Source organism: Buteo buteo, chromosome 2, assembly GCF_964188355.1.
Source record: "Buteo buteo chromosome 2, bButBut1.hap1.1, whole genome shotgun sequence".
Lineage (NCBI taxonomy): Eukaryota > Metazoa > Chordata > Aves > Accipitriformes > Accipitridae > Buteo > Buteo buteo.
Window position 1 is genome coordinate 21,660,958 of NC_134172.1, and position 576,716 is coordinate 22,237,673.

General features: G+C 37.8%; 2 protein-coding genes across 2 annotated transcripts in view; both read right to left on the reverse strand.

Annotated features, from left to right (window-relative positions):
* Positions 1-30,566: 30,566 nt before the first annotated feature.
* On the reverse strand, positions 30,567-310,319 carry PLXDC2 (plexin domain containing 2). The gene is made up of 14 exons (XM_075047931.1): positions 309,723-310,319; positions 186,282-186,493; positions 164,898-165,044; positions 159,994-160,063; positions 111,285-111,407; positions 108,302-108,420; positions 99,072-99,171; positions 89,649-89,744; positions 88,662-88,743; positions 65,957-66,017; positions 62,991-63,144; positions 60,935-60,973; positions 45,847-46,007; positions 30,567-33,595 (listed from the first exon to the last, which is right to left on the reverse strand). Exons 1-14 carry the CDS (start codon positions 309,829-309,831, stop codon positions 33,479-33,481), a joined length of 1,590 nt encoding a protein of 529 aa, XP_074904032.1. The 5' UTR covers positions 309,832-310,319; the 3' UTR covers positions 30,567-33,478.
* Positions 310,320-339,564: 29,245 nt separating this feature from the next.
* Positions 339,565-576,716, reverse strand: part of MALRD1 (MAM and LDL receptor class A domain containing 1) — a 290,404-nt gene continuing 53,252 nt past the window's right edge. The window contains exons 14-40 of the mRNA XM_075022465.1: positions 567,692-567,844; positions 567,435-567,540; positions 565,829-566,196; positions 563,786-564,198; positions 546,585-546,672; positions 543,627-543,803; positions 540,936-541,113; positions 523,647-523,803; positions 520,036-520,146; positions 518,894-519,107; positions 513,247-513,494; positions 506,819-507,116; positions 483,406-483,651; positions 480,401-480,558; positions 454,226-454,406; positions 439,864-439,992; positions 434,941-435,102; positions 425,198-425,355; positions 415,867-416,068; positions 399,970-400,245; positions 394,657-394,782; positions 392,606-392,672; positions 352,128-352,210; positions 351,945-352,035; positions 342,424-342,499; positions 340,707-340,763; positions 339,565-339,974 (exon numbers count right to left, since the gene is read on the reverse strand). Coding sequence (XP_074878566.1) covers positions 339,846-339,974; positions 340,707-340,763; positions 342,424-342,499; positions 351,945-352,035; positions 352,128-352,210; positions 392,606-392,672; positions 394,657-394,782; positions 399,970-400,245; positions 415,867-416,068; positions 425,198-425,355; positions 434,941-435,102; positions 439,864-439,992; positions 454,226-454,406; positions 480,401-480,558; positions 483,406-483,651; positions 506,819-507,116; positions 513,247-513,494; positions 518,894-519,107; positions 520,036-520,146; positions 523,647-523,803; positions 540,936-541,113; positions 543,627-543,803; positions 546,585-546,672; positions 563,786-564,198; positions 565,829-566,196; positions 567,435-567,540; positions 567,692-567,844 — 4,652 coding nt within the window. The 3' untranslated portion in view covers positions 339,565-339,845. The remainder of the gene's footprint in view (positions 339,975-340,706; positions 340,764-342,423; positions 342,500-351,944; positions 352,036-352,127; positions 352,211-392,605; positions 392,673-394,656; positions 394,783-399,969; positions 400,246-415,866; positions 416,069-425,197; positions 425,356-434,940; positions 435,103-439,863; positions 439,993-454,225; positions 454,407-480,400; positions 480,559-483,405; positions 483,652-506,818; positions 507,117-513,246; positions 513,495-518,893; positions 519,108-520,035; positions 520,147-523,646; positions 523,804-540,935; positions 541,114-543,626; positions 543,804-546,584; positions 546,673-563,785; positions 564,199-565,828; positions 566,197-567,434; positions 567,541-567,691; positions 567,845-576,716) is intronic.

Genomic DNA, 576,716 nt, shown 5'->3' on the forward strand with positions numbered 1-576,716 from the left:
TATTTTGCAGTAGATATTAATAATTTTATTTGAGAAATATAGTGTAGTAATGATAAATGTAGCTGTCTGTAAACAACTCTTCCAAATGAACTGATGGTTTAGATTATTTTTATAGCATTAAGTTTGGTAAATACTGACTTTACAGAAGTTATTTGTCAAGTCAGTCTAAGGTTTCCTTCATTTACAGTGATCTACAATAAAAACATCTGCTGCTACTGTTATCATTCTTTATATGTTCCCTTCTGTGCAACATGTTTTTTTGGCTGTGTGCTGAAACACAACCTATGCAGAAGACCATAAAACAACAACTTAATTGCTGTGTTGATGCTTTCTTGGATCCCATTGACTTTCTTGGGCAGCCTGTGAGCCCAATCAGAGTGGAGAAATTTGGCATACCATAGGTGTGTGAAATGTCTGGGGACGGGAGAAGGACAGGAGAAACGTGGAGCTAATGAAACAGAGAAGAAACAATTCACCAGCTTGAAGGCAAAGTAGATACATTAACTGACAACAGTTAAAGTGTTTTGTAAATAGTTTTAACTAATTCAGATGACAGCCAAATAAACAAACAAACCGTAGTATTGATAAATCCTGAGGGAGGAATACTTTTTTTTGGTAAGAAGGGATGGGTAAGTGTAGCAAGAGGGGGAGAGGGCCAGAGGAGGGGTGACCTGCATCCCTCCATCCTTGCTTTGGATTCTTGGCTGATTCTGTTCTACAGACACTAGACAGTACCTCAGCTGAGAGAAATAGAGAAAACAGGGGAAATTAATTTCTATTGTAATAGCAAGAAATCAAAGACTGAGCTTCCAGAGAGATTACTGCTTTTCACAGGTGGTTGAAGCTGCTTGGCTTGCAGCCCTTATTCCTTACACCATCATCCAGGGAGCTATAGTTGCCTACAAACACACTGCCAGTCTTTTCTAATGGCTTTGTTATAGCTTGGGTTTGCTACCTACTTCTCTCTTTTTTTTTAAGTTTTAAATTTATTTAGCTTTCTCTGTATTTGGAATGATGGATAATGAAAAGTAGGATATCAGTGTGTTAAATCTGTTTGCTAAATTACTACAAATGTTTTTTAAACTCTGCACTATTTACCAGTATTCCTTAGATGATATTTACAGATAATGATATGGGCAATGTAGTTTGTTCTCTCTTGCAGTTTGTTTTTGTGAAAACTGAAATGATTAGAAAGCTGCTTGGAATTATATTGGTTTGATTAATGTAGGGTTACTACATTTTCAAATTCACTGCCTTAATGTAGTGCTAAATAAAGAAAACTAAAGGTGTACTCTCAGTAAACTGTTAATATTGCACTTCCAGCTACCAGTGGGTTTGCCTGAGGGTATCAAAATTATCAGCTGTGTAAACAACCTGATAGTAAACAACCCCAAGGGAGCTAAAATTCTGAAGAATTTCATTTAGAGAAAACAATTCAAAACTTGTGTTGACCCTGTCACAACCATTTTGCTGCATAGTACCTTCATGTCTAAATGGATGTTTTTCTTCTTGGAAAAACAAGAGAAAATACATTTAGGTTAATAAAATCCTAGTTCTATAAGCACAATGAAGGAAAGGAAAAAATATGTTTTAATAGGGAATGAACAGCTCAAGGGTTTATTTCATGTGAAAGCTTTTGAAAATTTACAGGAATAAATTCCTAAATTATTAGGAATATGTATATATGAAATTAGGCGGAATTTGTACAGTTACTCACCATAATTCTAATGCTACACATAGTCAAGACAGCAAGGTCACTGCTATGCGATCCAAAGGCACAGATGTGTTTCCATATTCTGTGATGAATTGTTTCTCAATACTGCATTAATTTAGGCATATGTGCTCCTGAAGGAGATCCACCAAAAGGTATAATATATATTGCTGGCAGTGTTTGTCAATTATATTTCCCCAAGAACTATACCAGTTTTTGATAAGGGAAATAGCTCTCCTAGGAACAATAAAAATATTCATTGTCTGTAAAGTATATGGTGAATATCTTATCTTTTTTGGCATCTTGGCCTTGGAATAGCAACCTAGGCACATGGCTTGGGGAACTGTCCTGGTTTTGGCTGGAATAAAGTTAATTTTCTTCCTAGTAGTTGGTATAGCATTGTGTTTTGGGTTTAGTATGAGAATAATGTTGATGACACACTGATGCTTTAGTTGTTGCAAAGCAGTGTTTATACTAAGTCAAGGACTTTTCAGCTTCTCATACTGCCCTGCCAGCACAGGCTGGGAGTGCACAAGAAGTTGGGAGGGGACACAGCAAGAACAGTGGACCCAAACAAGCCAAAGGGGTATTTCATACCATATGACATCATGCCCAGTATATAAACTGGGGAAGTTGGCCACAGGACACTGCGGCTCAGAGACTGGCTGGGTACTGGTCAGCGGGTTGTGAGCAATTGTATTGTGCATCACTTGCTTTGTATATTTCTTCTTCTTCTTCTTCCTATTATTATTATTGTTATTATTTTCCCTTTCTTTTCTGTCCTATTAAACTGTCTTTATCTCAACCCATGAATTTTGTGGGTTTTTTTCCCCCAATTCTTTCCCACATGCCACTGTGGGGGTGGGGAGTGAGTGAGCGGCTGCGTGGTGCTTAGTTGCTGGTTGGAGTTAAACCACGACAGGAACTTATGGGTTGAGATGAGAAAATACAAAAACACTGCACTCCTAGTAAGGAGTTGGATTAGCATTAGCATGTCTCTAAAGGGCACACGTCTTCTGTCACTCAATCAACCTAGGTACTTCTCTGATTTCTATGTCCGAAGAGGGCACAGGAGTTTGTAGGTTGGGTGGTGAGATTGATGGGGTCACTGAAGCTGACTTCAAAATGCAGTGAGCATCCTTGGGGTTACAAGTAAGCACTAAATGAATTTTCGACAGCTCCAACTTTAAATGTCCGCTTAAGGTAGTTGGATGTTTTTATGGTTGTGGAGGTAGGAATTTCCACTTTGAATTTATGCACCTACAGGTTACTTAAAACTTCACCTGTGTAAACACCTGATTTCTTTTTTAGGATAGACTCCATAGTGAATATCTAGAGGCTTTGGCTCTCCTTTGTAAAAGGAGGACACAGGCACAATTGAAGGGAAGGGATGGTTGTTGATGATTCCATCCTCAGCTGCTCTCAGACTTAACTGTCTGAGACTTAAGCATGGAATTATTTTGGCCATTACATGTAATAATATAATAGCAGTGAAAATAAAACAGTTCAAATGACATGAACCTTTATAGGGTAATGTGCTGCAGCCTCTGTAATCTGTAGTGTTTGAGCAGAAGCCTGTAATTCGCCATGCCATGCACAACATGTACCCCTTACAATCAAATCATAAGACCACATCAAATGTCTCAACATACCCAGAAATTCCTATCTCACCATTATAAGCAAACACCCTGTGATGTGTTAGGAGCAGTTACACACTACTTCTATTGCTTAGCATAAAAAACAGTGGGTTGCTTCTTTGAAATAGTCTGGTTTTAACAAAAATTATTTTTATTTTTCCATTTATGATAAATCTATTGAGATACATCAGCTTACATCCAGTCCCATTGTCTTCTAAAGTCCTTCAGCATTTTGGGTCTGGTTTTCTTGGAAGAGGATTGTCTTTGCATATTGCATTAGGGCTGTTGTATGGAGGGAGCAGCCTACTGCTGCGCAGAGGAAGAGCAGTGTGGACTGCCAGCCTGTCCTGCAGAGGCAGCTGCCTTGTCAAAAAAAGTCCTGGGGATTCAGAGCATGGAACTCCCACAAGGACCAAATGGGCTAGAAAAAGTAATAATGAAGTCTGCTTGGCAGTATTTCAGCCCTCTATTGCACCTCTCAGGCATGCCCTGGAGTGAACAGCAGTGACAAGCCACCCAACACTCAAACAGCACTTCTGAGACCTTCCAGGGACTGGCGCTTCTAGGCATCCCTTTTCTGCCTACCTCTGTGCTTTGTCCGTTCTGTATCCTCCTCCTCCTCATCCCACAGGGGCAAAACATTATCCTGAGAGAAATAGACTTGGGAGCAAAACATTATCCTGAGAGAAAGAGACTTCTTTCTTGTAAATGATTGCATTCCGAGAGGCTGATCATGAAAAATCTGGCCCCCCAAATTACCAATTCTTTCAAATGAAGTATGTATTAAAGTTATAACCTGCAGGAAGTGTTGGTACACATTAAATCCTAACACAGCAGTTCTTTTATTGTTCTTTCAATAAAACTTTATCATATGCCAGATAAGGCAAGAGTTACCTTTGATAACATTCTTCATTGTTCCTAATTTTCTTGAAAATTAGCAACATTTAACACCATACTGTCTAAATACTGTTCCAACACTTTCCCCACAGAGGTACTGGAGGTGCACATTTGACTTAAAGATTTCCATGTTCACAAAAGCCACTGAAAATAACTTTCAACATTTACAGGGATCAGAAGCAATAACTTCAAGAGGGAGTGTAAAACTGCAAACATCAGTTCATGAAACTAAAATATAAAGTGTAATAACCAATGCTGTACTTCTGTAATTCCCTCAGAAAAAAAAAATAAAAATCAACTAAGGGTATTAAGTTTTTGAAGGAAAATATTTCATACCTCATGTACAGATCAAAAATTAATCACAACTTTAATCAAAAACAAAGCACTTTACTATGCTAAATATAGTTGTTACCAGGCATGTGTTTGCATATTTTTTTTTTTATTTATAAGAATGTAATATTATTAGGGTACCAGTTATGTGTTTTTAAGTAAAGTACAGTCTTAAATCTTTTTCCTTCACTTTGTGTGTCCTGAGGACAGCAAGATTATCCAGATAAGCTGGGTAGTATTCATCCCACCTAACTGGGAAAAGATGGGCTTCTAACTAGGTTAATAATTTCATGTCCCCCCAGAGAAAGTGGTGAGAGAGAGATGCCTCCAGAGTTCGTTTCAGCTTATTCTAAAGTAGGTGAGGAAAATCTGTCTCTGGAAGTGCCAGTTTCTGTTCACCAGCCACACTTTGGCCCTAGATAGCTAATAGAAAGAGATACTCCTGTACTGTCAGAGAGCAAAAAGTGGTGTGAGGTAAATCCTGCCCTTCGTATCTAGCCTTTGCTTTTAGGCATGAGTATGGTTGTTCACTCACAAATGAGATTTTTCTTCTGTTTTAAGATCATCTGAAGTGGTAACTTAGTGGGTATATACCCTAATCCTTCTCCATTAACAAGCAAAGGAAATTAATTTAAGGCGCCTTCATGTTTTTGCAATATTGTAAAATAATAAAGTTCAGTATTTAGTAGTTTGACAAATCAAGCGAAAGGATTAAACTTGTACTAAGACCTTTTACATGATTACATCTGCTGTATCAGGAGGAATAATACCTTATCTTGCTGAAGCAGATGACCTCCAGGACCTCTTTCACTTGTGAGTTCGTTGCTGAGACCTGTGTGTTATACTGCTTGTAAAAATCCTGGGGAGGAACATTTCATTTCCCTTGCTGTCAAACTGTTAACTTATATATTCATCCACTTCACATTTGGCATGAACACAGGGAATTCAAATGTGTTGGAGAAAACACACAGCCCACAATTTTAGTGATGTTTAGTGCTATTAAGAAGTGCCCAATTTAGGGAGATTTATCTTCGTAAGCTACCCTCTCTTTATCTATACAGTCGCAATTCCTATATTGCCAATAGAAGACAAATCATAGTGGTAAAAAAAAGGCAGTGCCCGTCAGGACTACTAGATTTATTTTATGCTAAATTGCATATTTGAATATTCTTATTTACTAAGAACACGCTGTGATCATATAACAAATGTATGATTTTTTGTTCTGTCTATGAATATATATTTTCAAGAGTGTTGCACTAGCATTTTTGCCAGTAGGCTGATTTTCACGCAGGGGTACATGTTTTGAAATCAGCAGAGGAGAGAGTGTCTGAATCCTAACAGCATCCTAACAGTTAATCATTAGTTAGGTTTGTTTACTGTACACAGGGCACAACCAAAAAATAACCTCTTTTCTGAACATTGCAGAATTTTGTCAGAGTTGACAACAGTGACTCTTAAATGCAGCTTCTGGGCTCATTCCAGCTAAGCTTTACGCAGTCAGCTGGACCATTCAACAGCAAGGCTTAAATGGGGCTCTGACTCCCTCTATAACTTTAAATGAAATTCAGTCTCTTTTACCTGTGTGGCAGGCCTTGGATCTTATGCAAAGTCTGAAAGGAATCATAATTGACACTACTAACTAATGAAGTAAACCTAATGTACGTGTGTGTCGCTGTGCGAGTCAGCTAGCCAGTGAACAGTGGAGCTGTGAAGCCTCTCTTTGGACCTTCTTCAAAGACGCCAAGCTTTCCTGCAGCCCAGAGAACAAAGTGAGGACCTAGTATTTCTAATTTGAAAGGGAGACAATGCATAAAAAAAAAGTCCAATTACTTCAAAAAGGAAATTCTTGAATGTTCTTTATACAGGATAAATAAACATTAAAGAATGCAAAATGGATCTCCTGCTTTGCAGGTCACCTTTAAGACTGCCAGCTCTTAAAAAGAATTTTTGCCTTAAGATATTACAAAGCTACTGCTTTTTAATGGATTGTTTTCAGACAAAAGAATTTTTCTTTTTGATACCAATTGGAATGCATTGGAAAATTTGTTACTGGGTAAAAACAGCAAGAAGAAACAGTGTTTAGCAAAGTTATATCCTGAAGGAAGATACTCAAAGGGTGGTTTAAGTACATCAGGGAATATGAGAGGGTTTAAATCTCTAAGTTTCTTTTTCCCATCAGGTGTCTGCCCAGGGCTCTATTAGGCATACTTCCAAAATGGGGTGTTTCAGACACACTTCTCTCCAACTTCTTGAGCAGGAAGTTTAAGCCTTGCTTCTACTCTGCCTGTTATGGATCAAGGTGTTGGGCCCCAGCGTATATGCAGGTAAGGCACTATGGACAAGCCAGGGTATTTCACAGGGGCTGGTGAAAGCCCTTTCCTAAAGGAAGCTCCTAGAGTTACGGTGCTGCCGTCATCACAGCATGGCAAGGACAGCATTTCTTTGTCCTAGAACCCCCTTGGGAGTCAGGGGCACAGTGGTTTGCCCAGGGTCATAGAGGAGGAAGCAGATGGGTAATCAGGGAATTGCAGGGAAATCTCCCAGATCTGTACTGGCCACTATTCATAGTTCTTGTCATCTGACTATTTTTATCAGCTATATATGACTCTCCAAGGTAGAAACCACCATCTTAATCATGTTATCAGTGCTGACAAAAGTAAAGGGTAACCTTCCAGACAATTCCTGTTCTTTTTAAAACAAAGACAACTTCCTCTTTGCCTGTGCAAAAGAAGCTGATAAATATGTCTTTGTCTCCTCTTTCATTCTGTTTATTCAGAAACATGTAAGCCCTGAACTGATGTCTATCTGCAGTGTTTTAATATAAGTGTTGAGGGCAAGGAGTAAAAAAGAACAAGGACAAAAAAAGCTTTTCCTTCAGTTGCTCATAACAGTGCCGATGGCAAGTTCTGCTTTAATAGCAAGAAGAACACTGCTACTGCCTGTTGAAGCAGAAAGAATATATTGCTGGAAAAAAAATATCAAAATGATGTAAATTATTTTAAATGTCCTGCATTATATTACTCTAAGTCAGACAAAACAGATGAAAACAATGCTGTATGTGATGGAGAAAGGATGTAGCTAAATACAGAAAGGCATGAATTATTTAAAGGCTAATGGATGACAGAAACAATTCAACACAGATGCGGATGACTTATGATCTGAGAATTTGCCTTACAAGCTTATGCAACAAAAAGAAGAGAAACAGTTGGGAACTAATGCAGCAAGGTGACGTGCAATAGTAATGAATGAGAAGGAAAAGAAAAGCAAGTGAGAAACCAACATCCATGCACTGGGGTAAAGGCTGTGCATCTAGCAAGTCACCTTTTTTGTCACAAACTTTTGAGTAGGAGACACTTATGAGACCCAAACTGTGGGCCTCTGAGGCCATACTAGCTGAGCAATATAGCCCATGGGGCTCTGTGGTCCAAGGATGCCTACCTGACAGAGGGCTTTTCAGCTGCAGTGTAGTGCTGGGCTCTCCCCTCCCTGTGTGGCCTGCAGTCCTTCCCCTTCACCTCTCTGGCCATGTGAAATGACATGGTCAAGTGGACAAAAGTGGAAGCACTTTTGTAATCAGCTGTAGCTCTGATCTCTCACGGAGTATGAGAACCAGAGCTGCTTCACTCCATAACACACAGAAATGTTATTGCTGTTGAATGGCTTCCTAGCAGCCATAAGCTACCTGGGACAGTTTCTGTTAGGATATTGCAGTCAACACATCCAGCAGGTTAAGCAAAGTGAAAAAATTACTGCCATAATAAGGTACCCATAATGCTGCTGCAAAATCACTCATATAGCAGTTTCTGGAGACGGGGAGCTCTACCTGCCAGGAGGCATGGCAGCTTCCCCATCACCCCCAAAACACACCTTCAAAACCACACAAGCCCTTCAGAGGGTTGTGGGGCAATGGAGATCTGTTTAACATTTAAAAAAATGTCATTATGTTTACCAAGTTACAACAGATGACAGTACAGCTGCTTAAACAACATGGAGTCTAAATAACAATGCTGCCTTCATTATATCTTAGTGTGCAAATAGTCAATTATTTTTGAATAAGTGGAAGTTTAAACAGTCATGTGTAAGTTAGCATGAATAGTGGTACAGCACAGCAATTTTAAAGCAATCAGATTAACTAAAACAAATATCATCAGACAGATCAGAGAAGATTAATTAGAAAGGAGTACCAAGTCACATGCCAAACTAATAAAAGAAAGAGAAAATAAAAAATGTAAAAAAGACAATAAAATGGGCCAAGGTTGCTCTACCCAGCGAGCCTATCACGTGTGCAAGGGCTGTAAATAAGAATGAAACTTGCCTAGTAACATGCATTTGCATGCATGTATGTTTGATTTTGATGGGTCTATTTGTCAAGTGGAATAGCCTGAGGAAAGCAGCTGTAAAAAGTACACAAAGCAAGTCACTGACAATGTATATTTGTAATGATAAAAGCTAGTTTGAGTGCCAGCATTACTCTACACTTTAAAAGAGTTACTAAATATGAGCAGCAGGACAAATAGTCAGCTACAGTCTGATTTTTCTAATAAAAATAAAAAAGAGGTTCTTCTGGATACTTATGAATGTATCAATGATATTTTCATAAGCAGCAATGCAAACCTTGCCGTATCAAAGCTATACTTATTTCCAGGATGGCTTTCCATTAATGAAAATTTTTCTTTTTTATTCCTGTTCTAATTAATGAACTTCCTGACAGAACAGACATCTATAGTATAGCCTTTTTAATGTAAGATTTTGACATGCAAAAGACAGAAATGCTGTTCGGTCTGGTATATTTAGCCTAGTTTAGGGTAATCACATGCATCACTATTGTCCATCCTGTCTCCTAACACTGTTTTCTTTTTTGGTCTGATTTCTTGGTAGTCACTTGCCGAAACTTTGATGAGAAATTTCCCTTTTATTTGCTGTTTTGTTGATATTTTCAGGTAGTTTATTTTTTTCACTTTTTATCCTGACGAATCATATCTGTGTGCAATACAAAATTGGTTGTTATTTAGCATGCAAGCTGTGCAGGAATCATTCTTTTGCCATTCGAGTATGGCCAGCCATGAAAAGATAAAATGAGAACACATAGTACTGAGTCTTATTAATGTTTGAAGACATTTACCAGTGAATTGCATAATTTCACTGCTACCTGAAGTCTTCAGATCCATATTGAAGCCTTTCTGAAAGGTAAGATCTAACTCAAACTGAAACTTTGAGATACAGTAACCATTTGGTAAGCTGCTTTCTCACTTGCTAGTCAGCAGGTCAGAGTAGACTATCATAATAGCTTCTTGGCCATAAGTCTATGAACCTATAAAAGTCTGCAAACTCCTTCACAAAAACAGGTTCCAAAACAACAGGTTCCGAAGTTATGAAGAAAGAATTGAAGCTGAAGAATGTATATAAGCTGTGCCTAATTGCCTAGTCTAGACTTTAATTCATGGTACAGTTAAAGTTTTTACTTGGAAAATTTCTTGGTGATCTTTAAACCCCACAGACAACATCCTAGTTTTGTCATGCAACACTTGCAGTTGCATGCAGATATATCTCTAACTGCAAGTGGTAAATATTAGTATTTGACATATGTGAACTCTCTGCTTAGGAACCAAAATGTCATGAGGAAAGAATACTTGAGAGAACAAAAAGTTTGCATACATTTACTCCATGTGGGTGGAGAATGGAATAAAAGGGAGAGAAACTGAAAATAAGCTTCCACTGCTCTGTGCTTACGGTGTCACACTTTCTGAACCCACTAGACAGCTCTTGAAAAACTGTATAATCAGGTCTCTTTTCCCTAATGGAAAAACTGGGAATGGAAGAAATGAAAATTGGTGTATTTTTATTGAATAAAAAGGAAGATGAACATGAAATAGATGAGGTAGAGCACAAAAAGAAAAGTGTACATATAGACAATATGGCACACATGCTCATAGGGAGAGTGGCATCTGAACTGTCATGAAATATCAAAACTTGCTGAAATTAAAAAAAAAAAAAAAAAAGAGTAGCTGGAAAACAATAGGAAGGACCAAACTGCAATTTTCATAAACTACTGAAAGAATTGAGGAAGCTGCAGGGCTGCCAAAACAATATGGAAGTTTGTTTTTCATTATTGGACTATCCACTGAAATTGGAGAGCTCACTGTAGTTTGTATTTTTTTTAACAGATAAATATCTGAGCTGATTCTCACTATGTGCAGTACTGAGTCAGAGTCCAGAATTTATTGTTATCCTATGAGATTGATGGAGGTAAATGAAAAATAAAATAGCTCTTTGACAGAATAAATGAGTGCCTGACAATTTATGACTTAACCTTAGATATAATGATACGATTCAGAATTTTTAAAAAATTACATGTTCTGTTTTATGTTCTAAATTTTCCAAGGTGAATGCATCAGACCAAATTCATTCCCAGTTCAATCCACAGGCTTTCACTGGCTTACATCAGAGATGAATTAGCTTGGACCCAGCTTAAAGTCTTCCAGTTTCACAGGCTAAGGAAAATTTCCTGTCTCAAGAATGAGTGATTTTCTTGTATTCCCATACTTAGAGCAGTAAATTCAATTTAGTGGTGGAAGTGGCATATAGAGAGTTAGGGATGGTGAGCTGTGAAAGGTCAGTGGGAATTCTGGTAGGGTGAGGAGATGGAAAGGGTCAAGAGGGCCCCGTGGGATAAAGGATAAGAGTTCAAGGTCAACCAGTGTTTTGGGGTGGTTAGGGTGAAGAAGTGTATTTCTTTCTTTTCCACAGCCAGCCTGCTCTTTGGACATGTGAGAAACTCTGCATATGTGCTCCTCCTGCTTCTCCCCTTCTTGCCCCAGGTTGGGGTCCCCATCCACAGACCACCACTTCAGCCTGCAACCTAATGCCTCCACTCCTTCACCAGTCTTCTTTGGATGCCATGGCTTCTGCAGCTGGGGAAAGTCGACTTTCAGCAGTAGCTGCTGCTCCACTCACCGTAACTCCTCCTTGTGAGGCAGCAACCCTGATACCTAGCTAGGCTAAGGTGCTTGCTGTCCCAGCAGTCTGCTGCGCTGCCTTTGAGAAGCTTTGAGGATAATATGGCTTTACAGAATCACAGAATCTTTTAGGTTGGAAAGGACCACTTGAGATTATCTAGTCCAACACCCCCCTGCTTAGGGTCAGCTAAAGCAGGTTCCCCAGGACTGTGCCCAGTCTGGTTTTGAACATCTCTGTCAATGGAGGCAAATTGAATTATGAACGGAAATTTCTCAACGTGACTTCATAATTATATGAGAGAGCATGTCTGAGTTAAATGCTAGAGGAGATGGGACTCCGGAGAGCTGGTCAAACTTTAACGCTCCCACAGACCTTCTATTTGACTTTGGGTTTAATTTTCTTATACATTTGTTTCCTAATCATGAACAGAATGGGAGATTACTTTCATTAACAAAAGATTTTATGTTGGTGGGGAAGGCAAGGGAGAAGTGAAAAATTTCATTTGTGGCCATCAGAGACAAATTGGTATTCTTTAAATCAGCAGTAAAATCTTGGCTTCAACTCTACGAGCTCATCATTAACACATACAGAACCTCTACCAACTATGTTCCTATAGTTTCTTATATGTCAGAGTCATTCTTTACTTTTAGAAGGAACTTCTCACACTGTAATCAAGTGCCTGATAAAATTCTATGAATAGCAATTGAAAGCCCAAGATACAAATTGCATCTGCACAAAACCCCCCATACAATGTTCTTGAAAATCAAACTCATGAGCATGAAAGAATAATGGTATTTCAGAGAGAATGGATATCTTGCCTACCTTCATATGTTCTCTTTTAAGTGAGTTTACTGAAAGTACAAAACTGACAGCTATGGATAATGAATTCCACTATTTCAGCCAGACAGCCAGGCTAAGCACAGGCTAAACAAGTTATGCCTGATGAGATAATGCAGCTCAAGTGACCATGTCAAATGATAAAATGCACTTTGGTCTTTAGGAAGTAAGACATGTAGGTCCTACTCATAACACCTCATAAGCAAAGTGTAACATATTGCGTTAGAAATCTAGACTTTTTGAAGGTCTCAGTTTCAGGTTTTCTCTCTTGGGCACCTGGAGCCTTTGCAAGCTCTCACCTTGGGCTTTGAACAATGCATCCCGAGTAGTGGGTTACAATTGCAAGAATATTTTGGCTGCTGTGAAATCAGAAATTTCAGAATCAGGAACAAAGAAAAATATACTGGCTGGTGGTGCTACAGGAGATTAAAGAAATGTAATTGCTCTCTTTCTGCACAGCCTGTAAGAGAGGATGTTCTGGTGTCATGATCCAGACTGGACACACCAGGGAGTCATGTTTAATTCAAAATTCCCTTGGGCTAAATTAAGGTGAAATGACACCAAACAATCAGTTAAAGATTTTATTCATGACAGAAGCAAACTGAACTGGGGAGGTGTGGTAGTAGGTGGCAGGGTTTCCCACAACAGGAACTGGCATAAGACTACTTCTGTAAACCATGTAACCCAGGGTAACCGTATACATCGATTCAGGGAATAAGGAGATCCCTCCCGTTGAGTCACGAGGTTCAGAGCAGACCCCCTTGCTTTCCAGACTGCTCCTCAGAGAAGAGCCTGAGGTGGCTGGATCTACTCTTAGTCTCAGTCTTGGTCAACAGTTTATGTCTTGAAACAGATGAGGTGTAGGGATTGTGGAAAATGAAAGAAAGAAGACAGAGAGAAAAAAAGGAAGAGAGAAAGATTTCAAGGGTCCTGGGTCCAGCGTTGGCTCAGTCAGCCCAGGGGTTCAGTCCTGGAGGGCTTGCTCACCTGGGGCTTCAGTTTGTGTCCTTTTATCATCCTTGCCCCTCGTTTGGGCGGGCACTCAAACTTATTAGGGTAATGAGCAGTTTGTGAGCCTTTGGGCTTGGGGGTCTTTTGGGGAGTAACTTCTCCTTCTCTGCAGACCGTGGCCACTGTTCAATCTTTGTATCAGAACAGCTTATCAGAAGAGGGAGCTGCGCACCCTCCAGCATGCCCTCCCCCTCCTGTTGCTGATGTCTGAGCTGATGGGCTTTTCACCTTGGCTCCTTGCTGTGCAGGGTTTGTCTTTAAGCAGAACTTGCCCCACCACAATGTTTGAGACATTAACTCTTTCAGTCTCTCACATCTGGTGGTTGTTGCTCTGATTTTGAACTCAGATTTAGACAAGAAGGTTAGTTTTCCAACCCCAGAGTAATGTGCCCTAGCAGTCCACTTGGTTACCTTTCTCTGCCTATTTGATTTGGTCTTTTGGAAAGCTAGGGCAGATGGGTCCTCTGTCATCTGCTGGCTTTCACGGATCACGCATTGACACTGCTTGTTGCCAGTTGTCTCCCCCTCAAGTTGAACGTTGCAGAACAACGTGGCTTTAAGATTTTACCCCGAGTGGCTTTGTGCAACAGTTGACATTTAACTTACAAGTTTCCCAATCTTGTTTTTTATAAGTAAATGGTCTGAGCAAGTAAATCCTTAAATAAAGCCTAGATCCAGAAGACCTGGAGCATTAAAATCCATCACCATTTAAATCCAGAGCCATATACCCATTGCCTCTAGTACTGAAGAAACAGGACCTTCTGTGTAAGATGACAGTTGTATTCAGGCTTCTAGGGGACATCTTCCCTTAACTATATGTAAAATCTTTGGGTTTGAGTAATAGATAATTCAGATTTGCCTTTAAAGTAGGTACCAAGCATAAATAATCAGCTACAATCAAGTATTAGTTATTCTCTACCAGCCTTCACAAGAGGACTCATGGTAGACAAGTTGAATAAAATATTTTAATTTAAATCTAAAGGCTTCCCAGGGATTTTAGATGCCATTAATGTAATTTCGCTGTGGGAGGAAAGAGGAAGAAAAGACTCCCCAAGTATTTTTTTATTTGGCAAAACTGGAAGGCAGGTTTATGAATAGCAAAAAATCTTGTATGGGAGAATACTGGAAAATACTACAGAGAAGTGGTAAGTTTTATGTGTAATAGGAGATACTGAAGTTTCACCTTGCTTTTTAATGCAGGCTCAAAGTCACTAATTCTAAACCAAATGTGAGCTCTGACTGTCTCTAGACAATATGCTGCCATTGGAAAGGTTTCCATTGCCTGTTAAAAAAAGTTTGTTGCCACAACTGTATCCAAACTGAGTACTCAGTACCACGTAGTTCACCCATCTATAAATCAACCGAGGTCACATTAATTCTTGCAAATCATTCTCTTCAACCTGCATTCAAGCCATTTTTTGTTTTCAGGAGAGTAAAAAACCTGTAGTTAAGGCAATATAAGTTTTTAGTTTGCCCTCAAGTATAACTAAAATTGAAAAGTTTTGGTTTATTTGTGTCTAAAGCAGTGGCCTTAATCAGAGATCATAGGTAATATGTAATGTATTGCTCAATGGGGTTTGCCACCATGACTCAGGTGTAGGAAATTGCCCTTGTTATAGATGATTTTGATAGGGAGAATGTGCTATGATGTTGCCTACATCTGTCTGTCTACTCTAGATTGTTGCCCAGGGGCTACTAAAGGTGAGGTACAGCTAGCTTGAACATTACACTGATTTGTTTTGTGCTGTTTTCTTCTTCTGAGGCATTGACAGTTCTTAATTTCATGCTAAATCATCAAGCATTTGGCTGTAACAGACATTTATACCAAACTATACTTGTGCTATCAGCAATCACATTAATTGGAATGTAATAGTGGTGTATAATCTGGACAGGCTATAAACAAGGCTCCATGACATAAGTGTGTGCACATTTCAGATCATTACCCACACACTCTGGTTTTGCCTTCTGCGCAAGAAGTGACTGACGGCACTTCCTGGACTTCTCTGGAAACTCAGCATACATCAGGATGTATGAATGTGTGGAGCACCTGAGGCAGAAGAAAGGAACAACACCATAGTGCAAAGAAAATCCCCTGACATTCTGGAAGAGTTATAAATGTGTGTGTGAAGGACATTTGGAAATAAAATAACCTTGGCTACCATTTTCACACTCATGTAGGTATTTCCAGAAGAAGAATAGCGATGAGTATGGGAACAATGATGAGCTAGAATGACAAAGTGTCAATAAACCCCTCAAATTTGGCTCTTTAAAGGTCAGAAACTTTTTAACATTAGAACATTGAAGGACTGGAAAATAGTACACCACACACACACTATAAATCTTCTAGCAGAAGCCTGCAGAATGCTATAAAAAAAAATCAGTATTACAACATACATATGATTAAATTTCAATGAATCATTATTTTATAGTGGCCATGACATGAAATCTCCATCTTCCTCTGAAATAGAAGGTTAAGAGTGATACATGATTTTACATTGCCCTGATGTTCATATAGAATTCTGAAAACAGCATAAAGGAAAGCAGAAAAATAAAGGAGGTGTACTAAAAACTATGTGAGATAACAGGGCAGCCATTTTTCTGTTATACATACATAGTTAATGAAAAAAACCAACCTTGAATTAGTACTATCCTTCATTCCATTAGTGTAACAATCAAGACTGCCTTGCTTTGGCAGCTGTAGCTTTATATATAACATACTTAAACAACATATCCAAAGTTTTTAGAGCTAGAAGTAATTTTGATTTTGTTTTTTAAGTGACTAGCTCAAGCTTTGGTTTCATCCTACAATTTATTGCTTTTCAATATGGCACCAAGGCTGTAAACACAATTCTGGGAAACTCCAAAAAACTGTAATGAAGGCTCTTATGGCTCTATGAGCTTTAACTTCTTCTGGCTGGAGGTATAACTGGTCATCTAGCAACAGTGCTAAACTTTCCTACATCAGGAATTTTCACATGCCAGTTGAATTCTATTTTTCCTGTGCTAAATCGATAGTTATACATATTGCAATTAATAATACTCCCATGGTGTTGGTAACCAGCTCTTTCCAAAATAATGGAGGCTGATCATACTGTAAATAACATTAGTTACATGCAGTGTATGAGATATATGTGATATGCATTACAGACCTAATGTAGGAAGTGACTATTTTTCCAACCAAATAAAAAATTCATTGCATCGTCCTATTTGGCTACAAAAAAAAGTTTAATAAATATATGAAAGATAAAACCATTACATTCATAGCACAGGAGAGTGAAGGGGGAAAGGATTATTGCATTACTGGCCTCTTGGAATGGGATTTAGGGACTACAGTCCATTTTCTGATTTTAACACTGACTTTTGACGTCACCTGGGACAACTACTTGTAATTTCTGTGCCTAGCATCTTTTCTTGTCTCCCAAAGATGATCAGCATCAAGCTACATTGACTTATATTTTTTAGGGGCTCTGTTATAACACTTCAAAGGTATTTTGGTACTAAGGGTAACAATAACTACATAAGTACATACAGCAGGAATAATAATAATAATAATAATAACAACAACAACAACAACAACAACAATAATAATAATAACCAGTGTGAGAAAATCTGCACTGCCTCCTCTTGATAACATGGCCCAGATGACAACAGATGATCTGGTAGGTATGTGAATATAAACCTTGTATGTGAATAGAAAATGAAAACTTGTCTGTTCTGAGAGGATATTTGCCCTAAACCTGATAACACAAACAGGAAACTAACAATGACAAATTTTGCTTAAGGCTCCCTTACCCTGATTGAACAGTAACCTGGGCATTATGAAGAGATTGTCCAGAAGAAAGGTATCATCTTGAAAAGAAGCATGGACAGTACTGGGTGCAAATGGGAGGGACTCACACCTTGGGGATTAGCTATAGAAGGGTGTTAGAAATTTGGTGTTCATTAACATTTTGTGTGTGTCTGGTGTTATTGTTTATTTGGTTTATTGCTGATTCTGTATCCTGAATGTGTAGTTCAGGATAACTACACATTTGCTGGGTAATTATGTGTCATTAGAAAATCAATAAACTGCTTCCATCCCACTTCCCACTGCTTCCCTGTATCATACCCAGTGTTATTTATGGTCTTGACCCTTAAAACGAAAAAAATTGGAAAAGACACAATAGGCTCAAACAAAAGAATAAAAAAGCTTAAAAATCAAAATGAAAGGGGCAAGATTTCTTCTGTAAGTTGTAATTAATTGCACTTGCACAGTTAAGAAAACCTGTTGACAGAGATTGCTGTAAAACTCCTTTTTGCTAGCTGGGATATGCCACCAACTAGCAGTCAGGATAGCACAAGACCTGTCTTGCATCTGACGTGGAATTTTTATACCAATTTAGTTTCTTAGAGTATGAACCAGTGATAGGGGAAAATTAACAAAATAGTAACTTTGATATAGTATTTATATGGAAATTTTTGTGTGACATGATTTTGTTCCATTGTACTAGTTCTTCTATAAACACAAAAGCAAAAAGCCACTTCCCTGAGCAAGATGCTTTGTGCTGTGTTTTTTGCATGTGTAAGCACAGAACTTGCACATACCTGGGGTGAGGAGTGCTGTGGTGGTTTGGCTTCTGCCCTGAGTTTGGTCTGCCATCGGGTCTGAATGTAACATGAGGATGCACTCTGTGGCAGTCCCTCTGACATTCAGTATAGGCCATAGTATTGCCTGGAGTTCCTTATACAAAAGCTCTGCTTTCCAGCTGCAGTTGGAAACCTGTACCTTTATGGTGATGTTGGGGACAGTACATGGGGTTGATGAGGCACAGTTGCTCCACTGTTGGGAAGCCTTCTCACCAGCAACAGGATCTGATGGAGCTGTATGGCTTTGGGAGTGTAGTTTCTCTACGCGATGCCATCAAATGATGGACATACCAGTTCAGAGGGAGTTGCATTGCCAGTGTCTATCACCATACTCCTGAGGTGTGAAATGCCTTCAAAGTGCACTGTACCCTTCAATTTAAAAAAAAAATAAAAAATAAAAATTTCATGTGAAGATGGGATACCTAAGAGAAAAACATGGATTGCTGATAACCATAACTGATTTTGGACAGACTAACGTGACTGGGCTCACTTGAGAGGTGTTTGTTGTACATTAGCCACAGATATGTAGGAGGTACACCAGCTAGTTAGTGGTCCTTTGTAGTTTCAGACTTGATGTGATGGTGAGAACAAAGAAGGAGAGCATAAATCACTGACAAAAGTATTTGCGTACTAATTCTTTGGTTTTGTTGGGTGTGAACTTGCATCAAAACTGAAAGCTGTGACATTGGTTTTTTTCCACTCTCAAGATTTAGCAAGAGCTTTCGAAAATTGATCCATAAAATAATAGGAATTAGGGGCATTTCTATCATACCAATTACAAATTTTATCTTTTCTGGACAAGCTGAAGCTTTGATTTTGTTTGGGGGAGCTGGAATGAGTGAAGACCTATGGTAGAAAGAATAACTAAAAATCATCAATATGTTTGCAATAGCTTAATCACAGTAACCATGAAATAACCTTGAGAGAAAAGCCAAATTTCCTGAGATGAACAATCTATAGCGATCACAGAAAGGCCTATTACACCCCAAGCTCAATCACAGCTAGTGGTAATAGCAAGAGGGACTGAGAGTGTTTGGTTTGTGTCCGCTAATGGCTGTGGCTAGAAAAATGAATTGCAGTAGAGCTGAAAGGTGTGCGTGGGGGCAAATATAATGTAGTACATTTACATTGCAGTTATGTCCCTCTCATGCTCTCTTGTATTGGAAGGAGAAGAACAGATGACAACTTTTGTTTTATACCCAGACCAAATTCTACATTGATACACATGTATTTTTTGTGTTACCTACCAGTAAATCCAATGTTGCGAAGAGCTAAGCACCTACTGGGCAGTATGTGTGGGAATCTGGGGTACTCAACTTGTTGTATCTTCTGGGTCTCAAATAGTTCAACTGAGTAATGGATCTTTTATTATAGGGTAGTTATCGCAAACCTGGCAGTTTTAAAAGACATGACACTAAAAGCCCCGTGACTTTAGCCACCTGAGAATTGCAATATATAATCACCATGAAATGCTCAGCCTGAAATGTCTGCTTATAATAAAAGTGAATAGATAAAAAAAGAGAAGTTATAGTTCCACACAGTTATTAGACTTTACAGACGCAAGTGGTGAATTTTATGAATCAGATCATCAAGACATTTCAGTTACTTCCGCTTGTCTGAAAACCTTATTAACAGTGTATAATGCTTTTCTTGTCACTTTTATTGTTTTAAGTAAGGCTGGATCATGATAAGGTCTTGTGTAGAAATGACCCCTTCTTATTCAATAGAATTGATTCCCTGTTTAGCTCATCTATGTATTAAAATATATGGTTAAGTAGGATGGGTTTGTAATAAACCATTTGCTCCAGGCAGCACAATTTGCCAAGGCAGTAAAAGTGACTGAGCTGGATTGCACCCCTGCTCACACCTCATCAGCAGATTGTTTCCTGCAGCCCAGTTCCTGGACGAGTGTTAGATGTGAGCAAATCCACTGAGGGCAATCAAAATGCACAGGTATTAATCAAGGCAGAAAAGGAACACAGTCTGCCCAGACCTCTGACATCTGCGTTTAGCCTTATATGACCTGTATTACTGGGGCTGATGTATAGGAGGAAAGCATTCATATCGTCCTTCAAGGCCCAGCAATGATTTTTCCACGCTAATACTTAGTCAAAGATACAATTAGGTTCATATCTTATAAAACAAAATAATTATGTTTGGAATTACCAGGGACAAAAGGTATAGATACTCACAATGACTCTTACCAGACACTTTGTACTGTGACTCTGTATTAGTTCAGGATGATAATTTCTGAAGACAATTTTATTGATTTTTTTTCTTGTCAAGTTACTGGTTCTGAGCCTCAGCTGTGTGGATGACCACATCTCATTTGAAGTCAGCAACATAACTGACGGTCATATTCGTCCATGGTGAATTTGGCCTGGTATGCTGCTGCACTTTTTTGGAGAAATAGTTTAAGATATACCTCAAAGGTTTCCATCAGAAAGCCAAATAATGCCAGGCTGGGAGTCCACAAAGTCTTATTAGAGGGTATTTTGGTGCTTTCCTTTCACATGTAACCAGCACTAGTAAGACACAAAGAAATGGAATTATATGTATCATATATTTGTTTAATATAGGATTTAAAAAAGACTAATGCATAACACTTTTGGCAGCCTTGGTGTAACAAGGAAAAAAAGTCAGAAATTAAATGGACAGAAGAATATAAATGCGACACTGCTTCATTCATATACAGAGAAAAAAAAGATTTCTAGTATGATAGCTGGCCTCTCTGTCAAAAGATGAAAGGATTTGATTATAATATGTAAAAAAGCACGTATAATTTTCATTAATGTATTTTAAATTAGTAGACTTAAAAGTTCATTTACTTTTTTTTTTTTACAGAAGTTTTTACAGAGTTCAAGAGCTTACACTGAATTCCTCTCAGATAAATTTCTTCTCTCGTGTTCCATTTAACTAAAGTGAGAGATTCCATTTTATGGCAAACTAACTCAGAAATTTATTTAGCTATCTGTAAGTCCATAAATGAACCCAGCATTTTCTTTGCCCTATTTCTTATTAATCTATATGCCAGATGCATTATCTCACTTTGAGTTCCATTGAAATGAGAAAGAGGATTACTTTTTTTAATTCCCATTTGCCATCAGTGCAGCAGTCCTGGAGCATTAGAAGTCCATCTCTCCATTTAGTTTTTGTAGTCTGATTATCGCCCACTGTTTGGAAACAACTTCTGCAATACCCAGGGCTGCAATATGGATCCCCATTCAGGTATTTAACTAGCCTATCTTGGACTCAATTAGTGGTTTTGACATAATTAAATTGGCAACACTGAGTTTTGAATTTCATTTCAGAGCAGTGGAAATAAAATGACTTTTGCTGCTCAATATTAGGAAAAACTTACAAGGAAAGACTAGCTCTCTTTTTTGTGTTGAGATAAAAGACTAACCCTTGGACTACAACGTTTGGAAACAGAGTTGCTTGAGTCATTAACAATAAAATGCATTGCCAATAGGTCTTGAAAGCCTGGCTCTGTTTGTAGCCAGTACTTCAGGATTCCTCCCAGGGTTATTGTCCTGTACAGAGACAACATCTCATTACTTTCTGGCACATCTGGAAGGATGGAAATGGAGAATGCTCAGATTTGCTGTTGCTGTTCAAATTACACTTGGATTTTTGAGTCTGATACTGAATCAGACACTGCTTTCTCTTGGTGTTTCTACCCACATTTCTCTTGTGTGCATTTACGTACTGTACTCCCACTTTGATGTGCTCACCTCCTGCAAGGAAAATAAAACTTCTAAAGCCTTGGAGCTCTTGTTAGCGCTCCAGAAATAAGGTTGTACTTTGGAGTCTGTAGTGCTGTCCCCATAAAAGCAGAGGAAAGAAGATAAGCTTGAGCACTGGAAATGTCAGGCTTTGCTGTAGAAATCTTATACCTATAAAGGACTTGTTTAGAGCTGCTGCGTGCTAACAGGTAAGCAGGTAGGAGCTTCTTTTGCCCATGTTTCTATTCAGATAGACATGAGCTAGCTGGGTACGTAATGCAGGGTATCTGTGATATTACTGGGCTGAGGCTGTGCTGACTTGATTTTAGGAGGTTGTTTGTGTAACATCTTATAATGACACAGAGTTTGACCCCTCCTTAAGAGGAGTTACAGGGCCCTCATTACAATTCAGGTTTAAGAATAAGGATTTTTAAAACAAATTACTCTGGTTTCTTTCCTGTGTGCATTTTATATTGTTTTTCTGGAAGTTTTGAAGTACTTCAGGTGCAGAAACAACTTGTAATTTTGGCTTCACTTGTGTCGTTGTCCACTCAGCTCTACTAAGAAGGCTAAGGGTATGTGTACTTTCACGTTGGGAATTTTATCAAATTGAAAATTTCTGTGCTAGTTAACACTGAAACAAGAGTCAGAGAAAAGAAACTGTTAAGTAGGCAGCAAATTCACCTCCACCTCTTTTTACCAGAAAAGCAACATTTTGTTGTGCTTGTTTTGTGCATGGTTGCTCTGCTTCCCATTGTTCTCTTTTTCCACTGCTATGACAACAGGGTTGATACTGGAAACACACTTCAGGGATGCAAGCCTTTCCAAGGTCAATCCTGACTGCTAGCAACAGGAACCGGAGTTTGCATGGCCATTTATCACTGGGTTTCTGAGCCCAGTGATGAAGTGGGGAATGCTTCATTTCCACCAGTAAAACCACCACCACCACTAGATATGACCGTGTGTGGGAAGAGCACGTAATACCTTCTGGGTTTCTGTCTCCGTTGCAACAAGAGCAGAGGTAGATAATGGCCTCAGGGGTGCCGTACCCTTGATGCAGGCGAGCTGGTGGCACGTCTCCCCTCCTCCTGAAGCCCAGCCTCTTGCCTTTGCCCGTGCCGACGACCAGCTGTCAGCTGCTTCCCCGGCCAGGCTCCCAGTGAACACTTCACCAACTGGCTGTCGTTGTGAGGATGCGCTCATTTCCACAGCAACCTGCTCCCTCCTCGATGTCTGTGTGGGCAGGCGTCAGACCACAAAATGCCCTGTGTAAGCTGGATTTCTGTTTTCCCTTTTAATGCAATTACATGTGTTTCAGTGCAGGGATCTTTATTGGTTGCTGGCAATGTTTTCCTGCCAGTCATATATGAGCATAACACAAATGATCATCCTAAGTAAAGTTGTGTATTGCATTACATAACCCCTTAAAAGAAAAAAAGAGCAACAGCTAAAGCAGCACTTATATTTATGAGTGGTATTTCATGGCATTAGTTCCATTTAGGCTGTAAATGCTTCTCTGACACAGATGCTTAATCTGCTCTTTATTTTCAAGAATGCCATGCTAATGTCATCCAATAATTCTCATTTCAAATCTACCAGCACGCCCTCCCCCAGCCCTTTGGCTAATCACTGTGTTAAAAAATTTCTCATACATCTTTCTTTTCAAGTGCTGTAATGAATTAGCTGAGGGGTTTTTTTTGTTATGTTTTGGCTGGGGGTTTTTTTGGAAGTGGTGGGCTGCAATGGGACTGGCTGCTGTGTAGCGGCAGAGGAGAAGCCATCCTGCAGGTTACAATAGCTGATGTATTTGCTCTAAAGGAAGAAGGCAGGAGATAGCACAGTGTCTAAGTTGGTTTGGGTATTTGTAACTTTCAATATGGTGGCTGGGCATATCATTAAGCTCTCCTTTTTCTCTGCAGGTGTGCGTCCCTTTGCCTCCCAAAGAGGTGCCAGTCAGCTGAAGTACCCTATTTTTGGGCTCTTCAGTAAGCGATCACTCTTAAGGGTTTCATATTCCAATTTAATGCCAGTAGGAGAGAACTAAAGCTTTGCCATGGAAATAGACATTTTCAGATCTAGCTTTTCCAGGATGCTCTTCATTCAGTCACTGAGGTCAGTGGGATGCTAATGAAGAAAGATGCTTGTCAGTGTATTTACATATCACTCTCTTTTTTTTCCCCTTACACTTTGGCATTTTTTTGAGTAAAATGTGTGAAAAGACATCTGTATTTTGCATCTGTACCTATAAGGTTTATTAGTATTTACATGCTGCTGCTAAATGTTTGCTTATACTCCTTTTGATATCTGAAATATTTGCAGTGGTTTTAGTGCTGATGTCAAAGATTAAATTAATTAAATATAGAAAATTAATTTCAAAATATCTGAAATGTTTTTATTGATAATACACAGCACAACAGGTTGGTGTCCTACATGTAATCAGCAAGGAAAAAGCCACTAATGCTGTCAATCCAGGCAGGCATTCATATTTTTAAACCTAATGAAAAAGGTTTGTCTTTTATTTATATTTTGGGCTCCTGATCATAATTGTGTCTTCATGGAGAATGAGAGACATCTTCTGCTTTATTCAGATCAAATGTACTGCTGTCTATTTAACACTCAGAATCATTCCATGACAATTTTCATGAAAATTAATAGACATGGTGAGGAGTATTGTTTGTCTGAGTGTGGTTTTACTCTTTCTTTTCCCATTACCACATACAGCAATTGACATTCATTTGTAGTACTTCAGGTGAGCTCTCTACATGCTCTACAACTATTAATATCCACTGCAGGGAGAAAGAAGGAGCAAAACCACAGGGCTCAGAGTCTCTGTCAAAGCCAAACTATCATTGCTTATTCAATATAGGGACAGCTGACAGAACTTTTACTAAAACAATGGTGTCTATAAACCTCAGATTTATGTATACACTATCTTATAAGTAGAAAAGCTGACATGTTTGCAATCTGCAATAGGCAATGGCTGGAGAGAAGACATGGACCAGCAAATAAAAACTCCACACATCATTCAGTTCCCATGGTACAAGGTGACTGTGCTAAACCATTAGAATAGACAGCGGCTAGACTAGCCTCCACACAGCACTTCATTGCTTCTGCAGTGAAGGGTTCATCTGATTTCACTAGTGCTTGCTCAGGATTTCCTGTTGTGCAGCAGAGAGAAGAGTTTGACTTTTCCTTGTGTGTGTGTATCTGTGTGTTCTTTATTCCTGCTGATGCTCATCACTCATATCTCAGCATCCTGCAGTAATGCTTTACATGTCCTCACTCCTAAGGCACCTAGCAAGTCAGAGAACAGCATAGAGTGATGCAGAGCATTTCTACATCAGTTCCAGGAATTTAATTCCCAAGCAAGTGTTCCCAAGCAAATGTATACCTAAATCTCTATATTGGAGAACTGGATTCCTGAGGGTGAGGCTGATGAAAAATGACATGACATATGAAGCTGTTGCTAGTAAAATCGCAGCATATGTCTGAAAATCCATGTCTTACTGATTTTGGGAGTCCAGCATCCCTGATTTAAGCATACATTTGAGTCAGAGCCACAACCTGAAACTGCTTCCTACTTCTCCAAGTTCAAATGTCATCTCTAGACCAGAATCCAGGAGTCAGCACACCCCTTGTCCCTTGGCACAGACCTTTTACAGTTGGGCACTGACTAATCCCATCCTATGCTCCCTCGCTCTTTTGGGGCCAAAGAAACTTGCATCTTTTCTGCACCGGGGTGGAGGCAGCTTCTGTAGAATGGGGTTGGAGAAGCTTAATGTGTATACTATTAGTTGGGGTGCTTTTCTGGGTAATGAGACTTCACATGCCTCCCAGGCTGAGCATGGCATCTATCACCTCATGGTCAAATGATCTAATTGCTAAGCTTAGTCTCTAAGAGGGGTCAGACATCACCATTAGCACTGAGTGTAGATGGAGATGGTTGCCGAGCTCTCTGCTGCGATGATTGCTCTTGGCAAGTGTTAAAGATATGCCATGTGCTCCTCATTGCTCTGGCCCTTAATGTCACTGCTGTGTAGGATAACTCAGCCAATGCTGGTCATATATGTCAAACAACTTTACATATCACAGTCACTTCCCTAAGGAAAATTTACATCCTTAGCTAAAATTTTGGATGTTACGTCTTTTCTAAAAGATTGATTGTCAGGTCCCACCAGGCTCCTTGTCATGTCTGGTTCCCTCTAGGCAGAAGCCCGCAGACCAAGTCAAGCCCCGAGAGCTTGCCACCTTTCACTGACATGCTCACCCTCACCTCAGGCAAGGAGGACAAAGCACTGGGAGGAGATCTGTCAGGTCCCCACAGCAGGATGCACATTGGTGCTGCAGGACATGCAGAGTGAAATAGGGTGAAATGACTGTGTCATCTTTTATGTTAACAGACTGCTCTTATTTTTGTATTATCCGCATTGTTCACTGCTCCAGGCCCTGCACTGAGACAACACTTGAAACCCAAAATGCATCATGGACAGCAGCTGGAAGAAGTGGGTGAGTGTGAGGGGGTGCAAGCGTGTATGTGCGTGGCTGCAGGGCTCCGTCCTCCACAGAAACAAGGCCGTGCTCACGCTTCCCGTCTCACCCTGCTGCGCTTTCCTCTTGGGGCTGCTGAGGAGACCCTTTGCTCATGCTCAGCACTGACAAGACAGGGGGTGGCATGAGGTCCCCCTCTTTTTCTGGAGGGTGGAAGTCACAACGAGGCGCCCACTGCCTCTTTGCTCTGCGGGCAGGAAGGGCACCTGCAGCCCTCCAAGCACCTCCTGCCCCGCTGCCTTCTCGGCCCACAGCCCATGTTGGAGAGTGGCTGTGGCCAGGGTGAGGTCCCAGCCCAGAGGCCAGCGAGCACTGGAGAGAATTTCAACTAGTGGCACTGCAGCTGCGCATGGTTTATGTTTTACAGTTAGTTATTTTCAGTCACACTCTGTAACCTAGACCGCCAGACTCGTCTCTCTAGGAATAGCATTCCTTCTGGAAACAGGCCATTGTGAAAATACCCACATGTCTATGAAAGGCACACCATTTTCTTCCTTTGGAAAGATGCATTTTGTCACCGTAACAGGGGTATGTGGTTGTGGTGTGATCCTGACATCCTTGTAGGCAAGGCAGAGCTGAAAAGCTTTAAGCTGAAAAGCTTAGATAAAAGCACACCATTGCTGATGTGTAGTCAAATGTGACAATCAGATTGCAGTATCATTTGCTACCTCCCAAAACAAACTTTAACAACTCTTATTGAAACTTGAAAAAAATGATCTAGTAATAAAAACAGCAGTCCAAACAAAGCTAGACAGGCGCAAGTGATATTTATTACTAACAGCTTCTAGGTGTGTGAGGAAACAATGTGCCACCCAAGCAGTCAGTAAAATAAGTCTCTTTCAAACTAACATTAGGAATTAATAAAATAGCCTTTTTGGTTTTTGAATACGAGATACACCAAAGGAAATAATGTAAACTGCATGGGAAGAGTCTAGTTAATATCCCTAAACACTATCTTCCCAGACAGACAACAGAGACAACAGGCATCTGTATTAATTAATTGGACAAAAATATGTGTTTAGTTAAATTGATGTAAATAAGATTAATGTCCTGAGGCCTGCTTTAAAAAAATTATCTGGGAGAAGTTTTCGGCTGAAGAGACCAGTAGTTTGTTTGACCAAAATGTCTAAACAAAAAGTTTCCAAGATATTCAGAATTTAGCTTGCTAACTCCTGTGGACAGAATTCAGTTGATAACAGGAAAATCTACTTTCAGATACTTGTATTAAGCAGAACCCACGTACGGAAGAAAAATCAAGTGGACCTTTTTTCAGATTGAGGCTTATTTTGAGTGACACTGAAAGTGGTCATTTTGGCATGTAATTCAGGGCTTAGAGAAGTGCAAGAAAGCAAAGTAGTGAGAATGCAGAGTTCGGTCAGAGGTGAAGAACCAAATACAGGAATAAAAAAGTGAGGCAGGAGATAGGTATTGAAAAATCTTGCAAGAGACAGAGAATTGCATTGAAAAACATGAAACATCCTGAGAAAGACCATGGAGTCAATACGAGATCCACTGAAATGAGCTGTGCACAGGGGAGAACCTACTCCAGTCAGGAGACAACTGTGTCAGGAGACAAGATTCTCTTCCTGTTAGAAAGATACTCTATTTTACTTGGCATCCTCAACTATTTTCATCTCCTTAAAAAATTAAAAAGTCAAGAAACTCTCCTAAGATTTGACAATAAACTGATAGTTAAAAGCCAGCTTTAGGATTATGATATTGTCTAAATCAAGTCGAATTGACCCACAGACTTGAGTATTTTATCAGTGCTCCAGGCATAAAGATATTGGCTGCTTTTGATAAAATTTGTCCCTTTCAGTTTTATGCAAGCTGCATCCCGCTTTATCATATTTGGCTTCTAGTAAAGCACTACTGGCACATTGTTCCACCTCAAAAAGCTGCCTGTGGTTCAAGCTTTTTTCCCTAAGGAGTGACATAAACCCGCCATGAGGTGAAATATGGACTCCTGCAGATTTAGACAGAAGCTTGTGGTTTTTGTGACATTTCTGATTTTTAAATGATGGAGCTGACATGAAGGAAGACCTCATGTGTTTTGACTCAGTGCCACTGGCACATGGTACTGATGATCTCAAGGCTGGACATAAGGTTCTTGCCCTGCCTCTAGAACAGCTGGGAATACTGACATCCCTGCCCGCCCGTCCTGCATTTTTTCCCTTCTCCTCCTCCTCCTCCAAACTCCACCCCCCCAAACAACACCCAACCCCAACTTACCATTACATCCATAAAGAAAAGCAGTAGCAGCTGTCAGTTCCTGAAGTCTCCAAAATGTGAGAATTAAAGTGAATGCTGCATTATCCCTCAGTAGCATTTAATTCTGGAGTTTTTTAGGCTTCAAGCTTCAAGTAGTTCTCTGCAAGAAGGTGCACATATAGAAGGATACCAATGATCTTACTCTGGACAACAGTGCTTGCTGCTATTCTTTCTCTTCACTGGAAGCAGTAAATTTCCCGAGAGCAAAAATGTTGATCTGAGCTGAATTTGTGCTCTATTCCGGTTCTTGTCCTAATGGCCAATACTATGACTGTTAGGCACTATGATTTTGCACAGCTGAGATACCTTCTAGGTAGGTGCCAAATCTTGTCTTTATACAAAGCTTCATTACTGGTGTCAGAAAAAAGTAACATAGCCATTGCTTCAGCCACTGTATGCACTCAAAGTGAAATTTTGCTTTGATGGTCTGTGAGCTGGAACATGAACCAACATGGGGTACTCTGCATGCTCTAGTCACCCACCTACTGTGTGAAATACAGCCAGCTCATGACAACTGCTTGCACAGTTTTGTTTAGAGATTCTCTACCTAGAAAAATGATGGATGTTGTAATTTACAGTTTCTTTTGTTTATCCAAGAGGTGATCTAATAGAATATAGAAATATTCTCATGTTTTCCTTGGAAGTCTTATTACTCTTCCGTAAAGAAAATCTCTTCCCTGCTCACTGGCAAATTGTCTCACCACTTCCTTTTCCATTGCTGTCCACATTTGGATGGCAACTAGTGACTCAACTATTCAGCTGGCTCAGTTACTTCTATAGTGAGTTTTATGGTTTGAACTCTGTTGACCAAAGAAAAATGGTGAAGTTTGCAAAGTACAATATTCTGTTCAGCTTGTGAAAATTTAATTTGGCTTCCACAATTTTTCAAAATACAGTGATGTATTGTTCTTCCCTAGAATTCCACCACACACATTATATAGAAAATGAAGGTGATATGAAGCCAAATTATAATGGTGCAATGAAGGAGGTTGTTACTTACATGACATCTATGTCATTTGTAGCAGAAGCTGTTGAAAATGAGGAAAGCAATTATAAGAAAAGGAAGAACAGTTTCACATTGGTCTTCTCTGGAAAGCTGTCTCCCTTCACAGGTATGCTCAGAACACAAATCAAGGTGTATGCTTCCATCAAGTATAACAATAATGGGTAAGGAAGAAAATTCCATGGGGGAAAAAAAAAAAAAAGTCTTCTGAGCAGGGTTTGGATAGGATGTAACAAAGTGCAACAAAATTTGAACATGAAGGAGAAAAATATGCTTGCATTCTCTACATCCAATGCATCTTAGGGTGCACTGAGAAACACAGCAGGCAAATGAATAAGACCGCATTATATGTATGCACATGGGAGTTGTTGAAACCAGGACAGGAGTAAAATTACAATTCCACTTCTTCTGTAGTTCCAGAATTTCTTAATGTCTGAATACAATTTTTGCAAATGTAAGGATCTTTTTCCAACAATCTCTGTGTGTGCTACATCTATCTGATTCATTGTTTCATCTCACTGAGATTTAAAGAGCTATTTAGTAACGTGCTTTGAATCCTTGTAGTTCAAGTTTTCCTTTTTTTCTGTGAAATAGGATGAGCTGAAGCACAGCACTGAGAGTGTTAGATGTTATGGAACATTTAACACTAAAATGGAAAATAATAAGAAATTATAATTTTGGGAGATCTTGCAATCATTACATGCATTACACAAATTTACAGGAAAGTTGAAGAGTTAAAATAACTGTTAGAATAAATGACTGTAAGTAAGCATTTAAACAAATGAAATATTCTGAATTACTTTCAAATGAAGGACCAGTGGGAATGCTAGTGAAGCCACTGTTTCAGAGACCGGGATGGCAATTTCTTTATGAATTCTTGAATAACATTTCAGCTGGATCTCTGAGAGGGGGCTACATGACACTTTTGCAGTCTGGACCAATTAACCTGGTGCTTTATAAAATGATAAGAATAGGATTCTCAGTTAATTTAAATATTTCATCACACCTATGGATTAATATTTGTATAATTTTTAATGTGGCAATTTTACTTATTAAAAAATTAGAAAACCAGATGGAATTACAAAACAGCAACAGATTACTTAATTATCTTTTGCCTACTGGGATAAATAGAACATACCACAGAATATATCAAAGCAGACACCAATGAGACACTATACAACCATTAGTATGCAGGAGGTTTTCTCTTCAGATATCAGTTCTTATCAGACATAAGCATATGCCTATCAGTCTTATTAAATAAACCCAGCAACTCATCATGTTATAATCCATAGCATATAACATCATAGCAAAAATCAAAAGAAGTACACTATGATGCTCCCCATAGACCAGTGAAATCTGCTACCAAATTATGAGAGCTGGACAAAGAGTTAAAAAAAAAAAAAAAAAAGCTATTATTTTAAGAAGGAGTATGAAATTTATGTTAGTTTGCAAATACTAACAAATAGCCTTCAGCTGTGCAAGAGGGCCTTAAAACAGAAGTAATCAAAATACTGAATTTTAAAATTGTTGTTGTGTTTGTCTAATCATGTTGCAAATATTCTGTCAGCTCCATTGCATGACATGTATCACATACATGGATAAAAACATGAATGAGTGAATTGGCCTAAGTGCAGACTTTTAAACCCATAATAATATAAATCATTACTTATACAAAATGTCCCTTGAACTTACTGCAATACTGTGTAGATTTTTGTAAATTTCTTAGTATAATTTGCCAAGATGTGCTCTGAAATAAAAATTATTTCAAACAGCATTCCAGCATGCTTCAAATGGAAACTCTACAATTGTTTCATTTGGCCAATGAACCCTAGCTGATTACTTCCAAGATTCCTAGAAAAACTAATGATAAGTATTGCACACCAAATACGTGCCTAAATGATGTGCACTGATACCTTTTTATTTAATAAAAATGAGTGTCACCAGATATATATGTGCATACATTTGGTTATTGCTATCGGAATTAACAGCCTGCAATTTAATCCCAGCCTATTAGAAACAGGGCTCAGCAGACCCACACAAATTGAAATGAATACTTGCCACGGGCTTTTCACCAGGCTTCAAGACAATGTGTTTGTTAGTATCTTCAGAATAATACTAGTTAGGTTTTGAACAGTTTCAATCTCACGCTAGATGATTTAAAACAGATGAAAATAAAAGTGTGTTACACAAAATAAAGGAATACAGAAAATACAGTATTGTATTATTTACTGAACAAAATAACAAGTAAAAATCATGTTTGTTTTTTTTTTTAAGACAGCATTAAGTAATCAAATTTAGACCATACAAGCATCAACAAGAGGTGTAAATAACTGTGCTATTAAGGTGGCATCTACAACTTTTTTTAACTGCTTGAGATCCGAAACTGCAAATGTTGTATACCTCACTTTAAAATGATTCAAGTGCCTTGTACAGTATGTAAAAAATTTGATAGTCAATGACTACAATGAAATACACATACAATACCTGAATTTAATATTTGAATAGCTCAGGCCCAGATCATAAAAGTACTTAGGTTCCCACTCCTCATGGAAGGTCTGGGTCTCAGTGTATATTATGTCTTCCATAAAAGGAGTTTTTGATGGTGTGAATTTATAGTCTTGTCTTTCCCTAAACAGGGAGGGAAAGGGTCGATATTAAAGAAAGAGTGGTTCCAATAGGCAGAAAGGTTATGGCACTGCAACTACATGAACCACCTTCCCTACACAACATAAAAATATTCTAATATTAAGGATTATTTTACAACTCAGTGGAAATATGCAGTAATGCAATCCATTTCCTTTGTCTGGATGACAAAAATGCAGTCTTAACAGTCACAAGAGCCCGCCTTGTGTTAGCTATAAAAAAAAATATATTTATATATATATTTATGCAACTACTATGTGCATTAAACAAAATCACTGTATGAATCAGCAGGGTTCAATAACACTTGCATCTGAATCTCTGGAAGGGGTGCATTGAAGTCTGTGGTGCTTCTCAGTAACGACTCACAATGAAATGGCAAAGGATAGAAACCCATTTGTTCAAAATCTTATTTGTCGTATCACATTGCCTAAGAAATGGTCCATAAGATCTCTGGCAGCTAAAAGGATCTGTTGCCTTTACTTCAGCCTACGGCTCAGAAATGAAAGATATCCCTTGAAACAAACCTGGTAATTAATTTTTAGTGAACACTGAAACTGAACATCAGACCAATTTCATTGTGAACTCCCATGAAATAAAGTAAGTTCAACATGGTGAGAATTCTCTGTTGTCTTCATTTCTTACCAATTTGTATATCATGAGTTGTTTAGAAGGATAGTAATCAGTAATGTACAAGAAACATTGTACTGCTCCTGGAAAGCATATACATTGTGGCTCACTCAGTTAGGTGGGTAGGTTAATTTAGAATTGAAAAGTGAGTGTATTTCACATCCACTTATAGAAGTACTGGAAAATTCCTTTTTTTCTTCTCTGCTTGCACTGAGATACTTTTCTCAATCACCTGTGAACACTGATCAGTGCTCTTTGCACTGAAAGGGTACAGATTTGTCACTCAGTCTTTGAGATACCAGAGAAGAACACTTGAACCAAAGGGCAATACCCTTTTGCACCAAAGCTTTATTATATTTTTGATTACTGTGCATCCCCATACCTAAAGCCAATAACATGGCACTTGTGCCATAGTTCTGATACCGTAGGTGTCCACTGACAAGCGTTCTGCATGAACCATTGTGTCTCAGTCCACTAACAAAAACTACTGTGCAGTGGTAATCTGGTATCTTAGATCGTTTTTCTTCTTGGACAAAGCTTATCCAAAATCTTCTTTCTATCAGGCTACAGCAGCTTAGGGCTCCTTTTCTTTAAAGAGAGGCAAAGTAAATGTCTTACACCTGTAGGCCAGTACTGGTGTTCTGTCCTAGAAATTTTAGCACTGCTCTGATACAATGAACCCTTCTTTTTCTCCAACCGGTTCCACTTCAGCATAGGCAGGATGTCCAGATCCTCTTCTGAATTTCATTGCTGGCCACCTGCTTGGACGTCGCTGTAACAGCAACAACAAGAAAATAAACTTTCAGAATATGAAGGGTACAGCAATAAATTATTAATAAAGAACTTTAACAATGCCCTGTAATTTTTGTCTCATACTGAAATCCACTCCGTGTAGTTGTTACAGGAATGAAGAAACACAGTTCAGCAGGAACAAAGTCAGAGGAATTAATCCCTCTTCCTAAATTTGTGGGTGATGGCTGTTCTCAAAGACCTAAATAATTACCATTAGTCCTAGCAATGAAGAGGATGAAATAGCTTTTGTCTAAAACTGTTGGTCAATGGATCTGTGAATTTTATCATGTAAAGAACTGCTGATCCACCCCCCCCCAAAGGATCTGTCCACTGCTCTTCCTTCCTAGTTCTGCATAGGAGTTTGCTAACATACTCTACTCCATGGGATAACGTGTAACAGAGTCAACAGAAACTGTACTTTTAAAAATTATTTAGGAGAAAATTCTGGCATGCTTATGCAGGACTGCGAAAATAATGACTTTCTATTTCAAGTGCCATAATTTCTACTTAAGTAGTTCACTTTGATAGTTCAAACAGAAGCAACCTTTTCATTTAAACTTACAACCTTTGGGTAGTAAGGTCTTAAGAAGTCCTAACAAGTTTTCATTAGGATCTTTAGTGCCTGTTTTAAAACCAGCTAATAAACAGAGAAAAGAAATAGATCTTTTCTGGGGCAGATAAAACAATTCCTGTATGATTATGATGCCTCTGGGAAGGAAAAGTGCTTTAAAAATGTTGTATTTTCAAACTAATTTATGTCTGAGAAGGCTCAGACTTTGGGTGACCAAGCTGTGATTCTGTCAAAGGCAACAGTTTTCAGGAAAGTAGGGAAGTCAGTTAGCAGAAAAAGCTCCCCTAAAATGATTATTCCCTATTGAAAATTTTACTTGCCAGATATGATAATATATTTTGCTTTTTCTTTACTGACAACAGTTACAATCTGCTTGGAGGGAGGTCTAGAAGATATAGCAACCTATATAGAAACATTGCAGGAAAATGAGAGGAGAAACAATGAAGATAAGTTACAGCCTATATTTTCATTGACAGTTCAAAAGCTAAACAATTTTACTTTATGAAAATAAAGTCTTCTTTATGAAAATAAATACCTTTCTGAAAATAAACATTGCATTTGATTTTCTGTCCCCATAATACCCCATTTTGATTGCCTTTCAATTACTAACATGCTGCCAAGGAGTGGTGTTGAGGACCACAGAACAGCCGCAGCCATGACGTTATGCTGGGACTCATGGTGCTGTTGGGCAGCAGCCACTAAAGAAACCTTAGGGGACCACTGAATCTTGTTACCAACAAACCACACAGCTGTCTGTGGATACAGCACAAAGTCTTCATCTGTGATCACTGTTAGGAAGATACAATATAAAAGCAACCAGTTCCTTTTTCTCCCATTGCAGGATCAGGTTACTTTTGAGGCATTCAGAGTTAAATTTTGTTTGGCAGGTAATTTAAAATCCCAGCCCTTTCAGTGCAGCACGTTCCTACAAAGTAGGACGGCAGAACACAGTCCTCTTTAATGGATGTCTTGTCTTGATAAGAAAACTTAGTCTATTCAAAGTTTGGAGACCTTTTTTCTACCTAAGCTTGATTCAGTGTGGTTTCAAAATTGAGAAGGACAGTTCAGTTACCGCTAAAGAAAAAGGGTCATACTCAGTTCTCAAACTCACTAAAGTAAATCAAGACTAATTCAATTAAATGTAAAGGACTTATTCCAGATTTACACTAGTATAACTGAGAAAAGATTTTGACCAAGAGGTCTCTAATGAAAAGAGAAAATGAAAAACCACTGGAAAACTAGTAGGAAAACATAATTAGACACAGTCTCAAATGGCAGCATATAAGGATGAGCTGAGTTTTAATCTATTAAGTTGCTCCCTAATTTATTTTTAAGATGTACCCATGATTAGTTACTACTTCCTTGCTATGTTGCTGTCAGAAGCTAAATCTACCATTTCAGGCTACTCTTTTTAATTGGCCTTTCCAGATGATGAAAAATGGAACAGATATATATCAGTTCTAATGATACAATGACATACAACATAAACATCAGCTGGTCCAGAAATAAACCAACAGATTCAAAGGTCATCTCCAAATATTACAGTTACAGCTTTCTGTGGTTCCTCTTCATGCCTGAGGTGAGATTTTCCATTCCTAGTGACAGTCTGCTTAATTTCAACTTCTTTATGTCCATGTGGGTAATGTAAGTGGTTGCCAGTCTTAAAAGAGAGTCCTGAAAAACTATCAGTTCATTGACTTGTGTATTGACCCCCAAAAAGCTGTTGAGATATTACAGTTTTAATTGATAAAACAAAAAGTAACTTAAGTGATATCAGGAGATACAAAGCTCCTTGCGTTACTGAAGCAGCTCAGGAAAAGCCTAATGCATTCTTGCCCTTTATTCTCTGAGAAGCAGAGTAATAAGAAGATAGCCCCCCCCCCCCCCCCCCAAACCCAAACCCAAATCCAAACCCAAACCCAAACCCAAACCAGGCCAAACCCAAACCAAACAAAAGACGGAGAAAGCAAGCTGACTATTTTAACTAATTCCTTAGTTTTGTCATCCAATTTAACAGGAAAAAATATGTTTCTTCCTCTGGAATTAGAACTCTTAGAGGAAATCCTCTGAGTTGTGGCTGGAGAGTTATAATTGCTGCTTCCTCTCAGTGTATTACAAAGTGGGAAAACAGGACTAGGATTTTTTTCATGGGACTCAATATTCCTTAAGTTCATTATTTTAAGCAAATAAATTGAGGGAAAAGCACTTGTGACCTTACATGACCAGGATGCAGAAGATACATGTCAGGATGCAGAATAATAATTTATTACATGCAATAAAAAAGTTAGTTCCTATTGAAGATCAATAAGACAAAATGAAAGAAACTAGCAGTTGGATAATCCATGGAAAGTGAGATCTACCTTTCATGTTTCTTACATTATGCCTGTCTACACCATTGTTGGTGGCTGTGCAGTATATTTGACTTCCTACAGCAATACTAAGGCTAGAATAAGTGTCTTTATGTATATCTTGCAGTAGAGACAGGATGGATACTATTTGTCTTACTTCTGAGAAAAAAAAGGAGGGGATTCCAGCTATGAATACTAAAGGGTTGGAGACTGGAGTCTCTTCTCACTGTTGTTGCACAGAAAGGCCTCTAAGTGAGTTCTTGTTGTTGACCAGTTTCTTCTTACGACATCTTTCAACATGAGGGAATTTTGAACCTCACAGGGCCTCTTTTATCCATCAAAACAGTATGATCTAATTAAGACATGTTAAAAAAAAAAAGGTTTGATACGTAACTGAGCGCACTTAATTGAATATTGTCTAAAGAAATCTCAGTTGATATGATCTGAACATGGTTTCCAGTGCTACAGTCTGTGATTTTTTTTGAGGCTGCTAGCTTTAGACCATCTTATTTCCTGAACAGTAACCTTTTCAAGCAAAAGAGAAAAAGGTGGCTCAAGTTGAAAACTACAGGAGAGTTTCAGATAGATCAGTGCTTTCTGTATCTTTCTGTTTGACTGTATTGGTGGAATTTTACAAAGAAATTTCTAGTAAACTTGATCATATTGAAAGGGAGGAAAGGGAAAAGAACCCATCAATTTTTATCTTATAGGCCTCTATTAACTGTCCAGAGATCATTTAAAGTGAAGCCATTTATTTTCAACTGTTAACAAGGCTCTTACCTATTATGAGCCACCGGATCACCAATGATGCAACTATAAAATAGTTGCTACAGTTTAGTAAAGAGGTAAAATTCAGTAAGAATTATGCATTTCTACACTGACTTACAGACTAGAAACCAATCAGTGTCTCAAGTTAATATTATCTTGAAAACAAAGTGATCTATTCAGACTTCTAGTGAAGGGTACAAAGTCAATTCAAGTTTTTTTTAATGGATTTTAAAAATATTTGAAAAGAATAAACTGAGTACACATAAAAAGGAAATGAAATCTACTTTGTACATGTCATAGGAAAATAAATTGTGAGGGATAAGCAATATACAATATCAATTACAGGACAGACAGTTGTATAAAGTTGTGTTGAAATACTGGTATTTGAAGATTGATACCCTGCTCCTGAGAGATTCTGGTGCTGGCATTATACACTATCTCTAAAATTTATGCCAGTTAACACTTTTCACCTGAGATGGTAATTCATTAAAAATAATACTAATAATGTATATTTTATTAACTGCAGTAATTCTAAGCTTTTACATTTCCTTTCAATACATCTGCATGAAGACAAGTTTCTATCAGTAATGGACAGAAGTAACTTGGCAACTTGTATTGCATATTTGATATTCTTACATCCTAAGCTCTACTATCCCCATCCCATCCTCATGCTATCCTTCATTCAGTACAGAAAAATGGAATGAACATGATTCTGTACAGATCTGCAATGTCGGAAGAGCAGTTGAGGGAAAACATAATGAAAAATCTGCCCCTCTGTCATCCCCCCAACCCCACCACAAACACACTTCATTCTGAAAATTTTCTAAAAGATTATCGAAAGTTCCCTTGCATATTTCAACCAGCATAAACCCCAGAGTGCTTGTGCATGGATCAACTCTTCATTCCTAGTCAGCAGCACACTCGAACAGTGGATTTCACCGAGACATGCACACATTGTCTTTCCAAACCAAGTTTACGTAGTATAAATACTTGAATTAGCATAAGAAGGTTAATCTTTCAGTCTTCAAAGACACTCCAGAGCTCCCTAGCAAACTTGATTTCCCACCAAACTACACTAAAGTTGAAGTTATTGAATACTTTTTAGGCTGAATGCTCTGATGCAACTTTATCTTCTCTATCTATTGATTATTTTCCTGTATTTCAAATCTTTCAAACTTTCAGAGGACTGTTTCACTGTTTCTAGTGAAGACTGCATCTTACATTTCCATTGATGTCAAGTTCTTTGTCTAATTCAAGGGCATAAAGACATTAAACCTACTTAAAAGCTGTATTCTTTAACCACACTTTGCCAACAGGGCCTATATAACTCTCTTAACTGGAAATACATAAATACAGAGCTATCCAAATTCTGGATCAATTGTCAAAACCTCAGAAATATTGTAATTACTTACTGAAATAGGTTAAGAAAAGGGGAAAAAACTATAGTAGAGATCTATTACTAAATGACCATATGTTATCCTGACACCATCAAGAACCATTAGTCTAAGTACACTTGTCCACTGTTAATCTATCTTGGTAGCGACAAGGAAAGATCTTTCTATTACCAATTACCTTGCCCATAACATGTATTTTTGTGCTCAAAGTTACCTGAAATATTGTTTAGGCAGTTATAATTTGTGCACCAGTCTTTAACCTCTTCTAGAAACACCCAATTTATTGGGCAAATAACAGTCAGAATTGGATGAGGCTTCAAATATCTGAAATGGTACTTCTGATATATATTACCAGGAATAAGAAAAGATCAATTGCCTGACACCATGTTAATCTAATATTTTGAAGAAACTGTTCTGAAATAAAGATTGTTTCAGACTTAAGATTTGGTAGGATCATTTACCAGCTTAATTTATTTTTCTTTTTGATAGAAGTGCTTGTTTAAAATATCTCATTGTGATTTAAACCACTTCTTGTTATAACAATGTTTCTGCAGTCTTAGTTTCATCTAAGTAGCTGGCTGCTGACGGACGAGAAACAGAATGCCTCCTTCCTCCCCACCTTTGACTTTTATTGTCAGTGTTGATTATTTATTTTAGTGCTTCTCCCTTGTGGCCGATTTAGCTTTCCCTTGCTGAGCTGCTGGTTCCTGCTGAGCTGGATAAGCTTTGGAAAAAATAACTTTATTATCAGTACAAGGCAATGACAGTGAGATCAACGACAATACCCCAAATGCCAGGATACTGCAGGACTTTGAAAGAAGAGAAAAATGATACTTGTTCTCTTCTTTTTAATCATCACCTTCATGAAACACAATTCAACCTGAACTTCTGGACAAAACCAAATTGATGATCATGTCAAGCCTTTTCAAACTAAAAGTACAATCCCCTGTAAAATGTGTATATATATATATATATATATATATAACATAAAAACAATGGGCCATATCCCAGAAGAAATCAGCAGAGCTGTGTGAGCTTTGTCACATAAGCCAGCTGAGGATCTGACTCCTTTTTTTTTAAATCCCTTCTTTGTTTTTTACTCTGTCTCCTCTCACTTGTTGAAAGACATACACTGCATTTGTGACATTAATGCAGAAACCTGGAAATGGTGCATGGAGAACAGGGCTGGCTGTTAAATGCTGGCTTTTATTTGTGAAGTGCTGCTATGAGCAGAGATGTGTAACAGTGATCCAGAAATGCCCATTAATTCCCTAAGCTCTGAAACACCAAGAACTGTCTCCAGCTGTTTTGACTATTTTCTCCTTTTATTTCTGTCCTCTAAGCAGTCAGGGGATGAGCAGAAGGTCAAAATCTGAAGAAAATCTACTGCTAGATCTGCATGCCAGTGAATGTTTCCAGATACCAAAATACAGTCCCCTATACAGCTCAATTGTTAGAAAAATACCCAACAATTAGTGCTTTCTCAGACCACCCCAGGTAGGGCTCAGGATTCAGGAACCATCCTCAGTCCATGCTAATAGTCTGCATGCCATCACCTTAGTGTGAGACTGACAGAGTTAAATGACAGGAATGCAGATCCTTCCATGCTGTTTGGTCTTTATGCTAAAAACCAGTCCCAGGCTTATTTAATTTACTAGTAAAGTCATAATTCAAGTTAAATCAGGAAGAGTTGAGGTGCATCCCCCAGGCTCTGATCACACACTATTATTTTATTTGCTGAAGGTCTGCAGCTGCTCATTCCTTCCTCCCTCTCTTTCTCCCCAAGGTCACTCCTTGGCTCCGTAGCACCAGTTCAACTCTCTGTGTGGCCATTTGAAAAAACAGATTTGTGAAATTATCCAGCTTAAACAACATGAAGTAAAACAAATAACTAAAAAACACATAAGTATGTGCATGTGTGTGTAAGTGTACATGTATGTTTCTAAGCAGATGAATCAGCACAATAAAGCTCTGGAAAACCTCCAAGGAGACTGGAAACATGAAGGCAAAGGCTGTGACCTTTAAAATGGGATCTTAACTCAAAAGAATCATAATTTGTAACCACAAGCACCTACACTGCTCTTCAGTGTGTGACATATTAACTGCTAAGACAAACACAGCCACTATTAAGAAATACATAGGCTCTGAATTCATTCGTATCCTTAAAGCTTCACAGTCTACATGTGTTAGTGAGTTAGGTTTGGTTTTGTACCTCTAAGCTGAATACAAGAGAAAGGCTCTTTGCCTGAGGTTAAGATGGTCCCAATTTGCAATGTTAGTTTAGATTCCTTACAATCCCCTACCCGCAGAGAACTGCCACAGAAGAATTTTATTCTGCTGCTGTCCCGCCTTACATAAGCACATTTGGCAACAGTATCACTGTGTCCAGCTGGGAAAAGACATCCCAATGTCTGACTCCCTGCCTTCATATTGGCCAGCAATTCCTCTGCTCTCTTCTCAGCTGTGGCCAGATCATGTTGCCTTTGTTCCCCAAAGGCAGAGCACTGGGATGACAGCTGAGGTAAGTTTCAAAGATTAAAAGGACTTTGGACCAACATATAAGTAAGAAAGGTAAGAAACCCACAAAACCCCCATGCACATGAAAACTTCTTTTGTCATGTGCAACCCTTCTGTCCACAGATAACTGGGTGCAAACAGGCAAAAGACACCTGAGTAAAAGGCAATCTGCCTTACGCCTTGCTTTTCGATTTGCTAAATGTTCCCTGGACATTAATTGCTCTCAATGCCAAAGTGCACACACAAATGCAAATCAATAAAGGTTAAAAATATAAGAAAAAAAGAACATGAAGAAAAAACGAAGGGAAGAAGGAAAATCTAAAATACTACTAAATATGCTATTTAGCCCGCAACTCAGTCAAATTTGAGCAAATCCATCTGACTCAGCTGGGAATTTCTTTGCCCTTATTTACATTCAGCTCCAGATATCTGTATCACTTTTGCTATGATCTATATCACAGGCATGCAATCCACTACAATCGGGGCATCATGCTTGGCTTCTTGGCCACCAAACCTCAAATCCTGAATGCAAGTATACTACATAGGTTAGTGAATAAATTAGTTACTTTTTAGTTGTGGTATAGCTAGTGTGTAGCTATATGTGTTATAGCTAGATTTCTGACATAAGCTTCTGCTTTGTTGAAAAAGATATGAAGAACACTGTTTGACATGTATGCTACTTTTCAAAAATCAGTGCAAATAAGTTCAAAGTATACTCAAGAGACACAGGATTCCTCAAGGTAAGAGTAAGCATGTAACTTGATTCAAAAGGGGAAATTATTGGCAACAAAATCATATTCAAGGGAGAGAAAATATCACAGGGGTAATCATAAATAAATAAAAGACCAAAGCATACAACATCTCTTCTGTCACTCTGCAAGTTAATCTTTAGTCAACATGTACTCTAAGCTTTTAGAAAGAGCCTGCATTCATTGCAACTTTGACTGAAACTCTCTTAACTTTAAAAGTTGATAATTAATTCTGTCTTTAGGTCACCAGAGAAGTGTCCAACTTAAACAATGAAACACATGTTGAATAGTGTGGGGGCTGGAAGAAACAGGAAAACATTGAACTTTGATTTGAATCTTTGACACGCTTAATAAAAAGGGGAACATTTTTGAATGATTTGGATGATATTCTTTTAAAATGGTACAGTATCATGGGCAAACTGAATAGCATTGTCATTCAAGACTTCTCAAGCTGTTCATTCAAAATAGCTATTTTTGTTCCAGGTGGGGCTGCACATATGCATTGTGCTCAACATCTACGAACAAAACCACTAGAGGAAAGGTTTTCTTCAGACTTTAGGGGTAAAAAAAAATCATAGAATAATGTTACTCTGTTCTAAGAAAATAGTTGCTTTTGGAATAAATAGCATTTTTCTTGGCTTTTGTATATTGCTTATTTAAACCAACTAGTGCAGTCAGGATATCATTTAGTGGTGCTCAGAGGTTTCACAAAGGATTGCATTTATCAGTGCAAAGTTAAACAGTGCAGTCAAAGTGTGGGTGTATTTATCCTAATCTGGGGGAGCTTACCACATGACAGACATGACGGGCATCATGAGTGGGATTTGAGATGAGTTATGCGAAAACCTGAGTGAGGTGGTAAGTGAATATTGGGTGACATCTGCAGAGAACACAAAAGGACTTAAAGCCTCAGATATGGGATCAGTTTATTATACTTTTCTTTATTCAGTAACCAGTCATGACTATAAACCAAATCAACTCAAAATTCCTTACATAGCCCTTAACCTAAAAAACCCGAAAAAATCTGACTGAAAATGATGTTTTAACTACAAAATCATGACATCATCCTAGAATCTTAGATGTAAAAAGAAGTATCTCTCTTAGTCGTGTTACAGTTTTGAACGAATGCTATATTTAATGTCAATATGATTCCTCTATAAAGTAGTTTCTTTAAAAGTAAACACAAATGGGGCAGGTCCCCATTCTTTATTTTGCCCAGCCTTAGATTTATATTAATTACTGATGATAGATAAGCTGGTGCAGAACTTGATTTGGCTGGAAGACTTGATGGCAGACCACAGTGTGTTAGTAATTTTTTAGACAAGTGCATGAGGGAGCTGCCTGTCCATCTGTTGCATCTTGTTTTAACTGTGCAACTTGCTTTATTAATCAAGAGACTCATAAAACCCAATATTATTTTCTGAAATATTACTGTGCCTGTTCTCATGTCATGACCAAGTTCATGGCAATCCTCTTGAGCTCTTTCCCCAGAACAGTGACATCAGATCCACATTTCATTCATTTCCCATAAATAATGCTGCTTGTCTGCTGTGGGATGTGGGGTACCATGTTGTCTGTAACAGCTTACTCAAATATTTTTCAATTGCACAAATACAATAAGGAATGCTTTTTAGTAACAGTGACTTATTTATACCAGTTATACCTCATTTTTTCTTTTTTTTATACTTCAGTTTCAAAATGCAAGCCTGAGAAGATTGTATTGGAAACATTTACATCCTATAGATCAGATGAATATAAGAATATAATATATTCTACTTTTTATTTCTTGAATTTGTCAAACTATTTTTTTTCCTTTGGAAATTAAATGATTAAACTTCTTAAAAGCAATTTCATTTCCAGAATGGATTACCTTATTCTGTTCTTCTACCTTATGATACCAACAATGGCTTTAAAGTTCTGAAATTTGTGGAAATGTTCTGAAATACAGAGTAACCCCTTTCTCCAGCCCCTCTGTTTTTACCACTCACAGGGAAAGACCTTCCCTTCACGGCTAGAACTTTTTATAATTCTTGCTAAATAGCTGATTCTTCACAAGTATCACAATTTTCCTAGTAACCAAAAGAAGATGTAGCTTATACTATGTTTTGCATAAATTTGATTTTGACTTCCTCCTCTCCTTTTTCAATTATTTCTCCTTTTTTTTAAAAAGAAAGATTATGTTTTTCTACTTTTTCTAAAAGCCTACATTGCTTGCTAAAAGACATTTTAGCTTTGACTGCATAGATAGATTAATGCCAGCTAAAGATTAAATTCAGTGGAATTGGTCAAACAAAACTGATTAAGGCACCACTGTTTGCATGTGAGTATGATATCAATGAACAAGATAAATTAACATGCCATTACTCCACTGAGAACAGAAATAAATAAATAAATGTGTGTTTTAATTTGGTATTCTTCTTAAAAAATGGTGTTGCCATTTACTTAGCCTTTTTGGACACATCATAACAGAAAAGAAACTTGTTTTTACTAGAGTGAAAGAACAGCAATTCAATCTGTGTGTGAGAAAAAAAAAGGGACAAATCCTTTTCTCTTGTACAAGGACTTCAGTGGAGTTTTGTCATCTACATCAATAGAGAACTGGCTTGTAATGTCGCATAGACATGAAAGAAAACTATTGATTTTATTAGGTGGATGCTGTTCCCTGATGGTTAACACAGTTACACTGCTTGAGCCTGGAATACCAATAAAAAATTCATTTTGATTTCTGTCACTACTATTGCATCTAAGCAGTATATTTATTATAATATGTTTTTAAAGATGAATCATTGCATTCATGTTCATGTCTCACTTCAATTCACACCGCTGTCACTAAGAATGAAAGTCGATATCCTCCTGGTCCAGGCTTTTACCTAAGCAATCCCTAGAGAAGTCCCTAGTGACACTTCCAGTAGTTCTGCTTCTTCACTATTGCCCATTAGAAAATGACCAGGCTCTTAAAAGTAAGGGATTACTGCAAGTGGGGGTTATGAACAGCCAGCAGTTTCTTTCATATTTAGCAACTCTGTACTTATAAGGTAGAGGAACATTGCCGAGTTGAAAAGAAACACAAGTAGGTGTAGGTATTCATAGCTTTTTGTAGAACCAAACACCTATGGAAAATGTTCCTTTCTCATATTGTCATGTGCAGTGGAGTTGAGCTGACTAAATGTCAGCATCTGCAATGTAGATGCCTGCACCTAAGGTAGCTACCTCTATTTGAGGGAGAAAAATGGTAATTTATCTAATCCTAAAGGAGATGTCTCAAACAGGTCAGATGAATCATGGTCTAAAAGAGTCTGTTTCTCTCTACACTAATAAAAAAGAGCAAAGGGAGATGATATTAGATTTAGATGTTAAAATTAGGTGAAAAGTATCTTTCCTATACTCTGAGGCAAAGTTTTAAAAGATTTCTACAAATGAACGTACAGAAGAGCTAACACAGGTTTCCAGCTGAAAACTTACTTTAAATCAGCTCTTCTGGAGAATTAAGAATGCATACATTTTATTTTTCCACAGGAAAATAATAGAAAAAATATATGACCTGCAATAAAATGCCAGTGCACATGAAAGCTAATGGAAAAATGCTACTGTGAGGAAAATGAAGGATAGGAAAGAGAGGTGGAGAGGTAACTGAGATACATCTCTTAGTTATATGTCCTGTGTAAAAAACCAAAAAAAGTAATAGCAATGGTAGTTAAAGAAGCAGCTGAGTGACAAACATGCTAAGAACAAAATAGCATCACCTGCTAGGAGAGGTTCATTTCTTCAAAGCTTACACTATGAAAATACTTTCTGGATTTAGTTAAGAAAGTTCTATTCTGGAGACCCCAATTATCCTAGCCAAGTGACAGGACTAGTGACACAAGATGTTACTTTTGTCTTACCTCTATAAAGAAGAGACTAGCTGCTGACGTTGGATGATGATACATATAGACTGTCACAAGGATGGCTGCAGCCACAATGAGGACCAGGACTAGAATGCCGACAATTAAGCCAGCATGAAGTGTTCCACCTTTCTTCTCTGCCGCACTGTCATCTGTGGAAGCTGCAAAAATGGCACACTTATTAGCACAGTAACGTATGTCTTATCCACTCCATTTCACAGAAGGCAATTGAGCATTTGCTTTTTCTGTGTTACATGTTCCTCAATTTCCACAGCCCAAGTTGGAAAAAGATGTTAGATTTCTCTTTCCCACAACTGAATACTCTCATAATCTTAATGAACAGACATTTCCAAATGTTTTACTAATTCTAACTCAATAAACAAAATTAATATCCTTTCTTTTGAATGCAATCTGGACATTCTGAATTTCTAATTACCATCATAATGAATTTTACTTTGATTTTCTCATAAAACTATCACAGTTGCCCTACAGACAAAAAGTACTAATTGAATACATTTTGAATATTGAATTTTTTTTTTTAAAGGTTCAAGTTGAGACATGCCACAAACCCTTGCGAAGTCTAGCTAATAAACACATTCTGAAAGCCTGATTCATTAGCTTGGAGAGGGGTTCTGAACCACCCTGTGCAACTGAATCAGACAGCCAAAAGTGTAACAGATGGATGCTAAATGACCCTGCAATATTCTAATCTTGGTTTGGATGGAACACTCATCATACCAAAGTATTACAGAAGACCATCCATTTACTAAACTTTATACAAAGAGGCTGCTCATGCTATGCTCCTGTCAGGAGAAAAGAGGGCTGTCTCTGTCACACAAGCAACTTGTCAGCAGTGCTTCCAAATAAATGACTGAAAGTCTTTTAACAACACTGTTAAATCTTTGTGGAAAAAGTCTTTCAATAAATTAACCAACAACCGTAGAATGGCTTGTGCTTGAGTGTGATTTCTACGTTGGACAACCTGGAATATCACAGTAAGCACAGACATGGTGATAAGCAATGATTCTTCCTCATCCTCTTGCATAAAAGCAGAATTGCTGTTCTACCCACTACTGCAGGCAAAACAGCAGCTCAGAAGGCCTAGGTTTAAGAAACACCAGAAGAACATTGGTCATTTGGCTTCACAAACTTACATTGTTCTAATATTTCCACTGTGTTCTGCCTTTCTGGCAATCCTTCAAATCACCTCCATGCCTTACTCCATACAACACCTTCTCTGGTCTTGCTTATGAGAAATTTTCTTTCAATTCCACTTTTAAATTTCCTCTCACCATGCTTGTTTGCCAGGCTGACTATAATGAAAATTGTTGATTTCAGCAGTCATCCTTTTTGTTGTGCTATCCCCTGAACTATTTGTTTGGTTGTCTTAGAGTGCCATGGCCTGTGAGGTCAGGGACTCTACCTTTTATTTGTTCTTCGAAAACAGCTACTGTGTTATGGATACCACTTCAAACGAGTTACTGTTATTGTTATTAATAGTAACAACAACAATAAAAACAACAATAACTGTACATGCTCTTTTACCATTCATCAGATTGTGAGTAGAGCATTCCACGCTAATATTAAAAAAGAGAACTGGAAAATAAAAGAAGAAAGGTCTATTGATCCAAGTAGTGTTAAGTGCCTTGTATGAGGGGCAATAAAAGAAAACAGGAATGATTAATCTCAGCGTAACAGCTCATGCATCCACATGTGGCAGCACTTTTCTCACCAGATCAAGGAAGCCCTGTATGGTTCATCACCCAGCAGATTGCATGGCACCATTGCAACAACAGGGAGAAAAGGAAAATGAAGATGCATTATCTTAGCCAAGAGATATTTCTAACTATAACATGGAAGTGAATCTATGGGGGAAGTGAAGGGATTCATACACATTTCCCCTGCTTTTGTCCATATTTCCTCAATCTTGAAGCAGGACAGCTGAAACCTCGCAGTGTTGCTCTGCTCTTCCCCATGAAGTCAGTGAGACAGCTTGTGGAGAAAGGAGCTTAGTAACAGAATCAGAGGATAAAGAAAAAGAACCCGATAATTTGAGAGGCTAAACTAGGACATGGGAGACATTAATGAATCTAATAAAAAAACTTTGTTTTTATTGAAAGGTTCATGTGTACCTGTTCACACAGGAACTTCAGTTTTAATTGTGCTGACTGTGGACACAAGTTTGAGCTTAGGCATGAACAGGATCCAAGAACCAGGCCTCTACCTGCCTAAATCCTACAAAGGGATTTACTTAGCTTTCTTATAGCTTAGTTCACACTGATGTGTAGGAGCTTTTAAAAAAGAAAACCAGTGTCAGTCCTATTCTCTTTTTCTCTTTTTTTTTTTTTTTTTTAACACAGTACACATAGTGAAAATTTCCAGGCCATCCTTTACATTGCAGTGAAAGAAAGGAGATATTGCCTAGGATGTGGAAGTTCTATTTTCAAATGTATTCCCACCCAAAGGGCACTTAAAACACTTCCTGGTATGTAGCAAAGGATGCAAGATCCATGGAGGAGACAGGAAAGAAAGGTGACCCTGAAAAATGTTCCTCTAACTTTCAGGCAGCAGAGTCTTTTACTTGACATATCCATTAATTATTTATTAAATAGCTATTTGCTTTCAGCTGAGAATAGATGAATGTATACAAGCTCCAGTCTTAATTTCTGTTCATGCATTGTAACAATATTTAGTACTTGCACATATATTTCAAATCACCAAACAAATGCAAATTAAGCAATTGAAAGGCCATGAGGAAAGGCCTGCTTTATTGTACATCCTCTGGGCTGGGCTATTAATTCCCAGTGATAAGCAGTTAGTTGTGTGAGTCACCCTATGGAGAAGTAACTGCTCCCCAGGAGGAGCAGAGGATTCATAGTTTGTCTGTCCCATAATTGTCTTTTTGACAGCTTCATAGTCTTTGACTCTTCCCTTCAATGCCACATTGGTGCATCATAAACTACTTTGTCACTTGTACACATTTTCAGGCCAATTTGCACTAAACAAGTAATTTGTATTGTCACTATGTTATGGTTGAAGGCAGAACAACATATTCTGCATATTAAAAAATGCTGGACTTTAGCAAAGGTCCTAACCACTCTGTAAACGCCATCAAATTAGTCCCCTTTGATCTGATATTTTCTCAGTGTTTAGCATCCAGCTTTGCAAATGAGAACGTTGTTTCTTCCAAATAACACAGGTGACAACTGCCTGCCCAGATTTCTACTAGGGTTGAACACTGCATGGACATCAGTGCAGTGATCAGAATGCCAAATGCAAAAAAATAATGAAATAGAAGAAATGCTTTTCTTAAATGACAACAAGTGTAAGTAACTTGTAATTTCCATAATCGAAATTCAGTTCATTGACCCCAGGGCTCAAATACTCATGAGAAATTGATTTCATTCTCTTTTCACAGAGACAATAAACAGTGTTGTCAACTTTGAAAATACTCTCTGCTGAAAATTCAACTGACAGTTCTTTTAAAAAGCCACCAAGGGAAATAGTTGAAAAAAAAAGGACTGGGAAACTTTTTCAGGTGTAGAAAGAAATCTTATTAAGATTATCACAGCACATCTGCTGTTCTAGGCAAGGCTAAACCCACGGGAGGATATTTGTCTTATGACCAATCCTTTCCCAAAAGGAGCTCTCTCAGTGGAACTTTTCCCAAACTTTCCTTTTTTTGTGCTCGAAAAAGCAGTTGTTATTACAATATGCTCTGTATTTATAACTCCTCCCCAAATTCTTACATGCATAAAGCTTTTAAGCAGAAGGAGCATGTTAACATCTCCAAGGTTAGTCTGCCTCTCAGGTGCTGAATGACAGGACAGAAACAGCAAGCAATTTTTTTTCCCCAAATATAAAGGCATACAATACAAACATGAAATAACTGTTCTCCTGCTGGAATGCTGTTTAGAAAATAAAAGTGAAACCACAGTAAAATGTTCTTATTATTTGCATGATAAACACATAAGGACTTTATCATCTTTGATTTTATATTACTATATTATATCTCTAGTTACAGTCAGGTTAGCTTCTTTTGGTGTAGGAAAACCAAAAAAAACCTCAAGGAATTATCATGAATGAAAATCTTGTCCTGGCACATGGGGACTGTAATGCTGACTTTAACAGGAACAAAGGTGTGTACAAACTGGGACTGCTCTTTAGAGTGTTTGTAAACACATTGTGGATAGTTTCTCAAAACCGTTTTTCTCACTATTGCATATTAACCACTGAGGTCTGCAAAATAACGAAACATGTTGTTTTCTATTTTCTAAAGTTAAGGTTTACACAAAGTTTCTATTGTGATAGTTTTATCTACAAGAAAACAAAATTGTGATACATACATGTACACCTCTCATGATATGAGATGAAAAAGAGTTTACTTACCAGAGATTAATGTTTCTGTGAGGGCAGAGACACAAAAATTTTTTATGGTAAAATGGAGGAAAAATACGTGAACTTCTGGTACCTCCTGGCTACTTTCCTTTATATAAAGTGACATGGAACCAAGGGCAAATGACAGACAAAACCCCATGTCATTCTTTTTTACTTTGACATTTTGATCAGATGTTAAAAGCTCCAATTCAAACTCACTTCTTATACGCACATGCATCTTTAAGGGATAAAATGCAATACCTTATTTAACTGTCCTGACTGACACAGCTATACTAGCAAAGCCAGGGATATAGATGACCTAAATAGCAGCAATCAGCCTAAAGATGATTGTTCAGTACTGAGCTTTGTTCTTTTCTCCTGTCTTTTTACCAGAAGAATGAATTTTCATGGCAAACCTCTGCATTTGTCACAAAGAGATAGAGAATGAACCCTGCAATTTCTTCTCATATAGGAATGCTTGATGATAAAATGAGTGTTTGCTGTTAGGTCACATGGCAGCAAGTGGATGAATTCTTAATGTTCATCAAAACCTATGATTTTTTTAGCTGGTTGGTCAGATGAATATGAAACTATCACATGGGTATGAGAGCATCTATGCAGCACTATTGGTACAGAAATGCTGGTTTATTAAGTTGACAGTGTTTCTTGTATGGTCTTAGTTTTATGGCAAAACAGGTCTGGATACAAGTGCATGAAAACAGCTCCTACAGATGAAGCAGACTAGAAAAATGTGTAGGTTCGGGTATAACCACGTCTGCTGTAGGGACTTATGCACTCTTTTACTCATATGAGTATGTACTACATAGATTAATCATTACAGAAACAGAATGTGTGATAATATTTTCAGAGCCTCCATGCTGTTGTGGTTTAACCCCAGCCAGCAACTAAGCACCATGCAGCTGCTCACTCACCCTCCCCACCCAGTGGGATGGGGGAGAAAATTGGGAAAAGAAGTAAAGTTCGTGGGTTGAGATAAGAATGGTTTAATAGAACAGAAAAGAAGAAACTAATAATGATAATGATAACTCTAATAAAATGACAATAGTAATAATGAAAGGATTGGAATGTACAAATGATGCGCAGTGCAATTGCTCACCACCCTCTGATCGATACCCAGCCAGTCCCCGAGTGGCAATCCCCCTGCCCCCACTCCCCCCAGTTCCTACACTAGATGTGACATCCCATGGTATGGAATACACAGTTGGCCAGTTTGGGTCAGGTGCCCTGGCTGTGTCCTGTGCCAACTTCTTGTGCCCCTCCAGCTTTCTCACTGGCTGGGCTTGAGAAGCTGAAAAATCCTTGACTTTAGACTAAACACTACTTAGCAACAACTGAAAACATCAGTGTTATCATCATTCTTCACATACTGAACTCAAAACATAGCACCGTACCAGCTACTAGGAAGACAATTAACTCCATCCCGGCTGAAACCAGGACACATGCAAACGCCATTTTTTAATACTCTAGGTGTTAACTGCAGAACTTCCTTTGCATTCCCCAACGTACATGTTAGGTAATGACTATTTTGGTACTGGCCATGATCTTGAAGCTGTAGCATGTCCAGCTATATAAAAATACATTTATTGATAAAAGTAGATTGTGCCATACTATTAATACTAATGCAAAACGAGTATCTTGTTCTTACATAAAAAACACTATCTTTCAAATACTAGCTTAGGAAAGTCAGATATGCTTATATCTTATTATTACTATTACTGTAAAATTATTATAGAATATTATAGAATCACAGAAACTTGATGATCCTTAAAGAACACAGCATTTAGGTAACTTAAAACTTGCTGTGACAATGCAATACAACTTTCTTTATATTGTTCACAGGGATGCCATCAGAGACTGCAAGGTTTGTAATTTTGTAAAAAATATCGCAGTCTGAAGTCCTGAGCTGTGGGGTAAAGTGAGCTATACTGAAAACTGATTTCTTAGCTGCTCATTTCTACTTCTTGGTTGAGTACTGGGTACTACTTTTGCTAGTTATATAAATATGATATATAATCAAAGGTGTGTACTGCTTAGGATAGATGCTATTTGATGTATCAGAAATCTAGGATAATATATATCTGGTTTTTTTAAAGTCATCTATGCAAGGAATCAAGAAATTTTCATCCCTCTCCAAGCTTTATTTCAGGCTAATAAAACTGTCTGCCAGTGACAGTGCTGGAACATTCTGACATTTGGCAAATCAGCTGAATCTGGCAGGTCAAACCCATCTCTTCTCTCTACTATCCCTGTTATCTGATACACTACTGTACCTATGTTAATCTCATTCGACCATCCTTTCACCCACAACTGTTCTTCTTCCATAGCCATCCTTGGACTGTTATTGATCTGGTTAGTCTCATTCAGGAGCTTCAGAGTGTCTGATAGCTGTTTCCACATGGGAGATCTCTACAAGCCATCTGGTGACACCTCCTCTCCACGTGCTTCCTCTCCTCTTTGGGCAGCCAAAGAGCAGAAACCCTCTCTTGCTGCATGGTCTGGGGCTAACCTGCTCCTACAGATCCAAGTTCACTCCACCAGTCCTCCACCCTATTACATATGTCTTTTCTAGCCTGGAAGCTGTATCACCCTATTTGCATGACTGTGGGTTTGAGTTAATATGCTCCTGCAAAGAGGGAGGACATAATGTTTAAGACAGCTGAGCACAGAGGGTTACAGCCTACAGTAAGCTCTGTAGAGCCACTGGATTTTTCCCCTCCTTTGGGCCCCCATTTCCATCTGGAATGTGAGCCTACCAGGAGACTGCTTGTTTTATGGGGCAGGTATATGGTTCTCCAAACTTAAACTTTTTTCCTGTACACAATGCAGATTCCTGAAGAGAAGATTAATGACCTACATGTAGTGACCGTGGGAGGGAATAAGGGAATGTACAGTTGGAAGGATTCTCCAGAGGCTCAGAGGAATCTCCATAAAAATGTTCTCTCTACCTCTTTTAGGAACAGCATGATTTGGACTTCTCAGCTTCTTCGCCATAATGGAGTGTGATTTTCTTGATTTGTGGGTTCATTCCCTTAGCATTTGTTAACATCTTGAAGTTAAGCTATTGCTATACTTTGCTTGGTTTCATGATGATTTATAAAGTTATGACTCAGCTAATGCTTTAAAAATTGGTTTCTGATTGCATGGAAGGAAAGAAAGGTGGTCTTTGTGTGAGAATATTACAAACTGTAACCCACAAATTCTGAATTCAGTATCTGGCTTTGCTATCAATTTTCTGTAGGACCCAGGGCAACTCAGTAAGTCTCACCAAGATTGATCAACTGCTTAGTGCAATAAATGGATGAGAGTGCACTAAAATCAAATCCCTCTGTTTATAGGATGACAGCACTCTAAATATGTTAGCTAAGGACTTTCATTCTTCTGCTCTAAAATATCACCTAACGCTACAACAGTTTTCATGTAGTAATATTAGTTTGAGTTGCTTGAGGACATGTAAGCCATTACAATACTTAGTAGCATCAAACAGTGGCCATCGTGAAGCTCAATATTGTACCATATTGTACCACGCCATTTGGCCTGGCAAGGCAGCTGAGTGTTGCTAAATACAGAAGAGCAAACAGTTACCAGATTACAAGAATTTCAATTCAGTCAGCCCATTGACTCCTCTTAACCCTACTGAAAGCAAAAATAAGACCATCAGGTCAAACAGGCTGTTCCTCGCTAAAGCTGTGTCTAATGCTTGCAGAGTTACTTATCCCCCTCCCTTCCTCGCCTTTTGGAGACAGAACAACTTCAGGTACTTCAAGTTCAATGCAAAATGTACAACTATATTAGTCATCTTTCACTTGACCTCCATTTTTCCCATCCTTCACAGTGACCCATGCACACCGATGTCAAAGATGAGTAAGCAACGCAGAGGAGATTGCAGGAGGCTACCAGCTGCAACTACTGGGTTAACTCCATGTAGAATAGGAAGTTAAAAAGACAGAAGATCACAGGAGCTCTATGTGCCCTAGCTGTCACACTGCCACAGCACCGTGACAGCAACAGGAGCAGATAAGATAAAATATTAAGTAACACAGCCTTGTCTTAAAAGTTTATCCAGTCTATTACATTTAGCCCTCCATAAGATCTCCATTTAGATCTACATGTGGTTTTCACATAAACCCTTTGAGCTGGTAAAAGTCCACAAATTGTATGTGTTTAACAAAATCAATTAAATGCATGCCTTTATTGTAAAGTAATGACAACAGTAAGAGTAGATACTGTATATCATTTTATATATGGCTTAGAGAACCAAAGAGAAACTAAACTGGTATAAGTTAGACTTCAATATAAGTTGAAGTGTCTGCACGTAGTTTGATCTGGTGAAACTAAACTGTTTTAACATCATACTTCTTTAACCTAATGTGGTATATAATGCCTAATATGATGTAAAAATGCCCTTTTGTGCTAGAGGCAGAAAGTGACATTTGCTTTCTAGGGGATCCATTCCAGTGCCACTACTTTTTAAAATGTCTGCCACTATTTGATTGACTTTCTGCAGATTAGATTGGTGTTTTTTACATATTTTGTGATGATAGCTGTAATAAGATGATGACAACAAAACTGGGATGCAGTGGAGATGCAAGAAATTCTGGAAAAGACACAAATGTCTTGTTCTAAGTAACATTTAAGCACAATCCAAACTACCATGAAAGAAACAAAAAGCAACACAATTTATTAATGCTACCAATTTAAATATCCTGAGAATAAAGATTATTAATCCATGTTTCTATTTTTTACCCAGAATGGATGAGTTCAGCACTTTTCATTTGTATTTGCTTTAAAAACCACGCATGTAGCCCACTGGCTACTGCATATAGTATGTAGAATACCTTTCTTCCTGTGTCTGATGCACAAGGAAGATGGGAATATTTATATCAGAGGCTGTTACTTTTCCAAGCTTATTTTCTTGGCTTTGGAAGGCTCCATTTCAATAAGATAGCTGCCAGCAGGCACTGATGTAGTATCATACTGAACACCAGCAAGGCTGTACAGGCTTTCATTAAGTGACAAGATTTCCTGAGAAGGAAGAACTTGAATTACACTGGGCACATCATTTCATGTTTCTTACAGCAACATACTATGGTAGATCCCACACTTTTTCCTAAGAATAATGCTTTCCTATTCTGAGTGCTACAGCTGAACTTGCAGAAAGCAATGAGCAGCATTTAGAAAATTGCTTGGGGTCTAAAGTTCAACTTTGATCATGCTTTGATCATACTGAAGAAAACAAGAGAGATCTCTAATACATCTTAAGACCTGTCTCTAACTAGTGCTGAGAAGAGACTGCTGAGAAATGACAGAAGAGGAACAGCTTGGAAATGTTCAGGGAGAAACAGAGAATAAAATCTGGACATGTATCAGCATTTCCTAGCTTGTAATCGACTGTGAAATACAATATATGGGAAGACTCACTGATGTATTTGAGTTATATTTTATTTGTTCCCTTTGGAATTTCCCCCCTACCTAAATAAAAGAAAAAGGGTAAAAATTCTGATAAACTCTGTTTACAAGGCTCTTTCTAGTTTATTTGATAATCAAGGTGGCTAATTGTTCTTCTTGAATTTACCTTTCTTCATATTCTTATCCTATTAGCATATTCCTATCCATCATCACCTATTTTGCTTATCTCTGTGTTCTGATACTTTTTTCTTGTATAAGCATTTTTTTTTATACAAGCACAGCATATAGTACAGCATAGATAAAGTAAACTTTATGACAAGTTGTCTCCAAGGAAATCCTTGCTTGCCTGAAATTGTATGAAACCTGCATTTTAGGAGACCATCAGCAGTTTCGAGTAAGCGGAACAGACAGAAGTAAACATGTAATTACATAATCCATAACCTAATCTCAATAGCATTTTTGCAATAATGGTAAAAACCTTAAATCCTGCCTTATTCATGAGAGAAGAGTGGAAGAATAGGCCTGATTCTTGCCCTGCTGGGTTTCTGGATAGGAATGGAAACAGAACACATCAACTAGGACACCCTGAAGAGAATTAATGTAAGGAAACCTTGGGTACCTACAAGTAAGATGCCTACTCTTAGTATGTCATTTAGATTTTTCTCTGTAGCTGATAGACACCCTTATATAGTAACTTATTCCACTTTGGGCACTTCTTTTAGGATGACATTAATGACTTCCTCTTGCCTATTGCTTGCCACTGGCTATGAGAAAGGCCCAAAAGAAGAGCTTGTGGCTTCCTGACTAACACCAGATGAGATGAAGCTTCTGGAAGGTCATTTCCGATGGCTAGGCCAAGATCTGATGATAAACCAAAGCCATATCCTGTGGATCTTATCCTATCCAAGGTCTACTTTAAAACATATTTAAACCACCACAAAGGTTAGGTTTAGCATTGTTTAATTTAATGTGTTTTACTTTAAAATTGGAGAGGACTCAGCTAATCTGTAGTGACTTGTTAACCTGAGTTAGCTGTTTTGGACTGTGTGGTCATAATAACTTTTGTTATGTCAAAAATATTTGTTCTCCCTAAAAGGCTGGCTTGTCTCTTTGTTGAAATAAGTCTCATTTTCTGATCATTTAGAAACTTAACATATTAGAAGTAAATAAGTTAGATGATTTTAGCAAGCATGAACTAGTGGTGTTCAACACGTTGCAGTTGGAGTTTAGGGTACACAAGAAAAACAGGACTGAGTCTTCATAATTTGTCAAGAATTCCTATGGTAGGAAGAGCTCAAACTGCAATTTTTAAGGGAAATTAAGAAGACAGGTGGCTAATGGGAGCTAGTTTCCAGGCATAGGGGACTATTAAAAAAAATAGCCTTGGCTGGATTTATCACTGTATATAAGGTATATAAAAGTATTCTATTTTTTCAAAACTTGGGTCTGCATTTTGGTCATTTCTTACCAAGTTTCCTAATCTTTCAAGCTCAAATTAAGCTCTGTATAGCACTAATGTTAATCCTGTAAATCACTAATGTTTGTATCTAGATAATTTTTTTAAAAGTCCACCACATAGTTAAAGTAGAAGGATGCAGACATTTCCTAGCACTACATATGCTGGGATGGACTTGTTCACAAATAAATAAAGTAGCTTTCTCCCTCAGGTAGATGTTTTTTGCATAGCTTTTCTTCTTTTTGCAACAGCAATTTCTGTACATCTTGATGAATGAGAAGTGTAGCAGTTTCTCTGACACTTACTGTCTACCACACATACATTCTTCTTTTGAGTTATAAAGCTGAAGGAATGAGAGGGACTCATAGCAATCAAATCATCACAACAAAGTGTCTAAAAAGGTCAAATAAAATGTCCAGATGTGCTGGCCAATCATCTAAATCATCCACCAAAGAGTTCTCAACAAGAAAACATTGCGTTATTGTATAGCCACAGCCAATTGCTCACAATTTTTATGAAAAATTAGGCTTTTAAACTGTTTAGTCAGCCATTTTGTGTTACAAGAAAAATGAAAAAACAACAGAATCTGCAATTGCTAACAAAACCATACATTTTTAGTGTTGGACATATCTTAAAACTTAAAAAATACTTGTTATTTTAAAGAGAATTAAGATTTAACAAACATTGTGATGGCGTGCCAGCTGTATTTTAAAATGGTTTAGGCATGTGTGTATTAGGCATCTGTCATGCATCTGTAAAGAAAGAGGGAAGGCAGAAGAAACAGAAACAAACAAATTTGAAATGTATGTTATAACACGCCACAAAAGATTGTGGGTGAATTACAGGACTAACTTGCAAGTGATTTTCCCATACAATTAAAAGGTCAAAGCAGTTTGACCTGAACCTGAAATTTAATTTAAATTTAGTTGCTGCTTTATAACATTTGGTTTCAAATGTTCCAGATAGAGGTGACATGCAGAATTTCTATGGAATCGTTTTGTTGTACCTAACCAGATATTGACTGCTATCATCCAAGGACACATCAAGATATAGGCCCTGATTGATCCAATATAGCTTTGGTTTTCCATTATAAAAGGTTCCCTTTCATTAGAGTTTTAAAGGATCTAGTGCGAGAAAGTAAAGACCCTGTATTCGTGACCTGAAATAATCTACTCTTTATGAAAGGCTGACAAATCACAGAGAATCAAAGAACGTGCCTGCGGCTGCAGAGGTTTTATCTGAGCCTAATCTAGGGGTCACTGGAAAATTCAATGCATAACTGAAGATTCATCAAAAAGAACTTCTCAGATTAAAAGCTACGTTTACTGTGTGAATGAGAAATCCTGGTGTGTTGCTTTGCTTCCATGTTGTTTGAAGTCAGTTACTTTTTTTAAATTTCAAGAACAAAAGAAACAGCTTAAGGAAAATGAATAATCACATCAGGTATTGGTTTGTGCTCCTAAAATGCAGCAGCTTTCTTGGTGGAAATGAACTTTTTATATTTAGGATGAGTGATGCCACAAGCCTTACCACCATACTCTACCAAGTAGTCCACAGCCATCCCTCTCCTGGTCTAGTATTCAACATTTTGTTTGTTTTCACAGGGTTTTTCTTTTCAGTTCTTGGGCAAAGAGCAGACAAGTGAAAAAATAATCCTGTTGCAATTCCCAAACAGAAAGAAACTCAGATGTTTTTCCTAAGCCCATCTTTTGCATTATTTTTATATAACAGCATACTATTTTGAGCTGTTTATGAGGTGCTCACGATGGAGAGCTGCCTGGTCCCCAGCCAGCCACCTGCCATGGAGCGATGGCTCACAGGGCAGAGTGTGGGCACAGCTCAACTGGGAACACACTTTATGCACAGAGCAGACACGAAACGAGAGGGTGAAGTGCTGACTGATTCGTCTTGTCTATTGACCTTTAAGAGCACTGAAGAACTTTTCACAAAAAAATAAAAAGCAATTTGATTTCAAGAAGAATAAGAGAAAGGTTCAAGGACATTCCCGTAGACAAAATGCCTAAAAGTATCACCCTGACTTTATAGATGACCTTATTCCAAGGGATTACTTATATGTCAAAGCCATGTCAAACAACAACACTGCCAACAAACGGACAATTCAATGCCCAGTACAGCATGTGACCAGCTATGCTGTGGCTAGTGATAGCAAAATGACAGAGGAGCAACCAGCAAGGAAGGGGATGGCAACAGCCTCCTGTGGAGTGAGCAGATCTCTAATTTGAAGGAAGGAGAAAATAATGGCTGAATATTACCGAAAAACAAATGACAGGAAAACAGACCAAAATGCTAAATGGCATCTGCACACTGTGTTTTTTCAAAACTTGACTAATTCTCTCCGAGGGTGCTGAGCGACCACTATGCCTCAGCTGTCCTGACCTGGTGGACCTGGGACCTCTGCCCATGGGGCTGGGGACTCCACGTAAGCTCAAGCCCAAACCTAAGCTATATTATAGGTGAACCTGTATTCAGCCCCATCTCTAATCTTGTCTCCTGGACCAACCTTGGATCTATGCTGAAGGTAGCTTGCCTCCAGTCCTGTCCATGGGCCATCATGTCTCTTTGGATGGATCTTGGATCTGTGTTGCAGACTTATCTCTGGCCCCGTCTCCTGCTGCTGCTGACCAGACTCCTTGTATGGACCTGGTTCATCACCTCACCTTCTCTGGGACTGCTAATGGGAGCTGCTTCCTCGCCTGAGCTGTGCCACCGGCTGCTGTGCTGCTGGCTGCTGTGCCTAGCCTGCTCCCTCGCCGGTCCCAGCCTTGCCTTGCCGACCTGGCTTCCTGCCTTCACCCGGGGCTTGCCTCATCACTGCAGACTCAGCTGATCGTCACTAGACTGGGGCTGACCCCAGCTGCTGCCCCTGAGCTGCCGGACTCACCCCACGCCCTGCCCAAGCCTGCTGCAACGCTTAGCTGCCGGTTCCCCTGCCCCTGAGCAAAGCCTGGTGCTCCGTGCCTGGAGGAAAGGCAATCAGAGCCAATAATATTCCCCTTTATATCATTGGAAATATAATGTATTTCAATTTGGTCAGCAAATCATCCTCTGCTTAGATAGACCATTCTGAAGTCCACAGAAACCAACCCAAGCCTTTCTCCTCAGCAAGCTCTACATTGGCAGTGAATACAGACACAGCCTACATCTAATGACGCAGTCTGATTCTAACTAATAGCAAAATTCTCATCAACTTCAAAGGGAGAAGGAACAAACCTCAGGTCGCAGTCCTTGAACCCACAAAGAAGATGACAAAAGCGGTCCCCTGCAGAGCATCATTTAACAGAGGCCTTTATCAGTATAGACAAGGTGATCTTATTAAATTGCATGAGGAATGTGCATGGAGAAATACAGGATCTCTGCTAGTACAGAGACACAGATCTAAAATGGATACGTTTATAGACAAAATGTCATGTAATAGTTCACTGCTATGAATGAATCTATAACACAATATTATTATTTAGAACTAGCATCTTATCCTCTCTTAATAAAGTTAAGTAATACTGTATTATTATAATACAGTTAATAACTGTATTAATACAGTTAAAAATTTACTTAATATGTCCACATTTGGAAGTTAATTAAAGCTGCTGTTTTATTAAAGAGTTATAAAGAGAGTTGTAAATGTTTAATTTACTAAGCAGTTGCTAAGCTTATTTGCCCTGCTGCTCTTCGACACAGATGTGGAAGGCTGAAGTCCCTTGGGAGTCTGGTAAAAGCTATTTCTACAATCTGATTTTGATTAATGAAGTTCAGTGGGGTATAATTTGACAAAGTACTGACATTATTTACAGACAAAAAATAATCTCTTACCTCCATTATCTTTTAGGTGCAGTGCTATCTTGGTGTCATCTGTAAAAGAAATTCAAAGTTAGTTGTAGGAAAATGCATTTTTCTAGGTCATGAGTCATTTTAGGAATGACTTTTTAATGTCAAAGAAATTCCACAATTAGAAAATGATTTGGTACTCAACTCAACAAGAATTAGATTACGGTGTTCTTACTTTTACTGAGCAATGCTTTACTTCCTTACTACTTGTTGTGGTTTAACCCCAGCCAGCAACTAAGCACCATGCAGCCGCTCACTCACTGTCCTCCCTGCCCCCAGTGGGATGGGGGAGAGAATGGGGGAAAAAAAAGTAAAACTCCTGAGTTGAGATAAAAACAATTTAATAGAACGTAAAAGAAGAAAATAATGATGATAATAATAATAATGGTGATGATGATGATAATAATAATAATTATAATAATAAAGAACTGGAATATACAAAAAAAGTGATGCACAATGCAATTGCTCACCACTCGCCAACCAACGCCCAGTCAGCTCCCGAGCAGCGATCCCCCCACAGGCCAACTCCCCCCAGTTTATATACTGGACATGACGTCACATGGTATGGAATACCCCTTTGGCCAGTTTGGGTCAGTTGTCCTGGCTGTGTCCCCTCCCAACTTCTTGTGCCCCTCCAGCCTTCTTGCCGGCTGGGCATGAGAAGCTGAGAAATCCTTGACTTAGTCTAAACACTACTTGGCAACAACTGAAAACATCAGTGTGTTATCAACGTTATTCTCATACTGAATCCAAACCATAATGCTATACCAGCTACTAGGAAGAAAACTAACTATCCCAGCTGAAACGAAGACACTACTAAAAAACATTTATGAGAGTGTTACAGTGTAAAGGAGGATTCCAAATACTGGTCAATAAGGGTACTAGAGTCTGTTTCATAAAACTTACAAATCATTTATTTGTGTTACATGTTCATACATAGCTTGAGCATTCTATCCTATTAAGGACTATATGAACCAACAAATGACAATAAAATGAAACAATGACTTAGTTCCTCTTCTAAGAATCATGAAAAGGTCTACCATTTTAAAATCCTATTTATTTCCATGTTCCTCTTCTTGTTGTGAGCTTTAATGAACAAAATGCCAGGGAATAATGTTGCTAATGCAGTCCAAATCCTGCACCAACAGTTTCTAAACTTCTCTTGCTGCAAACAAAACCAGCCTTTCTCGTCTGTAGATTCCCACCTTGAAATGCCTTCAGTTCAAATTTTCCTGTCACAGGCCACTTAAAAAATCTGCCTGTACCTGGTACCTTTTCTTGTGTTAACATACAATTCTGACAGAAAACTGCTCTCCCTCCCTCCCCATTTTATAGATGCTATTTGATTAATCTGAGTTAACATTTATACCCAGCTGAATTTTCTCCAGAAGCAGGCAAGCAGGATACCTCAACCACAAAAAGGCAAGATTTAGGCAGCCAGTGCAACAAGGATGAGAACTGACACACCATCACTTACCCAGTTAATTTAGTTCAGAAGCCTATAGAAACTATTTCATAACAATGAGCACTACATGAAAGGAACAGTGTCAACTGACCAAAAAAAAGTAAACAGGCAAATTTCAAAAAGGTTTTTAATTTTGGTTATCTCCAATTTTCACCTGGTTAAATAGCATACCTAAAGGGATTAAAAATTCATTAAGTCTGTGATGGGAGTTTCTTCACTAACTTTATCAGGACCCTCTCCTTCTACTATTTCAACAGGTTTTGGACTATGGCCTGATGGTTAAAGGAACACAAAAAACTCATTGTAACCACAAGTTCTCCAGAAGTCTGCCTGGCTTGCCCATGGACCCCCAGCACCACCCTCTTCTCCAGCACTTCTCCCCTTTGTACCTCACTGTTGCGAGAGCAAGTTGCAATTTAAAAGCAGTAGCAGATATTGCGTTGACTGCAATTCCCCACTCTTTCCACTGCCCCAAAGAGAAAAGGTCAACATGAACACATACTTAAAGGAAATACACTTTTTAGACCTGTAAATGACGTGTTTGCACTATAGAATAATGCAGTGTATACACTTCACCTTCTGTTGGCAGGCTAGTTGGCAGGTGGGAAGTGGTGGATCCTCTGGTGGTCGTTAAAACTCTGAACTTTGTGGTGGTTGGCAGAAGGGTGGTGGTGGAGTATGGAGGTGTTTCAGTTGTGTCTATATTCTTCTCACAAATCTTATCTTTTGACTGTTGAGAAACAACAAAAACAAAGAAAATTATTTCTCAGCAGAGACTGTCACTAAATGGAGAATTTAAGAATGGGCAAGCTGTCAGGATAAAAAGAACAAAAATGGAAACTGTAAATCAAGGAATTTCAAGAGCTTTTTCTTTCTTTTTTTTTTCTCCTCCTTTGGAGTACTCTACACAGCATTCAGCAACACACATTTTTCAGTTAGCTGCAAAACTTACAAATCTCAATTGTTAATGACAAGGCTTCAAAGTCATCCTGAATGTCAGACATGTTATTTCCCCCAATCAGATTTTAACATCTAAGATTATCATAGAAATTTTCACTCTTCTATTGTGAATGCTCACTGTCATTGGTCTGGGTGCCATAACACATGTTAAAAAAGATACGTGGGAATTAAATTGTAGCTCTCTGTAGTGAGTAATGTGTAGTTAACTGGAGCATTTAATTGGGCTTTACATGCAGTTATCACAGAAAAATATGCATATATGTGTAAAATGCGTGCATGTATTCAGCCTATAAAATATTTATATATCACACTATAGAGCAACACTTTCACTATATGCCTATTAATTCTATATAACATTAAAATTTCATGTATCATGTGTCTATAACAATTATTATATAAGTATCCTAAAATATAGATTATAAACTATAATTATCATACAAATGATTGTTATATTAGCACACCATAAATAATTTTCACTATCATACAAGAATTTAACTTGTATTTTCATGGGCAAATATTTCAATACAAATCTTGAGTTTTTGTTTTGTTTTTTTTTAACTTGTGGACACTTTTAAAATTCTGCAGGTGTAATGAATATTTTCTTTTATGGATTACACAGTTTTGTAGGAAAATACGTCCAATTAACTAGCAGCAAATATAGGAACTGCTTGTAACTCCTGCTGTTCCCATTGATTTTAATGAGAAGTGGAATCCTGCAAAGCCTGTTCATTTTATTGAGATCCAGCTGTCAAAACCCAGTGGGTGTTGTCTTTCTTTTAATATGTATGGGTATTTTATTGTCTTTTATTTCACCAGAAATAATATATTACATTAAAAAATGTATCAATACCTGCAGTATAATTATTCTTTAAATTTCTGCATGTTTTAGCTTGAAAACCACTATTAATTTCACTGATGCAATTTAATAAAAATTTAGCTCAAAATCTATATTACAAAGAAGGAAACATTACTATAAGAATCCTCATTATTCATCCTCTTGAATGAATGCATATAAAATTAATCTCTGTGTGCTAATTATTGATCCTTTATTGAACTCCAGCAGTCAGCTCAGACATCATTCTGGAAGATGCTAAGTAAGCTGTTGCTTCTACTCCAGAGAGTCTGAAAGCTGGACTGTGAGCAGCAATCAGCTAGCCTGAAACTGTGCAAATCAAGCTATTAGTTTCTCAGATACACTTAGTGTATCAATAATTTCCTCTCAGATCATGTACTAAGCCTTGGAGCACTAGTTGTGTTGAAACAAGAAGGGAGAAGCAGAATGGGATGCTACTGTCCTGCAGAGAGCAATTTTTGGATAACTTCATCTACAGGCACAACAAAGTCCCAGCTAATTATAATCTGGATTAAAGCAATACAGAGATAGTGCAATATAATAACACATACTCCCAGTACCTTTTATTTTATGTTCTTGAAGAGGTCATCCTCCACAGACAATAAATCTCACAGAAATTCCATTCTTAAATCAGCAGATTACAAATTGCAAAGCTGAAGTTTCAAGGCCATGCAATAAGGCAGTATGTTGGATGCGGTTATTTTGCAATTACAGTTATAAGGAAAAAAAATTTCTTCCATCAGACTGGATTTATATCATTGCTTCTCTTTGCTTCTACTGAGAATATAACAGAATGTGCTTTTCTAACTAGACACTTGGGGCTAAGTTTTGCCCTGAGTTTTGCCTGACATTACATTTCAGAAGGGCTACGTTGCTGAAACTCATGACAGAATTTAGCCCTTTCAGCCAAAATGGAAGAGTAACTGCTTTTTTATGGCCATCAGGAGATTAAAAGTGTCATAAATTAATTTGTACCTATTACCACAATCCCCAAAAGAAAAAGAAAAAAACCAAAAAAAACCCCAACCTCCAAACCAAAAAACCTTCTAAAGGGAGGACACTGAGAAGGAGCCAGAAGTAAGATACTTATATATGTATCTGCTTTGGTCCAGGAGTGCCCCAAATAACTCTTTTAGAGGAGGCCTATAGTCTCTGTTTGACAGTCCATCATTACCACATTCAGATATCTTTTTTGTTCTTTTGCTGCCACTCTATGAAAGGAAATCCAAATGCCTTGTATGTTTGGGGTTTTTAAAATCTCTTTGAATTTATGCATGTAATTTCTTCTGTACTATATGATTTGGCCAGATTTCATAATCAAAATGCAATGCGTGTTTTTCACTTGAGACTACTCTGGCAGAGGGTCTTCTGAGATGAGGAACATCACAGTTTCTTCCCCTTTTCTGGCAAGAGTCAGAGATCTAAGAGAAAATTGGTGCAGGGATACTGTTCTGGGGTAGGCTTTCTGGTGTTTTTATTTTTTATTTAAAGTATTTTCTCAGAGATAAAATTTTTACTTTGTGTCCATTTTATTCCCTCAAATGGGGGGTGAAATTGCTCAGCCTATTTTGCTTTATTATGACTTACAGCATTTCCACTGAATGATAGAGATAAATATAGCATGTCTTTGGCCTTGAAACCATGCTTCATAGTCTGAAGAATTTAATCAAAAGCATCATAAGTATATAAGTGGCCTCTGATGGGCTGAGGATGTAAACTACTCACATACCTCTTCAGGGCAGCCACTGTCTACCCAATCTTGCCGGTGACGGTCAAATCCACTGGAGCATCTTTAAATGATGAAATAGATAGAAGTTGTCCGGATGGAAATAGGAGGAAAACAAGAACAAGAAAGGAAGGGAAAAGAAGAGAAGAGAATGACAGAGAGAATAAGTAAATGATGTGATTTATTTTAAAATCCATATGATTTATGTGGTATTGCTTTTATTCAAGAGGCAGTTGCTTGCAATATGAGTTAATCATTTAATCCACTTCAGTGAAATGTGTTTCAATGAATGAGTTTTTATTTTAGGGTTGTTTTTTTTTAATTTATAGTTTTTAAATATGAATGTCTCCCTTTCACTGGATAATTATTCTTAAAACTGCACTGAGCCATAGCATTTTTAAGTTTGATGTCAGCCATATAGATGTAAATTGGTTTAATTATTTCTACCAGACTTCTTAGCCAGGAAAATTTAATCACGCAGAGGATGTAGTGAACCAGTCACTGCTTTTATCAGGCAAGGTGATCTGAGACATCAAGATACACACACAATGATGCGATCAATGTTCACAGATTTAGGTAACAGCTCCTCAGAACAGCCTTCATGACAATTAGAGAATACTATACAGCTGCTTCTACTTATTAGCTGTGGAAAACTTAAGTTGCATGCATATTTCTTATCAAATTAGGTGAGGTTGATAGCCTGCTTGCAATATCCTCTTTAATTTTTAAATTTTCAATTTTAAAGCAACTTGTAACACTTTAATATAATGATTCCCTTGGCAATCCCCACCTCACAAGAGTGTTACCAGTGTTTATACAGTAACTTAGGGTTTCCTAGACAACAGTTAGCATTACAAACAGAAAGCATTATTAAATCAGCAAGCAAATAACTAAACCATGATGTCCAACTTTGAAAGAGATTCTCCCCAGTTACGTTTTTTTAATTTTTGTTTGTTTGTTTGTTTGTTTTCTGCATTCATTTCCTGTAGTATTTTGTTATGAGACAGGATGATGTCATTTGGCACCCATGGTCATAACTTACCTGACTGTACAGCAAATAACTTTCTCACTGTCTTTTAGTAAGACTGGGCAAGCAAATAAGGCCACTGTTATGGTTAGCACTATTTATGGGGTAATTTTTTGTTCTCAGTGAACTGAAAGATACCAAGACATGCCAAGTACTACCTTACTTCAACTGAGGTAAACAGGTGCATTTGGAAGAATGGAACAGTGGAATCACTTTTATAGTAGGAGAGGATGTTACAAGAAGATGTAAACAATGTTAACAACACACCTGAGATAATAAACTTCTACCATATAATTATTCTGAGGAGAAACTACAATGTCTTTGACAAAAGATTTTGAGAAAATGTTGATTCTCCTGTGGTAGTTGCACTGATCCATATTCCACCATTTGCAATGTTACTAAAAAAAGTACTCCAACCCTAAGAGGTATCAATTATCACTCACTCTATAGCAACTGACTTTTTAAGAAACCTGTTGCAGTGAACAAAAAAGATGCCTAAACCAGAAATGCATTCTAGAGGAATGCGGAGACCTCCTTCCCAATGCATGGGAATAAAGGTCACTGTAAAGAGTGTTTTCTTGCTGAAGGGTGAGTGAAATCAGTGCTATGCTGGGAGCTCGGTGCTGCCTCCCTATCTTTGTGGTACTAAGCAGAAAGAAATGATGACATGACATTCCAGGTATGAATAGAAGATATTTTTTTTAAATCTCAGTCTCCCCTACATTCCCCTAAAGTTTGAAGAGCTTCATTAGCAACTTCTGTACCCATCTTGAAGGAGAACTGGACTAATTTTCAGATGTACACATTACGTTTTAGTCATACTGCTCTGGCTAAATCTAATGGGTTTGAGGATATTCTGTACATCTGAAAATCAAGCCCAATGTTTAGACATGACATCAAGCCACTCCATAATTCCTACAATAGAGGCAATTATGGCAGGTACATAACCATGTTAATTCATTCCAACTGTACTGTGGCAGTACACTCCCCCCAGCAGGAAATGAAACTTCTCCAGGCAGGGAGAAGAGAAAAAAAGCCCCAAACCCTTGAGGCCACAGGTTGAAAATTGAACAGACAAATCGAGATGTGCCAGGTACACTGAGGTGACTATTTTGGCCAATAGAGATTAAATGACCATATGTGCGTTTTGAGTCATCACTTTTAATTTTTAAGGATTCTTAAGTCAGCTCTGTAGTACTAATTCCCCTTACATCATTGAGCCTGTAATTACTAATATTATCGGAGCTCTAACTAACTTTTTACTGAAGAATAAATCTGACTTTTAACAGCTGTTGGATTTGATTGTGCATGCCTCCGTAACATGTACTTAGACCTAGTAGGGATTAATGACCTTTTATCTTAGATTTTATCTTGTATCTAAATGGTGTCAAACTTAAGGCTCCAAATGTTAAATGAATAAAAGCTTATCCCAGGTGCACTCACTTACAGTTCGTAAGTCTTTTCTGACAAACTACTGAAATATGGTGGCAAGTAACATTGCTGGGGCTGATTTTTTCCCAGGAATTAATGAACCACCAAAAGTTGAATGCAACATGCAAGGATTTGGAATGGCTCTTTCAAACATGTGAGCGTCTCTTCAGATGACTGTATCTTAAAGAATAATACATTAAACCCCAGACATGGTTTGTTTAACATTTTCTACTGATGCAATGGTGAGTCCAAACAATATTATCAGAAAGCAGCTTTATCAGGAATGAGATAGGCTCCAGCAAACCTGTTTGTGAACTTCCTTTGAGACATATGTCAATGAGATGTCAGCCATAGCAGCTACTGTCATTGCTGCATCGTTGAGTTAGAATTCTGGGAACTGTCATTTCAGTGCACCACGCGGTTTACCAACTGCACTTTTAAGACTTTCATTTAGTAGCATGGTGATAATTCCCTGTTGCCATTAAAACATTGGAGCAGATTTGATTAGCTATGCCATTTATACCATCTGTCAACATGGCCATTTTATAACAACTTCATTTTCAAGTGATGACCGAAATCAGCTCCTAGGAAAGCAATAACAAAGTTGTTCTAGGAAATGAGAATAGGGACATTCATGAAATGTAAGGAATTCCAGGATTTGTGTGGAACTTGGGAGTACTGGTTTAGGGAGCAAAGGGAGAATTAAAGTCTCTGCATGCATAGCAATGATGATTTGGCATAACTAATGCAGCTGAGTCTGGGTAACAAGAAAGATGTCAGAATCCTTTCTGTGAACTGTACATAGCCAGAAAGGAGATCGAGATGTCATAAGATCTACCAGATGCTATTTATCTCTACTTCGCAGAGAATATTCAAATGACAAGAAGCATCCAGTCAGTGCATGAGCTGAAATGCTTTGCTGCTTCTCTTTTAAGAGAGTTCAATGAGGATTAATAATAATAATAAATCAGATACCCTGTATACAGATAATTAATCGAGGTTTAACCTATAAAAGCTAAAAACTTAATGGAAAATTATTGGGAAGGAAAGGGACAAAGTATGGATTAAAAAATCTTTTCACCAGGTTGAAGTGGTATAAAACATTCAAGAGCATTAAAATGCACAACATGTGTTCTTTAAACCAACTGTTCCCTAGGTTTTTTTGCCAGGATATCGGTAACAGCATATAAAGAATGGATTTCTGGGAACTGAAGGGCATTCCAGAAATCTGAAATGATTTCTTAAATACCATGTAATTATTCAGCTCAGTTAAAATATTTATTGACTCCTATAAATAAAAGGTTAACCTGGAAAATTAAATAGAAAATTGAACAGACCGAACTCTTTCCTGCCTTCAAACACTAAGGAGGGCACATCACATTAGGAAAAGATTAAGGCACTCACTAGGTTGTTTGAATTACTAAAAGGAGAATTAGAATATTTTAAAGTGGAATTTCTTTCCAAGCTGAGGGAGATAGGAAGTAAAATATAAAAATAAATACATATATATATAAATATATTTAAAAAATAAAAATACCAGAAGCCTTGAACTTTGTGTCTCTCCAGCTGAAAAAAACCCCTAATCATAAAGCAATTTTTGGAGGAAAAAAAGCTCTTTGTGCTTGGTTTGGTTTTGCTTCCCCTTACTGCAGAACAGGCTCCATTTTGGTTCCTCCATCTTTTGAATATCACTTTCTTGTTCAACTGTGCTGTCTGGGAAAAGACTGTATTTTCCTCCCATTGTTATTTTCCACTTTCCCTTGTCACAAATGCAGAACTTTATCACAGCTCCAAGCGCTTATGAAGTTCATGTGAAGTGTCACTATGAGTGACTGTGGTATAAATTTGTAAGATATTTGAATAGTATTTGTGCTTATCATCTAGTTCAATACACCCAATCGTATATCTGAATTCAAGCATTAATGTGTTGTCTGAATTTATCCTTTACTTTAACATATTGCTTAATTAAACTGTACTTCAGAATAGGATGACAATTTGAATAGTTAGAGAGGATTTGCTCCTACCTTGCTCTTATAAGGTAAGAATAGCTAAAATGACTTGCTTAATACAAGGATTTTAAACATACAGCACTACAAACAGCCTGTACTATTTTAACGTTTATGAAAAATTCAAATATAATTACTAAGGCATAGTTAATACTTGATGCAGCCTATCTGTGTCTGCAGCACTGAATTCCATCATTGTCTTAACATTGCGTGCCTCTCAAAATATACAAAATTCAGGTGATGATGAGGAGGATCAGAGAGTGGCACAAATTTCAGCTAGTAATCTTCAGCCTGGCAGTGGTTCTACAATTTTATGGGACAGAAATTTGGAAAAATATAGCTATATGTTCTGTAAAGTACTCCTGCAACATCATGTAACCAGATAAGTGAAAGATGTTAAAAAAAAAAAAAAAAAGAAAAAAAGCTGTTATTTTATAGTAAAAGATTGAACATGTGTAAGACTCGATATTTGCAACTTTGACACAATATGTGAATAGGCAGTAGGAAATAAGGATTCCCATGGGGAATTCTTGCTGTTGGAAGAGCCTAAGAATAAAAGTGGGCTAAAAGAAGTAAGTTTTATTTCCAATTCAACTAGAAAGAAAGGAAAAAATCCTAGTTAAAGTGAGACTTGGCAGAGTTCTGATTACAGAATAGGAGGATATTTTCTATAATCTTAATGTCAGTTACAACAACAAAGGAAACATGCTGAAAAGCAGATAAAGAATAAAAAAGAAGCTTTTGCTAAGGGCTCTGCTTTGAATAACTAGAACAAAAAAGAAAGTGTAAGAGGAAGGCCCTAGAGTCAGATTTATGAGATTATGGCATCAGACTTTCAAAAAATATCAGCAGAAAATAATAATCAAATGTGTTCTCTGGGAAGGAGCCACACTGAAATTAGTCTCTGAAACCAGGTTACATTCTCCACTATCTTTGACTTTGTGTGTTTATACCTGGACAAAGTGGGTATAAAGAGCTAATAGCAACAGAAGTTAGCAGAGAATTCTGATCTGTTGGCATTGCTACCTGTTTTGCACACAAGTAATTACTCAGGGTTCAAGGCAAAGAGCTCCAAAGCACTACTGGGTGTACTTTACACTCTGGTTAGTGATCCTAACTAGCACAATTAATCCCCCGTTCTTACCTTGACATGATTGTCTGAACTATTTTCTATCTTTGAATATCCAAAATGATCTCTTCAATTTTAGGATGGATGCTCCCATGATCTTACACTTTTTTTTCCCGATACTGCGTGTTACATTTCCATCTGGTTAAATAAATAAAAGTGAGTGGACAGTTGTGTTTTGAGAGCTGCTTTATAATGCTTTACACTGACAACCTCAGAAGTACAGCTAGCCTCACATACCCATTGCTTTATCTCTTGTTTTTAAAACAAAAATATGAAAGTCACCTTTGGAGAAAATATTTCCTTTTCCACTTTAGAGATGAGGAAATAGAGCATAGGAGGCATGAAATGATCAACTGAGATAACAGAATTCTGTAACAGAACCTAGAGTTAATCCCAGATTTTCTGAAAACCAGACAAGCATACACTAATTCACAGCTCCTCTGTTTCCCAAAGTACTCCTAGACATATGAATTGTAGAACTGGGAATGATATTGAAAAGCATCAAGTCTCAGGTAGCATGCGCCAAGGCACAGCTCTCATTCACACATTGGCCAAGCTCCCTTTTTTATTCATATACTTTTACTGGGATTATGCTCCTTTATTAAAAAAAAAACACTGATAACCTTAACAAGTAGAAGAGTCCTTGGGAGAGGATGAAAGTGGCCTGGTGGTTAAAGATAGTGTGAAATAAGGCTATTCACATTTGAACCCCCAGCAATTGTGCAATACATAACATGGCTGTTTCAAGTACTAGTGGGCATCAGCATCTGAGCTGCTAGAAAGAGAAGTGCAGAGATGTTTTGGTTAGGCTAGGTTAGTGGTCCTGTTATATCTCATTCACAACTAAAAAAAGAAGTTAAAGGAAGCAGGAGCTATGACAGGAGAATGAGGCATAGTGTGCTAAACTGACTCTACATCAGCCAATGCTTATATGCTTACAAAGGTATGCCAACAAAACAGGAGAGCATTCTGCACAAAGAACATACAGTTTTGAAACTGCATATTCATACCACTGCATTTGTGGAAAGTATGGATGAAATAGGGTTAAGAAAAACACCTGCTGTAAAGGCTCAGTGAATTCTTCACCTAGGGAGTAAAAGAAAGGAAGGACATGAATCATCCTGTAACTGGTTATGTTCAAAGGAACTTAAAGTTCAGAAAGTTATTTGTTTCCCAAATTAGTATTCTACTTGCATCTCATTTTTTATCTAGAAGTGAGTCAAATTCTGAAGTCAATATTCAGCAAGAACAGTCTGCAAAACAGATTACCAAAGAATTACAGAACAGTTGGGGCTCATCAATTTCTTCATTAATTGTACATATTAATATTCGTTGTGATATCTGGTGGGAAGCAAGTGGTTTCATTAATGCTATATGATAATGCAGACGCTGGAAGAGTTAATAGATCTGAATAGAGGGGGAACTAAAGATGTAATGGTGCACAAAAAAGCCTTGATATTTAGGAATAACACTGAGAAAACTTCGTTATTTTCTCTGAAATTGGGAATACCTCCTACAGGGAAATGTTACAGTCCACACTGTTTAGGTGACCGGAAAGATTGATAAAATATATATGCTATAGAGAATCAGTAGACTGTGTTGAGAAATTGAACAGTTTGCTTTAGCAGGTCTTAATCTCAGATTATCCAATATCTATGAAGAGACATGTGGATTTCAGATTTGTCTAAATAAAAATTTCTGGTAACATTACACAGGAGTATGTGTATAGCAATATGTAAAAATTAAAATATTATGCTATCGAAAAGAGACTTTTCATTTATGGCCCCTCCTTAAAGAGTGACGTTTAGGAGGCAACAAGACAAACAATATTTCAGTGATGCTCAAGTGATATTGAGGAGTACAACCATAAGAGGTTAGCACTTCTGGAAAGCAGTTAAGACTATTGTGATCATTCTGGCTGTTTCTATACTAGTAAGATAAACATGCCCAGAAGTGTTCCTTGGCACTGAAGACTGCTGGCACAGAAGGGCCTATGCCTGAACAAGCAAACTCTCTCAACCTTGAAAAGAAGGAGTCTGCACATAAACTGCCAACTGGGAATAATCCCTGGAACAGTCCAACTCCTAAACCATGCCTGGGAACTGTTCTGGACAGTGCTTGTGGGCATGGACTGAAATCACATCAGGGAACATCATAACTATTTAATGGCACAGACAATAATTTTCCAATGCCCAGGAAGCTTCCAGGCTCTGTTTAATCTGCATGTAATTCTATGTCAAAAAATATTTGGTATGGGAAGATGAACTACAGCTGTACAAGTGTTTTGTATGACCACTAAACTGACCATTAAACAAATCTGGCTGGGACTGCCATTCTGCATTTCATTTCAGTGAAACATAAAAAGTAAAGAAAAAGAAAATTTTATATAGTGCAAAAACTTTCCATTAAAATTGTCCTGAAGTCATAAAGATTGGGTTGGTCAAATTTGTGTATTTTCTAATACATCATTGTTGGAAAAGAAAAAAATTCCCAATTGTCTGCTGTTGTAAGCAGTAAAGTTGATTTATTTCAGTCCATTGGAAGAGAAGGTAAGATAAAGTGCAAAATAGCAGCAAAAACAGTAGAACTGCCCTATGCATAGTGATGCATAAAAACATTCTGAAGTGGGGAACTATGGATAATTGAACTAACCTGTTTCAGTACTATCCTACCTTTTATGACTAAGAATTCAGTTAGGACTACAAAAACTAATTCATTTCATTAGGAGTACCTTGCTTATATATTTGGCTTATAAACTGGGAGAACTGCTGTTGTAGGGCCTAACTGCTTTCTTTAGAAACTAAGCACCTACTTATGTTTTTTTTTTCTTTTTTTCCATTAGCTTCCATATTAGAACTTTGAAGTGTTTTTCTCACCAAAGTCAAAACTCCTTATATCCTGCCATACTTGGTTTCAGGAGTAGTGACCATGAACTATTTAAAAATTCACTATTTTCATTAGGGGAAGAGACTAGTCAACTTACTTCTAACTCTTCTAGTAGCACAGGAATAGTAGTTAGCATAAAATAATATCAAAACCTGTATATGATAGTCAACAGAGAGAGAAGTGGATAAAAATAACAGTAGTTTAGCAGACAAAGGTAACTCTTCCAAACAAATTAGTGTTAGTTAGGTTAAGGAAAAGTTACCAAATTTCGGAGGTGTGAAAATGAGATGAGTTGGGACTTTACACACAAAAGAAGTGGAAGAAACAGCCTGAGTGCCAAGAAGACAATCTAAGCAGGTTAAAAATTATGCTGTAGACAAGATGATATGTTTATATCTGATTATTTTAGGTTAAGATAGATTATAGTGAAACAATCAAAGAGGAGTTTGAGATCCTGACTGCACTCCTCTGTCTTTGCACCTGTGCTCATATATAAGACATCTGCAGATGTCAAAGCCTTCTTGAAGCTCTGTCTCTGAATTCAGGTAAAGTAGGTAAAATTTCTGCCTTACCTGGTAACTTCCCTCTCAGAGACCTTGCAGTAATCTTTACTCTTGTGTTTAAATAACTATACTATTTTTTCTATTTGTTCTAATTTCTGTATTCACCTAATCATCATCTACCTATATTTCACTTTACCTTACCACGCAAATTGACATCCTAACTGTTTTGCATTATACTTTATTTACTGTGTGTAATGCGTGAGCATGTTGTTAAGTATAAATCTTTTAATTTGTTATCAGGAAAGTCTGTTTTCTTTGAGATGTGTTCCTTGCTCTCTTCTGATTGTACAATTAAAGTCTAATAGTTACATTAGACCACCACTTGAGTCATTTACTTGGGAATCAGCCAGGCTATAATGCCTGGTGTAGAAACTCAGCCCTGAGAGAGCCCACCACATGGCATAGAAAAATGACCAGAAGTTTAAGTTTCTTAAGATGTCTAGGATATGTATAAATTGCATTCTAGGATGTCTGTCTGTGGAGTCCTTTCACAGGCAAGTGTCACCTTTCACCAGTTGTGACCACCTGACAAATTATAGTCAATGTCTCAAACATTCGTTAAAGAACTTTGGTGGAGAAAATGGCCTCTGTAAAAATGCTGGAGTTTTGTGAACAGGACAATGTGGCCGGAGGAGAGGGCCCCATGGAGGATGGGACCACACTTCTCCAAAGCTGCAATTCCTTACCTTAAGTGACCAGGAGAAGGAGCACAGCATATGTGCCTGGAGGAGGAGGCCCCACGGAAGATGGGACTGTGCTTCTATCTTAAGTGGTCATGCCAGCAGAAAAAGAGAGGCAACTCCGCAATAAATCCCCCCTCCGCAAAGCTCACCGGCTGATTCCAGAGAACCCTGGGAATGGGAACTGTGCATGTCGAGACCATTGACTAACGCACTATAAAAGAAGGGAGAACGAGTTCTCAGTGCGCGCCCTCCAGGACTGGATCTCTACGCTGGCTGGACCAACACTGGACCCAGGACTGGTGAAACCCTTTTCTTCTCTCTTTCTTTCTTTCTCTCTCTCCCTCTTTTCCTTCTCTCTTTTCCACAGTCCCTTCACCTCATCCTTTTAAACATAAACCGTTGACCAAGTCTGAGACTGGGAATGGATCTAGCCACCCCTGGGCTCCTCTTTGAGAAGGAGTCCAGAAAGCAAGGGGGTCTGCTCTGAACCTCGTGACTCAACGGGACGCCTCTCCTTCTGATACATTTCATGTTCCTTTTTCCATTTCTTTTTCTACACCTTCCTTCTCAAACAGTGGCTTAATGACATGTTGCAAGGTTCATATTGATAAGTTCACTTGTACTTGGGCAAGGTTAGCTAGGTTGAATAAATGTTGATTGTTGTTTGAACTCCCCTGGTGTGGTTTCACCTTAATTCTGACAAAGGAAATCCACGAACCTGAGTCGCTCCAACTTTGGGACGTGACACCAACGAAACAGGAACATGTTTGAATCCAAACTTTCTGGTATTAGCTATCAATGTAAGAATTGAATAGGCAAAAATGAAATCAAACAGAAAAGAATTTGGGGCTGCCCTGTAACTAAACATGGTGCAGTTCTGCCAGCAAATGACTTTAATCCCAGAGTGAAAGCCTGTTTAATAGGGCAGGGAATACCCACTATTACAGCTATAGCACTCAGGATAAACAAACAATACAGAATTAAGTCTGAACTCAACTCTGTTGTGATTTGAAAGTTTATGGCTGGCACAGAAGTTGCAGTTCTAGATATAAATGGTTCATCAAAGACTGAATGGGATTTTTCTTACTGTTCTAACACAATAAATGAAGAATAAAAAGTTACTAGCATGTAAAAGAATTGCAAAAGAAGTTTCTACACAAAAGAGCTGTGTTACCTAGCTATTTATCTACTGTTTTATCACTATGGTATCTGAGGTGCATCTGTGAAATTAAACATGGAAATTAAACACAGATTTTGTGATCTTCCTTCCAAATTAATCAGCAGAAGAAAATATTCTCAAAGGTATAAATAACAGATGGATGTCTACTTTCCCTCCTCTCAACGGGATTTAAGTGCTTAACTGTCCTCTGTATCTTTGAATAACTACTTCCTGCATTTATAATAAAACACCTTAGGAAATATGATATATTTGATAGACCTACATGAGACATACTTTGCATTAAAGTCTTAAAACTGTCCAGGCAGTGGTCCTTTTTGTATTGACTGTGATATCTGTGTCTTAGCCAAGCTGTGTTGCAAAATTGGATACTACAGAAACCTGCAGAGTGGATAATGAACAGAGTTTCTAAGCTCCAGAAGACACAGCAACATCTCTGGCAAAGGAACCAATAGCTAGTGAAACCAGTCTCAAATTTTGAAAGGCAAATGATATGGTAAGAAACACAAATATATCACATGAGTAGTGTGCGTGATGTGGCTTAAATAAATCACTGTGTTTATATCTAGATTAAGAAACTTCAAAATGCTTCCCAGTCTTCAGGTCAAGGATTTCATAGAAAATATTTCAACAGAAAGATTAGGATTTCAGAGTAATGAGAATTGTAGCAATCTTCTGCCCATTTTGTAGAAATGATTTAAAGTTTTGTAACCCAGTCTTGCATTTCTTAAAAATCTGCATCAGTTATGAGCATAACTGTTGTCCTCATGTTTTTCTGAGTTATTCAGGAAAACAAAGCAAGGCATACATATGTAAAAGTGTGTGACTAATGCTGCAGCTGTAAGAAAACTGACTAGTTTCTCTATGAAAGCAGGATTTAAGTTCAGTTGGGTAGATATCAAATCTATTAATGGTAGGTTAGAGGTAGTTTTATTCTCCAGCTTGAGGCTGCTGAGAACATCAGTGAGCAGAAAGGACGACACTGCAGAAGAACGTGTGCAGAAAGGAAACTCAAGGAATGAAGCTCACAAGACAATGTTCTGCTAGTGCAGGAAAAAGCTTGGGTGTTTGCCCTGAACACAGCTTTCAAGCATTATGTGTCCGTTATAAGATATCACAAGCTTTGAACCACGCAGGGGTTCTTTCTACTCTAGCGGGTCCCACACCGTATCAAGTGAATTGGCCAGTCTTGCTCTGGCATGTCCTAGGCCTCTCAGAGCTACTGCACCTGCACCTGAGAGTTCTGTTCAGAGACTGAACTTTTTAGGTTTATTTGTATTAACCATAGGAATTGTTCCAGACAATCTGTGCTCAAGGGGAATTACAGAAATTCCACAATAATTCCACAGAATCCAGGTACTGACAAATTCCACAAACTTATCCAAAAAATGTAGAAAGGCTATTTATCTGCTATTTTTCCATGTATCAATCTCAGCAAAAAGTTAGTTCATCTGGCTGCAGGCTAAATTTCAATAAAAACAGGTTAATAGCTCAGGATCATCTAAGTTCCATAACAGCGCTTTTAAATGTACCATTATGTACATTTTACTGATATGTACATCTTTACTGTTATGTATTTTTAAATGGACCTTCAGGCTACTGAAGCTTACACTGTCTTCTAAACAGAACTGCCATCCCACTTGAGAATATCTATTACCATGATCTTGCGAGGCTTCTTTCATCAAACAATACCATCACTGGGCTCACTCTGGTTTGAGAAAATGCTTTGTTCATTAAGCACTTCTGTGCCACTTCCTTTTCTTGCTTTACTCCCATCAGACTTGCCATGCATACAAAATTCTCAATTATTGAATGCTAATTTGCTAACAGTTTCTTGCAGTTCATGCGTTCAAATTAGCTTGTCAAATTAAGAGCAAGCAGCTTGGAAAAGATTTGAAGAAGTTGGGTGTGGAGCAATTCTCTGCTCAATAAAGTATAGATCTAGTTATCGTATCATTCTTGTCAGTGATGTATTAGGGCTGACAAATTTACACATTCATTCTTGATACATTTGTTGCACTTATTAAAAAGACCAATTGCTGTCTCAACACAACTTTTAAAACAGAAGGAAAATGTGTTGCATTTTAATCAGAGCAAACTCTGACAAAGGGCCAGAATTTCTACTTCTTAGATTTTCGATATTATCGCTCCATAATTGGCAAAGAAACAGTATACAAGTTAGAAAAATAGTACTGACATTACTTTTCATTTATCACAGGCTAAATTTGACCTAATTCAACAATCTTCTTGTTAAGACCCAGGTGTTAGGACTCTGCCATGTTTTCGTATAAAACCACTCCAGCATAAAGAACTGCTGTAGTGGCACACAACTTCTATAGACAGGCAGAATCTAGCACATTTCTTTCTCTGTGCCTGAAGCAGCAGTATGATCAGCAAATTCATGAAGTTGTACACATTGATAGAACAGAATATATTTTACAGAATACACTATATTTTAAACCTCTAGCCCTTCTAAAGCATTTAAAATGAGATTTTCCTTGTCATTTGTATATGAATCTATTACACTGATTGGATTATATATGCTCCCTCTGGTGGTTTGTTTAAACCATACAAATACCTCATTTTTTTTATTTTGTAATTCAATGGCTTAGATACTGTGGCCAATTTTGTAATAACAGCACACTACTCAGTTAAATAGTGTTGGGATAAAAACAGCCTGAGTATAAATCAGCAAGTCTTCCTCCCATCTTTTAGTTTGGAACTGAAATATGTAATATCCCTGAAGCAAACAAACAAGGAAAATTAAACCCTCAAATAGTTAAAACAAGGAATTATTTAAAAGTGAGCATTTGAACCAACCTAGTGGCCTTCTATGATGGAGTGACTGCATCAGTGGACAAGGGAAGAGCTATGGATGTCATCTACCTGGACTTCTGTAAGGCCTTTGACACTGTCCCTCACAACATCCTTCTCTCTAAATTGGAGAGATGCAGATTTGATGGGTGGACTGTCCGGTGGCTGAGGAATTGTTTGGATGGTTACATCCAGATGGTAGTGGTCAACAGCTAAATGTCCAGATGGAGATCGGTGACCAATGGTGTCCCTCAGGGGTCCATACTGGGACCAGCACTGTTTAATATCTTCATCAATGACATAGTGAGATTGAGTGCACACTCAGCAAGTTTGCAGATGACACCAAGCTGGGTGGTGTGGTTGACATGCCTGAGGGATGGGATGCCATCCAGAGGGACCTGGACAAGCTTGAGAAGTGGGGTCATGTGAACTTCATGAGATTGAACAAGGCCAAGTGCAAGGTCTTGCACCTGGATCAGGGTAATCGCCACTATCAGAACAAACTGGGGGATTAATTGATCGAGAACAGCCCTGAAGAAAAGACTTGGGGATACTGGTGGATGAAAAATTGGACATGAGCCGGCAACATGTGCTCGCAGCCAAGAAAGCCAACCATATTCTGGGCTGCATCAAAAGAAGTGTGGCCAGCAGGTCGAGGGACATGATTCTGCCCCTCTGCTCTGCTCTTGTGAGACCTCACCTGGAGTTCTGCATCCAGTTCCGGGGTCCTCAGCACAGGAAAGACATGGACCTGTTGGAGCAGGTCCAGAGAAGGGCCACAAAAATGATCAGAGGGATGGAACACCTCTCCTATGTGGAAAGGCTGAGAGAGGTGGAGTTCAGTCTGGAGAAGAGAAGGCTCTGTGAGACCTTATTGTGGCCTTTCAGCACTTAAAGGGGGCTTATAAGAAAGACAGGGACAAACATTTTAGCAGAGCCTGTTGCAACAGGACAAGGGGTAATGGTTTTAAACTAAAAGAGGGTAGATTTAGACTAGATATAAGACATTTTTTACAATGAGGGTGGTGAAACACTGGCACAGGTTGCCCAGAGAGGTGGTAGATGCCCCATCCCTGGAAACATTCAAGGTCAGGTTGGATGGGGCTCTGAGCAACCTGATCTAGTTGAAGATGTCCCTGCTCACTGCAGGGGGGGTTGGACTAGATGACCATTAAAGGTCCCTTCTAATCCAAACTATTCTATGATTCTGTGATTCTATGAATAAAAATTGAGCTCTATAGATGGTTGTTTATGAATATAGGGACAGGGATAAAAATATTTTCAGGCTCTCAAGGTAAAACTTCCTTTCTTGCACTGTACTAAGTGTTTTGCCACCTTGCACTGCAATGCCCAAGCTTGTTACCTCACCCATCAAACCAACGGTAACTTCAGTTCTGTGCCTTCTTTGTAATTTCTTTGCACAAGAACTTCCAGAGCTTTTGAGAAGTGTATTTATAATAACTGCATTAAAAACTTCTAGATTTCAAGATTTTTATTAATTTTTTTTAAGAACTTCATCAAGTTGGTAAAATAAACTGAAGGGCTTAGACCAAAGCATGTCACAACAGGAGGTGTTCACTACATGTTTGCTGCACAAATAAGCTAATGTATCTGCACTCTCAGGTGATGAGTATCTTTGGTTCTGATCTCATCTGTTGCTCTGTAATGCAATCTACAACCTTCGTCATAGTGTCAGCTATCAAATAAAAGATGAGGGAAAAGTAGATACCAAACAGTAAGCTATGTGTGGAGAAAGACCCTGTGTTTCTCATTTGAATTTATTTATTTTCTTTGGTAAATCAGGGGGTTTATGTAGTCAGATAGTATGATAATTATTTTTGTGCTTTTTTTGTAATTCTGTATGGGTGGTGCTTTGCTCAGCCAATAAATATTGTAGATTACATAAGACTTACTTATACTGCAGTATTTGATTCAACTCAGTTTTATGAAAATAGGTCTTGTCAGGTGGAACATACAGAACAACAAACAAACAAAAAACCTAACCCTTTTCCTCTTCCTGATATTAAAGATTTCCAGACATAAACTCAGATTTGAAACTTAACTAAACATATTTCCAATTTCTTTCCAAAGGATGAATAAACAAACAAGACATTTCAAGCTTGCCGAGAAGTTCAGAAGACAAATAATAGGCAACAATTTTTTATCTCAATTACCATAAGGGCACTGTGGAAAACTGTCACTTCATATTTCAACTGTAAAATGTTTTCTTGAGAGCTGCAAGTGCCTAAAGATTTTCACTTCCCCGCTTTCCAGCTAATCAGCATGGAATGCAAAACAACTTGTTTCCATATTACCTGTTTAGATGGGAACAGTGATTATTATAATAAAAGATTAGAAGTATCAAGACTTCAATTGCATTATTGCTACTATTCCCAGACACATTTCTGATTTTTCATTTTGGTCAGAACACATTCCATAAAAATGAGCCATAACCTTTTCATTTACACAGCTAGTGCTGTTGCTGGCATACCGGATAAAGCATTGAAGTGAAATGTATCTGTCCTGGTTTCAGCTGAGATAGAGTTAATTGTCTTCCTAGTAGCTGGTATGGTGCTATGTTTTGAGTTCAGTATGCTAAGAATGTTGATAACACTGATGTTTTCAGTTGTTGCTCAGTAGTGTTTAGACTATAGTCAAGGATTTTTCAGCTTCTCATGCCCAGCCAGCGAGAAAGCTGGAGGGGCACAAGAAGTTGGCACAGGACACAGCCAGGGCACCTGACCCAAACTGGCTAACGGGGTATTCCATACCATGGGATGTCACATCTAGTATAGGAACTGGGGGAAGAGGGGCAGGGGATCGCTGCTTGGGGACTAACTGGGTATCGATCAGCCGGTGGTGAGCAATTGCACTGCGCATCATTTGTACATTCCAATCCTTTTATTATTGCTGTTGTCATTTTATTAGTGTTATCATCATCATTATTAGTTTCTTCTTTTCTGTTCTATTAAACCGTTCTTATCTCAACCCACGAGTTTTCCTTCTTTTCCTGATTTTCTCCCCCATCCCACTGGGGGGGGGGGGAGTGAGTGAGCGGCTGCGTGGTGCTTAGTTGCTGGCTGGGGTTAAACCACGACAGTATCACAAATGGGATTCTTTCATCTTCTTAGCTCAGGATTGTTTTGAGAGTACAAGAAGCGTTGGGAGCTGTGCACACGCACATGGACAGAATAACTCTTCCTAGAGTGCATGAAGTGTCCTGGCTCACCGCTACACACAGAAAGTCCAGCACAGGGAATTTGTGCAGCCTGTTGCAGGGCACTTTTCAAACTGGGGGTTTGCACTCCATGGGTCAATGTCATAAACTACTATGATTTCAAACCAGATTATTCAATGCATAGCCTGGAAAATAGAGACTCTTAAGGATAAAAGTGCATTTAAGCACGTAACATGAGCATGATCTTTTTGTGAACTGGGACTCCCAAAGCTGAATCTCTCTTCCCTTGCAGACCCAGGAAAGCCCCCAGCAGGGCTGCCTGGACAGCAGTGGCAGGAGCTGACCCTGAGTCTCTAGGCAACCACTGCCAGAGGGTAGTGGAGCTGCTCTGAGTTGCTGCCATGCAAGGGACTATGAGTTTCAGTGCTCAGGCTTAAGCACCTCAACATGTAATGGGCCACCCTTCAGGGGTGACTTGTGTTCAGAGGACTCACGTTCACTTAACTACTGTGCCTCAGGGGATTCTCTGATTATTGTGAGCCTCCTTGTGTAAAGGGCAGTGTCACACATAATGAGTAGAGGAGCTTCATGGGCCTCAGAGACTTCACTGCTGAGCCCTGCTTAGACTCAGTCAGCTGCAGGTATTTCCTTAGATAAAGTGTTTGAGTCCTAGAGACCTTTTTGGTCTTAGATACTTAAGTGCAGAGTTTGGTGAAAAGGTACTTTTAATACTGCTTTCCTATTCTGCATAAGTTCCCTTGAAAACCTAATAGAGTCAGCCAGCAAAACACCCTTGTGAATCTAGCCGTTAGGCTTTTGGGTGCCCTTGGCATAAGGCAGCCAGCTTTGAGGATTTAAAATTTGAATATAGATACCAACAGTGACAGCTGAATAAAACTATCATCTAAACTGTTTGCAACTCTTGCCCTTAGTCCTTCAGTACTCCAGTTCCCCATCTCCAGTGCTGGGATAATAGTACCACGCTAAGCCTGAGGGATGTTGCAAGGATTGGGAGATGCTTTTATCCTGTGTTAATGAAGTGAAACATAAGACAAATTCAAACCTGAGTCTCCAGCATGCGCAGATTGCGAGACTGTGCTCTTTGTCTGCTTATTTCTGAACTCACTAAAATAGCAGTATCACTTCACTGCTGAAATCTGAGACTTGCCTGAAGTTCACCTAAACAAACACATCAATATCTACAGAATCTGAACGTAAATCTTTTCAAAACTTTGTATAAAGATGGCTTTTAAAAATTCCTTGATCATTTAAGCATTTTACTTCCATTCTATTTCAGTGTCAACTCTTTTAAAGTTCATAAACACAATTTATTTCTTGGGCAATTACTTCAAATATTTCCAAGGAAACTTACTATTCCAGTAATGCAAGCAAGTTGTAGAAAGTGAACCTATAAAGTAACAGCAAAGTTGCCTTAAAGCTTCCAAAAACTTTCCTAGAAAATGACATCTCTAACATGCAGGGTATACCAAGTGCCTAGAGTATATAAACATTTTCAGAAGCATGAAAAGATGATATAAACATGCCCAACATTAATGAATTCTCCCAGTTTTTACATGCTAGGAAGTCAGAGATAATGAAGAGCAAATAATCCAAGTTTCAGCCACAGGTGACTGCTATGAGACAGATGCTAAGTGTTTCTGGCATTTTATAGACATAGATCCTTGTGTAACAGAAAGCTATGATACATCTTAGCTTGCTTATTTATAGTTAGTCTCTTTTACTTATGGAATGGTTTTACTTTACTTATGGGACAATTATGAAACATATTTAGTTAAAAATAAAATTAGCTCCTAGGGGGATCCCCCGTCTGCCAAAGTCAAAAGAAAATGATGTGCCTTCACTTAGTCATAATGAAACTGCATGACATACGTCATACTGGATTTCAGAGCAGATAGTTTGATGATCCCTTATGAAATTGGAAACTGATTTAAGCTTGTAGAAAGTGACAGGAATAGAGGATTTTGCTCTGAACACCTACAAGAAGAACCTGCCTTTCCAAAGACTGCAGAGTTTACACAGCAGCTGGGCTGGAGTTACAGGTAGGAAACAATTCACTGTTGTAGAATAAGTTACTTTTATTCCAACACAGATTGTCCACATGGGGGAGTGCAGTTATTCTGCAATGGCTCTGCTGGTCAATTTTCCTTGTATAGTTATAGGTTTTATACAAACTTTCTATTTTTCCAACAACTGTACTTTGTTGTGTGAATGATTCAACATATGGTTTAAATTTTATGCAAGGAAAAATATATATATATAAGATACTGTTCTTGGTAGTAATGTTGTTGTGGCTAAATGGGGTCATAACTTGTTGAGAAAAAAGGGTTGTAGAATTGGTATAGAGTTTTGTTTCCCCTCTGGACAGATATTTGCTTATTACGCACATGGAAGTCTGTTTGCTCTGGGACATCTTACTTTAGAGTATCAAAGTGCTACTGTGGCTCCACAGGAGGAACATCACTGTCTCTTACAGCCATATCTGACCCTCATTGCTCCCTAACAGTCTCCTCACTAGCAAACAGGCATTTTCGCTCTGCAGAAATCAGAGCACTAGATCAGTCAATAGGTTATTGCCACAATGCAAATCTGTCACTATTAAGTTCAAAGCCTTCTTCAGGCTTTTGCACCAAAGGCTAATTGCTTTCCCCACCCTGGGCTTTGCCTACAGCCAAGAGAGACAGCTTTTGGTTTCTCACCTCCTGGACCAGTGTGTCCAGTCAGCTTTGCAACACAGAAGCACTACTCAGGCATCACTCCTAAGCACCTGCTTCTGCTTCCTTCAAAAACCCCTGTGAGCAGTCATTTGAAAGTGGACTGTAAATATTAATTTTCTTTGTACTCTAGGCACTTCTGAAATGTCTACATGAATACTCTATGTAATGCTTTGCCCTTGTTTTTCCAAGCAGATTTTATTCTGCTGCAGGAGAGCAATGTATATCACGACAGGAGAGAAAAGTCTACGTTGATTTACAAGGCTGGTGACTGAAGAGCAACAACACACAGAAAAAGCCAGAGCACTATGATGAAAGAACTCACAACTTTCCATCCATTATGATTTTTAACCAGGAGAGTGAGGTTTTCTTGTTGAGCAAGTGCTTCTTTATCACATGCAAAAATAACATTTTAACAGTGAATTTGTTTTTGAGGGGAGCAAAACCACAGTGTAATAGTGAAGTAAAAGATTCTGAGTACTCTTCTGTGATCCAGACATCTCAATTGAGAATGGAATAAGGCTTTTTTTTTTGTATCTCCCTAAAATGAATAAACATGCTGAGGAACAGAAGGTAAATAAGAGAGGCACTCGACTAGAAGGCAGGTGAGAGTATCCAGAACTGGTAGGGAGCAGAAAATTGTCAAAGCTGAGGCAGGAATGAGTCCTGATCACAATGATCCTGCAGTGTAATGTACCGTAACTGAATAAATGCTTAGTCTTCACATGTTAGAAAGCAAGTTGCCTCTTTTCACAAAATATGTATCTTATTATTTCAGATCTGTTTCTCTGTAGAACTGAATTAGTTGAAATAAGCTGCTCATTTCAGAAGCTGGAGGACAGTGGCCAAGAAACGCAATGGGGCCTGAGACAGATGTTGTCACCAAAGCCTTGTTTCAGGAGGAAGTAACAATTTAAAAAATAAGGTGTAAAATCTAGTATAAGATTAAGATGTTCAGGGGACTGAACCATAGCCTCAGAGGTTTTCAAGACCCAGCTGAACAAAATCATGACCAAACTGGTCTGATCTCACAGCTGGCCGTGCTTTGAGTGGAAGGTTATACTAGATGACCTCTAGTGAATCCTTCCATTCTGAACTATATTATGATTCTACACACAATTCTCCATTTGCTTAAACCTGGCTGAATAGCACTTATCTTTATAGATGAAAATTGGATGGTATGACTGTTTTTAAACTACTGAGATTCCCATGTAGAGACATAATCTTAGTTTGCTTTTCTGGTGCCATCCTTTTTTTTAAGACATTGACTCCAGTTTCTGCTTTTGCTGCTAGTCAAACAATGTCCAAACACAGCCTGCATGATATGACAGTCTCACTACTGTCAGTAATCGACTAATTAACAGCAATAAAACTGTTCAATCTATCTGCTGCAGCTTGTTAAAGGCACAACTGTGCTGCAGCATGGAGCCAGCTGTTTTTTGGGGAACAGTGCAGGACTGCCTCACAGTAGGTTCATCTTTAATTGCAGTGTGATCTTCACAGGCAAAATGAAAAGCAAGATTTTTTTCATGCAAAATTTAAATTAACAGAAATAGGTGTGTTGAGACTGTGTATCATTCAGCAGTAAATTACACCTTGCGAGTTGTGAAGGGGCAGCCCCAAATTCACCTAAATATGTGGAAAGGAACACAGTTTGACTAAGTGCCTGGTGTTGCTTCCTGCTAAAGGTGAAGGATAAAATTCTTTTAGATCTCCACAGTGAATTTGTGCCTTAGTGAGCAAAACAGATTTTCCAGCAATTCCAGAACTCAGGAAACTCAGTTCTTCAGAAACTACAGAAGAACACAAAGGATCTCAAGGTTTGCCTGTTCTTCATAAGAGGTTGGAACTTTACCATATAATTGAGTTTATCCAAACAGAAATGAGAACGCTGGCCACAAAGCTACAGACCTTGCTCAAACCAAAGCCAACAGAAACTCAGTGCTACAACATTTATTAATGGAAGGAGAATCAAGCAATACTCAAAAGTAAGAAATTGGCTAAAGCAAGCAAGATCTCTTCATGCTTGCTTGGAACAATTTTCTAGAAGTAACCTTACTCTTTAAGATGTTTGATATGTTTTCTGTGAGATGATTTAATTTAGCTGTAATTCTACTCAAGAGTTTTTTGCAAAAGAAACTGGCAATGAAGTGACTTCTCAAATGACTTACTAAGGGAGTAGAAGCTTAAGAAAACATAATAAAGTTGACCTAAAGTTCCTAATACTGTACCATGTTCATCAACAGTTTATCAGTTCTTCAGAATGGTGAAAAATCATTACACTGTTTTAGACTGCAGATAGCATTTTTTCCTTTCATTATGCATCCATTTTATACGTAACTTTTCTGAACCGAACCACTAGGGTTGAACAACACAATAACAAATATCCAGTATGATATTGCATTTTGTGTCAGAGAACTGGTGTTAAATAAATTCTTGCTATGAAGGTCAGCAACTGAAGAACTTTTTAGAAAAGCTACAGCTGCAGAGTTTCTGTTTTGCTGTCTGTGCTCCAGCTGCTCCACAGGGTCCAAATCACTCCTGCTACTGACTTGACTGTCCTCATCAGTGTGACAGTGAGAGGCTGAGGAGACCCAAAGTAGCTGCTAAGTATAATGAGGGGGTCAAAAAGAAAAGACTCTGTGTCTTTGGATGTGTCAGTCTCCCTACTGTTAAGAGAACAAGGATGTCTTCACAGTTACATTACCACCCTGCACCTCCATGTGGTTAAATTATTTTTGATGAAACCAGGGATACAGGGAGAAAATATGAATTTTATTATGATTTCTACTTCTTGCTCTCCTTTGAAAGGATTTTCAAGTGGGGTTAAGGAAATAGGAACAAGGGCTAAAGCCCCAAAACAACTGTTTTGACCATTCTTGCCTAATTTCTTTACTGAAGTGAAATGGGACAATGATGTGTTGCTAGTGATCACAATTGAGGTGTATGTTCATGTGAATGCATGCATATAAGACCTAAATATAACAACACCTAGTGTTGAACAACCTATGGGCAATGTTTTTGGATATCCTTTGAGCACAGCTGCATACCCATGCAAAAAAAGAAAAATCCGTTTCTTTACCTTTGGAGTTTACTGCACCAGCTGCAGTTGAAACCAATCTGGGCAGTGACACAGGGACCACAGCTGGCAAACTGGAGACAAGCTGAGATATAGATAAACAAACAGAAATTATTACATTAGTCTCACAAATAATTCTCATAAAAAGCAAAAAAGAATACATCTTCTGATAATACATATTTAGGGACTCAACAGGTTCACGCATGTCCAAAGTAAGACACTAAAACCAGCCTATTACAATGCATTGCACAACCCTATGCACCGAGGTACATTTTATCTGTAGGACTCCATTTGTATTCCATTTGTAAATATATTCCCACTTCCACATCTGTTCATTCAGTTTCATTGCTAAATTTTTATCTTTTTGCTTAATATTAAGTATTTCCTTAAATCTCTTTCTTCCCTCGCTCCAGTGTTCCTTGGTGTTGCTAACATTCAGACATAATGCAGATAATAAGACTGGCAAGAAAGCATGCAAGAACTATAATTGGATTAGAAAAAAGAAAAATAGCTGTTTCAATTTTTCACAATAGTACAGCTGGCAGTTTAAACACAGAGGTTTCTAAACAATGTAGTTTTACCTTGGACAAAAGAGGCAGATGAACTGCAAAATGTGTTTGGTGATATTCCCTTGGAATGTGATGCACAGTACACAGAAGAATTTGTGTTTGCCTTGTAAGCATGAAAACTGTTCTTTTTTTCTTGAGGAAACAAATTTAAAGGAAATATAATCATTCTTCTGAAAAAATGATTTGGCACAGATTTCATTCAAAACCTACTGGGAGCTATATACCTATAAAGTAACTTGAGATACATGAGGATGCACTGGATAACACATCATCCATGGGGGAATAAATCTGACAGAGGATAAATGAATCTGTCCATGATTTCAAGTCCACAGATAAAACAAAATATTTAAAATTGCCTGTGTGTTGCTAGGTGGGGGGTCCTTCCCAGATCTGGTTCCTGCCTGTGTTATGTTTTACTTACTTGGAAGAGGTATCATTTCAACAGCTGAGAGATTGGTAATCTTTGACATCTGTAGCTCCACCCTGTGGTACTCATAAATTGTTCTTCTACGGACATCTACCAGGAAAGAAAAATAAAAATATTTTCACACTTTACTATTTTGCAGTCTGTAGATTGTGAAAAACAGTGGATGTAATGATTGCTCACTGTTCCTTAGGTGCACACATGGCACCAGTTTTTCTCAAGAATATATTTTTAACTTTAGACATCATGAAGGAACATGTAAAAGGTATAGATAGAGAATTTTTCACTTGAGAAACCATCAGAGCTGACAGAATAGGTACCTATTCCTGGTAAAGGATTATGAAAACGCTGAGTGTTCTCTCAAGCATCTTAGTCATTCATTTAGGCAGAAATTCTAGAGAGTATACTGTCAGACATTTTAGGGTATATTTCAGATGCTTGCTTTCCTAAGACATTTCTCAGCTTACAGACTTGAGAGAAATGCTTTATATGCTCACTTTGTCAGTTGTTGTCAAGATGTGCAAAGAAAACTGATTTCATTGCTTAATCAAATTTGTTAGCTACAAGCTAGCTTACATCTAAATGCACTAGAACATTTTTTTCATATTATACCATTAAAGAAGACAAGTCTTCCTGAACACCCAATGTTATGCATAATCTTTACCCAAGCTGACTGCACCTAAGTTTCTCAAAGCAGAAATTCAATATAGTCAATGCACCGTTCTTAGGGGCTTTGAAGGCATAGATAAGTGTAAGACCCAAGCAAAAGATAAGTGTGAAAAAAATCACATAATTGTTAGTTTCCAGATCTATATCCTATCACGTATTCTGAATATTCCAGATTTTAAGTGCATGGCTGTGATGGAGACTGGCAAGCTTGTACATCTGCAAATTAAAAAGTACAGCCTATTCTGCCAACCTAACACAATAATGATGATTTCCTGGTGTGCTGGATTCAGATTTATGTCCGTTTTGAAGGCCTGTTAAACTAATTGAAATCAATGCTAAATACAATCACTGACCCTGTGGAATCATGCCAGAGAGGGATAAAGGGATACATACAAGGGATTAACAGGTTACTCTGGTCAATGGCTGGTCTGAGTCTACATGCAACAGAAGAAAAGGAATTGCAGACAGCCACAAACTCAATCTTAGGCGGTCTTCTGTGTTGCCAGCCCTGTATGGATCAGGGCACACCTTGTTGCTTGGTATAAAGGCTGTGTTTCTGCAGCTTGAAGTGGGCTCACGTGGGCTCCCCAGCTGTTAAGCATATCACCAGATCCGAAGTGAGTTTTGCAATCTCTTTTTAGGAGGGATGTTGTAAGCATTTTTCAGACAGAAAATGGAAGCTCAACTAAAATCAATCAAGTAATAAATACTAATTTTTAAGGGAAGAGAGAAAGTACACTAAGGCGTCCTGTGGCTAAGTTGCCTCTTGGCTCAAGCGGACGAGACTTTCTAAGAAAAGAGGGATGGCCAAGCTCTAAAAGCACAAGCACAGGAAACTCCCTTACACCACACAGAAAATAACTATCAGACTATTGGTGTCAGTTGGAATTAACAGGGTAATCTCTGAGAAGGGATGAGGAAGCAGAAGCAGAGCTGTGCTGGGTGGGATAACTCCTGCATCAGCCAGCATCGCTGCAGGTGAAGGAGCTTCTCTGCCCTCTCTCACTGCATAAGCTCCCAGGAACAGGTAGGCAGAGTCTGGCTTTCAGACAATAATATTTCTATTTAGTTCCAAATCAGCACCTTTGCCAAGCAGTTCCTCTTGCCATTTATTTGAAGCTGACTTTGCTGTGGCTTCACCCTTTCTGATCACAAATTTCTCTTTTGGTATGAAATGCACCTAGAGTTGAGGTAGCTTTAGGTTTTAGCTGCAAAGTCACTCTGACTAGTTAAAAGACAGATATGGGGATGTGCCAAATATTTACCCCAATAAATGCCTTAGCCATGTCCTTCAAACCCGCTGGACAGAAAGGGTTTTCAAGACAAAGCTAATCTTATGCTGGGGTGGGGAAAATATTTTGCCAGCAATGAGAGGTTTATGCTCCCAGGATGGTAAGTCCCATAAAAGCACCTGCCAAATCAGAGTGATCAGGAAATGTGTTTGAAATGAACTCCTGCCAATGCTGAAGGCTGTAATTTGTTTCCCCGGAAATCTTTATCCTTCTGTCCAAAAAAATAAGCAAATGAATACATAAATTAAAATGGTGGGTGTTGGCACTTTAACTGAACTCCATTTCATCTCATCAGTAGTGGTACAGACTGGCATGCTATAACCCTGTTTACTCTGAACCTTTCCTAATAGAATCCTCATAGAGCTTACAAGAAGTAAGGAGCTTCTGGCTTTCCAAAAATCCAGTAAGAATCAGTGACTCAGGTCACAGGCACTTTTATCTTACCCAGTGCATGAAATTTCTAAAACCCAATGATTTTAAGAGAATTAAGTTTGTTATAAGAAAAAAAAAATCTACTAATGCCTAATTCAGCATGACTCTTGATCCCATTAAATCCCACTGCCTGGTAGACTCAGGTTTGATCTTTTCTTGTTCAGGAAGAAGACTGTGCCAACCACGGGTGGTGAGTTTGCATATGAGGGATCCATCTACTGTAAGAAACCTAAGCACAGAGAGGTATTTGCATAGTCACCTTCTAACAGCTTTGTATACACTTGCAGGTAGGTGGTTGGAAACACGAGCATCCAAATTTATCTGCCTGGCCAGGTTGCAAAAACATGCAGGTGTAGATTCCTTTGAAAGTCTGACTTGAAACATGCCATGCTTAGCTCCTCAAAATGTACTTTTTCCTTCCTATTTAGAATTCTGAGCCTGTATCCCCTTAACAAAACAGGCTAGAAAAGCTAAACTCAACAGGATAAACAGAAAAATTAATACTCTCCCCAGACACTTTCCCCCTCAACCTCTCCACACACACTCCTGCTCCAACCCAAGACACATACTGCCTTTCACTCAGGTGGAACTTGTTCTTCTTTGTCTTATGCTGTCTATTTAGCTCTTTTACAAACAAGTGCAAGGGCAGAGTCACAAAGAACTTATGAGCCCATGTATTTCAGTATGCACCTTAACTTGACACAAACTAGTGAAATAATTTGATGTAGTAACAGACAAAAATTTAAGCGTCATGTGCAGGTATTTTGCAGAAAAGAGGCATTACATCAAGTCTAACAGGGAAGGGAAGAAAGGAAAAGGACTTTTTGCATGCATATATGCTTTTGAAGTACCATTCCTGGTTCTGAATTTCAGAAAATATGTATATATTCTTCTCCTAGTCATGAAAATATTTTACTTTTCTGTAGGTCTGAGTATCTCAAACACCCTTTTTAACCAGATGATATTTTTTTTTCAATAACAGATTCTACTTTTTTACATTTGGTTTAATTTACAACACCCTCCGAATTGTTCTTCGGTTTGATTCTGTGGCATGTACATGTGCTGTCTTTGAATACAAAGACAAAGGTACAGTCCCAGCAGAAAAAGCTGAAGAAAACACCAGCTACTTGAGGTAAGTACATTCCTCAGTGACCTAGAGAGAGAATGTGGGGGATCAGAAGGCCAATTGAAAGAATCCCTTCAAGGGATTAAGCAACAGATTGGTAAATTACAGATGTGCAAGATTCTGGTGTAACAAAACACTTCTATGTAGTTTTATTCCATGTCTATGTAATTTTATCACAGTAGTTTTAAACTGAATATTGACATATAAATATTCTGTGAAACAGAACTGCCAGAGTTAACTAAACATACTAGGTAGGGAGAGTGCTCTGGAGATGAGCAGTGCCAGAATAGCACCAGTGACTTCCTAACATAGCTGAAGGCTCAGTAGCTAGTAATAAACCATTCTAAATACATGTCCAACAGATGCACAATCTCTCTGGTACTTTTCCATCACATAATCACTTTTCCTAATACAGCATTCCTCAGCTAAAACCTGCAACCCAGTGAAATGTGAAAACATTGGAGGAGTCAGTGTGATTTTTTAAATTATATGTTCACACAAATAAAAACCTTTGTCAGTGAAAGATTTCTAGGGAATTGAGATCAGCCATATACCCAGCAAAAACTGCTAAACAAGGCCATATGTATTCATACAGCTGCACTTCCATTTTTTAAGTTTCGCTGATAGAGAAAACACAAATGGTAAGAGGGTGCATTTGATTATGTAGAAGTCAATTTAAAGCAAACGATTTAAGAAACATATCCAGCTTACACCGCAAGCAATTTGTGAATAATATAAGGGATACAGAAGGGTGGGGCACAGCTGCTTACCATGCAGCCACTGGCTTTGCTTGATAGGGACTTCGTTTAGCACCACTGGCTGAATAAAACCTTCATGTAAATATATATTTTGCCAGCCCAGTGTTTCTGCTTGCCATCACCACAAAAGGTAAGGGAATCAGAATGTCAAAGCAATCTTTGTTCTTTCTTTTTAACAGCTTCATATTGCTAAACTTGTCAGTATTAACTAATTAATTCTCGAGGCACTGACACTGGGATCAAACTTGCCTGTAATCGAACGGCCACCAATTGCTGTTGGTCATTCACTATTACATATGCCTGAACCTAGATCAAAATTCAGATTCCCTAATTGTATTAATTTTGTCATTCTCTTAAAAGTTACTAAAAAAACATGCCTTATCCCCTTAAGGCACCGTACACCGAACTGCCTAATTCTGAGACTGGTCAATGGCCAGTTGAGGCTTTGGCTAAAACAAGAACATTTTAAAGTTTGATCACCTTGTACCCATCCCTGAAGTGCTGTTATGCCACCAAAGATTAGCAGCATGCCCATCTCTTTCCCTCTCTGCTCCTGAATCGGGCACCTAGTGCCAAGGAACCCAGCTGCCTGGCTAAATCCTTTTGGGCCAGCAGACACACACGCAGGGCTGGAGGACCTGGCACTCTGTGGAATTGGTTACACTAGTGGAAAGCAAAAATAAATACTGCGTATTTAGAGCGATAACTTTGGGGCCCACTTTGCACAGAGGTAAATGACAACGTTACCAGTAAGGCAGCAGCAAATTAGACTTTGCCATTTCCTAGATGGTGTTGCACCTTTATACAATAGATGTCACAACAAAAACTGCTAGTCTTCTTTTACCCTTCAGGAAGGTAATGCTAAGGTTCTTTCAGGGGCCTCACTCCTGTAAACAAACTGGAGAGAAATCTTCAGCAAACAGTTATAACACGCAGAGTTGTCACTTAATTATATGCTTGAGTTACGCTACATATTGAGTGGCACTAATTGCACCGAAACTGGAATATTACTAACACATAGCCAGCTACAATTTCATTTGTGTATACAGTGTTGTTGAGTAATTTCAGTCTCATTAAATGTTGGGTTGTCAAGGTATGGATTTCTTAAAAGAGCTGTACCTAATACAGTAGAGGCCAAGATCATGGCAAAGTATGTCTCAGTGTGGAGAAAAACAGCCATTATCTGTAAGTGCAAGACTAGTAACTCACTGTGTAGACCCCCTGTACCTGGCACTTTCTCATTTTACTAGGGTATTTCATGCTGTCGTGGAAAACAAAGCACAACCTGGGCAAGCTCAGTGGTGGGCTTTTTCATTGCTGAAGTAAAATATTGGGATGGAGGAAATGCCTTTTCATTTCTTCTTCATGCACAATAAAAAGCTAATTGAAGACAAAAGGGAAGAGAGCACTGAAACAAAGGAGAGAAATGCAGTAATCCTGAAGGAAAGATGTAGGGGAAGAAAGATGGTAATGAAATTAGAGAGAGGTCTTGGGAGTCTGCAGAAGGGAGAGCAAAGGACTCTGTAGGTGACTGAAAGAAGGACCAAGAACAGAATGCCAAGGATGGCTGAGAAAAAGCAAGAAATAAGAGGGAAGAGAAGGTGGGACAGGGACAACATTCCTGACACAGTAAAGATGCTGAAAAAAAGGGAGGAGAGAAGACTTGTTGGAGGAATATATAAAGCTATCTCCCAGCTTTGTCTTCACCAGTCATGTGTTGTCTAACTGGAAGACATCCATTAAACATTCTTAGTGTCTTTGTTACAAAAGGAAAAACGGTAAATGTACAAGTGTTCAGCCTGTCTGAAGAACAAGAAATCAGGGTGCTCCCTCTAACTTATTGAACAAATCAGAAGCAGTGGTGGTCCAGACCCTGGCTCACTTCACTTGAATTACCTGGAAGAAGCAGAAACTTTTCCTCTGAAATTAATTGATGGACTTATTTTGCCATTTTGCTGCCATATAAGCCCCAGAATTTAGGACTTTTCTTGTTAACCTTGGTGTCAAGCAAAAATTCGCTTCCCTTCACGCATTACCATTCATTCCAAAGCACTTCTAGAGTATATACAGCCATATGTATCTATACATATATATAAAAAAAAATAAAATAGTGGCCAATCTGCATCAACATAATAGTACCACATATAGGCTCGAAAAGAAAGACATTGTCTCTATATAAGCAGTAGTAGCAGATCAAGAAAAAAACCCATAGAAAACAGACAGAAAGCCACCCGCCAAAAATCTTCCATCCCTGTGCTCTAACTCTTAAAAGATAAGGTGAACAAATGTAGATGCCTGTATTCTTTTAGGGACAGATAAAAGGGGTATTACTGCAAAGCCTTTATATGTAGGAGTATTTTAACAAAAATAGGTATGAAATGCTCAAGGTCCCCCATTTTAAAAAGTTCAGCAAATCCTTTCTTTTTGCTCTTGGTTCTTCAATAGGATCCTTTTCAGCACTCATTAAAATGCACTTTTGAAATGAAATGGCTGATCAAAAAGCATGTTTTTCTCTCCTCAGTATGAAATAGTTTTGCCTGGCTTTAGAACTCACCTTTCAGAAGTATTAAAAAAGTTATTACTAATGTTTTGGACAGTATGTCTGAAAAAATCTGATAAATAGTTCTAAATCTTCCAAAATTAGTTCAATAAAACTAGGACTATTATACTGAAGTTTTAGAATGCTGAGCATACAGAGTGCACCGAAGACACTCAGCATTTATGAAAATTGAGAGGATTTTTTTATTCAATTAGGCTTGTGTTGCACTTAATGTCTGTTTCAAATGCAAGATATGTACAAAAATAACTGACAAAACTCAAACATGGAGAAGTAGAGTTGGTTTTTTTTTAGTTTGATTTGGGTTTGGGTTTTTTTTTTATAACTAGCCATGAACATACAGGGAAACTGGGTTCTCTCGATGGAAAAGTCTTTGCTAAAGTGGTAAGCAAGAACTAATAGCTATACTGTCTTTGCTAAAGTTCTAAGCAGGAACTAGTAGTTATACTATCTTTGCCTTCTTTTGGGACAAACACCAATTTATATTCTTCCATTGTCTTAAGGAGCTAACAAATAAAGTAAAACAATTCTATCATATCACTTTTACAGTAATTGACTAGAGCCATGGTTGATTTAACATCTCTGAAAAACAAGAATGCAAGAACATGCATATTTTAAGAGCATCTGACAGTGGCTCTCTATGGGCCAACATTATTTACCAGTTCTGTCAGGGTGCTATTACGTTGCCTGTACATACTAATATAAACCTGTTTCATTGAAAGCACAATTTAGCTTCAGGAAAATCTACTGCGAACTGATGGTTCCCTTGATTAATAATAGCTCTAGTGAAAGCTGGAAACTAGCAAAAATAATTATGAATTACCACCATCCACAGAACCAGTCGTTAAGGAGAAAAGCAGTGCATTACACACATTAATACAGAAATAATGCTATCATAACAGTTGCTGCAGTGGCACATTTTAGACTACCCACCTTCTATTCTTCTTATCTCCCACTCCTTAAAGTAACTTAATGAACTGAGTAAGTTTAAGATGAAACACTAGACAGATTTTCTGCTAATTACAGTCACTTCACTTAGTGTCGTGACAAAAAGGTTTACAGAAATACTAAAACCAGAAGACTAGTAAGTAACTGCGTATTCATCAAAACCAATGTTACTTAGTGGTAGTAGTGGTCTGAAATATTGTTACAGAAAGAAACATTCGAACTAAAATAAAGACTCACATATACTATATATATTACATACAAAATATGTACATCCAAAATAAGTCCTTTAGTGTTGTTTGATGACGAAGGCTTGATGCCAAAAGATCTGCATACTGCTTGCATCTCTTACATTAAATTTCTGTGTGACTATTCTCATAAACCATTTGCACAAGTCAATCAACCTAATTTCCACCTGAATCCATTTTAGGAGCTCTTACAAGCTGAAGACTCACAGAAATATTCAGATCATTCACTTACAAACATCACTCAAATTGCTGAAATCGGTTGCCTGGATTCATTTGTTCCTAAGCACTCAAAAGCAATCCATGCGACCACAGGCACGTCACAACTATCTATCATACTTCAGAAACAAATTTCTTCCAAGACCTGATCTTTTAAGTGAAATCTGGGCATGCCAACCTCCTTCACACTACTCTGAGTTCACAACAAGCAACAGATGGTGCTGAAATTTTTCATCTTCCCCATGGCAGGACATACAAGACATAGGATTTATGGTCCCTCATATCAAAGACTGTTTAAACGTGATGAGGGGATAGGATGAGCTGAGAGGCAATGGTCCTTTAGTGTCAGCCCCATCTGCAGGCTGCCTTAAAGATGGGCTGGGTCAGGACAGTCCTTATGAGCTTTATCTGTGCCGCACCTCTGTCAGGGTTCACTTCACAAGAATATGCCTGGACTCGGGCCTCGGAGGCTGGTTCAATAGCAGCTCCTTCCATCTACACCCTGCTATTAAGGGATCATCAAAAATTGAACTTAGTAAATTTGCTCTAAATGTGTAAATAAAACCAGAAGACTTGGAAAGTGAGCATACTCTCTAATGGCTAAACAACCTCAAAGGGTTCTGTACACAGTTTGTTAAAACAAAGCATTGAGGAAATTACACTTGACCTCAGTCAAGTCATATAAAGTATAATTAAAGCCAGAGAAAATTAAGTGTCACCTGCATTACTGTTGCCACGACTATGTGAGCCCAAGATGTTATTTAATAACTACATCTCTTCTTTTCTCTCACTAAAATGTTTATATGAATTTGAAGTTCAGAATGTAAAATATTCTCTTTCTGGATACAGATTTTTCTGAACAGGTTGCTTCTTCCCTACTATGGATATAGAAACATTCCAGATAAAGTAACTTATGGAATACCAAATTGTGCTGGTTGACAGTTTAATTTCATATTATTTGGCTGGCCATATAGTTTTATTTACTTAATTTATCAGCTCAAAAGAAACAATGACAGAGAAAGCCACACTGGGAATTATCAAGCAAATAAAATTACACTTGAATTAACAAGCTGAAATTAGCTAAGTGATTTGTTGTGCAGCTAATCATCCTTGATGAAATCAGCTTATACTTGTTTCTCAGCCTCCAAACCATTAGCACCACTACATTTCTACATACTGGGAATTTGCTGGATCCTGTGCACAACCACAAATGCATCTGAGAGTCCCACTTTCACTGGGTGGTTCGTCGAACTTATCTGTGTCACAGCAACAGGAATCTGGAATACAAACCAGGAAGATATGCATGAACTATCAAAGTAAAAAAATTCAGACTAAAAATAACAGCACTGCCAGAATGAACATTTAACCAGTGTAAATTAAAAGTCCTAAATAAGTATTTTATACAATACAGCACAAGATGACTAACGATTTATTAAAGATTGAAATTACTGGTTTTGGTTTTTATTTTATCTTAGTTTGTTTTGCTTCTTATGTAACAATATTCACATTGACACTTAGAGGTGGAACAATTGTTAATGATGAAACAGAAAAGGGCAGTAATTTTCAGTAATTTATTTCCCCCAGTTGAAGAAAAAGTGGAACATGCTAGTATCAGACAAGGAGGAGGAAGCAATACCTCTTTTCTACTATTGAACACACAAACTGTGAAAGTTCAGCTTGAGATGAACATTTTAAAAGCTTATGGCTCAGTTAACTTGCACTGAAAACTGTTTGAAGAGCTACCTGAAGGGAGCTCTGGCCCAACGTTATTCATGTTTAATGTGTCTTGGACTAGCAGGAAAATTATCAGTGTCATGGAAAATGTGGAAAATGCCAGATGCTCACTTGCCAATATCTAGAGGAAGAAATAAAAAGACTTAGATAGCCATAGACCAGTCCAGCTTTACATAACAGAGATATTGATGCTGGGCAACAGGGTTGTATGAAAACAGATGCCAAGTTGGATTTCATTCTTTGGGCAAGATTGCATCTTTGGCTGATACTTGTGTAGATAATAGCTTTAGAATTTTGTGAGGTGTTTGACTTAGTGACATGTAGCATTTATACAATATTAATATAGTTAAGTAGACTGACTGATCACAAACAGCAGCCACACTAAAGCAGCAGCTCAGACTGACAGTGCGTCTTTATAGTGTATCTTCTCCAGTCATCAGACCTAGTATTCAAAAGTTGGAAGGGAAGGAAACATGAATTTACTGTCTAGCAGTTCTGCAGATGACACTGGTACAGTAAAAATAATGAAAGGCCAGGATCAATTAGCAAAGTTAGACCTTGCAAAAATTGCAAAGTTATAACTCAGAGAAAAAAAAGCGCAAGATAGGGGTTTGGGGACCATGCTCTAAAGCAGCAGTTCTGGAAGGGATCTCAGTATTGTAGTGCATGAACAACTCTGGCTGTCAGAAAGGACATGGCAGCAAGAAAACTTAATTGTTGTAATATTTGGTTACACAAACAGTGAAATACAGCCTAGGAATGGGGTAGCCATTTTACCTGTACCTGCACATTAGATCATTAATGAAATGTTACACATACTTTGGGGGGATATATTTCTTAACAAGATGCTGAAAACTTAAGAGAAGGAAGATTAAGAGAGTCATAAAAATATTTTGAAAACTTCTGCAGGTCTCAAATGCCATTAACAGAAGGGTTAAAGAGCTATCCTGGTTTCAGCTGGGATAGAGTTGTCTTCCTAGTAGCTGGTATAGTGTTATGTCTTGGGTTCAGAATGAGAATAATGTTGATCACACACTGATGTTTTCAGTTGTTGCTAAGTCGTATTTATATTAAGTCAAGGATTTTTCAGCTTCTCATGCCCAGCCAGCAAGAAGGCTGGAATGGCACAAGAAGTTGGTAGGGGACACAGCCAGGGAACCTGAACCAAAATGGCCAAAGGAGTATTCCATACCATGTGATGTCATGCCCAGTATATAAACTGGGGGGAGTTGGCCTGGGGCGATCGCTGCTTGGGAGCTAACTTGGCATTGGTCAGCAAGTGGCAAGCAATTGCATTATGCATCACTTGTTTTGTATATTCCAATCCTTTTATTATTATTGCCATTTTATTATTGTTACTATTATCATTATTAATTTCTTCCTTTCTGTTCTATTAAACTGTTGTTATCTCAACCCACGAGTTTTACCTTTTTCCTTCTGGTTCTCCCCCCTATCCTACTGGGGGCGGAGCGGGGGAAGTGAGTGAGTGGCCGCGTGGTGCTTAGTTGCTGTCTGGGGTTAAACCACGACAAGAGCTCTATTTGGCTTCTCAAAGGGAAAATGGAAAGTTGGCTAGATTACCATAAACAAGTACTGCCATGGGGAGAAATTACTCAGGGGCTAAAGAGTTTTTTCATCTGGCACAAAAAGATATAACCAGAAGCTGGAAGCTGCAGACTTTTGAAGTAGAATAAGCCCCATGTTTCTATGATTGAGTGTTATTAACCACTGGATAAACTACCAAGGGAAATTATGATTCTCTACTCATTGCTGCTTTCAAATCACAGTTGGATATCTTATTTTTCTGAGTTGGCCTTCAGTTAACCAAAAATTACTAGGCTAAAGACAGATGAAACTGGGTCAAATGTAAGAAACTGAGATACAAGGTGCTAGCTCAGCTAATCTTATAGTCTGCTCTGGCTTTACCTGTGTAAAACTACCAAAATTATACTGTTGGTCAGTATTTTTCACATAGCAGAAAAATGCCAAAGTAAAAAGCTGGTTACACATCCAGCGAATGAGGATTCAGTGTTCTCTACATGTCAATTAATGGCATGACTTCTGATATTTGATCATCAGTTGTCCTTCTCCTTGTTCCCAAAATATCATTTAGCTGTGCTTTTCCTGATTACACTGGTAGCTGTCTAGGAAAAGTTAAATTTGAGAATATTAACAGAAAAAGTGAGTTCTGGTGAATTAAACAGTGTCATAAATTTCCATTTCTTTTACTTGATTTAGTGACTGGTTTAGCTGATTTAGTTAGGGGTTCTTGCAGACATGATCTGCTTTGGTATAACAAAAGGAATGATGTTAAACTAACATGAAAAACAGAAGTGGCCTGCAAATACTGCTAGTAATACATCAGTTTAAATCTGGCTTATATCAGCTTAGCTCTGATGCAGTTATTGGAGAATATGACATAAGAAGGCTAAAAGACATATTTTCAAAGTCTTCAAAATAAAAGACTCAATGAGTTCAGAAATAAGTCTATAAACATTCTCCAGCATGAAAGTATAAGCAAAATAATGGAATTATTCACAGTCTCGGAATACTGTAGAGAAAAGCTTATATTAACTACCAAAGAAACAGTCTTAAAAGATTTTGAGGAGGATACTCTATAGAAGCTATTGGTAACAAAGTTAGAAAAGGCACTGATGAGAAGGATGCAATGACTATTTCTCTTTGAAGTTAGAAACACAGCAGATGAAGAAAGGAATGAGTTTTATGGACACAAAATGTAGTTGGAATTGACATTATGAGTAGGTGTGTGACCAACAAAATATGCTGGCAAAATTGACAGCTCAAGACACAAATTGTGCCTGATACATGAAAAGAATTATACTCATTTTTACATGTGAGTGCAAACCAGGAGAAGTTGCACTTGGGTCTCCTTGAATAAGCCTCCTTAATTTTAAGTCAAATGCCTTAGCACACATTTTTTCTGAATTTGTGAATAATTGAACAATTTGCATATTTCCCTCAAAAATTATGACAACAGCAAACTAACTTGTCTTTTTTTTTCAGGAAAGAGTGATGGGTTCTTGCAGTACAAATGCCACAAGTGGTTTGTTGTTTGGGTTTTTTAATAAATTTATTTTCATTACAACTTGGTTCAGAGCTTGAAAGTCACTTTCAGTTTCACTATCTAATAAAATTATGAATGACCCAGTGATATTTGGTATTAAAATAGGATGCAGTAGCCAAGTTGAACAGAAAATACAAACAAAACCTTGAGGAGAAATTAGAAAATTTTGGAGCAGAAATATCTCAGTAGATTTTGCCAAAATCCCTTCAGGTGTCTATACTCTTGTGCTGGATATTCTAGAAAGAGTGAAGAACTTCTGGAGTCATTTTCTAAAACAATTAAAAAAGTTGTAGTAGGGTCCAGTCTAACAGAAGAAGCAGCCAAAAATTTGGATATATGTTTTGGAAACAAGGTTTAGAAACAAGTGTTTGTGTAAGGTGAGGAAAACATAAATTAAGTTAGTATAGCCAGCTCTTCAAACTGAGGTACAGCCTGTCTCAAACAATTAGTAATACGGACAGAAATGCAGTCAAAGTAGAAGGGAATCCATGACCCAGGAAAATTCTTTTATTCTCTTGGAAAAAACTACAGCATTATTAAACCTGTATTTACAAAAACATATGTTTATTTTTAAAGTGTGGAAAAGAAATAATTTTACAGAACTGAATACTTCATTCACTTGGTGATGAATGTACTGAGTGTGATTATATAGTGAAATCTTTTGAGTGAGATGTCAAGATAAAATGAGCTTTTACCATATGGCGGCCTATTAGAAGATATGCCCTTTTGACAGAAGGCTTGTAGTAAAAGCTAAAATAATTTATTGAAAATTACAGCAAAACATAGGTAGCAAACAGATAGCTGATGTTCCAAATTCCTCACCTGAATGGCAAGATATGTCATGACAGGCTGACATGTTAAACAGTTGAACAGTAAGCTAGGAATGTGCAAGTGGTTGCTAATGTGTGGCAGGGGTTTTATGGCATTATGTTCAGAGGATGGATTTTAACTAGAATCATTCCAAAGTGTGTGTTAGCTCTGCCATAGACAATATGAACTCTTGTGTTGTACAAGTCACCAGTTTATGAATAAGCTTCCCAAATGCACACTAGTGCTGGGGTCATTGACATCTATATTTTGGATTATATACTTCAACAACAGGGAGAAAAATATTTAGAATTAATGGTGAATTCTATTCATCATTGGGATCAGTAATCTAGACAGTATTTCCCATCAGAGTTCTCAAATTTTATTCTTTTCAACTTTGAGGACATGTCAGAATCTTACCCTTCAAACAAGAATAAAATAATGGCCTCTGACCTTATTCTGAAGGAGGTGGTAAGCAGGGTGCAATTACTGCCCCACTTCAAAACTGAGTCAAAGAAAAGAGCCAGAGTATGCTGCAAAATAATAACACAATAGTACTTATATAGGATTTTCATTGCCAGTTTCCTAAAGAGTTATTAATTAATCTACAGGCCAAACTGCATGAAACTTATTCGGGACTTTTAAGTTGCATAAACTGATCACCTCATAAAATCAAAGATCCTGTTTCCATGTTAATATTTTTGATAAGAATAGCAGAGGCAAAGAAATGCCAGGCGTGATAATGCAGGCAGAATATCCACGAAAACTGTGCATTTTTTTTAGTTTTCAGGAAAGAATCACAAGGTTTGGAGTCTTGTTACTGAAAACAAATTATTTTCCATCATGCATAGCAGGAGCATCCATTTTATCTAAGTGCTAGCACTTAATCAATTCCATTCAACTCTGCCTCCTTTCACAGTAGCAAGAAATTCTGCTACAAGTCTCAGAATTATTTTCCAACTTCGCATATTGGGCTATTTGAACAAGCATTTCAACTTTAATAATGGTTTCTGGATTACTACATAAATAGTCATTACTATTTAAATGAACAAAGAAAGCCTTCAAGCCAATGAAATTAAGAAAAATATCCTAAACCATTAACAAAGCCTTTGGTACCTTTGCCTAATTTGTCCTGTATTAATCATGGGCAGAAAAAGAAACCAAGTGTTACCCTAAGGAAAATTAGCTATAAGCACTAATGGGAAAAGACTATATAGAATTGTTATTTTGCTGAAAAGAAGAAAAGCTCTTGAAAATTGAACTTCTGTGAAATTTAGAACATAAGAAATGAGTATTCACTACCAATACATAAAAAAGTATGCCTTTCCAGAAAATTTTCTTTATTACTATGTTATATTGGTTAGTTTGCACTGTAATATATTTTATATGTAGTAGAGGTGCACCAATAAAATTTTCCTGCCAGTTGATGCTTCCTGACATATTGACCATTTGTCAGAACACTAACAGTTGGTGTAAGCAAAGCGATATTTAAAATGGAAGCTGTATGCACTGTAAACAAAGTAAATTGGTAAAAAAATAAATATTTGACTTGCTATAGGACCTTGCTATATTTCAAATTGTTTTTACATTTTGAAAACTTGACTGTACAGTTCCTTCTCCCACCCATTAACTCTTCTGAAAGATATTCTGGTGTCTCCAGGTTTCACTATCCTGGTGGCTCAGCTCCTTTTCTAAATTTTTATTTTTTCAGAATCTATTCTGGATTTTGGATAAAAATTGTGCATTTCAGGCTGCTTCCTATTGGGCAAACAATGGAATGCAGAAGATTGGGCAGAACAACTCCTTTTATACTCAGCAAACCTCAGCCAAGATCCTGCCTTGGTGGTCCACACGAGGTTTATGAGGTAGCAAACCTGATGCAGGAGCAGGAAGGATATGAAACAGGGAATCTCAAATGGTTTGAATAACCAAGAAATAAAAGGTAGAATTTACCTGAAGTGCTTTAGACATAGAAGTCCCTATCTGTACCTCCCTTAAAAGTATAATCACAGTTATTTTAAAAGTGGATTCTTCAAGATAAATGCCTGGTGTCACTAGTACAGGGTCCCTGTGGGATGCTTTATAAAGTTACTGGCAACCTGTCTGCTGCATTTCTTACATGCAGGTGTTTCAGCCTGGAGACTTTCAATGACAATGCAATGAAGACCTCGCAGATTTGCTATACATCACTGTCATTTTTAGTGAACTGTGATGCTAAAATGAAATGGCACCAAAAAGATGGTGGAAATCTTCTTGTACAACTTTTACTCGTGTTAGTGAGCATTCACATAGGTAATCTTACTGGAGTTAATGGGGCTCCTGACAACATGACTTACCAGCAAGAGAGATGGTTCCAAAAGGAAGGAAAGCAATGGATTCAGCACTGGAAAGTAAATAAATTCCTAGCCAGACTTATAAGCACTAGAGTCAAGTTTAAATTCTCAAGTGTCTCAGTTTTTCTTTTCAGACAACTTGTGTCTGATCAGTGATGGGAAATTTTATTCAATTTTCCTCATTTAGGTGAAAAGCTGAGGTAGTTTTAATGGAGTAAAAGGTGCAAATAAAGAGTATAGTCTTCTGGTAATCTCAGCTTCCAAATACATTCCCCAAAGGAATACACTAGTTGTAACGTTCTAAGATTTTACAGAAATCTTTTGTCAAAAGATTTACAGATCACTAGCATGTTACTATCACAACTTTAGAAAGTCTCTTTCCTTAACTACATGCAGTAATTCCAAAGTGATGTTTGGTAACTCCATTCAGGACAAGAATAACTCATAACAGGGGCTTTCAAAGATTCAGCAGTGGAAAAAAATGCAAATTATCTCATTTTTAAATTCCAATTCTTTCTGTTTCAGAATTAATGAAAAGAACATCAATAACTCCCCCCCACAAAAGCACTGTGGTGCTGGAGGAAGCTTCCAGCAGTGCAGTGAGAGCAAGCAGCCTACACTGTTGTAGCATAGAAATTGTTTAGCCACAGACTAAATGATGTACTTGCATGCAATTCTAGGGAACCACATGTGATTAATAAGGTAGCCCATTTCCTCCTGTCTTCCTAAATGAATAAAGTTTTCCACTGCCTGACACTCTGCATCACCATTTATATTTATGCAAAATGAATGCAAGATACTATCAGTCTAGAGCAACAGGTTCTATCAACAATGTTAGATTCATTTTGCACAGGGCTGGACAGTAACAGACAAGGCAGAGCATCTCATAACCATGAATAGTAGTGTTCTGAAAATGTCACCATTTTAACATCAGAACGCATATATAGTTCTTGTCAAGTGTATCTTAAAATTAGAAATTGAAGTAGTGTCCCTCCCCACTTCTCTGGGTCTTGAAGGCAGGAACTTTTCTGCAGTCTTTAAAAAGATTTTTTTTTTTTTCCTTTAAAAAAGTTTCAGCAACAGGAGATAAAGCTTTGGTGCATACTCCTTTGATCAAGCACAGGCTCCATTGTGCTAAGCAGAGTAAACTTTTCATGAAGCTGGAGTCAAAATGCAAATAAACTGCATTTTCAGAGATGAAGATACTAGCCTGTACATAAAGTTCAGACACGGAGTCTAAGCAGACCTTGCATCAGCATGTCTTTTATAAGATAAGGAAAGCCAGGTCCGTGGGCATACCAGAAGTTTGTTGTGTCTACAGAACTAATTCAGTAAGAGTATCCTGCAGCAATGTTGTTTGCAAGATGCAAAGACATCTATCTTAGGTGAAGATGACTACTGTTAGTAGACTAACACAGATCCTCACTAGCTTTCTAATGAAGGGGACAGGACTACTATTATTTCTGCTTCATTCAGGTGCATGGCTTCAACATAGGCATGAAAAATGAGCCTGAAGGCTCACAACTGGTTTATAGCAGAGAGAGAAGAGAACCTAGATTTCTCCAAGTCTGGGCAATCAGTTATATCACTGATTACATTTTTTTAATGTAAGGAGGATAACAGAGAGACATCTTAAAGAGAAAGTCACACTTTGCATGACAAACTGAGATTAAAATAACCAAATAATAAAAAAAAAAAATGTTCTCTGCCCCTAGAGATTTGAGTTTATCTACCTTCTGATCCTTATTTGCATGAAATTTAACTGGAGGTATAGCCTCTAGGCTATAGGCTCCAAGACTCTAGCAACTCTAGCAAGAAAAAAAAAAATCACCTAAAGTAACAACTGAAATTCTGAAACACTTGGAGCATGCGGAAGACCCCAACTGAGACAACAACATGTTGGTGCGATGAAAACAAACAAAATGGCCTCAATCTAACCAGTGTTATCACCAAACAGATGGAAAACCTCACAGAGCTAGAGATACCAACCAGTTATTTCTTATTTGAAACATATGAACTTCGAAATACATCAGTTGCCAAAAATGATAGCTGCAGGAAAAAGGTGACACTTTAATACTAACCATTGATTCTAGAGTATTTTCAAACAGGCTCAAGTTAGGTGAACTAATTGAGCAAATTAGACCCTAACTTTCAAAACCCAAGAGGAATTTACTAAACAATCAAGAATTTACTCAACACTTTCAACCACCTAAATAAGGCCACTTGTAATCCAGGAGTAACACATTGGAGTCATGTTTTCAAGTCTATCACATGAACATCACTTTTACAATAAAATGTCATTTTCAGCAAAATAGTGATCTTATAAGCAATATACTGAAATGGTCTTATATAGCTGAACTTTCAAATATCCCCCCTAAATTTAGGGAAATTTCTGGCAGGTTTAAAGTAATTTGTCTATTTAAATGACAATTTTCAGACCCAACTTACTTCTTTGTAGCCGAAAATGATACGCCCATCATTGAGAAGGGTGGCCTGAAAAGTGAAACTGCCCAGGTTGTAATTATCCTGCAGATGTACATGGTCCCACTGGACAACTAGTGCTGTGCCTGTGAACCCCAGAGTGGGGGTAGAGAGGCAAAGGGAAGAAAAAAATGTGAGAAAAATATTAACTGACTGTAGAAAAAGTACTTAACTGCAGTTACTTGAAACAAGAACAGTGCTTTGTCTCTTTTCAGCAACTTTCAGCCCAACATCTTGAAATGATAGAGATATTACAAACACAAGTTGCAACTGAAATCCTCTTACAGGTAGACACCACAGTGCCACAAATAACTACCTCAACTACTCACACAGAAGTGTGCTAAAGTGAGTGGTCAAGTAACTCGTCTGGAATTGCACAAGGAGTCAACAGTCACTAAAGATACGATCCAGCACTCGGAGTTCAGGTGTGCTCCCACAACCACTGCTCTACAGTGGCTTTTTTTACACACTATATATATACCCTAATGACTTTGAAATTTGAAGGGCTAATAGCATTGCCTGTTTAGTAGAAGTTATTATTTGAGGAATTCAGATGCTTCCATTAACTATGCATTAATATAAATAGCATTAATTTTTTTTTTGCCTGGTGCAAGCCCTTGCTTAGGTTCTGCAAGTTGAAAAATATTATGTGCTGGCAATAAATAAACATAGTTTAAATTAAAACCACTAAGGGTCCATAGACAGGGTAAGTATTGAGTCTGGTGTGCAGAGATTTAGTTGCAAGAGGCTCGTTAATATTCATGGGAGTTCTCTGTCTGAATATCCACTTATCGCACTAAAAATGTACCCCAAGAAACTTGCATCCCTGTGAGCATGTTTTACAGACGTTGAGGGTTATATTCAGGCAGCTTGGCTGAAAGACACTTATCACCAAAACTGTGCTTACTGAAAATGACTTTTTGTCTTTATATGCCTTCCTTAGCATACTTCTCTCTTTGGCACTAATGGGAGTTATGTGCTTTGATTCACGACACTTTAATTTCTTTTCATCCTGGAGCGTTCAAGGTGGGTCAGTATGCATCCAGCTCAATGCATTTTTGATATATCCTTGAAACACCTTTTGTCACAGATATTCTGTGCTGTAAATTCCATGAACACACATTGGTAGGGGATGTCATTAAACTATGAGCATGCAAGCTTTTGGTACATACTGCGCTAAGTCCACCACATTATTGTCCCATGTGTCTTTCATAAGCACAGTACATGTTCATTAATTGTGCACACAGTGCATTTTTCCTTCTGTGACCATAGTCATTAATTGCTTTCTGAATATTTATTTGATTGTATCAAATTTCATTTTAAAGGAATTTAAAGGGACTTTTAAAATCGTTGGAGTGAAAATAGCCAGAACTTCTTATAGTCAGTCTTTGAGTACCTCAGATCTAGAATCCCAAGCTAAAGTGGAATTCAGCTGCCTCCAGAACAGTCGTTTCATTCCTAGGGACTTTATGTAGATTTGTGTGTAAATAAGTTCCTTGCAGTTAGCTCCATGAGTGAGACTTCGATGGGTCACCATGCTTGCCCACTACAGATGCCACTCTAAAGCAGCACACTTACTCACAGGGATAAAACATGCATGAATAAGAAATAAGCAGCTGAAGACACAATTTGCTCAGTTCATTTTTATTTGGAGTAAGATAGCAAATTCTTTGTCTTAAAGCACATGGGGTCCAAAAGAGCACCATGCCTTACACATGAAGAGGGATCCAAAATCTCAAAGTAGTATTCAACCTTGTCGTGAAAGCCATGTGATACAGCTTGATACACCTGGTATGGAGAATGGAATTTAGGAATACAATGAGAACTAGCAATGTCTTCCCCAGAATCCTCAGATTCTTTCAGTAGAGATGACAGCTCTCAGGCCATAATGTCAAATAATTTATGAAATGAAAAGAATATTTTTTCTGTTTGAAAATTCTCCATTCAAGGAGTAGGATTTTCTTATGTAAGTCTATTTTATTGGATTTTTAACAAATAAATGCTGCAAGTAATGACTATATTGAAAGGAAAGCTTATGACTAGGTGCAAAGATGATAGGATACATTTTGATCCCTGATCTAAAGAATAAAAATTAACACACCTGGTTAGAAATGTGACATATTTTTGGACATGTTCATAATTTGTGCTTATATTAACTATGAATAAACATACATAGAATGGCACAGGCTTATCCTGGAAGACTTAAAACAATTATAGATCTCATGATATTAAGTCATGATACTAAACTCTGTAAGTTTTAAATTCAGAATAGACAGTCATTGAATTTGATCGCTAAAGGCCTGAGGTAAGGCACCAGATGCCTTTTAATCACATAGGTTATGTTTTCAAAATATTGGTTGTAACCAACTTCATGAGACAAATATCCACACTTTCAAGGCCTGTGAAATATCTCACAGAGCTTCAAGTATAACACTGCAGTTTGCCTTTTACCCTTTCAGTCTTTTGTATGAGGGACTGTTGAGAACTCATGGTGTAGATGGGTGTATTGGATTCCAGTCCTGGGACTCCAGGCACACTTAGTCATCAACAGGTTTTTAAACTTATACCTGCCCTGCTTCTGTGTATTCTTGCTATTGCATTCCACAAATGCTATTTTCATTTTAGCTAGTGGGTTTTTTGAAGTAACAGGAACTTGCACTTTTATACAAGACAGATTTTTTGCTTTTAAAATTGATAAAATACATTTCTAGTTTGAGTTTATGTACTTTAGCATCCAGAAGATATCTGTCCAGTTAGGAAAAAGCATTCAGGACTCTTTAACCGAATTCTAAGTTAAGAACTGTTTATGGACATCTAACCACATGCTTTATACAGCTTGTGAGTTAAAAAAACATAAAAATGTTCAATTTTCCTTCAAAAATAGTTATTTAGGAAAATATGAAGAGCCAAGGGACACAGACACATTCATTTATGAAGGACTACTACATACCATTATCAAAGTATCTGACTGTTGAATTTCTTGACACACTGGGGTCAAAATTTGCCATTAAGGGTGCAATATATTGTGTAGCTGTTAGCATTCGATGCACAACTTCTCCAGTATATATGAAACCTACAATAAAAAAAAAAAAAATTGAGACCATTTCAGTAACTTCTGAAGGGATTTAATAGAATGGCAGGTTGAACTAGGCATTGCCAGAGCATTAAAGGGTCATTTGAGAGAAATTAATCCCACCACCAATTTTATGGTGAATTAAGTAAGAGCTAAAATATCAGGAAAATATCTGTGATGGCTGCCAAAAGAACAAGATCCAGGATAAACAGTGGAACAATTAGTTCAAGAAGCAAGTTTTCATACAGAAATAAAACCAGAGCAAACTCAGGGAAAAATAACTCCAGTTATGGACAAAATGCAGATACACGGCATTATCAAAATGAGCAATTTACCACCATGCATATTCCATAGTGCTTTCTATCCCTTCCAAAATTGCACAATTTGTTTTGCTTTTGCAAATTCTTACCTCTTCAAAAGTTAGTCTAACCCTTTTTCAGATTTCTAGAGACACACAGTAAGAGATTATTTCAGACAAGAAAAGGTGACAACCTTAAAAAAAAAAAAAAAAAAAAAGTCTGCTGAAGAGTAGAACGGATAGGATTTTTTCATGATTATAAGCCAAGCAGCATTTCTGCTACATTCTCTGCAGTGTCAAGTCTCACTAGTTTATCCTATTCATCCCTGAATCTGAAGTACTCCTCAGATCAACAGTAGGCTTCATTCATCAGAAGTGCTCACCCAAAAGCTCTTACAGGTTTGGAACTGGAGTTCTTCCTTCAAGGAAGAACAGTGATCTACGGTGAAAACAGTAATGCTGCAGTTATCTTCAAAGCAAAACTTCGTATATTTTAATAGCAGGAAATCCCTGCCATTTTAAACAATAAATGGTCTACAAATAAACCTGTATTGCTTAGGTTTGCCAACTACACTTCAACTGACTAATGGGACTAACTTTTTTTAAATGCCCTGACCTAAAGCCTGACTTAAAAGCTCCCATTGCCCTAGAGTGAGTCTTTTCTTAAGTTTTATTTTAGCCTTTGCCTTGCTGGTCAAAACTGGCAAACTTTAAGTTGATTGGAGTTACAGGTAGATCTTCAAAACTAAGATTTGCACACTACCTCTCCTCTTAAAGTGCTTACCAGATGGTGCCTTATGCTGAAGCGTTTGCTTTTTCTCCTTCTATTGATTTAATGAAGTATATTCCAATAGCAAACATCCCAATAACAACAAGAATATTAGAGTTGTCTGAAAATTTTCTAACAGAAAAAAATTCCATTTGGAAAACGTCTCACAGAAATTCAATTCTTTACTGGCAAACGATAGTATCCACTGGAACAGTATTTATGCTGTATTTATGCTCTCTTCCTCCACAATCCCTTTAACCGTCAAGCCCAACAGACCCTTTCTTGTCACTTTTAGTGTCATTGCAATACAACATATGATGAAGGAGCATATAAATCTATCCCTAAAACACAATTGTGAAATACCAGAACTAAACACAAACCTGAACAACTGGAATTATCCTGAAGGTAGAAATAACATTTTCCAGCCAACTCCAGTTAATATATGATATTAAAAAACTACTAGTGTGCAACCTTGCTTTCTTAATGATAGTATCTCCATCCTAACAACTGTGAGATGACACAGGTTTGTTAAAAGGCTTGTTTGTTATGATATAGGAAATCTCTGAGAGCATGCAAAAAATAGAAAGTTTCTGGAATGCTTTAGGCATCCTTCTACTCCTGTCTTCTCCTGAAACATGTTGGTAAATCCTTGCTAACTGTTCACAGAACTAGTTCTAGAAATCATAAGATGCTATAAACAGACAAACAGAAAAGGTGGTTTTTTGGAATAATTTTCTTGCATGGCTGTTAGCAGTTAAGATTAAGTACCATGAAGTCAACTCATGTGGAGGCAATAGGAGACCTAAGAAAAAGCCAGCTGTGGAAAAATACTATAAAAGATTCAGTTGGAAACATTTGGCATTGGCAAAGGGGTGAGCTAAGAACCTAGCTGCCTTTGCTTTAAAAGACACCTATGTATTCAAACAATACAGTATTTTAATATCTGGACACCTCCTAACTACTAATTAATTCTTAGGACTAAACTACTAAACGTCTTTTTGGGGGACGGGATGGGACACAGAGATTCTCTCAGTTAAATATCTAAATACCACTTTTCTCTTTTGCTAATTAATAGGAAGAAAGAAACACCAATTAAAAAAAATCTGCCCACGCATATTTACAAGTCATTTATAAACCTTAACTTGCGGAATATACAATTGTGGCTGTAATTTTACTCTATTAGTCATCATTTTAGGATAGCCAACAGTCCTGCCAAAGTATAGTCCCTGAAATGCATTTTCATTATTTCCTGTTTATTGCTGTCTGCTTCTAAAATGTCATTCCCTTGAGAAGTATTCTGTTATGCTTATGTAGACATTTTAAACACATATCATTTCACAGAATATTTGTGCTTCTTATTATCCCTATGGCCATGTGCATGCATATTTTAACACAGTCTTGGGTAGGTCTATAACCTTGAAACCATTTGAAGACAATATAAACAAAACCTTTGAATCCATATTCATGTATTACAATTAACCTTAATACTTCAGTACTTATTAATCCCTTGCACAATGGTCCTATCCTTACACACAGTTTCCCTTTCATGCTTTCATCCCATTTACAGTATAAATGTCACCATTATAACTAATAATGAGGCAGATACAATAGGAAAAGAAAGGACTCAATTGTGCTGGAACACATAACTAAGTAAATCGACCCAGGTAATTAGTAACCACAGAGCGTATTTCCAAGTGTTTGCCGGATGCAGCTTTACTTTAGACAAAAATGGAAAGCAGGAGGTGGATGATAGCTGGGAAGCAGGCAGGCCTTGCATAAAGATCATTCTAATGAGAACTCCAGTCATGCATTGGAACAACTTGAAAAGAAACACAAAGTCATTTCAAATCATCCCAGAGATTCAAAGGCTGAAGCCACTGTTGAGCATGGACATTTTACCATTGCCACTACAACTTAAAGAAAGCAGCAAATGTAAAATTAACTTATTCTTGAATTCTGCAGAATTCCACAGAAAATTGGCTTATAGTATCTGTGACCTAATTTTCTGACAGTGGTAAATGCCCATGGTTGATTCATTTAGTCAAGGAAGAATTTTTCAGACCTGCAATTTCCTGAACCACTTAATCTCTCCTTTGTGGGAGGCGTTGGTAGAGCTCTTTTCCAAAACTCTCCACAAATACTATACCTAGAAGCATAATATGCTCCTAAATGCTGGAATGAAGACAAATAGGAAACAGTGCTCAGCATTTTCTAAGTTTTTTTATGTATACATAAATCTAACTAAAACTAAGCATGAACTAACTAAAGCCACTTGTAAATCAAGGAAGGTATACTCCTAGTCCTCAGAGTGTACAAATGCACACTCAGACAGAGGGGAAAACTATATACATATATATATAACCACTTATATATACATATATATATAACCACTTAAATATGAAAGCACACTTCCACTTGATGCAGGACCCTGACTTGATTTAAAAATGCATTTTACATGTAAATTTATCCATTCTAAAATATGTTCCCTATCTGTTGTATTTTAACATGTTAGATTTATATATAAGATTTCACACACAAGATTACAACAATCTGCACATAAGTTTTCTTGTGGTTTCTTTTTTCTACTCCTAGCTGTGCACAAACTCACTACCACTTAGAAGGTTTTTCGACAATGTTTGCCAAGTGTGCAGAGTAACAGAATACAGGATCAAAGCAGCACAGGCAATGAGTCCTTTGAAGGTGCTATTGTGCGTCTATAAAGATATGATAGGATATGGGATATGCAGGCAACATACAAATGGAACATCTAGGTTGATAACTAACTTCTCCCTTCTAAGACCCTGCATGAACAGGTTACATAAACCTCAGCCTGATTTTATATAGGTGACATTATGATAAACTGGTTTTGCACTTTAGCATTTAGCTGAATTAGAACAAAAACCACCTTAGATTATAATTTCAAGTGTGATTTCTTTTTAAATATCTGAAACTGGTCATATCTTAAAAGCATCATACTGAATACAGGGTATAAATGAATTATACTTCTATGTGCTTGTGAAGAGTAGGCTCCATTTTGAGAATGTATATTTTAGATGCTCAGTACTTCTTCAAAGCTATTATGACAGTTCAGTCTTTACCTATGTAGTGGGTTGACATTTGCCAGCTGCCACATGCCCACCCAGCTGGTCTCTCACTCTCCTTCCTCAACAGGACAGGGGAACAAAATAAGATGAAAAAACTTGTGGGTCCAGATGTAGACAGGAAGAACACTTGCCAATTACTGTCATAGGCAAAACAGAATTGACTTGAGGGAAATGAATTTAATTCATTGCCATATAAAATAGGTTTGGATAGTGAGAAACAAAGACAAATTGAAGTAACACCTTCCCCCCACCCCTCCCTTTTTCCCAGGCTCAATGTCACTTCCTCATTCCTGACCCCTCTAACTCCTCCCCATTGAGCAGTGCAGGGGGATGTGGGTTGCAGTCAGTTCATAACACTTCATCTCTGTCACTCCTTCCTCTTCACATTTTTTCCCTGCTCCAGCGTAGGTCCTCCCCACAGGTTGTAGTCCTTCAGGATAAACTTCCAGGATTCCAGCATGGGTCCTCCACAGGCCACGGTTCCTTCAGGACATTTCCACATTTTCAGTGTGGGGTCCTCCATAGGCTCCAGGGAAATACCTGCTCCAACCTGGTCTTCTCCACAGATGCTTCGGTGCCTGGGTGACCTCTTCCTCCTCTTTCTCTCCCCTTGGTGTTCAACAGGGTTGTTTCTCATGGTTTTTCCCTCACTCTTGACACTGCTGTGCAACATTTTTTACCCCTTCTTAAACATGTTTTCCCAGAGGTGCCACCAGTTTGGCTGATGGGCTCAGCTGTGTTCTGCAGTGGGTTCATTGGAGCCAGCTGGATCCATCTCTGACATGGGGCAGCTCCTCACCTCCTTCTATAGAGGCAGCCACCCCACTACCAAAACCTTGCCACAGACCCCTAATACAACCTAAGACTTAATCTAATATTTTACTTGTTTTATATATTACCTATTTCATACTTTATCCTATATATCAACTATTTTACCTAATATGCAACAATAACATTATTTACCATTAAAAAGATCTAGAAAAAAAGAATCACTGTGTCTGCTGAAAAATAAAATAATGGTACTAAATAACAGCAATGAAATAAGTTGCTGTGGAATTATTCCTTCAAAAAGCCATGACATTGCTTTCATTAAAAAAATATAACATTTTGTTTATTCTCAAAAATTATATTTATTGGACATAAACACCTGAAACAAAACTTCTTTCAACCTGATATACCAAACAACACATTTGACATGAATGGGAATGCTCGAAACCACTTTGTGTAGCTGCCAATAAGCAGTTTGACACAGGCCTCAAAAAAACCTGTAATTATCTTTCCCTTCTTTTCATAGTTCCGAAGAATTTGAGAGCTTGACTGAATGGCAGGTAAGTTCCACCAAAGCTCCATAAACCAATGCTACTTATCAGATGGTTTTGCCATTATGGTACAAGTTGGCTCATGTACCTTCTGTACAGCAGCATTCGTGTTTCAGGTACAGACACTTATATTACTTTTATGGTCTACAAAGCCTGATGGGTTTAAAAGGTAACTAACTGATCCCCTTCCACATTGGTTGACGCTATCCAAAGTGTGTCAGGGAGTCCCCAGAGAAGGCTTTTTCTGCCATTCAATGTGCCTGAAGATGTTGACTCATAGGGAAGCAAAAGATGCACGATGTACATTTTTCTTGAGACAGCTTACTTAATTCCAGATCAGAAAAAGGAGAAGATGATACTTGGAATTTAAAGACTGAATCAAAAAGTATGCATTTAAAAAAACTGAAATGAATGGAGTGGTACAAAAATCTGAAGCTCAAAACAAAGAACAAATCTATCCATCTCATACAAAATATTAACTGCAGAAAGAAATAAGACTGCTTTGGAAAAAAAAAGTTCATTTTCTTATCAGGCAGCTGATGTTAAGTAAAGCCGTATGTTAATACCCTTAGTAATACAACAAGCCATGGTTACTTAGCTGGAAAAGGAACTGCCTGCCAGCAGCAGCTGAACAATGAAAGGTTTTGCATGAGAGAGACGGTCGCTGGGCAAAGGCAGAGCTGCCATTCGAGTGCACAGTTCAGTGCAGGTTTACTCGAGTGCCTTTGCAGCATATAAACTAGAGGGGAAATAGCAGAGCAGCTTCCGAAAAACAGAACAAGAGGAAAGTGGTTTCCCTAAGAGGGTAGGCTCCGACCCTGATCACCCAAGGGAAAGCCTTGATTTCAGCTTGTATATTCACATATGCAACAAGCTTTGTAGAGATGCAACAACACACTCTCAGACCACTCCCCTCCCCTGCCCCAAAATGTCTTGTTGTATAGAGGAATAATTCCTTTCATTTCTCCCTGTTCATTTTCTTACTTAAGCAGGGTGAGAGTACGTGACTTCTGCTGCTCATTTTCCTCCAAAACACTCTGAAAACTGTTTGTGCAGCCAAGAGAGAAAACTGCAGAGGAACTGGCAGGAGCTTCCCAGCTCTCTAAGTGCTTCTCTTTTGGTCTCAGCATAATCAAAGCCTTCTGAAAGGATCTGCCCTGGGGCATGTGGTGGTATCTCATATGACCCCAAAGCTACCTCAATGGGTAGCAATACTTCTACTCCGTCTTTACCATCCCAGATCCAGTGCACTGCCCATTTTTGATGGAAAACAGTCAGCCAAGTAGAGTACTGTACAGATTGAGATTTACCACAATTTTCACAACTTTACCCTCAACCTAGCAATTATATATTATTGAAAGACTGACATAAACCAAGGTTTGTTATCTACCTCATCTGAGGACCTACTTCCCCACCCCTGATGAAGAAGACAGTAGGAGAAAAACGATAAGAGACTTACCTTGGGCTTGTTTAAAAATCCTACCATAACCAGCTGTGGGGCCAAAGAAGTGTTTAATGCCTGGTTTCTGTCAAGCAGAGTTGGGCATCACCGACCAAGACAACAATAATCTGCTCACAACTTAATGGGGGGTAAAAAACCCTCACATTCTACAATTGATTCATATGCCATCTTGATGTCTCCACCTGCCAGAGATACTGTCTTGCCAAAGAAAAAATTTGGAAAGTGGATCAAAAATTCTTCCACCAAGTTCTCCAATTCACTATGATCATTGGTAATGCAAAAAGCTGCATTCATTTCTCTTGTTAAATTATTATTTGCCAGGACAGTAGGGAAAGTAGACCAGAGATAGAGACTGAGAAGTAGGATGTGAGAGTTTATATAAATATCCTGTAAGACTGAGGTTCTAATAGTAATTTCAAAAGTTAAAATAATTCTCAGAATTAGTACACTCTGAGACAAATATTATTGTATTTAATTCTACCCAGCAACATCTCAGCAGTTCTGCATGAGATTAGCCTTAAAGACCACTTCAGCAATTTCTGGACATTCCCACTTGTAAATAGAAAGCTGCAAATAAATTAAATAGGGAAATTAGAGTATAGTTTGTTGCTATTTGTAGCTAGGAAGCTCAGATTTAGGTAGCAAAATCAGAGCTAGTGAAACATATCTGCACCCTCTGTAAAGATTACTGGAGTATAGCAACAGCTTTGCCAAAAGCAGGAGAGGAACTTCAGCCTCTGCTCTCAGAGCCACCCCATGCCGTACGCACTCTGTCTCACCTGCTCCCTTGCTCAAATCACTCCAATGCCTTGGCCCAAACCTATTAGTGAGCCCAGCTTAGTGGGCCCAGCCCACAGACATCCCATCTAAGATCTCTTCTATTTGCCAACCACATGCTAACATGTACCTACAAAAAGAAAACCCCAAACTAAAAATCAAACCATTAAAATCTTTCACTATGTGAACAGATATTCCTCAATGCACTTCTTCTGTAGTAAGCTGCTAGAGAACACAGCTATTGTTTGGGAAAGCTATGGCCTCATTCGCCTTCAGCAAAAACAACCAAGTTTCCCCCAGTAGGAAGGCCAGAAAATTTTAGGAGTGCTGTTACTTAGGCACATCTAACCATCAGCTGAGATCAATATAAGGTAGAGAACATGAGCCTAACTCAAGAAGATATGCATTTGTGCTTTCAAAGTGTCAGAGAATTCCAAATTGTTCTATGACTGGAAAACGCTACCTTTTAAGAAACTGGTTCTCATGCAGTCATTCACTTCTAAAAGATTTCTGTAAACAAAGCTTTACTAAAAATTAGCACCTAGTAAAATCCTGACATCCTTTTATTCATTAGCCATTCAAGAAAACTCATTTCAATTGCAGCACACAAACCAACTCATCTGCAAAAACTTCTGCTCTGTTCAAACAAGAGAATAAATTATGTTTTGTGCCACATGTAAATGAGACTACAGAAACTAGACGACTCCTATAAAAGACTCTTCCACACACATTAACACCTCTTTCTGCTCATCTCTTTCTTTTCTAATAAATATAATTGTTCTAACTGGTAAGGTAAGATTCAGCCCTTTTGTTGCAGCTGCTCTTCTCCAGGGTGATAAAACATTACTACTTCAGATGCATCTTCTCATTAGGTTAGAAGACATTTGTTTGGACTGACACTGTATAAACATGTTCTTGAAATAGTTATTATATCAGTTTAATTCCACTCTTTTATTTAATTTACCTTAGTACTATTATAACGAACATCATAGAAATGAATTGAGAATAAGCAGACCAGCTCCCTAACCAGTAAAAAGGTATTTGAGCTTTATCAACTGGTAAAATTCTCTCCCTGCCTGTAAAGTTATCACATGTTTTCTTCCATTTCAAAGTATATTTTCAAAATATTTTTCATCAATTTATGATCATATCTGATACCTCAATTGGGAAAGATCAGAGCTACAAAGTTTTCTCTTTGGTTGAAAGCCCAGTAGGATGCTATTTTTTTTGTAATTATTTTAATTGGAGCTACTGAGAACAGCTTTGAAATTTTGACTTGCATTTTCAGGATGTTTCTTGTTCTCCAACTCGCTGTTTCTGACATACCACTTATTTTCATGTTACACTCTTTTTTTATTTTCAGCAGTAACAGTAAAAACCTGATGAATCTATTCTCATTTCTGGAATTAAATTACAAAAAGACTCAAAAGACACTTTTACATTCGATGGAAAAAACCAGCAAGATGTGTCATGTAGGAAATAAAATGTATCAGGAATAATGTTGCTCACAAATTTATTTGGTGAAGCTGACAATTATTGCATAGGTATATAATGCATAGCCCACAAAACTCTGCATTGTGTATTTTTCAACTATGGTAAAATGTGTTTTCCCTGTGCTTTTCCTGCTATTTCTCCACCAAATATTTCATTATGAAGCAAATTCAAGAATATGTTATGCTGTTAAGCCCCTAAAATATATTAGAATGCTGAATTCTAGAAACAGATATTGTCATTTATTTTCATTCCTTGTCCTATATAGCCATATTAATATTTCTTTGATACTTCATGGAAGCAAGGTTTAAGTAATGTAATTTATCCCCAGATGGCTAATTTATTGTTATGCCTGTGGAAGAATGTTACCATCAGTGTAATTGCATGAAGATTACAGTGTAATTAAACAAAAGGATAACAGCAACTCCAGATCCCTCAGACAATCCATGAAAGTTAAATACCTTAATGGGCTTTTAAGATCAGTGTAAAAATGAACGAATCTCTCACGCAATTTTAGGTTTTTTTTCTGCCTTCTGGGGAAAATGAGTTAGAGATAGATTATGCATATTTTTTGGCTTTGCTTTTGCTTGACTAGATTGAATGCACCAACCCAAGCCAAGCAGGCTATCTTAAAGCTAGACCCCAGAAGGCATAAGTATAATACTGTTTCCTAAATGTGTAACCGTACAAGGACTTCTTGTGTGTCTGTGCATGAGAGAAAAAAAGAAAAGCTAGCCAGAATCCTCATACTCTTGGCTATACGTCTGTGTTATCTTATGTAGATATTTACAGGCCAGAGGATTATTCTTTTGCCATTATTTTTCCCGCTGCTTTGTTAATACTGAAGGCATTATCTGGAAAAATCAAGAACGTGTAATATATGTAATTGAGTAAATGCCAGTAAGTTTTCCAGCTTACTGTAGTTTCCCGGCTACTCACAGCTGTTGTGAAAACTATACGGTCTGGTGGAATGAAACCCATTCTGATGAATATCCTATTCAATTCAGTGTGAAGGGATTTAGGGGATTGTGTATCATGAAACTCTTCCAGTAGAGGTTTTCCTTCTGACATGCCAGAAGACACCCCTTGTCAGGAGGTTGTTAGGTATCACTAAGAAGAGTAGGAGAGAAAAAGAAGCACTTTTAGGTAAGGAGTCTGTGATGGACTGCAAACAACTTGCAAATTTAATTGTAACTGGAGTATCTCTTCACATACTTTTAAGACTCTAAATTGTGAATGCTCTCAAGTTCAGGAGAAACAAACCCAAAGGTTATTTAGAGTCTAATGACTTGTATCAGTTCGTGTCTGATCAGGCGTATACTTCCCCAGAGAAAATTCTTGGACAGAGGCATGGAATACAGTATCTACTCGGTGAGATACCGCCATGCGATAGCTCCCAAGTGTCTCTCAACTCTGGCCAAACAAAGACCAGGGTAGTTCCTAGACAGGCTGGAACCAGAGAAAAGAGGTTGGCAGGAGGATTATCTTGCTTGGGCCGAATATCTCAGCAGCTGTGTCATTGCAGTAACCTTGGCACTGCTAAATCCTAGGATGAAGCTTGAACAGAGCTGTTGGGGGGAAATCTAAAGTTTGGATGGAACTGAGGAAAATGGTCTTTTAATGTTTGAAAACATTAAATAAAAAATGGTTCATCTTTGAATCAAACTGTTGTAAAATTAATATTTTTTTTTCTTTCACTGTTGTGTCTCTCTCTCCTCCTATATTGCCACAGAGTCTAATAAAAATAACTCTTGTAAGCTTTTCTGCTTGCCCTGCTTATTCTCCTCTTCCTTCTAACTTTTAAAGCTAGTTCTTACCTGGATGAATCACATGAAATGTAAATCACATGAATCATGTGAATTTAATGAAAAATGAAAGACTTTCAGGTTATAATGAAATCATTATTCTCCAAAGTTTCAAAAAATTCAGTAGGGAAAAGAATAATAAAGTTTAGAACAATGGTGAATGCCATCAAACTGCATTGTTGTTCATTTTATAGAAGCTTGGAACAAAAATTAAAAAAGAGTTGCAGGAGAGAAAAGATTATTTTTTAAATTTTAGAAAGTCTGCTTAAAATATATGCATAACAGAAAGAAACTTTGCTGAACGTCTGGTTTCTACTGTAGTAAATCAGTGTTATTTGAAATATAACTTTGGGATTATTAGGTATTAGATTAATTCCACACCCATTATATAATGCTATTATATTACTTCTATTAATCCTTCCTAAACTACTGAAGTTAATCCTACGTATATAATATTCACACACATTTATCCATGTAAAACAACATCTTACAGCATGTCAGGGAAGACCGCAGAGGCTAGCATGCATCATTAGAGAAGTTTCAGAGAAGCCATTAAATTACATGTCACATCTATACATAAAAACTAACAGTGAAATAGCATGTAATGAAGAAGCTTTTTATGCTAGCCGGAATTTTTCAGAAGGGAATTTAGCTCTGTGTCTTCTACTGCCAACATCCTGCCATAGCTACATGGTGTCCAGTTCCTTGTTTGCCCACCACATTTGTTCGTGCTGGACACAGAGTTCAGAGAGGGGAGGTAGTATGGGTTTCCCTCAGGCAGGACTGGTCAGCAGTGAACATGCAGCTCAAAACAAGACAGAAGCTGGTGGATCTTCATGTGCAACTTGGGCTTCAGGGGAGCAAGGTCATGTGTATCTGTTCAGAAAGAGGTTCTTGTTCACACGTTTCTCAGTTAAAGGTTGAACTTACATAAGCATATTACCTTGGTCTCTAGTTCAACTCCACATCGCCCTTGAGAGGACCCAACTAATGCAGCCATTGTAAGGGAAAGGCAGACAGCTCTGCCCCTTTCTGTGACTGATGAACAGAACTCGATACACCACTCATTAGATCTCACTGGACAATTTATTTCCCCTCTTCGTGAACTACTGGGGGGTAATGTTTTGGATGAGGAATATAAATAAAATAAATAAATAATAATAAACAATAAATAAATAATAATAATAAAATTTAAAAAATTTAAAATAAACAAAACCCAACCCAACCCAAACATTTTCAACTGAGATCAATTTGCTGGTCTCTTACTGCACTAGATAAGGGTTGCGTGGGTGGTGGAGCTGAAGAGGAAGGGACAGCAAGGGGGGAAACCAGTACTCAGCCAGAACTGTAACAGGCACACCATATCCTGAAGCTGAAGCCACAAATTTTGGGCTCGTCCTTTCTTTGCCTCCTTTCTCCATCATTACCTCACTATCACTTTGGGCTACGTTCTTCAGTTGTGGAGTGAATCTGTGAAAACCTCTGGCTTAGAGCAACACAAACAGAACAAAACAAAGAACAGACAAAAATCTAAGTGGGGAAAAACTAGAATATATTAGTCTCAGTGTTTAGAGTTTGGGAATTAAGTTACATTAGCTCTGGTATCATCAGTAATTCCCTTGTGTTTCCTCTCTTTTGCTGCATTAGTTTACATTAAAGCAAATTACATTACACGAAAGTGCTGTATTCATCTGTACTTCAAAGCACACAAACAAAACTTATGCAAACAGGTGGGGAAATGGACCAATTTCCCTTTGATAAAGGCAAATATTGCCTGGATAAAGTGTTCCTTTATTATGTTTAAGTTTTTACAAAATACTAAACACCTTCATGAGAAACACAGATATTCATACACAGCTTAATAATACATGATGGGGATGGGAAGAGCAAAATGTCTTTCTCAGTGTCAGTTAATACAGGAAGATACTCACTCAGATCCAGAAAGATGAAATTTTCTCTTTAAGAAAGTACCTTAACAAAGGTCCCATAAAGGTGTCAGAAAAATCTGTAGTGTCAAACTGTGTAATTATGCTCTCTCTTCAGATTAATTCTTTTAATCAGAGAAAAAGCTTTCCCTTATCTTCCTGTTAGAACAGGACCTGTGCTGTATCACAGTTCCAAGTCCAAGTTTTTAATAATCTGGCCAAAAAGAATGAATGGAAAAAAATTATTCAAAACCAGTTTGAACCAGTTGATAACAAATTTCTGCCCTGGGAAACATACTAGCCTCAACTTTGAACACAAAGTATGCAGTAAAAGTAACAACAGTATGGTTGTAACTTTAAAAATAGTGTTTGCGTGTGTGAATAAGGGCTCTAAAGGGAAAAGTGAAATGATTTCTTTTATGCTCATAAAAAGAAAAAAAAAGGAAAGAAAAGATCTTTGGTTCCAATTCAAGTTATGTTTTTAAAGTTTGGGTTGCCCTTTAGAGAAAAAGAACCTTGGCAGGGCTGAGCCTGTGTTGGAGTTGTGCATGCAGAGGTTTAGGAGCACAAGGGAATTAATCCTTCCCTCTGAAGACCTCAGACCTGTAATAACCCATCTGTTCCATACAGTCAGAGTGTGGAAATAGGCTATGGCTGGGCAGTTGGTGACATGTAGCTGTGCTGTTCAGAGTTCACTTGTCATAGGCATAAAAAGCCAACAGTAGGAAGCTGATTTGCCTGCAATCACTACAAACCCCTGTAGTAAACACAGTTCTGCCAAGTTCCATGGCTCTTTTTGTTAATACATTTTTAACGTGTTGAAGTGTAGATTTGCCAGTGGGATGCACATGCTGTGATGGATTGCCTGGATACTTTATTGTACACTAGCATTAGGCCTGCTAGACAGTTGCCTTTAATGAGTAAATTCTACCGCAATGCCTTGAAGCACAAGGGAGAATGTACTAACACAAGCATGAAACTGGGTTTGTGTTTCTATGCTTCAGTGAAATATGTATGAAAACACATGTGGTTCGTGTCTTTCAGACATTTGCAAATGACTGGAAAGGTCACCTTTCATAAATTCAGTATGCAGTGCTACATGATCTGAAAGAAACTCTGACTGTATGACCCAGACTGCAAATGTTGTGTAAGTCTTCCAACAATCACCTGATGAGCTTCAATATGACTATTGGAGGAAAAGTCACAAGAAGTAAACAGAAAATGCCTTTAGACTAAACTAGATCAAAAATTAATTTTAAAAGGGCTGAGAACTTAAGTTACAACATTGTTCTATTTTGTGGAAGACATATCATGCAACGCACACTTCATTCTGATGATAAATGTTGGTCATTTAATCATATGGTAAGCTACAAGCAGCAGTAGGGTATCAGTGGTAAATACCATGTAATTACAGGGTACATAAACAGTGATCCCTGCCTCCTAAACCAAAGTGCAGATTACAACATAATTATGTTTAGACTTACTAAAAGTAATCATCACATGTGGCTGGATGGTATTTGCCAAGAAAAAGCCATTTAGGTTTTGCCCAAAGAAAACATATTCATTTCTTTCAACATTAGGAGCTGCTGAAGCATAACTGTAGCCCCATGATTCATCACCCATCCAAAAGATAAAAGTTATGGCAGCAAAGCTAGGAGACTACTCTTAATATAGACAGACATTAGCTGTAATAAGGATAAGGCTGTTTCATTGTGCTGTGGTGGAAAATGTCTGTATGCTCTGTAGAACACAATAGGCAGCTCTTCCCATCAGATGACAGATAGAGAAGAGTGGTGACTGTTTTCCGTGAGCATTTTACCCACTTCCTTTTGAATTAATAACAGAATGGACAATATGGATTAAGATGTAAGAAGAAAATCTTGCCTCCCATGAAACCTCAGAAGGCAAAATATAGTCTTGTTCACATTCTGTTATTTTTTAAAGAAATGAAGTTCCTGAAAGATTGAATTCAGTAAGCATGCACAGGCAGATGCAGGAACAAAACTGCTTTCAGCTACCACCTGCAATCACAGTTGTTTTCATTGTTGGAGGTCATGAATGGCAGCAGAGGAAAAATGCAGGACCTACAAATATTTTTACTCCATTCAGCTTGTACAAAAAAATGCAGGTTCTATTTATTTCCCTTGAAAGTGTATAGACATATGGCTTGGCATGCTTCTGGCTGCTGTCATGGCTGCCATGGCTTCATCAGGGAACTCATTATTACTTTTACTTTTGTCCAAATTTTATACCCCAAAAGCTTCTACTTTCAAAAGTTGCCATCAGTAAGGCAACTCATATTCCTTCTTCAAGGAACATAATTATTTGTTCAGACTACATGGTCTCATTTTGTAAGGTACATATACCATTGTTTTTTAACAGAGGAAAAGAAATGTCTTTTTCCACCACAGGATTTGATGATCTTTGTCAAGAAATGAAAAGCAAGGCAGCAGGAAAAGATTTCAAATCCAGATTTCAAATGTCCACCCTGAGTATACAGTTTGGGGCCCTTAGACGACAAAGAAAATTTTCAAAGCTGAACACCAGTACTATTCATTTTTTGAAAATCTGCTCACACACTGGACGTCCATCCTCTTTGGTTTGGGGACTCGGTTGCAATGGTCAGTCCTCACCAATGCATGACACCATGCTCTCCAGCAACATCTCAACTACCTGATTTTAAAAGCCACAGACTACTCCCTTTCAAGGTCATTGCAGAGCATTCAGCAATTCTCTCTTGGATGTTTTTGGTCTGATGGGACTGCAATGGTTTCATTAGCATGGGAAACTAATACACAAGAATCAAACATGAATGTAGATAAAAGCACCTGGAAATGTTCTTATTTTGGGCTTGAATGTGATGGGACTGGAACAGGAATAAAAGAGGGGTGGTTTGGGCATACGTAACTAACTTTGTGAGGGAAAACTAAAACCACAATTTTGGCCCTTGGCTACAACTTTGAACAGGCGTTCAATGCTTAAATGGTTTGTAAAGTTGGTGTTCATTTGGATCCTGGTAAACACTGCTTGCTGGGGTATCTTAAAACACCCATACAGATTTCACTTCATCTGTTCTCTGTCTCTGTGTGTAGCAGTTGCAGGGTGTATTCAGTGGCTTCTTATTTGGAATTTTAGTTGCTTTCAGAGCACAGACACTTTGCAGCAGTTTCTGAGAGAAGGCAGTTTGACTCTTACCATAGGGTTGATAAACAGTGTGTGCACTGAAGACAATAATAAGATCGGGAAAAGTAGAGATGGCTGCAGGGGACAATGGGGCTCTCTATACAGACAAGTGAGTTGAGGAGCACACTGAAGCTGTGAGTAGCTGTATCAGTCAACCTAAAGAACAGAGGCACAAAAGTTTTCTGCTTCTTGACAGAAAAGCCAGAGCTGTGAAAGTAGTGAGAAGTCTGGATATTACTAGTAGATACACTAAAGCAAAAATTCTGCAGACAAATTTTCTGATGTCAGACCTCCAGACAGCATTCTTACATCATGGGGAAAAAACATGGAAGAAGCCCTGGTATATCAGGCAAACTTCAGAGCAAAGGCTTAAGAGTAGCCTAAAGAGGATTCAGAAGATGATGACTATCATGGGAAAAGAGTCACTAGGCAGAAGAGGGATGTTAACCAAGTACCCAGGGCCTCTTCCACACTCAGCTGTTCTGCAAAAGCCACAGCACTCAGTGGGCCACCACTGGACCAGGAGATTCTCCCCTCTAATACCAGTCACATTGAGCCTCAGCTCTCTTGCTTCATCATGGACCAAAGAGTTTGTGCCTCTGCATCTGTCATGCCATAAGGGCTTTTATAGGAACTGCAGTGCATAACATGACCCAGCTCTTTCCCCAGAAGAGTCCCTAGCCTGGCAACCCGCTCATCTGGACATAGTTATTTTATATCTTCCCTGGATACTCTCTCTGGCTTATCAGGCCAACACTGGGTAGTTACAAGTTTTTTAAAATCCACTGTGGACATACAAATACAAAAAATCAATCACAATTTGTTCTGACCAGAAATGTTTGGTAAATTTAAGCAAGGAGGAACCAGTCTGTATGCTCTATTACTAATTATATCACGTGTATATGTAGTGGAAGTCATAGCTAGCAGTAACCAAGATTTTCTAACTGAGTCTATGTAAAGGCCCCCCAGAGATTTGATTCATCTGGAAATGTAAAGAAGCGATAGCTAGTACGAAGGACAGTGCAATCCTGTGTTTGGCTATTGCCTTCCTACCCTGGTGCTATCTGTTCCCTTTTAATCATGCAAACATTATATGAGACTCTTCAGGAAAACAGGATCCTGATAAGGGGTCAGATGCAGCTTCATCTGTACTCTGCTGACATAGGTCAATCACTGCAGCAGCAAGTAGTGAAGTTGTAGTGATTCCTGACATTGCCAGAGCACAGCTTTCTGAGCTCAGTGACTGCTGATGAGGAAGGCAACACCACAAATGATCAAGAGCAGCACAATGACTTTGTTGATCTTAACAGACATAACATCATGTGCATCCTGACTTTCTTGTACAGTATCAGTCAGGAAGGAGTTGTGGAAGATAAGGATGCCATGCAACTTCTTACATCAATCAAAGTGACAGAAGGAAAACTTTGAGTGTGATTTACACTGGCGTACAATGTGACAGAATAATATTTTTTCTTGGCAGAGAAGATAATGGTTGGGACATGTCCGATCAACAAGACCAACACACTGAGAAAACAATCAAGTCAAACCCGCTATGATCATCTCCATATTTATTACTCAGTGATAATACTGGACAAGAGGGCTGAGGGATAGCATCTCTCAAACTACACTGGTGCTTGTTGTCTCTTTTGCACTAAGCTATCCGGCTCAGGGAAAGGCAGTTTCCAAATGGTCACATCAACTCTCTTCTGTCACCTGAAGTGCTGCATAAGAGGCAAATTCAACAGGGATTTTCAAGAACATTCATATTTCTGTCCCTAAATTCTCTCTCCACTGCCCATCTTCCTCTATTTGCAGATGAACTACGGCTTGTTACTCTTTGCACAAACTCTAGCATTATGCAGAACGGGCAACACCTCAGAAAAATCACTGCTGAGGATTTCTACCAATGTTACTGATGTGATTTACATTGATTCTATCTATGTGTGCTAAATGAATAATGTAAGATGCCAACTAAGACCGGTAAAGCTCTCTATGCAAGAAAGCTTGGTACAGGTATACCATCGTATGAGTGCAACTATGTAAAGATCCATGTTGTTGCTGTTGCTCTTCCTTCTGCAGCTGCCCAAGGGAACGGCTGAAACAGGACTGCTCTGGCAGTGCCCAAACACAAATAGCAGTCACCAGAGCACCATGGCTGGTTTCTTTCTCAGAAGCTGTTTGCTGAAATGATGGTTGGTACCAGAAGTGAAAGCTTTCCCCTTCCTACCTTCTTGCGGAAAGCGCCTTGAAATCCCCATCACAGAACAGGACTGCCTTTCTGTTGTGTACGGCATGGCTGGCTGGCACAAGACCCTTGGCTTAGACCAAAATAAAAGCCCACTATGTGTTTATAACCTTGAAAGGAGGTTGTCACCAATCTGACACCAATGATCTTCATGCCAGTCTTGTTGCCTCCATTGAAATTCAACTTCTCAGTTCTTTAGCTTGTTTAATTCATCCAGCATACTGTCCCCAACCACTTTACCTGCTTTCACATCCCTTGTACTAAGGGACAGAAAACTAAACCAGCAAAAATACGGAAAGAAAAGCTTCATTACGCCACTTCACCGTATTGCAGCACAAGCACTTTTGCTATCCCAAGGTCAGTGCCCTAAAGGTAGCAGGCATGGTCAGTGGCAAGTGAAACTGTTTCTTTTCTTGGCTATGTAGGCTTATGCCAGTTCAAAGTCTTTATGAACTTCCAGCCTTAGACAAGTCAGTATGATTAATGTTACTTTGAAAACCTCTTGAGCTTTCAATATCCACTTGAGACTTTAAGTGGGCTACTCTAGTCCCTCTCAAACTTCTAAAATTTTTGACCTAAATTGCATCTAACAAAAATTTTTACTTCTGCAAGCGTAAAGTAAGTGTAAATCTGCTAGTTAGACTTTACTTTTTTCTTCAGTTCTAGGATGGAGATGACCGAATGACCTCTTCCTGAACTGAAATCACATGCCTGCAGGTCTGGGACAGCTAAAAACCCTTTCTCAACAATGACTGAAAGATGCTTCTGACAGTAGAAGAGACAGGCCCTAGAGAGAGATTTTCTTCTCGTTTGCAAATGCAGAGATTCAGTGATGAGGTATGAGGAAGCAATCATATGGTATGAAAATTCTGGACTTGAATGTTTAACATTAGATCAGCCACAAAATAAACCAGTTAAACAAAATATAAAAATTATGATTATAACAAGATACTTAAAAACACTCAACCAGAAAACTTAGAAAGGATGATAAATCTGTCTTTCATTAGATAAATTTCTCTATGGCAGAAAACACATTGGTTCTTAAGAAATCATAGCCCCGCACTTTATTTCAGCTTTTGAAAACTCATTAAACCCCACCATGTTGAAACCAATGGCTTATAAATTTGACTTAAATGAATGCCAAGCCATTTCTCAATAGAAAAAATGCAGGCATGCCTCTTTAATTCTAGTCACTTACATAAACTACAGAAACAGTTGAAGAACGAAGCTCTATTAAAAATACCTATTAAAATAAGGCTGATGAATTCACAAGATGGAATCACAAAAAGAGAGAACTCAACTATTCAACTTATGTTAAGCATCAAAACTAAATTTTAATGCAGTTTTTAATATACTCATGAAAATAATGTTTCATGAAATAAATACACAGTATTTACAGTGAAGCCTATAAGCAATCCATGCATTTTATGACTAAATGTAATGCTTCATCCATTCAGCAAAGGCTGGTAATACAATCAAATGAAAAGCCCTAAAGAGCTGAATATTCTACCAGTTGCAGAGATGGCTCTTCACATTTAGCAAATTATAAAAGTAAGGGCTTGAGCCTGCAAAGGCTTGAAGGACCGTCAATACCTATTCAGTTCAGTCAATATTTAGGGTGCTCACAGTGTACAAAAGGGCTAATGATTGTGACAGGAAGTCTGGTTTTCCACCTATACATTTTTTTCTAACAGAGGATAATGCCTATCTCTATAGCTCCTGCCAATATTACCATAGCACTCAAGAAAAGTCTACAGATACCATTCAGCCACACATGGAATATAATATTGAAAACTAGATTTAAACTTCTACACACTTAAGTTACTACCTTAAAGGTCTGCGTGGGTATCTGGGCACACTGATTCAGGGTGGCCCTTCAGCCCTAATGAGACATTCACACGCAGTCCTCTTGGCAGTCAAATATCTCCTGCAACACAAGTGGCTGAATGCCATGGACAGTGTTTCCCATTTTGTTGAAAAGCCTCATAGAAAAGAAGAATTCAGCCATGCCTAGGGATTTTTTCTGCCTCAGGCTGCTTCCAGGACTTTCATCCAACCACAAGAAAAAAATTGTATTTACACCTCTGGCAGATGGAAATCATACACTCACTTAAGCACGAGAGATGAAATCCTTGCACACTTGGCACTGGCTGCTCTCACAGCACCTTTCCAGACTGCAGAGGGGGAAGGGGCCTGCTCTGAGGAGGGAATCCTACTGCAGGGGTTAAGAGGCATCTATTCAAGACGGCTAAATTAGGTGCTCTGAATTGCTTCTTTCATTCCATTGACTATGTAAGTAAATATGTACCTTAACTGAAAGAGTGTTCCATCTCTCTTGCTATGTCTTCTGTTCCATCTTTCCTTCCACTTTCAGGGAGAGAAGGAGAGCTTTTATTGCACAAAGGTTATTGCTTTTTTAAAAGTCACAATAACAAAAATAACCTTTTGTCCACTATATTTAATTGAAGGTCTATAAAGCTCAGATCATATATCTACATTTTAGGTAGAAAAGACATCTTGTAAAAACTTTTTTTACTGTCATGTTTATGCTATTGCTAGCTAGACAACTACTCTATAATGCCACTGACATGTTCTTTCTTTCTTTCTAAGTATTTATTGAAATGAGCAAGCAGAGAGCATATTTAAAAGAATCAATACAGAAAAGCCAATAAAGGTGGTGAGCTAATTTGGGCAGAGGGATGGTGCTACCTCTCTTTCTAGAATTAAAGATGACAAATGGTTTTCTTTATTTCATCTCACTTCCTAAAGTTGGCTATTTTTCATACATACTGCACTAGTCAGTCTGTATGTGGGTTTTACAGGTTCATACATTTGCTTCTACTACCATTGCTTTGGTTTCTACTTCTGTTTCTCCCTTGTTAATTATTTTAAACATGGGTGCTTTTTGTGAAGACCAGGATACCAGAAGTCCACAAGGAGAGTAAACAGCGGAGCACCACTTCTACTGAAACATCACTTATTTGCACATTTTCTCTTCAGTACAACATATCTCACTTTCAAAGTAGAGTAGAGATACACAGTCAAAAACATTTCTGCAGTGACAATTTGTTTTCAACCACACTTAACCTTTTATTTGGGAAGGTGTCATTTGCTTGGTTTTGCACATTTCATCCTCTTATGTGATATATGAGTTGTGCCCTTTCACTCAACCTGCAAATTAATAAGCTAGGAAAACTCACACATTGTAGAACAAGTACCAATATCAGCTAGTAGGAGCTCTTCTTGGGTGAAGCCCAAATGAAACAGCTGTGTGATACACTATTTTTTTTTAAGTGCAGAGGACAAAATGTAACTACCACATAACACAAATCAGCCAAACTCAGCAAACAACTTTACACCTGATAGTTACGTCCTTTAGAGAAGCATATATCTTGACAGAGCACACAACTCACACTGATATGGATGGTTCTTAAGACAGTATGGCTGAGCTCCCATTGAGTTAGTAATGTGAAAGATAATGCACAAGTTCTCCTATCACATGTTAGCAAGAAAGTTATAATGAAATCTATTTTTATCAGTGAAAAATTTGCTTCTTGGATATCCCAGACACAGTTTTGCCAGGCTTCTAACCAAAAAAAAGCTGGACTCTCATTGGCACTTACCATTGGGAAATGACATCTTTTGGTCTAAACCAGCCCATCATGATATCAGTCCTTCATTTCCATGAGACTGCAGAGGGAAAGTGGCCTTTTTCTATAATTCTGTCTAAATTTCGTATGTAAACCCAACTTGTTCATGCTGTGTTCATAGGGACTCCTTGGGAAAATCTGCATATACATGTACCACATTTCTTATTCATAGTAGATGGTATCCACTTTCAGCAAACTTGACTGCACAGAAAGAATGCAGGGCAAAAGTAATATTTGACTCATCTAATTCATGCAGTTCTAGGGTGCAACCCTTCACTTGATCTACACCCTTTAATCTTTAAGCACAGTCAGCCAAACATTTTCTGAATGAGGTGCCAGAAAAGAAGGTACTCAGCAGATCTTTTGATACCTTAATAAAACTTGGCAGGATTTACCAAAGTACTTCCTTTTAGTGCTGATGAAGAAAGGAATTTAAGATACCAATGTTGCAGATTTAGCCCTTTGCAGGATACTGCTCACTACTCAGTTGCATATATTGAATATTTCATCTTGACTTTTTGCTGTTACTGATCCGTTTGTGCTCAGAGATAAATTTTCCCTTTACTGTCAGTTCTCAACGTATCACAGTTCAAAGACTTGCTTTGCCATCTTCCTTAATCTGAGCAGGTCTTTCCTGAGGCACTTGCATTGGTCTTTTAAATACTTAAACTCTGTAATCAAGTCCTCTCTTCTTTCTCAAGGCTGCCTGTTTTCAATACTTTGGGTCTTTCCCCATGGAACAGGCTTTCTGATCTCCAGGTTAGAATTGTACCCTTTTCTGCACCTGACTTTCTGCAAGAATTTTAATACTTTTTCTGAACTTCAGTGCTTAATTTTAACTACATATTTCTAACTGAGGGTTTTTTGCAAAAAGAGTAGGGCAAGGGATTCTGAGCAACTCTTCTGATTTTAACTAATTATCTGTGTTATGCAGCCTGCATACTTCACAAAATTTTTGGCAGTATCATAACACAGTGGGGTTTTTAATTTAATTGTTTCTATGACATTTAATGCCTATTTCTCCTCTTGTATCAAGCATGCTACTAAAGGTAGCTAGAACAGCAAAGGACTACTAACTCACATAAGCTGCTTTTATCTGCAGCCCCAAACACACTTGCAGTTACTGTGCATTTTCCTGTCCTGCTAAGTCTCCTGCTGATGACATCTTCCATCTCGTGTATTTTGACAATGCACTTCAACAAAGGACTGCTCATTTTATTTATTGGCACATTTACTGTTTTTGCTACGAGAGATCTGAGAACCTTACAGGGTTGAGATAAATCATTTACCCTCAGCAGGTATAACTCACTCTCTTACCCCATTTCTAGGAGTGAAAGTCTGCTGGTAATATATTCCTTTAGCTCATGAGATGTGACCTGCTCTTGGTTTCTCGTCAACAGCCTCTTAATAGGAGTGAATTCCTATACTAGGAGCAAAGCAAAAATGTGCTGTAGTGCTACAATGCTCTGCTATGAAGATTTACTTCAGGCAGTGACTGTGACTTCAGAAAAGGCAGATACATGGGAAGAAAAATTGTGTCCTGGTTGGTAAGATATTTGTTATCAAGCTGCATTAGAATCCTCCCTGCCACGTTATCATTTGACTTTCCAGGGAAGGAAGTTGATGGGACATTAAGAACTAATACTCTCACATTCAGGCACTGCCTTATGTTTACCCTGTTATAAAGAGTCTCATAGAAAGCTCTCCTGGGTCTACATACTGCTTTTGCTGTGTCAAGCTTTTCTTTCATTATATGGCTAAGGATAGTAACTTATTCCTGGAGCTTTAGTTTGTTTGGAAATGATCTTTGCTCAATGTGGCATACTATATCCTCATTTGAGACCAAATGTTATCAGTTAAGTGCCTGCTAGCTCCGTACTATTCTTTTCTTTTTTTTTTTTTTTCTTTTCTTTACATTAGTGCTGCATAACAAAGGTTGTACTATGTATAATAATGAAAGTGATACCTCTGCCTCAGTGGCAGGACCTCAGATCAGGAATACCTTTCCAAATGCAATCAAACTGAATCAAACTGGACTGTATTGAGATATAGAAATATTACAAAGCTAAACTTTTTTTGATAAAGGCATTCTCAATCAACACCATTTGAAAAAATTAAAAAACCTCGCCAACAAAAACCTTTACAAGCACAAAGCAAAAATTTTTCTTTCCTGAAGAAAAAAAAAAAGGCCATTCTTCTGAACTTCTGGGACTTTTTAATTCCATACGTGTCTATTTTTAGTTTTTCTAATTCTGGTATCATAAGAGCATGTGCTATGTATGCAAAATCAGTGGAATGAGACCCATTGAAATATATAGCTAAATATACTATAATATTCTACTGCCAGTTATTTTTCCTCTTTGTTTTCAGAAAATTAGGTGATGAAAGTCAGATGAATGTACTACCTTTGCTGATAGCAAGAAAGCACCAACAGTTGAAGCAAAGCTTTGTGAGATCCCTCCCATCACAGCTGGATACAGTCAGGTGTCTTTCCTTCAGGTTCTAAAACAAGAGTCTGCAGCTAGATTTATAGTATGCCATTTACATTGAAATTTGATCTTAAACATCAATTGTCATTGCTGGTCCAAAGTCACAGTTGGTATAACTCGAGTAATTGATTTTGTCCATTTTAGACTTTTCTGAGCAAAAGAATACCATGCCATTAAATTAATACAGTTTGGCAAGCTATCATTTTAAGGTTACATGAGACCAACACAGAGACACATAACTCCAGTATTTATCAGACACTGAGTAATCTGAATACTGGTTGGAGTTCAGACTTCATGTTTGGTGGGGGATTTTTAAAGAGTATATACTGGGGGAGGGTGATTTGCTGGAAAGGAGCTTTGCAGAAAAGGACCTGGGGGTTCTGGTGGACACCATGTTGAACATAATGTAAATTACAACATAATGGTGGGACACATCCAGAGTGCTGTGTCCAGCTCTGAGTTCCCCAGCACAACAGAGATATAGAGCTACTGGTGAGAGTTCTGTGAAGGACTCTCCAGCAAGGACAGTCCAGCAAAGATGATTAAGGGACTGTTTTGCCTAGAGAACACAAGGCTCGGGGTGGATTTCATGAAGGTATATAAATACCTGAAGGAAGGGTGCAAAGAAGATGGAGCCAGGCAATTCTCAGTGGTGCCAAGTGACAGGACAAGAGGCAATGGGCACAAACTGAAACACAGGAGGTTCTGTCTAAAAATCAGAAAGCACTTTTTTACTGTGAGGGTGACTCTGCACTGGCACAGGTTACCCAGAGAGGTTGTGGAGTCTCCAACCCTGGAGATATTCAAAAGCTGTCTGGACACTGTCCTGGGCAACTGGCTCTAGGTGGCCCTTCTTGAGTAGGGCGTTGGACCCAACGACCTATAGAGGTCTCTTCCAAAATCAACCCCTCTGTGATTCTTTTATGTTTAAAAATTACCTTCTATGACTGACTGAAGGCAAATGCATGCAAGGCTATTACATGTATATTTTGTGACATATCCATTAATTCTCAGACTGATAAGAAATTCTGCCTGAAAAAGCATCATTCTGTAAATGAGCATTTCATGAATTATTTTTCCAACCTCAGCAGTTTAATGAGATCAAGCTGATATAATAGGAAATAGAATATTTAATGCAGATCAAAGTCATTAAAACAATAGCAGACCTGTTAAACTAATCCCATCATGGTCCTTTGTATTTACTGCCTGGCTACTGAAGTTGTTACCACTTGCCCCATGGGGCACAACAATTTCATTCTTAAATTGTACTGTTGGAGAAACTAGAGTTATAGAGAAACTAGAGTTGTAGAATAGGCCAGTCTTATAGGATGAAGTTAGAGTCATCCATGAATAAAATTAAGTGACCGGCTGAATTACACAAACTGTCTGCAGTTTGCTGATAACTATACTGTTTTCGTACTGCTTCAAACTTTACCTGGAGGTGAGGCACTGTTTAGATCACACCACAACTCTTTTATCAATTTTCTGCTGTGTTACCATGGAAACTTTTTCCACAAAAAAATGCATATCGCATTACAAATTCATACATACACTGTTTTCATTTTGTTGATGGGTTAGAGGAGGGGCCAAATCTAAATGCTTCTTCATTTTAATCATCCAGTTAACTGATAACAATGCACTGAGTCCTATTCAGTAATTTTTCTTACAGCTATTTATTTTCTCAGCCTTCTTACAAGGTTGAGAAATTTGCCATGGATATCAATCAGCTCTTATAATGAGATTCTTCTACTCAATGTCTCCTTAAAGTTTCTTCACTCACTCGTTACAGAGGCAACCTTTTATTTGTTTCTTCCTTGAGTTTATTGCTGTGAAACCACTGGGCTAGAACCTGCTTATAGGTGTTGTGACACGAAATGGGTTTTTAGGCCAGTGCTTTTAAATCATTCATTTTCTTGAGCCGGTGAAAGGAAAAATGCTTCATGCAGTTATGTTTGCTTTCATGAAGTCAATCAGGCAAGCAGTCAGGCATTAATTCTTTCTCTGGTAAGGATCAGTCAACATATGCTCAGAATAACTGCAATAAATGGCAGAAGTTAATTTTATTTCTTTTTAGAAAAATCAAAACAAATCACCTGAAAATTCCTGTGTTTATGAAAACAGCTTCGTACAGCTGTCCTCAGCTCTATAATTTTGTCCAAGGATCACTTTAACATCTGATTAACATGAAAACAGTGAATTGGGCTAATAACATGAAGATGACTTTAACGGTTAAAGAAGTTCCTGCAATCCTACGGAAATTAAGTGGAACAAACAGTAACAGAAATGTAATGGGTCCTTGTCTCCTATGACCATGATCTGCCTTGCTTCACTGAGTCTACAAGGGCTTTTACCCTCTGACTACAGCTGAACCAGAAGGTCAGATGAATATTTATGAAGCAGGAATGCCTACAGGCAGCCCATAGTTTGCTCATTTCACGTTGCAAAATTCTTTTTCACATATCAGTGTAATAGTGAGTTTTCCTTGGTCCCTGTTTTAAGCATATACTGTGGTTCTACCTCCCTAATATTACTGGAAATGCTTAAAGTAAAGTTTAAGTACCTAATTCCAAATTTTATTGCAACACTAATATTGATTTTAAATTAAATATCTACCTGCCTGGCTTGTATATTTTAAAAACATTGAAGGAATAAATATTTCAGGCAAGACTAATTTATTACCCCCCTGCTGGGAGCACAAGGCTGGACACAGTGATCTCTGAAGGTCCTTCTCAGTCTGAGGTGTTCAACATTTCTGTGATTATTTATGACTCTCCCATGCAGAATCCACAATCAGAGGTTCAGACTTTTTTTTCTGAAGCATGCCATAAACAGAATTGCTCTGCCATCCTTTCAGTCTCCATTAATGACAAGACACAATAGGAGGATGAGGCTAAACTGCATCACAGATTGATTCCCACTCTTGCCAAAGTCAATAACAGATCTCCTAAGGATTTTGAGGAGATAATGTTGAGGTTTCATCTAAAAGTTTCTGTTTCAACCAGTGTTTTAAAGTTTGAGAATATGCTGAAATATAGGCAGAAATGGGCTCCAGAATAGGAACATTGTTAAATAAAAACAATATACAGAAGGCAAAATAACAGCAAGAAGACACTGAAGTGACTAGAGAGAGGAGGAGAAGAGACAAATTGAGTTGAAGCTCTGAGACTGTCAAAAGGACAAGAAGAGTTGATATAACCAGAGATGAATGAAATAAGACCAATAATATATTAATTGATTCACGTCTGAAATTCAAATCTAATGTTATAGATAGTGAAAAAAATAACGGAGACAAAACAAGTACAAGCCTGAGATACCCATGTCTAAACTCAGCAGAGAAAACAGTAGCTTTTGAAAAGCTGATGAACTGATTAATGTCCTTTGCTCGTACTGCCAGACAGCAAAACCCACTAAACATCCACGATCATGTAGAAGAAAATCTCCAGGAGAGGTCATCAATGAACACAAAGAGAATTACAGGCCAACTAAAATTCAGTATTCTTGTTGGAAATGGAATAGAAAAAAAATAATGTTTCAACAGAAAACTCAGAAAATACAGAAAATTTTTATCATAGTTTTATGACATCCAGCAAGCTAGTAACACGATCCTTTTTTTGTCTAGTTATACATCAACAACTGTAATGCTCTTAAAGATGGATTTATACAGCTGACTACCATGACTTTGTAACAATTTAAACAAGTAATTCACATTTTTTCATCATTCTGATGTCATATGAACAAACATATATAAGGATATGCATGATCAGATGCATTTCCCCACATTCCCAGAAATGGTTGTGTTGTGGTTTTTTTCCTTTTTCTTTCCCTCTGGCAAAAAAATTACCCAAATCAATGAAATTATTTGTGAATTTATAATCTTACTGTGGCCACATAAGGACACATTTCAATACTGTGCTGAATACAGAAATTCCTGTAAGCTATGTCTGGACACAGGCTATCTGTCTGAATCAGTTATTGCCTCTTTCCCCACAAAAGAATGGCCATTCAATATTAAGGCCAAGTAGATTTTTCAGGACACACTGAACTCACACAGGTCATCACCTTTAGGAACTGTGAAGGGACTTCCATTTTCTTGGTACCAACGCACAAGAGATGCTAGCTGAACTGGCTGGGCCTTTTGTGCTGGCTTGCCTGTGGAGATGGGGTTCCACCAAGTTATGAGGTTATGTGACTTTCTGTCATGCCAGGACTCATCTCATTACTCCAAAACATGAGACCAAGGAATGCATGATAATACTTACATGCACAGAAAGATGCGAGGACAAAAAATTTGTCTTTTGATTGACCTTTTGATCTATGACTCAAAATCATAATATCATTAAGTGCCCAGTTCCAGTTGTGTGGAAGCTAGGGACATTAGCTTAAAGAAAGACAGTCACAAAAAAAAAAAAAAAAAAGACTGCCAAACATACTGAAGGAACAATGTCTGATTATTTGAAGTCAAAATATTAACGGGAATTCTAGTCTGCCACAGAAAATAATGATGAGATGACAAGATCTCTGTAAACCTATTCAAAATGAGCTCTCCTTTCTGCTAGTCCTTACATTTTCTTTTGACTGAAGCTTGTCCTGGTACATTGTTATCTTTGGAGACCACCTGTTTCACATTGCTGTCCAATAAATATACTTCCAGTGTCTGCTGGCTTAAAAGACAAGTTGACTGCCTGCTAAATAGAATCTTTTTTCACACTGTCCCAATTTTACATTAATGTACTGAGGTGACAATGTTATTTGCCATATTATCAAAATGCATAGCTTAATTATTGCAACACAACCATCATTCTACAGAGCTGCCTTTCAGTTGCAATAGAATTAATGGGCACATCAAATGGTTCTGCATTAGCGAAAATGCATCAATAAGCTGCCTACCAACCCTGGACTGGTGTTTGCTCTTGCAGTAGGCAAGCTTCTGACATGTCCAGGGAAGGTAACTGACTGCTGAGGGCAACACTAAAGCAGTGCTGAAGAACAAAGAGAAGTCAGTATGCTCACAATAAAAAGCCACATAGAGTACCCTCTGATCATCCAACTACCTGTCATACAGAGGGAATCACAAAGAGACAGAGAACTCATTTCAGAAGTTTCTCAAAGTTGAACCGTGCCTTGTTAATGCCAGGGCTCTGGTAGCAGAGGACAGTAGCTCTGGATTTGGAGCTGGAGGACTGGAGTCCTCAGTCCTTCCTTTTGCATCTTAAGAACTGCACTAGTTTTTCTGAAAGGAACATTTTTTATCTGTGTAAAAAAGAAAGAACAATTTTAATATGGCTCATAGCCATCTATGATTATTGGATTTGCCAGATCAGAAGGTGTCTCTTAGATGGCCGATTTCACGTGACCATGTCAACAAGGCCAAACCTCCCAAGCCGCTACAGAAGGGACAAAAGCTACCTTGCATCCTCATTTTCCATGATCACTCATCTAAAAGAGCAAAGCTGAAAAGGCCTTTCCCAGGGAACTGTTTTCTATAAGATGCACAATGGCAAACACAGCAGAATCTGAGTGACCCAAGAGGAGCTGCAAGTCGATAATGGTGCTTACATTTCATTTCACAAGACCTTATCTAGAAACAAAACCATGAAAAACCTACGTGACTGTGGCATCCTGATAACATGACTACAAGGCAAAAACCCCAAACCATGAACATATTAGAAAAAAATAGACATCTAAATGAGAAACACTGAATAAAAAACGTGCCTTTATTAGTTTTCAAATATTTTATAAGTTTAAAGTGCATTTGTGAGTGGAGCTGACCTTTAATATCTGTACTGACTGCCAAAATGACTAAATTAAAAAGAAAACAAAATGCCAACACTGCTATACTTCAAAACAACTCTATTTCAACCTCAGAAATATTTAAGAATCTTCTTGACTGCCTAGCCAGTACTGCATTTTTACCTGGAAGATAAGTATTCAACACCTGTGGAAGAAAAACATGTCATATAAGATTCATGAAAATTCTGATCCTTCCCATCTCCCTAGTCTTAACAAGAATATGTGATAGAAATAGGTTAGGTTTCTGTCAGCAAAACATACACATTAAACTCTGTGTCCAAACTAGAAACTGCCCATCACATAGATTTTAAAATATGTATTTTTTTATGGATAAAGATTACTCCACAGATATTTTCATACTTTCTTATTTCACAGTAAACTACATACATCATTTACTACAGCAAATCCACCTTTTACCATTCTTTTCTGGTCTGCATAAAATGTAATTAGACCTATTAGAATAATTGATAATTATACTGCTATAATGTATCAGCGTCTCTCTTTTAAGATGCACATTTATGGATAGAGGTTACTTGTGCTCCATTTGCATTTCCAGCAAAATTGTGTTTTCTCAATAAACATCAGTGATGATAGAATAAACGCCATATAGCTAGCAGTGAAAACAGCATGTCTCAAACAACAAAATGACCCCAGCTACTCCTTCCAATTGCCCAGAGTGCTTGATAAGAATTACTTGAGTTACTCTTCATGTAGGGTAAAACCAGCTCAATGCCTGATAAATATCTGTCCCATTCCCCCCCTGCCCCCACAATGGAAATAGATGAAAAAGGTATTGATAAAAACTAGAATAAATGTATTTTGCTGTTGGAAATCTAGGGCTAGATTTTAAACCACTCTGAGTTCTGAGAAGTACCAGAGGATGCATGCTGCCCCACTAAACTTTTTCACTATTTTTGAGTGAATACATATGAAGTAATGCCACATATTATTCCTTGGACATTTTCACAGCTGAATGCACAACTTTCTCATCTCTGTGTTATCAGAAGCCCATGTTCATACTAGAAGTTGGAATTAACAAATAAAATGGTCATAAAAGCTACAGCTGCAGAAGCATGAAAAAAGTATTTGTAAAAACTCAGAAACTCTCCTTAAAGAGAAATTTTTATGTATCTAATCAAGCTGCTGGCTGGCTGTTTATGGGCAGTACAAGCATGTGTCCTCCAAAGTAAAAAATGGTTTCTCTTTCACGTCACTATTTAAAAGAAGCCAATAATTTAGTAGGATGTCTAAGAACAAAACTTGTTTCAAAGGAGGTCTGAAGACTTTTTTTCCTGAAAAAGGTAAACATAGATTTTTTTATAACTGAGGTGAGTAACGCCATCACTGTCTTAACCCTGCTCTGACATTTGAAAACAGGTACAGCTCAGAGCTGTTAAGGTGGAAGAAAGGAAGCAGTAGTCACAGGTAGGAATGTATGATTTGAACAGGGAAGCAGGTGTACAGTTCACATAATAATTGGTCTGATCATTAAGGAAGCCCAAAAGTCTCCAGGTCTAAGGGCTTCCCCTCAGGGAATAGATGTGGGCCATCAGTTAAGAAACACAATTTTGCCCTTGAAATACTGCTTGTAATGCATTTTGTGAGAGCCATAGAAATTAGGGGATAGGAATCAGAAAGTAAAATGTATTAATATGTATAATGTCTCCTAATCACATTTCATAGATATCTATTTGAAAGAAAGAAAATATTTTAGTGTACAGGATTGAGTGAGATGGAATTTAAGAATCTTAGTCAACACTCCATAGATATTTTTATTCCTTTATATTTCATGCTTCCCCCACATAAGGCACGAATGAAAGCAGAACATAAATTGCAGTAAAAAAGAATGGGCTTATAGATATTTACTTTTATTGCACTATTAAGCCATTGCCAAATAACACCTTGTTTTATTTGGCTTCACTACAGCTAACCAGTAAGATATATGAAATCACACATTTACTGCCATTCAGTTCAGGATATAACAATTACGCAGCCAGTTCACTTCAATTAATAAATTCTTAAACTAATAAGCATTTATTTATTTGAAGAAACAATAGGATAATAGCACACTCATTTTTAGCAAGCCAGTTAAGTCCTTTGATTCTTAAACCAGCCACCATTCAAGTTCTCTTCAACAGCCTTTAGACTCTCTCTATTCTCAGATGTGCGGGCACGTACCAGAGTGCCATGTGCAGGAGCTTGAAATCAAAAGTCACCGTTTCTACTTGAGCAAATAGCTACAGAAGGATTTTTCAAGGCAAGTGGCCCCAGGCATCAAGGGTCATGATGCAGTTTTACAAGGTCTGGCTTTCTTTTTTCAGGTTGGTTAAAAGCTGAGTTATAGGCTATACTTCAGCCTGAACGGATTTTGTAGTACAGTAATGACTGAAGTTAAAACAATTCTAACAGGAATTGCAGGGCAGACCCTACCCGCTAAGTTATACCAACATTGTCTCTGGCAACACAAGGCAGCTTTGAACCCACTCACACTTGAAGGAGAAGCAGAATTTGCACCGATGGCCCTAACCCCTTGTCTATTCATCCCCTACTTTTTAAGAGCTGAGATCAGGACTGGTCGGTGAGGCAGAGTAAGAAACCCATGCTAGTGATTCTGGCTACTTTATCGACATGCTAGAAAGACACGACAGTGAGCTACTTTTCCAGACTGATGGAGGAACCTATCTGAATATCGCTATCAAAATGACACATGTGAAATTTTACTATATTATGGGTTGGTGGTAGTAGTTCTAAAATAAAAGCCCTGTCTAGAATAGTCACTGCAATGCTCTGGAACACGAAGAAGCTGTTCAAAGTAAATGGAACTAAACCAGATGAAAACAAATGTCTAGTTTAGAGGTAAGCTTTCCATAAAAACAACAAAACCTATTTTCTATTTGTTCAATTTTTCACGACACGTTCTTATCATTAAATCAATACTTTGTGACAAAATTATCAGTTCAAGACATAGCAAGGAAAAATAAACCTCTGATTAATTCTTTCCTAAGATTTATTTGAGAAGCAAACTATTTAGTCCTAAATGCTTCTTTTTCACCACTCACACCTGGAACCATCTCCTCAGGAACAAGCATATGCATGAAAAAGCTTGAAGGTTGGGGATGTCACAGCCTAATGACAACACTGATAGAAGGAAGGGGAAAGGATGTGAATGGAGCCAAGGCCAAGATTGTAAGGAGGAGTGGGAAGCGAGCGAAAAAATTTAAGTCCCAATTCAAAACTGGCAAAGATCCATGAGAACCTGTTTATTTCAATGGCCTTGGTTTCAGAAAACAGACTGATATCAATCTGAACAATTTGCAAGGGTAATGAATTTAGCAAGGACTGGCTTGAGAGAAGGTTGTTGCCAAGGAAGGAATGATGTTATAATGAAGAAGCTGGCAACGGACAAGTGATTTTTCATAATGTGACTCAGACAACAGTTGCATGCACTCTGTTTTCCAACTGTTGAGCATGCAAACCATGTAGCAGCATTTGCTTTTCTTAAGACCCTCCAAGAGTCAGAGAGGGACAGTCATCACATTCACACTGCAGCACAGTTGAGATATTAAGAAAATCTCTATTCCCTATAGTGTCTGTTAGAGATGCTAACGAAATTCCAGGTGCAGACATTTCCTCTGACATTGACAGATCCCGAGTAGGGAAATTAGAATACTTTATCTGAAGTAATAAACATAAAAAGGCTTACATAGCTTGATTCATGTGCTTCTCATACTCTCTAGCAGTCTTTCTTCAGACATACAGATAGGACATGGAAATTACGGGTGATTAGTAGCTTTGGATAGAACAAAACAGACACTCTTAATAGCAAGAAGAAAGAGAAATTATATTTATTTTTTTTAACAATGCTGCTGGTAACATGTAAAACTAAGTGACTAAATGGCCTCTTCTTAATGTGAGGCCATGCCATCAGCAGGATGGTTCCAGGTTTTTTTGTTGCTGCCTTCTTTTGGCTCCCACAGAATATTTCCTGTTTCCTCATCAGTGAGGACTAGCACTGGGTCTCTGTGGGCTGATCTGGAACCATTTTAGGGTGCAATTTACTTTGTTAATTATATTTCTCCAGCAATAATTTCAGTGTTCACTTTTAAATCCTTCATTGATTTTAATTAAGCCTGCGTAAGTTTCCAAACTTTTCTTTTAGGTAACAACAAGCTGCTTCCAGCACAACAACCAGAAACTCCACACTTACTAATGCAGCTGGAAACCAAACCTACTGTCACTTGCTAAAATTGCTTTGGACTTACTGCCAGCCCAACGAATTAGTAAGCTTAAAGCAAAATAAAGGGATAATAAATAAGCTTCTCTTCCAAGATATTACAAGTTGCAAACTAGGACATTGTTTCAAGGCTTTACATTTCTCTTTTTCTTACAATTTGTTTTCCTTATTAATTAATTCTTTGGATGATGGCTCTTCAGGTTATTCTTTTTTTTTTTTTTTTTTAAATCAGACCTTTATAAGCACACCTATACCATGTATCACTGCATCATGTTAGAGATACTAAAGCTAAGGTAATGCAATGCAGAGGTATTAGATTAAGTTATAAAGGTAATATAACATAAATGCTTAACTGTTGTACTAACATTGCACTAGCTTAAACACCTTGCTATACATCATCATATGAGCTGCTGAAATACTGTTCTAAGGTATTAAACTGCACAGCATAAAAGTGGAGAAAGACCCCTTCATTGCTAGAACAAAAAATTATTAATTGGATAGGACTGTCACCTAAACATAGCTTTAAAAACATCATTTAGTTGAACTGACATAGCAATTTATGAGTTCTTCCAAATATAATATTTCTAATATCTTTTCTTGACAGAATTAAAGGCACTTTATCTATATGCATGCAAAAACCTTGCCCATATTACTCTCTTTTTGTACTTAATACTACCCACATAAGTGGAAAACACTCCCACAGACTTTGACACTTTACCCTTGACTGTTGCTCTGCTACAACTTGTAAATATACTCAGCTATTTCAGAGAGGAGCAGGAGTGAGTATCGGTGCTACTTGCCATGGTTGAACGTGGTTTTAACAAAGCAGCTACCTTGGAGAGTTGCGCTGATATGAAATATAGGCTATTAGGAAAGCATCCTGTGGCAACATGAGGAGCTTTACAGCCTATTTTGATAGCAGTAGGATCAGGATATTGTTTCTGTGATCAGTTGTTTTAAGTCATGTTCTAAGTCATGTGTTTATGGAAGCCAAATGATCAGTCAACACAGGTGTCTGTAGATTTCAGCAGAAACATGAGGTACAATAGGATTTTCATAACTGTTTTAGGAATAAGAACATAAATTTATGACATTAACAAATATGGATGATGACACATGAAGGAGATGAAGCTCTCAGTTTCCCTGGCTGTTACGAGTAATAGCAACAGTACACAGTGCTACGGTACCAGACAGCAATAGTATTGCATAATGTACAGGATTTCACATCCAGAATTTTTATACTGCATTTACAGCAGCCTGATTTGAGGCCTAAAACAAGTTCCCCTGAAAGATGAAAAGAAAGAGCCTTCATTAAGATGCACATGGGACCAACTGACCAAAGAGCTTTTAATACCCCTTTGCATTTAAATTGATATTGTTAGGAATTAATACATTAAAAAACAAAACAAAACAAAACAAAAAAAAACCCAAACCAAAAAACAACAAAAAGAGGACAGGGAACAGAGCTTTTGCCAAAGTTAAGAATTAACTTTTTGGAAAAAGACAACTCACTTACATTTTGACAGAATTCAAACTAATAAGACCCCCACCTCTTATTAGAAATGCTGTAAGACTCTGAGCTTAATTTTCAACACATTTCCCAGCCTAATGGGTCTCTAAATGCTCTATGCTTTGAAAGACTTCTTTTTAAAAAAAAAATGTTTATAACCAACTGTCAGCATGTTTTTTATTTTGACTTTATGAAACAGATATGTACAAGTACTAGTTCATAAATCTTAGAAGCTTTATGAACTGAGCACATTTCATTAGGCCCAGGACTTCCACACGAATACATCATTTTTACAAAGTACTGCCTTATAGCAACAAAAGGCCTATTTCTTACTCTTTATCAGGAATTTCCTCTTTTAATTAGAAACGAAATATATTACCCATTGTTCTCATCATCTTCTGGTTGCCTGGTTTTGGTTTGCGAATGATTTTTTGTTTTTCTCAGTAAATGACTTTTCAACTGGGGTTTAAGGAGTTCAGTTATTCAGTATTTTACATTGAGAATAGGAGATAAATTGTGTTATAAGGTACGAAAGACAACATAAAACCACATAAAATTTCATGAGACTGGACATACGTAGCGACTTTTACAAAGTCAATTGGTAAAAGGCAGAAATGGATTGAAGTTTATTTTTTAACTTATGAGCATGCAGCAAAACAAATAAACATATTTTGTAGGAGGTGCAGAAAATAAAGACTTGTCATGCATTAAGTGTCTTTACTACAGTGTAAAAGCACAATATTATTGAAACTTTGCAATACTACTATAAAGGCTGAACATAAGATATATATCTACTATAAAATTCTACAGTAAAAAGTGATGGATCCGTCTTACACATAGCCTGGACCTAACAACTTCCCAGTGTTCAGGGAAGCCATTGCTGGCTATTCTAAAGGCTCTTTGCCTTAACATTAAGCCATTTAACTTAGTATTGTCTGATCTGCAAAATTATTTAAGTGCTTGTTAGGCATTACATGAGGACAAATGCTTTGGCTAGTTATCTGTTATTTTTTGAAACAGAACCTTACAGACAAACACAAATGTGGTCATTTTAAGTCCTGTCAGTGCAATTACTGCCCATAAACCTCACAGTCAAAGTTGGCAAATACCTTCCTATATGAAGGTCAGAGTGATGTCAAGGCATATGGAATTTATTCTTTTTCCTAAAGCTTATCATTCTCTTTGCCCTAAGAGTTTCTGATCCAATTTATAAAGATAAAGCTTAAGGGCAGGAGCAGAAAGAGTTGTAAGAGTTCACTGACAGAAAGCAAGACAAAACAGAATTTCAGGGGAAAGCTGGTAGAAGGGCTACCCCCTTACAGAAGCAGGAGAGGTACTTCCAGAAAGGACACTTGACGCAGGAGTGACAGACAAAGGAGGCTTTACAGGGAGAATTTTTTTTTTAACAGCTGTAAAGCAATACAAAACATTAGAAAGAGGAGGTAAATAGAGGGCAATTGTGTGAGCTGATATTTGCCAGTCAACAGCCAGACCTCTACAGTCCTTACAGAGTGAGCTGCCCACTGGTGATGACAAGTGTAATCCCCTGTAACAGACACAGTGTGGTCCGAGACACTGATTTTGGCTAGAAACACTGTGTTTCACTCTGCTTTATATCATCTTTGCCATTTAACAGATGTTGCCCATAGGGTAGTTTTTGTTATCAAAGAGCTCTTAATTAAGTGATGAACAACATTCCTGCTGGCTTCTGTGCTGAAGGGTCCAGAGCTACAAGGAACAACCAGAAAAGCCTCACTGAGATTTCTGGCAGGCTCCAACAAGATGTTCCACTCAGTACACTGATACTCCAGAGACCCAGCCAAACTTCACTCCACCTATCCACTGGTTTTTGAAAGTTTAAGTAAATTTATGGTATGTGGGGAAAATGCATGTGAGAAAAATTGCCCTCTGAGGACTGGAAATCTCCAGATAATTTTTCGGTAGCATAGGCTTATTCCAGCCTGCAAATTCACAACCATTCTCACCCTTAACAATCTCAGATCCTAACCAGCTAGGCAGACAGATTTCCCTCACTCTCAGAGGTATTGCTCTGTGTGCCAACACAAAAAGATGGAGCTCAGACAGTGCAACATCAGGCTTTATTCCTTTCCCCACAGCATGCTCTCTCCTCTTTCATTGATCCTCTTTCCCTGAAAGTACTGCAAATTGTGATGCAAATTATATTAGAATTCTCTGCACTTCGGTACTTATTTTTCATAATATCCCTCCTGACGTATTGAAACCATACAATTAAACTCGAATACCATAATCCTATACACACACTCAATATCCAAAAGCAAATTCAAAACGCTTTATCGCTGTATAAAACTTAAACTTTTAAGCAGCTAACCAGCTAGGTAGCTAACCCAATGTCCTGGTTTTGGCTGAGATAGAGTTAATTTTCTTCCTAGTAGCTGGTACACTGTGTTTTGGATTTAGCATGAGAACAATGTTGATAACACATTGATGTTTTAATTGTTGCTAAGTAGGACTTATCCTATGTTAAGGATTTTTCAGTTTCCCATGCTGTGCCAACAAGCAGGTGTACAAGAACCTGGGAGGGAGCATGACCAGGACAGCTGACCCAAACTAGCCAATGCAATATTCCATACCATCAAACATCACGCTCAGCATATAAACTGGGGGAGTTGGTCAGGAGGGGCAGATCACTGCTTGGGCATCGGTCAGCGGGTGGTGAGCACTTGCATTGTGCATCAGTTGTCTTTTCTTGGGTCTAATTTCTCTCTGTTATATTCCTTTTCATTAGAATTATTACTATATTTTATTATTATTATATTTTAGTTATTAAAGTGTTCTTATCTCAACCGATGAGTTTTATTTTCTTTATCCCAATGCTCTTCCCTATCCCACTGGGTAGGGGGGAAGTGAGTGAGCAGCTGCGTGGTGCTTAGCTGCTGGCTAGGCTTAAACCACAACACTCAAGATCTTCTGTCTCTGTTACTTTCCCACAACCTATATGCATACTTACAAACAGTTTGATATTGGATTAAGTGTGATTCTTGTAAGAATAACAGATGACTTTGAATTAGTTGTCCTGACTGGTCAGTGTTTAGAAACCATGCTCATGTACCTCACAGCTGCTCACGAGCACAGGTTCCAATAACAACAGGTTTCAGTGGAAAATTTATTTCAGCACCTTCAATGCTTGTGCTTTTATCTTGGGTCAGTAATGGGTAAAACAGTTGCAGTTTTAACAAAAAGCTATGTGTATCTTATATGTACAAAGACCTCCTCTCTAATAAGTACAAATATTTTTAAGCATATGATTTGACCTTAGGAAGTAACAATCATACAAAGAGTTCTTGATTTCAGTTTTAGCAAAGTATCAAATTGAATTTGATCCCAGTGGGATTTAATATTGGGGTGCCTTTTTAGTTCTTGGGTACTCTTTCCATTATTAACTGTGGCGGAAATGCTCAGGCAGCATCTCCACCATAAGAAATATTTCAATTAATTCCTCCATCTGCTGCTCAGGAATGTTCCCCTACTGAAGGATGATTTATCAAATATTATCTCACCAGATTTAAGACAATCTTTACAAATGCAACTGCTTGCTCCTACTTCAGCAGGGCTATATGTGACTGCATCCCCATCCTCAGATAAATGCCACAAACTCACTACAGGGCGACGGGGAGTCATTGCCTCAAATATCTCAGGCTGGAATAGCCTACTGCTCTGCTGAAATATGTCAGTGCTTTGGGTCCATTGCTTGCTGTGGAAGTGTCTGACAGGCTGTCTAGTTTCCAGATCTCTGAGCAGTAAGCTACAGCAATGAGGTAATGCATGGCTTGCTTTTTAATGGCCCATCCCTACTTTGCTTCAAAACCTATTGCATATTTTTAATGGCTCCTACTCCCATCAGCCCTCTAATATCCTTGATTGTATTTGGCCAATACCTGCTGTCTTTGGCATTCCAGGTTATTTCAAACATCCAAAAAATTTTATTTTCAGTGCTATGATTGGATTACGTACAAGATGTCATTTTAGCTATCTTTTGACTGGTTTAGGAGTTGCAAGCTTTTCTTGTTGTAATTCTTATACGAGATGTCTACTTACGCAGAACATTTTCTATTCTTGTTTTTATTCTGTAACACCTTCGAGTTCCATTTTTTCCTAACTTGTATTTGTGCATTTGCTGTTGCATGGGGTAGGTGGACATTTCTGGAGCCTTCTTCATGCTAGCTGGCAAAATGTCTCAATAGTCCACTCAGCTTTATAAATCTAAAAATGTAAACATCTGTAAATATCTATATATGAGCCGATCACACCAGACTTCTTGTAGCAATATATATATACATTGACATATAGGGAGAATTAGACACAGGATATAATTCATCCAACCTACTTTAAACTTCTGCCTTCACTGTTCATAAATTCTGCTGACTATATTGATTACATCTCTACTGACTGTATATGAGTTTAGGCTGACAACCATGGATATAGATGTTGGAACAGCTAGATGGATTGTACCCTTTGTACATAATCTATTTGTTTTACTTGTAAATTTGCCTGCAGGCTATGCCCATGCCTGTAGCTCATAGCAGAGTTATTTCAGACTCTCTGCACTTTCATTGCACAGTGTCTCTTCCAGCACTACCAGTGATCAACCCATCGTGAATTAGCTGATCTTTCACCAAGCAATAACCATGTCACTCAGTCCCCTTTTGCTTTCCTTCACCAAATACTAATCTCTTGTTTCTGTGTTACTTTTTACTTCTTACTTCTTCATAGCATACATTTTAAGTTATGCTTATAAAGGTGTGTCTTTCAAATTGAATTTTTCATGGGATGTCCAGGCAGTTACTGCCATGTTCAGAGGCTGCCGGAGTAGATAGTAGTCTTTGCTTACTACAGGTCACCAGGTGGTGGCTGTTACCTCGTTGCATTTATAATCTATCCCCCTACAACTCTGTGGTTTTCCTAGTGTAGCTTACCTAGTATTAAGCATGTTGATTTTCACATTTTTCCACATGGAAGCCTGCCACAGTTATTTCTTTGTATTCTTCTGTCATTTCTACAGTATTCTTGTTTCCAGTTTCACATATCTGCAGAAATGCACTCATTTCCTACATAATAACCTGCATGATAGAGCACAGAGAGCACCAAAGAGGTGTAACATTGAAGTATCATCTTTTCATTCACACCTGTTTTTCTCTCTTGTGCCGCTCATCTGTGCTCCTCAACACCAGTACAACAGGTTCACCACTGGGAGCTACTACTGAAATTGCCCATCTATTAAATGACTATTACTTATCCTCATAGTAGTGACCTCTAGCTTGATTTCTCCCTCCCTCCATTTCTCCTGCAGTTTTTCTTCCCTCTAGCTTTTCCAGGATAATACCATCCCCTTGCTACAATCCAGTACTCCCTGTCAATTGAAACCACATCCAGGTAAACTCTACCTTTTCAGTGTATAAACTTCTTTCAGCTCATTTACCTCACAGGGCTCCTGGCTCCTTAATACACCACTGCAGCTCCAACAGGGAACCCCTTCCTCTCACTCATCCTGTCCCCCAATAGTCAGCATCCTCTTATGCTGGTACAGTCCTTCTAGTTGGGGTCTACATGTTCATGTCCCAGAGCAAACTAAGCTTCAACCCTCCACTGCCTTTCATCTCTTTCTCTCCTAGATTCAGACCTTATTTTCTCCCTTTGAACTTTGAAACTGATAGTTACTTGCCTGAGTTAAGACTGAGTGAAAAATTAACCAGAGACTTCAGGATTTAGCTCATAGACATAATTTCCATTTTTAGTTTGCTGAAAGTAATTACTCCTACATTTTTGGGACTGATGTTCAAGGAGTAACAGTTTCTTTCAATACTGAAAATTTCATTTCATTAATGATATCATAATTAATTGAAATGTATTTGCTAGTGGAACATCTAAGTGTACAGTCATAATCAGCATGTTAATACTTGCATTGACTTCCGTTTTGCAGAGCAGTTACTGGCTTCAGGAATAAAACATGGTTCAAAGCAAACAACCTCAATGTCAGAAAATTCTAGTCATGACAGAATTTTCTGGATTGGTCTAGAAATGTTCACTAGGTGTAGAGAAAATTTAACAGAAATGGGCTTTGAAAAACCTAAACAAAACCTACAACAGAACCCAAGCTGATAGTTACTTATCAGAAAACTGTAACATTTTTAGGTGATGCACACATGGTTTTCTTTTTAAAGGCAATTCCTGAAAGACTGGCTAAATCAAAGGTCATATTGACCAGCAAGATCATTTAAGCTGTTTTGGAGCTTCCAGATGTTGTTTTGCCAGGAAAGAAAAAAAAAAAAAAAAAAAAGGCAAAGGGGAAATAAAAGAACTGTCAAAAAAAGGAAGTTGCTGCCACTATGTACTTACAGGTGTCTCTGTAGGAATTAGCCCCAAATTAACCCCAAGTTTTTACATGTCTATTTGAGGAAGACTTTTGCTTTATTTTCACCTGTACAAATACTTTGGTCATATTCTAAACACCTTTTCTATGTATTTGCTGCAATTTCCACTATTGCATACTTCCTGCTACAGAGAAAACCACGAGAGTACAGAGGATGGAAGAAATCTCATCTTAGCCTCAGTGAACAGATATTCAGTGTGAGGCAGCATGGCTGTTGTGGAGTTCACAACCTAAGTGGGGTCAGACAGACTGGGACTGCGGCAAACAAAGCAATGGTGGCTGGAAGGACAAAGGACTTGGCTCTCGTTTGTTCCTTATATTGGGGCTCATGCTGGCGTGACACGCTCCTGGTTTCCACAACATAGCTTCCTACTGCAGTTTCCTTCACAAAGCCTGTGAAATATTTCTGGGCCTCCATGTGCCTTACCAGTGTCTACAGGGATGGAGTTTCTCATATTCTGTTGTCACCACTATCTCTACAAAATGGGCTGGAGCAAGAGCCAGGACAGCATTAATCTCTGTAAAAACCTAACTCAGACTTCCACCCAGGAAGCCTACAATCTGAGTGCGAGTCTAGCACGGGTTGAGCAAGCAGTTTTTGGCTCCTGACTTCAATTCTGTTCACCTAGGATGCCTAGCGGAGCCACATTTTGCACAAATCCTCAAAATTTTCTGTGTTGTCAGCCCAATGCAGTAACCTGATAGCCAGACATACCTTTAGAGCATTAACAGGCTTGGGGCTTTGTACTACCCTTCTTTACCTGTCCCCTATCTGCTAAATTCCTCCCAAATGTTAGTAATAGACTACATACTTGAGTTGCCCAAGATACCAACCTCAAAAGCAATTAAGTTTTCATACAGTGGGAGCTCTTAGCCATGTTTAGATGGTGTCATTAACTCTGAAAACTCTACCAGTGTACTCAAGGCTAACTACAGCAGCTGTCATTACAGGCACACAATATGGGAAAGATAACTCCAATATGGATAGTAATAACTAAATTTTCCTGAATATTTTAGGGAAAAATTAGGAAAAAATTAAAATATTTTTTTAACATAGACATGATAGAAAAATAATATATTATTTTATCAATCAACTCTAAATAAAAAAATACCTCAATCTTGACTGCCCTGAGGTAAATTCAGGAAGACTGCATAGGCTCATTAAAATCAGCGTGAGGATGATAAAGTTATAATCAAAGATGTGCCAGCAAGAACGTTGCTGAATTCATCCTAGTTCAAAAGGTAACAGCACAAACTACTACATCAAAATAGTGGAAACTTATGTCAATTCAAGATCTGCCTCTCAAATCACCTCGCAAGATTTACATATTACACTACCTATAAAAATATAACTGCTATTGAAATAGAGAAAAAAGTTACCTTCAAAAAGTCTTCAAACAAAATACATGTAAAAAAAAAAATTAAGAGAAAGACTTGAAGATACTTTGAAGTTTTCCCCAATAAAATACCAGAAGTGTACCCATGCCAGGTTCTCTGCACTGTCCAATAAAATCTGACAGACCTAAGGTATTGTCTTGTAAACAACTGCTTAACTATTTCCTTGAGACCATAATTTTAGAGAAAAGTTCCATGACCACAATATTGTTTTGCTAGTATATGAAAATACAGAACTATTTTTTTATTTGCTGTTTCCCTTGCTGCTTCCAAATATCTACAGTTAAATGTGAAAATCAAATATGTTTTATGATCCTAAGGAGGTTGGTACTATTACATATTCTTGATTTACAGGCTATATACAATACTATTTAGTTATTCCATGGAAAGGACAGAGACTGAAACTGCTTTAAGATCTCTTATGATCATTCAAACCATCAGAAGAAATTCCAAAAGTGAAAATTAAAACCTTTATTAATCCCAGGTAACAAATACAAGATTTAATGAAAACCCATAATAATCTGGGTTAGCTACCACCCTCCTCTTTCACACTGCTACAGGCATAGCAATACTATAGAGAAATGCAATGTCAATGAGAGATGCCTTAGAAGGAAAAAAAAATTCCTAAATAATTTACAGTATCCGATACAAAGCTGCACTAGCAGGCATAGAGGGATAAACACAAAAAATAAGCGACAGAGAATAAACAAGAGGGACTTACTACCGTGAGCATGGAAAATTAATACAACCAAGTATGAAGCTTTGCTGCATGTTGAGTATGATGTGGGGCCACAGAGTTTCTAGGGCTCCCATGAGAAGGGCTGTGTTACTGCCTGGAGAGCTGTAGCACAGAGAAGGTTTTCCCACCTCCACAGCAACTGAGCTCTGTTACGTGTATTAGTGACTGGCAACAAACAGACTTCACGAGCTTAGCTCCCTGACATTCGCAGCATGACTCACTAACTCATGAGTGGTTTATTACAGAAATAACCACAGTTGTGACCTGTAGAGCACAAACTTTAGAAAGCTTCACAAAAAACAAAACTCAGCTTCTTCTTGTGTTATCTACTATTGTTAAAGCTTTGAGAGCTCTCCAGAGGTTGCTTTAAAAATGCTCTCTATAGGAATGTGCGGAGATAGATGCGCATATCCCAAAGAACCACAAATTACCAATTATGTTAATAATACTATAAGCTGTCTTACCTTCTAGTTATGAATTAAATAGCCTTGTCAAATACAAGCTAAGGACACCAGTGAATAAAGCCCTCAAACTAGTTATTTTCACTCCCTGCTCTTCCTTTCTTTAGTTAAACACAATCAGCTCATCAAAACCATTCAGAAGAGGACATAAATACTAGTTAAAGAGAAAAAAAAAAAAGTTGAGTTTAACATTGTAGCAATTTCAAAGTCATCTTAAGTAATTTGGAAACCCTACTATGCCACAATGCACCCTCCATGAAGAATGGCAGAAACCATTTGGGTAGACATTTTTATTGTGACAGGGATTTAATGTGCCATTGTCCTCAACTTTCCTTTTAACAAGGTTATTTAATTTATGATTTGGAGGTAAAAACAGTTTGTAGTGTCATCATTAGCATAATTAATCATATCCTGCTCTCCAGGAAGTGGACATCTGTCATGTAGGACTTCTGTACACATTAACTCTGTCATTCTTTTGATCTCAGAATAACCTCTGGAGGTGTTCCAGATCTCTAATAATAGTAATACCATTGTAAATTCTTGGTTACTAAGAAATAGTAGACCATACAGTATAAAAAGCACTTGGAACCTTTCTTTATCCTTTATTGCTAGGCTATAAGCCACACAGCACCACCAATGACTTATGGTAACAAAATTTGCAAATTTTGTTTGCAAGAAATAGATCTTTCTTTTCCTGCTAAATGGTTTTAGGAAGCTTAAAGTTGTAGAAAGGGTTGCATCCTGTCCTGGATCAAGAAGATGACTTTCAGTTACTGAGCTTTGTCAAGATAATATTTTTGAAGAGATTACTGAATAGATCTTACTTTTCCATGCTTAACTTTGAGGCTGAAAATCATGGATGTGTCACATGAAAGACAGAATATCTTTGTGCTAGTGTCAGTGGCCTATAGTAAAAGGACTGGTGTTGAAGTCCTATTTAGCTTGACAATATCCATAGATCTATTCATAGCAATATTATTTTATTTAGTAGAACTGGAGCAAAAGGAAAAGCAGAATTATCATTCAGTGTTCCATTAATAGCAAGAGAAAAGAGTGCTGCAGAGCTGCAGCTATTCTTATATGTTTACAAGTGGGGTTTTTGTTTTTTTTTTTTTTTTCAAAAAACAAACCCCAAAACACCCGAATTCCCCAAATGCTCTAAACTAGAAGAAAAAAATGTTTTCCTCAAATTACTACTACACAGCTCTCCTTGGGAGCTTAACTTCACTCCCAAGTCCTTGGGGACAGATGGGGGAAACTGATGACAGCAGTATATTAGTGACAGCAGTGGTAAAAATTCAGGGGGTCCATTAAAAGTGAAGGCCCGGCAGAGTGACCACACAAGAATTACTTGGAGAGAGATCTTTGTGAAGTTTTAAGGAATTAAGTTCAGCAGTAAGAATAGGGGGACATTTACAGAATGAACACTGTCCCCACGTCCTGGTTTCAGCTGGGATAGGGTGGATTGTCTTCCTAGTAGCTGGTACAGTCCTATGTTTTGAGTTCAGTATGGGAAGAATGTTGATAACACTGATGTTTTCAGTTGTTGCTAAGTAATGCTTAGTCTCAAGTCAAGGATTTTTCAGCTTCTTATGCCCAGCCAGTGAGAAAGCTGGAGGGACACAAGAAGTTGGGAGGGGACACAGCCAGGGCACCTGACCCAAACTGGCCAACGGGGTATTCCATACCATGGGACGTCCCAGCTAGTATAGGAACTGGGGGGAGTGGGGCCGGGGAATCGCCACTTGGGGACTAACTGGGTGTCGATTGGCGGGTGGTGAGCAATTGCACTGTGCATCATTTGTACATTCCAATCCTTTTATTACTACTGTTGTCATTTTATTAATGTCATCATTATCATTATTAGTTCCTTCTTTTTTGTTCCATTAAACCGTTCTTATCTCAACCCATGAGTTTTACTTCTTTTCCCGATTTTCTCCCTATCCCACTGGGTGGGGGTGGACTGAATGAGTGGCTGCGTGGTGCTTAGTTGCTGTCTGGGGTTAAAACACAACACCCCACTGCTGCTGTTTTAGGTGTGCAGGATCCATCCCACCCCATTCTTTCATGCTACACAGATCATGCACTGGATTTTGGCACCCCATCAAATGCAGGTCCTCTAATAAGAGACTACAGAACTAAGCATCAATGATCAAGCACCAAAATGAAACTAAAAGCAAAGCAGAATGGAAATCAGAGAAGTCTCAAAATCCCAATCAGTAGTTCATGGCTCATCTGATCCAAATCAGCATGAAAATGTCATTGCTGATCAAGAAGAGAAAACCCTAGTACTGAAGTCACCGCATAACTGTGCATCCTTTTTTTATCATTCTGACTGAAAATCAACCATTTAAGATCAGCCTTTATTCACCTCTGTCCATCTCTTGTATTCTTCTGTTTTGGTAGCAAAATGGAGATCCCAACACAGAGCATGACAGAAGCCTCTGTTCCAGCTTCTAGTCTTGTTGGACACTAACTGCAATTCTTCCCTAATCTTTTAGTCATACCCTCCCCATTCAGAGCTCCAGTGGGACATGGGCATCCCCTGATGCTGGCCAGCTCACCACACATAGCATGAGAAGGAGAAACCTTGACCAGGGACAGGGTAGGATTGGTCCTGGTGATAGTGGCCTCTATTTCTGTCTGCTTGTCCTGTAAAACGTCTAGGCAGAGAACCACCAGCCAGAGTCTGTGAACTTGCTGGACACATTCAAGGACCAGAGGATGCTGTGGGCATGCTCTCTGTGATGCTGCCCTCTGCCACCCTGTTTTCAATTTTTTGACCATTACTCTTCCTCCTCCTTTTTCTCATTTCTCGTCTTCCATATAATTCCATTTTCTTCTGGTGTCCTCTTTGTCTTTCAAGGAGGTGGAGCAGGAGGGGACCAGAATGGGCCAATTGCTGTTCCTAGTGTAGCAGGTCAGTGCAAGCAGCAGCCAGCAGCAGTGGGAGGGAGAACCCTAACCATGAGCCATCAGTGGTGCCCAGAGCTACAAGACCAGGAGCTCCAGCTGTGCCATACCTCCCATCTTACCCCACAGAAGGAGGAGAGGAACACGATGGTACTCTTGCAGACACTGTATCACACCAAGGCAATGCACTGCATTGGGTTTGCCTTACAGGTGACAAGTTACATACTCCTAGCAGCACTTCTTATCTTTGGATAGTAAATCCTCTGCCCTCATGCAGGCAAAACCTAAGTTTCTGTCCTTGTTTTGGCTTCAGCACTATCTCTACAAGTGCAGCTGCTCCAGACACATACACAAGATTTCTGGGGGAAATACCTAAATAGAAAATGATTAATGCTATAAAGTCTTACACTAAGAGGGTTTTATAACAGTTCAACTTGACCAGCTGGAGGTTTTTCATCATATTGATATTTTGTAATTTTCTTCTTGTGGAAAGGAAAATTTCCTAAATAAATGCTGCAGTTTACCTTTTGACATATACAGGGGTAAAAAGCTATTTTTAAATAGCTGCAAGAAACTCTTCTCATATTACTCAAAGTAAATGGTTAGAAAGCCACTTACCCCCAGTTGCCACAGTAATTTCACGTAGAAAATGGCCATAAAATGGAAAATCGAAGGACAGATTCACTCTCTGAAAGGAACACCAGAAAATAAAATTGACATTGTGCAGAAAGGTAAGAGAAAACGAAATGAACTGTCTTCCACTTCAAACATCTGTTTCATTGCTTTTTATTTTTCACTGGAGCCTTGCTATTCTTAATTTGGAATTGCCAATAGGTAACTGGAAACAATTTTGCGTAGCACTTAAACACCTAAAAGCAGTGGATCTTCATAACTGAAGACATCAGAAACTAAAATATACCAGCAGACATTATGACCCACTCATAAGAATAAAATTAATAGATATTCATAGAGTTTTTCCTTAAAAAAATGTTGCTTGAATGTCTTAAGAGGAGCCATAAATATTTAAGGCCTTAGCAATACCTAAGCTTTACAGGATGCCCACTCCCTCAGCTACAGGTGGTTTCGTCCTCTGCCACACGCCTTTTCAGATTCAAGTGTTCTCCCTGACATCCTGCTGCTACCTGGGTCCTTATCTGATGAAGGGTGATCATTGGAAGGCAATTCCTCTGTCAAACCTACATGGCACCAGTTCTCACACCTCTCTATACTGTTAACTAGGAGCTGAAATGATTTATAAAGAAATATTCAACAGAAGTATTAACAAACTCTACTTAAGGTACTTATTGCAAAATAAAAACAGGAAGAAAAATCTTTTTTTTCCCCTGTCAACCTACAGGTGACTATCCTCTATCAGCTGAATCCACAGCAGAGAATTGTAATTTGGAGAACAGACTCTTCTCCTCACCTAAGCTCACCATAAAGCACCTTTCAAATTCAAACTCATTTTCCCTCTCTGCCTATGGCTCTCTCCTTTCCCATCTATTCCACTCCTTTCCCAAAGCTCACCGATTATTGTAGCCACCCACAGTTATCACCTGGTGTGCTACCTGGCTAAACTCTGAACTAATCGGTAGTCATGACAGAAAGGAGTGCTGAAATCCCAGTAAGGTCTTTTCACTGTTTAAATGTAATATCCCATAAAACCACATCACTTCCATAACGGCCCAAAGCCCAAATAGGAACTGTGTATGCAGCCCATTATTATTTGTTATTTAGGAGGAGTTACTACAGTAAAAACTGGTGTGAAGATGGGCTGTTGGTGACTGTCCTCAACCTTAACCTTTGATGTCTCCACTTAAGAAAGGGCAACAGTCCGTATATTTAAAAGAAAAAAAAAAGGAAAAAGGGAGGGCAGGGAAAGTGTATTTTGTCTTTATTTTCCCTACCTTTATTTCTATCCTGGGTTATTATTTTCACATTATATCTGAGTATTTCTTCTCTCAGGAAGGATTATATTTAAATCCACCAGAAAAGTTTAAAGAATTATTTAGCATGAAATTAACAGCTGAAGATTTACAGTAACTTTAAATTAGATTTGCTTTCCACTTAAGTAGAAGACAGAATTTTGAGAGGATTTATTAGCGCTTTTTTTGGTATGTTTTTAATTAGAATGCAAAATCCATTTGCATTGTGTTAATTGGACTGAGTACATTCTAATGACCTTTTCTCTACATACATAAATATGGATATACAACTGAACATTTCTAATCAAAATGGCATATGCAAAAGACAGCGCATGAATTAACAAACAAATGGTTTTTTACCATGTCCTAAAATTTTCACTGCTGAGGTGTATGCTATGTTTACGTATGCACCCCATTTAAATTATGTCCTTGCTCTACCAAACATCACTTCCAAGAACACTATTAAAAACATTAATTTTCTGACCAAACACTCCCTCTTTCCTTTATACACTATTGTCCATTTTACCTATTAGCATTAACTTTCTGAATAACACAATAATCATTAGGCTGCTTTAAAAGAAAAATTTGCCCCCTAACAGTCTTCTAAATAGCTATAATATAAAAATTAGTATAAAAATGTTTACAATAAAGACTTGATCCTATGCCCACTCAAGCCAGATATGTCTCCCATTGACTTCAATCAAAAAATGATCCATTAAATTCTGACAATGTAAAAATGTTTAATATAGACAATTGTTTAGCATAATACTGTAATAAAGAGCCAACAAGATTTAAGGAATGTTTTAAAGTGTAATATTGTAACAGCTACTAGAAATAAATGTGTTTTTACTTTTGCTACTAGAAAGCATACCTCATTTTTCAGAAAGAATATCAGAATTTTCAACCCACTGGCATAAAAATGTTTTCTCTGTGCATAGATGATAGAATGGTCTGACAGTAAAGCGAATTGAGTTTCAAGCACGAGGTGATCCTGTATCTAGTTCAGTGTTTGAGTAATCAACTGTTATGATATCTAAACACATTGAGCATCCATGCCACACCTAAAATTTTATTATACAGTTAAGATGATGGTGGCAATATACTGAAAAAAAAAATCACTACTAGGGATATAAATCCTATAGTGTTAGATGTTTTATTTGTTCTATTAATATTTGTGTGTTACTTTCCACAAACAATGACTATGCTCTTTATATAGCCAAACAATCTCATGGATCCTCTCTTTATTATTACTTTTCCTGTAGAAGTAAAACCAACTGGCAGCTTCTGGAAACTCTTAGGATTACATACTTCCAAATGAAGGAAAACACACAAATTGAGACATTATTGGAAAAAAAAAACATTAATACTTAGCATATACTAATTTAGCTCCTTGTTTGACTGTCAAATTGGAGAATAATCTTTAGAAATTATCAGCATGTAAATCACCAAGTCACAGAAGGATGTGCAAAATGCCCTTTTAAAGAGTAATGGCAAAATTTATCTCTATGGAAGAGAAGGGAAGAGATTGCTGCTTAGTTATGTATGCTCTGCTCAGAATATATGACTCTACAGTTGTTATACAGTTACAGAGAACACATCTCTCAAATAACTTTGTTGTATGGTACACATGGGTGTTGTTTGCTTGTGCACATACAAGAAATCAACTATAGACACATAAATAAAATATGTCATAAAATAAAATAATGCCTTATATGATGACTCACTGGTACTTTTTCATCCTTCAAGAGGGACATAAACCTCTGAAAAAGATTAAACCAGTATGTAGACATGGCTGCAGTCACTTGAGTTCACAGTCCAAGATATTTGGGTACATATGAAAAGAGACGGATATCAGTGTGCTAAACGGGGAGCTCTGCTAGAGCTGACAGAGAGGCAGAGTGGGCACTTGACATTCAGCAGAAAAGTCTTAAACCACTTGGTTTTGGGGAGAAACAGTTGAAGACCTCATGCTGCCAAGCTCCCGTCTGCCGTGCTGAATGGTCATCCACACTGATCCCACACCCAGATCAAAAGCAATGTTTCATTTTAAACATCTAGGTCAATAACTTAAACAAAATGTCCCCCTTGTAATTGACATTTTTAGGTGTATAATCTCAGGGATCCAGCTGGAAACAAAAGTGCTTAGAACAAAGGCATGGAAGGGTGTCATCTTCACTCATCATTAAACAACAGGTTAAAATTTCTCAGAAGAATTTCGCTAATGTTTAGGTCCCAAGCTTCATAAATTACTTTTATTAGGGAAAGATGTTTTACCTTATATAGGTATTTTTAATTCTTTTATTACATTTTTTTTGCATGTTTCCATTCTCTCCCTCAACACAAAGCACCAGAATCCCAGATGGAGAAGGCAAGGCAGGTAATACAGGTTTTCACTTTTAGGTACCCTTGAGGTTTTTTCCTCGTTAGAGACAAATTGTCTTAAGAAAATAGCTGATACAGTGTTTTATTAAATGTACCCCAAAGATATATAACTGCCTGAACCCTCTGCATTTGCATTATCCCTGGCTCCTTACAGTGTTTTTGGCTATGAGGAATATATTTTATGTATTGGACCCTCTGTTAGTCACATGTAGTGAATTTATCACCCCACTCTGCTTTTTGTTTTCTGAGCTAAATACCACCGTATTTCTTATTGCTGCCTCTTACATTCCTCTGAGCCAGTCACCTGGCTGGTACCAGGGAGATAACAGATAAAATGAGAGAAAAGCTGAATTAAACTTGGATTTTCTCTCAGCTTTAAAACTGCTAAACACACCTGCATCTTTAAAAACTGTTCAACTTATAAATAAGGCATGAAATGGATATTGTTTTTAAACAGGCAAAACCCAAGAACTTTTTATTGGAGCTAAGTTGGCAAATGGATGAAACAAGAACTTCAACAACCACAATTCCGATGCAATTTTCTGTATTCAATTTGTGCTAATATTGGCCCTTGTGTGTATGCAGTTTCCAGCCACAAGTGAGACCCAAGAATACAATCTGTAAATCACGCAGCATTCAATTTCACTTCCTTTTACCAGGCAGCATGATTACAGTAAGTTAAACAAGACTGTTATTTAGACTCTGTGATATTTACTTCTTGATATCCTGAAATGGTGATCACATCTATCACTTCTGTTACTATATGACATTCTCATGAGTTTTATCAGTTGTCCCAAAAGAAAAAATAAGTGTAACACCTCATACAAAATGGAAGTGCAAACACAGATACACTCCATGGGAGACTTGAACTTCAGCAACTTAGTCCTGAACCCAGTTCTGTAACTATTGAAGTCAATGGTAAAATTCCTTCTGACTTCAGCAACACAATTAATTTATTGTTTGATAGTTTGCGATCCTGAAGAACAGAGGTGAATTTTAAATATATCTGTGAAGGTGTCTCTGAAGGACTGTTACAGCAGGTGCAAAAAGGCAACTTGGAATCATTTGATAGCAACATTGTGCAGACTTTCACAGCTTAACTAAAATTCAAAGATAAAGCTCTGTGAACAGTAGTCACAATACTTTGTAATACTGCTGTGTTGGTCACTGGTGAAAAATACCCATGTCAAAGAAGAAAAATGTATAAAGACTTACTGCTGCTTGCCGATGGGTATTGGAAAGGATCCCATGAATCTTTACTTTGTCTTTCTCCATTTGGTCTATATTGACCCACAAATCCCGGCTGGTAGAATCATACGGGCCATACGTCCTTGAAGTATAGTAATTATGATCTGTATCCTCCTGAAAGGGGGAAAAACCCACAGCAAATACAGATTAGAAAGGAAGATGCACCTTAGTTTTATATAAAAACTCAGTCTTGAAATACTAAGTCCTGTTGCTCCTAGCAGGAGCAGAAAAGACTATACTGCAAGTCAACAATGAAGAAAAAAGTACAAATTGCAAATGTGTTGCAGAAGACAGCTCTGCTCCTAACCACAAGCAGTTGGTAAGGCAAACAGTTACCTCATGCAATCATCTTATATTATGATTATAATGTTCACTATCCCCAATTCCCATCATACAGTTCCTGTAACCACATCAGTTAAATCTATGGCAAAATATTTGATGGCTTTCAAGACAAGATGGCCAGTAAGTTTCTGTAACAACAGCCACGCTCTAACAAAGCGATAAGCAGTACTCTCAGCTAACGTAAAAAAAAAAAAAAAAAAAAATTAACATTTTAAAACATAATTTACTAGAATACCCTTTATAAGAACATCCAAAAAATTCCTAATAGCTATAGTCTTACAATGCCATTTCATTTTAAATCTCCAAAAGGATGTTTTACTGTACATTTGCCACTCAGAGAGAGACAAATACATATGTATTTGTAGACGAAAGCTTCCTAGTTCTCATGGTCTTTAAAATTACAGTAGTTGCTGTCATGCTCACGTCACAGCAAATTCAGAGGTAAAATACATGAACCCTACGTGTGCCATGGCAGATAGTGCTAGTGGTCCATCAAATCCTGCAACATGCAGATATCCAGTTCCATGATCAAGTGCATGGTTCAGAAGACAGTCGAAGTCTTGGCAATGTCTGCTTCTTTCAATGACAAAGCTAAGACCCCAACACTCAAAATACTCTGTATGCCACTCAACCTCACTGCAATCAGTTTACACTTGAAATCGTATACATTTAGCACAGTAAAAAAAGTAAAATTTTGATACTTATTAGGCAAAATTTGGTAAATGTGTAAAAACCTAAGTATAGGAAATTCCAAAATTTCTGTCAAGGTCAGTAGCTATGGTGGTCTGTACCTTCCTAAAAGATATCTAAGACAGTGAAAGAAAAAAAAAAAAAAAAAAAAGTACATGGTCCAACGTGAGAGATGAAACACATCCCAGATTCCCAGTCTTCCTTAATTCATCCCAAGCTGTTGTAACCCTACAATATTTAAATTGACAGCATTGCCAGTTTTCTGCTGAATAGCTACAAGTAATACTGTAGAATTAGTACATCCTGGTATTTCTCAGTTCCTTCTTCTCATCACCAAAGTAAAATAAACAAAGCCTGAACGATAGTGTTTTAAAACTGGAATGAACTTAGAAAATAAACAGTGGCACAGAAAATGGAAGAGGCTGACTTAGAATTTAGCATTACCCCTGGAGATGGAGAAGTTCCTCTCCTGCAGCACCTCCTACACCCAGCAAGCAGTGTGGGACTACCCTCACATCACACTGTGCTGCCACGCAGACCTGACACCCCATCCCAGAACATACAACCCTTTCCTACTGACGTGGTCCTGAGCTGAAGATATACTTGGTAAGGGCTTATATTCTAGATGAAACTGTTCATGTTCTAGGTTAAATATGTTGACCATAAATCTTGTTTCAGCTAGATTTCATCCTACATTAACACCATTACTGATATACACCATTGCAGACATAATCAGGTTATTTTCCCCTCGATGTTTTCTGTATCTTCTGCTGTACTTTATATGTCAGGATGTACTTGCCCAGTAAATCCCAGCTGCACTTTTGAAGCAACTTCTAACAACTTCAGCAGCTCTAGGTTAGTCACACAAGCAAACATAATTAAAATTTTACTGTCAAGAAGATGACAAAAGCCAGCTACCTTACCAAATTATTTTCTACTTTAATGGTCAACAGAAACAGTTATTACTGTCATGTATACAAAGGAGGTACGGTACATTAAGGGTTTTGACAACAAAGATGTATTTTCCCAGTCTAATTTATCATTCTGACAGAATGTCAATAGAAATTAAAAGTTACACTTAAGGCATCATAAAGTTTCAAGGAAAGAGCCCCGAGAGAAAAAGAAGAAGAAATAATTACCCAAATAGCTTTTTTTCAGGTAGATATGCAATGTTTAAACTATAGCTAAAACTGTGCAGAGTTTTTGCATTTCCAGTTTTTCATAACTAATAAAGCTACTCCAGTTAATTAGTAGTAGCTAAGCCCTTACCTCCACAACTAGAAGGCTCTAACACTGAGCCTAGTTGGTTGTTCTCTAAGAATGCTTTAAATAGTATCTTGATCCATGCTTAAAGCAGACTCATACATCTTGTAAATCAAACACTTAAATTACAGCCTTCAGCTGAACAATGTTGTCAGTGTGTGAGGAATTACTCATGTATAAACAACTACCAAATTTTGTGTAAAAAAAGTCTCATTTATTGTTTTAATTCAAGTTAAATAACCTTAGATAGTTGTGGAAGGAAACAAATTCACTTCCACTTGGATGATAGAAGGAAAACAGAATTCCTCTCACTCACTGGAACAGCTTCATAACCTTCACGTGGATGTATTTTATGAATGTACCATTAAATATTTCTCTCTTGCATCCTAATTTTTTTTAATCCTCTCTGTAAATTTACTATAGTACTACAGATAGGAACACACAGCTAACTACTAAAGTTGGCCTGAGCAGCTCAGGAGCTCTTAGTAAGGTTAGGATCCATGCTTCTATTTCAAGTCATCTCCTTTATAGTTTTTAATGTGCAGTACCGTGGAAATGAAATCGTTAGTCTTCCATAAATTTCCCAGCTGTAGAGAAACATTTTATTGGTACCAATAGATACCTATGAATTTTCATTCTGACAGACCTGTTTATAGGCTTTGGTTGATGGCACCTGCTTCATAATGCACTCCATCCCCTACAGGTACTATATGCATAAGATGGAAAAATGCTTCAGATATTATGCTGAATTTGCATGTAAACTTCTGAACTAAGAAAATAATTTTAATACTTATGTGACACAGATGTTGAGTTCTGCAGATAGGTAGAATTATATATAAATACAAGTATGAAGAGAAACAAACCTTTCAGTATCTTTTAATGACATAAAAGCATGTTAGCGAATGAAAGAACATGCAGAGCAATCAGAGAACGTACCCATTAATACTTCAAGATACTTCTTTTTTCTTTGTTTTCTAGGTATTCTGGGGATATGAGCATTATTTCCTATTGCTTCTCTAGATGTACAGTTCTGTACAAATACTGCATATATATGAAGTGGGAAGCACCTCTCTTTTATTGAGAAATACAGATTTTAAGCAAAGGATTTTCCCAGAGATTTTTTGCACCAGCTGTGAGGATTACTGTTGGAAACCTTTGTAAGGATATAGGGAATATTCATTAGACCCTCTCTCATAACTCTTCTCTTTTGGGTATTTTTAACCTTAGGCAATCCTCAAGCTGAGTTGCCATCTTATTTTAGATTGTAAAGAAAATTAATTTCTAACAGTTTTCATGAGGGATATTGTCTGATGACACCTTGAATATGTTCCCATATTTCTGCAACTACAACTGAATGTTCTCAGGAAAGCTGAGGGCATGCACTATTCATGAAAGCTCAGCACAAGTGAAGATTAAGCCTTCTTTAAACTCTTGGTGTTAAGTATTTGTCAAATTCAGTGACTGAACATCTATTCCATACATTCCATATACAGATACTCCCAAATACAGTCCAAACATCACATACCAGTTTCCTCGATAACTGGTGTCCCTTAAGAGATTAAGACTTCAAATGTGTGAGGTAAACTGTTGCAATCAAGATAGTATAAAGTAACTATGTGTGATATTTAAAAGTAACAACTACCTTATACCTCTGAAATGCTTTTGAATTACTAACTGGGATTCTGGCCAAAGATGTACATGAAAATTGTACCAAACCAGACATGAAATGATAAAGTTCCCTCTCAATGAAATAAGACATCACAATTCAAGGACGATGCAATCACGTATGTAAGCATGGGACTTTTCAGGCTTAATTCTCTTCCTGTCACATTTTTTCTTTAACAGAAATTGAAAGGTACTGTAAATCTCTAAGAGACAGAGGGTATTATCAAACAAGAATTAGGTTAAGAATAAGAGCCTCTGCTGAATCCAACTGCATGAATATTTTGCTTTTAAATACTGGATCCAACTGCATCCAAACCACAGACATTACTGAACAAAAAGTTTTGCCATATCTATCTCTCTATGTATCTATATCTGCAAGGCTGTAACTGAAAAAAACTAGTAACTTCAACCAGAGAAAAAGCAGCTGGCATCCAGGAATGACCTCTGCTGTTGCACAATAGTATGCTGTAGAAAAAACTCCTAGTTTCTCTGTGGTTGAAAGAAAAGAGAAAAACATTTACAAGACAAATCATTATATGATCAGCCAGCCAGACAATAATTACATTTTGGTAGCTTAAGTTTTGGTTGCCTTATCCCAGTCCTGTGAGACTGTTTGTGACATGGCAATCAATCAGTCAGTCATCCAAGGCTCCTTATCTTCAAATATCTGTGATTGCCATGAGTTATTGCCAGCTGCAATAAAAGACAATTAGACTGCATTAAATTTGATAACTGTTGTCCCTTTAAATATTCTAGTTATTGAAATTGCATTTTCAGAATTGCATTGAGATGACATCACAATGAACAAACTCTGAAGCCATCAGGGATATGGAGTTAAACTTTATAGGTGCCTAATTTTATCACAGTAAAAGGAAGGTCTGGTATCTGATTTTTAACAAAACGCATTAACAAATTGTCCAAATATTGCTAAAATCACAGACTATGCCTATTTTTAAATTAACTGAAAGTGCTGCTGGTGTTTGCCCCCAAAATTAGTGCTGAGGAAACTCATCACCAAATACTAAGTTCAGAAAGTCATCTTTAACTCTGAATATAATATGGGCATTTATAAAGGAATAGCCTATGAAATTAATCAGACAATTATGCTTTCTAAAAGCTGCATTATAAAATGGAAACACTGAAAGGAGAAAACAGGCAATTATATATTTAAAAATAGACTACTTTTCAGGGAGAAAACAAAGATAATAATAAAATACTTATTGGGAAATTTAGAAGAAGGAAATAAGCCAGCAATTAAATGTATTTCCCTAATGAAGAAAAGTAGTTCTGGCAATTCATTTTTCAGAAGAAAAAAAAGAACACCCTTTCTATTAAAATAAACCAGCAACAAGATGGCCCTGCATGCATGCAACAAAACCAGCTTCCTCAAAACGATTTGCACTCTAACCTAATCTCACGTAATGCTTGTTACTCTCTTACTATATCTCTGCCTACTCTGTCAGTAAAGTACAGCTAAAATTGACTTCTGAATTGTTTCAGATTTTTGTTAGAAAATGGCTCTTAGATTTCTGAACATTATTAGTACCCTCCAGCTGAAAACAGCACAGGAAGGGAGAACAGAAATGACAACTCGTGTAGGATGTGAGCTAGCTCTGCATTGCAGCCAACAGAAAGCCTCTTCCAGCCACGTTTGAGCACTGGGAAGGGGCAAGAGAGATGCATGGTCACACTCTGTGTTACCAGGGCAGAGGAAGCATGTGTGTATGGTGTTGCAATTGAATTTCCTTGTTTATTTACCTTTTCTTTAGGTGGGCACTGAGACAGGGGTGGGTGGCAAGTATACATGGAGAATATCCCCAGTCTAAAAGCCATTAGCAGAGGAGATGAAACAGCATGAGAAAAGACCATCCATCCTGAGATGGAGTCCTAATGGGAAGATAAGGCCAGAGGAAACTGGGAGAGAGACACTTTGCATGCTGCTGCCATGTAACTGCATTTTAACACAGAGTACCGTAATTATAATCATAACATAGCAATGTTATGATGCAACTTCACAGTTTTATAGGATTGGATGACCAAAGCACCCTGAGAAGTGCTTAATTTGAACTGGCCACTCAAAATGTGAAAGCTCTAATTTCAGTAGATAAGCTACACACGAACTACCACATGAAAGTCTTGCAGAGGATATATATATAGTGGCTGCTACTTAGGAAGCTCCATTGTTATGAGTGGTTCTCTGATGCTCAGAAGTACCAATTTCATAAACACTTTGCATCAAGGATAAACTCTCTGCTGTTCAATTTCTTAACAAAAGCATTTGTTCTGTAAAAATCTCTACTGAGGAAACATACAATTTACAGAACTGCCCCTCTGCTTTCATGACAAAGCTACAATCTGTTCTTCTGGGGTTTTTTTTTGGTCTTTTTTTAATATCTGATGTGGGAAGAACTTAGGAAATATATATATATATATATATAGGCATAGCATACATATTCCACATCAACAGTCAGCAGAACCTGAAGACAGCCTGCAAACATCACTGTTGATTACACAAGCCTTAGCAAAATCCATTTTGAACAGCTAATACCATGTCTAATGAATGAGGGTAACCCAATCTAACAAAATAGAAAATCCTCTGTCTGCATGCAGTGGGATTAAGAACTTCATCTCACACTATATTCTCCTAGAACAGGCCTCACGAGTGCTCTGCAGAGTCCTGAAAGCCTGGTGTCTGTGAGTGCAGGAGTCCTCAAACTCAGGTTTTCTCTAGGGCCAGTATGGAACTCACTTTGCCCAGAATCTCACAGATTTACATCTGGAGATTGTTATTGTAACCACTAAACGATGTCATCAACTGGGATGAAACAAAAGCATTTAGCTCACAGCTCTCACCCTATGTACATGCAAGGCTTTACACAGATCTACATCTTCGGCTCCCACGTTTTCAAACCACGCTTTGTGAGCGCCTGACAGCACCTATAATGGACAGTCATACACGCTGACGGACAGTCTGGCAGAGAAGGATGCCATAAACCTGTTATCAATCCAAAAAGCTGTTTAGACTTTCTGGCTTTGTGAAAAGTCAGTGTAGAGCCACTGCCTTTTTCATGTTATTCAGCCACTTTTGAAAGGAAGCTTCCCTCTTGGGGACTGCTATAAAACTGTCAGCCTATTTAGGGGTCATTACACTGGTCTTATAAAGCCCCTTGGACTGTCTTGTCATAAGAGACAAGCTTCAAAAAGACCAAAAGTCTCTGCAACGCCTTACTTAAGAGAAGAAAAAAGCCGAATCACCAAGTCACTCAAAAACCAATTACAGTAGGGAAATATTTATTATGCAGCTTTGTTCATGATTTGCTGGAGCAGGAGTTTGAGAAATGACATTCTCAAAATAAGCCTTTATTAACTGCTCTGTAGCACCCCTCCACCAAAAGAAAATAATAGGAACCACTGCAATAAAATGATCATGAAAACACCTAGTAGCAATTTGATTTTGGTGTAATTATGAAACATGTTAGAGTTTATTTTCTCATTTTTAGATATTTATAAATGACTAAAGTGTTCATAAAATTGAAATTGTAAAAAAGACTGTTTGTAAACATAAAAAACTTAACTGCCAGGCCTAGACTACAGAGCATCAGTGGTTATGAGCCCATGCCTGTTACCAGCCCCATTCTTAGGGGCTCATGACTCCAGATAATGCCATAAATAATTACATCTTTGTCAAGTTAGCTTTTAAAGATTTCGTATTTTAGTCTTTTAAAGATTCACTTCTTGTGTGGAATATAAGCAACAATGTATTTCTGAGTGTATATACTTTGACATACTTACAGGCACACTCCTGCAACTTTTTTCTCCCCCTCAAATACATAATAAATTCAGTTTAATATTATCCCCCCCTCCTCTCTTTTTTTTTTTAAATCCAGGTATTAGAGCAATTTTAAACTCTCTGGCTTATTTCTTCCCCCGGTGCATATTCAGAAAGTCATCCTTCAGTAAGTCATCCTTGCTTCCAATTCTTTGTCCCTTCTCTATTGGAAGGTACAAGAAGAAAACAGAGCAACCAAGAGCCAGCTGCCCTGAGGCCTCACAGGAAGAGTGAAAATGGCAAATCTAAATCAGGATGAAAAGTGTTACAGATCTGGAGAATTAAGTTAATATTAGCAGGTATAGTTTCTAGTTGATCAGGGCTTTATGTAGGACAGTGCAGAAGCTGCCTCCATGCTCACTGGTGTGTGCTGCAATTCCCAAGCAGTTAATACTGTGTCTCAGGGATCCATCAGGGCTGACAGCTGAAATCATAGGACAATCAGTTGTAAGGACATGTATGACTGATACTAAGTCGATACGGGGAGATACATGAGTTTATTAATGCAGTAGCTTTTTACCTGTAGGGATAAAGTCTAATTTGAAGCTTTTGAAGATGCCTTATGTTCACCTCAGCACCACTCTTTGCCAAAGCTGTGCCGTTCAGTTCAGCTGTGTGCCTTTCAGCGTATAGCCAGACAGCAGCATGCTCTTCACAGACCCTGGGCATCAAAGGAACAGCTGCATCCCTGTGGCTTCTCTGGAGAACACTCGGTTTAAACAGATTGCAACCAAAACTGGCAGTCTGTTTAACCATAGCACTTTCTAGTTTAGCTCTCACAACCCACTTGAATCTTTAGTTGCTAAAACATAGGATTGGCTGAAATCCACAATCAATATGCAAAATTTCAAAATTAACATTCATGTCTTAGAGAGCAAGATAGTGATGATTAAAGTGGTTAAGCTGTAGCCCCAATTTCTACTGCTCTTTGGAAAGTTTGCTCTTTGCTTTGGAAAAAGTATGCATTTTGCTTTGTTCATGTATTTTTCTGAACACATCTGTAACAGGAGTTCAGTTGGGATATTCTATACAAGAATATCGAAAAGAACACATGTACAATTTTAACAAACTGTTCTTACCAGCCACATTTCCTAAGAACTTGTCACAGAAATGTTTCTTTATCTGATCCTGCAGTCACGCTCAAAAAAATAAATAAATCCCTTGAGAGCCCTCTAATATTAGTGCCACAACTGCAAGACATTGCATTTAACCGAGATGCTTGATGAGGTACATGTTGGCTAGACAGGCACTTCCAAGTGACTCCCTTTGCATAACATCAGGCTCCAATCAAGTTTTCTGCAGGATCTGCACTCTTGCTCTTGCAAGCTGTGGCACTTAAAAATCTTGGCCTTTTCACTTCAGATTTTGATAAATAGGTAGCTGAGTAGGGTGGCATTCAGTTTGCAGGTTAGACACTTCAGTGTGGCTGTGTGCATAAGAGCTGGGTTTCTAAGTGCTCATTATCAGAACCACAGACCTAGTAAATGCTGTCAATGAAGGTATGCCAGCTCAGCAAGCTTTCAGGTCCACTTTAGAGCAAACTGAATACCCACCTTGACTGCGCTGACTGTGCTGACCATGGATGACATGTCATTGCCTAAGCACAGGAGGAACCCAGGGCCATTAGACTTGCAGATATGATCCAAGACCTACAGTAGACCACTATTCTACAGGAGGAGCAACGGACCATTCAGTTAGGCAACTGAATTTCACCTTAAATTTCCACCATCTATGATAAGATACTTTAACTCACATACAAGAGCTTGCACGTGTCATCTACACCACATGCACCTATATTTAAGTATCCAAATTAAGGAGCTGAATTTCACCTTCAGTTTCAATATTGACTACAACTAAAAAAGAAAACCACTCATACAGACTCCAGCCTTTCATAACAATCACAGCAGCCTAGTATTTCATATAAATTCATATACATTATTAGAGCAGTATACACGTGTACTACCCTTAATTTAATGTTTATATAAGATACAAGACCTCTGCAGTGTATTTAAGAAATTACCTTGATTTCCAAAGGTGAAGGAGTAATATGCCTGACATGTCATGAAGATAATAATAATATAAGAAAATCAATATTTTATGCGCTGTTATGACTTAATGATAGCATTAAATAGTCTATTTACATTTTTATTTAAAAAAATTAAAAAACTTAAACCCTTTTCTCACATTAATGTAACTGTAGTCCAGCTGTATAGCATATGAATTACTTTTTCAACAGAATGAAAATTCTCAGAAATAAGATGCTGTCTCATTCAACTACATAGTCATCAATTGTACACCTGTAAGAATTAGAATTTTGTTTTCTAGACAAATAGGGACATTTGGTACACTTGCTTATAACTATGGAAGGAAGATGTTCCAAACATTCTCACGAAACTTGCTATAAACCACTGTGCCAGCCAGTCAGTTATACTCCCCAAATGAGCACCCACCAGGCTGCTGACATGTGGAAGCCACATTGTTGGCCCATTCCACAGCAGTAGCACTTTGGAGCCAGATTATGCCTGTTCTAGCACTGGAAGGCACTTTTCTCTCATACACCAGGAAAGAGGCATCCGCACTTCACCTGAGGTAGGAAGAACCTGAGAAAGCTATTTGTTTTGCTGTCTGTACTGGAGCAGAAAGCGAATACCTACAAGAGATCAGGGCATTTTATCCCTCATGACATTTTACTGCTCCACCTGTATGAGATCAGACAGATAGGATTTCCATCTGCAATTTCTCCCCTTTCCTACTTTTGTTGCTAAGGCTACAGAAAGAATACTCTAAGAGAGTGATGCTTTCATTTATTTAAAAAAATTTAATAGGAATTTGTGAAAAGTTATGCAGCATGCATGCATGAAGCAAATGTCCAGTAACGCTGCCACATCTCTCTACCTCTGTTAAATGTTGTGCCTCTATAAAGTCTGGTGAAGATGTGAAAGTTTGCTGTTCTTTTTCTATTTTTCTCCTAGTTATTCACACTGCGATTTGTTGCAGACTCTCCAAAAACTCCACTGCCAATTTTGTGTTCTAGAAATAAATACACTGTTTTATTACTGATGGTCTGTGAAAAGCTAGACATGCTACACATGAATGCATACCAGAGTTACAAAAGAAAGAAAACAAAAAGATCTGTTATTTTCATTACTTATTAATTTCTGTTCTGTGTATGAAGTACTATAGCTATTAAAAGCATTTCATCAGCATTTTCTTCAGCAGTTGACAGCATGTAGCTGGCATTTTTTGGAAGGACAAATGCACATTTTAAAAAAGGAACTTTCTTAACTCCGATCCCCCTCTTGATATGAATTTTGAGCTTCGGCCCCATTTATTATTCTCTTTGAAAAGCCTATATAACTCACACAATCACAATGAAGACAGGCCATTGACTTTCTGACAAATGCTGAAAGCTTTCAAGTTATAATTACTAATTTTACACAAAGGCGGTGTCTGACCAAATCGGAAATGGTGTACCCATCTGCTTACATGCCAAGTTGTTACTGTTTTGGGATAACAGATAATTGACTCTCCCATATTACAAAACCATGAAAGATTTTCAGAGTGGCACGGAGTAATCCATCAATGTCAGCAGAATTCCTACAGCTTTGAAAATCTATCCCTAAGGATTGCTGTTATCCAAACTGGAATTACGTGGCTTAATGTAACAACTTTTTACTTACCTACCAAATTCCTCTGCAGTAACAACTCAGTAATGTATTCACCCTCACTCCCTGCTCCAACCAGCCATGCACAATTTGCTGCATGCTGTTAAATGAGCTAGGGCTGTTTGTTTTGCATGGGTTGAAATGAATATCATCCTCTGCTTTTTGCATGATCCATTCGATACAAGTCTTCCTCATGAGGACACTCCAGATGAACTTGGTGAAAAGGGTCAGAAGGGAAGTGACTGGAAAAGAGAGACCTTCCCAGCCTTCACAGCCACACTAATATTCAGCTTTCATTAGCTGAATCTACTTTTCAGTGAACTTCTGCAAGCAAGGGCTGAGGCATGTATGACTGAAATAATTAACTCAGAAAGAAAGTACAAGGTCTGTTGTTGATACTGCTCATAGCTCTTTTCAGTTATAAGTTCAGTGATTCTGGAATAATTGTAATGTGCTTTAGGAACTTGGAGATGAAGAGGGTTGTGGAAATGTAAAATATTATCACAAGAAAATTCAAAGGCAGATTCCATTAAATTCTGAATCCCGTCTCCTTCCTTGCTATAAAAATTCATTATCGTCAGCATGCTAAATTAAATGCCTTGTGTGGCTACATAGCTAAGCATGTGGAAATGAACTCAGGATTACCACGGAACAACGTGAATTCCCTTACTTAGGGGTGGGGAAACTTGTTCTTAATTTCTTTGCTTCCCCATCCACCCCCAAATTTAAAGGAAACAGAGAATGAATCTCAGCTCCAGTCTTCACCTTTTTCTTTTTCAGCTATACCTGAATTATTAGCAGAACTGTCACCCCTGGAGTTTAGACTGAGAATAATGGAAATGTTGACAGGTTCATTGCTACAACACTTCTTGCAGAGCTGGCAATTAATTCAGTCCAGCTGAAGACTGTAGCAAGACCCAGTGCAAGTGTCAAGATGACCTTGTTTTAAGTAAGCAATTAATAAATTCAATACAAAAAGATATATGACGCTTTTGTCTATTTTACCATTTTGCAATTGAAAGCCTGAAAGAAAAGAAGACAATGATATATCAGTCTGCTAGCCAACTAGAAAGTGTGACATCACTGGTGGAAAACTCAGCTGGACAAGCAGAAAAAAGTGAGTAAATTAATGATTGTCCCAGATCCTAATTCTAGTTGCAGGTGACATACCGTTTGGTGTGATTTTGTAATAGTGGAGGACTAGGATGTTTCATGTATGATCTGTGCTGCTTCCAGATCAATTCATTTTCTGGCTCTTCTTTATAGCTATTAAAAATAATCAGTTCAATACTGGATTTAGCAATAATTTACAGAAATTTTAGTTTTACTTAAGACGTCATCTGAAGCAGCTTATTTTTTGAGAAAGTTCAAATACTTTCCCTAACATCACATGAAGGAGTAAGGAACATTTTTTCCCTTGACTCAGAGTTTGAAAAAAGGAGACTTGATTTTTCCGAAAATAAATTACATTCTTCATCTCCAAAGTAACATGGTAATTTTCCAAAATAAACTCTTCAAAAGTGTGAATAAAAACATTTTAAAATAGCAATAACAACCCTTTCAGAAGAGTGTAATAAAAGTTTAGAAACACTGCAATAAAATCCTATACATCTTAGCCTTCAATTACTATATCATTTAACAACAAATTTTAGCTCTCTTCCAACAAAAAAATCTAAATATTCTGCTACATAGAAAAGCTAAAGATATATCCACAGTGGTTTCAGTGCAAATCCAGCATATACCAAGACTGTTCCTCCAGTACATCCTAAATCTCTGTTGTAAATTTCAAGCTTCTAACTATGAAAATAATAATACGACATTTAACTTAATTTAGTGAGTGGATACCAACTAGAGCACAAGAACAGCTGTACTCTCTTAGGCCAAACATCCTTTTAGTCTGGTCCTCAGAACTGACTGGGAACAATGCCTAGGAAGAGTAAAGAACTCGGGGCAAACAGTGGCAATTCGCCATTTTTCCTAGGTTCCAGTGATCTGCTCCTCAGAAACTCCCTTTGTGTTTAATAATCCTTGACAAATTTCTATTTCATGAATTTGTCTAATTTTGTAAATTTTGGCATCCACAACATTCAGCATCAATAAACTCTAGAGCTTTCACTGTTTAATGATGTGCAGTAGAGAGGAATCATATGGGATGCTTGTTTAACCCCCTAGAACCTTATAGAAACACCAGAGCTGTGAACAGCACACATCCAAACAGAGACTTCTGGCCTTAAGTTACACTGGCTTAAAATCAGGAAGACAACTGTGTTTTAAATACAACTGAACACAAAATGGTCTAAGGCAACATGAGATAGGGTCTGAAATGGCAGAAAACCTGATGTAATACCACCTTCAACTGTAAACTCATTTTTTAGTTGCAGTAGTTTTAGCCCTGGCATTTCCAGGGCTATACTACACGACCAAAGGTTAATCACAGATTGAGAAAAATATTTGCAAGCCTACAGGAGGAGCTCACATTTCCCCTCCCTTTCTTGAATCTTTTACATACACCAGAAATCACATGATGTAGTAATTATTAACTGTGAACAAGAAACAGCAATACTTCCCTGAATTTTCTTAACGGAAAATAGGAATGAATGCAACTTTTGTTATGATAAAGACTTTGCAAGTAGACCAGGTAAGCTGCAGCCACATAATTAAATCAGTTAAAGTGGATTTCTTCACTTAGAACTTAAAATGATCTTAAAACAAAATTTGCCATTTCCTTTGTTTTAGGCAAGGACTCAATATTATTTGAGCTCAATAATATAGTCTATGATTTGTCACCAAAATGAAGCAACATTAGAAAGAAGGTATCAAAGATAAAACTGTTGCTTCACTTTTTTAGGTTTTTTTCCACGAGGCTTTTTGCAAATACAGATTTCAGAACAGAAGTACCGCTCTTTTGCTCTCTAAAGAATCAGCCAACTCCAGTGACAAATCTTTGTTCTGCAAAGCTTCATTCCTCCCCACTTATATGTCAAATGCTTTAATGGAAATAAAAATTAAAAACCTAAAATCTGATTAAACCTTTGTACTGAATATGCATTACTTTTATACTTCATAATCCACATTAAAATGTGACTATGCATTAAAAAAGAATTCTGTCCTGATGCAGAGATCAATAGCATCCCTGACTTTATTACACTGAATGAGCATATCAAAATGCTGTCCATGGAATTCACTCTTGCATTGTTGAGGATCACTGAAAGGGAAAGGAAGAAACAAATACTATTTAAGCAAAATATTTCACTATAAATTCAAAAGCTAAACAAGCAGGCAACTCTACACAGGTAGGTAAAGGCTCTAAGAGATGGCAAGTCAGAAAACAGACTTTAGAAGTAAAATGTGTCTCTCTTGTAGCTTGGGATGAGGAAAGAGAAAAGAAATACTCATTAAACTATATGATAGTAAGTATTTTTTCTTAAAAGCAGAACATTCTTCTCAGTAACTTGGAGGGACTGTGGTTTCAGAACAATGTTAGTGACACTGCTTTTTATTTCTAAGTCCTTCAGATGCAACTGGCATTAAAGCACTGGAATGGGGGAAAAAAAAAACCCACAAAAAAAGAACCCCGGCCAAACAAGGAAGAAAACAGGCAGGCTTGGCCAAACTGACAGCTCACTATTCGACTAGGACATTATTTAGTTTTGAGGGTTCAATTATGCATGGACAAGTTTTTCTACTTTTAATACAGTGCATTAGAGCACTTATTTGTCCAGCTGAGTGAAATTTAGTCTTAACCTTTTTTTTTTTCCTTGCTCAGACTTGCAGTAAGAACACAGTAGTGGGCATGCTGACATTGCTGTCAGTAGCTGAGAGTAATTGCTCTCAAATCCCGAGGGCTGTAAAACTCAATCCTTTCTGTTGTTTTTGCCAGTCAGAATCAGACATCTTCACTTCCATGAGTGACTGGGCCTGATAAGGGAGAAGCCTTCTTCTGGGCAGAAACTGTCCAAGAAAGTGCAAAATTCAACAAAAGATTGTTGCCAGTAGGAAATCCACCAGTGTTGTTCTGATAGGGGCAAGATGCTTTTCAGGTCTAAACTACCTAGGGATTACTAAAATTTACATTTCAGACAACATCTACAGAAACTAAAGAAAGGAGAGAAAAAGAAAGAAGGGTGTCTTTAGTTATCAACAACTCCATTTTAGTTAAAAGCAATACACAGCAGGAGAGATCAGTGACATCCACAGGAATAAATGAATAATTTCACTACAGAAAAAATAAATATGTTTTGCACTGAAATAGCCACAAATTTCTGTGCTTTCAAGCACTATGTTGAGAGGGGTGGAGAAAGTAAGATACAGTCAAATTTGATTTGACTTTGCATGCTCGACATGCTGTTTCTTGCTTGGAACTGAATCTTTTTGTCATACGTTCATTCTCTTCAAAGACTTTATATGAAAAATTACGTTTTTCTCACTCTTTTCATGATGCAAAGCAATAAAACTTTACTGTTAGCATGGCTGTACCCAGCTCAAGCCTCACTATGATTTAATCTATTATTTTATTGCTGGATTTCTTTTTGATATTTGAAGTTTGTGAAAGAGTATTGTTTTGATGTAATATCTCTATACAGTGGCAACAAACGTGAAAGTAATTCACATGTTCCAGAGTTATTTTGCAAAGTTTGTCATCTTCTACTAATGCCAATGCAAGCTATATAGTAGAGACTGCTCCATTTCAATTTCTCTGTATTTTACTTTTTGGTGTTGTACTGTTCACTGAGGGTTAAGAAGTCATAAAGATCAGGGACAGAGAATTGTGAAGCAAAGGGCAGCGCAAGTTGCCTAAAAGTCTTCTATAAAGCATGCAGTGGGAACCACTTTGCAGAAGATCTGGGATAAAGAGACAAAAATTATAAATACAGAAGGAGAATCACCTCTGTATGGAGCTCCACATAGCCATAATGACAGGATATCACTTGAAAAATGATGCACATTATAAACTACGAAAAATTATTATGCAACATTTATGCAATGCACAATTATATATTAATGTATTACGAAGCCTTTTCCAGTGCTCAGTGGCCATGCCTACATTAGCAAGTACTGTGGCAAAACAGGAATGCCTTTGTCAATACCTTTGATGATGCATACTGGGGACCCAACACCCATACTAGATGTATTTCAGGGATCAGTTCCTTTTCCAATAAGTGCAAAAGAGCAGCAGGCAATGAGAACCTCTGCTACCTGCCTCCATTACCTTTATGGCTACGAGGCTTAATGGAAGGGTTGGTCATACCATGACCATGAATCTGAGTTTGTTTTAAAAATATTAATACTCATTTACTTAATAACAGTGAGTTACTATAGAGCATACTTTTCTTTTATTAGAGTATGTGAAGAAAGTTTATTTGTTCTATTTTTCTCATTGCTTCAAAGAAGATATACTAAACTAGACACATTAAGACATATTTTCACGCTCATTGCTTTTTCAAGGACTTACAATGTTTGCAGCAACAAATCTCACCCTACACATTGCATTTCCTAGGATCTATTTATTCGGGGGGGGGGGGGGGGGGCGCGCACTTCTCAATGTCCTGAACACAATAAACAAAAGTGGTAGATTAGTCAACAAACAAAAACCAAACCCTGACCTCCAAGACTAGAGACAAGAGTACCAAGAAAGAAGGGGGGCTGGGGGAGAAGAAGAAGAAGAAAAAGGAAAGCTAGACTTGAAATTATAAGATTGTGAAATCCCAGAAATTTAAGAAACAGTTCTCTGGAAAGAAGAATTGTTGATATAAATGGCACTTCATTTTTTAGTGTCCTACCTGATTTCTCAAATATGCCCCACAATAACCCCTGTCTTTGAGGACCCTGTAACTACAGTGCAGTACAGATTTCCCCTCTTAGCCTAGCACCCACAGGACCACAAAGGCTGCATTTCCACTGGCCAGTTCTGAGCACTGGTTAGTTAGCGCATATGGGATGAGATTCCGAGGCTTCCAAACTCCAAAAAACTCCTCTAGCTTAATGGGAAACACTTCAGCTTCTGACAGTCCCAAAGTTATTCTAGGTAGAAGACTTTAACAATTGTCTTTGTGACCCTTGGCAAGAAATATGCCTTAGCCATGGACACTCCTATCTTCACAGGGAGACTCTTCAATGCTCTCACTTGCCATGAAGTCAAGAAGTCAACTCAGTTGTGCTACATCAACAGAATACTGTCTTTTGAGGCTTGACATTTGCAGTTGATTTGGACTGCTGACAACCTATTTCTCCACCTGTCCCAAGGCTATCTGCTTTGGGTATTTCTCTAGGACTGTAACATTGTGCCCATCTGTACAAGATGGGATCTCACCCTTTTTACACCTTTCCCTCTTCAGAGCTTGCTCATTCTCTCTGGCTATATTATGTAATGGGAATGAAACCTTAATAAACCTCTTACAGAGCATGGCCCCAGAGACTTACATGTTCTCCTTCCTCTGTATTTAGGCTTTAAAGTACAAATTGCAAATAAAGCAAATGGGACCAACCTCCATCCTGGGCAACATTTCTGGATTTACTACATTCTAGTCCCCAGCTGGCACATTATAATAACACTCCTAAGCTAGGAGAAAAGAGGAATATTTTCAAGATTATCATACTGTTTTATAAAGTGTTTATGATAAGCATTTGTTATACATTGATTTTACCCTATAATCTCCAGCTTGCTATCAGGCCTCCAGAAAGACTACAGATGCTACATGCCTAGAAGATCTGGCTCGCAGCAGAAACCTGTTCTTCCTGTCCTTTGTCTTTTTCTTGGCATCTCCAGTTTTACGGGTTTGTGCTGCAGCAAGACTGCACCTGTGGACCACAAAATTCCTATTCTCCAGCAACACAATGGGACTTGGAGGTCTTGCCTTCTCCTTCCAAAGGCCCTGCCCATTTATGAAGGTCCTGCACATCACATGGCTATAGCGACTGCTTCTGCTATAGTCTCTGCAATGCAGTTCAACTTCCAGAGAGCCCAGTTCAAGAGAACATCTTTATTCAAAAAAGCACTTGAATATGTACATCATTTTGCATGAGTTCTGTCCTGAATCACAGTACCAAACAAATGCAGGAGGCAAAACTGAGATGCGAAGAGAGACAGCAAATGTCCTGGGGTCCCTAGTGGCTGCACTGCTCCAGCTCTTGGACCAGAGAGACAGCATCTCTAAAGAGAATCTGACCATTATCATCTTTCCTACATATAGGAGCAGGTCCAGCCTGGCTACTGAAAAGATTCGATAAACTGATTTACAATGCACTTTCTAAAACTGGCCCTGAAGGCCTTCCACTCAAGCTGATGTTAAAACAGCCTCTGAATTAGGGCTGATGGGAGACACAGCATAGTGCATCTGTGAAGTTACAGAACAATTCCCAATAACTCCAATGGAAAATCATGAATGAAAAAATCTCATTACCTTAAGATATCAAGGAAAGCCAGTGGAACTAAGCTATGCTCCACACAAGTTGATTTTATTATTTTCCACATTATGACTGTATAGATTTGATAACACAGGAAATATGTAGAGTTATTTTTAAACAGTGTGCAGAAATTTCTGCATAGTACCTTCTCTTTTGTGCTTGGTTGCTTTTTGGTTGGTTGGTTTTGGTTTGTTGGGGTTTTTTTTGGAGGGGTGGGGTGGGGTGTGTGCGCTTGGTTTGTTTTGTTTTTTTTTAAAGCTGGATAGAAAGTAAACTCATCATTATAAAGAAAAACAGAAAACAGTATCAAGTAAAAATTAAAGACATGTTCATCATTGTCAACCTTCCTGTAGAAGAAGTCTTCCACATTTGCATGGCAAGCCTACAAAATACTTCAGAGAGAAACAGTAGCTGTGATGGAGGGATGTTGTAATTCTGTAGTGTCATTAAATATGAGTGGCAGTTAGTGCTCATTCTCTGGATTTTCTTCAGCAAGAACTGCAACGCACACAGAAGAAAGGTTTAAAAAATCAATACGCTCTCCAGCACTACCGATAAGCTCACAAGCTGCAGAAGACTTTGAGACATATGGATTCTTCCACTATGAATATCTGTTGTACACTTTACCTCCTCTATAAAGCCAGGCATCAAGGTTGTTTTGTAAAATGCCTGTGTGTTGTAGTAGGGATTTACAACAGAATGTGATAATGTGTAAAACCACAACTCAAGTCATCTTACTGTCCTGGGAAGAGCTTAGAAAAACAGAGAGCTGCGACAGAACACAAAGCCTGGATTTAATAAACTCAGTAAGGGTGATGTATTTTTGATGTTAAGACACTATAAGGCCATTAATCTTTTAGGTAAAATGGCCCTGGAAAAATACCATTCTACATATGTCCATTTGCAAGCATTCATTTTTTTCCTGAATGTTGCCATATACAAGTGTTAGAGGGGGACTTCTGACCCCTTTTGCTTCCTAAGGGCTTAGAACTCAACTGAATGGAGACACTGCATGCGGATCTATGGGTAAGCCATGGAAAGATCAGCTACATGAACTTTCCTGTACCCAAGACATCTTCCACTTTACCTGCTAAAATAAGAAGCAGGATCGATCTGTGTCATGCCCAAGTGAATTGCTACAAGTACGGCCAGATGGGGATTTCAGGGGCAAAAAACAAATCATAAAATCAATATGCAATTCAAAAATATAATTTACCAACTAGCAACTTCCACGTTTATGCAAGAGGAAGCATAATTAGTACTATGCAAGCTGGGAAGCTTAAAAAACAACAAACACAAAACACACCTGTCAGAAAGCACTATTATATTTTGACTCATACTGTAGAGACACCATTGTCTCTACAGATGGGTTTTATATTGCTTTGCTTTTGTTATTGTGTAAGATAACAACCCAAAATCTGAAAGCTGTTTTGCTTGTCTGAGAGTGAACTCCTCAGAACTGAAAAATAAATAGCACTCTTGCTTTGGAAACAGAATATAAAAACTGGAAATGTTAAACATAGCTTATTCCAAGCTATATTTTATTGAAAAATAGGATGCAGATTTTATTAATAAGAAAACCCCAAACCTAATACTTAAAAAAACCCAGTAAAAATACAATAATTATAATATGAACACTTGCTATCTGTATATAAAGACAAAATCAATTCAGCCAGTGTGTTTATGTAGAAACACTAAGATAAAGTAGAATAGCAGAATTCCCACAAATCATCATAGGTGGAGATATTTTGCACCAATCAATCACAACACAACATAACATTATGGTCAATTTCTGCTCTCCCTACACTACTTGAAACCGAAAGCAGCTTTAGAGACAGAACTGGTGCTCGCTTGGATTTATGTTACGTCCATATGAGGGCAATCTTGCAGTTAAAGATTTTTTTTAAAAAGCAATCAGAGGTTGAACAAAACCATAAAACAGAGGGAGAATGTCCCAAGACTTCATGTAGATGGATTTGATCCATGTTATTTTTCCTTGGAAGATAAACAATCAAATAGCATGGGCAAAGAGTTTCAATGACCGACCTGATTTTTTTTCCAATTTCTCACTTCTCTAGGGCCTTTTCCCCTTGATGTCTGGATATCACTCTCTATAAAGACCAGGCAAAAATCTCACAAATTGAGGTGTTTACCCCAACTTCTAAGAAAGAATTCAATTTTATTACTACTTCTTTTTCCTGTTTTCCAGCAAGAACTGCTAGAACATGGGACTTCCCATAACTGTTTTCCAGCAAAGAGGCAGACAAGAGATGCTTGGGAGACTATCTTCAGAAGTCAGAAAGGACAGGCTCCAGCCTCAGGAGAAAAAACTGGCTTCCATGTACTGATAGGGTCACAAATACAAAGACCATGAGGTTCTCTTCCCGTGTCAATGTTCAAGTACACTAAAAAAATGAAGACATTTACTTCACTTACCCTCAATCAAAGATAACAAATGGAATAAAAAAAAAAATAGATGGAATGAATTTCTACCTCAATCTGGGTGGTGTTGTCATGTCCCTCTTCAAGCAGCAGGTCCGTAAAACCCCCAGGCTCAGAGGAATCCTGCCCCATGCTGGCTCTGTTGGTGTCGACTGATTTGAGAGACTCTGAGTGCCTTCTCCACCTGTGGCTGCTTACATGTGAATCCACTAGCACATTTTCCTCCACTGCAGGGAAGCTCTGAACAACTTCATAAACCACACCTGTTTGACAAAAAAAAACAAAAAAACAAAAAAACAAACCAACCACAAGATAATAAGTGAGTGGAACTTTGGTTTACTAATCATAATTGAAAATCTAAGAATAGTACCTTTTTATAAAGATTTTGAACAACTCCATAGAATAGCCATTTACATCTCTGATAAAGTTTCTACAACAACAACATAAGAGTTTAGAAGAGTAGATAGCATATTATACTTCCACAAAATTCAAGAATTTGGACAAAGTTTTGTAGACTCCTCTGAACATCCTAAATGTTTTATTTTCCTGCTTATTTTATGTCTGGGAAAGGTTTTCCCTGTAACTTTTGCAACTTTGATACTTGCCTACCCATAGGTGTCACTTTGCAAAATAAAATAAATCAAAGAAAAAAAAACAGTTAATCATCTAACAAAACAAAAGCAGAAGAGGCAGAGAAACTGGTACAGACTTAGCTTTTGCTACTGATTTTATGTGGAAAGAGCTTGGAAGCCGTGCTGAAAGGCAAATAAACCTTATGAGAGACATGAAATTCCCATAAACATCTGTTCCAGTGCAAAAATGAAGCTGCCCCATTGTATAAGTGATAAACGCAAAGGATGCATGAAGTCTGCAGACACCCACTATATTCTCTGCGAAGGATGAGCGGTTGAGTGGTGTGTTTTACATATTCCTTTTGGACTTTATTCATGCTCATTCACAACTTTTTCATGCTCGTAAAACTATCACCAAGACAAAACCATAAATTCTTCAGTAGTTTCCAGTTTGCCCAAAAGCCAATCAAAGTATTTTTCATTAATGTACTTCAGTTAACACCATCAAGAAGGGGTTGAGTAATTTTGCATACTTTGCACTAAGAACCAAATATGCTTTTCACACTGTCTTTGGGTCTAAAAGGAGAAGCTGGGGGGTGCTCCGTGTTTTTCATGTGCCAGGAAGAAGGGGATCTTGTTCAAAAAACAGAATTGTGAGGTTCCAAATGAACTCTCAGGAGAAATGGTAAAGTAAAAGAAAAATACTGAGAGAAGGATACACTGGTAAATAAATTATTTGTAGAAATATTTCCATTGCTCCTGTTTGGCAGAAGCTTCTGAGCAAAGGAAGGCACCACTTCCAAGGTCGAACTAAGCATTGCCTATGTTGTCTAGGTACAGAAGAGACAGAAAAATAGAAAATCACCTAACAAAGGTTTAAATAAGAAGTAAGATTTTCCTGCATCATAGCAGGAACAGGTATAGGAGTCATGGATATAGGAGAATCTTCCAGACATAATACACTTTAGGCTCCATGTGATTCCATTTTTCTATCAAATTCTCCAAAATCTACTAAACTTATTTTCTAAGCCGTACAATCACTTTCAACCACAATAAAATTAACATGAGCCGACAGTGCTTTGTCACCTAGAGAAATCAGAATTTAATAGACATGCAAAATCAGCAATCTCAGGCCATAACTTTCCTCAGACACCAAGTAACAGGACTTCTTTTCTTTTAATTGGTAGCTTTTTGAAACGTGTTTCCTTGCATTTCTTAAAAGCCTTAGAACACTTGTCTTCAACAAATTGCCACCGCACTCCCTGTTGTATGAAACAATCAGCTGCCAGATGCAGAGGGACAGCTCAGCGGATGAGCTAACTTATTCCTCCTCTGTCCTTATCAAAATCTATTCAAAGCTGCCCTCCCTGCTTCAGCTTGGAGGGACTCACCATGCTGTTATGGGGGTAAGGGCATCAGAAAGCTGACAGACACATCAAACTTCCCAGATACAATCACAGATAGGCACTTTCTGCCCGCTACATGCAATGCCTGAGGCTGGATCAATGGAGGCAACGTTTGCCCTCCCAGAGCTGCCAAGCCTGCGGCACTAAGACACCTTGGCACCTTCTGTGAGGCATGGGAAGTGTTAAATGCCTACAAACGGGGGTCCCAGGCCACAGTGCAACAAGTACATGTCTGCAAGACCCCACTCCCTTCTTCTGAAGCACCTTCCCTGCCTGCCCTTGGTGGCTCAAAACCCACATTCAGAGGGAAAGTCAATAAGCATATTTAACGCTATTTCGCTCTCCCACTGCAGCCTAGTCTTTTTGTGGCCAACAATCAACATGTTGAGGCAATCATCTGAATTACCAGATAGAAAATATGAAAGTTAGGGGAGGGTCTTAAATCCTATTCACTTTAAGTTGAGCCTCATCTGTAGAGGAAAGCTATTATACTTTGTTCTTCCACATCCTGAATAGAAATTAATGTGGTTTCTAAGCCTTAAGGTGTTGTAACATAAACTACTTTTTAAAATAATAATAATATAGTGCTGGAGAGAAGAAGGAGATAAACACTTTGGGGTATTTCCACTGGCTTGGAAATTCTACACATTTTTCTCCATAATTTTCTTTTATAGTGCAATTGCATCATGGCATCTGCAAAATTTGGCATGGGCCTTTCCCCATTAGAGAAGCCTTTGATGTCATCAGTGCACAACTTTTATCCTGTTTGAACTGTTTCAATTATGTGATTTTTCTCTTGAAACACAGAAAACATGTTTACTGCCATTAAACTGATAAATATTGTTTTACAAGTACAAGCTATACTGACATAAGGAAGCTGTATAATCATCTAACTGTATTCAGAATGCATTATATCCTTCTAAATTTTATAGTAGCAAGAATTAAATGGATGAACTGATAATGTTTTCAGTTTAAAACTAGTCTTAGGGGTTTTTTTCACCATTATCCATGAGAGCTTCTACCAGTGTTATCACTAGACTAGTTGACTGTCCTGGACTGGCAGAGTGGGGATACTGAAGCTACAATGTGAGATAAAATCTGGATGTGTTTTCAAGGAATAAAGAGAGAAATTTGCTGTAGGCTTCCTTCTTCATTAGACCTTTTCCTTAAGCTACTGCGGATGGAGAGAGAGAGATGATAGACTTGGCCAGATCAGCTCTGATCTAGTGTGATGTCTCTGGTTTATTCTGACAGATCTCTAATGCTGAGAAAGTGACAAACCAGATTTTTTTTTTTTTTTAAATGAGCTGAACAGAGTATTTTCCTTTTATGTAAATATAATTTAAATATATAAATTCTCAGATAATGGATAGATAAATTAATTTTCAAGTTCTAAACGCAGGCAGCTCATGAAGAAAAAGCATTCAGAGACCTAAAATTGCAATACTTTACAAGTTAGAACTATTTCATGTTTCTGGTTGAAATCTCTGTGTAGCTAATAAATACATAAAAGGCATTTTAGAGGAAATGTACCAAAGTATTACACAAGATCTTTCAGATCTTGGCGCTCACACCTAATTAACACTGAAGGAGAACGTGTCATTCAAATCAATTGGAAAGCAGCCAAATGCTGTAATATCTGATTAATAATAAAATCACAATATTGGCAAACATAGATGAGTAGTAACTTGTTCAACTTCTATGAACGGAGACTCAGAACTACAATAAGCCCTCAAATGTGTTAAAATTGCAACTACAGTTCTCGACTGATATTTTTATGTGCAAACCACAAGAGTGTTATATATAGTCCTGTCACTGGCATGCAAATACCTCGGTGTGAAGGTCTGTAGAGCTGATATTGTACCGTAGTATTTTGGAAGTAGTAAAAATAGAGTACAGGTCTTTCTAATGAATACGTAATTAAGCTGGTGTTTTGGTCTGATCCTTCAGCTCTTGTCCTTGAAGTTTTCATAAAATTAGCAATGAAAATCATTATGTCTGCAGCTCCTTTCCCCCTTGGGTTAAGTTAAAATTTAAGATTTCAACTCTGTGTTGAATAAAGCTAGAAAGGCAGTGGGGTGGTGTCGTGGTTTCAGCCCAGCCCATAACAAAGCACCATGTAGCCGCTCGCTCACTCCGCGCCGCCCTGGCCACAGTGGGATGGGGAGAAAATATAAAGGCAGGCTCGTGGGTCAAGATAAGGACAGGGAGGGATCACTCACCACTTATGGTGACGGACAAAAGACAGGCCTAACTTGGGGAAGAAACTAAATCAATTTAATTTACTACCAATCAAATCAAAACAAGGATATTGGGAAGTAACCCCAAACCTTAGAACACCTTCTCCCTACCTCTCCCTCCTTCCCAGCTCAACTCCACTCCCGGTTCTCTCTACCTCGTCCCCCCGGCAGCGCAGCGGGACAGGGAATGGGGGTTACGGTCAGTTCATCACACCTTGTCTCTGCCGCTCCTTCCTCCTCAGGGGGAGGACTCCTCACCCTTCCCCTGCTCCACTGTGGGGTCCCTCCCACAGGAGACAGTCCTTCATGAACTTCTCCAATGTGAGTCCTTTTCGCAGGCTGCAGTTCCTCACAAAATTCACTGGCGTGGGTCCTTTCTGCAGGCTTCCGTTCTTCCCGAACTTCCCTGGTGTGGGTCCTATCTGCGGGCCGATCTTCAGTCACAAACTGCTCCAGTGTGGGCTTTCTCTGGAGTCACGGCCATCTTGGGGAGACTCTGCTCTACCGTTCACCTCCACGGGCTGGGGGAGGACAGCCTGCCGTCTCACCACGGGCTGCAGGGGCATCCACCTCCTCAGGCACCCCTCCTCCCTCACTGACCTGAGGGGTCAGTGCAGAGGGGTTCCTCTCACATTCCAGTGCCCCTACTCACTACCAGTTCCCCTTCCTAAATCTGTTCTCCCAGAGGAGCTACCACCGTGGCTGATGGGCTCGGCCTGGGCCAGTGGCGGGTCCGACTTGGAGCCGGGGAAGCTTCCAGCAGCTTCTCACAGGAGCCGGCCCTGCGGCCCCTCCCCTGCTACCAAGAAAAAAAATGCGCCACACAAACCCATAACAGGTGGGGGTAAGGGAAACAAATCTATAAAAGCTTTCACTGCTCTGAGATTATTTGGAGTTAATGACCGACTGTTGGCAAGTTCAGAAACTCTTGTTGCAGTTGGCCGGTTTGGCTCTTTGTAGTTGATGTGATTGATCAGAATTACCACCAAAGGCGTTAAGGGAATAGGGGCATAATTCACAGAAGCTGGAAAGACCTACGCAGAATATTTAGAGAGGAGACTGAGGAAGGGCAATGGGTGAAAACTGCAGACAGACAGGTGCTTCAGATTTCCTTCTGTGCAGGTTTACATGCTCACAGGAAAAAGACTTTTAAAGATTTTGGCATCTGTTGCCTAAACCACCATGTTCCCAGATAATAGCTTTTTGACTACTTCAGCTTGTATTTTAACAAGTACTAAACAAGCTTTTAAGCTGCATTAAGCTAACCTGACGGAGGACACATGACCAAAACCTGTATCTTAATGTACCTCAAGACCTGACTTCTGAGGTGGGTCTGCGAGTCTGAGGTTTTGGGCAGGAAGATGTGTATCCTGTACTACAAAACACAGAGAACTGTGTAACGCTTATGTCATTAACATAAATCAATGCTGAAAGTGGACAACAACTGAATACATAGAGAAGTTTGTCTACTTCAATATTGTGAATTACACAAGCAGCTCTTATAGATTGGAAGTACAAATTGGGCTATACAAGAAAGATTTGCTGAAAGGGAAGAAGCCGCCTGACTATGGCAGGGGCATGGGTTCTCTGCTTTGCCAAGCCTGCCCTCAAACAAAAAAGGAAAAATTCTAAGTAAATAAAACCAAAATTAAACAGCAAAGCTTGACAAGTAAGACAGCTCTGATTTAGTAGGGAAGTCTGGTCTGCATAAAGCTTTATTTAGAATGGAGAACTAGCTCTCACCTTACAACAAAAGAGAAACGTTCAGAATTTTATGGACAGCAATGTAACTAAGGGAGAAAGAAACCCTATTTTGAAACAAAAAAAGGCAAATAGGTAAAACATCTACTACTCATTCAACTGTTTTTAGAGGGTTTTTTTTGCCTTTTCCATGAGGTCAAACATTGATTCGTGGAATGTTTCAGCACATCAGAATTTCAGAATTGCATTTCTGAAAAACATGAGTTAATTACTTTTCATGATTGCACATATTTAGGCCAACTCTGCAATTTGACTAATTTCACAAATACACCATAATCAACAAGACTTTTTTTTGAAAGCCAAGAAATATTCACACACTGAAACCTCTATTCAACACATTGCTTGTGAGATATAGTATCATCTTTATAAATCTTCCACACCCCAAATGCCAGCAAAATCAGGTATAAAATACACAGATTTATTCATCAAGGAACTGAAAATGCCATCATACTCCTTTAACTGAAGCAACTTTCTCTAGCCCGCCTCATGAATCTTTATTTCTACTATGACCATTTTATTAGTAAAGATGAGAAACCAGCAAATATTGGTGGAGGATATGAATACTGGACCTGTTAAGTGGCAGACTATTCAAAACGTAAACAGCCCTTTAAAAGACTCTCCAAGTAGAGCGCTTATATACTGAATGCCCAATATCACAGCAAAATCAATCATACTTCCAGTTTAAATTATCTCTGTCTACGAACAGCTCAACACTATGGAGACTTCTTTTACTGCTGTACCTGATTCATGGGACTAGGACCAATTCCATCTTTCTGACCTTAATTTAGGAAAGAAATAACAGATATGCTTGGCTTTCAATATGTCCATGATAATAATAGGATAAATTTCTTAACAGACTTATAAATAACATGATTTATAAAAAGTATCCCACAGTGACAATTAGTACACAAACAGCTGTGTCAATTTGGATCATGATTTTAAAAACAACAAAAGACCACACCCTGACATTTTCTTTTTAAAGCTTGGCAGAGACTGCTAAGAGAATTTTAAAATTATGTGGGGGAATGATGCTTAGGATGATTGTATTTTCACCAAACAGGGGATGAGAATTTGTGTCTCCTGCAAAGGGAGTCAGAGGTTAATGATAATAAGATACTGAATGATGGCAGATTATGATCACAGTACTGAAACTACTGCTGTTGAATTGTATGCTCAGAACAAATAATGTCAAAAATAATAACACTATCTTGATGCATATTTTTCTTGCAATTATACAATAAATAGCTACTAAGACTCATGTCCAATACAGAATTAGTATCAGTAATAATAAGAATTATGTCAGAGAAACAACATAACTGGTAATTTCCTTACACATGCATTTTATCAACAATATGATTTCAGACTTTTCCCTTCACAACCTCTTTCTATTTAATAATTATTTTTCACCACTACAAGTGGTCCCAGAGAGCGTATTACCACACTTCTAGAACTTTATCTTTGTCACAAGTATAACTGCTGCAGTTTTGTTTTTATTTTTAAAATTGTCTGACTTGCTTTCATTTTGCAATTATTTATGTAATCATACTGGTAAATTAAAATGGTATTGGTAAAGCCAGGAGTCTGAGTTCACTGGTAACAATACTGTAACTTTGATTAGCATACATCAACACTGAGGAAATATTGTCTAATTCCACCTTCACTCATACTCTCCAGCTACATAAGCACAAGAACTTAACATGCACATTGAATTTATAGAGCAATCTGATTATAGCTTTATAACATATTATGGATTTGTTTTGCTACTCTTCCTGTCAGTTCCACTCAGGGACTAGGGCCTAAGTTTATTGTTAACTGGATACACACAGAACAACAGAAAAGAGACAACTCATGCCTCAAAGAAGGCTTGCAGTCTTGAAGATACTGGGTAATAAGAGAAGGGAGAGTTTTGGTCAGTAAGCAGTGATATCAGTCATCATCAAAAACCTAACCCTTATCAAGATTTTGAAACCATTATAGTAAGAAGGAGATTTAAAAAGGAAAAGAAAGATGTGTTATCATTTGATGTGCTTAAATTTTTTTATATGCATAGTCCAGATGGATTTGAGTTGCTTTCACAACTGAATTTTAAAAAGTGACAAGAGTCTAGGGAACACTTATGGTAACAGAAGTGGAAGGCATATAACATTTCACACCTACTAGGCTCTCACATGTCTCATGCACATCTGCATCCCCCAGGTGCAGACCTTTTGTATTAATTTTGGAACAGTAAAAACACAATTATGTTTACACTAACAATGCAGAGTATAATCCTTTATCACAACCCTCCACTTTCTTAGAGAGGGAGAAAAAATTGCTTTGAAAGGAAACCACAGAAAATGAAGATGGAATTGATTCTGGTTTAGCCTTTCCTTACAAAGGAAGCAGCTCTAATAGGCTTAGATACCCAGCCATGGCAAATTCAATTTGAGTACTACTCAGCATCCCTATTAAGAAAAAAACAGAAAAGCAAGAATTGTGTAGTTCTGAATTGATTTAAAACTCCACAGATACACTGTTACTGATGTGTTATTTCCCAGAGCTTACAGGTGGATCAGGTCAGAGAGCTGGACCTCATGGAATGCATGAAAAAATTCAAGCCCATGCTATTAGTGCCTATCTAAACTCAGTATACAATGCACAACTGAAACAGTTTCTCCAATTGAAAAGTGGTAAAAAGTTTTCTTTCTCCTTAAGTTTTTCTTGTCTCAGCTGCTATAACTTCAGTATAGCTTCTTTTCACATAGCTTTGATCTTTGCTATACACATAACCATTTTTTAACACTGGCCTTCAACCTTTTTTTCACCTGAAGATCCCTAAAAATTTCCTAGTAGAGTTCTAGATTTAAGCCTACTCAAAGGACTACTTCCCGGTTCTTCCCTTCCTCTCCTCCTTTCCAGCACAAAATTTGGCCTTATAGAAGGGAAGCCTGAGTCTCCTGATCTTACCTGACTAGCAGAAAAGAGGTGCTTCCTGGTACATTGAACCATGGCTGGGATTCTTCCTTTTGGCCTTTTACTTTCAGCTACCCATATTCAGCACGATTAACATCACTTAATGTTTGCACACCATACATATAGGTTTCATATCCACATTCCCAGTATTACTTCCAGTAATTATTAGTAACACAGACACCCATGTGTACCTAGATGAATACTTCCCACATACTAAGTTTCCATGTAAAGCAAAAGGAAGTGTATCTGTAATGTTCTTATGTCCCTGGCACACAACTGAAAATATTAATAATTGTATTTTCTTGTGGATTATCAAATTACAGCATCGAAAAGCGGGAAGTTAACATGTTTTAAATCATATGGGGTTTTCTGATTAACCACCGTAGCAGTAATGTCATAATGTTAATTCATGTGTAATCTATAAATTTTCTGTCCAAACCTCACTATATCACAAAACCCTTGCTAAGCCACAAAATTATTTGTATAAAAAGCAGCAAAAAATAAAGAATTCAACAAAAAATTGTCTTGCTAAGATAAATGGAGATCTCTTTATAATATTCTATTTATATGCAAATTCTTGCTTTTCCAACCCAGATTCAAATGTTTTCCAGAGAATACTAATACCAACCATACCTTATTTAAACGCATTGGACAAAAGTTTATAAAGGCTTTTTTTCTAGTCAATAACTGGATTATAGCACAATTGCTGAAGTCAGATGGTAGCTTTTAGAGCTGTGTCCAATGTGTCCACCTCACAGTTCTAATTTGAAAGCATCTTACTTTTTCCTGAAGGATCTAGCAAACCTGTGCACTAGAACAACATGAGGATTCCAGCCTCGTGGTGGGTCAGCTTCTTCTCTAGATCGAGGCTTAACCAGAACAAGTGAGCAATCCATTCAGCTAGAAGACATACACCACTGTGCACAGATAAGTAGATGATAAAACAGAGTTAAAAACTTAGATGGACAATTTTGCAGTCATATCATTAGGACTAATTTCTGTTTCTGGGCAGCAGAGAAAAACATACAAAAATGAACTAGTCATCCATAGTTTGAACTGCAGCATACGTCTGGAACTCCTTTTGTGTGACTTGTTGAGGGAGAAGACAGCAAATATCTGGGATGTACCAAACTGTGTCAGCTTGGCTAATTTATGCTCTTGCCAGCAGTCAGTGGCAAATGCAGCTTTGGTAGAAGGGTTATCTTCAGTTTTAGCCTGAGGAAAAGCCAGAGGCCAAGACAGATGCAAGCCCATTGCTTGAAAAATGGATTAGCACAGACAGCACTAGTCTTTTTGTAGTATGCAGAGGCAAAGAGCAGCAATTCCAGGGACACTGCTCTGACTAAGACAACATTGGTTAGCTCTCCACAGGCCTGTCGCTCACTGGTGCTGGAGCAGAGGGTAATTGGCTTCCTGGGTAGCCCTGTCAGGCTGACTTTGAGTCAGGCACGGGGATCAATGTCAGCATTCACACCAAAGGCAACCAGGCCGGATTTGGTAGCTTAAGCAAAGAGATATGGATAGGAAAACAAATCAACACAATGGAGCTACCCATACATACATGTATATGCAACATCACCTTGCAGGCACAGACCAAAATCTGAGCAGCCCAGCACAGTGGAAATAAGAGAAGAAAGGTTGCATAACACCTCATTGAGTACAACAAACACTGAGGGACACACAGACCACGGTTTTCCTCTCCTCCCTTGTCAGGTGTGCCCAACAGACTGTAATCGCCTTGTTAACAAGTTTGCCTGCAAATAGGAACAAACTCCTAAGCCGCTTACTCGCTTATAGCTTATTTCTTACTGAGTCTGTGGCAGTGGGCTAAAATACAGTCTACACAGAGTGCCACTGCTCAGAACTCAAACCAACCTGAACACCTTCGAACAACGCAGATCATGCAACGTAGCCCTGGCACAGCTGAAACATGACCCATTTCTCCTGCTGTATCTTCCGTTCCCTCTGCCCTCCTCACAGGAGTAGAAAGGAAGTGGTTTGTGGTATTAGATGTTTCACAGAGCTCAGGATTTGGAAAACTCAAAAATGAACAAGTAATTGCTGTTGCCCAGAAATGTGTAGCGGGGAATGCAGCAGTATCTGACATTATAAAAGCTGAAGAAAACAGCTGCATGACTTTTCTTCTGGTATGCTGGTGAAAGAGAGTTTTTTGAAGATGGGAAAGTTAAAATTTACAACTGTTTGTGGAGACATAACTTGGGGTTTCCTTCAGCTCAATGCTAAATGCACAAACTGACTTCAGACAGAACTTAGAATTTAACCCCCTTCATTTTCATTACAGATTAAGTAAGGAAATTTTATATCTTCTTTCATTTTCTGCACATGAAGGTTTCCTAGACCAACAGTGATTCAGGATTTAGAAAGATTATGCCACCTACAAGTAAATAGATAGACCATTTGTGGAATTAATCAATTCATTTAATAAAAAGGGAAGGCTTAGTGCGAGAACTCACTACACTGTGGTGTCAAGACAGAGTTTCCTTAAAATGTCCTGCAAAAAGTAAAAGTAGTAAATTGGCATGTTCAAACACAGAGTTGCACCCAGGGTCATGAAAAATAAAGATGGTCTTACTGGGCTTATGCGGTAGGGTTACATGTTTAGGTCAGCAATGATTGAGAAACACATTAAATGTTAATACTTTAAAATTCTCAAGGTATTTTTTACCTGATTTTCTTGGCTTTATAGGTACAAAGAATTAAGCTTACTGTGTTTTATTCTTGAGGCTTTTTCCATAGAGATGGGAGGGTCAAAAAATGGCAATGATAATTTTTTTAAAAGAAGAGCTTGAAGCTTGTTTCAAAATCTCATCACCCTCAACCGGCAATTAACCGGGAACTTAAATTTCTCTATACATTTACCCAGTTCTCTCATTTCTGTATCTTTTGACCAAAAGAATAGTACAAAACTTTAAAAAAGAAGATCTATTGCCTTCCATCTTCATCCATATGCATTAAGTAGGTATTTTCACGACTTTTGAAAATATAATAGTGATTTTAAACAAGAGCTCCAATCTGGCCCAATGCAGTAAGTCAGTACCGTAGATATGGCCCTCTAAGACCAGCCACTAGAGAAGTCAAAACCTTTCAACTTTCCAGGAACCACAAGAGAAAACTAAGTAACTATAGTAAATATATATGGCGTAGAGAAGAATTCTATAAAAAGAACCAAAAATGTACTGTGAAAGCCTGTGTTACTTTATTTTTTATGATATTTTTGCATAATAGCCCAATGGCTGCTTCACTTTTGCTATCTGTAAGATGCAGATAATGATACTGGCTATGTCTGTTAAACATATTCTGTGTTACTGATGACAAGTGCTAGATAACAGCTATATACTATTTTATTACTGAAATGCCATTGTTTATTTCTTCCAGACTCTCTGTTACTGTGCAGGGGCAAATTATTTTCTGTCTTATCAAAAAAAGATTAAATTTGTCACTGAAATTAAAATAGGTCTAAATGCCTTCAGCTTCTTTTCAGGAAAAATTCTCATTTTACCTTCATCAGGAGATCTGCTGGAGAAAAAAATCATGTTTCTAGCACACTAATGGGAGGAAATTAGAGCAGGGACTGTTAAGCTCTGGCACAAAATCTGCATTGCTAGACTTGACATGGGAAAAAAATAAATAAATCATGGATTAAGGAGGAATTGTAGATGTGTATTTAGAGTCAAAGAACAGCTGCATTAAAGCTATCAAGAAGCAGAGACATAAAAAAAAAAATTAAGCCAGTTAGAGATATGAATGATAGAAAGACATTCTTTGTTTGGCAGAAAATAAATAATGCATTTGAAAACTGGCAGAGATACTGGGGAAACAGAAGAGAATATATTGCATCAATCTTGAAACTTGTCAAAGCAATGAAATTATCTATCAAATGTTTAATTGGACTGCCCAATATATGTAGTGTTGAATATTACCTTTGTCTTCTCCCAAGAGACAGACAAACTAGTACTGTGGATTGTGCAGATACGGGGAGTAAAGTACAGGAAGGGATGTTTTTACAGTTTTTAACTAACCAACAGGTCTGGAAGGACTCAACTCCCATAAATGGGTTATAGAATTTACAAATAAAGCATAGGTTTTCATATATATTACATTTGACACTGTTTACATGCACTTCCATCGTGCCTAAATAAAATGAGGGAACTGCATTGCTGGTATCCACTTTTAATATACAGAACCTACACGGAACTTAGTTATTTGGATAGACATGTTCTGAGAAAAGATTGAATAAATGTGGTTTTTTTCTTTATCATACACCTTCCAATTCTGCCACAACATTCCCAAGAAAAAACATTAACAGCTTTGCAGCACTCCCACTGGGGTGGCTTTGCTAGCATGCCGTGTACGTACATTTCATCTGTGCATTGTCTTAACGAGGACGCAAAGACGGGTACTGCCGCGCTGCAAAGCACATGGTGTTTTGGAAGCTGTGCAGGGTAGAGCCAGCTCAAATGACATCACTCCATACTTACGAAAGGACAGATTTACAACTCTCTCTGCTGTGCCTGTGCTTTTCTAAGTGGAAGATAGAACATTATGCAATGCGTGAAGATCATTACACATTGATCATCACATGAAGAGTATGTTATTTTACTTTTCAGAGGGTAAAAAAGAATGGCAGCAACACACAGAACAAGACAGTTCAGTACATTTCTTAAAAAAACACAAGTATGCTTAAGTGCTTTGGAGGGGCTTATTTTGTAAATGGAGCTGAGCTCATAGAGGCTCAGTTTTGGTAGACTCAGTGACTTAGATGCATACAAACACTGCCCAGTGCATTAAGAGAGCTGAAGGGATGTCTCTATGGTAAAGAGACCTTCTTCACAAGAAGGTTTGTTTTCTTCTTTGGTAATCACTATGATACAGATCATTTATACTGCTTTTCAGCCACTTGCTCAAGCTGTTGCTCAGGTTCTTTATTATCACTGGTTAGAAGGCAAATTCAAAGAAAAGAGGGAAAAATATCTGGAAATAAGAGTGAATATAGTGGGTTTTATTCTGGACACAATGACATTTGGATGTTTACCTCCTCCTGGCTTACTAATCAAAGACAGGAATACTCCATGTACAGAATGATTTGGGAAAATAAGTTAGTTGAAATGTGGCCTATTTTGTTAGACAGAGACGGACATGTCTGTAAAATATACTTGAAAAATCACCCGTGTTTCTTCTCATTCTGCCCACTATAGATTTTATTCCTAACAAGCACATATTAATGCTGTCTCAACATGCTATTTTTTTCTCTTTCCAAATGAAGCACAGTTCCAGCAGTCAGCTATGATTCCCCATACCCTGTCCTTGAGACTCAATGGCAGTAAAGCACTAGCCAGTTGCACAGAAAGACATATTTTACAGCAGTCTTATATTTCTATGTTAAAGTATCTTGCTGCCAAGTTTTTAACCCACAGACTGGCTGACAGCCCATCCAAAGCCACAGCAGCCACAGTAAGGTTTGGAAACCAGCTCTACATCTTGAAACAGGGAACAGATTCAACAACAGCTATGCTTCGTTCAGTGTTGTAAGAGTACAATGCAAAGATTTACCTGATTCCTGGACAGAATATGACCCTAGAAATCATACTTACATTTCTCAAGAACATATTCATAGTCATTTTGGTTTTGTTCCTAATTAGCTCAATGCAGAGAAGTAGCAGGGCACAAACTATGCCCCCATACCGCATATATTCACACTGTCAAACCACTTACATCTCTTGCAAGTCTCAACCTGGTGAACTTAAATGGGACTTTAACAGTCCCTAGAACTGCTCATCTTCCACAGGGCTGTCAGTTCCACTCCACTGAGGAGTTAATCTTAAATTAATCTGTCTTCTTGCTGAATGCTGACTGCCTTCCTCAACACGTAAATCTCATTTACTCATGCAGAGAAACAGCTCAGTCACTACAGATATATCATTCCATGTCTGAGTTAGAGAGGGATAAATTACCAATTCCTGGATACCTAGGTGTCCTGGACAGGCGACTGCTAAGCTTGCACAGCTTGGCTATCCTTGTGCAGGATGTCCCACAGACCCATCCCTTCCAAACCGACTACAGTTAACAGGCCTGGTCTATGGTATTTTCTCTTCAGATAAATGTAAGGACTGGGCTACCTAGCAGCAAAGGATGCAGTCAGTCTCAGTCAATAAAAGGCTCTGGCAGAGTCCATGTCCCCACCTTACTATGGGTTGGCTTGGCCACCTTTCTTCCCTGCCTGAGCAGCTCACTTGCTCCAGCTTTCTAGTTTTGGAAAGCATGTGCTCACTGCAACAGAACTGTCTCTCAAAACTCAGAGTAAACTCTTTTTCTTCTTAAATCAGGGCTAGTGACAGTCCCCATGGATTTTGTAAACTGTCTGTCCTGCCCCCTCTCTTCTGTTCCAATTAGTCTTCAATATTTTCTGGAACAACTTCAAAAGCAGGACCCCTTGCTAGGAAAGGGAAGACCTCCTCCAGGGTAAAGGGAACCTTGAGCTCTCTGCCCCACTTCTCTGGAGAGTGCATAACCACTAGGACAATATGCAAATACAAGACACCAGTATTTGGGCTTAGAAGACAAACTGAGAGCTTTTCTTGTTTCTTGCAAACACCAACTGCCACTCTCAGAAGTGCATTGCACACACTGGATCCTGAAGCAATTAGATCTCTTCTTGCAGCCCTTACCTGAGCAGTTAATTCCCAGAAAGAAGCAGGATTTCAGGCACATGATGGGCATTGCTGCTTTTTGTTTTTCATTTTCAGGTAACTCCCAGATCCACAAATGGGTGTTTGGGATTGCAATTGAAGTATTAACAGTAAGCAACTAACACAAGGCTTTAATTCCACTTAGGAATTAGAAAGCTACAAATTTGTCATGGAAACACTGAGTTTGTAGGTGCTCAAGTCCTTTATCACATTCCAACCTTAAATCTTGGGAGGAAGAGTTTGTTAAACACTAATCAGTGTTGACAGCAAATGCCCACTTCCTTCGAAGACTAAATCTTCTTCTGCAGTCCATGCATCATATCTGAGTTTTCTGGTTTCATGTCAGTCATGTGGAAGTTTCTCATAGTTTGGTGCATTTGGGCACACTGTTTGGCTCTAAATGAGCCCCCAAAACCACTGACACTTCCATGAACCAGGGCCTTTCAAAGGCCTGTTATTTAACTGAACTCTATTGCATAACTCCTAGTGGCCATTTTCCCTCTTTTCTATTAATGGTAAACCAAAAACTCACAACTTCTTGTGCCCCAAATTAATCTCCACTTCTGCCTGGTTATGCCAAAAGCTGCACATTTTCCACATAGTGTATGTTTCCCTTCACATGATTTAACTAAGCTATTTCTAAGCATCTGTCTAGTATCATCTGTTTGTAAAAAAGGATGAAGCATATATCACTTTTTACCTACTTCTGGAGGAGAAAAGTAAAAAAAGACAGCACATTCAGCCTCCTTGTCTCACATAAATGCAGTAAGAAGGTAAAAAGCAACAGCTTATTGATTACTCCCATCAGTTTTGCTGAAGTAAGGAGACTATAAGCTGTGGGAGAAAACTTTTGGTGTCATTAATACAGCTTCTCCACAGAAAACACGGGGTCGTCAATAGATTGTTTTTCAGCTTAAGCTTTAAATATGAGTGATTTCACAAACACCAGCTGATACAATTTCTTTTAGGTCTGTAATACACTGGTACTCAAATATTTGCAAACTGAATCTTCCCTCTTGTTTTCTTGTGGTTTTTTTCCCTCTCCCTACATGTACATCCCACTCCTCACTGTGTGCCCTGCCCTGGGCACCCCCTCCCTTCCCCCTACAGAGTATAATAACCCAGGCTGACTATTCCCTCCAATGTTCTTGGACTCCAAAGCAAGTCTCTCCCCACCCAACCTAAGTTATACTTCCCATATCCTGAATGGAGGCTTTTATTAGAGGCTCCACCACCCAGAGCCCTGACAGCTCCATCCCACCAGCTACAGACCTATACAGGGAAATCCTCGTTTTAGGTGTTTCCTCAGGTTTCCTTCCGCCTCCAATTCAGTAAATCAGCACTTTGCAGCCTTACTCTGATCATCTCCTCCCTTTTCCCCAGCTGCCTAGTCTCTCCAGATAAGGCTGCACTCTCCCAGGCAGAGACATGGTCCCAGACCCCATGTTGCATCCCTTTTGTTTAGGCTAACTGCCAGAGAGGAGGAGGAGCATAGCAGAGGGGAAAAGGTGATGTTGCATGCAGAGATTGTCTTGTAGCCTCAGCCACAGGCTTTGGCCCCACTTGCCTCTTCCCCCTCTTGCTACCTCTTCCCAACCTTATTGTCTGAAATTAGATGTTACCCTCTTCAGTGACCTGTCAGAGGAAGATAAAACAGCAGAGGGGAGAGTAAGACTGCGTGGAGCTCTGCAGAGTCAGAAAATCACTGCTTGATAAGCAAAATGACAAACCTGAACTCTATTTTGCTATCAGATATTTTCTCAGTATCACAAAAGGAATCTTATTTCTGATTTTAAAATTAGGACTTTTCATATCTGAACTTAATGTCAGAAATGTGTTACATTTTGAGTGCATAGCAACCGCACTGGGCTTATTTCACACTCTTCAAAACTGTGGACAATGAACTTACATATTTTAATTTACAGAACAATCTATATGCATATTATAATTTGTTACTGTTCCATGAATAAATGTGACATAAATCACTAAGAAAATCACTTAATCAAGGCAGTGGCAAATAGCAAAGTGGTTTGCATGCACATAGGGACTGGAATGAAATGGCTGTGCACATTGAGCCAGTGGGATGCCTAGATGCTAGGAAAAAGTAGAAGGTATTTACTGATGATATATAGCATACAGCTACACCATAAAACTGTTAGTCACAGAGTGGGCTCATCTTACCTCTCTTCAAAAACTCAGATGTTAGAAAAGTCAGAAAAAGACAGAATTCTAGTATTCTTCTACTGCAAGATGCACCATATATCCAAGAAATGAGCATCTTTAAATCTCACAAAGTGATCTAGAAGCCATACATCTTGCATTACAGTGAATAGCAGTACTTGCTGTTGGTCTGCAGAGAGCTGATTAGTCACAGCATGCTGCTTCCTCTGTATTCAGCTATTAAACAACATTTAAAAAGTTAAACTCATATTAAATATTTATCTGCTATTTATTGTTCCATGTAAGCAGTTGCTGCAGTCACCACAGGAATATTATTCTGTTGCCAGAAAGAGGATAATGATCTGTGCAATGGCAAATAGGCTGGGAAGTAGGCCCATGAGGCAACATCTCTTTTGAAACATGAATTTGTGAATGTTTTGTATTACCAAAACCTTTGGCCAGCATTGTTCAACATGACTGAGCATTTCACATTTTGCAAGTGCCTGACTGAAGCATCTTAAAGAGGCATAATTTTTGCAGGATGACCTATTAGCACTTTATGAACATCATTCAATCCAGAAGTGTGTCCCCACAGACATCCACCAACTCTTGATATTCTGGTTCTTCTCATTAGTAAGCTCAGTTTCTTCCCTATATTAGCACTATCCCCACCCAGTTCAAGACTTAGAATTATAATCACTTCTTCTGGGATACATAAATGCAAGTGTGCAACCTCTTGAAGATCTAATGATTTCAGTGGAGTTGTGGATGCTGAGCACCTTTGATGTCAAACCACTTCTAGTATGGCATGGTGTCTGACTGGAGGTGGTAGCCTGAAACATCCAGCCATGGAAAACTGTGTTGAAATCAGCTGTAACAGACTCTCAAATTGCTGGAAACAGGTACTGCTACCTTCTCACAAATGTATATGCCTCTTACAACATCAGGTGAAGGAGGTCATCTACCCAACTTTTAAATCCTCTTGAATACTGAAGTTCTGAAGGTTGCTCTGGTTCTAGTGTTACTGGATTAGTTTTCCCCCATGTACCAAACCTTTTTTGTCCTGACTAACTTGAAACCTGGAATATTCTAGGGGATCAACACCAGAGATTTTTCCCCTTATGTATTGAAAATGTTTCAGGTAGGCTGGCTGCCTATACAATAATAACTCCTGTTTAGATGTTTTGAAACTGTTCTAAACTTCAATTTGGTGTACAAGTAACCTCATTTTTCTCAACCTAGCACCCACTAACACACTGCCTGCTCTGAAATCCCCTGTCATTGCTAGGAAAGTCACCACTGGGTCATGATCAGGCGTCTGCATTTTCAGTGGGGTAACTATTTGTCAGGAGGAGGGCTTGCCAGAAAGGACAATGTTCAAGAACACAACATGCCCCTTTAGCATAGCTCAGTCCTAGTCAAAATAGCATTTTTATTTCCTTATTTGAAATTAAAACCCCCAAAATAAAATCCAGATGTCCTGTGTTTATTTATGTATTTACATTTTTTAGAAGCAGTGATGTAGGGATGGTGACAAACAGTTTGAAAGCTCTGAGAAAAAGCCTTGATCCCAGAAGCACTGCTAAAACTGTTGTAAAACATGTTTTCTTTCTCAACCAAAATACTAAGGTTAAGAGAAAAAAAAAAGAAAAGAAAAAAAGCTAATGAACAGTATCTACTCTAACAAAACAAAACAAAACAAAGTGCTTCTAAACACTTACTGTGTATTTCTACCCTGTATTGTGATTCTAACCAAATGCAGCTGCTTTCTCCCTTACTTATTGAAAAAGCAATCAGCAGTGAAGTTAATTGGTGTCTGACCAAGGCTCTTACAGTAACTGATTACTTACAGATGCCAAGTCTCCAAGTGAAATTTTTGCCACCTGTTTTCAATTGCAGGATTGGCAGTTTTGTATTTCCACAGCTTACTGACCTCGTGTGGGGCTATACCATCTGTTGCTATATTCTCCATGCTCAATCACCAGTTTCCACAGGACATCAATAGCTTTATCAGGAGTTTTCTTCCTTTACACAAGGAGGCATACTAAATAATATAGCCTGGAAATATCAAAACTGTCTTCCACATCCAAAAGAAGCTGCAGATGAAACACTGATTACTTTTCTTTAGTAAGTGGTTTCATTCAGGGTGTGAATATGGTTTATTTATGTGTCAAATTAACCATATTGAGATGTTTCCATGTCTTGTGCAGGCCAACTTTCACTGCATTTTTATTTAGGTATCCATTATCTAGCATAAACATTTTGTATGGCCTGAAGTTTTTTAGGAGAGCCCATTTGATTCATGGAAACAGTGCTGTCAACATTAAATTTATGTACTAGAAAACATAAGAGTTTAATCCTTTCAAAAGGGTGATAAATACACTTGGGAGATAAACAGAGTTTGTTGGTGATAAAGAAATGAACAGAAATATGGAATAGCTCAATTTTTCCACCAATCTGCAAAGGATATGTTGCTAAATAGTTTTGCAAAACATTTTTCTATTTCAGAGTGAGACTTGTTTTCCAAAATATATCACTGATAGTGTTTAAGCATGACTCATCTACAAACTAATTCCAACATGTATTCTTATTATAATGATTACTAGATTGTATCTGTAAGAGGAGCCAGTTATGGAAAAGGACTGTTCAATTATCCTCTCTGTAAGTTGCAGCACAAACCTCTAGGGGATGCTGTGTATATTAAATTCATACTGCATTTTTACTTTTGGACTCTTTCCACTATAGAAATCCCAGGTAATACCAACCCACACGGCCTATGGCTGGTTGATGTTATTATTTTTGGTTGCGTAATCATAATGGCTAAGTTCCTTTGCTGTTGACAAGACCCAGGATGGTAGATGCCCTGCAAATGCAGAAGGAAAAGACTGTGCCATCCTTCCTTTTGCTGCATAAAGAGTTAAGCATGCGCTAAATTAGGCTGTACTCTGAGATAACTGGAGTGTCTTCCCTCTCCTCAGGTGGCCCAGCAGTAAAGGAGGCAGTAGGGCTCTGGGAGAGGGGGAGGTCTGAGATGGGTGCTCTTTCTACGGCTTTGGAGTGGGATATCAGGTGTGGAAAGGCAGGACTTCAGGCATGAATGGCAGAGTGGGCATGGATCACAGACTATGGACAACTTGCTTAGGATGGGAGAAAGGGAGAGTGGGCTGAGAAATACTCATCCAAGAAGAGGCTGGAAATAAAGGGAAGGAGGAAAATGATGACTTTTTGCTAAGACACCAAAGCCCTTAATATGATTGTTTCCCCATTTCAACACTAACCACAAAGATTTCCATACAGCCTTCTCCCCGCTGCAGGAAATGACTGGTGTCCCCATCTCATCCCCCTGTTCAAGAGGCAATTGAAGCTCTTTTCTCCTCTCCAGAAGAAGCTTCTGAGCCGTTCCCTTCAGGTCCAGTATCGGTAGAGGCAAGAGACAGCACAAGACCGAAAGGCACGCTCCAGCCAGCCACCGCTCTTCCAAGCCCATCAGACTGTGGTTATGGCTCTTGTGCTGCTGATGATAGACACAGAACCCTTTATTCCTCGTAACAATTTGATTAACCTTCTGCCATATCATTTGCTATCACTCCGTCTCCAGAAGAGTGAGGGTAACTTTGGCATGAGTGTGAAGCCACTAGAGTTTTTATGTCTTTTGCTTAAAGAACTCCGCCAGGCAAAAATTAGACGGGATTGTGGCCCACTCTCTGCGACGTCCTCTGACCTCAGTTAACACTGACATAAAACTAGAAGAATGCTGTTGACTGGAGCGCAGCTATTCCCATTGTACCAGAGAGCATCTGAGGTCAGAATCTGACTCAAACTGCTTGCCAGAGACTGCAAAATATTATGAAAGAATGGCTAACAGAAGCTACCCACACCCACTGAGCCATGGATGTTCAGCTGAGAAGCAGATGTTTTAAGGGTCAGTACTTCTGTAATAAGTAAACACATTTATTGTAATGTAGAACACTGAGCTAATAATATAAATACCAAGTAGGACACTTGAAATACCATGCAAACAACAACATACATCTGAAAAATAACTACAACAAATGCTTGTTTTTCACCAGAAAGATCACAGGATCAGCAGCTGTTTACTGCTTCAGCACAGCAATTACAATGTAAGCTTAGCCAATGTTTCCAGTAAAGCCTGCTCCCATCCATCCCATTTCTAATAATCTGTGACATTTTTTCCTGGGTCTGACATTCAGAGAGCTTGCTGTCCAAAACACTAGCCGAGTTACTGTCAGAGCAAGGCCAAGAGATCACATGCTCTGCTTTTCAGATGCAGTTAGCTAAAACTAATTCACTTCGTTCTTTGCAAAGACCCCTTGTTTCTTACTCAGCAGTATAATTGTAGAACACAAATCAGGAAGATTTCTGAAGACTAAACATTTTAATTAGAAACAAAAAAAGCCCTGCCAGAGAAAGAAACCTTTGCATTTACTTTCGTTTCTGTGATTTGGCTAAATAAAATACACTGATACTAGCAGCTAAGCTTTCAGCCAAGAAGACGACACCCACACAGACTCAAGAACAGACCCAGTATTTGGACTTCTGCTGACTTGGGTGGGCTCTGGGCCAGCCCTCAATAAGGCAAATAAAGTCTCACTTTTACCAGGGCTTCTGCTTATCTGGATCCCTGTGCAAGATCTCCGTAAGCTCCCACCCTGTAAGAGGGAAGCCACAGAGCCTCACTTGGCCCATTAGCAGAAGCCTGAGCTGTGAATCTGGAGCACCAAACCGGGGCAAGGAGAGGCTATCGGTCATGGAGGGGCTGCCTGTGCCCATGTCTACCCCTGCCACGGGGCTGCGGTGCTCCAGCTGCCCCCACCTGCCCACTTCAGACCTGGCCCCATCTGGGGTACTGGGTTCACTGGAGGGTTAGAAATGGGTACAGAGCCCAGCATCACAGTCAAGGAGAGAGGCTCTTGCATGCACTGCACTATCTTTTCAGACACCTTCAAAACTTCAAAAATACATAAATGCGCTCAAATGTGGGAGCAACGTTCTTACCAGACAAGTCTAACTATTGCATCCACATGGACATGCCAACTATTTTGGTTTTATTTTTCATTTTAATCAACACGTTAAACCAAAAGCATCATCCACTCTTTTTTTTTTTCAGGAGAGAAAAAGACTAAAATTCACAGTGAAAACGTAGATATAGATGCACATTTTTGCTACCATATCTGAAGTTTTGTTTTTAAAACAAAAGCCCTACCTACTGTTCCACAGAACTCCCTTTCAAAGTTAGTGCTTCCACACCAAGCAGTGAAGCCACTGCAGGAGAAGAAAAGCAAGCAAACTAAGCTGCCCACTCACAACCCAGCAAAGAATTCCTCATAATCCATTCCAATGTGCTTAAACCCGTCTTTTGACCTACAGTTTCACATGTACCAGCCCAGGGTGAAGGAAACTAGTTTGCTGGCTCCATTAACCAGGCAAAACTTTGAAGCAACTAAGCAGAACTTGCATGTAGAGCATTATCCAGAATGTTCTGGTTTATTTTCTTCTTTGAACATAGTTTCTGCCTATTTATTTTTAAAACAAGAACATGCTCTTCTGCTTGGATGAAAATAATTTCTGTCTTAAGCTTCTGTAGTCTATAAAGGTACACCTATAAAGGTGTTGGTGATAAATTGGGGGTTCTTCTTCTGTCCCTGAGGTAAGAAATGTGACTACAAATGTTGATACAGATAAACATGGGTCAAGATTAGAAACTCAGGAGCTGGACTGAGCCACCACATTTAGAAAGTGAATTGGGTAATATCAGATGCCAGGATGAAGGAAGAAGATTTTCATCAGAGCATCACCTAGCACCTTCTGGTAAATGGCATGCAAGGGGTGAAGAGCTCAGGTAAATATCTCATCACCAGCTCTGTATCTGGATTTTAAATCAGTTCTAAGTTATAAAACTGCTTGCAGAATTTCACATTACTGACCTTCTCCAAAGATTTACTCTTGATGTATTCTAGCTCCTTAATGTGGTTTTATCTAGAGTTCCCCCTTTCGTCTACTTGTTGGGTAAGTTTTCTCAAATAGACTTCAGAAAGCCATACTATTAATGCAGATTTCAAAAATGTTGGGGTTTTTGAGTTCAAGCTTTTAGGATTTATACAGTTTTGCACCTCCACGTTGCAGCTCTGAGTTAGAAAAACACAGATAGTGAAAAAGGCTGTAACAGATACATGGATGACTTGCTTATTTTGATCGACCAAGTAGTGTCAAATGGAAAAAAACAAGAGAGTTTTAAAAAACAAGTTAAGATTTAAGACACAGCTGGACAGAGATAGACACATAGTTTAAAAGCATAAGTTACCTAACTGTGAGCTCTATTGCTATCAGAATGTGGAACAGAAAGGTGACCACATTGAAAACTGTACAGTCTGGTCTAACATGAAAGATTTAATCATTAATATAGTCACTAATTTCAGTTGTATTTCCCTAATTCAGAGTGAGATTTATGCTATTTGCACAACAGAGGCCTGCGGGACAAGACCAATGACTGTGACAGAGGGTTTTCACAAAACAGCTTGCTTTGTGCTCTGCTTCAATAAAAGCAAAGGTACAAACAGAGCTGGAGGGCTAATTCCTTTCACATACAAACCATCCCTGCAAAAATTATAGAATGTAATAACCTTGTAATATTCCTTTAAACTTTGGATTGCAGCAAATAAATAACTTAAAATAATAAACATAAACCAAGCAGCTAACTTCAGCTTCTTAAGGAGACCTGGATATAAGGATATGGTGATGTACAGATCACATCTAAATGGAAAGCTTGTGACTGGACAGAACAAAAAATAAAAAACTTAAGTCTTTTAGAATTTGGTTCAATATAAGGAAATTACAAACATATTAGATTTATATAATAGGGCAACATAAACTTGGTTTTTTTTAAAATATCTTCTTCATTATATTTAACTGCTTTTTAAGTACATTTTCTTCCTTGTGAAAGGTAGAGGTTTGGTTGCCTTTTTAACATATATTGAGAATATGGATTCTAATCATCATTCATTTCTGCTAGCTGAATTTTTATCAATTTTGCCTATTGTAAAATATTTTCTCCCTACTTTGGAAAAGCAATTAATCTAGATTAGTGTAAATTGACTGCCTGTTAAATTAGCTGAAGAATGCATGGGAAAATCTTTCAGGTTAATACCTAGTTGCTCAGCTGTGTTTTAGAAAATGTTTCAAACAATATTCTTCAGGATGCAAAACCTCTTCAGCAAGCTAAGCAAGTTTTATCTGTGATTATGTTATTAATCTTCAGTGTGACTTCAGTGATTTTGTGAATTCTACAACTGTCAAAAAGTGTAATTATATTTATACAGTAGCCTCTTTAATGTTGTAAAATACTGAAGTAGAAACAAAGATCTGCCACAGCAGAGGGAAAACTCAATACATGCAGAGTATCAACATAAGATTTACTTTCTAGATTTCCAGAGGAGGAAGAGGAGATTTAACATGACAACTACGATTGCAGTCTTAAAACTCAAATGTATTCTAAATGCAGTCAGGCCATTAGGAGTAGTATTGCAAAAAAAGTGACAAATTAATACAGAGATTTTGATACTTTAAAAGCAAAGACAGCGAAACTCCACAATCTCCACCAAGCACTTTGTTACCATTCCCAATTTTCAAGGAAATTGTGGTCCTAATAGACAGCTGTATATAATCCTAAAATTACTCTAAACCCATTTTCTATCAGTTCTCAATCATTTACTCTGCAGAGACAGACAAGTTAATATGTGTTTTCCTTGTCTAATTTTGGGGTGAAAATAGACCCTTGATATGGATTAGTGCCTCTTGGCCTGGTGGAAGTGTGAAGCTGTTAGGAGGCATTTTATGCCCTGAAGAGTGAGGGTGAAGGATACTGAAAGTATCCGAACTGAAGACATTTCCATTTTCTTCCACACAGCACGAATTTGAACCAGCAGTAGCACATGTACAGGTGTACTGTAATGAAGGTGAGGCTTCTTGGACATGCAATGAGACAAACAGCATCTGCCATAAACATTAATTAAATCTCACATTAGTGGGGGAAAAAAAAAGAGCAAAATTATTTTAGATAATGTAAGGGAAGCATTTTATCTATGTCATTTTCTAGCTTTCAAAATAGGCTTGTGCTTCAGCATATGAAAAACTGATAGGCAGAGCATCAAGTGCATAACCTTCACCCTCCCACGACACATCCACAAGTCTGAATAATGAAAACATAAAGCAAATCTCTGGCAATTTATCAGCTCTACATGTGCTTACATGCACTGTGTTCTACACAGCCACAACAAGAATGCAAATGGTGTCAAAAAACAGGGCCAAACTTGCTCAAGGGCAGAATCTCAACTGATTGGACACTACCCATTCCCTTCCCCCCCCCCCCCCCCAAAAAAAAAAAAGAAAACACTCTGCAAAAGGAAATGCAACCTGAAGACAAAGTTTTCACAAGCATGTGGCAACTTCCTTAACACTCCAGGGAATAAGTGGATAAGCTCTTCCTTCCCAATAAAAAAACCTGTAGAAACTATAGGTGTAAAAATAACTAAACACCAAAAAAATCCAGTGGTCATATAAAATATATTTCAAGTTTTAGTATTTTTTCAGGATATAAGTGCTGCATTTTTCTTCCCAATTTTACCTGGAGATAGTATTTTTTAAGATGTGTCAGACTGTGAGGCTCAGTCCTACAGGCAAGCTGGCAGTGCTGTCAAGAGCTATACAAACTGCTCTGCAAAGCACCGTCAATCTTAATTTCTAAATGCAACTGACTGAAGAGTGAATATACATTGTGAGATCCAATACAGTGAATTGTTGTTAACAACCTACTTATCAGTGATGGTTTAATAGCACCAGTATTTTCTAAAGGATCTTAGCTCCTCTGATTGCAGAAATAATGCTGTCTTTACGCACTGGATTCCGAGTCAAGTAAATCCCTAGTGTGACTCAGATGTGAGGCTGCAGATTACAGACATTTCCCTATCTCTTCAAAGGAAAATTAAGTAAATTTCTCTCTCTGAAAGAAACCATGCTATGCTCTCAAAACAAGAATGCAGCCTTGCAAGTAGTTTGCTGCCTCTTTCATTCATGCCTAAAGGATATGTTCAGAACGCAGGAAGACCTCTGCTGAGTCACACTGCCAGCATTAATTGCTGTTTCATGAGGAAATATCAAAGAAGAAACTAGGGACCAATGGAGAGAACAATTCACTGACAATTGCTTGCCAGGAAAAGTACTTCAAAGAAAGTCAGTGGAGTATTATCATCTGGGATATGAAGGGGAAAAACCCACACCACCTCAATGAATGTAGTGCATTCACCATGGACACACTGACCACTGATGTAAAACAATTCTAGTTTCAAATATTTGGAGATCTTTACATTAATAATGCCCAGATTTACCTGTGAATAGTTTGCTCAGGATGGTAATAATTCTAAAAAGTAAAATCGAAATGATACAAATGTTTCTTAGTATTTGTAAAATCAGGAAAGTTTCCTGTCACCCCATTTGATTTATGATTAATTTTAATGGATATATAAAGGTAAGCAATATTTTTCTAAGTGCACCTAGAAAATATCATCAAAATAACACCGTCTTACAGCCCTATTGTTAATATTTTATTTTTCATCTTATTGCCTTGCATTTCTGTATCTTAGGAAGCAATTTTTTCCTGTCATCTCCTACCTGCAAAAGAGTCTAACTTGATCATAACCATTTTCTCCTCCTGAAAGAGAAGTACTCTTGCTCAACCTGAAGGCATCTTTTAATAAATAAACTTTGAACTAATCTATTTTAGCTTTTCACATTAAAAAGCTGTGCATGGAATATAATAATACCAGTTATTCAAGAAATTAAAAGAAAATAATTATCCTAATTCAAAAGTAATGGAGCCCTTTGAAAACAAACGTAGTCTATTACTAACTGTGAGAGCCTATAATATTGGCTTATTAAATAGCAACTTGGCTTACAGCAACTTCTGGATTAAGGCAGAAATAATAATCTGCTGTAGCCACAGAAATTTTACACATTTACTAATACCACCTCTAAGTATCTTTGCAATACTGTAATGCAGAAATTTTGCAGGCTGTGAGATGACGTTTTTACTGTAGCACTTCAGTTGAGATGAGATCTGCTGCTGCCTTTAGCCCTGCCTTTCTCCTGCTCCCCTTCCTACACACGGCTGTGATGCAAACATCGACAGAGGTACAACTGCAACTGGGGCTTTATTTTGGTACTCACTTCTGCATGCAGGCAGAGAAGGGATTAGTACTAGCCAGGACTATTTGGACACATACAAGAGACAACATATTTTCCCTTCCCTCTGGTATCACCCCTAGAGCATTACCAGAAGCAACACAGATATTAAGCACCAAGACGACTGAGGCAGTCTTACATCCAGAATATTCTTGGCCCTAAAGATTCTGTATCCAGCTGCTGAGAGAGAAGAGGGGTGTGGGTTGCACAGACATCTGTAATGCTGGTATGCTGCAGCTTTTTAACATCCTGTTTATCCTGGCCTTAATTTTAGCTCATTGCTCGGTAATGATGCAAGAGATCATCTGATGAATGAGGACCTCTGAACTTGCAACCAAATTTCCAGGCAAAGCAGGTTTTCCATTTTCGACCTCTGAACATGCAACTGAATTTCCAAGCAAAGCAGGTTTTCCATTTTCGCCTTGCAGCTCAAGAGCCCCTTCTGCTTTAACCTGGTAATCACACACCACAAGATGAAGAACATTATGGCATACACAGATGACCTTCTACTGCAGTCTTTAGTCCAGGATTTCCCAGCAAGTTCCTGTTTTCTATTGCCAACACAACCACAAATAATAGAGGACCTTGACTTCTTCAGGCTATATATCAAAGAACCTAATATCGCATCTTTATTGTATTGTTTTTTCTTTAGTATAAATCATATAGTACATTTTTACTGAATAAAAAGTTCAGTAGAAAGAGGAGCAGAGCTGAAGAAAGTTATGGAATTCATGACAACAGGGGTAAAAGTCACGGTTTCCTTTTGAGCAAGTGAGAGAAGACATTTCTCTCTTGATTCTTTCCTCTTCTCTTTTCTCATACAGAAAAAAATAACGTATTTGCAGGATGTAAGTATCTCTTCTCTTTGCATAAAAATAAAGGTGGTTTGAGGAGTTGAAGGGCTTTGCAAGTAAAAAGCACCAGAGGCTGCAACACAAACCATGTTTAACACAGGAAAGAGAATAACAGCCTACCCTGAGCTGGACAGGGTGATAAAGGAGCAGAACTGCCTTTGGGATTGTAAAGTCTGCAGATAGCTGTTTGCACGCAGCGGCCAGGAGGCAGTGGGACACAGCACTGCAGATGCTTGTCGTGGTCAAGATGCAGCCAGTTAGGATGGCTTCCCTGGCTGCTAGCAATCCTTGCAGCCCTGGGACTATTGGGGCTGAGGGAGAGGCAGGCGGGGCAATGCCCTGAGCCCCGTTCCGCTGCAGCCTGTACGGAACTGCAGTGCCAGCGCCAGGTCACGTACGAGGGCATTGCACTACAGGCTTTATATTCTCTGAGCTGCCTGTCATTTTGACTTTTAATAAGTATTTTCCTGTTCAGTCTCTCCGAGGAGAAGTGTTTGTGAGAGAATAAAGAAATTTCAAACCAAAGGGTTTAATAAAGTCTTAAAATAAGAACACATAAAACTGCTTGTCTCAAGCGCAAACTCACCCGGCACACCTGGGCTGTGCTCCATATTCATGGTCACAACCACATTCACAATACAGGTTTCTTCACACTAAAGATAGAGGTATCCAACCCATTTTCAGATCTTCTGGACCGTGCCTGAGTAACCAAAGGTGTACTTTCTGGTTTTTTAAGTGTTTTATTTTCCTCCTTTTGCCTTTTATCATCACAGCATGTGACAGTCCCAGAAATGGCAAAGTAATTGCTGGTGTCTGACAGGCTTATTGGTTTCCAGACACAAAGTTTATGATTCTGCCATCATATCATAACTTGTACACATATGATTACAACTTTCCAGAGAGCAACTCATAGTATTAGTAAGAGGCAGAAGATAATAGGCAGTGTTTCCCCAAATAGCAGTCAACACTGATATTCACTTTACTGGTGGGAAGACAGGCTGCAGACAGAAATCTAGAGCATTACAGACTGAAGAAAATGGCTTGACTGCACTGATGAGTTAAGCTCACATCTGCTAGGGCATGGAAAGAGAAGAATATCTCTTCCACTTTATATTAGGAACTAATTAAATTGAAGGCATGCAGTTGAATGCAGCTCTGAGAACCATGGGGTATATTCCCTTATACAACTCAGTGTTTCATAGGAGAGAATGCAATGCCTATTTAAAAAAACCCAACATCTCTAATACAGCTTTTTATACAGGAATTTCATACCTAGACTTGTCTAAGCCAGGCACTAATTTGCCAGATTAACTCTGCTGTGAACAGCTTCTTCTCCGTAAGTATATTCTAAGTACCTCTGACTGAAACTAAAGGGACGCAGTATGATTTCTTCTTTCATCTCAATAGAAGTACACCATTCTCCAGGAGAAATTCTGCTTCTAAAACAGGCTCTGATGAAAGGCCAATGCCAAAAGCAGGCTCTAGTAGTGGTCATATAACTTCCTCTCTAAGTACCATTATTTCTGCCAACTCTAATGAAACAGAAGACAAACGCTGCAGCGTGAGCTTGGCAGGACTGTGCACTACATTGCACATGAAGGAAAAGAACTTGGAAGCACACGTGTGACTGCACCATGCAGTGACATCTGCCTTAACACTTATCTGTTGTCAATTATATAACATAGTAAAACAGAGATAAAATAACATCTGTGACTGCTACAGTAGGAATCCAGCATTTGGGAAGTCTTAAGGACTTTGTTTTACTTTCTGTGAGGTCAGCAGTAATTTTGCTATTGACATTAGCGGACGTACAACTGAGGACAAAAGCTTATTTCAAGTGTCAAAACAGCTGCTGACTGAGGTGGAAGAAAGATTAATTATTTTAAGAGGCCTTTATTGTAATCGTGAGGCATTTTCTTGGGGTTATTAACTGGAGTATAATAGGCATAAAGAGAGTAAGATAACACACAGATGACTTAGTTTAGTGTGAAATATTTTAGCTACATGATGTTGCTTTTCAAGATCAGAGTGTAAGGGGCTCTGCTGCTTCTTCAGTTAACCAGGACATTACCTGACTAGTATAGTGGGCTACCCAGCACCAATGTCTTTCCAGAGTTTGAATGCTATAGTAGATATATCTATCCCCTTGGATTTTACAGGGATTCTTTAAATTAAAAAGTAGATTCTAATCTGTGTGCAATCTACAAACATAAATTTGGATCTGTGACTACTGCTCCATTGACAATTTACTCTGAGGTGCCATACACTGGTTTCACTGAAGTTAATGAGAATTTTCAATTAATTTAATAAGACCTGAATTTGTCTTCTATGTGTTGTTCTAACCTAATGAAGCAAATATATTAACTACCTGACTGTCCCAAGATATCACCTACTAAATGTGTTTGGTAAGATGAGAACGGACAGACATTTTGGGGACTAATTTGTGGTTGCTTTGTACCGTTTTGGGAAAACTGTGTAGTTCCTCTTGCTTCAAAGATATTCTACTGAACTGAATGAAAGATAAGTTTTTTGGTGGTTGCTTTTTTGTTGTTGTTGTTTGTTTTTTTAAAAGAAAAAAGGATACTTTCACTTATTTCATATTTTGAGTCAGGCTTGTAATGCTGCTTAAACACCATCTGCAGAGCAACCAAAGTTTCAGTTATGACTTTTTTTGCTGTGCTGACTTGCATTTGCACTCAGTTGTTAAGCCTTGTCCAAACACCACTTTATCCAGCAGATTCACAGAATTTCACAATAAAGGAAATGTGATAACCTGTCTGATTTTATTTTATTTTACTTTTAAAAACAAGAACCAGAAACTACAGACTGAGAGGGAACCTCACATCTAGCAGATTTTTCTCTCTTGACACTTTTGACTTTTTTGACCACTTTGAATTATTTTCTCCAAATTCCTGTGGAAGGGGCATTTCTAATTTAGAGCATTAGACATTAAAGTGCCCTTTATTTAAGGGAGGAGCAGCAGAAAGCAAGTTTACCTACCAAAATATCTTGACTTAGAGATCACAGATTTAGAAGTAGAAGATAATTCAATTTACATCCTTTTGATTTTTGGCAACTTAACAGTGAGCTAAAAAAGTGTGACAATTAGTATCAGTTACAGTATAAGTTTTGCCAAGCCTAACTGAAGCAATTGCAGTTATACCCACCATACACCGAATATAAAACCAATTAATGGACAGTTAATGAAACACTTCAGCTTATGCTGTCACTGGTCAGATTTGGACAGAATGATTCATATTTTAGGAAGAGAGTTGGCATTTTTTCCCACTCTGCCCCTCAGTTAATTTCATTCAATGAGTATTGTATCTCTCTAGTGCTATCCAAATTACTGTTTTAAGTACCAGCACTTACAGTCTTTCTAACTCTAACCCTGCATACTCCCAGAAGATATGCAGATGCCATTGCTGTTAGACATGCAGATGTCTTTGAGCTCGGGATGAAGCCGCTGCCAGCTGTACTAGTTAACCTTAAACATTGCAGAGGAGTTAGCATCCTCTGTGAAGCCTTGTACATTATTAAATCTTTATCATAATGGTGATTACTGCAGTTGACTAGTACCTATATTTTTCCTACCACTACATCAGTTTGTTTCAACCCGCTTTTAGAAAATTAATTCTAAGGCTGCTGTCCTAAACTACACGACTGTGGAATATATGCCCAAAACGTACAGACACCAGGAATGACAGTTTCAGTTGTGATAGTCTAAAACAGTGTGTTCACAATCAGTGTTCTCTTGTGACGTTTGTTTTTAAGTACTATCACTATTCTTTAAAAAACTGGTTGAGTCGGTGTGGAAATTAAGCATACACCTGACTCTTAATGTGCACATTTTTCTGTACTACCTTCTGGAAGCCACACATCCTACCACTAATGCTGCCTAGGAGACTGTTCTCCATCTTGACACATAATCTTTTGGACTTAGCAATACATGCTTTTAGTATTTCGGCTTTACACAACACTGCAACCCACAGAAACACGAAACTACGAACTCTCAGGAGATTGCAGCTGTTATGAACGCAAACATTGCATTTTCTCCACAATATGGGTTGCTGCAAACACTTTTCTTTAGACTACAGTTCCACCAACAGGCAACATTGAGCTAAGATATATGTAAACATACCATTTAAAAACCCCCAACCATTCAGAAGCTTACAAGCATTAATCCTTTCATAATGGTGATTCTTTATAAAATATCATGTCAGACTGATTTTATTCTTTGTCTTTAAGGATCTCAGTGAGAAATTTGCCAAGTTTGGTACATAGCAAATGGGGCAGATCACTGGCTCGATTTTCAGTGCTCAATTCCAGCTGATTGAAATGAAAGGCTTACAAAAAAGCTTCTGAAAGTCCTAGTATGCCTGCTTGCATCCTCTGACACTTCTGCCTTTGAAAACATGACCCTTAATGACTGCTGGAGTATCTAAAACCTTTCCTCAGCACTGATTTGAGCAATGCAGTCAAAATGCTCCACACTTCTCTCTCCTATAAATTGACCAGAACACGGAGGTCAATACAAGAATATGGGATGAAAGTCTGCTTAATCTCAGCACCTTGCCCACACATGCTATGAGAAGGTCCATTTTTTCAGTGTGCCTTCCTAGATATTTTTGTGTGCCTCTGTGTGTGTGCATCACAGCTCTTTTTCCTGAAGACTATGAGAAAGACAGAAAGAATCATTTGTATGACACATTATAATCACATTAGTCAACATGTTTCTGAAAGGCACTTGAATACCATAAGAGGAGGCATGGAATAAGAACAGAAGGGTGGCTTTAAAGTACACAACAGACTCATAGCATGAATACAGGAGAGTTTAGTCCTCAAATAAAGTAAACCTGTGGTAATTTTCATATAACAGCAAACTCTTATGGAAAACATCTCAAGCCTAATATACCCAGTTGAGTACACACTAAAAATAAAGATGGCCCAAAGGTATAATTCTGCCTCTTTATCTTGTTCTCTAATGTAGAAAACTTAATACATCCATGATTCACAAGCTCCTTCATAAATTGATCATATTGCTAGTCGATTGGTAGCTTGGTCTTACTAGCCTAGCAGAAAGCTATCCAAAAACTTCTTATGTATTTCTCCTAAACTGTGACTTAAATGTATTAGTAAGTAATATATATGTATTTATTCTTATGCCAATACTATTCTTTAGTTTAAATAAGTCTTCTCCTCTGTTATTTACTCTTCTAATCATGCGTGAAGATCAACCAGCTCAGCCTTCATTTTAGAAGGCTAGATAAGCCAAGGCCTCTTAGTCTTCTCTCTTTCGTCAGCTTTCTACTTAATTTTGCTTTTCCTTCAGTGCCTATTCCAGTTTTAGTTAATCCCTCCAGAAGATGGAAGACCAAATCTCTGTGCAGCACTGCAGAAAAAAAGTCTTACCAGTTCTCTGCACAATGTAATTAGTTTCCACTTACCAGAAGTGCCTCAAATACCACACTTTATGATCACATCAGCATTGGAGCATATTTATTTCTGTGACACTTCTGAAATGTCCTTCATGAACCGTGGCAGGTCAGTTGAAGCCAAACCCTAACACATTGCACTGGGTTTCTGTTCTGAGCTGCCTGGTTTACTCACAAACCGAACTGGGCTTTGTATCCCAGTGACATGGCATTGCTATGTTTTCAAGTCAAGTCAAGTCAAGTCAGGTCACCTCCCCCCCCCCCCGTCAAACAAGTGGGGTAAAACACAAAATAGATTTTTCCAAGGAACCCCATATGCCAGGCTCTGAAAGCTCTGATAATCTGGTGCTTACTAACTTTTTGCTCAGAATAGATAGGAAAAACCACATCTTTGTTAAAATGCCATAACACACTATGGTGAACATCTGTCTTATAATGGCTCTGAACACAAGCTACCATCATTTCTAAGACCATCCATTACATTTGCTTAAGACTTTCTTAATTTTTCAGATATTCAAATAATCAACGAAATCTAACCTCAATTTCAGATCACAAGAAATTAAAAGCTTGAACACTACCTAGCAGACCTAGTCCTTTGAGAAATCCATCTGGCTAATTAGAAATAAATTTGCTTTTAATTTATCTGTACTAGAATGAGACAGGACATATCGGAATGTATTACAACCCTCAATACTATCAACCAGCATTGTTCAGTCCCAAAAGAACTGAAGGTTTAAGATGGGAGGATTATTCAAAGAGATTATACACTGTATTCCTACATGTTGAATAATTCATCAGAATTAATTCTACATATATTAACAGCTTTTTTCTCCTTTGCACAAGTCCCAAAGATCAGTTTATAAGAATATGAAGTAATTCAGACGTCCTTACCATATTTTTCAGTTGTTTTGTTTTGTTTTTTTAAACACCACCTTCAGAATGGCCATAAAAAAGGGGCAATGTATGACAAAAAAAAAAACAGTGGTAAGGGTTAATAGCAGTCTACTTGAGCAAGTGCAAGGGCCTCATGTTGGACAAATCCTGATTTCTTGGATGTCTGAAGTCCATCTTTTAAAAAATAAGTCACAAATAATTTTTACTGCTGCCTTCTCCTCCAAGAAAACAAGCTATCAACATAATTCACTCCGCAAGAATAGTTTAATACACTTAAAAGAGCAAAGCACTACATTTCTCAAATGGTTGGAACTAAGCCAAAGCAAAGAAAACACGAATTGAGCTTCCAATGTTCAAAAGCACCATTAGATTAGCAGGGCCGATACAGGAAACTAGCCATGCTGACAGGTTTGTCTTATCTAATATTTCCTGAACAAAGTGCAGTGATCTTATTCTTTGATGATTCCTGAACACTGTGCTTAAGCTATTAAACTAAGCTAAAAACTGCTTGGGACAAAGATGATCTTTAATATTTATGATCAGGCTTGTTCAACATGTTGTATGTTGAACACCTAAAATCAAGAGCTCAAGCGATGGGTTCTTCTAGTAAGTGCCACATTATTTTGTCCTGTCTCTCAAGATGTGACCTCTCTCCAGAGATACTGTCCATCTCTTCATAGAGATGATCAGCATGGCCATTCTGCAGTTTACTCACATGTAAGTCAAGAGACACTTTGTTCACTATGTCACAACTTCAATTTAGATTTCTTCGTTGTCTCCCTATCACGTATTTCAGTTGGTAGGTCTGGACTCTTCCACCTCGCTCCAAGGTAAAATCCCTTATGATCTGATTCTTTTTGGCCTGGATCAGGTAAAATTCCTGTTTACTACTCCTGAAAATAAGATGGCCCTGCAGATACTGTAGTTGAGAAAACCCTTCTCTCTGGAACATGAAGATTCTTAAAGATACTGAAAGTGTTTCACCAAAATAATATATTATTTGCTCAACAAGGATTAAAACAGTAAGTAGCCTATGCAGCTTGAACCTCAGAACCTCAGAAATATTTAGAAGATTCAGTGTTTAGCACCCCTAACTCCCACTGAAACAAGGAATTCATTTAATGATTCAGGCTGTAAGTTCTTATTTAAATACTGTCCTTTCATTGCAAGTGTAGCTGAGACAGAGTCAAAGAATCATAACTCTGCTGCAACATTTTTTCAGCAATTTGTCAGAAAAATATTTCCAGAAGTCTTGGCTGGTTCTCTTTTCTCCTGGGTTAAGATGCATTTTTAAGCTTTCTCTCTCTTTCAATCCTAAGCCTTATGATCTTGTTAGCCCACCTGGATTGAGGTTGACATTTCCCCATTATTAGCACTCCCACTACTCTCACGGGGCCTCCTGTTTCTCTTGGTGACATCTCATCTTTGAAACTGTTCTGTGCCTTTCCTGTTTTCTTCCTAACAGCTTTGTCTGCAACTTCGACTGATCCTGCTGAATAGTATCAAGTAGGTAAAGTAATACTAAATAGCAGCAATACAAGAGCAATGAAAAGATTTTTTTTTTTACTAAATACGCAGTACTTAAAGCAAAGTTGAACACTGTCTCCTGTAAGTTCTGAGAGTGCAGCTAACAAAGATGGCAGTGTATCAAATGTAAGAACAGAAGAATGTGTTAAAAATAGAGTTCCCAATTTTGATATAAAATTAGGATAGAAACACTTATTTCAAACTCTTGGCAGGGTTGATCTCACTGTCCTGTCATTTCATTCACTGAAAGTCCGCCTGTCTATGCTGATTATTCCATTGCTGACTTGCTACATACAAATATAACTGATTTTCAAATTATTCATTTTGGTAAATTGAATTAATTTTAATAAAAAGCATCATTAAAAATAACCATTTATTTTTGCTAACATCAAAATGTAGATACAGGATATACATGCATATGATTGATTCATGGAAACGTAGATATGCATAAAAGTAGTCACCCTTTCCTCTTTCAAAGAAGGACTCGGTTTAACTCTGGTTTGAATTCAGTCCTCCTTACATGTAAACAGCCCATCCAGTCTCATCCTCCAGTGAAGCCTCTGACCACAGCGGATTGATGGACAGCTGCCCCTGCCCGCCATTTATACAGCACAACTCCTGACATGTTTTCTTGTCATCCATCTTCCCTCTTTCACAGCCTATTCTTTACTTTTGGTTTCTTCTCTTTCCCTCCTTCTCACCTATTTCCCCTTCTCACTTTTTTTTTCTAGTGTTTGTATGCCTCTGGTTAATTTTCCCCACTAAGGAGCAAAAATACTTCTTGGCATGGGGTCCTCCTGATGACTTCAACAAGCCACATTGGAAACTTTTTTGGAACTTAAACCTGAGTGTTCCTGGTGGAAAAAGAAGCTCAAAGAAAAGAAGTACTGGTCTTACTTCTTCATGAAAAGAAACAGCTCTCTTTGGGTACAGCTGGAATAAAAAGCCACTGTTAAAGGACAATACAGGTGTAAGTCATGACAGTTATTGAGGCAACTGAGGCAAAATAAGGTAATGGATTAATGTGAAAGAAGACTGCATAGGATTAAGGAACTTAATCCCCAAGCTCTTATCCAGTCTGAAGCAGTTTATACCTTAGCAGAGGCAAGCAATTTGCTTAAAAGAAAAGATCTATCATAATTTCAAACACTTGTTCTCATTTTAGGAAGGGTCATTATGACTCATTTCTCAGATATTAGATACACTGCAAACATGTTCACATGCACACACGGACACACACACACTGAGGAATACCTCAGGCTGTGGAGAGATGATGAACACTCCCACTCAACAGTACTCTGTCTTTACCTGAGAAAGTATGAAGTACTCTGCATACACCTTAGGTGAAACTCTAATTTAGCTTGTCAAACACCTTTAAACAAACTTTTATTAGATGTAAAGTATGTAAAGTCAAATAAAATTATGTAGAAAATATTGGGAAAAAAAAAAAAAAGATTAATTATTGCACCAGGTTCTGGAAACATACTTTGACCATTTCCCTTCCACCCCCAAGAGTGAAAGAAATGTGGAAAAAAAATAAAACCATTTACTGTCAGCAAAGACCACTCCATGACCAAAGATAAAAGCTGTGGTCATCATTATGTGCTTAAAACCAATTCTTTTTTCTCCTGATAAGACTTAAAAACATATGACAATGCATGACTGCAGAATATTCTCAAAAATTCAAGCATGTTTTCTTTGTGCTGAAAAATGCAGACCAGTGATGTTAAAAGCTTTGCAATATATGGTTGATAAAATATTTATACAGTGCATACTTAGAACAGAAATATTAAGTGTCCCAATCTCATTTTACAAGGAGTATAAACCATAGCACAGATCTGATTAAATGCTATACAGGTTCTCCGATCAAATACAGATAAGCAAGACATTCTGATTTTGCAATACATGTTGTTGATGCACATCATGTAGTAATTCTAAAAACATTTGATAAACATGTTAAAACAATCTCTTTGCCTAGAAAAATAAGCAACAAGTCAGCAAGCTTTTCTGAACTGAGAAAGAGAGGCTAACTTTATCACAATTTGTTGCTGACAGCTACTCACCACTGTTAAATTAGCTACTAAGGACCCCAACATGTGAAAAGTCCTACTCCATATATATAAATGGCACCTACCACCAAGAATTCAGGCTGCTTCTTAAATGTAAATGTGGCCCTAGGATTTTCTGAACTTGTTAAATGACTTTGTTCATGGAGTGTAGCCTCGGTGTAAACCTTTGGAGCATGATAATTATAGAGATAATATTAAGCTTGGCTTGTGACAGAGAATCGTAAAAAAACCCAGTGAATCTTGCTGTCAACCACAGCTTCAGCAGTACGGTATAATACATAAATATAACATGCCTATTGCAATCCTCAGGTCATTTAAGTATGGGCAGGTAACAAGGTTTTTTTAAGGGAAAATGCTGGTTTTTTCTGTCATCACGAACTAAAGTAAATACCTGGTTAAAATGAGTATCTGTAAAATAATCAACAATATAAACCAAGAAAAGTAAACAGTTAAAAATACTTTTGTATTTTCTGAAGTGTTCATAAAAATGTGTGTTTCTTTTTAGACATGTCAGATGTAAAAAATATTTTACATAACAGAATTTTTCAGGTTTCAGCCATATATAAGTGGAGAAGGAGAGAAAGGAAGGAGGGGAGAGAGAGAGGGTGGGCGGGAGAGGAGAGACAGGAAGAGAGAATCTTTGCATCTGGATCAGCTCCAAAAGTAAAGTTTTCATTCTGATTTTTGAAATAGGAGGAGTTTGACAGGGAATGGAAACATCCTTTCCTTGAAATTTCCAGGATAAACTAACTAGCTAGGTGTAGGAAATCAGGAAACGTAAGTATATGTCCCACTGACACAAAGGTTTCTTGTAACTACATTAGAGAATGTGAAAATAGGATCTCTGTAATGCTACCATGTTTAACAAGACTCACAGATCATCTGTGATTAAATGCAGGTCACATAAAATAACACATGTAATGCTGCCAACTTCAGTGAGGCTCAAGCTTGATAGTGATTAAATGCTGGTCACATAAAATAACCTCTGGATTCTAAAAAACATGGAATAGATTTGCATTTCCAGTGCGCACACACAAATACATACACATATTCAGATTATAACTGCTGGAGATTAACTAGCAGGAAATTCTTACATTCTTTAACAAGGCCTAGAAAGTTGCAAAGTAGGCATAAATGTGAAGAGAAATGTCTCATGAAATCAGGACCTTTACTAACACGTAGGAACGGTGACGTTGCTCCTCACGTGCAGGAGTGCTGGTGGAGGAAGCTCTATAGTTCATCCCACAGCACTAGTAATTAAAGATATTCCCACACTTCAACAGCACATGGTCTCTAAACATCACACTATCTTTATTGAACATTAGGGGGATTTATAAGAAAATAAATCAGAGGACTATCCCCCTCCCCTCTTTCTTTCAATCACTTGAAGTGCTGTCTGTAAGTAAAAATAAGCAGGGCAGAGCACTGCTGCATGACCTGAACTCGCCAAGGGATGGCGAGGCAGGGGAATAACTGCTTCCTGAGGCACACACAAAGCAGTTGGGTGCCAAAAATATAGCTCCTGACATCAGCTGCTGCTGCCTTTTGAATGAAGAGCTGAGAAAGACCCCATTCATTCACACAGGTTGGCTGAGAACAAAACTTTATCAACTTCTGTTTTCAGAATGGTCACTCATGGTGTTTCATTAAAAAATGACAGTTTCAGAAATAAAATAAAATAAAATAAAATAAAATAAAATGAAATAAATCTCCATTACATTTCTTGCATTTTAAAAAATATTCTGCTTCAAACTCCTGACAGCTCAAGCTACTTTTTCTAACATTTTGAACGCCAGGTGCCACACCAAGATACCAGTAAGTTTGTAAAATCTTGTTTGTCTATAATGAAAACATCCCTTTTGTATCAGTTTAAGAGCTAAAGGCGCTTTTTCTTTTTCCTGATAAAGTCATGCTGACATACTCAATACACACATCCTGCAGTCTTTCTCAGCCTAATAATGGAAGCCTGTCTAGCCAAACCTTACCTGATGCTTTTCATTTACTTTTTACATGTACACTAAACCACTGATGTCTTTTCTTCTGTATTCTTACTTCTCCTTTCCTGACCTACTTTTTAAACATGAGGCTCTGGGAATACCATTACACTTACATTTGCCTACCGGATGTCTGGATTTCTGCTAAAGTGATCTGTTCATTCCTACTATGGCATAAGCGCCTATTTTCAGAGAAATAATAAACTAACATGTTAGATTATTCACTGCCAGCATGAAAAAGCTAACCTTAAATATTTCAGGACAATGCCAAAAATGAATGCATTTGTTGAAGGTTTCTTAAAAGAGCTGACATTTTCAGAAGATGAATTTTGACTTACAAGTTGAGCAGGTTTGCTAGGAGTACTGAGGTACTAGCAAGCATATTGACAAAACATACAATTCTGTCAGCTGTCATCAGTTTAGTCCTTTGACCTTTGAAATCCAGTGGGAAATCTAGCAAAATGCACTACATTTCTGAATTTATTTGAATCAGAAATACAATACAAATAACCTGTCAATTAATTTGGCTTCCAGTCCTAGCTTGAACTTGAATTTCCACTGCCATTTGGTACTGGCACTTTGGGTACCAAAATAATAGATGTTGAAAAAAAAAAACCCTCTCCCTGTTAACAGGCTTAGAAGTTGAAGAAGTGGTTTTATAAAAGCACAAACATTCTACTTCTTTATTCTCATCTTTCCTTAAGTTCTGTCCACTTCACAGCCCAGCTGTTGAAGTAACTGAGCAAAATCTTGTGACTCACTTCAGTCATTTAGAGAAGAAAGTCTTCAACAATCCCACTTCTGAGTTACAACCTGTAGATCAAGTGGTTAACATATGTATCCTCTCTTTAAAGAAAATATGAAACTATAAATTAACACTAAAACCAAGATTAGCTAATAATTAAAACAGAAACCTTATGCTCCAAGGACTACTCCCTGCAAAGACTTGCGCAGGTGCTTTGCTTTGCACATGAAATAGACTCATTAAAATTAATAGGACAATTCAGTGTATGTCAGAGTGCACAGATTTAGATCAAAATGATTGGAACCACCAAATTTAATCAGGAGTTAAATCAGTAAGCAGAAGAGATTGACTTAAATCTTTGAGTTTAATCTTGTCTTTAATTTCTAGAGTTTTTTCTTTAAAGAAAAGTTGAGTCTTTTTGGCTGGTATGAGTTTTCATCTCTTTTTCAACCAAGGAGCATTGGACACAATATACCCATAAACAATGACCAATATAATTGTGTCACATAGTACAAATTTATTCAAATTCTTAATTTTTACTTTTTATTAAGTAAGAAAATAGTGAATAGAGTATTTCTTACTAACTGGATAATAGTTACATCTTATTCTTTTATTTGGGTCTATGCATATGGATAGAAAATTGTATGTCAGTTTAAGTAAACAGAAAAAATATTAAACTCCTTTAGTCAGGGAGTAATCTCACTTTGTCCATTTAAAAGTTAAGCACCTAGTCTCAGTCAGTAACTGAGGCTCTGTTTGTAGTCAGTGGAGATGAGACAACTTCAGTGAGTGATTTCTCTTTTCTTTTTGTATATTAACCATGGAATGAAAATTAAAAATAAGACCAACTTTCAGGCTTTTCTAATTTCAAATTGTTTCTTAACTTTTAGGGAACAAATCACTGAATAGAACTCACTGAATAAACTGAAATAAAATAATTCCCATGAAGATTAGGATATTTCTGTCAGAAGCTGATTCTGCACTTCAGCAAACTTATGTTTTAGGTGATCGGCCAATGATTTCCAGTGGTTCACTCAGATGCCTTTCTAAAAAGTGTCTATCTCAAACACAGTATGCTTAAACATGTTTTTGTTGCTTTTCTTATTTCTTCTTTTTTTTTTTTTTTTTTTGTGCTGGGAATTGGCTCTAGGCAAAACAAATGTTCAGAAAGTACTCATGCATAGGACCATATCAGCTCATTATAATTTTATGGTTTGTCACTATAAGAATGTAAGCCAGAGTTCAAATAAGCATTTTGCAACCTTCACTATACAATGTTTCACCTGGAGAACCTGTTTTTCTTCAAATTTTTACATGTTTCTCAGGGACAAAAGTATTAGAGACAAACAAAACCACCAACAACAATTTACTAAATTTCTTGCAGAATATCCAAAGAAAGAAAAAACCTAAAGCATGTCTTTTACCTCTGTTTCAGAACTTCAAAATGAACAATTAAAGCAGTGTTTGTTAGTAATTGCTTATTACATTTCCTTTGCCTGATGAAAACACTATAGGAGGAAAAAAACCAACAAAAAGAGATTGAGAATTCTGCCTGCTGGTGCTTCTATTAAGTAGAAAATCACATCTCCCCTGCCCCTGAGGTGTTCTGCTAACAATGAGCTGCTATAGACAATAAAGTGCTGTTTGGACGCTTGTTCTTTCCACAGCAAATTTACAGCTGAAAGGAAAACCAGACTTATTAAAAGCACACACCACCACCACTCAAGTGAGACCTCTCTGTCTATAACTGACTTGTGCAAAGACAGATATTTAAAAGCTCACAGTCTCAGAGGAAACCCTTTTTGTAAGCCCAATTAATAAAACAAAGCTTTACAGCTGAAATATGCAAGGTTCTTAGAGACCCTCTACTCATAGATAAAAAGAAAAAAAAGAGGAATGTATCTTTCTTTATGAAAAAGATGAAAAGAAACATCCTACTTGAGCAGGATAGGGCTGTGATAACAAGTTTAGAATAAAGCAAAATTGATGTACAGTACCTGAAATTGCGAATACTTAAGTTGCGAAGCTACTGCAGAAGTTATTTATTGTCAGCTCTATCTAGACAACACATGAAGAAGGATTCCTATCATAAAATTAATGTGTCACAACACCAGTTAGAAAATAACCTCTTTCTTAGCTTTGAGGTAGTCCATTTTGATCTATTATCCTGTTGTAGACTCTGTGATAACACTAGAAAATGAAAATATAATGAGCATAACAACCTTGGATTATCCTTGGTGCCTTTCTCTGAACTTTTTCCAGTTTTACTACACCCTTTCTGGGACAGGGAGAGCAGCACAGCACACAGTATTCAATGTACAAGTACCCTGTGCAAAGTTACAGTCGCACAGTGATGCTGTCATGTTTAGTTTTCTATTACTTTCCTAGTAAGCCCTACATTTCTATTCAATTTTGGACCACTCCTGTACATTTATCTGAAGCTTTCATAGACCTGTCCACCATAACCCTTAGATCTTGCTCTTCAGCAGTAATAGTCAGCAGCTCAAGGTCCATCATTCTGTTTGTGAAGTTAGCATTGCTTTTTCACACATAAGCATCACTTTACATTTATTTGTACTGAATTTCATCTACATCTCTGGTGTCTGCACGACCAGAGGTATCAAGCCTGTAGCTCTCTACAGAGCCTGTTATACCCAAGAGCCTGTTATAAAAAACAGCACTACATTTGCTTCCCTCCAGTCCTCTGAGTCCAAGGCAGTTTTAAGCAAGAGGTTAGGTACTCTCATTGTACTCAACCATAAGTTCTGTGAGAACTCTTTGCTGAACACTCTCTCGTCCTTGAGACTTGCTACATTTTGCCTATTTGTTCCATAACATCTTCTACAGTCTTTTTATTTTCAACAGATTCTTGACCATGTCCTCCATGAAGAAATCCACAAGGTTTCATTCTTCTTCAATCACAAGATTTTAATCATGAAAATCTCTACAGTTCTTTTTTTACAATGAACATCAACACAAAGACATCACTTCGCTTTTCTGTTATGGTCCTATCTTCATCTCTTCCTCTGTTCTAATTCTACTGGATCTGCAGGCACTCTTGCAGACTTGTTGCCTTTAGTGTGCTTGAGGAAAGCTTCACTATAATTTAGATTTCCATTACTAACTGCTTCCCCAGAATTATGGGAAACCATGTCTACCAGAAACTAATACACAATTGTTTTCAAGAAGTCTAATGGAAAAAGCTTGTGAATGATTCACCACAGCATGAATAGGAGTCATTTGACCTGACCAGAAACATGTCAGTGTTAAAATTCTAAGCATAAGTTAGTCATCTGGACTTCTGCTAAAATCAGTATGCATGGAAAGGGAAACTCCACAAAGTTTATCCCAGCTGTTTTAGAATGGGGTACATTGCTGCTGGAGGTACCTCGATCTTTCTATTCATTATGGAAAATGGGAAACTATATTTTACACACAAAGCTGTGTAAAATGACCTACATATATAGTCTCGCATCTAGAATATAAGAATTTTTAATAAGATCAAAGGAATGTTTGATAGCTCGCAGACAACATGAATCCCCTAGACAGTTGAAGGTTACTTTTGGAGAGATGGTCAGTGATTTAAAATTTTAGAGCTGAACCCATTTGAGCAAAATGGAAACTCACATTTGTGAAAGCCTTATGATTAGTGCCCATGGGAGAAACCTTGGCCCCATTCTTAAACTATGTGGAACCTGATTTCCAAAGTAATGCTCAAATGCCCCTCCATTTGAGCAGCTTATGAATCTTAAATTTTATTCTAGCAGTACTGACACATTTATGTACGTATGTGAGCACTGTGAAGTCCAGCCATGGAAGATCTTCAGTTAGAGCCATTACCTTTTTAATGCCATAATCTTTTTAACACGGAGGTAACAAAGAGACATATTACCACCTGTACTATACAACTGCACTTGAGAGTAGATACTGCAGTTACTCAGGGGATTTTAAGTACATTATTTAATTTCAAGGAGAATTCTCCATCTAATGCCCATACAGCAGTGTACAAAAAACAACACTTGAATTAACACCATTAAATCAATTGCACTCATAGTGGCTTCAGCTGGGAAACTGTTTAAGTGTAAGAGTTGAACAGTCAATGGGTAACTTTATAAATGGAAATTGGTAGATATGGATGTTATGGCCACTGTGTCTCTTCTAATTATCTGTACATGACAATTTCAGGAACCTTTCCAAAGGAAGATAAAATAAAACCCTTTGTGCAGAATGAAAACTAGATGGTGTCACACACAAAACATCTCATGTAAAAGGCAGTACTAACCCAGCGGTTCCTAGAAAATCACTAGATGAGGAGGAACCTCTTTGTTCCCTAATCCTCTTTAAGCAATCTCTGCAAGCTCTGAACTGCCTTTCTGCATGCTGCAGGCTGCTCTGAGAAAATGCAGTTCTCCCTCTGTAAATCGGTGAAGTTGTGGGGCACCCATACAGCAAAAGGAAGAGGGGCAGCTCCATGGCTAGAGTCTTTTATCTACATTCCTACCTTTCCTAATCTATCAATGACATAGATGCCTCTTAAAAATAACGTTTTCCCTTTCACTTTCAGGCAGGAACTGCTGCAGCAGACTGGGTAGTCATTTTCCCTAGCAAACAAGTGACTCAAGACTCCCTAAGATTACCAGGAACCTCTTTCCCATGCAAATCTAAAGCCCTCTCTGCGGCTGTTACAGAGCCATGCTTATTCCCTTCCTTCTCTCTTTTTTTTTTTTTTTTCCCCTAAAGAATTTATTCTTTGGAGGGAGTAAATAGCAAACTGTTTGCCCTTCACAGAGATTGTCATCTTTGACAATTCAATCAAATCAGAGGATGTGAAGAATTAGTGCCAGACCCATGCAAAGGTTTGGATATGGTTTCAGGTACTGAAGGTGACACCATACCAGGTCTGTCTGTCTATCACTAGCTGGTGACTCATCCCATCCTAATGCAGGTATCTGAAGTAAGGGAGGGCTCATTCTCTCCCCATTAGCTTAAGACAGAAGCTCCCTCATTAGTATAAACTTCAGCTGTGGTCAAATAAACAAAGTAACCACTTTGCATTTTACCATGATTATTTCAAGAAACAGTCTCCACCAACAGAGGCAACACAGATTAAAAAAAAAAAATCATCCAAACGATAAATGAACGTTTGAAATGTTGAAAGTTAATAAGAATGTCCTAAATGGAACTTAAAAAAAAAAAAAAAAAGCAGAAGGAGAAATAGATCTATACAAGAATTACAAACATGAAAATACTTGGCCATAGAAAGAGTAAAACAAAACCAAACCACATGGAGGGAAATAATGCATTTTCCAGGTTTTCTAATCAGCTCTAATTATCCACAATAATGAATTCCCGTTCAGAGGCAGAAAACTAAGACCAGCCTTGATGACTGGAAATGCTATTACCAGGCATCTGCAGTAAACCCAATCCTGAACCAAACACGCTAACTCCAGGGCTGACACGAGAGCCTGCTTGGTCTTGAGTTCTCCAGTTTAAGACTTCACCATGACTCTGAGCAAAGGATCCGGCCAAAGTACCCAGGAGACATTTGTTCTCTTTTCAGGAAAAAAACATTTAAAATGTACAACTTGGAGTTCCCTTGGCAACAGCTCTGAGACCTTCACAACGTTCCCTGGCATCTATCCACTGCATGCTGCTTTTAGCAACAGCAAGGCAGATAAGTCATCTCGTTTTATTTTGTCTATTTTCTTTACAGTGGAATTGTATTTTCCACTGACAGTAAGAGAACTAAATACAAATATACATTTTGTTAAAATGTTTATATTTTTAACAATAAAAGTAAAGGGAAATAGTTTCTAAGCTATTAATATTGCAGATTTCTTTGTATCAAAGTGAAAGAAACATGTTGGGTAACTAAGTTTAATTACCTAAGATTACGAACATTGCCAGGCCTCTTCCTAGATTACTGCTTGCAGTCACCCTGACTCAGCACTATGGACATCTAAAGGTCTGATCTTCATGACATATGCATGACCCAGGCATCAAAACCTAGGGTATCCATGTCCCTGTCTTGGAACCACACACTTTACTCTTCAGTTTGAAACACAAGTGCAACAATAATACCACCGTGCTTGATATTTAAAAAAAAAAGAAAATAAAGTTTCAAAAAATATAATAATTGCATAACACAAAAGAAAGTTTCTGAGCTGTTACTCCTACATGTTGTCAAGGTTAAAATCTGAATGGGTTCTCTGCCACATACATCTCAGCATGGATAGTTGTTTTGTAACACAAAAGTGGTGTTTACATAAAGGTGCCACCTTCATTCCTTTTCTCCCAAGGTCTGCTTTTTTTCAGTTTGGGTACTGCAATCCAAACTATAAAAAAAAAAAAATCTGCTTTCAGGAATATTACTTTGAGATTTATCAAGTAATAGCATGGCCCAGGGTATTTTCAAAAATGTGAAAAATATAATTGCCTTTATTGAGAAGGTTCTAAAACCAGTCACATTTTTAGGGTCCAAATTTTATTACACTTTAATTTAAAATCTATAATCACCATTTTGATGCCTGGGGGTGAGCTCTGATTTCACTTACACATCAGTTTAAAAGTATTTTGTTCAAGATTTTGTGTTATCTTCCTCATTTCTAGGTCTGCCCTCAAAAAGGCTAGAAAGTCTGTTTCTGGCACCGATTTGAATACTTTCACACTACTATATAAATTGTGTTAAGGATGAAAACCTATTTCGTGTCCAAAAATGCTTATGACCCAGGTGTATTAAATTACTGATAAAGATTTTTTTGTAAAAAAATTGTGGTAGAATAATAATAAAAAATATTAATAGATAGGAAAATGTTAGCATCTGAATGACTTTTCCTGTGTCTGGGTTAATGGTGCATGTGAGCTGACCTGAGTAAAATGTCTGCCCAGAAAATAAATTCCAAGCATGAAGATTTTTGTCTTTAGTTGCGGAACGTGATATCTTTAATCTAGCCAGCCTGGGACCGATGCGTTCTTAGATCAGAAAGCATTTGCTACACTTGCACTTCTTCTAGCATGGGAGCTAGTCAGATTAAATTAAAGTTGTGCATGCCTATGCACAGGGAAGTCATCTTCATCTTCTGCATGGACATATCCAAAGTCTAACGCAGAGGGTTTAGGTGATGCATAATGTTAGGTGATTCATTTTAGCCACAAGTAAAAGACATTGCAGGAAGGATTCAAACACAAAAGATAAGTAGAAGATACTTAACAAAGTATGTCAGAAAAATGTTGTGGAACTTAACTATTTGCAAAACAATGCAAAATATTCAGAGGAAATATTTATAGAGGTTTGAGGTTATTAATCATCGCATACTTCACTTTCTCAGGGAACAGAGTACATATTAACAAAATTCTTTTATTATTAAATCAGAAGACAGATTTTGAGCAGAATGTCCACATCATGAGAGACTCTGTGTTGACAGTGTGCTAAGAACAATGGCCAGCAGGTCAGGCGCTTAGCCTCTTCTGACACGATGCAAAGCATCATCTATCAAAATATTTAACAAGCTTGCAGTTTTAAGAATAGATTCTTGCTTACAATGCAGAGTAAGTGGTAGCAAAAACTATAGCATATTGCAAACAACAAACACACCACATAAAAGACTTAAAAATACAGCTACCTCATGTTCTCCAACACTGCACACAAACCCACAAATTATATAAAAATCACATTTATTTTAAAAATAAAGAAATAAAGAGAACCAATCAACAAATTATTTTTCTGCTCGCATTCAGACTTCATCATCTGAAGCCTTAAGCTTTCATCAGGAAAGTAAATAAAGTCCATATGACAACTCCACCTTAGGATGAGACAGCAGACATCCAAGGGTGGCAATGAGACATGAAATTATTTTTTCCCTGAGATTGGAAAGTGTCAGGAAAGTTGTTCTGAGGAGACTGTTCAATTCTGTAGCTCTGGCATTGCTCCTTTTGCAACAGGCTCTTCATCAGGCTGAGCAATCACAACAGCTTGTATCAGGAGTTCACATTCCTTTTAATAAGCATCTACACGCAAGATAACGTGGTTTTAACCATCTTATGCTAACGAACAGATATGACATGGGGATGACTAGCATTCAGAAAACAGTGTCCATCACTAGATACCCTTCCGCCTCTAGCACTGAACTCGGGGGAAAAGGAAAGCAACAGCTTTGGTTTCATAACCAAGCGTTCTAGAAAAGCCAAAGCATAAGAGCTCTGCCTGAGTAAAGATGCTTTAAATCAGGTAAAATTTTGGAAATTTTGTATTTTCTTCTGTTTGTGAAGGAAACATAGAAAGGCTTCTCTACAAACCTAACATTTGTATACAGCAATCCTATATACATTTAAGTATTAAAAAGTACAGAAAAATATTTTTGTACTTTCACTAATTTCCTCTTCCAATCCCTTCTCCTGTACTTTGCTTTTCTTCCCTGGATTAATTTTGCCAAGTGACTTTGCTGTCTTAATAAATTTTTTAAATGCTGCCTTGATCTTCCCCATTATTCACCTGTTATGACACAGAACAGTAATGATGCTGAAGAAGGACTATACCTTACTAATTTATTTTTAGCGGATTGCATTATTTCTTCCTACAGAGGATTAAGTATAGTAGAGTACTTTCTAAATGATGTATCTTGCCTTGGAAGTAAAGAGTGTCCAGAGCTAAATAAATGTAAATCAATAAATCAGTAAATCAATATAGTGTAATTTCAGTTCAAAAATGCTTCTCTAGGTAGCAATTTGCCAGTACGAATATCTGCTCTTTAACTCCTCAATCTCATTCCACTGAAATTAACAACAAAACTCTTGGGTAATTCTGGAGTGCCAAACTGACCTAAAAACCTGCTCCATAAACCAGGCAAATATGGCAGTATTTTAATTCTCTGATTCAGAAAATATTGCTTATACCGATAGAAGTAATATTTTTCCTTAAAATTAAGAAGCAAAACCAATGAGAGGTTAAACCACATTTCCTCCACATTACCTTTAATAAAGTTGCTTGGGAATAATCACAACCAAATTTCATGTCATCACAAGAAATTCATGTATCAATTCACCTTGTCATTGAGTCACAGGCTTTTGAGGGAGGAATCCCAACATCAAGTGGGAAACCAGAAGAGCATGAAACAACAGACCAGCCATCTCATCATCCCCAAGAGCCCCACATGGGGAACCTTTTCCTTGTGAGGAAAAAGAATTTTTTGAAGTGTAAACCAGCTAAAAAAGTAAAAAAAAAAAATTAAAAAAGTTTTGATGAGCCTCATGTTAAGTCACACCTTAGTACCACAGGCCAGTGAAATGGAGCTGCAGGCAACCTGCAGGCTCAGAGCCACATTTACTTCCAAGGTTACAGGTTCTCAGGACTGAACCAGAGATGAACATGAATACACCAACCAAGGTTGTGCAAGACCCATGTTGATCTCCCCGTAGCAGGTTATCTGGTATTAAACCTCTTGTTTCTGATCTTTCCAACTTGAAAAAACAAAGGTGTAACACCAGGGGTCCTGACAATTAAAACCACACTTGGAAGCATCCATTATCATTCCACTTTAAAATAAAATAAAATTAAATAAAACAAATGAATTTGTGAAATAGCCACCTTCTCTGATGGATTCATTGTCTAGCTTGCAAGCTCTTCAAGGTAAAAACTACATCTCCCATGTTTGCACATTGGCTGAAGTAGCAAGATCGTCAGCTCATTTGAAGCCCCTGTATGTATTAATTTGTATATTAAAATAACAGAAATGCATAAGATCTCCTGTGATTGTAAGAGTTCAGAGAATAAGAATGTCAATTTTAATGTTTTATAACTGTTCTCTTTCATATATTTATCTGCTCTTCTATAACATATCCCATTTTTTGTTCTCTTTTCTTTCTTTTTTCCATTTCTTATTTCTCTCTGGTATCATTCGTTATCTGTTCTTGCAGTTGCTTTTAGAAATGGAACCTAGAGAAAACTCCTGCTGAAAGATAACAGCTCTGTTTGCAGATTAAACAGTCCATGAGGAGATTTAGCACATGCAGGGGAGCCAGTTCTGCTGGGTGCTAAGCACCATGAGTCACACTCTGAGCATCAACAATCACAGCTAGCTTCAGCTGGCTTAAGAGTGGCAGCATTTTACTGGATTCAACACTCTCAAAGAGAGAAATAAAAGCAAAAAGAAAAATAAAGCCATGGCTTAAACATGAGCAAAGGAAGATGTTGCAAACTAGATGTAATGTAATGTAATTGTGATGGGAATTTTTTATACACCCTAAAGCCAGAATTACCAATGTCCTTTTAAATCAAGCTTCAGATATTAAATACTATATGTACTGAAAACCTCACTCTTGTACAGCTGACCTGTTCGGCCAGTCTCTAGAACAGCGCAAAAATCTAAAGACAGCTTAAGAGCATTCCTGAAAGTTAAGATAAATATATGTCATAATACAGTGGCAGGCAATCATTAAGGAAAAATTTTGTATGCTGTAATACTCTTCTCAAAGCCAAAGAAATTAATCATGGAGTATGCTTTAAAAAATGCTGAAATTTTGAAGAAAAAAAAAAATTACTGGACTTTCTGTGATTCAGCCTCCCAAAATGTTCCCTGGTCTCTGAGAATGACATACCGCTTGAGGCACTAATCTAGCATTTCCCTATGTGATAACCCACTTAGAATTAGCTAAGACAAAAAAACCAAATGAGAATGGTTTTCTAACTAAATTTTGGAAAATCAGGCATACTGAATTACATGCATTAAGTTTGTTTAAAGCTGAACCAACAGCAAGAAATCATCTTTTCTCCACCTTCTTAACACTCTGTGAGCATTTGTGCATGTCTAAAGTCAAGACATACAGGTTCTCAGGCTTTACAGTGGTGGGAGAGCTGAAAATAGTTAAGTCTCAGTCACTGATATAAGCACTTCACAGTTTCTAGTGTTTTTATCTTCACAGTATCCATCTAGTGTCCTGACCAGAGCTGGAGATTCATTTCACTTATCTTCAGCAACTCAAAGTTACTAGTAATATTTAGTCTGAATTAGATGCCTCAGCTCCTACAACATTGAAAGACAACACACCAACACATCCAGAAGTTCACTTGTCCCAGCATTTCACACATCTGCCTTAGACTAGGCTGAATCAGGTCTGGCGGTACTTACCTCTCTCCACTCGTTACAAGTGGATCCTAGACAATTAACCAGTTAGACTCAGGCTAACCCAGCTCCATAGGCAGCTACAGTTCATGAAATAATTTCCAAAGAGTAAATCAGACTCATACCTAGCAATAAATATATGCACCGAATTTATACGTACTTGCTGATCTTGACCACAGTAATCTGGTAAACATCATACAGGGAAAAAGCAACAGAGCAAATCTTGCAGTTATGCCAAGTCCACATTTAGCCTTTTACTCAGTGGATCATCCTTCTTCTTGGAGTTGCACACATTTTTAAATCAGGCATATGAGGATGCCTTCTTATTTTCACAGGACTACAAGGCGTTTACTCAGTACAAGTGTGGCTTACATGACTATCAAAGTGGAACTGTTGGGCTTCACATTAGTGAAATAACAAATTGGCTTTGCTCAGGAAGATTAACATCACTTTTTTTTTCCCCTTAGTATTTTTAAAACCACTTTTAAAACCTGAAATCAGGTTCTGTTTTGTTTATGTTATAAAAATGGGACATATATCTATAGCCAACATGCAAGTAAATACAGGATTGGAACATATTTTGGAGATATGCAGAGATGTTCACAAAAAGAAGTTTAATTATTATTACCAATCCTCTTAACCTGCACGTCACATAAATTAAAGTTCTGTAAACTCACTTAGCGTAAGATCCAGTGTTACTTTTGTTGAAATTGTACAAAAAAGCTACCTTGCTAGGGATCCATCATAGCACCGAGACAGCCAGGTGTGCATCCCAACATGCAGTACAAATGATGCTAAAAGGCAACCCTTCTTTTCATCCTGCCCACCTCTCCCCTCCACGTCTTCTTATTCAGAAAAACAGTTCAGAGACAGCTCATTTTCATGAATGCCACAGGCTTAAACTTGGTTTTAAGATCACTGACATACTACTCCGTTGACTTAGAAAAATCCAGCAGACTTGGATTCAACAATATAGAAAAACAGAAGCAGAACAGATGACTATGAACACCTGGAAGTGTCCGAGATTTGAATTTCAGGAGGCAGACATGTCTGCATGTTTAAACCACTCATGCAGTTAAAGCTATATCATCAAGTTATTAAATTTTTTAATGAATACACATTTCTGAAAGCTGCAGTAAAGCTGGCGATTTCAGATACATTAATTAAGGGAGCACCATGCTGAAAACATCTTCTACTTAAAATACTGTTATGTCATATGTGCAAATGAATGCAGTCTATCCATCATGGTGTTTTTTACTATGTTTCAGGGCAAAGCATAGGCAATCAAACAATTCCAAGGGGAGAAATGCGAGTTCTGGTTTTCTGTCTGCAGTGCCTTCCAAGAGGGACTGAGAGCCTCGCCGTTCCTGCTGAGCATATGCTGCAAGAAGGAGGCAGAATTCCTTTCATCAAATTTACAGTGAAATAAGAAAAGGCGGGGGGGGGGGGGGGGGGAGGTAGAAGGAAGGAAAAAAGACAGGTGACTCTAAAGAAGTCACTTCATTGTACACAATGTGTCTGACTTGATGAATAAAACAAAGACAATTTGATTCATTAAATGGAGACTGCCAGTTTGTAAACACTGAATGTAGGCTATTGATTTAACTGAGTAAATTCCACCTATTCTGGGATATTGTAGGGATGCACTAAGCTTCCTATATCACTCCAAGCAATTTGGCGTATTTCTCTGTGTTGTACTTTTAACCCTCATTAACAACTGTTTATTTAATTTAATAGAACTTGTAGTGGAAGTATTGAATGTGTGCAAATTCTTGTAACCTCTATTAACAGGCTTCCAGCTCGGGGATACAAGACACAGTTCTGATAAGCAATAAAGATGGCCAGATGCCTTTAGCAAGCAGCAAGGCTGACAATGCTGGTCTTCATGTTTTGCTGTGGTGAGACTATAATTGGAAACAATTTCTCAAAGCTAGGCCAGACCCTGAATCTATCAAAACATTCAATGGACTTGAGAACTGCAAGGTATTGGTTACCAGAGCTTAAAATTAAAATGTCATGGTGTCCCAGCTTGGAACTAGCAGAAATTCAGTGCCTGAAACTGCATTTTCGATAATCATTTCCCCACAGAAGAGAGAAAGCCTGTAAGCAGAACAATGCCAACACCTTCTCGGTTCCATCTAAATTAAGTATGAAATTTGGAAGAGCTGCTCTATTGCAGTCTTACAAATAGAGCAAAAAGGAACAAGCCAGGAGGAAAGAGAGGTTTCATTTAGTCCAGCTATTATTATTCTGAAGACCAATTCATACAAAGTCATGCTTCATTGAGTGCCTCACTTTCTCTATTTGGAAAAGTATATATTTCCATGGAGATGCTTGCCTGCTTTTTATCATATTCCCAGAGATTGCTCAGCATTATAGTATGCCGTAGGAAAGTACACCTTACTTCTTGTTCCACAGAAGTTCTCATTCATCATTTCTTATTAAGTCTCAAGGTAAAGAATTTTATCCATTTACTTCAATTGTTGAAACAAACCAATCTATCACAGTTTATTCATTCTACATGAATTACTGGCATCAGGCATAACAGATTTACTGTGGTCCCTTCCCTACAGATCAAAAGGTAAAATCTCAAACAAACATAAAAATTACTGAAAAAAATTCCAATATAGAAATGATTTAAAGTAAATTCTCTTCTGCTTCCTAAATATAAACTGACTTTTACTGGTATTAAACCTCTTTTTTTTTTTCTGTTCCTCCATTTTTCTTTCTTTCTTTTTTCCCCAGGGGCTTGAATGTATTCATAATAAACCACTGTGAAAAAAAAGATTCACTGACGGTTAAAATCAATGCTTCTTATAGCACAAGAAAAAAAATATCTCACTATAATATACTGGGAGAATGAGAAAAATGACAGGAATTTTGATTACTATAGAATTGGAATTTTGCAGGTTTCCTAAAGATTTTGCTTATGTACCATGAAGAATGAATAGAAAACTACAAATCATACAGACATGGAACAAATATTCTCGGTTTTAGGAAAATTTAAGTGATACTCACACAAATAACAATCTCCTAGCTGCATATGACACTTTCAAAGCCATAGACAATGGAATGGACCATGTTTAGGCATATCCCATGATTTGGAATACCTGAAAAAAATCATATACATTGGTGCTTTGTTTTCTTCCCAAATGACGACCCAACTTTCTTTCTTCCCAGCTGGTCTACTACAGAGCAATCTGAGCAATCATCAGGCAAGAAACTCTAAGCCAAACATGATAGTAATCTTTGCTTCTACAGTGACAAACTTTAAAATGCCATCTCAACTTCCATGTGCTATTTCTTACAGCCAAGAAATCTAATGATCTCCTTCCATAACAAGACTGCTGTATCTACAGACAGGAAGAGTTTATTACAATCGAGTAAAGCTTAGCTGTGCAGAAGACAATTTTGAGACCAGAACAAGCTTCTGTGGGAGCTAAAAACCTCACCATCTTGGGGTTTTTTCCAAGTGCAATAGGCACTCCTTTGATTTTCGTAACACAGTATTTCATACCATATATATGGTGTACACATAATTTAGAAAACCCCCTTAAAACTAAAAAAATGTTGTGTAAACAGTCTCCCACCTGGAGGAAGGAGAAAAAGATGGAACTGCATATGACAAACATTAGCCAAGCTGCTTAGCATGTTTCTGTAAGGCAGTGAGAAACTCCTTGATAACGCGAGTGGTAAGAATATAAACACAGCAGATGTGGAGCAAGCAGACAAGGGGAGAGGATAAATTATTTAAAAGGAAATGTGACAAACACTCCTATCTTTATAAAGCACTAACAGTGCTCATTACATAGGTACCTGCAAATAATTTGTATAGGAAGTGATAAATATATATTACAGAACTGATAAACAGAGTTCACAGTCATTTCTGAAAGGAAATAAGGTAATGCAGGATATTAAAATTCAAACGAAAGATTTATAAAAACCCAAGACATCAGCTTTTGGTGTCGGATAAATTAAAGTAGCCCTAGCAGTCACAGCAAGGTCACCCCCATTTAAACAAGATGAAAACTGTGCTGTTGTACTCAGTTGATTTGGACTTAAGAGAGCACTTGCCAGCTCATCAAAGCGCGGTCTTATTCCTGTTAAGCTCCTTCTCATCCAGCATCTTTCCTCTTGATTATTAACATCTTTGTTCAGGTACAAAAGCACTGCTGCTAAACCTACTGCAAGTCACCTGCTATAAATCTGTTTGGAAGTTTGATCCTGTGGTCAGGGGGACTCTGACAGCGTGTTTGTGCATTAAACATACACATCACACACATACATACAAATTTCTTTCCCTCTTGAGTCTCCCCATGCATTTTATTCTTCTACATCTCTCTGGACTATCACTCTCTGAAACCAGAACTGGCTTGGTATTTGTGTCTGGCACTGTCAGATTTTAACAAATAAGAATTAGTAACAAATATTCCAGAGGGTGTTGTGCAGCGCCAGAGGAAAGCTGTCGTGAGGTCACACGTCAGCAGTGTCTGCTCACTGCCAGCGGGCTTTAAAGGGTTTTGAGGAGAACCCCTGCAGAATACTGAGCAGGAGAACCCCTGTGGAGTCATTAATCCAAACCCTGCATCCCACTACCAGAAATAACATCCTGAGGAATCAGGTTGGGGAAAGCAAAAAAAACAAGGAAAAATAAAATAAGCAATAAAGTAGACACATATATACAGCTAAACTGGTTGGAGTGAAAACTCAGCAGGGAGGTAAATGTTGCTACAAAACTCTGAGACCACATACGACGCAGACAGTCTTGAAGACCCTCCAATTTCCATGCAGTTTAATTGTGAGTTCTTTCCTCCTTCAGGAATTAAATTGGCGAGAACCATATAACTTAAAGTGGCTTGTTGTGGGCTCTATCTCCCGCAGTCAGTGCCTAGTTTCATTTTTTTTCATGAACGCTGCCTCTGTCGTTGCAAGCGTTATTTCTCTGCTCTTGTATAACTGGATTGCAGAAAAAGGTGTGTGGGAATTTTTAGATGGAAAAGTCTGTCGAATTTGAATGAGACAGCTCCACTCTCTCATTTCAAATCATGCCAAAGGGTAGATGCAGAGGCTTTAAATGACATGCAACTAAGGGCTCAACAAGGCATCCATAATAAAGATTGAAATGCAAACTGAGTAGTCGAAATAAAGAAGGCTGAGCTTTGCCTTTTATTTTTTAATTAAAAATCCACTGCATGAATACCTTATAATAAGTTAAAAGGGGTAAATTAACGATCTTGACAGTAGTTGCAGAACAAAGCAGAACATTACATTATTTCATGACTGAAATGGACGTGGTGAAAGTCAATCAGAACCAAGATGCAGCCTTCTTTCCTCTTATTGTACTTTTACTAATTCAATTACTGAATGCTTTGAGACTCTCCTCCCCTGCTGTTTCCACTCTGCCCCCAGAATGAAAAGTTTCACCTTGATGCTACCTTTTAAACCAAAACCATTTCTGCATTCATGGCTGGTGTGGAATTAGCTGCCCCAGAGAATGGCATTCACTCCTAGGTCATTGCATGGGAAGAGGATGGACAGCAGAAAATTGCTTTGCAGAGGTCCTCCCAGCTCAAGTATGAAGATGATAATTTTAATGCCAATTTGGATGCATGTTGTTGTGACAGTCGGTGAGTATGCTGGCTGTGATTTACACTTTCAAATAATAGTTACAGTACTTTGTTTTATGATGGCAAGTATCCAGGACCATTGCAGTTGCTACATACTTCAGTGAAGCAGAAGATCAAACTGTATCGGGTTAACTTCACATTTCATTCATTCTCAGCAGTTCTGGGTATTTTCGGTGCTTGGTAATATCTAGGTGCAGTTTTGCCACCACTCCTTTTACTGTCACAGGAGAAAATTAAACAACTCAAAATGCCCTGCTATTACTTAAAAAAGTTTTAGACCAGAGTAATTTTTGACATCATTTCTGATGATTCCAGAAGGGTGAATGTTTCCTGCAGTAAGTGCTAGAAAGGTACAAGGAAACACCGTACCAAAGGAAGAAAAAGTACCTCCTTATTAAGGCAGCTGTTCACCTTAAGAGTTGCTTCCACAGTGTGCTTCCAAGCCACGTGCACACGTTTCCAAGCTTTCTTCCCTCCACAGCCATCCCTCCCTCCGTGTTTCATGCGGATTTCTACAGCAATGCTTACAATTGAGTGCCACGCACACACGCGACAGCAAAATATCCTTTGTGAATGAATGAGGACGGAAACGGCATTTGATGCTGCCTTGAACAGAATGCAATTAAAATGAAAACAGTGCTGTGTTTCATTCATTCATTCACTGATATTCTCTGACAATTAGTAGACATAATCCTTTACAGTATTTGCTGATAGAGAATAAAAAGTGCTAGAAATCATCATCTTAGGGCAAGATGCAACTGTGGTGTGGGTGGGCAAAAGAACATAAAGTAAAGGAGGGGGCTGCACAAGCAAATACGCTCTCACGTGTTGCTGACCTGGGAGCTCCTGCCCCTTCAGCAGGTGATGGGAGCCGCGTGGCAGGGCAGCCTCAGCCACCGCTCACCTGCGACGGCAGCTCCTGGTGCACCGCACGAAACAGGACCGTGCACCAGGCCCTCTGGTTTTAATGGGGAGCTAATGCACTCCGAGTGCTCCCCACAGGCAGGCTGGGCCTGAGGTCACTTGTTCTGGAAGGCAGCAACAAAAATGTGAGAACCACTCTCTCTGTAAATCACCTCTCAGACATCACTCACCGTGCAGGTGCTCTCCCTCCAGTTCTGGTGGCTGAACGTAACCCACTCAGATTCACACTTAAATAGATCCAGAAGTGCTCACTTCGGTTAAAAAGCTGCTCTCGACCACTTCCCGCTGGCAGTTTGTGCCTGCCACCAAGTTTCAGCACAGTTTGCCATCACCCTGTCCTTGCGTCAAAGAGAACTTTACCTGGGAGGCCTTGATTTTCCCTCACCCTAAATTCTCCATCAGATTTCAAGCTACAAAAGGTGCCCAGATCCAGGGAGGGATGATCTGGATGCTGGGAGAGACTGGCAGAGGCCCGAGTTTAGCTCTGGGTGCAGACGCACTTCTCTATCTCTGGATCGAGTCCGTAACCTCCTGTTAGCTACAACATAGCTTTCAGAAAGACATGTAAACAACTCTATTTAAAGATTTTGTGTGAAGGAGAATCTGCCGAATACCTGTGCAAGCTGTTCTTGGGGTTAATTATTCTAACCATTTTAAAATCATGTCTCATTTCAAGACTTAATATATTAGACTGAAGCCTTCAGCCATTAGAACACTTTATGCCTTTCTGCTAAATTAGGTGGCTCTCTACTAGAATAAATATTTTCTCCAGGATTTCTCTGGAACATGAAAGGTCACCCTTTTGCTCTCTTGCTGATAAGCTAAACAGATCAAGCTTCTCACTGGGAGAACATCACCTTTATCAATCTTTTCAAGTTTAACAGTATTGTTTCTGAAGGGACAAAGTGATGGCCTGTAGTCATGCATATTATTTCTAGTCCCTTTTAGCTGGTTCATGCATCTGCAGACCGTGTTTGGTCTCCAAGTCCCCTCACCACACTGGAAATCATGTTCCACTGGTCACCAAAAGCTCTTAAACTGACCTAGAGTGACTGCTTTTGAAAACACCTCCTTTTCTAGAAAGGTTACTTTTGTGTAACCCTGTTTTTAGTGGCATTGGGTGGTTGGATTTTTTTTAAAGTTTATGTATTTAAGATTGAAATCCATCATAATGTCATGTTTTTCTTCTATGTATTCAGTGCTGGATTTGAGGAGATTGAGGGGAAAAAATGTCTATGTATGGGAAACACCACGAGGACACACCCACACCCCCCCCCCCAATAAAGATCTGTTTGCAAATGGGCAAAAATACCTTACTGAATTGCCAGGAAATACCACTATAGTTTGCCCATATTTACCAGTATGTATTAAAGCATCATACCTCGTTTGAAATAATATAATGCAGTCTGTCACTTTGGTCATGTAATCATTTTTTTAAAAACACTACAAATATTCCCATTTGCTTTCAGCATAATCATGATGTGAAATTTCTGACTTAACTATCTCCGTAAAAACTTCAGAAGAATGTAGATTAAGCTGAAGCTCGCTTTCATTATATATCACCAGTCTTGGCAGGGCTTTGATCCTTTGAACAAGCATTTCCTACTTCAGACAAAAAAAATGAATAAAATATTAAAAATAATCAGAAAAGGGCTGGCTATGGATGTTACAATGCACAATCCTGGTGCAATAGAAGAGTACAATTTAAAATGTAATATCTTGCAGCGTTACATTCATTTCTGCAGTATTGCAACCAATTTACAAATAACAGGGACACCATCTGTTCTCTAAAGAACCACAGCAAAAAATGCCTGCTAGCAATTAGGAGGTTGTACACGAGACACAATTTCTGCAGATTTCATTTTTTTCTGTTTCATTTTGTTTGCTTGGTGTGGAAACTATGACATCACAAATACCAGCCGATGGTCCTACCAGTGGGTTTTTTTCTGTTCTAGCCTACTTAACTTACATATGTACTTTTTTAATCAGTCTATTTGGTATTCATGACTAATGTGAATTTGTGGAGAAGAGATCTGAGAGAATTATGTGGATTTAGGTTTAGAGTTTTTACTATCCTGGCAGACTGACATTAGTGGAACATTTATTCTGCTCTGGCTAATGTATTCTCTCTCTCTGGCCTCTCAATTATTCTTAGTTTTCCCTTTCTCTTTTTAATAGTTATGGTACATTAGTGTAAGTACTGCTTCTTTTGGGTTATGCTATTACTGAGACTTTGCTAACGTGGGCAGCAATGCTGTCACAACTGATTTCACTGTTACAGATTTCCATAGTTCTAGAGGGTTTAAATTTAAAAGAGACTATAGATTTGTTAATGCATTTTGCAATTTGATTGCATCAATGCTTACGGTAACGTGCTCAGGTCTTCGGAACAAGTCTGTGGCCTTTGAATTGTATTTGAGAGTGATTCCTATGTACACAATACCATTCTGGCACATAATATAATTGCTATCCAAATAAGTCAATAAAGACATAGTGAAATGCAAAACAAAGTCATACAGGGGAAGTAAATGACACAGGCTGCAATATTACTTGCTGTCATATATGTTCTGTGGCCAAAAAAAGCTTTCCCTAAAAAAAGTGGTTCCAGTTCACTACTACCATAATGCCTTGAATAGTTAGCTGAGCTTTGGCAGCAAAGCCACAGTGATTATTTTGGTTTCTGTTTACAAACTAGCTGCAGTAGGTCTAAACACCACCAGATACTTTCTTTTAATGTGTCCCCACCCTTGAAAGAGCACATAATCCCCCTGTAGATAGAATAGCATAAGGATTAGGATGAGTAGGAATTCATCTGTAATTTTAAGCTACATGAACACCTGGGCTCCTGCAAAAATCTATTCTTGTTGCAAAAAAAGCTTCCACAGACACTGTGCTAAATCAATCCTCTGTGCCATCCCCCCCAAAAGCCTATATAAGCGTGACTAGTAAGAGATGATTGCATTTGTCAGTCACACCAAAAAACAGGATTATCACTTTTCATAGTGAAGAAGGTCAGGACCAGTCCCTTAGGACAAAAGATAAACCAGCCCAGCATCCTCAAAACGTCTACACAGAACAATCCTGACTCACAAGACACAGAGGAAGCTAAGGGGCACTTTGGCCACACTGGCATTAAGAAATAGAAACTTGCAATATCACTAGTTCCTCTTAGCTGCCAAGAGATGTGTTTCAAGATTGACAAAAACTGAGCATGTGTAAATTCAAAACTACACAGAGAACATATAAAGAGACTACACATTCATTTACTGAATGATTTTAACAGCAGAGAATTTAATGCCAGGATTTAAAAACAGAGCATTTTACAGCTGCCGATAAAATTGCCCTGACACAAATGAGCACGGGCTTGGATTTCCTGGAACTGAACCTTAATTTTGAAGGAATCCTGCTCTTGCTGATGTCTGGTAACAGCCAGCATTACACTGCGGTAGGCAGAACTGGACTTTGATCAATGAGAAAAATTCAACGGTAAGCAGCAATTAAGTGGATCCGAGATGAATGCAATAGAAGTATTCTCAGCATGGAGAAAACCAGCCACACCGGTTGCACTAATGGGAGTTATGCTTTTAAATTTGATTTGTACTGTGTGCTGGGAATCCTATTCTGTTCCACTGAGCTACAAGGTCCACAATCGCTGTACCTAAAAACGGAAATTAAGAATTATTAACCTGTTTCACATTTTGCAAATGTGAGTGCCTGACAGTTTAAATACAAATGGCAAGTCCTGACTTACGACTTCATAGATGAGGAATCTCTGCTCATAGAAAACAGAGAGAAGTGGGCACGCACACCTCTAGACCAGACCTGGGAGAACATCGGGGCAAGGGGAAGCACAAGCCTGGGCTCCTCCAGCACAGCCAGTGACACAGGGGACATGAGGCAGTGGCAGGGAGCAGCAGCACCCATATACCTTGGCAGCAGGCAGGCAGTGTGTGTGAAGTGAGGGTGTCAGGATCAGGCTCTCTGATCAGAAGTTTCCTGCTACGGGTACGAGCTAGCATGTACACAGGCAGCACCTGCTGCTCCCTCTGGGCTTCAGAAATGTGTTTCAAATTTTGTGAGCTAACAGAGCCTTCAGAGGCACCCACAGGCCAGAACTCATAGTATTTTTATTTACATTTGAGAAACAATTTGTAACCTGTTTGTGAAAATGTGCGTATGGACATATGGCGTAAGAAAGCTCAAACATATCTGGTCATTTAATTACTTCACTTGTTAAGAAAAGGCTCAACAAGTAAAACTACTCCTTGTTTGTATTTGTAGAATCGAGCCTTAGCGATTACATCAGAGCAGAAATCATCTGAGAGAGAAAACATAAGTACTCATTAATACTTTGCTTTAGGGTGTTTTATGGAAACAGGCTTTTCACACTGCTGTAGCTAGAGGAAGATTATATATCCTAGGAAACCTAAGGCTGGCCACACTGACTGTTTTTGGGTGGATGGTGCTTATTTCTCTGTACATGATCAAATATTTCTCTGTTCCATCTGTCTGGTTTATCTCAAAAGACATGGTGCTGAAATGTGCAAACCACATATTTTTCAAAACAATATGTATGGCAGGACTACTGTGTATTTTAGTACCCTGCCTGCCCACAGGATCAAAAGGGCAGGATACCTCTTTTCACATAGCTACAGATGAAGATTACCCTCAAAACACCACTCTGCTACTGCTTGGTCTTCCATTCAGCAAAAGAGCCATTTAATGAAGTTCAGTGAGTTTTGTCTTATCCCTCCTTCACTGCTCCTGCCATAATTTCACTCGTAAGAAAGGAGAAGGGTGTATTTTTTTATACGAAATAGGTTACGTTTTGAAACTGCCATCTGTGAGTAATGCCTGTAAGTTGGTATTTTCACTTCCATTTAACTCTCCAGTTTCAGAAGTTTGTGTATTTTTCAAAGTGAAAAAATTGTTCGTTTTGGCACTGGACAATTTGGCCCAGGAGAAAAATAGCGACAGCACTGAAAAATCATTCTTGCAGTGATCAAGCTGCAAAAATAAAGAGATGCCTGGGTAAGGCAGAAAATATCTTTTCACAAATTGGTCTTTCTAACAGCAACTCATTTCTACTATGAATTTCAATTTGGTAATACAGGCAAAGATTCTTATTTGCACCTGTGGCACCAACTTAAACCTCTATTTTCTGTATCTCCATTTAATAACCCATGCCCTCCTCCTAAGGGAATAAAAGAAACACGCGAGCACCAGGCTCAGTATTACAAGTCTGCAGGTCAGACACTGACACAGCAAAGATAAAGCATCTCTACAGTAAGGGTAAATGTGGTCTCTAGGCAAGAAACTTTCTCAGAGCCTAGTCCAAGGCAGCATGAATGACCATCACAACCCTCACCGCTACCTGCTCCATCCACAGGGCATGTTTCTGTGCTTTGTCCTTTTTTTCACACACGGCTCTTCAATCTCTGTAGAGAGGCAAGATGCTATCACAACAAAATCTTCATGACAAAAAACCCTGTGAAAACAAGGTAGCTTGCTGCAGACACATGGGTGCTTTCCCTGTGGAAGAAGATGAGGGGCTAAACACGTACAAAACCATATTCTGTTTCATATGGCCTGCTAGCAACGGGATAAGAGTCTACAGAGTACAGAAAAGCTGTACTCTAAGTGCAGATACTGATGTAAACAGGACTATTCTAACCCTTATCCATTACCAGAAACATTGCAGTGTCACACTGCTCCTATGACTAGACCCAGGTTTAGCCTCCAACCCTGCCCCACTTATTGCTCTGTTTTTCAGGCTCCGACCCTCTACTTTTCTTTGGGACTTGAGCAAAGTCCCAGTCCTCTGGCTACTGCTTTGGAGGAATAAGTATCCAATACAGACAGCATAATCTAATCCTGCATACAAACATTAGGCATTTCCTAGGGAACAGCAAGGAACACAATCTGCTCTGGAACCTGCTCAATTGCAATAAACCATCCATCACCTCTGCAGAAAACTCAGGAAAGAAATTTGACATTTGCTACAGATTCCAGACTGGTCCCATAGAAGTCAAATATGGTTTTACTACTAATTTGCTTGAAACACTTTACCTTCCATACCTGGTTTCAACAGGTCTGTTGTCCTTTATGCTCCCTTCCTCCCTTGCTGAGGGCACTCCTGATGGACTAATGAGGAAGAAAGCAGCAGCTACTCATTCCACAGCTAACGAGTCTTGTTTCTCTCTGAAGTGTATCATCCAAAACAGCTGGTGACACTTTTAATGAATGTCTATCAAATATTTATCACTGACTACAGCCAAGCTTTAATTTGAACTCTAGATGATGATCTCAAACGAAGCACTTAAAAAATCACTAGAACCCAGAAAAAGAGAAATCTGATTGTAACTCTCACTTGTAATAAACCATGCAGCCATCACGATTTATCAAAGTATAGCAAAAACTGATGAGTTCATTAACATACTACAAAAGTACTTCCCTACCACTCATGTAGTTGTTTGGTTGTAGTAGTAAATAATCTATGTTGAAATCATGGATTCACTACAAACCAAAGCATGCAAATTTCAAAACAAGCTATGTAGCTTTTGTGTTCTGTTTCATGAAAAAGAAAGAGGGGGAAAAGGAAAGGGGGGAAAGAAAAGAGGAAAAAAAGGAAAGGGGAAAAGGAAAAAAAAGGAAAAGGAAACAAAGGAAAAGGTGGTAGGAACTGACTTACTGATTTACAGTTTAATTAACGGTCAAATAATTTGTTGGACATCAACAACATGTTAACACTGCCCTGCAGGACTATCTGGAAGTTCAATATTGTGTTAAGACTATAGCATGCTTCAGTGACCAAGACAAATCAATAGGCAACAAATCAGGCATCTGTATTTGAAAAATGGAAATCTGTTGTTTTTTGCTAAATGCTGGATTAATCAGTATTGTCAACCAATATTTTTGCCATTTTCAATACCACAAAAAAAGTAGCCCATTACTCACTTGTTATTCCTTCCCTTTTTTACTTGCAAAGCTGTTAACCCCCCCAAAGACACTAGTCAGTTGAGAAAACCAGGAAGGAACAAGAGCAAATGGCACAAAAGATCATTTCATTTGCTTGACTAGGCACACTAATGAATTCCACTTAGACTGGAAAAATGCAGCGAACACCACAGCATCATACATTGCTTTAGCTTGAGTGATTCAGAGTCTGTGCCATTAAAATGTACAGTAAACTGTAATTAAGCAATTAAACATGAAAGACCATAGGCTGGGCTGAAATAATGTTAGACCCCAAACGTCTTGTTTGTTTTATGCCTTTAGCAGCTTCAGCTTTAACTCTATTTCAAAATGACATATGCCCTGGCAGAGCTGTCTAGCTGTGGTTATAAAAAGCTACCTCTTTGTCTTTCCTACCACAAAACAATTCCTTAATTATTTTGTTCTTACACTTTTGTGTAAGCCCTTTCGATTCCTGTTAACCCCTTTGCTGCGCATAGCAGCTGCCTTCCAGAAAGTGTGATGATGGCTAAGAGGCAGGAAATGAAGAGTAAAGATAGGCAGGTTTTCCTTAATGTCAAGAGGAATAATTATGTAGTCTACAGGATATTTTAATATAACCCAAAAAGGGTGCCAACATGAAAAATTATTTTAATTAGGACTATAGGTAATTGTAAAACCTTATCAGAAGAGGCATATTCTCTGCACCTCTCAAATCAGAATGCAAAATATATAAATAGGAAACTCAGATGAAGGACATAAAGACAGACAAGATAAGGTGATCTACACTGTAAAGGACAGTTATGACTGTATTTTATTTGTGCAGTTTTTCAAATAACTTCGGTACGTAAAAAAACCCCAGGTCTCACAAAGACTCAGCAGTGAAGTCTACCCCATATGCAGCAGCAAAGAGAATAAGGGAATACAATTAGTAAAAGAAAGTAGAGATCAATACAGAAATATTACACTGTAAGACTTCATAGAAGATAGCAGTGTTTGAAATGGTCTAGAACATGGAGATATGTCACATCCATCTTTTAAACATATGTTTTGGTGATCTCAGATGAAGCCTTAAGAATGAACTTGTTCCATGCCAGCATGTCAATGTTTTTGTATCAGAACTTGTAAATATTCATTCTGACCACTGGATGACCTCATTCTGATTCTCATAAAGCAGAGATGACAGTTGCTGAAAGCGTTAGGAAAAGATTAGGAAAAAATAACTGTAATTATATAGCAAGTGTTTTGCCAAGGAGAGTTTAAAAACAAACCCCCAAAATCCTACAGAGTTTAGGAAAAAGCATAGCTATACTTAACCTATCATAGTGGGATCTTTAAGCACTAGGTTTCACATTTTCACATGTGCATTAACTTATTTTTAGGATGTTATGTTGTATCCCAAAGCATATTTCTTTTGGTAGAAATAGGAAGATAAATATTGTAAGAATTATTATTGTATAAGAGCTATTAGCCAGCAAGTTATGCTTCCATTTTTCTTTCCAAGAGAACAAAGACATATACTAGATCTGTAGGGGTTTTTTTTTTCCCTCTTCATTTTTTTTTTCAAACAGATAATATGTATTTAAACCACTGAAATAAAATATTAAAAGTAAGCATTAAAGACTTATAAAGCAACTAGCAAGATATGGTTTAGGGAAAAACAAACAAACAAACCTCATCAACTTTCAAAATCAGAAAAAAACCAGGTATGTTAGGTGCGTTATAATGATTTTTACATCTTAGTCTGAAGCAGCTGGTACTGAACATCCAAGAAATCAATCTAGTGAGATTGAACACTGTCTTGATTCAGTGCCACAAATTTTATTTTATGAGGCCTTATCCCTCTTTTCAGAATTGCCTCTTGATTCCAGGCAGCATAAGACTTTCCTCCACCCTCAGACGACACAGGGAGCTCATGTTCAGCAAAAGCAAATAGTGTTTGTGAGGTATCAAAACCCTCCCTCCTCTCTGCATAGCAGGAAAAACATCTGTGCAGGGTCCAAGGCAGAACTTGGCTCCCAACAAAGCAACTGTCATGAAAAACACATGAATCTGAGCAAGACCTTTCTAGCCTTTTTCTAACACACACACACACGCTTATTTCTTCAAATAGCTTATTCATTAGTCTACAGGGAGTCTTCCACAGCACTCCTAACCTCTGTGCAGTCATCTTCAAAAGAACGACAGTGAAGAAATTAGAGACATTTGTGAGATCATGCCATATTTTGGAAACAGTGAACTCTCTTTTTTTTCTACCCCAGTGACTGTCTAGTCATGTTCCTGCCAAAAATTTGTTTTTCTCCTTCCATGTTTTCTGTTCTTCCTTTTTAAATTAAGATCACATTTGAGTCAAAGATTTAAAACAGCTGAGTTTTCAGGTTTGAATTGAGAATAGTCATTCACCCATTTGAACTCTCAAAATTAATTTTATTTATTTCCTCCAAAACTTTTGTCATATTTTTTCCAAATAATTTTGTGAACTGAGCCATATTGCAACTATACAATTAATCAGGCTGTGAATATTTAACAAAAAATAAAATGGCAATATTGAATACTTTATATTCTGATTTTAGCATATATAAGTCTGTCAACAGCAACACAAACTTCATTTTGCTGACGTCTTTCCAAAATAAATACATGAAAATAAATTTAAAGGTTATGAAAGGTCTTGGCTCAGCACACTTGCAGGCTCATGTCCTCTGTTTTTCAGAACAGGAGGAATGTGGATAGTGGCCAGGACATCTGTCAGACAAACTCCATCAACAGCCCTAACTCAGTGAGCTAGACGTGTGCAATCTAACAATCCTGGCAAATCAATATTATGTAACATTGAAGTTGATGGACTTGCGGTAGAGAAGAGTTTAGCTGTGACCAATTATTATGATCAATTTCTAGTGTGAGAAGACACAATCATAGGATTGGTACTGCAGGCCAAACTAAGCTTTTGTTTGTTTGTTTTTTCTTTTTTTAAAGACAAATACCAATCACCAAAACCAGCAGAAGGGATAAGAGACTAAAAAGAATTACGGCTCAAAAGTGAACAAAAAGGAGCCAGTGTAATTTATCAGAGAGATATAACGAGTCATCAATATGTTACATAAACATACCAAAAACCCGCTAGAATCATTATTCAGAGATTAATTACCTCTAGGGGTCATGTGGTCCAATCCCTTACTCAAACCATGACTGATATTGGCGTTTTTTTCCCCCCTAAAATCTAACTAGATTTCTTTTGTTGCAAATTGTGTCCATTGCTCCTTGTCCTGCCACCTCTCATTTTTAGCTGCAGACAGCAGTGAGGTCCCCCCTTCGCACTTTTTTCTTAGGGTTTAACAACCCCAGGCCCCTTAGCCTCTCCTCACCTTTTCCTTGTTCTCCTTTTTCTTCTAAAACATGCTCTGTGCCAATAAACCTTGACAAAGAACAGTTCTTGAAAAGTAGGAAAAGCCAATGCAAACTTTCTTAATCCCCATGTATGCTTTATGGTAGCATTTCTGAATATACAGTTACACTATTTTCTTCACAAAGCTTCCAAGTGATTCACAAGTGACCCTTGTCTCTCTTCTCCTCCTGGTCGCATGGTCTTGCCCCTCACCCGTGTGTTGACTCTAACTTTTGTCTGTGACCAGAGCAAGCCCTGGTATAACAAACTGCTCAGGTTTCCTCTCATAAGCATGGAAGATGCAATGAAGTTCACGATTTTGTCCCTCGAAACTACTACTTTCTCAGTATTAAATGATAAGATATTTTGTATGTATTTTACCACATATTATACGTTTCAGTTAAAGTGATAAGATCCATTTGTGCTGCCCTGTGGCAGTCCCTGAACTGTACTGTCACTTTGAGAAGCCTATGAACAGCATAAAATAGAGAAGCAACCTTCTCCAAACTTTAAATGCATTGCCATATCCTGCTTGCTCATCTTAGGTAGAAAGAGAAAAAGGCAAGTACTCCTCAGTAAGCAAGCAGTGATACCTGCTATAAATGAAATTGTGCTTATATATGCAAATAGCATGGGAATTTTACCATTTGGTCTATTACAGGAGTGTTCGTCCTTACCTAGGTTTATTTCTTTTGCAATTTTTTAGCAATTACTTCCTAATGGCACTTATTAAGCCTTTTTTTATTTTAAAGAAAGGACTGGACAAATTTTTAGGTCAGATTTTAAACTTTAAGTTGCATATGTTGCTTGATAAGTGCAAATTGTCACATGAGCATAGAAGCAGATACCTGGTAAAAATTACATAGAAGTTTTTTAGTTTAAAATCACATTGTTCTGTAATAGGAACATTAATCTTTAAAGCCATTTTGTATCTAGCAGTACCTACTTGACAATCCCAGATGAAAAGCACAGCTGAACTCCCAATGCCACACTATGTGTTGGAGCAAAAGCAGCTTCCTCCCTTACTGTAAGACAAAAGCAGCTCATACTGAAAGTGTAAACCCTCATTTTTAAAAACCCGAGATTACCAGTGTGTTAAGAGCAAAATTCCAGCCAATCCTGTTGAAAACTTTATGCCAGACTTCAATGTCTTAGCAGGTCAACAAACCACATTCTCTTTAGCCCAAAACAAATGTAATAAAATATTTGAGATTTCTATCACCCCACCTTGCAAACCAATAAGGAATGTCTCTGCAAGAACATAAGAATGCTGATTAGTCTCCTAAAATAACTACACAAACAGAGGTAGACTGGATACAAAAACAGCCTTAAGCACAGAAAATTTGATAAGATTTACTCTTGGTTATGAATATTATACCTTGTTGTCTTCAATCTCTCATGAAAAAGTACTAAGGACCAAGCTCCATGTAAATAATTTATGTTAGGTCTGGCTCAGCTAATTAACTGAATTCACAGTTTTTAACTTGTGGTTTGTGGGTCTGAAGATCTATGAACTCCATCCAAGTGGTTCTCAATAGGTAATTAACAAAAGCAAACCTATTTTCAATAAAATAAGATTAGCTGCACAATCAGTAAGCAGTCATTAGAAGAACATAGCAGCCTGTAAATTTACAGTGTTAAAAATCTCTACCTTACTGGTTTTTAATTGTCTAGTGCATCAGGTAGATGAGTAGAATTATTAAAAACATAAAGAAGAAAAAGCTTTAGATACGGCAGAGAAAGGCAAGTTACCCGTCTTTACTGACTTGCTTTTGAAGACGCACTGATCTCCCCCTCACTGCCTCATAGTGCAATATGACAAGCCATCAAAGTTTTGACATTTGCTACAATGCAGAGCCGTGTCTTGTGCAAGGACTTGAAGACATCCAAATGGCAGCATTTTTACTCACCTTTTCTCTCAGCACCTTCAGAGAGTTTGACTCCTCTTCAAATAAAAAATGTAAAAATCAATGCTACTACCAATTAAGAGGAGGTAAAATCAAAGCAAGATTACTAATTTCCAGCAATATCTTTTGTGAGTAAATCAGAGCCACGTCAGACTGCTGATAATGTAAGAACACAAACAGCCCTGGAGTTAGAATGGAGGAAATAAGAGACTCCTTTCTTCCAGCATAGACAAAAAAAGCAATCTTCATTTATTAATGGGCCAGATTTCCCTATGCTTATCACAAGTGGAGCCATAAAATTTCATACTGTGACCAATCATACACTGTACATTCTTAATGATATTCTGAAGGTCTGGAGTTACTAGATTCTTTAATTGAATGTTTTCCTACTGGCTTTAACATATCACTGAAGAGGTAGTATTCTGATAGCCCAAATACATCTGTTTGAGAGATCTGTGCTATTCCTACTCCTGAGTCGTCACATAATTCTAAAAGCCACAACTAAGACTATCGATGATCCCATTTATTTGCTTATGAATTGTGAGTGAAACAATTCCACAGAAAGCAATATTGAAAGAAGCTGAGCAGCCAGCAGGCCAGACATGAGTGCAAAGCAGAAACTTTCAATTTGCATCTGGACTTGTTATTGTCCACAGATTACACTCATTCAAAACTGCCATCCAGCCAAGGCAATCAGAGAATTGACAGAAAACAGAAAGGGTACAGTAACATGATTCCTACATGATGCTGGAGAAAGCCAAAGGCCAGTTTTGCTTTTCCTCATTGATTAACATCTTGAAACAATCCTTTCAATTTCAGGAAGGCTTCAACTAATGTTTGTTAAGATTAAGCATTACTTTAGAAAACTCTAAAAAGGTAAAGAGAGTAAATCAAGTCATGGAAGCCAGGACATTGTCTCGCCCACTCGCAATGGTGGAGTTTCACAGTGATGCTGAGGGCAAATGTCAGAGTAACTTCATGCAGAACATGCTGTGCATTATTAACACTTGGCAATTGGAAGACTGATTAAGAGCTGACCACTACAAGTGCTTATTCACAGAAATAATTGCTATTCAGATAAGAAAGCCTACTGAAAACAATGGGTCTACTAAGATGCTCACAAAGACTGAAGTGAGGGTAAGACTGTTCTACAAATGAGAAGCTAAAAACAATCTAAGGCAGTCTGGCTTATTCTCTGTCTGCAAGAAGAGTCACACACATTCTTGAAGCAAGAAAGTAGGGCCTTAGTTTTAGGTCAGGTGTTTCCTTGGTTAATCTTATCCTATGCTGTGTTGTGCAAGAAATACCCATGATTTAGCTAAGCTGTGGGTGGACAATGGTCCCCGAGAGATTTGGCAATCTCTACCAAACACTCTGGCTAATTATGCAATAATAAAATGCATTAATTTTATCTCCTTTTCACATTGAAATGCCTCTGAAAAATGTGATAGTAACCTTTAAAAAACACTTTGCCCAATTTTATACAACACAATAATAAGAAATGAGATACAAAAATAAGATATGCCGTGGGATTATACTACTACTGTCCTTTTGCATTTTGCTATACTGGAAATAAGATTTCATATTGCAATGCTCCAGTCCTATTACTCATTGTTATTTCATCAAGTGCTTTAACAGAGCACAAAGCAAAGATAGTTAATTGTGGCTTCCAAACCAAACATTTCTCTTGTGCTGATTCCAAAGCTGGTACCTTCCTGGCATATGGTTGGCATTAGAAGCAATCCGGCACAAAAGCAACTGAGAATATCAAGAACGAGCGGCTGACGCCAGGCTTGCTGGGTTACACAAAGCACAGCAGCACACCCAAAACAGCCTAGTCCCCAGCATACCATGATGCAAAACTAGCCTTGCCATATAACTGCTTCTTGCCTTTGAGATACATTCTCCTCCTCTTGCCTTTCTGAATTATGTAGCACACGACTTGTGGCCACATAAAGGTTCCCTTGGGTATCATAAGACCACAAGAAATCTGAAGTGTATCTAATGTTGGGATAGAGAAATGATACTTCTGTAAAACTTTTTACCATTAGAATTCCTTTCACGGACACATATGTCTTGGTCTACAACTCAAGATGGGTGATGAGTGTTAACTTTAAAATAAGAAGTTTTCAAAAAGATAATCAGTTGCATAATTTAGCCAGTAGGCTTCCCCAGACCCACAGGCATAATTTCTATTAACATCAATGGGGAAAAAAATATACACAGAAAGGTAAATGAAAAAAGCAATCATTTATCATATTCTTCCGAACATGTTAATGTAGATTTCACACAGCAGACATGGATTTTCATTTTCACAGTCTATACCATGTTAACATCCATATTTTTCTGCCTCTAGGTTTAACACTTGGCAATAAGCCATTAGATAAACCATGAAGTACAAAGGAAAAAGCAAAACAAAAGCATGCCTAAACAGAGTCTCTACAATCAGCAGTGCAGACTTTGCCAGATGGAGCAGATGATGTGGTCAATGAAGGTGCAGAAGGTGAAAGAATTAATCTAAGGGAATTAACAGGATGCCTGACACCAGACTGCTCCCCAAAATCTCTTGTGTCAGCTTCAGCTGTCTGTGCAGAGTCAAGTGCACATGGTGGACATGCACTAATTATGCGTGCCTCTCTCTGCAGTTACTGAATTTATTGATTGTTTTTACTGTGCTCGTCTCATTTCTTTTCCATTATTTAGTTTGGCCAAGAAGTCTCCACTCCAAACACTTTGAATTGTAAATTACAGCTGCTAAACCCCTAACCTCTAACACTGTTTCTTATGCATTTCCCACGTTGTTGCCAAAGGTATTGAAACCTACTCTTTCTTGAGAACTCCTACCACTTTCTTCCCACCTGCAGCAAAATATGCTTGCCCAGTGCATCTACAGTTATTTCTGGGTTTCCCATGCTTATAGCCATCTACTATTCCCCACACAATGCAGTGGCTGCATCTTTTCATATTCTTCCAAGATCCGTATTTTTTCAATTCAGCCTACTTAGCACACTGAAGATGCAAAGGAAGAAGTACATAATCCAGGATGACAGCAAGTATTTTTAATATAGACTTCAGTGGCTCCAAAAATGTTTTATCTTCAAGATGTGGAATAAGACTATGCAGTTACAAACTTTGGAAGACTTGGATATAAAGGTCTACTTTTTATAGCAAGGGCTGATTTTTGCGTACCTTCTACTACAATCTCTGATTTTTCTGCACAAAGTATAGAACAAAGAAAGTAAGTATCTTTGTGCAAAAAATGTAGAGGCAAAAACTTTGAAATGGTGGAGTTAACTTCCATTCCCACAATGTATATATGTGTTTGTGAGCAAGTATATGAAGAGAAAAGGCAAGGCTTGTAATTGTTTTGCTACTTAGAAGGTTCACACTTGCTCCCTGCAGTTTCCTTTACTTGTTTTTAACTCTGCTCCAGGTTCTTCCTCTTAAAACTGCTGCAAGCCGCTCAGAGAGCCTGTGACCACTGTGCAGCTGGGCACAGGTCAGAGAACATGCATAGGTCAGGTCAGACTGAGAAGCTCCCTGCCTGGGCATGCATGCGACTGCAAGCAGTGTTATCACATCAGGGTGATGTCACAGCTGACCTAATAAAGGCCATCTCTGAACTACTGTCTCAGGTTCCAACACACTGCAGGAAGAGGTTAACAAGGCTTATTAACCAGTTTAATGAGGCACTGCCATTATACCAGAAGTACTTGTGCATACTGCTGCACTGTGTAACCTAAAACACCTGAGGGAACCAGCATGGCTTTCCATGGAACGGGGCAGCCTGTTCAGACAGCACATCCTTTGGGACTCTCTCATGCTCACAACTTGGTCACCCTGTTGCTCCCAGAAGCACATTTCCAGGAACTTACGCCTCTTCTCCATATCCCTCCAAAATGCCCATGATCTCACCTAAATTGAAAAAACTAGGAATCAGATTCTAGTCAGAATTACCTTTCAAAGGACAAACACAATATAGTACCTCTCCTTTCTCAAACCCTCTGCAACAGAAAATCATTAATCTTTTCCTCCAAACATCCCAACAGTCCCATAAATGTGGCAGGATATATAGTTTGAAGACTTATCAGAGGAATTGAGTTTTTTCAGCTTTTTTTCTAAATATTGGTGAGGTGAGTTCAGTGAAAATGAAACTTTAAAAAATGAAGATATTGGGAATCTATCTGATTCAACAGTTGACACTTTTATACCTTTCCACAGCATCTGGATATTACTTGTACTTTTAATCTTGTGCTAAGACCTCTGCCCCACTGACAGGAAGAAACCTATGAGCAAAATACATCCTTTAAATTTTACTCTTTCCTTGCTGTCACATGTTGGCAACAGTTGATCAAGAAATCAATGACAGCAACAAATTCTGCCCTTTGTAACACTTCCCATAACACATATGGAAGTGGCAAATGCATGTACAAAAAAATCTTAAGAAATTATCTTTTGCCTCATCTTCCCCTTTGTAGATTTGTTGGCCTACTGAATAACCAAACTTTGCAGAAATGCTCACTAATACACCTCGTGTTTACAATTCTTTCCATCTTAACTAGTTTTAAGTCCAAAAGTAGCAGTAACAACTATTTGTTGTCGTGGAAACACATGAACTACATATTCATGCCTTTCTCAGTGTATATGTTTTTTTTCTATAATGCTGTAAAAGACATCTACCAAAGCCTGCAATTTATGAGCTGGAATAAATGTTACCTTCTACAGTTCAATTATTTATCAACTGCTGATGGCTAAATTTGGCTTTAAACAAGGTGCAGATGACTCTTGCCAAGTCCATCTCTGACCAGTGTCACTAAAATGTTTACCAAATAAGGTCTTTTTTTTTTCCAGCAAAAATAAACAGATAAAATTTGCCCTTGATTATAAAAGTTTGCTAGCAGTTACTATTTATCCTTTTCATATCCAGAATTTCTTTGGCTTGGCAAACTAAGCCAACTTCTGGCCTTTAAAGATAGCATGTTGGAGGACATTCCTAAACCACCTTTTTATACTTATTTCCATATACATTGTCTTTACATGCCCTACAGTGTATTTGGCAGTCTATTAGCAGAAAGAAGTAAAACTTTTACATTACTTCCACATTAATCATACCACAGTATCTACATAAATATCAATCAAAATCATTGGTGTCAGAACAGCCAAACCTCACAAGCATCTCATGTTATCAAAATACCCTTACTGACCAGTCTAAGTACATTCCTACCCACCAAATTAGCACAGGTATGTGTTTGCCTTATTAGCCAATTAATAATAAACAACTGTCTGCTTTCTGAGTTAAAGGCAAATGGTTAAACATACCATCCAAGTCTCACTTCTGTTACACTAACCAACTCTGCTCCCAATAAGCAAGGCCTCTAAGCAGTCTACATTTGGGTTTGCTTTTCATGTGCTCTACTACAACAGCTAAAAATGGAAATGTAGCCAACACCGTTTTCCAATGCCATTTCCAAAGGTGTGCTTACATCCCATTTTCTAAAAGGCAGACACCTAAACGGCAGAGGGGCCGGCCTCACTCCGCTGAGGACTCAGGGAGAGATGCCAACAGGAGCCGGGCAGTCTCAGGGCACTCGCTGACGCTGGCACCGCTGCAAAGAGAATCGCACAAAAGGGGGGAGAAAGGTCCCTACAAAGCACTTTGTGGAAATTGGGCCAAGATTTCATTAATGTCTGGACCTCCCAGCAGGCGTTACGTTGCTTAAAATTATGAAGAACCAAAGTCCTATTTAGATTTGTAACACTGTGTTCAGGTTTCCCAGGTACAAGCCAGAAACTCTATAACTAAGCTTGAAAAGCAATAGACTGCCATTTTACTATGGCTCCATGGCTGATTTCTGAGAACACAGTATCATACTAACAGCAGCAATACTTAAAGTTTCAGAAAATCTTCTCTTTGTAATCACAATTTTTTTATTAATCATATTTATTACAGTAAGTGAAACATAGGATCAAATAAAGATCTTGAAGAGTATGAAGGCTGTGACCGAGATTTACGAATAGACCTAGCAGTCAGGCCTCAAGTTCACATGCTACAGGAAAAGACCCAGTATACTTATGATTTTATTAAGATGGAAAACCCCTTGATATATGCACGATGTAAAATCCTCGCTTTTCTTCCCTGCCCATTATTCATCTAAATTTCCAAAGGTACTTTATGGGAAATTATTCTAAACAGCAGGTTATTCTGTACCCTATACTGGGAAAGAAGAAGAAAGCAATTTCCCAACAGTCCCCAGCCATCAATCCTCTTGAAAAATAAGCTTGACCGTAAGCTTAAGGCACCACCAGCCTTAGCTGGAAAATCCCCAAAGGGCATTCCAAGTTATGCTGGAGCAAATGATATTTCTTATGTGAAATGTGACTTCTAAAAACTTTCTAGCTGAAAAAGTTTTTTAATAAGGTAAGATTTACCGAATGTGTACACAGTGAAAAGCAAAAAAAAACCCCAAAACAAAACAAAACAAAAAAACCCTTGCATTTTCATTAGCTAATGCTTCACAGACTTTAATTAGAATGAACTTTCTCATTAGTTTCCTTATTTTCAGGAAAAATTCTCACTCCACTAAATGAGATCAATCAATTTTTTTCTCTGCACTAGGAGTTCTTTGATGATCAGTTACGATGATCATTTATGTCGATGTGTGAAGAACTTGACAACACGGCAAAAAGATAAAACATTGATCTTTCAGAGATTACTATTGTACTGTGCTATATACTTTCTGATGCATATTGATGACCTCCTTGCTACTTCAAGAGGAGAAGATCATTAAATTTAACTTGAGCAATGTACTAGCCATTCTTCACAGCTTGGGTTTTTCTGTAGCAAACAGTGCCCACAGTTGACATCGACATTATTAATATAAAAAAGAAATAATCAGCAACAGAAGCCAAGCACAGAAGACTGTCCCCCAGTTTGATTCTGCCTTTCTTTCTGGACAAAACTTGCTGCTAACTTCAGAGAATTCAAAAAAAAGTTAATGTTTAAGAATGCAAAACAGATTGGCATTTTGAGTGCCTAACCTTTTAGCTAGATAAATCTGTCCGTGAGCTGGATCTAGAGAGGTTCCATATTCCAGATAAAACAGTCTTATGATTTTTGCACAGATGTGCAACTCATTATTATAGGCACCCCAGATAACTCAGAAACCTCCACTTTTGTCCAGATCACATCACAGATCAGATAAACCTTGCCAGGGTATTTTAGGAGAACCTTAAAACCTACCACTAAGAAATAAGACAACAAAAATTTCTGCCTGTCTCTTTGTGCTGGATTACTCGAACTGAGGAAGACTGATGGACTATTCATAAAGAAAAAAGGATCCTGGCTATGATTTGCTAAATTAAAGAAAAATGAACAAAAATAATACCCAAACCTTGTCTTTTGGAGTTTTTGCTTAACCACTAAGAGCTGCTGAATTTATATTCCCCAGCTTTCGTCAAGGCAGTATTCACTAAAGAAGGTATTCTAATCAGTAAAACCTCTCAAAAAAATCCTTACCTGCTTGTAATTATCTAGCTCGCTTCCTCCTATCATTTCTACTACCCTCATTGCTAATTATTTTCTTCTAATGAAAATCAAGGGACACTTCAAGAAGAATCATTTCCTTTACCTGTCATTTCCTTTTTCCCTTCCCTTCCATTAACCCTCGCTAATGCCTGCTGCTCCAACACTCCTTCCAGCACAAGTATCTTGGAGCTCCTAGCTGACATTTCTGAAAAATGAAGTGTTTACCATCCTTGCAACATTTTTCTGACCTGTTTAAAACTTTTACATATAATTTCTTATATTTTATTTTAGAAATATACATATTCTTATAGTTTGTTTATATAGCACCAAAATCTAAATTACAATTTGTCTGCTAAAACCTGGTTTTCAATAACTTTGTAGGAACATATTTGCATATATACAAATAAATGGAAAACCCCTTTCATTCCTTTGTGATTAGACAGCACCTATAGCAGCACAGTTTGATTATACACAAATCTATCATTGCAAGAAAACAGATGAACAAATGTTTGATAACTTACTACAGATCAAGTCCTTAATATGTTAAGGTAGACATTCCTGTAACATCTCACTCCTCTGGTTTGTCAATGGACTGTAGTGCACTGTCTTGGGAGAATCCAGCTTGACCTTTACCTCTTTCTGTGGCAGAGCCTGAAAATGCCACAGGAGACAGGTAATGGTGCCGCTGTTCAAAGCAACACAAAATATCATTATCTACCATGATCATTGCTGAGCATTTTCTGGATATGGAGCACTAAAGATATGAAGAGTGTACAGTGGGAACTGAGGTCTTCCTTGCAAAGCTAGGCTGATGTTTTTGTGTGGGGGTGTGTGCACACACGTGTGAGTGTGTGTGAAGGAGAGGTAGGTGTACCAACAAGCATCATCCAGATTTACCTCAAACTCCAAAGTACAACACAACATCTTAAGTTTGCCTGTTTATGGGGATGAATGTCACAATTCTAGCCCAATACGGGTAGAATAATACACTTTAGGAATTTGGTGTTCAATAATATTACACTAGCATTTTCCCCAAGAAAGTCAAGATGATCAAGTCATGATGAGCAACCTGATCTGGCTGAAGATGTCCCTGCTCATTGCATGGGGGGGTGGAGTAGATGACCTTTAAAGGTCCCCTCCAACCCAAACTATTCTATGATTCTATGATAATTCCATGATTTAAACAGGTAGACTTTCTGTTGGTCTACTTTTAAAGCATATATCATAAACCATACGTCTTGCTTCCATTTTTCACATATCAGGTTGTGGAGGAATGAAGAGAATCCTTGAAGTTATTCAGTGTTTTGCCTTATACAGGCACAAGTTTCTAGGACATTGTCTTAGTTTAGCCTTGTTAGATAAGACTTACTTAAATTAGCTGGAATAGATTTGAAGATGAGAGCTTACTAGCAAGTCAGTAGGTCAGCATGTAAGTTTGACAATATTTTCACCAACTTTTGAATTCACTAGTAATAACTGCACATTGCTAGCATTTGTAACTAGCAATATGCAGATTCAAAGGTTAAGGATGTGATCGAAACCCAAATATTGCTGAGGGATGCAGAGTCAGAACTGCTTTAATGTGTTGCTGTCAGATATCTGACAGCATTGGCAGGTAAAGGGTACAAAGTCATACCATTAAACAACCATTATTTCTACTTTCTTAACATTTAAACCTCAAGTTTCTTATTACCCCAAAGTTCTTTCATAAAGATAAAAAATGACTGAGAAGAAGGTTTTCAGAAGTCCATAAAGAATATAACAAAACCTTTAGGAAATTCTCCTGAAAGTGGTGGAGCAGAACACAAAACTTGTAGAGACTACTTTTCTTTTCTTTTGTTTTGTGACAATTGCATTTCAGACCTAACTGCAATGCATCATTCCATTTTACCCTATTCACAAATGTCAGTGTTATAATCATATTGGCCAACGGTGTACTTAAAGGGCGCTTAAAAGAAAGATAGGGACAGTTTTTAGTGGAGCCTGTAGTGACAGGACAAGGAGTAATGGTTTTAAACTAAAGGAGGGTAGATTCAAACTAGATATAAAGAAGCAATTTTTTTTATGATGAGGGTGGTAAAACACTGGCACAGGTTGCCCAGAGAGGTGGTAGATGCCCCATCCTTAGAAACATTCAAGGTCAGGTTGGACGGGGCTCTGAGCAACCTGATCTAGTTGAAGATGTCCCTGCTCATTGCAGAGGGGTTGGACTAGATGACCTTTAAATGTTACTTCCAACCCAAACCATTCTATGATCCTATACTGTTCAGCCTCTATAGCTTTTCCTCAGATGTATTAGAATAATAGTTGTCCATCACAGTAGGCACAAACAGTATATACTTGCAACATACTGTTACTTCACTAGCTCATTTTCTAAGGAAATGAAAGCATGATTTAATTTTGCTTCAGTTGTTAAATACCTGCTCATAATCAAGACAAAGAGAATACTTTGCTGACAACTAGTCAACACTAGAATGTTGCTTGGTTTAGATAACTAGCATAAAGTTTTAATGTGCTTTTAAATGAAACTAGATACTAGGAACATTTCTTTACCAAGAGGGTGGTCAAACACTGGAACAAGCTTCTGGGAGAGGTGAACGATACTCCAAGCCTGTCAGTGTTTGAGAGGCATTTAGACAATACCCTTAATAGTATGTTTTAACTTTTGATCAGCTCTGAAGTGGTCAGACAGTTGGACTAGATGATCATTGTAGGTCCCTTTCAACTGGAACTAGTCTATTCTAGTCTAGATAAATTGTAAAATAAATAAATAAATAGATAAATAAATAAATAAGAGACAGAAAAAGTCATAAACTGCCACTCCCAAGAAAGTGTAAAGTGCCTAGCAATGCACATCAGAGCTGCTACATTCGTTGTAGGTAGATGGAAGGTGAGCATTAAAGCATTGTCTCATGTCTATTATCAGCCTAAGGAATTTCAAGCACAGCAAGTCTCTGTTGAGTTTGCATTTGGAGAAAGACTACTTGACTGAGAGTAATTAATGGCACAGTATTTTTCCTCTAAGTAATGAGTAAGTCCTACTCTCCCCTCTGAAGCACTGCTGTCACTTTACTCCCAAGGGTCCTTCCAACCTCTGCATTACACCACTCATGCAGCAGTATAGCCATTAGAGCACTGACACCTAAAAGAGGGTGGAGACAGTTCTGAGAAAGGTCTGTAGTGGCTAAAATGTAATCTCGAATGGATCCTGAATGATTTTGTCAGCAAATGCTCTCACTGTCGAAGATGGCAATGCTCAGCATTTTGTTGGTCATTACCTTGCTTTAAAAAAAACAACAAACAAACTTAATTCAGTGAAGTAAGATCACTGTGAATGCTTTGATTTACAGATCTATACATTTCATTATCAAACTATCACATAAGGCCCTGTTTTGGTTAGTACACATTTTTGAAAGATAATTGCCTAGTTTTCAAGCCCATCACCTGTAAAACAGGTATATCCTACAGCTGTCTCTCACATTGTCTTTACATTGTCAAATTCAGACATGCAATATGATTCGTAAAAGCCAAGAAAACAAACCCAAAATGTGGCATGCATTTAGATGCTTAACTATGCATTTAAGAGCCAGATCTTCTACCCTACCTTGAATGAATGGACGAGTAAAAATAATCTTGACAGAATGATACATGCTTGATCATGGTTTCAGCAAAAGTACATCTGAAGAACTAATTTAATTTTTTACAATGTCATTCATGACAAAGACATACATAACCCATAAATACATTACTATCTAACAGCTGTGTATCTCCTCTCATCATCCTGAGCTTTGAAAACTGAACACAAACATATTGCCTTGTTATCCTTTAAAAGTCATTGATGGACACACTTTCTCTCTTTCTTCCTCCGTTTCATCTGTCAAGCATTAATCACTGCCTTAGTTGCAAATGAAACTTTTATTGGGCAATTATCATCAAGGTCTATATAAAATCCTTGTCCTTCACTCCATGTATTAGGTAAAAATGCCATTGCCAGAGGAATACATCAATAATGCATTACAAAGTATGAAATCTAATAAAACAGGTGCTGTGTTTCTTGTACCATCAAATTCCTGGGTTTAACTAGTGTATAGAGCAGAAATGCTTGATGTTTCTCCCCGACAACTCCTACTATTACATCAGTGAAAACAGAATGTTCTCCTGGCATTGCAATACATGCACGAAACCAAGCATAGTGTTTCTTAATCTTTTTCAGTTGAGAGAAAAAAAAAACCACAAAAGATCTCCTCCCCTCTTTCTCTCCCTCCAAAACCTATGACCCCTCTGGTATCCCTTTCCATACTTTTGGAAACTGAGAGTAAGGAGTAAAGAAGCAATTATGAAAATAAAATGTTATTGCTCTAAAAATCCTGTAATTTTACCCTTATAATTGAAAGTGAAAAAAAAAATCAATGATTAGTATGCTACTGACTATGCCTGGTGATAGACTTTGACGAGACAGAACCCACACTAACACCAAACAATTATTGTATTACCTTTATTTTCCCTCATTGTTTACTCATATGCACAGGGATGTTATGGTGCTTCTATGCTTCTTTAAAATTTGTTACAGATTCCTAATTTTTTTGGATGAAGAACGATCACAGTGAGTGAGCAAAACCACGCTAAATAATTAATGAGGAGTCCGTAACACTCAGGCTGTCTAGAATATCTGGCCCCATCTTTCACTCTTTACTCTACATGAAACACAATTTCTGGCCAACTCAGCTGTCTATACACAACAGGCAGAAAGGGAAAACTGTTAGGTGTATGCCAGCCTCTCCAGCCTTGCAGTAACAGGATGTCAACTGGCAGTATGTTTCTGTAACAATTCCCTCAACTAAGTATTCTTTTGAACTGGGATTTATGCAGATGTTTATGTCAATACAACTTTAGCACAAACATCTAAGAGGGTGAAGCAAGCAATTTCAAAATAAATAAAGGTAGCCCCTGGGACAATGAATGGAAAGAAAGCCAAGGGGGAAAACCCCCAACAAATCAACAATTCCTTTAACAATGAAACTTCTGGGGTTTTTTTTCCATTTTTTTCCTCAGAAGCTATTAAAAAATGAAATATTACACGTATATGGAGCTACTCATCATCTTAAGCAATTTTAGCCACAGCTTTTCCTACTAGCCTTTACAAAATGAAGAATCCCCCACACCCAAGTATGTTCTCTCTATGCCTGAAACAGGCAGCAGATTAGAAACTTTTCACAGGTTCAAATAAACAAAAAGCAAGGAGCAATACAGGTTAAGTAGGAAGCCTTAGCTGTCGGTACAGGCATCAGTTATTCAACCTGGCTCTAAACTTCTTTAATATCCAAAGCCCAAATGAGAAAAAAAGCACTGATTAAATAAAACCAAAAATAAATGGCAGAAATATTTTCAATGAAAACATAAGATGTTTTGACTACATTCTTTTATTGTATTCTCTACAATCTCACTGCCATGAGGTTTATTTTTTTTCCTCCCCATAAAGATTGCTTTCAAACAATGAAATTGAAATAGTATCAAGTTGGGCATATAATGAGGCTGGGATTAATACTAGCAAAATCTTTCAGATGTCTAATGTTGAGATGCATAATTTTCTTCATAGCATATTCATATTGAAAAAGCTAAATTGGTTCTCTCTTTTTTCGATCTTTTGTTTTCTCTTATGATGGGTTTGCCACTTGCAAATTCAAGTGTTACAGTAACAACCTAGATGAGTGGAGGCTTATGCAATTCTCCTATCTCTTTTTTAAAACCTATTTGAGTTTTAATACACTGATTGACCATTGGAACCTTCCTAGAAGCAGACTTCCACAGCAGAAAACACACAAAACTTATCCACAAATAGAAGCTTTGAACTGAGCACATAAAGGACACAGCAGGGTGCCAATATGTGAAAGTTTAACCTTATGTGATCCTCGCTCTTGTCTTCACTCAGACAAATCCAAAAAAACAGGTATTCTATGCCAGACCAAATGTAAGACAGATTACCATTTTAGTATAAGAAAAATCTTTACTAAGTAGTAAATCAATACTGAGGGAAGGCAAAATTACAGGTAAGAAAATGAATTTTTCCTTTTTCTTGTGTTATATCCACTGTTGTGGACAGAAGTAATAATTCATGGGAAGTAGTAAAGAATGACCATCATCCATCAACTGCACAGAAATGGTAATGAAAGAGTAAAATACCCTCCCCTCACAGAACTCCAAAACCCAAAAAACTGTGTGAATAGAGAGAAAACTGCAACAAAACCTCTGATCAAGACAGTAAATCTTTTAGAAGGCAGAATTAGCTGGAGATTTTGGGGGGTTGGGGGGGGGGGGTGTGTTGAGTTAAAGACCATTCGATTGTTTTAAAACACAAGATTTCTGCTTCTACCCAGAACAGAAAAAAGAGAGGACAGGCAGCAATTCCTGTTGCGAAGCAGCAGTGGTCTCCAAATCCTAAGCACAAACTAGTCTTTTTTTTTGGCCTGTTTTCAAGATCTTTCACTAACTCAAATTTGTGAAAAACATCTTATTTTCTATATGCATAAAAAAAAGTATGTCTTCTCCCATTTATAACATTTAATTTCTGAGTAAATTTTAAATATTCTAGGAAGAAGGAGGTACACAGAGAGGGGAATTTTAGACATCAGCTTTTCACACAGGCTTCCCTTTTCATGCACAAAGCAGACAAAATGTGTATGTGTCCGTAGCTTGGTTTCTATCAGTAGTATGAATCTTCCTTTCAAAGGTGTTTCTGAGCAGACTGGATGATTTGTTATCTAAATATTATATTTAAAACACAGTTCTGGGAGAAAACTGATGTTTCTCCATCCAGAAGCATCATATGTCCTCATAATCATATATCTGGCAAAACTGAAGTCTGAAAGGATGTTCCCAGATTGCCAGCTTTCCTGCCTGAAAAAAAAAAAGAGAGTAATTTGATGTGGCAAATTATGGCACAGAATTGTATAGCTTTTTCATAAAACTGTCATACACCACAGGAGATGCCAATAGGCTTCTTCCAGGTCAGAATGGTTTAGATATACATTATTGTCAAGACTGTTCCCCAAAAGACAGACTGCATTTCAAAGTTTTTGAGAAAAAAATCATTCCACCAGAATGATAGAAAAAAGGGTAAAAGAATTGGATGCTTTAGGTTGAAATCACCCATGTGCTGGATAGATGTAAGCACCTACACCCTGGGGTTGTAATATATCAAACCAATAATACTGGTTTGTAAGAAAAAGACCTCTGCTTGTGCAATACACCTCAGAACATGCTCCCTGTCTGGTCTGAAGAAATTATTTTAATGAACAGTGTAATGAGAAGGAGAAGATATTGCAGCACGAGGATGAAGCACAACTAGATATGTTGGAGGTGGGTTCATTAACTCAGGCTTTCAGAAGCCATGTCCTATTCAAGCATTCGCATGCTCTCCTTCGAAAAAGAGTTTAATCAAGTTCTCTCACAAAGGCAGTTCATACCCTAATATCTTCATTATGTGTCCCACTAACTACTAGGCAAGACACTCTTTGGATGCTACAGATGCTGTGCATTAAATTGCCAGACATATAATCACAGTGCAGAGATTTTGCTATATTCCTTACTCCTGCTGGCTTGAATAGCGATAGAGAAAAAAATCTGCCTAGATTTTAGTTTTGCTTGAGAAGCACTCAGATTCTCATTCCTTTTCAGAGGGTGAACATACTGACATAATTAGCCACCAGTCTCTGAAGGAGGGAAAATGGTTGGTTTTCTGTATTTGGTTTTGTTTCTTTTGTTTTGAGAAGACCTCAATAAACTACAGAAAACAAAAAGAGTTCAAAGAAGGATTAAAGATGAAAAATGAAACAATACATTTAGAAAAGACTTGGAAAAGCTTTAATTGAATACTGTTTAGTACCATCAAGGTACAAACAAGAAAACCTGCACTATAACTATTTGTTTGTGGAAGGAATAGTCATTAAGCAAATAAGCTAAATGCATCTGTAAAGAAAGATGTTTGCTTCATCTCTCTCACCTACCAAATGCTGAATCAGCCAACCCCTCAAAAATAAACACATTTTAAATCTACTAATGCATGACAGGTTAGGGTTTTCTTAAATTCTTAAGTAATCAAATACTACTGGATCTAGAAGATACACATGTAGTGATCTGCAGCTGCTCCATCCTGTTCCTTAGTCCCTGCAAACACGGGCTTTCTGAAGGAGGATGTTTGCCACGTAAAGGTTGGGATCAAAGGCAGCTTCCTGGATTCAGAGCCAGAGGTCGTGCTGAATATTACAGCACAAAATGTAGATTCAACCAAAACCATTTTGGATTATACAAGCCACGTGGATTATACAAGGCACCACACTTCCTAAATAAAATATGAATTAAATTATTTTATTTGTTTTAGAGTGCTTAATACTTCAGGATTGGCCAAGCAACAAAAGTAACAAAATTCTTGTTCAACAAGACAACAATTATCCCAGAGGAGTAATTTCAAGCTTGAGAATTAAAGCACATATTGCAACTCAGGGTGATTACACAATCTGGAATCCAGATCATCTGAAGGACACTCACAAACATATCCATTATTTACTATTCTGAGGAAAAGGCATGAACATGTCTGGCAGCTTTGAACATTTGAGTTCCAGCGTCAGATCATATCACAAATAAACACAAGGCATTTGCCACTAGTCTAGCCAGCTCTCAGAAGCCCATTCATATAACACTGCTGCAGTTCCGATTTATTTATTTTTACTTTAAGAAAAATTCCCATGAGTCTCAGGTTTCATAAAGCCCCTGGACTTCCATCTACCATTCTGAAGGCAAGAATACAAATGAAGAAAGTTCCCACTATTATATGAGGAGAAAAAGAAAAGCCCGGAGACAAAGTCTTGACCTCAAGCAGGACACTGGCAAAGTTCCTTGACTCAGGGAAACACAAACTTTACCCTAAGGCCCTTCTGGTAGCATATATGGACACAGTCAGTGACAGCTGACATTTTAAAATGGAATGAAAGGCAAACACGGTGACTCTCCTTCAGTGGCAACTGAAGGGGGTAATAGCAATGAATCTCCCCAAGTTTTCCTAAACTGTTGCTGTGCTAATTTCTTCTGGAAGGAAATACTGTTATGCTTTCCTCCAGTTGTGGTAATTGTATTTCTGTCATTCAGTACTGATAGAATGACTGACATCTTGTCAACATTTTAGTATGTTCATCTTCTAAAGCTTGTCCATAATAAACCAGTAATAAATCTTCCCACAGATTTTTTTCTAAAACGGACAAAACCAGCTGCTCAGTCTTGTCTCAAAAGATTCTACCAAAGAAAACCCATGCTTCGCTCCTAGCTGTTGGGATATCAACTCAAATGCAACTTTCCCACTATCTTTGCTCTGGGTGTGTTGAGATTATTTCCAGGGTGAATACATGGATTCCTCTGTCTCAGTCACAGCGTCCATCTAAGCAACAACAGTCAAGATTTGGCCAGCAGCAGTTATTCAGCACTAGAATCAACCAAAGTGCCTCAAACTGAAATAATTTGGGAGACAATAAATGACTCTCTGGAGAAAGACAAAGCGAGTATCTCTTTATGTATTTCACAGAAAGCATAGAAGATTGAGCAAGAAGAAATCTATCACAGCCCTCTGCATGGAAGCAGGCTCAATAATGCCTCAGATATTCCTGCCGGGCATTTGTTTAATACTCTCTCAAGTATCTCTACCAGTGGAGATTTTCCATGTCATTAGGCAATTTACTGTAGAGCTTAACTGCTCATACAGTCACAAGGGTTTTCCTAACCCCCTACTCTCATTTACCTTGCTGCCATCTACACCCAGCACTGCTTATCATATCCACAATGGACAGGGAGAGCAAAGTATTGCTTTTCCCTTTGCAACTACTTTTTAACCACCTGAAAAATATTTTTGTGTTCCACTTCAGTCTGCTGCCTATTCTACTAACCAAGCCCCTTTAATGTTGCTCTACAGTTTCCAGACATGTAGGTCATATTTGCTACATCTTCTTTGTCCTCTCCTTTGGTCTAGTTAGCTGGCTAGCATCTTTCCTGAACTGCAATGTGCAAGCCTGGATGCAGCATTTCTGTTGAGGCTGTATGAGCTCAGAAGAGAATAGATAGCCTTATGTTCTTCTTCAGATCCATTTTACCCTTTAAAACTTCTAATATGAATCCTCTGTCTCGCCCATCTTTTCTCATTCCTGTAAAGGTGCAGACAGTATTCTGAGGAACAGACTCCTGCACATTTTCACATAGAATTGGCTTCTATTTCTTTCAGAATGCTGCTCCCATTTGTCATGATCATCCTGAATCCAACCCTCCAACGTACTTTTAATTCTCTCACCTTTGCTTCATCTGCAAATTTAGTAAGTATTTCTCAGTTGATTTTTCAAAGCTGACAACCTATTAGTAAACGTTTAGCATGTGCAATAGCATCTGAGTTCTCAGATGAGAGCACAGAAATGATCATCTCTTTAGTTTCTTTTCAATGTTATAGAATCCATAGCTACAGAACAAAATATAACTATTTCCCTTCCATTATATCCTGAACTCTTTTTTCCCCCAGGTATGCTGTCACCCAAGTAATTTTCCTGTTCTTTTAATTGTGTTATACAAATTGTATTAAGCCTCTCATTGCTGAAGGAATGTTAGGACAGTGTTTGTCCCTAGTACCTCTGCTATTGTGCAGCTTAAGATAGTATTTACTTTGCAAAGCCTAAAATATTTCTTATGTTGTATAAGCATGGCATTGTAGCCATTACTCTTTGCAGATAATCTGCTTGCTATCAATGCAGCTGTTAATATGAGTTACACAACGGATTCCAAAAAAGCCTATTATTTGTTTGGTTTTAAAGTTAACACATGTATAGTATAAAACTATTCATGACATACTTTTTGGGCAAAGCTATGCATATTTCTTGGACAAAGTCCCTAGTCTATTAAGCTGCACTGCCAACTATCACAGTATACATAGTACCCAACTCTCCATTTTTCACGTGCCTGTGGTGAAGTCATGTTACATTGAAGCCCACTAAATTTCAGACTTAACCTTCATGCAGACAAAACCCATTGCTTCAACTGATCTTTCTTGTAGCAAAGGCCTAGAGGATGGGCTTTGGTCAACAGTCACTAATTTCATGACATATACTCTGGTGTGATTATTCTTAATTGAAGTGTGGCAGGAGCCTAAAGACATTTCAGATGGGAGGTTCTGTGAAATAATGGATGTAATTAAGCAATGTTTCAAGATGGTGGAAAGGGTGTTTTCCATCAACACCATCTCCATCATTTGAGGCCATCCACTGATCTTTGCAGAAAGGAGTTTCTGAAGAACACGAGCGTGGAACACAGCTATTATTACCGTCAGTGAAGTATGACACAAGAAACAAAAACTATCCCTCCATCAATTAGAAAATCACAGCTCTGGATAATAAAAGCTCTACATTTTGTCTCTGGTCTTTACTACAGAATTTTTTAAAACTATTAGCAGCAGCTTCTGTTTTCTTAGAATGAAAGCTGATAAATTAGCAACAGAGAGAAGAGCTCCTAAGCTAGACAGTTCACTTGGAGTTGTTATATAAATGGCCTTTCTGAAATGTGTCCAAGACTTAAATTTTTCTGATTAGTTGATGTCTGTGGAACTGGCAGCAAGCCTTTTCACTGTTGCTCTCATGGTAATTATTATTCTTGTTTCACTGCATATTTTACTACCATTTCTCAAGTGTCTAGTTATAAATCTCTTAAAAGCCTGAGGATGGTTGAATCAGTAGAGGTAAAATAAGAACAGATCCAAGCTTATATGATCCTTGCCTTTCTTGTACAACTATTTTTGAGGTTGAAAAGAAGAGTATCCCTATATCCAACCTGGAATTGATCAGAATGCACTTCGAAAAGGAACAGAGATGCTCTTAAGCCTGTCCAGTATATTTATATATCACAAAAGGACATAGAACAACAAAGATATGAGTTACTGCACACAGTTTGCTTCTTTTTGTTCAACTAACTTCTTCTTAAAAAAGGAAGCTAACTGTAAAAATAGGATTTCTAATATTCATCTCCATGACACATTTTTCCTTGTAGATAACAGCTCTCTTCAGATTCAAGAAAGCTCTAAAAGATCTCATTTATCTAATCTATCAGAACCAATTAATTTTACCAGAAAAATATTCCTCTCGTATCCTCAAACGTCAGACCTTTCGTGTTCCCATAATTCATCTCCCCAAACTGCTACCAACCCTGTAATTGGAGTTTGTGTCTCTTTGTTCCCACAGTTCTTTCAAACACCACTTCAAGTCCCATCACTTCTCATTAACTAGTAACTTCTGCAACTCTCTTTGATAGAAGAGTCAAATCCCCCAAGTCAAAACTTTGTAAATTAGCATTCATTATTCCATGTTTCACCCTGCTTTGTATTATCTGCCGCTGGATCAGGAATAGAAACTGCTGTCTTGGTTCCTGACATGTTAAATAACTTTAGAAAACTGCTCTTTCATTGCCCTCTGTACAGATCATTCCTTTGACCCCTGTGCTGCCTAAGAGTGATATGATCCACAAGATATTCTTCTAACAATATGGTGTGACATGCCATTGAAAATCAGCTGTGAAGTATTCTCTGACAGATGCTGTAAGAAATTTTCCATGCTGTATAATGAAAGGAGATGCAAGCAACCTTTTAATTACTTGTACCACAATTCAGCTCTCTTCTTGATATCCCACATCTGAATGGGTAAAGGGCTTAATCCTGGTATTTTTGAAAGATTCATCTGAAGTAATCTTAAATGAAATGTATCTTTATAATGAAGTAAAAAAGAAGACTAAACATGCATCAGTACAGAAGCTGAGTTTCCATTTCAGTGGGTTCAATATGGAAATACAAGGCTGGCAATTGCCAAAGATGCCAACCATCACTTTTGTCAAAGAGGGCTCCAAAAAACTTTTTTATTCCACCAACACCATTTTTTTGTTCAATAGTACAGAACAAAATGGCCAGACAATAACTATTTCCATACATATGAATACCATGAATGCCACCAAAAAGGCAAGAAGATAAGAAGGAAATTCTTTATTACCAAGAAATTAGATTACTAACTGAAAAATTCTCTACATGAAATACAAGATGACAGCAAAGGAAAAAATGGTGAGTGAGCTGAGGCACTCAAGGAAGCAAAGCCGAGAGCTATTAGTATAGACAGTCTTTCTCTGGACAGAAGATAAGTGTGCAGAGGAACTGTTTGTAAACTGAAAATTCATTCAACTGTTTAGGCAGAAACAATTTTTCCTTAGACTCTTAGCAGGGTTTTGTTTTGTTTTCTCATCTGACAGTACTTTCAATTATTGAGACAGAATGACAAAAGAGCATATGCGCTCAATGATGAGAGGACCAGCACCATCAAACTGGGCATCTGCTACTCATTTCTGAAGGATGCTGCAACTTAGACTCAAGTGAAAACCAGAATACTGAATAGTGCTGAGCCGGGCCAGCTGGAGCAGGACCAAGAAATGGGGCTATCTGCAGAGGAATTTAACACAAGTGGTGTGTAGAAAGTAATTTGTACCTGGGAACGCACCCTGTAATTGTTTCATTGTATTTGATCAGCTACATTACAGAGATGACTTAGGCATAAATATGGCCAACGACAGACCAAAGAGAGATGCAAAGGTGATTCCATTTCAATAAAATACCCTTGGCTTTGCTCCCAAAGAGAGTCAAAGTGCACTGACATGACCCAGCCATTAATCTGTGAAACTATAACTGGATCTGGAGTTACTGTATCCTTGAACAGGATGCATCACAGAAATAATCACCTGATTTATGAAGCTGAAGAGTCTCCTCTGACTTGATTTCATTCTAACCTGGCTTGCACCTGTCCCATGCTGTCCTGAATTGCTTACTCATTTTGGAAATGTTATGGCTACCTACTGCATTCACCAGCTGTAACAGCAGCTGTTATTTCTGTTGCCTTTTTTTCCACCAAAACTGACAACCTGGTAAAACACATTTTGCAAACAAAATTCTGAAGCATTTCAGAAATGAGAAGTCCAATCAGTGCATTGAATAATAGTTCTCAGTGACAGAATCAACGGGGGTGCAATGTTACTTGTAACTCCTTTCTGTTGACTGCACAGCATTTACAGTAAAGATGGTCTTCCCTCAATTAATTTTTATTTTAATAACTCTTACAATTTTTTTTTACTTCTTCTTGCATTGCTTCAGATAAATCCCTGAATAACCTTATTAACAATTCAGTAAAGGCATAGTTTCTGAGATTTTATGAAGACAGTAACTGTTTATAAATGTATGTTGTACAACACAGCTTCTACTAGAAACCTTTGTAATCTCATCACATTGTGGGAATGGGGAGGGAGAGAGAACTCCTTTTCATTGAAAGCACAGTTAGTGGTGAGTTTCTTCACAAAGGTAAATGGAATCACAGAATCACAGAATAATTGAGGTTGGAAGGGACTTCCAGGATCATCTTGTCCAACCCCTGCTCAAAGCAGGTCTGGTTAGATCAGGCTGCTCAAGCCCATGTCCAAGAGAGTCTTGAGCAATTCCAAAGACAGAGACACCACAACCTCTTTGTGCATCCTACTCCAGTATTTGGTCATGCTCATGGTAAAAAGAAAAATCCTAATATCTAATCAGAACATCCTACATTAATATAATTTTTGTTACCCAAACTTTTAAAATATATGACTGATTTAGTCACATTAATTACAAAAACACCTCCATATTCATAGCTTTTTGCCCCCCAACTCTATTAATGCAAAGTTTGATTTGAATTTCTTTTGTCTCTCCATTTGATATCTGAGCAGTAAATGAAAATATGTAAATAAAATCTGTACAGGAATTCTATACAGGTGTAGGGGAAAAAAAGGATCCAGAATAGAGAATGAACGTGGCAGTACATCATCCCACAGCCAGAGCAAGCCCAACAATTGTCCAATAAACCACTATTACAAAATGTCTTTAGCCAGTCCCCTACTACTCCAATACATAGAGATGAAAATGTAAACCAGTGGTTTGCATTTCCTTAGGTAGACATCACAACTTCCATTTATTTTATGATAACAGAAAGCCCTTTTCAAACTGGTAGCAAATGGAGAACAGATCAAACTCTTTAAAACTTTGATGTTGTTTAACAGTTAATGCTCCCCTGCAGAATATCGGTAAAGAAAGGATATTCATAGCCTTTGAGGAAAACTAAGTTCCTGTGAAATAACAGCATTTAAGAATTTTATATATCACGGCCCTAAGAATGGTACATACTCCTGAAGCACGTTTCTATTGCCTGTGTTGGGAATTTTCACATTATCCTTGTAAGTGACTTACTCTCTTTGAAATTCAGCAGAGCTCTCAGACTCCATAACTTTTGGCAGCGAGTTCTTACAGGTTAAACATCAGTCACACAAAAAACAAAACAGGACCAAAAAAAAATCACACCCTCTTGTTTCCTTTCAGCTTTTTTATTTGTTCCTTTCAGTTTTACTGGATATGCCTTTCCAATAGTATGAGAAGACGAAAGCAGAGCACACATGTTCCATCCATGGTAGTTTTTCCATCTTTCCTCAGCTGGTGCCTTTCAGAACTAAAGAGTCCAAGAAAGAGAGATATCAACCATCTGGGCAGGTCTTTTAACTCCCAGTTATTTTCTAGCTAATTTCTGAACCCCTTTGTCTTTCGATTTCACATAGGATGACCTCAAATGCATTCAGCATTCAAGCAAAGGATGGTCACTGACATATCTTTAGAGAACAGCAGGAAAAAAAAAAAGCACAGGGAATGTTAGACCCAGAACAGATACCATGAGGCAAGCCAGGCAGCTACCTGGGTTAAACAGAGACTAGGATAAGTTTTTCTAAAAATGGATAATATGCAACCTCAAAGACACTGAAAATGCAACATCGCAAGGCACCTTTACAGAAAGCCCTAGAATGGCACACAATGAAATACCATGTTATCCCACTCCGATCATCAGGATGACTGGGAATAACATAGAAGGAAGAAATCAGATATTCAATCTGCTCGCACCTCAAGCTAGTCATTTGTTTTCCATAACTACTGCAGTTAGGGCTCTAGGAGGCCTGGTAAACATTTCCAATCCCGGGTACTGCTAATTCAGTAGTGCCCAAACAATTACAATGGCTGAAATGAGTATCCATAGCCATAAACAAAGATTGCTGAAGAGCTTACTTGGTCTTTTCCCTAAAAAACCTCTCATATAGATGGGACTAAATGGAGCTATGATGGTAAGAACAGATGGCAAAATGATTTCTTAAGTCATGTTAAGTCACATTTTTGCTCATTCTGTTTTCCATACTTTAAACTAAACAACCAATGGTGGTGAAATTTGTCTTTTGCAGCGATAGCAACAGATTTTTCTGCTGCCCCTGGCTACTGCCAGGAGCCTTGAATTTTACTTGGGAAATTATATAGGCAAAAGGGTATACTATCCCCTTAATGATTTTATTTTATGTCTCAGCTCTTGTAAGGTGCTTCAGGTGTAGAGTCTCAGACTAAAGTGATTAGCAGTTTATATTTTCAGAGGATACAGTCAGTCTGAATGGAGTCACTCTACTTATAAGGTAAATATGAGAACATGCTTCCACATTGCACCTGGGAGACTTTTCCTGAAACACAGAAGGCAAGTTCTGTCCTCAGCTGGAGGAGGCTGAACATAGGTGAGTTTGTAAAATGTTATCTGGATCTCTTTCAACATCCACCTGCACTTTGAAAGATGGAAGAGTCAGGTGGCTGATTTGGAGGGTATAAATCATCCATTAACAAAAACTCTTACGAATTCCTTAACATCTCTCTTGGAGGGAGCACGACAACTTCAGCCTCCAGTGCTGGTTTTACTGCCTTATGTTGGCTGCTAATTTAAAGCTAATTGTAGAGCAGGTCACATTCAAGTCACTGGAAAAAAGCCCAGTTACTTTTATGGTGCATGACCAAGCCCTAAAAGAAAATCATAAAACCATAAATTAAACCCATTTAAAAGGAAAAACAACAACAAGCAAACACAACGCAGCTGCAGTTATTTAGAATTATGTGTAATTTTTCTAACCAGTTACTTTCCTAGGTAAGCAACAGGGGATCACTGCTTTGTTAAGCTTTATAAAAAGCAAACCACAGAGCACCTCCTGTTGTCACACACTGCCACACCTGGCCTGGCCTTTGTAATCACATTATTTGGGCTGTAATTTGCAGACATCTAATGGCACTTTCAGCTAACACCTTCTTTTATCTATTCCTTCTTTTCCTCAACAACATGGAAGACATATATGAAACGTCAGAGCTGAGAACTGAAGCAATGCTTCCTCTGGGTGCCGTGCAAAAAGTCTATTATCATCAGAAGGCAAACATGTTGCTTTTTTCCATAAAAGGGTGAATTCAAAACATTAAATAATTATCACATTTCAGAGGATATGAGTGCACTCAAGCCAAAAATACTGGCTGCAGAATATAGCATCTTCATTTTACATCTGTGATAATGTGGAGACTCAAAACATTGCTTCTTTTACTTATTTATGTGTGACAACAAGCAAGACCGTTTTCCAGGCAGCAGCAGGCATACCAAAAAAGAGAGTTCAGTCTCCACTGCCATTCTGTGACTCAAGATGGAGAAGAGAGAAATCCCAGCACGGCAGCATGGCACAAGATAATTAAAACATAAAAAACTATAGCTCAGCTTTACAAGTAAAGTAATCTAGACAATAGTGACAGGATGCCAAAGCTTTGGCACCTATGGTGCATAAACAGACAACATACCTTGTCCAGACTGGGCAGAGCATAATATCTGCTGTTCACTAGGCTATGTGAAATGCTTACTGAGACGTTGGATTAAGTTTACCTAGTGCATTCCTTCTGTTCATCCACCATCAGGCTCAGTAAAGTGAACAGGCTGTGAAATCAATAGCTTCCCATTTGTTCATTTTTAGGAGAGCCACAACGCTCTTTATATAAAAGAGCCTGAACTGCCAACATTTCAATGAATCTGAAGGGACTTACCAGCCACTGACCCAAAAAGATAATCAGCACACACCAGTGAGCACTCAGTGCTTTGCCACTAGAGCGACAGTTTAGTAATGGTGACATAACCTTTAACTTCTGGGTCATCAGACATAAAATATCATTACTGTCCAGTAACTATTCAGTGACCCAAAGGACGCAAGAAGAATTGGTAATCATGGTCCTTTTTTTGGACTTGTGATGAGCAATTTCTGGCTAGACAAGTAGTTCTCTACAGTGCCAGGCTAAAGGATGCCAAGTCTGTTCTGTTCCAGCCAAGGACTCACCCAGGTATTTCACTGGGATTACCCAAGAGCTTGACAATTGAGTACAAGTTTGAAGGTTATGTTGGACTGGGACCAAAGTGCTCAGCACTAAGTCTCTCTTGATAAACGTCTCTGTATGCACATGTACTGCAAAAAAGTGAGAAAGACCTAGATCCTGAAAGGTATTTAGATACCAAAATCCTATCGTTGTAACATGCTCAAATCTCTCTGAAGATATGAGCCAAAACCACCCTCTACACTCGCAATTACTCTGTTTGTTGGAGCCTTAGCGAAGAGACCAGTGACAGAACAAGCATGCAGGCAGGCAAATCCCACATGGCAACCCGACATGCTAGAGAGAGCCATCATGGTTCACTGTACCATAGCTCAGATTCTTTTGTAACCTCTTCTGTAATACAAGTTTCTGCTTCTCTCATTTCACTGTCATCCATCAGCGCTAAAGACTCTTCAAAACACACACAAAAAAGCTTGCAATTCTACAATAGTCCTACTAAAGTAGCCGTAGTTTAATCACAGTTACAAGGCAATCAATACATTACACTGAGTCATATGCACCCATTGCCCTGATCTGTATCAGGGAAATATCTACTTTTATAGCGACTCATTTCAACAGGCTAACTAAAACTCTGTTATTGCTGGATGCTAAAGGAAAGGAGCCATACTGGTACTTAGATAGATAGTCACGTAGCACATTCAGCTGTGGTGCATGTTTTCTCTGTAATTTCCCTTCTCTGAGCATGCAGTCTTTGAGATGCAGAAGAATGGACAGCACTTGTCAAACTATGATTACTCCAGAAATTGAAATACATAAAATAATAACTTATGCAATCAAATACACATCCAGCTATCATTTGCTTGGAACACAGACAAGCAGATAGCAAATGATTCTGTTCATAATTAATTCACAGAAAGAAGGAGGAGTTGAAAAAAAAAAACCTATATAAATACATTCTTCAGGACTTGGCAGAAACTAATGACTGAACAAGCATCTCAAAAGGAAAATTAATGAATGACAACAGGAGCAGCACATGTGTAACGTGGAGATAGACTGCAAGAAAATTAAACAGGTTGCTTATGGGAAAATAGCCACCTTCTCCATATTTTGCTGAGAAAAAACACATGGTTCCTAATGGAATTCAAGGCTATTATTCAATCAGAAGCTTCTCATGAAGTCAGAAACTGTGAAAGTATGCTTCCAAAAGCAGAGCCCCAGGAGATAATTGAAGCCTTAGAATCACAGTGGTGATTTTCTTGAACACTCATCCCCAGGTTACCTAAAATAAAATCCATCAGACAAGAAGATACAATGCAGTGACATAAAGGTTACAGTGAGTGAGATGTAAATAAAGAAAGCGGAATAAAATAAAATGTATAAACAATCTTTTGGGAAAACTATACATGAGTACTTGCACATGCATGCATGCAAATTCAACTCTACTATATAAACCACTTGTTTTAAGAAATCCTAATTCCCCTTTGAAAGGGCTGTCCAGAATCTTCACATACCCTAGCAGTGTTTTAAGAGCCTTGTGATATCTGTGGTCTTCAGAACTTAACCAAAGTTTTCAAGATCACAGTCAAGCAGGTTTTCTAAAGGAAACACTGGATAAGTGGGACACGACATGTATAAGCACCCCAGATGTCATAGCAGTGCTGTGTGAATAGTCACAATCACTGGCTTTAAACTGATGGAGATTTAAACGGAAGCCAGACTCACAAAGCAGATCACAGCTTCACAATACATGCATTACAAGTGACTCACTAAGAGTAAGAAATATTTTTATGGAAGTTGTAGGGAGGGAAAAAAGCTGTTATTGAATTTAAAAATCACCTCATAAATCCTATGATGCCACAGGATTGGAGAGACAAGAAAACAGAATAACTTTTTTCTTCCTAGGGTCAGTACTGAAATTAAAGTTGTGGTCTTCTCAGCCATGCAGCCAGCTCTCAAGGACAGCCAGTGCTAAATTAAAATATTAGAAGAGCATCATACTCCTCATATGAGGAGCAGACCCCACTCTGTGTTCCTGTCCCAGAATGTATCAGATAATGGCATGCTAACCTTATTGTTTGCCTTCAACGTTCCCTCACCACCAAATGAGCTTTGTTGCTGCTGCTCTGAAGTTAGGGTCAGAGGACAGTGGGGACAGAGGTCTGTTTGCACTATTTGCCATTTAGTGTTACATATAACTAGTACACTCGTTGAAGTAAAATGCCACCCATGTGAAAATTCCATCATTCAAGTCCTGCACCCATGGAGTCTGATGCAATTTTTTGCCTAAATGAGAGAATTTAGCCATATTTCAGTCCCAAGCTAGACAGAATGCACACCATCCATCATACAGGGATGCAAAACCATCTCTCTGCAGCAAGGTGCAGCACAAGCAAGTAAGGCTTAGAGAAAGGATTATCAGCCTAGGGTGTGGCAATGCGAAGTGGCACAGTCTAATTTATGGGTTAACAAGTGTGTGGAGAGACCTTTGAGTAGGGAAGCAATACAAACTGCTCAGAGTATCTAAGACCCACTGGGCAAAGGTGGCCAAATAATGGCAAGAAATTAAATAGCTTTAATACACTACAGGGCTTTCACAGATAAGTGCCATTAGCTCACACATACTTCATTTTCTAAAAGATCAATTACAAAAGTCCTGTCACTGAATAAAGATTGCAGCTTTTACTCTTTGGCTTCTAGAGGATAAATAAATAAATAAATAAGTCTGGACAACTCAGAAATTATACAAGAAACAAACAAAACCTGCCAATATTATTATTTCTTAACAAACCCCGTGATTTCTTGAGACTTGTTGCATGTAGTTTTGGAGTCAGTTGCATGGTAAATCTTGATTCATGAAGGCAGGGGTACAAGCCTGTTATCACCAGTATTGAAAAAGCCTGAACACCGTACCAGTGTGAATCTATTGCTTATTCAGTATGTACACTGGAGTAGGAAATATATATTCCAACATCACCAAAGAAAAACTAAAATTTCACATTCCTATTTTCTCCAATTGCACTGACAAAAATCACTTTGAAGAATATAGTAAACTAGTGTCAGGCAAAACACTGCAGCACTTGCTCCTCATAAAGAGGAGGTTTCCAGCCAGAGCAAAATTTGGCTGCTATGTTCATGTCCTTATTACTATAATGTTTTTCTGACATCTGCTGACCTATAATCAGTGCTTGGATGCTAATAATGACATGGGATGTGATACTGTACATCTAATCAGTGCTTCAGCAAACCAAAGAAAAAGACCAAGTGAGAAGCAAAAAAAAGAATTCCATATCAAACTAACATGGAATGAAAGTTTGAGTACTCAGGTATTCCCATTACCTGATACATTTTTTATATGCAGTAAAAAAAATAATTATTTATATTAAATGAGATACTACCAAAAATAAATTCCTAAATCACAACTGTATTTCAGACAATTGCTGTGACGCATGCCTTTTCTGGGAGGCAAACAGACCTAGTGCAAACAGACCTCTGTCCCCACTGTCCTCCTGAGAGCAAAGGTGCTCCTAGAGCTTCTTTTCACATGACGCAGAAACGTGTGCAGTTGGTGTTGATGAGGCAGAGTACAAAGCTCCCTTAGCGATCCTTCCCTTTCTTGCTAAAGTCTTTGAACATAGGTCTTTATTTGCGTGTGGAGAAGCACAGGCAACATAAACACCAGCTTGCTTGAATCCTGGAGCCCAAACAACATAGTTGTGATTTCAGCCCCCCTGTGATTTGAACCAGGGTAGAGGCTTCCTTGCTATAGAAATCATCCAAATGTATTAAAAATTATCACCACCTTCAAAGACAGAATGGCATAAAGAAGGAAACAGTGTTCTTAAAACTGCTGGAGACCAGGTACAGAAATTGATTCTCAGGTCCTTTCACACAGCCAATACTTGAAAGAACTGGGATTGAAACTGGATCTCCTGAAAATTGGTTTGGTGACTATCCTACAACTGCAGGATGAAATTATATGTTGCAGTCTTAATTATTTGAAGTCTTTAAGTCAGTCTTAAAATACACATATACTCGGGCCTTAACAATACAGCACTGAAGTTGCGAACTCCCAGGGAACCCTAGGAACTCACACTCTGTTACTCAGCTGCCCACCACAGAGCTTTTGAGGTTAGTTTGATGATGGGTAGATGCTTGTGACACAGATATTGCTAAATCTGTCTTCCAATTTTTAAACTAGCCTGTACAGCCCTGTTATCCCTTGGCTACTCTGAAGAAAGACGCTGAGACGCTGGACAAAGACACAGTGGTTTAGTGCTCTTTGTCCCCTGTAAACAGATTTGCAAGACTGACATGAGCTCCAGGAAGACAAAAGCAAGAGAACATACTATGAGCACCTCCAACAGTACAATGGCTTTGTTAGACTGACCAGCTAGCTTCCTAAGCTTACCACACCAGCAAGCTTTTGGAGCTACATTTGCTTGGTCTTTCTGAACCAGCTCTTCTGGCCACCAGTTCTACCACTGTTTCAAGTAAGGAGCTGGGATCCTCTTGTAGTCATAAGTACGTTTGAGTTATGGCCTACATCGTCCTTTAAGGAGGACCACTACTCTATAGTTTCACTATGTAGGCCCGGTTACTTTGTATAAATGATGCATACTTTGCTAATGACTATACCCTTGAAGAAGGAACTGAAGACTGATAAAAAGGAAACATACTGCCCCAGAAGGCGCGGAAGGCAGATGATTGCCAAAGCAGCATGAAGGGGAAAGGTAAAGGCGGTAAGGGGAGACCGCGACCACCGATTCAATTCAAGGCTCGAAGAACTTGCCACCCCCGCCCAAGGAGCATCCTTGCTAATTTACATAGCAAGCAAGGCTAATTTAAATATAACTAACCAATAGTAGATGAGATGGTGACTACCAACCAATGAATGTAAATTTAGGCAGGTTTTTTTACGAATCATGTAACAGAATAAATATGTTACAGTTCTTTGGCGTGGTGTGCTAGCTTTGTGGAATTATCACCTAGCACCTATCTTTGTGCAAACATGAAATAAATAAATATCTCAGCTCTGTGTGTAAGACTGGCTTATTGCACACCATGTATCGAACCCCACTTACGGGACAACACTGCCACTATGTTTCCCAACGCCCTGCTCATTTGTGCTGTCAAAGGTTGCTTCCTCTTCTTCTGTCAGTGGGTGGTGGCACAGCCCGCCCCGCTCCCCCCCCCCTTTTTTTTAAATATCCCTAGATTTTTCTTAATCACGTTAAATTTCTGGATTAGCTTTAAACTGCTTTTGCTAGTTAAAAACCTAATACATAATGATAAAATTTTACTAATCATTATCACGCCAACTTTGTAATGACACATGCATTAGTCACACAACTGAAATTACTTCACCTTCAGGAGCCAACAGGATCTAAACACGGTACTTGAGCATAACTTAATTACAGGATTAGGGAACGGGTTGTCTGATGTGCGTGACATGCCTGTATCCCTTCAGGGGAATGCTTGAAGGGCTCAAACACAGTGCTATGATGCTTCATTTTCAATCCTTCACTACACAGGGGCCACAGTGGTTTTAAAAACCAATGACCAGCCATCCTCTCGATATTTAAAACCATGCTGCAAGGTTTGCACAGTCTGCAAAGGAGTACAGCAGGGTCATGTAAGTACCTGTACCTATCCCAGTATCATTATAGAAAAATCCTAGAGTGAAATCCATAGTTAAACAGCCATGCCATAAAGGCTGTGCAGAAGCCAGCAGGTTAGACACAGAACTGTGATGCTAAGAAACTGCTCTCGTTGGGACAGCTGGAGCAGAAACAGCAAAGTTATGATACAACCTGTGCCCACAGACAGCACTACTGGTGACACTGCAAGCCAAGGCTCCTGGACAAAGCCCTGTTGGGATGCTCTCCAGGCAGCAGAAACTGTGGCATTCATTTTAGAGTCTAGCATGCATGATTTAAACGTCTTTTCAGATCATGGCAGAAAGGGATTTGCAAGGCCAGAACATGCCAAAAAATGTGGGTTGCCTGTGAACCTGTCTACTTCTCTTACATCTCCAGCCACAGACTTTGGGCAACACCCTTCCCCTGCACTGCTCCTGCAGTGACTGAGCAGTGTTGGAGGGCTCATTCATCACCTCTCAAGATGGACAAAACACTTTTCTCCACAGTATTGCACAACAAGACCTGAAAGGAGCAGTTTAAGTTATACAGTGGTTATGCTGGAGTTAGTACTCCAGCACCCTACAGCCACATGCATCTACCATATAATATTTCATAAATTTTAGGTATGCACTCTTTGACTTTGAAAGAGAAGTCCATTCTGAACCTCACTGCTTTATTGGTTACTGATCTTTGTATTTACAGCATAAATTTATTCATTGCCAATGTATAACTGTTTGTTCTTTACATCAAATATCTCCTCATCTCTGTTTTTTCTCCCTAAATATATTTATAGAAAGCTATTACATCTTCTTCCAGGCTTTATTTTGCGAGACTAAAGAAACTTATCCTACGTCACAGAGGATAAGTTGTCCCTTTTCATCCCAAATAGGCTTTGTCTGCACCTGTTGCAATGTGAATGAAGTTTTATTGCAAATGAATGATCAGAACTTTATGCAATATTTTATGCTCAGTTACACCAGCGTATTTCCTTCTTGCTGCTGAAAAAGCTGGTTCTCATATCTTTTAGTAGAACATTCACTTTTTCCACATCTGTCACACATTTTTAAGGTCCAGCCTTTCTGCAGTAAGGAGGCAGATAAGTGTTTTTCAGCTTAGAAGCAGAAATTTTGGCTATCAGTCACTAAATGTGTGAATTTTAACTTTGTATTATTTCATGCCTTTTTCATACTCCACCATCTCCTAATTATTTTTTACACGATTTTCTAGTCCTCCTCTGACACAAATTAAAAGGAATCATCAGTACAACAGCAGAATTTACTGACATACTCCCACTTTTTATGACAAGTTTATTATGGAAATACTAAAAAAGACCAGTCCCAAAGCCAATTTATAAGAATTTCTATTTGCTTGGAGGGAAGCTACTCCTGCTTTCTCTTTCACAGAGACTTGCCATGTCCATTACAATTCTTCTGTTAGTAACCCTTTTCCCTAGCTAAACTAACAACTTCCATGTGATACCATACCAAATGCCTTTGGGAAGAAAAGTAAAATAAGACCTACCACAAACCCCTTTCACTAAAAAGTAAAATAATAATCTTCCCTTTCTCAAAAATTCCATCACCTAGATCAAAAAAAAAAAAAAAAATAAAAAAAAATAAAAAAAAATAAAAATGGTAAATCATTATGTCAGTATATAATTGAAATATTAAAATTATTGTTTCAAAATGTGTTCTAAAGCCTAAGATTATAATTGCCTGAATCACTGTTTTTCTCATTTTGAAAAACGAGATACATGACAAAATTTCATGTATTACCAAATTAAAAAAACTGATTCTTTTTTCCCAGAGAAACACTGAAAATCAAAGGGTGAAAAGGTGAAAGCTACTTTTTTTTTTCTTGAAGGAATACATTTTCCCAATTTAGTCAAGTCTTGGGGGGGGGGACGGGACACACGTGTTTCTGGACTGATATTCAGTTGAGAATGTTTTTGATTTGTATTATCATTATGGGGTGAAAAGGGAAGGGAATTTCTTTGCTAAAACTGTTGGATAAACTTATGAGAGATCTTTTTGAGTATCTATGTTTAAAAAGGCTCCTCTTTCAACAAAGCGCTTTGTATAATTTGCTTCAACATCTGCAGGCCTGCTGAGTTCCTCCTTTATTCACATTTCACTAGACCTATAATTAAACCCTCTTCAAAAATGCATCACTTCAGGTGTCCTAATGAAGAATCCTGAGGAAGCTGGTAATAGTTTACTAAGGGAGAGCAACAAAGCTGCTTCGCTACTTACAACTATTTCTTGCAAGATCCATTCTCTTCAGCAGATGGAGGGCTGCAGTAAAAGACAGAGACTCAGGGCTGAAGAGGTCATAAAACTCTCAAAAGCAGGAAATTACATAGGCATATCTGCCAATGCGGTCTATTTATGAAAAGTCATTAGGCATTCCCAGTCTCTTCAGTTCCTGCTTCCCCAAATAAGAGAACAGTATTTTAAGAGCAGTAAACTCAAATCATCTTGTTTTAATTTAAGCTTATTCTTGCTATGTGCTTTTATATGCTCAGCATATAACTCATGCCAAACACTAAAAGTATCCACCTGCTACAGAGAAACCAATTAGATGTACAAGCAAGTAGGGGATTTTCTCCCTTGAAACTTGATCCTGCAGCCCACGGAGAGTCTTGAAGCAGTAAATACCTGCTACAGTATTGTTACCACATGATTCGGCTTTTGTTTCAACATGAGCTTTAGCCCCCAGTTCTAACAACCTTTGAAGGCCCTGTGTTATTATGCCACAGCCATACGACTTGGAGAGAAGAAGTTCCCCGCCTCCCAAGAGTTGCATCACACATCAGTTGGCTGGACCACACTGTGGACCCTTCTTTCTCCTGGGTTGGAAAGCTCCGTGAGCCTCACGCGCCTTCTTCCTCTTGGGCTCCAGACAGCCACGGTGAGCAGCTGGACCTGGGCTACTCCATCAGCGACAGCTATAAACCTTAATAGGCAAATTGTTACTGGAGCCACTGGGATTTTTGCAGAGTAAGGAAAGCAAATTTTGACTAACACCTATAGCAGTGCACAGTGATCACCAATATGCAAAGTTGCTTGCATAAGGACTAGCAAAAAAACAGTGATCAGAAGAACCCTGATATTCTCATGAAGACACTTTATTTGAATGCACTATAAGGCACTATTAGAAACAGTATGAGGTACTAATTGAAGTGAAAAGTTGGAAAGTAAACTTCAAGAAAAGATAATTACTAGATGCTCTTTGCAGTCTTCTATTGATTTATCACTTTGATTTGTACTGAGTATGAAAAAGATGACAAAATACTGAAAGCGGTAATTAAGCCAGGATAAAGAGGGTTGTGCTTTCCTGAATGCATCACATTGTATCAATAAATGAAAGCAAAACTTGGAGTGGAATACGCTCTTAGAACAGTAAAAAGACTGGTACCTCTGGGAAGTAAATACAGCAACAGTTGAAAATAACATCCTTGTTATAGAGACCGTGAAAACCAATGTATAAATAGGCAAATAAAGAATGAAGACAAAGAAAATGTACTGTATAACTGATATGGGGCCTTGTATTTAAATATATCTCTATATACACACAAGCATATATACATGTACCTACATACCCACCTTCTATGTGTACATTTATACAAGAGGTTACACACTGATGACAAAATGACTGGCAATTGTGCACCAGTCAAAATGGGTTCATAAATATTATCAACACATAAATTCACAATGTCCCACAGCATCTTCTAAATATTTCTAAGTTTTTTTGCATCCTTCCGACACACTTGTGACATTTTACATTTCCTTAAATAATATTTAGCAGTAGGAAACAAAGACAACTAGGATCATAAGACCTGGCAGCCCCTTGTACATACAGCTCTGCTTCCCAGACCAGCAGCTTCCCCAGGCCAATGAGAGACACAGACCTGAGCTCTTGAGGAATCGATGGGAAATGTTCTTCAAGAAACATATATTCAAATGTCCTGTGAGTACATGGGACCACTGATCAGAAGTCATCATGTCCCAAGACTGACTATTATCTTTTCTATTTACTTTGATTTCAAGGCTAAATGGCTGGAATTCAATTTGCTCCCAACTGAAAGGCTTACTAAGCTGCAAAACCTCCACATTACCTGGTATTATTAAAAGTGAATAGAAAATAAACTCGCCCAAACTAAATGCAAAATATAACCTTGTATACTGCATATCTAGAAGAGCTTAAGCAGATTTTGGGCATTTAGCTCCCACTGACGTCAGTGCTAAATACCTAAGATGAAGCATTTAGGGAACTGTACAGTAACAGTCACAGAACTGCATGGTATAACTAAGTTAATTTCATCTTATTAACTAAATTCTCATCTTTTCAGTTCTGCTAAGAGGGTTCTAAATGTATTGTGGTTATTGTAAAGCCAGACATTCTAAGCTAAATTGAGCACATGTTTCATGGAAGTTGTTCAGCAAAGGATTTGAAAACTTTTAATATATTTTTTCCTATAAATCTGCTCTAAATATTCAGACAATTGTATATCTTTCAGAATTGAGACAATAATTTTACTTGATAACTTGATTAAATTTCCAAACCAGGTAATTGTTCTTTAGAGAAAAGAAAAACATCCAGCTGATGCATTTCATTTATAACAGACCTTAAAATAAATTGTACAGGTCATTAATTTTATATTGCAAAAGGCCTATAAATTAGACTAAATGCTCAGTTCCATATATTGCTCAAGAAAATTAACAGTTCACATTTGGCTGCCTTTTCTTGCTCATCATTTCTTTGAGAACAACTCTTCAGCAAGTTGGCATATCTTTTGCAAGGTAAACTGGGCTCATGAATGATTTATATATTTATTTCTAGGCTATACACTGTACAACCTTCAGATCAAGGAAAGAATCCAAAAAGTTGTTGTATTGGGCTCCACATCCTAAAGCATATGGGGTTCTTCTAGCACCAGAGCTTAAATTTTGGAGTACCACTGCTGCTGGTAGGTCCCAAAGCCAAGCTCAGTCACAACATCAAGTCAGTTTTTTGCTACCTGTGAATATGAAGTGTAATGTAGTGAAAGACCAGGCACATTTTATGTGTAGGCCAGAAGAAGTGTTAGGGAGTCACATACTTTTTCCATTGTCCTTGCACACTGAGGCGAAAGAACTCATGCTCTTAGTGAAATGCATCTGAAGGGACCATTTGGAAAAATATCTTAGCAATGTATCTATCCTTGGGCTATGGCATTTCTCCAGGTTTGTCCTCTTCTAAGGAGATTTCTAGGGCCTTCATTATCTCCTTCACATAGATGCAAGAGATGATAAACACAAGCCTAGACCCTTCTAGGCTTCCACTTCTCTGACAAGCCTTTGTTCCAGGACAGAGGGGATCTCTGCCTGTTCCTTTGGCCTCACATAACTTCCACTTCTACTTCTTGCTCATAGCATTGAAGGAAAAATTAAAAAGTAAAAAGATGAGAAAGAGGAGAACACAATTGCAGAAGGGTTTTCAAAAATCTAGAATGACAAGTAAATAGAATCCACAACTAAATTAATAACTACACATGGAGGTGGGGGTTTTTGTTTTTTTGGGATTTTTTTGGTGGATTTTTTGGGGGTGTTTTTTTTGTTATTGGGGTTGGGGGTTTTGTAAATTATTAGCATATTAGTATTCCCATGGAAGTAAAACAGATTCCCTAATTCCTTTAAGAGACTGCAGCTCTACTCAGCAGTAAGCTTGAATGGCATCTTGCAGCAACAGAGAGAGGAAAAAACCAGTCTTGGATTGCCAAATATTTAAATTGAAGTTAAAGAGCTGTTGGCAAGATGGTAGAGTTCTGACAGAAATTGTAAAGAGGCTATTGGCTTCTGTTTCAGTGAGTAGTTCTTGTATATTCAATTTTACGTCTGTAGTTCCATCACTATGAAGTATACAGTGTCTGTTCTGAAGGTTAAACATGAAAACACAAATTAGAACTGTGCGATTTTTTTCTTGTGCCTACACCAAATTTGCTGTGTGTGATCTTGGCAAGTCATTCAATACTCCAGTGCTCCATTGGTAAAATGAAAATAAATAATAGCAGTTATTAGACATGGCAGTTTTGTGGCTAAATCCATCAGTCTTTACAATGTACTTTAATATATGGTGATGATGAAACCTATAGAAAAGCTTATAAACAGTTATTTTAAAATTCAAAGCCATCCATTCTAAATCCACAAATGCTAAGTAAAATATATTACAGCATAAATGTCAAGAGGGATGGGAGGAAGACAAAGCACATGACATGACTTTAAATCATGATATGCACATGGGATTTCTCAGTGAGTTTGTAGAATGATGGCTATTATTCTTCAAATGCCATTTGGCTGGATAAATATGAACCACAGGAATACCTATAGTTCAATGGACTTCCTACTAATACCTTGGCAGGTGATTATCAAAATCCCTAAGTGAGTAAGAGCAGAGATGCCTTGTTAGTGATAAAAAGAGCAAGTTGAGGGGGATGAGCATCTCTGAACCACAAACATGTTTTAGGATTCCTGAGAAAGATGAAGACTGGAACAATTTGCCTTGGCAAACAAAGATAAATGATCTACCATGTCAGTTAACAAGTTAAGGAAATACAGCCCACAATTGCAGAGGGATGCACAGTGAGAGCAGAACACATTTACGTTCAGCATCCCATTTATAATGAAGCCATTATTTTGGGTTATATCTTAGTGCTTTCTGCTGTGATTTGCAGTGCCACAATGATGGTCAGAGGATACTCTGTCAAGCTACAAGTTAAACCACTATTGCCACAGTACAGCTGTAAATATACAGAAAATTACCATAGGGCCAAACAAACTCAGCCTGTACTTATCTTTATCATCGTTATTCATTTTTTTTTTCCTCTTTCCCCCTCAGAAAAACATGTTTGTAGGAGTGTATAAACAACTGGATCTTTGAAGAAGTGCTACAGACCAGAAGGGTCCCATTCTGCCTTCCTGGCCTGTCCTCCCCCATCCTGCGATGCCTTGCTAAAACAGGTGTTCAGGACTGAAAAAGGAAGCATTGCTCCTGAATGCGTAGAAGAATAGCCCTGCACAGACCTGGACAAAAAGTCTTTTTATTCCTCGGACATTTTTTACAAGGCAGCCATTGATAAGAGCAGTCACCTGGCAGAGAGATATAGGTTGGGAACCCTTCTTTTCCAGTTTACCTGTCCTATATAATTAAGAAGTTTCTGACATTCCTTAAACTGCGCAACAGACAGTTCCTCCTTTCTATGATTTTCAGAGTACAGAATCAGAGAAAGTATCTTTTTTTTTTTTTTTTACTTCTTTTTAAAGACTAAAAAAGAAACTGAATTAGAATAGAAAATGCAGTATTTTCCCCTAAAAGGACACTGCTTCCCTACAGAGCTTCTGAATATACCCTTTCCTATCTCCACTTTCTGGCTCCCTATGGATTTAATTTAAAGGAGCAGAATATTTGTCCTCAAAGTAGCCTATTTTTTTTAATCCACTTGGATGTTTTGATCTCTTTCCTCTAGACTTCCAGGCTGAATAGCCCCAGAGAATTAATACGGCTGCTGAAATGTATAGAGTGAACTGAATCAGGTCTTTCATTCCTGCCCAGCAAATGTTCTGATAGCTCTCACAGTCAGCCCATGGACTCTGCTCTGCTTGCTCCTCTTTTTCCCATTTCAAGAGCCTCAATCACTCTGGAAGACAATGCACTTCCCTTACCCTTAAAATTAAGCAAATTACATTATCACAACTTATAAGTAGATAATACAAATATAAACATCAGCAATGAAACAGGCAACCAGAATCTTCCAGCCTCCAAACCCCAAATACCTTCAAAGAGTATAATGGGCAAGTTTGGGAAATGCAGTACATTTTCAGTACTAAGGTAAAGATCAGTCCCATTCATTCTCTTCCTAGGAGTGTACAAGCCATGCTTACTGCCCATGGGAAAGTGGTATCTAGCTGCACTGTGACCAAAGATCCCACACTGCAATATTTCACATACACTAAGGGTTGTTGAGCACAGTACAGAATTAGAGGGAAGGCTTTGTGGGCTGAAGACTCTTTTCAAATTGGCCCAAACTGCACTTACAGGAGTAAACTGTGGCTGTGTTGAAGTATGTGAGGGCAGAATTTAACCTCTTTTTTCCTAAATTCTAGATATAAAAGGCCCTATAAGCATTTTAGCAACACCTACCAGCATGTTTTAGCACGAGTCAGTTCGGTGAAGACTTTACATATGCATTTCTCTTCAAGCACACACTTCAGTTGTGTTTTTAAGTGCTGTGCCAAATTGAGACCTGCAAGGGTAACAACTATTGTTCTTTTTATAATGAATTTACATCTTTCCTCTCTTTGCCTTCTACTTTATGGAAAACCTCAAAATGGATTTGAGTTCTACTTAAAAGTTGAAAAAACTTTCCCTAGATGTCCAAATAATAGATTGTTGGAAAAAAAGGGTCAACTGGCTGGCTCTACAGTTGTATCAGCATCAGACTCAAAGACTCTCAGATAATGAGAGAGATGAAGTTAAAATTGCAGTGGATTTATGATGATCAATAAAACATGACTGTGTCAGTACAAGACATAACCAAACACTGGACAATCTCCCTGGCCACAGAATTTTTAAATTTCAGTAGGAATGCTGGCTTGGTATGCACCCCCACTAAGCTGTGCCATAAACCAGCAGAAGAGGGATAAAATAATGAAATTCAATTATAGGCATGCGAGGGTCGAGGCTAAAGCTAAAAGAGTTGTTTTTATTTTACAGCCTACACTAATTACAGCAAACTTCTGCAGATAAAGCTAGACGTAACTTCCAAACCTGAAGACCTCACCTTCAGATTATTATCTATGCCTGCCTGGGGAAAAAAATGTGATTCATTAACATCTCTGGGTCATCCCTTGAAGCTAACAGCAATTTTGTTTGTGTAAAGAGTAGAACAATAAACCATAAATTTGCATTCAAGAAGCAGCATGTAATAAGTGTTTACACTTAAATTTGATGTGAGCTGTGTGTGCTTACTGCTTCTCAAGCTCGGGCCACATTTCAGTCACTTGGAGACAGGTCATAAAATCTAAGTAAATATTTAGTTTCTGCATCTCCTAAGTGTGTGTTGCACATCACACACCCCCCCCCCCAATAAAAAATTTAAAATAAAATCCCAACGCCCAGCTCTTAAAGGGGAATGCAACAAGCATACATCAGAGGATAGATTACTCTCTATAGTCCTCTGCTGTTATCCACAACAATATGGGGAGGTGGCAGTCAGTTTTTTCTGCTGGCTGAAAGACCCTTCTCTCCTGAAACTTCTTCAGGATCTGCAACAAGGCTGCAAACCTTAGCGTTGCTGTTGCAAATGGCCTGGGACTTCTGGGCCAACTAAATTCCAAGGTCCAAGATCAGAGAAAAATCTTAGACATCTACATCTTTTTCAGTCCACCCACCTGTAGGACACCACTTGTAAACATTGCTACTGTTAAGCAAACATTCAAGCACAGTTCTAAATAAGGGAAATTTTCCATAACTGGAGCCTAGGGATGCATCCCCAAATATTCCAAAGCATAAAGTCTGGTTTGGGTTTTTTTGTTGTTGTTGTTTGTTTCTTGTATTGTTTTGCTTGGTTTTTTTTTCCCTCCCCACTGATGGCTTTATTAGTCTGGAAAGGGCAACTTCAATTTCTTTTCAAATTTGGTGTAGGGAGGGAAACTCATACAGTTTGCAAGCTAAGAATAACAGCTTTTTAAAATCCAGCTTTTTAAACTTATCACTATTTTTGCAGAACAAACAAAACCCACCATCGGTGATAAAACAGCAGATGCTGAAAAGCACTGATTGTATTAGAAAATCTATCAGTTCTGTTTCCAGCCAGATACTTACCCTACAGGAAACTTCAGCATGATTTATAGCATCAGAGGCACAGCATTGTACATAGACTCTGTATAGATACATGTGTTATACAGCATTTGTCAGTAATCTTTCTGCTTAAAAGTTCATGAAGGTACGCTTCCAGTAAAGGCTGCTATCATATTTGTGCAGTAAAGTAATAATATTCTACATCTTGCAATGCTCATTTTCTGAGAAGGATAAACTTTTTAAACAGTCAAAGAATTCAAGTCAGCAGTGCTGCAAACTGATTGCTTTGGAAATCTTTCTTCTGGCTAGTTATTACTGAATCTGGATTGTTATTCTCAAAGTTTAATTACAGGAAAAATAATTTTACAGTTTGTAAAACACCATTGTTCTCTCCAAGAACTCGTGGCAAACCCAGAAAGATTTGGACATAATCCTTCCAAACTGTCAAAGTGCCAACCAGCAGAAATCTAGACCCAGTATTTGTCTATTCTTCACACACTTGTGTTTAGGAAAGAAACTTATTACTTTCAACTATAAAATGTGACAGTTTGGGATCTGCTGTATAAACAGCTGAGACACCTATTCCTCTGCGGTTGCACGCCTGAGCAAGGAGAGGAACATCAGAAACGGCAAAATCTATGGCAGTCCCAAACTAAGCCTTTTTGTCTCTGCACTGATCAGAGCCCTTGGTCAACTCTAACCTGGAATTTTTTCCAGACAGACAGAATGTTTGATCTGAGGTCTGACTGAGATTTAAAAGCTTAGATTAGGGAATTCAAGGATGAGAATGAAGAGAGAAATTACAGCCCTGAGTTTGGTGAAGCAGGGGGAAACTCAAAAGATAACTGGGCTATTGCAGAAAAAAACAACTCATATACTCTGAGACACGAATGACGCATTTTTAACTTTGGCAAAGTAGTCACTTTTTCAAAACCACCTTCCTATTTGTAAAGTTAGCATATTACCTTACAAGGTCTTCCACGAATAAGAATACTAATGAATATAAAGTGCATAGCTATGATGATTATGGGGATAATTGAGAATGCTGTAAGACAAGTGTGGCCTGCAAACAGCAATGGAGGAGTAGAGCATACAAATTGCCTGCTGACAAGTGGTGGGAATCAAAAGTCTGGGGTTGAACTTCAGAGAGTACCTAAACAAAGTTAGGAACACAGCTGCATTCAAGCTTGCAGTACAACACAAGGCTAAAGGATTAAAATTAGTCCAAGGAGCTGAAATAACATAAATTCATATCCAGGGAAAACAAACAAACAAAACCCCAAACAAAACCAAACCCCCCCCAAGTAAGTACAAAGTTTGACTTTGTACTGGTATGACAGAACTGCCAATCCACAGTCACCTCAGCTGAGGCAGAGTATAAACCTGCCTCCTTTTAAACAGTAGACCACTTTTCAGGATTTATACATGGCTAGCTCGAGAGGCTGACAAAAGATAATGGTAGTTTCTTCTCTCCATTCAGACTGACAAGTTTACTAGAGGAAGAGCCATTTTGCAGGTCATTCATGCTACTCTAGAAAATGGTTTTGAATTGAAACAAAATCAGTGTTACCAATTTGGCAATAAATGTCCATTAATCATGCATGAAATAAAACAAGGGCTGAAAAAGCTGAGTATATTAAGTCAAAAAAAACAAACAGAAAAACAGGCTAAGCAGAAAGAGATAAACACAAGCTTTCAAACAAAGCATACTAAAAGTAAAAATTCTTTGCTACTGTAGAAACTTAAACTGTTGTCAATGCCCACGTTATCTTCTGTGGGACATTATACTTGGGGCTGCTGCTATTTTACCACATGCCTGAAGATTGTTATGGGGATGAGCATTACTGATGACCTGTGGTGCGTGGGGGCATGTGGAACACACGTCCATGACACAACTGCTTCTTATCCCTGGGAAAGACTTGATGACCTAGGTTGTCCCTTCCAGCTATGCGGTCCTAGGAAAAAAATTGTCAGGACAACTTACTAGTATTATTATTATTTTATTTGTGCATTGGAAAGATGGAAATGCCTCCAACATCTTGCAGTATTAGAAACGAAATTAGAAGGTTTGGAAAAGGTAAATACATTAACATTAGCAAAATTGGAAGCAATTGTTTTTGCTTGGCTTGATGTTTAATAGCAGAAAGACCCCTTTGGTTTTCTGTGGTTGAATGTGAACATGAAAAGCTGTGTACTTCCACAGTGTACAACTATACATTTCAATTATTAAGTCTTGCATAATTTGCATGATAAACTAAAAAGCATTGCATTACATGTACTTTATTCATAAAAACTGTTTTTAAAGAAGATTAATAACAGATGTAATAAAAAGTAAATGGAAACCAGAACAGATGATGATCTATAATGATGATTCACCCTATCCATTTTCTTTGTTTTGAGACTACAACTTAGATGAGCATACATATGTTTAAATAAGAACCAGTAATAAATTGTGTTGATATTGAGGTCAGGTTTCTGCAATACACCAAATGCTAAGCTTCTAGTCCATAAATGCCTTCACTGCAAATAAACCATAAATCTATTATCTTTACAGCAGCTGCAATCTGGAAAATGTGCTTTCTTTTAATTTAGTTGCCTTATGAATATCATATTAACCAAGAAGCAACCTGAATGAGAAATATGCTATAAAGTAAAAAAAAAAAAAAGACCAAAACAAAAAAAACAAAACCAACCAAACAACAAAACCTAGCTGGATGATCAAGACAACTGTTTTTTCAGCCATTCCCCCTTTTCCTGTCATCAAATAAAAGTAAGGTTTCTACAAGATAAAATGATCTGTTCTTATAGGGCTTACAGTATGTAGCCAAATTCTCAACAATGGTAAGTCTCAATGAGAGATGACTAGAAAGTTAATTTCCCACCCTAAGTCAAAATTTTGATCTTATTCTGATTAAAAGTAAATAGTCAATGTTTGCTGTAGGATATGAAATGAAAAATATCTATATATACACACATACAAACTGCAGAACAAATTGCTTTTCAATTATGCTTATACTTCCTAATATAATAATTTTAATCTAAAAGTCAAAATGAAAAATGAGAAATTTTATCATCATCAAAATAAGAAACTCAAAATTACTTGTTTTGACACTTGCCAGCTGAAATATTTGACAAGAGCCTGTCAACTTTGACATAATTTTCCAATGTCAACTAGTTGTTTCTTTGAATATTTTTTGACTAAGGGTATATAACACCTGGTTGTATTAAACAGAAGTCAAGTATTCTACTTTTCCAGAGTTTTTACATTGTTCTAAGAGGATTTATAATGAGGTTTAAAAATACCACATTCATTCTCCTCATTTTATTTTCACCTCCCCTACCTCTTCCAAAATGTAGTCTTTTCTTTCTCTCTCTCTTTTTTAAATCTCAGTTGACTAACAAGAGCAGGCCTGACCCATCTGACCTAGAGCACGGCTACATGAACTACTGGAATAGTGCAAGTGAGGAGGAAGCAATCTCCAAAGCAGGCAGAAAGGGCAACGAGGAGATGAAGGATAGGAGAGAAGAGCCTAGCAACTCTGAAACCTGTCCTGCCATGAAAGGATTCCTAACAGAGGGCCTTGGGTTTATATCCCACCGTGACTGAGGTTGAATTGCAAATACATGCTGTCTGGCTTGCAAATGCAAAAGGAGAGTCACATACACCCACGCAGGAAAGCAGAAACATGCAGCTGGAGAATATCATAGAGCAACTATAGTAATAAAGACCCATGCTGGCTCCCAATTCTCTGTGGAGGCCAAGACTGCGTTTTCCAATAGATTTTTAGTTCAACTGCTGACTCATCAAAAGAGGAACCTGCACAGTGATGAACTCCCCTCTCTTTAACACTTCACCCTTCAGAAGACACTGAAATTACAATGGATGATACTTGCCTTTTACAATCAGCCTACTAACAACTCTTGTGAAGTGAAAAGCTGTAATTATTCAGCCCAGATGCAGTATTGCCCATTTAATTAATATTTGCAGGATTCACATTATGACCAAAGGGCGGGGGGAGGGGGAGGTAATGCTTAAATAGAAGAAAAAATTAAATATTACTCGAAGTGCTTATTACTGGATAACCACTGCATCCTATTCTGCTACATCTGTTAAATGCAGATGAAACTTCCAAGAGAGTCTGCCCTATCAACTACAGCAGTTAAGGAAAGCTGCAGTAAAAACTATAAATGGCATTGCATCCCTGTAACATAAGCAGCCCTTTGACACAGTTCAATTGCATCTATAAAGAAAAGGACCAGAGCTCCTAGCATCAACTGTGAAACAACATATACTTGAAACATTACCAGAGATAGGTTAAATGGAAAGGTTTGTACATTCCATTTGTGGAACTCTCCCTATTCAAGTCAAGGATTTTTCACTCAATAAAATGACATGGGATAAGAGATGCTTGCCTAAAGCCCCCCGAAAGTCACTATGAGAATATCTTAAAAGACAAAAAAAAATTGTCTGCTTATAATGGAACCTAGTAAGGACAAAATCTGATTTTAAAAGCCTTATTTCATGACATAAGAACTCTAACATAAGCAGCATTTTAAATGTCTTTACCTTGTCTGCAGCCACAGAAAGTGTACGTTAAAATCACATTAAAGCCACATATATCATTGACAAACGAGAGACAGAGGCCTCAAGCTAAGAGAGCACTTGAATTCATGCTTGTATTTTATCTAGCTACGCAGTTTGAGGTGAACCCTTGTGTACTTAAAAGCTACCCACACAGAATGATTCAAGTTAGCTTGGTGAGACCTTGAAAGGTCACATTGTCCAGCCATTTGCTCCAAGGCAGGAACAGCTGCCTTTCTGGACAGTATGACATTTTGGACATATGTTTATCTAACTGTTTCAGTGATGAAGACTACTTAGAGATAATCTACTACCCTAGCCTGAACATTTAAAAGTCTGCCTTGCTACAATTTAAGTCATTACTTGTTGAGGACAAGTTATTCTCTTCTTCTCTGTGGAAGCCTTTTACACACTTGAAGATTGTTACCATGTCATCTCTTAGTTTTATTCTCTCTAGCAGTGTTCTTTCCTTTTTTTCTTCATATGACAATCCTCAATTTGTCCACATTATTTCTTGAAGTACAGTGCTTGAAACTGAAGAGAATATTCTTGTCGGGGTCTTACCATTGTCAAGTAGAGCCGCTGCATCACTCCTGTGATGACTTGTCTTGTATCTATCTTCATATTAATCCTTACATTTCTCTTGATCACCCCATCAAGATGTTTGCTACTTTTGAAACTGTGTGTTCAACAAGTGTCAAGCCCAACCCTGGATCTGGCCTAAGAACCTGCTCCATTTGCCCGTTTCAGAAGAGAAAAAGGTTGGGCCAAATCCAACTTGAAAACACCCTCCTACGCACTGCCTTTTGGTGGAGGGAGAAGAAAAAGTGACACAAGCTCTTTCAAACCCAGAATTTACAAGGACACTTAGCACAACTGATTGCTCAATGTTGACAGCAAGGAGTGCTAATTGAAGCTATGTTTATTAGTTGGATGAGGAAAAAGAAAAGAGGAGGAAGCGGAGGAAGTGTTCCGTGATGAGACACAGCACCCAGCACTCACAAACATTACCTCAGGGCACTGTTTTATGCTCATTTGTCAGAAGCCACAAACAAAAACAAAACCCACATGAACTTAGCGTGGCTTCTCTGCATACTTCTCCATGGAAAGTAATCTCCTGGGTTCTTCCAGTTCCTGCTGCGATTATGCAATTCTCCAGTTTAGTAAATATGACATCTGCCAATTGCACTGCATTAACACTCCCACCTCAGCCCTCATCAAACCTAGTAGATATAATTTCACACTCCTGGCAAGCTTGCAACATTTCCTTGTACTGGATGAGAAATGCTCCCATCAAATTACCTTTTGTTCACTCTGTAGAGAGTCCCCAGCACATGCTTACCTTAACTACTGCCTTCTTAAATCGTTTTGATATTAATTTTCCTTAGGAAGCATGAACCACACCAGAAATTCAAAATACACTCACACCAGTTACCCCAGCTGTATTCTCAGTCTAAGAGACTGTAGCCTAAATAAGTTCTGAAACTGGAGCTGCTACAGAGCTTTCTTTTTGGCAGTGCTTTCAAGGTTACCGGAAGCAGAACTGCTCAGTACTTCAGACACTCCAATGAAACCACAGTGACTTTTATCAAAAACAGAGTCAAATGATGCTTTTATTTTTATTTCTCTTAAGAAATTTTTATCTCCTTTGTGGAGAAAACCAGTAGGACTCAACTGAGCATGTTTCTTGTGTGCTAGCCATCTTTAGCATAATTCAAAGCAAAGCAGCTTTCCAGGCGTCGCTGCATAGTAGTCCTGCAGGACACAAAAGCTTCAGGTCCAAACCTCCATCTCCTGAGGTCTGTGCAGGTGCAGGGACCTGCTGCACTGCTCCACCGAAAATGTGCCAAAGAGTCCATAATGAAAATGCTAACTTACTATAGGTCTGCAACTATTTTCCTCAGCGGGTCTCTCTCATCACCTGACGTGATGAAATTCCTCATCTACCTCCTTCACGGTCTCAGGAGTCTCTTCCCCTAGAGGAAACAGCCCTCCTGAACCGCAAATTTTTTTCGAGGAATCTGGTATTCAGCAAGGCAGTAGATGTTGTCCCAGCATTTTGCTCTGAATGGCCAGGGTGTGTTGCTAATAACAGAACAAAGGAATTTTTCAAGCTGTAAAGACCTTTCCTCATTTTCTACATTTGTTTACAGTGTAGAGACCTAGTTTCGCTGTTATTTATCATCAACTCCAAGTTAAGTGTCAGACAAAACCTAGCATCTGAGTCAAGTGTTTGCTGGGTTTTAAGTGCCTGCGTGAGGATATAAACTCTGAAGAGGAATATTTACAGCCAAACAACAACACTGTTTTCGCCAAGGGGATTTTTAAACCTTCAGTGAACTGTGAGCATTGATCTTACTCTAAATTTGTGGAAATGAGTTTCTGTGAAGCTGGATTTAATACCTAAGTCAACCTTATCATAATCTTAATTTACCCCCTATTTACTAGCAATATTTCAAATCACCCTTTCAGAGGAAATTACAATGACAAAAAGCACGAAAAAGAAAAGGAAGAACCAGAATGAAAGTTAAAAAAAAAGATGACTTCTTTAGAGGGAATTCTTAGTAAAATACATCTCATATGTAAATAGGATTTACTCTCAAATGTCACTGGGATACTCTAACCCAATTTTCCCCATTTACATATCACGTACAGAAAAAAAAATGCAACTTTGAATGCAAAGAGAAAAAATACCTGACATGCATGTTGTCTAATGCTGTATTTATTTTGATACTTCTAAGATAAAAGCTGAAGGTCCTAATGTGTACTGAGGAAAGTTTGTGTTTGGTTGTGGTTTTTTGGTTTTGTTTTGTTGTTTTTTTTTTTTTTAAACAGAGTAAAGCTCAGGCAATACAGCAAATGCGACTGTTTCAGCAGTAGATAAATGCTAGATAAACACTCCTAAACAGTAGTTTATCCCATAAAAATAATTCTACCCCTCTCTGAATGCCGATGCCTGCAGACAGCGGCAGTGCATCGAATACAGAGGATACCAGGATTCTGGAATATGCTCTGGCAGAAAAGAAATTACGACAGCAGCCTGCTAATTCTGACTGGTGGTGTTGGCGAAGGAACGTAACATTTTCAAGCCTTCTCGCGGCAACGCTCCAAGGAGCGGCGAGCCCCCACTCAGAACAGCCGGGGGAGCTTTGTTTGTTGCGGGAGCTTCCCGAAGACGGCGTGCTTCGGTGCCCGTGCTCGGTTCGGCCGCCCTGGAGCGCACATGCCCGCAAACCTTCCCCCTGAGGACCTTCCTCCTCGGCTGATGGCGGTTCTGCCGGCGAGGACGAAGGCCCGACCCGGGGCGGAGGAGGAGGAGGAGGAGGAGGAGGAGGAGGAGGAGGAGGAGGAGGAGGAGGAGGAGGAGGAGGAGGAGGAGGAGGAGGGCGGCCGGGGCAGCGCCGCGTGCCGCGCGGCTGCCGCTGCGCCCCCTAGCGGGGAGAGCCCGCTCCGCCCGGCGCGGCCCCGGCTCAGGCGCCCCGCGGGTTGAACAGCCCCCGGGGGCGGGCGGGCAAGTGCCGGCGGGTCTAGGGAACGGCTCGGCTTGGATTGATCCCGCCCGGCTTTACCCGGCAAGGCAGGTCGGAGGGGCTGGGCCAAGAAACCGTGCCCGTGCGGGTTTTTTCCGTCCCTGTTGGAATCACGGCACATCCCTTTGGGAGCGTCCTCGGAAATCCTCTCCTGGCTCCGGCTCTGCCAGGGCATACTAAACGTTTCCATTTCTTGATACTGTTATTTCACTCAGTTTCAATAGGGCGTTTTGCTACCGAGCATTCGAAGAACGTCTCAAAACAGCCTCCCTTTAAGAAGTTGCAGCTACTTCAAAGATTTATTTTTTACTTTAATGCTTTAAAGGTTTTACCTCAGCTGATCTACGGGTATACAGTAGATGCTAAATACAGTAGAACTTTGAAACAGCACTCTTTTTCTTGACTCACAGAACCTGAAGTCCAATTTCCCTGGCTTTACATAATCATCCTCCTCTTACTGATTAGACACGGTCCCCCACTGCATTTTTTTCCCCCCAAAGAGCAGTATTAAAAACAAAGCAAAACCAAACCAGGAATGATGATAAACGCGTTAAATGCTTCTTACATTTACGACTCCGATTATGTTAATGACATTTAATTATTGCTGTCATAATACAGACTTTTTAACCAAGAGGGAAGGAAAAGACACCAAAGTTACAAACATCTAGCTGTCAAAACTGACATCACGTTGTCCATCTTACCAGTTAAGGCAAACAGCCACTTGCTATATTTTCTTCAGAATGTATTAAATATCAAAATAATATTTGCCTGATTACAAACTCCTTGATACCTCTTATCATATTCAGGAAGACACAAGACATTAATAAATGATTTATGGATAAGCAAGCTGTTGGTATATCTTCTATTTAGCACCTCCTGGTGCAGACACTGATGACTACTACAACTTAATAGCCTAAATCAGTGATGTGTGGTGATTATTTGCCCACTGGTGAGTTATATTTCATTTAGTCAGCACTAGCATTTTCTTTTCTGGATACAATGGCTGGAAGATTAATAAACTTCGTGAGCTCGGTCCACTGCCACACAACACAGTACTTTTTCTAATCTCACCACCACACTTTATTTTTCCTTCTAACTAACATTAACAACTACCGACATTTGTTGCCTACAGCGCCGAGAGCAGCAACATGAATTTTGCAGCAGTACGTGAAAAGCCTCCTCCCGGTTCTTCCCTTTGGCCCCAAGTGACATGTGAGCCCCAGCAACCTGCTGAGCTACCTTGTCATTTAGCAGTTCCCAAACTCAGTGGCAGGCCCCTGCCTGGGAAAATCCCCGCTCTGTCTGGCACATGATCTCACCAGACATTTCAAAAAACTCCCCAGCCTCTCTCGTCCGGGTCAGTTATGCTGTGACCGCAAAACTCTTCACATTTGTATCAAACCTTTCAGAAAAGGAAGAAGGGGCAGTTCTGTTGCACCAGGGAAGCCAGTGGACATGTTTCATCTGACAACAGTCTGGCTGGTATTTCGAATACAAAGGCACAGCTTTTGAAAATATCTATAAGCTGGAAGCTGCTGCTGCAGCGAGGTCCCCTGACACACAAAACCCGCACCTTTCCTCTCTTGTGCCTTAAATACCTTACCCGCAAACGCGCCAAGGTTTCCTTTACCAGCTTTCCCCTCCACAGCACAGGAATGCGGGATACAGAAGGCTTTAGTGATCAAAAGGGAACCCCACGCTGTGGGAACCGGTGGCCCACGAGAAAGCACTACAGGTGCTGTGTGTCACGCATTAACAGGTGTCTCCGAGAAGGACGGACAAGAGGGACCCCAACGCTCTCGCAAGCGAACGCAGTCAACCGAGCGAGCCTCTCGCTCCTAACGAACAGGTCCCACCGCCCTGGGGGGCTTCTTCCATTATCTTGCTCCTTCTCTCAGCGCCTGGTTTCCAGGGAAGGCTGCGAGCTACTGACTTCCGCGGGGGAGAAGGCTGCCCGCTCGCTCTCCCAGGCAGGGTCGGCAGGGAAACTTTGCCTCCCCTTCCACGGCTGCCTGCCGGGAGAGCAGCGGGGCCCCGCCGCGGGCGAGCGGGGGGAGGTCCCCGGGGAGAGGGGGGGGCGGCCCGCCGCTGCCCGCCGCCTCGGGCTCCCGGGGGCGCCGGTGTCTCCCTCCCTCCCTCTCTCCCTTCCCGGCGCTGGAGCGGAGCCCTTCGCCTGCAGGAGCGTCTCGTACGTGGCGGGGAAGGGGGCTCCGGGGACCCGGGGAAGGGGCTGGCGAGGAAAACGGCACCGGCTGCCCGTGATCGTGGGGCAGGTTTGTTAAAGAGGAAAGTCCCGAATTCGCATTGAAATAAAAAATGAAGTAATGGAGAGCTCTTCCCGGAGACGCCGGGGGAGCGAAGGGGGAGAAGCCGGCACCGCGGCCACCCCGGGCCTCCCTCGGGAGCGGGGGGACCCAACCCCCAAACGGTGTTTACCCTCCTCCGGGTCCTCGGCCCGCGGAGCAGCCGGCGGAGCCCACGCCGCGCCGGTGCTGCGGGAAGGCGGCCCGGCTCCCCCGACCCCGGCCTTCCCCCGCCCCGGCCCGGCCCGGCCGCCCTGCCCCGGGCTCCGCGGCGCTGCCCCGGGCCGGCCCCGCCCGGCAGGTACCGGCCTCGCTTACCGCGGGTCTGCCTCGGCGTCTCCCCGCCGGCCAGCTGGCAGCGCTCGCTCAGGCACTGGAAAAGTAATAGAAATCCAGCGGCTAGTTTGCTTCTCCGCAGCCTCGCCATAGCACGGAGCCTGCCGAGACAACTCTCCGGGGTGCGGAGTGCGCGCCGCTCCTCGTCGGCGGTGGGAAAGTCCGGGGCGGGCGGCGGAGAGCAGCCCTAGCAGGCGCCGAGTCGCCCTGTCCTCGGACCGGCTCTCATATAGCGGGGCGGCAGGGACGAGCCACCGGGGCTGAAGGCTCTGGACCGGTTCTGGGGGGCGGTGAAGGCGGGAGAGGGGGGAGGCTCCGTCCCCCCAACTTGCACGGCCGCGCCGCTCTCAGTCCAGCGGCATCACCGCTGGGAAAAACGAGCTCAGCCTCGCCTGCGAAGTGCCAAACTCTTCCCTCCTCGCAGCCTGCTGATAGATTTTAGGAGAGCCACTGAGATCCTCCCTTCCTGGCTTGCCCCCACCCAGCTCCCTTCCCCCGCAGGGTGAGGCAGGGTGCCTTGGGGACGGAGCCTCCCCTCGGTACACCGCTACCGACAAAACCCCTCCGAGGGAAACGAGCCGGGAAATCTTCCAGCCGGAGCCGGCGGGCCGGCCCCGAGCCCCGGGGGGAGCGGGACGCGGAGGGCGGGCAGATGCGCCGCGGGGGAGGATGTGCGGGCGGTGGGAAGGCAGGCGGAGACGAACAAGTTCTCCTTCTCTTTCGGGGCGGTTTCCGCGGCCGTTTCCGCGGCCGGCGGGGCTAGCGCGGGGCCGAGGGCGGCCGCGGGAGGCGGGCGCCCCCCCGCCGCCGCCGCCCGCCGCTCAAGGACGGGCGGGGGGCTCGCCCGGGGCCGGGTCCCGGCCGCCCCTCTCGCCTTTCCCCCCCGCCCCCTCCGCAGGAGCGCGGTGGGGCGCAGGCGCCGGGGCTGCACCGTCCCTCCCGCCGCTGACGGCGATGGAGCGCTCCCGCCACCGCGCTGTGCTCCGCGGGCCTCCTCTCGGCCGCGGCGGGGGGGTCCCGGGAGGTGCTGCCTCTCCGGGGCACCCGGCTACAGCGCAGCTCGCTGCCCCGGAGCGCCGGGAACCTACAGTGCGCGGCGGGACGCTGCGGCCGATGCTCGCCCCCCCTGCGCGGCCGCGGAGCGGCACGGTGTGTGCGGGGGGGGGGAGGATGGCGGGCGGCGCGGGGAGCTCCGCGGGACGGCGAGAGCCCAGCCCACCGTCGTCTGGTTATTCGAAAGTTGCTTCGTGAAGATGCGTCCGTTTGGCGGAGTGACAAACTAAAGCAACCCCAAATCCCCCTTCCCTGCCTCCCCCCCCGCAATCTTCCCTGTGCTTCCCAGCCTCCCTTCACCACCACTACCACCACCCCCCCCTTTTATTCCATTTATCTCTTTGCAAATCGAAGAGTTGTTTACGTCCATTCATCACTTCAAAAGTGCGAGGACTGGGGGCTCTCTCCTGCAGAAAATGATCTACGCGCTTAATTAACCGCCCCGTGAATAATCCCGTCCCCTACATTAATCTGCGCAGGGCGGCGCGGAGGCAGGAGCTAGCAGAGGGCACAGCAGTCAAGCCCAGGCAAGAGAAAGGGGCACCGCGGAGCGGGCGGCGGCTTTTTACCAGTTCAGCAAACTGTGGTGCTGGTCATCAGTTGAGCTCCATGTGGAGAACCGTGAATGCACCAGCTTCTCAACCCCTGCTACAAAATAATTAAATTAATTAGGACAACAATTAAATTAATCAAATAAATAGGTCTACAGAATGTCAAACATAGCAGATAACTAATACTTAATCACAAAAGAACAAGTAACGAGACTGTGTTTTCCCTTAATTTACCACTGTTTCTGAGATTAAGAATTCATCAGCTCCATTGTAATTGTCCTGCTCTTTAATCTTTGATGTGCTTATGTGTAAATCAAAGCAGAACACTTGTGGTTTTAAGAAGTATATTTGAAGTATAAACAGAAATTTGCAAAACCTTTTCAATATATATTCAAATAGGATACTGGAGAAGAGCAGTAAGGTTTATACATCTGAGTTTTTATAGTGCGCCCTTCTAGTCCAACCTTTTTGCACATTCCCTTAAAAAAAAAAAAAAGCAGTCCAAGTATTGCTAAAAAATAACTGCAAAAGTTCTTTTCTGAGAGATGATACTGAAGATTTAATGCTAAGTTAACAGCAGGAATGAAATCCTGGCCTAGCTGAAATCTGTGGGGATTTGGGGAGTGTTATCACCCTGTGTACCAGGTGAACTGGATTACGCCACAGACTTTTGTGCAGATTTGGTGAAGTTATTAAAGTTATTGCTGTTTCTTAAACAAAATGGGAGAGGGAGGTTTCTTCATCCTGTTTGAATACCAGGTTTTTCTGTGACACTTGGTCTGATTGCCCAATTTTCCCCAAATTTAGCTGGAGTTGCTGAGAGGGCTATTGAGCTTTTGGCCTTTACTGGAAGGGGTAGGGAGGTAGTCTTAAAGGACTGCCTCTCTCCCAGCTGTTTGTTAGCAGTGGTGTTAGGCAAGAATAAGAACAGTAAGGTCTGAAGAACTTTCAAAATCTGTTTTCATCTGCTTTTCTACTTTTTTATCATAAATTAGCATATTATAAAGTTATAGTAAATCTTAAAATATGAAAGACTTGAATGATTTGAGAAAAAAAGTTTACATGTTGCTAAAATAAATAATAAATCCTTCAAGCCTCCTACGTATAGTGTAGAAAAGACTAAATGAGGGCAACTCAAATTTTCTTTCATTTGCTGTCTGCTTCTCAGTCTTACAGTGGTTTATAATTTCAGATTTATATCCTTCATAGATGTACTACAAAAACTTTGTACGCCGAAGAAAGGAAAGGATTAGCAAGAGTCAGCTGAAGCATGCAGTTGTAGATAAAAGTACCAGCAATGTACTAGATCCCACAGTCCTAATTTGCAATGCTCTATGCTGTTGTGTGACAGTTTTGCGGTGTGCACGCTGGGAGGTTAGCACACAGTCACTGCATTCAGTACCTCTTGTACTCCACAGTAAAAAACAAACTGTGCCCTCTGAGGAAGGCTGTATGCATTGTCCCTCTTGTATTAAAAAAAGTAATCAAGACATAGCTATATCTTGGTATAATTATGTGTAAAAGCACAGGCAAAACATTTTATTGCGCTGAAAAAAACCCTCAGATGAAAGCTAATAATGAATCCTATCATGATTAATGACAACACGTCATTGCTGGAGAGGCATTCATAACAGAGAAGAATATGCATTCATTGTTATTTATAAAGCACAAGTAAAACTGAAAGAACAACTTCTTGAAGGCTTTCTGAGGTTATGAGCTGTGTTTACTTGGAACCCAGTGCCTGTGATAAGTTTTCATTTCTCTTATGTGCTTTTATCTTCACCATCCTTGCACATTATCTCACCTCTCTTAGGGATATATCTTGCAGTGGCATAAACAGCAGTGGTTCCATAGAAATCAATGTGAATGCTTTCATTTTCACCAGTCAAGAATATGGCCTTATATTTTTCTCTTCTTGTGTAACTCCAGCATCCCTGATTATAACATCAATCATTCAGGAAAGAAGAGTGGGAAGATTCTCCCTCTTCATTGTATTCCACTGTCATGCTGCTTGCAAGTGCTCACCCTCATTCACACATTCATTTAAGATTTTTTTTTTCTTTTTTCTTTTTGTATCAACATAGTCTTTTCAGCCTACACGTTTTCTGGACTTACTGCAATCTGATTATGAAAAGCAGAGGTTTTAACATTTCTTTTATCTGTCTTTTTTAACACGTTGTTAGCTATTCCGCTTTGATAGGTACAGGTGAGGCATCTCTCAACTGCACTCCTGTAAGCATTCGGTGCTAACCTGGCACGATACTTGCTTTTGAATTTGAGAAGTCAGGGGAAGATCTCTGCTTCATTTGGGAAAAAGAAACTGAGAGGTAATTGCAGCATCTGTGGGAGCGGGGAGAATACCTCTGTATTCTCTTCCAGGAAAAAAACAGAGTGAGTTTTCCTTTTTAGTGAATTTGCACTTGCTGTTGTTCTGCAGAGGAATGTGCCTGCATATTAATAAATAGACTACAACCAGCAATATCTTCTTCTGTAACTGAGAAGTGTCTAACAAATAACCTACTTTCCCAGCTGCAGAGAGAAAAAGATCTAGATAATTTCAGAGCCATAAATAATACTTGATCTGCCAGGATTAGTCCCCACAGGGACAAAATTGAGTGTGTGACCCTTATGGGGCAAGTAGTCTGCAGCCTGATGTTATGAGTATCATAGATTGAAGCTGCACATACATAGACTTTAATGCCCTGGAGTGAGTTTGCCACTGAGATTCACCTCCCTCCCTTTGGAGCTCTGCTGATAGCTGATTAGGGCTCAGGAAGGTGAACAGCATTACTGTTGGGAATTTGACTGAGGCATTAGGTTTAGTATTGTCAAAGCCAGGTGTTAGAGCTATGACTTTAGAGTGCTGCCCAGCTGGCAGCTGCCTTTGACTTTGCCAGTTCAAAGGAGGAGCACAGCATTTTAGTTGAATCACTAAAGGGCCATGCAAAACTCAGATGTGAAGTATGAAGCAGAGAGTAGCTTCCTTGTTAAACAGGGAAATACAGTAACTTTCCCGAGAAGCGGCACTGCGCTCTTAAGCGAGCCTTTGTTTCTTCCCCTGTTCCCCTGGCTGGGAGAACCTTGAGTCTCACCACTCAGCTTGCTTTCCTGGGGCAAGCACTGAGGTTCCCTTCCTGGCTGACTCACATCCAGTAGGCATCTGCCAAATTCCCTGTAACTCTGTGCATGGGACTATATGCAAATACATGAGTTTGCATAATTGTGATTAATTAGAATATGTCCATAGTCTGGCTCTAAAAGCTGTGTGGTTAATGCTAGTGCAGCTTTGTTCAGTGAAGCTTTCTGCTTATCTCTAGGGCAGCAGTATGGCAAACCTCCCACATGTACTGCCTTATGTCTATGCCTCAATGTATGGTTAGGGAGAGGTTCTGCGGGGGTAAAGAGATAGTTTAGATTCATAGTGTGGTAGACACTGTGATGTGGAAACTGGAGCTTAGTCTCATTATCGCATGTAGTGATAAAGTGGTTCAGTGGCAATTTGAGGAGGGGAAAAATTAAAGAGAAACATTTCAGCAAGCGAGGCAGCATGAAAAAATAATAAAGTTTGAGTTTAATCCAAACCAGTTTTGATTCCTATTTGAACTCTGTAATGATTTTAAAAGAATGGAATAGTTTTTGAAATGGAACATCCTTTCAAAATGAGAAATGAAAAAGTTCCAGCTAAAGTTCAGTTATTTGAACTAGGGAGTCTTCAAACATATTCTTTCAATGAATGTGCCTTTGCAACAACATTTACACAGGCACCAGCAACGCTGCACCAAACAATGCCTTAGCCTGCTTGTGATCAGGAGCTCCGAGGATGTTACTCAACTTTGAAAACCACAAGGCAGCAAAGCCCAAAACAGGGCCTGGGAGTTCCAAGTCCCACACCCCATCCTTGCAACTCCAGCAAAGGCTGTGGTTGTGACCCTTATTTGACATATGTCCAGTACAGTGATAGCTATGGGACCCAGAAATGGAGGAAGAACCAGAAGGCTCCCTGAATGTTTGTGACAGGGCCAAGTTTAACAGAGAAGTCGGTGTTTCAGTGTAGCACTGGTCAGCAGGCTATGTTAAAGCCGTAGGAGAACTGAAAGAGGCTAGAGGATGACACAGAAAACAAGCATGGAAATAAAAATGAGAGAAGAAAAAAGCAATTTTGCCAGTGCCATTTCTCTGTTGCTGTGATGGAAACCTTAATCTATATGGACAGAAACTTCTGTGTGATGAACCATATGTGCACAGCACCCAGGCCTTTTATCATGGATGGCCACAGGGAAGGTGGGATGGGCTAAGGAGAGGAGTGGAGGCCAGAGCAATCCATTAGGTCTCATTCAGCCAGGGAAGTAGGGCTCAGCATAGGACAATATTCAGAACAGCTACTTTTCTTGGTGGCTATGTTGGTACTAGTAGTCACTGAAGTAGTCAATTTAAAGAAAGCTAAGAGAAATTTTTAAATAGAACAAAACCTTTCACCTAAAATTGTTTCAAACATAGCTTTTCAGTGGCCACATTTTCCTAGAAAACAACCTTTATTAGGATCTGCAGAAGTACACCAAGCAATTCCACACTAAAGCCTTTCTTACTCATGATGTGGAACTGGTAGGAGGGCCTGAGTAATTACTATGGCCCATACAGTTGTGAGCAGAGTTAACTTTTTTTTAATCAGTCGAGACCAAAGAACAAAATCTGCTGCTGGGCACAGCAGGGGAAGGCAGACAAGGGTTAGGACTGGTGTTAGAAAAAGTAATTGGGTTGGGATTAGGTTTTAGGTCAGCAAGCCTGGGCAAACTTTAACGCTAGAATGATCTTAACAAGTGCTTAGCTGAGACAACTGACACAGGAGTAGCTGTGGCACAGACCTTCTGTAGAGGGTCAATGCCTGGTGTTAATGATGGGTGGGGGAGTGGGGCAGCTGCAACCGGTAGCAAAAATTTGGGAGTTAAGTCTTGAAAACAACTAGCACATTTTTGTGCAGTGGCCACAGAAGCATAACAATCTGCTGCACATCCATCAGCTCATTGTTCATTTGCCTTTTCCCAACTTGCTTGCAGATGAAACCACAGCACAGACTGCTCTAGCAGTTTGTGGCCAGGAAGACCTCTGTTGCTTGGATTGCCACAGCTTTGTCCATTATGGGCATCAAGACTGCAATAGGTTTAGAGTGCAGTTCGTATATGGTGTTTTTTCTTCAATTTAACACCTGGACAAAATAATACTGTTGAACAACAGGCTCCCTTAAAATATGAGGACTATGCAATACAGAACTTAGGCTTCCTTCCTACCATATGGACTGATGTTTCTAGGTGCAGCTGTCAGATCTGATAAGCCACAAACCAGGGATTATGTTGGACTGGACCATGCAAGATGGAAGAGACATCTTTATCCTTCAACTCAGGTTATCCCTTCCTCACATGTTCAACCCTTTTTCCCTTCAGCTCAATTCTCCATCCTCCTGATCCTCTCTGGAGTTGAGCTACATATATGAAATCCAAGATCCTATGTTGAACTCCCTATTCTTATCCCTGTTTCTACAGTACAAACATTGGTTTATGTTGACCTTTCCCTTTTCTGCAGCCTTTGCCCCTGCTCCCCCTTTATTAAACACGTAAGTCCTGCTTTTGTTCTGGACCAAAATATATATCTATCTTGAAGTGGTATTTACATAGGTTAGACAAGCACAACAATTCCATTAGACAGTATGTGCTGTTTTCTGAAAAAGAGTACAGCATTTTGCTGTATTAGGGCTGTGTTTTTCCCCTGTATCACTTGTGTATCCACTCATATCTCTTCTGCAAAACTGTTGAGAGGAATTTGCTTGCTTTCAAGGAGCAGTTTTGAAAAGTCTTTTTCAACCAACCAACTGATCAGTAAACCTCACTAGCTGGCACAGTCTAGCTAAAGACTGTAAGTTTATGCTTAGGTTCATATCCTTTTCCTCTGCACAATTTTAACAAGCAGGAGAATTTAAAGGCCGAAATTAACATAGAACACTTAGGAAGAGACCTTCTCAATTCCAAAGAGAAAAGGATGAATTTTTAGCTGTGAGGCAGTCCTGTTCTTGGGTCCTCTCTGATCTCCGGTTACTCTGCTCATGATCTCTGCGTGTACTTCCCAAATGATTGCCCCATCAGATCCTCATATAGGAGTAGAATGTAAATACCCCGAAACCTGCTTCAGCAGCACATCAGCAGCCTGCCTCCCCAGCACTGGGCATTGCAGGACCACACCAAAGTGGGCAAGCAGGGACCTGGCCAGTTAAACCAGAGGCCATGGCCTTTGCAGGTAGAGAATGGAGTTTGCCAGAAACATTCTTTTTAACAACGGTTTCATTGAACTGAACTAAATCACCTTCAGTGCAGAGCTGATCTGGCTATGAAGAAATGAGAAATACAATTAGTTAGAAGCTGTGTTGTCTCAGATTTCACCTTAGCATATTTCCCCTGTGTTGTGATGGAGCATCTTAAAATGCATGATAAACATTCAGTGCATAGGAATGCACAGCAGATTTGCAAAATGCCACTGTGACTTGTGCTGATAGCAGGCTTAAGGAGGGGATATACCTTCAAAGAGCATAATCTAGCAAGTTTTCTTCCTTCCAGTCACTGTGGCAATACTTCCTTTGCTAGGGAAGTTGTCAAGAAGGGGAGAACTCTCCAGGAGCAGTTAGAGGCTAAAGCAAATGAATGTCTCCTTTTATCTTGTTTTGAAGTGGTCCCTACTTGGATATTGCAGATTGAAAAGGTTTCTGTAGTGGTTCCTATCTCTCAGAAACACAAGAATTATTTCTCCAAAGGTAGGTATACTCATTGGCCAGGCAATGGGCTTGCCCCAAGCATTAAGTCCTGCTCTCTGACAGCTCCACTCCTCTCTGCAGTAAGGTTTCCCTGTGATTTGCCCCTGTACATTGGTCCAATCTACCCTTGAACACCTTAGCCCCTATATAAACATCCAGATGTGATTCTTTGTGTCTTCCACATACATCATGGAGCCTGGCTGTGTGCCTAAAGAGAAATGGTAAGCAAGACTCCAGTGAAGGGTAGCCCGTACTTGATGATTTTTCATGTCAGAAATCCACCCCAGCTAAGTGTTTATCGTGAGACTTTGATGTCAAAGATTTAGCTCTCCCTGTGGAGTAAAAGCAGATGCTTGGTAAGCTGTATCTGTAGTCCTGACAACCCTTTCAAATGTCTAGACAGTGGAAAGGGATGATTACATCCTCTTTTAAACTCAACTGCAACAATTCAACGTGCTTAACATGTTTACCTCAGGATGACCCTATTTACACTGCTTTGTTTCACGGTACTGCAAGCACCTAATACTATTGAAAGATGGAGGACGATAAGATGGTTTGGGATAAAGCCCCACTTTTATTAACAGTAATAAATCTGACATGTGCTAGGTCACATAAGGTCCTTAGGTAGACTTTAGCACGGACCTAAAGATTAAGGAGTTTGATAATATGCATTTGCAGTTAATATGTCTCGTTTAAGAGTCTTGAAAACATTAACACTTGCAGAAAGGCTATTTAATTAATGCTAATTGAAGAACACATTAAATACCAGAGATAAGCCGAGGACATGTCCAACATTGCTGCATTTACTTTATGCAATATTTTGAACAGGGGAAGAGAAAACTAAGTTATCATAGTTATAACTGATGGAGAGCTACCCTAGTGTAGTCTCACAAGATGACAGACTTAGGAAAAGAGATCTGAAAAGAGAAGGGAAGGAGGTTCCAGCTTAAGCAGCATCCTCAAAATAGATATAAATTCAGAAGGTTCTCCAGGACAAGCCAGCCATGAAAACAGGAGATGCTAACATGCCAGGTCTGCCTCATGGCAACCAAGTCTCTGGAGGAGGTATGAAAGAAGTTTAGAGGTAATGTGATTCAAGACTACATTAACTCTTTTCCAGTTTTGTAATTAAGAACCTAAACTTTTTCATTTTGGCAGAATAAAACTTCTGATTTTCTTGTTAATCTGTGAGCTCAGGCACTTCTGACAAATCAGAAGTTCATCTCCCTCTGAGAACCCAAACAACCTGGTATTGCTGAGGGTGCCTAAGAACTCAGAAAAGTTTGGGAATCTCAAAAAATGTATCTGGTTCCATGCTAAATTGTGTCTGGATATTACCTCCAAGAGCCAGAGTTTAAAACAAAGCTCTAAGTAAATGTAAACTACTCTCACCTTTAGCCAAGGCAAGCAGTTGACATCATCAGGAAATGACGTGCTTCTTTATTCTTGTTATGTAGTCAATTGTCCTGGTCAAAATACCACCTCATGCAAAAATTTTGAGGTTACTGTTGTCAAAATGTGGTCTTAAGCTTGATTCAGAAATGTTTTGTGGACTACTTTGTCAACTTCTCTTTCTCCTAACATTAATTTTGAACAGTCTTATTTCATGTGATCAGAGAAAACAATTTCACAGTAGCGCTTGTATGATGCCACTAAGTGAAGTCTCATTAGATCAATAGGAGTTCTCATTTTTGAGGGACTAAGTACAAAACTTTTGGATGTGTTTTAATGCTTGGTTACAATTTCAGTTTGTTGTATCTATTTCATTCACATAATGCTGAAGAAATAAGTCTTCAAAGAGGTTGCCAGTATGGTCGTGTCACCAATTCAGATTTGATTTCCAAAATGAGTGGGTAGTTAAAACATACTAGTGATATATATAAACTCAGTAAATATATGAATTTTCTGAGATTATGACCTCTCAGTTTTATGCTTCACCATGAAGTCTGATCTGAGTTACTCAGCTGCAACCGTCAAAGCTGCTCTACTAACATCAAAAAGAATTAGGTCCTTTTACTTCTAGTGCACAATGAATTTTGCGTACAGAAGACAGACCATACATATGCAGACTGTAAAACAAAAGGTTTTTAAAATGAAAATAGAAAACATCATCTTAAACTGGCAGTGTTTGAATCCTAGCAAACAAAAGGAAGAAGAGGCTAAATTTTATTGAATTTGGAAGCACTTAGTGAATTTTTAGGGACAGGTGACACATGAAAATGTTAACTGAAATCTGTTTAACTCATGAAGTCATAACTCACAGTTTCTCCTCAACCCACACTGTTGTGTTGGCAGCAAGCAGCTGTTGTATCAAGGAAGAAAATGATGCAAAAGAAACAATTCTCTTATGTTCCTTTCAGTAACAAAATAAGAAGTCTATACAGTTAATACCTTTGCACACAGTCTGAGGATTTTATCTTTAATTAATCTTATTAGGTATTTTGGCAGATATAAATTTCCACATGTTATGCAATGTACCTCAGAAATGCAGGTCAATCAGCGTCAAAAGTCAAACTCTCTTCTGAAAAAGAAACTTCTCTGCTTTGTAATCCATCACCCATTTCTTTCTGCCTTTATTTTTTTCTTTGCATCTTCCCTTATCTATTTCTTGTTTTGCTCATGAAGAATGGTGCTTTGAAGCAAGAAAGTTATAAACCGAAGACTGTGTAAATAAGTCTACATCAAACATCAAAGATTTACAATCTCTTTATCATTCAAGTGAATTGTTTTTTGGAGATTTGACAGTAGAGTATTTTTGCCTGTATGTTTTTTCAAAGCACATTAACCACCTTTTTTTTGAGTTTTGGATATGACTGCAATTTTTTTTTTGTTTAGGAAAGAGAACAGCAGAACAGCATGTTTTTTTAAATGCAGTATTTTGTTCAACACTAACTGTTACTCATACCAGTTCATGTAGCTAATACTGTTTCTTTCAGTCATTGAAACACAAGTAGAAAGAAGTCTTATATTCCCCATTTATCTACATTCCTTGTGAGGTCAGTTACATTGGTCTGAATAAGAGTTAAATGTGCAGAACCACAGGGAGAGGTTCTTGGCTAGAATCAGTCACAGAGCACTGCGGGTTCAACACTGCTAAGGTAATTTAGCCAAGTTAGACAACTGAGCCATTGTATATAAAATAATAGCCAGTTGCTGTCTAGGGAGAAAAAAACTGAAGGCATATACAACTGACTTGGGCCTCTCGATTATTTTGTCTGTGCTAGTTCACTACAACAATTGTAGAATATTTTCACTTTCTTCTATGGCTGAAAAAACCTCCTCCTGGAAATCAACGTTAGAGGTCCAGCCCGGCACCAGGCAAAAAGGTTTTATCTGGCTAAGATATCAAAACAAGGTCTTAGCTGGTGTGAACTGAAATACTTGGATGTCCAGGAGAGTTATGTCAGTTCAGACCATTTGAGGATCTGGAATATAGTGGAAGTACACAGCTGGACTCGACAAATCTTCTCCACAACAACCCCCTCAATGAGTTACAGACTTGCCTGCAGTCTTTCAGCAGGTGAAACAATTATGCAGGTAATGATTAGAAAATGGCTGTTTCCTTAATGCTATCCAGCCTTTAAAAACATGTCATTTATGTTTTATGAAAATAAATGAGCTAAGTCTAACATATTACACTACCCTTACTTTTGCTGGATAACAATCAGATGAAATCTAAATATCAGCTAGCATGACAACAACTTGGAGGGTTTTACAAAACTGATTTGTGAGGGAAAAAGCAGGGTGGGGTTGTGAGGGGTGTGTCTATGTACATACACCTCTGCCCGCTGGAAAATGTGACACCAGGTTTCTCTGGTAGCAAGAGACCTGTGAGTTAATTCTTTCTCATTTGAACATGGGGCAAGTTTATTTAGCATATAAGTATGTGATATTCCAAAGGGTCATTACATTATCACAGTGGGGTTTTCTGTTTGTTGGTTTGTTTTTTTTAACGCTATTAGGTAGCCAATGTGAAATATTAACAGTTCTTGGCAAGAGCTTAAAGACAGGTTCTTCTCTTGGTTATGTGGAAATAGGGTGCTGCATGCTTATAACCTTCTGTCTTGCTTTCTTTTTTTAATCCATGTTTTCTTCAGTAGATTTTCTCCACATCAGTAACTATAGTCCAAGTTTGCCAAATGATTATTCCTGTCTGGTTTGCTTCTCCAGTTATTGACCCTCTTGGGTGGAGCTCACTGGTCTGGACAGACACATTTAAATCCAACTCTTATTTCAGGGGTCACATGATAAAAGGTAAGAAAATTAAAAGCAGTCTGTAGAAATGACACAACGAAGCAAGGGTGTGATGTTTTTAAGGCCCTTTCCTGCTTTTTGACAGTTGTGGTTTGTGGACAGATACTGATTTTCAGAGGAAGCTCTTCTAACATGCTTCTTTCCTTCTTTTCTCATCTGCTAAACTGCATTTTCAAGACATTAAACCTACCCGAATCTTTCCAATTACAACAAAATAAGGAAAAGTTGTTGAAATTTTATTTTTCTTTCTAAAATGGCAGCCATTTTCCAAGCTTCAGAGTTGGATTTACTGTATAGGTATTGTCTTACTTTCCACTTCCCTATATAAATTTCCTTTGTCTTACTTTCTACCTGCAACTCTAGAAAACATGTTTTCCTAATACAAACATTCACAGTTTTTCTAGTGCCTGCAAAATGTAGTGCAATTGTAATTGAAAGACAGCATAGCTCATACATGGGAAAGTAAGGGTAAATACATTCCCTGAGATTAGTGGGAAGAGAGATAGTTACAAGTGGTCTCGTTAGCCTGATGTACTAAGGTTCTCAAGCAGATGAGACTTCTTAGTAGGAGAGGGGACAGAGCCAGAAGTTACAGCACGAGCTTGTCATTCAGAAGAATGGGGCTCAGTTCTTGCCTTATCACTGGCTTTTTGCGAGACACCAGGAAAGCAAATCCCCCCGCCTGAATCAAGAAAATACCCTGTCCTTACCTTACAAAGCTGTTGTGAGGGTCATGCAGGGGAGGCTATGAGGTCTGACACCACGTTGGTAAGGGTGGCCGTGCAATAGATGGTGCTGTTCCCACACTTCAGAACCTGGGTGACCTGCGGTCTATCAAGCTGCAGGTCATGTGCTGAGGATGTCTTGATACTTTTTTTTTTTATCCTATGATATTCACGCAAAGAGCAAGATTATTAAAACTTTCCCCCCACCTTCCTCAAGTAGTATTCAGCTTCCCTGCTTTGGGTTTTTTTATTTGTTTCCATAATATTATCTCTCCCTACAGCAGTTTTCCTCTACTAAATCAGGTCATTATTCATCTCACTCTCCACACATTGCCCTCTCTCCCTAGAGCAAGTAGAAGAGGCTCATTCATTCCATTCAAGCATGGAAAAAGAATTTTCAAAATGCTAGTCCTAACTGCTACATCTTGGAATCAGCTTAATAATTTGAAACAAATTCTTTGTTCAGAAGACAAAAGAACCAGGAAAGAGGATAATGGATTATCCACTGTCATGTCTCATCTGGAAGTTATCTAAAGGCTGCTTTGATAAGTAGAGTGAGAATCAGCAGTGTGACTAATACAGCATCATTATATTGCTATAACCTGGAAAACACAGAGATGCTAAGATCATAAGAAATACTGTTACAGAGCATCCAGACTGGATAACAACAGTGAAATGGCATGTCATCCATTATATATATTGCATTGATATAAAAAAAATAATGATTTTTCTAGTAGGAGGTATTAGAAGTCTTGTTGATGCTTCTTGTTGATGAGGAGAGTTGGATGTTTTGAGCATGGTGTAAGAGATCCATTAGGTGAATATAGACATATATTCAGACAGAAATCTTATTACTTAGTTATCTTGTGGTAACTATAATAATATGGATATCTGTCAAAAAATCTAGATATGGCACTTTAACAACACAGGTAAGCAGGGTAACTTGCTGTCCTTATCTCTGTTGATGACTGCCTGTAAGGAAGCAACTCCGCTGGCCAATCATTTCCTGGGCAGTTACAAGAAGAATCCTGGTTTGCCTTTAATGCTATTCTCCAATCCACTTGCAATACTTTAAGTGGCTCTTAAAGACCTCCCTGTACTGAAAAAAAGTTTAATATTTCCAGTAATTTGTCAGACAAAGTGTCTGCCAAAAACTTAACTAGGATTTTGGCACTGTCCCTGTCTTCCTCCTCCTGGTTGAAGGAGCTGTGATATACAATAGCAGGTATTTAACTCAGAATTGCCCCAAAGGACAGAATAATGTTTGTCAGTGTTTCCTATTTGCTCTATGCACTGCGCGTTTTCTTTCCCTGTTGTACATTGCTTCATCTGAAACATCCACATCTCTCACACCCCTCTCAAAATCTTTGCAGTACAAAGAGGAGAATGCGAGTATTCATGAGAAGTGTCTCATGGATTTTGTGTTCCTGCATGTGGTGAATCGGTTTTGCCCTAAAATCAATCATTGCTCTTAAAGACCCAGATGGTGGTTACTTAAGAATAAGAAATGTAAGTTTATGCATAAAAAACCCCAGGAAATAGATTGTAATAATAAACTCCAGGAAATATTCATGGGCGAGAGGGTCAACAGAAGTTAAGCAGTGACCCTGAAGTAATAGTACATTACGGTTTTCAACTCCAATATACTGAGTACAAAGAAACAAATTGATTTTTTTTAAAGCTTTGAAAATTAAACCAACCACAGTAAAAGTGTTTTATTACACATTAGCAAAAAAATATAAACCCTGTGATAAAAGCTATCCAAGGAAAAACAAATGTCACCACAGACACAGAAGGCAAGATTCTGCTCTTCTTACTTCAGGTGATGCCTCCCTGGGGCCATCATTCCCTGATGGCTTCATTGCTACAACTGACAGCAGTATTTGGCCTAGCCCTGGGGACCAGTGTGATATGGCATTACAGAACTGGTTTTCTTTTGGAAAAGAAGGAGTTGAAGAAAGAGTTCCGAGATGAAATAGAGGAAAAAAATGAATTGAACATTTTATTGTTAAAAAATAATAATTAAAAGCCCCATTTCAATCTAATCACACTTTTTTTTAATCTCAGGATAGGGTGCCAAAAGTCAACATCCATGTCTAAGACCTGCCCCATAGTGTCCGCGCAGCAGCCCCCCCACTACCCCTACATACAGCATGTATCACCCACCTCTGAGTAACATCAAACTGAGGATGAATTAGTCCTGCATTATCGTTTCTGTAGTCTCAGAACCACCATTTCCCCTTTTGCAGGGAAATCCAGGCTCGTCCTCTCTTGCAGGCTGCAACCTGTGTCAGCTTGCTGACGCCTCCTGCCATGGGCAAGGCTGCTCTCCCCACCAGGCTACTCCAGACACACCTGTAGTATTTTCATCCATCACCTTTGTACAAGCTGATTTGTCCTCTTTAATAGCAGCTATGCCTCATTAGCTGCTCAGTGGAGGAATAAGGGGGACAAAGGGGGAGGAGGGCAGATTGGGGTATTATTAACCCTTTCCAGGTGACTGCTTTGGTGTGAAGTGTAAATTTTTCATCACAGTCTTTGGTAGTTCCAGCTGGTGCAATTGGGGGAAGAAGTTTCTTATTGTCAGATAAGAACAGGCTGAAAAGTTACACCATCTGAATTTATGCATAAAGGCCTACCTGTGGCTGAAATTATTAAGGTAGCAGGAATAGAGATCTTAAAGTAATATCATGTGATTGACCTGTATTGGTATTGGTCTCAGTAGACATTTTTTGAAATCAGATATAACCATCTTCCTACATTTGCAGCTCACAAAGAAATGTGTTTGACTTTCAGGGAGAATGCTGTGGTAAAGATATTTGTTGAAGAAAATCTCAACTTTTTTTTTTTTTTTTTGACCATTGCTCAGAAATATCAATGCTAAAAGATCTCATTCTACTTTTTGATTGATTGCTGTGGTTATGAAAACAAAACAGTTTCCCCAGATCTTGGCTCTGAATTGATTATGTATTAAAAAAGCTGTCAGGAAAGTAATTGCATTTTAAAATGTATAAAGGATGTGCAAATTTGAGTTTATCTGTCTGAGTTCTTATGTGTGTGTATTCTAAGTTTAGAAACGGAACAAGAAGAAAATACCTGTCAATGAAACAAATATTGTTTATTCTGGGTATATGGAGACATATTTCTGTTTTAATAAGGACCCAAAATATACCATTTGGAGGGAACTATATAATAGAAAACTGGTGCTGAACATTGTTCCTTATACAGGAACATGTAATTAGGTTGCAGTCCCCTCCTCCCCTTTATCAAATAATGTACAGCACAAATAAAAAAATAAGAAAATGTCTGAGTGCTCAGGACTGAAGGTGAATAAAGGAATCTTTTAGATACTGTAATAAAATCTTCTATTAGAAATATTGCTAGCACAGTATCTCAAACTGCATTTTAAAAATATATATCCAGATGCCAAATATAGTCTTGTCTGCTCTGAGGATAGACATATCTTTAATCTCTACAGACACAAACAAGCAGTCCAGAATTTGGTGGATTTTATACGATACGTTGAATTAACCCTGCATAGTAAGGCACTCCGCACATCCGGTCTCTGCTAACGGGAAAGGTGTAGACAAGTTTACATTGTGTTGTCTGGATTCTCATTTCCAGGTGGTAGCATCCTTGCACAAGCTACTTGTTATTTATTCTAGCAACAAAGACGCTTGCACCTTTAAGTTTCAAAGCTTTGGGGGGGAAAAATTCCTTTATCATTTATTACTATGAAGCTAAATCTTTGTTCAGCTGTATCTGTTAATGATACTAGCTGAGGACAGCAGTTTTATAAACTATGGGAACGAAGGGGAAGTGGTCTTTTCCTGGTCTGTGGTCTTCAGCAGGTGCTGGGCTCAAAGGAGCCAGAGGAAAGCACTGCGGTCTCTGCCTCACCATGTAGCACACACAGCCCCGAGCACATGGTCGGTTCCATCAGGACCTGAGACTGCTTGAAAATGAGAGAAAAAGCTTGTCAATCACTAGCCTGGAAGATGGGGTGCCCTGGTTCAGCTCCTTAAGCCCAGTGTGCTTCTTCTGTGGGTTTGGACAAACACCTGTGGTGCAAACTCCTGAGCAGCGCTCCAGTGGAGCAGGGTATGCGGTGAGTGAGGCACTGCCCTGGGGAAGGTGTGGGGGGAGTCACCAACCAGCTCTCCCTATCAAGTAAACAAAGTAAGCTAGGTGCAGAGGAGGATGCTTCCCACCAGTCAGTACACTCAGGAGAAGCAGTCAAGCCACCACCTGAGAAGCCCTGAGGAGAAAGGGCCATCCAGAACCTTCCAGCACTTGGCCACGTACTTCCCTGCAAACCTAAATGGTAAAATTGGGGTTCACAGCATCAAAGCCCCTTTCCTAGCACTGTTCTTGGATAACAAGCTCATTCCCTTCAAATCTGTAATGGGGACTGGGTCTTGGAGTCTGATCTTGGCTCCTGAGAAGACATGCATTTTCTTTCAAGGGATCAGTGATGAAAATACATGAAGGATAAGAACCAGAAATCAAGCCCCCTAATGCAGGAATCTCTTGCTTCTGGTTCTCTGGCAGTGAATCTCTCATTCACTCTAAAAATGTGTGCAAGAGAATTTGTGGAGAGCATATATAGCTTGCCCTTGCCTATGTACTTTTCTGAAAAACTGTAGACAGAGGTTTGACAGCTGCTGGGGTTTTTTTTTCCCCTCTCACCAGGAGAATAACATAGCCTAGGAATCCATATCTCGCTATTCTGAGAGAAGTGCACTAACTACCAGTTAATTGTCCTGCCCATATTTGTGAACATACGTATTGGCATATGTTTCACCCTTGTATGAGGAGATGTTCAGTGTGATCTGGTCACCAGACTGGGGTGGGGAGACTTTGTAAATTAAACAGGAGACTAAACTTGTCACAGATCTCAGGCAGGATATTTGGCTTTGTTTGCTTGGATAAAGTAATCTGAATTCTTGTGTTCCACTGCATACACGTAAATCATTGCAGCTGGAAGGGGGACGGAGATCCAGACCTTGGACTCTGCCTCAATTACCACATTTAAACTGAACCTCAACTACTGACTGCCTACCAGACAGTTTCATTAGGGAAAGACCATCTAATAAAGTTGAAGAAGCTTTTGTATATTCTGGTGATTCATGTAAGTTCTCTAAATGGTTATGACATGTTTAAAAGTTAATGCAGAATATCTGATTTTTTTCACCAAACTCCCAAGAGCCTGTAGCAGAGTGCAGGGATCAAAGTATGTTACCTAGGGAAAATATCTGTATTGTCAGTTCCAGTAATTATTAATTCTAATTTCCATCTGTAAAACTAAAAAGGCTTAGCACAAATGTAATACTGTTTTCAAAGCTGAAGATGATTTAGGTTCTTTGGTAGCTGGGCATTTCTTTTCTTTGCTAGTTAAATAGTGTCACATTTGCTTTTAGTGAGTGGGATAGGAGAAGATCATGGATCATCTCGTGGCTGTAGCTGTTTGGGATCTGCTCTCATTTCCCTTGCTTTGTTCCCTCTCCAAGCTAGCTTGGGCTGAGCAGCAGCCCCACATAAGCACCCTGCTCCTTCCTCCTGCGGAAGCAGAGACTCTGGGGGTCAGATGGATGCAGCTCTGGGGCTGTGTTGAGGGGAAGACATCTCTGTGTACAAGGGCAAGGGATAGTTATGGGGAAGGAAAAGAGGTGGAAGGGGGGTTCTGAGGCCACTGAAGCTGCAAAAGGAGTCTTTTAGAGAAGCTGGAGAGCAGTATTTGTGGTGTTAGGTTGCACGAGGCATGCTAGGACACAACAACCCGGGTAGTCCATGCTGACTCCCACAAGCAAGGCACACAAAGTGATAGAGGACCACTGGCCGAAGTGAGGATGTTTAGGTTTGTGAGCTGTATGAAGGTGATGGTAACAATTATGGAAAAGGAAAAAACTACTCAGTCTTGAAACATTTAAGAAGTGCTGCTTTACCTGCTCAGACCTTTAGTGCCTAAGGCAGTTAAGAAGTAAATTACAGCAATGAAATTTAAGGATGTATTCCAGTAAAGCTTAAGGAACTACTTTCAGCAGATACTTAGAAGTTAAATACGTGCTTAAAAACTTCACTCAGTTTTCCCCTTGAACAGAACGAGTCTGAATTGTGTCATTTACTGTAGTTATGTCTCTCACTTCATAACTAAAACTTAACTTGTGTTTATCACCATTTTCTGGATATTAAAGAGAAGCTGATAGGCATTCCAACTTTTAGGGGATTTAGTTAGGCTACTCAATATTTATCTATTACTACTTAGAAAAAGCTAATTTTATATAAGAACAGTTCAGAATTTTGTGTTTCTGAGAATGTATATTAATATTTTGGCAAAATTAGTCCCACCTACGAATATCCATATCATATTATCATCAAGTAGGATATGATGTATTTTCGAAACAGCTTTTTTTGACAACTCATGATTGCTATAATCACAGAAAGAAATGATGGTCATGCTTGTCTTAAACCATTTGTATAACCTTGATTTTGATGGGACTGCTCTGGAATTACTGACGTGTTTAAAATGAAGCACGAGCTATATACTTTGTTGGAATGTGATTGAGGGAAGTCTTTATAAGATGATTCACTGGCGTCTTTGTGTTAGCTTCAGAACTAGTATACCTATTCTTGTTTGATCAATCACAAATATTTTGTGCAGAAGTGCACTACAAACTGGATCATTGAATGTGTAATTACAAGTTGCCCATAACTTCAGGATCTATTTCTGTTGTTTTTTAAGGGCTGCCATTAGTGTTTAGCATCAACAATGTGCAGCGTTACTTTCCACTAAAAAAAATATATAGAAAATGTTAGGTCATAACAAAAAGCATAACAGAAATAACTTTAAATAAATACTAGTCAAATAATATTTCTTTTCATTAGGCTACCCCTTAAAATTACATTTAACACACACCCCTAAATATAACGGAAAATACAGATTTTGTAGGAAGTTTATTTATAATACATAAAATGTATAAATATAAACAAGAACAGAAGATAGTTATATATTATGCATGTATGGAAATTAAAATCAGCTCCTTTAAAGTTTAGATTCTGAGGACATTGTTAAAAGAAAGAATTTCACAGGGAGCTGTTAAACATATACAGATAGAATATCTCCTATAAAGCATCACAGCCTGAATTTTGCTACTGGACAAAGTATCTTTAGCAGTAGTGATGTCTTTTTCTCCTTTTTAAATTGAATCATGATTGTTAAGGTTAAAAGTTCCCAATGTGCAATACACTGTCCTTCAACCAACATAGATCAGATCAAATATTTTGGGCATTTCCTTTGGGCAGTTTGCCAGTGCTTTATTGGATTGAAAGTTACAGCAATTTGACTGGTATGCCTATTAATCTGTTTTTTCCCTTAGCTATTGAAAGCAAGTATTGTTGTGTCTGTACTGCAGCTGAAGTGGTTTTGCAATTGAAAACTTGCACATTTGCTTTCTGCTTACACAATGATCTATTTTGATACAGAGTTCTGTTGACTGCTGCATAAAGTAGCAAGTGCCATCACCAAAAAAAGTACAGCTATACTAGAATAGCAATATTACTTTGTTAAATAGAAAAGGCTGTCTGTGTGATTTACAGTGCTGGCAGTGTATTAAATGTGTCACGTGGGTGTCAGAGAAAGACAAAATATATTCTTCTGATATACAGGCTCCTCCTGTAAGTCTGTTCTTGAGTCCTACATAACTTACTATTTTAACATAATGTAAATGGAAAAGTGTGTGATGTATCTTTGTCGTGCACTGCAGTTCTGTAGTTAATAATTTTATAATGTAAAATAGACATACCAATATGAGTTCACTATTCATGTATTGTTAGGGTCAGAATGTGTCGTGAAACTTGAAGCCAAGTAGAGAAAAAAGGTTAAAAGAAAAAGAACTTCTCTTAAGTAAGGAGACTATTTCTTCTCTTTTCTCAAATGTTTCTCAAGGAATTTGAATGTACTAGTTAAAAGACTCATAAAACAAATTTTTATGTAGTATTGTAGATCCTTGGAACACTGCTGATCCTTCAGCCATACTTTCACACAGGTTAGGCTATTTTAAAAGAGTAAAGACAAAACCAAACCAATCTGTCCTCATTCCTGTCTCTGCAAACTATGTCTCTCCCAACAGCAGCCCACCACTCATTTTGCTGGCTACATTTCTCCACAAAGTCACCTGATGCTTTTCCTTCCCCACAGCTGCACCCTCTCGAACATCAGGCAGTGCACAGCATTCATTGCCCTCATGGTGTCACAAGATAGCATAGGGTAATGGAGAAGAACAGTAATGTTTCCAATGTCTGTGATGGTATGTTTTAGGTACAGTTCCTACAACATGGTTTTGAACTGTCTGGAAATGATTTGATGTAATGACACAAGACTCTTCTATGAGAAATGACAATGGGAAAAGGATAAAGCAAAATACAAGTGATGATTTAAAACATTGAAAGAATGGTGCTTGAAATTAGGACTTTCAATCCAAATTATGGCGATAAGTAAGAGTTTCCTAGTGTGTCTGGAATTTCTTGAGGTCCCAGGACTGCAGTTCCCATTGGCTTCAGTAAGATTTACAGGCAATTGAAACTCTTTAAAACAGGTGACATTATTCATGATAATCTACATAGTAGTGCCTGAGGACCAAGAAAGCCTTGAGGAATTTGCAATCCAATATATGTCAGAGACAGTGTAGAGGATAAGTATAACTTAACCAGCATGATTGAAACAAATGGCATATTTGTTCAAAAATCCATTTCCCTTTCATGTAGGAGAGAGAGTAAGTGAAAGGTTGAATGATCAGTGAAAGAGGATAGGAAAGAAGAGGGAAAAAAAAGCAGATATGAAGATTGAAAGGCTGAAAACGATGGAAAGATTGAAAGTTGAAATAAACAGCTCATTGGCACAGGAAAAGTAAAGTCCAGCCAAAAGCATATTCTCTGAAGGTGCAGAGGTCCAGAGATGTACATGTGTTGCTTGCCTTTCCTCATGGCAGCTAGTATATGTATATGTTTATAGATATATGATTAATTTGTGTCAGGTTAAAGAATGTAATGCAAACTTAATTTAAAATAACACATGTACAACTTGATTAATCAGTACCATGGTAAAAGACATCAAAACTATCTGTGTGACCCCTTCAGTGAGAGATTGTACATTTTGTCTTGTAAGATTCTATGTAAATAATCATATCTGCAAATTATATTTTCAGTTTGAGACAAAAAGTTGTACATCAGTCTGACATCTCTGTATGGTATGCACCGGGTACCACTTATGTTTTAGTTTTATTTCCAGAAAGCTTTGAAAGAATGTATGAGGTGGTGAGTGAGTTTAATTGCTGTTTATAGGAGGATGACAAGCTAAATATAAGGAGTGAGCCCACATGTCCCTACTTATAGGCAACATTTAATACAGAAACTTTCTACTGGAGATTTTTTCAAGAATTCCCACCAATATTGCAAAACACAATTTTTCATCGGAATTGTTTTGCTTTTGTTTTTCTTTTCCTCTTCCAGTTAAATGCCTTAAGAATTTTCTTTGGATAATGTGCAGTGAACTTAAAGAAAGAACTTGTTAGTTTATTATTTGATTTTTATCTGTAAGTAGGATATAGGCCACGGACAGGACACAAATGTGAAAATAAAAAACTTGATCCCTAGATACCTTAGTATGTTGAATATTTACTGAGATTAATTCTCTCTGTTGCCTCTCACCATTCTACCCCATACATATTCCAAGATAGTTTTGTTGAAGTTGAACTGAATATGATTTCCCATGAATTTACTTTTTGGTAGAAAAGTTAAAGTGAAATACAAAGGCATAGAAACAGGAAAATAAAATGAGAGTAAATCCAAATGTATCAATTCTGCCTTTCAAAACTGTCACCTGTGAGAAAGAGATCTTCAAGAGAAGGTTCACAAATGTAGTAAAATAGGCAGATTTTAGAGTGGTTTAAAGTAGCAGTTGAAGTGTTGCTAAAATGCAGCAACACTACTTTAAAAGTTGATTGGTTAACATATGCAAAGGAAGTTATATGAATTATCAGAACTTTTCAACCCGAGCATCCTTTGGCCACTGAATTTTCTCAAGGGTGTCCAGAAAAACCACCTGCAGACTAAAACAGCTAAACAGAAACTGCAGAGTAATTTAATCCTTTTTGTCTTCCAGATATTCTAGATTGATATAGGAGTTTGTATCTAGGACTATATTCCTAGGTGTATATTCCTTTATCCTTTTGATTTGCTTGGTGTCAGTAGCAATTTTGCATATAAGCTCAGGGCAGTGCATAACCCTGAGAGTCCTACTTACCTCCTTGAGTTAATTTATTACATGATTAATCATGTTGTTACAATGAATACAGGCCCTTTTTGCTAAAAGAAGCAAAACATTATTAATTCCCTGACAACACGTTACATGAATCAAGTTGAATACTTTAACTACTAAGGTAGCTGTAATACACAGTTTCATTGGAGACCAACTGTAATGTAGTGCTAATTAATGTCCACTTCTTGCTAACATGCCCATGTGAATACCAAATAGATTACTAATGTTAATGCTGTTGATATAACATGTTTCTAACATAAATATACCCTACTGCTCGGTCAATTGTATTCTAAGCCTTAGATACCAAAACTATAATATTGTTGACTGAAGCTTTACAAATTCACATACTGTATACATTGTAAAATACTTGTCACAGAATTATACTGTTTTATGACCTGCATTAAGTGGTTGAAAAAAATGAGTTACTTGAAGAAGTAGGGCTGAAAATTAAAGACTAAAATGAAGAACAAAATGAAAACAGCTTTCTTTTGAGAAAAAAAAGGCTTATTTATAATTACCTTTAAATTATTTAGGCTTAACATCTCAAACTTTCAAAAGACGCAGAAAATATTACAGCACTAGTTTATAACTTCATTTTTTTTTTGTTCTCCATAGCTGTATGCTAATCATTGTGCTGTGTGTGAACTGACTTTTTCCTCCCGTTATGATCAAAGTCTTTGTTCTGGGAATGATCACATAATTACACAGAAGATTAAAGAATTCCCATGAATAATTTGTGCTCATTTCTCCCTGCTAAACCCGTTTAACCCAGTTGAGCATGCCTTGCTGGCTCACCTCAGAGACTCACATTTTCATTGGAAAAGCAGAATACCCACCCTCCCCTCTAGCTGATAACTTTTTCTGACTTCATCCTGCTGCCTAAACATTTCCTTGAACTTGACCAGCTCTCCTCCAAAGCATAAAAATTTGACAGTGTTCATAAATAAAAGGACAAAGGAACTCTTTTTGTGAAGAAACGATCAAAAGGAGAGGTGTAGATTTAAGAATTCATTGAGCTATCGGAATGGAAAATCCTTTCTAGTAGTTGGAACCAATGTTGGGAGACATATTTTAGCTTGTGATCCGTGGAGGGCGAGAGGACTGCAAGAAATTAATTGTCACATCACAAGCTGCTCTAGCTGCTACATCCCATTCTCACCACTTGAACACCCAGGTCAAGCTTTTTGTTCTTGGATCCTCTTCTAGGCTGAACACTATGTCGTTCTTTGGCCATATTAAGATGAGAGCAAAAAAAAAGTGGTTTTATAATTGAAGAGTAAATATGCTGCAAATTCCTGGTGTGATTAAGGTTATATTTTGATGTATTCCCTTCCCCCCACCTTTAAGAGTCACCTTGAGTACCCTCATGAAAGTAAAATACAAACCCACCAAGATTAATATGCTCTACAGTTTAACATATCTTAGTTGTCACATATTAGAAAGGCACACCTATTTTTTTGTGCATGGAATATGTTCCTAAGAATGATTATAGCTGCAGATGGTGAATTAAAATCCAAATATGAATATTAACTTGCTTGGCATTTTTGAAGATCTGTGGTTGGCTGCTGCAGGAACATGCACATTTTATGGCCATAGCTGCTTTCAAATAAAACGGGGCTACAGTATAAGAGCTACAAGCAATGAAGTGGTAATAGCCTAGGAACAGTTTGGAATGATGTCACTACACATGTTCTTAGTACTGTCTTTCCTTCCTTTGCTGCATTTTTTACTTCTTCATCCCCACACAGTGGAGAACAATTTCCTATCCACAAGTCATAGTAACTGACTGGTACCTTGGAAAGTAAATGACTGAAAAACAGTACTTCCAGAGAAGAATCATGTTGCGTGTCAGATGCCTGACTTCTCACATGCTGTAATCTACATCGAGCAATACAGCCGTCAATAGATTTTTCTACTTAGGTGTTTATGAACTTCCATTTTTGTTAACTTATATACGAATTCTCCCCACCTACTTCTCTCTCTCTTCCCCTACACAAACTGAAAATGAAAGACAGGAGATGTCAGGTTTTGACAAATGCATTACTGCATGTTATATGTACACATTAAGCTCTTTTTGTCTGGTTTGTACAAAAAGAGAGAGGTCTGGAAAATGTCTGTGTATAAGAGAGCATTTGTATGTACATTTGTAAGGAGGATTATCAGTGAGACTCTCCATGTCACATACATACATTAATGAAATTTGGAATTAACTAAGACAGTATGAATGGCTTCATATTGTTAAATGGGGACATCTTCATTGCAGACATCATGTCTAGACTGTCTTTACAGTCAACAGAAAGAATTAGGAGGTGCAAGAATTCCATTTACTCCACTCTAGGGTAGGCGTCTACCTGAGGACAAGATTAATTGAACACTTACCAACTTGATGGCTACTAAGAGTGGGCATTCTCTAGGTGGCTCTGGTGTTCACATATGACAGCAAGACCAATTAAGATGCAGCAGATCAGATCAAGACTCTAACTAATCCAAGAGCCTATCTCAAGCTGTGTCAGATACAGAAACAGGTGATGGAAAAAGTCAAAAGCTGTGCCAGAGGGCTCAACCAGAGCTGAGGAAATAATAAATTGTAAGGGGGAGCTGAGGATACTCTTGGCTTCAGAATGACCTCAGCAAACATACACCTGCATGACACAAGCTGGAGAGAGAACTGAATAAGGACAGTGTTGTCAAGGAGGAACTGGGTGCCACCAACACCATGGAATCATAGAACTATAAAAACATTTAGGTCAGAAAGGACTTCTGGATGACATCTAAGCCATCCGCCAGCTCAAAGCCAGAATAACTTCAAAATTAGATCATGTGGTTGATCAATTTTATCACCTTCACTCTGATCAGTCTGTTGCTGGTGAAAATGCAAGGATGAGAGAAAGCCGCCATCAGCAAGCACCTGGACTACATTCATGGGCATCTCAATTGTAATGGCCAGCAGATGCAGGAATATATACAGAAACAGGGCAGCAGTACAAAGCACCGGTTCAGCTGCAATAGTGTAACCGATGAGCCCAAAGGGAAGCACTGAGCAGGGCCTGAGCCCTTCGGTATTGGCAAGGAGGAGGGCACGCAGCCACATAAAGTTTTTTAAACAGAAGATAAGATCCTTCTCCTCTTCTCCACCTCTTCCAAAATCACAGAGTAGCGGCCAGTGGCAGATGTCGAGGCAAGTATTGGAACAAGCTGTAAATACAATGACACTTTCTAAGATAAGGATCTGGCTATCTGTGTGTGAAATATGGTTGTTGGTATGTACCAGAACTATGGCTTGTTTGGAAATGCAGATTAGCCAAAAGCAAGAGACTTGCTTGCTTGCATTCTTTATGACTGTGAGATTTTGGGAGGTGAAACAACTCTGAGAAGAGCACACTGCAGGTGGTATTAGGTTTTGTTAGAAGTTTTGTCTTGCAATTCATTTCTGCTGTTACCTTGGATCATTAATGTACAAACATGTTTAAATTAAGCTAAGTACAGTATTCATCATCTGTATAGAGTATCCATCTTCTAATTTTCTCCTGGAAAACAGGCCCCTTGTAAACAATTCATATTTACTACTTGACAATAACAACATAAGCTTACAGAGGGTATTTAGTCAAGGGCTAGTATTAATTGGGAGAAGTAAGAAACGTGTAGAAAGATTTAACAGTATTTTTTTTCCTGTCATATTCTTTAGATTTTGAAATTGGAATTGTGGCAAGGACGGCTGAAAATATGAATTCTACTGCTTTGGTTCAAAGTACTGAAAAGTTTCAGAAAATGAAATAAAAAGTATAATTTTTGTCTGAAACATTTTAGTCTGGGGCTGTTGTGAGTCATCTGTTAGGCAAGAGACAATAACCATACAGTGAATATAAGTAAATATTTTGTTCCTGGTGAAATAAGAACAGTAAAAAATGATTAAAATTCAGGAAGATGAAAAGTCTGATTTTTAACACTTTCTTTAAAAACATTCTATCAATTATAAAAGTGGAAAATTATTCTGGTGAAAGGCCTACCTTCCCTCAGAGATAATCCGGAAGAGTCACAGTTCTCTCAGGAAATAGTTACTGATGAGAAATATGATATTCTTTGAGTTCTTTTACAATAATTCTTTATAATCATATGCTTCTATTTAGGACATTAAAATATGAGTACCCTTAAGAGTAAAATAAATGTATATTGTTTCATAAGGGAGAACGTGATAAAATTCTACCATTATTAATTTTATCCTTTTCATTATTGCAGCTTTTTACAGATATACATAGTGTGACACAATGATTGGAGATTTAAGGACTGTGGCATAACCAGCATTTTGGTATTTAATGACATTCTGAAAGCTGTGCTAATCCATTGCAGAATAAATGAGAATTTGACTGCATGGGCTTGACCTTGTAGGAATGTTCAATGCCTGTTTATAATGTGGAGATGAATCATCTCAGATTTGTCAAAATACCAGAGTTCAGGTGCTGGAGGCACTTGGCATTTTGCTGGATCAAGTGTATTCTCTGTGTCTCAACAAGTGCAAGTATAGTAAGCAAATTCTATGTTTTTGTCTTACTAACCTTGCTTCAGAAAGAAAAGAGCATGATCCTCTTGTCACAGTTCCTTATTTAAAACCTCCATGAATAACATTTGGTAATTTCCAGCTAAGCCTGGCGTTAAGGTAGGTGTGTGTGTGGAAGACATGAAGCTCTGAGCAGCTTCATTAAAGTAGCAGTGGGTCAAGAGACAGCTGCACAAATTCAGGGCACAGAAGAGGACAAGTTGCAGTGTGACTTTGTCACCTGTGCTGCCAGCCGGCCCACCAGCCAAACGTACAGCAGCTGCTCAGCACCTGTGTAGCTCCGGGCCAGACAGCGATGGATGCTTCTTTTTCAGTTTGTAGCTAAGGGCATGTCAGGGAAACAAGCTGAGGAGAGAAAGTTTTGGGGTAGGCTGTGGAGCTTGGGGAAGAACTGAGGATACTACAGTGGATTACAGAAGAGAGGGGAAAGAGAAATTGGAGGTTTTACAATGCGGCAGAGAGGCACTTAGGAGCATATTGCCAGAAAGGTATGGAGAGAATGATGGACAAACATCTGTGGGAATCGTGCCTTGTTACTTCTGACACCCATGAAACAACATGCCAGTCAGATAAGAAAACCTAAGTCAGAAAGTAGTTCTGTGGCCCCAGGTAGAAGGATATGGACTACTGTTATGCTATTAAGAAAAAGTGAAAGAAAAACCAAACCAAACCAAACCCAAAACAAGCAGTCCCATGCATGATGGAATGAAGCCAGGCTTCAACATGCTTTTCTGTCTGGAGTCTCGAAAGTCTTATAAATGTCAAGCATTTCAGCTTTCCCTGAATGAAGTTATTAACAGAGATACTGTCTAGTATCCAGATGTCTGGTTTTATGAAATTTGTAGGTGTTTAGTATCTTTGAAACTTTCCAATGGGTTTCAACTAAGTAGGCTGTGGAAATACAGTAAGGGAGGGAAACACAAGCACAGCAGGAACACTTAAGCCTTCAAGCTAAAAATGACCACCACATAATTCAAGTAGGCATTATGGAAGGTGACATACTGTCAGGTTATTTAAAGTGTAAACACTATTACAAGCTATCCCTGGTATCACAGAGGACGACACTCAAAATCAGGAGGCAATCCAGAAGTGCCCCCCAATATCTTTCTCATGGAGGCATGGGATGACATAAGTTTCAGCTCTGTGGGAGGCCAACCTATTCAGCAGAAATACTGTTTCCTGAACATGCTAGTTTCCACCCTCTGTCAACCACAAAGCTAAATTTATCAGTAGCGCTGTGGTAAGCACTGTAGAGCTGACCAGAAGGGAATTTGGTCACATATGATTATCGAGGTTAATAATAAAAATATTTTTAAAAAATAAATGTACATACCAGTATGTCACATTGATGAATCACACGCTGATCTGATATACAAAACCATGATTCATGACCATCTTTGATTTAGCTTGATATGTTTCTAATTATACAAAGACTTCTCTTTTGCTTCTGCCCCTTGGAATGCTAAAATAGCTTTTTAAAATCCCTTTCTAATGCAAAATTACAGAAATATTTAAGTCATCATTTCTCAAATAATAGACATAGAATTATGATTCCCAAACCTCAAGAATCTGGATTTGATTAAACATTTTATTAACATGCTGGAATTTGAACTGTACAAATATAAAATGAATTCATAATTATAGTTACCAATCTCTTTCTGCACCAATAGAAATGACAGAAGACTATATATATATGTTTTACTTATGTATGGATTCCATTTTTTATATAAAGTTACTTTCTGAACATAATTATTTTAATAAAAGAGTTATTCTGCAAAGAGTTATTCATTCATATTGCAAATGCTACAGTATCATGACATACTTTCAGATTTTAGAACAAATCTTCAGGCAAAGAGTTACAAGCAATATTGATCCTGTTTTATGTCTGTTTTCAAGGAACTGCATAATTTCTCCATGTCTTCTGGTGCTTCACCATAGAGAGGATTTGGAAAAGAAGTAGCATTCACATCTTCTTTAAACAGATACTAACACAAAAAACATAAACGAAATTTAAAAAGCAAGTCATTCAATTCGTTTGTTAGAATGGACATATGAATGGCTGTAGACTCATTACAGAAGTAACATAAGATGTTAAGTTCAAAGCAAACTATAAAATCTCTAAACTTTTTAGACCAGATTTTCAGCTGACAAAAATTAGCATAGCTCCACTGAAACCTTTGTCCACCACATACACCTGATCAAGTCATTTAACCTTCTGTACCCATGTCCACCTTTGTTTTACTTGTCTCCAGAGCTCTTGCTTTAATACATATACAGTATTATTTTGGGGCAATCTGTGTACAGCAGTGTAATTTCAGTGGGTCACTAATTTTGGTATGTAGTATTGTAATTTAAATGACTGGTTCTAATTTTCTTGAATGAGGAATGTATGAGAAAAGAGATAATATGAACTCTTCAGGTGAGGACTTCTGTAGTTCTAAACATTTTCTTCAGCATCTGTCTTACTGGAAAGTGCTGAACTACTGTATAGTGTAACACGTAGCTACCGTAAGCAGCATTAATGAAATTGCTATTACCAGGTCCTTGTCAGCCAATCCAACCCTGGTCATCTTTCTCAGATTTCCAGAAGTGCTAACATTACGAGTAGCAATATACCATTCACTTTAAGTGACATTTTTCCCTTTCCTCTGCAAATTAATTTCATCTAATAGCCCAACACATACCCTACTTTAGAAGAGAAATGTGTTATTACATACCTCATGCCATGGAGAAACACTGATTTGAACAACTGGTGAGGTGGCATACCCAGGAGACTATAAAAAGAAAAAAACTGCTTCAGAATATTTTTAGCGAGCTGCAAATAGTATTTCAGAAATATCCTTCCATGTGGCTGGCTGAGTAACATGCTCTATGGATCCAAAACTATGAGGCAATGTTATAAGCAAGTGTGTGGCACCACTAAGCCCTCATGGTTTCGGTGTTCAGAAAGGTCCAGGGAGAATTGTTCTTTACGAAACTTACAGACGTCCTCAAGTATGTAACTTGTGGGTATTCAGCTGGAGATAAGAGCTGTTGCTCATGTTTTACCATATCCTTTGATTGGTGATACACCATTCAGATTTAGGGCTCATCAGAGTCAGAGAAAACTCATACCTCTTGTTTTCCCTTTTAAAGGAAGAATTAGTGAAAACACATATTTTCCCAATCTTAAAGAAAACAGAGAAAAATCTGGTACAGCCCTGGACTTCAATCACAGTGCCTGAGGCTGTCTTCTATGAAAATGTCTCTCCTGACACTGTGCTTCTGTTTTTCAACTTGCTATTAAACGAAGCCTGTCAGAAATCTATTTTAACTAAAATAAAAATGTCCTGATAAATTGGACATGATTGTGATGGGAACGTTTCCAGCTTGGAGCTCTCACAAACCCCAACCTGTAAGTGAATTAATTTGATCTAATGTCTCTAAAATCAGGTGTAAGGAACCTTTTATAGAAAGTAAATGGCATGTCATAGTTAATCCTATTCAAAGCTGCAGTGGAATCTTATATTACTGACTTTGGAAGGGACAAGGAAGTTTTATTTTCTGTTTCAAACCAAGCCTAGTTCTTTCTATGCTAATAAAGGTAATATCAAAATGAGGGCAGGAAGGATGTTTTAAACATTTTTTTTTTTTTTCTCCTTTTAGCTACAAGGTGTTATTTCTGTATTATTTTCAATGATAAATCAAATAGCAGAGACAGCTGCATTTTAAGTCAATCATATTTCTCTTGTTATATGTAAAACATAAATTTTGGCTACCACTGTAATTTGATAATTAAATCTAGCCTTGAAATCTTCTGCTGCAATATGTTCACTTTTAGATATATATTTTATTCACAAACTTCTTTGTTACTCTAGCAGTCTCTTAATTATGATCAACAAATGGTATTAGGGAAATGTGTGACCAAGTGTTTGTTCAATGTCAAGGTGAATTTTACAGCGAAGGGAATAGTAATGCACATTTAACGTATTGGGAAGTGGTATAAACTATGTCATTAAAGTTAAGTGAGTGTGCAAAGGCAACTTGGGTGCTGAATCATGCATTTTGTTTTTGTTGTGGTGGTGTTTTTTTGTTGTTGGGTCTTTGCTTTGTATTTTTTTTCCAGAAGCAAAATGAGACAAGTTCTAATGAGCTTTTTCTTCTATATGTCAGGCTAAATATTTCACCCAAAACTTTTTTTTCTCAGATTCAGCAGCCCACAGTCAGTATTAGTTATAAACATCAACATGTTCTCAAAACTGAGCTGATTTCAAATCTGCCGATGTTTGGAAAATGCACTGGAACTGATCTGAGTGCTGCAGCAATTTTTAATTCTTACTTCTTTTATTAAATAGCATTCAGTGAGGGATTACACAGTTTTTTTAATGGAAAACTTATTTGAGGACTATACCCTCACATTTTTCTGAATGTATAGAAACAGCTATTGCTACTTACCTTTACTTTTCCAGATGAGCTAAAGTTTTCGTACAATGGGTTGGCAAAAGAACCATTAGCGGTTTCCTCCAGTTTCCTTGATAAGTCAAGCAAACAACAACAAAATGACCCACAATATCACACAGGTTGTCAAAGAACTAAACAGTTTCAAGCTGAAAAGACTTGAGTCAAAAAATATAGATGGCTAAATATATTTCCGACTGACCTCTAATGAAATTAATGCACTTAAACCAACGTTCTGTGTAAGTGGTGTGTAGGTTAAAATAACATTTTTTTCATTTGTTGCTGCTAAAAATATATATGCTTTTGGATATGCATAGAACTATTCGGTATTCATAAAATGGGGGTACAGTGCTATACATTAAATAAAACATGATATTAGCTAAGAAGTTGCATTGTTATAATTTGTTTACATGTGATGAGATCATGTTCTGTGTTTTGCTACCGTCAGACTAGCAATTCAGTAATTAACATCGGTCTTAGGCTCCGAGTTCAAGAACATGTTTGTTATTCAATTGTTGTAAGAACTTTTTTCTCCAAGAATTAAGAAACAACTTGCATTTTAGGTCAAAATAATCAGAATTAGTTTTAAAGCTATAAAAGCGCCTCATACCTTTTGCTACAAAACCAGAAATGTTTAAAAAATCACTGATATTATTGGAATGCAAAGGTTTCATGAATAAACACAATGCCTTAAGCAATTTATAACAGATGAAAAGGAGAAATTTTACTAATTATGGGTCTCATGTCCACTATCTCAGCTAGAAGTTTGACAGAAGCCTTCACATATTCCTCTATTTTGTAAGCACTTATGACCTGTGCAGTTAATCCCATTAATTCTGCAAAAGCAAAGGATATTTGGGGATCGAACTTTCTGCCTACATCTAAATTTTTATTCCATATAGATGACTGGTTGCTAATATTCCACAATGCTTGAAATCATCAAAACTGTTCCAATGCCATGTAAAAAACAACAGCTGAATTAGTTAAAATTACTGAAGAATGAAGCAGAAACACACTTTTTTTAATCTTTGCTTTTGAAGAGATGCATTTAGGTTTTTTTTCACTAGTGTGTTTATGAATAAGAGCATATACATGCCTTTGTGTACATAGAAAGATGTGTTTGTACAGTATTCTAAAATAAAAAGTTCCCTAAAGCTAATATGCAATCTCAATGACTGAGAGATGGATTTTCTTGTACTAAAAAGTGTTTCTATTCCAAAGCTGCTTCTACAGACGGTTTAAGCAGTGTCTCCCTAGGAACTGATAGACAGGTTCTGTGTTACTGTGGCAGGCAGGACTGAGGGGACAAGAGCAGTCACAGAAACACAGCTGATGGAGATGTTGGGAAGGGAAGCTGTTGTTCCTCAGCAAGAGCCACAGGGGAGACACACCACCTGATTTCTTTTGCAAAGAACTAAAACCATAACGGATGCTTCAGAGGAAGGCACAGGTAGGCTACAGAAATATATTGCCTTATGAGTTAAATGAGTGCAAGAATCTAAGTCTGGGTTTTAGACTAAAACAGACATGTCTCCTTAAAGTCTGGGTTTTAGACTAAACCAGACATGTCTCCTTAAAATCTTTCACAACAAGACTGCCAGAAAGTAATTCCTTCTAATGCCAGTCTCATAATTCAGTTTGATTACTTGACACAGCAATGTGGAGAGCTGAATATTGAACCTGTTGATTTGTTCATTTGATCTTAACCATAATAAATCATGATATTCTGATGCTTTTAGTTAGTTTAGTGAAGCTATATTATATTACATTATTTATATGACTCCTAAGTTTATATTCACATGCTAATCCACCTGAATAAAGTCCACAAAATGTACACAGAATTGATTTTTTACTCTAAAATCACACCATGGCTCACAAAACCTGAGGCCAGAAGCAAACTCAGATAAGTTTTCAAGGAACTTGGCTCTGCTTCTAAACTAGTGCCCAAAGGGTCAGATTTGCATGCCTTAATTTTGGTGTCTCATTTAGACATCACAAACCAACTGTGTGGCCTAACAGCATGATACAGAATTAAGCACATCAATTCTGCTTACAATCAGTGGAGACACTTCCAAAGGGCAACACAAGTCACACAATTCACAGTGGAACCACATTTAATGTGCCAATAGGAAATTGTAAGGATAGGGACGGGTCTGATTCTCTTTCATCCCCCACTCCCCCATTGAACTTAAGCAATTTGTGAGAGACGTATATATTGCTTATTTGGACAAGAACACGCTGAGTACTTTGGTCTGTCCTGAGAGCAGGAAGGATGCTGAACACAGATCTCCAGCTTCCTCTGCGAGGAGGATAACTAACCAGCAGGATACTATGCCAAACTGTGGGCACTGAAGAGAGTGCTGGCTGAGTTCTTCAACAGCGCGTCTGTGGTTGCTGTGTTTAGTGCTGAAATTGGTCCTGTCTATGTGTGTGGGGGTTTCTCAAGCATGAAAATTGAGTCTTGCTCAGGTTGTCTAGAAGATTTCAGGTGTCCCTCTACTTTAGGTCTGAATCATGAAGAGCATATGTAGTGGGGCACCTAGCCTTAGGGACTGTGGGAATTTTATGGCCCAAAATATGAGCACTGGTTGAATTTATGCACCCCAGATTTAGGTGAAGTGAAGAGTAATCTTTCTTAAGTTCTATTCTATTCTTAGGAACCTTTTTGCAAAAGCAGGGCTTTGGAAGTCACCTTGAATATATTACCTTACATGTAACATATATGTTGCACATATATACACATAGATGCATATATGTGAATGTATTTAAACAAACATATATATGGTTACACCCTGTTTGTGACTGTAGCAAACAATTCTTTCTAAGGGATACCAATAATTATCCTTAAAAATTTCTGAAATTTTGAATGACTTAAAAGACCTTAAAGAATATACAAGTGAAAATTTAAATCACTTGTTTACACAAGTGCTGTAATCCATCAGTTGGATGAGATGGTAACTGCCTGAAGTAGTCTGTGCTTGGGAACTGAGGTGACACATTCACATTACTTTACATGTTGTGCATACATCCCTAGAAGTAAACACAACACATTAGATTTTTAGTTATTTAGAAATTCAAAGCTTTCCTTATTAGAGCAAAGCAATGGTATGCCCACTGCCGTACTCTGTCACCAATATAGATACTGCTGAGGAAAGCATAAAAATGCAGTATTAATCAGTGGGGTGAGTGTTACCATCTGGTCACTAGTTTACACCCTAATTTTAAACTGCTTGACTGGGCAGTTTAAATAAATGTATTGCAGTGGCTTGATTTAAGCTCATTCTTGCAGTGCTTGCTGTTATTTGACATAAATGAAACATGGTCCTGCTAGAAAATGATAGCTTATTGCTACAGTAAAGAGCAATATGCCCATCACAAGGTCTCATGATGGGGAGAAAGTTATGTATGTGTTACCATTGTACAGTAAGAGCAAGGGTAATACATCACTCACAAAAATTATGGTCCAGAACAATTAATCAATGTGAAATGTTTATAAATCTCATTTACGAAGAAAACCCATAAATGCCAAGTTCAGAAGACTGTACCAAGCAAGGAATAATTAGGGTTAAAAATGTCAAGACTAGGATGGTTTAGGGAAAAAAAAAAAAAGAAAAGACTCAAACATGTGGGTAAGGCAGCTCAGAGAGAACTGGGTTTTCTAACATAACCAGAAATACCACAATAGGAAAGTAGAGGATTAATCATCTTGGGATGAGGTCACATGGGTCATAGCTTTGCTAAGCTCGTCTGCATTCTTTAGTAACAAAAACTACTGCCTTGTCATAGGTTGCTCCACTACAACTTCACAGAGATGGGAGGAATTTGCGTGCTCCACAAAAAACCTGCCAGTGTATAAAGGGACTACTGAGTAACATCATGCTTTTTAATGGAAAATTAAAGTATCCAGATTTCATTTGTTTGGATGCAATAGGTCAGAATTTTGTACTTTTCAATGTACCTTTCAATGAAAAATCAAATATTTCCTTTAGTCAGTACTCACATTTGTATGAAATACAGAACTAGATGCATGTTTATCATCAGGTCCATAACAACAATGACAAAATCCTAGTGGACCAAAGATTTAATTACAATTAAGCTACTGATTAAAATAAGCCCTTAAAAGAATTGTTTATATATGTTCTAAAGCTTCTGTTCTAAACAGAAACTATAACTCATGATCTCAATATCCAAAGCATTTATAAAGCCTTTTACACTAAATTTAGTTTGGCAGAAGTAGGCTATATTTTGCACATCCCACAGGAGAATTGGGAGGTGTGATGCAAGGAGGGTAGACTTTCCAAAAGCTGCATTTAGAATCATCTACAATTCACTTGGATGCTTGATTAGGCTGTTAATATGCTGTCTGGGCTTCCTAGGTCTGCACTTTGTACCCTTTGGGTCACTTTAGAAAACCTAATTATTTCTTTTTTTTTAAACCAGTCCTTTGCATCTTTCATCTTGGTGATCTTGAAGGCTATAGACCAAGAGATTTGCTCTGTTTCAGCATGTCACCTCTTGTTTCTTTGCAACCTTTCCTATGTGTGGTGGTTGAGAGATGTATATTTCAGAAAAACTGAAGACTTCTGATGATAGCACTTGGTTTCATCCTTCAGAAAAAAAATATTCTACAGAAGAAGGAATGGATTTGGATAGTAACTCCCAAACAACAGTTGTGGCTGCTGCTTCCTAGTTTGTTTTCTTTTTCTCATATAACTGTATCTTTTTTTTTTTCATTCTACAAGAACAGAACCTGTCTCCCAGTTCACAAGCTGAAAATGGTTCAATGAATGTAATTCTATTGTCATTCTGTTTATCAGTTTGGGATACAGGAACAGAGGCATAGCCAGCAATGACCTCTGACAGTCCTTCAGATCTGCTTGGAGAGCCTCCCCTGGAATACGCTATCCGTTCCTCCACACTAGACCTCCAGAAGCGTATGCTCTAATTGGAGAAAATCCTGGCAACAGCAACTGGGAATCATCATAATTGTAAGAAAACCTTAACCATGAAGAAAGGCTGAAAGCACTGAGCTTGTTTAGCCTAAAGAAAGCAGCCTGTAAGGAGGCATGACAGCTGCCTTCAAGTACATAAAAAGCTTTTTGCAAGGAGGAAGGGAATAATCTGTTCTTGTCCATGGTGAATAGGAATGAACTTAAATTGTAAACAGACATATCAGCAATTAGAAAAAAAACTTTCCAATAGTAAACTTTCTTTCTACTTAGGGTACCAGGGTTGCCTGAGGATGCCATCAAATTCAAGTTGCTAAAGGTCTTCAAGTACAAACCCAGAAGTGATACAATTGAGTCTGTCCTGTAGCAGGCTAAAAAATGGCCTCTATGTGTCCTGTTTTCCCATGATTTTCTATCATTTTAAAATATTTTCTCAGAGCACCTCAGTTTTTCACTTTGTTGCCTGTGTGGCAAGATACATCACTGATGCACTTTGGAAAATTTAATGTTCTATGTTCATTATGACTGACAGGACTGATAACAGCTGTGGTACATTAGCATTGCAGCTGATGGCACAGATCAAGAATAGGAAAGAAACAAACTGAAAGGATCCAGGGACATTGACTGCTTTGGAGGCAATAGCAAAGAAGCATAGCTTAGCTGGGCGGGAAGTCACTCACTTTTCACATTCTCACTTTTTAAAGTAGAATGAAGCATGAGAAGGCAGCTGCAATAAAATGGAAGCTAAAATGAAGCTTTGCTTCTATTTGGTCAATAAAGACCGATGCCACTGAAGGAGTGGAGTAACTGGCAGCCTTCCCTTCTGGACTAGAAAATGTCATCTCTGGAGCATGAATAGGAATGAGAAACTTATAAGCTTCCTCTGATTTGGGATTCCTATACAAAAGTTTCACATATCCCCAGCTGGGAGCTGGGAAGTAGCTTGCATATCTGAATGCCATTGTGGTAATGAAGTATGCTGCTGCCAAGCCATGTGGCGGGTTGTTTTTGTCCATTAGGAAATAAACTTATATGATGACTTCCAGTAACTCCCACTCAGGCACTGAAGAGTTTAAAGCCTGCAGATCACAGATGAAACTCTTGCAAAGGAAGGAGAAGACAGAGAGAGCAAAGGGGAAGCAGGGAATTCTTTCTGGGTTGAAAGGAGGGGTTAAGGCACTATTGTTTTTTCCAGTGAAGAAAAAGAGGGACAAATTTAACTCTCAGATTCTCACCAGTGTTAGTGACAACTTCTTAGCCAGCAATTGTCTAAGGGGTCACCAGCCTACTCCTGCTGGCTGCTACCTGGTTTTCTGGTGAAAAAAATTAGTTTTATTGGACTCTGAAACTTCTCCTCCAGCTCTTGTGCACATTTCTGTGCTACTTCCATTGAGGCATAGATGGACCTGCGCTCCATTTTAAAATGTCCTGGAAGATAACACCTACAGCTGTTAATGTGTCTCTGGAGGACCATCTGCCAATGAGTATATGTGTGGTTCTACACCAGTAAGGAAAAAGGAGACACTAATAAAAATTATTTAAAAATAGCTAGCGAAAGGATTTATCAAAAGGTAGTAAATAGGGGCTCAAGTGTGTGAAAGTTCCCTGTGAGAGGATGGCCAAGCAGGCACTCCTGGAGTGCCTCTAATGCCTAGTGACTTTAAGAAAACAACATGACCCACAAAGGCTGAAAGCAGACACAAGCCTTTGAAGTGAAAACGAATTGTAGGAAAGTATCATTCATGTGCACAGTTAAATTCCTCTAGTTCATCAAATCCTCTTAAAAAAAATCAGGAGTAAAATCTCATGCCTCTGTGTGGTGCTGTCACATTGTACATTTTACAGACTTATGCAAACACAAGTCATTTCTTATTCTAAAGTCTTATCTTAAAGATCCGAACTTCAGTATGGTAACATTGGCTGCATTTTGACTAGTCACTTCTGATTACTGATTAAGCAGTCAAGGAGCAACTTGCCTCAATTTACTACTATGTTTCCAGCTATGATTTTTGTATAAAAAATCACTCTAGGCACTAGGTAGTTGAAGAGGGAGAGACAAACTGCCTGGATGAACTTATGTTCTCAAATTCAAAGTTTCAGATTTCATTGTTTTCACAATTTCACAATCTCAATCAAATTGCCATTTTTTAGCTAGATTATTTCTTGATAAGATGCCTATAAAATGCTTTTTAACTTACATGTTAAGTCAACTATGATTAAAAACAGTGAAAATAAGTTTTTTATTCTGTATCATGGGCAAAATGATTTGACAATCTTAGTCAGTTCCTAATAGACAAAACTTGGAACCACAAAAATTTTCATCATCATATCTTACCTTTTGGCAGCTCCAGTGAAAACAATCAAGACCAGATTGAGCTTTGCTGTGTAAACTTTCTAACCCTCTATTCACATCTCTGATTCTCTTCATATCTTCATAGTTGGTTTTTTTTTTAGCATATATAATTACAAAAAAGGAAAAAATTTTCCTTGAAGAGAGATACATGGGTATAAGAGAAGTGGATGGCAGTGCAGTAACCCTTAAGCAGGCATTTATGAAAGAAAAAGGTAAAAGGGAGTGTTTAGAGCACAGGAGAAGTAGCATAATTAAAAATAAACATTTGTTGATTAAAAAACCCCACCAAATATGTTTTGAGAAAAAAATCACACTTTTTTCTTTTGCAAAAATATTAATTGAAATTACAAAAAAAACCCCATCAAGTAGCTGTTACAACACAGCTAATCTTGTGCTTCTCAGGTGCCTTTCCACATGTACCTTAGCAGGTTGTATAAATGTGGATGAATTAAGTCTTAAAGCCCCTGTGAAGTAAGATAAGGAAATTCTTATTATTAAGCTTATTAAGTGGATTATTCCCACTTTACAGAAGAGGAAGCAGACATAAAGAAAGTAGGTGAAAATATGATTTAATTAACAGTAGCACAACCACTAAATGTTCCTGCTTTAATATTTTGCTTCTGTGTCCATAGACAACTCTACCTGTCAGGGGTAGCATGAAGTGTTAGGAGACATGTCAGCAGCAATAATGTCAGGACAGGAGTCTGCATAGTTCAGTAGATAGTTTGGGAGATAACAACATCCCCAAAGAGAGAAAGGTCTATAGCAGAGCACAAGTTTAAAGGAAAAGAGACAGCTTTGAAGATGAATTCTGGAGAAGAAAATGAGGGGTGAGGGAAATCTAACAACATGAAAATGGACAAGGCAATGCACAACAGGAATTGCTGAAAGGGAGGAAGGGACAGTAGTAGGTACGTGATGACAGAGAAGGATCTAGCAGAATAAGTCAAGAGATGGGCAGAGAAGAAATACAAGTGTTAGAGGAAAATAAGAAACAGGAAAAAAAATTTAAGACTCTTAAATTAGGGAGGAAAGGGAAAGCAGAGATTATGAGAGGGTTGACAGGAAGGGCAAGGAAATACATCTGTGAAATAATGAACTGTCAGTCTAAGGCATATCTTAAAAAACTCTGAACTCAAATAACTGGATGAAGAGATATCTCTAGTACTACTAGTACTGTTATTCAAAGCACTTGAAATAAATTTTGAAATAAACCACCACCAATTTTGCTGATTTTTTTCCTTTACTGAGGATGCACTTTATGCAGTAGGATGTCAGAAGACAATTTAGTTGCTCTTTGCACAAGCATAGTACTGGATGGAATAATATAGATTTTGAAAAAATAAATAATCACCAGCTAGAGCACTCATTCACCACGAGTAAGACAGGTCCTTGAACCACAAGCCAAGAGGTCTGTACTGGGGTGATCTTAGTGCAAGATGACAGTATTGGATGATGGGTGTGAGATGAAGAGTTAGGGGAAATGGGTGGGAGGAACAGATAGGGTGACATTGGTGAGACACATCTAAAGAACGTCTGATTAAGAAGACTAATACAACATTAAAAGAGAAAGTCAGATTTTGAGTATTTCTGTAGTAACTGAAGGAGCGGGGGCAAACACTATGATTTCTAAAAAAAATCACGTAATTCTGGAGTCTCACAGCTTGCATTTTTTCTAACCTATTAAAGCTTTTTATGAGAACCCCTAATATTTTAAAATAGAAAAAAAACATTTTTATCCCATCCAGTTAAGTTCACAGATGTGTGTAAATATTGAAATATTTAGGGCAAAAATGTCCCACCAGGTATATGTGGTACTCAGTAGCTTCAGGAAGAGCTGTGAATCTACCTTTAAGAAACTAAACATCAGAGGTTTTGAGAAACCATAAATACCTCTTATTTCTCACATTTAACAATCATGTACAAAAATCGGGGCTACTGCTATTAAGGTGGTTGATGAATTTTATAATTTAAGAATAATCATACAATGTTGCAATCAAAACAGTCTAAGCAGTCAAGCCATAACTCATTGTTTCCAGACTGGGGTCCACTAAGGTCAGCTTTTGTTGCAAAGCTAGGTTTTATGCTTAGTCTTGCATATGAAGGCAAACAGACTGTGGGGAGATTTAAAAGTTGAAACCAATGAGACTGGGCAGTTAGCCATTGCTTTGTGCCACATTTGTGTCTGCTTTACACAAAATAAAAGTTTCACTTACGTTTCTGGCACTTCCTTCTTCGAAAGGAAATACAAGGCAGCAGCTGTAATTTTAATCAGCAAGAAACCGATACCCAACCCAATCCAAATATCTGCAAAATCAGAGCAATCAAAGACAGAAATAAGTAAGAGGAAACACTCAAAGAATGAATTGAAATATATTTTTTTCTTTTTACAGACCCACCATTTTGAAGGAGACTTGAAGTTGGAGGCTGAAGAGGCTTAGCACTTATGTGGCAACGGTTTCCTTTCCATTCTTTTCCACATCTGTGAATAAAACAACAGTTTTTGAAAAAGGGAGAAGCAAGGATCATAAACAGTGACAAGCACACAAGAAATGCAAATCCTTTTGAGCAGTTTTGCCAGTGACTAAATCTCACCCAGGAATCACAAAGAGCAGCTTCAAAGCTAATAAAATGAAATCTAAGTGAGAAATACACAAAACAAACCTAAGAGAGAGAAAAATGAAATAAAACAAAGTTCAAAGATTAGAATTGGCTGCCTTGTACATGTTGCCACTGTATTGTTCTCCCACAGCAAAAGAAATTTGACTAATTTCCCTGTTATCCCCTATGTGAGAGTTTAATAAATTTCTGAGCTGAGGATCTGGGACACTAATGTAGAGAATGATACACAATTAGAGTTATGATGTTTTTCTCTCCCCACCTAATCTGTCTCTCTTTTGGTTTTCTATTTTCTTGTAAAAATGATACCCCTTCAACAAATGTCTCTTCACAACCTAAGCATTGAGCTAACAACATCAGCCATGTCAAATTATTTTAAGTTTGCTTTTCGGTTCAAATCCAGTCTTGATCTGAAGTAACCAAAATACAAACAATCTGACGCAAACTTTGATGTTTTACTTTACACTTGTTGCTTAACAGTTAATCACAGTCACCAAAAAAGTGTGTATCATTTCTCACTTTAATTTGTCTAGATTTAGCTTTTGGCTACTTGTTTTTATTGTGGCCTTCTCCAACAGAATGAAGGGACCTTGGAGACCCAGGTGAGGGTTGGCTGCCTCTGCTGAGACGGGTGCAGTTTGGAGCACCCAACCTAACCCTTCTGGGAACCCCAGGGAGTCTCAAAATGGCCGTAGGCACCTACATTTACAAACCCTAAATGATGACTAGTGTAAAGGGTTATTAGAGGGATAGCTACATATTGACATCTAAATTTCAGGCACCCCACTTGATGAGCTGAACCCCACGCTGAGTGTCACACTGCAATGACTTCTACCAACTTTTCAATTATCTGCCTGTCTGGTGGTTTATGAGCTTCATAAATTTTCAACTTTTTTTTTAGAAAAAGCAGCTTCATAAATAAGTGATGGTGGTAATCCAGCTTCAGTCCTACTAATGTCAAATGAATAGGAAATTAGTTTCACTTCTCATGATTTCTTTCTTTACAGTTTCACAAACTATTAATATGGGGGGTATTGTATATCGAGTTCCTTTCTCACTGTAACACCAACATCTTTTTCATAGTCACCAATTTTTATAAAGTAATTTTTCTTTTGTAATTATGGTTTCTTCTCCTGCCCTTAAATATATAATATGAAATCGCACATATATACAGTTAAATCTTTATATTAAAGCTATTTTATTTGAACATGTGTGAGAGAATTTTGTGTTGTTTGTCACGGTTTAGCACATGGTATTGGCTGTGTGCCTTATCCTAGCAGTTGCACACTGAATTAACTGAGGCACTCTGGAGGGAGAGGAGTATTTCATTTTCCCAGAAAATGACAGTGTGGTGGATGTAGGTAGAGGAAGGGTAGGATTATAGGAGCAGCAAGCATCTGTCCGCAGCCTCAGTGAAATTTAGGAGAATCCTGAAAGGATCAGTGCATGTCGAAAAACAGATCTATATCCCAGTCTCAGACATGACAGGAGGAAAGTGACCACTAAAGACCAATAGCGGCTGGTGTAGGATTTGTTGCAACTCAGTGGACCATTGAAAAATAGTGGGCAGAGAACATGCTGGGAGGAAAGCACCAGCTCTACTTGAACACAGTGGGCACAGAGAGATTTATTTAACTCATTTAATCCCAGAGACCTGAGTTTTCTCTGGTTAAAGGGTTACCTTGTTCCATGTTAGTGATTGATATACTAATGAATCCTAGCTTTAAAGAGTGGAGCCAGTAGCATATTCTGACATGCTCATTTTAAAGAAAAAGTGGCACAATTTCAGCTGACAGCTCTGGCTGAGCTGGAGACCCATTGTATTCAGTGACTGAAAATACCTGGTCCCTTCAGTCCTCCTTCTTCTTCAGCATGCTACAAAATCATGTCATTCATAAGCTGGTCTTTTATGTGGACTGATGATTTTATACAAATGTCAAATTGCAGTTGGGCTCATATCAAGCCCTGTGGATCCACGTAGAAACATTGCAGTCTGATAGTAATCACCCATCAAAATCATTTTCTGATTGCTCTCGATTGTATAATTTCCTTTCCCCCCATTTGCCAGATTTTCTGTTGAGCTAGATATGCTTTTAACCAAAATTGCTCTCTTTCTTGTCACTGCAGAACTTACTTGACTGTAAAAGAAAGAATGAGAAAACAGATTTGCAGCTGTGCACAAGCACTACTCAGACATGGCAAGAGAGGTGCCATCTGCTGCTCTGGAGCCACTGGGGCATGGCTCATCTCAGAGCTACAAGGAGGTAGTTCTCATAAAGCAGGTCTGTGTACTGGTAAAAGTATGGGAAAGTCCTACTACCCAGTAATAACTAAATATATCTTCATATGCTTTGTTTCCATTTACTGATGAAATATTTCACATATTCATGCTGTGTTTGAATTATGGATAAAAAAGTTAAGCACCTTTTAGTCATATAGATAACTAGTTTATCTTCTTATACATATTTATGGGGTTTATAATCAACTACTAACCACCTTAGGTTGGCCATGTATTACCCTCCAAATCTCTGAAGCCCAACAGTATAGTTTTATGTTACATGACACACACCACTTAAGAATCTGATGTCAGACTATCAACATGTGTAATTTTGGCCAGTGGAATGATTTTCCGCTGTGTCTGTCTAGGCTGTTACTAAAAGTGTCACCTTATAATACTCCCATTGCTTAAAAAAAAAAAAAAAGTGTAAAAAATGGATTAAGGTGGAGCAAATATAATATCTCTGAAACTTGGCAATGAGGCAGGAGGCAAGGCAAAAAAGATGAGTATAGTAAGGACAACATAGATAATCCTTAAAGACCTGGATGGCAAATGAGTGCTAAACAACAAAAAACTTGAAGAGTATATGAGTTGGTTAAGAAATCCCACTTGTATCTTCACACATTAATTTATTTGTTCATTTTTATCTTTGCCAGGGGAACTTAGCAGTCACCTCTGCCACTGAGGTAAGATATAAGACTATCAGAAAAATCTGGGTTATAATTTGGAGATTCATTCAACTCTTCCTAAGGTTTGGCTGTTCATTACTTACAAAATGCCATCTTCTGAAGTAAAAAAAAAAAACCAACAAAACCCCCCAAAAAACAAACAAGAGAAAATAGGAGTTACAGCTAGCTGAGAAGCCTGCAACTTTCAGTGAGGCTGCAAGAAAAACATGGGAAAATTGTTCATTAACATCTTTGGGTCTCAGCTGATACAAGCACTGCCTCTGGCATTTACTGAAGCCAAACATTTCTGTGCCCAGGATAGAGGGAAACTTGTCTTAAATATCCAAATGAATCTTGTTTTATAGATGTCTTACACAATTTTGGTCCTTTGCAGCTTTATAGGAAATGAAGTCAAATGTCACCTTTCCACTGTGCAGTCCTTGACGCATGCAATCCTGAAGTGAACTTTAATTACCCTAACAGCTCCAGGTAGGTCAGAGCAGCCTGTGGCATGCACGCAAGAGGTGGCTTACTTGAAGTCCAGTTAATGAAGGGGAACACTCTTAACTACCTATCCACTGCTGTGCATGGACTGTGCTTACAGTACTTTACTCTCAGTTGGGAGGCAGATAAGTTGCTTCTTCAACGTCACTATTAGCTTCCTCTCTGATGAGAGCAGCTGGGGATATGGAAATGCTGATGTGGTGGAAGGACCTTACAGAGTGAAGATCAACCATGTCTTCTGGGCAATGTGTTAAATCTTCATTAGTGGGGTAATGGGAATTTTGAAGAGCTTCCTTAATAATCCTTTTCTGCTATTTTATGTTAAAGACAGACAACTCTGAAAAGGCTATGAATTTATCTCTTGAGTCATGAAGCTGAAATTCCACATTATTTATGTGCGACTCATTTCCTTGGGCTAATTACGTCTTGAGTAATTAGCAGCACCACATTTTACATGAGTCTTAAGCTTATCTGAAATACAGAGATAGCCACTGCAATCCGTTCAGACAGGAAGCTCCTCATAGTTGAAACAGGAGGAGCAAGAGAGAAAGACAGATGAAATAGTACTTGAATACTTCCATCCCAGTGCACATCCTAATCTATCCTGCCTGACAAAATGTCTTCTGCTATTAGCAAGTTCTTACGGGAAAGTCACCCTGGAAGGAAGAATGTTAACCCTCCAAATTTTCTTCTAGGATTTCCAACTCATTATTTCCTAATATAGATATCAGTAATGCAGAGGAATGAACTCAGCGTTGCCTTGTGTTGCTGCATCCTGTGCCTGCGGTTGTGGCTCATCTCACTCAGAATGAAAAATAAAAACCAGACAAGGTGTCTGGTTTTTTTGGTGTTCATTCAGGGCAGGTTTAATTTACAAGGACATGTCTGGCTGATACACTGCTGCATTTCAGGATATCAAACTTTGTGCCGTATTAAAGGTAGCATATGCAAAACTCAAAATAAATCATAGAATAATAGGATCATTTAGGTTGGAAAAGACTTTTAAGATCATCCAGTCCAACCGTTAACCTAGCACTGCCAAGTCCACCACTAAACCATGTCCCTAAGTGACACATCTACACATCTTTTAAATACGTCTAGGGATGGTGACTCAACCACTTCCCTGGGCAGCCTGTTCCAATGCTTGACAACTCTTTTGGTGAAGAAATTTTTCCTAATATCCAATCTAAACCTCCCCTGGTGGAACTTGAGGCCATTTCCTCTTGTCCTATCACTTGTTACTTGGGAGAAGAGACTGACCCCCACCTCGCTACAACCTCCTTTCAGGTAGTTGTAGAGAGCGGCGAGGTCTCCTCTCAGCCTCCTTTTCTCCAGACTAAACAACCTCAGTTCCCTCAGCTGCTCCTCAGAGGACTTGTGCTCTAGACCCTTCACCAGCTTCGTTGCTCTTCTTTGGACATGCTTCAGCACCAAAATGTCTTTCTTGTGGTGAGGGGCCCAAAACCGAACACGGTATTTGAGGCACAGCCTCAACAGTGCTGAGTACAGGGGGACAATCACTTCCCTGCTCCTGCTGGCTACACTATTTCTGATACAAGCCAGGATGCCGTTGGCCGCCTTGGCCACCTGGGCACACTGCTGGCTCATATTCAGCTGGCTGTCGACCTGCACCCCCAGGTCTTTTTCTGCCAGGCAGCTTTCCAGCTACTCTTCCCCAAGCCTGTAGCATTGCATGGGGTTGTTGTGACCCAGGTGCAGGACCCAACCCTTAGCCTTGTTGAATCCCATACAATTGGCCTCAGGCAATCGATCCAGCCTGTCCAGATCCCTCTGTAGAGCCTTCCTACCATCAAGCAGATCAACACTCCCTCCCAACTTGGTGTCATCTGCAAACTTACTGAGGGCGCACTCGATCCCCTCATCCAGATCATTGATAAAGTTATTAAACAGAACTGGCCCCAGTACAGAACCCTGGGGAACACCACTTGTGACCGGCTGCTAACTGGATTTAACTCCATTCACCGCCACTCTTTGGGCTTGGCCATCCAGCCAGTTTTTTATCCAGTGAAGAGTACACCCATCCAAGCCATGAGCAGCCAGTTTCTCCAGAGGAATGCTGTGGGAAATGGTGTCAAAGGCTTTACTAAAGTCCAGGTAGACAACATCCACAGCCTTCCCCTCATCCACTAAGCAGGTCACCTTCTCATAAAAGGGGATCAGGTTGGTCAACCAGCACCTGCCTTTCATAAACCCAGGCTGACTGGGCCTGATCACCTGGTTGTCCTATACGTGCCGTGTGATGGCACTCAGGATGATCTGCTCCATAACCTTCCCCAGCACCAAGGTCAGACCAACAGACCTGCAGTTCCCTGGATCCTTCTTCTGGCCCTCCTTGTAGATGAGCGTCACATTTGCTAACCTCCAGTCAACTGGGACCTCCCTGGTTAGCCAGGACTGCTGATAAGTGATTGAAAGTGGCTTGGTGAGCACTTCTGCCAGCTCCCTCAGTACCCTTGGTGGATCCTATCCAGTCCCATAGACTTGTGTGTGTCTAAGTGGTGTAGCAGGTAGCTAACTATTTCCTCCTGGATTATGGGGGTTTCATTCTGTTTCCTGTCCCTGTCTTCCAGCTCAGGGAGCTGGATACCCTGAGAACAACTGGTCTTACTATTAAAGACTGAGGCAAAGAAGGCATTAAGTACCTCAGCCTTTTCCTCATCCTTTGTCACTGTGTTTCCCCCCACATCCAATAAAGGATGAAGATTCTCCTTAGCCCTCCTTTTGCTGCTAATGTATTTATAGAAACATTTTTTATTGTCTTTTATGGCAGTAGCCAGATTAAGTTCTAGCTGGGCTTTGGCTTTTCTAATGTCCTCCTGAGTTGCCTGTCCCTTCTTCCAAAGGTCATAAACTCTCCTTTTTTTCCTGAGTACCAGCCAAAGCTCTCTGTTCAGCTAGGCTGGCCTTCTTCCCCTCCATCTTGTCTTTCAGCACATGGGGATGGCCTGCTCCTGTGTCTTTAAGATTTCCTTCTTGAAGACTGTCCAGCCTTCCTAGACTCCTTTGCCCTTCAGGACTGCCTCCCAAGGGACTCTGTCAACTAGGCTCCTAAACAGGCCAAAGTCTGCCCTCTGGAAGTCAAAAGTAGCAGTTCTGCTGACCCCCCTCCTTACTTCTCCGAGAATCAAAAACTCTTATCATTTCATGACTGGTATGCCCAAGATGGCCTCCAACCATCACATCACCCACAAGTCCTTCACTGTTCACAAACAACAGGTCCAGTGGGGCACCTTCCCTAGCTGGCTCACTCACCAGCTGTGTCAGGAAGTTACCTTCCACACACTCCAGGAACCTCCTAGACTGTTTCCTCTCCGCTGTATTGTATTTCCAGCAGACAGCTGGTAAGTTGAAGTCCCCCACAAGAACAAGGACTAGTGATTGTGAGACTTCTCCCAGCTTATAGAATATTCTGTCTGCCTCTTCATCTTGGTTGGGTGGCCTATAATAGACTCCCACCATGATATCTACCTTGTTGGCCTTCCCCTTGATTCTTACCCATAAATACTCAACCATATCGTCACCATCATTAAGCTCTACACAATCAAAAAACTCCCTAACATACAGGGCCACCCCACCACCTCTCCTTCCTTGCCTATCCCTTCTGAAGTGTTTATAGCCATCCATTGCAGCACTCCAGTTGTGCGAGTCATCCCACTACGTTTCTGTGATGGCAACTATGTCATAGTTTTCCTGCTGTACAATGGCTTCCAGCTCTTCCTGTTTGTTGCCCATGCTGCATGCATTGGTGTAGAGGCACTTCAGCTGGGCTATTGATCCCACCACCTTTCTGGGGGGAGAAGCCCTAATTCCTACATGACCATTCTCAGGCGCTTCCATGGTTTCTAACACATCAATAACCCTTGTGTCTTTGCTGCCACATGGATCACCATCCCCTACCTCCACTGAGACGGCAGATCGAAGGACCTCGCTAGCACACTGTCCCTCAAACACCGGTGTGCCGCTCCCAGGCTTATCTCTAGTGAGCCTGGTTTTATCCCTTTCCCCCTTCAAATCTAGTTTAAAGCTCTTTCAATGAGCCCTGATAACTCCTGTCCAAAGATTCTTTTCCCCCTTTGAGACAGCTGTACCTCATCTGTTGCCAGCAGGCCTGGTGTATAAACTGACCCATGATCAAAAACCCTCAAATTCTCCCCGTGACACCAGGCTCGGAGCCAGGTATTGATCTGCTGGTTCTTCCTGTTTCTTCCCTCATCATTCCCTGCAACTGGAAGGATAGATGAGAACACTACTTGTGCTCCTGATCCCTTAAGGAGTTGTCTCAAGGCCCTGAAGTCTCTCTTCATTGCCCTTGGACTTCTTGTTGCAACTTCATCGCTGCCTACCTGAAAAATCAACAATGGATAATAATCTGAGGGCCGTACCAGGGTAGGAAGCTTTCTTTTCATGTCTTTAACCCGGGCCCCAGGGAGGCAGCAGACTTCCCTAAAACGTGGGTCTGGCCTGCATATGGAGCATTCTGTTCCCTGCAGAAGGGAGTCTCTTATGACAATGACCCGTCTTTTTTTCTTTATGGGAGCAGTTTTGATGCAGGGTGTAGGCTGACACAACCTTGGTGACACCTCCATGTTAGATGAACCATCATCCTCGTTATTGTTCGGTTCCACTTGCAGAGCCTTGTACCTATTATGCACGGGTACCTGCAAAAGTGGGGTAGTCACAGAGGAGATGTGCCTGCTGCACCGGACAGGAACTTGTCGCCATTGCCCCCCTATCCCTTAAATCACTGTGTTCAGCCAGGTGGAGAGAGGAGAGGGAATCCTCCGTATCATGCATCCTCTCTGCCTGTTGGGCCTGTCGCAGGAGAGGTAGGGTGCCCTTCCAGTAGTGTCTCTCTCTCTCTTGCACTCCCTGATATTCCTCAACCTCCTCACCTCCTCCCGGAGCTCTGTCACCAAGCGGAGCAGTTCCTCTACCTGGACGCCTCTCCCACCGGTGCGCTCACTGCTGCCATCTGCTACTGGCACAAGAAAGAGAGGGCTCAGCCTGCAGCCTGGCACCTGGCTGGCAGTGAGAGGGCACAGCCTGCAGCCTGGCACCTGGCCGGCAGCGCGCTCCCACCCGAGCTCTGTCTGGGCAGCTGCTCAGAGAGGCCACCGTGGCTTTCTGCCGGGTGGATACCGTCGCTCCCTGGTTGAGCTGGCAGGGCTTCAGCGCCCTCCCTGCCCGCCCTTCTGCGTGAACTGCTGCGCAAACTGCCACGCCAGGCCCTGGCTGCCGCACCAGGGCCCGTTTGCCCGTCCTGTTGGCGGTGGTCCCGGTGGCTAGGCAGCTGCGGGCTCCCAGCGGCTCTCCTGGCTCCTCCTGAGGTTCCCCCAGTTTGGGACCCCCCCGCACACTGCGCTGGAGCTCTCCGCTGCAGATCAGGCCTGCACCAGAGCCGCTTGCCTCATCAACTGCAGGTACAGATGTGTACTTGGTTGCTCATTTTCCTCCTGGCAGCTGATTCCTTACTTGTGCAATTATTTTGTCCAGTCTGAGATAGAGAAACTATCACTCTAATGCATCGCTATTGCATACAGCTCTCGGGTAGGGGCAAATGACAGGAGAAGAGCTTTGCAGGAGGGAATCAAGTCCATGACCTCCAAGAACAAGCATAAACACAGCTTCTCATTAGCTTGGAAAGAAAAAGTTCCAACAGTCTGTATTTTCAAAGAGGGCTTTGATGCATGTGGAAAACTGAATGCTGAAATCTGTTGGGTTTGGGTTTTTTTCTTTCCTTTTTTTCTTTTTTTTTCCACAATAGCAGTAATTACTAATGTTTCATAATGACTAAGGTTGTTCAGTATAGAACAATGTTCTGCATTTTCATGTTTGAAAGCTGTTAGCTTTTGTCAATATACTGTATTGGTTTCACTTTTCTCAAGAGCCCTCACGCTTTATGCTGAACCTGATAAAAGGTTAAAAAAACAATTAAATCATATGTGATGTTAATCTAGCAGCATTGAGAGCATTAAGTACTAAATATCCATTTGGCATCTCCCCTGCACTTCTGCAGATTTAATAATTTAAATGCCAGTCTTGTTTATGTTAAAAAGATTTGCATTAAAAGGCAGATTGAACATCAAGAAAATGTCCTGAAATGTTAATCATCTTTTGTGATCCTGGAGATGCCTACAGAATTTTTATTTTTATGTATTTATTTAAATCTACACAGATGTGTAAAAGGAAGTGCTCGACAAGTAATGGAGGCAAAACAGAAAAATTAGCTGCTAGACAAACAACAGTGACCAAAGCTGCTTCTGCCCACAGAAATTTCATAAGTAGATGGGAGTGAGGTACAGTCAGCATGTGATAAATGTAAAACCAGCACTGATTTCTATTTTTGTCTGCAAGTGTCCACAACATAGCTCACTCAGTTACTGACAGAAAACAATTAACAAATGGGAAGTACGGAACTAGCCATTCCTACCTGCAAGAGTTGTTTCTGTCATTCGTACCAATATCACTTGGCCAAAGTACACCTTTTCTCTGCTGTGAGGCACATCTGCTTTTCTTATTTTTATCTGAAACATTTGTCATACAGAATACCTAACCTGTTATGTCATGTGTGCATTCAGAATGACCAACAGTTAGTCTTCTAACTATTTAGTGTGCATGGTATTAGTAGTATGTAAATTAAGGCAGTAATATGTGGATGATTGTAGTTATATTGTCCTGTGAGTATCACTGTACACTTTATAGTATCCTCTAGAGACTGTACTTATTTATGAATCTGCCACAATGCACCAAGCTGGTATCTTCTGTGTGAACCCAGATTTGCCATTGCTGTGTTTATAATACATTTGCTACATTTACAATACATTACACTGGGGTCATTACATGAGTGCTGACATTACTCAGGAGCTGTGGCATACCTATTGAAGAGCAGGCTGCTCCAGGTGTGGTGACAGAGCATACGGGGCGGGGGGGGGGGGGGGGGGTGGCGGTGGAGGACAACCCACAACTTAGTTCTTTGCAGAAAACAGAGACTTTACATCCCTTTGCTATATCAGTGTAGAAGAAGTTTCTCTGCTCACTAGCCTTTGCAATCAGTTATGCAAAATAAGCTTCACTAGATGCTTATGAGTATGATGAAAACAGCAACTCTTCATTCCATTATGGGAGAAAAGTAGCCTCTACTTCAGCAATGTAGTTATCCATTTATACTCTAGCTATTGCTAACAACGTACTCAAAGAAAAAAATAAATCATACTCTTTGATTAGTCTTTATTGTTGAATCGAAGTATACAAAATTCCAATAGCGAATGTTGTATGAATGGCCTCAGAAGTTATCATACTTTTGATGAATGTAACCTGTTGCCTGCTGACTGTAGCTGGAATTAGGACAACATTATTCATGCTGTGGTTAAGTTCACAGATGTGGGACAAGGAGAAACCTCTCTTGGAAAAGACAGGTAAAGCGGATGGTAACCTTGGATGTCAAGAAGCTGTAGTATGTAGATAAGGGCACATTAACCCACTGGTAGGGAGTCAGATGTTCTCTGAAACACTGTGATCTGATCATTTCTGTTCAGGAAGATGGAACAAGGCAGAGGACAACTACTAATCTAAGCAGAAAAATAGAAAGTCTGTCTCACAAGAGGATTCCAGAAGAGTTCAGCTTGTTTAGTCTACTGAAAGAAAAGCTGAAAGGCACATGATTTTTCTCTAGAAACACTTTGGAGGATAAACAACAGAGGTATTGAGATAATTTTAGCTTAATGGAGGATATTGGCACACACACAAATGGGTATAAACTGTCTATGAATAAATTTATGAGGAAATTATTAGAAAGTATGCAAACAGAAGAGGAAGGCTTTTATCATTCCTGCATTTCTCATATCATGTTGCTTCAGAAGAGTCAGCTGGTATCCTCTGTACTTGGTACCACATACTCCAAACATCCTCAGATGCTGGAAACTCTCAGTAACGCAGCAAGGTAGAGAGAAATAGGCAAGCCAAGAATTCCCCATAATTGGTCATAAAAGAAAGCTAACTAAACTTCTGAATAGAATTGTATGATGTGACTGTGTGTGATAACATGGGCCTGGGTTTGAGGACCCAGATATAGCTTCTATTCTGAAAACTGCCAAAATTCATAACTGGCAAATACAAAAAATCAACATGAGGCAGAATTAATGTGAGGTATAAACAGATTCTAAATGAAATGTAAGTGCTCTGAGAAAAGATCTGTGCATCCTCATATGCATTCAATGAAAGTAACTGCTCACTTTGTAACATAAAAGCATGCACTATGCATAAAGAGTAAGATAGAATACATTAGAGATTACAGTGATTAAAATCATATGGCAGAGATTGAAAAGATCAGATTTAATTTATATAGAAGATGAGTGGGAGCAGATATGCTGAAGGTAAACAAAATGATATATGGTAAATGGAAGAAAAATTGTGTGTTGCTGTCTATCCTCTAGAACATTCAATCAAATTGAAAGGAAGTACATCTTAAACTAATAATAAGGAAGATATTTGTCACACAGTGTTTAGCTGACATGGGGGGTCCTTGCCATAGCAAGTCTTAGAAGCCCAGAACTTAATGATATGCACTAGAGAGTGCTCCTTAAAACAGAGAATGAAACTCTTTAGAGATTGCAGAACTTAAAGTGTTAACTGATGGCAACTTGGAAGAAAACGCATGTATTGGAGTCGTCATTTTCTACATGTAGCTTCTGGTTTCTTTGCCCCCAGGGTGTGCTGGGAGCTACTCCCAGGTCCCTAGCATGGCACACTGTGATTACTTATTGCTCTTATAGCCACAAGGACAGGTTCTAATTACAGCCTGTGTTGAATAAGAAAGGGTAACTGTTAAAAGGAAGGACTGAGTCAGTGTATCTAATTGCTTTTTATATAGATACATAATGAAACTATGTTGACCAATTTTAAAGGTTTAGAGTGGGACTTAATTTTTCTAACATTAACGACCGGTAAAGGGAGGCACCTAGAGAAAGTCTGGACAAGCTTAGACTATGTGAAATAAAGAGACAGATCCTCATCTGGATCCTTTACCATTGGTTATAACAGTGTCATGATGACTAGTTCAGATTAGATAGGTCCATTTAGCTGTTACACAGCTAGGCAAGAGCAACAACACCTTAATGCTTGCTGTTAAATGTTTAAACAGAAAACAAGCAGCGTTTGGTGTTAGAGTAGGAACACGACGGTGAGATTTGTATCACAGGCAGCTTGCAAATGATATCCTGTTAGGTCCAGGCAAACCATTTATTAAAGGGGGAAAGGTAAATACCATCTCTAGCTTCAGTCCTTTTAAATAGAGTTGATTGGAAAATCTCAGAGCAAATATTTCCTCGCTGAAATTAGCTGACACATGAAAAAGCTTATATTTCACTGTGAATTTGAATTTAAATTTGAAAAAAATTCTGTCAGTGTCTGAAATCTGCTGGATCTCCTGCCTGATTTCTTGTCTGGGTCCTACGCTAAAAACCTCAGAACAAACCCAGATTTTGAAGTTACTCTGCTGACAATTACACTGATTTGAAAAACAAATCACTTTATGGCTTCACTAAAATTCATCACTAAAATGTTTCAGACTGGCATGATAGTCTTGTACATGACAGATTTTTTTTTCAGTGTATTTTATCCTATCAAAAGGAAATACAGACCTGTATGGAAATTATTTGCTGTGTCATTTGGTTTTGTGCCTTTACTCTTCAATAAAATAGGCCCCAGCAGAATTCACTTAGAGTTGGTATGTGGCACGCACTCTATTTTATGGCACAGATTCATTCGGCTACAGCAATGAAGCAGAAGTATATGCTCACAGCAGACGGTCAGACCTGAAATTCACCATTTCAAACAACTACACTCTTTTTTATGCTACTTTTCCCCACCTGCTTAAATAATAGTTTTCTGGTAACGGATTTTCCACTGTCATGAAACAATGGTTAAAAGCCCCAGTGGGACAAATCATTAAGCTACTCCTGGCCCCGAAGAAAGTATCTGGTGCTAGATTCAACAGGGAAATGAGTATTCACTTAACTAAACATTAAACAAAATAAAAGTCTTAAGATTTCTTAAAAAAAAAAAAAAAAGCAATTTTCAAAATGGAATTTTCTCTAGGACAAACCCAGTATTTCAACCCAACTTTATTTAAAGGTCAAACAACCAGCAAGACTATTGTTTAATTCTCACTGATGCTGACATGAGGCATTCACACAACAGAAAAAGAAAGAGCTTGAAACAATGTGGTAGGTACATTGATCACTGACCACTGGAGATCAGAGTTCAACTTATGACTGAGTCCTGAGTTTCAGCCCACTGCTTTTGAGTCTGGAGCTGTGCCTTGTAAAAAGTGACCATCAGAATAAATAACCTTGCCCATAAAAAAACTCTTGTAATTTTAAACTTGGACAAACCAGTGAAAATTAGTCATTTTGTGAACTAGAATTAAAAGATGGGGTACTGGGAGTGCAGGGCTGGCACCTTGCCGACTGAGGGAGGTTTGGTGTGGGTACTCCAATGGATACGCCTAGCACAGAGACCATTTCATGAGTGAGAAAAGGGATTTATCTCCATTTTGTCTTACTCTAAGGAACCTAGGAGATTGAAGTAATACAAATTACCATTTACAGTATGAAGCGAACCTACTCAAGAAATCTGTACCAGTACAGCGATATTTGAACTGTTGAAGCAAAGCAAAAAAGTTCGCTGAAGACATACACCTTAGATAAATCAGCTTACAGTAAAGAACCAGTCCTTTATGCTAGTCTGCCTGTCCATCTTGTTTCGCAGTTCTTTTTTCTCCCCCCCCCCCCCCCAATCTTACATGTCCTTCTTTCTTTGCCCCTCTTATGTTTCTCTTCTATTCTTTCCCTCCCTCCTTTTTGTTATTTGTGGAACATGCACTTGGAGCTGATGCTTGATTTTCTCTTGAAGAACACTCCAAGAAGGGGAGGAACATAGAGAGAAAGAGAGCAAGGAGGGAAAGAGACAGAAACATAAATCTCTAAAAAACACTTTTTACATGTTTGTGTCTCAGATATAGCCCCTAGCTGCAACTTCTAGAGGACTGAATAAAGATTAAGGAATGACCTGACAGAAAGCCTGACCATGCAACTGTATTGACAGCTGGTAACAAAATTCTTTTGCTTTCAGAAATGGCAGTGATTTCATATTTAGGTACAATTAGGAAATAATGCAATAAAGTATAGAGGAGACATCTAGTTTTAAGATAGACCTGTTAATTTCACAGAAAAAAGCTTTTTGCTTAAAATGACAATTCTGTTGATAGAACAAATGGGGCTATGTATCAGTAGAAAACCTAATAAAAAACCAGAATATGTTTACAGTGGCTGGATTTTTCCACAGAGACCTTCCTTTTCTTGCTTTGTTTTTGGTAGATTGTGGATTTGTTTTTCTGGGTGGTGGAGAGTTTTGTTTTGTTTTTTTAATGTTTGCTCTTATTGCCATTAATCAGACCGTAACAGTACTACATACTCACTAGTTTATTATCTGCACTATAACTAGTTAGGTAAGAAATAATAGGTACTTATTGCAAAATCAGTTCACATATCTGCTTTTCACTGCTGTTTACCCTCTGAATAGCTTTCATATGGATGAATCTGCAATGTACAGGTGAAATTAAGTAGTTATTTAAAAGCTTGAGCAATGGAAGTGTTTTGTCTGTATTAAACCACACATTTGACACAAATAAAAAAAAAGTGATAAAATTATTTTCTTTCCTTTCCTGCTGCCCCTTTCCAGCATTGGTCTAGTCTTTTTATAAGCTGAAATGGTCTGCTTTAACCAGAGCCTGCCAACACAGGGCATTGCTCCTGGTAGATGGATTGTAGTATATATTGGAGATTATCAATAATTTTGTCACTCTCAGACAGCCAAATTTATCTGCTCACATGTCTGACAACACTATATAATAACATCTAATGCTGCTGCTTCTCAACATTGCACAAGCTAGGTGCACAAGTTCAGGCTAAGATTACATCAACACAAATATATTCTTTAAAACTTTTCACTGGTATTTTAAATGTATGTCTATAAGAAACAAATGAAAAAGCCACAAAACTTCTCTTTTGCTTACCCTCCACATTATACAGAGACAATGGTTTACACTCTGTTTGAATCACTCATCCCCTGGAAAAGGCTTAAGTTCTGCAATAAGTTATAAACATGCCAATGTGGTCTATGGAAAAGAATAATGCTGGGATGTTGTCTCTGCATAAATTGCACAGACCTCTTCTGATATTAGAGATGAATTTCACAGAAGCTTGGGGAATTCACTATTTAGTTTCTTGCTAACAAGTTAAATTTATGAAATCTTCAGAGAAATGACCTTTAAACAATTTATGAGAACCTAAGACACTTTAGATGCAATAAAAATAATTTCATCACAACCTTTCTCCCAGCTCCACATTCTGTTAACGTTGTTATGGTTACAGAGTCAAGACTTAAGAATTTAGGAGCGGCTGGAATTACAGAATCCCATGCAATTTCAATTCAAACCTTCATGCAGGCATGTTCAGGCACAGTATTTAACTGGAAGATCACAAAATTGCCCTGCAACTCCCTCCCAAATCAAAAACTTTAATTCTGATATTCAGTGTTTAGCTTTGCAAGAAGATTATTATCATGGCATACAGTAGAGGTGATTCACTATACCTAATAAAAACAGAAAAAACCTACTGTTATTATGAATAGCTAAATCATCTCTTCCATCATCAGTGTTCAAACCTTCAAACTTCAGCACTTAATGCTACTCTCGTAGTTGACATGAAGAGAAGTTTGAACTCCAAGTACATTCTTGAAACTTTTATTGAGAATAGATAGCTCTAAATCTAGCTTATTTGCCTAAATTTGATAGAAGAGCTTATTTCAACTGTTATACTTGGCACTTTGGTGAAGGAAGATCTTTCCCATGGTCTTTAGTGCGCTGCATATTGTTAATAATATATAGTGAGCTACGGCTAATGATAGAACAATTTCAAACAGCATTCCAGCATCCATTCAGTAAAGTCTTTTCTTGGTTGCAGCCAAGGAATATGCAGTACAGATGAAGAATGGGGAACTATTCCCCTGATGTTAACGCGGCTGTGCAATGAATCACTGCACTTGTACAATTCAGAGAAGCCTTTATGCCCCTTTAACGTGTACCACCAGGCAGAACAAAAACCTAGTTAACCTGAATTGCTGGTCAACAGCCCTAACAGACAGAGGTAGCATCCAAAAATCTGTGAGGTCAAAGAATCCTTGCTATGTTCTGTTTTTCTACTGATGATTTTATGTCAACAGTTGGGATAAGGTGGCAGGAAGCCATGACAAACATTCTGTATTAATAAGGGACAGATTTACATTTTGTAAAGGCACAGGACCAAGACTTTTATATAAGCTGAAGTCAGCTTTTATACAGCTGAAAAACTGTTTTCTTTAACCCACTTCTCTGAATGCAAGAACATTGCAATTTTTCATCTATTTGGAATAAAAAGTGTAAATTTTTTCTGCATGGCTCCTAGCAGAAGATTTTTTTTTTTTACTACTCTTGAAACAGTCTGTTACAAAGCTGCTACAATGCCCTGCCTTTATTCTTCCACATCAAATAACTGAAAATCAAGACAATATATCTTAATTTCACAAATATTTTCAAAGAAGTAGAGGAAGAAATGTATCACATTACTGCATATCAGGTACTTTTTTACATTTATAGTAAATAAATTCATAGTATATTTTATCAAAGCATGACATATTCTGTGTTCTCAAATATGACCTGAGTCAGCCAACTCTGTAATGTGTAAAGGAGACTGAACTTATTTGCACATAACAGTTTTCTGTGTTTTGAAAAAGATTAGACATTGATAAGATGTTTTCTAATTTCTTTTTCTAGTTTTTCTTACTAGAAGGATTGTCTTGAAGCAGTTCTTTTGAATCTGTTAATGTAAAATCAAGAATAACTCAAGGTTTTATCCTACTTTTCATGGTGTACTTGATGACCTGCTGCTTTACAGAATTGCCAGTTTTGTCATCAAAAATTTCCCATCCATTTTTTCTGTCCTTTTTCTTGTCTTGGGAAGTACTCTTAATTTTAGAGCTCTGAAGTCTATGGTACCTTTTTTACTCCCTCCAAAAGTTGTACAGTATAACTTCTTTGGCTATATTGTGATATTAATCAGAACTCACCATCAGGACTGATGTTACGTCTGGACCTGGACTACTAAATCCCAGAAGATATAGTGTAGGCACCAAGTATATGCACAGAGCTGCGAAAATAGTGACAGGCTAATGCAAGGCTAGCTTGTTGGCCATTCTTGCCATTTTATCACAAGACATGAGATGCTTGTTTTTCATATTGAAAATTTGAGAATCTCAGCCTGTTTCTTTCCAAGTGTCAATAAGTAGATAGACGGCATGTTTGTTTTCAGCTTAGAGTTCTTTTATTCAACATGATTAGCTTTGACTGAATGCTCTGATGGAAGAAGCAGGTTGCTCTTTTCCTGGGAAGATACTGAGCAGCTGGAGAAGAGCTGGGGAGGAGAGTGGAGACTGCAGATGAAATCAGGCTTGCCAGGACAAGGAGGCACAGCACAGAGCTGCCAGCCTGTGGCTCACATGAAAAAGACTGAGAAGCAACTGAAAGGAGAGAGAGAGAAAGGCCCTTGGAACCAAGGGGATGCTTCCTTGGAACCAAAGGAGAAGGGACAGAGCTTGTGGCCACTCAGAAAGTGTCCGAGTTAACTGCAATAAGCTGGGAAGTGAGGACTCCTCTGTGAGGACAAGTAGGCAAAGGGACAGCTGTGAGTAAATGCTCTTATTTCTACTCTATTGTCCCTGGTCACACAGATTTTTCTTGATTTAAAGAGTATTCTAATTCAGATTCCAGTAAAATCTGGCTTTTAGTTTAAAAGCCGTTTTGTGTTCAGGCTGGGCACATCCACTTTTAAGATAGAGCATGTTACAAGTACATCTCACAGGATGAAAAAATAGCGCAACAATAGTATTAGGAAAAAACAAAAGCAGCATGTTTATTTCTTGGCCTGGGTTTGACCTTAGGGTAGGTCATAAAATTTTGCAACCTTGGCAGCCACAGAACTAGAACCTCCTTTTGGGGTCTCCATCTTGTGGGTGTGACAATATGGTAAAACTTCCAGTAAAAACCAGTGACCCAGGTAGAAGCTGCATCTGTAGGTGTTTTCCCACGCACAGGTACAAGAGGAGACATGCAGCTGCTGGGAAGTGGCAGGAGCCTAAGCCTGCCTCTGCTCAGCTGAAAAGGGGGCAGGCCAGAGGCAAACGTCCTGCGTGATGGGTTTTGTCTGCAAGCCAATGGTTGGGACTTACTTTTGTAAATACTTTGTAAAAATACAGACACTCCTCAGCTATAAATTGTAGTAGAGGTGATAAAAATTTGCATTTTCTTTATTATCTCAATTATCTCTTTATTGATGATTTTAATGTCTTGAAATATTAGATAGTACATAGTGCTGATGATTAGCAATTTTAATAAAAGGAAGTTTTGCTAACAGTGGATTTAATAATGCCTAGTTTTCTATGTGTTCATGTCCATTCATACTCTCAATAACATCACTTTGCTCATGTCTTCATGATTTCTTCCATCTTCAGCCTGCTTCTTTCAGATCTTCTCTACAGTACTCTCAGCGTTCTCACATGAGCATGTACTGCTGGACAAGTGATAGCATGGTGCCACAAGACAAGTGTGTGCTGATTTATTGGTTAATACACACAGGGCAAAGAGGACAGATAACTATTGAGCTCATACTGCCATTTCACCTTATTTTGGAAAGAGCAGAGGACTACAAATTAGGTATTCATGTCTTTCTATAGTAAACATATTTTCTAAAAAGTTCTAGGGATATCACATCTTGGACATCTTTATCTCCCTTGTCAAGATTGGTCAAAATTGACTGACCGGCTAAATATGGATTTGGGTGGAAAGAATCATGGACTGACAAATCAAATAGCAGTGCAGTCACACTAACTTTGTTTTCTTAGTGTATCAGGATAAAAAGAAGTTTAAAAATACAGAATTTCTCTGTTTTGTTTGTAACTGGGTCGAATATCCATTAAGACTTGTATGCCCCAATAATGATCGCAGACATACCTTTTCTTGTAGTCATTGTGTCTGAGTGGACTAAGGGAGGGCACACCAGTTATTTGCTATAAATACCAGAGAGCAACCCTGCACCAGAACTGTATGTTGATGAACAGCAAAAGAGGAAACCTTGATGAATGGACACACTTCTAGTGTAGGCAGCTGCCAGGATACACTGTGGCATGGACAACCAATGCCCAGAATTTTTGGTGATTTCCTTCTTTCCGTCCTCCCACCCTCTTGGCCTCCTGCTCTCTCTCCCTTCCCTGCAAATTATTTGGGAAAAATCTTGTAGTCAAGCTTACCCCAGAGGAAATGGAAAGGAAAAACAATGTCTATTTTCTTCTCTTAGCTCTTACACAGTAAGCAACAATGCTAACCAGCCTGGGAGCAAACAATATTTTGCCAGTATTTACACCTCTGTCATCTTGTTGTTCTTAATGTGCTACCTTCAACTTAATTTTTAGTTCTTCAGGCAATCTACTTCCACCTTTATCATTGACATTGTCCTATTTCAGGTATTAACCAAACACATCCCTCTCTTAGTTAAAGGTCTTATAAATGTTTTCAGATAACTCAGAGCTCCACCGGTTTGGAAAAACATCTACATATCCCCACAAGAGAGATTTCACTCCTACACTGTCTGATCCTTACATCTTCTTCCAGATTCCTCATCCGTCCTGAGCTTAACTGAGCCAGATGGGTACAGAGGACTCAGCTCTCTTCTCAGGCTGACTTGATGAAAGGTTAAATTAACTGACTTGTAGGACAGTGAATAACTTCAACTTGAGAGTAAAAGTTATTTGGAATGGATCAGAGGATTTGGAATGGATCAGAGAACGAATTTTGGCTCAGGCCTCAAGCACACACATGACTGAGGCCCCCACCACCCCTTCTCCCAGCTTTGTAATGAACTCGAAAATGACTTGACAAAATAGAAAGCCAAAACCAGAACTCTAGTCTAAAACACATTGAATTAAAAAATTTTTTTTTTTTCTCACTTGCTTACAAAAGGTAAATATTTTAGGTGGCAGCACTTAAGGAACAACATTTTGGGATGTTGTACAGTAATTCTCAAAGTTTTATTCATAAATATATTTATAATACTTTATGGACATATAGATTTTCTCCTTTAAGCGGTTAAAGTTATGGCAGAATTCTATTACAAGGAATTCAATTCAGGATCTGTTTCTCAAATATCCAGGAAAGACAGGAATGTTTATAATCCTCTTTTATGTTCAAAGACTTACTTTGAAGGTCAGCAGTTAGATGGAGATATAATCACAACATTGGAGTAGTTAGGATTTCTGAAGATGGAAGAGTAATAGTGCTGTCCATGCATAACAGGTCACAGATTATAATCTTTTCTGAGCCTCTTTGCTTGATTTGGTTTGGAATTCCAATGAAAAAGTATCTTTCCTGATATTTTATATTTTGGACAGACCACATAGCTAGTTTGTAGGATACTTCTACAGAGGATCTTACTAACAAAAAGAAGTGAGGAAGAAAAGCAAACTTACCAACCAAAAACAAAATAATGAGTTGTTCTAAATACAAATGAAAAATAATACCCTTGTCACTGGTTTCACGTAATAGACACTTGGTTGGTATTACTTTAGAAAAAAGACATTTCATGCTGGAACTAAAGAAACCTCAACATCAAGAAATTAAGGCTACAACAAACTAAGACTATAACAAAGAATAAAACTAGATCAACTATGTTAAGAGTCATGAGAAAACCCCTAGAATTTTAACTTTGGGAAATCCTTTCATAAGGATTATGAAAATTATTCTTTGAATATTAAAAAAATGACAACTGCCAGTCAAACACAGAACATGTACTTGAAGGACTGGGTTTTGTCACAAACTTCAGATCAGAGGATGAAAAAAGTCATGGTCAAGTCCTGTCTTTAAGTAGTTTATACTGTTCAATACCATGATGAGAGTGTTTCATTGTTCAGCAGACCAGCATCTTATTTCTGGTCACTTAAAAGTTTAATTCTGTGAAGGACTATTTAGCAACAAATACAAAATTAAAATGAAAAATGAAGTCCAGAGTTTCATTAAAAACAGTATACAGTATCATCAAGTCTAACAAACGCAAAATCTGTTGAAGTTCTATTTCAAAGTAATTCCTTTTGGTAAGACAAGAACAAAATCCTGCCCAATTTTTGGAGTGAATGTTGGTGTAAGGTTGGCTGGCTTTTTCACTTTACACTTCCAGATGGAGATAAGAACATTTACATCAGCTGAAGATTTGGTTCAGTTATTATTGTGGTGTTACTTACTACTATGACCTTCTTTTGGTGCTCAAGAATGAAGCTGGAAATACAAAATCTATGGGGCCAAAGTATTGACAAGAGCGGAAAGAGGATTTGTTGCAGGCATGTACTACTGTAGAACTTGTATGAACATCAGTGCAAATGGAAGAATCTACTCAGTTTTGTAAACTGAGTACTGAATTTTGGTTTTTATTTCACCATTGAAGTGTTGCTAGTATCTCAGATTATCCTCAGTCTTTTCTTGAAGGGTTAAGGGTTAACATGAGATCAACACTTGGTGTTCATGCACTTGGTGTTCTTGTGAATAACCCTTTATACGAATTTATTTACCTTTGAGGTTAATTATTTTTTCCTGAACATTTAATGCTGCTTTGGTACTTGTCCCTCAGCAGTTCCGTTCCAACTCTTCTTTTATTTCTTCCTCAAGAAAGAAACTTTGAGAACTTACTTTCCATGAGGATTCAATAAAAACAGCCTTCCTGTTGCTCTGGTCACCCACACAGCAAAAAGGAAGTTAAACTGTTTGCTGACATATCTCTTATGGTTTGGGTCTGAGCCTTTGCTCTTGAGCCTACTGCCAGAAGTTTGACTTGCACAGACAATACTTTGTGGGTGGTGACTTCACTGGGAATCAAGAGCCAAGAATTGGAGAAATGGCCTGTGTGCCATATCTGTGGTGATTAGGAAAGCATTACTGGATCCACACTTTTAAAGTTACAGCAGATGTGCTCATTTTGTGGTAACCATGTAGTGGAAGAAAGCCATTCTCTGGCCCCTAAACCCCAGCTTAGCTAATCATAAGAAAGGTTAGCAAATGCAGTATTTTTCTCATGACATTTCATAAACACAGGGTTTCAAAATGAATGTGGATGGAAAGGCCAATAATCCTTCCATCCCTTGTGATTTGCATAGAATTGTGGTTTGCCTGAACTGGCTGAAAGCTCAGGGTAATTATTTGGAAAGATTGGCACTGTTTAGAGAGCTAACATATCTGTATTAATTCCTATCTTACCCTTGCATTCTTTGCAAAATACAGATAAATCTTGATACATTCATAGCTAACAGATATGTAAGGTCTATCCAAGATCCAGATGTGGAATTTCTATTAATAGAATTGATAATTCCCTACAAGGAATTTAGCTCACAGTCAGCTCTAAGGAAACAAATATGGACACATAAACCAACATTTACATAGAAAAAGTGAGTAGAAATTAAAGATGTAGAGATATTGATTGCTGTTTAGCCTAAGGATATCTGATTTACTCCTGCATATACTATGTGACATTATGAACTCAAAGGTAAAAGCCTCAGTGAAAGTTGAGCAGTGATTCCAGGTAGAACGAGCCATTCCAGTTTTGCTTTAGTACATTTCTGAAAATAACCTTTACTGAATATTCTTAACTAGTGTCTGGTACTTAATTACTAAAATCCAGCAGAGTTTATTCATCAAACTATTATGTACATCTATCATTGCTTTACTCTGACACTAGTCTTCCAGAAGCCTCAGTAACATTAAAAAATAAATAGCAAAAGCGTGCTGTTTATTAATTTGGCTTTCAACTTTTTGAAATAAGCACATAAGAAAATCCAAGTGTTCTGCAAGGAGTCACACTGAGCTTCCACATTTTTGCAACAGTATTGTTTTTTTCAGAAACTGTTTTACTGGCTTCTCAGGGTACTCAGAAGTCTCTAAGAGCATGTAGAACCTTAATATTTGTTTATGTACTTAAAATTTACTCTTGCAGTTCCTGTATTTGTTATTAGATCTGGGTCCCATTTCATGAAGGCAAACAAAACTCCAAAGAGTGCCTCTCATGAAGAGCTTGAAACAAACACACCAAAAGGGCTGGAGGAGAGGGAGCACTGTTATAAGCTCATTACTGATGAAGAAGTAAGTCACAGAGAGGAAAAGGGTGAACCTTATTAATACTTAAGCAATATTGTGTCAAAAAGCCTCTTGAAAGTAGGTAGGATATGGGCTTTTAAATTGCATGTGTGCTTTGGAAGACCTTATGTTAGGGGACCTGCACATGCTGAGCTTAGAAATTCTCAATTCCAGACTTTTACTTTATTCTCAGGACTGGTTTTATACCCTCACTGAAGCAGAATGAATGGGTGTGCACAGTAGTTGTTCAGTTGCCCAAGCACTTTATTTCTGTGGCCTTAGAATTTTTACTTCAATAATTTGTTTTTTAAAAGTCCAGCCATCTTTCCTGCCAGGCTTCATAAATCTGTGCCTGAAACTGCTGCTTGAACTGCCCTAAAAATAACAACAGCAAAAAAAAAAAAAATTCCATGTGGGTTATTTGTTGCAGAAGAGTGAAATTAGTCATGAGGAATGCACACACTGGCACTGCTCTGAATAGTTAACATCAATAATTTTTTAAACCACTAAAAAATATGTGGTTTACAATTTTTCTGTGCTTCCTGTTTCACTGATGCTACACCAGACTATGAGCCACAGATGAAAGAGTCTTTTGACAGCTTTTGTATTTTGATAACATTAGAAGGGAGACTGTTTGGGATACTGGGTGGAAATACTTTGTAATGAGGACACATTTCATTCACAAGAAGGAAAATTATTTTTCACATGTTGAAAAAGTACTCCATCTCCTGAGACCTCTTCCCTTCATCATGTAACACATACATGTTCCTGATGTGTTTGTACAGTGGTAGCCCAGGCTTGTACTGAGAACAGTTAATCTTGACTGGATACTTCCTTAAAATTTATAACCAAAAAAACCCCTTGAAAGGTACAATATAATAATGAAGACAAGTATTCTTCCTTTCTAAATATTCCAGAGATTTTGGCTAGGTCAGATGGGATATTTTCCCTCAAAAATAACTTTGTAGGTACTTTTCTGACTAGACAACTTTTTGCAGAATATTTTGATGAAATTTCTGATTTTCCCCAGAAAACTTTAAAGTGTTTGTTATTCTAGTGAAAAAAATGATTCCTTATCTTGAGAATTTGAGCAAGAATAACACTATTTTCATTTTCATTAGCATGTTCTTGGCGGGGGGGGGTGGGAGCGGAGATGAAAGGAGAAAAAGAGATCAGTCTTCTAACTAATTTTTAATCCCATTGTGTAACATCTAGCAAAGTCTAAGCAAATCAGAATGTACAGAATTAGGGTAAAATCTGCCTGTCTATTTAAGAAATAATATTATATGCCTAGTATCCTATAAATTGCATGCAAATTCTTCTTCTCCCAGTTCCAAATAAAAAGAAAAAGGTACAAATGAATGTGTTTAGCCTATGGCATTAACAAAGGTTTTGATTGAGTGTTTTGTTTGTTTGTTTTTCTTTTTTTTTTTTTCCAAAGACCTTATGAACTATAAATTACTTTCTTGATCCAGCCTGAAAAAGGGGAAGTTTTCATTTTGATTACTATTGCAGCACATGTGTGCTTCTGAAATATCAGCAGAGCTTTGAATGTTGCACTCTAGTCTGCCTTTACAAAAGAATTTTAGAATTCACTGTTGTGCATTTTTGGGGAATACTTGTACAGTCTTCACAGCTATAAAACAAAATATTTGAATGAAAATGGCCTTGAAAATTTACTGAAGTATTTGTTCCAGCTTTTGCGTGCCAATACCAGCTGTGAGGACCTCATACTACCAGAACTAAATAGGTTATTAAAAAAGAAAGCTAGAGTCTGAAGATGAAAAGTTGTAAAAGAAGCTCAAATGTCAAAGGCAAGATTATTGTACTGTGCTTTGATTCTCTGGATTTATAGGGAAAGCATATGCCTAATTCCTTCCTGTGCTCGGTCCTTGTTCATGTACATTTAGAATGAAGTTATTTTGAAAGAGATATCTGCTTTCTGTTCAGTAAGTATAAAGGGTTTTGTCAAATTTTGCTCTAAACTTTGACAAGGGTGCAGAGACCTGTTAAAACATAGACAATCTATTGCTATTGCTGTGCACTGAGTAGGGGACAGGTTATACTGTCTGTATTACACCCTGGATTAGCATCCAGTATTTGAAATGTATTCAGATTATACTTGCTAAATGAGGAATGTTAGATGTAGTGGGAATAAATTATGAAGGCTTTGAAAGCAGGATCAATAATTAACATTTGATGCAATAAGAAAGAGGAAGCAGAGATGCAAAAAGAAGAACAACATGGTCAAAGCAATGGTCCAAAGAATCCTCTCTGCAGCTATTTTCTGAGTAACACCAGCCTAAAAACCTTGCAGTCATCCAAGCAAGGAGGAACAACAACTGAGATGCATGATGATAGCTTGGGCAATAACTTTTTTTAGATGTGATGGGTAAGAACGCACCTTAAAATGAAAAATCGAGAAAGAATGTGCAAGGTACAGACGCAACCTGCCTGTAGGTATTAGGGGAAGTACAGAGTGTAGAATTGTAGAGTAGCTCAGGATGATTAATGAAAAGGTTTTCTGGAGGACTTTTTCACAAGACTAAACTGCAAGCGACATTGACCTTGCAGCGGGTACAGACTGCATAGACAAAGCTGATTAGATCTTCACCATCTTCTTCATATGTACAACGGGTCTGCCATATCAAACATATATGGAAAGAAATAAAATACTGTAAGATCCATTGTTGGGGTCACATTATGACACCTATAAAAGTGTTACTTTGGCCTTACTGTATGATATATTTTAATGACAATATAAATAAATATATAATTTTAGAAAGCTAAGAAAGAGTAATTTGATAATTTATCAACTCCTATATTATATTTAAATGCACAGTTGTGTTGTATATTCCCAACTTGAAATGTGGTGCTCATAGTTCTGTAGAGGTATGATTTTTGTAGGTCAGAATAAAGCATCAGGTATTTCAACAACTTCTGTATTTACATTGACTTGTATCTTGCTGTCTGTAGTAACAGCATGCTGAAAAGTATTCTAAAGGCACAAAGTATTAGAAAGATAGCTGTAGAAGCATTATATCTATATATAGATATGGATATAAAAGGTAAATGAACTATACTAACTATACAGGTATAATCTAGTTTATGTTATTGATTACACAGCTGTATGCACATTTTTAGCTTTCCTGTACTATCTTATGATGCATCAGGAAAAAATCCTCAGCTACTTTCGTTAAGTAAAACATTCTCAGTCTATGCCTTTTGCTGATCTTATTACAAAAAACTTACTGATAGACTTTACTGATAGCATAAGGGAAGCCCTGACAAATGGAGAAAAATTTGCTAAGATACCTATTAAAACACTAGAACTATAATAATGAATAGCTGCTGTGTAGCCTCAAAATGTATTCTGCCAAATCGCCTCACCTTCACCTCCAGAAGCAAAAGAGGTGGGAAGATAACCTCCGTGCATTTCTATGACTATGTAAACACAATATTTTCCACAAGCTAAAATATTAAACAAATTCTAGGAGACCTTTCTTCCATTTTCCTAAGTCCCAAACAAATTTCACATTAATAAAGTATTAATTTACAGAAGGGATAAAGAAAAGGAAAGCAAATAAAAGCTTTTTTCCACCTACTGAAGGCTTTTAATAATGGATGGTTAAAAAACACCTGCTGGCCTATTTTTTAAAATTTTTTTAATAGACAACAATACAAATCAAACCATGCACTTTAATTCACCTGATAAAAATCAGTGGTTTGCTGTCCTGGTTTCAGCTGGGATAGAGTTAACTGTCTTCCTAGTAGCTGGTACGGTGCTATGTTTTGAGTTCAGTATGCGAAGAATGTTGATAACACTGATGTTTTCAGTTGTTGCTAAGTAATGTTTAGAATAAAGTCAAGGATTTTTCAGCTTCTCATGCCCAGCCAGCAAGAAAGCTGGAGAGGCACAAGAAGTTGGCACAGGACACAGCCAGGGCACCTGACCCAAACTAGCCAACGGTGTATTCCATACCATGTGACGTCCCATCTAGTTTAGGAACTGGGAAGCGGGGGAGGGAATTGCCGCTCAGGGACTGGCTGGGTGTCGGTCGGCGGGTGGTGAGCAATTGCCCTGCGCATCATTTGTACATTCCAATCCTTTTATTACTACTGTTGTCATTTTATTAGTGTTATCATTATCATTATTAGTTTCTTCTTTTCTGTTCTATTAAACCATTCTTATCTCAACCCACGGGTTTTGCTTCTTTTTTCCCGATTTTCTCCCCCATCCCACTGGATGGGGGGGGGAGTGAGTGAGCGGCTGTGTGGTGCTTAGTTGCTGGCTGGGGTTAAACCACGACATTTGCAAAAGAGTATCTAAAATCTGAAAATAAAGTTACCAGAGGAGAAATAACTATTAATAAACTAGAATTCTGCTCTGTGAAAAACAAGCATTAGGATATTCAGCTCTATGTAACACTGCTTAAAAAATGTTTTGTTCATCTCCTAGTTATGCCAAGTTGCACTATCAGTAGCTTGTGTAGGAAACTCAAACATGAAAGAACTGCCAAATACAGGCTCCATTTAACTGTAGGTAGTCATCTTGTTAGTTTCATTTTACAATCCTAAGCAAATTTTTTTTGTTTGCCCAGCTTTTGCACCAAACTCAGATGAGCAGGAATTTCATAAGTGGAAAATACAATAGTTAATAAGGATGAATGGCAAAAGGATTAAAGCAGAAAATTGAAAAGTTCTAAGTGGAAACAAGGAAACTCATGAAGCAATAAAAATAATCTTCTAATATACTAAGTTAATGACCCAGAACTTAAACACATTTAACGTTAGAATTTAGACAATCCTTACTGTATAATCTCACCTAGCACTTATATTACAGAAGCCATTGTCACATATCACTGGCGCCAATACTGTTTTCCTTTTTTTTCCAACGAAGACATTTGTCGAGGATTAGCCTGGGTGCAATGCATGCGTTTATACAGAGTTGATACCTGAAATCCATCCAAGGAATTTATACAGCTTCCAAGGTGCTATAAGTACATACAGAACTAGAGATAAAAATGGAGAAGCCAGTGTGGGCTTGTTGACAATCCTTTCTCACTGACCACAGAGAAAATCATCCTAGTTTTGGCTTCCGTGTGGCTGCACAGAGGGTAAGTTAAGGCACAGTTTAGTTCAGCATAACTAGGAAGCCATATGATAATTTGTTACCTAGTCTGCTGATAAAAAAGCACACATACTATAAATAAAGACTAAGATAAAATATCAAGCATCCTGGCCAATTAGTTTTCTCATCCACACGGGAATAATTCACTTAAATTCAAACCTTTTTCACCTCCACCATTTAAAAACAAACAAACAAAATCTCAACCTCCTGCAGTTTACTGAATTCTGAAGTCTAGCTTGATAACTGACATTGTATTGGGTTTGCGTGGCAAGGTTTTGGTAGCGGGGGGGCTACAGGGGTGGCTTCTGTAAGGAGATGCCAGAAGCTTCCCCTGTGTCCCACAGAGTCAATGCCAGCCAGCTCCAAGACAGACCTGCCGCTGGCCAAGGCCAAGACCATCAGAGATGGTGGTAGCACCTCTGGGACAACACATTTAAGGAGGGGAAAAACTGCTGCAAAAACAGCACTGGAAGAGAGGAGTGAGAATAGATGAGAGAACCAACCCTGCAGACCCCAAGGTCAGTGAAGAAGGAGGGGGAGGAGATGTTCCAGGTGCCGGAGCAGAGATTCCCCTGCAGCCCGTGGTGAAGACCATGGTGAGGCAGGCTGTCCCCCTGTGCCCATGGAGGTCCACGGTGGAGCAGATCTCCACCTGCAGCCTGGGGAGGACCCCACGCCAGAGCAGGTGGATGCCCAAAGGAGGCTGTGACCCCATGGGAAGCCAGAGCTGGAGCAGGCTCCTGGCAGGACCTGTGGCCTGTGCTGGAGCAGTGTGCTCCTGAATGACTGCACCCCATGGAAGGGACCCACGCTGGAGCAGTTTGTGAAGAACTGCAGCCTGTGGGAAGGACTCACGTTGGAGAAGTTTGTGGAGGACTGTCTCCTGTGGGAGGGACCCCACACTGGAGCAGGGAAAGAGTGTGAGGAGTCCTCCCCCTGAGGAAGAAGGAGCAGCAGAGACAACGTGTGATGAACTGACCGCAACCCCCATTCCCCGTCCCCTGCACTGCTGTGGGGGAGCAGGTAGAGACAATTCGGAGTAAAGTTGAGCCTGGGAAGAAGGAGGGGTGGGGGAGGTGTTTTTAAGATTTGGTTTTATTTCTCATTACCCTACTCTGATTTGATTAGTAATAAATTAGACTAATATCCCCAAGTCAAGTCTGTTTCGCCCATGACGTAACTAGTGAATGATGTCTCCCTGTCCTCCTATCAACCCACGAACCTTTTGTTATATTTTCTCTCCCCTGTCCAGTTGGGGGGGGGGGAGTGATAGAACGGCTTTGGCTGGCACCTGGCGCCCAGCCAGGGTCAGCCCACCACAGATGTTTATTCCTGCAGTAACTCTGGTGTTTGAGATACATACTGTAACTCTCGCATGAACATTAAGTTAACAGACTTTAAAGGATATTTCAAAGTTCACATATATCTTGCAATCCAATATATATTTTTAAAATAAAAATATTTCTGTACATTGAAAATATGACTTGCAGACCAGATGCAGACATAATTATTTTAGCTTAAATGTATATGTACTTTTTCGCTAAAGGACATACAAGAGTCTGTGTGGGAATAGCACATAGTTACTGCTTCCAGCTTAGAGATGTAGCCTAGTAGTTGATTAGAGCAATAGCAAACATGAAAAGATCCTTCCAAGCGTTGAGAAAAATCCTCTATGTTTGTATGTGTGTTTAAAATTAAAATGCAGGGAGCTTTCCAGATCAGTCAACACTGCAAAAGCTGGCAAGAAAAGTTCAAAAGTTCTCAATTTAATAGAATTTGCTGCTTTTAGGCAATCCCTTAGCCACCTAGCAACAGCACAAAGGGTATAATTCTTGGAGACTTAAAGTCACACTGGCTGAACAAGAGGCAAAATTGCAAACATGCAAGATAGCTTGAGGACATTGTGACACCAGGGTGTCTAGTGGGTCAGACTAAGCAAGCCATGTATCAGGATGTAGTTAGTACAGAATAGAAGATGTATGTCTTTCCTACACGACTTACACAATAACACAGATTCTCAAATACAGATCTCCATCATCCCCATCTTTCCTGCCATCTTCATCACAGGCCTATCTGAATCATAATCTTCCTCACTGTAGTGCTAGTTCAAAACTCTTTTCAACATGCTTGATGGTGTATGTTTTCCAAAAGTGTCCTTTACATCTTTTATGATACATTTTGTATCGTATTAGATATACCTAACTAGTAGCCTCCAGACACCTCCAGCAGAGAGGGCTCTAGTGCTGAGCTGATTCTAGACAATGAAGTTTTGATATGCAGACATGCAGGTGAAATCTTAGGGTATGAGAATACTGGTTTTCACACCAAGTACTGTCTCTTACTTTCATTTAAATCCAGGAAGACTGAGTCTGAAAGAAGCTTGTTACTCAACCTATATAAGACAAGCTGAACCCCGACTGTGTTAATTATTGTTTGATTTCATATAATCCAAAAGACATAGAGTAATTTATGTGCCTATAAATAGATATACCTAAAGATGTTTTTAAATTTCTGTGGACAAAAGACAGCCACAGGAATATGAAGGAGAGGGGGCTGTAGCACAAGAATCTTTGCAAGCCTTGTGTTTACACTTCCTTCATTGGTATATAATTCTTCAATTGTTCCCTTTTTTTCTCTCTTTTGAAAAGTATTTATTATTTTACAGCTATTCTTTCCTGTTTTGAACAAAACAGAACAAAAATTGGTGTGATTTAAAGCTTTTCATCTATGTTTCCTACTCTTCAGCATCTGGAGTTCGTAGGAGTAACCCTTCAGGGAACCCTCCATACTTTGGCAAACATCCAATATCCAACATTAATTAACATTCTCCCATATAAAAATCTCTCATACTATCACTCAGCAAGCATCTTCTGCTACAGATACAGTTCCCAGATCCTAAGCTTGTCCCTATTGTAGACAAACATATCTCCTGAATTTTAAATGTAATAATGCTTATATTTCTGGGATACAAGTCATTCTGAGGTAAAGGTGTACTGCACTTAGGAATAACAAAAATCTCACCAGGTTTTCTATACCTTGTAGTTACCTCATTTTGCTTTGACTCATTTTAAAGCGTGAATTGAAAATCAAGACAGAAATATGGGATATTTATCAGAGAGGTTGAATGCTTTTAGCAGCTTAAGCACTACTGATACTAAATTTTGTAGAGAGGAAATCCAACTGAGGAGAAAATTTTTCCCAAAAGCATTCTTATATGCCCAAGTCATTTTCACTGCATCTGCTAAATTATACTTACTTGCCTATACCCTTCTCAATAAGATTATAGTATCTTCATGTTAAAACATCAGTTATTTTGATCAGACTCAAATATAATTCTTACTCTGATCTTGAGAGTTGCAGTGAGGTTGATAATGTACTAAATTCACCTTTTAAAAGGAAACATGAGGTTCTTTTATTCCCAAAGATAAGCGTTAGCTCCTCTCAACTCCAAAATCTTGCAAGAAAAGGTTGTACATAATGTTCATCAGGGTCTGTGATTTAGAAATTGTCCCAAAAATTCCTTGCTGATTTTCTATACAGGTAAAAACCTCCCCACTCAGCAAACATATCATAAAGAGACGATTCGAAAATATCTAGGTCACAGTTTGCTTTCCAGCATGACCAATGGGCTATATCTAAACTATGTCTTTCTATTATGAGTGCTATTCAGACTCTAGCAGTGGGTCATTCAAGAGAAACTTTTTCCATTTGTCAGAGTAATATTTCACCTCAGGAAGACAGAGACTTTGCAAAGCTACTTTGCTTGTTTCCAGTTTTACAGATATCTTGAGCTTCAGTTTTCCTTACAAAAAAAGACCAAAACCCAAGAGTTAAGTGAGAAAGTCTGATTTGCATCTGAATCAGGTGCTACAGATTTCTCATAAACATGATCGGAAGCATCTGTTGTGAAACCAAGCTTTGGGTCTGTTCAGTCATATTTGTTTCATTGAGTAAATCATCTGGCCTTCAATTACCTGCAGTCAAACTTTAACAGTTACATAGAGACAACTTTGTTTTAGTTTTAGAATAATGAACATGAAAAAGACAGATTCCTTCTGAAATCATTGGATTCAGCAATCATCTGATTCACAAAACTCACAAGTGAATTTCACAGGACATCGTTGCCTCATTGGAGACGGTGGCAAACTGCCCTATATATTCAATTAGATTTGACTGAGATGAATGTTGTTTGGGGTTTTTTCATCATTTCTAGGAGTTGCAAACTGCATGAAGCAGCTGGCTCCAGTGTGATAAGGAGCTGACCTCAGGTTTATGCTATTATCTGCAAAGAGAAGGAAAAAGAGCAAAGGTCGAAGTAACTGCTTCTAAATACGAAAAGATAGCCAGTGTATCCATTTGTAAAGAAATAGTTGATAATTTGCTCAATGGAAAGGTTCTCACTAGGTAAAACTGATTTGGCCAAATGTATTTACTTTGAAGTCACTTGGTACAAGTAGGGAAAATAAAAAAAAGATTTTTAGACAAATTTGGCATATATCTTTCCTTATGGAGGATCAGTATTTCCTGAATTCTCATATATGAAGAATTCAAAGGATTTTACAGGGTTTTTTTCAGGTTTTTTGTGTTGTGAAATGATTGTTGAAAGCCCTGTGAGTAGGTGATCAGCATCAAAATCAAAAGCTGTTTCATTCCATGTATTACAAAATAGACCAAATGCATAAGATTTATGAGTCTGTGTTTCTCTCACATTGCACCATAATCCCTAGTATTTGGGATGGGGGGAAAAACAAACAAAAATGCGTGCAGGACATATGAAATATACCATGACCTGAAGGGAAATCAGTACTCTGGTTCTCCAGAACAGCAGCCTTCTAGCATTATCATTTGGATATCCTGAAGACAGATAAGGAGTGACCATCTGACCCGACTAAATGCCACAGACAAATTCAGTGGAAAACAAAATACCTCAATATAGAGATTGAGACTGTTGAATGAAGTATGCAGTTTGGACAGAGAAGTAATAACATAGGTCCAGGGCTGGTACAGGAAACATTAAAAGACCATGTACAAATTTCAGAAATACTTTATGCTCTAAAGGAAGGGCATTATACCTAGATTATGTATATGATGGTTCTTGTACGCTAGTTGTCTTCCTAGTGCAGGGAAGAAGAATGAAAAACATTAATTAGCAATACTTGAATACATAAAATGCCACAAACCTCCAGGTGAGCTCAATTGACCATTTCATATGACTGGCAAAAGCAAACATAAAAGGTACAAACATGACAAATTTATTTTTAAATTAAATCACTTGAGAAAAAGAAAACCACTATTCAATTGTTTTATAAGAAAAGACTCTAGAATCAGGAAGCATGCATGAAATTTTATTGGGAGCCAGTCCTGTCTGGGTTGTGTATACTTGTGTTTACGTAGCTCTGATTACTGCTTTTTTAAGAAATGGAATCAAAAGGCTACTGAAAAGTCCAATTTCCTCTGATGCTTAGTCTTCTCTTATCTCATACATATTCTTAATGACATCATGTTTGCCTGTTTTGGAAAAGGCTATGAAGTTAGAAACATGAAAAGCCAAAAAGCAACAGTATTATTGTATCGGGACCAGGCACTTTGATTTCATGAAACTTTTCTGGACAAGAAATGACAAAGAGTTAACAGAAAATAATATATGAAATAGAAACTTTAGGGAAGATTTTTCTCTAAGCAAATCTTTAAATTTGCATTTCCATCAATATACTGTATATTTTCTTTCACAACAAGCTGTGTCTCATTTATTCTGAAGAACAGAGATATTAAGTTTTCCCATTCTCAATTTTACCCAACTCAGGCAACCTGAATTTGTTATTTGCCTCAGCATCACTTTTCAGATGGCACTTGGGTAATGGAAAGATATGAAAAAAACTTCTCTATGCTGGCTATGTATGTTTGTATATATGTCTCCATAGAAGAATATGCCTTTGCCTTCATTTCTGAGAAGCCAAATCTTAGCATAATATTCCTTTTCAATGTCTTCTTTTTCTGACTGCTCATCATGGCTTTTGTTTTCATTCATGGTTACATCCTTGTTCCATTCCTCCTCTATCTACAATTGCTTTTGCATGACTACCACTTTCTTGGGCTGCTATATAGGTTCTATAGAGCTTTATCAATTGCCCTATGTCACGCTTGGTAAATATAAAAGATAATTCTTAGGAAGGAAGTGAAATCAGTACCAGTTTGCTTTGCTTCAACAGTTAATAATATGCAGTGATTCAGCAGCTGCTATGTCAGCAATCCTCTCTGTAACTGAGGTGGGAATCTCTGAGAGCAGCATGACAAACAGCTGAAATGGAAACTGCCATCTTCTCCCATTGTAAAATCTCTTTACTCATGAATTGGTAGCATCTAGCTTGTCAGTCTCTAGGCTTTGTATTTCCATCAAATCACAGACCAGATGCTTTCAAACATTTTATTTTCTTAGGTGGGAATACTATTATCACTCCATTTTCGTAACATACTGTGTGATATTGAAACAATCCCCCCACTTTTAGTTTTTAAAGATAACTACCACTATCACTCCTCAAAAATGCAGTAAAAGAGTACATGTAAGAGTACATCCAAAAGCAAAAAAATATTTGGGAAAAAACCCTACATTGCTCACCAGAAGACATTGCCCAGAGAGGATGTGGAATTTCCATGTTTTGCCACATATGATACTTGACTGGAAAAGGTATTGAACAAGTCTGCTGTGGCATTATTTAGAGTTGCATGTCACCTTGTAGGGCTTCTCCTCAAAAATGTATTGTGCTTACCAGAAGTTAGTATTTTGAAGACAAAACCAGATTGTGAGAAAATGTGCCAACTACCAAAAAAGTAATTTTTATAAAAAATTTTTTTGTGGAATAGTATTTGCTGTTGTACCACTGGGGATAAAATACTTTATTTGCACATTTAAACAGACCATTTGTGGTTGCAATAATGAGCTTATTTTAAAAATAAGAAGGTGAGAAGTAAAAAATATAGGGGACCAAATAGCCTGTAACTTTTTTAAGGAGAATAAGCAAAAATCCTCTCCTCTGAATAAATTATTAACCTGTAAAATCAATTCTTTTCTAAAACATAAAAGGGAAAGTAATTTTTTTCACTTTTAACACATAAAGGAAACAAACAAAATAATTCAGTTTCTATACTGTGGGCCAATTCAGCATTTAGATACACAACTACAAAGATAACCTTAATTAATTATCTATATATAATGACTCCTTGAAATTCTAATCTCCACAGCTCAATTAGCTAGATGGTACATATTCAATATAATTTAAAAACTTCTTAATGAAGATGTATTTCTAATTTATAACATGGTGGTTTAATTACAGGCCAGTGAATGTAATTACATATTCTGCTTAAGGATAGAACCTTCTTACAGTTCAGACACTAATAAAAACACTCTCATTATACTCTTTAGTATTAATTAGTGTAACTGCTCTGAAATTTAGTATGTTACATAGAACTTGTTTGTATAAAATAAAAGGAAAGACAAGCACCATATTATGTTTATTATACGTGAGTTTTAGTATATTTTAAATGTGAATGTATTAATCTTGTATAGTTGGCATGAGAGTTAAAATTATGTATTATCAGTCTGGTATTTTATTTTTTTTTTTCTGCTCTAAGGGGTTTTTTCAGCACTGGTATGATCTTTGAAGCCTCACCCTTCCACTTCAGTGTGTTACAAACACACTTTTCCCAGCTTGTTTGTTCTCATCAATATCCCTTTCCTATGTTTCCAGAGGTCTGTGGTCTCACTTTAAAAAAAATACAACAAACACAAAAACCCACTGAACAGACAATTGGGGAAAGTACCCATATAATGAAAGGAATAATTTTGAAATCAGGCTATTGAAATTGCAAAAATTCTAGCCATTATTGCTCAAATTATCATGATTTGCGTGTGCAGCCACAGTAGCTGCTTGCCAGCACTAGCCACTAGACTGCACATCCACTACAGAAGGGGAGTCAGTCAGGACAAACAGGAGTCAGCTTGTGAAATGAGAGGGGCCATAGCATTTCAGACTAAAGCTCCATCTAGTCTGACAGCCAGAGAGGATACCCAAGAAGTAGTAAGAATAAGAAAAACATACTTGAGATGTGCCCCAAGTACTCTCCTGAGCAAATAAGAGAAGAAAATGCAAATGGCTTTCAAACCTAACTCAGAAGTCAAATACCAGAGAGGATCAGGACAGCCATCAAGCTGCGTTTGATTCACGTAGGGAGCTAGCCATCACCTGCAAAGCACCGTGGCTCTGCATTTACTCGCAAACTCTCGCTGAGAATATCCACCACCATATCAATAGTCACATTCTCAAACACTGAGGCCTTTCACTGATGTTACTACAATCATTATGCATCAGCTAAAAACAGCTGTTTTCAGTAGTGTGAGCAGAAATGACAGCACCCTGATATACCAACACTGCTACCCACTCCAATATATACTGACACTTTATCTAGACTTGTATCCACTGTTATCTTTTCCACCTGGTCTACAGATATCTCTTCATAGAGAGCTATCAGAGCTCACCTTCCACCTTCTACTGATCCCTCTTAGTTACATACTACTGAAAGAAAGTCAGGCTGACATCCTAAGTGTTCACTTTATATATCTAAGCGACAGTAGTGCACAGATATAAAAGATAAAGCATCAAAGAAACTTGAGAAGTACTAAATGTATAAAATTTACTATCAGCTTTTAATCTTTTCAAATAGTTGATTTCTTTTGCCCAAGCAGCTACTGCAAATTTACTCTGTTCCCATTGTGACATATTAAACTACTTGGAGGAGTCTATACAGTTAACTACTTCAACCACATTGCATTAAAAACAGAAAAACCCACCCCTTATCACCAACAAAAACATTTTCCAGAGACTGGATTCTTTTCTGTCAATATACCTCAAACTAAGGTAAGATGAGCAGCAATTTCATTTTTTACAGGAACGTGATGGAACCTTGAATCAAATGAAGCTTTGAGACCGGTCCAGACTTTTTTGTTAAACCAACATTCTGAGAGAGGCCCAAGAGGCTTTTAAACTCCGGACTCAGGTTTTGCTTTATAGAAACTAGAACAGAAGCATCTCAAGTGGAGGAAGATCAGAATCCATTGTGTAAGAACAAATAGCAACAAAAGGATATGTTAACAAATTTTCCCCTTGTCCACTGTGTCACTGAAGAGTCTTACTCAAACTCAGTGACTTTTAGGGTAACTGTAATCTCCGCACAACTACCTCTGGGTATCTAGGAAGACAATCCTCTGCCAGCGCTGTGACAGGGCAGTATCCATACTCTGCTCTTTTCAGGGGTCTCCTTGCTGTCCAACAGGCTTCCTGCATTCCTATGCACTCTGCTTTTTCTCCTGACCTACCCCAGGCTAGAAGAGCAGTTGCTCTCAAGAGAAGAAGATATCTCCACCTAAATCTATCATCCCTTTTCCAGGTAATTTAAGGTAAGAACTGAGAACAAACAGGTAAAAAAATAGTGTCTTTTCCATGTTAATTCTGGGGGTTTCATTTTTATTTTTTCCCATAGGAAATGAAATCTGGGATACTTCTACATTTTTTATCATTTAAGGTACTTTTTGTTATTTTCTTTCTTTCCATGATGTGGGATTTTAAAAAAATCATGCGGAAGCTTAAATTAGAAATGGCAAACTCCCTTGTTATTATATGTATAAGTAATTCCTTCAAAATATTATGAAGCCTTGAATGGTATGGATATTGGACTGTTGAGCTGGCTATTCCTTTTCTTCATTTGCCATTCTCCAGTCACATCCCTTACCAGCAGAGTTTTCAGAAAGCCTTCCACTATTGCAACATGCACTACTTTTCTAGTATGCTTGAATAGAGATGACCTATTTTGCCAACACAAGCACATACAACTCCTGGAGTTATGTTAGCCCATCAGTTAGGTGATTTTTATTTCTGTGCCTTTGCTCCTATTACCTATGCATTGCATGAGAATTCAGAATCATCTTTCTTGCTGAATGCTGAGGCAAATTATCCTATTTACTGTTTTACTATTCCATCTTTTATTTCTGTGGTTAAAGAACACTTGCTAATTTGGTTTCCCTTCATTTGCAAGTCCTAACATAAGTTCTATTTCTATAATTCTCTTGTATCCTCAAAATCTCAATTGCTCCCCCAGTCCTTTGTCCCTACAAGTAATTTTCTCGTTGATCAATGGTTTAATCTACCAACTGTAAACTCCCTGGCTATTCCCAATCCCTTTATCTTCTGCTGGCTGTCTATTCCATTCCATCTGCAATCTTTCCCTATGTTTTTTGTCAGCTTTCTCTCTTTCTGTGTCCCAAGAAGGTTTAAAACAGGCACCTTAATGAAATTCCAAGCTTCTTGCAGTGACCATTCTCTTTTCTATGATAGAGGAGATTCTCTGGGAAATCTGCAAGTTAATTAACAGTTTTTCTGAGAGTTAAATCAAAGTACTTTATATGAAAGTGCCTGTATTTTCTGAGTATGTTATTTATCACATTTCTTCGGCCAGTAAAGGACAAACCTGTCTTGAAAGATACAAATTCTGCAATAACTGAAATTTTATCAGCAGGTTTATTAATGTGAGTTTCCTAGAGACTAGGAGACAAACTTTAATGTCTGGTCTTGACTAAGATAGATACTCTAATAAAACAGTAACTTCTTTAGTAATTTGGCAAACTCTTTGGCAAGATCCACTGAAGCACATGAAGGACAAAAGTATGATAACAACATTATAGTAACATTGTTTTCTGTGCACTTTAGAAAGTCTCCTGTAATTTCCCAGTGGGAAACAGAGCGATACCTTGTGTAAATGAATCTCTTCAGATAGCCTGAGACACTTTCTAATGACTTGTATATTCCACATCAGAATTGCATACATTGTTTGTTTTTCAGCATAGAGTATTTCCAGAAAAATACAAGCATACGTTTAACCCTTTGTTTGGCATAAGTGGAAAAACACTACCCCCTTTCTCCAAATACATGCAAAAAATAACATTATAACTGAAATACGTCACAAGTTCAGGTAAAGATGAGAACATGGCCACCTGTAAATCTCGTTTGAGGTACACAACACCTGCTGCATATAAGTCAACATTTTTCATAGAAGCATGTTTTGTTAAATGTTGATGTGAAACATGAGACACAGAAAACTTAAGGTGTCAGGCCAACAGATTGTCTTATAATGATAGATGAAAGTTACAGAAAATGCTATCTGATAAGTAATATTCTCCTCAAAATGTGGTTTAACTTAGCAACTGTAAATAAAAATAGTGTAGACTTAGAGAGACTTTTAAAAATATACTTCTATTGAATGTCATTTCGTCCCTGGGGAACAAAACAGGTCTTTCAACAGCATCTTTTCCCAACTTCAAGCACAAGTCAATTCCCAATGAAACTTACTGGCATAATGGAATGTCATCTTTGATGATGCATCTTCCTCCATTTTTGCAGTATTCATCAGGACAAACTGCAAACATAAAAGTAAAAATTATAATTCGAATTCCTCCCCTCATTATTGTATTTGTCATTGCCTGATTTTCAAAATGGCAAAATATTCACACCTGTCATTTTGGTGCTTAGCACTTCCAAAACCTCTTCCTTTATATCTTGACTTGGTGATATATGTGTCAAGTCATAAATACATTATAGTCAATGGGCTTTCCTGAACTTACAGAAATCCTGGTGCTTCACTTGAACAGGCTTCTAATTTTTCTCAGGTCAGAGTTTCATTTGACTCCAGAAATGGAGCTTTGCCACTTACTTGATTTTCAAACAAATAGGAATATATAAAAAAAGAGCGAAAAGAACTGAACTTATGTTTAATTAGTAACTAAGTCTACTTTGTTATTAATAGCTTTTATATAGGGGTGATGAACAGACACTTACTCCTCTGTCACCAATCTTCTTATTAAAGATGTCCAGAATTTTAACACTTAGAGTCACACTCTGTTAAGAACTAGAGAAATCAGTCTTGAAAAGAGTAAAGGTGTTTAAGTAGAAGGGGATATCAGTGATGTACAATTATCAACTACTGACATCCCTTAACATAGATTTCCACATCACCACATTTAGTTTTACTGAAGTTTAGTCTTTCATCCCTACAGCAAGAAAAACCCCAAATAAAAAACAAATCCCCTCAATCTTCTTTAGTAAGGAAAAAAAACAGTAAAATGCAAATTAGACCTAAAGAATTTTGGATATATGCCACATAAAATCATTTGCTAAGGCATATAAACAGTGCTATTCAGTGTGGACACCTTCAGTTTTCAGAAGAAATTTTGGAAAGTAAATTACTTACTTAAAAGACCTGCTTTCTGACAAAATAGTGGAAGATTTGTAATTTACTGTCATGCAAGTCTACTAGTTTATGTTCTATATTCTTCTACATTGAACTAATTTCTGAATATATTCCTTTTCATTTAAAATACTTCTTATAAATCAAATTTACCAATTATGTATTCTCTCTGCATTGTAAAATCGGTAATTTTTGATGTCAAAGTATGATTCCTTCTCTCACATAAAAAAAAAAAAGTGTAACAAATATATTTAATGAACACAATATTTGTGGGCAAGTTTCACTCCCAGAGAAACCAGTGGATGCCTCCTACCAAGATGTGAATGGAAAACTTTTAGTTTGTGAATAAACATTTAACATACTATAATGATTTATATTATTACAATTCATACTATATATTGTGAATTTTATCACATAACTGATAATAAATTATAAAAACAGAGAGTTAAATTCTTAGCTAATGCAACTTCACTAAATTTGGGGGAGTACAATTAACAAAACTGGCTGAGTTCATAACTGGCTTGGGGAAGAACTGCAGTAACTGTGTCACTGAATGGGATGCTTTGAATCTAAATTTAATTATTTATACCATCATCTATGTTTTTGTTAGATTTTGTTAATAAAACCTGATTCAGATTAGATGTGTATTATTGTCATGTTCTTACCTTTTGCTGCCATTTAACTGTTGCAAACCAAACCTGGATATTGTGGAAAATGCACTATGATAAAACAAATGCTATATATTTTGTTCTATTTTGCAACCTGAATTTGTGTTACACTTGAAAAAAAAAAAACAAAAAACAAACAAAAATTCCTATTAACTCAGAAACATGGATTAACTTAAGTGGGTTATTCAATTGGCTAAAATCAAGAAAGTGCCTTAGTAGTACACTGTAGAGGCTTTTTTTTTTTAAACAATGTTTTTAAACCTTAAGAAACACCCCTTGTGAAGGCATATTAACTAAGCATATTATTTTTCATCTTTTTCTTGCTATTTTATCTGTGTCATACTTTCATCAGGAAAATTCATGCCTGATGTAATCTGATTAAGTTTTAGCAGAGGAAATTCAGGCAAGTTTGAGGACTGCCTAAAGATTCAGTAGGAAATGACTATATTTTTTTGTTTCAAATGATATTTTTATGCAGAACTAAGTACCTGAACAGCTGGACTCATCAAGACTGAAATCAATGCAGTCTGCAATGCCATCACAACGCTGGGAGATTGCTATACATTGTTTAGTTGATGCACATAACAAAGAACCATTGAAACAGTCTTTAAGGGCTGAAATGAAAAATAACATGACAGTTATTATCAGCTATATTTCTTTTTCTCACTGTTAAAAAACTACCAGAAAACTTGATTCATAAACTTGCATCTGTGTGACCCCTACAAGCTTTCATCTTCAAAGACATACAACTTTACTATTGAGTAGATAAATAAGTAAACAAACACAGAGCACAGATGTTACAGAAGCTGGATTTTCCCATGTTATATTTGTGAAGAAGAGGAGGGTGTATTTACTTAAAACATTGACAGAGTAAGCTGCAAAACCCCAATGAAAACCCATGACGATATCACAAAAACATAATCAACTCTCATTCATAACCTAGTTTTAAAATGATGGAATTAATTTTTAAACACAAATCAAAAAATTGACATTATATAGTTTTCTTCTATTACAAGAAACCAAATACTAAGAGACAGTTAACATAAAAAGTAGAGAAATACTATACTGAAAAATCTAAACTTGCACACCCTTTTTATTCTTGGGCATTCAGTTATACTTTCTATGTTTGTCCAGAAGAATTATGAGGGGTAAATCTTGCTGGAATCACATAAGCCTTCAGGTGCTGAATTATTCCTGAGTCACTCATCTCCGGGATGTACTTGATGGTCCTACAGACTCCTGTAGAGTCTAATACCATTTTGTCATTTTATCTCAAAAAATTCTCTTATGCTGCCTTAAACTATAGTTCTATAAGATTTTTGTTTAGGTAATTTAAGCTGAACTCTGTCACCATGACACTAATGCAAATCAGAGGGAACTCTTCTGACTTCAGCAGAGTTAGATACATTCACATTAGCTTGTGAGTTTAGAGTGGGAGAAAGAATCTGGGGATATTAAAAATACCCCACTGCCGCATCTAAATTTCATAATACTTTCCTGCTCCTGGTTTCAGGAGCCAGTGTACACAGCAATAAGTCTCCCAGGCTGGATGGCCAGGCTGCTGTAGGATATATTTGTTCCACTCTTAGATATAATTTAAATCACTGGCCTATATAGACTACAGAAATGTGCTAAATGGAAAATACTGCAGTTCAATCTAGACCACAATAATGGAAGTAAGTCTTGCCAGTTAACTCCTGCGAGTTTTGATCTTCTTTCATAAATATGAAATTACTCATGTGAGTAAGGGTTTGTGGGATCAAGCCTTTTAATTACATGCACTGACCATTAACTAAAGTCTGCAGAAAAATCTGTAGAAGAATTCTAGCAAATATAAAGAGGAGCTTGCTTTTGTTTCCAATTTCAATTCACCTTTATGAGAACTTAAAAGTTTTGGCTGATTTTAAACTACCACTATACTGTTCTGCACATGTGTTTGTATCAGAGTCTCTTCAATTGACTGGAGCAGTCTTGATATTGCTGGTAAGTGACAGCAGGATAAAAGCAACAACAAGACCAAAAATTCCCTTTTCTGCTCTCCGTTCCCTTGACCACTCAGTCTGGTGGAACAGGTTCTGGCAGACTGAAAAACCCCAGCAGATTACAGCATCGCTCCACATTTGTAGCATATCCTACCATCTATCCCTTATGATCATCAGCTTTCCAGAAAGCGACTGACAGTCCCGTGCCCTCTGCTGCACTTTCCTAAACAAATAATAATCTCATACTTATTTTGGTGCAATCAGATCCAAATCCTGGACACCCTTTACAATTTGGGGGATGATGTCCCAATGGTATTTGAACCAGTTTTATAAGTGGTCATTTGCACACAAATAGCCAGTCTGTAAATGTAATTACATGTTCAAACTAGGACTTCAACAGAAACAATTGGAAAATTGATGTAAAGCATATTCTTCTTATGTACTTTAGACCTTTTTGGTCTAATAGGACCATCCTATTTTAAGGATGGTGTAAACTATGTGGATATAGAGTACTACTTATGGTTTGTCATATATATTATGATTAATTTGCATTGAAGGTTGTGGTAAGAACAGAAAGTGTCATTTAGCCCTTTATTATTTCCCCTAGTTCTGAACTGGCTGCTGGACTCATACCTGAGGATAAAACAGAAAAAATGCTAATTATTTTTTATCCGTTTATATCTGTTGCTCATCAAGTTGGTTTTGACATGTCCCTTTACCTTGAACAAGCTTTTTGCACTGAGATTTTTATACCACTTACAGAGGGAACAGTCAAAGCAACAGATCTGACTGCTGAATACTTTGCACAGATCCAGCATTTAAGACAGAAAGGACAGTGACACTAAGTTATTGGTGCCTAGGTGAAGAAAGTTAAGAGCACATTTTAAAATTATCGGGTTTTCTCTTATTGCATTGAAACTAATATTGCTTACTGTTAACAGAGTTACAAGTAGCTCCAAATTTCTCCAACTAGTTATTCTTTACCTTCAAGTGTTTTTGGGATAAAGACATTAAATGGAGGCATTAACAACAGTGAAGACATGAAAGCAAAAATATCAGCTTTTCACCTATATTTCATTTTTCAGGACCAAATTAAATTTGTAGAAAGGATAAAAATATCACAGCCTCTTTGAAAGTATACCTTTTTTAATATTTATTAGGTATTTAAAACTTACCAGGACTACAACAGATACATTTTGTTGCACTACAGAGAACTGAGAAATAATTTTTTATTCATTGCTATTAGCATTTCAGTCAGACGGTGTTGGGGTCTGTAGAAATGTAATCTATATATCCCATTGGTGCTGACGTGTTTGTTTTACACCCTTACTATTGTAATCAAGCAATTAAAAAAAAATTGAAATTAGATTAAATAGGTGAGATAAAGTACCCTTCATAAAATTGAGAGCAAGAAGAGGGCTGGCCAAGTAGAACACCTATAACTGGAAAACAGTTACAAGATTTTCTTGTTAAAAGCAGCAAGTAATAAAATCCTCCACATTAGTAGGTATAAAACAGTATTAACATAATACTGTACAACCTAACTGCTGAGTGAACTCTACGGGAAATTCTGGCTGCGTAAATCTCTAAGTCATGCAGAAAAGCATTTCTGTGGTAGAAATTGTGGTTTTAGTAGAGATCTGACTAATGCATTTTTTTGTTTGTTTTTCTTTGTCCTGGCCTTCTCTTGGGTTTTAGATTTAATCTCTGCAAGATGCAAGATGCATTTTGACAACTGGTCTTCATCCCAGAAGAAAACTTTCTTTGATGAATTCCTGAATTCAGAAGCCAGAATATTTTTGACCATATATTGTTACACTTAAACGAATGAAATTGCTAAGGGACATGGCACACACAAAATGGAAGGTGCCAGTAGTTCCTAAACTGAAATTTCCTACCTACAATCAGTAGGAAGATTTGATCTGCACCAAGGAAAAAAAAAAAAAATTACTTTGCTCCTTAAATCTTACTCTGTGTTCATAACTGCTTAGAAAAAAAATATTAAACTTCAACCAAAATTCTGACACCCCCCCCCCCCACCCCCCCATATGTGCTGTTGTTACTGTACACATAGGCTGGAGTTACTAGCACAACAATCAATTTTATAGACTATACAGAAATTTCAATAAAATAAATAAAATTCGTGAGATACTTTTTCTCTCTCTGACTTTTCTCTCTTGACAAACTTACACGGCATTCACATGTTAAAAGTAGACAGCTAGAAATGAAATGCTGCACTCTCATGACATATACATTTTGATGGGAGAACCAGCTGTGACAGTAATCAGCTTTTCACTGATTCCATTCCAAAATACCACTAACAGTTTTCCTTTTGCTTTGCCTCCAACCAGTATCTTCTTCAGAGAAGAAACATGAGTTGCTGCTTCTGTATTCCCATCTTATATTGTCAACACTTACATGTCTATATAGTCAAAACTGAATTTTGGAGTAAAAATGGGATTACAGATTTGACTAAGTTTCCACCCCACTCAGAACCTCAAGATGTGCAATATCTATGGAGAATTTTGTTCTTTGAATAGATCAGGACTTCATTTCCCCTCATTCTCTGGGCATTTCTTAGAAGTCAAAGGCAATGAAACAGTATCTCAGTTGTTTGGGGAGTACTGATAATCATGGAAATCTTGTGGCCTTCAGATTTTGGGATTCTAGAACACTGTGGTGCTGTGGTGTGGAGGTGGGATGTACACGCACTAGGATACAGCAGGGAGGTCTCTAATAGAGGACAGACTGAGGAGGAAACAGGGCTGAATGAAGATTAATGAGGAGAGGTTTATTTGAACTTAAGGACATGTAAAATTTCTACATGCCTTTGGGGTATGTAGAATTTAAGGGATGTTTCCAAAATTATGCCCTTTGCCAACAAAAACACAGAGCCTGCTTCTAAACAAAAGTGCCTAGAAAGGCATGCACAGATAGTCTGCAAAATCCATGCCAGTTTTGTAAAGTAATTCGTTAAAAGAAATGGCAAGTGCAGTGGCCTGCATGTATATTCAGTTGGTTTGATACAAAATATTAAAGAAGTTGAATTTCTAGCCCCCTGGAAGCTAGTATTTTATTAATTGTTTTGGTCCTGATAAGGATGAAAAATAAAATGTTAAAAAACTTCTGCAGAATGAGAAGTTTAGGAAGAAATGTTTTTGTATGTAAAAAGCCTCTTTGTTTTTCTATGTAGCTAATTATTTTGACCTTCCTGGAATGAAACATTTGGCCTCAGTTCATCTACCAGTAATGAAATATTTTGAAATGGGCAGACACTCACTTTTGTGTCTATCTGAAACTTCATGGTATCTCATTGCAGTTACAGTTCAAAGCCCATTGTCCTTCCATTTAGCTTGTGAGCCCTTTTCCTTGATTGGGGCAGAGATTGCTGCTACTGCATGAACAGACTTGATTTCAAAATCCTTGAAATGTCTGGACTGCCTTGAATGTTACTGAATTACAGAACTGCAAAAGTCTATCTATCTGTCATATGGTGATCAGAGATGAGGCATTGCAAATGCAGCTGACTGATCTATGGAAAAAAGTGGAAATGCTTCCAATTATTAACAGAAATACAATACAAACTATTTCAAGCATTTATCAAAGCTGATAGCCAGCGAATAAGAATGCATAAGCAAAATTATTTGCAAATGTAGAGTGTTTCTCCAGGTAACACATTATACTTGATATAAATAATATTTCTCTTGATGAGGGAATAGTGAATTTTACACTATGCTTCATTATGTTGTCCTTTTTCACATCACTGTGTTAGGAAAGTGAGTTAGCATCGCCTTAACTATAGCAATGAAAGTAACTTACGGCAGCCAGTTTCATCTTCGTTAAGGTGGCAGTCAGGCACACCATCGCACTTCAGGAGGGATGGGATACAGCCTTTGGAAGGACACAGAAACTCTGTTTGCTTGCAGGAGCCAGGAAACATGGTGGTAGGCACCTCTGTGGGACAGTTCATTTCATCACTTCCATCCCTGCAATCTTCAGCCCCATTGCATTTTGCAGCGAGGGGCAAACACTGCTGTACATATGCACATGTAAACTGGTCACTACTGCAGGTTGGAGGGTGTGGATCAGCTGATCCTACAAGAAAAAAAGGAATATTTATTGACTCTCTTCTTTCAGTAGTCATCTATACTGTCTTTGAGAGGTACAGAGGGACTGATGGGAAGGCAGCTGATTTTGATTGCTAAACTCGTTAAAAAAAATCCCAAACAACTTGTATAAAACCACAGCTCCTAAGTACAGAATACACTATTAAAAACATTTTGTCTCATCGTATTAACTCCATTGTTGTTGTTGTTGCAGCATTTTGCTTCTAAAGCTCAAATTCAGTATTTATTTTGATCCTATTTCTGCTTGTGCCCTGTAAGTATACAAGGGTTAATACCAAAGTATTACTAAAACTTATCTTTCACCCGGGATCAGGAAAAGGTTAAAATAGCCCTCATGTTACAGTCTTCCTATATTTGGATATTAAATGGGTGGATGAAAATCAAAGACTGTGTAAGTCTGGAGGAGCAAGGAACTCATTTCATGGAAAGCTGTTATACATGGTAAGGTCTGAACGCTCAGCAGAGTAAGAAAAGGATTTTCATAAAGTAACAACAAAGTTTTTTACCGATATGGTTTATTATCACTCTGATTTTTAGCTTAGTTTGATGTGATAGATAATTAAATCAAAGAAAATACTAGATAAAAGTTTCTGGGCTACAACTGAAAAAACCCCATATTTTTAAATTTCAGATTTTAACTAATTCAGACAGCTGTCAAAAGAAGAAATATCCCATGCTTACTTGTATTGCTGGAAAAAATACTGGAAAAAAATTTCTGTGATCACTTATACAAATAAATTTGTCTCAGATGCTTTCTTTCTTCCTACAACAATCATTGCAACTGAATTTTACCAGCAGAAGCATCAGAACTATTTGTGGAAACTGGATTCTAAGAAGCTGTCTATGCTAACGCTGTGTTCTTTACACCAACAGTGTCTCCCATGGGAGCAATGTAATGGATTCCTGTAATTTTTGTCTTATGTGCAGGGAAAAGAGAAAAAGCTCCAGAATTTAACTCTATGTATTTATTCTTTTCTAGGTCAATTTGCAAGAAGTGAGTAAGGAAAATAATATTATGACTGTTAGAGACAAGGAAAGACAAATTCATATCAACACCTTTGTAAAAGACAGGAGGAGTCTTACTGTTGCCTTGGCCTGAAGCAGAGCAGATCAAGTGCAAAAGTTCATGGGTGGGTTTTAGCTTGCCTTTTGAAATGATGCAAGCATTGTTCTCTGACCTCAGGAGTCAAATGTTACTGCTGCCTTAAGGCATGACACACTGTAAGGGAATACATGGATTTTGGTGTTATTTTACTACTTTTAATTCACTGGGCACAGCAATATGTTTGTGTATTCTCTGATACCAGGCTGGGGTTTTACAGCAGGAGAAATTTGCTGAAACATGCTCAGTTTCTAAAATACCTGCATCATGAATAACAATAGCATTTTGTACAAAAAAACCTGCTAATGCATTCAGATAAACAGAATACTAGTATTATTTTACCATCTGGTTGCTTGTGAAACAGTTACAGGGAAAAAGAGCTCAAACTGCTGTCTAACATTGACCCTTGCTAGCTTAGCAATTTTGATTTTCATGTCGACTTTATGTCAGAAAATCATAATTGAAAAGCTTCATACAATAAAATATTCCTGACAACATTTCATACCACTAGTGTTGTTAAATTCTACCATGCTACTAGAAAAATATATTTCATACACTGGACATAATCAAAACATAAAACAATAATAATGGATTTTGACACAGTGAAAATAACAACCTACTGATCTTTTGGCTTGTTTGTATTCAGAATTACATCATAAATCCCTCAAAGACATGCACTTTTAAATGGGATTGAAAAGATTGCATTTTGATGGTAGATGTTTTATAAATGTATCAGTCTCAAAAAAATTATTTTCATTTATGCTACTTCAAAAGGCTTATGAAAGTTGTCTTTAGATAATTGATTATAGACATTTAAATCACATAGGGAATTTATTTTTGAACAAATTAAAAGTATTTCAGTTTTTGCATTTTTTTCTACTTTGTTCCCACATTTTACCAGATAATTAATAATAGTAGCACATAAAGAAGTTAGAATTGGGTTCATCATGAAGAATTTGTATGTAAGGCCATGATTCTGCCAAGATATCGATGAAATGTATAGAAAGTCATTGGGAGAACATGAATCTCTCTTTATTGTTATAAACCTGGTACTGTTAAAAATAGAGCAAATCTTAAGCAATGGATTTTTTTTAAAAAAGAACTATTTTATATTTTTAGTTTGCACTTGTTCTGGAAAAAAAAAATGTTATGATTATATTAGATAGCATTTTTTTCCCTTCTGTACTTCTGACCCTTTCCCTCACAGTGCCTAGGGGGCATTTAGGCAGTGAAAATGACTTAAGCTGCAGTTAATTCCACTTAGGCATGCACTTTTGTCGTTGCATAATCCAGTTTCAGTTTTTCTGTGTTTGTTATGATACAGTGGAAATTAACCCCACACAGTTCCAATACATTTGACTTTCCTACGGTCACTTGTTTATGCTGGAGGAAAGATTGCATTTATAGGACATTTGTGAGCATTTTTGACCCAGTTGAATACCCTATATCTGTCCTGTTCATGCTCTGTTTGCTAACAGGTTTCTACCCAACCTTGTTCTGAAAATTGAAATCCCCTCTTAAACTCAATAATGCTTGAATGCATTGCTTGTTGTGAATCTGTTCTTGAGTGTTAAACTATCTCCGGGCTCTTGTAGCACTGATCAGTTTAGCCTTGCAGTCCAAATCATATAAATTGCTTATGTGCGTAAATGATCCCATACTAAATTCAGTAGTCAGGCAAATGCTTGAATGCTTTATTGAATGGGGGATTAATTTTTTTTACTGTTATTATTTTCTATCATGATTCTCTATTGTTGTTAGAAAATAATGCCTAGAAATAAGTTCTTCCTGACTTGTGAACCAAGTATTTTAGAGTGTGCAATATTCACTGAGAGCAGTGAAGATGTCTCCAATTTATGCTAAAGATTAAATCAGAGATAAGGTTAACCAGGAGTCTTGAGGTCTGGTTTATGTTTTCAGTACGTTAATAAAAATCCAAAGTGATACCCTGAAATCAGCAAAATAATTTTAGATCAGAACAATAAACAAAATGAGAATTACCTTAAAGACCGTAAGAATATCACCTTGCTTATTAACTCACATTATGTATTAATTAGGTCACATCTGTTTGGTTTCAGATGCGATAGGAAAATTGTGCTCTGGATGACATTTGATAAAACGTGATTGCTGTCATCTGCCAAAACTGTACTCCCAAGTTCAATCTATTTTCTTTACATAAAGTAGGTTATAAATGCTTTTCTTAATTACAAATTAAATGTGCCTGGCAAAAATTTTGAAACTTTATAAAACATTAATTTGTATATAGCTAACATTTAAAACTGACTAATTAGGAATATGCAAATCTAGAAAATCATTAACTAATTCCAACTGAAAAGAAATCTCAAGCAACATATTAATGCAAAACTAGTTACTTGCATTCAAAGCTACTGTCTATGTAATCATTTATACTAAGCTTATCATTGCAGTATCTGCTGCTGACATGTTTCATTCTAAAGAGTGGCAATATTCGTTCTGTTTTCTTGCCACTGCTAAGAACTGAACTAAAATGTTAACACTGCAATGTGGTTTGCAGTGAAAAATGAGCTGACTCTAATGAGAGACTCATCATAAATACCCTCCATTGTGCTGAGTTCCACAGTGGTATACTCACCTGACTCAGCCTTAGAAAATAACTTTAAACTTAAGCATATACATGAATATCCACTCTGTAGATATATATGAAGGTTATGTAAACAGCAGAATCTGAAGTGTGTTTTTTCAATGCAAATTGGAGTATCTGTTTGTGGCCCATGGGCCATTTCAGTCACTTAAAATTGTTAAATTCCACAATTACCTAATACTGGCATGCCAAAAAAAAATGTTTCCCTCATCTTTCGCCAAATGTGGAAAAGATGTTCTCAACCTAGCACTCATCTCCTGAGTGCTGTGGGGCTCTCATTTTCAGACCACATTCAGGAGTGGAGGAGATACTGTACAGGTTATTTTTTAAAAAAGCAGTATGTATTTGAAGCTGTTTAAGGATTTGGAGATAAATCTACTGAAAATGATGTGTTCTAAGGATCACAGGATAAAAGCTTTGCTTTCTGTATCTAGGCTGCACGATCACTGAAAAGCAGGACTGGAGATCCTCAGAAATACATTCAGTATTTGCACACAGATGAAAAGCAAACTAATCAAAAACAATTTCAGAGAAAATAACCTCTGCTCTGCAGAACACCGAGTCTGGATTTAGATCTGCATGAAAAACAGCAGCAAATTGTTGATGTTCCATTATAGCTAAAGGAATCATGATTTTTTAAGTAGCAAGCTGAGGATATGTCCTTACCTATTTTACTTTGCACTCAGTGTTTTGTTTTACACTTATTTTTACCTTGCGTATGGCAAACAACCAAAATTAAAGAAAAGGTTTAAAAATGCATATATAACATCTACTTGTACATCATAAAAAAGGGATTTTAATTAGGTCCTAAAAAATGACATTTTAATTTGGTCCTAATCCTTTGTGAAACCTACTCACGCAGCTGTGCTGGGTGAGTTATGACCTAAGGACAAAGAAGTGCTACCCTACAAGCATCCTCACACTCTGAAGAGAAGTTAGGTAGTTGAGGTAGATACAAAAACGCAAAAATCAGACCAATGTGTAAAGCAAACCAAATTTGGTATGTACTGCTTCATGAACTGCAATAACTACAGCTGAATATATCTGTATTTCATTGTTGTCAGATAAAATGGGTGCTTTTAGATACATATTTGTTTCAACGTGCTAACCATCAAAATATCTGTTACAGTAAATAGAGGTCCTGAGCTGATGACTTGGGAGTAAGGAGCCTTTACAGTATGAAAAGTGTTAAGTCAATAAGCGCTCATCGTCAAGGACATAATTACCTATTTGTGGGATAGGGATTTGTTAAAGGCTTACTGTTGTTTAATGAACATTTTCTGTACACACATGCTTTGTTGTACTACTGTGTTTGTCACTGTATGTGTACTCATCCTGTTTCCTGACTGTACGCCAAACTTCACAGGTCAGCACAGTAAACATTCTGCCTGTGAATCACAGGGATTCAGCAACAGGAAGCCACAGAACTGCTATTACCCAAAAGCTAATATAAAATAAATGTGTCTATTACACAGTCATTAACACAGCGAGAAACACACAAACATGCTTAATTTGAATGAAACACCACCTCCATGCTATCCACCTCTTTCCTGCCTTTCTTGTTCAGATACCAAGGTCTCTGGTGCAGTGTGGGTCTCCATCTATATTTATATATCACCTGTAACAGTGAATTCTAAGGAAGACTAGCAGACATCAGCATTAGAGTCAACACCAGGAAGCATGAAATAAAGTTACCACATACTATTAGGCAGCATTAACTCAGTTGTATCAGAGCTTGCTCTAAAGCCCATTTAGGTAAATGGGACGACTCATATTGATTTTAATGGGCCTTGCACCAGACCCTTGAAAACTAACAACCTGTCTGATATATTTGCATAAGTAATTTGCTTACTAAATCTAATAAAAACAGTGGACCTATTCACTGTAGCTAAAAGAGGCCAAAAATAACCCCCTCCAACAGTTTTCATTGGGCAAGAGTATAAATTAATTACAGGCCCAATCCAATGCATTAATTGAATTGAAATAAGTGGCAGGCCTCACTTTCACTTCACTAAACATTGGATCAGGGCATGAAATCAGCCCTTTCGAGGTGGCTGCAAGGAAATAACCTTGTTAAAATAAATTAACCGGACTAAAGTTGTTCAAATACTTTTACAATCTGTCCGTGAGTCTTTATCAGTGTCAATAAAGCTTCTGCTAGAAAATAAAATGTTAATTTCAAAGCTTGTAAAAAGACAAAAAAGAGGGAAATCAAGTCTGGCCAACTGAATATTTAAGTCTCTTCCCCTTGTGAGAACACAGAAGGATGGGGCAGGGTGCTGAAAAGGATCCCAGAGACCCTCTTACAAAGCCATAGTTAACAAAAACAGAGCATGGCCCAATGACTTCAGAGTTTTATATGTCTGTGCAGAATTTATTTGAAATGATCACAGTTTGCTAACATACAAACATAACGGAAAATAGACAGGTTTATTGCCAGTAAAATCAAGCTATGATTTATAGTTTTCACTCAGAGAACTACTGCTTCTGGCTGGAACACACTGATTACCTGTGAAAGCAATGTGGCAATATTTGCCATATTTCTGCTAAGAACAGTCCAGGCATTGCTAGCTATGACTGCTGTTGTGATGGATTTATTTATTTCTTAGGAGCAATGAAGAACTGGAGAAGCTGTGAAGCCTTAGTTTCCAACAAAACGAGGTAGGCTGGACTACAGGACAGGTTTAGAGTGGAGAAAAGGGTAGTTCCTTGGAATCAGCACATTTTCAGAGGTGGGGTAGGAACACAACATTATGCTAAATCTTTTATTTCTCAACTTCTAAAGAAAAGTAGCTTCTACAGGTACAAATTTAGCATCAGCTGAGAAGAGGCCTGAAGACAACTATGGTAAGATCCACATAATTTCTGAGATAAACCTGAGCTTGTGATTTACTCTTATTGAGGAGGCAGGTAGATTTTATATAATGAAGAATCTGAGAATTTTCTTCTCTCTAAGACAGTATCATGAAACTATTTCATTCCAAAAATGATTTCTCTCCATCCCTCCAAGGCAATATGTTTATTTTTATGAAGAAACTTAGCAAGGCAAAATATCATCTCTGTGATTTGAGGCTTGCTTGGGTGTTTTTGGTGTAAACAGATGGGTTTTGGAGGTTCAATATTGATGAAACTATTTTAATAAACTATTAATAAATCCAAAGATTTTTAATTTCCCAAAAGGCATCTAGCTTGAATCAGAAGATTTCAGTATTCTGTACAAGTATAAGAAGGCAGAGAGAAACTGAAAGATTTGGACGAAGATATTATATATATTTATTTAAACATATGTGACATAATTGCATTCAGGACCTGCCACTAATTATGCTAGTTTATATAGTGTAACTATCTTATCCTGAAATTATTCCCAGTTTCCCTTCCTGTGAAATCCACAGAAAATTGTGGCTTTTCTGCTAGCTATGTCTGTGCACTGGAAGATACTGAAACAGGCTGTAGAAGCTCTCTAAGGTACTATGCCCCAGATCAAAATTTTTACTCTTCAAAAATGCAGAAATGCCCTATTTCCGCCAAGCAATGAGGATCTAAACCATATTCTGATTGGTTTCAGGGAGAAACTAATTAAGTAAAGAAACTATTCACAAACATCCCCGGTATCCCCAGTTGTCTCTCACTACTAATCTTGCTTTCCTCTTCCCCTCCTTTGTTTTTACAGACAGGCTCCCCCAGCAGCCCCCCCTGAATCATCACTTGCCCTTGAGGAAAGAAACTCCCTGAGCTCTCAACCTGAGAGAGATTTCTGCTTCACTGCAAGCATGAGCAGACAAGCTAACAGTGATTCCCCTGGCTCTGCAACTTAAAGAAATCAGAAGTTAAGTCTCCTCTACAGAGTTTTTCCCCGTGATCTAACACTGTAGTATCAGCAACTCAGGCAGTTAACCCTTCCACTATCTGCTGCATTCAGGCTCTGGGAGTTTCAGAGATGGATCATTGACTTTGTCTAAGCCTTTGTCAGATGAGTTCTGTTCCACTGCAGGATTTCCTCACTATTGCTTCACACACATGCACACATGGACACACGCACACACACCCTTCAGCAAGGCTCTCTCTGCACCACCAGGCTATTTTTTTGCACAAGCAACACACAAACACCCACTGTACTTTTGGGGTTGTTGTCCCTTAATTAGATACAGGTGTTATTTATGTTTTTCTTATAAATTGAGTGAAATGGGATCTATTAAAAGTGCCAGAAATCATATAAAATTATCTGCAAATGGATGGTTTCCAGGCTGTCTGGTTTTCTGGCTAGTTTGCCCATAATGCTTTTGCCGGTCTGCTGGTTTAGGGTCTGTATAGGAGAAACATTTTGATCATTTCATATTTTGTTTTTTTTTGTTTCAATTCAGGTTTCTTTATTTTTATGACTCTGAAAACAGAAATGTTTTGGACATTTCCAGTCCCCAAATTATAGAGGCTATTTTATGTCATTCTCTTTTTAGTTGGCAGGTAGATAGCATTATACAATAAGAAGTAATTATGGAGGTAGTTATCATTGTATATAAACACACAGATCCTCTTGTGAAGCAAATGGAAGTCTGAGGCAGAAAGACCAGGGAAGGTTTATAGATAATCAGGATTCAAAGAGTGTTTTCCATAAAGCAGAGATAAAATAGGGAGAAAAAGTCCTCAATGTATGTTATGGGAAACAAATAAATAATAACTAGCCAAGATTTTATGAAATGAGCATTTCCAGGCATAAGTGCTTTGCTCTGTGGTTTCTGAGCCAAAATCACAAGAGGTTTGACTTCTGAAGAATGGCTACTCACTGTTTTCTGAAAATTAGATACCTTCAAGATACCACATAATACCTAAAATTATAGTAGCTCAGACTAATGGTTGATTTTGAAAACCTTGAGCAGTGACCATTAGCTCATTATCCACATAGATTTTATTTTTTTTTACTCTTTCTTTATGCTATCTATGCTATATGGAAATAGTCTTTATAGTCACTATTCTTATACTAAGATACTTCAATGAAAAAGTCTTAAAAATTATCTTCATTCTGCAGTGTTTTAATTATAAATACTCATCTGAGAGAGTTTTTATCAGAAGATGTCAGTGTTAAAGTTTATTTCCTTCCACCTTGAACAGAGAATGGTCTGTAGTTCTGGCCCTTTGGGACACCCTCCTTCTCAGCTTGGTGCCTGAACCTGCGCCTATCATACCTTTTTGGTATGATATTGCATACTGATATTAGACAAGGCCTAATTCTGATGTTATTTGGAGGTCAATGGAAATTGTTTTGCTCTGAAGAAACTTCAGCATTGGGTCTGTCAGGCATACATCTGCTGTAAGATCTGAAACTGCAACATGGAGGAGTCTCGGAGAAATCCTACCCACCAAACAGAAGAGTGAATCAGCAAGATTTAAATAAAAGTTTTATACATTTCAAGACCTAAATGAGAAAGCACTGAACAGTTTTTGTGTTCATGAATGTAAGCCTAGATTCATACAAGGATCAGCATATAATTTAATTCCTGAATGTAAAAAAAAATCCCTGCTGTTAAAAGGGGAACTGACAAGTTCAAGGGAAAAAAACCTCGAGGATCACTATTCTGAGACTATGTATGGCTCAGGAAGACTCTGAATTACAAATGGCTGGCAATGGGGAATGTATTGGGAGGAAACAGTACATGTAGTTCCCCCTTTCCTATACTCTTTCCCAGGCATCCATAACTGTTGGAGACAGGTTATATTGCTAGTTGCACCTTGTCCTTACTTACTATGGCTGACCTGAAGTTCTGAGTGTATCTATTCTAAATTTTGTGATTGAAATACGGTTTCCTTTGTCCCAGAACTTCTTTGTAATATCAGCTTTTCTAGAAAATTAGGAAAGATGATCTATAGGGATGGATCTAGCTGTCTCTCATGACTGACTTACGATGGCTCAAAGAAATCAAAGATTCAATTTCTGGAGGATATTAGGTATTAGGGTAGTGGGAAGTCTTCGTGCGCACTTTTAAAAAAAACCTTTAAAGTACTAGGTGGCTTGAGCTTGAATGTAGAGCCAAATCCAGTCTTGTAATTCACAGATTCTGATTTGCTTCTTTTATTTGTTTCTTCACGACAAGTGTAAGCTTGCTCAATGTATGGATTATTTAAAAACTTTACAGCAGGTCTAGTTTGTGTTTTGCTACAGAGCAATGGGAAGTCTTGGATGAGTTATGGCATGTCAAAGCAAAATTTTCACCTAAGTGGAAGCCATCAACAACCACTGAAAGTTTTACTGTACTTCAGTACCTAAATGGCAAATCTGATCCTTTTGTTGGTAACCTGTGCAGTGAAGTCAAGAACTATGACAACATTAGAAAAAAAACAACCCACAGCAGTCTGGGAAATAGCATTGGGTTTTGCACAATTCCACCATGACCAGATGACACAGTGTTAGAGACAACATGTCCTGTCTGTGCCTATTTGAGTTGCCCTTTTATCTCCAATGTATCCTTGCATAATCATATTTTCTACTGCAGACAAATCTTCCAGGTGAAAGTGAAGCTGCAATGGGGTCCAGGGGGAATTTTGTAACAGTGGCAGTCTTTTCTCATGTGTTGATAGGCTAAAAAGACTTTTTTTTTTTTTTTAAATGTTTTGTAAAGAAAGGAATGGATGAAAAATTGAGGCACAGAAGTATAAAATGCTTTAAAATAAAATTATGAAGGATGATAAAAAGTAGTTCACAAAACAGAATAAAAGAAGGAAAATACTTCAGATAGCACTGAGCAGCTGTGGGAAGTAAACTATGAAAGCAAACATTAAAAAAAGAAATGAAAAAAATACAGAATGGTACAGAAAGGTAGAGTAGAAGAGAAGACACAGAAGGACACTTGGATTTATTTTCTTTGAATTGTTAATTATTTCACTAAGCAATGTTAATACTGAACTGGTGATAAACACAGAAGGCATGACTGATGGTGGAAAAGCATATTCTGGTTTCTCAAACACTCTAGAGCCTAGAGCACTACATGATGTTTGCAGTTCTGTTTATACCCAAGTTGCAGCCCAAATACTCATCTTAAAGTGTCAACACTGTTGGTTTTGAATAAACTAAAACATAAAGCAATTACTTAAAGCAGTACTATTTAGAAGTATGAGTTCACAAACAGCTGTTGCTAGAGAGGGGCTAGCAGGTGGTAACTTCATTGCATGAAAGGGCTGGAGCAGCAGTCAGTGCTGACTTTGTACTGAGATTTACCTTCTTCCAGCAGAAGGTCTCCACAAACACAAATGTTTTGCTTGGGTGATCTCTGGAAGAGGTCACAAAATATATTTACTATTTATTTGTTTCTTGAGCGTACTCTCCCAATACATAAAAGTGCTATGTATCTAATTCCTCACTATTTAAATTACACAGACTTGTCCATTGAGTTTATTTCTCCAGTAATGAGTGAGTGATGAAACATAGTATTCTGATTTACATAAACAGAATAAATTTTGGATGTTAGGTGTCTTTGGATTAATGCTAGGAATTAAATTAAGTAGAAGCAGAAATTTTAAGAATTACTGTGATGCCTCTTATTTCAGCTGAACTGGAAAATACTATGAGAAAGTTATTAGTGAATACAAAATCTGATTCAATATTTTGATACTCTTAGTCCATTTGAAACTAGAAATGGAAACAGTTTTTAACTTTTATTTTTAAAAATTAAGATATTAAATAAAAATAAAGTAATTTTTTAAAAATTCAAGGTAGTACTTAGAAGTTTAAAGAAGATGTTTAGAACTGAGCAACAACTAAATTCTTTGGTCCCTAGGGTGCACTAATTCCTGTAATATAAAATCTTCACGCACCTTTATCAGCAGAAAATAATAGACCTTGAAAAGTGGTAAAAGTACATCTCATTTAGCAGTTAATTCTGAACTAAGCTAGATTCTGTGCCACTGACAGCTGGCACTACAGCTCTCTATGCATTGGGATCAGCTAGAAGTTATGTCTGCAGTAGGCTAGGGACTAACTTGACCACACTTTGTTTAAGTGTTCAGAAATATTCTTGGATCTGTAGAAACTCCCACGGCTAATGAGGGCTGACTCCTTATAAACAAATAAAACCCACAGCTGAATTAGAGCTGCCGGTAATGTTTTATTGCTTAGAGCTCCTAACCAGCTAAACTGTGATTTCTTCTATTTAGAACATGTTGCCTCAGGAAACCCAAAGTAATTAAAGACAAGCTGAAAAATAATAATACAGAGAGAGGGAAAACATCTGCAGCAGCAAAGCTATCTTCAGAAAGGCAGAACATTACATAAAACCTGTACTGCAGGTAATACACTTTTCTTTGTGCTAGGTCTTTGAATAAACATGATGAACAAAAATCAAAGCAGGAGTGACAGTGGAGTAGGTAAACTTTCCCACCATTTCTGTTAAAGGAAAATGTTCTTGCTCAAATATCTACAGGGCAGTGATTTTATACTATTTGAAGGTAGTATCTTCAAATTTTACCATCTGAATTTTTAAGAGGTTACCCAGAAACAATTATTAGTAAAAAATAGCACCTCCTCCATAGTAGCTGCTCTTTGTCAGGAACCATATTAAAAAGTCAGAGATAGGTTCTTCCTCCTGAAGTGCTGTGGTTTATTTTATTATACAGATTTTGTGTAGTTCTCTTGCCTCTTCACAAGCACAGATTTGGCCTACCTGGCCAGCAAAGATTATTAGGATAGGACTCTTCCCAGCATAGTATAAAACCACAAAAAAACCCAGAAAGTCAGTAGTCTTAAGTAACAGCATCTAGATATAATTTTTTTTTGTCTGGAAAGGAGATTATGTATCAAGTCACAAACTCATTAGCAGACTGCCTTCCATTAGACAATTTTTATTTTTTTTTTCCTTTTTGAGATATACTCCCCTGGAACAACAGTAAGACTGACTGTAAAATGCAGGGAGGGAGATGTATGATAGAAGAAACTGGCAGAATTATCAGGGTGCACATACAACTGTGGAGTGGTTGGTGGAGGCAAAAAAAAATGTGAAGAATGCAAAAATAAGATGCCTGAATTGGATGCCCAATTAACTGAGGAACAGAGGCGGATTAGTAGAATTTGGAACTGTGGAAGCATCAGGATTGAGAAGGATGGATCTAGGACAGCACATTGAATGCAAGCTAAAGGTTATGAATGGAGGTATAAAGAAAAATAGTGGTAAGGATAGAACACTATACTCTAATTCCAAGTAATGGATTTAAATGAGTAGAAGATGATCTACAGCAGAGCATGGGAGAGGGATGCAACGTGACAGGAATTAAAACACATGAAAAAGAAAAAGACCTCCTGCAACCAAGGTTTGCCAATTGATGTTTTTCCAATAACAACTAAATTATAAACGATTTTCCAATAATAACTGAAAGTTTGTGTATATTCTGAAAGAACTGGCTAATTCATAGAAGAAAAATCAGCTGAAAGCCATCAGAAAGAATGACCTTCAGAGCTTCAGAAAGTCTCTGAACCAAATTAATACAGTTTGTGAAAGACTGGGGGAGGGCAGAATTTATTATGTTCTGCTTTCATTCTAATACATTTCCTTGGGTATCCATTATTGGCCATACCAGAAGATTTGCCTAGGCTGCTTTTAGGGTAATATAATTTATGCCACTCTTGCGACAGCATAAAGAATAGACTTATAAAGAAAAATATTTCATAAAGAATTCAGGTACAGATCCTTCTTATACCTCTAGAAATCACCATAAAAAATACATAGAAATTGTCTGGAGCATACAAGTGAATTCAAAGGCAAGTATCCTGCATTTAAGTTAAACATGTCAACTGTCCAAGGAAAAGTCTGTTTTTCAGATGAGATAATAATGATATAATACAGAATAGAGCAAGATAAACTACTATTTCCATCTCGTAAGTATTGCAGCTTCTAAGAACTAATTCCAGGCTGATTGCCAGCTTACCATAGAAAGAAGTAAGTTAACTCCTGAAGATGTCTGCCTCTTCTGCAGCTAGGCAAAGAGCCTAGATGACCAAGTAAGACTGTCTGATTTATTTTTAGGTGGTTGCATGTAGATAAGGTATCAGCTTTTGACTTATCCAACAAACCATAAGTAGCCAATATAACTCTAATAAATTTTCTTAAGGTTTTCCTTCTGATATATCATATTTGTAAGACAGACAGAGTGTGATACATGTTAGATACTTTGAAGTATTCTAAAAATGGAAAATTTCTGGAGAAAAATAAGGTGCTTAGAAAATGTTGCTCCATAAAAATTACCTTATTTTTATAGTTATGATTATTTCAGGATACCTTAACATACATTTTCCATGGAAGATTTTTTCCTTTCTCTGAATTAATGCTTGTTCATAACAAATTACCAAAGTAAATGTTCCACTACAATTAGAAAATTGATTTATATACATTATTGGAATATAGACCTAGGTCTTCCAGTTAATTACAGGTACTTAAAATATATAATTTGAAAATTTCCTTTTCTATTATGGTACATTATGCATGAAACAGCCTAAGTAATTCTTAAGGTATGGTTAACAAAGGTGATTAACATAATAAGGGTAGAACAAGCACCTGTTTATGTATGTAGTCTGCAGCTCATTGAAGAATATTAAAAAATAGTATCTGCCTGAGCCTACTGGTGGTATTATTCAGAGAAAATACACAAAACTTTTGTTCAGCTTGAGATTGAGCAAATGCTACCTTGCATGAACATATTTTTTCACTTTAAGCCTTAATCAACATGTGGTTAATTCTCCAAGGAGCTGCTTAGTCATCACAATTAAAAAAAAAAGTTTCTTGGACAGTATGACAACTAACTCAGGCACAGGCTATCCTATCTGAACCATAAGAGATGTATAAATAGAAAGAAATGTTATTCAAGAACTTTTTTATAACATTCATATTGGCATTTAACCATAATCGTTCCTAGTTGTTCCTTATGAATGAAGATCTACACAAAAAGTTTTCTGTTACTTTGGTTTTCTTCCCCTCTTGACACTTTAAAATAAGGAATGGCCAATATTCCCATCAGAATCTGTATTTGCGCATATTTTTTCTTCTGATACTGTATAGTATGCTATATTTTGTTTGCAGAGTAAAACACTGCCTTTCTCACAGAATAAACATGGCATTATAATGTGTTAGAATTTAACTCTTTTTTTTTTTACACATTTCAAGTGATTTGTGTAGCAGAAGTGAGATTGTAAATTCTGAAAGTGCCTGGCAGTGAATTTGCTCTATTGCTGAGATATTTTATGAAGAAAGCAAAGACAAAAGAACTAACCATTTTCTTTTTTAAATAATTATGAACAACTTTGATACTCATAAAACTCTTTCATCCCAAACAAGGCCTTCTCTGACTCCATGCAGGAGAAAACCAATACAGTTCAGTGATGGTAGATCTCTCTCAGGTATGGTTCATAGACACTAACAGGCCCTCAATGACAGTAATATTCTGAGTTACTATAATTACTTGTATGTTCAACTGCTAAATATAACAAAAAACTGTCTTCCACAATCCATGGGCAAATATCTTTATTCAGATGCTGCACTCAGCCAACAAACAGATAGGAGTCCCTCTGATAGGTATAATGGCTCTTTTCCTTTATGGAAAAATGCGCTAGTCAAAAATTTGCCATGAGGCTCATATATGATAAATTTGATCCTTCTTTCCTTAACATGTTTTTCTTTCCCTTGAAAAACACATACTTTGCATGATTCTACTGCGCCCATTTATTTTCTACATTTTTTTGGAATGAAGAAAAAGCACAGCAGTATTGCAATAATTTAAAAAGAGAAAATTGCAGAATTTGGAACTGTGATATACATTCAAACACGAAATGCCACAATTTTCCTCTGCCTTCTGAAAAGAAAACATGTATTGTATATATATGTGTAACAGCGTACCTCCAGCAATGCATTCTGGGGTGAAAGAAATATCATCAAGAGCAAATTCTGCGGGTTCACTCCACCCCACTTCAGCTTCGAAGGCGACTCTGAAAGGGCTGTTGCTGGAGAGGACTACATTGGCATACATCCATTTGTTTTCTTCATTTCTACTAGAAGACCAGAAGAGAATATCCATTCCATGATCTCCAACTGTGTATACCTGTTGACAATGAAGCCCAAGAGATGCAACTGAATCAGCATTAAGCAAGAGAGGAGAGCAGCTGGCTAGAGTAACATAGCCCAAGCCCAGTAGTGCAGCTACCTGCCTGGGTGGCACTGGCCCTCTTAGATATGCTTCCAACCCACAGCTTATTGGTGGTGACCAAATGTTTCTGAATACTTTTGTTAATTCTAGTTCAGCTGCAAATAAAAAGCTACTATGAAAGCAAAATAAAATAAAAAGAACTGCTAATACAATCACTAACTGGAATACAGACAGTCTTGGCCTGACATACAGAAGCTAATGAGTACAGACCTAACCCCAAATTCATCTAAACATTGATGAAAAGACTGAGAAGGATCTTGAGCTATGCTTTCATCTCTAAAAGGTGCTCTCCTTATAGTTAACAGACTGGGTGAAGCTTTCAGAAATATAAATAAAAGGCTTAGCATCTAGGGATTTAAGTCTGTTGTCTGGTACAAGCAATTTATAATATGGTGTTTCAAGCAGTCATGGTAAATTTGCCCAAGCATATTTAGCAAAACCATAAATAAAAATAAATAAAATCATCAAATAGTGAAAGAAATAAGAATAAAAATGAATGAAATCACAATTAACCAACAACTGATGAGTTAATGCCAAGCACAGGAAATTCAGTGGTTTACCCAGGTAGTTGCTCTCCCACTCAGGTCCAGAATACCTATACAATCTAAACCAGGTCAGAAATAATGAAAAAGAACTGCAGGGATGAAAGTAAGCATATTCTATCATATTCTGGCATATTCTAGACATTCCAGATGATAACTATTTCTTTAGGAGACTGAATATTTTAATCATTATCCTCTCCCCATCACTTTCAACAACATCCATCTCTTAAGCCTTTAGACTAATTTTCAAGTGACCCATGGGTTCATGTTCCCAGTTTAATGATGGAACACAAAACCTGAGACTCAAGAAAGTTATAAACTCAAACCCATACTAATGACGTATAGAACTGCATACCTTTGACTCTCACAGCCAACCTAGTGGGACAAATAAGCTAAAAATGGCACTGTGAACCACATACTTTATGGAAGTTGGTGTATTGATTAAAATATCTCTGATGCCTGAGCACTCTTGCAAGTTATTTAATTTTTGGAGGAGAGGAAGATCAAGAAGACTGACATACAATAATCCGAATCAGGACCTAATTTTGACAAGCCTGATGTTTGTTTACAGGACTGAGTAACAGCAATGTCTTCTTAAAAGCATGCATCTTGCAGGGCTAAAACGACAGGTGTTGAGAAGAAATAGCTGCTTCAGCCCATTAAAAAAAATGAAAAACTGTGTGTAATCACATTATCAGGCTCTAAGGCCTTAATAAGTTGAAACCCTTAATTAGACTAACTCTACATGTGAGGTTAGGACTATGTTACAACACCTCTATGTGTCAGTGGAACCATTCACTATTTTACCAATCATGAAATACAACAATCTTGCTGATCTACAGTTTTACAGCACATAATAGCGTTAGTATGGTTTTAGCTATTACTGTATCATGCAGTGGTATTTTCCACTTTTTGAAGGTTAATATTGAGATAATATCGCTTTCTATATATCTCATTGTAAATTCTCACAGCTACACAAATAACTGTTGGGGAAGAAGGAAGACTCAAAAACATTTGAAGACAATACCAGAGTCTCTTTTAACAGGACAGTTAAAGACTGGCCCATTGTTTAAGATCGGATGTTTTTTCCCATTCTTTTTTGGCAGGTTGGTAGAAGAAGTTTTTCACAGTAAAACTTTCAGAGCATGCTGCCTGCTTCAGCAGTTCTGTCTACATACAGAGAAATTGCATTGTGTCCGTACTAAGCCTGGTCTCAGGTGGAGCATGGAGTCATTCTGTGTACATACAGATCAACCCTGCAGCTCAAGCTCAGTACAAACAATAAATCCATCATGAAACCTGCTGTATGTATACTGTCTGATGGGTCTGGAGTGGCAGCAAGTCTAACTGGGTCTAAAGTGCAACATTTTGATGACATCAGCTTCTGTTCTCATAGATGTAAGGTAATTTTATATGCCTTGTCTTTCTTTTCTTTAAGATTTAACTCATATTTACTGTAGAGTAAGGGCATGAAGATATGTAATTACTATGGATTAGTTAATATGTTGTGTTAATTTGTGTGGCTGTGTCCTCAGTTAGGTTTGACTCGAGTTTAAACCTGTTGTATGTTTTCTCATAATAAGCACATAGGTAACCTGTGGAAACTGATAACATTTAGTGTAAGTCTCTACACTGGTCTATAGGAAATCTCAGGTGAGCTCCCAGATCTGCTCCATTTCTCATGTACACTCCTGGGGAAATTGTTCAATCCCACTTCCTACCAAAGTACTCCTGAATACTTCTACTTCACTTCTCTAAGTCTTTATCAGTCCATAACTATGCCAGGGAAAGGTCTGTGTTCCTATGTATCTTCAAAAACTTTTAGCTGAAATTTCTAAAAGCATAACACATATTTTAAAATACATGCTAAATCAAAAGAGATTACAATGGAGTTCAGAAAAACGGGAAGCCCAGGTAGTCTGTTCCTTTAGCTGGGGATACAGATCTTATTCTCTCAGAGATTGTGCCCAGAGAAAGTCAAGAAACAATTATAAGACCTAATACTGTATTCTTCACTGCGGTTACCCGTGTCACTGAAAGTTTGAAGCATCTTCTAGATCAGGAAGTAAGTTTAACATATACAAGATTTTTGCTGGCCTGTGTAAACATATACAGCACATGAAAGGTAGAGCATATTCTCATGGATATGAGCTCCCTAGAGCCCTGGAGAGCTACAGCTGTGTGATTCTTAGGGCCTCCAGAGACTACACCTCCCTACACAGCATCCTATGAATTGTGTACAAGCTAGCTTGGTAGTGGAAACAATTTAACGTGTGAAAGAGGAAAAAGCTAGCAAGATGAACCCCACTATATGGCATATAATGAAAAAAACCTGTAGCAAAGTCCCATTAAACAACTCTGTATCTATCAGTCTGGGGAGGTTGTGTTCCAGCTACTACTGATCTAGTTGTGGGCTAAATCCCATCATTTTAATTTAAAAGTAACAAGCATGCATTGTACTAACTAGTCACTATATCTGTCTATTCCTCATTCTGTGCTGACACCATCTCTAGATTGCACACACAACTGGAATCACAAACAATAGGAATCAACAGAAACAGAGCTATCACTTCATTGACTGCAGAGTGAAAAGCTCAGGAGTGAAGATAACCAATACATACTCCATGGCAGTTTTAAGAAGAATTTAGCATGATAATCTGCATGAGACAAATGCGTGAGTGAAGCTTTTATACTTGCTTTTTGGTCTTTCTCCAAGGTGCCTTTGCCAGCTGGTTCATTTGTAGTCCATATGTGAACAGCATTCTTTAGCAAATCCCATTTCCCTGCCTTAAAATCATGACTCAGTTCTAATTCTCCACAGCATGTCCTGTGTGTTAAAAACTTCAGAATTCTTTTTTCAGCTTCTATTTCATTTTGGGGATGGGGAAGGTGCATGTACTTTCGAAGGTCACGGAATATAAACTGTTATTTTCTACTTGGTCATCAGCAGTTACAAGTCATGTGGCTATCCTGTACCCTCATGCTGACTTTTCAAGATAGCATATTATCTTCCTGATCTTGCCTGACTCTAGCAGTTGGCATGCTGGAAGCTACTATGTTCCATCTGAACTGACTAATAACCAAGAAACCAATGCAGATCTGATGGGTGCATAGCAAGAGGTGTATTCTCCCACCATTCCCAACATACAGTCTTTAATCACCAGGAATCAAGGAAGCAGGAAAATCTTGTGAAAGACAACTTGTGTTTTCACCTCACTAGGCACCAGAGACTTGTGTGAGCTGGGGAAACTTCCCATTGACTCCAGTGAATAACTATACTATGTTTTCTGCTCTACATCCTTTAGATCATGCCTTTGAACTCTTCACATTCCTTGGCAGTCATCATTGCACATCTTCCTTGGACTGAAGCTACACCAGAGGCAGAGCAAAATTGTTTCTCTGAAGCCCACAAATCAGATTAGCAAAATTGTATCACAATTCACTGTCACAATAGAGAAGTGCTTTAAGAAGTTATTGTGGTGGTGCAGTAGGATACCTTATTTGGATGGTCACTGACCACAACAGGGACTTTAAATGGAATAGTACATCCCACAGTAATTCTACTAGTTCTTGTTACATTATGCTTGTTGTTGAATATTGTTTTATATGTTAGAGAATAGCTAGAGGAGTGTCACTGTTACAAAACCCTCCCCGCATCTACAACACTGCTTAACCACATCTAGCAAAACATTAATAATTAAGTAGACCAACCAAAAATTGCCCTCAGATTACAACTGGAATACGGCATCAATCTGTTTATAGGCACAGAGGCAAGAGGCCACCACACCACCAGTCTGTGAGATAAAGATAGATTGACTTTAGTCATGGGGTGGATTGTGGTGGTGCAGCCCCCCCGGGCCACATCTCAATGTCAGGACCAGCCAACATTGCGTCCTTGCACAGCGAGTTGGGACAGCCTGGTACTTTCTTATCCTGGTAATGGTCCAGTGAGTCAGGACAATTAGGCATCCCCTAACTGCACCTGAAATGCCTGTCACCCGGAACTGTACCTGAGACTCCTGCTGCTTGGATCATGTCTCACCTTTGTGGTTGCCTGAGAGGAATTATGGCCAGAATGGAATTACACTGACGAAAGTCAATCATCTCGTGAACCTATAAACAGTGGTCCCAAGTGAGGTCCTCTGAGCTCTCCTGGCCCGCAGCGGGCTGGGACCAGCATCTCCCTCTGAGTGGGACACCTCTCGGAGCTCGCAAACTCTCCAGTTTGCGAAAATTGGAGGACTGTCGCCGAAAGCTGACGATGGGACCTGGGCGGATACCCTTCACTCCTTGAGGCGCAACCCTTCACCCATCCAGAAATGCTGAGATATTTGACATGAATATTTCACTGAACTCAAGGGGAATTTTTAACAGGTATACCTGTTTATATGTTTATCTATCGTAGTGTCTGTGAATTGACCCAGGTATCTAATAGCAAGTATAGTATAAATATTGCTTTTTTGAATCTATAATTAAGTCACTGTTGTGGTTGTAGTAAATTCTACTTAATCACTTTGTAAAATGTTAACTTAGTCAAAGATTAAGTACTGCTAAATCTTGTGATTCACTTTAAACTGTGAATGCACCTCAGACTGCTGATACACACATATAATCTTTCCAGACATAAAGCGTTGACCAAGTCTGGGACTAGGAGTGGATCCAGCTGCACCTAAGATCCATCAAGAGTTTAGAAAGCAAGGGGGTCTTCTCTGAACTTCATGACTCAATGGGAGGGTCTCTCCTACCTTTCTGCATCTCTGATCTCTGTGCAAATCATGAAAAAGAAATTCTAACTCAATTTTCCTTTGTATATTTCTCCCTTACTCTTTTGCATTTTTGGTCTCTGTATAAATCATTCTAGTTTGATTCTAACTTGATTTTCCTTTTTATGCTTCATCCATAGATTAAGTAATAGAGTGAACCTTGCCATAGAACTTTGTGAAGTCGTGCTTTTATAGACTCCTGTTAAATCACTTTTGCTAATACCTTTGATTGTGATTCTTTAAGCAGTCCAAACCACTCATTCGCGACAGTTATCTACCTCTTCTCTCTTTATTTCTTTAAACACGAGTTTGCAATAATAAAAAATTTAGTCATTTTTAGTAGAATTGACCTGCCCTATTCCAAATTTTACTATACCTCAGTTCTGTTTTTATCAACAAATACCAAGGCAGAAAAAATTGATATATTAGAGTTATACTATCACATAGGGAATTAATTTTGGTTTTAATTCTCAATTGTATGACAAACTCCTGAAGTAAATGGACAGACACAGAATGCTGAAGCTTAATGAAAGCTGAATGTTTTCTGTCTGACAGTTGACCAATAGGATCCCCATTGGAATGAAACAGATGTGAAAATCACCTCCCTTTCTTGCTGAAACTTTTCTCCTGCTTCATTAAATGCAAATAGAAGTCATAAAAATGTGAAAAGAAATGTATGTTTTTAACTTACATATGCAGCATAATGCAGTAAAAATTGTTTATATTAAGAGCTATTCTTGTTTGGAGCATATTAAGTGGTATATTAGAACAGTCATATATTTAGTGCTGAAAAAGTCACCTCTCAAAGGCTGTTACCATTTATACCAAAGGAAATCTAGTAGTATTGTACTTAATCGTTATGAAGCAACTTTTTTCTCCTGTTGGGTAATAGTTGACTGATGTCCTGAAGCCTAAGTGTTCAGATCTCTTTTAAATAACATCTGTTCTATGTTAACGCAAGAATTCCTGTAAACATTGTGTCCTTTTTAAAGATAATAATAATAATAATCTAAGCTTTTGGTTTCCCTATGAACAAATTACAGAGTTTATGACAATAGAATTGTGCAACTGAAATGTGCATTGTGAATACAGAAGAGAAGCACTTTTAATTCCTTTTTCTCTTTTCTCAGTGACTAGTTCCTTTTCTGGGTTAAAACAGGATTATTCCCATAACTGCACATTATTTTGGGTAGTTCTACCACATCTACTTCCTATACCAATATGTCCTTCATTTTTATCTTTCTTTTTTACAGATTCCCTGTGTGTTGTTTTAATCACATATCTTGGTAAGCTCTATATCTGCACTCGTTTTATTTTTTAATTCAGGTTTGACCAGATAGCTGTATTTCAGATAACAGCTATAACATCAGCTTTTGTACTGATGTTACTGTATTGTAACACATTATTCAGACTTCCTATTACAGTTTGACTTTTTTCACCTCCAGTACAACCTGAACAAAATCTTCACTGAGCTGTTGCTTTTGAAGTTTTGGGCTGCTGGTTTTGTTTTTCTTTTTTGTTCATTTAGACTTTTTTTTCACTTAAATGGTTACAGTTCATTTATATTCTTGATTTAATATCAGCAACAGTTGATGCTGAAATACATTATTAGTTTGATAGAAAAAAACCCAAAATGTCCATAAGGGTAGATTGGGGCTGTGATAGGATGATAATTCCTTGCTGAGTACTTCTGTCTGTTATGAATATTGTTATATGTTTCTACATAAAGAGTACATGTTGCAAAGCCATAAACAGGGAACCTTATTTGTATGTGGGAGTAAGACAATCCTTTATGGATCTATTTATGAAATTGAAGGTAATAAGACTTAATTAAACTCATCTGTTTGAAATGCAAAATAATAAATTAAGAAGCAGACGCTGTTTGGCTTGCCTACTATCTCACACATAGGCCACACACATCTACTTATTCACTAATGTTAAAGTGTTCTGTGATGCCTGAAAGATTTCAGAAGCTCCTTCAAAAAATCTTGTCTGTACTCTTGCATGCTGTAACATCCAGGATAGTTGAATTTAAACAAATAGGTAATCATAGATAATCTCACAGTATTTCAGTTACCAACAGATCCAAAAAGCAATTGCTGTTCTCTTTTTATTTCAATTTAGTCTGGAATTGCTCTTGACCTTTACTTACTGTTTTGTTTTCTTAATCTTAATGTGCAAACTGTGTACATGGAAGGATGAATAATGTAAACTGGAAAGAGTGGACTTGAAGACATGGCAGAGTATTTTAAAAGCTGTCATCAGATAATAAAATTACAAGATTACAAAATAAACACTTCTTAAAAATTCATCTTAAATAACTGAAGTATCTTTGGGAAGAATACATTTTGATCATTTTTATTCACTAGATAGAAAGAAATGTTAAAATAATGTAATCTGAAACATTTAAAATCTGTTTGAAAAGCAGAAGTATCTGCTGCTTATACTAACTTCACATAATACAGCTTTTTTTCTTTGTTACTATTAATTAAGTTTATAGCAATATTCAGAGTATCCCTGAACTAGGTGCTAGAGATAAAATTGAGATGCAAACCCCATCCTGAAAAAAATTACTTAAAGGTAGACAAAAAGTGGAGTGAAAGGTAACATTATTCTTTGGCTGGATATAAGGAGAAGCCTTTTCATGCTGGACAGTCGAGCAGTGGCAGAGTTTGCCCAGAGAGTTCGAGTAGTCTCTATTTATAGAAGTTTTCAAGACCGGGTAAATTCCTGAGTCACCTAGTGTGATCTTGTAGTTGACTGTGCTTGGAGCAGAAAGTTGAACTAGAGACCTCCTGAGGCCCTTCCAGCCTGAATTGCACTATAATCCCATGGAATTGTGCTAATTGTCCTTTACAGTGGAGAACCAGACCAAAGAGAATAAATACTTAAACAGTGGTCCAAAATTCCTGACTTAACTCCAGGTCCAAGACCACAAAAGTATTCTTGCTCACTTTTAAGACAGACTAATTTATTTCAGGAGTTTGATAGTATATGCAAATTTTTATATTCTGTCACACATAGTAAAACTGACATAACGTGTATTTTCAAAATTTAACAAACTGCCACAGATAGGAGTATTGCCCAGACCTCTAAAGAAGGCACTATGTAACATATTTATTCAGTGAGCCACAGGAAACAAATTGTTTGCCAAGGGTTCATGTCACTGCTTTGACTTTTACTAAGGTACTTAACAACTAAAAGTGTGCCCATTAAGGATGCTTGAGGAACAGCAAGAAGACATTTTCATGGAAGCTTGAGCTATAATTATTAATATGGTTAAATGCTTTATTTCCAGTTATTTTAATCAAACACCCTTCATACGTGATTACATTAATATGTTTAAAATTTTTATTTTAAACCACATCCTGTTTTTGTCCTTAACATTGGAAAGTGCCTCTATTTTATGGTAAAGAGTGAATTGTGCAGAGAACTGTGGTGATGTTTGGTAGGTTTGGTATGTAGTATGGTAGTCAAACATGCAATGTTAATTCTTACATAGGTAGGAAAAAGAGTTCAAGTGGAATTAAAACTAAAAACCAGAATTGTCACTTGATTGTCGGCAAAAAAATTGTATATAGGTGTAACTGCAGTGAAGTTGTAATGAAGTACTGTTAATATAAGCTCTGAGATTTTGCTCATTCTAGACACTGAAATGCAAATATTACTAAAGCAAATATTGCTATGCCATGATATAATAGAAGTGTTTTTTCTCTTACCTTTAAGACTCCTGCTTGCCTAGAAGCAAACATCCAGAACCAGAACCGAACCCTACAGACCCCAAGGCTAGCTGGGAATAGTTTGCTGGTAATTATCCTCGCTCTGTTTCCTTCCTTCTGGGCAGATAAGTTTACATACAAAAAATGCTGTCCTTTACCTTAATAAAAAGATAAGAAACATTTATAGTTTTTCAATACTATTTTATGCTTCAGAGCATAAGCATTTTTACACACACAGATACTGGTGTCTTTTACCACATATATGTATACCCTACCCTGGTTGTATAGATATCTTCCCTGTTAATATTTTGTGTACTTCTGTTTTTTACATACAATATTAATATAACCTTCCTCAGAGCTTACTCTGTCTTTTTTATCCTTGTGTAAATACTTGATTCATATTTGAATAACAAATTTAAAATATGTTGCAAACACAAACACTCACTCACATATTCTAAGGCTCAGTTTGAAGGCTGACATTGCAGGAGTCAGGAGCACATTTGATGGTAGCTCTTACCCAGGAAAATTCGCTGTCAATGCAGCATGACAGTAGGGAATACATTGAAGACCTGAGGCTCGTTAGTGGGCCAAGATATCCACATTTCCTATTGTTAGCTGCTACTGAAGAACCACAAGGTAGCATTAAAGTGAATTCAAAGCAGTAAAAGATGCTGCCCTCTTACACCCCAAAAAGAGGCCTATCACCTAAAATGAACACACACCACCAAAAGCAAGTGGTTGAATACAAATTAACCTGCTGACTTGGTTTCTTTTTTATTAACTAGCTATAGCTCCTTCCTTGTCATCACTTCAATTGTATCTGCTATGGTAAAAGCAAGGTTTGGTCCTGCATGGAGAGAATAGTATGACAGAACCTTCTGTGGTGAAGAGGAGAGATTTTTCACAAAGAGGAGGGCATCTGCTGGGGCTGTCCTGAGCAGCAATACACAGAAGAACTTAGCAGACAACTTCCTCCTAGATCCAAAAGAACCAACACCTAAATATCAGAGCTGCATTACTAGTTGTTTTGGAGTAGTTGTTCTACTCCAAAGAAGGATTCAGCCCCATGGCTCAGCTCTTGTTCCTGATGTAAAAGACTGAACTCCCCTTCATTATAACCAGATCAAGATTTTGTCTTTGCATTCTAGTGTTTTCTCCAGTTTTCACTGGGAATGGGATTCTGACATCTTTCCAGATTTCGTCTCTCTGTAACTTCACTGACAGCATGCTATGGCAGCAGGTAAAGCACACTGCACTCTCTCTAATCTACCATGGAAGTGATGCCTTAGCTGCAGCCAAAATAGATGGTTAACTATCTCAAAGGGGCTTCTTTGGGGGGAAAAAAACCAAACCCAAACCCAAACCAAACCAAAAGAATCCCCTTCTAACTCAAGACCACAATCAGGCTCAAACCCAAAGCTTTAGCTTAACTTTGCAGTCCTTTACAAGGAGAAGGCTTCAGAGTGACTGAGACTTTCATCAAGCTAGACTGGGGTTGGGAGGGGCTGGGAAGGGGTGTCAAGATCCAGTCGCATATTTTATCTAAGGTAAGTTAATTGCTGTCTGAATCTCCTTTGCATTTGTAACTGTGGCTTGAGTTTTTATTCCTGGTAGGCTGAGGGTAGTGTTAAGACCTGCTTAAGAAGGGTTGTGGTGGGTTGACCCTGGCTGGGTGCCAGGTGCCCAGCAAACCACTCTATCATTCCCCTCCCCAGCTGGACAGGGGAGAGAAAATATAATGAAAGGCTCGTGGGTCGAGATAAGGACAGTTTAATAAAGCGAACGCAAAGGTGGTGAGCAGAAGCAAAGGAAACCAAAAGATTTTATTCTCTACTTCCCATCAGCAGGCGGTGTCTGGCCACTTCCTGGGAAGCAGGGCTTCAGTACGCATAGTGGTTGCTCCGGAAGACAAATGTAAATAACGAATGCCCCCCACTTCCTCCTCCCTTCAGTTAGCTTTTGTTGCTGAGCAGGCGTCATGGTATGGGATATCCCTTTGGTCAGTTTGGGTCAGCTGTCCTGGCTTTGTCCCCTCCCAAGATCTTGCCCACCCCCAGCCTGCTGGTGAGGGGGGGAATGTTGATGAGATAGCCTTGATGCTGTGGGAGCACTGCTCAGCTGTAGGCAGAACACTGCTGAGTTACCAACACCTTTCTAGCTACCAGTACAGAGCACAGCACTACAAGGGCTGCTATGGGGAGAATTAACTCCATCTCAGCCAGAGCCAAAACAGGGGTGCAGCTGGCTGGGCACATGCTGCTATTTGGTGAGGGTCAAGTGGAGGGTAGCTGCGACAGTGTTAGAGTAAGCATCGATGGATGAAATGCGAAGTCATCTTCACCCACACCACCTGGCAACAGCCACTGCAAGTGGCTGCTGAAGCTCTGAGCTCAGAGAGCAGGTCTGGGCAGCCTGGTAAGGCTTTTAAATGTAGTTTTACTGACCAAACAATTCTGCTGTCAAAACAGGAGGGTAGACACATATTTTTTTATCTAAGCTAAGGGGCACAGAGGGCACTGCAATCAAACTATTCCCTTCAGACGGTTCTCCTGTGGTGGGATATGCTCCAGCCATGGCCATACAGACAGTCTGTACTCCAAAATGCAGAATAGAGCAGTGGCTTGGTGTGCTTGTGTGCTGTCCTCTGCAGAGGGCACACATACCACACCTTTGGGTCATCTGGGAAGCCAATCTCAAGGACACCATGAAATACAAATATAAACTAGGAAGACAGTGTATGTGCAAACATACCTTCAGTCCCTGTCTGTAAAATGGGCAAAACAGTATATTCTGAACTGTAGTACCTCTCCACTATACCAAACCTCCAGTTCTTGCCTAAGTCACCAAGTAGGAGCTTCTGCATATGAACTCCAAACATTACTGTCCCAAACCACAGTATTAATAGTATTCAGAAAGTCAGCCAATTAGTCCTATCTGTTCTTTACTTACATAAATGCATGAAATGATGGAACGCATTGGTAAGGTAGTCAGAATTAGTAAGGCTGCTCACTAAGCTTTTTTTCTGCAAGAACTTTTTAAGTAAGCTCTCTCAAAACTCTATTTTCAAACTTTTAAAATACCTCAGTTATTCAGCTAAAAGAAACTTTTTTTTTTTTTTTTTTCTGTTGGCACTGTTGAAGGTCATGCTTAGTCTTCTCAGGAGAAAAAAGTTCAGGACCTTTAATCTAAGGAATGTATCCTAACTTCTGTTTTAAGAGACACAAGATATATAAAACATGATCAGAATCATAATAGTAGTCCAGCCAGCCCCATATAAGCTCTTCTAAGCCTCTCTATAAACAGCTGATTAACAAGTGATATATCTGAAAAAAATTTATTCCCTGCCAATTAGGACAGGTTTTTGCTTTGTATTATTAGAGAAATTTTAATGAACATTTTGTAAAGAAGATGGCTATTCCTGTGAAAGGAGTTTTTGAATTAACTTGTGGATGAACTTGTGTAAATTGTGCATATGCACTATACCATCTTCTCTTTCTTACGGCAATAATTTCTCAAATCCTTAAAAATAAACTTGGGGCTTTCATACCCACTCAGTATACCCACCCCTCATAGATGAACTCATGTATTCTGCAGCTGAATCTAAGAGTGCAGTTTCACATGTTTTGCAATTTAAAGTTTCGCAAATCTCATTCTTCATTAAAGTAAAATAATTCAAGAATGCAGATTTGTGAAGAATAAGGTATATGATTTATACATGTGTGTGGGATGTAACTTTTAAGAAGATATGATTGTAAGGAGAGTAGCAATTTTGATGGTGTTGAGGCAGATGCACAGAAAAAATATTGAATGAACTAATTGCTATCCTGGAAAGGAAAGAAATATTTGTAAGACAAACTGGATAGTGATAGACTCAATTTTTAAAATTTAGCTCTTCCCTATATTGACAAATTATAAAGATAGTATAAGCATCATATGCTAAGGCATGATCTCTAAATTTTCTGGCAGACTGATTAAAGCCCCCTAGCTGCCAACCTCATTGTAAGATCTAGAGGGCAGATGATTTCCTTCTCCTACAATTTTTCCATCACTAAAAAAAAATTATGTTGGAACAAAAATAAGAAGGTTTTCTTCAGCATATTGTAAGATCAATATGAGAAACAATCTAGCACTTCTTATTAGTAAGGTGGCAAATATAGATTTTAAGAAAGCAAAACCAGAAAGCTGTTCATTGCCCTGTTATTTCAAGAGTAAGACCCACTTGGACTGAGGTGAAACTATAAAAAATTATCTCCTGTCTGAAGTGAGCTGCAGTTATTTCTACCTAAAATTGATTGCAATTTTAGACCTTTCACTCATAAAATGAAGCTATGTAATGGGCTTTCAAACTGCTGTTCAACACGCCATTCTTACAGACCTGCTGATGATCATTTTTTCAGAATGAGAATTATTCAGTATGGATCTCAGCCAAAGGAAACCCAGAATTTGGGCTATTTGTAAATTGCAATGGCTATCAAGGAAATGTTCTTCATTTCTCTCGCGGTCTTTGAAGCAATCTTGTTTGAGATGATGTTTTCAGTGAGCTTATCTGGGTATCATGTTATGCCTCAAGCTTCTTCAAGAAACACATACATTTTGTCAGGAGAGAAAATACTATTTTAAATATTATAATGACACAGATATACTATATACTTCATAAATACAATGGTCACATATAGCTGCATACTGACCAGCAAACTGAAAGACCAAGGTGCCCGACTCCTTGGTACATGATATAAGATATATGGCAAAATGATATACAATATATAGCAAAAGTTAAACAAGTTTGATTTTGCATTTGGCTGAAGTTTTTGAGGTTGAAATGTTCTGCACTTAATCAGCTACATCCTCTGAATATTTAAATAGCTCACAGATGCAGTGGCAAAAGGTTGAAAGTGTCCTGTTTTTGAGCAAGAAAGAATGATTTGAAAAGGAAATGTATGGAAAGGAATATTTTAAAATTTGAGACCTGCATGAGCTATACACTGGTCAGATTGCAGAATGTTAAACAGGTGAAACATAGTTGTTATCACTAAAAGTCTTTGTTTTCAAATTACAGGGCTTATCTTCTTCCAGAGACTGTACCAATGCAATAAGTTAATTTTGTTAAACTGATGCAAATTTTTTTCATTTTAACATTTCTATCCATCTGAAATCTATAATGTCAATTTAAGTTGTGTTACATGAAGCAATATAAGACATATTTAAAGAAATATGAGATTCCTCCACACAAAGTTGTGCCAATACTCTTAATACAAAGTTGGTATAATATCACAGACTTCATTATATTGCTATAATGGCATGCATGCTCTGTACAATGAATTTATATACTTAGTAACTAGAGGAAATGAGTTTGGAACAAGAAGGAATTGGATTTCAGTCGGGAATGGGCTGATAGATACTTCTGGACATTACAGGTCATCAGTATCTAGGCTGTTGGCAATTCTGACAAGTGATTTCTTTATAGCTAATGTGAATATTTCTTGCCCAGTTAATTTACAAGTAAATTAAAAATCTGGGTAATTTTGCTCTAATTTTGTTTTCCTTTTCCTTTGCTTTTTATTAACTTTGTTTTTCTTACAATTGCTGGGTAATTTAACAGAAGCAAAGAAGAACCAATTACATGAAAGAAACTGAAATAGAAAAGCACACAAAATCTCCTTGAAGAGCCAAGGGCTACTGGTTGTTTTGTCATTACGCTGCATCAAAGGAACAGCAAGAAAGCAAGTCAGACTATTGATTTGCAAGGAACAACTTGCCTGGGACAGTTGCAAAAGTTTGTACCTCTACCTGTCTGTTCTGTCCCTTTCCAAGAGGAATGAACTTCCACATTTACAGCCTGCAATAGCAACACAAACTAGTATGGATGTCTGCTTCCTCTAAAATGAAAAACTATGATGTGTGGCAGATAAGCAGTTCCATCATGATCAGGTGAGCAGCTCCTGCAGCAGGTGCAGAATTCTCTAAAGCAAAAGGGAGGATAAGTGAGTAGGAGAGAAACGGTTACAACCACCCGCTGATAAGATATCTGTTGATTTTGGAAATGCAAATCACCAAAAAAGAGTCAAAACCCAGAGATCATGCTGCTTACAAATTCAAGTGAAAAACAGTAGAGATTGTGATGCTTCTACATTGAATACTAACTATACTTGCTGATTAGATAGAAATCAAAATAGCGTTTCTAACCGTTCAAGCTTCTGGAAAGGAGAGCTAAGCACTTATCAAATAGACACTGGCACATTTATGATGGAAATTAATATTCCAACCAGATTTATTATATTATATAATCTGCATTGATATTATTTTATTTTATATTTATATAGTAAAATATACAATTACAGCTTGCTGTCTACATAACACAGATAACTGTAATTGCCTATCAATACAATTTCATTCTCCTAACAATCAGGAGGCATTCTGATAGTAGTCTATCAGCAACATCTTGTAGGGGCATCTAGGGAAACACTTCTATATTAAGATTTCTGGCAAGCCAATGTCAGGGAGGTAAGTTAAACCAAGATCTTATGTAGGAACCTTAAGCATTTCACATGCATCCACACACACTGCTCCTCAGCCATTCTTTAAGGACCGGTGTATCATTGCATGTTTTTCTAAAATTCATTAGGATGGTAACACACTCCAGGAAAAGTAGATTATTCAAACCGTTGACAAGGAGAAGAGTACTATCATAGCCAGTTACAATTTCAGACAATTCAAATTCTAAAGTCAGACTCTTTGTATAGCAGAAATTTATTAGAATACAATACAATATTTCAGTTGGAAGGGACGTACAACAATCATCTAGTCCAACTGCCTGACCAATTCAGAGCTGACCAGGTTAAAGCATGTTATTGAGGGCACTGTCCAAATGCCTCTTAAATACTGACAGGCTTGGGACATTGACCACCTCTCTAGGAAGCCTGTTCCAGTGTTTGACCATGCTTTCAGTAAAGAAATGCTTCCTAATGTCCAGTCTAAACCTCCCCTGGCGCAGCTTTAAACCATTCCCATGTGTCCTACCACTGGATCCCAAGGAGAAGAGCTCAGCACCTCCCTCTCCACTTCCCTACCTCAGGAAGCTGTAGAGAGCAATGAGGTCACCCCTCGGCCTCCTTTCCTCCAAACTAGACAAGCCCAAAGTCCTCAGCTGCTCCTCAGAGGACATTCCTTCCAGCCCTTTCACCAGCTTTGTTGCCCTCCCCTGGAGGCATTCAAGGACCTTCACATCCTTCTTAGATTGTGGGCCCAGAACTGCTCGGAGTACTCAGGGTGAGGCCGCACCAACACTGAATATAGCAGGATAATCCCCTCTTTTGACTGGCTGGTTGTGCTGTGTTTGATGTACCCCAGGATGTGGTTTCCCCTCTTGGCTGCCAGGGCACACTGCTGACTCACACTGAGCCTGCTGTCAGCCAGCACCCCCAGAACCCTTTCTGAGGGCTGATCTCCAGCCACTCCTCTCCCAGTTTAGACTTGTGCCCAGCATTACTCCATCCTAGGTGCAGAATCCAGCATTTCAACTTGTTAAATATCATCCCATTAATCATAGCCCCATGCTCTAATCTATCTAGAACCCTTGGCGAGACCTCTTGTCCCTCAAGAGAGTCAACAGCACCTCCCAGTTTGGTATCATCAGCAAACTTGCTAATGGTGCATTCAACTCCTGCATCCAGATGGTTGATAAATATATTGAACAGAACTGGCCCTAGAATTGAACCCTGAGGAACACCACTGCTGACCAGTTGCCAACCAGATGTAGCCCCATTCAGTACGACACTTTGAGCTCTGCCCTTCAGTCAGTTCTTCACCCAGCACACCGTGAACCTGCTCAACCCACAGCTGGACAACTTGTCCAGAAGGATGCTGTGAGGGACAGTATCAAAAGCCTTACTAAAATCCAGAAAAACTACATCCACCGCCTTCCCTTCATCCACCAGGCAAGTGACGTTATCATGGAAGGAGATCAAATTAGTTAAACAGGACTTTCCCTTTGTGAACCCATGTTGATTGTGCCTGATGATTGCATATTCTTTAAATGCCTTTCAGTAGTACACAGCACAATCTTCTCCATAATTTTTCTAGGAACTGAGGTTAGACTAAGAGGTCTGTAGTTCCCTGGGTGTTCCTCACACCCTTTTTGTAGGCTGCAATAACACTGGCTAGCTTCCAGTCAGCAGGGGCTTCCCCAGGCTCCCAAGACCTTTGGCAGATGATTGAGCAGGGTCCTGCCTTAACATCCTCTAGCTCCTTCAGTACTCTGGGATGAATGCCATCAGGCCGCATGGACTTGTGAACACTCAGCTGATACAGCTGGCCTTTACAATTTCAGTGTCCACAAATGGAAAGTCACTGTTCCCACACTCATGGTCCTCCAATTCAGGGGACCAAGCAGCCCAAGGTCTATCAGTATTGTTAAAGACTGAGGCAAAAACCACATTGAATGCCTCCACTTTTTCTTCATCCCTATTAGTCAGATGACCATCTTCTACAAGTATCGGCCCAATGTTTTCTATTCATACTGCAGTTACACTTCAGAAACCACAAGTATTAGGGCCTGACACACAAGATTTCATATGGAGATTACATTTGAATCCAGTGACTTCTAAAAGGAATTAACAAAATACTAGTGACTGGTGAGAAAAATGCAGAGCTGGTGATCGGGAGAGGGAAAGATAACAACAGATTAAGCTGGGTTCTTAGAAAAACATGAGTGAGTTAAAGGTTAGCAACATGTCCTAATGTTGTTTTGTCTGATATTGGAAATGCAAAGCTGATACTTTCATGGAGCTGCCTATAAAAATGCCTGCAATGCAGTGAGGTTTTCCAGAGACTGGCTGCAGCACAGTCAGGGTCATCTGATGGTCTCAGTCAAGGGGCTGCTTAATTCAAGCTCTATACTTTGTGCTCAGGTGACCTGAGAGAAATGGATGGCTGGACTATTATTCGCACCTTTGTTTATCCAAAGTTTTTCAGCCATTCAGCAGTGCATGACTTCACTGTCACGGCACCTCTGGGCAAGACCTGATGGAATATCTTAGTGATCCATGATTATTGCCAAATACATTCTCTTTTATTGTATTAAAATTTCATATCTCTAGTTCTTTAAAAGTTTTCAAATAACCCCTTAATTAATAATATCATTGCAGACGCGGAGACAGTTACAACATTTGTACAGGCATGCCGTACTATTTTAGAAAGCTGTCTGTTGTGTCCCAGATGTGATGATTAATTAGTATCTTCACATTATATTTAGCAGCTCATTGTCTAGGAAATTACTAAACAAATGCATCAAGCTGAAGTGGAGTATAAAGAATGATATAATCAGGACCACTCTGAAAAGAGCAATCTATTAAATTGCAGTGCTGCTGAAGCAATGATTAAAAAGGTTGCTAATAGGCTACTATGCCAGGCTGTTTGGTTTTGTGGTCAGACAGAACTAGAAGTTACCAGATAGTATAAACAACAAAACTCAATATGTTAAAACATTTAATATAGTTTTTTGCATGGTTTTTTTGTGTTACATATCCTCTATTGTAAGTTTAATGTAAAAGTGAACATTTTAAATGCTTGTTGTAACTGCTCTGTGAACTGTGCTAATTGCTCACTATGATTTATCTGCATATACAGTAAGCTCAGCTGATCGCACTGAGATTTGCTGTTATCTTGGCACTAATCTACGGGACATTTTTTTTTAATTCAGTGAATATTTCATTTTCCCAAAAGTGATGTACAACACATGCCAATACCTGGTGTATGGTCAGTATCAGGACCCGTTTGTCCTGCGACAGCACTGTTGCTAATATTCCAGTCAAAATCATCACTAAGGTCCTGAGTTAATCCACATACAGTGGTCCATTCTTGATCTTGTGTTTCAAAGTTACAGCTTCCAGGAATACTTGTGTAGTAACCTGAAAATAGAGTAAGAAGTAAATTATCATCCCAGCTTTTATATGTAAAAGGCTGTAATGAACATACTGTACATGGTAATGGAAAGGATTCTGTTTAGCTAATGCTATGATTCCCTGTGTTCCATGTACTGACATAAATAATATGTGGTAATTAGGGAGGAAAGAAAAAATTCACCCTTCACTTCCCGAGCAGGTATAAACAGCCTTAAACTTTATTACAGATATATGTCCATGTAAGTCTTGAAGACAGACTGATGACTTCACCAATTTTAGTTATTATTCAAGGTGAATGGACAGAATGATTCCCAGCCAATTAGCTAGCAAAACTGCACTCCGCTTCCACAGTGGTGTTTTCACGAACATATGTTGGCTCATCATTGTGTGTTATGCATGAAGGAAGTTTTACGATGAGAGACATGTTCTAGTGATTAGGATACTGACTGAATTCAAGAGATCTTCGTCCAACTTTCCTTTTCTAGATCTGCCTCTGATGTTTCAGGTGACTTTGGAAAAGTAATTAATCAACAAAATTATAAAAATGCTGTGGTAGAGACAAATGAAATAGCATCACAAACTCTTTTTTGGCTTCTAAAGGTCTTTAGCTATAAAGCAGAGGCAGCTACACAATTGCTGAGGGAGACCAAAGACTACCCCTGTGAGAGGACTCTGGGAAAAGGTTCCAATCTATTAAACATCACGGTCAGTCATGCATTTTAGAAATAGGTCTGACTGTGACTATTTCAGAACCTCGAATGAATTTGAGGATTTAGAGTGTGCTTCTTGACCTAGAAGTGTTCTGCAGCATTAAAATACAACTATTTATGTATCACTGTCTAGGTATAAAGGATACAGATACAAAGAATAGATTTAATTGCCTTTTGTAATCTGTTTTGGTTTTTTCCTATTTTCTGCTTTGATGCCACAAGAACAACTGATGCCATCCTTTGTAAAAATGACTTATCGTTATCATAAACCTGTTTTGTATGACCAAGATCTGCACACACACTGTAACCCTGTGGGCTTGCTTTTCTGTAAAAATGTGTCACCTTAGTTAAATGTATAGGACAAATATCTTAAAAGAAGAATAATTTTGATCCAGTGGATAATGTATGTCCCACTGAATGCTAGGAGAAGGATCTGTACTGTTCTGTAATGTAGTCTTACCATACTGGAAGGGACTAAAGTGTCTCTCATGAGGAGAGGCTGAGAGAGCTGGGACTGTTCAGCCTGGAGAAGAGAAGGCTCAGTGGGATTTTATCAGTGTGTATTTATTACTTGCTGGGAGGGTGTAAAGAGGACAAAGCCAGACCAAACTCTTCTCAGTGGTGCCTGGTGTCAGGACAAGAGGCAATGGGCACAAACACAGGAAGGACTTTTTAAGGTTAAGAAAAAACTTATTTTTTTTACTGTCAGGCTGGTCAAACACTGGCACAGGTTGCCCAGAGAAGTTGTGGAGTCTCCATTCTTGAAGATATTTAAAACCTTACTGGCACAGCCCTGGGCAACCTATTGCAATGGACCCTGTTTTGAGCAGAAGGTTGGACTGGACGATCTCCACAGGTGCCTTCCCACCTCAACCATACTGTGCTTGTGTTAGTGCTATTCACAGCATGGCCTTCGGGAATCATGAAAGGTATACACAAATGCACTGAGCATTCACATTGACACTGCATTACAAGCATCATGTAAGCCTAGTATATCCTAACTCCAACACCAAACACCCTCGCATGCAAAGAAAGGAACCCATTAATCGAAACAGGTACAATTTTCTTGTGCAGTTCTAACAAGATCAAATTCCAAATGCATTTGGAATTTTTACTATTCATAATCAATTACCTGACTTCAGGAATTTTACCCTAGTATCTTAACAGTGCATTCAGAAGGCAATTATTAATAAATATTTATGAACAGTATTTACGGGGTTGACAGACTCACCCAATATATCTGCACCTGCTGGGTATTTTTTATTTTATGGGTAAACAGACCCTATTTAGAAGCCATCAGAAGAGGATTGTCCCATTTATCTGAAAAATTGCTTTTATTTCAATATTTCAAGCACTCCTCTAGTTGCTTCATCAACAGTAAGGTTTGCTATTAATCAAATCTGGGTGTATAATTGGCTGCAATTCATGAAAATTGAAACTGCTTTCATGTGTGCTTTTTTCACCTCAGTACTTCCAGCAGGTTACTGAGAGAATGAAATTTTTGCAAGATTGCTTGACTGGATTGAATGAAGCATAGAGTAAGTAATTTCCATGAGTTTATTTAAAAAACCAAAAAGTCTACCAGCCTACATGGATACAATTCATTTAATCCAGATTCTGTTGTAAATCCTGCACAGAGGAATTGCTGCTGAGTAGATTATGGTCCATTTAATTCTTTGGAGTTACACTGGTATAAAACTATAGTAGAATGTGAAATAAGCTCGGACCTTGAGCTCAGAGAAAAGGAGAAAATTACAGACAAATGTGGCCATAACCACCTGTGATGGGGCAGATTAGACTGTGAAGGGCTTTCTCTGTGCCAGTTCTGCTCTCTTTTCTGATTAAGTAGCTCCTGTTGCCTTTTAATTAAAAAATGAGGCTTCCATATCTAAAAGGTATTATGTGCCCATTAATGTTGTTCATTCCCATCTATAAGATGTACGCTCAGGGAAAAAGTGTGATTATCCCAATGTAATGCCTCATTTGTTGGAACTAAGATATAGTAGATAGGGAAATATACCTGTGGTTTATCTGGGTATTCTGTATGCCAGATTACAGTATCTCTCCTCTATTGTTAACTTGATATTTTGTCAGTTCTGCAGCAACAGCAAGACTAAAGACTGATGAAAACATTTTGATATAACTACAGCCTTTCCATCTACAATAAAAAGATATTTCACTCTATTTATTTAAAGCAAATATCAGTATTTTTTTTTCCTTCCCTTGGAGAAGCTTTTCTGCAGTATAGCAAAGACTGCGCTGCTTTACTGACTCGAGATAATTTATGGCCTGAAATGTTTCCATCTATTATCTGACTAAGAAAAGAGAGCTGATGCTATCACAGTCCTTCCAGACAACACAGGACAGTCCACCCCCCTGCCTCCAAATGAAGCTATTATATCCTGTAACAATATTTACAGAATAAATCAAGTGCCTCGATAGTCTTCTGAATATCTTTACAGAGCAGTTTACACTGGACAGCAATTCAGACTTACTATGTCTCTGTTAGGTCTGTACAATGTTACAAGGGTAGGTTTACAGGGTATTTTGCTGCACTTACTTTGTCTAACTCCTGAAAAAATATGAACATTGTATACAAGAAATACAGATTACCTGTTTAAAATCTATCTTTCCTTGGAATCTACTTGAAAAAAAGCTAGCCTTTTAAAGTTTTCGTTCAATGTAGATTAATTTCCATGAATATGACTCACAAAATTCTCTGAAAGGCAAAGCACTGCAGGAGGTAGAAAACAGAAATAGAGACACCAGCTTCAGCATATGTACTTCAGAACTGTTATTTACTTTTATGAAAACAACAGAGGGAGAAACTCAAAGTTAAATCTCCTATAGTGACATCTTCACATGTATTCCAGGTTGTAAGTCTGCTGTCTTGTTAAAACAATATAATATACATCATCCAATAAAGGGTCATTATTTTTGTAACCTGGTCCAGTCAAAACATTTAGCAACCCCATGCAAGAGAAATTGCCTTTGTTTTTGAAGGGATCACCAAGCATTGGTTGATTTCAATGGAGTGCTTGCACTTCAACACAATGTGAGCACTGAATTGATGCATGTGATGTATTTACTTTATCTACCAAGGTTACTTTCGATCATATCTGCATTATGGCAGAATTTGGCCCTCCAGCTCAAACATTAAGAATTAGACCGATTACTGAACTGTACATATGGACTGCTCAAGCTTCCTACTCCAAAAGCCTGGTCTGGACAGTGACTGTAAATAAACAAAGACATGGAGCAGGAGCAAAGGCACAATGTTTTACTCCTTTTGAGTTTCAAGCCTGATTTGGAAAGCCTGTTAACTTGATCCAGATTTTCAAAATTGAACTGTGTCCTTCCATCTCAAATAGCATTAGCAAAGAATACCTACAGAAAAATTTTGTCTCAGTATTGACTAGGAATGAAAAAATATAGACAGATTGCATTTTGTCCAGCTGTTCTGTAATGGAGTAATAGCAAGAAAATATTTTCATAGCTCTGCAACAGCAGCAAGAGCAAAGAACAATGAACACATAGTAGTGACACAACTCAGATCACAAAGACAGGATTAATCTGAAAGGAAAGACAGGCCTGTTGTTAAATAATCCCTTTTTATAGCAGAATCATGTCTAAATGCTATTGTGCATTAATTTGCTTACTTAGCTTTTCATTCAACATTGACAGCTCAGCATGCTTTCAATTTAATAAATGAGTTTACATTTCTTCTCAGAGTTAATTTGTATTGTAACCCATGGATTTTATTCCTTAAATATGTTTTTAGTCCTTAAGCTGTTTTGGGGTTTTGTTTGTTTGTTTGTTTTTTATATTTAATCTTTGGTTTGAGTAAGTTACACTTTTGTGACTAAATCACACTTAACTGATTTTGCAGCAAATGTCTTTGAGGATCTGAAAATGTCAGACCTTCTGTGTTGGGGGAACATGCAACCTGCTTGTAATTATTTTCTGAGCAACTGTGTGAATTCACCTAAGCTATGCTACAGAATTTAAAATTAAAATTTTAACTGAAGATTACATTAATAAACAAAGAAATACTTACTGCAGTCAGCTTCATCTGACAGGTCTTCACAGTCTGGTTTATAGTCGCAGATGAACTGAGATTCTATGCAATTCTCATTCCCACACACAAAATCAGTGAGGGCAGGGCATTCCCTGGGATTCTCTCCAACTGAAACCAACAGGACATTTAAATCAATATTGTAATTAAATCAAAGGATGCTCTTTTTTATTTGTTTAGCCATTATAGACTATGACTTCAGTGATTTACTGCTTCCACCAGATGTTATTTGGTGTCACACTTTTAATGGTGCATTATGCATATCTAGACTACTGTATTGGCCTTGCCCATAGCTTCCAGGGTAGGATGTTTTGTCTGCAAGAAAATTCAGTTCAGCATCAAGACAACTGTTTCCCCAGTATATTTGTTGTGCACGTTCCATTAAAAAGGGTTCTGTGGGCTGTTGAAAAGTAGACAGGCTAAAGGCTTTATTCTGCTCATAATTACAAGACATCATTTGGAAAATAAGAACATTTTAAACTGAGAAAAATCACTGTTATACAACACTTGTGTAGTGCATAAATTTTTAAAGCCTTTATAAAATGTTTAACTTTTTTGAAGAGTTTAGAGAAACTTCTGCTCTCAGTGTGTGAACTGCCCAGATATTCCTCTTAGGGTATTTAATAAAAGGTTCTGTTTTGCAACAATTTTTTATCATCTCTGAGAGTGAGTGAAAATTGTCTAGTAAAATTAGAGTAACTTAGTAACTTGCACATAAAGTGCTAGGGCCAAGGCCAAAAAGCGGCGAGATTCAGCCATCTCTGAACTGTCAGACTATAAAGAAATTTATATAAATTATTTTTTAGTTCAGTACACTGAGTGCATAATTTCAATTAGTAGTAATTGAAACAGTTGTGATAATCCCAAATGCAACATTTAAGATGCACTCCTGTTAACCCAAGATGGTTTTTCAGTCTAGAGCTCCAAATTGTGCAATAAGACATTTAGAAAAATGTATTTTGACCCTATTCAATGTAAAATGTTTCATTTTTTTCCTTCAAACATGACTAAAATAGAGCAAATTTTACACAGTCTGGACAGAACACTTTGACATTTATCTTTGTGCAGGCCCTTATTTCCAGAAGGGGAAGTTATTGTTGTCAGGGTATTAATCTCCTCAAATAGAGGTCCTTACTGAATTTTACAGTCTGAGGAACTACATTCTCATTGAAGCAAAATAGGAAAGGAGAACTAAATTTTTGGTTTAGTTTAAACATGTACACAAGGTAATATTAAATAGAGCAACAACACAGCATTAAAATGTAATTCAAATATTTAGAATAGATAGTTCAAAAAAAATTCCGTGCTGTTTGGTTACCTGCAGGACCTGACTTAAATTTCCAGTTTCGAAGTGCATACATGCCTGAGCGTTTGTATAAATAAAATCTGGTTTCAAATTGGTATCTGTCTTTTTGTTTTGGTTTTTAATTTTACACTGTCCATTTGATCTGATTATGTGTCAGGGAATCCACAGACAACAGCATTACCATGAATGCCTTAAATACAGGAAAAGCTATGGCTGCTTTTTACAGAGAATCCAAGTGGCAGGAAGCCCTTAGCAGAGGAGTGGACTCGAGAAAAATTGACTGAAGCATTTGTGAAGCAGCCTCTACTACAGCAGGTTGTGCAGGACCATGTCCAGTTGGATTTTGAATTTATCCACAGATGGAGACACAACAACCTCTATGGACAACTGTGCTTGTGTTTGACCACCCTCACAGTAAAAAAAAAATTGTTTTCTTGTGTTCAGGTGAAATTTCCTTGTTTTTTTAATTTGTGCCCATTGCCTTCTGTCTTGTCAGTGGGCACTTATGAGAAGAATCTGACTCCCTCATCTTCATTCCCTCCCATGCACTGGAAATGATGCACTGGAAAATTGAGTGACTTCCTTAAGTCACTCAATGGCTTAAATAATGACAGAAATTACTTAACAGCAGAGCCATTAGGGTACAATAATTTTCACAACTTATTTCACTGCATATGAAAGAGGTACATTATCACCATATAGGGGAATGACATTTGAAAATCCATGGCTTTGTGATTGATCATATTCCTCACCTTTACCTCCTTTCACCTTTAATCAAGACAATGTTATGTTACTCTATCATTTATATTTAGTGCTTTAATATTAATTACAGTTGTTCTTTTTTTAATAAGCTACTTTACAGTACTTCAAGCATACCAGAAATGAGCATTTAAGAATATTATACGTTTCTTAGTTTATCCTAAAATAAAACATGTGATCTATATACAGTCATAATGAAAACTTGTATCTCAACAGATGTGAATGCCATAAAGTCCAAACATAGAGTCACGTGAATTTTATCCTTTTGGAGTAAGACCTTGTTTATATGTAATTTTTAGGGATACCAGGTTACATTTATGATAAAGATGGAGATTCTGCTACAGCCTTTGGCAGAGATAAAAATAAAATCCCTCTCAGAATTAGCATACCAGCATTAGCATAGCATAGTCAAACTAAATATTCCAAACTCCTATTCAGCATTTAGTGTCACAACGACACTAAAAATCAACTTTCAAGAGTACACACTCATTCTGACCAAAACTAAATCAAAACAAGAAATACAGTGGGTTTTAACCATAAAATACAACTTCAGCATAAACAACCCCAATAACCAAACAAAGATTCACATAGAAGTTGCAACTTAGGAGTTTCATTTTTACCATTCTTTAAATATAATATAAATATTTAAATATATAATTAAAATATAATATAAAATGTCTATTTAATCAGAACAACGTATTGAAGAAAATATTAGAAAATATGTTCTCAATTCTGAGGGTTGAGCTGCAATTGAACAAAAAAAACAAGTTAGAAACCACTTTGAACAAAGAAAAAGAGAGGACATTCAAAATATTATCTTGCCCATTTCTAATTTTGTCATCAAAATTACAGGGTTGCCAAAATCTGAGTTTGAGTCTATCAGGACTGAATTTGGAGAAGGATGTTTCCAAGAACAGTATTCAAACCTCCCTCTAGGGAGTTGCAGCATAAAGCAAAACAATGTCTCCTAATGAACTGCTTAAGATACGTTTAAAGCTGACATTTCAGATAAAATGAGAAATTTTCATTACGTCTTATTTCATTGCATATGTTGTTTGTGTGGGACTGCATGTAAAAATATACAGCTTTTTGACAGATTTTATTCCTCAGTTGTGCTTTGATCTGTATTGGATGATGGCTAATTACATATAGCATGGAATATTATATATAATTTTTTTCCCAATAGTCTAACTCACAACATTCCATGAAAATCCAAACAGACAGAAAATCTCTTCTAAGCAGAAAAAACATGAGAAAATATGGCAAATTTTTTTTCTCGCCTCTTTTTTCTAACAACCTCTCAAGAAGCCTATAAGGGAAAAAATTAACATACTGTTGAATAAACTCCAAATAAATTAGGACAAAATCATAATTAAAAAAAAATGTATCAGTTGTACTTTGGTCACTGTGTTACTCTGAAGTTATCTTTGATAAGATACAACATTAAAATGGATCACTAGCCACAGCAAGTCAAAAATCAGCTGATTCCATGTATGAAAATGGAAAACAGTGAAATATCTGATACACAAATGTCAATTTGTCACACAACGGGAATGAGAGGAATTATAGGGAGATGAAACGTTTTTGATAAGTACTAAGCTTATTTCTGAATATGCTATATGAAAAGTTTGAAGTGACCTAAGATATCCAAAGGCAAAAGAAAATATTTCATTTTAATTTAACAAAACTGTTGACCAGAAAGGAATTGCACTTAATGAAAAAGCCATAAATGTTCTTTTCTGACCTGACCTTCTTCCAAGTCTTTGGTTTAGCCACTAAACTGAACAATTCATTGTCTGCTCAGTTCTACATATAATGTTACATCATGGATAATATCCATACAGATATGGACTGTTGGTCTACAGGAGCAGCATGAGTGATAAAGGAATGGCATAGGGCTATAAAAATTGGGGGTGGGGGGGTGTTTGTTTTTTTTAATAAGAACAGAAGCTCCAACAATATTTATTAATTTCCTGCACTCTTGCACATTTCTTGGGCAAGTTACTTTTGTTTTTCATTATGCTTTGCTCTCTCTTCTACAATTGTTCAGTCCATAAACTTGTGGGGTTTGAAGACTATACAGATATGCTGCAAGTCAAAAGACCACAGTCCATTCCTTTCCCACAAAAAGAGAATATAGGCAAGAAAAAACTCCACGCCAAAACAAAACGAAATAATATAGAATACAAAACACAGAAACACAAAGAAGCTTATGATAACAACCAAGCTTTAGATCAGCATAGAAATAACTAGATTAACAAGAATCAGTGGAGCAATTAAACTGTTGATTTTCTCCTGGATCAAAGTTGACAGGCCACAGCACATATTCTTGTAAACCACCTTTTTTTCCCTTACAGTAAATACTTGGGGATTAGAGTCTTATAAATTAAAAAAAAAAAAAAAAAAAAAAAAATATAACTATTATGGCACAGCAAAAAAACTATTGTTTTATCATACCCATTTATTTGGTTTCCCCTTGGAACTGTAGCATTTCCTGAAAACCAGGACACCACAAGAAATTAGCACAGGGCATATTTTAGATGAAATAGTAACTATTGACTACGTTATGCAAATCCCTATGCCAAATGAAATGGCAGTAGTTGAAAAGGAAAAAGCATACACAGAATATCACTTTTCAATTAAGTACAATTTGGATTGATGCAGCAAAGAGCCATATAATCTTCTAAGTAGTTTTTAAGAGACCAATAGAACTGGCTTGGCTTTTGGATCACTAAACCCTACAAAAGAAGCATGTTAATGATGGTTGCCATAGAACTTGCATTTACATACAGTTGCTTTCATTTCTACATATTTCGTTCTGCACAATGTAATTCTCAATGCCAGCAAAGATAAGCCCTTCCCTAGTAAGAATACGCGTGCATTTGTATATACATAGAAAACAACCAAGACACAGATGCACATCATGTATACCGCAAATAAATTGTGACTCTATTGTGGATGCATCACAAGCTATATATTTATATCCATCTCCAGTACATGTTATGTATGGAAGACTAGGTCATATGGTACTCACAGAATTTATAGACATGACAAGATTCATTTGGACATAGCTGATAAATACAACATTATTAACCCAGCAGACACTTTGTTTCAGTTACCAGGAAAAGATTGGCTATGAAAGAACTCATGAAGATGGCCTTCTTTCCTTTAGGTTTGCTACTAGAGGACAGCACTGGGCCAGTGACTGTTTCTCTGACTCTAAAAGTACGAGAGCTTTCTTTGACCAATGCTTTGTAAGACGAAAATATTCCTGTGGTATCCAGTACATCGAAAATCATCAAAAGAACCAGAGAGGCCAAACATGAGCTCTAAAAGATATAGATCTTGATTGTCCGAAACAAAGTAGATAGCTTCAAAAATATTTTTAGGCTGATAGATACCAGTAACTTTCATAGATTGGGTATTAGGTTGATGCATTGAATGTTCTCCTATTTAAATTATTTATCATGAAAGAACTGACTGATCACACAGCCAAAAAGAAGAGATGCTCTTGCCGTGTTGTATTACGACACTTAAGACTCACATAGGTTGTCAGAGGTTATGTTTGGCCAGTGCTTTGTGCTTGCAGAAGTCGTAGGGTGAATCCCAAGTTATTATGGTTGCTAAAGGCTGCAGTGAACAAGACCTTGAACTGTTTTGAAAAGCAACATATAACTCAAGGTCAAGTACACTGAGCTGCTGTTTACCAAGAGTCTCATCTCTGCTCTCTGAGGGAAATGCACGCACTCACTCAACAATACTCTACAACCATGTCAACAGTATGAAATGAAATATGCAACGTATATTCAAGGGACTTCCCCCCCCCCCCCATTTGTCTTTTTAGAAATTAAGGTTCTTTCTGAGTAGAAATGTTTTCAAATTAGAGTTGAAAATTCATCTCTTTCTATTATTTTTTGTTTAAATTGTGTTGCATAGTGAGAGTACTTATATCATTTCCCTCCCCTCTTCCACAATACTTGAGATACAGGAATAATCAAAGATTAAAAAATTAAAAATGTTTTGTTGAAAATATTATTCAGTGAAGGAACTTTACTTTCCAAGTTTCACTCTTTGTTTAAATCAAATGTATAAAATATAAGTTTATAGAAAGTTTCATTAGAACTGGAACTCAACTGTACTCAGTATTCTGAAGTTCAGAAATTATGAAACACAATTTGCATCAAGCTTTTCATTTGCTTACCCCAATTGTTTAGTACCCTTTTCTACATGACTTTTTTTATAGAACATTAAAACCCTATTAGCAAACTCATCAATAATGTTTCTGTCCATGGATGACCTTGGCAATCTTTTGCAGGGAAAACTAGATGAAAAGTTTCTACTTGTGCAAGCTAGATATAATTTCAAATAAGGTTCTTTTTGTAATTCAAAAACCATAGGGAATTCTCCTCACAGAATATGTCATTTAAAAGGCCAGATTTAATTCACAGATATGCATTGGCTCTGACATAAACAGCAGATCTAACAAATTATATTGACTCTTAGGAGAGAGAATTTCACCTGTGGATGCAAAAGTCTGCCAATGGACTTCCTAAAGATGCTCAAAGCAAGTAGTATTATGGTGCCCAAGGCCACCACATAAGCTGGAAGAATAAAAAATTCATCCATAGTTCTGGAAATGTACCACTGGCTCTGGCTCAAGCAATACTAAAGAGAGAAATTCTCTTCAATTTCTAGTGCTGATGTTATGGAGTATATAAACCCACGCCAGACAAGGACAGAAGTTTTTATATTTGATTAAGACTGAAAGACCAGCCTTGGCGTAGAGTGTATCAGCAGGGTAAGGAGCTCATGCTCACAGTGTAGGGAGCTCCCATATTTTGCTTAATGCTAAAGAAGACACTAGGGAGAAGCACTGAGGACTGAGCAATGAGTGAGGGCTGGTGTTCTAGGCTTTATCTCTTTGGAGCTTGCAAGTGGTAAAAGAAAGGGAGAAGAGGAGATAAGGTAAAAAATCAAGTAATGCTTTTGCAGAAAATTCTATTTCCCAGTAATTATGAACCTGTTTAACTAGAGAGAAATATTTCCTGAAGCAATTTGACATGTGGTCTCTACTGCTTGGTCCTTTTTCCCCTCCCTGTCTCCCCTCCATCCTGTTTCCAGTGTAGAGCTACATTACACCCTAGAAAGTTCAGCTGAACAGATTATTTTTAGAGCTTTTCAATGATATTTATCCTACAAAATTACTGTCAAGCCGTTGTTTCCACTGTGATGCAGAATCAATCCAAACCACTCAATCACAGCACTCTCTCCCCTTATCACAGATTTCTTAGAAGCATCTCATTGGAATATTTTGGTTTTGTACATGGACTTGTCCTAATGTGGTCCAGAGGGGTTGTTGTGCAGACCAATGGAGTACAGCACACAGGTACAAGTCACAATTATCTGCAACAAGGAGACACTTCCTCAGCTGAATGCTCTCCCTGGCTCTGCAGAATCATCATTAGATGTGAAATTCCTCTGGGGTGTCATATTGCATGGAGGTGTATGATAGGGTACAGAGCAACTGTTACATGCAGTTTATTTGTACTGGAAGGGTGCCCACCTTCTACAGTAATTTCATATGAAAATGAACTCAGGCTAGGGCAGTGTTCATTATTCTAGTACCACCTTTATAGACAATGATTGTGAGGTTACAAAAAAATTTAAAATCTGGCCATCTCTACTCTGTATGTTTTACTAGCCATGAAAAGTCTTCTCTTGTGGCCCATTTGAAATACATGAGTTAAGAAATCTACCATCAGATATGAAGAGTAAGTAATATGTAAAGTGAATGTCAAAATGATGAGATTTTTGTTTTATACTGAAAAGCTGCTTTTGCAGCCACCTAGTACCAAACCAAAGTATCTCTGAAGTCAGCAACTTTTCTTCAAAAGTTTCACATGAGCTCTCATGCATTTTTTACATAATCTCAAACAGAAATAGCAATCCTGGAGTATTACAGGTGTGTAAATGACTTCTGTACAGTGTAATAAAAACTAGAGAATACTGTGATTTTCAAGCTGGTGCCATATTTCTCTTCTCTCTGTTCTTTTAATCTTTTCAGAGAAGGTTGTCAAGTCCAATATTATTCATTCCCTGAAGCCAGGCTATATAATATTTGCTTTTTCAGTAAAAATGAATTTATATGTTTTCATACGTTTCTAGAAAGTCTTAATACACAATGCCGTTTAAGCAACCACCTTGTACATAACATGACTTATGAGGAATTCAAGTCTTCCCCCAGTGTAACTCTGGCAGCCCTGGCAAACTGGGTTGAGGGAGCCTGTATTTCCTCCGCATCTCTCCCCAGCATGCTGCCCCACCGAGTCCATCGTACGAGGGCATTTGGGACATCCTGTGGAAGGCAGCTGTGGGTGACTTTCACATATCCAGAAGGGAGATCATTTCATGCCTAGAACCAATTTGTAGTCATCTGTACCCTCTGCTGAGTGTAATGAGATCTGAGTTCAGTAAGATTTTCACTCAAAACTGATAAAGCTCATTGATGTTAGTGTATGTTGCTGTAACACAAATTAAGTTACCAAATGGTTAGTTACTGTAACCAAAAAATTACTAGACTTCTCAAAATGAGCTTTCTTCCTCTACAGTAGAAGCAGATTCAATAGATATCAGCAATTTGTAAATTGATAGCTCACCATGAAATCAAGGAATAATTTCCTTCTAAAGACGGAATCCAAACATTAGACTAACAAATAAGAATTTTACCATTAATTTCAGCACATTTACTGGGAAGTTTTAGCCAGGTGATGCAATTCCAGTGTCCCATGTCAGAACACCCTGGCATTGACCTATTTATAAAAACGGGTGAAAAACTTCATAAAATAGTAAAATATTTTGAAGAGGAAAAAAAAGATCAAAAAACCCTAGGTAACTGGACATGCATTCTGGCTGAATATAAATGTATATCTTGAGTGACTAAATCAACTCTGGCAGCTTTCTCTGCCTGAATTCCCTTCCCTCTCACTTCAGGGCCAAGTTTGTACTGAATATTTCTGTTATAAGAGTTTGAACTTTTCTCAAGTGTCTGAGCAGAAAGAACTAAATTCTCCACTAAATGTAAAGCTTTGCATGATACATAGCTGAGGATTCAAAGAAACTGGCTTATTTTAGAAATAAAAAACTTGGCCTACACACCCAAACACTAGGATGTTTTAGCTGTTTTCTCTCTGATCTGCAAAGCTAGGATGGAATTCTTATGAGAAAGGATTTCTCTGCTGAGACTTTCAAAGCTTCTTGTTGATGGGAGCATGGAAGCAAAGTCGTTCAAAGGATTGCAGCATCTTCACCTATGGTCTTTGCCATAAACAGTAGGTGAGGAGGAATACAAATATATGAGGAGAAAGGGAAAGAAAAAGTTTACCACCCGGCAAAGCAAGCTTGATTATATTTTAAAGAAAATTTCTGTTCAGCTGAATTGGTAAATCAATTTCCTACTAATAGGAGTACTTGGCATTTTGATTTGCTTTCTTTTAAAAAATAAATATAATTTTAATGACACTTCAAGTATGGCTGAATGTGTATCCTATTTACCTTAAATCTGAGAAGAAAAGCTTGTGAAGTCTGATCCCAAACAGGCAACCCACAGAGATCACTGGAGCTGTAATGGCTCTGTCTTCTTCCTGTACTTTTATTGCACTGAATTGCAAGAAAAAATACATACATCAGCTAAATAATCAACTATTCTATACATTTCTGTTTAAATTGAATTTAGGTTTATGACTCACTTATTTTCATTCATCTTTCACTGTTGGTTTTTCAGATGTTGCCCTGGGATGCCAAAATCAGTATGTATGATATGGCTGTATAAGGTATATGTCCATGCTTATATTCTGTGTTTTCTATCTGGAGTGCAGGATTCCTTTTCTTTGAAATTACAGAGGTACAAAATTCGGACTACTGGCAAGAGCATGCCTGATGAGTTGCGCTCTTGATTCACTATTATACGACAGCGAGCCATCAGCTGGAAAAGCAAATCAATAGTGCTTGAAGTGCTCTTTAAGGTTACCAGACCACAGCTTATTTCTGACAGGATTTTTAGAAGGTGTTATCATGAAGATAAGTGTCAGAAGTCTCAAAAATAAAATTATCATTAGGGATTATTCTGTACAATACTCATAGGTATTTTACCTTTTTATTAAGGCAAAATTGCAAGCATTTTTTTCTGGCCTGCAAATAACCTCACGCATGGTCAAAGCTAGTTATTAAAAAGCTCAAGAGATGACCACTCTAAACTCCATTCAGGTCACATAGGATAGTCTGTCACTACAGTTGTATAAAGAATTATTGTACAAGAAGGTGAAAAAAAATTTAAATGTAATTAATCAATAAATTAATTAACTTAAGAAAAATCTTTGGCTGTGATGTGACTACACTATTTTTCACATCTTTCAATTAAACCTGCAAAATAAAAATATACCAGATTTGGAATTTAAATTTTTTTTGCTCTCAAAATGTAAATTACCCTCTCACAACCAACTGAAAAGACTCTTTTATACCCTCTTTTTTTCTATCTCTGACAATATTTCCAAGACCTCTCACATTTCCAATAAATCCACAGTTGCTTCTTGACCTTTACTTTCACAGAAATTAGTGAGACCTGAGGGAAATGAACCTTGCAGGATAGCTCCCCAGAAGCTCAGATCATAATAAAGTTATCTGTAGTATTCTACTGATACAGAAGCTTTTAACTAATTAATTTTTAAAAGGAAATAGTGAAAAGATTCTCTTTCGTCCATTGAAAATCCTCATATAATGACCTATGTAAATCACAGCTATGTAAGTGAAGAGTGAAGAAGTCTGCAGAGCTAATTCACCTCCATGCAGATTCCCTCATGATGTGTACAGCTTTCTATAACACACTGTATGAAAGCAAGCTGAAGGAAACCCCATATACAATAAAATAAGTCTTCTGATTTATTAAACTCTGCTATAACCACTGAATATTACCATACTGCATAAAAGCAGTTTTAATATTCATGTCAAAAATCCTCACACAGAGTGCCTCTCTCTTCCCTCTTCACTCTCTCCCCTTGAGTGCATTATTTCTGCAGAGAGGCAATTATTTTATTGTGTTGACTGTAAACTGTGATCTAGGAATACCATTCAGCAGCTTCCAAAAGGACAGTCTGTGAGGTGGCGGCTATCCCAAAACATCTGAAAGCTCCAGAATTGGTCTAACATTTGTCTCCACCACTACATGCCATCTGCTGGGAATCCGCTAAACATTCAATTATTTCCCATGCTATTTAAGGCTTTCTCATTTCCATTCCTTTCTGTTTATTTCAAACCTGTTATTCTAGTTTTAATTATTTTCAATTATCTTCTAGTTTTTTCTGTGCACGGTCTATTCCTCTGCTTATGTAATTACCCTGGCCAGAATATCCATAATATTATATAAGATTTTAGTTTAACCTTGTAAGTCCCAGTAGAAAATGCAGATGTAGTCTTCAGTTCCCCTAGAGGACCCTGGTCATGTGTCTAGCTCAGCAATTCTATAGCTACAAACACAGTACATGAATAAGTGTTGTAAATCAAGTCGTTTTGTTGAGAAGAAACCCCTGACCCCTTCTGGTTTGTATGCTACCCTTCTCCTTGAGTTTGGCCACAGGAAGATTGTGTTTGCTGTCTTTTAACTTTGTTACAACAGACACAATAAAACTGTGAACCCTGTGCTGCAAAAAAACAATTTAGACATGACATGCTTTCTCTATCCTGAATGCCCCAGGCTTCGGTCAGATGGGAAATGTTGTTTTTGAAAATCTGGCAAAATGTATTTTGTTTATTTGTTCTGCAAAGGTAAAGAATCAATAGCAACAAGAATGAAAAAGGTCAGACCAGGCTCCTTCATGTCATCGTGCCAACAGGAAGGTCAGCATACCAAAAGTCTCGAGAAAATTAAGCAAGCGGATCTCAACTTGTGGAGTAGAAGGCAAAAAATCATACATGGAGCTGATGTGAAAGGCATTAAAGACAATGCAATGATTTCTTCTTCACTTAGGTTTGAGCTTAAATATCATTGTAGAGACAGGAAAATCATTGGTGGGGGTGTGTTTCTTTGTTTTGTTTTTTTTTTTTTTACAAACAAGCATTTGCACACATACGCATACATACAGTTAAAAAGCACATATATGATAGGCCTCTGATCCTGCTGAAAAGCAAAGACATAAGCTTAAACACATTCCCATGGATTATATACACCTAAACTTTAATGAAAACCCTGCAGTGCCTAGCATACACTAGTGGAGATGCTGCAAGTGAACGTTTTTGATAGTATAAAGATTGTACCTTATTACAGTGCAAAAACATCCACCATGCAAATGACAGCTCTATAAAGGATTAGCATCTTGGGTTTCCAACTTTTCTAATTCAATCTTTAAAAATATTGTATTGTATATTGAGCTTCAACTGTGTATTTCAATATTCTATGAGAAAAGCCTCCTCTTAATCATCCATTTTCATAAACAATAATTTTCTGCAAAATACACAGAAATATTACTATGCCGAAGCTGTAAGTATGTGAAAGTAGTCAGAGTACATGATGCAACTGCTTTCCCGACAGAGGCTCTTGCTGAAGCAGTGCTGTAAAGCAAATGGTTGCTATGTAGTAATAAACCCAAGTTACTTTCTGAACTGTTTCACTGAAAAGGTATTTTAATGCAAGACTGGTTATAAAACACTATTAACATTCAGATTTGTAGGGTCATAGACTAAAACCAATGTAAATTTCAGCAGTCTTAACATTTTAAGAGATTTAAGATCCTTCATACGACAGCTTTCCAACTCCCTATTGACACAATTTCCTTCCTTGCAATGACAACTCTGTGGAATATTTCCAGTTATGTTTATATAATGTCTATTTTCAGGTTATTATAAAATATGTGGACTTAAGAGAAAGCAGAAATACTTCTATGTTATATGAAGATGTGTTGATATCATCTTAACAGGGAGTTTTCTTCTTCCTTAAAAAAAAAAATCCTGCTATTTTTATTTGCTGAATGTCATCATGAATCTGACTGTGAAATGAAGTGTCTAAATTGTTGTAGCCCCAAAATGGGACAGAATCCCAGAAATGTGTTTTAACTAGACCCCACTGTATGAATTAATACATCTGAGCACAACCTGGCAACAAATTGCAAGAGAGATCAACATCCTCTTTGTTATTCAAGATGATAGGGGAATGTTGACCTCCCATCTCCTACCAGGGCATCCTTATCCATCTACCCTTGTCCTTTGGAGAATAATTACATGCATAGCAATAGGGACAATGAAACACTTAGAAAAAGCACAAGGGAATCACTAGCATTCATGTGTCTGGAAGAGCTTTTTAGGTTACATCTGCTTTAGAGTTTTATTAAAGTGCAGTTCTGAAGTAGGTCCCAAGTTGTATCCAGTCTCCATTCTTTGTTTTACACCACAGAGCAATTTCTGAATGCAAACCCTGCATTTTTCAGATTAAACTAGTCAAAAGATGCTCTCCAGAAATGCACTTTCCATGCTCCAACTGATAATACGTATCCAGAGCATGGCAGGAGATTAAAGCTTGCCCAAACAACTTCCCCAAAATTCGTACAGTGTTGATATGTGGCATCAGTAATGATCATCTTACTCAACAAAATCACTTATATTGTGTCACAGTGTTTCCTACCAGGGATAAAGACCACATCTTTTCTTGACGGAAGCCACAATCCACCCAGTTTTTTACCACTTTTTTTTTTTAAAGGCAAACTCTGTTCCTATTTTAGCCTATGTCCACAAAGAGATGAATTAAATAGAATGCATACCCTGTGAAGGAGTCTTGAACTGAACTGGGAAAAGGAATAGTGACAGTGGTTCATTTGTAGTCTCAACTCATTTTTATGGCCTTTACAATAAAACAGGGAGACCACAGGCTTCACTTGATATAATCTGACATAATTTATATAAAATGACTACAAAAAACATCAGAGCCTCAACAACTTACCAATGAATTAAAGAAGGAAAGTTTTTAATCAAAACCAAACAAATTAAGGAAACAAAACCTCAAGCATTTCTTGAATTTATCTGCAATAATTTGGTGTGAGAATGCTGCACTAATACAAGACTTTCTCTATGAGCAGAAAATGGTATTGGAGTCATAAGAGTGAAACAATGTATTCATAACTGATTTTATGAACAGTGACATTATGATGAAAACAGTAAAACCATGATGTATTTAAAAACAAGCAAGAAAATCCTACATCTCCTTTAGCACTCCTCTAGAAACTTCCCTCTTGAACTTACTTGTGGTGCAGTTGTTGAACTCTATGTCATCTATTGCTGCTCCGCCTCCTAGGTCTCTGGTACGAATGCCTTCAAAGATGACTTCAAAATTCCTCAGTTTCCCCAAGTGTAACTCAACTTTCTTCCACTCGTCACCATGATTTCCTGATTCACTCCATATTTTCAAAATCCCGTAATCAGTCTGAAGTTTGAATAAAATATATATAGTAAGATACATGTAAGTACAGATTATCAAATGCCAGTTTTGGAAAAAAAAAATAAAAAATCCACCCCCCCCCCCAACCCCCAAAAAACAAATGGAGAGGAGACTGGAAGACACCCCTTCAGTTTTGTCAAGAAATGGTAAACATGTGCTTTGCTATGATAATAGGAAAAGTAGTTAAATGAGATGATTGTCATACAAATCACATAAACATCAATAGTAGATGGAGTCTTGGTACAGAAATTACTAAGTGTATGACTGAACTCCAAAACAGTCCATTTTGGTAGAGTTGTATTTAACTTCATATAATCCTGAGATTCATTCTTTGTGTTTAGAATATATTACTGGATGCAAAGTTAGTCTACCATTTTAAAATTAGGGCATCGGATAGGTAGAATCTTTAAACAGTTGTGACAATGGTAATACAAGGAAGGAAAAACTAACAAATATAAGATAATCATATGCTTAGTATAGTTTATTTGAAGGTAAATAAGAGTATTCTGACTTTCAAATACGTTAATATATTTTAAAGCTTTTCTTTAAATGTCCAATCATATCACCTAACTGGCAAGCCAGCAGCAAACAGCATGCTTCATTTTTTAATGCAGATGCACCAGTTTCAATTGCTGTGAATGGACGATACATAGATACTATGGTGCTGAAAGTAAATATTTACAGAAGCTTTGTATGTGTCCAAATTTATTTTTCTTTATGACTGTGTGACTAATCATCCAAATTGTAAATGAGAAATTTTTTGCTAGTCTTTTCTTATCAAAACCCATTAGTACTCCATCTAGGGTTAATAAAAACACTGTGCGATGCACCAAACAGCTAAATGTAATGCATAACAAAGGTTCTAAGAAAGTAGTACATGAACAAGAAAAATCTAAGGAAAACAGAGACAAGAGTAAAAATAGGCAGGGAAGCAAACTAATTACATTTCTTTATACATGATGAACCGGTTAGATCAGGTTTATGTTAATAAGATTGTGTTATGCACATTTTTGATGAGAAAATGAATATTGGTGCTTTAGATATTATATTCTGAATAGAAAAGTGCAGACAAGCATGCACAAAAATATTATATCAGTTGTTTCTGAATCAGGAACCTCACAGAATTGTTGAATCTTTTAGAAGGAGGTCCTCAGACCTACCAAAACATACAGATACTGAAGTATGGCTTGATGATGGTGTTCTGGAAAACCATCATTAACTGTAAAGGAGTTAGTTGAAAACTAACTTCACTTTAAATTGCTAAATAGGAAAGAAAATACAGAGAAGGGTCTCCATAACTGCATGTAAAGTCATAGATATTCAGCTGAACAACTCTATTGCTGCACACTACTAATGGTGTTGGACCGGTGGTGAAGCAGCCCTTTCTAAGTCACAATGACTGAGCACACAAGCACCTACAGAGGCAAGTTTAGGCATTGTTTCTTCAGTTATGTCTCATTGGTTTAAAGCCAATGACACAGTCCGTTAAAGAGAAAATAATATAAGACGACCTTTCTGGTGCTTTGCACCTCTAATTCCACAGTTGATGACAATGGAATGGTTATGATGGTTATGATTTTCTCAATGTATTTCTCCCAGTGAGACTCCTGACTCTATCTGCCACCACAACAGAGATCCATTCATTTCATAGAATCATAGAAAATCTGGAGTTGGAAGGGACCCAAAAGCATTACCAAGTCCAACTCCCTGCTCCTTGAAGGACTACCTAAAACTAAACCATATGACTAAGAGTATCATCCAGATGTTCCTTCAACTCTGACAGGTTTGGTGCCATGACCACTTCCCTGGGGAGCCTGTTCCAGTGACTGACCACCCTTCCAGTGAAGAAACCCCTTTCAGGCCTATAATCAATGCAGTTAAGGGGGACTGGAATTAAAATGAGTGTGATACTCTTTCTAAAACTTCGACTTACATTTCAACCTGGAAACACAGTGTAGAGGACTCTACGTTAACACTGAGCTCAAAAACAGTAGATACAGACGGTAATTGAAGCTGATTTTAACAGTGGTAAAACAGTTTGGCAAATCTATCTTAACTTTACTCATATTATTCCTGTTCATCAAATATGTAGTCAACAATTTAACTTAATTAGTTCAGTCACTCAACATTATCTATTCTATTGATTGTGGATTATTTTTTAATAACCTCCAGTGGAGTATTACATATTATTGGTGTAACTTGCTTAGTCTGCAAACATCTTCCATCCATCCATTATGTGAATAAAATGGATGGTTATGATGAGTTACATTTGGCTTAAAGGTCTCCAACATGGAATACAAAAACAAAACTTAGAAGAGAAGCACTTTTTGACATTTAATCCATTTGTTGTATCTGGAAGCTTTTCTATCTGCCCTTGAGAACTCTTTGGAATAGAAAAATTTCCCAAACATTATTTATAAGAAATTACTGATTAATTTTACAAAAGTAAACCAGTGCTGTGTATTAGTGGTGAATTTAGAAGACTTAAAATGAAGTGGACAATAATAATACTAAATGATACGGGAATTCTTTCATGCACTTAAGTGAGAGAGAAAAAATCAAAACTTGTATCTATCCTAACGTTAAGCCCCGACTCTATAAAAAAATTACATGTGTTTAAGTTTGGATGTATAGAAATCAGTGGAACTTCTTAAAATATATGGAGATAAATATTTATATAAAATCTGGAAATGTTAAATGTAGCACAGTTAACCAGAATATGAACCTCAGGTCTGCTGTTAGTCTGATTTTGATTGATTTCACATTATATTTTATTACATAACATTCTCTTCAGACTTATGTTATGTTTATCACGTTGATTTTTGAGTAAAGGATGCTGTGAGTAACAAGTAACACTGATCACATATTTCTTTAGAAATATCCACATGAAAATGTTGTAGCAATCAATTTGTACATGGCATCGTAGCCATAAAGAATCAAATCCTTATGCAGTTACAGGAACTGGAGCACTTTTTTTCCACAGTGAGACACTGAAATCCTTTTTGTTAGGAAGATTATTTTTTTTCAGATAGAAACTTTACAACAGAAATGGCAGTCTCCTTGCACTCCACTAATTCTCGAATATGAGTACACAAATAAAATGCAGAAGAGAGAGACATTTCTTTTCCTGCCTGGGTTCAACAGTAGCAGTTCCTATAGAACCGCAGCACTTCATAAAGCGTGAAAGGCTGATTTTTCACTTGCTCAGCTACAACTGTACATAACAAAATGAAAAGCAACCTCTTTTCCTGCATAACTGCATGAAGGCTGTTTTAATCCAGAGTAAAAAGTCCCTTAAAAGACAGAAACCCTGCACATTGTCTGCATGAAACAGCCAAGGGAGAGGTGGTAAAGGGAGACAGAAGCGGGAAGGTTGGCTCTCCTCCTCTCCCCAGACAGTGGAGCTGGCTTGGCTAAGGGGTGTAAGCTATACACTTCTTCTGGATACATACTTGGCATGCGAAGATCATTGCTTGTAAGCTTTGCAGATTCCATTTCATGAATTATTGTTTTGTTTTCTGCATTCTCCAGCCATTTAATCTGTCTGGTGCTTTGGCATTTATTTCATATCTTTGGAATGTGTTTGCTTCTAAACCAAACACAAATATGGCCTGAGGGGGGGGGGAAATCAGTCTGTGCTTTGACCTGTCCATTGCATCCAGAAATCTTTTGATCTTTTTCACTCTTATATAAATATATTTATGTAAAAGAGATATATGACAATCAGAATAAATCTGCTTCAGTGCAGAGGAGGCTGGAGGCCACAGTTTCACCTTTCTTTCTGTTTTTATGAGGCTATTCTTCTACTGATACATACTCATATTGAGTGTATAAATTGCTCTTCAACCTGGGCTGGTGGCAAAAGGCTGGTCAAACTCTATGCTCCAACAGACTGATAAAAGGTGGTTAAGGTCCTTGGCTTTGGCGGATAGTATCAGGGCTGCTCCGGGAGCATGGGTTGATTATGCTGGTTGTTGGTCAGGGTGGAAATCCCATTTTCCAGTTACCCTGCAGGAGTCTAGCTACATGTGGTCCTTTATGAAAAGAAAAAAAAAAAAAAGGAAGCCTCTTCTGCGTTGTAAGCATCATATCCCAGGCTCCACGTATCCTTTGCTACACTTACTTGCATGTAATCCCAGTCTCTCTTTTCCTCACGCTAACATTTTTGTATCAAAGCCACGTTATTATCTTCCTTATTTCTCATTACATTTGCCTTGGCCTTCCTTCCAGTTCAGATTTGTTCATCTCAGACTCTACCTTACATTCCTAAACCCATGTCATCATCCAGTTTCCCATTTGCATCCTCTTATTGTCTGCATTTCTACTCCAGCTAAGCAGAGTGATAAACAAGATTCTTGCATCACTTAAACCACCAGCCTACTATCCTCAACCAAAGAGGGTATTCCAAAGTAACATGAAAAAATAGCATCTAGAAACCAGTGTACAAGAAAGGAAAAACCCTTATCTTTCCAAACAAAAGGCTAAATCGCAGTTCTGAACTATGAGACAATTACAATTTTTGTCTATACATATATGCAAGTCTTTGAAAGAGGAAAGAAGACACAGTCTCAGATCTCTCTGACACAGAATGCACAAGCAAAATATTTTTGCCCCAAAAACTTGGTCAAATCTATTTTTTTAGCAAGATATCTCATTTGACAGCAAAATGCTAACAATGACACATCACTGCTAACACACGACAACCACCAGATTTTTTTCTGTTCAGACCAAAATCTCATACTATCTCTTCAGTATCTTTCTGCAGATGTCTCCCTCAGTTGAGGGGAAACATGGCTGAAATAATTTAATCTTTCTTCCTTTTGTTTCCTCTTATGACTTGTGAACAGCCCCACAATCTGCATGCCACTCAAGCCTGTAATTTTAACAGTGCTAAAATCCTTTTAAATTCTTATGCAGTCTATATTTTGTAAACTCTTGCTGCCTAACATCTCAAAGAACAACGTAAATTAAAATTCAGAAGTTCTCATAATCTCATAAATTTATGCATGGCCCATTCTTTTGACTATTTTTCCTCTTTGCAAACTGATTTCACCTTCTCTAGCTGACTTCTATCTATAATACCAAAATAATAAATTTTAAAGTGTATTTTGTACCATAGTCTCAGCTTTATCTTTTGTTCATTATCAAGAAGCTCCTTCCGATGCTGGTCTAACTCATGATACAGGAATCCATTGCCCATTTACTACCTATTAAAATGTAAAAATCCATGTTTGCTCCTGAGCCCCATACCTCTTCTGGGAAAAGGACTCTGTAAATATTTCTCCTTCCTTTGAAAGTGCAGTCTAGAAAAAAATCTTGCCAACAGTTAAGATGTGGATGCAATTCTGTGACTCTCAGCCATGAACAATAGTGTTTCATAGCTTCTTTGAAAACCCAGTGAATCACCGTGTCCTTTCAGAAGTCCATCTTTGTATGTGTATCACCTATCAATATTTCAATTACAATACCTCACACTTAATTAGCACTTAAATAATGAGTACTTCAGGACGCAGCAGTACAGCACTGAGGTATCAATAAAAACTCCAGGTATTAAAGTAATTCTTGTTCTTGGGATCTCAGATGTTTTCTTTATGCAAATACGTAGGGAACCACTAGAACTTCCTAGAAGGAAAAGAGGTGCAGAACATCATCACAATACCAGGCAGAAATTTCACTACACAAACACAATCATAGCAGCCAGCATAGTCCAAATGTTTCCGTGGATCAAAAATGAAACATCTATGCTGCCCAGTTATACCTCCTGACAGATAAAAAGTTATTTTGGTATCAAACAAGCTAAACAGGTAACATATATCTCTACCTATAGCAGAAAAGACAGAATTTTAGTCTGTTTTATCAATAGTGTCCTCATCATAGGTCCAGATTGCAATATGCTTATTTGGTCCATCCCAGAACAGTGGGAATGGAGAGACTCAGCGGTCTCAATAACCTTAACGAACACCTAATCTTGTTGCAGACAAAAACTGCTAAAGAAGATTATTTTTTGGTCATACCCATAAGCTACAGGACAAGTGGACAATGGGCTGTATACAATAGAAGAACACCTGCTAATTCATCATGTGTCTTTCTACTTCTTTCTTCATGGCATGTGGTCCACTATTATTAGTGCAGACTACTTCTGGGCAACACCTCTGGAAAGTTCCTCCGAACATAACTTTTGCAACCTATTTTGTAATTCTGTACTTTATAATCCCCTAAACTCAACCTGAGATATTCTGAAAGTCCAATGTTATTGACAGATCAGATAACAAAATTTTATTTCTTCCCCAAAACATGAACCAAGACTACTAAAAACAGATGTGAAAGAGGGTGTTTTCATTTAAGGCTTTAAAAAGTTATTATTAATTGCATGTCACTGCCCTCTATGGGTTGAACATAGTTAAAGGTCAAGCTGAGGTGATGAGCCATCATTAAGGAAAACCTGACAGTAAAAGGCATGTTTTTCCATTGACTTGTAGTAGTTGGTCCTGGTCCTTCACTGTCCCATCATGCTGAGTGATAAATACTCTCAGAAAATGACAGAATTACTTCTAAGAAGACCATAACCTGTTTAAATCTGTAGCCATAGATATACCTAGCCATACTGGAAAATTCCTATTCATATTCAGAGGATTTTTCTTCTACTTTCCGATAGGGGAATTATTTCTCAATGGTTTCATTACATTGCAATTCAGAATCTTCTTCATGCTTGTCTTCATCTGAAGAACAATCTAAAGTGTTTATAACTTCTCTTTTGAGAACTTCGGGGGAAACTGTATCTTACTGGGCTCAATACCCTCAATTAATTCACCTGGGGATACTAAGAATAAAGGAGAGGCAAGGATCTCTTTCTGTCTTAGAATTCTTTTTATTTTGTGGCTGAGCTTAATATTTTTCCTATGAGGCACAGACCACCATTATTCTCAAAGCTACATGTCTAACACAACCAGAACGATATTAGGAACTGAATCCAAAGCATGCAAGAGGAGTATGTATTTTCCGTTACAAGATGTTGCAAAAAAACTTCTTAGGAATACACTCTGTGTCAGAAGAATACAGTAAGCATGCAATTATTCCAGATGCAATTATAAAGATTCTGCTATTAGACAGTCTGCCTTGTTACGATTGCAGTGAAACAGCAATGAAATCCAGATTTTGTTCCTGATCTTCACCTCTTCTTCTATTCATGTTTCGAGCTGGGTTCAAAACATTTCCCCGGTTCATTTGCATCTGATATTTATTTCAGCAGAGCCACAGGAAATGAAGCTGAGCTTACCAAATTCATGGAGGCAATAAAAACATTTGCTAAATATTCCTGGATTCTTCAAACCAAATATACTTGAGGGCTTTTTAATCAGAGACAGAATATTTTCAAATGATTCATCAAAAAACATTAACTGTTTATTATTAATACCATAAAAAGGTTTTCAAGATTCACTGCATCAAAAGGCTTCTCTTTCTGCAGCACCCTTCAGACTTTTGAGAGAAGTCAAACTCTTTTTACATACTTTTTAAAACTGTTAGGAAAAAACTGTTCTCTGCTTTCAGGTTCCTTTGAAAACAGTATCTCCCTGGCAAGCTGTTACCATCCAGAATTTTTAAAACAGGATATGTGTTATGCAAAGCACAGAAACATAGTACAGAACAAGCATATTTTGACTTTAGCTGTCACTGCTCATTTCTCTAGCTTTTGATGCATGGTAATCCCTCTGTTTTACAAGAGTATTTCAGGAAGGCAGTTTACTTTTCAGGCTATTTCTTCTTATTCAGAATCAAGTGCATTTCCAAGCATAGTTAACTAATAAACCTGGTTTTAATGAAGTTTTACTTTCCTTGATGTAGCATCATCATTAAAGCCTTTTGATGGCTGACCAAGTACTTAAAAGATGAAGTATCCCATGATGAGGTACGGTCCTTCCCTTTTTCCCCTTTTACTCAACAAGGAATGGAATGCAGTCCTCCAGTTTTACATGTACGCTGAAGAAATAGGAGGTGGAAGGAAGAAAAATCACAGCTTTGCCTCATTTGCTCATATTGTAAAGACCTTTTCTATGAAGCTGTATTTCTCCATATCACAGAACAGTGAATATCTTTGCTGATATTTCTAGTATCATCTATCTACTTATTTAGGTTTCATTGCTTGAGAGTAAGTCTTATTTTCAGAAGGTTCTGAATGCCTTCCTTATAGATTTGGGCTGTTGCTACCTCAACACTGCTGTACACAGAACATTTGCTTATTTTTAAAGATCTTGGTTCCTAGGATTAAGTCTTTCATACATAGCTTGAAAAAAAAAAGCACATTAAAATGCAATAAAACTGAAGACTGATGCTGTATAGCAGAGTCTCTTATCTTAAAAGAAAAACATGTGATTATTGTGTCTTCTTCACCTAAAGTCATTGTCAGAGCACATGGCAGATTCTATCTTTTTTTCATTTCTCACTGATTTTCTCTTAAAACTTAACTTCTTAAAAGAATATTGCTTAGATTATTTGAAAACAGTAACTTAACCCTACAGAATTTGACCTTATATTTCATTCAAGCAAAAAAAGCTCTACATCAGCTAAATCCACATACAGTATCAGATTATTAAAATTATTTAAATGAGTCAAAGAATGAATGGAAATCATGATTTGTTCACCCAAGATTTGAATTCTAAGTTCACTTTTTCTTTCCTTTCCTCTTTCTTCTTTTCTTTTTTTCCTTTTTTCTTCTTTTCTCTCTCTTCTCTTTTCTTCATGGTGACATGAAGAAAAATGAGAGCAGACAATAAGGTCATGAAGATCTGAGTTATGAACGAGCATGTGTGCCCTCTGGCACACTGTCAATCATCAGGCTGATAACAATTCAATACAAACAGTTCAGCGGCACTTTATAACAGCACTAGTTACAATAACTCATCTCAGCTATGACAGGCTACTTTATTTTAAAGAAAGACACATACTTTGTATGTTAAGTGTAAGGTTGGTGAGTGTATGCAAACAAACCAAATAAAACATTTATACATGTTGTTAATCATGTAGGAAAATCTGGGTGCAGCAGTAGTTATTTACTACTCTGCCCTTAGTTACTGCTTTGAAAATTTGTCTCTCTTATTAGATAACCCACAGAGACTTGCGGTTAAGATTACCATCACATATAGAAAACTACTGCTAATTATCTGAACGTTGAAGCTCTGCATTAAACTTAGAATTCCAAAATTATTAAGTCCACCTAGAATAGCTCTGAGAGAGACAAATAGAAAAAAATTCAATGTAGGGAGAGATATTAAACTTGAAATTTACACTTTCCATCACTAAACTGAGGGATGCATGTTACGGGATTCAGAAATATTCAGCAAACAGAGGTAGCAAAAAAAGCAGAAGAAAAAACAACAACAACAACAAAGCAGATAATAGAACCGCAACAATATACAGAGTGATGGTCCCAAAAGATAGGAAAATGTTAGTGATGACTATGCAACAGGGTGAGTTTTACTTTAGGGATATGCTGCTGAAAGTGATGAGTTTACTTAAGTTCCAGTGACTTCAATGAAGATTCATGATTCTCAGCACTGAAGAGAATACATTAAAAATAAGTCTCTCTCTAATTTTTCAGAGTTATATTTTGACAGGAATGAGAAACACTATTTCATATTTCTCTGCCTTCTATAAAAACACTTGAAAAAGAAACATCAACCTGATCAAATGGTATCTTTAAGAAATTATTTGACCCAGGCAAAATATATACTGCCTAAGTACATTAGTATGCATGAAAAATTGGCCTCACTTTTAAGGATAACTTACAAAATCACATAATTGCATTTTCACAGTGCATTATAGAAAGAAAGAAAACAGCAAGATGAAACACTGATATTTCAGCCTTCAAGCCTTTTATTAGACAGTCTGCATGTATTAGTCTCAGCAGGTTTTCATAATAAGAGTTAATGACAAAGCCCATCCATCCATCCCTTTCATTTCCTCCTTTGTGCAAAGCATTAAGATGATTTTCACTCTCAAATATCTTTTCCCCAATTTTCATTTCCAAAATTAACATCACTGTAATAAAGGAATATGCATTTCAGCAAGGAACATGCATGCATTCTAATAAACAAATTTGATAAAATTAGGCACCTGATGAAATTCGTCTTTTAAAATGCACCAGTTTTGGAATTCTGGAATCTCATAGTGAATTCCTTCAGAACATCAGAAGGCATTAGCAGCTCACCCTGTCACAAGTGCCAGCACTTGCAATATTTCTAGGAGCTAAATAGTAAGTCTCTTGGTTCTTAATTGCTGTAAGTGCTGAGTTGAGAAAAGCCAGTTTCAAAAACACTTTGATAAAAAGTGACTGGTAGTTCATCTGGAGACAGATTTTTTTTTTTTCAAGCAGATAGGCATTTCAAGGAATGACAATTAAATTGCTCATTAGCAAAGATGAATTTATATTTTAAAAACACTTATTTTGGAAAAGAAATCTATATTGGGAAGGCAAAATTAATTTATTGATTTTCTTTGAATTATTCTGTGAGTATCACCTTCTTAAAACTTTGATTTATCCTGCCACAACTATTAAATCTACTAGATTTCATTATAGCCAGCTTTCATTTACTACCAAGCAAACTCTTTTGTTTCTTGTTTGCATCTTTCTATATTCCCATGATACTCTTTCCATCAAATATACTTTTATGTGTTTAGGCTCTTAAAATACATCTTCATTCTGTATGTTATCCTTACCAATTAGAACAGAGAAATAAAACACCAATCAGAACAGAGAATAAAACAACTCCTCTTTATAAAAGAGGATTCATTAAGTACCTTGTACTACTTCATCCTGTCTTCATTTCCTAGCCCTCCCAGCCCTCCTTTCTTCTCAAATACAAAAATTTCTTCTTCATTTCCTAGCATAATCCACCTTGGTTTGATCTTGGTTTTTAGGTAGCTTAAGGGATACAGTTGTGATTGCTTGGATTTCATTTTTTTCCTTCAGTTCTACCGCTAAGACTGAGTAACAATAAGCATCAAAGTCGTTTTATAAAACCATTAGCATTTCAAGCAACTTGATTCCATTTTGTCTCAAACCTGGTCACACCTTTGTTTTAATCACGTTTTACAGATCTCCTCAGATTGTTCCCATCTTAGAGTTGAGGCAACAGAAATTCTCTAGAAAACCAAAGCTTGAAAGAGAAATAATCACAGTTAGAAAAACTCTAGGAAGACTCTGGACAACTGTCACAACCCTCCATAGTGCCAAATGTAAGGACAGTGTGCTAAACATTGTGCAGTGCTAGATTCCTTGGATTATAAAAGTCAAACCTTTACTTATACTGACTGCCTAAACAAATGCAGAACATATACAGTAAGAGATGTAACAAAACAGTTTATGAATCAAGATCATAAAAAAAATTTGCAGAAATGAGAGAACCTCAAATCTGTCATATTTTTCCTCCTATAGAGAATACTCTGAATACCATATTTGAAGATGTGAGGCAAAATCACGTATCAAATTTCAGCTTTTTATTAAGCAGCTTTAACTCTTTAACTCATCTTCTACACATCTTAAGTGTATAATCAAGGAACTTCAAATAGTGTTGATAATTCTTACCACTTCTTGTCCTTGAAGAACCATACTTTAGATCATCTTTTTTAAATTTTTTTTCTTTTCTTCCCCCCACCGCCGCCCCCATTAATGTTCTCCTTTACAAGTTGGGTTATGGAATGAAAGAAGGAATACAGACTTGTTGTCCAAATAGGAGGTTCATGTCCCCAATAACTCTAGAACCAGTGGTGACATCCATGTTGTGTCCTGACCTCAGAGTACCCACCAGGAGGGAGCTGGCTAGGCACAGCCCCCTGAGTGCCTTGGAAGATCTGTGCATGCCATCAGCCATGGTGAAACTGGGACATGGGCAAAACCCTCAGGACCACAGATCACACCAGATACTGCCAATGTGTATTTGTCCAGGATGCCTTTTAGGAGGATGGTGAAGCACCTTGCTTTGCATGTATGTCTATGTCAATCTACTTATGTACACTGTCTGAAACTAGTCAGATGGTGTAGAGTTGTTTGGCACTTGCATTGCCTTACTGAATGTTGACTAAAACTTTCAGTTAGAAAAGAAAGTATTGCTGAGCTGCACCAAAAAAGTGACTTTGCTAGTTTTCTCTGTCGCCACTGAAACAGAAAGAAAATACAACTCTCAGTCCTAAAAATGAAAGCAATTAATCTGCTCTAGATGTTCTCACACTGAATCAGTGTTTAATACAAACTAAAAGGAAAGACTGATAAATTGCTTGCCTCAGATAAGTAACTATCAGTTTAGATACTTATTCAATATTTAATTGAATTTCAAACTTTTCAGGCAGTGGGACCAAACTTCCCTTACTCATTGACCCATCTTATCTTGGAAGAATTTATCACTGCACGTGGCCAATCCTGGACAAAGATGTGCTTGGAAGTGGAGCACCTTACTCTAGTCAACCACATGGATCAAAGGGCTGTTTGAGTGACACAGTGGGAAGGCAGGAGATGCGCTGGTGGGACTAACTTTTCTTTGGAACTCTGACAGTTAGTGAACAAGGTCAGAAGCATTTTACTATTCACAGTGTCACAGTGTTTACAAAATCAGTTCCACGAGGCAGAAATCATGGAATCAGTCTGCGTGAAAGTCCTCTCAGTTCTTCAAAATGTTAAGATTTGTTTATGAAGAATTAAAGCATTATCATTACAGCTGTCTTGAGAAATAAAAGCCCCAAGGCAAAGCCAATTCAACTAAACAAAACATCTGGAATCTTTCAGAGATTTTGTTTGTTTTAATCAATATTTCAATTTAGTAATTCACCTCTAATACCACCTTTATTCTGTATATAAAACTGAATGTAAGGAATGGGAAAACATATTTTTTAAGGGATTCTGCTGAGATGAAAATGAAAAAAATGGAAAAAAAAGGAAAACAAGTACATATGTGCTGTAACTAAACACACTTTTTTAAAAAAAGCAAGGTTCTTTTAGGGCAGTACAATAAAATCGTAAGACTAGCAATAGTAAATTCTTAATTCTTATACAACGACATTAAAACTTTCAAGGTTTTACTAAATATTTCATCTGTCAGTTCTTCAAAGTGACAAATCTGCACTTCAAGGATTGACATGAATATACCCTACTAATCGTCAAAGAGTATCTTATGCTTTTTCAGACGTATAAGAGAGTGATTACTGTCAGTCAGGTGTCATCCCTACTTTGATGCAGTGAGAGGTTCACTGAGATATAACTGTATTTCTTTTTTGTGGTATTTACTTTTACAGCTTATTTGTATTCTATTAGAATATTATTTTCAATTGGATTGTAGCTTTTGGGCTTGTAGAAATATAGAACACATCCTCTGAGATATTAGATGAACTGGACAGGCTCAGGGGAATCAAAACACTAAGGCTGAAATAATAGTAAGCTCTTTAGATACTCAAAGCTCGATTAAGTATTTTTGAGCTTCACTGAATTGATCCTGAGCAAAGAGACATCTTTAAGAGGAATGCTCAGGTCCTGTCTCTATAATATCTGATGGATACAACTATATATTTCTTAGAGAATGCCAAGGAACCAGATATCTGATTTAAATTTTTAATCTGTAGTGATTAAATATATTCTCTACAAATTGAGAGCTCTCATAACTGACAGGTCTTATTACATTAAAACACTTCAGTGAGATTCCCTCTTTCCCTACTTCTCTCTCCAGTGGTCACCATCTTATATGTTCAAGGACATATAATGTTATAAATATATATAGTATGGTAGGGATGTAGAAGATAAAAGTTTGTAAACAGATTCATCAGATCTTGGTGTTTGCATTGCCAGCATAGATATGAAATATCTATGTAAGTATTCAAAAATATTTACTGAAATATGCAAAACTGAATATTTATCCAGTGACATTCCTCCATGTACCCAATATTGCTTCTTGAATGTTACTATATACAGTTACATGTCACAGGAAGCTATATGGAAAGCAATAGCCACCTTTCCTCTTATAGATGCTTACTTTAGAATGAGATAAATCATGCTCAAGACTCCCTTTGATGTAGTGAGTAAAACCCCACCATCAAGAAAGAGAAGCTAGGGTGACTGCCACAGTGGTTGCACTTTAAGTAACAGGAATGCCACCCACACTGGGACAAATTACAGTTTAACAGCAGGTCTTGCGATTTTAACATATTTCTTAGAAAAGAAATCTACATGCTGGAGAAAGTGCAGAGATCTCTTTCTAAGATGTCTTTCCTGTAATAACATAGAAAAAAATTGCTTACGTTAAGGCAAAATGATAGGTCTGAAAACAAGCGTGAGAGCAAGCATCAGCCACACTTCAAATATGTAAAAGAGAATTTGTAGTAACTTCCAACCTGTCAAACAAATACAAATAAAACTAAGGTAGAACAGGAAATTCAGTGGCTTTTTTTCTCTTCTATTAATTTTTTGGTTTTCAACGAAAAGCCCTCAGATATCCTTCCATTTCTTCCCAGTGCAGCAACTGTTACATAATTCAATTCTTGTTTATAGTTTCAGTAGTTGTGATAACCTCTATTCCCTATTTCCACTTCTTCAGTTTTTCTCTGGATGTTGCAGACAGTGCAGAAGTTCTGCCTGTGTTTCTTAATGGATTTATTCCCTACAGCCAAAAAGCACAGAGCTAATTATCAGAAGAATATAAATCTTTTTCTGTGAACTAAGGAAACATTGCAACATTAAAAAAGGCAAATCAAAGGAAAAATATAACCACTGAGTAACAAAACAACTGAAAATAAGAGAACTCCAAGGGATGTGTGGAAAAGCGTACCTTCCCCACGCCTCCTACAGCAGAAATTCAGTCTGATTGTGTCTGTATGGAAAGGGATATTTTAAGATGAAGTCTAAGAAGTTTCTATAGCAATGGCATCATATATGTGCCACTGTAAGATTTGTTGCCATTAGATTGGCATACTCAGAAAATATGAACTAGATGGTATGCTTTAAAGTATTTTAGTATCCTTTACCATGATGTGCCTTCTTTTGTCTTGCTACATGGTGTCCTGTACTTTTCTCCCTCATATGACCACACCTTCTCTGGATATTATTTGTAAGACCATTCAGGTTCTTCAGCTACACACAGGAAAATTTTCTTTTCAAGCTGAAAAGATTGACCTTTAAGATTGGTCTTTTCAAGACAGCTGGTCTCTCTAGAATGGTCTTACTGCATCGCTACTGTCAAGAGGTTTCAAATCTTACCTGAAGAAACACTTCATTCCTCTGTACAACAAATCTTGGTAGAACTTGGAAGGAGGAGACTGCAATTTGTGTAGAAATTAAATTCCAGGTGTACTGAGTTAAACAGACTATACTATTGACTAAAGCAAAGTCTAAGGTTAAAAATGTGCAGCTAGCGAGTCAGGGGAGGATTTTCATTAGTTGTTAATTCCTTTCCATAGCCCACAAACTCCTAAAACAGCTAGGCTGGAAAAAACCCCCCTCGTTCTTTTAGTAACACTTGAAGAACACAGTTGGTATATAAAGCATTAAAGGGATGGAAATCCACGTAAATCATTTTGTGACTGCTAATAAACTTTTTGATAACATAGTCCCTCTGAACTCCCTATTGAGCACAATTCTGAACTGAATCACACTGTCAAAACGCTCAGAATAATGTTGTGCACAGCAGAATCCTTCAAATCTAATGAGTATTTCCATGTCATAAATAACAAGAGTCTTCTGTTCACTGATCAATGAAATGAATTAGATGGTTCATGTATCAAAATCTAAATACTACCTCTTCTGGATCACATTGGAAACTCTCATTTAAACAACCTTTTCTCCCATACAGATCAAACTAAATTAAACTAGAAAACAGTAAGATACTGAGCTGTGCTATTCAGCTGAAGGAGTGGAAGGCAACAGTGAGCAGCTGAGAGGAAGACCAAATAACATCTAAATATGGGCTGCAGATTTTCATTGGATAAATGGCAGAGTAGCTTTATCATACAGACACTTAATAGAACAAGTAATATTTTTAGCCACCTATATGAGACAGTATAAATGTACAGAAAACAAGTCTAAGCAAATTATTTAAAACCTGAAAGATGCTTCACATTTGTGCCTTGATTTATTGATTCAGCCAAATATAGATTGAGTGCCTGGTTCATTTCACTGTAATTTCAAACAACAAAACACAGTTTTAAATAAACCAGGAAGTTAGCTATATAAAATGAATGGTGTTGTAGAATTGCATTAGCCTAAGTTTCCACTGTGGTTTCATACAACCTTTCCACAATAGCTGTCTCTTCCTACATTTCAATGAGAAGAGTGATTGACATCCAAAAAATGTTCATAATTATTAATCATAAAATGGCACCTGTGGTATCAAAATTTCCCCTACTATTATAATGAGAAATGTGTGGTGACATTTAATGTTTATAGAAAAGAGATGATTTTGCAAGGAAATAAAAATAAGGTTATTTGCACTCTTTTGTTTTCCATGCTTTTAATTTTATTCCTGTTGTTATGTGTTAGAATTAAAATTAGTTTAAAACATTTGACTATTTTTTTTCAATGAGTACTATGCAACAAACAACATTTTCACTAGGTTGTTTTCCATTATAAGGGTTTTTTTTTCACTTTTATGATTTTGAAAGTAAAGCAAAAAAAATGGCCTTATAATTTAAATTTATTATGAAAATCTGAAAAGCATCCACATGATTTTTTTATAGATATACTCTCAGTGTTGGGTGGTTGGGGTTTTTTTTGGTAGGCTGTGGGGTTTTTTGGTGTCCTCACTCTCTTTAGAAAACAAGACCCCAATTCTTCTAAGAAAATCCTCATATTTTGACCACACGCAGTTATTCCTGGTCCACATTAAAGACCAGCATTATAGCTAAAGATTAATTCTCCTTATTTATTAATTCCATAAGATCCACACATACAATAAAGGTGGTTTTTTTCATTTGCATTAGCCTTTGAAACCTTTCCATATAATCTAAAACTCCTAGAGCTAAAGAAAAATTAGCATCACAGATAGATTAAGAGCCTCAACTCATCTGATATGTGGGAGATAAGAAATGCAACATTTAGTATTCATTTCCTTCTTTTAGTGCTCCTGCTGAAGGCAAAATCAAATATACTCTGCAGACCACACAGTTACACCCACATATTCCAGGGATGTAAATGGTCTTTTCAATTCCTGATTTTAGTAGTATTGAAGTATCATCTCTCATTAGTTCATTAATTCAAACTGAAAATCACATTAGCATGTTTTCTTCAGTCTTAAAAGTAGTACTAACATTCCTTATATGAGCTCCTTGTTTCTTTAATTTTGCAGATATGGCCTGGCAAAACTTGCAGGAAAATAATTCAAAAGAATGAGGCAAGGTGGGAAGTGCTGAGGGTAGCTGGACAACCTGAGGTGTGTGACTGAACATAAAGGCCAGTCAAAAGAATTTGAGACTTAAAACCTAGATAAGACGCTCCTACGAATGGACTATGGGGTTTCCATGAGTTTGCAGGCAATTCATCTCTGAGCTGCAGTGACCCTCTCATAGGCAAGCAACACAAAGTTACCAGGTGATGGTAAGGTTTGTCTCCATGGTAAATAAGATAGTGGGAAGAAACAGAAGGCTCTTAAACTCCCATTACATTGACACTATTAGTCTCTGCTGCAAATGACAACTGCTCTCTACCACCATGTTGGATGTCAGTGCGTGTAATGATAAGAAAATTCTACTTAAATCAGCCTTTCATCTTCCATTTAGTTCACCATTACATAGTGCAATGGGGTCAACCTACAAACAAATACACATACCAATTATTACAGTCATAAATATAGGTACTAAAAAATATCTAGTCTGACTCTTACATGAAATGAATTGGAATCAGATACTTCCATCTTTGTGAAAAAAAACTACAGCAGATACAGAAACACAAATGCCTTTTTTTTTTTTTTTTCCTGAAGATACTCCAGATTCAAAGCTGAAGGCCAGAAACTGAAAAAAATTCTGGAAGCATAAAAATTAGACTCTTCCTGTTAAGACCCTTTATTTATTCATCAAAGTAATTTTAAGCACACTACAGCTTGATACTGCAAGCCTGGCAAAGATCAGACTACCAGAACCTAGAACATCTCCAAGACATTAAAAATGAACTGTGAATTAAAAAGAAAAGTTGCATTAAAGGAGGATAAAGCTGGAAATAAATTAATGTTCTACAATAAGCACTAGTACTACCTCGGTGCTTGCTGAAGTTTTCTAGTATAACATCTGTTCAGTTCAGTCTGTGTTTGACAAAAAGAAGATACTTTTCTCAGTGGAAGACCAAGGGGCCTTGGGCTGTAAAAAGAGATTAGAAAGGAAAGAGGGAAAAAGAAAGCTCTTCCACTTTTTCTGACGTTAAATGGAACTCCTAGAAATGTTCAGTGTGTTCGTTTCAAGTGGAGTTTTTGTTGGGAAAATTAGACATTGTCTTGGGATTTCAGGTCTGATCAATGCTATATGCTTTCTAAAAGATATCAGAAGGCACCAGGTCACGTTGCATTATTTGTTCTTCTTTTAAAAAAAGATATGTTAACTAAATTTCTAAACTTACCTATTTTGAAGAAGAGATATGAAAAACTAATAAAAATGCTCAAAGCTCAAGGCCGCCTCTATCATTTAGACAAAGTCCTTTTGTCTTCATAAAAATATGTCTCTGTTTCACAGCTGCTATATAAAAAAAGACCTGATTTTGATGTCCATTGCTTCAGTAAAAATCATTAAACAGCAGCTCTATGATCCTTAAAAGAACTCTGCCCTGAGAGATACTTAAATCACAACTTTTGCTGTTGAATGTCTGCCCTGAAAAGTCTTAGAAAAGAGCAAAAGAAGTCTGACCTGTTGTCGTGGTTTAACCCCAGCCAGCAACTAAGCACCACGCAGTCGCTCACTCACTCCCCCCCACCCAGTGGGATGGGGGAGAAAATCGGGAAAAGAAGTAAAACTCGTGGGTTGCAGAAAAGAAGAAACTGATAATGATAACGATAACGCTAATAAAATGACAACAGCAATAATGAAAGGATTGGAATGTACAAATGATGCGCAGGGCAATTGCTCACCACCCGCCGACCAACACCCAGCCAGTCCCCGAGCGGCGATTCCCTCCCCCACTGCCCAGTTCCTAAACTAGATGTGACATCCCATGGTATGGAATACACCGTTGGCCAGTTTGGGTCAGGTGCCCTGGCTGTGTCCTGTGCCAACTTCTTGTGCCCCTCCAGCCTTCTCACTGGCTGGGCATGAGAAGCTGAAAAAAATCCTTGACTTTATTCTAAACACTACTTAGCAACAACTGAAAACATCAGTGTTATCAGCATTCCTCACATACTGAACTCAAAACATAGCACTGTACCAGCTACTAGGAAGACAGTTAACTCTAACCCAGCTGAAACCAGGACACCTGCAAAGATTCCTGAGATGCTTCAAAGCCTCATATGCTAAAAAGCAGCAATGTAACCACCATCACTCTGTGAGCTTATGAGCGGACAAATTAATAAAGTAAATCACTCCCAGACATCTCTGATTTGGGGAACGTGTTCAGTGAAACAGCACTGGAGAACTGTGCAGTGAGGAGGACACCAAAAGTGCATTTTTCATCTATGTCACAACGTGCAATATGGTGCCAGGTTGGGACAGAAAATAGGATAATGGTATTAGCCATGAGAGGCAGGGCTTGCGATTCCAGCTGTAATGTTACAGTATATTGCTGTGTTGCTTCGACGATTCGGTATGCATCGTGCTGTCTAAATCTCTCAGCCTACTCAGTTTTCTAACCAGGCACTGCCCTGCCTGACAGAGACATGCCCTTAGTCACACTAATCCTTTACTACTCGTCATCCTCATCTCCAAGGGAGAAAAAGGTCAAGTTCTCAAAGAATTTAAACAAAAAAATGCTTAATAATTCACATACGAAAATTTCTCTGATTTGTGTTTCTAGAAACATGATGATTTTTAAATTACAAATCCTCTGATGAACATCTTGTCTTCATGAGTAAGATTCCAAAATACAAGAGTGATTCTTTAACCCTTCTTCAAAGACTTTTTTCCTCCAAAGCACATCCAAATATCTGATTCCTGCTCACGTCTTGTTGCAGTGTAAGAATACAATAAATTATAAGCTTCCAATAATTTACAGTTAAGAAGATTGAAATAACTTCCTAATGTACTCATGTGAGAAAATAAAATGCACTGAATGGTGTCTACCCTTATCTATGGATGTGCATATTTGTTCGTCCCTTATGTGTAAACTATTTTTGAGAAATGATGCTTCCAATGAAAACTGACTTATTTTTATTTAATCATTGTCTGAGTCTCAATTTACTTGGAAATATGCTTATGTCATGGGGTCAAAATCAGACCTACAACAACCCTGTTTGAAACAATGCCTAAAAAGGTGGAAAGTGCTGCTTAGATTCTGCATTCAGTTCAGGCAATAGAAATACAAAACTGTCTTGCTCTGGGAACTAAAGCTACCATAAAAGTTAATCTTCCTTTCTTTCTTGACAAGTAATACTGTATTTCACAGTATCCCCACTGATTTCCTTTAAAGCTCCTGGGGCTAAGGTAATACTCCCTTACTCTGACTCATTAGTCAGATTGGATATTTCATTGTCTCAGATACAGCTTTTAATAACAGTTCACAGGTCAACAATGGGAGTAAAAATTTTAAAACTGTGTCCCTTTTGAGAGCTATAGATACTCATTAAATAAAGGCCATTACCCATGTGCTGCTATGTGGAACCAAATTCTCCTGAATCTGTATTTTGCTGGATTTAATAAAGGAAAACTATTTGAAATAAACAAAATAGTAGGATTCAAATTCTCCTGAATCTGTATTTTGCTGGATTTAATAAAGGAAAACTATTTGAAATAAACAAAATAGTAGGATTCAAAGGAAAAAAAAAGATAAATGTAAGCTACTGAACATACAGCTAGATAGGTTCATATATCTATTTCACCCATATACAAAAATACTAGAAAACTTTACACTTCTGCCTTAGATTTAAAGGAGTTCTCTGAAAAGTCTATTATGTCTTAAGAGGGGAAGTGAAAAATCTACATCTTGTACATTGTTTGGAGCATCCTTTGAAGTTCAGCAGACTCTTAAGCAAAACATTCAAGCAAATCTTTGAAAATTTAACATTTCTTCCTCTAGCTGTATGGAGGTCAGATAATTTGCTTTGAGGATACCTGAAACCAATGAAGTCTATAACTTCTACATTAATGTGAGGAGTTGATTGTTTTTCATGCAGCCAGTAAGAAGAATCAATGTAGAAATACACAGTCTATTTTAAGCTGTGAAGTAGAATAAGTTGTTTCCTCAGACTTTATTCTTGAATGACTTCCCATAGAAGTAGCGTCAATGATATCGATTTGTGAAAATTTCTTTTTAAACTACTCGATCCTAGAAATTCAAACGTCCAGAAGATATCAGCTGGCATCTGCAGCTTCTCTGCTGCAGGTTTTTCTGTTGACAGCCCAGGACAGTAGGCTGCTCCACTAAAAATCACCAGGGAATTACAAAACCCACCATGAGTCATCTCTACCTGGGCTGTGGCCCCTGCTAAGCTATACATTTGTACAGTACCAGCCCTCTCCCCTCCTCTCTACCTTGGGCTAGCTAAAACCAATAAGAGCATCGAGGGGACAACGGAGACGGCTTCCAGCTTTTGCTGGGAAGCCGCAGCAGCCAGCTGACAGGGTCTGTGCTGCATCAGCCGGGAGCAGCTGGAGGGTGCTGGCTCCTGGCTCCAGCTGCCCCTTGCCCTGGCCAGGTTAGTCCGTCCCTACAGCAGTGCGAGTGCTTCCCTTGCCACCAGCTGGCCAGGACCTCTTGTCCTCCTGAAGATCGTTATGTCTTTGCTCATTTGTAACTGGATGGAATTAATTAAATGCCTGAGTAAGGTCCACTGGAACTTCCTAATGAGATCCTTTGTATATTGGCCTTGTCACAGTCAGCGGAGGTAGTTACTAATGGCAGCATTCACCTTCCTTATATGTCTGCATATTTTTTTTTGAGAAGCTTGTTTGAAATCCTTGGAAGAGGCCCCCCCTAACTGGATTAAATCCTAAATTATCTTTTTTAATGACAATGTCTATATGCAGGGCAATTAACATTGATCCCACAAAAATCATCTTCAACAAATGTTTTTAACCTTTGATTGTTCTTCCTTTCCCACCGTGATACCTAAGACTTGCTTCTTTTTTGTGACAGAAACAGCTTAAGCAGCAGGAGGAAACATGTTCAGATCAGCAGAACAGTAAAATGTATAATTCCTTTCACCTCAGAATTCTTGCTTGCCTCTTTAGAAGCACTTTTAAAAATAACACTGTTTCTTCTGACTCATAAAATAAACCGGTACCGAGTGCTGACAAAGAACCCCACCATCATGGCTGGAACAGGCATAGTGAGTATGCTGTGCTTCAGCTTCAGAATATCTCCTACAGCGGATTGTATTCTCTTACAACTGCCACAGAGAAGATTAGAAGTATCTCAAAATCTCACCGCACTAGCAAAGTTTTGACTAGTTATATCCAGGTCTCTTCTGGTAATATTCTGTTTGCCTGGTGAGCTTTTGCACTGCTGTTAAACAATTTGTAATTTTAATTTAGCTGGATGGTGAGTTGGATATTGCAGTCTCCATAAACAGCTGTAATGTCAACATCTTTCATTTGTATAAATCTTGAGGGGCTTGATTTGAAGAATACTGTACTTTTGCAACTAGTTCAATGGCCCATAATTTTGATTGGATTATCATTCCATATACAGAGAGGTCTGTACAAAGAATATGTAGTACAATTTAAGGAGAAAAACCCCAGTGTAACTGCAGTGAAATTCCCTTAGAAAATGAGTTTTCTCTGTGACTGCAAACCTTAACATAAAAGTTCATGCTTGGCTATAGTATCCCTTTTATGATCCTGCAGTTTTATTGGTTATATCATAATCTGAGATTACTTAACAAGTGTAGTGACATTTTCATGGTGATATTTAAAAAGATATATATAACTAGAAAATGCAAATAAAAACTTATTTTTTCTACATCTGCTATTTTGTGTGTTAAAAAAAGATACTACTTTAGTAGTATGATAGATAATATTCTTAAGCTTCCTGAATGTGGACAAGCAACACGAACATTAAGAGAAGACATCAATACATACCATAGATGGCTTTTTATGCTTGATTACTGTTTTTCTTCCACTGTGATATTCAGGAGGAGGAGAAATGTCTTCCTCATTCTGTCTCCATACAACATTTCCTCATCATATTGTTCATTACTGTGCCATTGGTGGGTATGGTGTTCACTCGCAGTTCAATTTTTAATGGACATGATGACTTTAGCTAGAGGCAGTTTGCTAACTTGTCGAACTTGAAATGGTAGATTCCTTCCCAGGTCATTTCCTCTTCCTTGCATTTTCTACTAATCACAATCTACTGATCTGCTTTCACTGACATTAACTTTAAATCAAGAGATACTCAAACTGCATGGAAATATCTTGGTATTGCAGTTTGAGCTAGCAGGAGTAGCTTCAGTATGACTTCCCATGACTATGTGCTGTTTAATTAGATTTTATTCATACAGACACTGCTAAATAGAAACTCTATAATACTGACTTACAAATCCTTATAAGCAACATAACAGGTCAGCTAGGCCGATCTGCAATACAATCTGGGATACAATAATGAGAATAATTTTTCCTACCTCCATGAAAAATTCTTGCCTTCATTTAAAAAATTGAATAAGAATAGTAAATCATTACTCAAATGTCTTCTATTTGCACTACCTTTAAAAATCTCTTTAAGATCCCTGTAGCAAGGATTTAAAATAACATAAAAATAATGTCTGAAAAGTTTATTAGGATAATAAAATTATACATTAAAACATATCTAAAACATTATATTTCAAACAAATATTAGATGGAGAGTAGAAAAGAATCTCAATGGGGATAACTATTTAGTAAAACTTTACTCAGGTCATATGTAAAAAATAATTAAATCCCTTTGTCCATTCCAAGGGTGGAAAAAATAATTAAGAATTTAACTACTGGACTTGAACGTTCAGAGACAGTATCCCAACAGAGAATAAATGTCTCTTTTTAACTCATTTTAGGTAGTATGGTTTGTTTGATTTTCTTTTATTTCACCTCTTTTGTTTCCTATTTAACAGAAGTATTGATTGTGTATTATTAATTTCACTGCATGTAATAAAATGAGATATAATTATGTTTTTAAGGCTACTCTCCATCTTGCAACATACTTAATGTGATAATTACTGTATGCAATCAACAGTGATAATTTAAGTGCAAACTACTCACACATATCTAATGCAGCTGCTCTTTATTTTCCACCAAAGTTAGTTTGTAAGTTAGTTTACAATTAAAATTAAACAATCTTAAAATGCTTATAATTATTATATTTGGGTGGTACAAGACACACCTTTGAATAACGCGATGACAACATACTTTGAACTTTGAGTTAAAATTAATGCTTATTTTTGCAGCTTATTCATTTTAAGTAATGGGATCTATTTTTGTTTTCCTCTTTGAATACATTACGAAAGAGAAGTTATTGTCAAACAACAAATTTACTTTTTTTTTATCTACTTGCCCTCTTTATGGATTTGAGATTTTCTAGGAAAAATAGCTGTATAAATACATCCCACTAATTACAGCTACTTGATGAGGGGACTATTGTCATTTGTAGGTGTTTGGACTAATCCATGAAAAAATCTCCTAATGTCTGTCAAAAGGCTCATTAGTTTTTTATTTCAGACAGACTTAGCCTAAGTTGTGTCTTTAGATGTTAAAGACTATTGAAGCATTTTTTTTCCAGGCTTTTGAATTATTCTTATAATATCCAGAACATTTGAGAAACAATTTTTAGCACTTTATTTTCAAGGATGAAATATGATTTCTCATTAAAATTGAAGGCAGTCAACATGCACATTGGAAAGAAAACAGAATTTTTAATGCAGTTCAACAAATTAATTTCTATCCCAGGATTTTGTTAGAGATACTGAAGAAAGAGAAATTAATAGACATATGGCAAATAAAGTGCACCATTATTGGTACTTGAATAGCCAGAACTCCCTACACAGATACAGGTAAGCACAAATACACAAACTCTCATTTGCAAAGGTTTCTGCTGCATCTAGAAGTGGTATATTTGGCCATTGTGTTGGAACACCATTAAAGTGCCCAATGGCATTAAAATGCATAGCATGCACAGGGAGGTGAAATATGTGCTTTTGCTGCACTGATCATTAATTTCTACATTTTATTCAGGATCATATTATGATTTAAAACTTGTTTTTACAAGCATTTAATCCCTTTTCTTTTTAATGAACAACAAATGAAACAGCCAGTTTTCAAGGAACATATCAGTTTTCATTTGTAACTGAATAACTAAATAGTTTTTTCTTTTTTTTCATAATTTTTTGGTCATCGGACATTTAGTAAAGAAAATGCCATTTCTAAAGAAAATTGATTATATATTCTGTACCAGTCTACATAAAAAAGATCCATAACTTATACAGTCATAATTTTGCATTTTATTCTTACTTTGTACAGGTTGCTAATTCATTTTTTTGGTGCATATCATCCCATCAGAACAATAGAGTTATATACTGATAGCTACCAATAGGCATGGCAGCAAAATACGAAAAGTAGCTCTCACATGGAAAATATCAAAAAGAAAGGCACTGTATGTGACAAGGGAAAAGGGAAAGAGGTTTTAAAAAGATATTCTGTGGCTTTTCAGAGAAACTTCTTTTGGAAGAGAAATGGTAAAAGCATTTTTAAGAGACTAGAATAATAAAAACCAGCACTGAACTAGGAGGTGTGTGCGAGCTCTTCCGATCTACGAGCCGAACAGCAGAACGTCAGAGTGCCGAAGTACTCTGCTGGAGCACATGTACCCTTACAGATATCAGATATTCAAAATAAAAAGTTTGGTTTATTACCTTAATCAGAACCTGAATATGTCCCATGGCTTTTGATGACTTGAAGTACCAGAAGCTCATCACACAAGTCCCACTTGATTCTTTCCATCTGGAACTCTTCACATGGGCTTTTTCATCTTTTAGGCCTATTGCAGTGGCCTCAAGGTACAGGAATTGTCCTGAAATTAAATTACCTATTACTGAAAAATTGTTTTAGACTTTCAAATTAGGTTCCAAAACTCAGCAAAGTAAATGCAGAGACATATTAAGTATACTTCCCATATAGGTCCTATACTAATGAACATCATCTTAGGGTAAAAAATGACCAGGTCACATTCCTTGTGTACTTGTTATATCAGGAATAAACTGGGAGCAGCTTAAGATTTGGATGGGCCTGTGTGGAAAAGCGAGAATGATTCCATGTTTCCCAGCTACTCTGATTACATGTCCTTGCTCAATGGCATTAGTTGCTATTTTGACAGTACATCATACAATAAACACACTGTGATAAATTTCAGGATGAAGTTTTCTGAAAGATAACCTTCAAAATAGCAAGTCACACTATACAAAAAATTGTGAAATAGGCAAAAAACCTTCATATATTTATAAATCATTAGGTATCCCTAATGATTCATATTACCTTTGGCCATCTGTACTCTTTAATGTATGAATATTAACTCACATTTAAATTATTTAATCAGAAAAAATTGCAAAAGCAGATGCCGACAGTTAATATTATCCAATACTAATACGGTCCTTGAGTTTTCCATTTTTACTTTTAATCAGAAGTATAATAAATTCTGCAAGTTTTCAAATTCATTTTTTTTCCTTGGTACAAAACCCAAAACTGTAGTTCACATAAACATAAATGTAGTATAAATAACACACTGTTAAATTATAATTGCACATCAACTAAAGTTTGCATATGAATTAGAGAAAAAAAATTTACACCATTAGAGATAGAGTAAAATGGGTTCATTCTAACTTTGACACTTCTCTGGCTAAGTTACAACCATATATGTTTACCATAATATCATGGGATGAGAAATTTGCTTTTTCCCTGAGGTTAAGCATATACTTAACAAGTGTAGTGACATTTTCATGGTGATATTTAAAAAGATATATATAACTAGAAAATGCAAATAAAAACTTATTTTTTCTACATCTGCTATTTTGTGTGTTAAAAAAAGCCACGTACTTAAAGAATACAAGATATAAAAAGCATGCCATATCAATGTCTACTAGGAAGAGGTGGCTAGACTGGGTTGAGTGCTGGGCATGCTGATGTTTGTTAACGCCTGTTTAATATTAGGCAAATGACTTCTGTTTGGAGGAAACCAAAGCAAACCAAAGCAAAGCAACCCAACCCCAAAAACTTTCATAGTCTTCTGTGGAAGGAAACTTGACTGACTGAGGTGGTAGGCAAGGGACACTGAAAGACCCCTTGATCTGAATGACTGGGACCAGCACTGTGGGACAGCGGACTGATCACATTTAGTCAAGCTTGGCTAGGAGATAATAGGACAAATCACTTAATTCCAACCAGAATGGTGTATTTCTAGTCATAAGCAGATTTTCAACATTTTAATGTTGAAAACGGAGGTGCTAATAGGGGAGTTAGAATTAAGCAATTGCTAGATGTAAGCTCAAGAGCTGTAGTTTTGGAAGTAAGTGCTGAAATTCATCTGTGTACAAGGACCGATCACCGAATACTGCAGTATCCTCTACCACATATGACAAAATTTTAACAGCTGAGCTAAATTTTGTTTTGGTTCTTTCATAATGAACACAATTATTAAGTGCTATCAGTTCTAACAATATGGCCAGATACCACCTTCACCTTTAAAAATTTCACGACATTAAAATTGTGAAAAGTGAAATTAATTTTAAATATATTTATTTGAGAACACAATTTCAACACTATAGAGCAGCTCTTGAGTAAGAAATGGAGAATGTGACCTGTTTGATCACTCACCACAACAAAAACAATTAACTTTGAGATTATAGGGTAAACTTCCAGGCTCGAGAATTAGATCAGCAGCAATTTTATTCATATGTGGAGCAGATTAAACATATATACCATGGAGATACATAAATCTATGTTCTAACAGAAATGGCTATTTTAAAAGCCAGATGAAAGACAGGGACATGTCAGAGGGCAGTTCTCTTGTACTACATCTTACTCTGAGATCAGTAAAATGCAGCCAGGCTGGACTGTCTCAAAATTTACAAACATATGAATGCATAATCTTTGTGATTATTTGTGCCTGTTTCACCCTCAGTCACCCTGGCAAGCTTTCACTAGCCCCTGAGTTTCTACTTATTTTCAAGTAAACTTTGGGTTTATTGGGTTTTGCCCTTCAGTAGGTCATGTAAACTTTCAACAACTACTAAATCCAAGTCCCACGCCTTTGTGCAACTCTGCTGTGGAATATTTCAATTTAAGATCAGTTCTGAGCTCAGCTTTGGTAACATCTTTGCCTGAGCTATGGGACCTTCAAAGGCAGAGGATAAAGGCACAGAGCTTGTAGCAAGAACAAGAACAGATAACTGGGTGCTTTGGCCAAAACAAACCAGAAGCTGCACTGCTACTGACAAAGGAGGTTTATTTATTTAAATTTATTTATTTAAAATTGCCTAAAATTAAACTATGAATTGTCACTATGGGTAACTTTAAGCTTCCTGGAAATAAGCTCAAGCTCTGGAGGAGCAGGACCCAGTGAATCTCAGAGCTGAGCTAACACCCTTGCAAGCCGCAGCCAGACCAAATGCCTCTCTCCTGACAAGTTACAAATTATCTTGCTTGATTCATACAGCAATACTTAAAGGAGAAACAACTAAGAATCAATTTTTCCTAACTTAAATTCATTTTACAACAGTAATTAATATTTTGATATCATTACACATTTAATTCATTTAAAATGACACCCCGATTAGACACGTTAGAACCCCCCTGCTGCCTGTGAAGGGAGGTGTGAGAAGCTCCATGAAGACAATTACATCTCATTTGTGAACTGACAACATACCAGTTCTATTTCCAAGCGTGTGGTCCCCAGGAGGTCTAAGACTTTGAGGTGAGCTGACCCCCAGCACCCAGTTAAAATTGTCTGCCAGGGAATTTTGCCAGCCACATCTGCCTTTCTCAAAGGTGCAGGAAGTTCCGCATTCACTCTCGTCTGTATTATCCCCGCAGTTGTCTTCAAAATCACAGCTTTGTTCTGGTCTGTAACACTTGCCGTTCTGACATTGCCAATAGCCGTGTGAGCAGGAGCCTGAAAAGAGAAGAATGGGGGTGTCCTGGTGAATCGCATTGCCATGCATCCCAGCAAGGTTACTGGAAGGTTACATCTGAGAAAGTTTGATATTTAAGAGGAGGAGGGTGGTCCAGAGCAGTTTTATTAAAAGCCTTTGGTTCCCCTGAAGTGCCAATCCATTATCAGTTTATTTCTTTTGTATTTCGTCAAGAGATTGCATAAATAAATGACTGTTTCCCTTGTAAAGCCTTTGAGGGCAAGTTCCAGCCAGGCATTCCTTCACTAACAAAGCTTTCTAGTCTGACTTAATTGCTGACATTCTCCTTTCATGTGGTGTAGGATTAAACCATTTCATTTTAGCTGCAAAGTTGAGCTTAGTTTAGCAGCCCCAATTTGGAAGAAAAAGCTTTTCTATTTTAACTACAGAAGTTTGCCTTTTAATGGATTTCTTTCCTTTTTTTTTTTTTTTTTTTTCCTCTAGGCGAGTTCAGTGGGTTGAAGCTGTCCTTTTTGTGCAGTATCCCTGGCATTATTGAGGGATAATTCTGCTATTGTACAGCCTGAAAATTGTAGGAGTCATTTCACAGGATCCATTTCCAAGCTTCATGTATTCATTTCAGATCAGTTTCTGAAGGGCTCTGGATAAAAAGCAGCCCCTTCAGTACATTCGCTAATCAGGGAGGGAGACAAAAAATTCTGAAATGGACCCTCCCTATTTCCTTCGTCCATTCCACTCTACTAGAAATAAATGCACAAGCCTAATTTTATTTAAAAATAAGAGCATCCCTATATTAGTTTATCAGACATAAAATTAAAATGTGCACATGTATGAAAGTTGTATAAGTATGGGAAGAACCTGAGTTAATTGATACTGAAAATCACATGGTGCTAAAAACCTGTTTCCATTACCACTAGCTTAATTTAAAGGAGGACCTGATGGAGCTAAATAAAATTCATGTAAGGATGGGTTTTATTAAGAGGTCAGAATAACTGATTCATTAACAAAAAGAATGTAAGAGATAGGGTATTCTGTTGGTGTGTTGGCAACCTCCATCTCTAGGACTTTGTTTATGCTAGACTCTAAATTACAAATGCCCCAAACTAAGTGAAAAACCATTGCCACACCCCTTCGCTGCAAGCTTTAGGTAAAGTGAAAGAAAGCCTTGAATGGCTACAAGTTAGCTGAAGAAAACAAGAATTAACCCCTCTTTTTAAAGTAAAAAATCCTCCTAACACATATGTATTAAAAAGAAATAATTAAATACAAATAAATACTGAAATACCATAGAAATATCTAGCAAGTTTTCAAGGAAAATTATTCATTTTTAATTCACAATTTCCTAGTAACATAAAAGTATGTATCATGTTTGCTTTAGAAGACTGCGTATGATTTGGCTTTTAATAGTTGCTCAGAGAAAGGAGGAAAAGGTCCTGAACAAAAAGGAGCAAGCCAGAATAAAAGTCTGATAATGACTTAGAAAGTCAAGAACATCAGGCAACGGTCTCCAGAGCTGGAGGCAAGGACAATGGGTAGGCTCTGACTAGAAGAAAAAGATTTGTTTGAAGTTCACAGTTACAAGTTTATGAAAGCATCAGTGTGATTTTTTATTAGTACACAATCTCTGAAAATGGTCCTAGCCAAAAGAATGCAGTAATTGCATCAGTGTATCAGGCACTGTCTAATTATTGCAACCTGCAAGACAGTTGGAGTCCATCTGAAACTTCTCTCTATCAATCTGTTTCAGAATTTCAATCATCTGTGTTGTTTCCCAAAGGACAACAGAGCTTTCTTATAAAATTGCTGCCTAATTTAAATGGCATCTATTTTTAGGAGCTACTTCTTATAACCCTACACTCCTTTTATGTGATTGCACTAAGAATTTAAGCATAAAATGTATTTTGTCAGCAAACTAGGAATTTAAATTTCAGGATGCATTCCATGCTTGGAAATACATTTCCTTGCTATTCATCGTGATCAATAACTGCAATAGCTATTGCATTTTGAGCTCCCTTTGTAGCATTGCTTCCAATTTCAGGTCAGAGAAAAAGTGGAGTTGAAAAGTAGAAGTCTTTGTTTTCTGAGGAAAAAACAAAAAAATCCATCTTGAATCCTGGCATGAATGAATCTTTTCAAGCATGTGTAATGAATGATATTACACTGTCTAACTGAGTCTGTAACGTGACTTGTTTCTGGATGTACTTCCATAGTATCTTTTCTCTTTAAATGACATAGTTCTAAGGCTTTATAACTGTAAAACAAAAACCCAAACAACCAAAACCCAAACCAAACACACCTATAAGAAAATGTTTTTTCTGAGCTCTCTTCCTTTCTTCCCTACTTTTTCTCAATCCTAATAATCCAAACTCTGTTATATAGGTGCTTGTGGGTATAATAGGGATATTTAATTGAGAGGAACTTCTCCTTAGCAAGGTTCAGTAACTTCTTCCTCCAGGCAGAGTTTCTTAAAGGTTATTAGCTGGTAGACTTATTGCCCTATGTGGTAACTGCATCACACACTAGGCTGCAATGCGCCCAAAGGAGCTGTTATGTCTTTCAGATCAATAATCTCTGAATTGAGGAGGATTTACACAACAGAGGAAAACAGCTGCACCAGTCCATAATCCCCTTGTTTTATGTACCCAGAGCAAAATCAACAGATGCAACATTTATATTTTAAAATATGCAATTAGGACAAAGATCAGTCACCTCTATTTTATAAAGGTGTTTCTCTTAAATGTATTTTGAAAAACAATGTACCTGCAAATATCAAGAGAGAAAATAATATTAACAGAGCTGAAATATGGTTTATCTTCTACATCAATGAATTTTGAATAGTAATAAAGATAACATGGTATATAGGTTGCAGCACTGAGGCAGAACAGCAATAAATTACAGAAAAGACATTCATATTAGGAAATGGGATCTATGTGTATTATTCATGTAAACTTCAAACTCGGGCAAGAATGGTTGTGTTCTCAAAGAAGTAATTCCAAAGGGGAAAAAATTATTCTTTAATTTTTGAAACCATAGCCTGTGTCACAACAAGATTTTTCTATGAGATATCTAATTTTCATATCACCCTCTATCACAGTAGTAATTTTACTGCTTTTTTAGCTCCTCTCTGAAAATAAATTAAAATTTTAAATACTCTAAAATAAATTAACTCCATAAATGTACCATAAGATGATGCACAAGCACTCTTATTTTTTTATTTCACTTTAGTGGATGAAGATATATGAGAAGGACTCAATTTCTTCCACTATCACTTGAAAGCTCTTGAGATCTTCAGCTGATCTTTCTACATCTCTGTTCAGAAACACCTTATACTTAAAGGTAATTATTTTATCACTCAAATTCTTTATCAGTTGTTTGTTTTCTCCACAATATTTAGTTTGCTTTTTATTTCAGAATGAGAATCCCTCATCCTTCCCTTTACAAAGGTAGTAGCTAATTATTTTTTTTTTTTAATGCCACTTATTACTTTACCATTAAAATTCATTACAAGTCCTCACAAGGTGTTTGAACTCATATCTGAGTATGCAATGATTTCATTTTCACTCAATATTGATGAAAGCAAATTGTTTCATATTTGCTTGGATTGGCCATGAAAGATTCCTAAAGGAATTGTCGGATTACACACTTACATTGAGTGACCAAATGGAGCCTAATTAATGTAATTTATCAGAGACAAGCTTAAGAAATAGCTTGATCATGTTCTTTATTTACCTATAAGAACACAAACAGAATGTTCTAATCTAGTAGAAAAAACCCAGCATTACGTGCTGGAAAATGGAAGTTAGTGAAGTTAAAATTAAAATAAAATTGAGTAATTAACCATTGAACAGATAACCAAAGACTGTGATAAATTCTCTATCAGTTAAGGGCTTTAAATAGAGGCTATTTTTTTTCCCAACAGATATGCTTTAGTTTAGCTTAAAACTATTTGATAAATCAGGGAAAACTCTAGATGAAAACCTGGTTAGTGTTATACAGGAGGTTAAATTGCATATTTATAGTACTGCGTGTTGGTTTTAAAAATCAAAGTGCAGTTGTAGACCTTAATTTGCTTATATAATTATGAGAATTTATAACAGATAAACTAAATGTTTATCCATGCCTACAGTAGCTACAAAATAGAGATGAAAATCTCATTTTTCTCCATTACATTTCAACCTTCTTGATGCTGGTCCTTCAAACATCTTTGCTTATTGGAAATAAATTAAGTATGATAATTAAAGTGATAAGGATAAATAAGATCAGAACTTCTAGAAAATTGCAGAAATATGATTGTATATGGGATTACACTAGTTATGACTCTATTCGTAAGCATTTAACACTTAATTCTCATAATTTAACTTGTTTCTTTTTCAGTTCTTATTTTATATCAGCATCATCATTGCTTTAAAATCATCAGCAAGCTAAGTCATGTTTTAGAATGACAGGAAACAGATTGGTGATAAGGGTATTCCAAAAGTTGTTAAACTTGCACTTCTTAAAATTATTATATTTATTGGTATCATCATCTATGTTTTCCAAACCTAAATCTAACCAAATGAATAGGATAGTTTGCAATTCTCAGAAGTATCAGAATAACACATCAGTAGGCTTGAAAAGCTAGAACTGCTTCAAAATATTTTCAAAAGATTTTATTCATATTCACATAGCTAGAAGTATACCTGTTCCTATATCAAAGCTCGAGTTCCTGTAGAACCATAATCTGGTATAGAGGCCAGAGTAATTAATCAGCAGGCTAAGAGTTTGACATCCCAGGGATAGGGGCTTTCTAGATAATTTAGATCTCTGAGTTTTTCCCTGCAACAATTATTCCATTATCATTCTTGCTCTGAGTTGACATCACTGTATGACTGAATTGTATGTGTCCTCAAAAAAAAAAATTTTTAACTAGAACATCTTTCCTCTAATATCTCACTGGTATAACCCAAGGACACAGAGTAAAGTGCTTTCATCACAGTTGATGATGCATAGTAATAATGGCTTGTCATCACAGGAATGTGAAAAATGCATCTCATTTCAAAGCAAAGCTTTGGAAATTCAAAGAATTTTTAAAGACTTTCAGAAGTTGAAGTGCTGTGAACAAAGAAAAGTAAAAATCTACTACACATTCTTAGCTCTTTCTTTGTAAATCATCTGTTTTTTCTAGGATTGACTGCAAACATTTGAATTTTTGGTTTTGCAAGCCTCTGAAATACCTTGACATATTGATTTGCATTCTGAGCAACCAAAAGTTTAAAACACAACAGCTTGAGTTCATTTGCAAAAGGGACTTTGAGAAGAAACTGTTAACCTTATATTCTTCCATGATAAAAAGCTGTTGAAGGCTTCTCCAACAACCAAAGCTTCCTCAGTTGATTTCTTATCTTGTCCATTTCCACATACGAACACAAGAGAATTCCTTTCCAGTAATCAGATCCAGTAATATTCATCCTTAGAACCATTAAGAATAAAAAATACAAAGAGCAAGGTAGCTTATAACTGTTCAATGTTATTGCCTCTATCCATACCAGAACAGTAAAGCATGTTTGGTCTGTTTGCTGGTACTTTAGTATTTCTCATTAGGAAAGGATGGTTATTTATCAGTCACTCAATACACTTTAAGACATACCTAATCTGTGACACATTCAGTGTGCCCTAACATTGTGCTTTGCTGTATTTAAGGTTAAAAGAAATTCTGAAGGATAAGGGGAGCTGAAAGCAAGATGGGCACTCAGTGTCTCTTCATACTGAGTTTACTGGATATACTATAGCCAGGGCAGGTAAACTCTAAAAACAATATTATAAAGAATAAAAGCTTCAGTCTCAAGTGCTTAAGTGCATGCAAATGTGCATTCAATCAAAAGAAATAAAAAAAGCAGGTTTTGACTACAGAAGGTCTCACTAGGCCTTTTTAACTCCTCCACTATTACAGTACTGGTATACTAATACTGACCATAAAAGAAATGGTGCATACTTTCCCATGTTGCTTGAGTAATTCTACACCTATTTAGTCTATAAAACATGCTAGCAGGTCAGCTTAAAAGGAAGTTTTCAGTTAATCTCTTCAAATTGGAAATCCCCATGGTGAATAAGAAGAGACCTAGGCCTGGATTCATTGACAGATACTCCTTCTATTGCCATAGCATTAAGACTGTTTTGTTCCTTGCCAGAAACCCACAAGAAGATACATGTTATAATGATTATTCCAGTGCTAATCAGATGGTTTAAGTCTCCAACATAAAGAAATGGAAGGAAAACTGCTGTAACAGGACATATGGATAATGGGAACAGGGATATATCAATTCTTATATGTAATCTTCCCTTTCCAAAGCCAAGCTGAAATTTAGAACCTATCTTCTTGAGGGTAGACAAAGAAATACTAAGATAAAAAGGAATCCGGTTCTAGCTTTTAAACAAAGCTTTTTCGGAAATAGTACTCATCATATGCATCTACTACATTGAAGAGGATTAAATACTAACTAACCTGAAAGCTTAACTCACTCACCTGAGTTTACTCTCAGTAAATAAAATAAAATGAAATAAAACACAAGTTTTGTTTGCCATGTTCCGGTTCAAACAAATTAAACCTAAGTATTCACTGCCTGAACTCCTTAGCAAAGACACAGAAAGAAGAAATGTTCCTTAGGTATAAAATCCACAATCCTAAAAATAGGTCAAACATTGTAAAGATTTTTTTTTTCTTTTTTCTTTCATTTGTGACTTTTAGTAGTAGTATGCATTTTTAGGTCAAAAGGTTTAAACTCAGTCTTGCATCTCCAGCTTTCTCCACCACCAGAAAGCCGCCATACAACCCCATCGCCATGTGAGAATATCTTAGTGCAGCAGATCTGGAAGGAAGCCAGTCAAGCTGCCTTCTGAAGATCTCCAGCCTTGACTCCAAGTTGTAGCATGCCCTTTAGAAGTACAATTCAACAGCTCACCTAAGAAGCATTGTATAACCGTACACTGACACCTTGCCTGAGCAGCTAAATGTTATAGTGCTTTTACCGAAACCTGAACTGATGTATAACTGATGACATCTCTGTCTTAGAGCTCAAAGTGCTTTAGCTGTGACCTCCAGTTTAATGGTCCAATTTTTACCTGGTGGTTTGAAGCGTGGGAGAAGGTATGGCATTTGCATTTCCTGGTGCCTAGTGCAGACTCTGGTCAGTGGTTTCACTGCCTGTGTTTCTGATGGGAGAAAAATCTGCAGATTGAATCTAAAAGATGGCTTGAAGTGAAGCAGAAGCCCATAAATAGAACAGTTTGAACATGAGAAATGGAGTGCACAAATTCTGGATAGCTGAGGTATGTCAGAAGGGAATTTCTATAAGGAGACCAAAGGAATCCTGGGTAGACAGTGAACTAAAAGCATCTGATGATGTTATAACTCAGGCTGAAGGAGGAGAGATCTTCACTGCCTGCAGTGGAATACGTGTTCCTTTCACATTCTCCACCACACTCCAAGTTGTTGCCCAAAGCATATAGTGGAAGGCAGAGCTGCATGCAGTGATAAATCCTCTTTGTACAACTTGCCGGAGCTGCCAGGCTGTGCTCAGTAAATGTGACAGCTGGAAAATGCTTCCCTCAAATCCCACTCAAAGCCTGACCAAGCAGCTCTCATTTACAGTCACAGCCCTGACTATGAGACCAGAGGGCAGGACACTCTCCAGGACAGATCTAACCTAGGTGAGAGAAGGCAGTGGACATGAGGGCCCAGAACTTGAGAAATGCTGATTCCACAGCTGGAAGTATAAACCAAAATACTATTAGAAACCCTTTCTCTGGCAAATAAAGGCATGAATAAAGACATGGCTTAAGCAGTAAAACTACAAAATAGTCACTGAGTGATTGGATTACATGTCCACAGAACCTCAGATATCTCTTCCAGGAATTGACATTTTCTTTGACAAGTTAGACACTATGAGGTGGTCCAGGAATGGCTTTAAATTGGCATAAGACTGTTCACTATACAAAGTGGAAGATAACAAATTATGTATATCTATTATCATTTGGGAATCTCTACTATTTATGAATGTCAATCTATTCCCTTAAATCAGTATTAATATTCAACAATTCAAATGTAAATTACAAAGGAAACTGCTCTGGAATATTCTCAGTTATGTACAGATGGGATGAAAGCACAAAAGAGCTGCAAGAAACATAATTTGCACAGAATTTCTATCAACAATTACAGCATTTAAACACAGCTATGTTTAAACTCTTTAGCAATACTTGAGTAAAAGTCAGGTGCAGAAGAAACTAAAAAAGTTCAAAACTGATTAAATTGAATCTCATGACCCCTATGAATCCTTCATCTCTCATTGCTCAGAAGGAATAAGTTTCAGGATTACTGTATTTACCATATGGTATTACAAAACTATCTATATTAGACAGAATGCTATAGTGAGCTGAAGAGGACACAATGATTAAAAGATTTTATTGATGTCTTGAAAAACCTTCCACACACCTTTAAGCCTCCACTGGAGAGGTCAATAGGAAAATGAAAAATGGATTATGCTTGACGGAAGGGAAAGATACCAACAAACTCCTCAATCACTCAGTATCTCATAGAAAAGTAGCTTCTAATATGGTCAGCTTTTCCTTTTCCTCTGTATTACAGTCATGTTTGTTCTCAGACAATGAAAGAAAAAGATAAGAAATATACCTATAAAGTCAGCATAGGTGGTTTGAGGTGAGATTCTGCAAGTAACAACAATTGCATTTAGAACCTGTACGCTCTAATATCACTTATACTGTTAATGTCTCCTAACATGATTAAGTAGTCCTATTCCTTATTTTTTTCCAGTCAGCATGAACGATTAAGACAAAATCACTTTTTATTGATTATCCTCATTTAACATTAGTCCAATACAGCACAACCATTTATTCCCCAAAGCAATAATAGCTTTATTAACTTTACCTTGATTCAGTATGTTCACATTTAGTAGCACTCTTGAGGTAAGCAAATAGCAGCACATAAGCTTAGCAAGTGACTGAACAAGGAAACAGCAGAACAGTTTATGGTCGGAAAGAGAGCCCTGATGAAACTGTTTTATCCCATTTCATAGGAACCTGGGTTTTAAAGGAAATTGCTCAAATCACTAGGTCTAGTTCACTTTTATGAAAGGCAGCAATCTCAAGCAATTCCTCTGCCTTCAATATAATCAGTAACTCTCTCCATTGCTTCTACCGAAAGGCTATTTTTTGGTTTTCAGATAAGGGACCCTGTTAGTACCTAGCCTAAATTTATTCATGACCAGTTCAGATACACTGAGTTGTATACAAGCTCTGCCAATCAGCTTTCCTCCACTTGGAAAGGAAGGGAAGGGAAACAGAAGAAAGTACAAACAGATCTGAAACCCAAACCCCAGTACTACTCAAACCCATCATATTTACCTGGCCTAAACCTTCATCTGAAAGTCCAACAGAAGCTGAATACTTTCTTATGCCAACCTTCTGAAGCCTAGCCATGCAATACTAGACAACTTCAAAATACAGAAGAATGGTTTTCTATCTATGGCTGTGACAAAACCATGAGAAAGACTTCTCCCGTGGCATTTCTGTTTGTGACAAACTAGGTCTCACTAATTTGAAGCTGGGCACCCAAATTCAAGATTTTTAAAAAATCTAAAATACGTCTCCAAGTCTTTCAAAGTTCATAAATGAGTAGATCATGTTTTGTATGCACTAGAATACTGAATACTGGCCTGGCTAACCAGGCTCTCAAATTAGCAATTTCAGCTCTTAGAACTCTTTATCTCCGCTACGAGGCAAACCTTCTCTCAAAACTCAGAGTCTCAATCCCAGGTCCTTCAGGGACAGAAGGAAAGAATTGTAGTAAGGCTGGGTTATAGCAGCCTTACTACTTTAGCTTCATGACTGGAATAGCTTTTAGACCAATGTATAGCATCTACTTGGAAGTCATCTTCTTGGGCATTTACATTCGGATGCATCTGTACATCTTGTAAAAGTCAGTATACAGAATCACATAAGCATTCTTCACAGAAATTTATTCTGAAGGGAGTAAACTGTAGGATATGTATGAATCCATCACTGTCCCTGCCTGGCACAACAGAACAGCAATAGCTCTGCTATAGAAAGGATCTTTTCGTCTTTGTATGAAGAGAGAGGCAAGATTTTCACTTAAGATAGTACTTATTGAGGATTTGTTATCCTATTGCAAAAAAGTTAAGAATAACAATAAAGTTTCTCTCCTGAATAGTGAATCTTTATTTGCTGTGTCAGCTACTGTTTATTCCTGATCACTAGACAAAGTAACTTGTTATCTATCATCCTAATTAGGTTTTATATATACCACTAAAACATTTGTGTTAAGAATTGTGAATAAATGATAAGTAGGCTTAAAAGCTTATGACCAAAATCATGCCTAAGTTTATCATCATAGAATAATTATAACTTTGATATTGTCACTTGAAAGGGGACCAGCATAGCTGTTATGCTTTTTCTCAGAAGGGAAATTCTTTAGAACAGATGTTCTGCTTGCACAGAACCTTTAGGTGTGTGCTGGTTTTCTTGCAGAAGCATGAAAAATGTCAAAATATCATCAGGAGGGATATTTCAGCCATGTTTCCCAAGTTTACAGTCTCAAACAGTTTGACAATTAGAAGCCAGTGTTTGCTCTAGGACTGTGCAAGCGGTTGTGTATATAAATATGCAGGGGAGAAACACAAGTATGTGTTCTCTTGGGAGGGACAAAGTAGATATAGCTCCTGGTCTGGTGGACAGGCTGTTAATTTTTATTCATAATTGGCTATTAAGTGGCCACAGTTAATTCCTGTTGATGAATGTCACATTTCTGTTTTTAAAAAGTTCAAATAGAAATTTGCTAAATGAGAAACTATTAAGTCAAATTTAGACAAAAAGAGTTGTTCTAGAGAAACATTTGCTTTGCAAGACCTTCCTTCATCTAAAATAGAAGAATATAACGTTTTAAAGATATTTTTTTCCCCAACCCTTTCTCTCTGCTGTCCTTCCCTCTAGGACAACGTATCTTGTTCTGTCCATTGTGATCTTCAGTACATATGAAAAGAAGAACAACTAACGCTTGCAATTAAACTGTTTTAATTAACTAGTTAATTATATGGAGTATGCATAGTAATGATGATTGTGAGTCTCAAAATATTTTAGCTGAACAACCTGGATTAATTAATACTGAGATTCAGAAACTAATCTTTCATTCATTTTTGTTGGTCCTTATTTTACGATCATTTATCATAGTATAAAACTTGTGTTTCAGCTTCCAGTTTCACTCAATTCTCTATCTGGTTAGCTATTACATATTTAGAATAAAAGTATGTTACTATAATTCTTCAGAAAACTAGGATTACTCTTACAAAAAAAAAATTACATTGACATTCTGGGTCTCATTCACTGAAATTGGTATCAAATTTCTTCTGATGTAACACTTTGTCTTACCACACCATCCCCAAATTAATCCCATACAATAGGTTGATTTTTGTAGAAAATAATTTCTCAAGTCAGTTTTCATCATGCTAATAAAAGAATTTTTGATATCACATCTTAAAGTGCTTGTGCATTCTCTATCTAGTTACACAAAATGCTCCAGATAACGTTCAACAAAATATGTGCTCATAAACTATATTGTTCTACAAATTTAAGAATATATTCAACTAGTGAAAAGATCTAGAATCAAAAAAACAGTAGAATTTGAGCAGCAGAATCACAGAAAATGCTTCATGTGTTTAGAAAAGTTTTTCTTACAACTCCATATAATTGCAAATAGCTCCGTAAAACATAGGCGATAAACAGAAAACTGGAAAATATCATAACCTACACAAATGCAAAGGCATCTGTTAGAAGACCGACATTTGGCTATTGTTGTGCTAGCAGCAGACCGTGTAACTTAATTCAGCCTTATGGAATGACATTTAATACAAATATTAGTTCAGAAACCTTTCTGTCAAACAAGGCACACTCTAGTCTTTGCAAAATATGTAAATGATGTTTACATATCCTCAAGCTGAGCTGTAATAACATCAAAGTAAAGATGTCATATATAAAGCTTTATATAGTCAATTCATAAAGACTTTTATCAAGATAAAAATCTTGTACTAGGTGTCTGTAAAAAATGGCAGTGCTGGATAGAACACACAGAATATTAAAGTCTATCATTAGTTCAATTACACTAAAGTCCTTAAAAAAATAAAAGATCTTCAAAGTAAACATACACTAAACAAGAAAGCATATTTGAAGGCCTTCTCCCATAACAGCTATGAATTATTTCTCATCTCTTAATTTCTAGTATTTCAAAGGCAGTATTCTGACCTTTTAAATTTTCCTCTGAAGCTAACCTGGTATAAGCCATCATCTTCAACCTCTGCTGTGAAACCTTTGCACAGTGATACTGGAGGCATTAGTTTCCATAGTATTACCTGTTAGAGACCATTCAGCGTAAGTCTAATGCCTTGAATCTAAATTAGTGTCTCCTTAATGCCTCAGTCTCAAATACCTGCAGTATCCGGGTGTGCAATAGTTTTACTGCAGTTTCACATGCAAAATGGCGATGACCTGGCCTGAGTAGAGACAACAAAAAGAGAGGCTGAAGGCCTGAGGTGACACCTTGTGAAAGCAGATGAAAGAAGCAAGAGGACTTCAAAGGGAGAAGATTTAGAATAGAACAGAAGAATCTAATGAAGACAAAATCTCATCTCTGTGAGGCGGATGTGAAAGGGAAATGCTAATAGAGCCACCCGGAGTGGCAGGCTGCCGCCTCTGAACATGACCAGAAGCAGACGGCACAGGGAGAGGACATAATGCACCGCCATCCCACAACAACTGCTTAGTCTACAGTTAAACAAGTGCGTGTCACATCCCATACATGAGATACTGCACCAGGGTTATGGGAAACACTCCCTATCTTCCAGCACCGTGACACTGTCAACCTAATGGCTCATCACTTGGCAGTCATTTCTCCTTAACCTAGCAGCAAGGCAACTCAGAAAACATTTCTGATAAAGCAAATCTAAACCAGCCTAGGAAAAGAAAGAGACCTGTATGAGACGATGAAAATAAAACTATGTCAAAAAGAGTTCTAAAATAAAAACTTAGATGGCATTCAGCTCACAAAGTGACATACACCTTTATGCTTACATGTAGGCAAGCTAAATGTCTAAGCTGCCTTTAAAACTGATGGGCATCTGGTTGGTAACAATTGTTGGACTTCAAAGAGTGATCATGTCATGCTAAAATGGAAACCTGGAGTTTTATTTGGTTGCCCACACATATAGCATTTCAAAATGTGTAAGGCATCATTCCTTGTCACCAGCTACAAGCCCTGAAGGGCATGTACTTTCCATACATCCTCTTATACACCTGTCAGCACTGTGGGGATTTCCTAGACACCCTGCTCCATCACAAACAACAATAGATGCCTTTATGTGTGCAATTCAGTTGTGTCGAGTGGCTGGGCAGCAAAAAAGCAATATAGTACATCTACTGTAATTGGAGTTTAGATGCCTGACATATCTTGAGTACACGTATATGTACATGACTTCTGATTTGAGTCTTAACTTGGAGCTGAATCCCACTCTAAATATTTCAAGTCTTGGATAAATCTGATAAAATTTGTATTTACTTTACCTAAAGATTCATTATGCACATTAAGATGGTTTTATTTATCTCTTCCCTTCCCCCCAACTTTATTTTTCACTCAGATACCTAAAAATACAGCACAGAAATATTAAGGGCTTTCCTCAAACAAAGAAGAGTTTACTAAAATAGAAAGGTGGAGAAAAGAATCTTTGCTCTGTCCAGTTCACTGACATATTCCCTCTCCAGTCTAGCTGAAGAGCAAAATCTGCTAGTCTTTTTCACCTATGCTCGGTGAAGACCATGCAGCCTCAGTCAATAAACCCCCATCATTTTTTCTTGAGGACAGCTTCTGTGATTATTGGTGACACAACCTTTGCTGGTATTCTGGATCATTGGAAGTTTCCAAAGATCAAACCCACACTTTTTAAAGTTTCCATTTCTTCAATCACTTCTCGTGTAAAGCACGTGAGGTGATCTGACTTTTGAGCATAAACCGAGTGTAGTCCTTCCACACTCTGGAATGCTTTATACGTTTTGACAGTTAACGGTCTTTTTTACCACTTATTTGTTTATCATCTTTGTTTATCCTACCACTAAACAGCAATGCAGGCACTTCTTGTGATAGTTAGTTAGGTATCTTGTGAAATCTACAATAACATTCTACTTGGGAAGTATATTCTGTTGAAAATTTGAGAACAAAATAAAACACAGAATGAAAATGAAGTTGTGCAGTGAATTGCCTCAAATCTTCCTTGATATAAAACACAAAATATAAACTGAGCTTTCAAATAAAATTTACAACTATTTTATGCAAAATAATGTATAATGTATACCATATTGAAAATGTAAACACTGTAACTAGGAAAGTAAAATACAGTCCAAAGTGACTATTGATAAGTATGTGCTGAAAAACCATTTCTAGTCCAGCTTGATTCCTACAGTTAGAGAGGGAGAGGAAAGAAGCACACACATGCCTGCAGTCTTAACCACACATGGAAATTTTGTTCCAGAATGTCTAGACAACTCAAATGCCCAGCAAAGGTGTACTGCACTAAGGGTAAAATAGGTCTAGATACTGTGAAATACAGTGTTTTTTCAGATCACTTTTGTGGTTGCAAGACTTAACTTAAAAGTAAAAACACTTAATATGTCTAAAAATGCCCTGTACTGCAGCATTATTTCTCTACTTTTAAATGTGTGAGAAAAAAGTAATAATTACACTCAAGTAAGATTAATTTGTTAGCTAGTTCTTGGAATGCAAAGCAGGGTTAGAGCTTTCACGTTCTCAGTTCACCCAGGCAGAGGTGGGCACTGCATATGGTTTGTGTAACACATAGGAAAAGGTCTGAGCTAGTAATGGTAGTATCACTGATGGTCATGGGAAAGCTTAGATTTGGTAAAATTCTTCTTACTTAGCTCTCCTAGCAGGGAGAAAATAAACGAGCTGGGCTCTTTAACAGGGTTCTCCTTTATAAATATAGTATCAGGAAATCCTTTTGCACTTTTAAGAACAATTTGCCTTTGGTTAGAAAAGCTATTCCCACATCCCAGTTAGTCATTGCCAAAAGGAATCACCAGTTCATACTATGAATGTAGATATAAATGCCTGCCCTCACCTGCTGCTCAGAGACTCACTTCAAACTGCCAGCACTGGAAATTCCTTTCTCCTGACCTGATACTTATTTGGATGTTTGCTCTGAGACACGTTTCTCAGAAAGCAGTCTGTGGAGACCCAAGAGATAAGAAAAGTTTGGGAGATGTTAAACTGTTTTGTGAAACAGGAAAACAACTGCTGACAGTGCCCTACCTCCTAGGACCTTTGATGACATTAATCAGGTTCCGTTGTCCAGTTTCTAGAGTTGGAACCACTTACAGACCCAATCCAAGCTCTGCTCTGACTGCTGATCCAAACAGTCTTTGAGCTTTTTTTCACACTCAAGGTATTAGGTCTGGGAATACCTAGAGGAAACATTTTGTTTCTTTGAGATAAAGTTATAATAAAGTATGAGAAACTTCTGCAAATTTTCTGTATTTTATCATATGTACAAATATTGCAATTGGTTATGGACAGAAATGTATCCTAAATCCCCACAGAACATTGGAAAAACATTATTTTTAACTCCAATATATCTTTAAAATTAAAACTCATTCTATATTTTTGTAATTGTTTTGTAAATTAGGCTAGAATAAATAAATGGGTATTCTTTTTTAGCTTAGCAAATGGACACTGTTTTCAAACTGTCATACAATCTGGTAAAGCTAGAGCTCAAAAACAAAGGAGATAAATCAGAGTCCTAGCTACCAACAAACAAAAAGAAGAAACTGTGGAATGAAATAGGTGGACCAAGGGCAGATATTTCCAATTAAATTTATAAAGTACAGTGATTATAATTACACTGACTTGGAATTTAGCTGGAGAAAGCTTCATAGAATCAGAAAGTACAATGTGAAAATCCAGGCTATATATTTTTTCTCCTTCACTGTCAATAAAAAGATAATTTTCTTCACAAGAGCTAAACAATATATGTAGCAGTTGAATTCAAGTCACCCACATGCATGACTACTATTAGCTTTATGTCCAACTACTAAACCAATCTACTTATTCTACAACATTTCCACCATTCTTCTGAAAAGTATGGAATAATTGTATCTTGTGCCAGGAAGGAGAGAGAAAAAATTAAACATGTCAATGTATTATTTTTAAAAGTCTAGACTATAAAGATGAACTTTTCTTTTCATAGTGTTATATAGGTGAAAATGAAAATTACCACTTGCATGGAATTTCATTCCAGATACATCTGAGAGTCCGCTTCTGTTCAGGTACTAATCAAGAAAAAAAGTTTCAAAACCTGCTGTATGCAATTAAGGCAACTATATAGGTATATTCTATCTTTCAAAAGTTCAGGGGCATATCAGAAATTATAAGTACTCTTTATAGGCTTGGTTTTTGGGGGGTTGTGGGTTTTTGTTTGTTTTTCCCAGAACTGGTTTTAAAGTGCTTTAGACAGTCTACTTTATTTGTTTCACACCCTGTTCTCTCAGACAATGGTCAATGCTGGTTGCTTCAAAGGAAGATGTAAATGCTTTGTTATTCAATTAGTTGTGCATAAGGAGACATTTTTTCCTCTTTTCAGTAGGAGATCACATGATGCACTGAAGCATAAAATGTGATTGTTCTTGTAATTATATATTAGTTAGAATAACTGCCAAGGCTATTTCTATTTATGTGTCCGTAAATTTTTATAAATCTAATTATATCTGCAAAAGAGTGATATAAGCAATATCCTTTGGTCTTTAAAGTACATTCTAAAGTTTTAGATAATATTTCAAGTGAAAACATTTTGGCAAATCTGATTTCCTGACTATTCTCTTCCTTTGCCTTTATTTATTTTAATTTTAGCTATGTTGCTGAATTCTATTTTTTTTTTTTTTTTATGAATTAGATATTTGTACTAAAATGATTCAAAAAACAGTCTGGAGGAAAAAAAAAAAAACAACAACAAAACAACCAAAACAACCAAATAAACAACCAATGAACCAAAAAAAAAAAATAGCAAGGCTGTATTCTTTAATGCTTACTCATAAAAGACCAGGGAAGAGCATGAGTAATGAGTTAAGAAACTCTGCTGGTGATATGAGATAGGAATAACTATGAATAATAAGAAAAATATTTTGTAAAAATGAAGTTACTTAAAGTGACAGTACCCAGCACTTTTGACGCACTGGGTGGCCTTCCTGACATCAGCCACCTTTACAGGGCATTGGACTGTCCTATAATCCCTGTAACACAGCTGCCAGCCCCAAGCAGGTGTGTCAGGTATCTTATACAACTACAGTGGAGCTAAACAGACACAGTTGAGCAAACAAATTGCATCCTGAGTGACCAGCAATGAAATGCAATGTTAATTGAGTTACACAGAACACCACAATCCTCTTCACAAATGGATGATGAGCTCCAGTCACTGCCATTACTACAGAGCGACACAGCAGAGTACTGAAGATAGCTCCAGGTACACATCAGCCCAATGTTCATAAAGGGCAAAGCAAAGAAAGCTTTTGGATTTATCAGGGAAGACAGCAAAGAGAAAAACTAAACATTTTGCTACAGTATCATTCCACCGTTCACTTATTTCCTAAACACTCTACATAGACCTGATTTTATAATCTCAGAAGATTATAGTAGATTTTTTTAAAAGTCAGAAAGGAAAACATATGGAATAGTTTCCATGTAAGAAATAGGTTGGAACTCCTTCGGTGTGTAATGTTGCTTAAGGACGATTGCATATAGACCAATATGGAGTAGGTGGGTTTGTCTGTTGTTCACCACCATTTTCAGTAAAAGATACTATCAAATGGGAGACAGGGTGGAAACAGAGTCACTTTCTCAGCAAGTAGCAGACCTGCACAACTTTCTGCCAAAAAAGAGGAGGAGGCTAAACTTTTGAATGTGTTCCCAGGGAAACTGGACTCCATACAGAAGGCAAATAGATTAAGGTTTACTACATATGCAAAACCACATTGCATTCATAAGGTCTCCTAAAAAGGAAATATTAGGAATATTGGAAAGAAGCAACATATATGCCTGTCCTTTTTTGGTTCTTGCTCAGCATCTCATTGACAGCATTGGAGACAGGATATCAAGTGAAATGGACCTTGATGTGATCTCTTGTGAATAGTCCTATATTCTTAAAGAAACGTGTCACACTTCAGTGAATGTCTTTTAATTTGTTGGAAATAACAACTGTCTTCTCTGCAAAACTGAAGTCAACAGACACCAGTTCTTTTGTCTTTGGGAATCACTTTTCTCCATTGTAGCCTGCTAAACTGATGAGGCAACTCTTGGCAGCTGGTTTATTCCCAGATAAGTAGTACAGAGACTCTGATGGAGGGATCTGCCATTTTTATAGCCAGTAACAATACTTCAGAAGGGAAGGAAAGGAAAGGAAAGAGCCCACAAGCAAATTTGATCATGGGAGGGGAGTTGTTGTCAAATCCATGTCTCTTTTGTAAAAAAATATAAGTATAAAATATGACTCATGCCAATGGTCTCACATTTGTGGGCATAGTCAGTATCTTAATCTATGAACATTCTTGTGGGGATTGTATAACTCCCTTTGAAATTATGGTTGCTGCATGAAGAAGAGCAGCATGCGAATGCCTCCTGGAAAGGCCATGACTTTGAAAACTATAAACTCCTTTCTATTAGGAAAAGTACATAGAAAATAGCTGTCACTGCATTTTTAAAATGCAGTGGAGAGATAGAGTGGTTAAGTATGGGGAAAATATGCCACCTGACCTATGCAATTGTGCCAGCTTGCCAAGTCCATAGGAAGGTCTAAGTTATTTCAGAGGAAACTGTGGTGGGTTGACCCTGGCTGGATGCCAGGTGCCCACCAAAGCTGCTCTATCACTCCCCCTCCTCAGCTGGACAAGGAAGAGAAAATATAGCGAAAGGCTCGTGGGTCGAGATAAGGACAGGGAGAGAACACTCACCAGTTACTCTCAGGGGCAAAACAGACTTGACTTGGGGAAATTAGTTTAATTTACTACCAATCAAACCAGAGCAGGGTAATAAGAAATAAAGTCAAAACTTAAAACACTTTCCCCCCACCCCTCACTTCTTCCTGGGCACAGCTTCACTCCCAAATTCCCTACCTCCTCCCCTCAAGCAGCACAGGTGGACGGGGAATGGGGGTTATGGTCAGTTCATCACACATTATTTCTGCTGCTCCTTCCTCCTCAGGGGCAGGACTCATCACACGCTTCCCCTGCTCCAGCGTGGGGTCCCTCCCATGGGAGACAGTCCTCCACAAACTTCTCCAACGTGAGTCCTTCCCATGGGCTGCAGTTCTCCATGAACTGCTCCAGCATGGGTGCCTTCCACAGGGTGCAGCCCTTCACGAACACACTGCTCCAGCGTGGGTCCCCTGCAGGGTCACAAGTCCTGCCAGAAAACCTGCTCCAGCGTGGGGTCCTCTCTCCATGGAGCTACAGGTCCTGCCAGGATCCTGCTCCAGCACAGGCTTCCCACAGGGTCACAGCCTCCTTCGGGCACCCACTTGCTCTGGCACAGGGCCCTCCGAGGGCTGCAGGTGGAGATCTGCTCCACTGTGGACCTCCCTGGGCTGCAGGAGGACAGCCTGCCTCACCAGGGTCTTCCCCAACACAGTCTGCAGGGGAATCTCTGCTCCGGTGCCTGGAGCATCTCCTCCCCCTCCTTCTTCACTGACCTTGGGGTCTGCAGGGTTGGTTGTCTTACATGTTCTCACTCCTCTCTCTGGCTGCAGTCTCTATTGTGCAGGGTTTTTTCCCCCCTTCTTAAATACGTTATCCCAGAGGAGGCACTACCACCATCTCTTATGGGCTCAGCCTTGGCCAGTGATGGGTCTGTCTTGGAGCCGGCTGACACTGTCTCTGTCGGACACAGGGAATCTTCTTGCAGCTTCTTACAGAAGCCACCCCTATAGCACCACCACCTCCCCCCCCCCCCCCCCCAAAAAAAAACCTTGCCACGCAAACCCAATACAGAAACAAGGCTGGAATTACAACTTTTCAAGGTTCAGTGTGTCTAAGGGCTGTTCCTGGGCTGATGTGGATACAGGCAGCCCCTTACACAGGGCAGAGTCTAACTTGAGAATCTGGCCACACTGCAAAGACACAGCAACAGGCAGAAATAGCACTGTTAGAACAAAACTGTCTTTGTATGTTCCTACACACACTACTGTTGTAGTACATGAGCAAAACCTGATATTTCCCCATATATCACTATTCATACAGTGAAGAGTTGATAAGCACCAGCGTAAAATAACATTTATGGTTTCTCAGGCATAGCATTTTAAGTGGCTTTCAGTGGCTTTCCACTTCAGCATCGTTGTTGCTAAGCAGCATCATGGGAACAGACTACAGCATGCTGTCAGTCTACCAAAAATGACAATGCTAACTTTCAAAATTATTTTTTTCTAGTTGTCCAGTGCTTGCTTTCAGCCTTTAAGTATTAGTGTGTGTTTGTCTGGAAGAAAAACATCTCCCCTGGAATGTATGGTTTTTTAATGTTTAGAACTTCAGAGAGTTTACATAGAGTCAGGGAACAATTCTTCTGAACAGTGAGAGTCTCTGTCACAGATAGGAACATTTAATAACTCTATTCTATTTAGTCCTTACACTATATCCATTGCCATAACACTCTATGTGCAGAAATAACAAGCACAGACCACCTTAGCATACTTGTGTTGCACAGTGATATTGTTCATAAAACTCAGAAGAATCTCCCTTGCTGTATGCATTACAATGAATTCTGATTTAAAAAAAAAAAAAGATATTAAAAAGGAATTGTATCAGATTTTTTTTTAATGTGGTTTGTTCAGTTTGCAGAATACCAGTTGTAGATTGGTATGTCACAATATCTACAAAGTAAGCTGTTCAAACTGTGAGAAAAAACACTGAATAATCAAACTTCATTTCTGAGAAGAGAAGGGGAGGAAAACATGACAGTTACTATTCACTGTGCTATTTTGAGTACCTAAAATGAAGGAAACATTCCCTGAAAGTCCTGAGAAAAGGAAACAAATGTCCAAATATAGTAGAGGAAGCATATTAACCTGGTAGAAAATTATGCATCAGTATGAATTCTTCATTGTCATGTTATGAGAATAGACCTCAAAAGCTACAGATCTCTCTCAGAGAGAAAACATTTAAACTTTCTTAGCAAATATTGTCTCCAGCTGGAGACAAGAAAGGAACAAATCTCTGCTGCATGATGTTCTTCATCCTCAGAAACCTTAAAAAATTTGAGCAATGGATACAAGTGTTTCAGTTTTGTTTAAACTCTCCTTTGCCTCTGCATATAAGCAGAGAAGTCTAGGAGTCCAGATATTTGCAGCTGATCATCACAGTCATTCTAGCTGGCTCTAGTTTAAAAAGTTACATCACAGAGAACTTTCTACAGCCTCCAGCATGCATTTTGCCACTGTTCAGAACATTTCTGTAGGCAGGAGTAGATTTCATACTCAAGTTTCTAAGTCCACATTTCAAGCAATGATCCAAACAGTTATCACTGCTAAATAGTAGCTAGTAGCTGGAACCCTCAGTGGCTAATGTAAAGTCTTATCTGGGACAAGTGAAAACTGTTGATATAGAAAAGATGGTTCAATATAAAGATGAATTTAGACCATTATCTCAAAGTGTTGTGAATCTACAAAGTTCACAAAGTACATCCTAGATGAGCTACACCAAGAAATCAGTCTCTGGCGGCTTTTTCCTGAGATTATAGTAGCTTTTTTATTATATACATCATAAAAGTGTTTTGGGACATCCTTTACTATCAAAACCAAAGCTTTTAAAGTTTCTAACATTGCCACAGGGACTTGCATCTACCATTAAGAGGATAGAGTCTGAAAACATAAAAAATAAAGAATCAGAAATCTCACCTAGTGTTCCTCTTGGGGTAACATTCATATAAAGCTGAACTTTAAAATACCAATCTCATTTGCAATAAATTTCCATGACTGTTTTGACAGAAGTAGGAAGCCAATGCTACCTACTGTAACTGGCAACTTATCAGAGATATATCTGGAAAATATTGCCGATGCCTTTCCTGCTTATCTTGTGCACAAAATACAGTGTAATTTCTTGGGTTTGATGTAGTCACATCGGTGTTATTTCCCAGTGCCTGAGCAGTGCTTAATGATATCCTGAAGGGGAAGGCTACTCATTAGCAGCAGTAACAAAGCAGAGCAGCCTCCGTAAATTAATGATCTATTCTCCCCGTAGTCCTTGACATTGGGAAATATTAACTTTGTTTTATTGATCAGAAAACAGAGAAGTGAGATTAAATGACCTGATGCAGCCATGCAGGAAATTTGTAGTAGGCCCAGGAAAAAAATGCATCTCCTAAATTCCACTTTGGGGGTTTACATTTCAGTAGCTCCAGTGATAAATGTGGAAGGAGGAAAGAGATTTGTCCTGTGCTGTCAGGAAGAGTTTCTCCTTCATCATTTGTGTCCAAGCAATGAAGAACATCAGTGCTTTACAGGAGCAGCTCTTACCTTGGGGTTATTTGGATCCATCCTCATCAGACCTTTATTATTTTTGGTAAATTTTTTTCTAAGTCTTATTTCCCTCGTGCAGTAAGTGAGGATGGTGCAAATAATTGCACCAATGCTGGCACAACACCACGCGGGAAGAAGATGGATATGGAGCCTGAATAGTATCAGTAGGAATTCCCACTAACAAAAAAGCATTAAAGCTTGCTGGCCTTATTGCAATATATCCATATTGGTACCGTCCCAACCTTAGCTCTTTATTTTACAATAACTACATTTTACAAGTATTAATAAATAAGTCCCACTGAATTAAGCAGGATATTGTCTAAGTATACACGGCTGGACAATAAGTCTTGCAGATTCACAAGTGTTGACTCAGTACCCAAACGATTATTTCATAAAATAACTGTATTACAATTTCAAATAGCTACTTAAAAGCATGTTAGTTTCAATATGTCTTTAGCAAGTTATGTACTGTATTTCTCTTCAGAAGGAGAGACAAAGAAATGAAAGCAATGCTGCTCTTCATTCTTTCCAGACCTACATAGACTGTTTGTCCATAGCAGGAACGTACCTGTTGGAGGCAGTGCTGTGGGTTCCGCTGGTAAAAACTCCTGGGATGGTAAGCACTCTCTGGAAAACGTGAGGTCATCGAGTGCTATGCCATCTTTGGGACCTTTTCCAGCTATCCCTTCAAAGACAACTTGGAAATCTTCATCTCCATCTCCAGCCAGGATCAGTGCCTTGCGCTGCCAGAAATTTCCCTGGTTTCCAGTAAGATTAAGGAGAACTTTTTCATGTTTTGCTGTAGTCCTCTGGTAGACAATCAATGATCCAATGTGAGCTCCATACATATGGTAATAGAAAAGTATCTGTAAGCAAGGACAGGGCATCAAGTATACAATAGGTGACTTCAGACACATTCTGCTATTGTATTTACCCTAATTATTAAATTGAGCATCATTAGTAGCATTCAGAGGAGCCCTTAATTTTACTGATTGAAAAACAATTGAATTAAAATGCATACAAGACGACTTAATAGTGAAAATTTTTTAACTATTCCATACGCCAAACTTTGAAGCCAGCATTACAATACTGTGAGAGGTGATCTTGCATCCCTTTGAGTAACTCTTGCACGTAGATGTAAAAGAATGAAATGCTTGATAAGGAAACAGAGGAATGGAGCAGTGTCATTTACAATGGGAAGTAACTTCAGTTTACTGAACGCTTTTCTGTTTATAAATGTGTTTGTGCTAGATTATAAAGTGTGTAATTAGAAAATAGTCTTCTCTAATATGGGAGCAAAACTTCTACCTGGACCGCAGAAATGTAAAACAATAGCTAAAATAAAACATAAGAGGTCCTTGGATTAGAAAACTCTGGTTTTGTTTTTTTTTTTTTTTCTTTTTTAGTAAAAATGGGGGGAACAAATTACGAAGTAGAAAAGTAAGATCAAGTACATACAGAACATAAAACCCCCCCGAAACAAACACACACAAAAAAATCACCATGAAGAGTCATCACCATTAACTGCTCTCTCAGTTATTTTCAGTTCGAGACCAACAAAGGAATACTTGTATTTAATCAAATTAATATTTAATCTAGTTGAATATCTTGTTTCTGACAAAGATCAGAATATCTCCAAGAATGATGCAGAAACCTGAAAGAAGGTAATTCATGCTATCATATGCAAGAACATGCCTATAGCTCAAAGTTCATCCTAGTTTAATGCATAGCACAAACCCTAAAGAATGAAAACTCTATCTTATTTATTATGGCTATAAAAACATAATAGAGAATATTATGATACCCATGTAAATGTAAAGTCACGTCCCTTTGTGTTACCTGGTGCTATAGGAATTCATAGGCTCCTGCAGCCTATTGTCTTGCATAAATATACTATTTATTTATACAAAAAACCCCACATTTCTATTTAATTGATTTTCTCTGATTATTGATTAGCAAAGCCACCAAGGGCTTTGTGTTATAATTGTTTTGAAAGTTTAATTGCATTCACTTTCAAAATGTTTCCTGTGCAATGAAGTAGTTCAATATAACTTTTATAACTCAGTTTTCTTGTAGGGAAATATTTCTATTCACCTGCCCATTTCCTGTCCTGCAACTACTCTGTTTCTCTTAAAATCCTTCTTTAAATAAGGTTTGTCTATTCAAATATTGTGTATATCTTTAAACTATATAATGATTTTCACGTTTTTAGGATTAATCTCTATTTCTTTTTACTACTGCTGAATTTTGTTTGATTTTCTGTCATTAAGTTCTGAGCAGATATTTTCATAGAACTGCCCACCACACTGCTCCTGATTAGCTACAGTTCTTTGCAAAACTACCAGACTGTATTTTGTATGTTTGCCTTTTTTTTTATGATCATTGAATTCATATCCCGCTCTCCCCAGGCCCCAACATTACTTTCTGGACTCCACACTTACTTGCAATACCCTTATCTCAATTACACTGAATAATTTTCTATATTGGAGTCAACATACTGGTCTTCTGTTCCATTACATCATTTCTAGATATATCATATAGTAGTAATGTCATCTTGATAACAGCTATGCACAAATTTAATTTTAAGCATGTATCCAAGTCCCTTCAGGGCTGAGGCCCCACATTACTCAGGCTTGAATTATAATGCATGTGAAATATTCATTCCCATACTTCATTTGCTTTGCATCAGAACATAGGCTAGCTCTCTAGTCTTAGTTCTCCAAGGTTCTCTGGAATTTTCATTCATTACTTGGCTACTTAATCTTTTCAGGTGTGTCCTAAAGAATTTAGCACAGATTTTTGAAAACTAAAAGAATTATAACAACTGGTTCTGTTTGTAACTAGTTTTCTGATACTGAAATAAATTTGGAAAGTTTACAGTGCTAAAATATACAGAAAATACAATACTTGGAAAAGCAAACAAACAGCCCCACCACACACACACTTTCTACCATACATACCATAAAGGAATTGCTGATGTTAGTGACATCTTTCATATTTTTAATTAAAATTCTTTGATTTCATTCTTAAATTCCCTCAGAATCACAATGTAAGCCATATGTTTTTGGTTACTTATTACAACTAAATTTAAGACTTTGGTCCACCACCATCTCTTTTGACACCATAGTCTGCAACAATGTTGCTTCAACGTTGGTTCTAAGGAGCAGCTCTCAGGTTGGTATCTCTACACAATGTCCTGCAGTGAATACTAAGCCAAAGAAGGTGTTTAAGGTTTTTTTTTAAAGTATTTTCAACACAATTTCTTTATTATTCCACAATAGTATATATAGATTTCCTGGTTTTCTTATGGGTTGACTTTTCCAGATAGTATAATTAATCGCTGATGCCTTCATGCAGAATTCTCCCTGTTCTTTCCCAGATTTCTTTTAGCATGGTCTCTCTTTCTACTTAGATGGTTTCCCTTGGACCTCTATTCTTTTTAATATGCAGCTTGGTTTGTGAAAGTCTTGTATACAAACCAACCACTTTTTTTTCACGTATGTCCCTTTATACTTGCTGATGTAATTTGTTGTCTCTGCATAAAACTCTTGTCTCACTGATCTAAATGTATATTTTCCATTGATCTGAATGGGCCTAAGATCCCAAACTAAGTCTGTTGCAACATATGACGCAGCATTTGCTTCTCTAATAACTCATAGAAAAGAGAAAAATACTTTAAGGTACTGTCTGATCTGCTAAGGTGAAGGTCTGGGTCTTGAAATAACTTTTTCATTCATACAATTTCCTTTACCAGAATTTTTGCTTCTCTTGGTCAGTTGCCTAAATGAAAGTTTCAGAACTGGTCAGAACCTTCAAAAAGCACTACAAAATGTCATAAATATGACAGTTTCAAGCCATATCATAGATGTAGAAGTTTTGTCTGAAGAAGGTGCATAGACCCAGTGTTTTTTTGTAAATAACTTTCAGCGTGACAAAAGTAATAGTTTCCAATAGTTATGTTTCAGACATTTCATGGCATTTAATGTGTGATACGTCATAAATATTCGGATGTGAACCTGTCATTCTCTGTTATTCTGTATTTCTTTGCACATATGTTTTACTCTTCATAGATAGAAGTTAAATATTGGAAAAGTTATTTTTAAAGCATAAAACCAGATAACTTTGAGAAAAAGATGTTTTCAAATATGATGCTAAAGAAAGAAGCAAACATCTCCAAGCTCATGTGAGCAGAATTTTTTATTTATATATATATATTTTTTTTAGGCAATAGAGAAAATTAACTTAGAAAAGATCAGACATGGCTCAAATTTTGAAGATATTTTATAATGGCTAGATTAAGTTCTGCTACTGACATATTGAAATTAGTCAAGCTTTGTTTGGATCATAAAATCCAGCCATTTATGTTTAATACTACCTGATTTTCTTATCTATAAAAAATTTTGGAAGTTTTCAAACAGCCAGAAGAATTTCAGTTGAATGAACTGCTTAGAAATCTCAAGCATAAGCAGAACTCTTTCCAAGTTTCAGACAAACTCTTTACAGGTTTTGATTTTCCTCATGAGTAGTGACTATGAGATAAATGGATCTAGAGGCAAATGACTGGACATTTTAAACAGAGGTGTCATCTGCATATACAGTAAAAATGTTTAGTACTATTTCAGTTTAAGACAACCTTCATTTGATGCGCATAGTGCGGTGATCACACAATCAGTTCAATTCAAAGGCTTTTTAATAAATGACTCCTCTTCACCAAGATTATCATCTTGAGAGAGTGAGTTATTAGATAGATGTATGCATAAAGGTGAACTTGCAAAATGAGACTACTGAGGACAAAAATCTAATGTAAAATTACTATATACCCTATTTTACAGGCAGAAACTCAATGAAGTTTTACATCTTCCATAAATATAAAGACACTGACATAATCTGTCAGACAAGTTACTGGACCAGTATCTGCAACAAACTGATGGAGTAAGAATTCCAAGTGTGGCTTCAGTACTGGAGATGCTCCAAATGCTGGAGAGCAAAGTGGTTAATTTATGGTCAGATCATTAGAGAGCTCTTGAACTTATTTAACTGGGTAAAGTTAGATAGCCAACAAACATTCCTGTTAACATACGAAGATCTGTTTAACTTGGCAATAGCAAAATAATTAGCAAAATAATAGCTTGAATGTTCTTTTTACTCACAATAGTTCCAAAATTCTTTACCCTAGATTCTAGGCTGGCATATGACTTAGACCACTTTACATTTTTTCACACTTCCTGTCAATTCTAATAACTCACAGAATGGAGTAAAACAGTCTTAGGGACTGTCTGATCTGTTAGGATGAAGTTCTGGGTGTTAATTAACTATTTGAGAGATTAATTCATTGCTCAAATAAAATGTTGAAATAACTTCATATACTAATACATCATTTTTGTCTTCAGGAGGTGTGATGGTCTGACAAATTATAATCAATGTCTCAAACATTCATTAAAGAACTTTGGTGGAGAAAATGGCCTCTGTAAAAATGCTAGAGTTTTGTGAACAGGACAATGTGGCAGGAGGAGAGGACCCCACGGAGGATGGGACCACACTTCTCCAAAGCCGCAATTCCTTATCTTAAGTGACCAGGAGAAGGAGCACAGCATATGTGCCTGGAGGAGGAGGCCCCACGGAAGATGGGACTGTGCTTCTACCTTAAGCAGTCATGCCAGCAGGGCAAGAGAGGGAACTCCCCAATGAAACCCCCAAAGCTCACCGACCGATTCCAGAGAACCCCGGGAAAGGGACTGCGTGTGTCGAGACTACGAACTAACGCACTATAAAAGAAGGGAGAACGAGTTCTTAGCACATACCCTCTGGAACTGGATCTCTACGCTGGCTGGACCAACGCTGGACCCAGGACTGGTGAAACCCTTTTCTTCTCTCTTTCTTTGTCCCTCTCTCCCTCCCTCTTTTTCTTTTCTCTTTTTTTTTTTTACTTCCAGAAAAAATTCTTCTTCACTTCTTCAATTCTGGAAATCCATTCCCAAATTTACCCTGAAAATGTTAAGTCATTCCTGCCTTGCTAATTTTCTAAAGTCTTTATAAATTTTCTTTTGCTAATTTTCCAAAGGCTAAAAGTACCATTTCCCCTCCCACAGCAGCTCCATTCATGCACACTATTCCTCTCCAGGTAAATAATATATATAGATATTTCTTTAGCTCTATTTCTAACTACTACTTTTAAATTATTACCAGTTTTATTGGTAATTAGAATTACTGGCAGCCATCAATGTTTAAACTTCCATTTTGTGTTTGACACTGATGTTAGACACAGAGATACTACTCATTTTTGCCTTGACACTTTATGAAAATTTAGAAAAATACCATTTCAAAGTAGTTCATAGTTCAACTTTCTGGAAAATTCACTTTTTCAGCATGTTGTTCCTGCAGCAGATTCTGATAGATATGTCCTGAAAGATGTCTTATGAAACTACAAGTTACTATTTTATTAAAAAGTATATATAAAAGATATATCAAAGCTAGAAAACTTTTAAATCCAGGTTTGCAAAGAAATGATCAAGCTCAACTCACTACAATGTGCTGTAGTGTTCTGGAAAATAAAGGCTGATTTTTCTCCATTCTCTAGAGGAGAGCCAGTGACAAAGCATTCTGTCATGCTTCCTTCTGTTTGCAGTTGTAATCTTTCCAGGGCAATTGTTACTGTATTTATACACATTTTCTCTATAAAAACACAAACCATTACATAGTTGTATGCTACTTAGGGTGAGTGTCGCATAAGACTTATTCTAAATCAGACACTGCATTCGCTGTCAACTTTATCTGAATCTCCCAGAGTACTTATTTACTTACAGAACTCATTCTTCTCCCACAACAAGATACATGTTTTCTTATGATTTTAGGGAAATAAGATTGCACCCTGACTCTTCTACAGTGTGCTTGCTTTTTCTCAAGAAATATTTCATATTTATTTATTTTAGGAGTATTATCTTGGTGTAATCTAGAAATCAAATTCTGCATTCCTGCTAGTACCACACCCCCACATACCTTGCAGTTTTTATTCCTTCTGCTTAGGACAGGACTAGAAATTCTAGCTTTCTGTCCTGGTAGCTGAAGAAATGAACTCTTTATAAAAATATAATGCCCAGATGGCTCTTGCAATGTATGATCAGTAGCTGGTCCAGTGCCCATTTTTGTAGTACTGCTAGTTCTGAGGTTCCAGTCAAAATCATCGTTTTCATCTTGCTTCCATTCACAAAGATCAAACTCAAAATTGCAATGCCCAATAGATGTACCTGAAAGACATTTACACACACATGAAAAGAGATTTATTTTTTTTTTTCAAGAAGTTAATTAGGTACATGTACTGCAATGTAGTACTCAAATCCATTAAAAAAAAAAAGCTTCAATATAAAAAAAAAATATACAAGTATCTTATAAAACAGAGCATTTTTAATGTTCTAGGATATAATAATAGGATAAAACTGCATATATATGAGGTAGGTCTCTGTGCTCTCATTATTATAGTCAGAAGTCCTTGGTATAAAAGTAACCAAATATAGCGATCTATTTTATGTCAAGCTGAATAGCTCTTTAGGGCCTTACAGGCAGAGGTCAATTGGTGCCCTCCATAGGGCATCCAAGACACCTGCAGAAAACTAGCCTCTTTTTGGAGGAACATGTTAAAGTCAGGTGAAAATGATAACAAATGCCTATATTCAGGGAACAGAAACCCAGCTGAATGAATGTACTTGAGCCCCACAAAGAAACAGCCTCCATACCGACACATGTAGGTATAACATAAAGGTAGGTGTGCTAACTTTGAGCTGAATCACACCCATAGTTAGTTTACTTTTGCATGTTTCCAGAAGAGTTCACACATGTATTTTCTTAGCCAATATACAAACATAGATGATTATTTACATTTCTCCTTAAATTGTATTTAATGTCTAGAAAAAGAGAAAGCTGTCATAATTTTGGTTGATTTTTATATGAAACAACATGCATGGTCTTTACCAATTTTCCAATTCTGAATGTCAAAATAGCCAGCATGTTGAGTCAACTGTCCACATAAATTAAGGTTAAGTCAATTGCACCACTCCAGACGTTTAAGCTGTGTATATTTTTTCTTCTATGCACCTATAACTTCATTATAATGATTACCAAGTAACACTAAACTTGCTGAAATAAGCTGGAATTTCAGCAGAGCCTTCAAGAGACTTTTGACTGTGCCCTGAATATTCGTACTGTTATTGCTGGAAAGGAAAGTGCTTTGAAGATAAATTTGGAACCTGTATGGATCATTTGGTCTGACAATATAAGAAATGACAAAAGCTCCCATAAAATGTAAACAGAACCTGAGCCTCTTCTGGGGTCTGATAAAGTTCAGCCACTTAAAAGTAGCTTTATTTAATTGGCAGCTGGTCAGAAGCCTCAGTAATGAGGCCAAGGAGCTAAAATTCATGGAGTCTACACATGGACCAAACCAGTACAGACAGCTACCTCTAAAATTGCAGGCTGAAATCAGATGAAAGATTTGTTCCTTGTATTTTTCTTTGTGGAGGTCATAAGGGTGAAAAAGAAGCTAGAAACTTTTTCTTAAAAATATGGACTATTTAGCAAAAATAACTTCACTGTCTTCTACCTTCGTCTGCAAATATGATGCCATGTGAAATAACAATTAAAAAGACCCCAAATCTGATGTTTATAAATGATACAATTATCATTTATGCAAAACATAGATTGTAGTTTACCTCAACTGAACGCAACTGCCCATAAAATTTGTCACTCCTCATCTTTTACCATATGATCATTTAGTTACTTGATTTTTCAGGATCCTAGTTAAAGAAATTCCTTCAGTTACTTACAAATTCCATCTTAAGTCAAGAAAATTTGTGCTTGCTACTGACCATTTTATTTTAAAGGCCTGTTTTCAAGAATCAAGACCTTAAGGCATGAGCAGTGAACATCCCTCCTAATTATTGCATGTTACCTAATCTAAATTTAGATGTCCTTGTAGGATCTCTATAGTCAACAAAGAAAAATACTTATATCTATAAGAGAACTTATCCAATCTGACTCAAACAACCAATTTTAAATTACAAAAACTTCAGCCTGGAAGTGGGTCACTCCACTGATGAAAAAGAGAACTTAGGTAGCCTGCTTAGAAACTCAAGTTACAGAAGATGACTGTGCACTTGTGTATAAAATCTTTGGTAGTAGACACTTCTACGAAGAACTTCACTGTGAGGGTGGTGAGGCACAGGAACAGATTGCCCAGAGAGGTTGTGGGTGCCCCATCCCTGGAAGTGTTCAAGGCCAGGTTGGACGCGGCTTTGAGCAACCTGGTCTAGTGGAAGGTGTCCCTGCCCATGGCAGTGGGGTGGAACTAGAGGATCTTTAAGGTCCCTCCCAACCCAAACCAGTCTATGATTCTATGAACTCTTCTTGGTAATGAAGTACAGAAGCAAAGCTAATCCTTTTGTCTGTGGAGCTGAATTAGTCTACTGGATGAGAACTTAATTTAAGAAAAACACTTAACAGTAGGTATGTGAATTGTATTATACTGATCACAAAAGATCTAATGAATCTTTTCGTAATAAACTAAGTAATTAAATGGAGCAAAATTTAAACTATTTTAAGTCATATTATTCCCAACAGCTATGCCTAGATGAACAAGAATACAGAGCTATAGGAGCAGATCTGTAGAGCAAAACACCTGATCCTGACGAACTGATGACTTTTGAGGGGGTGGCAGAGGAAAGATGACTGAGGGGGCATAGACCGGTCCTGTGGGCTGAATGACCACTAGTGGTTAGAATACATTTGATGCCCTCCTGGAGCCCATCTTTCCATTTTCTAATGAAAGGAGCCTAGCTCATACGCTTGAGCACACTCTACAATGCAAACCAGATTGCAATAAATAGGAATAACTGAGAGATTTGCTTCAGAAGCACACTGATGAGCTAAACCAAACATTAATCAAGCTCAGACAAAACCAAACAGCTACCAAGTACAGCCACCTGCGCTGGCACTAATCCATATTTCAGACTGGAAAAACACTACTGCCCCACAGCATTTTTTCACAAAAATTAATTTACTAGATCTCATAAAACACCATTTCTACCTCAAGGAGGCATACTCAACTCAATCTAACCAGAGCTGCCTCAGGGACCTTCCTCTGATACACTGCTAACCTCAAGCAGCATAAGGCGAACCTCAGCGGTTTCTGAACAAGGTTGAAGGAGCGCTACCAGCCACTACCTCTCCAGCGCTGCTGTGGATTATTTCATTCTCATATACTTGTAGTAACAAAATTGTACTAGTGATTTGCTTAAAGAAAACTACGAGCATGGATCACTCATTCAGTATCTAATGGAATAATTTCTAAACATTTGATGAATCAGTATATCTGTTAAAATGTATACTTGACTTATTTTATGGCACTGACGTCGTGCAACTAGCTAAAAAGAGCCCTCTACAAAGCAAACAAGACCAAGACACAGATCTCTCCATAGTAATTTAACAGCTTTATGAGGCATAGCTTATATCTCAGCAGCACTGGCTTTGTCTAGACATTGCTAATTAGACTGGGTGAGTATCATCCTGTGATAAAGTCCTATTAACATTCTGAAGTTTCAGGAGAGATTAGGGACTAGTTTCTTTCAACAAGGTGCGAAAGATTCCATTAACTAAGATATGATGATTCTGTGCACATAGCAAACCACACCCACAGTTAGAGCTAGCGATCCTGGAAGGCCTACTGCTAAAAGGTACTTTGGAGCTGCACAGTTTTCATGTCTTCTAAACACAATTGCCATGCCTGGGCAAAACTGCCCATTTCTTGTTTCCTGTGCTTTAATCTGTCATGCTTTACCCTACTAAAGTTTTCCCCAGGCTTCTGAGTCTGAGGTTTTCAAGCTACCTTTCTATGGTTCAGCAGTGAGGAAACAACTTCTTCTCTGATGGCTGCAAGGAATGGAAAAAAACTTCGCAAAGAGTGGAAGTACGTGTTTCCTATCATTATGTTCTCTTTGGAGGCAGCCTGCTTCATGAAAAAGCTGGGAAAATGGAAGTAGCATTTTTCTGTTAAGTATATTTTCAGCAAGTGCTATATTATGTATTTCTATGGCAGAGGCAGCACCAATAAAAGAAACCCCAAATTCTCCAGCACACAGTAAAAATTTAAAGCACCATACCTTTTTCAAAACTGAAAAAATAAAAGGAAAAAAAGGAAAGCAAAAATTAATCCTGGCACTATTATTGAAAATGCTATTAAATAAAGCACTCCCAGACCTAACAAAGGAAGTCATAATTGGTCACTAAGCATTTTATAGCACAATTAGACACTATGAAATGGGATTAATCTTTTATCTGAGGCAAAATCCATGCTGATATAGAAGTTTCACCCCAGTAGTGACCCCTGTGCTCTTAAGGCCCCATAATACTTCATTGTAAAGCTTCCTCTTAAAATGCAGTCAGGAAAGTTCTTTTCTTATTTATTTATTTTTTTTTAATAATTTTTTACCTTTTTTTTTTTTAACTTAAAAACAATAAGTAAAAAAAGCCCTTTACAGGAAAGCATTTTCTTTGTGGGACTGTTTCAGTTCATCTCTTTACCAATGGGGAAACAGAATGAAATACTTATTTTAGAGAGTTGCCAAACTAAATCCTATCAGTCTGCTTGAATCATCTTGCCCCTAATGCTTCTGTCTTTACTTGGCTGATGGTGCTTCATGAGAAATACAGACAATCCAGAAAACTCAGAAAAGTCATGGGTAAAGAGCTTTTAACTATTTCAGAAAATAAAAGCCAAAATATGAGAATCTTTTTCAACAGAGTAATTCCAGCTTGATATACTCCTCATTTTTAGTTGCAGAAGATCTGAATAAGTCCCCGTGTAGCTTAGTGACATGCTATTCCTGGTTTGGAAATCACTGAGAAGTTTAATAGTATGAAAATAATTTGCAAAACATGGTCCCTTTGCCATGTACCTTAACTTAATAGGCTATCAGCATACTTTTGCTTCATAGAATTATATTCACTGAGAATTTGATAAACTGTATTCATAATCTCAATAAAAATGAGGCAACTATTCACACAGTACCAAGCAATGCAGATTTGATTGTGTGAGCATTTCCCACAATTGTACTAGAAAAAAATAAAGTCTTAGTGCTATATATTGTGAACCATTTCTCCAGAGTAGAACCCATTTGATATGAAACATCATTCTTTGAATGCGATACTACAGATGATGTTTCTTGATATGTCTTGTAAAACCAAAATTGTACAGTATTTGGATTTAAATGATTTGCTAAGAGACCTGACAATCCTTGAAATATCAAAGGAAGTAGGTCCCTCATATCCCAAAGGTATTACGCTTGAAGTATTTTTTTCAGGTTTAATACATTCTTTTCATATGGAAAGCAGGAGATTTTTATTCTGGTTTTAAAGACAGCTGCTTTCTGAATTATTTTAAGAAATTCACTAACCGCTTTTTTTTATTTGCTATCATATGATTTCAAATTAAATAATAGTAATTTAAAAATCCTTAAAAGCTAAGGAATAGAATTAAATTATTACTTTCTTGTTTGCTTTCTTAGCTGATGAGCTGCCAAAGGTATTGAAGTAATAACAATTCACAGAAGGGACAGTTATTTATGATAATTATATTAAAAAAATCTATCATACTTACTGCAAATAGCAGGGCTCTCATCTGAGTTATCTGCACAGTCATTTACAAAATCACACAGACTATCCTTTGGGATGCAATACTTGTTGGCACATGTGAATTCCTCTGATGTGCAAGGTCTGCCTGGGATGACCAAAGGGGAACAATCTTCAAAGGTAATATCATCCATTGCCACGTCTCCCATGTAACTGACACCATGTTTTGCCCTGAAAACAACCTAATAAAAATTGCAGAGCTATTACAGTAAGACATTGTTAAGATATATAAAAGCTTATACATGCAACATGAATAGCACACAGACTATGATGGTGCTTGCAAATCTGGAAATATGAAATGGTCAGTTCTTGCTGCCAAAGCACAGTCCTAGGAAAGGTTGTACTACTGCTTGTACAGATGTCACTATAGTTACTGAAGGACCATCTTCTAACATCAACCAAGCACCAAAAAAAAAAAAGAAAGAAAATGAGCAACACAAACAGATACTAGTCCCCACTCATTCTTAATTAATAGCAAGGGTTCCACCTACTTCTGCAAAGTAAACACGAAAAAGACTAGTCTGAGTCATTCATCAGTTATTCCCGTGAATGTAAAAAGAATGTTAGTTTCATTAAAAGCCCACCAAAACAGAAGTACCAGGGAATGTAACACATTTTTAAATATGTTCCTGGCTCTGTCTGGTTTTTTTTTTTTATAAGTATGCAACTAAGCATGGCATACCCATGACTAAGTATCTCTAAGAGGCTTAGGAATCCGCTCATATTTCAAAGCTCGAGATCATCAAAGATCATCAAGATCATCAAAGCTCAACATCATGCTCAAGATTCTTTTTCAAAAAACAGATGTAAAAGTACTAAACACTAAGGAGAAGGAAGTGGAATAGTTTAACCTGAGTTGGATTCAAGGATAGAAGGGATTCTTTGTCTTAAAAATGGATAGTCTGAGACTGAAGGGGAGTGAGAAATCTCCAGAAACTTGCATCCAGCTCAGATAACCAAACAGACAGCCAAAAAGATGACTTTTGTTATTCAGAAGGGAAGGTACAGTATATGTACAGGGCAAAAATGGAAATGAGGAGGTAAAGAACGCATACTGTAAAAGTACCTAAAACCAGCTGTCTAGGAAGCACATAATATAGGAGTACACACCTGAAAATTTGAACGAATTCCTAAGAACACTTCTGCTCTGTTCCACTGGGGACCTTGACTGCCACTTTGAGTCCACAGTTTAGAAGTCCTATTACTGGTTTTACAGAGTACCTAAAAAGGAAATAATTTTAGGTCACAAAAAATCTTTCCATTACCAACTCACTTTAGGTCCCTTAAGTGTATATAAGAGTTCAAGAGTATCTTGTACAACTTATCTCTATACCACCACTAAATATCATAGAGTCATAGAATCATAGAGTACTGGAGTTGGAAGGGACCCAAAAGGATCACCGAGTCCTGCTCCTCGCAGGACTACCTAAAACTAAACCATATGACTAAGAGCGTTGTCCAGATGCTCCTTCAACTCTGACAGGTTTGGTGCCGTGACCACCTGTTCCAGTGGCTGACCACCCTCTCAGTGAAGAACCTTTTCCTAAAGTCCTATCTGACACAAAGGGATTTGCCAGTGTAAATGGCTATTCTAAGAAAATAATGCTTTAAGATTTTCTGATATCCTCATAAACATACTCAGTCCAGAGCCTTATCTGGTCTAATTTATCCCATTAATTTATCCAGAGTGGCTAGCTGCAAATAAAAATTGCTCATTAATGGATTGGGATCCATTTGTAAAACATGGGAACAGCATTAACAGTAAGAGCTGCTGAAAAAAATATTCATGCATCCATTAGATTGCTCAATTCTGCAATAGACTTTCTTGTCCTGATTCTTATGAAATGTTTTTTTCTTCTACAAATAAAAACTTGTTCTTTTCTTCTAAAGACCAAATTTCATCTGTTTGGCAATGGAAGACTCATAAACACCCTTGCCCCTGCAAACAGTCATTGACTTGGGGAAAGCTGACCCTTTTTGACATGAGCACAAAGTCCTAAATATGCTTTGCTCCAGCCTCTTAGGCATCCAAATTCAACTGAGTTGACAATAACAAAATGGGTGTTTGATGAACTGTGTCAAGCTGTGTCTCCAGCCAGTACTCACAGAGCTAAACATCAGTTCGCTAGTTGCCTGAATCACTTCTGCTCTCAAGGATTTATTGCTACCATGTGTAATCTTCTTAGGGCATCCCAGGCATTTTTCATCTTAATGAAAATAAAGGGCTTTTGAAAATTTATGCAGTCCCATGAGTGTATATGATATTGCATAACAGGTAAGTTCTTCCAAGCGAACAACAGATCCTCACACTGAAGAGCTTCCATTCCAGGGGAGCAAAAGAAACAGATGTAATATATTAAATTGAATAGAAAAACAAAGTGACACCTGACTTTATAGACAAGAACAGCTACCTGCAGAAGACATGAATTTTAAGGGGAAAAAAAAAATTGGAGAGAAACGGGGATTACAGATATTATTTGAGAGAATAAATGGTGCTGAATAAGAAAAGGTTTTTCTTACCCTCAAATACAAACTATATATTTATATGAATATACATGTGTGTGACTATACAGACACATACACATGTTTTTACATGCACTGTAAATTACTTACTAAATTATAAATCCAAATCCTTAATCAGAAATTCATATTTTCTATCATATCATGCTAAAGGTTGTAATTTTAAAGTTAAATATGGCCATAAATTTATGTGCTATTAAAATCCAAGGCTTCCCTGTACCCTAATGCACTTTGAAGTCCTATGCATTTCAATTACATTGCAAGTTATTGAAGAAGCACATCTAATACTTTGGTAGAGTTAACCACGCCAAGTCAGAGGGCAAAAAACAGACAAAAATGGTTCCAACAAGTATTCAAACCTACATCGCACAATAAGGTGACAGATAATTAATGTTTAAGAAAGTCACAGAAACATAGGAAGACAGCCATTCATGCAAACAGCAGGAAAGTCTTCAGCATGTCATACATGACATTGACAACATGGATGCAGACTAACATGCAAAAATCCAAACTTGTGAATTAAATAAAAATGTGGTAGCTTTGGGAGAAGAGATGGATAAAGGCCTTTATTGATTTTTAAGCACAGAAAATATTCACATTCATATAATACTTAGAACCTTTAGAAGAAAATAATAAGAAATTACCTAAATAATTTTACATTCTGAGTTATTCTTCCATTCATTATTAATCACTTAATTAAGCATTTGAAACCAGGTAATAATTTACAATGTTTAAAATGCAAAGGTTTTGTGATTTTCCTTTTGTACATCTTAAAATCAATTAATTTATGGGCGGGGGGGGAATCAGTTAAGGAATAGAGGGATATTGTAGTCTCCTGTGTTGAAACTGAGGAAAAAAAAAAAAAGTCTATATATTTGCCTTTTGTAGTGGTAATACTGGTCATGGCTCCATAGAATTTGCTGTTAAATTCTACAAAACACTCTGTGGACTGATTCCAACTAACATGGGTTCCTACACTGTAAAGAAGCCCTGGACTCCAGAGTAAATGCAAAGAAGTCTCAAAGCAAATTTATCTGTCCTGAGTCTTAAAACTGAGAACAAACCATCCTTATACTCTGATTTCCCACTAACTCTGATGAATTAAAATTTGACTACTTGCCAAGCAGCCTAGCAAGAACTTTACTTGCTTAGGAGAAATTCAGCAATATTTTAAAAAATCGTTTAAGAAAAAAAATCAAGAAAACACAGAGCATGCTTCCTCTGTACATCTAACAGTCACATGCATGGGGTGAAGGACGCATCTCAGATTTCAGTTCTAATGTCAACATACATTTTAATTTCATCTTCAAAACAGTTGAATTCTGCTAACTTTTCATTATAATTTGTTATTCAGAGTAACCGAGCTAGTGAGAACTTATTTGTACAATTAAATCCACATGCACTGGCCACACCTAATTTGATAGTGAGTGTGCAGGTGACTGCGTAACTTATCCTGAGTACTTTTTTCAATCCATTTCTGATGCTGTAGTTATTGTGTAACATTCATGGGAAATCCCATTGTAGTTACTCAGATGAGTAGCAAAAATAATTGTTGAGAACAATGTTGCTCTTTTATTCATTCACTTTGCAGTGACTCATTCCATCTACAAGCTGCTGAACCAGTTACATTTCCTTTAAAGAAGTGCTTTTCTTTTAACTGGAGTGAAGAAAAGTGTATGGGTAAGAAAGTTCGTTACTGTTATGTCCTAGGAATAGTTCAATGGTGCTTACGTTAGTATAAATAAACTCTGAAGGATATATGCTAAACTTTCTGAGGAATAAGCTGTTTCTACAAAATTTTACAGCAGATTTTAATACAAGTACTTCTTTTTTTCATGCTCCCACATTCAGTCAAAGACATCAATGTCCACATATCTACTGATGCTTATCAGTGTCAAAGGGTATTGTGCAGTACAAGGCTTTTTCTTGTATGGAATTTCCAGCTACAGTATGGCTATAAAGGTCATAATTTATGATTGTTGTAGAAAGTTACATTTTCCCCAGCTTACTCGAGCTGATGCTTCCTTCAGATCGTAACATAATGAGAGCAGTGGAGTGTTAGTAATTGTTCATTTTCCTTTAAGAGCAGCCTAAGCTTTAATGAATCTAAATGACAAGACATGAATATTCTCACAGCAATTTTGGGCAGAAAAACAAACAAACAAACAAAAAACCCACCCCAAACAAGAACATCTACGTACCTCCAGAGAACCTATTGTTGAACCATTCATGTAGTTCCAGAATATGATTTTGCATTTGGGTCCTGTAAGGGAGATGACTGGGGTAGCAATGTCAGCTGTGTGACCAAATTCTCCATTTGAGCTGTCTGCAAACAGATACCAGCCTTCTTCAGTACACCTGTTCAGAGAAAAAGGTTTTTCTTTATTAAAACAAAACATTTAATCATAGTCAAGTTCTAGTTATAGTTAAAATGGTAGTATTTCCTTATACAGATATACCATCTTCTGCGTGGGTATCTGGATGCCTTCTAGTTTATCATGGTGTAAGCCAGAATCCCAAAAAGCCCTTGAAAAGGCAGCTAACATTTTTCTATCAGAGATCGGCAAAACAAAATACAGAGCTGAAGTCAGCCTTTACCCACAGGGTCGTATAGATGAAGGCTGGAGGGCCTCTGGGTTTCCCCCCCACCATCTTTCCTCAGGGAAATCAGAGGGTTTGATCCTGGCTTGAAGTGAAGAAAATCCAGGATACTGGGTGAGATTCTTTCTCCCAAGCTGCTGGGAAAGATGAGTCTGGCTGGCTTTGCAGTAAGCATCAGACTCTAAGTGTACAGAGAGACCAGAAGCGCAGTCCTAGTGTTTTGGGTATCTAAGATTTGGCTCATAAAAACCTTGCTTTACAAAATAAAAAGCAGCTGTTGACCAAAGATAAGATTCTGTTCTCTGTAGTGGAGCTGTTACATGCTCAGTGCTTCTCCAAAGAAAGAACCTTTCCAACAGGGGCTTAACAACCCTGACGATGGGACCTACATTTTTTAAAAGGTCCTGGTATTCGGCTTTCCTTGCTTTTCAGTTTTCCTGTTTGTCTAAGCTCTGAGCAACCGCTTCCTAACGTTGCATCACTGCAACTGTGAGAAGGCAGTGACCATGCCCAGCAAGCACTGCCGAGAGAAACATGGTGTGCCCACAGTGTGATCACTGGCTGAAAGTCCTGCCGAACAGGAAGAGTCAGGGCTTTGATGGTACAGATTCAAGAACTTTTTTTTGTCGTCTTTTTTTTTTTTTTTTCCACCAGCCCTCTCTAAGCTTTTATACTTAGAGCAGTCTAAAGGGCTAAAAGACTTTGGTGCCTGTGATAAGAACTCAGGTTGATGCAGCCTTTGCAGTATTAAATATGATGAAAGCTACTTTTTCAATAATCTAGTAAAGTTTCTTTAAAATCTTGTAAGAAAATTGTTTCTTTAAAACACCTTATAAATTTTGTTAAAAATCTTCACTATTTAGACACAATTTACCTCAGATTGCAATGCCAATGTTGTACTGAACATGTACTGAACTGTGTCATAAAATAAGTTTGAATTTATGACATACAGGTTTATCACTGCAAAGTTACAACAAAACTAATAGATTACATTTACTGTATAGAATAATTTACACTCAATAATCACAAAATACTTTAACATATATTAATTAAGGCCTGTCACGTACTCTGGAGGTCAAGAAGAGACTGAATTCCACCATATATTCAGTCACTTCAGGAACAGCACATGCTATCTACTATAGTATGCAATATAAAGTAGGCTAGAAACAGGCAAATTTTATCTCTGTACTCACACAGCAATTTCCTCTGAGGATCTGAAGTCTTTCAATTAATTCACTCATCCTTAGAATCACATATGCAGTATCTTGTTTCTAATATGATAGACTGCAGATAGTCTGATCTTCCTTTTGCCCAGGCAAAGAATTTCATAGAGTATCTCCTTATCTTTCCTGTAACCTGTGGTTGATCTTAAGGCTATATTAAAATGAAAATAATTTTCCATCTCTTTCTCTTTCTTGATGTTTAAGACCATTAAATTTTTGCTTCATAGGAAAACTAAAACATAATAATAGCCATTGACACAAAACAGCCCTTCAAAAATGCTTGCAAATCAGTGGCTGTTTCATTGCCTGTTAGGCAGAGTATTGCTTCTGTCTCCCCTGATGTCACACCAGGAAAAAAAAAAAAAAAAGGATTAAAGAGGCAACTGCTATAGCCCAGGGAAACTGCAGAAAATATTTTGGTAGATGAAAGTAAGAGACAATTCTGATAGTCATAAAACATTTTGGTACAGAAATACCAGGCTGTTTCCTTCAGCAGGGCAAAGTGCAATTCTAACGCTTCCATGGGTCAGAAGTGGGGGGAGCACTTTCACTAGTTAATCAGCCACAGTTCAAGCCTGTAATCATTACACACTTCTCAGAGGTTTCCCAGAACCTTATCCAACATGCAAGAATGAAAGAATCATTGTATCTGTAGATATTGGTAAGGATTTGTAGGTAAAATATCTGCAAATGTCAAGAGGCATGGAAGTGAGTTATGCCCTTAATTTCTCTTTAGCTAGGAAAGGTGATTGTCAGGTCTAAACTATTAATACATTTGTTTTATTTAAAATTAAGTATGAAAAGATCCTGTAAAATGAAGTACTTGTGCAGGAAAAGATAACATTTTGCAGATTGTTTCTTAAGTTCATTGGAGAACATGAAGTGCATATGGTTCATAACTGAAAAATGAAGACTTACAGAAAAAAATCAGTAGTGTGGGCATTAGGTTGCATATGCACATAGCTTTAGGTAGAAATCAAATACATGCAGGAAACTAATGGTCATGATCAGAGTTAACATTTCTACTGCCACCCATAAAAGAGAAATAACTACTCAGCAGAATTATAACCTTCCTTTTTTATAAAAGAAATGCCCAGTAGTTTACAGTAAATTTTTCTCTAAGACACATAGAAGTAGATATTTTTGAAGCAGGAACAATATGTTGGGGCAGACCTTCATTTGGTGTAGGTCAGACATATTACAGGTGAAATCACTGAGAACTGCTGATAAAGTCAACAGGGACCAAAGGCAGTCCAGTGAGATTCTAGGGGGAAGAGTAATGATCTGGGGAAATCCGGATCTTCTCCACAATCTTTTTTTTTTTTTTTTTTTTTATTCAGAAGCAGATGAGAGAAGTGTCACTGAAGCTTTTATCACTGTATCCTGGCAATTCAGACATCTTTATAATTAGTGCATGCATTTACACCATTCTTGAGACAGTAGCATAAATATTTGGAAGTGAGCTATTGCAGAAAATAAGCACAAAATAGAGTAATACATATGCAAGCCTTAGGGCAATTAGGTAAAAATAATCTCAAACTAGAAAGTAATAAAACACTTTTGTTAAAACAGCTTCTAATAAACAGCTTGTAATATAAGTGATAACTGAAAACTTGAAAACTACATAGTTACAGATCTTCAAGCAAGTCTGCATTTGGAATATTCATTCATTTCCCTCCTTTCTGCTGAAGAAAGCTGTTATTTCAATGTAACAATTTTTGGATTCTTTTTTTTCCTTGGTGTTGAATATTCTACCAGAGTCTTGCCTGGAGGTAAAAGAATATCCAGTTCTCTTAAGGTCTGCAAAAATGTTTGAAAATTCAGCATGTACTCTGCTGCTGGGAACTCATGCCTTCAGTGATCCAAGAGTGTCAGCACTGTATTTACAATAGCATTCAAGAGGGCTGTAAGAAGCAGAATGATAAAGAGCCCTGAAAAGCAATAGCACTTACAGCCCTCATGCTTCCCAGAGTATTCAGTATTACGCCCAGGCCTCTCAGTGAGATTAGTTTGAAACAGTGGTAGGGTACAATCAGTACTGTGATGGAATTCAAACATCCATCTCTTATTTGGCGTGTTCTGTCAGATACGTCTTGGTCCTGAAGGCAGACCAAAATCGCATCTCTACCTAGATACTACTGGACCCATAGTGCATCCTAAGAAGGCAGGCGTCATTGCAATCTTTTCACCCTTGTTTCAGTGTTTGCTATAATGTTACATTTAAAAGTGGTAAACCAGATGAAAGTCCCCTGTATGATACACTTCACGGAGTGCTAGCCATTAAACATGGTGGCAGTATGTTATTACAAGAATATTAAGGTTGTGTGGGAAAGTCAGGGAAAATGGAAGGCTCAGAAGGCGCTGGATAAGTGTATGTGGAGCATCCTTGTTTACCTTCACTCCCATCATGGAAATTTTTACACTTAGATCTACAAGACTGATATACTTGTGACCTCTCCATGATGTTTAAAAGGAAAGCTTTCTTCTAGTGTCTGTAGCTGACATTAACTTGCACCACGTTTGCTCACAGAGCAAAGCAATCTCCCTGTCTTGAATGCTTTAAGCTGTCTCATATAGCAACCTGCGTAGGATTTACAGGGAGATGCACATTCTACAGGGGGAAGAGTTTGAAAACAAGTAATAAGTAATCACTCTGCATATAGTTTACATACTAGAGGACCTGCATCTTCTATGGATGCATCTTTTGTAACAGAACCAGTTAACATACATGCAATCGTCTGTTTAGTTTGTCAAGCTGTGACTTTTAAAGTAAAAGACTTCTTAGCTGGCCTACATGTATTTTAAACCAGTAAGTAATATACAGTCACAAGGTATTCCAAAACTTTCCATAAACCTAAATTATCAGTCTCTCTTACTCTGCTCAGAAGTTGCCCTCCTCACCCATCATCTTTGTTCTTTAAATCATCTTCAGCCAAAGTAGTAGTTTCTTCACGGTGCAATTTAATCATCTGACCACCTCCTTAAATTCCTTTTCTTCCTATTCCATAAAAGTACTCACCTTCTTTTTTTTCTTTTTTTTCTTTTTTTTTTCAAATAAGACCTCAAGAAGTTGATGGTAACAAGTGTAAACCAAGGTATTGTTCAACATGTATAAGAGTGAATAAATCTGGCTTTCGATGTAGATCTTATGTAAGTGCTGAAATTCAGCAGAATATACACAGGCTCCCTTGCCAATAGCTGCAAGACCTCAGGCTTATTTGGAAAATTATTCCATGGAAAACCTCATAGTTGGCAGCTACAGTATGTGTCATTAAAATCTTCATATTTACCCTTTGAAAATAATTAATTTTACCTCTGCACTATAAGCATTCCCTATATAGAGATATTCCTGTGCCAGTGCAATAATCCTAATTAATTTCAGAGGGAAATTCACAACACTTTAATGGATATAAAAAATTCAATAGAAGCAACTGGGCTACATTTCCATACTTGACTTTGTTAATAACTTAATATTTCAAGTATCTTTTTAAATGTAGTTAGCAAAGAATGGGCATACAGAAAAGAACCCTCACTGTATTTCACCCTTCAAAGCATTCAGAAGAACACAGGGAACTGAATATACTAAATGGGAATTAGTATTGAGGGAAAGATTTGGTGTGCTAAAAAAAAGTTGGAGGCTTATCCAAAAAATTAGGCCCAGCTTAAATATGGTAGTGTTATCAAGTCTTATACTGTGAATTACTCATTTCACAGTAGTAATTGTCTATTGTTCTAATGTCTTTAAGTGGATCAAAAACTAACCAGCTTAATTTTCCCATACAGGAAGTTCAAGCTCTGATTTAATTAATTGTTGGACATCTCTATTTTTAAAGTGTTACTTCATCTATGTGTCTTCTGCAAATTTTTTGAGAATCCTTGATTAAGCACTTAGATGGACTTATAAAATACCTTATACTCTTTATTTTTCATTCAGAGTGAAAATTAAATCTGATTAGAAAACAAAGAACTCCATTTCATTAGAGAGTTCTGATTTCCTTCCAAATCTCAGCAATAATGACAAAACCAAACAATTAAAACAGGCAAACCAGAGAAGGAAATTTCGTTTTCCTTAGAGGGATAAGCATCCCAATGATTAGCTCACCATAGTAAAATCTGAAATTCAAAAAGCAGTAGCTCCACATTCCTTTCTATTTTTCCTGGATATATATGTCCATAAACACTGTGCAGCATCTATATAGCAAATCAGAACCCCATAGACATGTTGGACCTATTACGCATTTAAAGCATTATTCTTCAGCTCTCCAACCCCACCTGTCCAGGATCTGCCAGATCAGTGCCCTGCTATTATTCCACATGGATTTCTGTACAGAGAGAAACCCAAATCTAGTGGTCAAAAAAACAGTAGGGCACTAGTTGACATCTAAAAGAAGAATTCTCTTGACCAAAGGGGAAGGACTGGGGGATACTAAACATATCAGGGAAATATGGGCCATCAGAGCTCAAGCTGATGGTTTGAACTGGACAAGGCAGTGGCAGTTTCCATTTACCACATCTTATGCATCCTTTATCAGAATAGTGGGGCTGAGGGAGATCAGTCTCTTCTCTATTTGCTTTCCTGCAAGAGCGTAGGAAACCAGCTGACAAAAGTTTTGCCAAAGCTAAGGTATTCACAGGAGAATTTTAGTTTTAGATTAACTAGGATTTCCTAGTGAGAAAACATTTCATCGAAAGATTTCTGAGAAAATTCTTTAGATTATTGTTTCATTAGCTAAGAGGGAGTTAAATTCTCCCCTTTTTCTTCATAACAACTACATTTATGAGAAAAGATTTATATTGGCATAATTTTTTTCTTGTACTATGTCATCAGAGTATAGTATTGGTATTTTAATACCTTATACATTTGACACAAGATGGTTGTAAACTGTGATACTTTTACCATTCCGTCATGCTAGCTTCGTTTTATGTTGATACCTATTATTTCTTGTTTATAGTGTCAGAAACCAGATGATACAAAACTTCTGGTAAAAATTTAAGTAGGTGTAAAAATAAAAAAATCTATATTAAAAATCTTTTAAAAGATGCTAACATTTCATATTTTCTAGCATTGCCAACAAAACTTGCAATAGAAATATAAAGCATCCAAAAGTCATTATTATTACAGTATTCCTAAGGAAACAGGCAAAGATACAAGGAAGGCTTAATCTTTATCTTTGCATGTGTCCATATAGAGTCCAGTGTAACTTCAATATATTAATTGTAAAATGGGGAAGCCGCGTACACATTGCGTCTATAGCACTGTTTACTTGATGTTTGGCTTTAAGGTGGGAAACTGCTGGAAGGTAGATAGAAGCAATACAGAAATATTTCAGAAAGGATTATAGAAATATACAGAAAGAGTAAGCCTTCTATAAAAAAAAAGCAAACCCTAACAGTTCCCTCAACACTGCCTCTGCCTGTAGAAAATGATGCTAAAAAACTTCAGAAGTGAGAGAGACCTTATTACTCAAGCACTCATTCAAGAAGAAATTTATCACCTCCTTTATACTTCGGGTAACAGCTACTTGATGCCCTGCCCATTATGCCCATTATTTCAGCCAGAAGGCAACACATGTTGTAGGAAAGGGAGGGTAGTCTGTGGAGAGTGGCCAAGGTTTTACTCAAAATGCATAATGACTGTGAATCTGAAAGAAATGTGGCAGAGCACACTTCCCTAGGAAGCATAAGAAGTTTTATGAGGAGAAAGAAGGAGAATGAGAAAGAATTACCTTGTTTCTTCAGTATCTGTACTTGCTAGATACTCAGTGTCTGCATGAGAAGTAGTTTGACTACTTATCCTTCTGTACATAATATAGGATGGCCTATTATAGATCATAACATATGAACAGATCTTTTACAGCCCCTGTCTTGCAGTGACTTACACATAACATATTAATTAGCTTCAATAGGGTTCTTTACTGAATAAAGGATTGCAGCTGTGAGAATATTATTGCAGAAAAAGAATCTATATGCAAAATTAAAATGTCATAAAATGTGTAATTTTCAGTAATATTGAAGGACAATAAGAACTCCAATAACCTAATTAATTCTACTATGTATCAAAGAAAGATGTTCTCCACAGAACACTTCTAACCACTTAACTATTAATAGGTTTTAAATAGTCAGTAACTCAAATCTGTATTTAACAACTAGAAAGAGAAAAAAAAAAGAAGGCTGTTCTTCAATTAAATATGAGTATTTCTGTAAACATTTTAAAAAAAAAAAGGATTTGGAAGCAAACAGTGGTCAGGAATGCAGATCTTCATTTACAGCATTATGTGATAAATTTAATTTCAAACAGTGGTAATTCCAAAAAGAGTAAGTTCTTTTACCATGATTTGAAATATATTTTTTATCTAGTAACCTCCCACCTCCATTAACATTTAACATTAATGCATAATAAACTCAGAATCAAAAAAGTACCATGATTGTCATGCCATGACAAAGTAGATGTAAATTTTTTGCAAGACTCCTTTCTGAAAGGATATAATAGAGTAATTTGCTATTGCAGAAGCCATACTCCAGCTGTGTTTACAGACAACTGTCTGTAAATTGCTGGATGCCAACAGACCTAGTTCTTTGCACAGTGCTAGAGACAAATTTTTCTAGTGTGAACATCTAAACTTCGGCACACAAATACAGGATTGAGCTTCAATGGTTAATTCCAACTGAACAGAAACAAAGGTGCTTAACACACCAACGCACTAGCCACACAGAGACCTGTAACTGGACACTGAGATAAGAAAGGTCTTCCAAAGAAAATCACCACAAACATGAGAAGGAATTCTTGAACTAAATCAAAGTGCATTATATTTATTGTCAGGCTCTTCAGAGACAAAATTCCAAAAGAAACTTGCTGGCCTTGACCATGATACAAGCGTACCACATAAAGCTTTGAGTACAACTTTGATGCCTTTTTTTACATAATAGATATGAATTCCAGATAGAAAATGTGCTGGTAAAGTTTTACCCACACACAGTGATTAAATTCTTCACAATTTAATCGATTTTCATTATGATACTAATCCTGTGCTCTGGGATCCTAATATACAGAGCTAAAAAATACTTCCAGTGCATTCTCTTTCTTTGTACAAAATTAGGTTTGATTAAATTAAGATTACTTGAAATGGATTAGTTATTTAACATCATCCTGCAAATAATTTCTGACTGTTAGCTTATTCTTAAGAGTAATTAGTATTTCACAACTACATATTTAAGTTGGACACACAAGTAATATGAATACTTCTGCTCCCCAAGTGGATGGTGTAAAATTTAGAATTACTTTATTAGCACTTTCAACCCCAAACCTTTTTTTCTCTAAGAAAGAATTATTGCCTTTACTTCAGTTTCATTAAACACACAGTACAGTGATTTCTCTTATAAAAATATTAAATGTACAGTCTTTAGTGTTTAGTTTTTAATCAACATATTGCTTCAGGTGGTACTAATGTGTATTATCTATATTACTGTGATGGCTGTGTGCACTTCCAGATTATTTTTCCACACACATTCATCTGAGCTTTGCCACTAATGACGTAAGCAGACGCTAACAAATGGATTATGACAAAGTCAAAAGATAATATTAACCTGAAGTCTGACAGGACTCCAGACTTCATTACTGAAGGTGGCTCATTTCTTATAAGCCCTGGTGGAGTCACCTGATATTCAAAGTCGAATTTACAGTCCCAGTCCTAAATGGACAAGAGGAGGGCAAACAAACATGTATTGGGTCTGGCTGAGATTGGGTCAACCCACCACAAAACGTTATGTACAATATTATGGTAAGATTCTTCTCAGACTGTACTGCAACCACATGTAACCTTCATTTTTTTTTCTGGGTGTAACAAGAGAAAATATTACATATTGTCAGAAAGTGCTTTTAAATTGGGGGGGGGGGATGAAAGTATGTGAATTAATAATTCTATAAATATATAAAAATTAAATAAGTTTTTGTTGTTTATTGTTACCTTATTTCTCTAGTGGCCCGCAAGTCTTTATTCTGATGAAATCTACACCCGTTCAACTCAAGAATCACAAGAATTGCACATATAGAAGCACAATATCCATCAGAGCCTGTGATAGATACACTGTAACATGCTAAATAAACTGCTCTTTACAAGGCTGAAGTATCCCCTTCCTTTCATTTTCCCTTGTCTTTAAGAGTACTATAAGTATCTTCTTAGAGACAGCTGTGGAGCCTACAAGGCTTAATGCTATGTATTTCACTTCACTGTGAATAAAGTCCTCAAGCAAGATCAATAGGTATACACGCACATTTGTCTAAAGTAAATAATACTATTGAGAATAGATATATGGAGTGTAAAAGCATCACATAAAGCTCATACTTTTCTTCCACTTCTACATAAGTGTAACTAACTATAGTACTCTCAGGTATCATTTATACTCTCCATATCTAAAAGGCTCATTTAAAAGCATTGCCATTAATTTCGGTGTCTTCAAGCAATTCCTGCTTAAAGAATAGTAGTCAGCACAGCCTAACCAGAATGAGACAGGAAGTCCAACATAAATATATGGTAGTGAAAGATGTCGAACTCTTCAGACACCTATCCATATAAAATGACAAACACAGAATTGGTGTATTAAGGATTTCTTGTGGTGTATTGCAATGAGACTTCATTTGTGCCTTCAGGAAGATGTTTCATCTCAGGAGCTTTTTTTATCCTTTTGGTTGGAATAATGCAGACAGCTTTTTATTAATATCCATCAGCTCTTTAAAAATCAGAAAGCACACATAAACTGTCCAGACTATATTCTGAACAAGGTTTTACAGGAGAAACTGAAATTTTATAAACTAATCTTAATTACTTCTTGTAGATTTATATGGCAGTATTATTCAGCTATGGGGAAAAGAATACAAATGGGTACGCAGACTTGGCTGGAGAACAGACTGGAAAATTGGTGCACATGAACATAAATCCAGTACTTTAGAGATACAGTGTAATCACAGCAAAGTAGAGATGAGTGAGGTGTAACCACCCAAGTCTTTGCTTAGCACTCTGTCCTGGTTTTGGCTGGGATAATTTTCTTCTTAGTAGCTGGTACAGTGTGTTTTGGATTTAGTGTGAGAATAATGTTGATAACACACTGATGTTTTAGGCGTTGCTGATAGCGCTTATCCTAAGTTAAGGATTTTTCAGTTTCCCATGCTGTGCCAGCAAGCAGGTGTACAAGAACCTGGGAGGGAGCATGGCCAGGACAGCTGACCCAAACTAGCCAATGCAATATTCCATACCACAGAACACCATGCTCGGTATATAAATGGGGGGGAGTTGGCCAGGAGGGGTGAATCGCTACTCAGACATCGGTCAGCAGGTGGTGAGCACTTGCATTGTGCATCACCTGGTTTTTTTCTTGTTTTTTTTTGTTGTTTTTTTTTTTTTTAATTATTATTTTATTATATTCCTTCCAATTACAATTATTATTATGATTATATTTTAGTAGTAGTAGTATTACATTTTATTTTACTTTAGTTATTAAATCGTTCTTATCTCAACCCAGGTACTTTGCTTCTTTTTTCTGATTCTCCTCCCCATCCCACTAGGGACAGGGGGAAGAGTGAGCGAGCGGCTGTGTGGTGCCTAGTTGCTGGCTGGGCTTAAACCACAACACACTCCAGGAAAATTTTATGTACCATGCTAAGTATCACACTCCCATACTATGGCAATCAGAACCAATGGTAGCCAAAATAGGGCTGGACCAGGTGTATCCACATCAGCTCTAATCACACCTGAACTGCAGCACTGACACACAGTTTATAATGAGAGGAAAGTGCACCATGCTAATGAACCACAAATCTGATGAAGCACTTTGAATCCAATTTTCCTTCTCTCACTAGCTGAGCAGAACAACAATTTTGGAAGCAGCAACAACTGTTTAAAAAAACATATTTTTTGCTCAGACAAAACACGATCACTGCACACCCATGTAAATACAGTTGTTCCTTTCTGCACGGGTTGTGCATCTGCAAATTTTGCAAATCTCTAAATCTCTGAGCTGTAGGTATGTCTTTAGAACTGCAGAAAGTGCTGGGTCCTTTAAGATGAGAAACTGTATCATTGGTTTGAGGCTACCTTAAAATAGCAGAAGGCTAAACCTACAGAACAGCTGATATGGAATACTAAAGCCTAATAAACTTAACTACAAACAAATAAACCTTTATAGTTGGAGCACAGATTAGTATGTTATTAACCAGCCTAATCCCCTTTTCTTTTTTTTTTCTCTGTTCTGTCAGCATCATTGTTCTCAGAGAATCTCTGTTCAAACTCTCTCAAGACTTACCAATAGTACTTAAAAGTATTGCAGCACACAAACCACCACACAAAGCAAATGGCATCAGAGATGAAAGATTCCATGTTTTGATCATAACACAACAGTCAGTGGCTGTTAGTTGGATTTTCTCCATTGGAGATTTTAGTCTGATGGCTTCTGACTGACACAGAGCTGAGATTAATTCATGGTCTTTCCATGGCTCACCTGAACCTGCCACATCTCATTAACATTGTCATAACTCCATAAATTCTGTGAGGTTGAAGGCAAAAGGAAACAAGAGGAATGAGTTTCCTTCTCAGATAACCAAGCCTGAAGTGAAAAAGCCATCAAAATTTCTAATCACAATGGGCGTTAGTTTTAATTAGCAATTTTCTGTATTACAGCTTAGTATAAAATCGTATGCTACTGTAGAAAGCTCCTCCATAACTCCTTTTTTACTTAGCATCAATGTCTGATCATCTATGGTCTTGTTTCTTGCCTTATCATCACCCTGGATATTTACTAGCATGCACAGTAAAGCATTTGATTACCTGTAATGCTTTATTAATACTTTAATGAAGCACTAACACAAATTAGTCCATATTTCACAACCACTTAGAGAACAAGCATATACTAAGCTGCACCTTGTTCAAAAAAGACTGCAGAGGAAACCCTGTTTTCTGAACCTTGATTATCTGAATTCTTATTCTCTAAAAAAACCCTAATTTAACAAAAAAGGATTATAGAATAAATTGTCACAGACATTTTTATTTTTTTGTAAATGACCCAGTCAAGACTTTCAACAAGTCTTTAATTATTTGTAGTAATATAAATATAATAAATGTAAAAATACAAATGCATTACTTTGATCTTCTTGGGTAGATAGAAAGGCTAAATTTCTGGTTTTAGAAAAATATTTGGCTGAATCACTTTTATAAGAGAATATGTTTTTTAAATATTTGCTGAGCTAACTGTAAGCATCTTCCTGTAACTTCTGCATCGCAAGTCACTCTAGAGAAGATACTGTCTCCGTATGAGACTATGTGTGCTTTTGAGACACATGTAGGATCATCCAAGTGAAGAAGTCATCTTCTAGTGTTTGAATGAGATATTTGCATATAGCATACAAGTGTCTCAAGGGTTACATCTAAACGTCACATGGACAAAGCTATCCCAATATTGGAAAAGGCTTTTAAAAGGTTTGCTTTTGGATATAAAGCACTCCTCGAATCAAGAAGGTGGCTGGAATGAAGAATGAAGTACTGGCATGAAGCTAGTGGGAAGACAAGTCAACTTCAAAAAAGCTCTCCTACAATGGTCAAGGAAGTAGCTGCCTGTGCCGAGAGCGTCGGGAGGATGGAGAGCTCCAGCTGCCTTTTGGGTAGCTCAAGGCAGCTACTGCAGTGATTGGAGGAGGAGTGGCCTGGGCTCCTCTCATCCTCCCATTTGCAGCTCTACAGTTTGCCTTTGACCTCCAACTTTGCACCCTACCACCTAGGCACTAGGAGGCTGCTGCAGCAATGATTTTTCCCTTTGTTGTTCATATGGGTTGTTTCATGCCCTTGCACCTCACAAATCCTGAGACAGTCCAGTCCTGATGAAAAAAACTATACAGCTGCTATGGAAAAAGAGTTACAGGGGGAAATATGCTGTACTGGAGAGGACCCTCATCTGTGAAACACCTTGTTGCTTCTTTCCCTGTCTGGCCACTGGAGACAGTTGTACCTCTATCTCCTTTGTCTTTTTACAAAGAGAAAATCTTACCTGTAGAGTTAATGTATCCAGCTATGGGTGCTCCAAATAAAGCTTTGTGCATATAAGGCTGTCTCAACATTCCTTGCCCAGCACTTTCCAGGTCATAGTTGATCAGGTCTCTGAACTCTTCCTTAACTGGACTTAACTATTTTGGAGACTACGTAGTATTTACCATATACTGAAAAATGCATTTCAACGTAGATTTCAATGCTCCTTTTATTGTCTCTTCTCTGTCAGGCTCAATGGCACAGAAAAAGGGTGATTTGTACGTGTAATATAATAGAAATATTTTGGGGGTTTACTTATATCAGCTAAGTGAAATGCAGTATGAAAAAAAGAAGTGCCTTCAAGTAGTTAAATTCAGCTTTCTCCTTTCCAATGTTTCATGAGCAGTCTCCTGTGGGTTTATAATTTTTTTCATCTATTTTGAAGCTCTTAGAATCTCAAGTTTAAAACATTTCTTGACTGCTGAAGAAACTGCTGGGCTTAAGTATATTACTTAAAGCTTTTAATTTTTCCTAAATTCTGGTAATGATTGTCTGAAAAGCAGACACAAAGGCAAGACAGCTGTGTTAAACATATGGTTATCAAGGGAGCTATTTGCACAGCAATAATTATCATGTGAGCTTAGAATTTAGTTCCACATCCTTTTTTGTTTTGATTCATTAGTTTTGATGACAGATTTGGGTATGAATTATCATATCAATTAAGTGCCTATAAAATTTTCAAATAACAGGTGTACCCAAATATCATCAATAATGTCAAAGAATTTGCTACATCACTAACCAGTTTCTCTAAAATGGAAATAAATTTATGGAGTTACTCATTTGGAGGTGTCTATTCTATACACTTGTTTAAGCCTACACAAATTGATACTTTCATTATTACAACATTTTGAAACCTAACTGCAATAGAGAATTCCCATTTGCTGAGTGTAGAAACGTGCCATAAGAGCTCTACACTCATAGACGTATAATGGTCTTTTCAGTGCAGAATGCCAATGTCACCTAGTTCTTTGCAAAACATGTGCCAGCCTTTCCCCAGCTCAAGCCAAGAACTGTCAGGCTGCCATAGCAGATTCCCATAACGCCTTCTGTTCCTCCAGCCTTGGGCTTATACACACACATACAAGCTGTTCTGTCCTCCATTACTGAAGTCATTACTTTCACTCAATTAATGCAATTACAACTTCAAAGACTCACACCTCTACCTTATAATTCATCAGCCTGCATGTGGCTAGCCCAAATACATATTCTATGGGAAGCAGACAGTTTGAGTCTCCAACTATTCGCAGGTATTTCTGCTGAAAGAACTCGTTGTAAGCTGCACTGTCACCCGCTCACGCATCAGGATGAATCTAAGCATTTCTGTACATAATCCTGCATGCTTTATTTTAATAAGCAAACACACAGGATTACAGTATTACAGCTTCTCTCATCTAAGTCCATGGGAATTTTGGGAAAATGGATGAGAAAATAAAACAAAATGTTGCAGGGTTTTAATTCAACAAAACTGCTGCTCTGCATCTCCTGCTGTAATTTGGAAGCATCATGTTCCCATTCTCTTCTACAGGTCAATAAACAAAGCGAATGGGGAAACAGTACAACCAAATTACATCTGGTGTGAAACATCACATCACAACAGCAATCCATTTCAGTGTTGCCTGAAAACTGCAATCTCTATGGATCATTTACTTTCTCTTTTCATCAGTCCTTTTCGATATACTGTTAGTTGCATTAAACCCTGAAAATATGTTGAAAAACAGTAAATACAATTTAATGTATCACTATGCCAATGCAAATCTGTAGTGGAAAGGCTATGAGAGGATTTACTAAGTACACATACAGTGCTGGTATCAGCTAATATATAACAATTAAATAGCAATCAATGAAAGGTTTGACAGCCAATTTATCATAAATAGTTGCTCTTTTTTATGGAATACACTTCCTTTGTGTATAATGTAGAGACCTTGAAACAATTAGGTAGCACTGTAATTCTTTTTTGCTATTCCTGAATGAGGATTTTGGGGGTTTGGGTTTTTTTTGGTAAAAATATATAGTGATTTTAATAAAGTACACAGTGAAACTAATATATTGAGCTGACTCTTTCATAGTGATAGATAGTGATACTCAGGCTGAGTAAATGCAATATAATCTCATTTTTAAACTGTAGCAATATAGCAAAAACTCTGTTGGAGTGGTTTTAATTTAGAGTCCATTTTTGTACTCTGTGGACTACTGTCACAGAAAGTAAACATGCCTGTCACTAGAACTAGGCAAGTATTTTTCTGTTCAGAAGAATGGTGCTGTACAGAAATTTCCTTATTAGATGAATTGAAGTTGTATGACACTGAAAGTTGTTTGTACTTAATACACTTACTAGTCACCTGTAGGGATTTTGTCTCAATAAATCTTAACTATTACTTTTAACTGGAATATAAATTGCATTAATGCATTTTTTTAATCACATTTCTTAAAAACAAAACAAAACAAAACAAAACACGTAAACCCAAATCTCTGTGGAAAAAAAGCTAATTTTTGCTCCTTGAGACAAATCAAAGGAATGTCTTTGGGAGGAGTTAGTAATTATCATAAACAATCTACCTAGAATCCAAAATTAATTTAGAAATCTTCACTGAGAGAACAGAGATATTTTTCATCTTACTATGAAGTGATATAATTTATCAGAAAAATGGTAAAATATCAACTAAACTCAATTTAACTCTAATTACAGTCATTTTGAAGTGCATAAGTTAATTATTAAATGACAGCAGAATTCACAAGACCCATTGTTGGGGTAACAACTTGTACTGCCCACCCTTGGGCAAAACTGCTGGGATAACAATAGCTGGTAAGGGAGAAAAGCGAGCGTACACTGTCTGTGTGAATAAAGACCATCTGAGAAGGTATTCACGCAAAACTGATCAAGATGATGACCACCATCAACTAAATCAAACAGTATCCAGTGAATTGCAAAGACAGCTTTTAAACAAAGGAGAAGTCAGCTTGAAAAGAAGTATAAAAGTAGGATGAAAATTTGTAATAGTGGGGAGACATTATGGAGTGGAAACAGCAGGAGCCAAAACCTGTTTTTGACATGCCAGAGGTCATCTTGCTGGTGCCACAACCACTGCATACAGACAGAGCATCGTCCCCACTGGATGCTGCAAATAGCCTGCATCCAGCTGGTGGGCTGACATGGCAGTTTAGGGTGCCACAAGGAGGGTTGATTTCTCATGGCATATGTATTAACAGATTGTATAGGCAGTGGCATGTGTACACATAAAGCTGGAGCATCCATGTCTCCAAACTCTCTTTTCTGTACAGGGGAACATGGTTGTACGCCACATGTCCTCTGGGAGAGGGAGTGCACACATGTTTCTCTGGATGGAGAGGTACTGAAATTTTGGGAATTACTTATAGAAGGGTGGCTAGAAATTTGTACCTGTTTATTAACATTTTGTATTTTGATTCACCTGTTGTATAGATGTTATTCATCCTGCATTGTAAGTTAATTACATGCCATTAATAAATCGGTAAACTGCTTCAATACTGTGAACTGAGCAGATTTTCCTCCTGATAATCCATACATGGCTAAATTCACACAGTCCAAGAAAGATTCAGGTACCTGAAAAATTGTACTCACGTAGTATGATCAATTAATGGGCAGTGTTTTTCTTGCCCAGGGTAGAGATTTGCTCCTCTTCCAAGTTCCCACTTGAATAGGTTTGTGGTATGGATGGAATCATTTCCTGATATCTGTTCCAAGGCTGGTTGGTACCATCCACACTGGTTTTTATCTTCAAAGTTGCAGACTTCCATAACTTTAAAAATTAACAGTGAATACTTCATGTTTATATAAAAATTGGAAAGCATTAATTGATTTTATGATAAAGTAAACAACATGGCAATAAAAAGGATTCTATTTATAGTATCCATGAATACTTACACAGTCCTAACATACATAGTTTTTTCTCTATGGATAAAATATCAATTATATTTTTCTGTGTTCTTTTCTATTAGGCAGATTCTGAGTTTGGGTATACACCAATTCTTTTGCACCTCAGTATCTACCTTCATATGTGTTCTGACCAGCTTTCAGGCCATTCTAATAATCTGTTGTGTGATATACAATGAAATGCATGTAAAATTCATCAGCAAATCTGTCAGCTGCTGCATGGTTCTTTCTTCAGTCCTGTAGACTGATGACATTAACAACTCATTGTAATTTGTGTACAAAGTCCATGACCAAAACTCTAAAAAACCAAATCAATATTTCAAGCAGTCCCCACAATACCTAAAAGCCACATAATAATGCAGGTATTTGGTATTGGCATCAAATACTGCATTGTTATCTTACCACATAAATATGCAGCTGCCTGTGCCTCAGTTTTCGATTCCTAAGCAACTGGACAAAAAAATAGTGAGCTCACTACCATCCCCCCCTTCACAATGCACCCCCCTGTAAGAACATTTAGGGGAAAGAAACCTATTAATTTTCCATTTCTGTTATGAATATTTATTCTCCAGTACATCTTCCTGAATATTTTGCAGACACTTTGTCTAGGTGATTCAAGGTGAGTCTTGTCACTCTCCAGAACTTTGAAATAGATTATTATACTCAAGTCTAAGTGACTGCTGTGAGAACTGTGCAGGGAAACAAGAATTTGTATTAACCCACAAAGCTCAAATGCTAGCATAGCAAAGGTAACTTCTACATCAAGAAACCACAGTGAGTTAGGAGAATGTGCCTGATGCTTCCTTCCTTGGAGGCTAAAAACGGTAGACTAAGGAGGGAGTGTGTTTTGATTTATAGCTTGTATATCACCAGTAAGGAAGCAAACCACAGCCAGTATGATCTCATGAATTACCAATATAAAGATTTGTGACATTTCCTGAGAATGATGAGTGGCATAGTATCGCATGTTTATTCCCCCCTTTTTAATGTGTTTTATAAACATTATGTTTCAAATGCCTCTGAGAAAGATAACACCTTCATGAGAACATATTTCTGCCCTCAGTCAGGACATACTTAACTCCTATTCCAGCACTGTCATTTGAATGATAAATTGCCATTATTGCTGTAGTGATGGGAGACTTCAGACAGAGCAAATACGTAAAGCTGTATTCTCCACAGTATTTATCTCTCTCAGAAAGAAAGGATGTCTTGTAAGGCAATGTAAATTTCTGAGGGAAAAAAACCCCCAACAAACCTTTCTATCCAAAGTGCTCTGCATTTATTTTTCAGTGCAGAATTTCAACAACTGGTGTTTTTTCACACTATAGGAAATTACCCAGTGATATTTATATATCAGATTCATTCCTTCCAGAGCTATTCCCACATAAGAAATAGACAGAGGGAGTATAATGTTACTTTTCCTCATTGAGCCCTCAGCCCTGAGAGAAGTGATTGAGTTCCCTACACAATGTGTAATGAATGTAGGGTTTTGATCTTCAGTGAGAATAGTTTATTTTGCAAAGGCTGATGAGGTCACTGTCTCTAGATGTCTGTCCCCTCCATTAACCAGCTTCGGTACAGCAGTATTTTCAAGTACTGTCCTTTAAGGCAAAGCAAAGTCATTGACAGTTTCTTCTAAAATGCTATAGTGTAAGCTGCTGCAACTCAAAAGCAATCAACAATTCTCTTGGACCTCTACAGACAACATGTGGTGACCCTAGTCCACTGTTCCAGTTCTAGCGTTCCCATCTGACCATCAGGCTTTAGGAATTTACAGACTGGAAGTCACTTCTGCATGGAGTAGGCTGAATTTCACAGTCATTGCTGCTGATGAAAATACTTTGTATAAAAAAAAAAACCAAAAAAAACCAAACCAAACCAACCAAACAAACAAACAACAAACAAACGCCATATTCTTTGAAGTAGGTAAGAACTGGACCCAAGTTACCCAGATGTGCACCCCAAGCATGAGACTGTAAAGTAATTCTTTCTTCCAGTCTGGACTAGTGAACATTTGGAGGATTTAAATAAGTCATAGGTCATTTAATTTGAGAAACTATGCTCACTCAAAAAAATTGTCATGTATAGTACCAATCATTGGGGAATTGAGGATTCCTTTCCTCCCTCCCACCCCATTTCAGTAGTAAGTTGAATTGGAATGTCAAGTCTGAATCAGCCCATTAGAAGGCAGAAAGTGCATAACAGCTCAGATTCCCACATTAAGAGCAAAATATTATTATTTTTCTGGGGAAAATCATATTAAAAATAGTATCTAGGTGCTAATACCAAATTGCAATGGTGAATAGAGAGTAGTCAAAGCAAGGTGCTTAACAGCCACAAACTAATAAGGTAGCAACGTACAAGATTTAGTATACTCACCACAGGCTGATTCATCAGACATATCAGAGCAGTCAGGTCTAAAATCACATTTCTGGATCATCTGGATGCAATGGCCAGAGGCTCTACAGACAAACTCCTTCTCTGTGCAGTTGTTCACGGGGAGCGTGGCAGGAACTGAAGTTCCTGAAGTAGTTGTAGGGATTGTTGGCAAGTTTCCTTTGAAAAACAAACCAACAAAATGTTGAGCAGTAGGACTAAGGCATTCTAGTTTTGTAATGATTTCTCCCCTTGCCACTCCCACCCTTTGTCAAGGGTATAGCTTTGCTGGAAACATGGCTGGGTGGCCAAGCTGAATGACTTAAACGTTGCCCAGCAGGAACTGAATTGAACATTTCCTCAGTGGAAGGCACCAGGTTGGTCATGCTAACCACCATTCATACAATCCTCGACACTTGCAGGAATTTATTTACACCTCCTACCTGTCTTTCAGGTCACAGTCAATGAGTCATTTCAAAAAACTAATGTCATGGAGACTGACAGAACAATCACAAAAACTTAGTTTCCCTGTGAGCCAAGGCTAACAGTTTATTCTGATGATAATGACTTTTTTTTTTTAACACATCAATTACTGCAAATGACTATGGAAATTACTACCTAATCTTTTTCTCTTGTAATTTTATCACTGAAAAAAATATTTTTTTCTCATTAGAAAAATTATTCTGAGGTCATCATCTTGTTTCACCACTTCCTATATGTTTCATTCAAACTCATTACTACTTCTTTCAAATCAATTGTCTTTGCCTTTCCTCCCATTCTTTACTATGCACCTTTCTTCATGCTTTACTCTCATTTCTTGAAAACCCTTGCTATTATTGTCCATAAAAGGAATTTTCATTATATAACGCCTTTTTTAAATTTAATCGTTAATGAAACTATTAGCTGTAGTGCACAATACACCTGAGGAATACACCTGAGTTAATTAAAAAGTACATGTGAAGACTTTTTATATAAAATGTGTCTGAGACAGCAAGGAATTTTTTTTTTCCCCCTGAGGCCTGGAGCACTAAGACTGATAATAAATTCCCCACGAGCAGGAGCCGTTTCTATTTTGTAAGGTAGAAAGCACATCTATGACATCAAATGGATTATACTCCAATCAAATGAATGATACTCCCATAATATCCTAAGACTCAAACGAAAGATTTAGGGGAAGGAATCTACTGAAGGAATAATTGCATGATAGAATAAATGTATCTACATGTCATAATAATAGCAAGGACCTTATTGGTCAGAAATTTTTAAATATAAATTCCACATTCAAGTCTCTGCTCCCAATCCACTGGAACAGGAGAAGAAATTTTGAAGTACCATAACCTTCACGACACCTGAAAAGAAAGGAGAATCTGGTCCTTTCTCTGTTTCGAAATAATTCATTTTCTATAATTTATGAAATACCATTTTGTCCAGACAAGCATTATGGAATAGTCTTTGGTTAGGGCATTCAAATGAGGCATCAAAGCAATATGCCCAAGTTTTGAGATCTTTAATATTACTGATGAAGGACTTTACCACCAAGCTCTCAAGTCCATCTCTCCCTGGTCAGTATTTGGTTATTTGAAGTGGAACAAGAGCAACTGGTAAGCTAGTGCTTAATTCTAGGGTGCAGGGACACGGGAGCCCTGCTTTTTTCCCTGATCAAACTTGCGTTAAATATGGTGGTATGTCATAGCTATTGACTATTTTGCAGACTGTTTCCACAGTCTCTTTGACTCTTTTTTGGTTGTTGGGATTTTTTTATGGTGTGGAGGGAGTAAAATAGAGGCAGGACTCTGGAATATCTCAAAAAATTGCTCTCAACACTAAAAATGTTTTTAAAATGTACAGAACACAAAAACTGTTTCCTATTCAGCTCTGTCTACTATTATACTTCAGTATTTTAGTTTTCTCTTTCCACACAAAATGAGCTGCTTTTTTCTTATTTATGAACTTTGAAACTCTGACCCTCTGTACTTTCCAACTTTCTTCTTGTTTATTTTTAAAACTTTTTTTTCATATTTCATTTGAAAACACGTAGGGATTTTCTGATTAGTTCTTTTAAGGTTTTCTTCCTCGAATATAAGGCATTGTACATTAACTGAGTATGTACAAAAAAACTTTATATTTAAAATGTTATAACAAATGTTATAAAGTTGGTAAAATGTGAGATAATTATCTGCAGAAGAAACATACCATATACACTTGATATTCCTAGTAGACCTAATTATATCTACAAGAAATTTTTGGAGTAGCAGAATAAAATGCATCTGCACTAGGGTGTTTTAGAATTAGTGCTAGGATACTAATATTCAGGCAGTGTTCTGAATTGTTTGCTGTTCTATAGCCCTATTACGACTGTACATCAACTGTCACGCCATATGCACCACTGTAACACCTGCTGCAGCTAACACTAGTCCTCTTAAAATCCCTTCTGTGATGAAGTGACAGTTCTGGAATCTGGTGTCTTGAAGCACATGTATTTTGGTATATAATATTTTACAATTCTGTAGACATTGTACAACCCTAGGAGCAATGACTTCTGAGGACAGGCTGCTCTATCATCTGAACTGTTTGTGTGCTGTAATGTGGGAGCAACTGGCACAGTAAATACATTAAGAATTATTGGGGGGAGGCAGAAGGCTGTATCAAACTGAATTTGCTGAATGAAAGGTCAGTTTATTTACACATAATTAAGTTTCTTTTCCCTTCTAGGAATCAAGACCTCAAAGAGTTTGGAAGCTGCACACTTCTTACTGAGGGTCTCTTTTGGACTTTTTGGGCACAGCGGAAACTTCTGTGCTGATACCTGGATATTAAGGTTGGAGAAGCAGGGAAACAAATCTGGATTTCCTTGACAGGCATGAGTCGCAGTTTGATCTGGTTTTTGCTTTTCCAGTAGGAATATTTACAAATGACAGCAAAGAATCAGCTCACAGCTAGGAGGCATACACTTGTTCTTACCATCGTAAAGAGTACAGTCTAGAAAAGACATGTCATCAAGTCCAATGTCTCCAGTGAAACCGTCTCCTACAGTACCTTTCACCAAGATCTAGGGAAACAAGAATTACAAAAGCATTTTTCAGTGCACAGTAGACTTCCACTTCTCATTAAATATTTCATATCAATCGAAAGAGGAGTCATTTACCATGTTTCACACTTAAAATGAGATTAAATTTGTTCTAGGGGATATATTCTATTTAGTGACACTTTACGAAAGAGACTAATTATTATCAGCTTTCACTGGTGGTCACATTAATCACAGTGAACCATAACAGAATGGTTGGCTTCACAATTGTGTAAATCCACTGAAACATGATTGTGATATAAAATGATGGCAAGACATTATCATAAGTGGCATATTATTATTAGCTCCTTTGGTACTTACTGTAATAACATTAATCATGATTAATTATAATAACATTCATGTGAATAAATTATATACCCTTATACAAATCCCACTGTGATGAAAACAATTAAGCAGGTTAAAGATGTGCTATGAAACGTTTTAAAGAAAAATATTCTATTATTTCATTAGGGTTGCCAATGCCGTATATGCTTACTTTCTCATTATTGTCTACAGCCAAGGAATGGGAGAAGTTAGTATTTGTGAAATACTTTCTAGATGACTGAATAAGCCTCTTTTCTTCTGACTGTTGCTGAATGGTAAAAATCCAAAGCAGGTGATTAGGGAAAGATTCAGTAAGAATTTTCTTAATTTAATTAATTTATAAATGTTTATTCATTAAAAAAAAAACCCCAAACATCTCCTCAAAGCATACATTTTTAAAAAAAAAGATAAATAAATGGTTTTGGTGATCCAATGTTAAAGTTATTTCTTTGCCTCTTTTTTTTTTTTTAAATACTTATGGCACATCTTACACATCTTGCATATCATCTTCCACCATTTCCCTAGAGGAGGTTGCACTCCTGCACCTTAAGAAGGAATACTTTTATTAAAAACATGAAAATATACAAAGATAGAAGTGGCAGGACACAGTTCTGCAGGGGTATTTCAATTCAGAATACTTCTTTATTGTTATGATGATTATTATGATTGTATGACTTGAAATCTCCCCACCTAAATGATTAATTATTTTATTTATTTAGGTTCTTACTTGGGGATTCTGACACTTTGGCATATAGCATGAACTCAGTAACACAGAAAATGTAACAGAAGTGTAGGTATGGACTTAAAGCTGAAAATAGGAACGATTTATGAGTTAGTGCTGCAGTACAAAACCTAGTCTCTCTGCAGCTGTGGTTAAACGTTGACCGCTTAAATGAATTTGCCAGCTGAATTTCTGCAAACTTCATAAGCTATTATTTAACAACCTCCAGGGAACTCATCTACCATGAAGCTCATTTCACATCTCATTTATTATTTGAATGAGGATAAATAGTTCCCAATTTCTCCAGTTTTCAGAGCTCTAGAGATACAGTCTCAATGAAATCTATAAATGTAGCAAAAGGTATACTACATAAAAAAAGGGGAAAAGAAACTCCATGAAAAGCAAAATGTATCAGAATGACACTCTGTATGTAGAAAAGGATTGATCCCTTAAGATTTTGAACAAAATAGGTTTTTGAAGGGTGAAGGAACATTATGACAAGTGTTAATAAAGGAATTACAATGGGTAATAGTGTTCCGTACAAATGTTCCATTTTTACAATAATGCTTATTTCTGTCACTAGCCAATTCCCACTGAAGGTTAGCAAAATAAAGTCTTAATTTCTATACAAGCGTAGTTTAAACTAGAATGGAATTAATTCCAAAAACTGTGAGGTATTCAAAATTCTAAAGATTTCTGAAAGTCTAGGTAATAGTGATTTTAGTTCAAATGTATTTACCTAGTAATATAGCCAAACAGTATCTCAGGTTTGTCACAGGAAGTGTCAGCTATGTTACTGTTATTAGAGCACTATTATTACTTAGAGCATGCTAATTCTGACTAGGTTTGCTGTGATTATTTCTGGCAAGAAACCATGTGATTTGGTTTGAAGAGGGAAGAACAAAAACACAAGTGGATAATAGTACAAATAACCAACAGAACACCGTCATCAAAAGCTTTTGTCATAGCTTACTGAAAGCAAATACAGGATTCAAAGTCATATACATTTCACTGCATATCTCTGAAGTAAACTACTCCTATATTTTAATGCTCTGCACAAAAAAAGGAAAATGTCTCATAACTTTCATTAAGAAAAGTAACCAATTTCTTATGAGATGATGGAACTTTTTTAATTACAGATAAAGGACAAGCCATAGAACCATGAACTGCGTGAAATCCGTATCAAAATTTCTTGCTTCAAAACTCCTTTTTTTCAAGATATCTTCACCCAACTATCATGTCACAATAAGTCTTCACTGTAAGACAATTTTTTCAAGAACACATGAACATATTCCTATAATAACTCAAGAATTACATAAAAAAGGGAAACTATTTACCAAGCAAACACAATTTTTTTTTTCAGAAAAATTGAGATTTAAAACACATCTGAGAAATTTAGATTTAATTTTGACTTCTTGAGTTATTAATTCATGTCAGATAAGATTTCTTGGTTTCTTTGATAAGTGAGTCCAAACATGGTAATTTATTCCTCCCTGGTTCTGTTTCTCTGCTTCCTCAGCTCCCATCAAAGGAGTAGGCACTGTGAGACCTGAGACCATTTCCCAAATCTTTCGTCTAGGCATCCAATAGTTGCATCCTGATGACATGGCACTAAACTTTTCCTCTGTACCTTCCGCACCATGGTTTCTCTTTGGAAAAAAACCTGGGTGCACCGGCAGAAGGTGTGCCACCACATGTTCCAGCTTTCCCCCTCATGGGGGGAATGACTGGGCAGTCAGGGCTACTACACATAGTGTGGAGCCCTTCTGCCCCCAAAAGCAAGCACAAGTGGAGACAGCCCATCAGTTTCTGGAAAGGTTATCAACATTAGGTCACCACAACATTTTAACGATACACATAGAAAAGCTCGAGATTCCACTGCCCATCTTCAAAACCCATCAGCCCCTTCCTTTTGTGTCCATCAAAAACACATTAGAAGTTAATGTCTTGACTTCAAAAGTTGAAATAAAGTCCATTCACACAGGTGTCCAGATGAATTCTTACCAATGATCTTAAGGTTATACACATCAAATGTGAAAAATCTTGTGTCAAATATTTGATGCTTTACAGTGCTTGGTTTTACAAGATACTGAAAAACACTAGTTCTAGTTCAGTAAAGCACTTTATCACACTTCACTATGAGCTTGTGAACCCTCATGCTGATTTATTATGTTTTTCCAAGCATTTCTCTAAAGTGCAGGGAAGAAGCACATTTCTATCTTCTTTCAGACTCTTCATTGATGTCAGTGGGACTGCTGACAAGCATAATATTAATAACTGTTTACATATTCTGGGAGTCAGTACTTTGCTGTATTAAGGCCACAAAACTTCACTCAAGAGACAAGATCCTGTTTTCACTCTAATATTAACATTGGAAGAATTATTGCAAAAGTAGTATAAAAATTTCTGAGATTCTGGCTGTATTAAACAACAAGGTTAGCCTGCCCACTTGGGAAACACGTATCTAGTAATTATAATCATAAAGCTCTATTTAATCCAATTTAAGATCATGATTAGTTTTAACTTCATCTACAAAGACAAACAGAAGTCTCCTTTATTTCAAAAGATTATGGCAGAATTAGATTATTTTCAAAAGTAACCCAGATGGTAAATATGAAGTCTTAAAAAAAACCCCAAACAAACCAAATCCCACAAAAAAAAAACACAGAAAAATGGACAACACCCCCCCCTTTAAATCTGAAGATATTTTTCAGTCTCTAAATTAATTTAATTTCTGTTCAGTTGGCTACAGAGGCCCCAAAATGCATTTATAGGTTTTAGCAATTCTACTTTTTGTAATATTAAAAATGTAAATGTTTTCTTTCCCTAAAGAGGATGGATGATGATTTTTTTAATTACTTAAATATCACTAAGTATTGAAAATACTTGACAGGTAAGAATATACTCACAGACAATACTAAGACATCCATGGTTAACTGGGCAAGGCCAAATCTAGTCCAAAAAACCTCCAAAAGATACTGTCAATTTTCTCCCACATCTAAGGTACAAGTCCTTTTAGTGTTCATGTATGAATTTAGGGTTTTTTTTAGAGCATCAGTCATTTCTGATAGCCTTGTGGTTAATGATGCAGACAGTTTAAGGACTCAAAGGCTCAACCTAACTGATAGGCTGTTTTGAGGAGGATACACACAGGTGAAAGTGGGTGAGTTGTAGTATGAGAATAGCAAAGCGATGGCAAGGCTGATGATGTTCTGTCATGATCAGCCTTTACTGACTCTAATCATATTGTGGTACCCTGAACTACTTTCAGATGGAATCTCATCACCACTCCTTTACCATCAGTGTGTTTTTGCTGCTGGGGTGGTCTTCCATGACAGGTGTAGGCAGGTTCAGCAGCTTACACACACATTCACTTATACACTACATAGATTCTTTCTTTCTCCGAACCACCGTTTCCACAGATTTTATAAATAAATAAATAAATAAAACTACAGGATTCTGGCTGAGTTATTATGTCAAATTCCTAGGACTTATGTTCCTAAAAGATGTGTCCCACATTGACCAGGGTGCCTTGTTATGACCTGAGTACATTTGTCCCTCCCTCTGGTATGCTGGAGCATGTCAAGATGTCAAGGGCTGCATAAAGACATCTCCACATCACTATCCAGAGAAGCCTGAATAGGGCCTTCATGGACAGACTTGTACCTGATCTATGCAATGCTTACTGCTAAGGCAATTCTTCCATGCTGAGCTAAGGAGTATCCTGAGAGAAGACATGCATCCCTTTCTTTTCAATGTTTATGAAAACATTTGTGCCAGCAACCAAGTCAATTACCTGTTTAGCAGCAAATGCCAGTGAGCAAGAGGATAACTATTACATCTTTTGCCTAAAGATGTGGACCTTTCCTTATCCAAAGGATTTTGCCTGACTGAGATAGTAAATTATACAGATTTGCTGCTCCTGCATCCACACATATGGCCTTAATCTCCCAAATATAGAAAACGATAACATAGGGATATCATCGGAACATACGATTTGCCATGAATCCTGTCGTCATTAAAGATAACAAGATTTTTGCTATATACTTCAGTGGCAGTAGAATTTCTACATTGTTTCTTAATTCTACTATAAGCATATTCAATAAACATAGAAGGATTATAAAAAATAATATAAACAAACCCTCTGTTTGATGTAAAGCATAGAACTATGGAAGGAGACATGATTAAAACTTCAATGATTTACTGCTTTCCTGTGATCTTCTTGTTACCTTTTCAAAGATGGCTTCTAGATCCAGTAAAGGAATGAGAAAAAAGTCACTAACATTTTCCTTCTCTTTGCAAAGATATCCAAGTCTCATTTTCCTGTTCAGCAATTCCTGATAAGTAATATAGTAATAGCAAGAGCAAATTTAAGACACTACTCTTAATTTTCAGGAAAGCAAAATTCCAAATTTACATGATTCCCCTCAAGTTCGAATGACTCAACACAGTCTCTCAGTGGGTTGTGAAAGGTGGTGAAACCCTTTAATTACTTCAGGTTTTCCGTATTTAAAATGTGGGCAGTACTTGACAGTTCACTGGTGTATAGAAGGGTTATTTTTATCTTGTGCAATTTCCTTTGATCTTTCTGCATGTAAATAGTGAACAAAGGTAAAAAACACACACCCCGCCCCCTTTGTTGTTCCTCCCCCCCAAAAAAAAGTAAAGAAGTGACAGATGTGAAATTAAGAAAACAATTTTGACTGGAAAATGCTTTGTCAAGATAGCTTAGAAATTTTTATTCTTGGTCCCCTTTGTGCTTATGTTGTGACTTGATGACATCATGACGAGTCTTCCACTGCATACCAATAAAACAATAACACAAAGAATAAATCATTTCTATTGCCACAGAGTGGATTAGAGCTTCATAATATATTTTCCTGGCTTCTCATGTGATTTCCTTGTTTTCATGCTGTTTTCTGTGCTCTGAAATCCACTTGTCAAAAATGGCAATACTGATGTTTAGAAATTACTTTTAAAAAATCACACTACTTTTGCCTTTCAGATATACTGCATTGCACCACACACATTTTCAAGATGTAAGTTCTCTGTACTTCACTTCATACTGTAGTTAATGAACAGCATTCACTATCAACACAAAGTTCAGCACCAACCACAAAGTCTTAGGGTTGGGGTTTTTTTCCTCTTTCCCACAAGTGTCCCAGTTCCCTCATTGTCCACTCTACGTGCATACTGTTTCTCACGTAGATTGTGAACTGGTGAAGAAACCTGAGCATGAATTGTCCAAACTAGAGTCTACACAAGTTCTGAAGTATGGACATGAAATATGTCAGCTTTTGTTCCTGGCCCACTACAATCCCCCAAGGCAGTCCTTGATCCTGATGATGAGGACGGGACATGGTGGAGGAGACACAGTCATACAAATGCAAGTATTAGAGCTGTCATACCAAAAGTCATTAATACTTCAACAGTACAGAGATGAAGTAATCCACATGATTTGGCTTGAGATCATCATCCTCTGGCACAGCTCCCAGACACCCTGTAACCATCTCTGCACATCACACCCTGACAGGACACGTTCTAACAAGACCTGAGAGTTAAATATCAGTAACACAGCAACTCTTGGTTTTGGATGTGTTTTTTTTTTAACTAGCCTACAGAGATACGTAGGCTATATCCTGGGCTGCGTTAAAAAACGTATGGCCAGCAGGTCGAGGGAGGTGATTCTGCCCCTCTACTCTGCTCTAGTGAGACCCCACTTGGAGTATGGCATTCAGCTCTGGTGTCCCTGGCATAGGAAAGACATGGACCTATTAGAATGGGTCCAGAGGAGGGCCACAAAAATTATCAGAGGGATTGAACACATGTCTTGTGAAGACAGGCTGAGAGAGTCGGGGTTGTTCTGCCTGCAGAAGAGAAGACTCTGGGGAGACCTTATAGCAGCCTTCCAGTACCTAAAGGGGGCTTATAAGAAAGAAGGAGAGAGACTTTTTACCAAGGCCTGTAGTGACAGAACAAGGGGCAAAGATTTTAAATTGAAAAAGGATAGATTTAGATTGGACACAAGGAAGACATTTTTTTATGGTGATGGTGGTGAGGCACTGGAACAGGTTGCCAAGAGAAGTTGTGGATGCCCCATCATTGGAAGTGTTCAAGGTGTGGTTGGATGGGGCTTTGAGCAACCCTGCATCTAGTGCAAGATGTCCCTGCCCATGTCAGTGGGGTTGGACTGGATGATCTGTAAAGGTCCATTCCAACCCAAACCATTTTGCTATTCTATGATCAATGAAGAATTAAAAAATGTGGGTAGCACTTCCCTGCCAATATTAATCTATTAGCTGATTAAAAATCAATTGCTTTACAGGCAACTGCATACCAAACTATATAGGTCAGACAGCAACCACAGGCTTTATACTGCCACAGTGAAAATAAAACTGAGAATGATGACTATAAACAGATCAGAAACTGATAGCACAATGCAAATGTGAAAACCAGAGTAGCGTGCAACATGCAAGCAGGTATCAGGGATGAAAGAAGTCAACACAGAGATCAGAGATGAAGACAAATAGTTAACACCCAGAAAGAGAGCTACCAAAATGCAGCAAATAAGGCTGAATATCCATGTATCTGGAGTAGCATTGGAGAAGTAAGAAGCAACAGAAGCATGTGGTAAACTTTAAAAGACAAAAAAAAAAAAAAAAAAGAAGAGGAAAAAAGAATCCATGAATACTAAGCTTAACAGATTATTAGGGAAAGTGCAAAGGAGAAGAGTAGGAGAAGGAAGATAAGGAATGACAAATGGAAAGTTGAAATTGAACCTGTTGCTGGAGTGGAAATCCATGATGACTAAACCTTTGTATGAAAATTGCTACACAGAATAGATCAAAAGCAATAACAGAAAAATGATCACAAGTGGGCACTGAAGTGTAATAAACATCTTAGAGAAGTCCTTGATAAATTCAGAGCTACTTGAAAGATATGTATCTGACCAACTAAACATTAACAAACTCCTCCTGGTATGTCAGCATGCACTGAGAATGAGGCCCTGAGCAAGGAAGAAAGCAGACAAATCAAGGCAGAAGGCTAACAACACTTGACAACAATGAACCTGGTTCAATAGGGTGAAAGCAACTGTGGAAAAATCGCAAATCATAGTTAGAATATCAAAAAGGGTGAGCCTCTGATGCGCTGAAAGCTGTCTGCAGCACAATGCCTCACAGCATGAGGACAGATGTACCAGAGGTTAGGTCAGCCGTCCAGCAAACTGCGGTGTGTGTCTCCCAGTGGACTGCTGCCACATCCACAATGAGAATGGCTCCCAAACTCTTGGCAGTATATCACAGGTGGGAGGTTATAGCCTCATTGCACTGTTGTTCTAGTAGCCCTTAACAGACTTTTGATAATATGCCAAGATGCTTATTGATCCCATTCATACTTCCTTGTACCCAAAACATCCCTCAGCAATGAACTGTACAACAGACTATCCTAAAATAATATTTCCTTTTGTTTTGATTGTGTTGCCTAATAGTTTCACAGAGTACCTCTCATTCTTTGTATTCAGGTAAATCATTAATGATCATTCTCTATGCAGCTTCTCTATGACACTGTTGATTTGATGTTTCTGTTACATCTCAACCACCTCTCTTTCCAAGAGGAACACACTTTACCCAGGTATTCTAGAAAGGGTCAAACTTTTCTACTTCAATTTTTTTTTTTTCAGCTTAATGTCTCAATGTAAGGGCAAATACACAATTTTATTTTTTTTTCAATTTCCTCAGGATATATAGAAGAAAGACTACAAACTGTTCAGAACCAGTTTCCTTCTAACAACACTTTGAGTGGTAAGGATAAGTCCTGGCTGCATATGCTGATATGCAACTATAACAGGTTGAAACATGGTCTCCTCACATTGCTTTTCACACTAGGATATAGTACTTATTTTGGGGACAATAAAAAGGTATGCACACTCTTCCAGTCACACTGCATGCAAGAAGTAGAATATGGCTAAGTTTGGTCAACTCCATTTTCTGGGGTACATCAGTCTAAGTCCAGAATTTCAATCTGACACTTATCGGTTAATGATCAGGGGAGACTGAAAAACTCCCACGCTTAAGTCAATTTACAAAAGTATTGACATTACAAACTCCACTAAAAATTTCTCTCAAAGGTTCTGTGAAATGTGATATGAGATCTAGAACTGTCATTTCAATCGTTCTGATGCTTCTTATGTAGGAAATGAAATTTGACATTTTCTTACTTCAAGGATATTCTAGCTGACAAGGATGCCTCGCAAGTCATTATTTTTTCTTAAATTGATACAAAGGGTATTTATTCTACTATAACAAGTCCTGCTATATTATTCATGTATGAAATGTAATTATCACCACTAGAGATGCATGAAATAAAACCACTAAATTCTGAAACCTCACAACTTGCCATAGCACAGGCTTTTTGTTTGAAACTGAACTCAAAGCCACTTTAAGAATAGTTTGTAAAGTAGAATTATGCCAAAAAGTCCATTTTCCACTAGGACCCTGAGTTTTTCATTACATAAATGGTTGGGGGGTAGGGTGAGAGTGTTGATCAATCTGCTCTCTTGTCAGAAAAGGAATTACAAGAAACAGCTAGAATTGCAGAAATAACTGAAGAGGGAGCTTTGTGATCCTGTTTTGCTTATTACAGAGCAGATCATCAGAATCCCCAGAGAAGAATCACTACCTCATCTCACTGAGGAATGAAAAGGGAGGCAGTAGAGGATGCAAAAGTAGATACTGCCTATGTGATTTGTGATCAGCTACCTGGTAGTACCTTAAATACATATTTTTAGCCCTTCCTGTCTCTCTTTTTAGATGAATGGTAAGAGCCTGTGTACAAATACTGTATATAGACTACACATATATTTGACACCAAACTGATCTTGTGTCAAGGGCATACCAAAACCATAACACAATAAGTAGCTTGGTCTAATTAAGGAAAACCTAATGTAACCCTATAATCAAGGTTAAAAACTCAACTGTAACTGTGCGCCTCCACAACTAATTCTATGGCTAGAAGATAAGAGTAATTAAAAATAAAATGTGTTCAGAGTGAGATATTTGCCTTTGAATTTGAAAATATTTGTAAGAAAAGGTATAATATGCCCTATATCTCCATAACAGAAATGAAAAGATGAAAATGAAGATTTAAATGAATGTATTAAAAGACAAAACAATCACCTTAATCTAGTGTTTCAGAAATGAAGAAAACTTCCTTTAGATTCTTATCTGTCTTTAGACAAATTCTGCTCCTAAAAAACTAAAGTTGTTTATTGATTTAGCACCATTCAAGAAATATATTTGAGGATTTATGTGTCGGAACTAATTATGACTAACACTTCACCCTTCGCATCTGAACGGTTATAAAACTGATATTAAATTTGATGATTTTGTCACAGATCACAAATAATATATTATTAGGGCTGTGGCTAACTGAGAAAATTATTTCAGAAGTAATTTTCTCTTTCATCCAAAGTATTGTGAAATACATTAATTTCATTAAGGATTTCTTTGGAAGTGACCCAAGGCTTCCTCTTCAACAGACAACTAACAGCTCTTAGGGGTAAAACTTCCAAGGTGACTGTCTAAGTTGGGATTGGTGACGCTTGTAATGCTTCACTCAGTGTAAATCCTGTTGCAGCAAAGTAAAACAAAGCCTTCCTGAAGGCTGGCTTTCATTGCTTCACGTCTGCAAGAGTAAAGGTGACCCTAATGATTCTGAGAGATGTTTCCTGCTGTCTGATCTAGAAATGATGCTCAGCAATTGTAACAGGGAGTGCCTCCCAGTTCAGCACGAGGCAGCTACAACATCAGATCCTATGAGCTGAGGAACTTAAAAGGGAGATGGCACGTGGGAATCCCTAGGGGTTCTAGGATTTACAACAATAACAACAACAAAAGCTGTAACTACAGTCATATTGAATATTTCTACCTCACAGATGCTGCAAGAGACAACTCACATCATGCTATGTAACACCAAATGAGATAAAATGATTTTACAAGACAGCTAAGTTAGTCCTTTTTGATGCATTTACAACCCACAGTAAAATGCTCTAACATCAAAGTCCTTTATGTGAGAACATCTAAAATAGGACTGGTCAGCCTGTACTGTGATAGCTCAGCCTGAATAAGAGATGGGGGTATTCAGAATATCAGAAGTATGCAAAGACATAAGCCACATTTTGCTTTAACAAAACAGAGGTCCTTTTCAGGACAGAAAGTATTTTTTCCCCAAACTGACAAAACTTTGAATATACAAAATTGTCTTGTTTTAAATCATGAGCAATGAATGGTGCAACCACTATACCTGAAAACAGCATGTTAGAGTGTCAAAGGTACAAATAGCAATGTACAAAAAAAGGAAAGGGATCCACTGTGCTTCAGCCATCTGTCTTCCCATGTTTGGTCATATTCCAAACCATTATAGCTAGTTTAAAATGCTGCTCAGGAGCTTGAGAAATCTAATTTGCACCATTATCAATATACTCAGCATAGATGTTTTAGAATCAGGCCCTTAAAATACAACAGTTTGGATTCTACACTGAGAAGAACATAAAAATAGCACAACAGGTACTAAAAATAGTAGCTGGAGAAAGAAGGCTGGCTTGTGTTTGTCTTTGTAGAACATAGTGTTATTCTATATTTATAGCAAATGTATCATTCTAATTTTCAATCAATATTCCATTACTTTCTAAGGTAATACCTAATTGATAATAAGAGTAAAATTATTACAGTGGATTTGGTTGTTTACTTTTCTTAACAACTTGTAAAATAGGAAAATATCAAATGCGTTTTATATCAACTTAATTGCAAATTTATTTTGCATATAAACTTGCATAATTATTTTTCAATAATTTTTCATTATTATTTTCTTCTGATTTTGGTCCTTGTTTTTCACACTGTATTGGGTCTGGCTGAGATGAAGTTAATACTCCCCACAGCAGCCCTCATAGCACTGTGCCCTGCATCAGTAGCTAGAAAGGTGTTGATAGCACACCAGTGTTTTTGGCTACTGCTGAGCAGTGCTGGCACAGCATCAAGGCTGTCTCCCCAACATTTTTGCCCTCCCCTCAATGGCAGGCTGGGGCAGGGCAAGATCTTGGGAGGGGACATAACCAGGACAGCTGACCTAAACTAACCAAACAGATATTCCATACCATATGACGTCAGCTCAGATATAAAAGCTAAGTAAAGGGAGACGGGTGGGGGGCATTTTGTCTCCCGGAGCAACCACTACGCGTACTGAAGCCCTGCTTCCCGAGAAGCGGCTAGACATCGCCTGCTGATGGGAAGTAGAGAATAACATCATTTGTTTTTTCCTTTGCTTTCGCACGCACGACCTTTGCTATCAATATCCTTATCTTGACCCACGAGCCTTTTGTTATATTTTCTCCCCCCCAGCTGAGGAGGGGGAGTGATAGAGCGGCTTTGGTGGGCACCTGGCATCCAACCAGGGTCAGCCCACCACAGTCCTTTTTGGCGCCCAACTCAGCTTAGGGAAAATTAGCTCAATTTATTACAAATCAGCCAGAGTAAGGTAATGAGAAATAAAACAAAATCTCAGAACACCTTCCCACCACCCCTCCCTTCTTCCCGGGCACAACTTCACTCCCGGATTTCTCCACTGAGCCCCCCCAGCGGCACAAGGGGGACAGGGATGGGGTTTACGGTCATCACACGTTATTTTCTGCTGCTTCACCTCCTCAGGGCGAGGGCTCATCACACTCTTCCCCCGCTCCAGCGTGGGGTCCCACCCACGGGAGACAGTCCTCCACGAACGTCTCCAACGTGGGCCATTCCCACGGGCTGCAGCTCTTCACGAACTGCTCCAGCATGGGTCCTTTCCACGGCGTGCAGTCCTTCAGGAGCACACTGCTCCAGCGTGGGTCCCCCACGGGGTCACAAGTCCTGCCAGAAAACCTGCTCCAGCGTGGGCTCCTCTCTCCACAGATCCGCAGGTCCTGCCAGGAACCTGCTCCAGCGCGGGGTACCCACGGGGTCACAGCCTCCTTCGGGAACCCACCTGCCCCGGCGTGGGGTCCTCCACGGGCTGCAGGTGGAGATCTGCTCCACTGTGGACCTCCATGGGCTGCAGGGGGACAGCCTGCCTCACCAGGGTCTTCACCACGGGCTGCAGGGGAATCTTCGCTCCGGCGCCTGGAGCATCTCCTCCCCCTCCTTCTTCACTGACCTTGGTGTCCGCAGGCTTGTTTCTCTTACACGTTCTCATTCCTCTCTCCAGTGGCTGTTTCTCACTGTCCCAACTTTTTTTTCCTTCTTAAAAATGTTATCACAGAGGCGTTACCACTATCACTGATTGGCTTGGCCTTGGCCGGCGGCGGGTCCGTCTTAGAGCCGGCTGGTATGGGCTCGCTCTCTCTCGAACACAGGGGAAGCTTCCAGCAGCTTCTTACAGAAGCCAACCCTGTACCCCCCCCCCCCCCCCCCCGCTACCAAAACCTTGCCACATAAAACCAATACACACACTTAAAGGGATAAAGTTTTATATTTGAAGGGAGATGTAAGTTTTTATATATGATACTCAAAATACTAAGATTTTTAGTAATAATACTCAATATAGCATTAATAATCAATCCTGTACTTAAACAACATATTTGCATTTTTAAGTTTAATAACAGCCAACTTAAAAAACCCTAGACTGATCATTATAAAATCATCACAGAATATTAGAGTCCTTTTTGTGTTACTTATGCTTTGGAGTATCAAAGATCTATAACCATCTTTGTTCACAGAGATAAATATACACATTGCAGATGACCAAAAAGTGAATTGGATTGGGGTAAATGTAATTATTTTTTCTTTTTTTCATAATATGTTTTACAATATAGTAAAGTATCCCTAGATATCTTATGATGGACATGGTAGATATGTGATTTATATCATGACTAAAAGGATACTACACTGCCCAAAATGATTGAGATACAGCATTTTGTGATTGTTCACATAATATCACCATTTCCTTTTTCTGTATCTACAGAAATTTGAATGAATAGAGCAAGCTAAGACAGCTACATTTACCTAAGATATTAAAATAGAATCTTTGCACTTTCTTCTGAGCAGAAACTATTTCAGGTATTATGATTATTCAAGGTAGATAAAAGCAAACACTATTCACCATCAATATAAGTAGGCTACCATGGACAGAGTCTTATTTTACTAACTTTTCAAGTGTACTTTTAAGGAAAAGACATGTAAGTAAACTTCTCTGGGAGATTAAAATAAACATAGATCAAGTAAGGAGACAAGTACACTCAACAGCCTATTCTTTTTCATGTTGAAACAAGCGTCCCATATAGTAAAAAAGGAATATCTTGAAAAGGAATATATTTTTAACTTGAAATTTTTACCAAAAAAAAAGTATAATTTCCTGCAGTTTATTAAATCCTTTGCAGATTTCTGTGTCATACCAGTTCTGAATTCAAAGGGTAACTCTAGATTACTGAAGCTGAGTTTTATAAGCATGTGTATTTTGGACCAGTTTTGTTACTTGTCAGTATTAGTATTTGAGAGAGATGCTTAATTTTGGCTCAGAAAACTGCATTCCTTTCATTTAAATAATTTACCTCTAAATTTCCCTTTTCACTCATCCAGCTATTCCTGTTCTGCTTGCTGATGTCACATTAAACACTCTGATCTAAAACCATCTGGCGGAACAGCAACAAACTTCAGCCATGGTTTGATGGCAGCTAGAACAAAGGTTTCCTGAGAAATTTGAGATTCTGAGGTTTAGTGGGAACTGGTGTGAGCAAAGGAAGACTTCATGTGCTGTTCCCTTTGGGTTTCTGCCAGACCATTCAATTAAAGGCCCTACAGTTTCAAGTCTATAGAGTTCCAAACTTTCTAAAGGGGATCTGGCTTTCCAGCGGTAGTCAAGTATCTTTCTTTACTGCTGAGAATTCCTTCTTTTCCTAACAGTTAGTATATAGGCACAATTGTTTCTATGCTCCCAAAGTTGGCATCCCATGCTAGTAAATAAACTGAAAATGTGAATTTGAGTGATTTACTGTTCATAGTAATTCTTTCTTGGAATGTGGTAAACAAATGACAGACTTACAAAGGAATGAAAGAGGAAGAGGTGGTATCAGCTATCACAGATGTATAATCATCTCTTATTTAGAAGAGAAAAGGCAAAACAAATGTCTACATTACTAAGACTTAAGCCATCTTTGGTCCTAGAGTCTAATGTTTTTCATTCAACAGGAATCTCTGAAAATCCTAAAACAGCTGACAAGATGCTCTGGCTAGACATGGAGAAGATTCGGAAGTCAAGACATGTATTTTTACCAGAAAATCATTTAAAAGTTCTTTCTTATTTTTAGACATTCAAGGAAAAAAAAAAATATCCATTCTCAAGTGAATCTAAACATATCCTTTGAAGCATGGAGGTGACCTACAAGACTTTAAGCATGTGGCGTGAAAACACTGAACCACTGACTTTATAGGCTGTGAGGAACACAACGTAGTAAACACAGAAGCTGCAACTTTAATATTGTTACCCAGCCAGCAGGCAGCCCAAAACTAACTGAGAGGCTGTTCTAGTACACATCTCAGTAGAAATACTTCAGAGAAAAAATGGTAACAGAGTGTGAAGAGCTTTCAACTCACAGGTCTTTAGCCCTGGAAGTATCCAAACACTATGCACTTAAAAGGAAGATTGGAAAGAGGTCAGCACCTGGCAACTTACTAGCAACAGAATAACAACTTGTTCTCTTCAAAATTTCTGAGTTTTGAAGGGTCCTAGGTTGTGATACAGCAAGCTCCGTCATAAGAAACGCAATACACAATAATGAACATCAGATCTTCATCTCTTTCTTCAGTACAGACTATCAAATTATACCTTACACCTCATGCCCCTCAAAAATGACTATGGAAAACAAAACTACATTGAAAGAATATAAGATCCTTGCATTCCCTGCACAGAACTTGGCAAGTACGATAGAAAACCCTACAACACTAACGCATTAAAAATATTTTCAGTTACTGAACAGACCTTCCTAACCCTCAGGAGGTCAAATATAGGACATGTGTGTTTAAGTTCTTTAGACAAACCACCAGACGCGGGATATGTTTTCTTACCTAAAAAAAAAAAAAAAAAAACAAGAAAAAAGAAAAAAAAAAAGGCCTTGTTAACATTCTGTTGATACTCCTTTATGTTTCTACAAAGGGTGTTGACAAAAAATGAGCACTCTCCTTCCAGGTGCCTCTGTGCAACCACAGTAATATTAAGGCCTTTTCCTCCAAAGAGGTTAGAACTTCTCTCTACCTACAAATAATCTTTTGGGAAATACATGTGGGACAATCTAGAGGAAATATTGCATTATACCAGATTTAAATGGAAGGTGTTCCTTTTTATAATATGTTTTGGGTTTTTTTTAAGTTAACTTTATGACCAGTTGGCAGTCAAGTGAACTAATGTCTCCTCTAATAAACCTTCAGGTTCATTAACCCGACCACAATAAACAGATCACACATACTGAAAACTAAATAACATATACAATTTTTAAAAGGTGAGAAAATAAATCCAGATTTGTAGCTGTAACTTACTGTAATCATATCTTTCTCCAAATGATATTTGATTGTTGACCTAGCCTTGCACCCAAATATTTTGAACTGATGTTTTTCCTGGCATTATATAATTAAAGAATAACACATAACTCTGGAAAAGTAAGGCAGAGAAGAGAATATTCTTTTTAACAGTCCTTTTTTTCATGAATGAATCAGAATTTTTGCCAAGCTGTTCTGTAGCAGATTCAGATAAGTTTGGTTTACCAAATACTTGAAAAACAAAAATAGCATCTACTTTAAATGCCACAGGTTCCTGTTCAAAACATTAAAATTGAGTGGTTTAGGGGGGAAAGTAAATTCAACAAAAAATAAATATTTCAGACATATTTTGTCAAAGAAACCCCTACAAACATATTTCAAAGTAAATTTGATCAGACAGTTACAAATACCTTTGGGACTGCACAGTCATTTTTATACTTGCAGTGTGTTACGATGCAGCAAATAATCACTTCGCAACCTAGAAGGATCATACCTGAAATGGCTTAGAGCTGCTGATGTAGAGCGTCTGTCTGATCCATCGGTTTCCTTGATTTCCAAACTTGTACCACAATAGCCATCCCTTGGTATTACTCACAGTTCTCTGGAAGACTGACAGCTTGTAAACTTCCTTTCCAAACATATGATAATGAAAGCGGAAAATGCAGGTTCCATTGCCAGAAGGGTTGAAGAGAGGACTAAGCAAAACGGCTTTATCTTGGAACTGGCGTGGCTCGGAGGATTCCATGTAGAGGTAGTGTCCCCTGGCTGTGCCTGTTGTGTGATCCTTTAATGGGCCTGTATTAACCGTGGGCGTTGGACCCTGTATTCTGATCCAGTCAAAGTCATCGTCAACATCCTGCTCCCAATTGCACAGCCCATTTTCAAAGTCACACTGTAGGTCAGGGTCTGAAATGTAAACAGAACAGACTGTCAGGTGAAAGCAGTATTGAAAGGTGATCATGCTTTAATATCTTTGTCTCCTTGCAAAAATTTCTAATATAGAGAAAAAATGCATATCTTCTTCTCCTTGCAAAAAACCCCTTCTGAAGAATAAATATACCCTTGCCTGGACAAGAAAAAGAAAAATAAATCTTTACTTAATCACCTCCTCTTTTGATATATATCTGAGAAGCTGTACATAATTAATTTATTGCATAAACAGAACTGTGAATAACATTTTATTATTCATATTATTAAATGTATGTATTTTTACAATTAAAGCATGCAAAGTTCTTTAACCGAAATTTAACTGAGTGAAGGAGTTAAAACTGAGGTTAATTGGATGAAATAAACACAGGATATAGTCTCGTAGGTATGTGCAATAAGTCACTTAATATGTTTTTGCATGGCAGAAGTAGCCCTAAAAATGGGTTGTGTTTTAGATCTTTATTATCCACAATAATAGTAACATGATAGCTTTATCAAAGCTAAATTCAAGAGAGGCATTTATAACACAGCTGCACTTTGTTATTTGACACCAAGGCAAAATATATTGATTAGACCAATTACTTCTATCATAAAAAAATAAAATGTGTATCAAAGGTGGAGAACTTCCATATCATCTTTGCATCTGCCCTTCCTAAACAGTAACTGACATAATAGCCTTTTTTTTTTTTAATTAAGCTGTTATTTTTTATGATGTTTAAAACTGCAAGTCATATGGTACTCTTACCATAGATCTCAAAATGGGTTATAAACAAGATAGACATTTTACAAGTGGGAAAACTGAAGTAGGCTGGAAAGCCTTCACTTTCTTTTAAATTCAGACCAGTTTTAAGTTGATATTCAGCAAATATCAGTATAGGCTGGTATCCCCTCGAGCATGTAAGGTGTCCCCTGTTTCTCAAACTCATTGTGATTTGCATAATTTAGTTACCTCAGGATGTGATAAAGGAACTGCTATTTAATTTTATTTTATATTAATGTTCTTGAGTTCTTAAAATGGATGAATGCATGCTTTGGGAAGAAAATCAACAGCACCTTTCAGCACTGCAAGGTGAATGTAAAAAATGTGAATGACCCACAGCTTTCCTCAGTACTTACAAGTTCGTTCTTTGGAAGGGACAATTATGCCCAGCATGACTAATATCTTCTAGTACAGATATTTTAATGTTCTATAGATAGAATATAGGTCATAAAAAGAGATAGGACATACATTCCTCCCAGTCCATATACATCTTCCACTGTACTTCCATCGGTATAACCAAAGACAGCATGTTAATCCAAATGAACTGACAGATTGTGAATCCCCTCTTTTAAAGCAAACTTGTAATGCATGTGTGTGTTTTACAAAAGTTAAAGAAATACAACTCATTTGGATAAAGGAGATTGAAGTCTATTTACCCGCAGCTGTAAATCACCTTATGCATTTAAGTTAAAAATTTTCAGTCTGTTTCACCAGTAACTATATTCAGTTGAATCGTCACGGGCTGTGACGTTGATAGGCTGTAACAGTAGTGTGCTTTTTACTCCAGGGATGAATTTGGCAAGTAAATTTTGGTTTGATATAAAGTAAGCAATAATGGAAAGTACTTACTACAGTTGTCTTCATCTGATCCATCCCCACAGTTATCCACAAGATCACAGACCAATAAACTGTCGATACATGCTTTTGTGTCTCTACACCAGAAACGATTAGCACCTTCACAACTTAATGCTGGAGGTGGAAGAGCACAATTTTCAAATGTAATATCATCAATTGCTGAGACGCCATCATAAAAACCCAGACTGATTTTATCAAGTGATAATTGGAAAGGACGTGGAAGACGTCCAAGCTGAATGACTGCCTTCAACCATTGATTTCCCTCGTTGTAATATGCCCTCCAAAGGACAGTAGGCTGTTTCAGCCCATCCACAAGCAATTGCATCTCTGCTGCCCCAACTGACCGTCCATAATTGTAATACCTAAAATGATGAAAAAAAGAAGTTAAGGATGCAAAAAATGAGTATGGACCACATCACATATAATGGCCAGTATCTTTTCTGTCAGAGCTACATGAAATATAGGAAGTCCACAGTGCCTATTTCCAGTTTATCTGTAATTCAGTCCACTTTCTGTATGATGGTAGGTAGGCTGCTGTATGAGTCTAGGGCTTATTTCAAGAATCGAAGATTATGAAAGAAGAAGCATACTTCATTAAATTAAACCCCATAACTGAAAAGACACATTTGCTTTCATACTAAGTAATGAACACTGCTCACTCAAGATACATAATATGTTTTTTATAAATTTAATTTAATACATAACTGTAAAGTTTCAAGAAAGAAAAACAGAACACTTACTGAACGCAAAAATACACCTATCTGTGCTAGTTATTGTTAACATGTTGCATTTTACAGCATTATTGGAGAATCTCAAAGTATTTAAAAATCATAAATTCTTAGGTGAGCAATCATACAACAAAACTGGGAACAGAACCAGGAACAGGACCAATAACTTGTAATTTCCAGAACTACACTCCAACGTCAAGTCTTGAGTCTTTGATAAATAGATTTTTCCTCTTCCTGTGGTAAATGTATTTGACATTACTGAGAAAAACTGCACTTAATAATAAGCCAGGCCAAACTTTTATTTAAACAGTAGCACTACTTTTGACCTTAGTAAACAAATTATCACAGTTTACTTTTTCTGTCCCTCTTTCACAAGATTGCACAAAGACTGAGACAAGATAATAACTGAAAGGGGTTTTTGTTTTCCGTATACATAAAGAAAGGATTGGAAGCAAAGCTCCAATTCTTGTACTGCAATCTAACTTTGGATACTCTAGGTGACTCAGGGAGCTACTAGATTTTTGGATGGTTTCCTGTTCTTGAACAAAATTCCACATTTTCAAATGTACTTAACCAAAGTAGAAATGTTAGCAAAATAATTGTGGTATTTGTCTATATGTATGCAGACACAATCCTTTAATATAATTTTGCTCAAAGCGTGACAACAAAGTCTTCCCATGTTTCAGTTCTGCTCTCCAAGCGCTTCAGCTTATTTCTGTGTATTGTTCACAATGAAGACTATATGATTAAAGAATAAAAAGAAATAAATACTGCAGAGGAAGGTGTGTCTATTTCAAACTATAACCTCAATTTCAGTCCAAGAGAAGCAATGTGAGATGATCCATGAATTTGAAATCTAAATTATTTCATACCAAAAGGACAATGTGCAATTTGATCCAGTTTGCCTGAACTTTGGGCTTCGTAGCTGAGCTACTTGTGAAATGCTGCTGCTGTTTTTCAGAATGAACATGAAATGACCTATCAAAATAAAACAGAAAACAACTTTTCAGGTTGAAGAAAGAAAGTGTTTCTAAGGGTTTTTAAAGCATTCATGGCCTCCACTTAAAATCTAATTAAAAAGCAGGCGTATCTATTCCACTTCTCTGTTTCTAGGCCTGGCTTGTCTTACCTTCAGATTTGTTGCAGGTGTGATCCTGCGGAGGAGCTTGCTTCTGAAAAGCTGGTGCAAGAGCACTACTGGAACTTCTTACCCAGTCAAAGTCATCTGCATTTGCAGTTTCAATCCAGCCACAGCTCTCTCTTTCAAAGTCACATACAGCAGCTGAAAAGAAGTAAGAGACATTTTACTCATTCTCTGTACATAACATTGCTAAACAGGCTTTGCAGTATGAAAAGGAAATAAAATGTTTCTAATAAGTCACTGATATTCTAGAAAGAAGTCTAGGAAAGGGGCGTGGGGAGGCAGAGTACAAGGTGGGGGATTTGTTTTAAAACAGTTGGGTAAAACAGCAGTCCCACAGAAACAATCAAGCCATCATCATATGCAATGTATTCAGTAAAACAAGTCCTGCCCTCTAAAGGCACTGCAGCCAAAGCACTCAAAGCGGGTGAGGAGGCGGTGAAAACAGACTTCACAGTCCTCGCATTACACAGCAAGAACACAGAGCACACAGAGCAGTAACAAGCCTTCTGCAAGATCTTTTAGGGAATCGATGCTGGAGCCAGAAATCAAATCCCTTATTTCCTGAATCTCAGCAAGTATACCAATAATAACAAAACCCTTCCTCTAGTTATAATAGGAATTAAGTTAAATATCGGGTATTACTGAGACACTATGACATTGGTAAAAGGAGGAAATCTCTGAAATACAAATTACTGCAGTGAAAAATATTTGAAAAACATATTCAAGCTGCATTCTTCAGGTCTCCATTGAAAAGAACAACGATATTTTAGAAAATGTGTATAATGCAAAATAAAGGAAAGAAAGGAGCGGAAGGGTGTCATGTATGAGCAAATGTAAACTGACAAATATTTATTATGTTAAAATGAAGAAACATCAGGTTTTCTCTTCTGCACTTTAAAAAAAATGCTCATTAAATCACAAAATGGTATTTTTGAGTCCTGTAATTATAACAGGCTTTTAATGGAAAACGTTAGGAAAATTATTTCAAGATTTTTTTTAAGCAATAATTTATTAGTTATATATATAAAATAAATAAAAAAATACTCAGACATGACTGTCAGAATCTACCATTCTTTTATAACATCTTACCACAAGTTCCAGTGGCTGTATCATTAAGGTATAGAAAATGGATATTTCAGAATCAAATGCAGTCTCTTGGAGACTACGATTATATAAATGTTTATTTATGGAAGATATAAGAGGGGTTTTGATTTTTTTTTTTTTTTTTTTTAAGAACTGTGTCACATTAACTTATACATAATTTGTTAGAAAGAATGAAAAAAATTACTAATCAGCCAAGTTAGCATTATTTTTGGTTAGGGCTTCTAAAAAGACAAGATTCTGTGGATTATTAAGCAAAGCACGTAGAAATCCACAGTTAGAATCATAGAACAGAATCATAGAATGGTTAGGGTTGGAAGGGACCTTAAACATCATCTAGTCCCAACCCCCTTGCCATGGGCAGGGACACCTACTACAGCAGTTTGCTCAAAGCGTCATCCAACTCGGCCTTGTTGTTAATGCTGCTTTAAAAAAACCAAATCATTCCACAAATACGGAAGACCAAATAACATTTAAGAGGTCAAATAAAATATGAATTCATTATACATATGGTGTATGTGGGTCAGAAATGTCAGTGATAAAAACATGTAAATCAAATGTGACAAAAAAACAGGGGGAAGAAATTTTTTGATAGACTATTTTGATTGTATAAAATGAAGACAAAAATATTTGCAAATATTCAGGGATCTAGTCATGATGGCAATGACTGAAAATCCACCGACAGAACATAATGATAAGAGAATATGGAGAGCTCTTTCTGATTTGCTTTTTGCCTGATAGAAGAAACTGTCTCATATTCCCAGGAGAACAGCAACAAAGAACATGACAAACCTTGGACACACATAGTTACACCAAAAGAGGCAAATAAACAAGATAAAACTGTTAAATCTGAGCCCAGATTTCTTGCATCTGTAACTTGTAACAGACAAAACATAAAAGAAAGGATGCACCAGACCATACATTCAACTTAATCATGGATGAATACATTGAGATAAAATAACCTTGAAACCTTCAACTAAATCTCAAACCAACTATTTAACACCTAGGGAAGATACAAGAATAGAGCAAGCTTGTAGAGCCTGGGTGAAATGGACTTGGTTCTTGATGCTTGATAACACTTCAATTACCTAATTGTCCCATAACCTCTTTGGCACTTCCATTTCAGACAGATTATCCAGAAAAAAAGGGCGTTGCTTGGGTACCTCTGTAGTTTCTTTCACAGTGAACATACACAAACTAATCTGCCTTCTCGCCTAGTACTTTATTTTCTGCCTTTCTCCTGTTTCTTATTTTCTTACATGCTCTCTTTGTACTCTAAGCATCAAGTGGCCCTATAGACTCTGCCAGGCTGTCTTCTCCTCATGTGTTTGAGGAACATGTTGCTAGTTTTCTTAAATTTTGTTTTGTCATCCTTACTGTGTTTTGACATTTAACCTACCAAAATTTGTCATCTTTTCTACCTTTTTCATTTGGACATTACTTCAGCTATTTGTTTGATGCTTTTTTACTTCTAATAGTATCCATGCCACCTGTATGGATATATTTTTCTTTGCTGCCCATTTTAGCATCTTTTTTAACAAGCTCCCTCAATAATCATGAAGGAACCAAAGTCATACTGTGAGCATAGCATTTAATGGTAATGGGCTTTACTGATGTTTTGAAAAAGCTGCCTTTACACCTTCAGCAGACTTAGTTTTCTCTGAGCTGACTCGTCACCACAAGACACAAAAAAGAATTCAAGAAGTCCTGCTGAAAACTGTATTTAAAAACAAATGTTAAGACATTAGCATTTCTACAAGACTGCAAGTTCATCAATCTCTATATCCCACAAAAATCTCTCCCTGTCTCTTGGCCCACATATGTTTATGCAGAACACACCATAAAAAAATCCAGGTGAAGGCATATCATTATCATTACTGGCTTACAACTTTTTTCTTTACTTAAAGGTTGTTTAAAAAGGCTCGAATGTGCCAATAGACTTTACACTTTTTTTTTTAATCAGTAATTTTAAGATAAATTTAGGAACTTATAGATAGATGTCATAAAGAAGACAGTCTTTAAATCTAGGAATGAAAACCAGTTTAACTCTGGACATACTCATCCTAATAAATTATTTTATACAGGGGGTTAATACAAACACACTGCAAAGTCTTACATCTGCCTTCCTGTATTCATGTTTTCTATCACAGCTACTATTTGCTAATGCCATGATGTATACACATTCAAAGAACACTACTTTGTAGGTGCACTGGGCTCATTTCTACAGTAAAAAAAAAGAATAGTGGTCAATTAAATTACAGAAGTTCATCAGTAATAAGCAATGCTAACGGGGAAAAAAGACAAAAACCAAGTTGCTGTTTGAAGGTCGAACACATTTGATCTTCACAAAATTCCAGTTCAAGATCTCCCTTACCTCACTTTCCATCCCCAAATATTATATGCTATAGTTTTGGATAAAACAAAAAATAAAAAAGAAAACTACTTCCACATAAACGTTTAGAGTAAAAAGTTGAATGTTAACCTAATTTGCATGATGATATTGTCATATATATGAAATCACAGTTTAAATCCAACATTTATTTAGGACAGACAGATATCGTAATCTCCTGTAAGGATGGCTACAGGAAACAAAGTACTCCAGAACAATGTCTGCTGCTAATTTCTGTTGGGAAATCCACTGCAATAGCCATGAAATTGTAACAGACCTACTTGTGATTTCAGTCATGTGGGTTTTTTAGTAATAGACAAACGTGACTTGTCCATAACACATAGGAGTATATCTCTTATGAAATGAGGAAGAGTTTTGCATGTAAGAGAAGCAAAATAGGCAGAGGGAAAAGATTTTGATATAAATAAATCTAGTGATTTCACTGTGCACCTACACTTTTAACAAGTCAACTGCACTACATGTCTCTTAATACTAACTTAACTGTAGGACTTGTAAAGATTGAGATTTTTACAGGGGGAAATAAAATTCTGTGGGTGCACACACAACACTAATCAACCCTGCATCTAACCTAAATATTACCTACAAAAAATAACTGTATTGTCACATGTAATAGTTACAATTTCATTTTCCAAATAATATCAGAATAATCTTCGCTACACAACGCTGATTTTGATGGCAGTCCATTCTGTGCAGTGAGGCAGATGTGCAATTATCTAACTAAAGGCAGTTTCATTAACAGCATTTTTAAGTGAAATAGCATCAAAAACCACTGGCTTATTAAACCTGACATTTTCTGGAAATCTTTTGATTCCTATGATACTGTCATTTGCAAATGCTTCTCAGGTTCTGAATCTAAGTGATTGCAGTGTATTGATACGGGAAATAGTCCTAAAGTAGTAAAAGCCTCCAAAATAATCAAATTACATTTGATTGACTTTTTCATTGGAAAGATAGCAAATTACATCCAAATCTCTCCTCCATTCAAAAACATTAATGAAGTCTGAAGAGAATTAAATCTCTTAAACAACACAATAACCTGGTGATTTAGGCTGTTGGATACCCAGGTCCAGGTGAAATAAAATTAGAGAAATTTATGTATTCTTTAACAAGTGCTTGGCTTCCTACATCCATTAGAATGCTCCTTCTATATAACTGAAGGGGAATGTTCCTGTTTTTATTGAACTAAACAAAGATAAGATCTGATGGTCATTATTCAGGTTATCTTCTCTCTTACCCTGTGTTCTCTGCCACTGAAGCTCATGCAATATTCATTGTCACACTGCATAATTTGCAAGAAACTAGATAGGCGTAACTATACAACAGCAAGATGTATTTTTTTTGCCCAGAAATACTACATAGACATTTGCTGACAGAAATAGAAAAGTTAGATGCATGACTTCTGGGTTCTACAGAAATTCTGAAAGTGTGTGTGGTCTCTGGCAGAAAAATGCCCTTGCTCTTTCCTCAATGTTCTTCCTTTCCACAACTTATTTCCCCTTTTGCCTATTCCACAACCGTTCTTCTCTACCTCTTACCTCAGTCTTAGTCTTACTGGAAAGCTGGAAATCATCACCGTTTTTCCTCATTTCCCCAAGAGAGCTCCCTGCTCCAAGTCCTCTCACGTGGTCTCAGTTCTCTGCCACTTACTGCCACGCTTCATGCTGACCCTTCCCAAACCATCACTGCTCCACATCTGTATTCTTCATTCCCATCTTCTCCTTGGTTTATTCTCTCTTGCCAAACTTTTAATCTTTCATTATTGTTCTCTCTCCTGACGCTGTATCATTGGCTCTTTGACCAGCTGGTCTTAATCCTTCCCCCCAGCAGCCTGGGTCCTTCCTGCCCTGGCTTCCTCCAGCTCCCCGGTTACTTCTCTCCCACACCAGCAAGTGCAAGCAACGCAGCCTTTGGAGCTATTCCTTGTTCATGGCCAAAGGTGGTTTCCTGTCTCTGTAGATGGCATTGTAGTCCCAGTCCTTCACCATTTAACTTCCTCAAACTGATCCTAAGTTTGCAGTTGTCTATGCACTTCCAGTCTTAGGTCCCTTCTCCAATTTACAAGCTGACAGTCTTTTCACTCCTTGAACTTAAGCACATACTTATGATCTGGCTGTTGTTCCTGGCCTCACCTTTAAAAAGCAACTGATTTGTCTGGCTGAAATGAAGAAGTAGCAAACATATAAGACAGACATGTCTTATATGCAAGATTTTGACTCTAAAAATGAGATTTTGGAAGAGTTGCCTTATAACCACAGAAGAATTTTTATGCTTTGGTGAGATTAATAATGGGTAATATGGGGAATGTTTCTTATAATACTAAGGAAATTTTTATTACTTATACAAAGGTAGCCATTAGAAACCCAATAATGTTTATAGTTAAACAATTATGCCACAAAAGTAGTTTTTTAAGAAATGACACATGCATCATTCCCTTTGCCTTCTAAGTCAAATTGAGCTACATAGAACTCTGTACTAACATATAGATTATGTCCAGTTTATTAATTACTTAAGACTAGCTTTATCATCCTTATGCTGCCCTAGATTGTACAACATACAAATAATAACTATTAAATGCATATTTCATTTATAAAGACATAAATACAAAACAATATTATGTGTATATGTTATATTTTAATCCAAATGTAAATTATTTCATATTTATTTTATATATAAACCCATATCATTATTCCTGATAATCCACACCATAAGTAGACAGGGGAAAAAAATACAAAAAACAGAGCATGAAGGATGAATTTCCAAAGGTCAGGCAGAATACCAGGAACACATTCATGTTACCAGATTACTTTCCAATCTGATCTTATTCCCTATTCCATCATCATCATTCTTAGGTCAGAAAAGTGAGCATTTAGACTGCACGAAATGCATAGGATGTAGACCTTAGAAATTATTCTGTACATTCATCTTCCAGAGAACAAACACACAATGTGATAGGTATGTTAGGTCACTGCTGTAAATCTGCAGCTTGTAAATGGCAGTCGCTTTTCTGTTCTGCTTTAATGCATGGAAGTCATATATAATACTTTATAGCCATAGTAAATTCTTCAGCTGTAGAAGAAAAGCTGTGAGCTAATAGTCGGGAGTAGCAGCGCTCAAGGAAGAGAACATCTAATACTTTTTTTTTTTGGTTACTTTTCTCAAATAGGATAAATTTGATTGATTTTTTCAGCCCAGGATGTGTTTTTGTAAAATGCAACTAGAAGAAAGAATAATCTCAACAAGTGTCAATATCAAGAACATGAATGTGGTTCTAAGACCAAAGTGGAGCAAACAAGTTCACTGACTGACAGTTTTGTATATGAAGAGAAGTAACAGTTTATTGCAGAATGGGGAGCTCAGAAATCTACACTGAGATAAGGAAGACAGTCCAAGAAGTGGAGATCTTCGACTGAATTCTTCCAGTTCTGACAGAAAAAGCAACTCATTTGAGAGGTAATGAAAATCAAGAGATGACTCAAGGATTGATGCTGAGAGATGAGAAAATTGCATGGAGACCCTGCTTGTTCAGTGGACTTGGTGGAGCCAAGCATCTAAGGAAATCATCTTGCTGGAATTTAAGATAAAAAGATTTAAATGAAAACTATTTTGAAAGATATTTTAAGCCCGTGTAATATTTATGCTTGGTTCTCATACCAAGAGGAAAAACTTACATTAACAAGGTTAAGGAGCATACAATCACCAGCAGATGGAACATCATGGGAAAAAAATGTTAATATTGATGAAAGGAACAATGTAGTTGTAGGCGGTGAAGTCAACAAAACATCTGTGCTTAGTCAAGCTAAGAAATAAGGAAAAGTAGCTGAGAAAAATGAAATACTTGCATCCAATTGCAAGAATATACATAATAAAATGTAGAAAGTAATGGTACACTACATAAACAAGAAGATGGTGAAATACCATTTGAGAAGAATTATAAGAGCTATTCTAATGCTGTAGACTACCAGACTAACATGCTGAAAGGCAAGTTTATTGCTTGGAAACAGTCAACTTGCCAAACTACTTGCAGAGACATTTGTGTACCTACATTCTGCTTCCCACATTACAAGCCGCAGTGCTAGCACACACTGAGCCAACTCAGCAGTACAACAATGATTTATAAGTAAGCAATATATTTGGAGCGAATATCACCATAAATATAAAGGCTCCATAGTTTAACCTTTAGCATGGCATTGTTAATGTATCATCTGGGCAAGTGAGACTTAGGTATAATACAAGTTTTGTCAGTCATATAATTAGAGAAAAAAGAAAATCAGTTGCCATATAGAAAGCTTGTGATTAAGGATAATCTAGGACTGGTTAAAACCTAACTGGACATTTGTCTTCACTTTTAGGTACAACGTTGTCATAGAAACAGAGGCTGAATAGCTAAAAGGAAGGCTGTTTTGAAATATAAATAACCATTTTTGAAGTGAAACCAGTAGATTTTAGTTTTCTTGATTAAAAGCTACCAGTTAACTGCTATCCCAGAGCAGTGAAAGGAATGTTGCATACAACTGAATGTATTTAGAAAGTTTTTAATTAAACTGTAGATTTGGAAGTCTTGTTATTTGGTCAGAGAACAAAATCCCAGTGTCCGAGTTTAAGGGTAGTGGGAGAGCAATCCAGACTGTCATAACCCAATAATACATAGGAAGCGTAAGCACATTTTGAGAAGTAGTACAAAAACCATGAAGTCATTAAAAAAGCAGTAGAGTATAGTAAGAGTTTTAATGTGAGCAACATGGGCAGGGAGGGAGTAAAGTAGTAAAAACTCTTCTCGCTGGTACACAGTGAAATGAGCAGAAGCAACAGGCACTTGTGGTTGTACTGTCAGGGTGGTCGAACACTGGAACAGGTTGCCCTGAGCAGCTGTGTAGTCTTCATCTGCAGAGATACTCAGAACCCGACTGTGTAAGGTCCTGGGCACTCTGCTCTGGTGGACCCTGCTTTGATGAGCTTCAAGGACCCCTTCTAACCTCAACTACTCCATGGTAACAGCAGAATTTTTTCCCCAACTTCACTCTGGCCCACAAGAGGAAAGATAATCCGCCTAGTAAACGTTTAATAGTTATTTCTGGTTTTAGCTAATCGGACAGTTACCTAATCAAACAGAATGCAGTTTCCTGACTTCAAGCTCTGTATTTTTTTGGATACAAATCTTTCTAAACAACTAAACCACTGCACACCAGTGTTGTAGCCAAGAAAGATTGGACACTAGAACTTCAGAGAAATTACATGAATACAAATAGAAGCTGTAATTATTTCATTTATCTGCTAAAAGTCAGATAGATTTTTGTTTATCTGAGCAGCACCTCTCAAATTTCCTAATAAAAACTATAAAGTATAAGCATGGATTTTGGATTGTATTAGCACCTGTGGAGAAGTTTATGCTTTGTGATGCATAACACAGCACAGTCAGAAAATACTATAAGGATCTTGTCTACAATATTTCTGTTATTTGTGGGAATGCTAGAAACCATCATGCTCTGTTTAAAAAAACAA

What these genes read in the sequence shown, in the direction of transcription:
- PLXDC2 (XM_075047931.1), bottom strand. Translation starts at nt 309,831, where the DNA reads ATGGCGAGGCTGCGGAGAAGCAAACTAGCCGCTGGATTTCTATTACTT. An exon ending in ACAGTGGCTGCCCTGAAGAG is followed by an intron (nt 63,145 to 65,956) that starts GTATGTGAGTAG and finishes GTTTCTCAACAG; the next exon opens with TCAAAAGATAAGATTTGTGA. An exon ending in CTAGTCTCTTCTTTATAGAG is followed by an intron (nt 33,596 to 45,846) that starts GTAAGACAAAAG and finishes TTGCTGTTACAG; the next exon opens with CGACGTCCAAGCAGGTGGCC.